The following is a 576,716-nucleotide window of genomic DNA, read 5'->3' as shown; positions in this document are numbered from 1 at the left end:
ATTCAAGGAGAATCAATTTCATTTGGAAATGTTTTATTGAAGAAAGAAGTAAGAAAGAAAGAAAGATTATACTTATTATTATTAATTATAGTTGGAATAAAACAGAGCACAGCATCTTCGGTACATAGGCACCTAATAGATATCGATGGTGTCCGTGTCTGCCACCCACTCCAATGGCCACTTCTTTCCACTGTAACACAAAAGTAAAAAATGTCTTCAGATGTTTTGGTTATAGCTGTGTTGTAGTGGATTTTCATTACTCCACAGCTGGCTAATCTTGGTCAACTCCAATATAGAACAGACAAGGTCAAAAACACATATTAGAGTCCATTTCAGAAGGGGGCAACACCTAATTGTCCCTTTAAGTCAAGAAAATCTTAAAGAACACATGGTGGATGTCTTGTGTCATTATTGTGTACTATAATCCATTGTATTTCTGACATGAATGACTGCTTGGTATGCACTATACATAAGTGTCTTACATGTTTGGTAAATAACCCAACTGCTCAGTATCATTCATTCTCATCAGTTATTTACATTTAGTCAGCGACTTACAGTAAGTACAGGGACATTTCCCCTGAGGCAAGTAGGGTAAAGTGCCTTGCCCAAGGACACAACATCATTTGGCACAGCCTAAAATTGAACTGACAACCTTCTGATTACTAGCCTGATTCTCTAACGGCTCAGCCACCTGACTCACCTTTTTGAGACAAGAAATTTTGGAGGCTTTGCTTTTTAATATTGAATTAACTGCTTGTCAACTAATGAATGATAGGAGGGAACTTTACTTTGAGACAATATATGTTTTCATGTGCACCATTAATACAATTATTAGTGACAAAGGCTGTAATGCAATAATAGACTATTTCTGAATTTTTGAATTAAGGCTGTATTTTTTTACTTGCCAACAATGGTGTCATTGAAATAAATACTTCACCGAAATACAAGTGTTACCCATGGTAAGTCACACATACCAGAGATTGCATGGCTCCCACTCCACCTGTTTCATTGTTTGGTCCTAAAAAATGTTTCAACTTTTTTGGTTTCAAATCTTTGCGAGGTATTCTAATACTTTTTCAAGACCATTACCCTAATACTATTGGCACTTTCCAATTGGAATGTTCTGTAACGTGGGTCTTTCCAGGAGATTGTAAAATCATTCAAATAGAGTAAAAGCTCGATTAAAAGCCAAAGTGTACATCAAAATCAGGTTCCAGGACTTCCGGCTATGGCGGCGATGCGAGCAGCGGTGTAATTTGTGAGCTCCCAGATTGGTCCACAAATTTCCCCACTTCTAGAGAATTATTCACGCTAATTTACACACAAATCTCATGGGGAAATATAAACTAAGGAAGGCTAAGAACGCTAGAACGAAAAACGAGGAAATGGCGACTGGAGAATCTGATCTAGATGTCGACACGGACGAAGCTAACGAGCACGCGGACATGAACGCTCTGCAAGCTAGTATCAAGGCAATCCACGCTGATATAAAGGCAGGACGCGCCGACATGAAGAGGGAACTGAATGGTTTCTGCGAGACAATTAAGCGAGACATGAAGGAAGAACTGGGGAACTTTAAAAAAGAAGTTAACCAGAAGCTGAGTGAGATCGGTGTGGAGTTAAAAAATGCAGAGGTCAGACTGGACGAAGTAGAGACTCGAGTGGCCGAGGTGGAAGAGTGGAACGCTACCGCAAAGAGCGTGCTGCTTGAAACTTTGCAGCAACAAGAGCACATTCACTCCAAATTAGTGGACTTAGAAGCACGCTCTCGCAGAAATAACCTCCGCATTTTTGGAATCCCCGAGGGTGAGGAGCATGACAATGCCTGTGCGTTTTTAGAGGAGTTTATCAAATCCGAGCTGTCGCTCCCCGACGTTGACCTTAAAATACAACGCTGCCACCGATCTCTCGGCCCGAAGCCACCTCCTCAAGCCGCCCCGAGATCCATGATCGCCTACTTTCTCGCCTACAGCACCAAAGAACTGGTGCTGAGCACTGCTTGGAGAAAGAAGGAGGTCCATCTCAATGGAAAGAGAGTATTTTTCGACAACGATTACCCGGTGGAAATCATGAAGAAAAGAAAGGAATATGCCCCGCTGAGGAAAGTATTAAAGGAAAAGGGACTGAGATTCCAGACACCCGCGCCTGCAAAACTCAGAGTCTTTTATGAAGAAGGGCCTACGACGTACACCAATGCAAAAGAGGCAGCGGAGGACATGCTGAAGAGGGGGATTCTGGCGCCTGATGAAGAAATCACTGCACCTGTGACTGTGGGCAACCAACGGAGCGGCGCAGACACCACACCCCGGAGGAGACTGACAGACGGAGGCTGGGAGCTCCGTGAGCCCATGAAGCGCCGAAACCGCACCGCAGACATCGAACGAGCCCGAGAGAAGCTACGGAGATTTCAACACTCGCAAAGCCTGAAGGAGAACTATAGCTGAGATGTACTCGTGAGTAGATAACTAGAGACAGGGTAGGAATAGCTAAAGAAGGTTGGGCGCAAAAAAAAAAAAAAAAAAAAAAAAAAAAAAAACTACCCTACGTCAGAGTTTAATCACACAGCTACAGGTATAATATGTTTTAACAGGGTGTTCGTGGCTGATTAACGTTTGAATATCAGTCCTGTTGTTACTTTATCTGTTTATATACTATTGCTATGGTATTGAGTATACTTAGCCAAAACATTAGACACTCTCTGGACCAGTAATCTGGGGGGATTAAGCTGCACTAAAGCCGCTGGATGTGTGCTCTGATGACACTTATAATGTCAATGCACACCTGGAGGGGCCCTCCTCCTGAGGCCTCCCCTCCCTGTTCAGAAGTTACATTTGTACTTCACTTTTGGAGGTCACTGTTTTTTTTGTTTTATTGTACAGCACAGACTTTTTTTGTTTATATGTTCAGGTCATTGGAGGAGCATTATGTGTATATTAGACTAACGGGATAGGATGATAAACCAGGAGTACAGAGTTATTACTTTGAATGTTAATGGATTGCTTAACCCCATCAAAAGGAACAAACTACTAACTAAAATGAAGAGAGAGAAACAACAAATAGTTTTTTGGCAAGAGACTCACCTTTGTGATGAGGAACACGAAAAATTAAAACGCTTTGGCTTTAAAAATACTTATTACTCATCCTTTGGACGTAAACAAACAAGAGGGGTAGCGATACTAATTTCAAATAAGGTAACATTCCAATTTTCCAAGCAAGTAACGGACACAGAGGGACGTTACACATTAGTAAAGGGACATATAGACCAGAAACCTGTGACACTGTTAAACGTTTATAGACCCCCAGGCAATGATAAGATATTTATTAAGAAAATATTTGATATAATAGCTGAGGAGACCTCAGGTGTGCTTATTTGTGGTGGGGACTGGAATGTACAGCTACAACCCTCCCTTGACTCTTCTAACTTAACAAAAAGAACGAATCCTGAGACAGTTACAGTCAAAAAACTTCTTCATGAAGCAGGTTTGATGGATATTTGGAGGCAAACTCACCCGACAGAAAGAAAATTTACTTTTTTTTCCCACCCTCACAGAGTACATTCACGAATTGACTATTTTTTCATGTTCAACTTTGACAGGCATAGAATCATACAATGTGATATAGGTGTTAAAGATATATCTGACCACGCAGGTGTATATCTATCTTTACATCTGGATACCGAAGTTAAAAATACAACATGGAGGCTTAACACTAGCTTATTAAATGACCCATCATGTAAAACATATATTGAAAAAGAATTTAAAGATTATTTAGAACACAATGACAATGATGAAGTATCTCCAAGTAACATATGGGATGCAGCCAAAGCTGTAATCAGGGGAAAACTCATAATGTTGTCTTCTACTAAAAAAAAAGAAAGGCAGAAACAACTAAATGACTTACTACTACAGCTAAAAAACTTAGAAATCAAACATATGGAACTTAATGATCCCCAAGTATTAGATCAGATAAAAGTGACTAAACAGAATTTGAATAGGATATATGACAGTCAAGAAGAGATGAAACTTAAATTTACTAAACAAAGATACTATGACAATGGGCCAAGAGCCAAAAAATTATTAGCCTGGAGGATAAAGAAACAACAGGATGAAAGGTCCATTCATAAAATTAAAGATACACAATCTGGCAAAATGTGCCATAAGTTGAAAGAAATACAACAATGCTTTGAAAAGTACTATAAGGATTTGTACACACAACCGGATAGTGCAGAATCCCCAAGCATTGTAAACTTTTTGAACTCATTGGACCTGCCGTCAATTGGCACGGAACAGAACAGAATAATGACATGTGAGATAACGAAACAAGAATTGGACAGTGCCATCTCGAGACTTAAAACAAATAAAATGTCTGGTGCGGACGGATATCCAGCGGAATGGTACAAAACATTTAGAGAGATATTATCACCGATATTATTGAAATGCTTTAATTTTGCGCTGAAGGGGGGAGAAACTCCAATATCATGGAGACAAGCGATCATTTCTGTCATCCCAAAGTTAGGAAAGGACAAATCTGAGTGTAGCTCGTATAGACCCATCTCGATTCTAAACATAGACTACAAACTTTATGCCTCAATAATTGCTAAAAGATTAGAAAATATAATTCCAGATATAATAGACGACGATCAAACAGGTTTCTTAAAGAACAGACAGACACAAGACAACGTAAGAAGGGCTTTACACCTGATGGAGCATATGAGTAAAAATGAAGATGAATCCATTGCTCTCAGCCTGGATGCCGAAAAGGCGTTTGACTCGGTCGGCTGGGAATATTTATATCTAACACTGCAAAGATTTGGTTTTAATAGCTCAATTATTCTATTTTTAAAAAACCTATACCACTCCCCTACAGCCAGTATAAAAATAAATGGTAGTCTATCAAACCCTGTTCAGCTTGGAAGAGGATGTAGACAAGGATGCCCCTTAAGCCCGGCCTTGTTTGCCTTATTCATAGAGCCACTAGCGCAAGCAATTAGAGAAGATCAAGAAATAGGAGGAATTTGGATTTAAGAGACTGAATATAAAATCTGTCTTTACGCGGATGATGTATTGGTTACTCTTTCCCAGCCCAATTTGAGCTTTCCTAAATTATTTTCTTGCTTGAAAACGTTTGGTCATTACTCAGGTTACAAATTGAATATAAATAAAACACAAATATTGTCATACAATTATACACCCGCAGCACAATTACTTAATCCGTCTGTCTTTAATTTGGACAATGATGTTGTAAAATATCTTGGGATAAACATCCCAAAAGATCTATCCAAAATATACGCTATAAACTATTTACCACTTAATAAAGAAATAAAGGCAGATTTGAATAGATGGACATTATTACCACTGGACTTGCATAACCGAATAGACATAATCAAAATGAACATCTTACCACGATTACTTTTTTTCTTTCAATCATTACCTGTAGAAGTACCTTCAAAACAATTTAATGAGTGGAGAAGAATGTTCTCTGTATTTATTTGGAAAGGCCTAAAACCTAGAGTTAGATATAATACATTGCAATTACCCAAAGAAAAGGGGGGACTATCTCTACCGAACATGGAACACTACTATATGTCAGCTCAACTGAGATATTTAATTTATTGGTGCAACCCATGTTACAGTGCTAAGTGGAAAAATTTAGATCTGAATCAATTGGATATTCCCCTCCAAACATTACTTGGAGACAGAAACTTATACTCATCTGTTAAAGAAAATTTAAATTGCTGGACAAAAACACCCCTCAACATTTGGTTTGGTGAGTGTCGGAAATTAAAATTGGAAAATCATTTCAAAATTCTAAGATGGGTTGCACACGATAAAGATTTTAAACCTTCCCACATGGATGGGAGATATAAGTATTGGTCCTTTAAAGGCATTACAACATATTGTCTTATCTTGGATGGCGGTGTACTGGTTGACTTTCAAAAACTTAGTGATAGGTACCATCTAGAAAAGCAAGACTTCTTCAGATATCTTCAAGTTAGATCTCACTTTAATAGCAATATAAAAACAACAGAAGAATGCAACACAGACCTAATAACCATCTTGATTGATGCATACAAATCTAAACTCAACAGAAAACTTATCGCTAGAATTTATTCATGTTTACAGTCACATAACGGAACATCCACCCTTTATATTAAATCAAAATGGGAAAAGGAATCTAAAATAACTATTTCAGAAGAGGATTGGCTGAACATTTGTGAAACCCATCGGAGCACTTCGAGTTCAGGACAGTGGAGGGAATTTGTGTGGAAAAATATGATTAGATTTTTTATCACCCCTAGAATAAAGCAACTGCAGAGGGGTTTGCCAGAGTATGGGCACTGCTGGAGGGAGTGCGGAGACACCCAGGCTAACCACTTCCACATATTCTGGGACTGCCCAAATATCCGACCCTACTGGTTGGAAATAGTAGGGAAAATTAACGTTATAATGGGCTTCGAGATCAAACATGACTTTCGCACAATATATCTTGGGAATATCTCGTCCATAATCAACTCTAGCGATAAGTATTTGCTCAAAATAATGTTGGCAGCTAGTAAAAAATGCATTACAAAAAGGTGGCTTAACAAAGAACCCCCGACAAGAGGGGAGTGGATTGGAATTGTAAAAGAAATGTATCACATGGAAAGGCTGACTTTCTCCTTAAACCTATGTATGGACAAATTCACAAATAGATGGAGAAAATGGTCAACTCATTTTAAAATTGTTTAGATAATATGGTACTGATAGGTATACAAGTAGAAAATTGTGTGTGAATTCATGATGATGTATATGTATGCAATGCATGTAAGTATATCCACCTGTCTAATACAGATAAAAACATAGGTCTGCTGCCCTTTGTATGCCTGCGGAATATAGTGCCCCCTTTCAACGAGCATCAAGAATTTCTGTGTACAACTGGACAATGGACTTTCACTTCGGACCTTTTTCTAGAAATGCCCCCGTGATACTCATTGTCGGGCCAAATGTCGGGCCCTATTTCTTAACATGGACCCTAGGAAAAGTGGTTATATATTAAGGACTTGATCGAAACACCTACACTGGTTAGTACCCCCCCTCCCCCCAAGCTAGTTATTTGATAATAATGTGACTCTATGACCTTTTTTCAACCCATTTTATTGCTGTGCTTTTTGCTTGTTTTTTGTTACATGTCTGTTTTCATAAAAATGCAAAATAAATAAAAATAAAGTAAAAAAAAAACAAAATCAGGTTCCAGGAACTGTCTTTGTCAACAGAAACACTTCAGAAATTTAAGACTTAGACTTAGAGATTCATGTTGTTTAAATTGTAACTTGCTTAACTACATGCTCTTATGGTTCTTCCCTTTGGCACTTATTTTTTGGTTGTTCACAATGTGTGCTTCTTGTTTTGGCTACCCGCAATGCTTTGGGGCTATCTTTTTATTTTTATCAGTGACCTATGCACTTTGTAAAGCTCTCTCTTGGATGTCGCTTTGGATAAAAGCGTCTGCTAAATGAATAAATGTAAATACAAACACAGCCTTCATGAAACCTCACAACAATTAATGTCAATTCAAATGTATGGACTGTACTGTACATCAACACACCTTTTCCTTTATGTGGCAGCACTGTTGTGGGAGCAGGACAAACTCCTTCGACACTTTCATCTGTTACAAATACAACAATTGCAGGAAACATTTAAATTAAGTACAAAATATTGCCAATTGGTTGCTTGTGCAAGCAGCCTTTTACGACCTATGATACATGCGTCTGAAACTCGAGGTGGCACCCAACCTCACGGCATCTTGTTTGGTATCAAATCAGTCTAAATACATGACTATATATATATCGCTATAATGTACAATACTTTCCTACAACTACAAACAATAATGTGTGTAGTACATGAGAAAAGTGCCTGCTGATGATCACTCTGAGAACATGCCCTGGTGGAAGGAAAGACTAGTAGAACAGACAGCGAGGAGGGGGGAACATGGATAAAACGAAGTGGATAAAAAGCTCTGCTCTAAAGGCAGGCCTGACACTCACTAGAACAAGCCGGGCCACAGTCTCTTAGAGAGTCTGATAGGTATGTTGATAGGCATGTTGTGAGCTGTTGGGGGCCCGATAGCTCAGCTTGTAGTGTAGCCAGTGTGGATGCTGATGTTGTTTCTCCCATTCAGACGGTGTCTGTCCCCCGCCATTTTTCCAAATTCCGGCCCTCAATTATTAGGAATTATACCAATTTAATATGTATTCAGCCTTGCTCCCCCGTTGCTCTTCCTACTAAGTTTTCTGATAACAGTACCACCTTTTCAGAAGGATCATCTATGCCTACAGCTGCCAAAAACCCATACTGGAATGTTGGGCTCCTAAACATCAGATCTCTATCCCCAAAGGCAGTTTTGATTAATGATCTGATGTAGCCTGGACCTGATTGGACTCACCGAAACCTGGTTAAAACCTGAAGAATATTCCTCCCTGAATGAAGCATCGCCTCCGTATTTTGCGTACTCACACATCCCTCGTGTCTCAAAGAAAGGTGGCGGTGTTGCTATGATATATAAAGCTAGCTTCAACCTTAAAATCTGTACATACCTATAAATCATTTGAGATAATTTGCATGAAACCACCAAGTACTTTAAAAAGGACTAATTCTTCTACTATTGCCCCCCCTCCCTCATTTTGTTTAGTTACTCTATACCGGCCCCCCGGCCCGTATACCCTCTTCCTAGAGGAATTTGCAGATTTTAGTGCTGATCTTGTGACATATACTGATCATATCTTAATTATGGGTGATTTTAACATTCATGTGGATGACCCAAAAGATCCTCTAAGTAAGGCCTTTACTGCTCTAATGGATTCCACAGGTCTCACTCAGGTGGTTTATAAACCTACCCATCTTCACTTGCATACATTGGATTTAGTTCTCACACGGGCAATCAAGATTAGTGACATCATTGTCCACCCCCACAATCCTATATTATCAGACCACTGCCTGGTTACCTTTAAAATGGATCTCTGCCAGAGCCTTGGAGGCACCCAGAATATTTCTACTAGCCGCTGCATAACCCCAAACACAGCTATGGAACTGGCTAATATTCTACCTGCTGCACTAGAAGCACTGGACGTCCCAAATAAATCATTAAATGCTAAAACAAGAGATCTGAATTTGGTTCTTCAGCTATCCCTAGATTCTGTTGCCCCACTCAAACCAAGGAAAAGAAAAAACAAGAAAATGGCTCCATGGTATTCAGAGGAAAGCCGCACTCTCAAGAGGTCCACTCGAAAATTAGAGCATAAGTGGCATACCACTAAATTGGAGGTTTTCCGCCTGGCCTGGAAGGACAGCCAAACGGAGTACAAGCAAGTCCTCATCAGGTCCAGATCAGAATATTTCTCTAAATTGATTAGTAAGAACAAACACAACAAAGTTCCTATTTGATACTGTTGCAAAACTCACTAAGAAAAGTACACTCTGTGTTAGTTCAGATCTCTCTCCCAATGATTTCATAGATTTCTTTGACCAAAACATCTATGCAATAAGGGACAAACTACAGACTAGTCCTGGAGAAGTGGCCATCAACACTGAATTTGACTCTCACTCACTTTAACCCTATTTCTATGGAAGCGTTCATCGAGCTGGTAGATTCCTCGAAACCCATTAGCTGCCTTCTCGATCCCCTCCCTGCCAAACTTGGTAGGGAACTTCTCCCTATTATTGGACCACCCATGTTTAGTATTATTAATGAATCTATTGTAACTGGACAAGTCCTTGATGATTTCAAACAAGCTATTATTAAGCCCCTTCTTAAAAAACCAAACCTGGATCCAGGTTGTCTTAACAACTACAGGCCAATTTCAAATTTGCCATTTCTCTAAATTTTAGAAAAAGCTGTGGCACAACAGCTCACTGAGCACCTCTCCTCAAATCAGCTTTATGAACCTCTCCAGTCTGGATTTCGTTTTCACCACAGCACTGAAACTGCATTAGCTAAGGTAGACAATGATCTATTATTAGCCTCTGACGCGGGCTCTATCTCTGTTCTGGTTCTTCTAGACCTAAGTGCAGCATTTGACACTGTGGATTATGAGAGTCTCCTGGAACGTATGGAGAACTATGTTGGGATTTCTGGTACTTCACTTCAGTGGTTTAGATCGTATCTATCTGATAGATCACAATATGTCCACTATGATGGTTGCTCATCCAGGAGCTCCACTGTAAAATACGGAGTACCACAGGGTTCAGTTCTAGGCCCTCTGTTATTTTCACTCTATGTTGCCTTTAGGAAACATAATTAGAAGCTCTGGGGTAATTTTTCACTGTTATGCAGATGATATTCAGCTATACATGTCCATAAAGCCTGGAGAATTTCCACATGCTATGGAAAAATGTGTTTCCGGGTTGAGAACTTGGATGACAGCAAATTTCCTTCTTCTTAATTCGGATAAAACCGAGGTTCAAATTTTCGGCCCTAAAAAATACAGAAATAATTGATCCTATCTGACCTTAGACTAAGATGGCGTCAAAGTATCTCAAAGCCAGTGGGTAAAAAATTTAGGAGTCACATTGGACCCAGACCTTTCGTTTGAGTACCATATTAAACATATCACCAGAACTGCATTTTTCCATCGGCACACTTGACCGGTGGGGATCTCTTTCTATTACAACTGTAACTGTTAGCTGCTCCTGGCATTCTCTAATCCCTGCTCTCCTCTCTCTGTCCCCCCCCACACATCCCCTGTGGTGTGGGGGGTTTGAGCTGTCAGGACCTGCCTGGTCGTCAGTCTACCAAAGCTGGACTAGGTCGTCAACCGGAAACCATTCTCCATGACGGCCAACAGCGAGTTTCCCGGTCCCATCCAACGTCTATAAAGCCTAACAATGGATTTTGGTGTTTCAAAACCCATTGACATTGAATGACTATGTTTAGCTTGTGTTCTGCTCCTATCTCTTACCAACCGTCTCTGGAGGAGGGGATCCCTCTCTGAATTGCTCCTCCCAAGGTTTCTTCCATTTTTTCTCCCTTTGGGAGTTTTGTGGGAGTTTTTCCTTGTCTTCTTTGAGGGTTTAGGTTGGTTGAGGGGCAGTTCTATGGGCGTATGTAAAGCCCTCTGTGACATGCTTGCGTGTAAAAAGGGCCATACAAATACATTTGATTTGATTTGAAAGATAAAGGGAGTGAACATTGTTTTTTGACCATGTGAACTTGTAATTCTATGTTTTTCTAAGTAACACTTATATAGTCAAGAAGATTTGTTTGACTCACTTGCATTTCAATTACTATTGCTAGACTGACCTCAAAACTGTGATAGAGAAGACCAGTGCCACTACAGGGAGGCATCCTTTTACATTTTACTTTAAATCCTTTTATATTACAAGGCGTGGCCTTTTTTAGTCTCATTCTAAAATGTATTTGACTTTGTCCATTTGGTTCTCTCCCTTGCATTTTCTTTCTCCCTTTCTCTTCATTTTTCATTTTCTCTCTCACCTTCCCTTTCTACCTCACTGTCACTATATCTTTCTCTTCTTTCCCTCTCTCTTGGTTTTGTTCTTACTCTCTTGCTCTACCTCCTGTGTAGTCTGCCAAAAGCACATGCTCTGCAGAGAAATACAGAGAGAGAGAGAGAGAGAGAGAGAAAGGTTATCTGATATTACCCGCTGTGGGTCCATTCATGGTCTCCGGTTGTCCGACTGAGGCCGCAGGTGGTCCAATCAGGGCCTTCGGGAGTCCAGCTGAGGCCGCAGGTGGTCCAGTCAGGACCTTCAGGAATCCAACTGAGGCCGCAGGTGGTCCAGTCAGGACTTTCGGGAATCCAACTGAGGCCGCAGGTGGTCCAGTCAAGACCTTTGAGAGTCCAGCTGAGCCCGCAGGTAGTCCGACTGAGGCCTCCAGTTGCACTTCTGCAGTACCTTGTGGGGTCCAGCCTACATTGGAAAATAACTGAATTATTCCAAGTAAAAATATTTAAGTATAAATACTCGTTTAAGTGTCCCATTAATGAGCATTTTCCCGAAAGAAAGCGCTAAATACACTTGTAGATTATCAAGATTGGGGTCGGTGACTTAAGAGGTTGGTGAAACAGACAAACACAGATTCCTGGACCTGTCGCTAGATAGTGCACAGTGCCAGTGATGAAGAGGTTGAAACACACACACAATCCTGAAAAAGCACTGTGCCTGTGATGCGTGAGTAGGATGTCGATGACAAACAGATTTCTGGATTTATAGATTGATAGTGTAGTGCCCGTTATGCAGCTGATGTTGCTAGTGACCTACATTTTTCAGATCACAATTTAAATTCTTAAAAGTACTTGTTCAACCTCTACATTATCTAGGTTCCTATGCAAATAATAAAGGTAATTCCTCATTAATTTTAACAAAATGCCAATGACCTAGTACATTCATGCAACTTATGTAGCCTACAAGTAGACTGCCATTTCCTACAGTGTTAATTGCTTATGTTGTGTTGACAAAAAAGCATTATATTGATTCTCTGTTAAATTGTCGTACACCCACAAACATCTAGACAATTAGTTAATTATGTAAGTCATAAGGCTACATGCAAAATGGTTGAGCCCATTGTCATAATTGGGGTTATAATTCTCCATACTGCGCTGCAGACACAGTTCTGCCAAAAATATGTATTTTTTTACGCTACATTAACATTTGTTGCCCGGTAATCAAGATAATTGTTAGACACACACTGTCCTAAAATTCACAGATTCCTGTCATTATTAGAGAGATCATTGAGGGTGAAAAAGCAGACAATCTGCATGTGTTCCTTAAAAGATTCAGTTTCTATCTGCATCATAGTTTAAGCTTGGTTAACTTTGTGAATTTATTTGAAGCTTTAGGAATCAATGATGATGTGACTGCTTGTTGTGACTGCTCAAGAGAAGGCAAGGCCTTATAGTATCTGTAATAGGGATGAAAGGCTTTAAATACAAGACTTAACTAAATTGCACAAAATTACCTTCAATTAAAATGTTGAAAAGGTCCTGAATTCTTTGCTGGCAGGATCTGGATGTTTCCGTCAGCTGGCAACGGGGTGTCAACACTTCAGATACCCAGGCATTCGGCTTTTTTGCAGGCCTGGACAACAACAAGACAGCCCTCACTCCCAGAGACTTCAACTTTTCAAGCTAAAAAAACAACATAAAATCTATTAATATTAAAAGGTATATGGCAACATTTGGAATCAGGTTGCATGGAAACATTTAAAGCAATCGCATACCAACATATACGCTTCGTCTTTGACGTGCGACGTGGTCCTATTTTTCTTTTGGGTATGGGCCCAGCCCTCTCGCTTTTGATCAAATTTGATCATTTTTTTGTTTAACCGCAGCTTATGTGGCTGCTCTACCTTGAACACCTTGCAGGTTTTGCAGGCCACATTGAGAACTGTGTGGCAGGCAATACATTTTATCGATGTAGACCCCGGGCCTGGCATTTCTATAGCAATAAGCTAGAGAGAGAATGGGTGAGACACAAACTGATTATGAAAAAGGCTTCTTTCACTCAAATTAACCAGAGCCAGAGAACAAGAATTTAAAAAACTAAGCAATACTTACTTAAAGAGTGTGAGGAAGAGCGAGAGAAAAAGTGTGTGAGTGAGAGAGTGTGAGAGAGAGAGAGTGAGTGACAGAGTGTGAGAGAGAGAGTGTGAGAGAGAGAGAGAGAGAGAGAGAGAGAGAGAGAGAGAGAGAGAGAGAGAGAGAGAGAGAGAGAGAGAGAGTGAGAGTGAGAGAGAGAGTGAGAGTGAGAGTGAGAGTGAGAGTGAGAGTGAGAGTGAGAGTGAGAGTGAGAGTGAGAGTGAGAGAGGATGTAAAAGGAATGAATTAAATAGAATGGCTCTTAAAAGAGCCGTTGCTTTTTTTACTGAAAGTGAGTAGTTAGGTAGAAAACGTTGATTGAAGGTGGTGGGTATAATAGAAGCTGTTGAAAAACGAAAACATTGTTATTTCTCTTGCAGCAACATTTCATGGATTTCTTTTTCATAATTACAGAAATGTATCAAATTATAGAAGTAAGTAAGTAAGACTTTATTTAAATAGCACATTTCATATAGGAATTGCAGCTCAAGGTGCTTTAATAATATCAACAAAAACAATAATACAAGTGATAAAAGTAATAGATCTAAAACATATAACAAACCAGACTAGCCGCACTCTATCTGCGGTCTCTCGAATCCGTCTTGGATCCAAGCTGCCTCGTGCAGTTTCCAAACATATCTCTCTCCTTTTAGTTTTGGTTAATAATCTAGCTGCAGAATTTTGAATGAGCTGTAGTCTTTCAGTGTTTTTTTTGGGAAGACCAGCGAAAAGTGCGTTACAGTAGTCCAGCTGGCTGGATATAAAAGCATGAATTAACTTCTCTGCATCATTTTGGCTTATGAATGGTCGTACCTTTGCTATATTCCACAGGTGAAAGAAAGACGTTTTGGTAACTTTATTAATGTGAGAGTTGAAATTCAAATCCGAGTCCAGGATTACACCGAGACTTGTCACCTCTGGTTTAAGCCAGGGGGTTAAACTTCCTAGATTCGTAGTAAGCATCTCTCTTTTGGATTTGGGGCCACATAGTAGGACTTCAGTTTTGTCTTCATTTAATTTAAGAAAGTTATCATTCATCCATTTGTTTATTGCCAACAGGCAGCTGGTAATGGAATTGATGGCCGTTGCATCGTTGGGTTCAGTGGATATATATAGTTGTGTGACGTCCGTATAGCTATGGACATTCATGTTATGTTCTCTAATTATGTCAACGAGTGGTAACATATAAAGAGAAAAAAGTAATGGACCTAGGCAGCTTCCTTGAGCAACCCCATAGCAGTTCTCATGTTTCTTAGACCTATAGTCTCCTAAACTAACATAAAACTTCCTTCCTGTGATATATGATTTCATCCAGTTCAATACACCATCCGTGAATCCAATAAGCTTTTCCAGTCTATTGATAAGGATGTTGTGATCAATGGTATCAAATGCTGCGTTGAGATCTAAAAGGATAAGGATAGAGACTTTATTTGCATCAGAGTTTAGTTGGAGTGGTTAGTGTATCTTTATAGATATTGTGTGAATAGTGATCTTTGTTTTCCTCCATTTCCTCTCTGCTGCACGGCATTTTATTTTTGTTTCACTAACATTTTTATTTGTCAGCCATGGGGATGTACTGCTTGTGGACTTCTTTTTGGTTTTCAGTGGTGCAACAAAGTCTAACACACATACTAGTGCATCATTGAGGTTCTCTACCATTTCATTCAGAGAGCAATCATGATTAGTTGGTTCATATAGAGCAAATTGTTCAGAAAATATCATCATAGCTGTATCGTCTAAATATCTTCTTTGGACTAAGAATTCTTTTGTGGTTTTTGTTAGGATAATTTCCACATTAAAAAGTATACAATGATGGTCTGAGAGGGGTAGATCAGTTATCGAGATATTATTGATATTTAGTCCAGTTGTTATCACTAGATCTAGTGTGTTTCCGTGCCGGTGTGTTGGGTCTGTTATGTGTTGAGTTAGATTGAGACTGTCTAGGAGATTTAAGAGCTCAATAGTTCTTGGGTCTGCTTTTTTATTTACTTGGATATTAAGTCTCCGTAAAACTACTTTGTCATATCTAGTGACACATAGTGATAATAGTTCAGAGAATTATTGTATGAATATTGGGGAGTGCTTGGGTGGCCGATATATAATGACAAAAAGTATTGATTCGGTTTTTAGCTCTATAGCAAGATATTCATACGAGGCAAATTCACCTAGCTCAGTGATTTTGAACAATAGTTCAGAGGAGAAAATAGCTGCGACTCCTCCACCTTTTTTGGATTTCCTAGAAACTTGGTGGAAGCTGTAATCTGGCGTAACTGGGAAGTAACTGGGATGTTGTTACTGCATATTGGAAACCACTTTAAAGGATCTAAAATGAAATTAAAATAAAGGGCAGTATAATTTTTTCCAGAAGTAGAAGCGTCAGACTGCTTTAATCCAATTTAGCAAGCATTAATTTTGAACTAGCATTTAAACTAGCTGTAAAGCCGGTAACTACAACTAAACTGCTAAAGAGAGCTAAGCTAAATGCTAAAAAGCACTAGCTAACTAACGTCAAAGTACTCATTTGGTTTCATCTAACGTCAATAACCCTCAGCTTTCTAACAGCCAAATGAAATGCAATAAAAAATAACAACACTCAGGCAACCAAAAACTATATATTAGGTGCATTCGACATGGACTGCGGCTGCAAGAAGTTGAAAAAGAGTTGAAAAAGGCTCTGTGAAGTCGGACATTCCAGCTTCTTGTGGTTTGCTGCGTTGATGTCAGTCATGGCCAATCAAGCGCTGTTTGCTTACTTTACTTTATTTATAATTAAACGTAGTCTTTCCGTTAGTGAAGAGGCTGACTAAAACCCTTTCTTCAACACATTTTTAATTCAATAAAACTTTTTTGATCGTTGGCGAAACTGAAGGTGTCCGAATATCACTAAACATGCGTCAAAGTTGTCGTGTGTGAGTCTGGCCAATCATGAAATACCTGTCGTCACTTGAACCCGTGCAGTTGCTCTTGAGAAAATGCGCACGGCTATACAGCCGGCAGTTCTCTATCGATCTCATGGTACTTTGATGGTGACGTCTCAAGTCGGACAAAAAGTCAAACCAGAATTCACTGTTTCAAGTCAGCTGCCTGCCGCCGGCTGCAGCGCCGCATGAAGTCAGGTCATGTCGAATGCACTTATTACTCTATGGCGTTGACGCTCGCGTATGGAATTTTGGGAAGGCGAGCGGGGCGTCGAAAGTGGGACTTTCTCAACTTTATGTAAATTAGGAGCGTGAAAACACTAGCGTTGGCCAATCGGGTTGGTTTCTTGTTTCTTGTAATGTAGCAACTGTTGGTCATGTTACACAGTTCTTGGTTTGACATTTCAAGATGGAAGAGCAACTCACCGTATGTACCTAACCTAGCTCTAACTTTCTTCTGTGCTAGCTGCATACTGTACTACTAGTCTAGCTAGTAGTCTAGTTTACCCGGCACACGATTGACATTCAACGTTGAAATGATGGTTGGCAGTCACTCGCTAGCCATACAGTAAATGTGTAGTGGCCATAACCCAGTGTGGGAGCACAATAACCAGTTCAAAAAGTTGTGGGTCAGTCAACTAAATGACACACAGAGATGTGATTTCCCCAAAAATAGATAACATTTATTTTATAGTAAGTAGCAAAGGGCACAATATTAAAAGATGCACTGTGATCAGTTAAGAGTCGGGGCTAAACATTCATGGTCTGAGTTTGTTTTCCGTGCCAAAAGAAAATACATGCACACACGTTAATTGGTGAGTCCAACCCACAAAATCACACCATAAACCAAAAAAAAAAGAAATTTCACACAAATAAAACAAAATAATCAAACTTGGGAGCGACTACACAGCAACGGTTAACAGAGGAGAAACTCCATAAGACCAAAAAGGTCCTCCCGAGGTAAACAGGGATAAACCCTCAAAGTTAGTCAGTGCATCACAAAAAAACAAACACATAACACACTTCCAATACACGCTAGTCAGGACAGCCCAGAGGCCTGTTCCATAAAGCGAGTTGACCGAATAAGCCAGACTTGTGTCAGTTAGTCAGACTCATTTCTTGTTCATTCGGTTCCATAAAGCTAGCTCAACTAGTTCGAACTCGGTTACTATGGCAACTTAGGCTACGAAACTAGTCTAGTCAGGGTCAGACTAACTCTCGGGCTTAGCGTGACTTGGTGCTTAACCAGACATTCCTGTAACACTGACCCAACGGGAAAACGATGATTTACCACGTATATTCTTATTTTCTTATTCTCAGAATAACACTCAACACTGATAAAAAATCAACGTAAATAGCCTACATAGGCTACAACATCCCCTCCGTGAGTCACCACCTTACCGCGGTGGAGGGGTTTGCGTGTCCTAGTGATCCTGGAAGCTATGTTGTCGGGGGCTTTATGCCCCTGGTAGGGTCTCCCAAGGCAAACAGGTTCCAGGTGAAAGACCAGACAAAGCGTGGCTCAAAAAACCAACCATGAAGAAACACAACAATGGTTCCCAGTTGCCCCTGCCCGGAAGCGGGTCACCGGGGCCCCCCCCTGGAGCCAGGCCCGGGGGTGGGGCTCGATGGCGAGCGCCTGGTGGCCGGGCCTTTTCCCATGGGGCCCGGTCGGGCACAGCCCGAAGAGACAACGTGGGACCCTCTTCCAGTGGGCTCACCATCCGCAGGAGGGGTCATGGGGGTCGGGTGCAGTGTGAGACGGGCGGCGGCCGAAGGCGGGGGCCTTGGCGGTCTGATCCTCGGCTGCAGAAGCTAGCTTTAGGGACGTGGAACGTCACCTCGCTGGCGGGAAAGGAGCCTGAGCTGGTGCGCGAGGTAGAGAGTTTCCGGCTAGATATAGTCGGCCTCGCCTCGACGCACAGCACGGGCTCCGGAACCAGTCTCCTTGAGAGGGGCTGGACTCTCTTCCACTCTGGAGTTGCCCTTGGTGAGAGGCGTCGAGCTGGGGTGGGAATACTTGTTTCCCCTCGGTTCGGTGCCTGTACATTGGGGTTCACCCCGGTGGATGAGAGGGTAGCCTCCCTCCGCCTTCGGGTGGGGGGACGGGTCCTCACTGTCGTTTGTGCTTATGCACCAAACGGCAGCTCAGAGTACCCACCCTTTTTGGAGTCTCTGGAGGGGGTGCTGGAAAGCGCTCCTCCCGGGGATTCCCTCGTCCTCCTGGGGGACTTCAATGCTCATGTGGGCAATGACAGTGAGACCTGGAGGGGCGTGATTGGGAGGAACGGCCCCCCCGATCTGAACCCGAGTGGTGTTCTGTTGTTGGACTTCTGTGCTAAACACGGCTTGTCCATAACGAACACCATGTTCAAGCATAAGGGTGTCCATATGTGCACCTGGCACCAGGACACCCGAGGTCTCAGTTCGATGATCGACTTCGTAGACGTGTCGTCGGACTTGAGGCCGCATGTCTTGGACACTCGGGTGAGGAGAGGGGCGGAGCTGTCAACTGATCACCACCTGGTGGTGAGTTGGCTCCGATGGTGGGGGAGGACGCCGGTCAGGCCTGGCAGGCCCAAACGTAATGTGAGGGTCTGCTGGGAACGGCTGGCGGAACCCTCTGTCACAAGGAGCTTCAACTCCCACCTCCGGGAGAGCTTCGATCATGTCTCGGGGGGGGCCGGGGACATTGAGTCCGAATGGGCCGTGTTCCGGGCCTCCATTGTTGAGGCGGCTGACCGGAGCTGCGGCCGCAAGGCGGTCGGTGCATGTCGCGGCGGTAACCCTCGGACCCGGTGGTGGACTCCGGAGGTGAGGGATGCCGTCAAGCTGAAGAAGGAGGCCTATCGGGCTTTATTGGCTGGTAGGACTCCTGAGGCAGCTGATGTGTACCGGCAGGCCAAGCGGAACGCGGCTCTGGCGGTCGCGGAGGCAAAAACCCGGGCATGGGAGGAGTTCGGCGAGGCCATGGAGAATGACTTCCGAACGGCTTCAAAAAGGTTCTGGACCACCATCCGGCGACTCAGGAGGGGGAAGCAGTGCTCTGTCAACACTGTATACGGTGGGGACGGTGCGCTGCTGACTTCGACGGGGGACGTCCTGGATCGGTGGAAGGAATACTTTGAAGACCTCCTTAATTCCACCAACACGTTTTCCGACGTGGAGGCAGAGTCTGGGGACATCGGGGGGGGCCCTCCTATCTCTGGGGCCGAGGTCGCCGAGGTGGTTGAAAAGCTCCGCGGTGGCAGGGCCCCTGGGGTGGACGAGGTCCGCCCGGAGTTCCTTAAGGCTCTGGATGTTGTAGGGCTGTCTTGGTTGACACGACTCTGCAACATCGCGTGGACATCGGGGACAGTGCCTCTGGACTGGCAGACCGGGGTGGTGGTTCCCCTCTTTAAAAAGGGGGACCGGAGGGTGTGCTCCAACTTTAGGGGGATCACACTCCTCAGCCTCCCTGGGAAAGTCTATTCGGGGGTCCTGGAGAGGAGGGTCCGCCGGATTGTCGAACCTCGGATTCAGGAGGAGCAATGTGGTTTTCGTCCTGGCCGTGGAACAGTGGACCAGCTCTATACCCTCCGCGGAGTCCTGGAGGGTACATGGGAGTTCGCCCAACCAGTCTACACATGTTTTGTGGATTTGGAAAAGGCGTTCGACCGTGTCCCTCGGGGGCTCATGTGGGGGGTGCTCCGAGAGTACGGGGTACCGGATTCCCTGATCGGGGTTGTCCGGTCCCTGTACGACCGGTGCCAGAGTTTGGTCCGCATTGCCGGTAGTAAGTCGAACTTGTTTCCGGTGAGGGTTGGACTCCGCCAGGGCTGCCCTATGTCACCGATTCTGTTCATTACCTATATGGACAGGATTTCTAGGCGCAGCCAGGGTGTTGAGGGGGTCCGGTTTGGTGACCTCAAGATCGGGTCGCTGCTTTTTGCAGATGATGTGGTCCTGTTGGCTTCATCGGGCCGTGACCTTCAGCTCTCACTGGAGCGGTTCGCAACCGAATGTGAAGCGGCTGGGATGCGAATCAGCACCTCCAAATCTGAGGCCATGGTTATCGACCGGAAAAGGGTGGAGTGCCATCTCCGGGTCGGGGAGGAGATCCTGAACCAAGTGGAGGAGTTCAAGTATCTCGGGGTCTTGTTCACGAGTGAGGGAAGAATGGAGCGCAAGGTCGACAGGCGGATCGGTGCGGCGTCCGCAGTGATGCGGGCTCTGCATCGGTCCGTCGTGGTGAAGAAGGAGCTGAGTCGAAAGGCGAAGCTCTCTATTTACCAGTCGATCTACGTTCCTACCCTCACCTATGGTCACGAACTATGGGTAGTGACCGAAAGAACGAGATCGCGAATACAAGCGGCCGAAATGAGCTTTCTCCGCAGGGTGTCCGGGCTCTCCCTTAGAGATAGGGTGAGAAGCTCGGTCATCCGGGAGGGGCTCAGAGTAGAACCGCTGCTCCTCCGCGTCGAGAGGAGCCAGCTGAGGTGGCTCGGGCATCTGATTAGGATGCCTCCTGGACGCCTCCCTGGTGAGGTGTTCCGGGCACGTCCCACTGGGAAGAGGCCCCGGGGAAGACCCAGGACACGCTGGAGGGACTATGTCACTCGGCTGGCCTGGGAACGCCTCGGGGTCCCCCAGGAAGAGGTGGTGGAAGTGGCCGGGGAGAGGGAAGCCTGGGCCTCCCTGCTTAGGTCGTTGCCCCCGCGACCCGATCCCCGGACAAGCGGAAGATGACGAGACGAGAGACGAGGCTACAACATTTAGCCTAATGCATTAAACAATGATGAGTATATTTATCATAGCAATATAATTGTTAACAGTAGCCTACAATTGCAAAACGAACCTAAATCCGCCCTCCATTTCCACGACACAAAACCCATGTTAAAAAGTTAGCACTAGGCTACTGGATAATGTTTTAATTAATAGTAGGCTATTTATTTTAAACAATTAGTTTGACTACGTAAATCTGACTTGAATTAGTAGGACTGCGTGAGCTGAAATTGGCCTTTATGGAACCGCTTAAGCCCCGCTTGACTAATTAAACTTATTCAAGTCTGGTTTAGGACTTCTAGGTTTCTAAGTCTAGGTTTTTTGAGCGGCCTTTATGGAATAGGCCCCCGGTATCCGTCCCCAGCTAGTCGAGGCAGATTAGTTAGAACTAGCCCTGTCCCCCCACGATAATGGGCCAGTAGTAGCACACTCGACCGAGCAGAGAACAAACGCAGAAAAGCGGCAGCTGCATTTCTGTAAATGAAACGAATAGGTTACCCCATGGCACTACCCTAAATTGGACCTACCCGCTAGCCGCGGTAACATACCCGCAGAACAGTACACACTCCTTCACCCGGTCCCAGATAAGTTCGGAAGTGGATGGAGATCCAAGTCACGTCTGACGACTTCGTATGTCAATAATGTAGATAGACAGCCCACCGCGTTTAACACTGCATTGTGGAATGGTCAGGCTTCAAGCCTGGCTGTTTAAATGGGCTTGGCGTTGAGGCTCGCGTACGCTCCCACAATGCCCTACACGAGCGTCAACGCCCGGTTTCATTGAAAATGGATTGGAAGCCGCCGCTCCGCTGTAGTGGACACACACCGTTACGGTGCGTTCACACTGCAGCGGGGCGGGCAAAGCGGGGTGTCGGCTTCCCATTCATTTTCAATGAAACCAGGCGTTGACGCCCGCGTAGGGCATTGTGGGAAGGCGAGCGGGGCGTTGCCGCTCGCGTAGGGTATTGTGGGAAGGCGAGCGGGGCGGCAAAAGTTGGATTTTCTCAACTTTATGTAAATGAGGAGCGTGAAAACGCTAGCGTTGGCCAATCGGGTTGGTTTCTTGTTTCTTGTAACGTAGCAACTGTTTGTCATGGTAAACATTTCTAGGTTTGACAAGTTCAAGATGGAAGAGCAACTCATCGTATGTGTGTCTACGCACTCAGTCTTGTTTTATACGCCTCTGTACGATTAAAGAGACGTTAACAAAACATGTATAACTGGCACAGGGTTGCCGAGTTTGTCGATGTCTCTGGTGTGTTAAATTCAGTCTCGTCACTTTAGCTAGCTACAGTACGTAACTTGGCTTTCTTCAGTGCTAGCCGCATACTACTAGTCTAGCTACAGTAGTCTAGTTTACCCAGCACACGATTGACATTCAACGTTGAAATGCTGGTTGGCAGTCACTCGCTAGCCATACAGTAAATGTGTAGTGGCCATAACCGAGCGAATGTTACTGGAAAACATTTTTGAAGTTCTGTACAGTACTGTAGCCTATAGCCTAGTTGACAAGATCATGCAACATCTCGTCAGCGTATCTGATTCCTTGCATCATGTTGTGTAAAAGCTGTATTTTGATCAAGACAGGAGCACCTATATATCAATAATGATCGCTATTGTAGATACATGAACCCTAGTCTGCACACTTGTCCATGACACCGTTTTACACAAACTACAACAGTGACCTTACTAGAGAACTACAACTCTGTATTAACTTTTTTAACACGCCCCCGAGCGTGTAGCACTGTGGGAAGGCCAGCGGTGCAGAGCGGTAAAAAAGTCTGCAGTGTGAAGGCACCGTTACACGCTTTTGTGTGATACCGGGTTGCAACATCCTGTGGTGTGTCCCCAGCATTAGTTAAAGGCTGCGCTCTTACCACGAAGCCATACTCAGTTGAGTATGGAACGCCGAGTTAGTCAAAATTAAATCAATAAATAAATAGGTAAATGAATAGATAAATACATACATAAATAAATACAGCTATGAAATAAACTCTGAAATAAAAAAAAGATGTTAATAAATATATAAATATGACATTATATAATTATATAGCTGAATCCATTTACCGACATCAATAAATAAATACATTTATTTATTTAAAAATGAAGTTTTTGTAAAGACAACATGTATTCAATTCATGGGACTTTTATTTCCTAATGCCACATTCATTTATTTTTTGAGACTTTTACGCACCACATTTTTTTCCACATGTATTTCCACACCACATTTATTTCCACTCCACATTTATTTCAGTGCTGTATTTATTTCACATCTCACATGCAAACGAGAGGGGCGTGGTTATCGTCAGACCAACGCAGCAGATAGCTATGCTACCTGTATGGGGGTGACAGTGGCATTGCACTGCCGAAAAACATACAATGTAGACAAGCTTTGCCCATAATGTCTGTGTCGTCTCTGCCTTTGTATGGGAGTGATGGCGGTGACTTAGTAGCCTACGTGTGGGGACTTGATCTTTGATAGCTATGAGGTTGCGCTGAAGTTACCTTTATAAACATGGCTTTCACTCGTGTGACGTGGAACTCGTCTGCAAAGCTAACAATCACTGCCAACACTATGTCTTCCTAGGTGGTATGTTGGCTATCACCGGTCTCGAAGTCGGCAACTGTAGGCCAAGTGGCTGGCTATCCGGCTAGCTAGCTGACAAAATAATAAAAGGACGACATCAGTGTGGCCATTTCAGCTAGAGCTAGCTACTGTAGAGCTAGTGTTGTGCTGTATTGGCACATATGAACAGCCAAAGACGTTTTGTCACTGAATGGTCATTAAAACGAGTCCAGTGGTTTGATTTAATATTGAATAATTCCATAAACCTGTACCTAATATCTGGGTTTGGTTATTGTGTACTGTGTTGAATGGGTCTTGGTCTTGACACATCTTGGTTAGTTGCAACTTTAAATTGCCAATAATAACAAAGCGTTAAGAAACTTGACTTCAATTTGAAGCAGTAGCCTACTGTAAATCCAAAGGTATGGGTAATGTCTGGAATGGTCTGGCTTCACTTCAGGTCTCGTCTCACTAAATGGTAATGCATGGCATAATGGTGAGGCTAGATCGTTATAATCAGGTGCCTTATCAACCTACTTATCCACATAATAGCAGAGCGATGTAGCGGTGGTGGCAGTGATTGTCTTCTTTGTTGCTAGCTGTGTTAGCTAACATTACCTGGCACTTATCACCCCCCACTACCTGTACATCTTGCACACGAACAGTGCTCGATAAGTCTCAAACTATTTAAGACTTCAATATCTATGTTCTGTAGAGCACTTATCCGCCCAAGTACCTCTACAAAATCTACTATCTGTGCCAAATTAATATATCCTGACAAGCCATGCCGTTCAGCAGTGCGATTCCACTGTCACCCCCATACAGGTAGCATAGCTATCTGCTGCGTTGGTCTGACGATAACCACGCCCCTCTCGTTTGCATGTGAGATTTGAAATAAATACAGCACAGAAATAAATGTAGTGTGGAAATAAATGTGGCGTGGAAATACATGTGGAAATAAATGTGGCGTGTAAAAGTCCCATGAAATAAATAAATGTTGTCTTTACAAAAACGTCATTTTGAAATAAATAAATGTATTTATTTATTGATGTTGGTAAATGGATTCAGCTATGTAATTATATAATGCTATATTTATATATTTATTGCCATCTTTTTTTAATTTCAGAATTTATTCCACAGCCATATTTATTTATGTATGTATTTATCTATTTATTTACCTATTTATTTATTGATTTAATTTTGACTAACTCGGCGTTCCATAGTTGAGCACTTCGTTTAATTAATGTTATAAGAACCTAAAAATAAATGTTATAAACGTAAAGTAGCAATGACGTTCCGTTGTTTATAATACAACAAGATATATGATAACATATTTTTGACACTTGCAAATCGAAACATTTGTCACATTTATGCGGCGCTGCACCCGGCTGCAGGCGGCTGACTTGAAACAGTGAATTCTCATTAGACTTTTTGTCCAACTTGAGACGGCTCAGAGTATACGTCACTGTGAAGTTGCCATCAGAGTACAGTGAGATCGATTCGAGAACTGCCGGCTGTGTAGCCGAGCGCATTTTCTCAAGAGCAACTGCACGGGTTCAAGTGACGACATAGCTATTTCATGATTGGCCAGACTCACACACAACAACTTTGATGCGTGTTTTGTAATATTCGGACACCCTCAGTTTCGCCAATGCTCAAATCCGGACCAACCAGTTGAATTGAATACAAAATGTATGGAAGAAAGGGTTTTACTCCGCCTCTTCGCTAACGGAAAGACTAATCGGCCTTGACTGATGTCAATGCAGCAAACCACGAGAAGCTGAAATGTCCGACTTCACAGAGCCGTTTTCGGCCGCTCTCGCCAGCCGTTTCATGCAGCCGCAGTCCATGTCGAACGCACCTACTGACGATTGTGAGACTGACGTCTCCTTGACGTCACTTGATTCCTTCCTTCGCTCGATACAGTCGCCATACCATAAACTGACCAGCAGATGTCCCTATGGAGAAGATGTATCGAACGCTTCGAAAAAGCGATACTTTTTCGAGACAATTGTGTCAAATAGCTCGTTGCTTCGGGAAGCTCCGTTTCCCCCATCCCTATGCACCAGGGTTAATTAAAACTCACCGAGCTAGCTACCATTGTGGTGCCGAGACTTATGCTACTTGGCTAGGCTAGCTACTTGACGCATGGTCACATAGGTTGTTTTTATTATCAGCTGATACTGTTACGAACCATTCGATTAGCTAACAAGATAATACACGAGTTCAGGGGGTGTTCCATCAACGTCGCTAACGCAAGTTGCGCTAACACGAATAAGTCTCACTTGGGTAAACGTCAACTTAGACTTAAGCCTCAAGCCGTTCCACTAACGTTCTGTTCCACTAACAGGCAACGCTAATTCAAGCTAGACCTCAGTAAGCTTAGACAGCCCGGGGGCCTGTACTACGAATCAAGATTTGGCGTTAGCAAGGTAACTTCAGGTTCAACCCAGGGTTTTCTGTACTACAAAGGTGGATTACTTGTTACTGGGGTAGATCGCCATGGTAACATATGCTGAACGGCTAAAGGCCGTTATATGCTACTCCGTACTATACGATTACGGACACATGGGAAGGGCCTACGCATAGTTGGAACGCCCTGAAACGCCCTCTCCGTCGTCTGCGGTGCCGACGGAGACCTTTCCCGTGCACCGTTTAAATTCCTGTCGATCCGTCGTGCCGTGCTGTACGCGACGGATACCTCTTGGCCGTGATTGGTCCGCTACAACATCATTTCCAAACAACATCATTTCCGACTTCGACAGAAAGGCGTTTTCTCTAAGGTCGTCTTTTTGAAAGACGTCTGTGATGAGAACTTCTTGGAGAGAAATTTTATTGTGAGCTAGTTTATGCTCTACTCTAGCGAATTCAGAAACGTTCTTGACGAGTTTGTTGTCTGTGCACTGACTGCCACAGTTTAGTGACCTAGAGTAGTACATTGTAGTTTTGACTGTAGCCTACATACAGTTTGTATGGATCTTTTTGTTTCCAATTATATCAGTCTTTTTGTTTATCATTTTTCACATTGGATTATACACTTGGTGGAGAAAAATGAATTCACAAAACCAGAGCCTTGTCTATATCGCAGGGGTGTCAAACCCATTTTCACCGAGGGCCACATCAGCATAGTTGCCGTCAAAGGGCCAGTTGTAACTACGATGTAACGTCAGTAACGATGTAAAAACATGGTGTTTTTGTTGTAGCTTTTGTGAACATAGGGCATATTATGCTGCAATTTAAGTCCGCCTTTTAATTCTTGGACAATCTGCTGTTTTTCTTGGAGGATACATTTGCGAATTTTTCTCAGTGTTTGGTGACAAAATGCAAGCGCGCACAGCGCAAGAGCAAAACTTGTTTTGCCCTTCAATTGAACGCAGAATAGCTTTTTGAGCTTTATGTAAAATAAACATTGCCGTTTTCCAATAGCCTAGGTAAAAGCTTGTCTAATGAACGTGATGTCTTCATCATTGCTGGCTCCAAATTGTCGATAAGGGAAGCAGAAACATGCTAGCTTGGCTGAGTACTCTAACCAAGTTCGAGAGCGATACCAACTTGGGTTGAATGCCCGAGGACCTTGGCTGAAAATGCACATGGGGTACGTTCGCAGAACCGGCTGCATTGGAGTGCTGTCATTCAAACCATGCTCGCCTTCACCCAGTTAAACTTTGAGTTAAACACTGATGTGCATACACTGCTTTCTAGAGGCGGGATGTCGTCACTTTGCCGTAACACAATTGAAATGCATGGTGAGAGATGTCGTTTATGGTCAATGCACGCTGTAAAGCAGCGTAGACTTATTTCAATAGCCCATTAATCTTCCGCGGGCCACATAAAATGACGCGGCGGGCCTTGAGTTTGTCTTTAATGTAATATTATGTGACTGCACCTGCTGCACTCATCGTCTGACTAGTGACAGCTGGTAAGAGTGTCACACGTGTGATGAGAGGTGGGAGATAAACAACGACGATTTCTAACTTACAAAGACGCAACAAAGCAACGTGTTTTCGACAAAAAAACGCTTCTCCACATACTGTTCTGGCGGTGAATTGTTTTCAGCACCCCCAGCCTTCGGAGAACCATAAAGGCAACAGAAATGCTAATTAATCCGTCCTATCCGGCGGCCCGCCCATCCGTAACGGAGTCGGAGTACCATACTGGCACCTTAACCTGGTCGGGAGCAGGATAAATTGGAGATCAGAGATCAACCGGTATAAAAACCCCGCCCATTAACTCATTCTTGACGATAATCGTCACCGTTCATAGTAGATCCTGTGCAGCTTGGTGCGCGGATAGTGAGAGGTGCGCTCAGAAGAGCCAGAACATTTAGAGAACCCTTTCGCATTCCCTCATGAGTATCTTTTTGAAAGATATAGATTCTTAGCAGAGGGAATTACGTATATTGCCAGCTTCTTGAGCCGTAGGTTGCCAATGCGACGCATTAAAGCTGTGCACTCAGTCCCACAGACTGAATGCATAGCGTTTCGTTATTTCGCTATGGGTAGTTTTATAGTGTGGGTGATGCGGAGAACCTGAGCAAGAACACGGTCTGCTGCGCAATTTTGAACGGATTTTATTTAATGACATGTTGTCACCATATTCTTATTAATGGAGTGATGAAAAATAGATATCCAAAGTGCTCTTTGTCAAAACTTTGGACTCTAATATGTTGACAAAATGAAACAAGGTTTTTCACTCAATGTTCTGATTTCCGTTCTGGAAATGTATGCAAAGAATATCATATTTTACAACTTAATCATTTGCTCATTTAAACATAGGCCTACATTTACAGGAAACTAGTAATGAAAACATTATTTGGCCTACTATTAGTTATCAACTTGGGAGGTTTCATATTGATATGTTATTCCTATTCACTTAACCCTTTTGTCTTTGGGTTGCTTTGACCCATTTTCTAATCATTTCCATATCAGAAATTGGGGTTTCTTTCAACCAAAACCTTTCAAACCAAAAAGAACAATGGGTATCTGTACAAAGCTCTTCACAAGTGATACATAAATGATCATTTCACTACTTTCATTGATTTTTGATGTTTCATTCACTTTTATTGCATTTTTCAAAATAATAAATAGGACATTGAAAGAGAGAAGTGGTGAAAACCCCCACAAAAGATTCAAAAGGCACAACAAAAAAGCCACAAAAAGGTATAAAAATACCAAAACGTAGACAAAAGTTTAACAAATACAGGAAACAGGAAAAATATGTCAGTGTAACTAAGTTTAGTGTCGTTCAGTCATGTACGATCTCTTCTCATATTCTAGTTTTTCTGTCTCCAGCCTTGTTTTTTTAATTAAAAACCTTATAATTGAGCTCCAGGGTTCTTTTATACAGGGCCCTCACACTGTCTGCTCCAACCTGAAACAAATGAAGAACATTGTCCCTTTGCAAGGCACACTTGGAGAAAGTTGAAGGTGTCCATTTGACTACTGTGGTTTTTTGCTTATACCTTGTGTCTTTGTCTTGGCCTTGAAGTGGAGGCCCTAGGCTCAGGGGGAGGAAGAAGTTCCTCTTCCTGCTGAGTTCAACACCATAGAAATGTAATCAATTTTGTCATGTTTGAAATGAGCACTTTAAGGACTTGTGTCTTATGTTGAGACCACCACAATTAGTAAGTCATTACAGACACTTCAATCAAAGTCACACGTTCACACACTCTCACCATCTGTGTTGCAAGTGGTAAATAAAACTCAAAGGTGTACCCCCAAAATGAGCAGGCAGACACAGTTTCCTGATCATCTAGGACCTCCACTTGAGAAAGTAAATGGTATATTTCATCCATATTCAGCAACCACATATGGCATACATACTGGCGTATGACTATTAGTTTCACTGTTACCTCTGTATGGCACAGTGGGACGACAGTGGGTGGTGGCAGCAACACCACTGTATTTCCTGTCACTGCAGAGAACAGTAATACATTTCACTCCTACAATATTCATAGATTACTTGAAACATACATATGCCTGGGCTTCCAACCTGCTGCCACCAGTTGCCTAATTTTTCTTCCTGTTTGCTGCAGGCAATTTCATTGTTCTATAGGCCTTTTGTAGCTATACAATATCCTACAAAAGGGACTAATTCAGGCAATTCAGCCTTGTACTTGTTGGCCTTAAAATATGTGCAAGTATTGCCTACTGCTACTTACCGTTTTGAATTATGGTTTTATATTTATTTAGCATTTGCTCCCACGATCGTTTGCCACTGCGGGGTTGCAACTAAAATAACACAGCAACAAAAGTTTAAGGTTGTGGAATGCACACGTGTAATTATGATCACATCTTCAATAAGTCATGTAGCTTACGCATTTACAGCATCTGCTATTTTCTGCCAGATTGGCAGCAGCTACTTTGTTGAATTTTGCCTATATCATATGTCTGAATTCCTGATATGCTTGTATTCCAATATTTCATGCAGGAGGAGTAGACAAAGTTTGTAAGATTATTGTCTGCTCCTCCTGCGTGAAATATGCGGCTCTTGTTTCGTCCATGTTTGCGATTGGACATACGGTGCAAACACCGCCCATTTATGTGAACGCGCACGTCTCTAGATTGGAAAGATCTGGGTTGAGTTAGAGAATTGATAACCGCCGTCGTAGTACTGGGGCCCGTTCGTCGTAAGAGTTGAAGCTAAGCTAATCCATTGTCCCTTTAGCCCGTTAACATTAGCGAGCTAACTGAGAACCGCAAATATCGGTTCGTCGACGGCTGATCCGCATCCAAATCATGTGGTTAATTTCAATCAGGCTAAACTTATCAGGGCAAGTGCACGAGCACGTCCTACTTCAAAAGGCAGGAAAGGTCGATCACCAAAACCGTGATTTTCTAACGGTATGATGGCGGAAAAGACGAAAGAGAGAGCGGTGATATTCTCGCCATCTGAGCAAACTATTATAATGAGTCTCTACGAAGATGCATAAGCATATTATCATGGCTAAGTCAAACACCGCCACCGCTGCCAGAGCAAGACAGGCATCTTGGCAAAAAAATTGCCGATAAACTAAATGCGTATTTTGGTCAAATGGCTCATCTTTAGTGCCTTATTACCCCGATCAATCAGATCACATTTCTTTAAATGTGCCTGCTGGCAGTAGGCTTAATGGAAATTAATCATCGAATGAGATCTTGCTAGCGAAAATTATGATATCAACTTTTTCAGAATAAGTATAAAAACAAGGCCAAAGAGTATAATTGATACGAATTCATAGACACTTATGAGGATATATGTAGGCCTACTGAAAGCGCATGTACTAGGGTGATATCAGGTGAAATGGGCCACTTTTTGGTAAATCGTTTGGGACAATAATACAATACCAAATATGCCTTTTGCATGTATTTTTATGATTACTAATGACTGTTTTTGATTTTTTTTTTTTTTATGATGTAATAAAATATAATTATTTAGGCCCTACAGTTCTTGAAACATCAGCTGTGCCAACTTTAGTATTTTCAGGTAAAATGGACCAGCTGTTCAGGTAAAATGGGCCAGTGAAACTGCAAAGGGAAATAGTAATTTATCATAAATTTAAATTTTAAAACACAGTTGCTTATACAGCCACAAAAATATTCATATGTGCCATAATTTTAAAAAAATGATCCTGAAGCCAAGACTCGTCACAGTTCCATATATATGTGACGATGTGCCCTCAATTCCCAGCTTGACCAAAAGGCTCTCATACTGGTTGAACCACTGGCTAACCACCTCTTTGTTGAGTCCAGCAGCCCGTGCTGCAGACATGACCTCTGGCTTGCACATCCAAAGCTCTGGGTTGTGCTTTAGAAAGTTCTTAAACCAGTCATATCTGGCCCTCCCTGCTGTCTTGGAGAAACCAGAAATGTTGTTCTTGGCTGCAAAATCAAAGGCCACTTGCCGGACATCACGTTTTGTGAAGGGAAACCCCCTCTGCGCCAATGTGTTGAGGGTGGCAGCAAGCTCCCTTTCTGCCTCCTGTGGAAGGTAGGGCTTCTGCCCTGACACATGTTCACTGCCAGTCACCTTTCCACTGATGCATCTTTGCAGTGTTGATTGCGGCACACCCCATGCTCTTGATAAGAGGTGCACACTCACTGTAATTCCTTTCTTCTCTCCCTCCATGTATTAATCTAAGGCCCCCTTCATCCTCTCCTCTTTCCAGAGATTGTAATGGTTTGGCCTTCCTTTCCATCCCTGTTTCATCTTTGTATCCTTTCCTCTCTGGTCCTTGCTCCTACTCTCTTTTCTCTCTCTTTCCTTCTCCCTTTCTCCTCTCCTCTCGCTTCCTTCTCCTTCGCCATACTCAATGTATATAAAATATCTACTACCATTATTGCTGTTGGGGGGGTCATGGTGTGACACACACACACACACACATACCCTCACACACACTCCAACACGTGTATGTGTGTTTGTGAGTGACACAGATGATGGCCCATTTTATCTGAAACCATGTTGCCCATTTTACCTCAGTGGGTGAAGGTAAATTGGACCACCAAGAAAAACATAACTTTTTCAAAAATTATGTTCATATACCAAACTAACAACATTATTTGTGATTGATGCCATCAAGACAGATATTCATAGTTTTTTTATGTGCATGTAAAAAAATAAATTAGATTTATCATCCTTATAATAGTTTAATTAGATTTGGTATGCCAGGCTACTTACCATGCAGCTTTCTGGTGCAGTCTTGTTTGAATTATTGGCCCGCCCACCATAGCAACCATAAAGCAATCCAATCCCCTGTTACTTGTCGGTGGCCAAGCCGCGAAGAGGCGAAGCCAGATAAGTGATTCTACCTTTTCTTATTGGTGGCCAAGCCGCGAAGCGGCAAAGCCACATAAGTGATTCTACCTTTTCTTATTATTGGTGGCCAAGCCGCGAAGCGGCAAAGCCACATAAGTGATTCTACCTTTTCTTATTGGTGGCCAAGCCGCGAAGCGGCAAAGCCACATAAGTGATTCTACCTTTTCTTATTATTGGTGGCGAAGCCGCGAAGCGGCGAAGCCACATAAGTGATTCTACCTTTTCTTATTATTATAATTAGGGGCCAAGCAGCGAAGCTGCGAGGGTTAGGGTTAGGGTTAGGGTTATTAGGATTCCTCCGTAAGGAGGAAACCTATTGTTATTGGTGGTTTTATTATTAGGATTCCTCCGTAAGGAGGAAACCTATTGTTATTGGTGGTTTTATTAGGATTCCTCCGTAAGGAGGAAACCTATTGTTATTGGTGGTTTTATTATTTGTAATTCTTGTACCATGGGAGTCAATGGCAGCCCCTAGACCCCATCGACAACTTTTTGTGAAATTTGGCACACTCATTAAGGACAGTTTCTTCTATACCTACACCAAGTTTCATGTCTCCCATTAGACCACTCTAGCGCCACCAATGGGTCAAAGTTGGACTTGTGTTTACACACGCAACTTTTGAACCGTATGACTCATTTTCAAAAATGAGGTACCATTGGATTCCCTGGATCAAGCCGAGTTCAACGCACACCATGGCGTTAATTTCCGGTTATATAGATTTCCCGCCATTTCCGGTTTTATCAAAAACCTTTGAAAGCCTACTCCTCCTACAATTTTTGTCATATCTTCTTCAAAATCACCAGAGATGATCTTCAGACCAAGCCTCACAAAAGTTATCAAAGGAAATTTTGATCCTCATAACCGTCTGTCCGGTACAGCCAATCAAATTCATCAGAAAAGCCGCCAAACAGGATGTGAAGTCATGTCTCAGCAAATCTTTGAGATATCAACACTAAACTTGGTAGATCGGAGGAAGACACTACAACATGTTACCATGTGCAAAGGCAAATTCATATCTCAAAAAATGATTGATATAAAGCAAATTGAACTTATCGCTAACGCTAAAATTATGCTTTACACATCAGCCATTCAAAAACTGATACTCTGATTCAATCACAAGTTCATATGAAAACTCTTGAGAATGTTCATAACACAAATCTATGAAAAAGTTGACTGTAAGATGAAAGGTCGATTTTTGGTGAATATTTGAAACATGCTTGCTTGGCAAATTTCTAGGCAAATTTCCAATGAATGTCTCCCTTGCTCCTCCCCGCGCGTGCTCCAAAATCTCACACACACTCAGCCTTCCCTTGACACACGCGCGGCCAAGACGCACACGCAACATTTCAGGAGAGTGTGGGCTGACCAAGCCCCCACTCATTCCTTGGTCTTTAGCAAAGGCCCATGTGGCTCTTGATGGTATTGCATTTCCGATTTTGTATGCAATGGTAAAAAGGTCTCAAATCCTGAAACATTGATAGTGTAGGCCGAGAAACACTTTAACAAAAGCCCATGTGGATCTTGTTGGTATTGCATTTCCGATTTTGTATGCAATGGTAAAAAGTTATAAAAATCCTGAAACATTGATAGTATAGACCAAGAGTAACTACCACACCACAAATGGCCCACCATTACCCATAGGTGGCGCTACAGGCCACGCCAAAAAGCACAAATATACAAGGCTTTCTGGAATGGATAGGCTCACCAAGCCCCCTCCCTTCACTTATTGGCTTGAAAAAAAGGCCCATGTGGCTCTTGATGGTATTGCATTTCCGATTTTGTATGCAATGGTAAAAAGGTCTCAAAATCCTGAAACATAGATAGTATAGGCAAAGAAACACTTTAACAAAAAGCCCATGTGGATCTTGTTGGTATTGCTTTTCCGATTTTGTATACAATGGTAAAAAGTTATAAAAATCCTGAAACATTGATAGTATAGACCAAGAGTAACTACCACACCACAAATGGCCCACTATTACCCATAGGTCTTCCCTTGACACACGCGCGGGCTTGGCAAGACGCACACGCAACATTTCAGGAGAGTGTTCCTTGGTCTTTTGCAAAGGCCATGTGGATCTTGATGGTATTGCATTTCAGATTTTGTTTGCCATGGTAAAAAGTTATCCAAATCCTGAAACATTGATAGTAAAGGCCAAGAGTAACAACAACACTTTAACAAAAGCCCATGTGGATCTTGTTGGTATTGCATTTCCGATTTTGTATGCAATGGTAAAAAGTTAAAAACATCCTGAAACATTGATAGTATAGGCCAAGAGTAACTACCACACCACAAATGGCCCACCATTACCAATAGGTGTCGCTACAGGCCACGCCCTAAAGCACAAAGCACTTCACTTCTTGTGAAGATTAAAGCGCTTCACTTCTTGGCTTGAAATAAAGGCCCTTGTGGATGTTGATGTTATTGCATTTCAGATTTGGTATCCCATTGGAAATTCTGCAGCATTGATTTTTCTATACAGTTACAATTTGTCAAGAATATACATTTTTCAATGGTTCGCAATGCTTTACACGTAAGCCAGTCAAACAAGTTCATATGAAGACTCTTGAGAATGTTTAGTACACAAATCTGAGAAAAAGTTGACTCTAAGATGAAAGGTCGATTTTTGGTGAATCTTTGAAACATGCATGCTTGGCTAATTTCTAGGGAAATTTACAATGAAATGTGTCCCCTGCTCCTCCCCGCGCATGCTCCAAATTCTCAGACACTCATTCTTCCCTTGACACGCGCGGGCTTGGCAAGACACACACGCAACATATCAGGACTGTGTGGGCTGACCAAGCCCCCACTCATTCCTTGAATATCAGCATAGGCCCTTGAGGACCTTGGTGTCATTGCATTTCCTACTTTGTATGCAATAGTAAAAAGGTCTCCAAATCCTGACACATTGACAGTACAGGCCAAGAGTAACTACCACACTTTACCCAAAGCCCATGTGGATCCTGTTGGTATTGCATTTCCGATTTTATATGCAATGGTAAAAAGTTTTTAAAATCCTGAAACATTAATAGTATAGGCCAAGAGTAACTACCACACCACAAATGGCCCACCATTACCCATAGGTGGCGCTACAGGCCACGCCTTAATGCATAAAGATACAAGGCTTTCTGGAATGGATAAGCTCACCAAGCCCCCTTCCTTCACTTACTGGCTTGAAATAAAGGCCCTTGTGGATCTTGATGGTATTGCATTTCAGATTTGGTATGCAATTGGTAATTCTGCAGCATACATTTTTCTATACAGTTACAATTTGTCAAAAATAAACATTTTTCAATGGTTCGCAGTGTTTGGAGGAATCCGCCATTACTGCTTGCAGTTATTAGGATTCCTCCGTAAGGAGGAAACCTATTGTTATTGGTGGTTTTATTATTTGTAATTCTTGTACCATGGGAGTCAATGGCAGCCCCTAGACCCCATCGACAACTTTTTGTGAAATTTGGCACACTCATTAAGGACAGTTTCTTCTATACCTACACCAAGTTTCATGTCTCCCATTAGACCACTCTAGCGCCACCAATGGGTCAAAGTTGGACTTGTGTTTACACACGCAACTTTTGAACCGTATGACTCATTTTCAAAAATGAGGTACCATTGGATTCCCTGGATCAAGCCGAGTTCAACGCACACCATGGCGTTAATTTCCGGTTATATAGATTTCCCGCCATTTCCGGTTTTATCAAAAACCTTTGAAAGCCTACTCCTCCTACAATTTTTGTCATATCTTCTTCAAAATCACCAGAGATGATCTTCAGACCAAGCCTCACAAAAGTTATCAAAGGAATTTTGATCCTCATAACCGTCTGTCCGGTACAGCCAATCAAATTCATCAGAAAAGCCGCCAAACAGGATGTGAAGTCATGTCTCAGCAAATCTTTGAGATATCAACACTAAACTTGGTAGACTGGAGGAAGACACTACAACATGTTACCATGTGCAAAGGCAAATTCATATCTCAAAAAATGATTGATATAAAGCAAATTGAACTTATCGCTAACGCTAAAATTATGCTTTACACATCAGCCATTCAAAAACTGATACTCTGATTCAATCACAAGTTCATATGAAAACTCTTGAGAATGTTCATAACACAAATCTGTGAAAAAGTTGACTGTAAGATGAAAGGTCGATTTTTGGTGAATATTTGAAACATGCTTGCTTGGCTAATTTCTAGGCAAATTTCCAATGAATGTCTCCCTTGCTCCTCCCCGCGCGTGCTCCAAAATCTCACACACACTCAGCCTTCCCTTGACAAACGCGCGGCCAAGACGCACACGCAACATTTCAGGAGAGTGTGGGCTGACCAAGCCCCCACTCATTCCTTGGTCTTTAGCAAAGGCCCATGTGGCTCTTGATGGTATTGCATTTCCGATTTTGTATGCAATGGTAAAAAGGTCTCAAATCCTGAAACATTGATAGTGTAGGCCGAGAAACACTTTAACAAAAGCCCATGTGGATCTTGTTGGTATTGCATTTCCGATTTTGTATGCAATGGTAAAAAGTTATAAAAATCCTGAAACATTGATAGTATAGACCAAGAGTAACTACCACACCACAAATGGCCCACCATTACCCATAGGTGGCGCTACAGGCCACGCCAAAAAGCACAAATATACAAGGCTTTCTGGAATGGATAGGCTCACCAAGCCCCCTCCCTTCACTTATTGGCTTGAAAAAAAGGCCCATGTGGCTCTTGATGGTATTGCATTTCCGATTTTGTATGCAATGGTAAAAAGGTCTCAAAATCCTGAAACATAGATAGTATAGGCAAAGAAACACTTTAACAAAAAGCCCATGTGGATCTTGTTGGTATTGCTTTTCCGATTTTGTATACAATGGTAAAAAGTTATAAAAATCCTGAAACATTGATAGTATAGACCAAGAGTAACTACCACACCACAAATGGCCCACTATTACCCATAGGTCTTCCCTTGACACACGCGCGGGCTTGGCAAGACGCACACGCAACATTTCAGGAGAGTGTTCCTTGGTCTTTTGCAAAGGCCATGTGGATCTTGATGGTATTGCATTTCAGATTTTGTTTGCCATGGTAAAAAGTTCTCCAAATCCTGAAACATTGATAGTAAAGGCCAAGAGTAACAACAACACTTTAACAAAAGCCCATGTGGATCTTGTTGGTATTGCATTTCCGATTTTGTATGCAATGGTAAAAAGTTAAAAACATCCTGAAACATTGATAGTATAGGCCAAGAGTAACTACCACACCACAAATGGCCCACCATTACCAATAGGTGTCGCTACAGGCCACGCCCTAAAGCACAAAGCACTTCACTTCTTGTGAAGATTAAAGCGCTTCACTTCTTGGCTTGAAATAAAGGCCCTTGTGGATCTTGATGTTATTGCATTTCAGATTTGGTATCCCATTGGAAATTCTGCAGCATTGATTTTTCTATACAGTTACAATTTGTCAAGAATATACATTTTTCAATGGTTCGCAATGCTTTACACGTAAGCCAGTCAAACAAGTTCATATGAAGACTCTTGAGAATGTTTAGTACACAAATCTGAGAAAAAGTTGACTCTAAGATGAAAGGTCGATTTTTGGTGAATCTTTGAAACATGCATGCTTGGCTAATTTCTAGGGAAATTTACAATGAAATGTGTCCCCTGCTCCTCCCCGCGCATGCTCCAAATTATCAGACACTCATTCTTCCCTTGACACGCGCGGGCTTGGCAAGACACACACGCAACATATCAGGACTGTGTGGGCTGACCAAGCCCCCACTCATTCCTTGAATATCAGCATAGGCCCTTGAGGACCTTGGTGTCATTGCATTTCCTACTTTGTATGCAATAGTAAAAAGGTCTCCAAATCCTGACACATTGACAGTACAGGCCAAGAGTAACTACCACACTTTACCCAAAGCCCATGTGGATCCTGTTGGTATTGCATTTCCGATTTTATATGCAATGGTAAAAAGTTTTTAAAATCCTGAAACATTAATAGTATAGGCCAAGAGTAACTACCACACCACAAATGGCCCACCATTACCCATAGGTGGCGCTACAGGCCACGCCTTAATGCATAAAGATACAAGGCTTTCTGGAATGGATAAGCTCACCAAGCCCCCTTCCTTCACTTACTGGCTTGAAATAAAGGCCCTTGTGGATCTTGATGGTATTGCATTTCAGATTTGGTATGCCATTGGTAATTCTGCAGCATACATTTTTCTATACAGTTACAATTTGTCAAAAATAAACATTTTTCAATGGTTCGCAGTGTTTGGAGGAATCCGCCATTACTGCTTGCAGTTATATTTAGGATTCCTCCGTAAGGAGGAAACCTATTGTTATTGGTGGTTTTATTATTTGTAATTCTTGTACCATGGGAGTCAATGGCAGCCCCTAGACCCCATCGACAACTTTTTGTGAAATTTGGCACACTCATTAAGGACAGTTTCTTCTATACCTACACCAAGTTTCATGTCTCCCATTAGACCACTCTAGCGCCACCAATGGGTCAAAGTTGGACTTGTGTTTACACACGCAACTTTTGAACCGTATGACTCATTTTCAAAAATGAGGTACCATTGGATTCCCTGGATCAAGCCGAGTTCAACGCACACCATGGCGTTAATTTCCGGTTATATAGATTTCCCGCCATTTCCGGTTTTATCAAAAACCTTTGAAAGCCTACTCCTCCTACAATTTTTGTCATATCTTCTTCAAAATCACCAGAGATGATCTTCAGACCAAGCCTCACAAAAGTTATCAAAGGAATTTTGATCCTCATAACCGTCTGTCCGGTACAGCCAATCAAATTCATCAGAAAAGCCGCAAAACAGGATGTGAAGTCATGTCTCAGCAAATCTTTGAGATATCAACACTAAACTTGGTAGATCGGAGGAAGACACTACAACATGTTACCATGTGCAAAGGCAAATTCATATCTCAAAAAATGATTGATATAAAGCAAATTGAACTTATCGCTAACGCTAAAATTATGCTTTACACATCAGCCATTCAAAAACTGATACTCTGATTCAATCACAAGTTCATATGAAAACTCTTGAGAATGTTCATAACACAAATCTGTGAAAAAGTTGACTGTAAGATGAAAGGTCGATTTTTGGTGAATATTTGAAACATGCTTGCTTGGCTAATTTCTAGGCAAATTTCCAATGAATGTCTCCCTTGCTCCTCCCCGCGCGTGCTCCAAAATCTCACACACACTCAGCCTTCCCTTGACACACGCGCGGCCAAGACGCACACGCAACATTTCAGGAGAGTGTGGGCTGACCAAGCCCCCACTCATTCCTTGGTCTTTAGCAAAGGCCCATGTGGCTCTTGATGGTATTGCATTTCCGATTTTGTATGCAATGGTAAAAAGGTCTCAAATCCTGAAACATTGATAGTGTAGGCCGAGAAACACTTTAACAAAAGCCCATGTGGATCTTGTTGGTATTGCATTTCCGATTTTGTATGCAATGGTAAAAAGTTATAAAAATCCTGAAACATTGATAGTATAGACCAAGAGTAACTACCACACCACAAATGGCCCACCATTACCCATAGGTGGCGCTACAGGCCACGCCAAAAAGCACAAATATACAAGGCTTTCTGGAATGGATAGGCTCACCAAGCCCCCTCCCTTCACTTATTGGCTTGAAAAAAAGGCCCATGTGGCTCTTGATGGTATTGCATTTCCGATTTTGTATGCAATGGTAAAAAGGTCTCAAAATCCTGAAACATAGATAGTATAGGCAAAGAAACACTTTAACAAAAAGCCCATGTGGATCTTGTTGGTATTGCTTTTCCGATTTTGTATACAATGGTAAAAAGTTATAAAAATCCTGAAACATTGATAGTATAGACCAAGAGTAACTACCACACCACAAATGGCCCACTATTACCCATAGGTCTTCCCTTGACACACGCGCGGGCTTGGCAAGACGCACACGCAACATTTCAGGAGAGTGTTCCTTGGTCTTTTGCAAAGGCCATGTGGATCTTGATGGTATTGCATTTCAGATTTTGTTTGCCATGGTAAAAAGTTATCCAAATCCTGAAACATTGATAGTAAAGGCCAAGAGTAACAACAACACTTTAACAAAAGCCCATGTGGATCTTGTTGGTATTGCATTTCCGATTTTGTATGCAATGGTAAAAAGTTAAAAACATCCTGAAACATTGATAGTATAGGCCAAGAGTAACTACCACACCACAAATGGCCCACCATTACCAATAGGTGTCGCTACAGGCCACGCCCTAAAGCACAAAGCACTTCACTTCTTGTGAAGATTAAAGCGCTTCACTTCTTGGCTTGAAATAAAGGCCCTTGTGGATGTTGATGTTATTGCATTTCAGATTTGGTATCCCATTGGAAATTCTGCAGCATTGATTTTTCTATACAGTTACAATTTGTCAAGAATATACATTTTTCAATGGTTCGCAATGCTTTACACGTAAGCCAGTCAAACAAGTTCATATGAAGACTCTTGAGAATGTTTAGTACACAAATCTGAGAAAAAGTTGACTCTAAGATGAAAGGTCGATTTTTGGTGAATCTTTGAAACATGCATGCTTGGCTAATTTCTAGGGAAATTTACAATGAAATGTGTCCCCTGCTCCTCCCCGCGCATGCTCCAAATTCTCAGACACTCATTCTTCCCTTGACACGCGCGGGCTTGGCAAGACACACACGCAACATATCAGGACTGTGTGGGCTGACCAAGCCCCCACTCATTCCTTGAATATCAGCATAGGCCCTTGAGGACCTTGGTGTCATTGCATTTCCTACTTTGTATGCAATAGTAAAAAGGTCTCCAAATCCTGACACATTGACAGTACAGGCCAAGAGTAACTACCACACTTTACCCAAAGCCCATGTGGATCCTGTTGGTATTGCATTTCCGATTTTATATGCAATGGTAAAAAGTTTTTAAAATCCTGAAACATTAATAGTATAGGCCAAGAGTAACTACCACACCACAAATGGTCCACCATTACCCATAGGTGGCGCTACAGGCCACGCCTTAATGCATAAAGATACAAGGCTTTCTGGAATGGATAAGCTCACCAAGCCCCCTTCCTTCACTTACTGGCTTGAAATAAAGGCCCTTGTGGATCTTGATGGTATTGCATTTCAGATTTGGTATGCCATTGGTAATTCTGCAGCATACATTTTTCTATACAGTTACAATTTGTCAAGAATAAACATTTTTCAATGGTTCGCAGTGTTTGGAGGAATCCGCCATTACTGCTTGCAGTTATATTTAGGATTCCTCCGTAAGGAGGAAACCTATTGTTATTGGTGGTTTTATTATTTGTAATTCTTGTACCATGGGAGTCAATGGCAGCCCCTAGACCCCATCGACAACTTTTTGTGAAATTTGGCACACTCATTAAGGACAGTTTCTTCTATACCTACACCAAGTTTCATGTCTCCCATTAGACCACTCTAGCGCCACCAATGGGTCAAAGTTGGACTTGTGTTTACACACGCAACTTTTGAACCGTATGACTCATTTTCAAAAATGAGGTACCATTGGATTCCCTGGATCAAGCCGAGTTCAACGCACACCATGGCGTTAATTTCCGGTTATATAGATTTCCCGCCATTTCCGGTTTTATCAAAAACCTTTGAAAGCCTACTCCTCCTACAATTTTTGTCATATCTTCTTCAAAATCACCAGAGATGATCTTCAGACCAAGCCTCACAAAAGTTATCAAAGGAATTTTGATCCTCATAACCGTCTGTCCGGTACAGCCAATCAAATTCATCAGAAAAGCCGCAAAACAGGATGTGAAGTCATGTCTCAGCAAATCTTTGAGATATCAACACTAAACTTGGTAGATCGGAGGAAGACACTACAACATGTTACCATGTGCAAAGGCAAATTCATATCTCAAAAAATGATTGATATAAAGCAAATTGAACTTATCGCTAACGCTAAAATTATGCTTTACACATCAGCCATTCAAAAACTGATACTCTGATTCAATCACAAGTTCATATGAAAACTCTTGAGAATGTTCATAACACAAATCTGTGAAAAAGTTGACTGTAAGATGAAAGGTCGATTTTTGGTGAATATTTGAAACATGCTTGCTTGGCTAATTTCTAGGCAAATTTCCAATGAATGTCTCCCTTGCTCCTCCCCGCGCGTGCTCCAAAATCTCACACACACTCAGCCTTCCCTTGACACACGCGCGGCCAAGACGCACACGCAACATTTCAGGAGAGTGTGGGCTGACCAAGCCCCCACTCATTCCTTGGTCTTTAGCAAAGGCCCATGTGGCTCTTGATGGTATTGCATTTCCGATTTTGTATGCAATGGTAAAAAGGTCTCAAATCCTGAAACATTGATAGTGTAGGCCGAGAAACACTTTAACAAAAGCCCATGTGGATCTTGTTGGTATTGCATTTCCGATTTTGTATGCAATGGTAAAAAGTTATAAAAATCCTGAAACATTGATAGTATAGACCAAGAGTAACTACCACACCACAATTGGCCCACCATTACCCATAGGTGGCGCTACAGGCCACGCCAAAAAGCACAAATATACAAGGCTTTCTGGAATGGATAGGCTCACCAAGCCCCCTCCCTTCACTTATTGGCTTGAAAAAAAGGCCCATGTGGCTCTTGATGGTATTGCATTTCCGATTTTGTATGCAATGGTAAAAAGGTCTCAAAATCCTGAAACATAGATAGTATAGGCAAAGAAACACTTTAACAAAAAGCCCATGTGGATCTTGTTGGTATTGCTTTTCCGATTTTGTATACAATGGTAAAAAGTTATAAAAATCCTGAAACATTGATAGTATAGACCAAGAGTAACTACCACACCACAAATGGCCCACTATTACCCATAGGTCTTCCCTTGACACACGCGCGGGCTTGGCAAGACGCACACGCAACATTTCAGGAGAGTGTTCCTTGGTCTTTTGCAAAGGCCATGTGGATCTTGATGGTATTGCATTTCAGATTTTGTTTGCCATGGTAAAAAGTTATCCAAATCCTGAAACATTGATAGTAAAGGCCAAGAGTAACAACAACACTTTAACAAAAGCCCATGTGGATCTTGTTGGTATTGCATTTCCGATTTTGTATGCAATGGTAAAAAGTTAAAAACATCCTGAAACATTGATAGTATAGGCCAAGAGTAACTACCACACCACAAATGGCCCACCATTACCAATAGGTGTCGCTACAGGCCACGCCCTAAAGCACAAAGCACTTCACTTCTTGGCTTGAAATAAAGGCCCTTGTGGATCTTGATGTTATTGCATTTCAGATTTGGTATCCCATTGGAAATTCTGCAGCATTGATTTTTCTATACAGTTACAATTTGTCAAGAATATACATTTTTCAATGGTTCGCAATGCTTTACACGTAAGCCAGTCAAACAAGTTCATATGAAGACTCTTGAGAATGTTTAGTACACAAATCTGAGAAAAAGTTGACTCTAAGATGAAAGGTCGATTTTTGGTGAATCTTTGAAACATGCATGCTTGGCTAATTTCTAGGGAAATTTACAATGAAATGTGTCCCCTGCTCCTCCCCGCGCATGCTCCAAATTCTCAGACACTCATTCTTCCCTTGACACGCGCGGGCTTGGCAAGACACACACGCAACATATCAGGACTGTGTGGGCTGACCAAGCCCCCACTCATTCCTTGAATATCAGCATAGGCCCTTGAGGACCTTGGTGTCATTGCATTTCCTACTTTGTATGCAATAGTAAAAAGGTCTCCAAATCCTGACACATTGACAGTACAGGCCAAGAGTAACTACCACACTTTACCCAAAGCCCATGTGGATCCTGTTGGTATTGCATTTCCGATTTTATATGCAATGGTAAAAAGTTTTAAAAATCCTGAAACATTAATAGTATAGGCCAAGAGTAACTACCACACCACAAATGGCCCACCATTACCCATAGGTGCCGCTACAGGCCACGCCTTAATGCATAAAGATACAAGGCTTTCTGGAAAGGATAAGCTCACCAAGCCCCCTTCCTTCACTTACTGGCTTGAAATAAAGGCCCTTGTGGATCTTGATGGTATTGCATTTCAGATTTGGTAAACCATTGGTAATTCTGCAGCATACATTTTTCTATACAGTTACAATTTGTCAAGAATAAACATTTTTCAATGGTTCGCAGTGTTTGGAGGAATCCGCCATTACTGCTTGCAGTTATATTTAGGATTCCTCCGTAAGGAGGAAACCTATTGTTATTGGTGGTTTTATTATTTGTAATTCTTGTACCATGGGAGTCAATGGCAGCCCCTAGACCCCATCGACAACTTTTTGTGAAATTTGGCACACTCATTAAGGACAGTTTCTTCTATACCTACACCAAGTTTCATGTCTCCCATTAGACCACTCTAGCGCCACCAATGGGTCAAAGTTGGACTTGTGTTTACACACGCAACTTTTGAACCGTATGACTCATTTTCAAAAATGAGGTACCATTGGATTCCCTGGATCAAGCCGAGTTCAACGCACACCATGGCGTTAATTTCCGGTTATATAGATTTCCCGCCATTTCCGGTTTTATCAAAAACCTTTGAAAGCCTACTCCTCCTACAATTTTTGTCATATCTTCTTCAAAATCACCAGAGATGATCTTCAGACCAAGCCTCACAAAAGTTATCAAAGGAATTTTGATCCTCATAACCGTCTGTCCGGTACAGCCAATCAAATTCATCAGAAAAGCCGCAAAACAGGATGTGAAGTCATGTCTCAGCAAATCTTTGAGATATCAACACTAAACTTGGTAGATCGGAGGAAGACACTACAACATGTTACCATGTGCAAAGGCAAATTCATATCTCAAAAAATGATTGATATAAAGCAAATTGAACTTATCGCTAACGCTAAAATTATGCTTTACACATCAGCCATTCAAAAACTGATACTCTGATTCAATCACAAGTTCATATGAAAACTCTTGAGAATGTTCATAACACAAATCTGTGAAAAAGTTGACTGTAAGATGAAAGGTCGATTTTTGGTGAATATTTGAAACATGCTTGCTTGGCTAATTTCTAGGCAAATTTCCAATGAATGTCTCCCTTGCTCCTCCCCGCGCGTGCTCCAAAATCTCACACACACTCAGCCTTCCCTTGACACACGCGCGGCCAAGACGCACACGCAACATTTCAGGAGAGTGTGGGCTGACCAAGCCCCCACTCATTCCTTGGTCTTTAGCAAAGGCCCATGTGGCTCTTGATGGTATTGCATTTCCGATTTTGTATGCAATGGTAAAAAGGTCTCAAATCCTGAAACATTGATAGTGTAGGCCGAGAAACACTTTAACAAAAGCCCATGTGGATCTTGTTGGTATTGCATTTCCGATTTTGTATGCAATGGTAAAAAGTTATAAAAATCCTGAAACATTGATAGTATAGACCAAGAGTAACTACCACACCACAAATGGCCCACCATTACCCATAGGTGGCGCTACAGGCCACGCCAAAAAGCACAAATATACAAGGCTTTCTGGAATGGATAGGCTCACCAAGCCCCCTCCCTTCACTTATTGGCTTGAAAAAAAGGCCCATGTGGCTCTTGATGGTATTGCATTTCCGATTTTGTATACAATGGTAAAAAGTTATAAAAATCCTGAAACATTGATAGTATAGACCAAGAGTAACTACCACACCACAAATGGCCCACTATTACCCATAGGTCTTCCCTTGACACACGTGCGGGCTTGGCAAGACGCACACGCAACATTTCAGGAGAGTGTTCCTTGGTCTTTTGCAAAGGCCATGAGGATCTTGATGGTATTGCATTTCAGATTTTGTTTGCCATGGTAAAAAGTTATCCAAATCCTGAAACATTGATAGTAAAGGCCAAGAGTAACAACAACACTTTAACAAAAGCCCATGTGGATCTTGTTGGTATTGCATTTCCGATTTTGTATGCAATGGTAAAAAGTTAAAAACATCCTGAAACATTGATAGTATAGGCCAAGAGTAACTACCACACCACAAATGGCCCACCATTACCAATAGGTGTCGCTACAGGCCACGCCCTAAAGCACAAAGCACTTCACTTCTTGTGAAGATTAAAGCGCTTCACTTCTTGGCTTGAAATAAAGGCCCTTGTGGATGTTGATGTTATTGCATTTCAGATTTGGTATCCCATTGGAAATTCTGCAGCATTGATTTTTCTATACAGTTACAATTTGTCAAGAATACACATTTTTCAATGGTTCGCAATGCTTTACACGTAAGCCAGTCAAACAAGTTCATATGAAGACTCTTGAGAATGTTTAGTACACAAATCTGAGAAAAAGTTGACTCTAAGATGAAAGGTCGATTTTTGGTGAATCTTTGAAACATGCATGCTTGGCTAATTTCTAGGGAAATTTACAATGAAATGTGTCCCCTGCTCCTCCCCGCGCATGCTCCAAATTCTCAGACACTCATTCTTCCCTTGACACGCGCGGGCTTGGCAAGACACACACGCAACATATCAGGACTGTGTGGGCTGACCAAGCCCCCACTCATTCCTTGAATATCAGCATAGGCCCTTGAGGACCTTGGTGTCATTGCATTTCCTACTTTGTATGCAATAGTAAAAAGGTCTCCAAATCCTGACACATTGACAGTACAGGCCAAGAGTAACTACCACACTTTACCCAAAGCCCATGTGGATCCTGTTGGTATTGCATTTCCGATTTTATATGCAATGGTAAAAAGTTTTTAAAATCCTGAAACATTAATAGTATAGGCCAAGAGTAACTACCACACCAAAAAATGGTCCACCATTACCCATAGGTGGCGCTACAGGCCACGCCTTAATGCATAAAGATACAAGGCTTTCTGGAATGGATAAGCTCACCAAGCCCCCTTCCTTCACTTACTGGCTTGAAATAAAGGCCCTTGTGGATCTTGATGGTATTGCATTTCAGATTTGGTATGCCATTGGTAATTCTGCAGCATACATTTGTCTATACAGTTACAATTTGTCAAAAATAAACATTTTTCAATGGTTCGCAGTGTTTGGAGGAATCCGCCATTACTGCTTGCAGTTATATTTAGGATTCCTCCGTAAGGAGGAAACCTATTGTTATTGGTGGTTTTATTATTTGTAATTCTTGTACCATGGGAGTCAATGGCAGCCCCTAGACCCCATCGACAACTTTTTGTGAAATTTGGCACACTCATTAAGGACAGTTTCTTCTATACCTACACCAAGTTTCATGTCTCCCATTAGACCACTCTAGCGCCACCAATGGGTCAAAGTTGGACTTGTGTTTACACACGCAACTTTTGAACCGTATGACTCATTTTCAAAAATGAGGTACCATTGGATTCCCTGGATCAAGCCGAGTTCAACGCACACCATGGCGTTAATTTCCGGTTATATAGATTTCCCGCCATTTCCGGTTTTATCAAAAACCTTTGAAAGCCTACTCCTCCTACAATTTTTGTCATATCTTCTTCAAAATCACCAGAGATGATCTTCAGACCAAGCCTCACAAAAGTTATCAAAGGAATTTTGATCCTCATAACCGTCTGTCCGGTACAGCCAATCAAATTCATCAGAAAAGCCGCCAAACAGGATGTGAAGTCATGTCTCAGCAAATCTTTGAGATATCAACACTAAACTTGGTAGATCGGAGGAAGACAATACAACATGTTACCATGTGCAAAGGCAAATTCATATCTCAAAAAATGATTGATATAAAGCAAATTGAACTTATCGCTAACGCTAAAATTATGCTTTACACATCAGCCATTCAAAAACTGATACTCTGATTCAATCACAAGTTCATATGAAAACTCTTGAGAATGTTCATAACACAAATCTGTGAAAAAGTTGACTGTAAGATGAAAGGTCGATTTTTGGTGAATATTTGAAACATGCTTGCTTGGCTAATTTCTAGGCAAATTTCCAATGAATGTCTCCCTTGCTCCTCCCCGCGCGTGCTCCAAAATCTCACACACACTCAGCCTTCCCTTGACACACGCGCGGCCAAGACGCACACGCAACATTTCAGGAGAGTGTGGGCTGACCAAGCCCCCACTCATTCCTTGGTCTTTAGCAAAGGCCCATGTGGCTCTTGATGGTATTGCATTTCCGATTTTGTATGCAATGGTAAAAAGGTCTCAAATCCTGAAACATTGATAGTGTAGGCCGAGAAACACTTTAACAAAAGCCCATGTGGATCTTGTTGGTATTGCATTTCCGATTTTGTATGCAATGGTAAAAAGTTATAAAAATCCTGAAACATTGATAGTATAGACCAAGAGTAACTACCACACCACAAATGGCCCACCATTACCCATAGGTGGCGCTACAGGCCACGCCAAAAAGCACAAATATACAAGGCTTTCTGGAATGGATAGGCTCACCAAGCCCCCTCCCTTCACTTATTGGCTTGAAAAAAAGGCCCATGTGGCTCTTGATGGTATTGCATTTCCGATTTTGTATGCAATGGTAAAAAGGTCTCAAAATCCTGAAACATAGATAGTATAGGCAAAGAAACACTTTAACAAAAAGCCCATGTGGATCTTGTTGGTATTGCTTTTCCGATTTTGTATACAATGGTAAAAAGTTATAAAAATCCTGAAACATTGATAGTATAGACCAAGAGTAACTACCACACCACAAATGGCCCACTATTACCCATAGGTCTTCCCTTGACACACGCGCGGGCTTGGCAAGACGCACACGCAACATTTCAGGAGAGTGTTCCTTGGTCTTTTGCAAAGGCCATGTGGATCTTGATGGTATTGCATTTCAGATTTTGTTTGCCATGGTAAAAAGTTCTCCAAATCCTGAAACATTGATAGTAAAGGCCAAGAGTAACAACAACACTTTAACAAAAGCCCATGTGGATCTTGTTGGTATTGCATTTCCGATTTTGTATGCAATGGTAAAAAGTTAAAAACATCCTGAAACATTGATAGTATAGGCCAAGAGTAACTACCACACCACAAATGGCCCACCATTACCAATAGGTGTCGCTACAGGCCACGCCCTAAAGCACAAAGCACTTCACTTCTTGTGAAGATTAAAGCGCTTCACTTCTTGGCTTGAAATAAAGGCCCTTGTGGATCTTGATGTTATTGCATTTCAGATTTGGTATCCCATTGGAAATTCTGCAGCATTGATTTTTCTATACAGTTACAATTTGTCAAGAATATACATTTTTCAATGGTTCGCAATGCTTTACACGTAAGCCAGTCAAACAAGTTCATATGAAGACTCTTGAGAATGTTTAGTACACAAATCTGAGAAAAAGTTGACTCTAAGATGAAAGGTCGATTTTTGGTGAATCTTTGAAACATGCATGCTTGGCTAATTTCTAGGGAAATTTACAATGAAATGTGTCCCCTGCTCCTCCCCGCGCATGCTCCAAATTCTCAGACACTCATTCTTCCCTTGACACGCGCGGGCTTGGCAAGACACACACGCAACATATCAGGACTGTGTGGGCTGACCAAGCCCCCACTCATTCCTTGAATATCAGCATAGGCCCTTGAGGACCTTGGTGTCATTGCATTTCCTACTTTGTATGCAATAGTAAAAAGGTCTCCAAATCCTGACACATTGACAGTACAGGCCAAGAGTAACTACCACACTTTACCCAAAGCCCATGTGGATCCTGTTGGTATTGCATTTCCGATTTTATATGCAATGGTAAAAAGTTTTTAAAATCCTGAAACATTAATAGTATAGGCCAAGAGTAACTACCACACCACAAATGGCCCACCATTACCCATAGGTGGCGCTACAGGCCACGCCTTAATGCATAAAGATACAAGGCTTTCTGGAATGGATAAGCTCACCAAGCCCCCTTCCTTCACTTACTGGCTTGAAATAAAGGCCCTTGTGGATCTTGATGGTATTGCATTTCAGATTTGGTATGCCATTGGTAATTCTGCAGCATACATTTTTCTATACAGTTACAATTTGTCAAAAATAAACATTTTTCAATGGTTCGCAGTGTTTGGAGGAATCCGCCATTACTGCTTGCAGTTATATTATTTATTTGTAATTCTTGTACCATGGGAGTCAATGGCAGCCCCTAGACCCCATCGACAACTTTTTGTGAAATTTGGCACACTCATTAAGGACAGTTTCTTCTATACCTACACCAAGTTTCATGTCTCCCATTAGACCACTCTAGCGCCACCAATGGGTCAAAGTTGGACTTGTGTTTACACACGCAACTTTTGAACCGTATGACTCATTTTCAAAAATGAGGTACCATTGGATTCCCTGGATCAAGCCGAGTTCAACGCACACCATGGCGTTAATTTCCGGTTATATAGATTTCCCGCCATTTCCGGTTTTATCAAAAACCTTTGAAAGCCTACTCCTCCTACAATTTTTGTCATATCTTCTTCAAAATCACCAGAGATGATCTTCAGACCAAGCCTCACAAAAGTTATCAAAGGAATTTTGATCCTCATAACCGTCTGTCCGGTACAGCCAATCAAATTCATCAGAAAAGCCGCAAAACAGGATGTGAAGTCATGTCTCAGCAAATCTTTGAGATATCAACACTAAACTTGGTAGATCGGAGGAAGACACTACAACATGTTACCATGTGCAAAGGCAAATTCATATCTCAAAAAATGATTGATATAAAGCAAATTGAACTTATCGCTAACGCTAAAATTATGCTTTACACATCAGCCATTCAAAAACTGATACTCTGATTCAATCACAAGTTCATATGAAAACTCTTGAGAATGTTCATAACACAAATCTGTGAAAAAGTTGACTGTAAGATGAAAGGTCGATTTTTGGTGAATATTTAAAACATGCTTGCTTGGCTAATTTCTAGGCAAATTTCCAATGAATGTCTCCCTTGCTCCTCCCCGCGCGTGCTCCAAAATCTCACACACACTCAGCCTTCCCTTGACACACGCGCGGCCAAGACGCACACGCAACATTTCAGGAGAGTGTGGGCTGACCAAGCCCCCACTCATTCCTTGGTCTTTAGCAAAGGCCCATGTGGCTCTTGATGGTATTGCATTTCCGATTTTGTATGCAATGGTAAAAAGGTCTCAAATCCTGAAACATTGATAGTGTAGGCCGAGAAACACTTTAACAAAAGCCCATGTGGATCTTGTTGGTATTGCATTTCCGATTTTGTATGCAATGGTAAAAAGTTTTTAAAATCCTGAAACATTAATAGTATAGGCCAAGAGTAACTACCACACCACAAATGGCCCACCATTACCCATAGGTGGCGCTACAGGCCACGCCTTAATGCATAAAGATACAAGGCTTTCTGGAATGGATAAGCTCACCAAGCCCCCTTCCTTCACTTACTGGCTTGAAATAAAGGCCCTTGTGGATCTTGATGGTATTGCATTTCAGATTTGGTATGCCATTGGTAATTCTGCAGCATACATTTTTCTATACAGTTACAATTTGTCAAAAATAAACATTTTTCAATGGTTCGCAGTGTTTGGAGGAATCCGCCATTACTGCTTGCAGTTATATTTAGGATTCCTCCGTAAGGAGGAAACCTATTGTTATTGGTGGTTTTATTATTTGTAATTCTTGTACCATGGGAGTCAATGGCAGCCCCTAGACCCCATCGACAACTTTTTGTGAAATTTGGCACACTCATTAAGGACAGTTTCTTCTATACCTACACCAAGTTTCATGTCTCCCATTAGACCACTCTAGCGCCACCAATGGGTCAAAGTTGGACTTGTGTTTACACACGCAACTTTTGAACCGTATGACTCATTTTCAAAAATGAGGTACCATTGGATTCCCTGGATCAAGCCGAGTTCAACGCACACCATGGCGTTAATTTCCGGTTATATAGATTTCCCGCCATTTCCGGTTTTATCAAAAACCTTTGAAAGCCTACTCCTCCTACAATTTTTGTCATATATTCTTCAAAATCACCAGAGATGATCTTCAAACCAAGCCTCACAAAAGTTATCAAAGGAATTTTGATCCTCATAACCGTCTGTCCGGTACAGCCAATCAAATTCATCAGAAAAGCCGCCAAACAGGATGTGAAGTCATGTCTCAGCAAATCTTTGAGATATCAACACTAAACTTGGTAGATCGGAGGAAGACACTACAACATATCACCATGTGCAAAGGCAAAATCATATATCTAAAAATGATTGATATAAATCAAATTGAACTTATCGCTAACGCTAAAATAATGCTTTGCACATCAGCCAGTCAAAAACTGATACTCTGATTCAATCACAAGTTCATATGAAGACTCTTGAGAATGTTCATAACACAAATCTGTGAAAAAGTTGACTGTAAGATGAAAGGTCGATTTTTGGTGAATATTTGAAACATGCTTGCTTGGCTAATTTCTAGGCAAATTTCCAATGAATGTCTCCCCTGCTCCTCCCCGCGCGTGCTCCAAAATCTCACACACACTCAGCCTTCCCTTGACACACGCGCGGCCAAGACGCACACGCAACATTTCAGGAGAGTGTGGGCTGACCAAGCCCCCACTCATTCCTTGGTCTTTAGCAAAGGCCCATGTGGCTCTTGATGGTATTGCATTTCCGATTTTGTATGCAATGGTAAAAAGGTCTCAAATCCTGAAACATTGATAGTATAGACCAAGAGTAAATACCACACCTCAAATGGCCCACCATTACCCATAGGTGGCGCTATAGGCCACGCCCAAAAGCACAAAGATACAAGGCTTTCTGGAATGGATAGGTTCACCAAGCCCCCTCCCTTCACGTATTGGCTTGAAAAAAGGCCCATGTGGATCTTGATGGTATTGCATTTTCGATTTTGTATGCAATGGTAAAAAGGTCTCAAAATCCTGAAACATAGATAGTATAGGCAAAGAAACAGTTTAACAAAAAGCCCATGTGGATCTTGTTGGTATTGCTTTTCCGATTTTGTATACAATGGTAAAAGGTTATAAAAATCCTGAAACATTGATAGTATAGACCAAGAGTAACTACCACACCACAAATGACCCACTATTACCCATAGGTCTTCCCTTGACACACGCGCGGGCTTGGCAAGACGCACACGCAACATTTCAGGAGAGTGTGGGCTTACCAAGCCCCCACTCATTCCTTGGTCTTTTGCAAAGGCCTTGTGGATCTTGATGGTATTGCATTTCAGATTTTGTTTGCCATGGTAAAAAGTTCTCCAAATCCTGAAACATTGATAGTAAAGGCCAACAGTAACAACAACACTTTAACAAAAGCCCATGTGGATATTGTTGGTATATTTTTCCGATTTTGTATGCAATGGTAAAAAGTTAAAAACATCCTGAAACATTGATAGTATAGGCCAAGAGTAACTACCACACCACAAATGGCCCACCATTACCAATAGGTGTCGCTACAGGCCACGCCTTAAAGCACAAAGCACTTCACTTCTTGTGAAGATTAAAGCACTTCACTTCTTGGCTTGAAATAAAGGCCCTTGTGGATCTTGATGTTATTGCATTTCAGATTTGGTATCCCATTGGAAATTCTGCAGCATTGATTTTTCTATACAGTTACAATTTGTCAAGAATATACATTTTTCAATGGTTCGCAATGCTTTACACGTAAGCCAGTCAAACAAGTTCATATGAAGACTCTTGAGAATGTTTAGTACACAAATCTGAGAAAAAGTTGACTCTAAGATGAAAGGTCGATTTTTGGTGAATCTTTGAAACATGCATGCTTGGCTAATTTCTAGGGAAATTTACAATGAAATGTGTCCCCTGCTCCTCCCCGCGCATGCTCCAAATTCTCACACACTCATTCTTCCCTTGACACGCGCGGGCTTGGCAAGACACACACGCAACATATCAGGACTGTGTGGGCTGACCAAGCCCCCACTCATTCCTTGAATATCAGCATAGGCCCTTGAGGACCTTGGTGTCATTGCATTTCCTACTTTGTATGCAATAGTAAAAAGGTCTCCAAATCCTGACACATTGACAGTACAGGCCAAGAGTAACTACCACACTTTACCCAAAGCCCATGTGGATCCTGTTGGTATTGCATTTTCGATTTTATATGCAGTGGTAAAAAGTTTTTAAAATCCTGAAACATTAATAGTATAGGCCAAGAGTAACTACCACACCACAAATGGCCCACCATTACCCATAGGTGGCGCTACAGGCCACGCCTTAATGCATAAAGATACAAGGCTTTCTGGAATGGATAAGCTCACCAAGCCCCCTTCCTTCACTTCCTGGCTTGAAATAAAGGCCCTTGTGGATCTTGATGGTATTGCATTTCAGATTTGGTATGCCATTGGTAATTCTGCAGCATACATTCTTCTATACAGTTACAATTTGTCAAGAATAAACATTGTTCAATGGTTTGCAGTGTTTGGAGGAATCCGCCATTACTGCTTGCAGTTATATTATTTATTTGTAATTCTTGTACCATGGGAGTCAATGGCAGCCCCTAGACCCCATCGACAACTTTTTGTGAAATTTGGCACACTCATTAAGGACAGTTTCTTCTATACCTACACCAAGTTTCATGTCTCCCATTAGACCACTCTAGCGCCACCAATGGGTCAAAGTTGGACTTGTGTTTACACACGCAACTTTTGAACCGTATGACTAATTTTCAAAAATGAGGTACCATTGGATTCCCTGGATCAAGCCGAGTTCAACGCACACCATGGCGTTAATTTCCGGTTATATAGATTTCCCGCCATTTCCGGTTTTATCAAAAACCTTTGAAAGCCTACTCCTCCTACAATTTTTGTCATATATTCTTCAAAATCACCAGAGATGATCTTCAAACCAAGCCTCACAAAAGTTATCAAAGGAATTTTGATCCTCATAACCGTCTGTCCGGTACAGCCAATCAAATTCATCAGAAAAGCCGCCAAACAGGATGTGAAGTCATGTCTCAGCAAATCTTTGAGATATCAACACTAAACTTGGTAGATCGGAGGAAGACACTACAACATATTACCATGTGCAAAGGCAAATTCATATCTCTAAAAATGATTGATATAAATCAAATTGAACTTATCGCTAACGCTAAAATAATGCTTTGCACATCAGCCAGTCAAAAACTGATACTCTGATTCAATCACAAGTTCATATGAAGACTCTTGAGAATGTTCATAACACAAATCTGTGAAAAAGTTGACTGTAAGATGAAAGGTCGATTTTTGGTGAATATTTGAAACATGCTTGCTTGGCTAATTTCTAGGCAAATTTCCAATGAATGTCTCCCCTGCTCCTCCCCGCGCGTGCTCCAAAATCTCACACACACTCAGCCTTCCCTTGACACACGCGCGGCCAAGACGCACACGCAACATTTCAGGAGAGTGTGGGCTGACCAAGCCCCCACTCATTCCTTGGTCTTTAGCAAAGGCCCATGTGGCTCTTGATGGTATTGCATTTCCGATTTTGTATGCAATGGTAAAAAGGTCTCAAATCTTGAAACATTGATAGTATAGACCAAGAGTAAATACCACACCTCAAATGGCCCACCATTACCCATAGGTGGCGCTATAGGCCACGCCCAAAAGCACAAAGATACAAGGCTTTCTGGAATGGATAGGTTCACCAAGCCCCCTCCCTTCACGTATTGGCTTGAAAAAAGGCCCATGTGGATCTTGATGGTATTGCATTTCCGATTTTGTATGCAATGGTAAAAAGGTCTCAAAATCCTGAAACATAGATAGTATAGGCAAAGAAACAGTTTAACAAAAAGCCCATGTGGATCTTGTTGGTATTGCTTTTCCGATTTTGTATACAATGGTAAAAAGTTATAAAAATCCTGAAACATTGATAGTATAGACCAAGAGTAACTACCACACCACAAATGGCCCACTATTACCCATAGGTCTTCCCTTGACACACGCGCGGGCTTGGCAAGACGCACACGCAACATTTCAGGAGAGTGTGGGCTTACCAAGCCCCCACTCATTCCTTGGTCTTTTGCAAAGGCCTTGTGGATCTTGATGGTATTGCATTTCAGATTTTGTTTGCCATGGTAAAAAGTTCTCCAAATCCTGAAACATTGATAGTAAAGGCCAACAGTAACAACAACACTTTAACAAAAGCCCATGTGGATATTGTTGGTATATTTTTCCGATTTTGTATGCAATGGTAAAAAGTCAAAAACATCCTGAAACATTGATAGTATAGGCCAAGAGTAACTACCACACCACAAATGGCCCACCATTACCAATAGGTGTCGCTACAGGCCACGCCTTAAAGCACAAAGCACTTCACTTCTTGTGAAGATTAAAGCACTTCACTTCTTGGCTTGAAATAAAGGCCCTTGTGGATCTTGATGTTATTGCATTTCAGATTTGGTATCCCATTGGAAATTCTGCAGCATTGATTTTTCTATACAGTTACAATTTGTCAAGAATATACATTTTTCAATGGTTCGCAATGCTTTACATGTAAGCCAGTCAAACAAGTTCATATGAAGACTCTTGAGAATGTTTAGTACACAAATCTGAGAAAAAGTTGACTCTAAGATGAAAGGTCGATTTTTGGTGAATCTTTGAAACATGCATGCTTGGCTAATTTCTAGGGAAATTTACAATGAAATGTGTCCCCTGCTCCTCCCCGCGCATGCTCCAAATTCTCACACACTCATTCTTCCCTTGACACGCGCGGGCTTGGCAAGACATACACGCAACATATCAGGACTGTGTGGTCTGACCAAGCCCCAACTCATTCCTTGAATATCAGCATAGGCCCTTGAGGACCTTGGTGTCATTGCATTTCCTACTTTGTATGCAATAGTAAAAAGGTCTCCAAATCCTGACACATTGACAGTACAGGCCAAGAGTAACTACCACACTTTACCCAAAGCCCATGTGGATCCTGTTGGTATTGCATTTTCGATTTTATATGCAGTGGTAAAAAGTTTTTAAAATCCTGAAACATTAATAGTATAGGCCAAGAGTAACTACCACACCACAAATGGCCCACCATTACCCATAGGTGGCGCTACAGGCCACGCCTTAATGCATAAAGATACAAGGCTTTCTGGAATGGATAAGCTCACCAAGCCCCCTTCCTTCACTTACTGGCTTGAAATAAAGGCCCTTGTGGATCTTGATGGTATTGCATTTCAGATTTGGTATGCCATTGGTAATTCTGCAGCATACATTCTTCTATACAGTTACAATTTGTCAAGAATAAACATTGTTCAATGGTTTGCAGTGTTTGGAGGAATCCGCCATTACTGCTTGCAGTTATATTTTGTAATTCTTGTACCATGGGAGTCAATGGCAGCCCCTAGACCCCATCGACAACTTTTTGTGAAATTTGGCACACTTATTAAGGACAGTTTCTTCTATACATACACCAAGTTTCATGTCTCCCATTAGACCACTCTAGCGCCACCAATGGGTCAAAGTTGGACTTGTGTTTACACACGCAACTTTTGAACTGTATGACTCATTTTCAAAAATGAGGTACCATTGGATTCCCTGGATCAAGCCGAGTTCAACGCACACCATGGCGTTAATTTCCAGTTATATAGATTTCCCGGCATTTCCGGTTTTATCAAAAACCTTTGAAAGCCTACTCCTCCTAAAAATTTTGCCATATCTTCTTCAAAATCACCAGAGATGATCTTCAGACCAAGCCTCACAAAAGTTATCAAAGGAATTTTGATCCTCATAACCGTCTGTCCGGTACAGCCAATCAAATTCATCAGAAAAGCCGCCAAACAGGATGTGAAGTCATGTCTCATCAAATCTTTGAGATATCAACACTAAACTTGGTAGATCTGAGGAAGACACTACAACATGTTACATGTGCAAAGGCAAATTCATATCTCTAAAAATGATTGATACAAAGCAAATTGAACTTATCGCTAACGCTAAAATAATGCTTTACACATCAGCCAGTCAAAAACTGATACTCTGATTCAATCACAAGTTCATATGAAGACTCTTGAGAATGTTCATAACACAAATCTGTGAAAAAGTTGACTGTAAGATGAAAGGTCGATTTTTGGTGAATATTTGAAACATGCTTGCTTGGCTAATTTCTAGGCAAATTTCCAATGAATGTCTCCCCTGCTCCTCCCCGCGCGTGCTCCAAAATCTCACACACACTCAGCCTTCCCTTGACACACGCGCGGCCAAGACGCACACGCAACATTTCAGGAGAGTGTGGGCTGACCAAGCCCCCACTCATTCCTTGGTCTTTAGCAAAGGCCCATGTGGCTCTTGGTGGTATTGTATTTCCGATTTTGTATGCAATGGTAAAAAGGTCTCAAATCCTGAAACATTGATAGTGTAGGCCGAGAAACACTTTAACAAAAGCCCATGTGGATCTTGTTGGTATTGCATTTCCGATTTTGTATGCAATGGTAAAAAGTTATAAAAATCCTGAAACATTGATAGTATAGACCAAGAGTAACTACCACACCACAAATGACCCACCATTACCCATAGGTGGCGCTACAGGCCACGCCCAAAAGCACAAAGATACAAGGCTTTCTGGAATGGATAGGCTCACCAAGCCCCCTCCCTTCACTTATTGGCTTGAAAAAAAGGCCCATGTGGATCTTGATGGTATTGCATTTCCGATTTTGTATGCAATGGTAAAAAGGTCTCAAAAACCTGAAACATAGATAGTATAGGCAAAGAAACACTTTAACAAAAAGCCCATGTGGATCTTGTTGGTATTGCTTTTCCGATTTTGTATACAATGGTAAAAAGTTATAAAAATCCTGAAACATTGATAGTATAGACCAAGAGTAACTACCACACCACAAATGGCCCACTATTACCCATAGGTCTTCCCTTGACACACGCGCAGGCTTGGCAAAACGCACACGCAACATTTCAGGAGAGTGTGGGCTTACCAAGCCCCCACTCATTCCTTGGTCTTTTGCAAAGGCCTTGTGGATCTTGATGGTATTGCATTTCAGATTTTGTTTGCCATGGTAAAAAGTTCTCCAAATCCTGAAACATTGATAGTAAAGGCCAACAGTAACAACAACACTTTAACAAAAGCCCATGTGGATCTTGTTGGTATTGCATTTCCGATTTTGTATGCAATGGTAAAAAGTTAAAAACATCCTGAAACATTGATAGTATAGGCCAAGAGTTACTACCACACCACAAATGTCCCACTATTACCAATAGGTGTCGCTACAGGCCACGCCCTAAAGCACAAAGCACTTCACTTCTTGTGAAGATTAAAGCACTTCACTTCTTGGCTTGAAATAAAGGCCCTTGTGGATCTTGATGTTATTGCATTTCAGATTTGGTATCCCATTGGAAATTCTGCAGCATTGATTTTTCTATACAGTTACAATTTGTCAAGAATATACATTTTTCAATGGTTCGCAATGCTTTACACGTAAGCCAGTCAAACAAGTTCATATGAAGACTCTTGAGAATGTTTAGTACACAAATCTGAGAAAAAGTTGACTCTAAGATGAAAGGTCGATTTTTGGTGAATCTTTGAAACATGCATGCTTGGCTAATTTCTAGGGAAATTTACAATGAAATGTGTCCCCTGCTCCTCCCCGCGCATGCTCCAAATTCTCAGACACTCATTCTTCCCTTGACACGCGCGGGCTTGGCAAGACACACACGCAACATATCAGGACTGTGTGGGCTGACCAAGCCCCCACTCATTCCTTGAATATCAGCATAGGCCCTTGAGGACCTTGGTGTCATTGCATTTCCTACTTTGTATGCAATAGTAAAAAGGTCTCCAAATCCTGACACATTGACAGTACAGGCCAAGAGTAACTACCACACTTTACCCAAAGCCCATGTGGATCCTGTTGGTATTGCATTTCCGATTTTATATGCAATGGTAAAAAGTTAAAAACATCCTGAAACATTGATAGTATAGGCCAAGAGTAACTACCACACCACAAATGGCCCACCATTACCCATAGGTGGCGCTACAGGCCACGCCTTAATGCATAAAGATACAAGGCTTTCTGGAATGGATAAGCTCACCAAGCCCCCTTCCTACACTTACTGGCTTGAAATAAAGGCCCTTGTGGATCTTGATGGTATTGCATTTCAGATTTGGTATGCCATTGGTAATTCTGCAGCATACATTTTTCTATACAGTTACAATTTGTCAAGAATAAACATTTTTCAATGGTTCGCAGTGTTTGGAGGAATCCGCCATTACTGCTTGCAGTTATATTTAGGATTCCTCCGTAAGGAGGAAACCTATTGTTATTGGTGGTTTTATTATTAGGATTCCTCCGTAAGGAGGAAACCTATTGTTATTGGTGGTTTTATTATTTGTAATTCTTGTACCATGGGAGTCAATGGCAGCCCCTAGACCCCATCGACAACTTTTTGTGAAATTTGGCACACTCATTAAGGACAGTTTCTTCTATACCTACACCAAGTTTCATGTCTCCCATTAGACCACTCTAGCGCCACCAATGGGTCAAAGTTGGACTTGTGTTTACACACGCAACTTTTGAACCGTATGACTCATTTTCAAAAATGAGGTACCATTGGATTCCCTGGATCAAGCCGAGTTCAACGCACACCATGGCGTTAATTTCCGGTTATATAGATTTCCCGCCATTTCCGGTTTTATCAAAAACCTTTGAAAGCCTACTCCTCCTACAATTTTTGTCATATCTTCTTCAAAATCACCAGAGATGATCTTCAGACCAAGCCTCACAAAAGTTATCAAAGGAATTTTGATCCTCATAACCGTCTGTCCGGTACAGCCAATCAAATTCATCAGAAAAGCCGCCAAACAGGATGTGAAGTCATGTCTCAGCAAATCTTTGAGATATCACCACTAAACTTGGTAGATCGGAGGAAGACACTACAACATGTTACCATGTGCAAAGGCAAATTCATATCTCAAAAAATGATTGATATAAAGCAAATTGAACTTATCGCTAACGCTAAAATTATGCTTTACACATCAGCCATTCAAAAACTGATACTCTGATTCAATCACAAGTTCATATGAAAACTCTTGAGAATGTTCATAACACAAATCTGTGAAAAAGTTGACTGTAAGATGAAAGGTCGATTTTTGGTGAATATTTGAAACATGCTTGCTTGGCTAATTTCTAGGCAAATTTCCAATGAATGTCTCCCTTGCTCCTCCCCGCGCGTGCTCCAAAATCTCACACACACTCAGCCTTCCCTTGACACACGCGCGGCCAAGACGCACACGCAACATTTCAGGAGAGTGTGGGCTGACCAAGCCCCCACTCATTCCTTGGTCTTTAGCAAAGGCCCATGTGGCTCTTGATGGTATTGCATTTCCGATTTTGTATGCAATGGTAAAAAGTTATAAAAATCCTGAAACATTGATAGTATAGACCAACAGTAACTACCACACCACAAATGGCCCACCATTACCCATAGGTGGCGCTACAGGCCACGCCAAAAAGCACAAATATACAAGGCTTTCTGGAATGGATAGGCTCACCAAGCCCCCTCCCTTCACTTATTGGCTTGAAAAAAAGGCCCATGTGGCTCTTGATGGTATCGCATTTCCGATTTTGTATGCAATGGTAAAAAGGTCTCAAAATCCTGAAACATAGATAGTATAGGCAAAGAAACACTTTAACAAAAAGCCCATGTGGATCTTGTTGGTATTGCTTTTCCGATTTTGTATACAATGGTAAAAAGTTATAAAAATCCTGAAACATTGATAGTATAGACCAAGAGTAACTACCACACCACAAATGGCCCACTATTACCCATAGGTCTTCCCTTGACACACGCGCGGGCTTGGCAAGACGCACACGCAACATTTCAGGAGAGTGTTCCTTGGTCTTTTGCAAAGGCCATGTGGATCTTGATGGTATTGCATTTCAGATTTTGTTTGCCATGGTAAAAAGTTCTCCAAATCCTGAAACATTGATAGTAAAGGCCAAGAGTAACAACAACACTTTAACAAAAGCCCATGTGGATCTTGTTGGTATTGCATTTCCGATTTTGTATGCAATGGTAAAAAGTTAAAAACATCCTGAAACATTGATAGTATAGGCCAAGAGTAACTACCACACCACAAATGGCCCACCATTACCAATAGGTGTCGCTACAGGCCACGCCCTAAAGCACAAAGCACTTCACTTCTTGTGAAGATTAAAGCGCTTCACTTCTTGGCTTGAAATAAAGGCCCTTGTGGATGTTGATGTTATTGCATTTCAGATTTGGTATCCCATTGGAAATTCTGCAGCATTGATTTTTCTATACAGTTACAATTTGTCAAGACTATACATTTTTCAATGGTTCGCAATGCTTTACACGTAAGCCAGTCAAACAAGTTCATATGAAGACTCTTGAGAATGTTTAGTACACAAATCTGAGAAAAAGTTGACTCTAAGATGAAAGGTCGATTTTTGTTGAATCTTTGAAACATGCATGCTTGGCTAATTTCTAGGGAAATTTATAATGAAATGTGTCCCCTGCTCCTCCCCGCGCATGCTCCAAATTCTCACACACTCATTCTTCCCTTGACACGCGCGGGCTTGGCAAGACACACACGCAACATATCAGGACTGTGTGGGCTGACCAAGCCCCCACTCATTCCTTGAATATCAGCATAGGCCCTTGAGGACCTTGGTGTCATTGCATTTCCTACTTTGTATGCAATAGTAAAAAGGTCTCCAAATCCTGACACATTGACAGTACAGGCCAAGAGTAACTACCACACTTTACCCAAAACCCATGTGGATCCTGTTGGTATTGCATTTCCGATTTTATATGCAATGGTAAAAAGTTTTTAAAATCCTGAAACATTAATAGTATAGGCCAAGAGTAACTACCACACCACAAATGGCCCACCATTACCCATAGGTGGCGCTACAGGCCACGCCTTAATGCATAAAGATACAAGGCTTTCTGGAATGGATAAGCTCACCAAGCCCCCTTCCTTCACTTACTGGCTTGAAATAAAGGCCCTTGTGGATCTTGATGGTATTGCATTTCAGATTTGGTATGCCATTGGTAATTCTGCAGCATATATTTTTCTATACAGTTACAATTTGTCAAGAATAAACATTTTTCAATGGTTCGCAGTGTTTGGAGGAATCCGACATTACTGCTTGCAGTTATATTTAGGATTCCTCTGTAAGGAGGAAACCTATTGTTATTGGTGGTTTTATTATTAGGATTCCTCCGTAAGGAGGAAACCTATTGTTATTGGTGGTTTTATTATTAGGATTCCTCCGTAAGGAGGAAACCTATTGTTATTGGTGGTTTTATTATTAGGATTCCTCCGTAAGGAGGAAACCTATTGTTATTGGTGGTTTTATTATTTGTAATTCTTGTACCATGGGAGTCAATGGCAGCCCCTAGACCCCATCGACAACTTTTTGTGAAATTTGGCACACTCATTAAGGACAGTTTCTTCTATACCTACACCAAGTTTCATGTCTCCCATTAGACCACTCTAGCGCCACCAATGGGTCAAAGTTGGACTTGTGTTTACACACGCAACTTTTGAACCGTATGACTCATTTTCAAAAATGAGGTACCATTGGATTCCCTGGATCAAGCCGAGTTCAACGCACACCATGGCGTTAATTTCCGGTTATATAGATTTCCCGCCATTTCCGGTTTTATCAAAAACCTTTGAAAGCCTACTCCTCCTACAATTTTTGTCATATCTTCTTCAAAATCACCAGAGATGATCTTCAGACCAAGCCTCACAAAATTTATCAAAGGAATTTTGATCCTCATAACCGTCTGTCCGGTACAGCCAATCAAATTCATCAGAAAAGCCGCAAAACAGGATGTGAAGTCATGTCTCAGCAAATCTTTGAGATATCAACACTAAACTTGGTAGATCGGAGGAAGACACTACAACATGTTACCATGTGCAAAGGCAAATTCATATCTCAAAAAATGATTGATATAAAGCAAATTGAACTTATCGCTAACGCTAAAATTATGCTTTACACATCAGCCATTCAAAAACTGATACTCTGATTCAATCACAAGTTCATATGAAAACTCTTGAGAATGTTCATAACACAAATCTGTGAAAAAGTTGACTGTAAGATGAAAGGTCGATTTTTGGTGAATATTTGAAACATGCTTGCTTGGCTAATTTCTAGGCAAATTTCCAATGAATGTCTCCCTTGCTCCTCCCCGCGCGTGCTCCAAAATCTCACACACACTCAGCCTTCCCTTGACACACGCGCGGCCAAGACGCACACGCAACATTTCAGGAGAGTGTGGGCTGACCAAGCCCCCACTCATTCCTTGGTCTTTAGCAAAGGCCCATGTGGCTCTTGATGGTATTGCATTTCCGATTTTGTATGCAATGGTAAAAAGGTCTCAAATCCTGAAACATTGATAGTGTAGGCCGAGAAACACTTTAACAAAAGCCCATGTGGATCTTGTTGGTATTGCATTTCCGATTTTGTATGCAATGGTAAAAAGTTATAAAAATCCTGAAACATTGATAGTATAGACCAAGAGTAACTACCACACCACAAATGGCCCACCATTACCCATAGGTGGCGCTACAGGCCACGCCAAAAAGCACAAATATACAAGGCTTTCTGGAATGGATAGGCTCACCAAGCCCCCTCCCTTCACTTATTGGCTTGAAAAAAAGGCCCATGTGGCTCTTGATGGTATTGCATTTCCGATTTTGTATGCAATGGTAAAAAGGTCTCAAAATCCTGAAACATAGATAGTATAGGCAAAGAAACACTTTAACAAAAAGCCCATGTGGATCTTGTTGGTATTGCTTTTCCGATTTTGTATACAATGGTAAAAAGTTATAAAAATCCTGAAACATTGATAGTATAGACCAAGAGTAACTACCACACCACAAATGGCCCACTATTACCCATAGGTCTTCCCTTGACACACGCGCGGGCTTGGCAAGACGCACACGCAACATTTCAGGAGAGTGTTCCTTGGTCTTTTGCAAAGGCCATGTGGATCTTGATGGTATTGCATTTCAGATTTTGTTTGCCATGGTAAAAAGTTCTCCAAATCCTGAAACATTGATAGTAAAGGCCAAGAGTAACAGCAACACTTTAACAAAAGCCCATGTGGATCTTGTTGGTATTGCATTTCCGATTTTGTATGCAATGGTAAAAAGTTATAAAAATCCTGAAACATTGATAGTATAGACCAACAGTAACTACCACACCACAAATGGCCCACCATTACCCATAGGTGGCGCTACAGGCCACGCCAAAAAGCACAAATATACAAGGCTTTCTGGAATGGATAGGCTCACCAAGCCCCCTCCCTTCACTTATTGGCTTGAAAAAAAGGCCCATGTGGCTCTTGATGGTATCGCATTTCCGATTTTGTATGCAATGGTAAAAAGGTCTCAAAATCCTGAAACATAGATAGTATAGGCAAAGAAACACTTTAACAAAAAGCCCATGTGGATCTTGTTGGTATTGCTTTTCCGATTTTGTATACAATGGTAAAAAGTTATAAAAATCCTGAAACATTGATAGTATAGACCAAGAGTAACTACCACACCACAAATGGCCCACTATTACCCATAGGTCTTCCCTTGACACACGCGCGGGCTTGGCAAGACGCACACGCAACATTTCAGGAGAGTGTTCCTTGGTCTTTTGCAAAGGCCATGTGGATCTTGATGGTATTGCATTTCAGATTTTGTTTGCCATGGTAAAAAGTTCTCCAAATCCTGAAACATTGATAGTAAAGGCCAAGAGTAACAACAACACTTTAACAAAAGCCCATGTGGATCTTGTTGGTATTGCATTTCCGATTTTGTATGCAATGGTAAAAAGTTAAAAACATCCTGAAACATTGATAGTATAGGCCAAGAGTAACTACCACACCACAAATGGCCCACCATTACCAATAGGTGTCGCTACAGGCCACGCCCTAAAGCACAAAGCACTTCACTTCTTGTGAAGATTAAAGCGCTTCACTTCTTGGCTTGAAATAAAGGCCCTTGTGGATGTTGATGTTATTGCATTTCAGATTTGGTATCCCATTGGAAATTCTGCAGCATTGATTTTTCTATACAGTTACAATTTGTCAAGACTATACATTTTTCAATGGTTCGCAATGCTTTACACGTAAGCCAGTCAAACAAGTTCATATGAAGACTCTTGAGAATGTTTAGTACACAAATCTGAGAAAAAGTTGACTCTAAGATGAAAGGTCGATTTTTGTTGAATCTTTGAAACATGCATGCTTGGCTAATTTCTAGGGAAATTTATAATGAAATGTGTCCCCTGCTCCTCCCCGCGCATGCTCCAAATTCTCACACACTCATTCTTCCCTTGACACGCGCGGGCTTGGCAAGACACACACGCAACATATCAGGACTGTGTGGGCTGACCAAGCCCCCACTCATTCCTTGAATATCAGCATAGGCCCTTGAGGACCTTGGTGTCATTGCATTTCCTACTTTGTATGCAATAGTAAAAAGGTCTCCAAATCCTGACACATTGACAGTACAGGCCAAGAGTAACTACCACACTTTACCCAAAACCCATGTGGATCCTGTTGGTATTGCATTTCCGATTTTATATGCAATGGTAAAAAGTTTTTAAAATCCTGAAACATTAATAGTATAGGCCAAGAGTAACTACCACACCACAAATGGCCCACCATTACCCATAGGTGGCGCTACAGGCCACGCCTTAATGCATAAAGATACAAGGCTTTCTGGAATGGATAAGCTCACCAAGCCCCCTTCCTTCACTTACTGGCTTGAAATAAAGGCCCTTGTGGATCTTGATGGTATTGCATTTCAGATTTGGTATGCCATTGGTAATTCTGCAGCATATATTTTTCTATACAGTTACAATTTGTCAAGAATAAACATTTTTCAATGGTTCGCAGTGTTTGGAGGAATCCGACATTACTGCTTGCAGTTATATTTAGGATTCCTCTGTAAGGAGGAAACCTATTGTTATTGGTGGTTTTATTATTAGGATTCCTCCGTAAGGAGGAAACCTATTGTTATTGGTGGTTTTATTATTAGGATTCCTCCGTAAGGAGGAAACCTATTGTTATTGGTGGTTTTATTATTAGGATTCCTCCGTAAGGAGGAAACCTATTGTTATTGGTGGTTTTATTATTTGTAATTCTTGTACCATGGGAGTCAATGGCAGCCCCTAGACCCCATCGACAACTTTTTGTGAAATTTGGCACACTCATTAAGGACAGTTTCTTCTATACCTACACCAAGTTTCATGTCTCCCATTAGACCACTCTAGCGCCACCAATGGGTCAAAGTTGGACTTGTGTTTACACACGCAACTTTTGAACCGTATGACTCATTTTCAAAAATGAGGTACCATTGGATTCCCTGGATCAAGCCGAGTTCAACGCACACCATGGCGTTAATTTCCGGTTATATAGATTTCCCGCCATTTCCGGTTTTATCAAAAACCTTTGAAAGCCTACTCCTCCTACAATTTTTGTCATATCTTCTTCAAAATCACCAGAGATGATCTTCAGACCAAGCCTCACAAAATTTATCAAAGGAATTTTGATCCTCATAACCGTCTGTCCGGTACAGCCAATCAAATTCATCAGAAAAGCCGCAAAACAGGATGTGAAGTCATGTCTCAGCAAATCTTTGAGATATCAACACTAAACTTGGTAGATCGGAGGAAGACACTACAACATGTTACCATGTGCAAAGGCAAATTCATATCTCAAAAAATGATTGATATAAAGCAAATTGAACTTATCGCTAACGCTAAAATTATGCTTTACACATCAGCCATTCAAAAACTGATACTCTGATTCAATCACAAGTTCATATGAAAACTCTTGAGAATGTTCATAACACAAATCTGTGAAAAAGTTGACTGTAAGATGAAAGGTCGATTTTTGGTGAATATTTGAAACATGCTTGCTTGGCTAATTTCTAGGCAAATTTCCAATGAATGTCTCCCTTGCTCCTCCCCGCGCGTGCTCCAAAATCTCACACACACTCAGCCTTCCCTTGACACACGCGCGGCCAAGACGCACACGCAACATTTCAGGAGAGTGTGGGCTGACCAAGCCCCCACTCATTCCTTGGTCTTTAGCAAAGGCCCATGTGGCTCTTGATGGTATTGCATTTCCGATTTTGTATGCAATGGTAAAAAGGTCTCAAATCCTGAAACATTGATAGTGTAGGCCGAGAAACACTTTAACAAAAGCCCATGTGGATCTTGTTGGTATTGCATTTCCGATTTTGTATGCAATGGTAAAAAGTTATAAAAATCCTGAAACATTGATAGTATAGACCAAGAGTAACTACCACACCACAAATGGCCCACCATTACCCATAGGTGGCGCTACAGGCCACGCCAAAAAGCACAAATATACAAGGCTTTCTGGAATGGATAGGCTCACCAAGCCCCCTCCCTTCACTTATTGGCTTGAAAAAAAGGCCCATGTGGCTCTTGATGGTATTGCATTTCCGATTTTGTATGCAATGGTAAAAAGGTCTCAAAATCCTGAAACATAGATAGTATAGGCAAAGAAACACTTTAACAAAAAGCCCATGTGGATCTTGTTGGTATTGCTTTTCCGATTTTGTATACAATGGTAAAAAGTTATAAAAATCCTGAAACATTGATAGTATAGACCAAGAGTAACTACCACACCACAAATGGCCCACTATTACCCATAGGTCTTCCCTTGACACACGCGCGGGCTTGGCAAGACGCACACGCAACATTTCAGGAGAGTGTTCCTTGGTCTTTTGCAAAGGCCATGTGGATCTTGATGGTATTGCATTTCAGATTTTGTTTGCCATGGTAAAAAGTTATCCAAATCCTGAAACATTGATAGTAAAGGCCAAGAGTAACAACAACACTTTAACAAAAGCCCATGTGGATCTTGTTGGTATTACATTTCCGATTTTGTATGCAATGGTAAAAAGTTAAAAACATCCTGAAACATTGATAGTATAGGCCAAGAGTAACTACCACACCACAAATGGCCCACCATTACCAATAGGTGTCGCTACAGGCCACGCCCTAAAGCACAAAGCACTTCACTTCTTGTGAAGATTAAAGCGCTTCACTTCTTGGCTTGAAATAAAGGCCCTTGTGGATGTTGATGTTATTGCATTTCAGATTTGGTATCCCATTGGAAATTCTGCAGCATTGATTTTTCTATACAGTTACAATTTGTCAAGAATATACATTTTTCAATGGTTCGCAATGCTTTACACGTAAGCCAGTCAAACAAGTTCATATGAAGACTCTTGAGAATGTTTAGTACACAAATCTGAGAAAAAGTTGACTCTTAGATGAAAGGTCGATTTTTGGTGAATCTTTGAAACATGCATGCTTGGCTAATTTCTAGGGAAATTTACAATGAAATGTGTCCCCTGCTCCTCCCCGCGCATGCTCCAAATTCTCAGACACTCATTCTTCCCTTGACACGCGCGGGCTTGGCAAGACACACACGCAACATATCAGGACTGTGTGGGCTGACCAAGCCCCCACTCATTCCTTGAATATCAGCATAGGCCCTTGAGGACCTTGGTGTCATTGCATTTCCTACTTTGTATGCAATAGTAAAAAGGTCTCCAAATCCTGACACATTGACAGTACAGGCCAAGAGTAACTACCACACTTTACCCAAAGCCCATGTGGATCCTGTTGGTATTGCATTTCCGATTTTATATGCAATGGTAAAAAGTTTTTAAAATCCTGAAACATTAATAGTATAGGCCAAGAGTAACTACCACACCACAAATGGTCCACCATTACCCATAGGTGGCGCTACAGGCCACGCCTTAATGCATAAAGATACAAGGCTTTCTGGAATGGATAAGCTCACCAAGCCCCCTTCCTTCACTTACTGGCTTGAAATAAAGGCCCTTGTGGATCTTGATGGTATTGCATTTCAGATTTGGTATGCCATTGGTAATTCTGCAGCATACATTTTTCTATACAGTTACAATTTGTCAAAAATAAACATTTTTCAATGGTTCGCAGTGTTTGGAGGAATCCGCCATTACTGCTTGCAGTTATATTTTGTAATTCTTGTACCATGGGAGTCAATGGCAGCCCCTAGACCCCATCGACAACTTTTTGTGAAATTTGGCACACTCATTAAGGACAGTTTCTTCTATACCTACACCAAGTTTCATGTCTCCCATTAGACCACTCTAGCGCCACCAATGGGTCAAAGTTGGACTTGTGTTTACACACGCAACTTTTGAACCGTATGACTCATTTTCAAAAATGAGGTACCATTGGATTCCCTGGATCAAGCCGAGTTCAACGCACACCATGGCGTTAATTTCCGGTTATATAGATTTCCCGCCATTTCCGGTTTTATCAAAAACCTTTGAAAGCCTACTCCTCCTACAATTTTTGTCATATCTTCTTCAAAATCACCAGAGATGATCTTCAGACCAAGCCTCACAAAAGTTATCAAAGGAATTTTGATCCTCATAACCGTCTGTCCGGTACAGCCAATCAAATTCATCAGAAAAGCCGCCAAACAGGATGTGAAGTCATGTCTCAGCAAATCTTTGAGATATCAACACTAAACTTGGTAGATCGGAGGAAGACACTACAACATGTTACCATGTGCAAAGGCAAATTCATATCTCAAAAAATGATTGATATAAAGCAAATTGAACTTATCGCTAACGCTAAAATTATGCTTTACACATCAGCCATTCAAAAACTGATACTCTGATTCAATCACAAGTTCATATGAAAACTCTTGAGAATGTTCATAACACAAATCTGTGAAAAAGTTGACTGTAAGATGAAAGGTCGATTTTTGGTGAATATTTGAAACATGCTTGCTTGGCTAATTTCTAGGCAAATTTCCAATGAATGTCTCCCTTGCTCCTCCCCGCGCGTGCTCCAAAATCTCACACACACTCAGCCTTCCCTTGACACACGCGCGGCCAAGACGCACACGCAACATTTCAGGAGAGTGTGGGCTGACCAAGCCCCCACTCATTCCTTGGTCTTTAGCAAAGGCCCATGTGGCTCTTGATGGTATTGCATTTCCGATTTTGTATGCAATGGTAAAAAGTTATAAAAATCCTGAAACATTGATAGTATAGACCAAGAGTAACTACCACACCACAAATGGCCCACCATTACCCATAGGTGGCGCTACAGGCCACGCCAAAAAGCACAAATATACAAGGCTTTCTGGAATGGATAGGCTCACCAAGCCCCCTCCCTTCACTTATTGGCTTGAAAAAAAGGCCCATGTGGCTCTTGATGGTATTGCATTTCCGATTTTGTATGCAATGGTAAAAAGGTCTCAAAATCCTGAAACATAGATAGTATAGGCAAAGAAACACTTTAACAAAAAGCCCATGTGGATCTTGTTGGTATTGCTTTTCCGATTTTGTATACAATGGTAAAAAGTTATAAAAATCCTGAAACATTGATAGTATAGACCAAGAGTAACTACCACACCACAAATGGCCCACTATTACCCATAGGTCTTCCCTTGACACACGCGCGGGCTTGGCAAGACGCACACGCAACATTTCAGGAGAGTGTTCCTTGGTCTTTTGCAAAGGCCATGTGGATCTTGATGGTATTGCATTTCAGATTTTGTTTGCCATGGTAAAAAGTTCTCCAAATCCTGAAACATTGATAGTAAAGGCCAAGAGTAACAACAACACTTTAACAAAAGCCCATGTGGATCTTGTTGGTATTGCATTTCCGATTTTGTATGCAATGGTAAAAAGTTAAAAACATCCTGAAACATTGATAGTATAGGCCAAGAGTAACTACCACACCACAAATGGCCCACCATTACCAATAGGTGTCGCTACAGGCCACGCCCTAAAGCACAAAGCACTTCACTTCTTGTGAAGATTAAAGCGCTTCACTTCTTGGCTTGAAATAAAGGCCCTTGTGGATGTTGATGTTATTGCATTTCAGATTTGGTATCCCATTGGAAATTCTGCAGCATTGATTTTTCTATACAGTTACAATTTGTCAAGACTATACATTTTTCAATGGTTCGCAATGCTTTACACGTAAGCCAGTCAAACAAGTTCATATGAAGACTCTTGAGAATGTTTAGTACACAAATCTGAGAAAAAGTTGACTCTAAGATGAAAGGTCGATTTTTGTTGAATCTTTGAAACATGCATGCTTGGCTAATTTCTAGGGAAATTTATAATGAAATGTGTCCCCTGCTCCTCCCCGCGCATGCTCCAAATTCTCACACACTCATTCTTCCCTTGACACGCGCGGGCTTGGCAAGACATACACGCAACATATCAGGACTGTGTGGTCTGACCAAGCCCCAACTCATTCCTTGAATATCAGCATAGGCCCTTGAGGACCTTGGTGTCATTGCATTTCCTACTTTGTATGCAATAGTAAAAAGGTCTCCAAATCCTGACACATTGACAGTACAGGCCAAGAGTAACTACCACACTTTACCCAAAACCCATGTGGATCCTGTTGGTATTGCATTTCCGATTTTATATGCAATGGTAAAAAGTTTTTAAAATCCTGAAACATTAATAGTATAGGCCAAGAGTAACTACCACACCACAAATGGCCCACCATTACCCATAGGTGGCGCTACAGGCCACGCCTTAATGCATAAAGATACAAGGCTTTCTGGAATGGATAAGCTCACCAAGCCCCCTTCCTTCACTTACTGGCTTGAAATAAAGGCCCTTGTGGATCTTGATGGTATTGCATTTCAGATTTGGTATGCCATTGGTAATTCTGCAGCATATATTTTTCTATACAGTTACAATTTGTCAAGAATAAACATTTTTCAATGGTTCGCAGTGTTTGGAGGAATCCGACATTACTGCTTGCAGTTATATTTAGGATTCCTCTGTAAGGAGGAAACCTATTGTTATTGGTGGTTTTATTATTAGGATTCCTCCGTAAGGAGGAAACCTATTGTTATTGGTGGTTTTATTATTAGGATTCCTCCGTAAGGAGGAAACCTATTGTTATTGGTGGTTTTATTATTAGGATTCCTCCGTAAGGAGGAAACCTATTGTTATTGGTGGTTTTATTATTTGTAATTCTTGTACCATGGGAGTCAATGGCAGCCCCTAGACCCCATCGACAACTTTTTGTGAAATTTGGCACACTCATTAAGGACAGTTTCTTCTATACCTACACCAAGTTTCATGTCTCCCATTAGACCACTCTAGCGCCACCAATGGGTCAAAGTTGGACTTGTGTTTACACACGCAACTTTTGAACCGTATGACTCATTTTCAAAAATGAAGTACCATTGGATTCCCTGGATCAAGCCGAGTTCAACGCACACCATGGCGTTAATTTCCGGTTATATAGATTTCCCGCCATTTCCGGTTTTATCAAAAACCTTTGAAAGCCTACTCCTCCTACAATTTTTGTCATATCTTCTTCAAAATCACCAGAGATGATCTTCAGACCAAGCCTCACAAAAGTTATCAAAGGAATTTTGATCCTCATAACCGTCTGTCCGGTACAGCCAATCAAATTCATCAGAAAAGCCGCAAAACAGGATGTGAAGTCATGTCTCAGCAAATCTTTGAGATATCAACACTAAACTTGGTAGATCGGAGGAAGACACTACAACATGTTACCATGTGCAAAGGCAAATTCATATCTCAAAAAATGATTGATATAAAGCAAATTGAACTTATCGCTAACGCTAAAATTATGCTTTACACATCAGCCATTCAAAAACTGATACTCTGATTCAATCACAAGTTCATATGAAAACTCTTGAGAATGTTCATAACACAAATCTGTGAAAAAGTTGACTGTAAGATGAAAGGTCGATTTTTGGTGAATATTTGAAACATGCTTGCTTGGCTAATTTCTAGGCAAATTTCCAATGAATGTCTCCCTTGCTCCTCCCCGCGCGTGCTCCAAAATCTCACACACACTCAGCCTTCCCTTGACACACGCGCGGCCAAGACGCACACGCAACATTTCAGGAGAGTGTGGGCTGACCAAGCCCCCACTCATTCCTTGGTCTTTAGCAAAGGCCCATGTGGCTCTTGATGGTATTGCATTTCCGATTTTGTATGCAATGGTAAAAAGGTCTCAAATCCTGAAACATTGATAGTGTAGGCCGAGAAACACTTTAACAAAAGCCCATGTGGATCTTGTTGGTATTGCATTTCCGATTTTGTATGCAATGGTAAAAAGTTATAAAAATCCTGAAACATTGATAGTATAGACCAAGAGTAACTACCACACCACAAATGGCCCACCATTACCCATAGGTGGCGCTACAGGCCACGCCAAAAAGCACAAATATACAAGGCTTTCTGGAATGGATAGGCTCACCAAGCCCCCTCCCTTCACTTATTGGCTTGAAAAAAAGGCCCATGTGGCTCTTGATGGTATTGCATTTCCGATTTTGTATGCAATGGTAAAAAGGTCTCAAAATCCTGAAACATAGATAGTATAGGCAAAGAAACACTTTAACAAAAAGCCCATGTGGATCTTGTTGGTATTGCTTTTCCGATTTTGTATACAATGGTAAAAAGTTATAAAAATCCTGAAACATTGATAGTATAGACCAAGAGTAACTACCACACCACAAATGGCCCACTATTACCCATAGGTCTTCCCTTGACACACGCGCGGGCTTGGCAAGACGCACACGCAACATTTCAGGAGAGTGTTCCTTGGTCTTTTGCAAAGGCCATGTGGATCTTGATGGTATTGCATTTCAGATTTTGTTTGCCATGGTAAAAAGTTATCCAAATCCTGAAACATTGATAGTAAAGGCCAAGAGTAACAACAACACTTTAACAAAAGCCCATGTGGATCTTGTTGGTATTACATTTCCGATTTTGTATGCAATGGTAAAAAGTTAAAAACATCCTGAAACATTGATAGTATAGGCCAAGAGTAACTACCACACCACAAATGGCCCACCATTACCAATAGGTGTCGCTACAGGCCACGCCCTAAAGCACAAAGCACTTCACTTCTTGTGAAGATTAAAGCGCTTCACTTCTTGGCTTGAAATAAAGGCCCTTGTGGATGTTGATGTTATTGCATTTCAGATTTGGTATCCCATTGGAAATTCTGCAGCATTGATTTTTCTATACAGTTACAATTTGTCAAGAATATACATTTTTCAATGGTTCGCAATGCTTTACACGTAAGCCAGTCAAACAAGTTCATATGAAGACTCTTGAGAATGTTTAGTACACAAATCTGAGAAAAAGTTGACTCTTAGATGAAAGGTCGATTTTTGGTGAATCTTTGAAACATGCATGCTTGGCTAATTTCTAGGGAAATTTACAATGAAATGTGTCCCCTGCTCCTCCCCGCGCATGCTCCAAATTCTCAGACACTCATTCTTCCCTTGACACGCGCGGGCTTGGCAAGACACACACGCAACATATCAGGACTGTGTGGGCTGACCAAGCCCCCACTCATTCCTTGAATATCAGCATAGGCCCTTGAGGACCTTGGTGTCATTGCATTTCCTACTTTGTATGCAATAGTAAAAAGGTCTCCAAATCCTGACACATTGACAGTACAGGCCAAGAGTAACTACCACACTTTACCCAAAGCCCATGTGGATCCTGTTGGTATTGCATTTCCGATTTTATATGCAATGGTAAAAAGTTTTTAAAATCCTGAAACATTAATAGTATAGGCCAAGAGTAACTACCACACCACAAATGGTCCACCATTACCCATAGGTGGCGCTACAGGCCACGCCTTAATGCATAAAGATACAAGGCTTTCTGGAATGGATAAGCTCACCAAGCCCCCTTCCTTCACTTACTGGCTTGAAATAAAGGCCCTTGTGGATCTTGATGGTATTGCATTTCAGATTTGGTATGCCATTGGTAATTCTGCAGCATACATTTTTCTATACAGTTACAATTTGTCAAAAATAAACATTTTTCAATGGTTCGCAGTGTTTGGAGGAATCCGCCATTACTGCTTGCAGTTATATTTATTATTATTACACTTCTTCTGTCATTGGAGTCTATGGCAGCCCCTAGAACCGTATGGTAAAAAGTTGTGAAATTTGGCAGACTTATTAAGCACAGTCCCCTCTTTATATTCACCAAGTTTCATGTCTCTCATTGGAGCACTCTAGCGCCACCAAATGGTCAAAGTTGGACTTGTGTTTACACACGTAACTTTTGAACCGTATGACCGATTTTCAAAAATGAGGTACCATTGGATTCCCTGGATCAAGACGAGTTCAACACACCCTATGACGTCAATTTCCGGTTATATAGATTTTCCACCATTTTGAATTTTAAGGAAACACGTTTTTTCACTTCAACTACTTTTATTTTTTTCAAATCTTCCCCAGAATTGGCACACATTATCATCAGACCAACCCTCACAGAAGTTATCAAAGGATATTCGATTTTCAAACCGTTTGTCCGCTACAGCCAATCAAAATCGGCAACAAAGCAACCAAACAGGAAGTTGGGTCATATCTCAGCTAATCTTTGAGAAATCAACACCAAACTTACTATGATGACTCGGAACCTTCTTCTGAGGCTGTCCAATTAATTTGGTGTCATGTGATCACTGGGCATGGCCGCAGGAAGCAAAAATGTGTTTTGGCCAATAACTGTTGATTTGTTTGCTTTTATTAAGTGATTCCTTTGTCTCATGATATGTTGGGACATCCCCTATGTGATACATGATAACTTGTGATAATAGCCGAATTGATCCGGCCGCCATTTTGAATTCGTTGAAAAACGTTTTTTCTTTACTCCTCCTACACATGTTGTCCAATCTTCACCAAATTTGGCCAAGAGTATCTTCAGACCAAGCCTCACAAAGGGTTTCACATGATTTTTTGATTTTCAGAACCATTTACCCGGTACAGGCAGTCAAAATGTGCCATTAAGCCAGCCAACAAGAAGTTGGGTCGTATCTCAGCAAATCTTCACACCAAACTTGCTGCATGCACTCGGAACCCTGTTCTGAGGATTTCTAAAGTGTTTTATGGGTCATTTGACTGCTTGGCCACCACATTGCTGCTTGCAGCTATATTCAGGGCTGGGACCCCCAAACCTTAAATGGCCCATTTTACCTGATATCACCCTATATATGTGTATATGCATGTAGGCCTATGTGTAAATCCCTCTTTGATTTCATTGACTGGGGCATGGCCAGGAATATGATGAATTGATTCATCAGCTGGTTAAGCGCCAAGTACACTTTTCTTACAGCAACGCATGCTGTGGCTTTGCCAATGTTTTCTGCATCGCCTATACTGTATAAAAATGTAGCCTACCTGACGCGAAAAACCTCAAGGCTATGCAGAGGGTCTGAAGCACAGTAAAAGTTTCAAGTAGCTTTATTGTCTATTTCTTCACGTCAAGACATAAAAAGGAATCGATATGACGTTTCCCACTCTCCCACAGTGAAACATAAAAAGCACAGGCACAACAGATAAGACATTTCTTAGAACATAGCGTTACATATTCACATACAGCAGCATAAGCTCATAAAGCATAGCTTGCTGCGGCGTGTGATATTTGGAATGTACGGCCTGAGAATGTCTTGCAAATAAATGAGTCCTTGTCGGCTGAATCGATATCGCTCAAACAAGAACTCATCCGTGTGAAATAAATGATCTTGGCGATCGTGAAGAACTATATTGGTATGGAAAGTTAATCGAACTATATCTCCTTGATCAGCTGGGTCTCTCAAAAAGGGAGCTGCCCATTATTTTCCGGGGGTGTGGCAAGCTTATCCACTTACGTTAGCCTGCTCTCGAGCAGGTTAGTGCTAATTGATATGTTACTATGGTGATTTATCTAAACTTGCTTCCACGAACCAAAAATAGGGGCGTGTTTTATCTTAGCCTGAAAATTAGCTCGCTAAACTGCTTAGCGAGCTACGACGAATACCCCCCTGCTTATCGTGATTGCGATTGTTAGGCTTCGCGTAGCCGGGTAACAAAGTAATCCAGAGCATGTTGATCTTGCTTCGTAGTACAGGCCCCAGATGAGGCGATCGTCGAAAAGAGGAGTTATGTCGCAAAAAGCAAAGCGTAAAGCAGCAGAGAGGTGTTGTTTCAGCAGCGTAAATTGATGTTTTGAGTTTTTTGGGAGTTGTCCCCAAAAAGGGCAATGTTGCCGCAATTAACATGGCAAGGGAGACAACTTGTCAAACCATTACGACCGTTAAAATGCGTATATTGTAGACCTACCAAATCTACTTAACAAATATATATATGCATTTATCTACTGATAATTAGCGTAATTTGATGAGCTGTCTGAAACCGTTCTGACAGGCTAGCCTATGGCCGATATTCTCAACAGGAGATTGAGAATAATAGCCCAAAAAAGAACGTGGGAGCAATTGAAAATTGTAGGATAAAATTCAAAACACTGAAGAAAGCCATGGTTAATTGCACTTGATGTGGGCTAATAATGTTTTTGTCTTCACATCTTGAACAAAATCAATAAATTACTTCAAAATAACTTTGCCACACGCATTTATTAACTGATAGGCTAAATGCTGAGCTTTAAGATAAAAAGGAAAGATAACCATGACTAAAATAGGGATTCACTGAAATGACTAGTATTGCACAGATCCAGCATTGACTTTTTAGATCAGAAGGTGACCCAAACTGCACACTTTGTTTGGCAGAACATTCATTTTAAATTGCTCAGCATGACTATCATTATTATATCACGAATATTTCCAATTAACATAGTCTGCCACCACAGATCCAGAGGGGGCTTGGACAGTGATAGACTCACTTTGGGAAAGCATGCCCTACTGGGAACATTAGGGGAGATTGTTGGGCACAGCATCTAATTGTCTTCTTTGGAAAGGGCAACATGTGGGACACGTCATGTAGGGGGAGCATAAAGGGCACTTCATAACAGCACCCTTTTCCATTGGAAGTAGGGGCATGGGAACAGTCCAATTTAGGCCATTATAAGGGCACCATATATGGTACTGCATCACATTTTCTATACTATAAAGGAAATCTTTAAGACGTTTTTATATTTATAGAGGGCATTTTTTGCGTGGGGCATCCTGGGCACAAGCATATTTCACAATGTGAATGGCAGACAGGAGGGCACTTGGTCTTGCCACTGTAAGGCATTTTAGAAACACTTTCAACCATGGGGGCACCAGGCAGTCACCCCCTGAGTCGTCAATGGGCCTGGAAACACCCATGGGGACAGTATATTACACCTATAATATTGGGGAAGCCAGAGGAGAGGTAATATAAAGTCTTGTCAACATATAGGCTACTTTAAACAATGAAAATACTTTAAACAATTGAATAAAAAGTCTCCTTGATTCCTTGTGTTTCACGATTACCTGAAAAACTGATGATAATATTCAGGTACTGCTTGGAGCAAAGTATACCCTTCATATTTCCTGGCATAGTTCAAGAACGTCCCACATGCAAAGACATAGACAGATGCAGACAGACTGAACAGTGTCAAGGCTTGGCTACAGTGGGTTTGCTTCCTTGTGTGTGATTCCAGCAGACTACATAGTCTAGGCCTACCTACATAAACTGCAGTCTACTACCCTCCTTTCTATTACTTTCTACAAAGGATAGTAGGTTGCTCTTACAGTGCCTTGCGAAAGTATTGGCCCTCCTTGAACTTTTTGACCTTTTGCCACATTTCAGGCTTCAAACATAAAGATATTATATTTTTTTTTTTGAAAAAATCAACAACAAGTGGGACACAATCATGAAGTGGAACGAAATTTATTGGATATTTCAAACTTTTTTAACAAATCAAAAACTGAAAAATTGGGCGTGCAAAAGTATTTGGCCCCCTTAACTTAATACTTTGTAGCGCCACCTTTTGCTGCTATTACAGCTGTAAGTCGCTTGGGGTATGTCTCTATCTGTTGTGCACATCGAGAGACTGACATTTTTGCCCATTCCTCCTTGCAAAACAGCTCAAGCTCAGTGAAGTTGGATGGAGAGCGTTTGTGAACAGCAGTTTACAGTTCTTTCCACAGATTCTCGATTGGATTCAGGTCTGGACTTTGACTTGGCCATTCTAACACTTGGATATGTTTATTTGTGAACCATTCCATGGTAGATTTTGCTTTATGTTTTGGATCATTGTCTTGTTGGAAGACAAATCTCCGTCCCAGTCTCAGGTCTTTTGCAGACTCGATCAGGTTTTCTTCCAGAATGGTCCTGTATTTGGCTCCATCCATCTTCCCATCAATTTTATCTTCCCTGTCCCTGCTGAAGAAAAGCAGGCCCAAACCATGATGCTGCCACCACCATGTTTGCCAAAAAGTTCGATTTTGGATTCATCTGACCAGAGCACCTTCTTCCACATGTTTGGTGTGTCTACCAGGTGGCTTTTGGTAAACTTTAAATGACACTTTATGGATATCTTTAAGAAATGTCTTTCTTCTTGCCACTCTTCCATAAAGGCCAGATTTGTGCAGTATACGACTGATTGTTGTCCTATGGATAGATTCTCCCACCTCAGCTGTAGATCTCTGCAGTTCATCCAGAGTGATCATGGGCCTCTTGGCTGCATCTCTGATCAGTCTTCTCCTTGTATGAGCTGAAAGTTTAGAGGGACGGCCGGGTCTTCGTAGATTTGCAGTGGTCTGATACAACTTCCATTTCAATATTATCACTTGCACAGTGCTCCTTGGGATGTTTGAAGCTTGGGAAATCTTTTTGTATCCAAATCTGGCTTTAAACTTCTCCACAACAGTATCTCGGACCTGCCTGGTGTGTTCCTTGTTCTTTATGATGCTCTCTGCGCTTTAAACGGACCTCTGAGACTATCACACAGCAGGTGCATTTATACGGAGACTTGATTACACAGAGGTGGATTCTATTTATCATCATTAGTCATTTAGGTCAACTTGTGTCCCACTTGTTGTTGATTTTTTCAACAAAAAAAAATCTTTTATATCTTTATGTTTGAAGCCTGAAATGTGGCAAAAGGTCAAAAAGTTCAAGGGGGGCCAATACTTTCGCGAGGCACTGTATGTGTTCATTGCCATCCTTAAGAGTTGCTAAAGTGTTATTTTATATATTTATATATTATTTATGTTTTATTTTATTTAAGAATGACAATTAAATCTATTTAGATCAACTATGCTGGGCCTGCTGAACTCATACTTCTTCCACAGATACTGGTCAGGGAAGCATTACTTCTGTCTCTGAAGACCCATCGGGCTGGTGGGATAAACGCTCTATGTCTAATCTGAGCACCTTCATCCACCACAGGCTTGTCAAAGAACGGATATGCCATAATTGATTGTAACTTGTCTTGAGGCTCTGCTTAGTTTCCAAGGCCTTATTTTATGTCAATTTACCAATGGCTTTTGAAAACAGATAAAGTTATTTACATTATTTATTAACTTCTTAATTTAAATTAATATATTTTTTGGAGATGAAGTAGGTCTAAACACGCGAATCATTCATGTCTGCACTTCAAAAAGTTTGAATTTACGTTCCCGATCACGGACTGAAGTGTTTTGTGCGCAGGAATTTACTCGACGGAACTGTATTTTGAGATTCTGTTTCCGCCTGTTTGAAATTATTTGCAACACATTTTAGTTTATCTTGACTTTTAGCCTGACACGGATCATTAGCCTATTGACCTTATTCCGGAAGTCACGATGGGCGCGGCCATCCGCGTATTCTCCTTTCCGGTTTAGATACTTTCTACTTTATAACGGTGCTAAAAGACAGTGTCTTAAATAGGCTCTGGTACTCATTTATGGCTAATAGAGATGCCCAGCGTCAACTGTAGTTTGTGGCTGCCATAACAGGTGGAGAAGACGGAATCAGACCCTGTATTATCATTGTTTTGACCATGGAAAGAAGAGGTCCGAGTGTTGTGGGCCGACATAATTTGCATCGACCTCCAACCAAAGTTGAGGATCTGCATCCCTGGCTGAAGGCGCTGAATTAAAAAAAACACCGAAGTTTCCTTTTGTCTGCTCGTATCAATAAAGGGTGTAAACTAACTATATTTTAGTATGTTTTAGTGTTCTCAATTCATGATATAAGTAGATACATGATTATAACCAAATGTATGGGCATGGCTGTGAGCAAAACAATTGCTGCAGTGCTTCTACATTTAATATAAAGCTTTTGAAACAACGCAGCAATCAAATTATTTCATGCGTCTTTCTAATTGCGATTAGATAGGAGGGAAGATACATATCTTGTAAGTTTTAACACGTTTCATATCGCTTGTACCAAAGCCCCTCGATGAAAAAGTTGTTACTATTTATTATTACAGCACAATTTGTCACTCATACATTTGCAGTTTATGACTAATAGCAGAGACCTGATGTAAAAACTAGAGCCTCAAGTAGATAAACAAGAAGCTAGCCAACGTTCTACTGCTAACAGCGCTAGCTGGTCGGTTTTAAGGGGAAGTCTCAAATACATGTACTGACTGTAAAATTAATCACACGACTGAATTCTAGAGGACCTAAGCTTTCAAACAAAGTATAGCAAATGCATATGCCCTGCAGTGAAATCGTTAGAACATCTTATGTTTGTGGCTAATGTGATGCCTGCATATCGCAGCACAGTAGAGTGCAGGGCAGCGATCTGACCGGCAAACAAATTATATCAACACTTAAAAGTCGTTTTCAAGCCATCCAGTGAAAGGGTGTATTGTTGACTTGTTGTAGAACACGAACATAGCACATCTTGCACAAATCCACCAAATGATTTAATATTTTAGCAGCGGGACTTCTCGGCAGTTCTCCATTGAATTGAATGATATCCCCGGTAAAGCGGAAGTGCAAATACAACGGAAGTGTGAAAAGATGAAAAAAGTGGGCGGGGCGGAATAAGGTGAATAGTCCCGATCCTTGGTTACGTAGTTAGAACGAGAATAATCCACTTTAATGGAACGGAACTCTCGCTAAATTAAGTGAGACTTGGCGAAATAAGCCTCGCTTTCCCTTAATCGTCGTTGATGGAACACCCATAGATATTATATATATCTATGGGAACACCCCCCTGGTTGGTTGGAGAGTTAGGTAGTTGAGAAGATTGCCTGATAAAGTTACTTACTTTTAACTAAGCTACTGAAAACATTTGCAAGAATTGGATGTGCCAACAAACGAAAATGTTTCAAGAAAAAAACTACGTTGATAATATCAAAAATCCATCTCATTCATCGACGAGGACAGGTCATTTAAAAAACTAAAGCAGATACGCGGGCTCGGCCCACCACCTATAAGGCGAGACGGACACAAAACATGTAAACATTCTCCAGATTGATTGTGCTAAAGGTGACTACCATACCATCACTTGAAACGCAATATAGCCAGGACACGAGCAACGTTGCGGCCTTTGCTGTCTTAGGTGGGTGAAACTATTAAGATTAACGTTAGTTTAGCTTTAATTTGTTGATCAAACTGCAGTATATATGTCAAATGTGTCTTTTGGCCGTCACATTTCTGTGCTGTTCTTGACTGTTGAGAGATACTCCTTATTAAAACGTGATTTCAAAGATGTTGCCAATTGAGCTAGAGCTAGCTAGGCTAGCAAGTCTAGAGTATCTAGTTTGCGATCAAGTGTTAATAGCTACAATCTTCGTATTCTATGAGAACAAATAGTCCTGTGGCTTTGCTTAGTTGGCCATCATAAATTAGCATGATATTTAATAACATGCTATTATTTCTGTCAAACTCCACATAACATGTTCGGTCTATTGGCACGGTATTGTTTAGAGCTAATTATATCCTTATCATTCATCTTTACTAGCCTACGTGAAATATGATTGGATGGATTAGATCAGACTGAAGTTGGTTTCTTATTCGCAGTTTCTTATTTCAAATTGAAGCACCCTATGGTTTAATAGTTAAAACTGCTTTGACGCGTTGGAAACGCATTTTTGTTGTAGTTTGTAGACTAAAGGAGTAGAGCTAGCTAGCCTAAATCATTTTGGATCACTGAACACCTGATACGGAAGTTTACGAGCAATTTTTTTCCAGGCCAAGATGAAATTCCATGTTAAAATACAGTCCAAAAACGTGATTTGCACCTGCGATGTTATGTATCGGTGGCTCAACATTACTGTAACTAATAAGGGTGCCATTGTTATGGCGCACTCCGATAAATCAAATCAAATGTATTTGTATAGCCCTTTTTACACGCACGCATGTCACAGAGGGCTTCACATACGCCCATATAACTGCCCCTCAACCAACCTAAACCCTCTAGGATAAGCTCTCAGTATCTTTAATCTTTAGTGCTAGTATTCTGGAAAGCCACGACAGACATCATCATTACAATTATTGCAACATGCATTTCAGCAACTAGACCTAGCCTACACTTAATAAACACACGTATGTAAATGTTTTATATTATTAATATTAAAATAAATGAATAAGTGTATAATGTTTAATCAAAGCTCACTTCCTACTTGCATCGCAACACATAATTTATAACAATTAAGTTACATCCCTACAGAGCAGCCTTGTTTTTGTACCTAAGACCCAAGTAAGGTGTCTCTAAGAAAGCCTGAGAAACTTGTGTTAAAGGAGTCGTCATATTTGCAGCTGTGAACATTTTCACTTTCATTTAAAAACGTAGTCTTTCTGTAAAGCAAAATCTCGCTTTAGTTTTTCTTGCAATGTTGGGAAATTCAGCCTAGTGACTTTGATTAGATTAGCATATTTTCGTTACATTTACATTTACATTGTTAAGTTTACATTTACATTTACTCATTTAGCAGACACTCTTATCCAGAGCGACTTGCAGTAAGTACAGGGACCTGAGGCAAGTAGGGTGAAGTGCCTTGCCCAAGGACAACGTCATTTGGCTCAGCCGGGAATCGAACTGGCGAACTTCAGATTACTAGCCCGATTCCCCACAGCTCAGCCACCTGACTCCCAAAGTTGACATACAGAGGTTCCATGTACATAGTACAGTTGAAGATCAATGTTCAGAAGTACATAGTTCTAACAGTAGGCTACTTTGGTGGTCTGAGTCAAGGAAGTTTGTATTGACTAGACACAGTGTCACAGTAACCATATCTTAGCTACCAGGTGCATTTCAAGTTATGGACAATAAATGTTTTCATAGTTTGATGTAAAGGTTTTTTATATTTTTCTTTTCAAGGTAACCCATACTGTGATTAAAAAAAATGGGAGTGAAAGACTGCCCTCAGTGTTACTTTGATGTGGAGCTCAACAGGGAGCCAGGTAAGACAAACCATGTTTTTAGTTATTGCAGAATATCTAGGATTGATTAAAAATCTGTGTATTAGAGACTGGGATTGCACCCTCCATCTTTAGTTTTAAGTCCAGGCTAAAGACCCACCTATTTTCTCTAGCCTTTTTATGATTGCTCTGGGGTTTATGTTTGTTTATATTTTATGGTTTATATTTATATCACTTTCTTTTTTTAATGATTCTTATTTTATCTCTTTGAACTATTTTATGATGTACGTGTGTATTTTTAAGTGTATGTGTAATTGTCAAACACACTGTAAAGCACTGGCCAGCCGTGTGGCTGTTTGTAAATAAGCTATATAAATAAAGTTGAACTTGAACTATTATAGAGGCATGCATGCACTATGAGGGATTTTTCATAGAAGAGTAGCAAACTATCAACCACTAGCTTGGGTGGGCAATTAATTTTCCCTCAGGGCCACATGACAAATTAGGACCATTGTGGCGGGTAGGGGTGGGCGGTATACCGGTATGAACGAGAATACCGGTATTGCGTTGTGCCATGGTATGGATTTTGCCATATCATGGATATCACGATATCTTAATAAATGATATATTAATAAATGTATTAGTAGAGTGTTTGTTTGGTATAAAATATAAGTCAAGTGATACTGCCTAGTGGGCTAGTTCAAATTTCTATCTTTTACCAAAAAATGGACGCTGCACGCATTTTGCCAGCCAACGAAAGTCAACAAACAAGCTAGTGCAACTCCAGGGGATGCAAACATTCATATGAGTAAAATGCTTTTGTTGGCAAGTGTTAATGATCTCTGAAAATAACTCCAGTGGGGTTGATTTGCTGGACAAAGAAGAATTGGTAAAAAAGAAATTGAGCCTCTATCATTTGGAAATTATTTGGTTTCAAGTTATCCGACATCAACCAACAAACAGTAGCCTACTCTGTAAGTTGTGTCGTCAAATTGTGCTAGCCAAAGGTGGAAACACTAGCAATCTCTTTCACCACCTGAAAGCCATGCATGTGGGCGAAAATTAATCTACCAGAATGCAATTAACAAATCCAATGCAAGGTTGGTTATTATTGTGAAATGTATGTTTATTGTAGGCCAACAGAATCAAGTATTCAGCCATGTAATAATTGTTTATAGCTAGAGCTAACTCCACAAACATTTTAGTTTTTGCGATCCCAAAAACGTAGGCTACTGAGAAGTCGATCTTCCGTGGCAATTAAACTTGGATTACATTTGGAAAATTCAACTCATGTGACAGCAACACACCCGAGTTACCCAATCCAAATCCGTCCGAGTGCGGTAGATTAGCCGCTGCAGTGCGGATTGCATTGTCATGACATTTTAAGAATAACTAATATATCGTGATAACTACCGATACCGTCAGTGCTTACAAATTATACCGTGATAAACATTTTAGGCCATACCGCCCAGCCCAAGTGGCGGGCCGAACCAATAGGCTGAACTAAATTCTGCTTAATATACATTTTATTACTTTATAAAAAACAGTACATTATATGGTTTTGAGCTGCTACTGGTAATACATGTTACAATAACGCAATGAAAATATGTTGTCATTTAATTTTTTGAACATACCTTTAAACCTTCACTAAAATACATAAGATGTATACATGTTAAAGATCAGCAATTGATTAATTTTATACAAAAGCAATAAGTGCTTTTTTTTTTTCTTAAACCTACATTCTATGTCAAGCATTCGTTTTTCACTGTGAGTTGACATTTTCTAGGGCTAACCAACAGCTAACTTGGGGTCTCCTGTCGGTGAGGCACATACGTAAATCGCCTGATCACTGTAGTCTTTCAGGACTACAGATTTCCTACCGCTCAACACATTTATAATGTGGACCGTGAGGGAGAGCTCGTCATCTATGGTAACCCCAAGGTTCCTGGCAAAGGATGAAGGGGTTACCGTCGCAGATCCCAGGGTAATTGAAAGGTTGTGGGAGATGGAGGTTTTGGCTGGGATGATGAGAAGTTCTGTTTTGGCGAGGTTCAGCTGGAGGTGGTGCACGGTCATCCAGACGGAGATGTCTGCGAAGCAGGCCTCGATCCTTGCTGAGATCCCTGGATCGGTCGGGGGGAACGACAAGTACAGCTGCGTGTCGTCAGCATAGCAGTGGTAGGAGAAGCCATGGGAGGTGATGATTGGTTTGCCTCCTCAGGAGACCTGGTAGGATCTTCCTGACAGGTAGAATGAGATCCACTTGAGTACAGTGCCAGTGATGCCCATCTCAGAAAGTCTGTAGAGCAGGATCTGGTGGTTAACGATATCAAACGCTGCAGAAAGTTCCTGCAGAATGATGACGGATGACCTGGAAGCCGCTCTGGCAGACTGGAGGGCAGTGGTGACTGAAAGGAGGGCAGTCTCTGTGGAGTGTTTAGCACCAGTTATATGAGAAGAGAAGGATTTAAGGAGGGAGTGATACTTATCAAGGTCCAGACCGTCTTTGGACTTGCGCCATCTCCTCTCAGCTGCTTGAAGGGTGGACCGTTCTTCACGAATAACATCCGTAAGCCACGGTCAGGAGGGAGAAGATCGTGCAGGCCTGGTTGACGGGACAGAGAGTGTCAAGTGATGCAGTTAAAGTGGTTAACAGGGTGTTGGTGGCAGTGTTAGTGGGGTGGGACAAGAACTTGTCAATGGGAGGGAGGATGTCACAATAGAGGAGAAATGGGAGGGGGATAGGGAGCGGAGGTTGCGCCGGAAAGTTACTAGGGGAGGGGGGGTAGGAGGAGTTGGAGGGAGAGAGACAGAGAATTGGATAAAGTAGTGATCAGAAATGACGAGATTAAGTTAACTGGTGATTTTCGTTGTTTGTATTCTTCACCTGCTGGCTAAATTGCACGTGGCTGTTGGTTTGATAGCGATTGCTGAACGCCCTTGCCCTTGCTCACGTTTGTATGTTAGGTGCCTATGCTGAAGTGGTTACACTGCATTAAGGTAATGTAATTAATAGTAGGTTTATTGTTTATTATTTGCTACAGAATGCTTAGCCTTTATGTCAAGATCAAATTAAGCAGACAGTTCTGTTTCATACGTAAAATATTTGTTGGTGGGTGGGGGGGGTTGTTTGGACAGACTTGCCCCCACTGCTAAAAAAAAATCCTAGTGGAAACACTGCTCACCAACAGCAATAGATCTGTAGCACGCGAACTTGGGGTTGATGAAAGGCGAATTTGCTAGTGGTGAAGTCAGCTACCTCGCTATATTGTAGGCTACATGTAATTGTCTCAATTACATTATTCTAATGTATAATTTGTTTTCAAACAATGTCATAATTTAGAATTATATAATTGCATTCAGTGTTATTAAGTGACTTTATTTAGTAAGAGTACAGTGCCTTTTTTTGGAAGGCCTTTTGGAACGCTCGTGAGTGAGTTGACAGGCTAACAGCAAGCGAAGCACGGACCATTTACTGATAAAAGTCTAAGGTTGTTATTGGATGTTAGCGATCTAAGGAAACCTCTATTCCCTTGTGTACAGCATGCAGCCAACGAGGTATGTTGTTTTGTGTCTGTATTTTACTTTGGTGAATGTTATTTACATGCGGCGCATGTCATTGTAAGTTCATATTAGGCTAATGTGGTCTTTGTTTTCTCGTTATACTGTGGGTTTAGTTTTCACAGTAGATTTGAAGAAGAAACCTGTAGCAAGAAAGCCACTTGTCCGCCAGAGCTTTGAGGGAATTATACACTTGTGATTTACTTGTGTAATGAATACGGTTTTAATTTAACCAATTAAATAAATGCTTCCTGAAAAAATTTGAGGGCGGCATTTAATAGAAGAAATAAGGTACTCAAACAAGATAAACACGTGTAATAAAACAAAACACCTTAATCAACTTTTGTGTTCCTGATGGTAAATGGCCCTAAATAAAACTAATACTCAAAATGTCTGTAATTGACATGGAAAATGCTAAATATAACAAATTCCTATGAATTCCTGAATATTTTCATCAATACCTAAAAATGACCATAGAAAGTCCCCACCTTTTGAAAATCCCAGTATTTTGTACTGTGATTTTCTAAACGTCCATTCAAAGTAGTATGTCTCAATGATGATCAACTGATTTTTTTTTTGTCTATTACAGTGGGACGCATAGTGTGTCAGCTTTTCTCTGACGTTTGTCCCAAGACAAGCAAAAACTTCCTCTCTTTGTGCACTGGTGAGTAATGACCAAAGTTTATCCTGATTTGTTTTATCAATGTCAGGTCAAGTAGTAAACTGTTTATTTCTTCATAGCAATTAAAGTATATTTAATTAATTCTTAGTAAATGTAGGATGATCAGAATCTTTGCACCTGCACTCAAACTAGCGATGCACATGCACTAGTACATGCTTCTTTTCATGGACAATATTCAGCCTTTGTTAAAACAGACATCTTTAGCAAGTTGTCTTTTAATTACTTGATGTTTGTAGGTACCAAAAATGGAACAAAACGTTTGATTATTTAACACAAGAAGCTTGAGATGGTTCTCCCTACTTATAGCGCAGTTAAAATACCCCCAAGTCTTCAGACAGGGGTGTTGTTTCTGACACGTAATGATTGCTAGATGGAGCTTCTTGCATGGAGCTAAAGGCAAGGTTGGAAAATGAACTTGCCTTTCGTCAATCTGTCATTGATTTCCGTCTTGTTCGTCAGTGATTTACTTAATTACATCGTTTGTTGTCTAGCCTTTCATCATTCAGCAAAGTTTAATTTATTGACTAAAAAATTTCATACCCGTTGTGGGTTAGACTACAGTTGGTCTATAGCAGCCCGACATTATCAACATTTTATAGTTGGCTGACTGTGTTGTTGTCCCCATTCAAAAGTATAAACACACGGAGACATCATAAATACTCAAGGGTCTAATTAGATCCAGTTACTGGCAAAACATGTCATGTTCCACGGTCCAAGTAAAGTGTAATTAATTTGGAAATTCTAGGCTATAGGCTTACTTCATGTTACATGTCGATGCTCAGCCTATTCAATTTAACAACTTTTGGAATGACCGGCCATGTATAACAGGCAGTGGATAATATTATACTGGTTGAGAATGTCTTGTGGTTTTAGGTAGGCTATTAACATAGGACGCCAGTGTGGATGTCGCATTGTGTAAAACGAAAGTTGCATTTGATAAATCGTAAGTAGGTGGCCTCCACTACAACTAGCCAGACAGATAATTTAGAAAAGCCTGTTTTGTTCCCTTTACATGTACAGATTAAATAGGCTAATCTCGGGCATTGCATTGTGCACAGGATTTTTTTTTGCTGGTAAACCGTGAATGCATCATTCAGGTTGTTTTGAAATGTGAGAAATCTCACCCCCCCCCCCCCCCCTTCTAATGATTGATCGCGTATTTTATCAATGGATTTGGTGTCAACAGTTCCTTTCAACGCTGTCTACTCAAATCCAGTTACCCAACATTCCAATCATGTCATTCTGATACTCAAAGCTCAAAAATTAATTGTATTTCGCTTACAGTCACATTCACGCACTCTTTGTACAAAATATGGGGATTAATTGCAGCCAGATGTAAGAAGTTGTAAAACACTCATTTACCTTTATCTCTCGATATTTCAGAAATGCTATTGTAAGCTATTTTATTGAGTGGCCTGTTATGTTAGGCAGGATATAGTAAGGGGGGACTTTGATTGTAAAGGAAGACATGTGCAAAGAGAGGGGAGACAATATACTGTGGCCGGAGCCCTGGGGCCAGTTGCATAAAAAAAGACCTAGTCTTAGACTTAAAGGCAGGGTAGGCAATGTTGTCGAGAAGCACTTTTTGTCATATTTGCTGAAAGTAACTTCCCTTCTTGATAGCAACCAATATATCTAAAGGTTTGACGATTATATGAAATCATTCCGACATCTGTGGGCAATACTGTAATAAACACGACCAATCATTTAAGGGTACCCTGAATATTGATTGGACAGGCTACTTGTCTGTCTGTCTACCTACCTGCGCGCGCACTGCCCGTCCACTCAATGCTTGTTACTGTAGTTTTGTGGCTTTGAAGGGAGGAGGTGGGGTGTTTTGGTTTGAATCGCGACAAAATAGCTAGCTTCACACAACTCGCCTATCCTGCGTTTAAATGTAAGTTTAAGTCTGACTTGCCATGGACACTTCAATTTACCTGATGCATAAAGCTTCACTGTACTAAATAAGACACTTCATGAAAAAAGAACAGATGGCAGACAAAACGGCGACACTTAACAGCGAAAGATCGATACATTTGAACCTGCTGAAAACCTATATCTGTTGGAGGAATACACTTGTTGGAGGAAAAATTTGTCTTATTAACAAATAGTGTGTGTGTTTGCAAGCTTCTTAATTTAACCCCAATGCTACTTCCATTTATCAACAACTCCAACGCAGATGGCTGGCGCTAGCGTCAATAAAGTGAGTTATGTTGTCATTTACTCACTCGTTTAATAAAATGACATTTTTGCGGAAAAGCAGAACTTAACATTTTCTGCAATTGACAAAATTAATTGACCGTTCCCAAAACTCCTCCCTAGAATGGCCCTCGTCCAATCGTACCTTAGCAACCGCTACTAAGAGAAGGTCCGTCAAGCTTTCACTCAGAAGCAACATGGTTAAACGGTGTGCCTATGGCACGTGTCGATCTGACACCGTGTGGGAGACCCCACTCCCAACTTAATTTTAGAGAACTTCACCAAACACATAGCATATGTCTGCTCCAAGGTAGCTAGCGTTAAGCTGCTAGCGAACTATATCTAAGATGTTAGTTGAGAGAACATCCCCAAACAGTTGTGGTTCATGTAAACTAGTATTATTACCACTACTAGTGCATAACTAGTCACTCCAACAAATTTGGTAATGTTAAAATCAAAATGTTAATGTTAACATCTGTAAAATTGCAAGCTGAGCCAGCCAACGAATGCCAGCGAGTTGCCAGGAGCTTAAAATACTGCATCAATGTTGAACAAAACGTCCCAACAAGCCATTATAAACTTATTTTATTTTAATCTTCGTAGAATTTTGTGAGTGGGCGACCTATTCCTGAGTATCCCAACCCTGTGCTTGCTGTTCAAGTGCCTGGCCAGACAAGGCTACTTGAGACCTGTATGCTTTGGCTTTGAATTTGGTTGTTTCCCCGTAGTTGCTAATTTTAATATTTTGAATATATCCTTCCACTGCATATTGCAGGCCCTTCTGCCTGGATCTGGAAGATATCCCAGAGGTATTATTCCAAAAATCCTCACTCACACTGACAGCTATAGTACTTATTCCCGTTGCCATGGCTTTTGGGTTGACAGTTCCGGGAATTGTGTCGGACGTAGCAACAGTAACTAAGGAGATGGGGCCCTGGGGAACGGTCAATTCCTCTTGTAATAAATTATGCTAAAATAATGACGTAGCCTACTAACAGATCGTTGGCATAACAACTAAGCCCTTACCGCAACACTTACCCAGGGGGAAAGGTGGCTAACTTTCCTACCCCAAATTAAGTCAGTCTTACTATTTATGCAACAGACAGGCTTAATTAGACAATTTTAAGACTGTCTAAGGCTAAGACTAGCTTACCTATATTCATAAATGGTTTCTGCCTACCATTAGCAAAATTGTCAAACTATCAAAGTCATGTACTTTGTTTTGTTTCGCCCATATGTGTGTATATATGCAAAAAGCATTTCTTAATGATGTTTATCTTCTTTACAAAATATATTTGCATTTTACAATTAAAATGCTTGTTCCCGCAATGTCATGACATAAGAATTGCTTTTACCGGTCAACACACAAACAAAATGAAGCTAATGCACTTTGTTACACAAAAATCTTGGAGTAGGGAACGCAACTCCCCGCTACTAGTAAACCCCATCTGTGGAGTCAGAGAAATGGTATGGGGTCATAGGTGTGAGGAAGGGAGACAGAGGCAGTTTACAATGGCTATTTATTTGGCCCAAACACTGTAATATGGGGAAAGGAGATGGACGGAACCAAAGAAAGTTAAAGTAAATTATACCCCTATCCTACCTTATCTGCCTTCCACAAAACTAGGCTAAACTGATACGCCAATCGGCGCACTAACCAAAAATACAGGGGGTGGTCCGCCCAGGTCTTAACTAGTGTGCATAGACAGTGCTAAAGCTACGGGTAATGTATGCCCACGGGCCTATTGCCTAAGTACTCCCAAGGTGCTTTCCCCTTTCCCCCTTGGAACATAAAAAGTACACATTAATGGTGTCAAACAGACTAATCGCAAATTAAAACAAGTTACAACAAGTCTAATACCAAAACAAGACTCTTACATACAGCAACACGGAGAGTGCAACACACTAGCACACAATGATATCTACAGACCTCAGCAAATAGCATGCCAACAGCCCCCGCAGACAGAGACGTGGAGGCTTTTGTAGGGTAGTGGTTGAACCCAGCTGCAGTCACTGATGAGGGGGAGGGGAGGGGGGGGTTACAATATGTAAACTATACATAAGTTTCTATACAAATAAATAATATTTGGGCTATATAACCTTTGTCTGAAAGATCGACTTGTGCAAGGGAGCCCTTGCGACTTCTGCTGATATAAAAGCGAATTGCAGCCTTGAGGGGGCTTGGAAAAATATGGCAGAATGTGCAATTATTCCAAAATATTTGCAAAATGGCCTTAAATGAGCTTAAATAAAAAAAAATACTGGGTGATAAAACACGCAGAGGAACCAACATGAACCAGTCAGAAAGTATATGTGTGATTGAGTGGGAGACAAGAGTTGGGGAGAAAATACAAAATGAAACACAAAGCCTGTAAGACGAAGGGGACATAACGGTTGCTATCAGGATGTGAAGTTGATTTCAGGAAATGTGACAAAGTGCTTCTACCCTTCTTGTACTTAACTTCTGAACTGTGTTCCTTTTTTGCAATTCAATGTGCTCCTTGTCTGTTTCTAGGTGAAAAGGGAACTGGAAAAACCACTGGGAAAAAACTGTGCTTCAAAGGCTCCACATTTCACAGAGTTGTGAAGAACTTCATGATTCAAGGAGGAGACTTCACTGAAGGTTAATCATTAACCTTACCCTTACTCATGAATAAATAAACATATCAGATCAGTTATGAGTATAGCAATATGTATAATTGGCTAGCGGCAGCAAACTAACTAGCCACATTCAGAAACCTCTGGACGTCACACGACGCGTGTGTTCATAACAAGGCCTGTACAATCAATACCAGCTGTGAGTTAGTGGAGACTGACTCAGTGAACAACAAGTCTTAAGTCATTTTGCTACTTCTATTGCTAGTTACGGCTGACAAAAGAAAAATACAGCCCAGGGTGGTGTTTTCAAAGAAAACATAGCTCGCTACATCCGCGGTGTCGCCCTGTTTGTTTAGCAGATATCTAACAGGTCAGATGAAAAATATGAATGAATATTTGAAATATGCATGCTTGGCTAAATGCTAGTGCAATCTGCTCGGTCGTGTCCCTCTCTCCACATCACTTGCGCACTACAAAATCATTCAGTAAAATGTAATTTATTATAAAGAATGTCACACACGTTGGGGGTTGGACGGCAGTTGGTCTATAAGTATGTGGCCCGACATTATCAACATTCTATTGTCAGCTGACGATCACGTAGTTGTCCCGAGTCAAAAGTATAAACACACAGAGACATCATAAACATTCAATGGTCTAATTAGATCAATAAAAATATTTATTGTGCATCATTTATTGTCAGGGCACTGTACAAGTAGGCCTATTACACATATGAGAGGCAAGTGTAACTTATTTAGAAATTCTCACATTTCTTTGAAATTAGTCTTTTTATTTATTACTGTAACAGTGAGCCGTAGCACATTATTTGTGCCAACGAAATTTGATAAATCAAGTTGGCGGCCAATCTACAACAACTAGAAGTACAGATAATAGACAGTGAATCAAATCAAATCATATCAAATTTATTTGTATAGCCCTTTTTACACGCAAGCATGTCACAGAGGGCTTCACATACGCCCATAGAACTGCCCCTCAACCAACCTAAACCCTCAAGGAAGACAAGGAAAAACTCCCAGAAAAACTCCCAACGGGAGAAAAAATGGAAGAAACCTTGGGAGGAGCAATTCAGAGAGGGATCCCCTCCTCCAGAGACGGTTGGCAAGTGAACATTGTTATAACAGAAGCAAACTATTTCCCAACTCCATTCAGCTATCTTTCTAGCGCAGTTCCCATAGAAGTCGATCAGCCTATAATAGGGGGGTATGTTTTCATCCCTAGTCCTTACCTCTCAGTTTCGAGGGACAAGGGCTAGGGGTAAACTAAGGGGTAGGGGTAAAGGGTAGGGGTAAGACAGAGAATTGGGATTCGGCCTTGGTCTCGATGTGGCTACATCATATTCGACGTCAAACTATGAAAAATAAACCGTTGTTGCTTTATTTGTCTTAAATAATATAATCTACCACTTATGTTGAACATTTCGTTAATTCAGCAATGACACAAGCAGGAATCAGATCTCACAAAATATTTATTTTAGTTTGACCTGGTAAACTGTGAATATATCTTTACGGCTGTTTGGAAGGTGCGATTTCCCATCCCCCTTTTAAGGATCAATTGCGTCAATGGATGTGGTCCCCTAAGTTCCCTTCAACATATAGTCTAAAGTGAAGTTACCGTCAACATTTCAAGCATTCCAATGCTTACACAGCTCTTTCACCACCTCAAGAATAAGCCTACATTTCCTTAAGCTTTCTAAGATGTGGTAGAATACTCAACCATTTATTGTAACTCTTTTGACTATACCAAACACTATACCTCTTGATACACAACAAATGCATGCATTTGTTGTGTATTGGCTAGGGCTGTCCCCACTCAGTCGACTAGTCGATTTTCTGGTCGATATACTCTTGGTCGACTAAGATTTTTTTTAGTAGAGCTGCCGAATGGCAGTGTGAGATCTGATTCTTGCTTGTGTCATTGCTGAATTAACGAAATGTTCAACAGAAATGGTAGATTATAATACTTAAGACAAATAACAGGGCTCCAGACTAACTTTTTTTACTAGGAGCACAGTAGCCCCTGACTGAAAATTTTAGGAGCGCAAGCAGAACATTTAGGGGCACACCTTATATTGACCTGCAATGCATTTATTAATGTAACTAGAGAGGGTACAATTTAGTGGCAATGGTTTAGACCCTTTTTAGGAGTGGTCAAGCACCCCTAAATTTAATTTCAGCACCCCTAAAAAATAATATATTTGTAAAATATATTGTTTATTATCATTTGATGTTGATAGTTCATGAAGAAAGGGACATCCTTAGTGTTTTCATTCAATATTTTGCATAATAATGCATAAATGTATCAATTGTTATCCAGTGAAATTAGGGATTTATATTAGCAAGGGGTTTACGTTTAGCACTTTCGTAAGGCACTGTATTCATGTCACATTCTCATTGGGGGCTGAGCCCCCGTAAAGGTTTGATCTTAGAATCGCCCCTGGGACAATTTCTGGGGAAATTGTGGGGTGTGACTGCGTCGGTTGCAGATGGGTCAGTTTTTTTACTGTTATTTTTACAACTGATATAAAGCGACACACCATATAAGCTTGAGTTTAAATACATTATTTAATGTGACATTACGTAGCCTACTGTACATGCAAGTCTTAGTTAATGACTTAAATGTATGATGCACTTTTCAATCAGTCCTCCTACACCACAACACGATACTTGCTGAGTATAACAGCGCAACAGCTCAAACACAGGCAGGGATACAGTAGCAACGCTAGTGCTAAATAAGTATTTAGCTGCTAGGCTCCATGACGCCGGGTAATAAAGGCTCGTGAAACTGCTCACCAAAAGAACGAAGGGGAACCCACTTGTCTGGCAGATTACGATGTTCGTAGGAACCTAGCGAAAAATAGCCTTAACTTCCCAAGACTTTTAGCAAGGTTTATAGGTACCTAGTGAAAAACAGCCTCAACTTTCCTAGACTTTTAGCTACGGTACTAATACAGAAGGAACACTGATAAGTCTGACTAGAACGTCGTATCTATGCGTTGTTGCTAACGTGTGCTAACATTGTGCACACCTAATGAATTCAACATTTGTAGGTCACACGTGCGCGAGTGTTTGTAAAAAATGCTTGCACTGTCTCAAAAACTGGTTGCAAAATGCGACCATTTGGTTGCAGTCTGGAGCCCTGAATAAAGCAACAACGGTTTATTTTTCATAGTTCGACGTCGAACTCGTTACTCGAACACGTTAGCTCATGCTAACGCGCTGGGTTGAAAAATGGTTATGCCTATTATAAGAATCACATCCAAATCAAATGACATTATCTTCTCCGGCCAAGACAACAAAATCTTTCTCTGTTGCACCGTTCCCCACTCAGCTTCTACATAAGTTTAGCCTGGCTGCCAGCCCAACTTCTCCCCGCCCATAAAAAAATTGGGTCGGGATGTTTGGTCTGGAGGGTCTCGTATTGGGAACAACTACATAAAACCAGGATCTGGACGGACCAATGAAATTGCCAGGGCGGGCTTTATACGATGATGGACAGATGATCATCAGTAACGTAATCAACAACGTCACAAAAGAGCCCTTGGGTTGAATTCGTTTTCAACAAACAACATATTACATTGCTCTGATTGGTTGTAGGTCTATCCAATTGAACAAAGAGTATTTGTTTTAGGAGTTCGGTTAAAACACGCCCCATAGTCACAGCACAACGGAGAGTTTTCAGACTCATATTCTGACTAGAATTATGAGTATGACAACGTCAGGGTATGTAAGTTTGCATGCTGCAAGTTCAGGCAGTGATAAGCGTGCTCTGATTATTTGCATGTTAAACAAACAATATTTTAAATTTGTAGTACATTGTAAGAGATACTAAATACCATCGGCATTCGGTTACAACAGGACTGGTGATACGTGTCTTATTGTTAGTAGGCTTTTAGCGGCCAAATCTGCAATGTCCAGCAGCCATTGAGTCAGATTGCGAAAATGTTTGTAAAAAAAAAAAAAAAAAGTTTCAAATTTTGATTAGTTGATTTTTCAATGTTTTTTATTTTTATTTTTTTATTTTTTTTGACAAATATTTTTATTGGTTTCACAGGTTACAAAAAAAAAAGGAACAAATTACATCACGGCTTATTTTCTATCTTCCTTCAAAAGCACCTCCTTTCAACCCTCCCTCCCTCCCTCCCTCCCTCCCTCCCTCCCTCCCTCCCTCCCTCCCTCCCTCCCTCCCTCCCTCCCTCCCTCCCTCCCTCCCTCCCTCCCTCCCTCCCTCCCTCCCTCCCTCCCTCCCTCCCTCCCTCCCTCCCTCCCTCCCTCCCTCCCTCCCTCCCTCCCTCCCTCCCTCCCTCCCTCCCCAGTCAGCCATACTACACTTTCTACGCTGTACAGAGAATGGAAAAGAAAAAAAAAATAATAATAATAACAATAAAACAATATAATGTACAATGCAACATACATTAAATATGACAAAAGCCATTGGGGAAAGACAAACAAAGGGGGGGGGGGGGGGGGGGTTCAGTAAAACAAATCAGAAAGGGGATAAGGCAACAAGGTCAGATTGTAACCGAAGTATCCTGAATATGATGACAGTACTCATTTATCTTCAAGGGTTTTTAACTCTTTTATGTATTCCAGTGTTGGGTTCCAGTTTAATTCAAATTTCTCCGGAGAACCTCTTATATTGTACTTAAGTTTTTCTAATTTGAGAAACATCATTAGATCTTCTAGCCATGTGGATGCCGAGGGGGCAAGTGGTGACTTCCATCCTAGAAGTATTCTCCTCCTCGCTAGTAAGGACGCGAAAGCAATAGTGTCTTTTGCCCACTTCGTGAAGTTCTCATGATTTGGTATTACCCCAAAAATACCGACTTCTTTACTTGGTGACAATGTAACGTTTAGAAATTTGGACAAATGACTAAAACTATCTGTCCAGTAATCACAAAGGCGAGGACAAGACCAAAACATATGTGTCATGTTTGCTGGGGATAAATTACACCTGTTACAAGTGTCTATGACATTAGGATATATTTTAGAAAGTTTAGAGTTAGTATAATAAGTGCGATGGACCACCTTAAACTGTATTAAACTCAGCTTTGCACAAGATGTACTCCCATTCACTCTGCTGAGTGCCTCCTTCCAGTCATTGTCAGTTATAGGGCAACCCAGTTCCACTTCCCAGTCTTTTCTTTTCTGATCTAGAGGGGTGACTGTGAGTTGGGAAATTGAAGAATATATTCTGGAAATTAGGCCTTTTTGACTGGTAGGAATGTCCAAAATTGAGTCGACTGCTGAATCAGGTGGGGTGGTTGGAAAAACTGAATTATTCAGCTTGGCAAAGTTACGGATCTGGAAATAACGAAAAAGATGCGTCTGTGGAAGGTTAAACTTTTCACTGAGTTTGGCAAAGCTAGCAAAGGAATTATCAGTGTAAAGGCCTCTTAAATTTGTAAGGCCCGACCTTTGCCAAGACAAAAAGGCTGCATCAACACTGGGGGGAAGAAAAAGATGATTGTTGCAAATGGGAGTATGGTTAGATACCCCCTTGAGGCCAAAAGTTAGTCTAAATTGAGACCAGATCCTTAACGTAGTGATAACAATAGGGTTGCCTGTGTATTGAGTTGACTGAATGGGTAGTTTAGATGTGAGCAAAGCCAAAAGTGAAGTGGAAGGACATGAACTAGCCTCAATCTCACACCAATTTAGCGTCGGCATCCGAACCCATAGAATCATTTTTTGTATGTTGGCTGCCCAATAGTAATTTCTTAAGTTTGGGAGCCCTAGTCCACCAACTGATCTGTCTCTTTGTAAAAACCCACGCTTGATCCTGGGGATCCCATTTTTCCATATAAAGGAGGAGATCAGATTGTCAAGAGAGCTAAAGTATGATTTTGGCAAAAAGACTGGCAGACACTGAAAAAGATATAGAAATCGCGGAAGTACATTCATTTTTATGCAATTTATCCTACCTGCAATTGTTAAATGCAGAGCCTTCCACCTTTCTAAATCTAGTTTGATCTGTTCCATCAAAGGTAGAAAATTGTTTTGGTAAATAGTTGACAAATGTCGACAGATATTCACCCCTAAGTATTTAAAGCTGTCTCCAGACATCTTAAAGGGAAGATCTCTGTCGATAATTTGTGGAGCTGGGTTATTAACTAAAAAGCATTCACTTTTTGAGTAGTTCAGTTTATAGCCTGAAAAGATACAAAATCTGTCTAATAGTTCAATTATGCAAGGGATAGTGGTCAGTGGATCAGAAACATACAACAGTAGATCATCTGCATAAAGTGAAAGTATATGCCTGCTGTCACCTCTAAAAATCCCCTGAATATAGTTGGTTGATTTAAGTGCTATAGATAATGGTTCGATCGCCACCGCAAATAATAGGGGACTCAGGGGACAACCCTGACGTGTAGACCTGGAGAGTGTAAAGTATTGAGAACTCATTCCATTTGTATTCACTGAAGCTTTGGGTGAAGTATATAGTAACTTTATCCATGAAATGTATTTAGAACCCATACCGAATCTGTTAAGGACATCAAACAGATACCCCCACTCCACCCTGTCAAATGCTTTCTCAGCATCTAGTGAGACCACTACCTCTGAAGTTTCAACAGGAGCCGGGGACAGAAGGATATTAAGAAGTCTGCGAATGTTTGAGAAGGAATGGCGATTTTTCATAAATCCTGTCTGGTCAGACGATATAATGTCCTGTAAAACAGATTCCAATCTCACTGCAAGTATTTTAGCCAGAATTTTATAGTCGTTATTCAAGAGTGAGATCGGCCTGTAGGAACCGCACTCATTACTGTCTTTGTTTGGTTTTAACAATAAAGTTATGGAGGCCTCTGTGAGGGTTTGAGGTAAGGTTCCTTGAGTCAAGGAGTCATTAAACATGTTAAGAAGAAGAGGGCTTAGTTTATCAATGTGTTTTTAAAAAGATTTATAGGGTAACCATCTGGGCCAGCCGCTTTGTTGCTTTGCATCAGTTTAATTGCATCAGTAATTTCACTAATTTTCAGAGGTTGATCCATAACATTAGCTTTGTCAGGAGTGATGGATGGAAATTCCAAATTATCAAGAAATTCCGTCCTGTATGTGTCAGTGTTAGAGGCTTCAGAAGTGTATAGATTAGAGTAGTAATTTTTAAAGGTATCATTAATGACAGATGGGACTATTGTAAGTTCTCCAGAGGAAGTTCTTATTTGTTTAATTTGTTGAGATGCTGTTCGACTCTTGAGCTGGTGAGCTAACAGTCGTCCTGCCTTCTCACCATGTTCATACAAAAAACCTTGTGAGCGCAATAGTAATTTTTCTGTCTCATGTGTTGTAAGTAGATTATAATCCATTTGCAAATTTTGTCTCTCTTTTACCAGCTCTGGGGATGGTGATACTGATAGTTTGTTATCCAGATAACTAATACTTTCCATCAGCTGCTCTTGTTTTTGTCGTCTTATTTTATTTAAACTTGCAGAGTACGATATAATCTCTCCCCGAATAACCACTTTTAATGTTTCCCAAAGCAAAGATGGAGATATGGAATCTGAGTTGTTGTTAATAAGGAAATTATCAATTGCTGCAGAAATCATGCAATTAAACGCATTGTCATTAAGCAGTGTGCAATCCAACCTCCAGGGGGGGCGTGTTTTTTGTAAGAATCTGAAGGAGAGGTCAAGAAGCAATGGCGCATAATCCGATATGACTATGGTTGAGTATTCTGTGTGACTGACAGTTGGAAGGAGATCGTTACTAATGAAAAAGTAATCTATTCGTGAGAAACTTTTATGAACCTGAGAGTAAAATGAAAATTGTTTCTTATCAGGGTAGCGGAAACGCCAAGGGTCCACACTTCCTATTTGGTTCATGAAAGATGAGAAGGCTTTGGCCATTTTGGATGGTGGGTGTTGTCTGGAGGGGGATCTGTCCAGTAAAGGATCCATTGCACAGTTAAGGTCACCCCCCCAAAATTAGTTTATGATAGCTCAAATCTGGAAGAGATGATATCAGCTTTGTAACAAATGCCTCATCATCCCAGTTGGGCGCATACAAGTTTGCAAGAGTGACTGCTTCATTGTTAAGACAGCCTGTAACTATAATGAATCGGCCTTGATTATCAGCGAATGTATTAGATGGGGTAAACTGAATTTTTTTTATGGAATAAAATAGCTACACCCCGCACTTTGCTGCTAAAGTTGGATTGAAAACATTGGCCAGTCCACGATGCCCTCAATCTGTGTTGATCTTTGGAGATCAGATGTGTCTCCTGCAGGAAAGCCACATCTGTTTTCAAATGTTTTAGATGAGATACAATTCTGCCCCTCTTGACTGGGCTATTAAGCCCTTTAACATTCCAGGATACAAACCTCAGGTTTGCTCCTTCACCTTTTATTACGTTGGCCATATGAAATAGTAAGAGGAGTGTAAAATAATGACACTGCCTTGGTATGAGAAGATGAGAGCAGGGGAAGGGGAGGAAACGAAAGGGGAGAGAGAGGGGAAAAAAACGAAAAACAAACATACAAAATAGGGGACATATATACCAACAATTGTAGTGAGGCCATACTCACCCACCACCCCCCTCCAAATCGTACACATCCACCCACCCATTCCCTTCCCAGAAAAAAACCCCACACTAAACTCTCAGAACGGAGAGTATACAATACTAATGCAAAACCTAACGTTCCTAAGCATGTTCTCAGAACTAGAACTAGCAGCAGGACATTACAAAACGAGTCACTTCTAGGCGTCATGCAACACGATCCCTAGTACATGAGCTAGGGGGCTCCTATTTAAAACAATGAATCCTGCGATTCAGAAACTAAGATCAGTGGGATGTATAATATAGGCCTATAAGCTAGGTTAATGTACACCTTCATATTGTTAACGGTTACTGTGTAAAGCTTATTGTATTTTTAAAGAAGTAAGAAAAGAAAAGAAAAAACGATAGGCCTATAACAAAATAAGATTTAGAGAGTCATCTTCGAAAGAGTACTTACAATAGTGTCTATTCAGTCAAAATCGACAGAAAATGTTAGCTTGGTGGCTGCAACAGACAACTCGGGATGAGGCCGGTCTCTTCTCCTTTGCAGCATACTAGACAGGGGTGTTGATGTGCTGGTCATAAAAGTCCTGGGCTTTTTGTGGCGAATCAAAGTAGTAGTCTTGATCTTGGAAAGAGACGTGAAGACGGGCTGGGTGTAGCAGGCGAAACTTTATTCCTTTCAGATACAGGGAGTTTTTTATCGGGTTAAATGACGCTCGTTGTTTGGTCAGTTCAGCACTGATATCAGGGTAAACTCTCAGTTCAGAATCACGATACGTCATCCGATGTTTCCTGGCCCATCCCAGGACTTTCTCTTTCTCTTGAAAATGAAGGAATTTGACGATAAAAGCTCTAGGCTTCTCTGTATTATTGTATCCCGGTCTGCGGAGGGAGCGATGAGCCCTCTCTATCTCAGGTGGGCTATTGAAGACCTCGGAGCCGGTCACCGTCATCAGCAAGTCAGACACAAACTTCGTTAGGACCTGGCCTTTCTCACTCCCCTCGGGTATGTTGATTATTCTCAAATTCGAACGCCTGGATCTATTTTCAAGATCGTCGACTTTGTCCAGAAGTTTACCGCATTGGGATTGAAGCGTTTTAACTGTGGTCTCCATCTCGGTGAGTTTTCCAAAGTTTTCCCCAGCCAAAACTTCTGTATGAGTGAGACGGTTATTAAACGATGACACCTGCTGTCTCAGAGAATCCACCGATGATTTGAGGGATTCTGTTGACTCGTGGATCAAAGCTGCCACATCGGTCTTAAAGCTTTCACGTTGATCATTGAGCAGAGCTTCGAGGTCGCTTTTGGTAACCGCGCCGTCTTCATGTTTGCTAGCCCATTCAGCATCTCTGGCCGCCATGTTAGCTAACTTAGCAGAAACGTTAGCTCGAGTACCTTGCTGTTTCGGTTTGTTCATTAGGCCTATCTCTTGACACTCCCATGTAAAAAAGAATTTGTAAATGTTCAAATTTAGGTCAACAAAGATGAGGAAAATAAGTTTAGAGGTCGTTCAGGTTAATGATATGAAAAGTTTAGCCGGAGCCCCCTTTCGCACGTCTGCTCACCACCTCGTCATGCCGGAAGCGATTTTCAGATGTTTTAATCGAGTCTTGGTCAACCAAAGAAAATCTCAGTTGGGGACGGCCCTTAGCTTTTCAAAACACAGGCTACTTCATTTTACCATGCAATTATTGTTGCTGCTAATATCATGACATGAGAATTGTGCTTACCTGTCTACACACAAATGGCTATGTAGTGAAGCCAATGCACTTCATAGAAGTCCATTAAATTGGTGTTATAACTTTGCATAGGCTACACATATTTAGCTATATACATTGGGGTATTCACGTTCATACCGGTATTCACGTTGTGCCATGATATGGATTTTGCCATATCATGGATATTACGATAGATGAATAAATGTATTAAGTACTGTTTCTGTTTGGTATAACATAAGTCCAGTGATACAGCCTAGTGGGATAATCCAAATTTGTATATTTTACACAAAAAAAAACATTTAAGCATGGACGCTGCACGCATTGTGCCAGCCAATGAAACTAGCGCAACTCCAGAGGAAGCAAACATTCATTGGAATAAACTGCTTTTGTTGGCAAGTGCAAGGAAGCGTTAATGATGTCTGAAAATATTAATGCCAGTGGGGTTGATTTGTAAAGCTCTTTCTTGTAAGTCACTTTGGATAAAAGCATCTGCCAAATGAATAAATGTAAAATGTCGCAAAGGAGGACTTGTGAATTGCAGCCTTGAAAGGCAAGGGAAAAAAAATTGTCCGCAGCCATTGAACAGAAACAGGAGATTTTTTTTTTTTGTGATGACACACATCTAGGATACGTCAAAAAAGCAAGGTCTTGGAATTTGATCCGAGTGCAAAGATATAATTTGTTTTCTCTTCACTGCGCTGAAATGAACAGCGCTCTGTGCTTCTAATGATTAACACAAAAACAACCTGAAGGCGTGAAAAGGTCGAATCTTTCAAGGGGGATTTCTCTGCTAGAGCATTCCAGATTTACCAACACCTATTTTCAGATGTTAATGTATGACATCATTTGAAAGCTTAAAATCTGCACTTTCACAATCTGTAAACTGCTAAATTACCTCGGCCAACAATTGCCAGTTTTCGCCAGAGCGTGTCACATATATGTATGTATACATATTTGTTGTAATCTTGTAGAATGCAATGAAGGATCCCAAGATTGACTGTGCGATGAAGCTCTGAAAGAAGTTTGTCAGCAGCTTTTTGTATAGTTTGAAGGAAAAAAAAGAGTGAGTTTATAGAGGCACAGAAGGTGAATCTGCCGGAACACTGCCTGAAGACGTCCAACCAGATGTGGATCTAGGCAGGACTGGTCAACAGGGTCCTAGAGCAGCATAAGGCCATTGTCCAGGTATTTTCTAATTACCCAAAAGTCTGACATCTCATCCCCTTGTGGCATGACATTGATGTACTTGAGGCGGTCAAGAAGTCTCTCAGCCCTTTGGTTGAATTCACTGATGCACTTTCTAATAAATAAATACAAGTTAAAATGAAAATACGTAAATGCATGATTTTTCTGGTCAATGAGTAATCATGTTTAATAATCATGATCTCAATATTAACCAGATTGTGATTATTATTTTTGCCATAATCGAGCAGCCCTTGTGTGTGTGAGTTAGGGATGGGGATTTGACATGATTTCACTATTTGAATAGTATCTGAAATGATTTTCAAATATCCGGATGATCTATTTTTATTTATGCGGTTCCGTTATGTAGGCTAATTAGCCTGACATGACGCAAAGCATACAGTAAGCACATGAACCACCACACATTCTGGCAATAATTGTGACTGATTAAATAAGGGTTAAAGGCTGACTGTTTTTTGGGGGTATTTCACACAGATCCTCTGAAATGTTCCCGGGAAAAACACTAGCTTTTCTCCTTTTATGGTATGCTCATTAATATTTAGATGAGCTGCACACTGGTTGGTTTTCAACGAGTGAAGCTGGGGAGCAAAAACGAAACACGGTCAACAGCAGCACTCGCTGAAACACCGAAGGTGGAGACTTGAAATAAAAACGTGCAAATAAATCTATTGTGTCTACACAACACTGTTTTCAACAGATTGACTATATATCATTTGAAATGATAACATTACTTGTTTCCACTTCTGTTGTTGAAGCAAACTGGATTGACTTGGGTGGGTAGAACGTTAAGCTACAGCTTAGCAACCAAACCATATCCTGATTCTACTCGGCTTCAGTTAGCTAGCTAGCTCTAAATAACTTGCTGAAAAATAACATGACCAAGATCTTGACAAACATGCATCTTGAATTGTAGATTTACATTACACAGGTTATTTATTTGAATGAAACAGTCAGGAACATGAATCAACGTTAGCCCCATTGCCAATAAACTAGGCTAAATTATCACACATTCTACCTATGCTCTTGCGTTAGCAAGCTAAACTTGTTTACATGTCTACAGTCTAGGTGTTACTAGTAACGGTTACTAGCAATGCTACCGTATCCTGTATCAAGCACATGCCTTTCTCCAGTTCTTTCAAATGGATTATCTAGACAGGCGTTAGCAATAAGCCAGACTGCTGTTCGTTTTCTGGCTATTTTTCGGAAGCTTCCCTTCTAATGCCGACTACAGCTAGTCTAGCTAGAGTCATTTGATGTGTGTAGAAACGTATTTAGCATTCTACCTGGTATGCTATATTATACAGGAAACGTTATCATTGCTAATAACTGTTAGCACAACATCATACTGTCCTTATAGGCGGTTGCAATGAGCATACGGTCGAAACAGCACCTATTTCCAGGTTCAGGTTCCTAGCAAATCCTGCTTGCAATTGTCCAAGGTTGTCAAAACTGTCTTGGGTGAAATGTTCAGAGCAAATGAATGATTGAGTGTCGAACTTCGCCGGGATCTTCTCATAGACAACAGCAGCCATGCCTGTTGAATGTTTGGCTCCTTGGGAAGACTGTGAGTGTTAGCCTTCCCTGTAGGCTACAGCCTGGAACACAGCATTTACGACCGTGGTCCATTTTCAATATCCTTGTTATAATTCAAAACGTTCTTCTTTGTAATTCATTATAAGTAGCTTACTCAGAGCAGCGCGCGGCTAAACTAGTATCGGAGATAGACGCTACCTCGGGCTGGTCTGGATGTAAATTCTGGGGCGTGACAAAGATACAGACCATAGCCAATAAGAGGGCGATCACCGGTCCTACGTAGGACCGGTAGCTTTGTTGAAAAGCTAGCGTTTTACAGCCAAATTTTTTCTTTTTGAGATTTAAATAGGAAAGAGGTGTCAATGGACTTTGATATTCACGGTATGTTCATTTTACCCACCAAACTGTCGTTATTCAACTATGACAAGGTAAAATCGGTTTTGCAGTCAATTGCCCCTTTAAATAAAGAAAATAAATGAAAGATCAATTCATTAACATGATGAAAAGAAAAAAAAAATGAAAAAGACACAAATGGAAAAATATTGCATATTAACTTGTAACTGGAATCTTATAGGATACGGTGCACCACCACACAAATGCAAAAATAAATAGCCGATTACGCTACATGGCTACGGGTAGATTTGGTAACAAGACTTACAGCAGAACAAAGGGTCACGTAGCCTACCTTTTTTGATTATGTTTTCATCATTTCTAACGTCACAACTATTAGAATTCATGACACATGGAAATATTCTTTTATTTTTGTATTTAAAAAAACGTTTTAAATTAAACTACGTATAGTATACGTATAACTACGTATAGCAATACTAAAGTATTGCAAAAAAAGTATTTGAATACTAACTTACTTTAAGATATTCGATTAACCACGCCCAACCCTAGTGCGAGTGTGTGTGAATGTGTGTATATATCTTAAAGGATCTGTAAGTTTTGTGAACATAGTAGTTTTGTCTTGAGTTAAAAAGGATTCAAACCAAATATCCCGCCCACTCTCTTCAAAGCCACTCCCCCAAAACACAGGAACTATGTGCTGCCTGACTACTGCCGGGAGGCAGATAAACAGACAAACAAGTAGGCTGTCCAGTCATTGCATTTGGTCCAAATGCCATCAGATCATTAAGTTTGGTCGGAACTAAAGGATTGTTCATGCTTATTACAGTCCTGCAATGCCCACAGATAACAAATGTATTTCATTTTACTGTCAAAGCTTTATATTTATTGGTTGCAGTCAAGTTGTGAAGTTTATTAAAGCAAATATTACAAAGTGCGTCTCAACAACATTACCAACGCTGCCTTTGAACTGTGCCTTATATAATAAATGTAAACACATTTCAGACATTTTGTTGACTTGATTTAAAATGGCATTTTTACGACAATTGAAACAATAAATATCTTGAATGCATAAGTATACTGGGTTACTTTTCAGGATTGACACAATGATAAGTGGATCCAAATATCCTTGAGGAAAACCTGCTCTATAGCATATGACTTCAGGCTTGGACAAAGGTTCACTTTTTCGTATGTAAATAAGCAGAAACACACAGCAAGGAAATACTGCCAGATGGACTTCAGATAAGTCTACAAATGTATTTGAGTGATCCTACTAAATACAAGGCTTTAAAGCCTGAATATTGCAGTTCACAAATGGCCTTGCTCAATGAACCCATTATTTAATGCTAAAGAAAGCCTTAAAAACAGATGTTCTTATAAATCCCATCCAGGTAGGACTCAAATTTGACATTTAATTTTAAAAACTATGCACATATTGGATTTTAACGTTACTAAGAAGACCAGAGAAGACTGCTTTAGAAGGCTTGTGTGTTGCAGTTTTCACACGATTTCACACGATGAGCAAGACTAAAAGTAAAGTTGACCAATAGTTAAGACAAGTAATGGGAAGTCTTACTTTATACACTGACTCAAGCTGTTGATTTGTTCACTGAAAAAAAGTGATTCTTACACATTTTGTTGGAACACAGTTGAAACATAGGAATAAGATATTTTGTATTGTCTTCAGTTAAAACAGATTTGAGATTGTTAGATATGAATTAGTGAATGGGAGAGTTAATTACTACTTTGTAAATCTGCATTCTATAGGAAACGGAAGAGGGGGAGAGTCTATATACGGTGGCTACTTTGAGGGTAAGGTATATAATATTTTATATGTAATTGAAACATGCTTCTTTTCACTTCTTCCCTTGATAGCTTTTCATGAGAAAACATTTGCATTCATTAATCATATTGGTATGCATGAGTTTGTCAGCAAATATAACTGTTGTTGCTGTCATTTTTCACCATGTAATGTAGACCTTTCAAAGCAGTGGGCTTTTTGAATCAGCATGGAGGTTGGCATTTTATTAAAGCTCCAATCTTCTTGCCTAAAATGTTCAACATATTCTCTTATTTATAGAGTGTGGTCTTTTGCAAAAAGTGAAGGTAAGATATGTACACAGCTCAGTAACACAATGTAAACAAAATACCTGTGACCTTAGTTAGCTAAAATTCTCTCAAAGGGCTGCCTGTGACCAGTATGTTATAAATCCAGGAGTTGAGTTCTGTCTTTTTATTTCTGTTATCGCATTAAGTATAGACACTTACATTGCTTGGATTTTGTAATTATGGTATTCATTTGAATGTTGTGTGTAGGATTTTAAAACATGGTTGGTGAGATGAGAGAGTTGTTACTGTATGAGCACAATGTTATTTAAGAAATGGAAAGACACACTATGGATTCTCTTCATTAGTTACATTGTTTAGGCTTATTTCCTTACTCTGGCACTTACTACACATTTAGTTTCACGTTTTAGATAAGTATGTGACTTAGTTTAATAGAATTCCCTGTACAATGTTATTATGAGGTTGCTTAGCACACGCTAAGAACCAAGTGCACTTGGCCAGATTGTTATAATGGGACATTGTTGGTCCTCTCTCCTTCACCCATCTCTTCCACTATCTTTCCCTTGAAGACAAAGCTCACAATCTTTCCTCTTCTTTCTCTGCTCCCAACAGATGAGAACTTCATTCTTAAACATGACAGAGCCTTCCTACTGTCGATGGCCAACCGGGGAAAAGATACTAATGGTTCCCAATTCTTCATGTAAGTAGTGTTCTACAAGGTGACTCGCAATATAAGTTATTTGTTTTCTATTCCTTAAAAGCATCCTAAATGTGTCTTGTAACTCCCACTTGGATTGATTGTAATGTATTTTGAAAGGCCACTGAGAAATAATTGAGAAACAGGGCTTAAGTAATTTTTATTAGAATGTATTAAGATTCTATAAGTTGTAGTATGCTGTGCAGTGTTTCTTAACAGAAATAACGCAGATACATTTTTCCTTACTTATAGTGCCGTTAGGGGTCAAATTGCCCAGTTTTGACAAAGCATGCAAATAATTGTTTGGTTGGTTAACAGGGCCAGATGCATGCAGTCTGCTTTAATGTCTACACTTAATGTGAGCGTGCATATCACGCAAGCGACATTTTTGGCCTTATTTCAGCGCAAAATTGTTTTTTGAGCTTTATGTAAAATACACATTGCCGTTTTCCAATTTATAAAACCTTGTCAAGTGAAGGTGATGTCTTTATCATTTCTGGCTCCTAATTGTCGAGAGGGGAAGCAGAAACATGCATCTAGCTTGGCTGAGTACTCTAATCAAGTTTGAGAGCGTTACCAACTTAGGTTGAATGCTCGAGGACCTTGGCTGAAAATGTGCATGGGGTATGTTTGCAGATCCGCCTGCATTGGAGTGCTGTCATTCAAACATGCTCGCCTTCACCCACAGCAGCGTAACGTTGGTACAGAGAGACAGGGAAGTGCTTCCACTAGGACAAGATAAAGGGTTTTTGTACAAACACGCACGCAAAGAACAACCGGTGACTAACCAAGCTAAAAGACTACTGTACTGTTAAAGAGGTAATTGACTGATTTTATAGGGTATTTCACACTGTTCCTTAAGGTCTCCGAATGGGATATGTAACATTGGTTGGGCTGAAAATGGTCCGGGGGCGGTTCTATGCACCCTAATGCAACCCTGTGAAATAGCCCTGGAATAAAACGAGGTTTTCTCCATTTTATGATATGCTCATGAATATATAGATGAGCTGCGCGCTGATTGGTTGGTTTGCAAGGAGCGAAGCTGCAAAGCAAAGATGCAACATTGCTAAACATGCATCATGAATTGTAGATTTACCAACACAGGTTATTTATTCAAATGAAACACGCTCAGGAAAACTAAATTCAACAAAATGATACTTACAGTTTGCGATTGTAATGAGCATACGGTCGGAACAGCACCTCTTTTCAGCAACAGCGGCTTAGCAAATCTTGCTACATTGTAGAAGATTGAGAGTTGGGCAACGAGAGCAAAACTACTTTATGTTTGGCCAACAATAATAGGCTGAATGGGGATTTGAACTCATGAGCATAAGATTACAAGTCAGTCTCTTTATCCTCTCTGCTACACACCAACTGTTGATATTTATGAATAGAAAGGGAAGAGTAATTGCTTTGGTCAGCTTTGCGACAAAGGTGAAGAAGCGGTTGACATTTCAAGGTAAAATTGCATGAAATTGTACATCAGGTACATCAGAATTATGTCCCTTTGAAGCCAATAATGTTTGAAAAAACAGTCAATTATAATTGATTTATTGACACATGGATATTGAGGTAATGTCACATTTACATAAATACACCCTTTTCAGACATATTGTATATCATTTCTCATTCCATTTCACCCTATATAAAGACACATCTGTGCGCGCACTATCCCCATCCATGCTGTTTCCCACTCTCCCAGCCCAAGTCACGCCAATGCATAAATACTGTTGCAGCCACATGAGGTGTAAATGTAAATAACCTCCCACAATCAGAAAATTACCCGCAACACTGTGTTCAGAATTTCTCAAATAAAGCTTGATAACCACAGATAATTACTCCCCTTAAGTGGATCTTTTTCTAGGTCCCAGCCACAATCTGGAATCACCTTGTTAGCAACTTGGCTAGGGCACAGCCCACAATTGAATCCATACAGGTCCAGCAATTGTTGAAGTAGAGGCCGACTCTCTCCTCCAGTTAAACTACACAACATGCACACTCGGTGACCAACGAGATTATATTAACTAACAAACATTACAAACATCTAACTGAACGAACACAACAACTGAAATCATTTGCCTGGCTGTTGTAACCGAACTATTTTCCAAATTTTCCACGTTTTTTGACCTGCCGCACTGCATGCTGGGTACTCAAGAGCGCTGATGCCGATTATCTAGCTGTGCTCCGACTGGGTGATATGAGATGCTACTGACGCGCTAAGGTCTCGGAGTCTACTGTATTAACAAGTTCTGCCCAATTAGCAAGCTATTTTTACTATTGCTGTCAGTTTAACACGTTATTAACGGCGTTGACGCAAACCAAAATAAACAGCGTCAATTTTTTTATCGCACGGTTAACGCTCTGGCCTAGCAAACTTTGTAGTTGTTGTGACATGCTGTTGCAAGAACTACTGACGTTAGAAAAACTACAACACCACACCGGATCTAGCTAGACCGGAAACAAAACAGGCACGCCACGCACACTTGTTTGGCTTGCGAGCCGGCGAAAGAGTGGTGGCAGAGCCCGTTTACGGATATCAGACATTCTCTGGTAGTAGGCTTACGTTACGTTTTGAGTGGATGGCGAGCGCGAGACGCCAAAATGGATGCCAATAAGATTCTGAAAGGAAAGTTTACTTTTAAAAAGTTGCCAAATGGTTCCATTGACAAGACCAAAGTGATCTGTGTGTTTTGTCGTTGTAAACAGAGCTATCATCGCAGCACATCCAGTCTGAAATACCACTTGATGGCCAAGCACACAGCTGATGTAAAAAAATATTTGCATGAAGCAATCTGAACCAATTTTCCATGTTGATAAGAGCATTAAAATTTGAAAAAAGAATGGGACAAAAAGAAATCAATGGACAATTTGATTAATTGTGATTAATTGCGATTAAATATTGTAATCGTTTGACAGCATTCATTTTTACTAATGTTTTGTTGGCATTTGAATGGTAATGCAAGCTAGTTAAAAACATTGTTAATTAGCTTGGCTAAACTGGTTTTCATAGCAACAGACATCAACAAAAGATTACATCAAAGATAACAATTTTGCCAAATCTGACTGCAGCTTTGTATACCATATTGTGTTATGGTTGTTTGAGTTTAACAAATTGCTAAATGAATTAAATGTCTGTTAAATGTCAAATCCAACTTTAAAGGTATAAAAGAGAGTTTAACGGCGAGCTGCGATTGGAAGTGAAATGAAACAGGAGCTAAAAACCGAGGTTGGGGGCTGTCGAGTAGGGACCACCTGTCCCACTTTGCGCTGTATCGCAAAGCATTTTCAATATGCAACGTGCGGGAAAAGGGGTGATAATGCTGTGCGACACAACCCAAAGCGTGACAGGAGGTCACCCTAGTGTCAAGGGGCAGGATGAGTCTGAGAATTTGGAGCGGGCTGTGGAGCAATTGACCGTTCCCGAAACTCCTCCTTAGAACGGCCCTCGTCCAATCGTACTTTAGCAACCGTTACTAAGAGAAGAAGGTCCGTCAAGCTTTGACATCTGAAGCACCGTGTGCCTACGGGACATGTCGATCTGACACAAGGTATCTTGACAGATTAGAGGGAGGCTTGGTTTTCTTTCCATTTCCAAAGCCCAAGGCACAAGAGGAACGGTGCTGTCGGTGGATTAAACAGTGTGGGAGACCCCACTCCCAACTTAATTTAGCGAATATCAACAAACACAAATACAGTATGTCTGCTCCACGGTAGAGCTAGCTAGCTTCAATTGACCGTTCCCAAAACTCCTCCCTTGAACGGCCCTTGTCCAATCGTACCTTAGCAACCGCTACTAAGAGAAGAAGGTCCATCAAGCTTTGACTCAGAATCAACATGGTTAAACGGTGTGCCTATGGGATGTGTCGATCTGACACTAGATATCCGAAAAGTTTAGAGGGAGGTGTGGTATTTTTTGCATTTGCAAAGCCGAAGACTCAAGAGGGAAGGTGCCGGTGGTGGATAAAACAGTGTGGGAGACCCCACTCCCAACTTAATTTTATAGAACATCACCAAACACATAGCATATGTCTGCTCCAAGGTAGCTAGCGTTAAGCTGCTAGCGAACAATATCTAAGATGTAAATTGAGAGAACATCCCCAAACAGTTATGATTCATGTAAACTAGTATTATTACCACTACTAGTGCATAACTAGTCACTCCAACAAATTTATTAATGTTAAAATCAAAATTTTAATGTTAACATCTGTAAAATTGCAAGCTGAGCTAGCCAACGAATGCCAGCAAGTTGCCAGGAGCTTAAAATACTTTATCATTGTTGAACAAAATGTCCCAACAAGCCATTATAAACATATTTTATTTTAATCTTTGTAGAATTTTGTGAGTGGGTGACCTATTCCTGAGTATCCCAGCCCTGTGCCTGCTGTTCAAGTACCTGGCCAGACAAGGCTACTTGAGACCTGTATGCTTTGGCTTCAATTTTTGTTGTTTCCCCTTAGTTGCTAATTTTAATATTTTGAATATATCCTTCCACTGCATATTGCAGGCCCTTCTGCCTGGATCTGGAAGATATCACAGAGGTATTACTCCAAAAATCCTCACTCACACTGACAGCTATAGCGCTTATCCCCGTACTCACCATGGCTTTTGGGTAGACAGTTCCGGGAATTGTGTCGGACGTAGCAACAGTAACTAAGGGGGCGTGGCCTGGGGAACGGTCAATTCAATCATATATTGACATACCAAGGTGAAATTGTTTATGGTACTTCAGAGTGATGTCGTCTTGAACCCTATTAGGTTTGAAAAACCATCAGTCAAAATTATATTAGATTTATTGACACAAAGATATTGAGGCAATGTGGACATTTACATAAATACACACCTTTCAACCATTTTGTGTTGCATTTCTTACTCAATTCCCTTTATAAAAATGTATTCTACACATCTGTAACAAATTTGACAGTACAAGAAAATTCATAAGTCTGACAATATGGGTCCTTGAGGGTTTTTTGTTGAGGAATAAGGCATGTCTACCAATTTACAGGCATTTCGGACTAATAGGGAGCTGAGGAAATCATATAGACTTTGGGCGTGTTTTATAGCACCACCTATTGGCCACTAGCCGTCTGGGAGTAATGAGTGACCTGTTGTATCATTGGGCCAAATTGGAAAAAATCGAGTCCAGGACTTTTTGAGCTATTGGGCCATTTAGCGAAGAAATATAATAATAATACTAACGAAAACAATAGGTTTCCTCCTACTCTCCTCCTCCCCTGGATCTGGCCCTGTTTGTTACATTACAATTTATTTTTTGTACAGTTTGTCTTCTTCATAAAACACCATCAGTTCATGAGAAAGGTAGCAATAATTTTTTCTTGGGTCTTTACTTTTTCTGCTTTTACTTTTGGATGAGCCCTGTTTCTCTTTTGAATAGAATATGTGGTATCATTTTGGATTGAGCATCCTCTTCCGCCTTTCAGCTTGCAATTAGAACAACAATCGTGCAGAGATGCATGGATTCATTTGTTTTGCCTACAAATCAGTTACAATTTCTCTCTTGCCATTTTTGTGTAAAATTTGCAGAAACTCTAGCATCCTGCTCTTCAAAGGTAATGTGTCTCTCCAAGGCTGTTTCTCATTCTCGTGTGACATGAGTATTCAAGTTCACTTTTGTAAAACAAACTCAATCTCATACGTTCTATGATAGTTGGTTGTTTTACAATGATGCCAAAAGCAGAACATGGCAAAGAAGATGGACCGTAACGACTCAGTAATCCTATGAAAAAATCCAGAACTGATCGATCCACACTGTACATAATGTGTTACTGGGCCTGGAATAACCTGTTTTTATCAAAACACAATTACAAAATTGAATTATGTCAATATATATTTCTGATATCTAATACATTGTCATACTGTTTTTAAAATGGTAGTTGATGTTAACTGTTACAGTACATAGTACAGTGTACTTCAATATACAAACTAGTTAATCTTTCCAATTATTTTGCCCCTATACTGCATCTGTCCTAAATTGTTTATTTACTGAAAGAGTAATGATTTTACATATCTGCTGAGGAATGAAAATCATCCACATTATGCTAGTTTTATTTGAAGTTATCTTGTTTGGTTTATTATCATTCTGTCCCTCTTTTCTCTCTACATGTCACAACAACCATATTTTGTTTATGGCCTGACCTGGGTCAATGTATGACTTGCATCTCCTGATTCTGATTCTCCTGCAGCACAACTAAATCAGCACCGCATCTAGATGGGTGTGTTTGGCTTTTTCTGAACTACATTATTTTGTATGATTTGTAATATTAATTGTACTTTAGTCAAATTATGGTGACATTTCAATCAATGTAATACAGCCCAAACTGTCTTAATGTCCCTGCAGAGTCCACGTGGTATTTGGATTAGTCATTTCAGGTTTTGAGGTGATAAAGAAAATTGAGGGGCTAAAAACGGATTCTGCCAGCAGGCCCTATGCTGATGTCAGAGTGATTGACTGTGGACAGCTGATCACAAAGTCTGCTAATGATGGTAAGTGTATGTCTCTCTCTAATCCTATATTTCTTTAGGGCTAATGTTTGACCGAGACGCAATTAAATAGTACTTTTTGCCCCCAAAGTCAAGCACACAGGGCTGTATTTGTTGATCAAGCTGTGAATGGCTCTGCTCAACAATAGATTTCAGAGTCTTTATAAATAACCTTGTGGCTGATGTTGCCCACAGAATCAATGTCACTCATTTTAAGAAAGAGATCTTCTGTAAGAGGATAACATTTTGATACAGGTATGTAACCTGAGTATTAGTGATGCAGTCTGCATGGAGTGAAGTTGGCAGCTGCCACTATGTTCTCAGACTACTGTTAACTAGGGGTGTAACGATACACTCAGCTCAGGATTCTATATGTATCACAATATTGTGTGTACAATACAATACGTATCACACATTAAAATTGAAATTCACTGAACAGATTTATTTCCTAAACATTAAACAGTTTCAATAATTTTCTTTGTTGTACATACAATTTAGTTAACTCATTTCAAGCGATTTCTGTGAATGCAATGAATGCACGCATAACGCAGGTGCAGAGTAGGTTGCGTGCTGGTAGCTCAACCAATAGGATCAAATTGACATCGTATTGTAAAAGTATTGCTATATCTCTACGATACATATTGTAAATATGTTGTATTGCGATAGATTGTTTCACAATATACTGTTACACCGCTACTGTTAGCGTTTTTATGGAGCTCCAAAATGGCAAGCCGTTTTAGCAATGCTCCAAGCAACGGAGAAGCTGATATTATGGCTTCATGATGCTAGCCTAGAAATAACTGCTGGCGTTTGAACTTGTCATTGTGGTGGAATTTTCTATGATTGAATGTCTGAAGTCAGAAGAATTTGTCTTTATCTGTTTATTCTTGAAATCAAGGACCAATTCCAAAACAGTATCAAAAATTATGCCTGGAGTAGAAGGGCTCTCTAAAGGTGTCATGATCTGAACACTCTTTTATACAGTAATTCCAGACAGTTACATCATTAGTTCAATAGTTCATGTCTATCAAAAGAGGAACTCTTCAATAACAGAAAGTTAAAATGGAAATAGGTTGCAGAACTGGATACAGATGCTCAATATTAAAAAACAGAGCTTGAGACAACAGAAGCAGAACTTGTCAGCAAAAAAACCCTGGAGTATGGGCAAAACAACCAGGGTCAAACTGTCAAATTGTTAGATGTTTGTCAGCAAACGGAAACTTAAGCATTACTGTCTTAGGCTAAAAGGTTATGCCATTTTACAGAAGTTAAAACCTCAGCAATAATTGTTCTAGGCCAAAAAATATTATAGACATCTTAAAGAATAGCAAATTTTCGATTACATCATCACCTTTCAATCATTAATATTGTGATTTTAAATTAATCTAGTCAAGGTGCTTACAGTATACCTTAAATCTCAACCTATCCTCTATATTGCCTGTAAATAAAGAATGTAGAAGCATCTAATAGTACTCACTGTACATTTTCCACAGTTCTTGAGACCAAGAGAAAAAGAACATCCTACTCTGCAGACTCCTCCCTTAGTTCTCAGGACACTTCTCAATCCTCCTCTCCCATGGAGTCTGATAGTGAATCAGACCAAAAACAAAGACACCGCAAGAGGAGCACCAAGAGCAAGCGGTCAAAGAAGAGAAGGGGCATGTCGAAACGGGGGACCCCTAATGATAGAGCACCACCTACCTTAAGAAGGTGCATTTCCATAGTTCATCCTTAAACATTCACTTCACAACAATGCAAGGTGATGTCCCACCTGAAATGAGGAATTCATATAATATTTTATTTAACCAGTTTCTTTGCTGTCTTACACAGGCCTGTGGATGGAGACATGGTGGTCGCAGAAGAAAAGGAAGGAGAGTATGGAGAGAAGGAGCAGGGTGTGAAGAGAGAAAAACCTGTAGTTCGACCAGAGGAGATCCCACCAGTGCCAGAGAACCGTTTTTTACTTAGAAGGGACATGCCCACACAGGAACAGGAGCCATACATGTATGTGTTCATATTGCTGTTAGCAATATGTTTACCACAGGGACAGGGCAAGTTACATTTTTGGGAATTACTATTAAATGAGTGATAAATGAAGAAGGTAGTTTTGTCAAACAAAATATAAATATTTACTTTTTATCAATTATAAAAAGAATATTCTAACCATTGACATTGATTTTTTCAGTATGGTTCAAGAAGCATCTACCCTTCCAAATGACGTAAAACCGACAATCACAAAATCTGGTCGCAAGATCAAAGGCAGAGGGACAATGGTAATCTCTCATTCCTGTCTAAATGCTGCAGCTTTTATATTGCTCAGTTTAACTCATTTTGATTGTTTACAAGATAAATATTTGAGAATATTTGTTCACTGCTTCCACGGAAAAGGTTCAAATAAAAAGATCCCTGCCCAGTGTTTCCCCACACATAGGCCGAATCCCAATACTCCCCCTTCCCCGTACCCCTTCCCCTTAGTTTTGCGCGTTCCCGTGAGAGCTAGTGGTGTCCCAATACTCTTTTTGAGCTAGGGGTAGGGCTAAGACTAAGGGGTATACACCCCTTAAAACCAAGTAAGATCGGGAGCTTACTTGAAACCTAGGGCTCTGTGAATATTGCGCGACCGGCAACAATGGCGGCCAGATCATCGAGAGAGTCCGATAAATGTAATATTTTCGTCTTAATTAATTGATAAAAAATTGACAGTCTTGTTTTGTGTTATACACAGTCCTTAACATATATATTTGCAACCATTTTCCTAATTGAAACGTTTCTAAAAATCGCTAGTTTGGTACTTACGGTGCTGAATTGCACAAAAGTCCTGCATTTCTTTGACTAGCATGTCTACAGTTGTCAGTAAACTCCATGAGCAGCGAATTTCGTTTAATATCAGTGCATAACACTACTTTGGAGATATTGATAGATGTGCTAGATGACGTACCTGTAACCAAGTGGCGTCCCATTTCTTAGGGATATGCAGCCCTTACCCCTTAGTTTCGAGGGCCAAGGGCTAGGGGTAAACTAAGGGCAAGGGGTAAGGGAGGGTATTGAGATTCGGCCATAGACTAATTGTGGCGGTGCTCCACAGAATCAACACTGGCCGCCACATATTGCGTTTCGTTATAATTCTTTTTTTTTTTTACACAATCTAAAACACGCAGTGTATTTGTTCAGCTGCATTTCCTTTCCCTGGTTTCCCTCGGTCTCTCTGTCAGTCACGCGTCTCTCACACACACACACACAGTCACAACGTCAGCACACGTTAGCAACGACGCTATGCAATATCATTTACATTTAGTCATTTAGCAGACGCTCTTATCCAGAGCTACTTACAGTAAGTACAGGGACATTCCCCTCAAGGCAAGTGGGGTGAAGTGCCTTGCCCAAGGACACAACGTAATTTGGCACGGCAGGGAATCGATCCGGCAACCTTCTGATTAGGATCACAACTCCCTCACCCATCTGACTCCCCGATCTGACTCATCTGACTATCAGCGAGCCTTCAGCATTAATACCGTAACTAAGTCTAAGAAAGTTTAAGTTACTTTTCGCTAGGTACCTACGAACATGTCTTAATCTGCTAGACAAGTGGGTTCCCCATCATTCTTTTGGTGAGCAGTCTCACAAGCCCTACTTACCCGCCGTCATGGAGCCGACCAGCTAAATGGTTATTTAGCACTAGCGTTGCTACCTGCATATATGCAGAAATTGTTACAATATTTTCAGGCTTCCACCAGTGCTGCTCAAGCATAAAGACAGAGTCAGGGAGAGAAAGGGATTCGTTAGGCATTGAAGAAAGAGGAGGACAGCATCCAACATAGCTAATACACATATATTTCATAGAAAAAAAAGTTCTGTGTAATGAATGACCCCCCCCGCCACAAATTGCTTTCTAATCTGTGGAAAACACTGCTGCCAATTTTTGCTGCCAAGTTTTGGTCTCTGTCTTTGCCTATTTTTCCACAGTATAACTGCCCATCTCATTTTAGTGCCCTCATGCAAATCTTCTATGTTGTCTTCATGGAAGTAAGGTAATGAATAAACACGGCCATTGTGAACTAGGTGTAGAAAGTTATACAGAATAAGAGCAGGTGCTCTCTGTAAAGTCAGTAAGTCGGCGCAATGGTTGCCATTTTCTGCTGTTTTATTGTTGGTTAATTCTCTCTGCAGAGGTATCATACGCCACCAGGGTCAAAGTCCCACTCTGCGTCTGAGGAAGAGAGGGGACACAGTGAAACTCCACCCCACTGGAAAGAGGAGATGCAGAGAACTAAGAATTATCAGCCTCCCAGTGTTGAGAAATGGAGCAAAGGACAAAAGTATTCCAAAGTTTTAAAATATATCCAGATTGTGATGATACATATTTAATATTATAGGGCTCCATAGTCAGACATTCTACTGATAGCATATGTTTTATTTTAACAGATTTAATGACCGTTCTTCGAGCAGATGGGATGACAGTGACTCTGCATGGTCTCTGTCAACCAGGTGCTCTTTGGACAACAGCTCTGAGAGGTCCAGCCAGAACCACAGACACAAGAAAGTAAAAAAAAAGGCTAAACGCAAGAAGGCTAAAAAGCACAAACATGCCAAGAGACGCAAAAGCTTCAAACGCAAACCTGTTGTCTCTGAGGCTGAGAAGTCCCTGTCCTCGGGTAGACACTCAAAGGTTTCCAGCCACCCTGAAAGTGTATCCCAATCACCATCCCACTTTCAATACACACAAAGATGGTCCCCTAGGAAGAAAAGAGGCAAGAGATATCGGTCTTCCTTGTGTAGGAAATTGCAGTCCAATTCTCGCTTGTCCTCTCTCAGTCGTTCCAGATCTTGTGGGAAGATTAGCTCCTTTTCAAAGTCTAGTTCCAGAAGTAGTTCGATGTCTCGTTCTCGAGCCATATCCCGGTCACTCTCTAGATCAAGATCCAAGTACAGTTCATCAATATCTCCAAGATCCCCCAGAATTGCCAAGCTTGCCAACATTGGAAAACCAAAGCCAGAGAACCTGGTCCAGGAATCAGTCAAGTGTGGAGAGATCAAGACTACACTTGTCACTTCTACCCCAACCCCTGAAATTACCCCTGTCATCCCCATGAGTGACAGTCCCCCACCTTCACGGTGGAAACCTGACCAGAAGCCCTGGAAGCCTTCCTATGTGCGCATCCAGGAGATCAAGGGCCCAAAGATGGACACAACTTCTCTAGGCATTTTTGAGCAGGCCGCCAATAGTTCGAAAGAGGTCAAACCCTTGATTACTCAAAAACCATACCCAGAAAATTCCCACAGTGAAAGGAGACAAAAAAACAAGAGGCACAGGTGCAAGAGATGGTCACGCAGTGGGTCATCCAGAAGCAGTACATACAGTCGATCGTATCGTCAATCCAAAAGTAGGCGGAGATCCAGGTCTAGGTTGCGATCTCCTGGTCATTATGACATCCTGTCATCCTCTCACAGTAGGTCTAACTCCAATGACTCTCGAAAGAGAAGCAGTTATAAAAGAAAGTCTCTAGACAAAGGATGGAAGTGGTATTACAGTGCTCTGAAAAGAATCTATAATTTAGATAAGCATATTACCACCATAGAGTCTGTAAATGAATCAAGAAGGAAATGCAGTCCTGATCTCAGACGTAACACCTCAACGGGATGCAGCCCTTTGAAGCCGTCAATGGATGGCCATTCCCAAGAAGAGGAGGCAAAACGTATCCCGTCATTGCCATTGGAGAAGCACAATAGTTTATCTGAAGTGGATGGTGAAGGGGAAAAACGTGGCAAAAATACCCCTCCCAAAAAAAACATCAATCACAGACCACGAGGAAAAGCTGACAAAATTATTGACAAGAAGTTGACAGTTCATGTAGGGTGGGATTCTGAGAGTGAATCTGTGAAAATGCAGAAGAAGATGGTAGCTGCTGAGCATAAGCATGTCTCAGAGAAAGAGGAGGGTGAGGCCAGTTCAGAGTCAGAGAAAGACGACATTGTGCCTTTACACATCAAATTGATAAAAAAGCCTGAGATGGAAGCAGAAACGGAGAAGTACAAGATCCGTAAGAAGGCCAAACGGAAGCATAAACACAAGAGGAGAAGCGTCACAAAACTAAGCTCTCACAGATTGAAGGAAAAGATATCCAAGAGAAAATGTCAGAATCTGAGAGAAACATTCCACTGGCAGCCACCACTGGAGTTTGGGGAGGAAGAGGAGGAAGACGATTCTCAGAAAGAGAAATGTCCAAACCAGAAACTTGTCTCTGTTAAGGGTGACTTAGCAAGAGATGTCAAAAGAAAACCAGGCAGGTCTCCTGGCCTTGAATATGTCTGCCAGGGCAATAATGTTTCAAAACAGCTAAAGCCTTCTTGTACAGAATACCAGCAAGAGATGACCAAAGAACTGAAAGCAAAACAAAGTGTTCAAGCTAACTCAAAACAATGTGCATGCAAGGATATCTCTGATAACAAAATGGGAATTTGCAGTTCACATTTGCCAAAGATGCTTGATAACACTGAGTCCTTAGATGATATGGAGCTCTGCAGCCCAGAACACAGCACCCCTGAGCCTCCTGTTCTTTCAAACAAACTACATGAAAATACCTTCACAACCTCCTCTCACAAACAAACAGATGATTGTGATACTCTGCCTCAACCTCTTTTCAATCAACAACAGTCTTTAACCTCGGGGTCCACAGATATGGTAGCTAGCGGACAACATGGAGAAATTGTCCAAGGAAAAACTACCAGAGCTGTGTTTGACCTCAAATGGAAGCCTTTAAAAGGAATGGCAGCTGTCCGAGCAGAAAACCCAACTCCAGCGGCTATAAAGAACACAAGAACACAGGAAAACATGGCATCCCAAGGGTTCAGGATAGAAATTAAAAGTAAAAGCCGGGTCCGGCCTGGATCCTTATTTGACGAGGTCCGAAAGACTGCCAGACTAAACCAAAGGCCCAGGAACCAAGACAGCTCCAGTGAGGAGAGATCCCTGTCTGAGACTAGAAACAGGGGAGGGTCATGGAGCTGGTCCCCCAGAAAGTCCTGCTCAGTCTCCAGCCAAAGGTCTTTTTCCAGAGGCCGGTCAAAGTTCTACAGCAGATCCAGGAGCCAGTCATGGAGCTCCAGCTCTACTTCAAGGTTGGAGAAACATTTATGTGGTGGAGTCTACTGAAAGGTTGATAAGCTTTATTGATTTTGGTCATTTTGCGCACAACTTGGCTACAGTCTGAGCTTGATTTTGTTTTATTATTGAACTTCAAATTATGGCCTTAAAATATCTCTGTACTTGTTGTAAAATTATTTTCTTCACCCTAGGAGTCACACCAGTAGTCGAAGGAGACACAGTCGAGTGCGGTCTCAGTCTCGCAACAGTACATATGGCAGTTACAGGAGCTGCAGGTACAGTGCTTTCTTAATCCAGAAGTAGACTACAGAACTCTTTTGCCCAAAAATATGACATCCCTCCTTATCATTGAGAACATCATATACACACCTGGGGCCTGTACTACGAATCAAGATCAACATGCTCTGGATTACTTTCAGTTACCCGGCTACACAAAGCCTAACAATCGCAATCACGATAAGCGTATCACAACGGCAGTTATCAACTTTAACTCAACCCAGATCTTTCCAATCTAGAGATGTGCACGTTCACATAAAGGGGTGGCCGCGGGTCCTTAAAATGTCTTAAGAAGTCTTAAATCACTTTTCCTAAAAATAAGGTCTTAAAAAGTATTCAATTGTCTCAAATTCAGATTGGATGGGTCTTAAAATATTTTGTGTCATGTCACTGCAAAAATGCAGGCAATCTGTTCTGCCAGGTCGAATATTTTTTTTGTAGGCAGCGTTGTCTATGGTTAGGTCAGAGCGTAACCTACTGCGCAGATTTTGATGATGTAAAGCATCGGCAATACAGGTAATACAGCCATGGTTGATAACCACTAAACTTAGAAACATGGGGAAATTAAAGTTCAATTACAAATGGCTTGAAAAGAAGTAAGTATTCTTGCTTAAGATTGGTGCCTGGAAATGCTTATGAAGCGAACTGCGTGTCGGAAGAATTTCAAACTTGGGACAATGGGGATCAGAGCGATGGAATCGCACGTGAAGAGCAAAAAACACAGATTACGTGAAGGCACGCCAGCAGTCTGCAATTGCTAGTTTACACTCCACCTTTTCCACCACTAGCAACGCTACAACGCTGGATGTTCCAATATAAAATCCAGAGCCAACAATGCCATCTGACCTCTGAGGAATAATTACACACATTTAGTCAATGTTCTTAAACTCAACCGATTATTGTCCTTTTTGCACTGTTCATTTTGAACAGACATCAGTGTGTTCATTTGGAAATATTACTGTATATTTCCACTTTTGATTTGTATTTCCTTTGTAAGTTTGGTCTTAAATTTCATTTAGAAGTGGTATTAAAAGGTCTTAAGAAGTCTTAAATTTAACTTGTTTATAACTTGTGTATACCCTGGGTGGTGTTTGCACTGTATGTCCAATCGCAAACATGGACAAAACAAGAGATGCATATTTCACGCAAGAGGAGCAGACAATAATCTTACAAACTATGTCTTCTCCTCCTGCAAGAAATATTGTAATACAAACGTATCAGGAATACATACATATAATACAGGCAAAAATCAACAAAGTCACTGCTGCCAAGGTGGCAGAAAATGGCAGACGCTGTAAATGCGTAAGATACATGACTTATAGATATCACTGCCCCAGGCACAAGATGTGACCATAATAACACTTGTGCATTCCATAACGTTCAACTTTTGTTGCTGTATTATTTAAGTTGCAACCCTGGCAGTGGCAAACGATCGTGGGAGCAAATAAAAAAGAAATATAAAAACAATTCAAAATGGTAAGTAGCAGTAGGCAATACTTGCACATATTTTAAGGCCAACAAGTACAAGGCTGAATTGCCTGAGTCAGTCCCTTTTGTAGGATATTGGTATACAAAGGGCCTATAGAACAATTAAATTGCTTGCAGCCAACAGGAAGAAAAATAGAAAATTGGAGGGGGCCCTCCTCCACAGGACTTCACTCCTGCTGAGGAGCTGGCCCTCCAGCTATCAGGGTCGCACCATGATGGAAGGAGTGGAAAGGGGCATTTCTTCAGACCCTGGTGGCAGCTCGGAAACCCAGGCATATGTATGTTTCAAGTAATCTATGTGACCATGTTCATTCAACAATTATTTATGAATAGGAGCAATGTATTACTGTCCTCTGCAGTGACAGGAATTACAGTGGTGTTGCTGCCACCACCCACTGTCGTCCCACTGTGCCATACAGAGGTAACAGTGAAACTAATAGTCATGCGCCAGTATGTATGCCATATGTGGTTGCTGAATACTGATAAAATATGCCATTTACTTTCTCAAGTGGAGGTCCTAGATGATCAGGAAACTGTCATTTTTGGGGTACACTTTTTTTTTACCACTTGCAACACAAATGATGAGAGTGTGTGAACGTGTGGCTGTGATTGGAGTGTCTGTAATGACTTGCAAATGGTGGTGGTCTGAACATGTCACACAAGTCCTTAAAGTGCTCATTTCAAATATGACTCAATTGATTACATTGCCATGGTGTTAAACTCAGCAGGAAGAGGAACTTCTTCCTCCCCGAGCCTAGGGACTCCTAGCCTGATTGCCAGCCCAATTTAGCCCCGCCCACAAAAACATTTGGTCGGGAAGTTGGGTCTGGGGTAGCTTGGTTGGGGGAAAAGTATGTCCGAACAGGAGCTGTTCGGACCAATCAAATTGTCAGGGTGGGCTTTATATGATGATGGACAGATGATCAACAGTAACGTAATCAACCACGTCACCAAAGAGAGCTTGGGTTGAATTTGTTTTCAACAAACAACATACTACGTTGCTCTGATTGGTTGGAAGTTTATCTAATTGAGCGAAGAGGCATTTTTTTTACGAGTTCGGTTGAAACACGCCCCATACTCACAGCCCAACTGAGCGGTTTCAGACTCATATTCTGACTAGAATTATGAGTATGGCAACGTCAGGCTAAGGGCCTCCACTTCAAGGCCAAGACAAAGACACGAGGTATAAGCAATGAACCGTGAAACAGAGTAGTCAAATGGACACCTTCAGCTTTCTCCAAGTCTGCCTTGCAAAGGGACAATGTTCTTTATTTGTTTCAGGTTGGAGCAGACAATGTGAGGGCCCTGTATAAAAGAAACCTGGAGCTCGATATAGAGTATAAGAGGCTTGATATAGAGTATGAGAGGCTTTTAATAAAAAAAACAAGGCTGGAGATGGAAAAACTGGAATATGAGAAGAGAAAGTACATGACTGAATGAATGACACTAAACTTAGTTACACTGACATTATTTTTCTGTGTTCCTAGGAAAGGGAGAACACATGAGGATGTATTTGTCAAACTTTTTTTACGTTTTGATCTTTTTATACCTTTTTGTGTCTTGTCCCCCCAAAAAATGTGTTGTGCCTTTTGAGTCTTTTGTGGGGGAAATTATTGAAATGATTTGGTTGAACGAAACCCACATTTCTGATATGGAAATACTTCGAAAATGGGTCAAAGCAACCCAAGGACAACAGAAGGGGTTAAGAGGAGACACCCTAGTGAATAGGGATAACATATCAACATGACACTACATAAAAGTACCTGTAGCGAAATACCACAACGCTATGCATACAGTCTGTGGGACTGCGAGTGCATGGCTTCGATGTGTCGCATTGGCAACATACGGCTCAAGAAGTTGGCAAGGAGAAGTAATACCCTCTGCTGAGAATCTATATCTTTCATAAAAATAATCATCAGGGAATGCCAAAGGGTGTTGTCGGTCTCTAAATGTTCTGGCTCTTCTGAGCGCACCTCTCACTATCCGCGCACCAAGCTCCACTGAGACTCACAAGAATGAGTTAGTGGGCGGGGCTTTTATACCGGTTGATCTCTGATCTACTACTTAACCTGCTCCCGACCAGGTTAGGCGTTCAGCATGTGTTACCATGGCAATCTATCCCAGTATCAAGTGATCCACCGTCGTGATATAGAAAACCCTAGGTTGAACCTGAAGTTGCCTCGTTAACGTTAAATCTTGATTCGTAGTACAGGCCCCAGGTAAAACTGTCTGTCACACATACAAGAAGTTTATGTTGGATGTCTGCAACTTATAACTTCCTGTCAAATTCAAATGGTGGTTTTCTGTATTATTTACAGTAGAGTGGCTGGTAATTTCTTCTCATTTGTTCCTTCAGTCGGACATACAGTAGAAGCCATTCCAGGAGTCGCTCGTACGGGCGGCATAGGAGGTCCAGGTATATACAATAAATTTACAGTCACCAAATAAAACATAATAAAATATGAAAACAATGTTGTCTGTACAGTCAACACTGCACATACTCATTAAACATTCTTACCATACTGGTTGGAATAAATGGCTGCTTTCAGGGCCGGATTAAGACATTTTGAGGCCTGGGGCTAATTACCAGGATGAGGCCCCTGTATCACCCCGCCGCACATCAGTCAGTTTAAACATGTGACTCACCATCACCATCATCACATCAGTGATTAAAAGGCCCGTTTTTGCTCATTCTCAATGCAAACTCAATGAGCTCTTCAAAGTCCAGTTGGCGCAGTATGTCATGCTCTATTGACTAGGGATGCACCGAATACATGATTTGGTTTTGGCCGAATATTGGGCTTTTTGACGGGAGTCGGTTTCGGCCAAACCTTTGATATTTTTTTCCACCAAACCCGAACCTTACGCTTGCACTGTTGAAATAGTGATGCCGCCGTTGTCAAATATTTACTATTTTGTTAACATTTTAAATGCGTTAAGAACACGTTCATCTCAAAGACGAGTTTGTTCAGATTCAGCTACGTAGCAGGTCGACTGACTGATTTCCTTCTCATACAGTCCAGTAGCGTCACAGTGCATTTTCTTGTTGAAGCCCAGCTTCAATGGTCTGCTTTGAACAGTTTTTTTCAGTACTCAGAACTATACGGTCTTTGGATAAATGCTGCGATTATGTCCCGCCCACGGACGCTCAGGGTCTCTGGGGGTGAATGGAGGAGTGGGCTAGCCTGGACGCTGGGCTTCTGCTTGATGATTGGAGGGTCTGTCGAAACACTGCATCTCCTTTTAATTGACAGCCATTTAGTACTTAAAAAAATCGCCGAAGCTATTTGAGCTCAGTCCTATCGCGGACTTTGGCCCCACTCTCGTGCTTTCTTTGACCGGACATTTTCCCACGTTATTTTGGTTTTCACTCTGAATGTTTCTAATGTTATGCGCCGTGCTGATGACCCACTCGGCATCTGGCAACCTGAGGCCCCCTGGTCGCGAAGCCCAGGGCTGCAGCCCCTAAAGCCCATTGCCTTAATCCGGCCCTGGCTGCTTTGTGTAATAAAATTCTGTAGTGCCAACATCACTGTGGTGATTTTTTACGTGTGTGTGGTTATGCAGGTCAGACTCCAACTACAGCTACTCCAGTCGCAGCCGAAGCCGGAGCACAAGCAGGAGATATCGAGGTCATAGACGGAGTACCAGCTACAGAAGCTCAGACCGCCACTCCAGGTAAGAGGACAGTCCTCATAAAGACAACACGCCCCCCCCCCAAAAAAAAAAACTAAACTAAAAAATAGTTAAGCCCTCGAGTTAAGCCACAGTATATATAAAATTACATTTTGTTCTCGTAAAATCTTTAGCTTTGAACTCTGGTGAATCCTTTCTTCTAAACTGAATGATACACTGAGCACTTTTTCTCTTCTATTAATTTCCTTCCCATAGGTCTTCTTGCTCCTCCAGTCACAGCTCATCCAGACATGGACGTGATAGTCACAGCAGTAGGTACAGCTGAGTTGTCTGTCCCTCCAGACTGTCCACAGTTTTTCTGTTTGTTTTCATGTAATCATTTAACCTGTATTGCCTTGTAGAGGTTCTCCTTTGCAAATTAAAACAAACTATATTAAATGTCTTATGTTGTACTATATTATACTTACTTCATATAGGGGGCTAAGTTATAAAAAATAATAATAATTGTGAGTTATTCCAAATTGTAATTTGACTGGATTTTAATGAGTTCATCTTGGTTTTATACATTGAACAAACTAAATGTAACATTACAAACTACTATGATGTCGAGCAAGTTCTTATAAGTGTTTGATTTACCTGTGGGTTTTGAACTATTGGTTATCACAGCATCATGTATAATGTGGATAAATACCTTACACTGCACCGTTCAAAAGGTTTTTCTACAAAAGGGAAATTACTTTTAGTAGATTTTATGTCATGCTCCCATTTCTTTAAAACTATTATTCTTTTGTCAGTGCTGCATTGTTTAAGACTAATATATCTGATTGTATTAAGAATGTAATAATGATGTATTCTGTCAATGAAATTGTTTAATTGTTTTCAACATCTTAAGGGAATAAAAAGCCTTTGTCTTTTGAATCTTTGAGTACTTTTTCATATAAACATTTTTAACTAATGATGGCATTGTTTATTAACATAAAAGCAAAATCGGCAACTCCAGAATAGCCTACGCCTTTTGCGCCATCTGCTTTCCCCCCCTAGAATTGCGTATGTAGCCTACCTTAAAATGGTTCATTTTTATCTTTAGACATTAAAGAGACAGTCTCTTAATATGTCAGAGGGAAATATTGTGGATATTTTTGAAGACACAGTCATTGTATAAACGTACAGTAATGATGCAGTTAATGAACACGCAGCGGGCAGACAGTCTAGTGAAAGGGAGGGGGTTCATCTTCAATAAGTTGACCTTTTTTGCAGTTTTCCCCCTCATGTTGTATTTAGCAGGCGGGGCCCTATCTACAGTCCTGAGTAGGTTATCGGCGGCAACAATCATGTTATCAACAGCTCATGCAGTTAGAAGTAAGACGTTTGTTGTCTTACGTTTGTACGACCCATAATTTAAGTCCTCTAAGCCACTCTATCAAAAAGATGGGGTCAAACAAATGCATTCAATTATTAAACAAGGTCAGAATTAACTGACGTCTGTTAGAAACCCGGCATCAAGCCGTTCTGGTGCGTGAACTGCTAGTTAATCCTGAATTGTAAAGGGGCCTCCTCTTAAACAATTTACCTAGACTGTCACCTTAATTAACGCTGCTGGCAGTTTGAAATGCAAGAACAATCAGGGCAAAGTGTGTTAGGCGGAATACTCGATAATAGTTACTTGTGTGGTGGTGTGTTATGTAAATGTGGGGTTCGTGATGATCAAATATTGGCCACAGGAGAATGAATTCCCCCACGAACTCGAAGAAGAAACAGTTGATGAAATAGTTTTGGAAATTTGGGAGACAATTATTTGCGAGACTTCTGTTAATCAGAATATTAAAAAAGATTATTGATGTGTCATTCAATAGTGCTTGAGCCCAAGGCCACACAAATGTCCTCGTCCAGAACCGCAGTCAGCGCACAGCTGAGGAAGGCGCGCATTCTGCCATTTGTGCCGATTCTCTTCGCTTCCCGAAAATCTTTTAAATTGTATCCAGTTAAAAGATCAGCAAACATACCATTTGTGATGTTGGAAACTCCACTTATTACAGTACCATGTCCCTTTAAAACGTCTGACAAAAAACCCATATGATCCCAGAGCTCCAATCACCAATTCCTTCTGCAAAAGCAGCCTCTGCATTTTTGTGTATCTGAATGCTTAGCACGGCTAAAAAAGACAGACTGTAAGAAAATCCCCGAAAATATGTGAAAATCCACCGAACATTTTCATGGCGAACGAGAGTCAGATGCAAAAGGAGTTATCTTGGTACTCCTTTGTGCCTCGTAACATCGGATCAAAATGGTACAGTAGGTCACAACATTAAGCTTATTTTTGTCCCTTCTTGGTCTCTTGCAAATTCTAGCTACTTAGCCTGGCCGATAAAACTTGCCTTACTTGTGGCCCACACCGTTTATATACCATCAATCGTCATCAATGACTGTCATGCATTGAGTGATTTTGTAGTGAACTTTCCAACTTGCATAGAACACAAATCGAAAATTTGAGCTACCATAAGAATGCAATGCAACAATAGCTACATTGTTGCAGAGAAATAGTTAAATTCTTTCATATCAGAGTAATTCAGTATAAGATTAGGCCTTGACAGGGATTATAGATATGATGAGCAATTGAAAGTTATGGGACTGTGGGTGTAAATAATATATTTAGCTTTGACAAATGGTAAAATATTTGACTTATTGCAATGTAACAGGCGGTTATGGCAGAGGGGTCTGTGTAGATTTGCACAGGTAGTCTGCCTAATTTGAACTTCAATAACATGACCTTCCTTAATTATATTATCTTGTTACTTTCTAGTAGCCCATCTTAACAACTTTACTTGTTTTTCTGAAATTTCACTTGAAAAATGTTTGAATGATTATTCACCTTGCAAGCTCTAAAGCTGCTATTCCATTAGGGATTGATAATAGGGTTGAGGTGAAATATAAATACCAACATTGTCTCAACCTATGACCAGGATATTACATGTCAAATACATTTCATCTATGAGTGTAATAACTATTGTATATATATATATATATATATATATATATATATATATATATATATATATATATATATATATATATATATATATATATATGAGAGAGAGATTTTATATTTGTTGAGACTTGATATGTCAACAAAATGTCTGCGATAACTGTAAAAAAAACTTTTGTATTCACAAAGTGGCCAAAGTGGCTAGACTTTTTTGCAATTTGTATTGCAGTGTAAGAGAATCAGACAGACATGTCAGACTCCAGGGTCATTTTGGGATGCCTCATTAGAAAAGCATGTGGAGCTGGATGCAGTGGTGGAGTAATCTCATCGTGCATTCACATCTGGAGGCCCAGGTTAATATCTGGGTCAGGTCATGGGGGTTAGCCTTGGTGCAGCAGTGTGGCTTCGGGTAGGCTGGGCAGAGGTTTGTTTTGTTGTTTTTCAATTTGCTTTTACGGTGTGGTAGCGTAAGCTTTGATGAGCACCACAGTGCAAAATGTATTGGGTTTTTCAGTTGTAAAAGCAGTTGTGAAAAGAAGCAGCATTTTACGGATTTTGCTGGAACACTGTCACAAAGGCAGGCCCTTGATGATAAGTTTACTAATTTTAATTGTATACTAAAGGCAAATAACCTATATATTTTAATGTTTGTGTAAAAAAAAATTTTGTTCAAAGAACATATTTTGAGTAGTGAAACATAACATTATTAGAACAGAGATGTTCCGTAACAGGAACCGTTTTTTATTATTTATTGTCAAAAAATTCTAGAAGTTCTAATAATTCTAATCAAATTATTCACAGAAGAACCTTTCTTGTCATTGACTTAATGAAAGTCTGACATGTTTGACCTTTGGATAGTCTTTCCACATCTGTCAGATGGCCAGCAGGTCGTTGCTCATTCTTTCTTTGGTCCATCAGGGTGCCGAGGGTTTTATGTAACTGCCTATTCAGGGGATTCCTGCCCACCCTTGACTTTGAGACTTTGTCGTCTCTAGCCCTTCCATCGCCAAGCACCAAAGTCTGGCAGACATGTCTCTTTTCCCCAGTAGGAGGCCTCTTTCCTAGAAAACAAGGACTGTAGGCATTACTAATTTATCACCCTCAGATTAAAAGCCATGAAAAGGCTTTGCAAGACTACAAGGTCAAACCATCTGGGTCATATCATTATTATTTTTTGTGAGTTTATACATTCAATTTTTAGAAAATGCATGCAAGTTATATTCAATGTTGTTATTACTGGATGTATTCCTATAGGCTACAATGTATTCCTAGGCATTGCCTAACATTAATTTGTAGTGTGACTTTGTTGTAAGTTTTGTTTGTTTTTCTTTGTGTTTTGAAGAATTTGGACCAGTAGGAGAGACTTAGACAGAAGGACACTATTCGAACTCAGACTTTAGAAAGAACAGTTAGTTCTGAGAAAAGAGAATCTGTTTAGTAAGATGTTTGTGTTGCAACATGGTTGAACGGTTATGCTTTGGAAATGTTTTTGTGTATTGCACTTTCGTGCTACACTAACCAATTTAAGACAACGGAGCACAGTGACAAGGAGTGATTGACGGCTAAAATTAATCTAAAATCTGCATTAAAGCTAATAACCTAAAGATGAAGTTTAATTTGTTATGTAACATTGGACAGAATGGTGGACCAATCACTGTATCAGTTCACAATAGGCACATTGTGATGGATGCCTAACAGTGGCCTGAATCCTGATTTACATTTACATTTATTCATTACGCTTTAAGTCCAAAGCGACTTCCAAGAGAGAGCTTTACAAAGTACATAGGTCACTCATAATAACAACAAGATAGCCCCAAAAACAAGATAGCCAAAACATGAAGCACATATTGTGAACAACCAAAATAAGTACCAAAGGGAAGAACCATAAGAGCATGTAGTTAAGCAAGTTTTAATTAAACAACATGAACATGAATAAGTGCGAGTGTACCTGTAGAAAAACAAGCAACAATAAAACAATATATCACAGCGAGTACAAAAATTAGTTACCACTAACCACAAGAGCAACAAGTCTCTAAGCAAGAGTCATTGTGATCCTTGAGGAAACTAACATTGGGTCAAGCAAACCATTCCTAAGTACCGTTGTGCTCCCAGAACAAGTGCGTCTTGAGCCGTTTCTTGAAGGTGGAGAAACAGTCAATGTCTCTGATGGAGGTGGGGAGTTGATTCCACCACTGGGGGGCAAGACAGGAGAAGAGCTTGTGTTGGGACCGAGCGGTCTTGAGCGGTTGGACCACCAGGCGGTTGTCTGAAGAAGACCGTAGGTGGCGGGTGGGGGTGTAAGGCTGCAGGAGAAACTTGGTGTAGTCGGGTGCAGTCCCGTTCACTGCTCGGAAGGTCAGTACCAGGGTCTTGAATCTGATACGGGCCGTGATGGGTAGCCAGTGGAGAGAGATGAGGAGCGGGGTAACATGGGAGAGTCTGGGTAGATTGTAGACCAAGCGGGCCGCTGCGTTCTGAATCCTCTGAAGAGGGCGGGTTGCACATGCTGGGAGACCGGCGAGCAGCCAGTTGCAGTAGTCCAACTTGGAGAGGACAAGTGCTTGGACTAGCAGCTGGGTGGAGTGCTCAGACAGGTATCTCCTGATCTTCCGGATGTTTTAGAGGGTGAATCTATACGACCGGGAGACTGCAGCAATGTGGGCCGGGAGGGAGAGCTCGTCATCCATGGTAAACCAAAGGTTCCTGGCAAAGGATGAAGGGGTCACCGTCGCAGATCCCAGGGTGATTGAGAGATTGTGGAAGATGGAGGGTTTAGCCGGGATGATGAGGTTCTGTTTTGGCGAGGTTCAGCTGGAGGTGGTGCTCGGGTCATCCAGGCGGAGATGTCTGTGAGGCAGGCCTCAATCCTAGCTGAGATCCCCGGATCGGTCGCTAATAAATATAGTTGCAGGCAGCAATGGAGGGTTCAGAATCAGAATGGGTGTTTATTCGCCATGAAAGTTTGCACAGACAAGGAATTTACTTTGGCAGGAGAGCCTACCTAGGCAGCCATTTCTACTCCCTACAAAAGGAACACAGAACCAAGGGTGGAGGCCGGGGAGGCGGATACAGCAGATTGAAACAGTCACCGTGGTTACATGGATTCGAATTACTGGCTTATTTGGACTGAAATAGAATTACATCCCTTGCTTGTAAACACCTTTGTTCTAATAATTGCGGTCCGACTACAATCCGATTGACACCCCGAGATAACTCTGAGTCGGTTGACAATTCGGACATTGCATGCTTGTAAACGGTGAATTGGGCAATGAACTGGGGCCCGTTCGTCGTAAGGGTTGAAGCTAAGTTAATCATTTGTTCCTTTAGCCCGTTAACATTAGCGAGCTAACTGAGAACCGCAAATATCGGTTCGTCGACGGCTGATCCGCATCCAAATCATGTGGTTAATTTCAATCAGGCTAAACTTATCAGGGCAAGTGCACGAGCACGTCCTACTTCAAAAGGCAGGAAAGGTCGATCACCAAAACCGTGATTTTCTAACGGTATGATGGCGGAAAAGACGAAAGTTAGAGCGGTGATATTCTCGCCATCTGAGCAAACTATTAAAATGAGTCTCTACGAAGACAATAAGCATATTATCATGGCTAAGTCAAACACCGCCACCGCTGCCAGAGCAAGACAGGCATCTTGGCAAAAAAAATTGCCGATAAACTAAATGCGTATTTTGGTCAAATGTATAGGCTCATCTTTAGTGCCTTATTACCCCAATCAATCAGATCACATTTCTGTGTGCCTGCTGGCAGTAGGCTTAATGGAAATTAATCATCGATTGAGATCTTGCTAGCGAAAATAATGATATCAACTCTTTCAGAATAAGTATAAAAACAAGGCCAAAGAGTATCTAATTGATACGAATTCATAGACACTTATGAGGATATATGTAGGGTGATATCAGGTAAAATGGGACACTTTTTGGTTAATCTTTGGGACAACAATACAATACCATAGGCTATACCTTTTCCATGTGTTTTTATGATTACTTATGACTGTTTTTGATTTTTTTGTTGAAATGATGTAATAAAATATAATTATTTAGGCCCTACAGTTCTTGAAACATCAGCTGTGCCAACTTTTTTTGCACAAGCAGTTTCAGGTAAAATGGACCAGCTGTTCAGATAAAATGGGCCAGTGAAACTGCAAAGGGATATTGTAATTTATCATCAATTTTAATTTTAAAACACAGTTGCTTATACAGCCACATAACATTTGAACTGCATTAAACAAACATATTCATATGTGCCATAATTTAAAAAAAGCCCAGACTCGTCACAGTTCCATATATATGTGACGGTGGGCCCTCAATACCCAGCTCGACCAAAAGGCTCTCATACTGGTTAAACCACTGGCTAACCACCTCTTTGTTGAGTCCAGCAGCCCGTGCTGCAGACAGGACCTCTGGCTTGTGCATCCCAAGCTCTGGGTTGTGCTTTAGAAAGTTCTTAAACCAGTAATATCCGGCCCTCCCTGCTGTCTTGAAGAAACCAGATATGGTGTTCTTGGCTGCAAAATCAAAGGCCACTTGCTGGACATCACGTTTTGTGAAGGGAAACCCCCTCTGCGCCAATGTGTTGAGGGTGGCAGCAAGCTCCCTTTCCGCCTCCTGTGGAAGGTAGGGCTTCCGCCCTGACACATGTTCACTGCCAGTCAACTTTCCACTGATGCGTCTTTGCAGTGTGGATCGCGGCACACCCCATGCTCTTGATAAGAGGTGCACACTCACTGTAATTCCTTTCTTCTCTCCCTCCATGTATTCATCTAAGGCCCCCTTCATCCTCTCCTCTTTCCACAGATTGTAATTGTTTGGCCTTCCTTTCCATCCCTGTTTTATCTTTGTATCTTTTCCTCTCTGGTCCATCCTCTCTTCTCTCTCCCTTTCCTTCTCCCTCTCTCCTCTCCTCTCGCTTCCTTCTCGTTCGCCATACTAACTGTCATGGTGTGACACACACACACACACACACCCTTACACACACACACACTCACACACACTCCAACACACGTGTAGGTGTGTTTGTGAGGGACACAGATGATGGCCCATTTTACCTGATATCACCCTATATGTATATGCATGTAGGCCTATGTGTAAATCCGTCTTTGATTTCATTGACTGGGACATGCCAGCTGGTTAAGCGCCAAGTAGGCCTACACTTTTCTTACAGCAACGCATGCTCCGGCTTTGACAATGTTTTCTGCATCGCCTATACTGTATAAAAATGTAGCCTACCTGACGCGAAAAACCTCAAGGCTATGCAGAGAGTCTAAAGCACAGTAAAAGTTTCAAGTAGCTTTATTGTCAACTTCCTCACGTCAAGACATAAAAAGGAATCGATATGACGTTTCCCACTCTCCCACAGTGAAACAAATAAAGCACAGGCACAACGGATTAGACATTTCTTAAAACATAGTGTTACATATTCACACAGCAGCATAAGCTCATAAAGCATAGCTTGCTGCGGCTTGTGATATTTGCAATGTAGGCCTACGGCCCGAGAAGGTCTTGCAAATAAATGAGTCCTTGTCGGCTGAATCGATATCGCTCAAACAAGAACTAATCCGTGTGAAATAAAGGATTGGCGATCGCGAAAAACTCTATCGGTATGGAAAGCTAATCGAACTATATAGCTCCTTGGTCAGCTGGGTCTCTCAAAAAGGGAGCTGCCAATTATTTTCCGGGGGTGTGGCAAGCTTATCCAGCTACACTTACGTTAGCCTGCTCTCGAGCAGGTTAGTGCTAATTGATATGTTACTATGGTGATTTATCTAAACTTGCTTCCACGAACCAAAAAGAGGGGCGTGTTTTATCTTAGCCTGAAAGTTAGCTCGCTAAACTGCTTAGCGAGCTACGACGAATACCCCCCCGGTCTATGCGTCTTTTTGCATACTTGAAATCCCACCGCCCTCCCTCTTCCCTCCCTCCCAGGTCGTGACCTGGAAGTCAAAAGACACAATAAGTTGTCGCTGCCGGGAGCCGGCCCAGCAGTAACAAACAAACAACGCGAGCCAATAGCGCCGTTTGCATTCGCAGTTTTCCTACTGTCATCATGCATGAAATGTAGGGGGACGTAGCTTCACTTTGCTTTCTGTTCGCCGTCTTTTTCAAAATGTTAATGTTGTTGTTGTTGGTAGTGGTGAAGAGGTCAAGCGGAAAGGGCCGTATCACCACTAGTTGTAATGAAAACAGCGCCACGTATTGTACTGGGATATGACACGCTTTCGGCCAATGATTCGGTTTATCCACTGCCATATATATTAAGATAATAGCAGTTTCCCCAAAAAATAGTATTTTTTCAAATTGATACCATGATGGAAACGTAGTGAGTGAGCATTCTGTGTCGCACAGAGTGCAGTGATATCCTGTTTAAATAGTCTGCCCTGCTAATAAGGTGTGCCCCGACTGCGTGATATGACGAGAAGCTAGTAACGCGCTAAGGTCTTGGAGTCTCCTGCATGAACCATTTCTAACCAATTAGCAAGCTGGTTGGACAACAAACTCTGATTCTAGCAGTAATTGAATCATTGGTGAACATAAGGTTTAATCCATGTTAAAGCACAACTCCTTTTGAGTGAAATTGGGTAATAACCCACGCTGCTAAGAAGGTGTGCCCCTACTGCGTGATATGAGAAGATGCTAGTGATGCGCTAAAGTCTCGGAGTCTCCTGCATGAACCAGTTCTGCTTGATTAGCAAGTTATTTCTACTAATGTTTTGTTAGTGATGAATGGTAATGTAAGGTAGCTAAAAACAATGTTAGTTAGCTTGGATAAACTGGGTTTCATAGCAACAGAAATCATAAATAAGATCAATCAAACTTTCTTCAGAAAAGGGGGGTCGTGGGAACATATACAGTAAAAGTGAAATGGTACACACCTGTCTGCCTTGAAGCTGCTTCTGACGGCAGTTTTGTACATGGACCAATAAACTAGGTTTTCTCATGAATTGAATACGTTTTTCAGTGATAGTTATAGTTGTTAAAACATTTACTAAATGAATAAAATATCAGTTAAATGTAAAGTCCAACAATAAATGTGTAAAAGAGAGAATTCCAATCAAATCAGAAATGTGTTCAAACCAAGAGGTTTAAACGGCTACCACTGCCTAAACTGACATGCACCAACTCAGAGCAATGAGTTTCAACAACCATTAGCACATTTACTCAGTATTTTTTTACTCTACTCAAAATGCAAGACTATGTTTAAGTTATTGTCTGAAATTCTCTGTCACCAACTGTCTATGGAGGAACCTTCCCTCACCAAATTGCTTTGCTCATGCTTTCTTAAAAGTCTATTCCTTAGTTTAATTGTGCGAAAGAATATAAAATGACCAAGCTGTGTTAGGTTTATTCAACTTTATAATTGTGAGGCAGATTTTCTGTGTACATGTACAGTCTCAGGATTTGTAAAGTCAAGAGGTCCTGCAGCGAGGCCTCTCTCTGAACAGAATATAGCACACAGCCCAGACAGTTAGGAGACTGAGGCAAATCATGTACGAACTGGGACTACTCCAGTGTATCAGTGTACTGACCACTGAAGACTTGTTAAGGAAGCAAATCTGTGCATTCTATATCTGTACTGTCCAACTCATGTATTTAAGCATGGCGGAGAGACAGAGTTTTCACTCATAACATCAGTTTGTCTTGAACTGATTGTTTGATCAGGGCGCTTGAATAATAATCCAAAGTCACATTACTTTCCGTTGTCGTGAATCCTTCCAGCCTGCATTTCTTCAGATAACCTCCCTATCAATAATTCTGAAGTAGAAGACCTTCTGTTTCTTTTACCAGTAGAATTAGCTGTGACCAAACTAGCCACAGAATGGCTACTAGTCCAAAATGGCTACTAGGCCAATGAGTGAAGGTGGGTGATTGGTCAGCCCACCCTTAACACAAAAACCCTTAAATGCGTGTGCGTCTCCCTAAGCTCACACGTGTGTCAGGGGCCAGTATGTGTGTGTGAGAATTTAGAGCACGCGCGCTGTGGAGCAGAGGGAGAGAGCTCATTTGGAAGAAGCCCTAGCAATTAGCCAAGCATGCATATTTCAAGTATTCACAATAAATCTACTTTTCATCTTACTTTCAACCTTTTCTCAGAAATATGTATTAAACATTGTCAAGAGTCTTCATATGAAGTAGTCATTGAATCAGAGTATCACTTTTTGACCGGCGGATGTGTAAATCATTATTTTAGTGTTAGCAATGAATTAGATTTCCTTTATTTCAATCCATTTTGAAGATATTAAGTTGCCTTTGCACATGGTAACATGTTTTAGTGTCTTCCTTGTGACATACCTCTTGACAATATGGTGTTGATATTTGAAGGATTCTACTTTATGTGTCTATTCCAATATGTAATGATGGTATTCAATTACACAAATATGTGTTCTAGAAAGAGTGGTCTGGAGTCGCAGAGGTCCGATAATATCAGCTGCAGCAGTTGGAAATCAACAAGTACAGAGTTCTAGGGCTGTCTACGCTTCCCTACCTGCAACAGAGTTTGGGTTGGTTCACGAAGTCCAACTGGCTATCTGTCCCTGCCCCAGCATATATTATACAGTGCAATTGAAACAGAAATATCAAAAAAGGGTTGAGCTTGTTCTCTCATGTATCAGGGAGTTTGTTCTTCCCCATGCATCCCACCTGCTCGGGTGCTGTCTCAGCCCGGATTCAAGGTTGCTTCTGAAATGGAGAGATAACAACACAAAATACAGCCTGTTTCCCACACCCTGTGTGAGACACAATGTTTTAAGCCTGAGCACACTTCTAAGTTCATAAGACATACATTTAATAAGCACAATACATAATTTTAATACATGCATCCTTTATTAAGTCTTATGAGCATTGTTCCCGTTGCTATATAGTGCACAGTGCCCGTGATGCATTTGGTGATTAAGTTGCCACAAATATTAATAACTGGGATTAAAGATAGTGCCATGCCCGTGATACAGCTAATGATTATAGTTCTAGAATTGTACTGTAATGTATTATAAATTCTTTAATATCTCAAAGATTTGTTGAGATATGACCCAACTTCCTGTTTGGTTGCTTTGCTGCCGATTTTGATTGTCTGTACCAGACAAATAGTTTTGAAAATAAAAATTCCATATATAACTTCAGTGAGGATTGCTCTGACAATGATACATACCAATTCTGGGGATTGGACAAAAATTCAAGGAGGAGTAGCGAAAAAACATGTTTCCTTAATTTTTATTGTACAGAAAAATCCGATATGGCGGCCGTTATAGATTCTTGAGGCTTTCTTGTTTCTCATGAGAAATAAAACATATATACAACATTTCAGAATTTTTGGACAAATGGGATGCAAATGGACTCCTACCAGAGGAACCCTAATAATAATAATAGGAATACTAACAAAAACAATAGGTTTCCTCCTAGGAACCATAAGTATATATGAGAGAGAACAATGTGAGTAGTCTCACAAGCCCTACTTACCCGGCATCATGGAGCCAACCAGCTAAATAGCTGCTAAATAACTATTTAGCTGGTTGGCTCCATGATGCCGGGTAAGTAGGGCTTGTGAGACTACTCACCAAAAGAACGAACGGGAACACACTTGTCTAGCAGATTAAGACATGTTCGTAGGTACCTAACGACGGTACTAATGCTGAGGGCTCGCTGATATCGCTGTCTGTCTTACTAGAACGTCGTATCTATCCGTTGTTGCTAATGTGTGCTGACGTTGTGACGTTAAGATTATGGAAGATTATAGGGGCCAAAACTAAATAAATAAATACTTGGATAAATAAATAATTATATAACACAAAGCTTAAATAAATGACACAAAATATATAAATGTTACATGTATTTGTGTGTATATATTTATATGTTTACGTTTTCATGTGTTTACATGTATTTATTTATACTTACATTTATTTATTTATACTTACATTTATTTATTTATCCTTACATTTACATTTATCCACGGCGTAACTTGCACACAGCAAAATAAAAAAATGTCAGGGGGCGGGTTAAAGCCTCTGATTGGTGAATGAACAGAATTACACACCAGGTAGACTCCACCAGTCGATCAAGCTCTCTTCTAGAGGGATCTCTCTACAGCTGCTAGGGGTGTGCGACACTGTACGATGTGGTATAGATCCGATACCAAGGAGTAAATACAGGGCTAGTATTGCCAATACCGATACTTTTGGCTTAGAAAATCAGTTTATCTACTTTCGTGTCGGGGAAAGCAATGCCTCAAAATTGATTAAGTGAATGCATCATCAATATGAATATTTGAATGAACATTTAAAATGTTTCCTTTAATGAATTGTTCATGATTATGATCATAAAAAAACACAGGATAACGAGTTTTGTCAAAAATACAAATGTGTACCGCTGAGTCGTGTTACTGCACGTACACGGCAACAACTCAGCCTAGCAGGGGAGGGGCAAAGTGAGTTTGAGCGAAGTTAGACGGTGTTTGCACAACCACTCTGGTGTAAAGGGAGTTGTGTACTCAATGTGGAATTGAAACTTACGTATCGATCTTATCACACTATCAATTAGGCTATTGATACCAACGTTGGTTGGTCGGTCTTGAGATCTATTTGCCCACCCCTATGCTGTATCATCTCGCAGAGGATCGTGAACACATTTTCATTGATGTCTGTGTCAGTTAGGGTCAATATTATTGCTATAATTTCAGCAAAGCTCTCAATATGATGTAAAAAAGAAGTGAATTGGCAGGTGCCTCCATCTCTTCAGCTACCGCCAACTTTTCGACCACTGTAGCATTCAGTATTTCATTCATTGAATCCGCACAAGGTGCTGCCATCTTGGATTAGTCAAAAGCAGTCGAATCAAGTTGAACCACCAATCAGAGGCTTTAACCGGCCCCCTGACTTGGTGACGTGAGACAACAGATTTATTTTGCTGTGTGCAAGTTACGCCGTGGATAAATGTAAATGTAAATGTAAGGATAAATAAATAAATGTAAGTATAAATAAATAAATGTAAGTATAAATAAATACATGTAAACACATGAAAACTTAAACATATATATATACACAGAAATACATGTAACATTTATATATTTTGTGTCATTTATTTAAGCTTTGTGTTATATAATTATTTATTTATCCAAGTATTTATTTATTTAGTTTTGGCCCCTATAATCCTCCATATTGGATAGCACTGAGTTCCCTTGTGTGACACAAGGCACTTTTTGCCACAAAAACGTAATTCAAGCTTAAACCGTGCAACGGAACCTAAATACAAATTTGTGGTGGGCATAGATTAATTTTTTTAATCAAGATTAATCTCACTGTAATCTTGGTGTTATTCTAGATTAAAATGGCTCATTTGAATTCCGCCAAAGGCAGTCAGAATATGTGGGCTACCCTAATTATGACGAAAAGTAAATCTTTGAGAACGGGTTTCTCAAGCCAGGTGGCGCATTAGACCAGGGGCTCATCTCCTGTTTCCAAAATGCATCACAAACTGCTTGAGAAAGCTGTTCTATTATGATAATTGGTGATGAAAATAAATTATGTTCAATAAGATGTAGCCTACTTGTGTTTATTAACTGTTTATTAGATTAGTTAGCTTGGCTGATAGAGCTGTTCTGACGGGTTTTCCTCGGTTGCACTCAAACATAGTAGTTTGACAACCACTCTTTCCCTGCGCTACATCAGTGCTTAGCCAGGCATCTTCCGCATTAGCTAAGGGATGCTTTGCCTTTAGGTGGTATTTGAGACTGGAAGAACTCCTACAGTAAACTAATTCCGCATAGTACAAGGTGCAAACAACCTTAGTCTTGTCGAGGTTTCCATTAGGAAGCTTCTTAAAAATGCATTTTCCCTGAAGCAAACCAGGCAGCTTCACAGCTGCATCCATGTTAGCACATCACGTTTGATGTGATAATTTCATACACAACGCATACACACAGGTTCGAAGACTCGTTCTCTCCCCCTACAGTGCAATTTGGCTAGGTATACATGCGCGCTAAATATCAAGGTGAAAGTCATCATAGCTTGCGTAGTATAGACCCAGCTCCCAACTTTGAGAATAGATGAATTATATTTTTTTTATCTCGCGATAAGAGTCTCACGTTAACGCAGCACGTTAACGCCGATAACAGCCCACCACTAATAAAAATACAAGCAACTCAATCGGGACCAATACAAACATTTTGACACCTACGTTGTCTAGGTATTTCAAATATTGAGGGATCCTTAGGGGTGGAAAAATAAAGAATAAATATATATGAGATAGAAAATGGTTGTGCTCGCCAAAGGCTTGAGCACACCCAATAAGACTTTATTTATATAGCACATTTCATACAAGAATTGCAGTTCAAGGTGCTTAACATAAAATCAATAAAAAACAATAATAAAAGTAATAAAAGACTTCTGAGATCAAATTAGTCAAATGTTTGGTAAAAAGGTGTTAAGCTGTCTTTTGAAAATATTGAGTGTGTTTGCTTCCCTACTATTTATGGGTAATGGTTTGGGGCGTTGTTGACAAAGGCCGCATCACCAATCTTCTTATGACTGCTTCTGGTGACCTCTATTAGGTCTGCATCTGATGTTTGCTGTATTCTAGCTGGTGTGTAGTTAGTAAGACAGTTAGCAATGTAGCTAGGTCCTTGTCCATTTAGAGCTTTGTATGTGAGGAGAAGGACCGTAAAGTCGATTCTGAAGGTAACAGGAAGCCAGTGTAAAGTAGCTAGGACAGGACTAATGTGTTCTCCTTTTAGTTTTGGTTAATAATCTAGCTGCAGAGCTTTGAATGAGCTGTAGTCTTTCAGTGGTTTTCTTGGGAAGACCAGCGACAAGTGCATTACAGTAGTCCAGCCGGCTGGATATAAAAGCATGAATTCGCTTCTCTGCATCATTTTGGTTTATGAATGGTTGTACCTTTGCTATTCCTGAGTTGAAAGAAAGCTGTTTTTGTCACTTTATTATGTGAGAGTCCAGCATGTGAGAGTCCAGGATAACATGAGACTTGTCACCTCAGGTTTAAGCCAGGGGGTTAAACCTCCTATATTCTTAGTTAGCATCTCTCTTTTGGATTTGAGACCAAAGAGTAGGACTTCAGTTTTGACTTCATTTACTTTAAGAAAGTTAACATTCATCTATTTGTTTATTGCCGACAAGCAGTTAGTAATGGAATTTATGTTATACAATTGTGTGTCATCCGCATAGCTTTGGAAATCTATATTATATTCTCTGATTATGTCGCTGAGTGGTAACATATAAAGAAAAAAGAGTAATGGACCTACGCAGCTCCCTTGAGCAACCCCATAGCAGTTTATGTTTCTTAGACATATGGTCTCCTAAACTAACATAAAACTTCCTTCCTCCGATATATGTTTTGATCCAGTTCAATAAATGCTCTTAAATATATTTTGAGTTCGCACAAATACAATTTTAGGAGTATATGCGACCACAATTTTTTTTATTTCCCTTTTGAATTCATCAGCTTTCGGCTGTTCTTTGATTGGTTGGAACAATCCTTCCCTAGATAGACAGCCTTTTCATCTTGAATTTTTATTTATTGCCCTTGTTGAACTTGTTATCAATCATTCTGCTCTAGTTTCATTTCTTCATTGAAAAGATTTGTCTGATAAGCAAATCTGTAATTTGTTATTATGTGTGGTTGTTTGAAAGGGGAGAAATAATATAAACCCCTCAAAAAAAGGTTGGTAACGTTATTTTGGTCGATTATTCCTCGCCTTCAATAACACCAATTGGTTTTGTGTTTTGTATCGTTGGAAAGCCTGATTAGTCACTTTTACAATGAGGTACAAATTGTAAGGATCGTGCATTCGTGGAACGAGCAACACAGCTAACCGTGTGGGTAGCGGCCCAATTTTTTTGCCAAAATCCCCTGCAATATTCTTCTGTTGGTATTCACTTTTTTAGGGGTTTATTTGAGCTCTCTACTACCTCCAGAATCTGTCTTATGCAACATCTCCTTAATCACACCTCATATTAGTAATTTGTCTTTCAAATGTCATAGCAGTCTTGTTTCTTCCTTACACAAGGTCTTTGAGATGTTTTTGTAGGAGTGCGTCTGGAGGAAAATGGTTTGTGTCATTTTTTCTGTTTTTGTGTGTTAGAAAGAGATGCCAACTTCACAGGCCCCTCTTTCCTGTACTGTTCACCTGACTCAGCACTGCCTTTCCCAGCTCATTGTCCCAGACACAAATTTCCTGGCAGTGTCAGTGTGGACACTCTAACCTCCATGGCCAGTAGGCAACTTTGATTATTTGATCTTAGTCCACTCCTTCCAAGTTCAGTCAGTGTCTTGTGTTCTTTCAAAATATCTTATTGTCAACCCTGTCATCCAATCTTTGCCTAATCACTTTGATAAAATATATGGACCAAATGGTAAAATAGACAAACCAAAGCTTGCTGTCAGGGCAATTGTCCTTCAGATTGTTAAGGTTTGGTTGCTTTCAACTGGTGCTAATTGTTTTTTGTGGAATGCAATTTCATACTCCTGTAAACACATATCAATTGTGGATTGGCTCGTCACCTGTGGTTGCATTAACATATAGATGGAAATGTGTTAAGGTCGCACTACACTTACACCAATGCAGCTAAACTCTTTAAGGGACCACTTAGCACAAATCTACTGATTTATCCTTCTATTCTAATTCTATCAGGTCTTGTACTACAAAATCCAAATAATATTTCTACTAAATGTAATTTAGATGGGGAGCTGTGCTGTTCTCGGTTAATAGTTCAAATAACTGTAACCAATTTTGATCTATCACAATAGCTTTGTGAACTGCACACATGTAGAAGATAGTGATGTGTCGTTTGTGAACGATGTGTTCATTTTGAACGAATCCTTACAAGGACTCGGGAGTCCGAGTGATTCGTTAATTTTCTCGTGGCCGCGCATCGGGACTGTTGCATAGGCTCGTCGAATTAAACAGAAATTATTCGTTCATTTCTCGACTCGGTCTTCAGGTACGAGTCTTTGGATCATTTTTCACGTGACCTGCATAGGCTCTGTACTAGTAGCTAGAGGAAAAAAAAAAGAAAAAAAGATTTGTTCATTTTACTGAACGAGATTCAAAGAACCGAATCAGCAAAATTATCCGAACTTCCCATTACTAGTAGCAGAGCCAAGTGCTGCTAGCAGTCTATGAATTGCCTATGAGTTGTGTAGTTCTGTATGTGACCTTGGCCCTAAAATAGTTCCCCCTTGTGTGATTAAACACGGACCCACACCCACTGAATTTAATATGCACGTGTGTTTGTGTGTGTTTTGTGCTCCCTCTACTCCAGGGTCAGGGAGAATTGATGTACTGATTCGGGGATATAGGATGTTCAGACTGTCTACAGGGAGAACTGCGGCAGAAAGCCCTCTAGATATCTATTCCAACATTAACTAGGAGATTTAGATGCTACCAAAGAGGCTGATATTTACAGAAACATCCAAAACGTGTGAGGACTTAGAGGGCACACTGTCATCACACTGATACTAAAGTATCCTGGACTCTTGTGGACATAAAGTTCTCATTAATCCAAACCAAAGACATCGATTTCAACAGAGCTTGAAATTAGTATTATTTTACTGGAACAATGGTACATTTTTGTTGTCGTTGCAGTGATTCTGATAAGACAGCCTGTCTTACTCGGGTTTGTGTGTTAGAGTCTAATAGAAACAATCATGTGTGTGTGTACATTTTTTTTTTGACTCTGACTATGACTGAGATGAGGTATGATGTAATGCCTTTTCTACTTTATGCTGGTGTCGTTCTCACTAGACCCCTGTTCCTGTCCCTTCAGCATGAGTGGAAACTATGAAGATCACTGCTGAGTGCACACTTTTTACTCAGTGGGTGGAAGTGACTCTCAGAAGCTATAGTCTGCGATGTTATAATTCATACCACAGCAGGTAACAGAGTAAGCTCATGGGATCACTGTCAAAATCTAGGTGCATGGTCAGTCAGAAACGGAGCTCTGGCTTCAAATTTCACTACCTATACAGGATATTTGACAGATACTATGTTGTAATTTGTTGATTCTTGTTGGGAATAGTTTAGACAGCGTGGATTAGAGTTCAGTCAAGAAATGCTTTATAATTATGATCATGTGATAGAATGGACATTCTCACTCGCTGGTCCAGAGAGGGAAGGAGAGAGGTAGGGACATACAATGTAGAGATTGACCCGTTAAGCTTTAAAAACCCACAAATGCTTTACATTTATAATTTATCAGATGGAAACCTACAACTGTGTGAATTCCCCACACCAGTAGATTTCTTGATCTGTTACCTAGAGAAAAATTTGAACATATAGTGTAGCAAATGTGCATAGACTGAGGCTGCTTCAGGGCCTATAGGTGTGTATTAGGGAAAGGTTATTTATGAAGAGTGAAAGTTAAATAAAGCCAGGATTTCAGTCCTCCGTTTAACAGTAGGACTCTGCGAAGTCCATCTTGACTGTGGATATTGGGGCCTGTGCCAAATGCACACAGCTAGTCCTTTGCAGGGCTTGACGTGAGAAAATACTAGCTACTTATGGTCGAAACTAGTTATTGGATCCACTGACTGACAGTGTGCTTCAGTTTGGAATAGCTGACTAGACAGTGATCCGTTTCACCTCCACTGAATGTTCATTTCCATGTTTTGTTATCACAGACAACTTTTTAAATAACAATAATTGTGAAATTAGAACAAATCATGAGGGAAATTGACAGTGTGCTTCAGTTTGGAATAGCTGAGTAGACAGTGATCCGTTTCACCTCCACTGAATGTTCATTTTCATGTTTTGTTATCACAGACAACTTTTTAAATAACAATAATTGTGAATTTAGAACAAATCATGAGGGAAATTAAGAACAAATCAGAGGAGCAGTCACTCAGGAGTGTATAAAGCTTCGATGGAGGTCTGTTTAAATATCACCTCTGTTTGGGCATGTAAGCCTTTCTCCCCATGGCTGCCATGGGTCATACAAGATGAATAATGCATGGTTAACCACCGGATTGAAAGGGTGATTAGAGGTGCATCTTTCCGTAATGACAGCAAACAACGTATTGCCTGACATTTATAGACCAATTATTTGTTTGTAAACATTCAGGATGCGCGCGCAATGTGGCTGCAGAAAACCGGGAAAGGATAGCATTTTAAATGGCAAAAGGACCACACGGATAATACAAATAGTTAGATTTAAAAAGACCAAAAAGGTCGAAGAGGACAGCCTTTAAGAGAGAAAGCGATTACCCATTGATCTGTCGCATCAGAGAGGGGATCCCTCTCTGAAATTGCTCCTCCCAAGGTTTCTTCCATTTTTTCTCCCGTTGGGAGTTTTTCTGGGAGTTTTTCCTTGTCTTCCTAGAAGGTTTAGGTTGGTTGAGGGGCAGTTCTATGGGCGTATGTGAAGCCCTCTGTGACATGCTTGCGTGTTAAAATGGCTCTACAAATACATTTGATTTGATCAGAATTTTAATTCGGGTCACGAAAGTCTTGAAATTTGAGAGAGAATGTCGCCCGGTACAGACTGCATAGTCGCGCGGCAACCATGTCTTCACGTCATGTCACAAAGTTCATAATTTTACAGTTTTACAGTCAATTCTACATCTAAAAAGTCGAGCAGGGCAGCTTTCAAGGTTTAGGGTTACGCAGATTATTGCCATTTTACATGTTTGAAGAGAACTGTCATGGCCAACTTTAATTGAGTTACATTTACATGTATTCATTTAGCAGATGCTTTTATCCAAAGCGACTTCCAACAGAGACCTTTACAAAATGCATAGGTCATTGATCATAAAAACAAGATAGCCCCAAAACATTGCAGGTAGCCAAAACATGAAGCATACATTGTGAAAAACCAAATAAGTACCAAAGGGAAGAACCATAAGAGCATGCAGTCAAACAAGTTACAATTAAACAACATGAACCTCAAAACATGCAAGAGTGTACCTGTAGAAAAGTAAGTCACAATAATATATTTCACAGCGAGTACAATAATTTAAATCAGTTACAACTAACCAACAAGAGCAACAAGTCCCTCAATAAGAGTCATTGGGCCCTATGTTCCACCCAGCGCAATTGACTTTGTCAACGACGCAAGTATCATTCTTAGTTTGCAGCCGACGCAAAGTGGACTTTTCACTCCACAGACGCACGTCGGTAAATTAGGGAATTACTTTGCGCTCCCGCGGGCGGTTCAGCGAAAAAAGGAGGCGTGTTCAGGCGCAAACATTCCCTGGTGCTATTTTGCAGTTTCAGAAAAACAATTCCGCCACTGACCAGGGGCCTGTACTACGAATCAAGATTTGGCGTTAGCGAGGTAACTTCAGGTTCAACCCAGGGTTTTTTGTACTACGACGGTGGATTACTTGTTACCGGGGTAGATCGCCATGGTAACATATGCTGAACGGCTAACCTGGTCGGGAGCAGGATAAGTTGGAGATCAGAGATCAACCGGTATAAAAACCCCGCCCACTAACTCATTCTTGACGATAATGTTGTCACCGTTCATAGAAGTTCGTATGGAGCTTGGTACGCGGATTGTCAGAGGTGCGCTCAGAAGAAACAGAACATTTAGAGACTGACAAAACCCTTTCGCATTCCCTCATCAGTATCTTTCTGAAAGATATAGGTTATTAGCAGAGGGAATTACGTATATTGCCAGCTTCTTGAGCCGTATTTGGCCAATGCTACACATTGAAGCTGTGCACTCACAGTCCCACAGACTGTATGCATATCGTTTTGTTATTTCGCTATGGGTACTTTGATAGTGTAGGTGATGCAGAGAACCTGAGCAAGAGCAAGAACAAGGTCTGCTCCGCTATTTGCAACAGATTTTCTTTAATGGTTGTTGCCACCATATTCTGATTAATGTCGTGGTGAAAAAGAGATTTCCAAAGTGCCCTTTGTAAAAACTTTGGACTCTAATATGTTGACAAAATGAAACAAGGTTTTTCACTCAATGTTCTGATTTCCCTTCTGGAAATGTATGCAAATGATATCATATTTTACAACTTAACCCATTCTGTTGTCCATGGGTTGCTTTGAGCCATTTTCTAATCATTTCCATATCAGAAATGTGTTTTTTTTCCCCCAATCAAAACCTTTCAAACCAAGAAGAACAATGGGTATCTGTACAAAGCTCTTCACAAGTGATACATTAATGATCATTTCACTACATTCATTAAATTTTGATGTTTCATTCACTTTTATAGCATTTTTAGGACATTGAAAGAGATAAGTAGTGAAAACCCCCAGAAAAGATTCAAACGGCACAACAAGAAAGCCACAAAAAGGTATTAAAAAGACCAAAACGTAAAACAAAGTTTAACAAATACATCCTCATGTGATCTCCCTTCCCTAGGAATACAGAAAAATATGTCAGTGTAACTAATTTTAGTGTAATTCATTCAGTCAATTACTATCTCTTCTCATATTCCAGTTTTTCTGTCTCCAGCCTTGTTTTTTTAATTAAAAGCCTCTAATAATCGAGCTCCAGGGTTTTTTTTTAAAATACAGGGCCCCTCACATTGTCTGCTCCAACCTAATACAAAAGAACATTGTCCCTTTCCAAGGCACACTTGGTCAAAGTTGAAGGTGTCCATTTGACTATTACAAGGTTCATTGCTTATACCTTGTGTCTTTGTCTTGGCTTTGAAGTGGAGGCCCTAGGCTCCGGGGGAGGAAGACGTTCCTATTCCTGCTGAGTTTAACACCATAGCAATTTAATCAATTGAGTCATATTTGAAATGAGCACTTTAAGGACTTGTGTCTTATGTTGAGACCACCACCATTAGTAAGTTATCACAGACACTTCAATTACAGCCACACGTTCACACACTCTCACCATCTGTGTTGCAAGTGGTAAACACAACTCAAAAGTGTACCCCCAAAATGAGCAAGCAGACACAGTTTCCTGATCATCTAGGACCTGGATGAGAAAGTAAATGGTATATTGGATCAATATTTAGCAACCACATATGGCATACATACTGGCGTATGACTATTAGTTTCACTGTTACCTCTGTATGGCACAGTGGGACGACAGTCACTGCAGAGAACAGTAATACATTTCACTCCTAAAATATTCATAAATAATTGTTGAATGAACATGGTCACATAGATTAGGCTACTTGAAACATACATATGCCTGGGCTTCCAACCTGCTGCCACCAGGGTCTGAAGAAATGCCCCCTTCGATCATGGGGTGACCCTGATAGATATCCTAAAAAAGGGACAAATTCAGGCAATTCAGCCTTGTACTTGTTGGCCTTAAAATATGTACAAGTATTGGCTTACCGTTTTGAATTATGGTTTTATTTTTTATTTGCTCCCACAATCGTTTGCCACTGCAGGGTTGCCACTGCAGGGTTGCAACTGAAATAATACAGCAACAAAAGTTTTACGTTGTGGAATGCACACATGTAATTATGATCTTCAATAAGTCATGTATCTTACGCATTTACAGCTGCTATTTTCTGACAGATTGGCTGCAGCGACTTTGTTGAATTTTGACTATATTATATGTCTGTATTCCTGATATGATTGTATTACAATATTTCACGCAAGAGGAGCAGACAAAGTTTGTAAGATTGTCTGCTCCTCCGTGAAATATGCGGCTCTTGTTTCGTCCATGTTTGCGATTGGACATACGGTGCAAACACCGCCCCTTTATGTGAACGCGCACGTCTCTAGATTGGAAAGATCTGGGTTGAGTTAGAGAATTGATAACCGCCGTCGTAGTACTGCTTATCGTGACTGCGATTGTTAGGCTTCGCGTAGCCGGGTAACTGAAAGTAATCCAGAGCATGTTGATCTTGATTCGTAGTACAGGCCCCAGGAAAAACATTCAAGTCAACGGCGCGTTATTCAGATGCTATTTTCAGGGCGCAAGCTTGGTCCGTGCACACTGCTGGAGAGGCCATGGTCTTCTTTCTGCGAAGCTACGTAACATTGTTTTGATTTATGGCGTGTTACATTTCTTCAATTATTTAAAAGATTTTCATGAGAAATCTTTATGTAGCCCTATGTGAACTTAGTTTAACCTAACTAATTTGGGTGGGTTTCTTCTCCCATCTCCATCAGAATCAGAATTTGGTTTATTCACCATGTAGCCTATGTTACACAAACACAGAATTTACTGTGGCAGGAAGGTTCAAACAATAAACATGTACGGGTCTTAAATTAAGTAAAAAAGTACAATAGTTAAACTAATTCTAAGAACTAAACACTTAAAAAATATAAATTTTTTAAAATATAACAATTTTAAAAATAAGAATTTGAATGAGCAGCATGAGTGGGCAATTTAGTGCAATGAGAAAACTGCTCTGCCTTTCCCATACAATGTCACTTCTCTATCTTTTACGGCCCTGACTAGAACGTCGGTCTCCTCGGCTGTGAACCGCGCCTGGCATGCGCCTGGCAAATACGCTGTTATATTAGCAATCCGCCATGGAACAAGCGCTGCTCTTAAAGGGAATGTGAGATGACGCTCTGATTGGTTTATTGCACTTTACGCCCAAACCACACCCATTAGTAATGTAGCTACTTCGGACCAACCCATTTTAGATTTGCGCCAGGCGCATAGTAATTTATTATGCGTTTTGATACTTGTGTTTTAGATCGTTAAAATAGGGCCCATTGTGTTCCTGGAGGAAACTAACATCAGGTCTAGCAAATCAATCCTAAGTACTGTTGTACTCCCGGAACAAGTGCGTCTTGAGCCTTTTCTTGAAGGTGGGGAGACAGTCAGTGTCTCTGATGGAAGTGGGGAGTTGATTCCACCATTGGGGGGCCAGACAGGAGAAGAGCTTGGGTTGGGAGCGGGCGCTCTTGAGAGGTGGGACCACCAGGCGATTGTCAGAAGGAGACCGTAGGTGGCGGGTGGGGGTGTAAGGCTGGAGGAGAGACTTGATGTAGTCGGGTGCCGTCCTGTTCACCGCTCGGAAGGTCAGTACCAGGGTCTTGAATCTGATACGGGCCGTGATGGGAAGCCAGTGATGGGAGATAAGGAGCGGGGTAACATGGGAGCATCTGGGTAGATTGAAGACCAGCGTCACTGGTACACAGTAATAGCATTTAGGCACACACTCTAGCATAGAGTGATAGCAATAGACTAGCAATCAAATTGTTCTGCATTGTACTATAACTATTGTTGACAGATTTATCATAGCAAAAACAATTTAAAAACATTGCATTAAAAACAATGTTATTACAAGAAGAATACAGAAAGTGTAGGCGATGAATCGAAAGGCCAGAGACGCTCGGTGTTTGTCCCTGGCTTGGGAACCACAATTCACTTTTGGTTAGATTCTCAGGGAGATAATTGACTCTTTAATATCTGACTCCAATTTTAGACAATGTGCACAAGTGCGTTACCTGTAACCTTGAGCGCTGAACAGTTAATGACATGAAACTCTGACGTAGGTAAAAATGGTCTGCTTGATCAGAGCACCGACCCTAAAGTATGCGTGTTCACTAATCAGTCGTTTATCTCTACTATAATATGGATTTTAACCATAGTAGACCTAGTAGGATATGTAATCGATCACTCAGAGGCTCCAGTAAATTCCTTCGGAGTGTGGAGATCCACTGTAAGTGACTCAGAGGCCTTACGTTAAAACCTACTCCAAAAGTCTATGTTTATAATCAGTTAGCCGCATCAACCAGACTAGATCTAAGTTTTCACCGCCGTAGCTTGATAGATACGTTTCAAGGAGAACAAGTAACTTCAAAATGCACACATTAATAATAATTTATTATCTAAATAGTAAGATAATCAATGCAATGATAATGAAATATCATCAAATACAGAGCAATAGTTAAAAAAAGGTATTCACAATGAAGACTAGGCGCCTAACCCACCAGAGCTGTATTGTAAACAGAACTCAAAGTGATTGGTAAAAACGTCTTTCTATATACACCCAAACCTGACTAAAATGGGGACACCGGTCATATGACTGAAAAGTTGTCTAAGGCATACAAATTCAAATGGGATCATTAATCAAGGTTGCAGTAGACCAAGTGGTGGCCTTTGCAAGACAAGGGAATATGTTAGACACATGTTGGTTTGCTGCAGGCACAAACTCTGTAAACCCTGTACATACTCATACCCCTCATACATATTATAGTTTACAATTATCACTAGAATATAATACATAAAATAAGAAACAAAAGCATATCAAACATATCATTAAAAGCTGTTTAGAATGATAATTACAAGAACACAGCTTTTAATGATAATTTCAGTCTTCCTCTGTCCACCTTCCTCTTCAACTGTTGAGATTACCTCTCCAGAGGTGGATTATTAAGGTGTGATTGTCATTTTAGCATTCAAGCCAATCAACGACTGTCCCAGACGAGTGTCTGGGTGACCAGTGACAAAGGGGCTGCCAAAACAGCCCTACAAAAGTAAAACGCCAAAAGTTCTCAAAATGATCTTTTGAATTTAGTTGGAAATGGTTCTTTCGGATTATGTGTTTAAGTGTATTTAAAAAAGGCATAGTTCTTATATGCCTATATATTATGTGCCCTTTTTAAGAACCTGTAGTATGTAGTGTAAGATAATTTGTGACATGAAATCAGCACCATAGACAGCGCCCTACGTTTGTTCAGAAAATAGTCAAATTTTTTAGATACGTCTTTCCCCATCTTGCGTCATACTGTATCTGTGCAGACTACACTCTTAAAGAATAAATATTCGTAGTTAGAAGCAAAAACTTATTTGGCCTGAAAATGAACCATTTTATCTGGAGTTCTCTTCCCCTTTCCACCAAAGCAGTTTGAGTGCTGGTTCTGAGCTGGTGCCTAATCTTGAACCAGTTATTTGCGTTTTGACAGCCAAAGAACTGGCACTGAACCCCAAAAAATGTGTTCCAACGTAGCTTTGAAACATCTCTCCGAGAAAGAACCGCTTACGTCAGGGGTGGGGTTGCTGTTACCAACAAGACCAACGCTGAGACCAATGCTAATTCGTTTAACTGCAATGTGATCAATTACCATCATAATCAGTGCTAGGTGGGTAGCTACATGCTATGGCTAACGTTTATAGCTTATATTTGATGTTGTAAGAATCAACATAGACATGATTACGTTATTACTGTTATTGGGTGTGCTTGTGTCAGCAAGGCTCACACTACAGTATGTTATCTCAAATATATATTTATTAGGTGTGTTTGCCTTTGGCAACACAACCTTTTGTAATCTCACATATATTTATTGGGTGTGCTTGCCTTCGGCAAGAGCACAACCTTTGTTCTCTCACATATAGGGATAAGTATTGATAAGATTTTAACAATTCCGATTGCTTATCAATTCCTGCTTATCAATTCGATTCCTTATTGATTGTCTTATCGATTCTCCCCTTTACAGCCAACTCGGTCTGTGCGTCCTGCACCCCCCCCCCACACACACACTCATTCTAAACACATTTCTCAAACTGGCTTTGACTTTACCTACCACCTCTAGGCCTCTTCAGGCCTCTGTTTTCAAAACAAAATCTAGAGATAGAAACTTTCAGTTTCCTTGTGTTCAAGCTTCTATTACTCATCACCAGTAGGACTTACAGGGGTCCTAACAACAGGGGAAATAACTTCAGAGTGTCACCTTTCAAAAGAGACCATTCATGTACTCCAAATGGTTCAACAACAGCTTTCAATGTATGTTGTTTAGGCGTTTTCAGGCACATTTAACAGGACTATTAAAAGGTTAAACAATTAAAATCCTAAATGTAATAATGGATTAAAAATCTAACGCAAATGTTTGCTGACTCAGATCAATAAGATAAATACTAATGGGAGACGAATGCCGGAGAAAAAATGTATGCTTCAAACGACGGGACAGATGATAACTTGATCGACTACACACAAAAAAGGCAAATTGCTTCACACAGTAACAAGTGGTTGTGATCACTTTTGAGCAGTTTAGCTCTACCTTAGAAAGTTACAGATGAAGCGCGAACATTAGCTGCGCTGCTGCATGCATCGAACACATGACGTTCCAGTAACTTCATTCCATACTGTACATGGGCGTATCTAGCCCTAAAGCTTCATTAGCCCCCCCAATTTTTTTTATAAAAAAAAAACTAAAAAACTCTAGAGGACACTATTTAAAAGGATATTTTCAAAAATGTATTCTGGGAGAACATGCCCCCAGACCCCCCTAGTTTTGCAGGGTCACAGGAAAATAGGTTTTATCTAGGGGCTTACCCCCCCCCAAAAGTGAGAACCTAGTTTTGCCCCTGATGCTGTGTGTTCAAATGCTTCTTCACATTTGTAGTGTTTCCTCCCTTCGACGGAATAGACTTTTTACACGTGTTACAAGTGGCGTTGTTGTCATTTGGTCGTGTGAAATACAACCAAACTTTAGAACGCTTCTTTCTAGTTGCCATGTTTGCAGCAGTCTGATTAAACTATAAAAGTTTGCGCATGTGCAACAGCACAAGGAATCGTTAACAGACTCGTTAAGGAATTTTGCTAACAATTCCAATTATTCCATCGATTCACTGGGAACCGGTTCTAAACAAGAACTGCTTCTCGATACCCATCCCTACTCACAAATATATTATAATTATTTATAAAGATCCCTCAATATTTGGACTACATAGACAACGTCGGTTTCAAAAGGTTTGTCTTGGTAGCGATTGCTAGCCACTTAGTTTACTAACGTCACGAACGCACGCGTGACTACCTGTAGTAACTTGTTAACTTCTGGGAGATAGCTAGGCTAACTAGCTTTACCTAAAACGGCAAGACAGCTGCAGAAACACCACAGGCAAAGAGGCCAGGGTGATAATTATTTACTAATTTTACTTTGTGATATAAAACAGAATTGTGAAATGTAATGTACAATATGCTATACGCTGATATTATTAAGCTAGTACATCTACTTTCGGAAACGGTAGTCTACTATTTCATTGAAGCGTTAGCACCATGACATTAGCATCTGTTGCCCGGACAACACATACAACAGTGGTCTGTGATACAACTGTTTTCAATCGTTAAAATAAACATTCCCCACAAATAAATGTTCCTTTTAGAATTTATTATGACATTACATTACAAGTATATGATTAGTTGGAGAAATTATCATTACATGATAATATCAAGATGGCGCCGGTGAGGGCAGCCGTCGTTGCTAGGTGCGCTCTGTTTTGTCTGTTAATTCAGTGTTCTGCCAAGATTTCCGGGGTTCTCTTACAAGAGAAGTACTTCTGAACACCACAACTCCTGTGGACTTATTTCCCACTTTTCTGCTTCCAGCGGCAGATTTAGTGGGAATTCTAGACAGTGCCCCGCTAGGCTTTGCTCATGCAGTGAAACGCCGTAAAAGGGGAAAGCGTGCAAGAGCGCTAGTTCGGCTACGCAGACGTGAAATCCGAACGCTGCTTCCAAGTTTTTTCCTCTCCAACGTACGTTCACTGGGAAAAAGCACAACAGAGGATGTACTTCCTACGGCAGCTGAAGAAATCAAGACTAAAACCTCACGCCACAAGAACAGTTTCTTCCCATCCGCTGTTGGCCACTTTAAGAAGGCCAAGGACTCTCACTGACTTTGAATCACAAGCTGCACAATGACACCCTGCACATTGCACTATTGTATCGTTCTCTTGCACTATCTGTTTTTTTAGGTTAGATTGTAAATTAAGACTACTTATATTTTATATTTTATTTTATTCCCCTTAGTATTAGCTAGACCCCCCTTAGTATTAGCTAGACTTTGCTCCTTTTGTAAAGTTAGTCATACATATTTAAGTTTCAATATTCCTATATGTTTAATGTATGCACCTCCCTGCCAAAGTAAATTCCTTGTTTGTGCAAACATTCATGGCGAATAAAATCCCTTCTGATTCTGTAGTAAACCAGTGTAGACAACTTCAACGCTGTACGCGAGACGCACTGGTAAGAAAAATAACTCCACCGCTGTTAAGAAGCCAAACGGCAACTGAACATGTTCTGACCCTTACTTAAATACAAATTATTTTAATAGGTGAAACTAACCTGAACTTAAATACCACAGCCTCTTACAGGAAAATTGCTAACGAGTACCCATTTTAAAGTACAGTAGCTTGTACATTCTGAGTGTTACAAACTGCCCTTCGATCTAGCTAGTCCTGTCTGCAGCACTAAAAAGATATGGGCTGATGAGGGAAAATTGTGCCTCCTTTTTGCTCATTTAATCCGGTCAACCTCATAATCCATTTCCAATTTGAGACCACCAATGTGTGGTCTCAAATATACATAAAGAATTTTTTTTTGATTCCAGTGCATTCAAACAATCCCTTCAGTGAAGATTGGCTAGCAACAGTGACAGAGGACACACTTATTAGTGGTATCTTGCTCTCAACTTTTGTTTTGATTGGGGGTCAGATGGCTAAACGGTTAGGGAATCGGGCTATTAATCAGAAGGTTGCCGGTACGATATCCCCGGTCATGCAAAATGACGTGTCCTTGGGGAAGGCACTTCACCCTACTTGCTTTGGGGGAATGTCCCTGTACTTACTGTAATTCGCTGTGGATAAGAGCGTCTGCTAAAATGACTAAATGTAAATAACGCAGTCATTTGAAGCAGATTAACATCTATAAACATGCAGGGCTACAGTAGGCCCAAAGACCAGGATCACTGACCAGGATTAAGAGAGGCTGATGTAGAGAAGCTGACAGGGACTGACTGGGAGTAAAAATTGGCCCTGGACTTTGACCCATACCGGCACAACAGAACCCCTGTATACGTCACCACAGCTGCCCTGCCAATGCATGCACATTCTGTTTTTGATGTGATGCTAGTTAGGGAGTTCCAACACTTAATGTGAGACCTTTTTTAGCCTTTATTTGAGCGCAAAATAGTTTTTTGAGCTTTATGTAAAACAAACAGCCATTTTTCAATTGGTAAAACCTTGTCTAGTGAAGGTGATGTCTTTTTGTCTCAGCCCCAGTGCCACCCTTACGTTTCTTTGCCTGGTTTTTATTTGGAATAGACCAACCATCCTGGGGGAAAGGGGGGCTGGCCAACCATGTCGTCTATCTTCTGCCAACATTAGGCAAGCGGCCTTCCAGCCCAGAAGTGTTTCGGCCCACCAGGAATTCTCCCGGTGCTCCAGATGTCCAGTCAGGGAACTGGAAGCTGACAAAAGCTTTGTTCGACTTCATGCAGTGCCGGTGGCACCGACAGCCTTCTGACTTGAAGCTGAGAATGCCATTGGCTGCTTAAAGTCAGCCTGGCTGCAGCCGCCTGCAGCCAGGCGCTGCATGAAGTCGAACGCACCTAATGTTGATGCGCTTTTCCCTACTTACAACATGATAAGCCGGTCACATGAGTGCCTTCAGACCAGAGATGTTGATACTGTCAAGTATCGCTTCCAGTCAACTTTTATAAATGTATTGGCCAGTTTTCCAAAAATAGATTTCAAGCTTATTTACGTTACTGGAGGCATATTTTCAGTTTGCAGATGGTAATGTTGGAATAGGGATTCCAGCTGAGATACTACTGCCAGTGAAAACGTTGTTAGAATAAGCTTGTTTAAAAGTGGGTTCTTTATGAATGAATGAATGCAACTCGCTGCTCGCTGGTCTCCCAGCATGTGCAACCCGCCCTCTTCAGAGGATTCAGAACGCAGCGGCCCGCCTGGTCTACAATCTACCCAGACGCTCCCATGTTACCCCGCTCCTCATCTCTCTCCACTGGCTACCCATCAACGCCCGTATCAGATTCAAGACCCTGGTACTGACCTTCTGAGCAGTGAACGGGACTGCACCCGTCTACATCAAGTCTCGCCTGCAACCTTACACCCCCACCCGTCACCTACGGTCTTCTTAAGACAACCGCCTGGTGGTCCCACCGCTCAAGACTGCCCGGTCCCAACACAAGCTCTTCTCCTGCCTGGCCCCCCAATGGTGGAACCAGCTCCCCACCTCCATCAGGGACACTGACTGTCTCCCCACCTTCAAGAAAAGGCTCAAGACGCACTTGTTCCGGGAGTACAACGGCACTTAAGAATGCTTGGCTGGACTTGTTAGTTAGTTTCCTCCAGGATCACAATGACTCTTATTAAGTGACTCGTTGCTCTTTTAGGTTAGATTTAACGAAGTTAAGTCTTGTACTCGCTGTGAAATACTTTACTGTTGATTGTTCTTCTACAGGTACAGTCCTGCACTTTTGTGGTTCATGTTGTTTTAATTTGTAACTTGTATAACTGCATGCTCTAATGGGTCTTCCCTTTTCGCACTTGTTTAGCTTTTTCACAATGTATGCTTCATGTTTTTGGCTACTTGCCATGTTTGGGACTATCTCGTTGTTATGATCAGTGACCTATGCTCTTTTGTAAAGCTCTCTCTTGGAAGTCGCTTTGGATAAAAGCGTCTGCTAAATGAATAAATGTAAATGTAAATATAAATATAAATGCTTAAGAATTACTTACTCCTTGGTGCTTTATAGGACTAGCAGGGTTATTGGCAAATCACACTATTCAATGAAACATCTTCTTTGGCCTTTTAGTAACCTACAGCAAGCAATACAGTCAAAAGTAAAAATTATGTTGTTAATTCATAATGTAATTTATTATCACAATAATAAATGGAGATATATTAAATATATATATTAAATGTTTATCAGGGCCAAAAATATAAATATATTAAAACTGACATGACCAAAATAAAAACTAAAATTCATAGAACATTTGACATGGAAAAAATAAGGGTGCTTACTCGTAAACCATTTTCTTACATGGTTTAAGGTTGTGGCAGGACAGTCTCTCTCTATCCCTCTCACCCTTTCTTTTTTTCTTTCTCTTTTTTCATATTCTTCTTTCTCTATTTTTTAGCTCATAGTGGAGAAGACAACAGACGTCCCTACGGCTGAGTTTTCTCTTGTAGAGGATGTGGCCCTGCACTTCACCTGTTTGATGGACAGGCTGAACGAGCAACGCCTCTTCCAGCCTGACCTCTGTGACGTGGACATTGTCTTGGTGCGCCAGTGCAGCACCTTTCCTGCCCACAAGGGAGTGCTGGCAGCCTATAGCCCATTCTTCCATTCCCTGTTTGCCCAGAGTAAACAGCTGCAGCGTGTGGACCTGTCCTTGGATGCCCTCACCTCCCAAGGCTTGCAGCAGATCCTCAACTTCATCTACACCTCCAAGCTGCTGGTGAGCAGCCGCACTATCCTCGATGTGCTTGATGCAGCCACGCTGCTGCAGATGAGCGACATTGCAGCCTCCTGCCACAACCTCATCAGCAGCCACTCACTGAGGGCAGCAGCTGCTGGACCTGTAGACATATCAAATCAAGAGGGGTTGGGAGCCACTGTGGTGACACCCTCTAGTCAGAGGTACAGAGAGATCAAGCAGGAGACAGGATTAAGGCGGGTATACACACGGCAGGGGAGCAGTCTGTTCTCGGTGAGGGTGGAGGACAGGCTTGTGCAGGCATCTCAACACCACGCAGCCTCCCTAGCCAAGCAGGTCTACAAGGAGGAAGGCCTGGTGGGCAGACCAGGCTCTGGAGTAAGGGGCTCCTGTAAGATGGATGAGAGTGGGAAGGAGTCTGAGGCCTCTGATGGCCACACCTGCTTCAACAGGCAGCAGATAATTGTGGAGGTCAACCTCAATAACCAGACACTCAATGTTTCCAAAGGGTCAGAGGGAAAAGCTACCATTGCCACCGAAACCACTCATATGTTCCCTCATGGCCACGATGAGGAGAGGGATTCAGTGGAAGAGGAGGATGAGAACGAGGATGATGGGGAGGAAGATGAAGGCGCCCCCAGAGAAGAGGACATTGAAGACAGTGAGGGAGAGCAAGATGAAGAAGATGACAAAGAACACAACAATCTTAACATTCTAGGGGTGGAGCATGCCATGAGGAAGAGGCCTTGTTGGGGGACTAGGTCTCTCATAATTTCCGCCGAAGACACTTCTGCCTTAATGCGGCCAAACCTTGACAGTGCCATGCTCAGTAGTCGGCGCCGGGGGCTTAAGAGGAAGCTAGATATGGAAAGTTTGGGCCAGAAGGTGAGGTTGGAAGAGAAGCAACACTTTCCGTGTAAGAAGTGCCCCCGTGTCTTCAACAATCGCTGGTACCTGGAGAAGCACATGAATGTGACGCACAACCGTATGCAGATCTGCAACAAGTGTGGCAAACGTTTCCTACTGGAGAGTGAGCTTCTCCTGCACCACCAAACCAACTGTGAGAAGAGCATACAGGTAAGGGGTGAAGATAGTGGCAATAAAGGCCATGAAATGGGTAATTATGATGATAATAATGATGATGCCAATTGAGGAGATTATCAGTAATGAAGGGGATGAAATGATGTCCCATGTCAGTGTTTTGGTCCCTTTCTAATCAGCCAACTTGTTTTGAATTACATAGAACATAAAAGTGGTCATTCAAAAATGATGACAAAATGTAATTATTTAACTGTAAGAAATATTGCCTTTTTAATTTAATATATGGAATTTGGTCTATTTAGTCTATTTTATTTAAATCTTAATAATAACATAATAATAATAACATAACAGTTTCTTCAATGTAACTACAGATATTGCTATGTAAATACACTTCATTAAATTTTTATATGCAAGTTATTACACAAGTGAAACTTGTATGGAGGAGGTTGGGCTTTCCAGGGGTAAGTTGATGTTAATATTGAACACAACCTTCAACTGCCCCTTTACAACATCTTCTGACTCCTTACATTCCTTCCCCATACTGTGCCTTCTCATATTTTTCACACTAACCCTAACCACCTGTAATAACTTGGTGTACACGGCTAATACTTAATACCATTTAAGTACATAGCAATCATATGCCCTATATTGACTTGTAGAAAATAGCACCCCATAAAAATTGAGCAATTACACTGCAGTGCTCTCTTGGTAGATTGTTCTTAGAAAAAGTATAAATACTTGTATCTGTAGCATCTGTATGCCTACAGTATCTTTTTATGTGATAAAAGTGTTTAGTCAATACTAACTGACTGCACTATTCAATGTAACATTTTGAAATGTCACTTCTTACCTTTTTGTTTCAGCACTCTACTTTTCTGCACAATTCAACACCAGACCCAACTCCTAAACAATATAATAATTGCCTGTTTCTTATGGTTGTACTTTAGTGTGTGACATGTGGTAAGGTCTTCAAAAAGCTCTGGTCCCTCCATGAGCACAACAAGATTGTGCATGGCTACGCAGAGAAGAAATTCTCCTGTGAAATCTGTGAGAAGAAGTTCTACACCATGGCGCATGTCAGAAAACACATGGTCGGTGAGTACTCCTAGCATGTCACAGAAGGGATAATATACACTTCATACCCATAAGGACCCAAACATTTTTGGGTGAAAGAAAATTGGCCAAATGTAATTGTGGTTGCATTACTTCACAGTGTTTGGAGATTAGTTTACGCGCATTCAATCTTTGGACAAGGTGTAGAAACTTAAATCAAGGTTTTTATAGAATACTTGCACACTGAGGTCAATGCTCTTGTATACTTGATTCTGCATAGTTTGAACCTACACTGTAAAAAAAAAACTTAAATTACCTTACCTTTTCTGTAAATTAGTTTTTTTTAACTTTTATATATTTACATAAAAATTGCAGCAAAATATTGTTAGTTAAAAATACTCTGTTAAAACATGTTCTGTTAAAACACAATTTCATTTTATCAAAACTAACTATTTTAACAGTTATTTTGCAAATATTTACTTTCATCCTACGGACAAATAACTTCTTAACTTTTTTGGTTACACATAAGAGAATTGTGAACTGAGCTCGGGTAGTTGACGTCATGCAATCCCAGCATGCACCAGTCTATATCAAAGACTACAAAAGCCTGCAAAAGCATTTTTGGGTGTATCTCGTTCTTTATTTACATTTACATTTAGTCATTTAGCAGACGCTCTTATCCAGAGCGACTTACAGTAAGTACAGGGATATTCCCCCGAGGCAAATAGGGTGAAGTACCTTGCCCAAGGACACAACATCATTTGGCGATTTCGGGAACCTTCTGGCAACCTTTATGATCATTGACCGATTGACTTTTAGGAAAGCTCTCTCTTGGAAGTCACTTTGGATAAAAGCGTCTGCTAAATGAATAAATGTAAAGACTCCAGAGTAGGATGAGGAAAGTTGATTAGATAGTTGTGAAGTGGCAACACTCCTGTTACCCAGAATGCCCCACGGCAACCTGAAAAGCTACAGAGTTAAAGGTTTAAGCTTAGTTAGATATTATTGTTTGGAGTTTTGTTGTTGTGTTTGTTCTGTTTTGATATGTGTAATGTGATGGTCTGTAGTTTGGATAAATTAAGTGTTCACCATGGGTGTGAATGTTGTCCAAATTAGATGAAGATCTAACCTGAGCAAATGCGCACTGAGCAATATTCCTCTCGTATTTGTACAGCTATCTGGCACTACAGTTTTAAATATCTGGATACCGATAACAGTGTCTGGATGCTGTATATATTTTGCACATGACTTGTTTTGAAAGAACATGTGATATTGTGTTTTGGCTTTATTTAATTTATTTATTGAAAATGTATTTTTACGTTGAAATTGAATTAATAAAAGTAGTATTTACCGGTAAAGAACAGCCTGTAATGTACTATCACAGATATATCTTGTAAATTCGGTACTGGAACGTGTCATAACATGGATTTATAATGTGAATGTACATTTATGCATTTAGCAGACGCTTTTATCCAAAGCGACTTCTGAGAGAGAGCTTTACAAAAGAGCATAGGTCACTGATCATAACAACGAGGTAGCCCCAAACATTGCAAGCAGCCAAAATATGAACCATACATTGTGAAAAACTAAACAAGTGCCAAAGGGAAGACCCATAAGAGCATGCAGTTATACAAGTTACAAATTAAAACAACATAAACCCGAAAAAGTGCAAGACTGCACCTGTGGAAGAACAATCAACAGTAAAATATTTCACAGCGAGTGCAAGAGTTAACTTCGTTATAACTAACCTACAAGAGCAACAAGTCTCTCAATAAGAGTCATTGTGATCCTGGAGGAAACTAACATCAGGTCCAATCAAGCAAGCATTCCTAAGTGCCGTTGTGGAACAAGTGTGTCTAGATCCTTTTTCTTGAAGGTGGGGAGACAGTCAGTGTCCCTGATGGAGCTGGGAGCTGGTTCCACCATTGGGGGGCCAGGCAGGAGAAGAGCTTGTGTTGGGACCGGGCGGTCTTGAGCGGTGGGACCACCAGGCGGTTGTCTAAAGAAGACCGCAGGTGATGGGTGGGGGTGTAAGGCTGCAGGAGAGACTTGATGTAGTCGGGTGCAGTCCAGTTCACTGCTTAGAAGGTCAGTACCAGGGTCTTGAATCTGATACGGTCGTTGATGGGTAGCCAGTGGAGAGAGATGAGGAGCGGGGTAACATGGGAGCGTCTGGGTAGATTGTAGACCAGGCGGGCCGCTGCGTTCTGAATCCTCTGAAGAGGGCGGGTTGCACATGCACATCCAACTTGGAGAGGACCAGTGCTTCTAACCCTGACCTTGGCAGAAAGGTCCAGCAGAATGATGACGGATGACCTGGAAGCCGCTCTGGCAGACTGGAGGGCAGTGCTGACTGAAAGGAGGGCAGTCTCGTACACAACATACATATGTTTGTACAATTACTAGTGCTGTCAAACGATTACAATATTTAATCGCGATTAATCGCATTAATGTCATAGTTAACTCGCGATTAATCACAATTAATCGCACATTTTTATCTATTCTAAATGTCCCTTGATTTCTTTTGGTCCCATTCTTTTTTCAAATGCTCTTTAATGCTCTTATCAACATGGAAAAGTGGTTCGGATTTTTTTATTGAAAACAACATTGCAATCGCCTGGCTTTGACGAGGGGGCGGAGAATTCACATCAGCTGTGTGCTTACATTTACATTTATTCATTTAGCAGATGCTTTTATCCAAAGCGACTTCCAAGAGAGAGCTTTACAAACTGCATAGGTCACTGATAATAACAACATAGCCCCAAAGCATTGCGGGTAGCCAAAAACAAGAAGTACACATTGTGAACAACCCAAAAATAAGTGCTAAAGGGAAAAAAACATAAGAGCATGTAGTTAAGCAAGTTACAATTAAACAACATTAATCTCTAAGTGCAAGTGTACCTGTAGGAAAGCAATAAAAATAGGATTAACTTAAATAGAATACAACTTGCTTGGCCATCAAGTTGTATTTCAGACTGGACGTGCTGCGATGATAGCTCAGTTTACAACGACAAAACACACAGATCACTTTGGTCTTGTCAATGGAACCATTTGGCAACTTTTTAAAAGTAAACCATTCAGAATCTTATTGGCATCCATTTTGCCGTCTCACGCTCGCCATCCACTCAAAACGTTAGCCTACTACCAGAGAATGTCTAATATCAGTAAACGGGCTCTGCTACTACTCTTTAGCCGGCTCGCAAGCCAAACAAGTGTGTATGGCGTGCCTGTTGTTTTGTTTCCGGTTTAACTAGATCCAGTGTGGTGTTGTAGTTTTTCTACCGTCGGTAGTTGTTGCAACAGCATGTGAAAAAAACTACAAAGTTTGCTTGGCCAAAAAGAGCGTTAATCGCGTGATAAAAAAATTGACGTCGTTAATTTGGGTTTGCGTTAACGCCGTTAATAACGCGTTAAACTGACAGCACTAACAATTACAATTAGTTTTTCTCTCGCAAATCTGGTTTATTCAGGATAATAGTACACATTAAAAATGAGAAATGCTGTTTTCAATTAATAAAAGTCATATTTACCGGCGAAGGACAACCTGTAATGTAATATCACAGATATATCTTGTAAATTTGGTACAGGAGAATTACAATTATTTTAATTAATGTTAATAAAAAACTTTTTTTTTGCTGTAATTTCATGGGTTTAATCTGGGGTCCCAGCTGCCAGATTGTCCTGGTTTTGGACACTTTTTTTACATTGTAGGTAATATTAGAAATACCTTGTTAGTGGAAACCTTAGCTGGGATTGCTCTTGGTTAGTTTACTTCATTCCTTATACAACAAAGATCTGTGAATGCAAACTGAAGAAGAAGCAAACATTTAATGTTCAATATTTCTAGGTTAATACCGAAACTGTCCTTTCCATACCAGTTAGACAGATTAAATAAAAAGCATTTAGCATGCATACATCCTTTCCTGGACTCAGGAGAGGACATTTTTGATGCTGGAACTACTTCTTATCACAGTCACCACATCTATTTTCCTTCGAGTCAATTAGAATGAGCTACTAAATTACTGACCAGATTGTTTAAAAGTTACGTTATTTATATTGGAACTTTGTGGTGCTGCCCTTACATTTAGTCATTTAACAGACGCTCTTATCCAGAGCGACTTACAATAAGTACAGGTACATTCCCCCCATGGCAAGTAGGGTGAAGTGCCTTGCCCAAGGACACGTCATTTTAGCACGGCCTGGAATCGACCCGGCAACCTTCTGATTAATTGCCCAATTCCCTAACCGCTCAGCCATCTGACCCCCGACATCTTCCCAACATTAGATACAAATAAAACATTTAACTGGTGGGAAATGAAAAAACATAAAATGATCAAATGTGGTTAAACGCTTTCAGACACCCAAAGTGGCCTTGAGACAGAAAAAGTTAAAATCACTATGTTTGTCTTTACACAGCTCATACCAAGGATATGCCGTTTACCTGTGAGACATGTGGGAAGTCGTTTAAGCGTAGCATGTCTCTGAAAGTACATTCTCTCCAGCACTCCGGAGAGAAGCCTTTCAAGTGTGAGGTTAGACCTTCCTTAAATAAAACTTAAAACTTTCCACTTACTTGCATACAACTATGGTATAATACTTACAGTGTCTCTACTCATATCTCCAAGGTCTAAATTTGATTGATTTCTGTGTGTGTGTATGTGTCATTCCAGAATTGCAATGAACGTTTCCAATATAAGTACCAACTGCGCTCCCACATGAGCATTCACATCGGACATAAGCAGTTTATGTGCCAGTGGTGCGGCAAGGATTTTAACATGAAGCAGTACTTTGATGAACACATGAAAACTCACACTGGTAAGAACATAATATCATGTCTAGTGTTCAATAAAAGTGTTGATGAACCTGTCATGATAACTGTGCATGGTTATGGCTATCTAAGATATATGGTCAAGCAGCAGTGAATTGACCAGCTGCAGCATAGTGCAGTGAGATTTCTCAGGTGTGTAATGTTCCTCCCATAATTCCTGCTGTCCATTTTTGTATTTAATCTCGTTTACTATATTTCTTTGCCCTGTCTACCTGTAGGAGAGAAGCCATACATCTGCGAGATTTGTGGCAAGAGCTTTACCAGCCGGCCTAACATGAAACGCCACCGTCGCACACACACAGGCGAGAAGCCGTACCCCTGTGAGGTGTGCGGCCAGCGCTTCCGCTTCTCCAACATGCTAAAGGCCCACAAGGAGAAGTGCTTCCAGGTCAGCAACCCAATGGTGGTATCTGATGCTGATGCCCCAGGCCCGGACCAATCCTCTGCCCTGGTCATCTTGGACCCTGCCACAATTGGTCAGGTTACACTGGGATTGGTGGATTCCGTGACCACGCCCATTGCTGCATCAGCCACTATGCACCACACCTCTCCCTTGCCCCTGCCCCTTCCCCACTTCCCCACTCCTCCACCCTTGTTCTCAACTGGTCAGATGAATTCCAAGAACTAGTTGAAAATGTAATCACCTAAACACTTAAACCCTGTCTCAAAAACGTTGGATCCTGGACAGCGCAAAACGAGTCACGCAAGAAGTGTAATGCGATGCACACCTGTCATATGGTAAGAAGGAAAGGCTACAGGAAATGCTTTACTTGAATGGGGTCTTCATGAGAATTTATAACACCTTATACCACATATATATATATATATATATATATATATATATATATATATATATATATATATATATAAGCCACATGTATTATATGAAAGCTAATATATTTATAAAGAATGAATCTGAAAAGTTCTATATGTTTTTTTACTGTCCCTGTACTCAAAACATACACACATTGTAACAAGCTTTAAAAATGAAATCTACCAATCACTGGCCTGCCCCTTTTTTTCTTTCAAAACGATGTGTAGATTCTGCTTCCAATAACATTTTAATAATATTGTCTTATGAATACTATGAATGATACATTAGAGAGCTTGTGAAGGTGTCATGAGTGTGTTCGTAAGGTTTTATGAACACTTAACAAGGCCCCCCTCAAGTAAAGATTGAGGCTTATGACCAAGGTGGTCCTGGAGTGCATACTTGTGGCCTGCTGATGGCTGACTTCTAGTGTCATACAGTCAATGCCATGAAAAGTGTCACATTTGGCCATAGCCATGCCACGGCCAACCAACAGAGGACAGTATAAAGTAATTAGCCATGTTTTGGAATGGTGGCTTATTAATGGCCTATTTGTGTAATTAATTAGTTAGATTAGAGTTAATTCTAGTAACATAAAAAAAATTTGGTTCCTAACTTACACCCATCCTCTTGTATCATAGCGAACATCAAATAACCTCAGAATCATGTAGGATAAATTTCTATTTATTTTGTTCATAGAAGTGTGTTGTTTCACTTGAATTTCCTTAATCACACACTTTCGTGAAGAACAACATATTAGTTTGAGGCCTTTACTTCAGCCAACTCTTTAAAAAAAATTGTTGGGGTTGTTTATTTCAAAGCTTAGGTTGCCAAGGTGTCCATGACGGAGGGTTGTAGTGTCCTGAGCTGAAAAGGTTCTGTCTGTGATGTATGGAACCTGGGGTGGTTGTTTACCTTACCTACCCTGATGGAGGGCTGCGCTGTGAGAACTCAGACTTTTCTTTTTTGTCTGACTTCTTTCTTTTCCTCCCTTACAGTCTCCTCTTCTCCTATCCTACTGTAACCAGAACTCAGTGGCTCACGTTGTTCAGCTACCAAGCAAAACCTGCTTCTTTGGAATAGAACCACATGAATTATTTGATTTGACAATTACTAAATATGTAGCGTGTGGTTCTGATCTTTTCTACCATTAACCAAATGCAGATTTGTCTTAGAAAATATGTATGCCCTTGCCAATAACCAAACCCTGTGAGCTTCACATGCTTATTGTTGGAAAATAGATAGCATTTATAATCAACCATGCACCTTATCTTAACCCTATTTGTATTTAAGACATACTCAATGATAGTTTGTGTAAAAATGTGTGATATGTGTGATACGTCATCTGTTTGGTTTTTCCAGAGGCCTAATTAATTTGTCTGTTGTACAGTGCACTGGTGAATGCGCTGTGTGATGACATGTGTGTGTATATTTGTGATGTATGCAGCAAAAATCTGTCAGCGGCCAGACCGGATTTTTTATGTAAAGAGTTGGAGGGAGATATTGTTGACTGATGCTTCCAGCTGACCAATTACTATCCTCTTTACTTACTTTGTACAGAATTATTGCACTTTCTGGTCAGTTTTAATTAAATTATATTTTACTGAGTTATTTTAGTAGATTGAGTATGTTGTAGATATATCTTGATTCCGATTCTTCATTCTATTCCATATCCAAAATATCAGAGTCTAAAAGAGAAAATGTCCTGCGCCCCAATGTCCTCTCTATGCTAGGTATCATGTATACTGTTAACTCGGCATATAGATATTCTAAGAGGTGTTCTCAGATTTGTCACCGGGATCTTTCTAATATATGTTTGTTTACATTCTGATGAGAGTCAAATGAATGTGTTACCCTATGTATTCTGGTTGGTACAATTAAAAGTCATTGTAAGTGGTGGGTTAGCGTTAGTATACATAATAACATGTCAAATGTTTTCATTCTGTGCATTAATCTTTAAGCACCTTTTTGTACTGTTGCCTATGTAAGCTCATCCCAACTAGGTATGTATATTGTTACTTGCCATGGTGAAATAGTAGATCAACTAATGTGTTGTCAAGGTACTTTTTAGGCTTCTCTTTGTTGATTCATGATTTGCCTTCTTTTGAATAGGATTGAGTTAGAAACAACCCATGAAAGACAAGGTTTGTAGCTGTGGTGGGTTTTCAATATGTCCATGTGTTTTGTCCAGGATACCAGATTCTGGCCGTATAACCAATAGGTTATTTATGGTCATGTCCAGAAACAACTTCCTCTTCACAGTACTCATGAGCTATTAATAGGATAACTCTTAATTTGATATGTGTAAGCATAACTGGGAGGCACTTGTAGGCATATTGCTTTAAACAATCTAATAATTAAAGATGCACAATTTTCCTGAAGGCATGAGGTTGATTCATACCAAGGCTTCATAGCAGCCTTTCAGTACTTAAAAGATTTCTGACGGCTGTAGCCCCCTTGTTGCTTTGTTGCACACTGAGTTCATTAGGGAATCCTCATTGTAAAGGAGCTTCCCGAAATCAAATGTGTTCTCCAGAGTTCAAAAGCAGTTATTGGCATTGGAATGGGTAGGAACTGATAGCAACTGATAGGAACTAAAACCTAAAAATTAACTTTTTGTAACTGCACCTTATTCTCTCACAATGTGATTTATTAATTACAACAGTCCATAACGTAAGCCCGTCACTGTGAAGACATCAAGTTGATTGCTATAAGATTACATATTGTGACTGGATTCAATCAATGACTTTTGTGAGTTACTTTGAGGGGATATTAGAAAGTCATTGTGAAAGTATTATTTTGCCTTAAATTAACAGATGTTAACTGGAATTTAATGTTAACAGTTGACAGAGAAGGGAATCATTGATTTGGAAGAGAATGGTAGTGGTACTACTGAGATACTTTGAACAATATTTGCACTTTGAATTATATTTTTCTTATGGCATAATGGGGGAAATATTGACAATGTTGACAAAACGAGCCGTAGACATTATATCAATAAACTGGTAGAGAGTTACGGAGCCCCAGAGGTAGAAAAAAAAAAAGTATTTAGTGGCCATGATTGATTAAATTGTGCACACAACACGGGGAGATATTCATAAAATGTATATACATCAAACGAGGGAACGATTGAACTAAAACAAGGAAATGAATTAGTAAAACGTGCGCACGATTTAATTACAACAAGGGAAACGAATAAGTAAAACATGCACACAATTTAATAGATCTTGGCCACAAAATAAAATGTACTTTTTATCTATGTCACTTCCGGGGCTCTGTAGAGAGAAGCGCTTACCCCAGCATTAGTCGTTAAAGTAATTAAAATTACACAAAAATAATACATGTAGTTTATGTTAACTATTCGTAGAAGATGTTACTTAAACACAAACACATTGGTTATTAAATGAAATTAACAATGAAATTGTAGCTATTTTGGCTACCAGTTTTCTGTGTAAAAAGCTATGTAAAGTAGGATTTTACCATCTGAACATCAGCACATTTTCTAAAAAGATCATCTGACCTGTTTACTTAACAGAAGGCCTGCTGTGGATCAACACTCAGTAGAGTAAGATTTGCTTCCACTTGTTTGTAATTCTATCTGTTAGGATTTAGTTGAGCTGTGCCCTGGTGAATGCTGTGCATGGAGTGTGATGGTGTGAGTTCTTCAGCAAAAAGAGATGAGAAAATGTTAACTATTTGCAGCCACTTGAGTTTGCCAAGGGTAAAATGTCCACTTCACCAGTTTTCTTATTCATTAAGTCTTTTTGCCATGTCTCTGAGAATACACTTTCACAATTGATCTCTCTTTAAGCACCCTTTCCATAATCAGAATTATTTATATAATGTATCTGAAGAAGGTGGTTTTGCTCTTTGTTGCCATCAGGAGTCAATATTGATTCCCAGAGCTAGAGCTAAGAAAACAATATGAGCTAATAATGTCTTTCTTTCTACATGTTGTATCAGAGGTTGTGAAGAACTTGCTGGTTGCCAGATTAGTAAAAAGCTTTGGATTTTTGTGAACACTTTACACACAGGAAGGAAGATAATAAAATGGATGTTACATTTATAAATGGCAAAGAGGACAATAAAATGTAAGGGAAATTAAGTATAATGTAAAGTTTCTTAGTTTCTAGAATGATGTTGTTACATGTTGTCTGTAAAGCAATCAATGGTCACTTACTTAGTATGAGGTTGCCATCCAAAGGATTGTACTAGCTGAGGCAAATCTCTTGGCCCTTACTGAGTGTATTTATGAACTTACCATGGTGTTTGCTTAGTCTGTGGTACCTAAACAAATGTATCGTAGGATTTTAGAGAGAGGAAGAGAAATGGAATGAAATTGAGTGAATGTTGTTTTTTGTGTGGAAAAGCATTCCCTTTTTATATTTTTCAGTTTGTTGAGTGAAAACTGTTCAGATTGTTCAGAAAGAGATGTTGCCAGAAATGTTGCACATACAGTATGAAGGTGGGTTAGTTCCTCTTACAAACATATTGTCAATATTGACTTTCCAATTTGGGGCAAGGAAAATGCGTGACAATTATAAAAACTATAATATATGATAATCAAAAAAGTGTTTTCTCACAGCACTTGAACAAAGGTTTTCATATTCTACGTGTCCCCTGCTGACCCAACTCTGATGATATATGTTTGTCATTTATTGATCCTTTACTTTACAAAATAAACCCTTTGGGCTAATTTCTCAAACAAAGACTAGGCTTTGTCTACAACTACACCACTTCAGTGAAGCAACTCCATGTTTTTGTTTAGCACTTGTCATCTGTCTTCGAAGCTAGTCCAAAGTCTTAGTCATCTTTGGTGTACATGTACCATGTGTAAGAGGTTGAAAACTATGTCAGCGGTATGCTAAATTAATACAATACAAGGACAATAGTGTCTAGAGGTGCTAATAACATTAGCTGTATTTTCTGTATTGATTCGTGTTTTTTGTCTGTAACACAGGAGAGCATAATGGAATCATTTCATTATCAAACAATAAAGATATATTATTCCAACTAGGCTTGTACTAGTTCTTTATGAAAAACAATGTTGGTGGAAAAGTGTTTCAAATATTTTAATTTCATCCCATGTTGCCATGTGTAATGAAAGGGACTTTGCTTAATTTTCCTGGATCATATTAGTAATATGCAGACACCACCAGCTTAGTGTATGTAGTATCTAGTACTCACCTCAAAAGTAAAGACATTTTAGAACAAAGGGTCACACCTATTACCTGCAACATTGTTTCTTATATACTAGTGTAATAATTGGACCAATACGCTGTTCCTATTGGTCCAGAAGACGTTCTCAAAAGTTAATAAATCAGTTTATTGACCTCCCGAATGTTTGCAGAGGTAAATAAACAGCAAATGTTTACTCCTCGACAGGTCCGCAAACGCCTTTGTAAACCGAGATTTGTTAAAACGTTTGTTAACCGAGACCGTAGGTGGAGGTTTACAAACAAATCGTTTTAACAAATCGAGGCGACAAAGCGTTTGCTGACCTGTCGAAGAGTAAACATTTGGTTTCTTATATATTACAACAATACGTGGGAAGATCCCAATCAAACACGTTGAATCTGGAGCAGACACCATGTTGTCAGAGCAATCAGCTGCACTTGCACTGGTGACGTCACTATATCTCCAAGGCAACATATCAACAACTGAACAGAACAACTCTCTGATTGGTTAAAAACGTTTATTTACCTCTGCGAACATTCGGGAGGTCAATAAACAGATTTATTATATGGCAACAACGGTACGAGCTTTCTGATTGGCTAATGGGGAGTCATGCCAGACGCGTATTGCCCTCCTCAGCGGTCAATACGGCTCCGTATTGCCCTCTGACGTCATCTTCAAAATGAGCGACGAGTCAGCTGCTGAGTTTTACTATCTAGATGATGCTGAAAAGATTTGTCATCGAAAGTGAGGATGAAGACTAGACTCTTTTAATCACTTGTGTCGTTATTTTGTGTTGAAATTAAAGCGATTTTAGCAGAACCATGTTGTCCGCTTTCTATCAAAAGTAATGAGTTGCTAAGCAACACATGAAACACAGCGTGAGAAGACTTGAGAGCTAGCTACAATTAGCCTAGAGGTACCATGTATTTTGGTTTACAAAATGAAAATAAGCTAAAAATGCCATATAATAAACTACTTACTAACCTCGACCGTTCGGTCATGCCGGGAAATATCAAACCTCGGCTTTGCCGTATCAACCTCGCTATCGCTCGGTCAATACGTTCCAGCCTCAGATTGATATTTCCCGGCATGACCTCACTCTCGGTTAGTAAGTAGTTATTAATAACTTTTGAGAACATCTTCTGGACCAATAGGAACAGCGTATTAGTCCAATTATTACACTAGTTTCTTATATACTAGTGTAATAATACTGAAGAAACGTTTTTATACCATGGTCTGGGTGAATACTCAATTCTGATTGGCTGCAGGGGTGTCCATTATCGGGTGATAACGGACACCTACTGCGTCATTGCAGCAAAACTGTCTTTTCACCGTTCTAAATTATTCCGCTGGCAACATAGTATAGAGGGTTTTCACCGACGTCACATTCTGGGCAGTAACCTGGATGCGTGGCCATTGTGAAGGCACTCGGTGTAAATAACTGAGCAGTGTACAATGGAGTATTGTGCGCTTTGGATACTTTAAGTGAATGTAGCCATGTCCAAACAACCGAAAAGCTCATCAAAACGCGTCCAAGATGCAAAGGCATATAGGGAAGGACTTGGACCACAAGAAAATGCGTGGCAGCCAAAGGAAAGCCGGTGTTGATTCTATGAGCTGAGCGGACTAGAAATATCAGAGTTGGCTAACGTTGAAAAACGTTAGATTCCTATTGCGAAACGCCTTAAAACATAAATTAATGTTTGTAAAAAAAAAATGTTGGCAAGTGTCCATGGTATAAGCAGACTCCGCGGAACTTCGCCGCGCGTCGGACGGTTCACGCCTCTGCATCGTCCATTATCAGGTGTTATTACACGGCTGTTCTTAACGCTGTTGAAAGCTCCATTCACTTGAATGGGGCTTCCCAACGTTCTGCAGTCAATTATTTTCTGATAACAGACCTTTGCTATGAATAACAGACCGCTGTCAAGGAAAGTGGCCTTTTTGCTTCTGATTCACTTCTCGAAGCAGAAGAGTAACCCGGATGCGCGGCCATATTGGAGGCACTCTTTGTAAACAACTGAACGAAGTACAACCAAAGAATGTATATTCTATACTCTTTAGTACAACTGTAGCCATGTCTAAACGACCAAAATGGTCATCAAAACGCGTCCAACATCCAAAGGCATATAGGTAAGGACTTGGAACATAAATAAAGGGTCGATATTTTGAGAAATTAGGATTTATTGGCGGTGCAGATCCCTACCAGTTAGCTACTTGGATCCGTGACGACCCCGTGATTCTGCCTTCAGTTGGATATCCCGATATTGTTAACTACCTTGTTTTCTCGCCGAACCCATACACAGGCAGTAGTTTGATATGAATTATATTATGTCAATGTCATCTTTACAGTAAAATAAGCACGCAGTAAAAACAATAAAAGCAGTAATTGTTTTTACTATTAAAAATATTATCATTACAATACAACATTTGTTCTGAAATAAACATTTCACAATACCTGACAAGAAATGTGGCAAACTAATACAGATGTTGTCCAGATTTTTCCCTCGTAGATCTCGGTTGAGCTTTGCCAACCACAAGCGCCTCCTTTACTCAAATAATCTCTATCATTCCTTTCCCTAGTTTTGAATAACTTTTGGAAGTCGATAATATACTAAATGTTTTTCTCGATCTGTCCTATTGGTACAACCTGAAACACGGCAATAATTCACAATTTTCCTTGACGACGTTCGGGATATACTTTAGTGCCAGTGCTTTGTTGTGATGCGGAGTGCCTCCAAGATGGTGACTTCCTGTCCAATGACGCGTTGTGAAAACCCTCTATACAACACCGTTGTCATTATCAGGAAAATAAGCCCCTTCAGAGCGAAGCTACACCCCTCCGCTTCGCATTGGGGTGCTGTTCGCCCTGTCGGGGCTTATTTTCCCGATAATGACCGGCGTTCTATACATTATCCCTTAAATATTGGACACCTCGTCGGGCTTTATCCCTTACTTAACCAACCAGAGAGTTGTTCTGTTCACAAAATAAAGTATTTGTTATTGATCTCCACAGTTGTTGATATGTTGCCTTGGAGATGTAGTGACGTCATCAGTGCAAGTGCAGCTGATTGCTCTGACAACATGGCGTCTGCTCCAGATTCGACGTGTTTGATTGGGATCTTCCCACGTATTGTTGTAGTATTTAAGAAACCATATGTGTACTCTTCGACAGGTCAGCAAACGCTTTGTTGCCTCGATTTGTTAAAACAATTTGTTTGTAAACCTTGACCTACGGTCTTGGTGTACAAACGTTTCACCAAATCTCGGTTTACAAAGGCGTTTGCAGACCTGTCGAGGAGTAAACATTTGCTGTATGCATCATTTGTTTTGTGCGCTGTATGGTCATTGATGGTGAAATATAAGAACATCCAATTTAATCCTTGAGAAATACAAACAAATATAAAAAGCTTGTTTGTCTGTAATGATTGCAAAATCAAGCAACAAATGAAAGGTTGTCACAAATGTCACTTCCAGTCACATCAGATTAATGTATTTGCCAATAATACAGTAGATGAAACTATGGCACTGAAACAGTCCAGTTTGTAGTTTTCACATTACATGTTATCACTCAGTATTATGGCACAGATCCTATCCGTCTCTGTGTCTCTAAGTCCCTCTATTTTAATATTTTAGGCAGGTGATAAGCCAGTTGAAAGAGAGGATCCTATCTTGGTCAGACGCAGGGTGTTGAGACAGACTCCCAGGATGGTGGCACCTGAAGCGTACTGGATCTCTCTCAGGATACCATTCCACTTCCTCTCGCCCTCATCATACCTGTTGTGTGAAGGAAGACATGTCAGTGTCATATTTGAGGTATGAAATGTATTGGAATTCCCACTCAACCCCTCATAGGACATGCAGTGTGGGTCAATGCAGTGTGGATCAAATCTTTTATTTGTTGTGTGAGTTAAAAATGGATTTCAGTCCTATTTGGCCCCTCAACTGTCTTATGCTTTGGTTGAGAAGGCTTCATAAATTTGTAACATTTGGTTTGATATATACATATATTATGTATAAGTAAAACCATTTTACAATGCTGTACTTGAGATATGATATTACTATTGTTGCACTGTCATATCAGAAGAATTCTGAAATATTGTTGTTGACATTGTTATTGTTGCACTGCTTAGAAAATGCATTACTATTGTTATGATGTTCCTATACATCACTTGGATTTAAGTAACTTCTAAATGAATAAATGTAAATGTAATGTAATACATACTGTAGTTTCTTATGTTGTCCCTATCTTTTATCTATTTTGTAATAATCTCTTCTTTCTCCAGTTCATAGACAAATCAGTTTATGAAGGAGAAAATGTTTACTAATGTGTTTCTCACCTCCATATATCGGTCATCTCTTTAGGGAGGAACTCTTCACTATTTTCAACAGGCAACATTGCAAAACCTCCCACAGCATAAAGTGTCCCGGCCACGGACACCAAGTTTAGAGAACTCCTCTCCTGGGGGAAGGGCACAAAATCTGACCACCTGTGAAACACAAACACACACACATACCAAATGTAACTCTCATATGTATTATACATTTGTCAGTTTGGCTACCTAATGTTAAACGGATGTCAAAACTCACTTATTGGAAGCAATGTCGTACACCTCTAATGTGTCTGTAAGTCCTGTGTCGGTGACACCTGTTGCCACATAAATCTTGTCTTGGTGGAAAGTTGCCCCAAACAGGGAGCGGGCCAGCTTCATCGGTGCAAGCTCCGTCCACTCAAACCGTTTGGCATCATATGCACACACTGTTCTCAGGCATTTCCTTCGCAAAGAACATAAGTCATGGTATTAGCATAGATTTTAACCGAAACTAAACAAAACTGGTTACTGTAATAATAAAATGTTTTAATTCTATCCTGGAATGAAAATTATGAGATATAAATGTAAAAAACACATTGCATGACGTTAAACTCACTTGCTGTCTGTTTTTCCTCCAATCACATAGATGATATTGTTATGTGATACAGTTGCATGCCCATAAACTGGATAGGGCAGGGAGTCCGACTCTCCCCACTTGAAGGACCTTTGGGAGAAAGAAATGTACTAATGCTGAACATATACCATAAGGTAATGTAGCATAATATATGTTTATGATTGTGAGACAGAGGAAACGTTTTGACCACTGTGATAATCTAGTTAAGATATTGCCAAAGCTCAGTGCATTGGATATGTAAAGTAGAGGATTTTATTTCAAATAAATCTCAAGGGAAAATCTAGATGGCACATGTTGGAGACCTTGTGTTTCCTTATGTTGAGATCCAGGGATCTGAGCGGTTAGAGAATTGGGCTACCAATTAGAAGGTTACAGGTTCGTGCAAGGTTCCCAGACGTGCAAAATGACGTTGTGTCCCTGGGCAAGGCACTTCACCCTACTTGCCTCGGGGGAATGTCCCTGTACTTACTGTTAGTCGCTCTCAGGGCCGTTGTTTAGAGGTGAAAGGTGATGACAATTCTAGGGGCACACAGCCCAGGGGGGGCCCACACAAATCCCAATAGCCTTATATGTAGGCTTCCCTTTCTATGACTACATTATTATTCATAGGCCTAAAGAATACTCATACTAATGCATCAGACTTAAAACAAAGCCACAAAATATAGCAAGATTTAAAAATAAAGTTTCTATTTTCCACACCATTCTTTAAAAAAATTGTTTGGTCCATGGTTTGTTCCACTTTAGAAAATGTGCGCGTAAAGTTATAGCTCACAAACTACAGCAGCAGCCAGCTGGTTATCAATAGAGAACTGACAATGCCAAAACAGAAACATAAATAAACAGACAAAAAAGAGAGTAGAGGAAGAAACGAGGCCAGGAGCACATCAGGAGCCTAGAATATCAGTGATTGGTTTTCGAAGAAAGATGAGAGTGTTAAGCTAGCTGCACAGGCGCCTTGTGGTTCATGATAAATAGCATAGGTCCATGGTGGAGTGACTAATGTTAGGAGCTAGCGGTTAGCCAGCTACAAACATTACTGCGTTAACTGTGCAGTGTAAGAGCAGTGTAAAATAATCGCCTGACAAGGCTGACATTGCAAAGTTATCGACTAAATATGATTCTCAGAAAAGATCATTCAGGATATAACTCGCCAAATGTTATAATATGCTGCCAAAAAAATTCCAGTAGCAGTAGGACACAATTTTCCATTCTTACATGAGTGTTTACTAAAACTAAACTGTTATAGTAGCCTGTTGACATGAGTCTTGTTAATGTTAAGCAGGGGCTAATCTTACAGCTTGCTGTCCTCATACAATAATAAAGTGAAGCTGTTGCTCTCGAGCTATGGCATTGATAAGCCGATTCAGATTTTTTTCATGCCAAGACTAAGTATGTTAGTTCTTCATCAGTTGTTCCATAAAATATAATCATAAATGTGTACAAAAGCAATATGAAAATATAACTGCAAGCAGTAATGGCGGATTCCTCCAAACACTGCAAACCATTGAACAATGTTTATTCTTGACAAATTGTAACTGTATAGAAGAATGTATGCTGCAGAATTACCAATGGCATACCAAATCTGAAATGCAATACCATCAAGATCCACAAGGGCCTTTATTTCAAGCCAGTAAGTGAAGGAAGGGGGCTTGGTGAGCTTATCCATTCCAGAAAGCCTTGTATCTTTATGCATTAAGGCGTGGCCTGTAGCGCCACCTATGGGTAATGGTGGGCCATTTGTGGTGTGGTAGTTACTCTTGGCCTATACTATTAATGTTTCAGGATTTTAAAAACTTTTTACCACTGCATATAAAATCGAAAATGCAATACCAACAGGATCCACATGGGCTTTGGGTAAAGTGTGGTAGTTACTCTTGGCCTGTACTGTCAATGTGTCAGGATTTGGAGACCTTTTTACTATTGCATACAAAGTAGGAAATGCAATGACACCAAGGTCCTCAAGGGCCTATGCTGATATTCAAGGAATGAGTTGGGGCTTGGTCAGCCCACACAGTCCTGATATGTTGCGTGTATGTCTTGCTAAGCCCGCGCGTGTCAAGGGAAGAATGAGTGTGTGAGAATTTGGAGCATGCGCGGGGAGGAGCAGGGGACACATTTCATTGTAAATTTCCCTAGAAATTAGCCAAGCATGCATGTTTCAAAGATTCACCAAAAATCGACCTTTCATCTTAGAGTCAACTTTTTCTCAGATTTGTGTACTAAACATTCTCAAGAGTCTTCATATGAACTTGTTTGACTGGCTTACATGTAAAGCATTGCGAACCATTGAAAAATGTATATTCTTGACAAATTGTAACTGTATAGAAAAATCAATGCTGCAGAATTTCCAATGGGATACCAAATCTGAAATGCAATAACATCAAGATCCACAAGGGCCTTTATTTCAAGCCAAGAAGTGAAGTGCTTTAATCTTCACAAGAAGTGAAGTGCTTTGTGCTTTAAGGCGTGGCCTGTAGCGACACCTATTGGTAATGGTGGGCCATTTGTGGTGTGGTAGTTACTCTTGGCCTATACTATCAATGTTTCAGGATGTTTTTAACTTTTTACCATTGCATACAAAATCGGAAAAATATACCAACAATATCCACATGGGCTTTTGTTAAAGTGTTGTTGTTACTGTTGGCCTTTACTATCAATGTTTCAGGATTTGGAGAACTTTTTACCATGGCAAACAAAATCTGAAATGCAATACCATCAAGATCCACAAGGCCTTTGCAAAAGACCAAGGAATGAGTGGGGGCTTGGTAAGCCCACACTCTCCTGAAATGTTGCGTGTGCGTCTTGCCAAGCCCGCCCGCGCGTGTGTCAAGGGAAGACCTATGGGTAATAGTGGGCCATTTGTGGTGTGGTAGTTACTCTTGGTCTATACTATCAATGTTTCAGGATTTTTATAACTTTTTACCATTGTATACAAAATCGGAAAAGCAATACCAACAAGATCCACATGGGCTTTTTGTTAAACTGTTTCTTTGCCTATACTATCTATGTTTCAGGATTTTGAGACCTTTTTACCATTGCATACAAAATCGGAAATGCAATACCATCAAGATCCACATGGGCCTTTTTTCAAGCCAATACGTGAAGGGAGGGGGCTTGGTGAACCTATCCATTCCAGAAAGCCTTGTATCTTTGTGCTTTTGGGCGTGGCCTATAGCGCCACCTATGGGTAATGGTGGGCCATTTGAGGTGTGGTATTTACTCTTGGTCTATACTATCAATGTTTCAGGATTTGAGACCTTTTTACCATTGCATACAAAATCGGAAATGCAATACCATCAAGAGCCACATGGGCCTTTGCTAAAGACCAAGGAATGAGTGGGGGCTTGGTCAGCCCACACTCTCCTGAAATGTTGCGTGTGCGTCTTGGCCGCGCGTGTGTCAAGGGAAGGCTGAGTGTGTGTGAGATTTTGGAGCACGCGCGGGGAGGAGCAAGGGAGACATTCATTGGAAATTTGCCTAGAAATTAGCCAAGCAAGCATGTTTCAAATATTCACCAAAAATCGACCTTTCATCTTACAGTCAACTTTTTCACAGATTTGTGTTATGAACATTCTCAAGAGTCTTCATATGAACTTGTGATTGAATCAGAGTATCAGTTTTTGACTGGCTGATGTGCAAAGCATTATTTTAGCGTTAGCGATAAGTTCAATTTGATTTATATCAATCATTTTTAGAGATATGAATTTGCCTTTGCACATGGTAATATGTTGTAGTGTCTTCCTCCGATCTACCAAGTTTAGTGTTGATATCTCAAAGATTTGCTGAGACATGACTTCACATCCTGTTTGGCGGCTTTTCTGATGAATTTGATTGGCTGTACCGGACAGACGGTTATGAGGATCAAAATTCCTTTGATAACTTTTGTGAGGCTTGGTTTGAAGATCATCTCTGGTGATTTTGAAGAATATATGACAAAAATTGTAGGAGGAGTAGGCTTTCAAAGGTTTTTGATAAAACCGGAAATGGCGGGAAATCTATATAACCGGAAATTAACGCCATGGTGTGCGTTGAACTCGGCTTGATCCAGGGAATCCAATGGTACCTCATTTTTGAAAATGAGTCATACGGTTCAAAAGTTGCGTGTGTAAACACAAGTCCAACTTTGACCCATTGGTGGCGCTAGAGTGGTCTAATGGGAGACATGAAACTTGGTGTAGGTATAGAATAAACTGTCCTTAATGAGTGTGCCAAATTTCACAAAAAGTTGTCGATGGGGTCTAGGGGCTGCCATTGACTCCCATGGTACAAGAATTACAAATAATAAAACCACCAATAACAATAGGTTTCCTCCTTACGGAGGAATCCTAATTAAATAAGATATTAAATATTTAGTATACTTAAGTCACTGATTGTCCTTGCTGTCTACAGAGCCAGACCCCAAATACCATAAAGTAGGGCTACTACAGATACTAGTGAAGGGGATAGTGAAGATGCTGATGATGGTAAGTAAGTGAGTGAGGTAGACACTTGTTGGCTATTTTGACTTATTAGTGAACTGCTGTACCATTGGCAATTACTTACACATACATTTTTACATAATAATACCCAGAGAGGTTAATTGAAAAAAATAAACGACTTGGGTGCAAACCGTCAGGCACTGTCAAGAACATAGAGAAACAGAAAAATAAATAAAAAATTGTAATACAAATAGTATATTAACAAAGTGGTGTAAAATTGATATTTGGCGATGAAAAGTCGGGGGGCGATGGCCGTAAGAACTAGGAGTGCTGAGGGTGCTGCAGCACCCCCTGACAGCACGAGAATTAAAAATGATATGACTTAAACCACCAGTAGCGGACTGACCATTGGGAGCACCGGGAGAAGAATAACGATGGAAAACCAGGCTAAGAAACGTATGGTGGGGCTGAAAAATTAAAAGACAAAAAGAAATCACCTTCACCAGACAAGGTTTTAGCAAAACGTCTATTTTGCGCTCAAATAAAGGCCAAAACATTTGGCTCGCGCGCTATGCACACTCGCATTACATATAGAACTCCCAAGCTAGCATTACATCAAACCCAGAATGTGCATTAGCAGGGCAGCTGTAGTGGCGTATTAGGTGGGCCGGTCTTTGAGTCCAGGGCCTATTTTTACTCCAAGTCCGTCCCTGCCGCCCTGCAACATTAAGCCACCCCCCCCAGCACCCCCTGATAAAATATGTTCCCGCGACTATGGCAGGGGCCCACACCAATATTCTTTCAGGGGCCCCAGAATTCCTAGCAACAGCCCTGGTCGCTCTGGATAAGAGCATCTGCTAAATGACTAAATGTAAATGACATGGTCATAAATATAGGGTTCAGGCCTTCACATCACCATCAGACAATGTGACACCTGCTGGTACAAACGGTCCAGAAATGTCTTACGCACTTTTATGCGTAACCTTTTTTTCTGTCATATTATGAAAGTTAGAGTTTTGGAGACACTCAGGGCCTCATTTACTAACAGGATTAAGCCCATTTCAGTAGTGAAATTGCGGGTAAAGACATAACACCGTATTTACAAAGGCAGCGCACTTGAGTAAAAACGCAGATTACCGCTGCTGGGAGGGTATAAGGGAAAGTGGGTGTAGCTCCTGTTCACTGAACTAGTCCTCGAATCACCCATGGTGGTAGTAAGATGCAGGCAATTTTCCCATCTCTTAACGGCGCTATTATTAACACTAATGGAAGCTGATTGCCCGACGAGGATCTGATTTGATAAATACCACGCAAAATGCAGAAAGGCGCAGATTAAGCTGCGGTCGCAATGTTAGTAAATGAGGCCCTCAATATCATAAACAACATTTGTAGGATAACTCAATACTCTTAATTTCTTATGACGTAGGCTTGGTTTCTTCTTTGGTTCTGTGGCGTGATCGGGGTTCAGATTGATTCTCATCTTTAGTTTCGTTAGTTACAGTACTGTTACTTAATTTCAGTCAAGCCAACCCATAAACAAAGACGTGTGGTGTTTGTTTACTGTGAGGTTGCTACTGTGGCAGATGCTAATTATTTTTAAATACCTAACTAAATATAGCTGCAATCAGCAATGAAAGATTCCTCCTAAATTATTTTAAAATGGACACGCTACGGTTAGGGTTGAACTAGCTAGCCTGGTCCTAACCAGACTCTCGTACATTTAATTCGTACAGAGTTTGGGACCACTCCATTGACAAGAGTTAACTTCCTTGAAGGCGGGTACTCTGTTGAAGTTTAAAACTTTTGGATCTGCCCAGAGCCACTCTGAATCTGCCATTACCAATTGCTAGCCAACTGATTCATCACTAAAGGAGCTAGCTGGAAAATCAAACTTTTCCCGAACCCCATGGGGAGGAGAGCCACAACATCATGGCCACCAACAAAACTCAGCAAAGAGTGTTCTTGCTCCGGCAGCATTGGGCAGCATTGCCACAACGGATCTAATGGCTTTGCTCGCATGTTTCTCGGCCGCCATTTATGAACTACAACTCAAACTAGCGCACAACATCAATGTCATCGTTTTCGGCCACTCCCTCTGTTCGCTGATCAGACCAGTAAATAGTTTATTTGAAAAATACGACTAATATGCAGAAATCCCAGACCTAGTAAAGAAGCAAAATGAAAATTGAGCAGAAGTACGTAGGAGGGCAGAGCTAGGCTAGGGTTAAACCCCGCTGACAAAGGAATCCTAAAAACAGGTATTTTCAACAGAAACCAAAGTAATAGTTACGCAATCCCTGGATTTGATCCTCCTACCCTTGAGTTATAAGTTGCCATCACTACTGATTGAGCTATGGCCACTGCTGTTTATGTTGAGGTTCTGTTTTTGCATAAAAAAGAGATGGCTAGCATTACGAGGGTCTAATTTGGCTCAAGTTCATATATCAAGGTGACATTTTGCACAGTGCCTCAGAGTGATATATTCTGAATGCCTGTTAGGTTTGAAAAATCATCAGTCAAAATTGCAATAAAATTGTAGGCACAGATATTGAGACACTGTGAACATATTCATATATCTCTCTAATATCACTTGAACTTCGGAATAATAGAATAATAATAGGAATACATAAAATAACAATACGGTGACCCCTGATGGAGGAATCCTAAATATTAATAGACACGTACAAATATATTGCTGCTGGTAAGATATGCGACAATGGAAATTGAACAGACTCGATTATCTTGGAGCAGCCTAACATAAGGGGACCCATCATTGACTGGTTAGCTCTCGACACTTCAGGAATTTTACTGAAATATAGATATAATCACATCATTGTACTATAATATGTAGATGCACACCTAGATCAAAACATTCTGGCTTAAAAATCCAATTGTGATATCTCGGGAATATTGGTCCCCACAGCCAGTGGGGACCAATTATCAACCGTCCAACCACTTATCAAGAAATGTCAGGGGTGGTTCAGAAAGCGGGTTCAAGGAAATCTTAGCCAGGCAACCCAGGGTTGTGGTTTGAACTCTGTGTTAACCCCGATTTTTTGGAGGTTAACCCCCCATCAAGTTTGATGCAGCGCGAGACATATACTACACATATGGTTTGATAGTGTGTTTATGTATTTTAATATCAAAGTAAGAGGCGGTAATTGGATTGAAAAAGTTCAAAAATTTTCAATGGGGAGTTGATTTAAGACGTACCACATTCAAATAACCATATATCCTTCAAATATGATAAGATTTCTATGTATGAACCATAATTTGAAAGCTTACAATTTGTAATGATCTGTAAAAACTCACACATCCCTCGTGTCTCAAAGAAAGGTGGCGGTGTTGCTATGATATATAAAGCTAGCTTCAACCTTAGCCTAAAATCCGTAAATACCTTTAAATCATTTGAGATAATTTGCATGAAACCACCAACTACTCTAAAAAGGACTAATTCTTCTACTATTGCCCCCCCTCCCTCATTTAGTTTAGTTACTCTATACCGGCCCCCCGGCCCGTATTCCCTCTTCCTAGAGGAATTTGCAGATTTTAGTGCTGATCTTGTGACATATACTGATAATGTCTTAATTATGGGTGATTTTAACATCCATGTGGATGACCCAAAAGATCCTCTAAGTAAGGCCTTTACTGCTCTATTGGATTCCACAGGTCTCACTCAGGTGGTTTCTAAACCTACCCATCTTCACTCGCATACATTGGATTTAGTTCTCACACGGGGAATCAAGATTAGTGACATCATTGTCCACCCCCACAATCCTATATTATCAGACCACTGCCTGGTTACCTTTAAAATGGATCTCTGCCAGAGCCTTGGAGGCACCCAGAATATTTCTACTAGCCGCTGCATAACCCCAAACACAGCTATGGAACTGGCTAATATTCTACCTGCTGCACTAGAAGCACTGGACGTCCCAAATAAATCATTAAATGCTAAAACAAGGGATCTGAATTTGGTTCTTCAGTTATCCCTAGATTCTGTTGCCCCACTCAAACCAAGGAAAAGAAAAGACAAGAAAATGGCTCCATGGTATTCAGAGGAAAGCCGCACTCTCAAGAGGTCCACTCGAAAATTAGAGCATAAGTGGCGTACCACTAAATTGGAGGTTTTCCGCCTGGCCTGGAAGGACAGCCAAATTGAGTACAAGCAAGTCCTCATCAGGTCCAGATCAGAATATTTCTCGAAATTGATTAGTAAGAACAAACACAACACAAAGTTCCTATTTGATACTGTTGCAAAACTCACTAAGAAAAGTACACTCTGCGTTAGTTCAGATCTCTCTCCCAATGATTTCTTAGATTTCTTTGACCAGAAAATCTATGCAATAAGGGACAAACTACAGACTAGGCCTGGAGGAGTGGCCATCAACACAGAATTTGACTCTATACCCAGCATGCTGCATGTTGAGGCTCTTACCCACTTTAACCCTATTTCTATGGAAGCGTTCATCGAGCTGGTAGATTCCTCGAAACCCATCAGCTGCCTTCTTGATCCCCTCCCTGCCAAACTTTGTAGGGAACTTCTCCCTATTATTGGACCTTCCATGCTTAGTATTATTAATGAATCTATTGTAACTGGACAAATCCCTGACAATTTCAAACAAGCTATTATTAAGCCCCTTCTTAAAAAACCAAACCTGGATCCAGGTTGTATTAGCAACTATAGGCCAATTTCAAATTTGCCATTTCTCTCCAAAATTTTAGAAAAAGCTGTGGCACAACAGCTAACTGAGCACCTCTCCTCAAATCAGCTTTATGAACCTCTCCAGTCTGGATTTCGTCTTCACCACAGCACTGAAACTGCATTAGCTAAGGTAGTCAATGATCTATTATTAGCCTCTGACGCGGGCTCTATCTCTGTTCTGGTTCTTCTAGACCTTAGTGCAGCATTTGACACTGTGGATCATGAGATTCTCCTGGAGCGTATGGAGAACTATGTTGGGATCTCTGGTACTTCACTTCAGTGGTTTAGATCGTATCTATCTGATAGATCACAATATGTCCACTATGATGGTTGCTCATCCAGGAGCACTACTGTAAAATACGGAGTACCACAGGGTTCAGTTCTAGGCCCTCTGTTATTTTCACTCTATATGTTGCCTTTAGGAAACATAATTAGAAGCTCTGGGGTAAATTTTCACTGTTATGCAGATGATACTCAGCTATACATGTCCATAAAGCCTGGAGAATTTCCACATGCTATGGAAAAATGTGTTTCCGGGTTGAGAACTTGGATGACAGCAAATTTCCTTCTTCTTAATTCGGATAAAACCGAGGTTCAAATTTTCGGCCCTAAAAAATACAGAAATAATTTATCCAATCTGACCTTAAACTTAGATGGTGTCAAAGTATCTCAAAGCCAGTTGGTAAAAAATTTAGGAGTCACATTGGACCCAGACCTTTCGTTTGAGTACCATATTAAACAAATCACCAGAACTGCATTTTTCCATCTACGTAATATTGCCAAAATACGAAAATTCCTCTCAAAGGATGATGCTGAAAAACTAATACATGCTTTTGTTACGTCCCGATTGGACTACTGCAATGTGTTGTTCTCTGGCCTCCCAATTACCTACTTGAAAAATTTACAGCGGGTACAAAATGCTGCTGCTAGACTATTGACAAAAACAAGAAAGTTTGATCATATAACATCTACTCTTATCTCTTTACACTGGCTCCCTATCCAAGCCAGAGCTGATTTCAAAGTTTTACTACTAACTTACAAATCTCTACATGGATTGGCACCACTGTACCTCTCCGGTCTCCTTGCACCCTATTGCCCCGCAAGGACTCTAAGATCTCAAGATGCCGGCTATCTGGTAATACCCAAAATTAAGAAAAAAACTGCTGGAGGTAGGGCGTTCTCATATAGAGCACCTCTTCTCTGGAACAAATTACCTGTCTCAATTAGGGAGGCTGATACTGTTTCGACATTTAAAACTAGATTAAAAACGTTCCTGTTTAGTCAATCCTATGATTGTTAAATGTGTGTACTTTCTATGTAAACCTGGGGTGTGCGTTTGCCTATGTGTGTATCACATGTAACTTTTAAATTGTAATTTTAGCTTATGTTCACACTGCCCATTTAAATGTTACAAATAAAGTAAACCTGTTATTGTATATTGTTACTGTAATAGTTCCGTTGCTGTATATTTTAATTGTTATAGTTTACTAGTTGGAGACAACGGGGGGCTGGTTGTTTTCATCCTTATTCGTATAAATATAACCTATTTTAGAGTTGTTTCCCCTGGAACAGATTTCATGTTCCAACCAAGGGGGGCTGTCGCTGTCTTGGTGTGTGGGGCAGCATCACATACCCTCTTAGCTTTGTTAAATTGCTGCACTAGTCCACACTTGACCGGTGGGGATCTCATTCTATTACGACTGAAACTGTTAGCTGCTCCTGGCATTCTCTAATCCCTGTTCTCCTCTCTGTCCCCCCCACACATCCCTTGTGGTGTGGGGGGTCTGAGCTGTCAGGACCTGCCTGGTCGTCGGTCTACCAACGCTGGACCAGGTCGTCAACCGGAAATCAGCCTCCATGACGGTCAACAGCGAGTTTCCAGGTCCCATCCAACGTCTATAAAGCCGAACAATGGATTTTTGGTGTTTTAAAACCCATTGACACTGTATGACTATGTTTAGCTTGTGTTCTGCTCCTCTCTCTTGCCAACCGTCTCTGGAGGAGGGGATCCCTCTCTGAATTGCTCCTCCCAAGGTTTCTTCCATTTTTTCTCCCGTTGGGAGTTTTTCTGGGAGTTTTTCCTTGTCTTCCTTGAGGGTTTAGGTTGGTTGAGGGGCAGTTCTATGGGCGTATGTGAAGCCCTCTGTGACATGCTTGCGTGTAAAAAGGGCTATACAAATAAATTTGATTTGATTTGATTTGAAAAACCTGAAGATTTACCATGAACAATATGTAGACTAAAATACTAGCACCTGTCATATATCTTCAGTATATACAATATTCAGGCTCTAAAAACATACTTTCAGTTTATTTTTGTGATGTCATTAACCCAAAATGTTTCTTCTCCACTGCACGGCCTACATTTACTTGTTCTCTTCTCTCTCTACATTTTATAATAATCATAGAAAGGGTACTTACCCCTCTTCATTCCATTAGATCAAGGGGCATAATTGTGGTTGTTAGGTCAACCTGTTGACAATTTTTGTACAAACTAAAAATAAACATCGTACAAACAAAACCAGTGAACTCACTGTCTGTTGTAAACCAGGACAGAGTCCAAAGTTTCATCCTTCTCTTTTAGTTCTTTCCCTCCGACGACAAAGATGGAGTTCTCTGCTTCAGCCAGCCCAAACAGAAATCGTTGAGAGGGAAGTGGGGGCATGCCCAGCCAATCAGCACCAACCGGGTCATACTGGAACATCAGCAGGTCAGATATATGTTGATGATTAACATTGTATTGTATCTTTTACTTAGTATAAATGCAATAATTAAACAAGCATTTACAAAATATACAGGTATTTTCTCTTCATTCTTAAAATGTTTATACATGCCTAGAAATATAGATAACATTTTCAAGACAGCAGAAAACGGTATAATTGAACTCATAGCTTTGAGGATGCATACCTGTAAGAAATAGGAGCTAAGTGGGTTCTCCTTATTTTCATCATCAAAGAACAGTCCTCCTGCTACAAAAATCTGGTTTTCCTTGGTGACCAAGCTGGTATGATTTTTAGGGACCTGCGTGGATAGTGACGCCACATAGCAGTCATTTCCTGTAGGATCATAGGCCATGGCACCTGTCTCACTGATCATGAACACCAGGTTCCTAAGAAACATGCCAAACCGCAGGTTATCATTTAGGATGCCTGGAAGTAAATCCTCATCCGTTTCATCCTCTTGCTCTACTCCCTTTACTCCCTCTTTCCCTTCTCCAGCATTATCCTCTTCTTGGGATTTCTTCAGTTTCATTTTCTTGGTCTCTGGCAGATTTCCTGCACGGACGTCCCTGACAAGCTGAATCTTCTTTTGGATCCCAGAGTCAGAGATGATCCATCCATTCTTTTCTACTGTCTCTGTAAAGTACTCTGGAGTGACCAGACGCAAACGCACACAGTCCAGTAGTCCTGGAAGGTCTTTCAACCTATTCTTTTCATCTTCAGCCACCCACCTCATCAAGGCTTCATATACATTCTCTTCTGTCTCCACATCCAGAGTATCTGATGTCAAAATGGCTGCCAGTTCACTAGCACCCAGCTGAAGAAAGTCCACATCTCGTGAAATGAGCTGAAAGTGTTCGCAGGCATAGTTGCGAGCAGAGATTGCCAGACGAGGGCAGTCCAGCATTAGACCCAGTCTAAAGATGGCCAAGCAGTTACTAAGGCTCAGACGCTTCTGGAGGAAAGACACACACACTGTGAAGATGGAGGGGATCTGTAGTAGGTTGGCCACAGAGAAGATTTCTTGGACATTCTGCTCATTGACATTAATGTTGGAGGTGTAGAGGTAATTCAGGATCAACCCCATGACACCAGGCTCCACGTCATCCATAACAATCTCTCGTTTCTTGCTCTCATCCACATCAGATAGGAAGAAAGCACGGAAGTAGGAGCTGCAGGCACAAAGGACCAGACGGTGACAAGGGAACTCCTTGTCTTTGATCCTCAAGACACAGTCCACTAACTTGTCATTCTCCAGTAGGTCGTATAGGCCATCCTGCAACAGGGTCTGTTGGTACATCCTAGGCTCCTCTGTGGGGTCTATAGGTAGAGCCATTGTTCCAGGCCTGGAGTAAGCAGGCTAAGAGGTGCTATAGACGGTGGTATAGGGATTGAGGGGTCTTCTGTGGTTCTCTGTGAGTCTACTCCCCACATTAGAAGACTAAAGCTCGGGCTCGCTGACTGTCCAGCCAGGAAACGATTCAGGGGCACAGTTACGCCCTTATTAGCCCTAAGAGAAGTGAACACAGAGGTTGGTGGATTTCCTCAGCTGTCCCAACCCTTCAACCATGCTCCAACTGGTGGGTTATTTATACCCTCAGTGTGTGCTGTGGAATTCACTGTGGGACATGCCTTCCATCTCTCCAACCACTAGACAGCTGACAGGCTGCTGCAAGGGGAATACTGAATGTTCATCCTGATTCAAATGGGACTTAACAACTGTAAAAGAAAATAATGTAACCTTCCTCCTGCATAATTTAAATGATTTTGGATCCAAGTCTGAAAAAAAAGAGTTCAAGAGCCTGTGCTGCAAAAGCTAGAGTGGTAGAGACAGGGTATAATCCAACTGACAACTCAATACTAAACACACTGTCCTCTTCTACTCATCAGATCCGATTAGATCCCGTATGTCATTGACACACACATCACATTTATATGCTTCATATTGATGACACATGACCATGACCATGACGCATGTATTCAACTGGCGTGCGTACTTCTAAGCAACCTACAGTTTCCAGTGTTTTTTTTATGCAAGCCGTTCTTACCACATCCTATGCAAACAGTTCTAACTGTCATACAGAGACATTCCGTCTCAACCTTTAGCAAGCAGTTATAACACATCTTATCTAAATCATCTAGATCAGCAAGCAGTTGCTAATCCATAATAGAATGGAAAAGAGTTCTAAAACATAATGCAAGCTATTGCTAATCCATCCTGTCTAAATACACATATGCAAGCAATTTCTAACACATCCTATGCAAATACACATTTTATCTAGTAAGTATTTTTATCATTATTTCTCCAAGATACATTCAAACGAAGGCTCCTTAAGGATCCTTCGACAAGGGCTTTTACTGTGTCCATTGTTTTTACAGTCGATGCTTTTTACTGACACAAGAGAGGGTAATTTACTATACCTCAGAAAATACTTTTACTAAAGCCCGAAGATTGATCAATGACGTTGCTTAGGATGCTCATTCAAGATGCGGTCTCGCGCCTGTGATAAATATTAATCTATCAAGCATTGCACAGTCAGTCAGTGAACAAGTTAAGAAAGGTTTATTGCTTGCGGCCGGCCCACAAGGAGACAAAAACATCACACACCATCGTGATACAAAGTTTGTCCGCTAGCATGTTGTGCTAGCAACCTATTTAAACAGAACCACTCTTGACAGTCATTGGTTAAAACAAAGGCATGCAAATGTCCCATGGGTCTTCTTTCATTGGCTTCCTTGCTTAGAAAATTGCACGTGTCTGCATGCGTCTGTGCCATCATCCCTAGTTGAATCTCTGGTCAAAGCTTGTTTAAGGAGAGCCTTGCCACTCCCTATTAAAGGCAGATTTATACTTCTCCAACTCCGTTACGGACAGACGCACGCACGGAGTCGGACGGATTGGGTGAATTTATACTACTCTGACGGCTCTGCGTGCTGAAAGCAATTTACCGCCAGAAGAGTAGGTGGCGCTGCACTGCGATGCTAGCTAGGTTATGAAAAACTGACTAAATATACAGATAGCAATAAATAATCGACTATACTAACCCTAATACTAAAACTTCCTAAATTACAGATAAAAATAAATAATACACTATACTAACCCTAAATGCACATAAAACCTATTTCAACCCTGTTAACTAATCTAACCTAGGTGGAGTACAATACAATAGTGCAAAATGCAGATCAGTGACTATGTCAACGACCATACAGGAGCCTGGTGACTGTACAGTGAGGTACAGTAGTGCAATGTTACTGATGGTGCAACCAGTAGCTGAAAGTGACAGTGTATAAGTGACTAGTGTGCAGTAAATCAATGTCCATATCAGTGTCCATTCAGAAACCTGATGGCCCTTGGGTAGAAACTGTTGTCCAGTCTGCGTGTGCGCGATCAGATGCTGCGGTAATGCCTGCCAGAAGGCAACAGGGTAAAGAGACTGAAGGATGGGTAGGAACAGTCTCTTAGAATCCTGCCGGCTTTCCTTAGGCAACGTGTGTTTTAGATGTCCTGTAGGGCTGGGAGCTTCCTGCCGATGATGAACTCAGCAGAACAGGCCACACTTCGTAGGGCCTCGCGGTCCCTGTCTGTGCAGTTCCCATACCACACTGTAATACAAACAGTCAGAATGCTCTCAATAGTGCATCTGTAAAAGTTAGTGAGGATGACTGAGTCCATACCAAACTTCTTCAATCTCCTCAGGAAGAAGAGGCGCTTGCAGGTCAATTTGACCACCTTGTCCGTGTGAACAGACCAGGTGAGGTCGTTACTGATGTTCACCCCGAGGAACTTGAAGCAGCTGACCTTCACCACTTCAGATCCGTTGATGAGTAAGGGTGCATGCTCCTCCTCCTGCCGTCTCTTATAGTCCACAATCATCGCCTTGGTCTTGCTGATGTTGAGAGAGAGGTTATTGTCCTCATGATGTCAGGGTGTCAACCTCCTCTCTGAAGGCTGACTCGTCACTGTCAGAGATGAGGCCCACGATGGTTGTGTCGTCAGCAAACTTAACAAGGAGGTTGGAGCTGTGTGTTGCCGCACAGTCATGAGTGAACAAGGAGAACAGGAGAGGGCTGAGCACGCAGCCCTGGGGGGTACTTGTGTTGGTGATCAGTACAGATGAGGTGCGGTCACCGATTCTCACCACCTGTGGCCTACCGTCAGGAAGTGGAAGATCCACTTGCAGAGGGAGGTGCTTAGTCCCAGGTCCACAAGCTTGGAGACCAGTCTGGAGGGGATGATGGTGTTGAATGCTGAGCTGTAGTCAATGAACAGCATCCTCACATACGTATTCCCCTTGTCCAGGTGGGAGAGAGCGGTGTGCATAGTCAGAGCGATGGCATCGTCTGTAGACCTTTCGGACCGGTATGCAAACTGCATAGGGTCCAGGGTGGGGGGCAGCGAGGAGCAGATGAATGATTTGACTAGCCGCTCGAAGCACTTCATGATGACAGAGGTCAGTGCTATCGGGCGATAGTCATTCAAACATGTGACCTTGGTGTTCTTGGGCACAGGGATAATGGTGGTCCTCTTGAAGCAGGTGGGGAGTACAGACAGGTTGAGGGAGAGGTTGAAGATGTCACTGAAGACACCTGCCAGCTGGCCAGCGCAGCCCCTGAGGGCCCTACCTGAAATGCCGTCTGGGCCAGGTGCCTTGAGAGGGTTGATCTTCTTAAAGCACAGCCTCACCGCGGCTACAGTTAGTGTAGGCACGCCACTGGCCCGGGCCTTCAGGTAGCTCCACTGCAGGGGGGTCACTGTCCCTCAGAGCGAGCGTAGAAGGAATTCAGAATTCAATTCAGTAAGATGGTTGGAAAAGCAGGTTTGAAGCATCGTTTCCGAGTTCGAACAAGAACTCCAGCTCGCCGGCCTTGTTTCGTCTTCCTCCGTCTCGCAGGTAAACAGAGCGGCGGAACAACAAAGGGCCAGCTGCAGTCCGAGCTCGCACTCCGAAAAGTGGAATTAAAGTTCGTAAAATAGTCCTTGCCAAGTGACAACTTAATGTCCAGAAGTGTCTGCCGGTCGTACTGAATAAACGACAATATAACATTGACAAAACAAGTAACAAACACTAAAATGACAAACAAAAAGCTAGGTTTTTGCGGAGCTCTCGTCAGCGCAGCCATCTCTAGGCGCACCAGATGTGGTTTTTCAGTGCTTTTGAAACCATCATAAGTCAAAGTTGAGTCATAGTTGGTGTGTGATGATAGTGATATAGACACATCCCCAGACTACCAGGACTAACTGGGAGGGAGGGTGAACACCTCCAAAATAATTGAAACTACCACACACACACACTGACAACTCTGAGAGACAGGAATAGTAAGACAAAAAGTGAGAGCATTTCATTTTGATTTCGAATTTTATTGTATATAAACAAACTTAAAAACAACAACAACATCAGTGACCCACAAACCCTATTTACAGAAAAGTTTATCTTTCAGACAAGGGACAAAGTCATGGATCAGCAGACTACCCTCTTCTCATATACAGGACAAAGCATTTACACCCTCATCCAACCCACACCTACATCCATATTTTGTTAGCTGGAGTTTAGACTAAATGACTCAGACTTTGTGGTAGTAGAGGTTCCTGAGCGTCTAGGAGGGGGAATCTTCAGACTGGAGACGAGGCGACCGAGTGTTGAGTCCTCCCGTCTGGCAGACCTCTTGAAATCCGCCCCCAGGAAGGCATACAGCAGCGGGTTTAGACAGCAGGGGGGCAAATACCATTGGTTCAGCCACTGCCAGCCACACATCCAGCATCACCTTCATACTGCAGCCCCTGAGAAGGACCTCTAGGCGCATGAGTGCATCCACAGTGATGCCAGCACCATAGGGGAGCCAACACAGGAAGAAGCATAGGACCAACGTCACAGTGGTCCTGACAGCTCTGCGCTTCTGTCTCTGCCCCTGCAGAGGGCCGCTGCGGGTCAGCCTGGACACGATGACACAGTAACACACTAGCAAAACTAGGCCCGGTACCACTAAGCCCACAAACACCAGCTGCAGGTGGAACACTGACACCCAGAGAGGAGCGTTGTCAGCTGGGTAAAAGCGCTGGCACACAATCGTCCCATCTCCTGCTTCCCAAGTCAAACACTATGTCTGACACTGCTAAGAGAGCCGCAGGCGACCAGGCTCCTGGAAAAGGAGAGGGGGTGAGGGGAGACAAAGAGGAGATTCGGTGGTTAGATCAGGAGATTGAGAATACAAGTGAAGATGTACCTCTGTACATCTGAGGCATGGGCACGTCGTGAGAGAAAGAGAGATAAGGGATTAGGCTAGAGACGTAGCTCACCTACAAACACCAGTCTCCGTGCCAGTAGCTGTCTCGTGCTAGATGTGTGCACGTCTGTTGCTTTGACCACGGCTAGGTAGCGGTCCAGACTGATGAAGGCCAGGATGAGCACACTCCCATACAGGTTCACCGTGTAGATGACGTGCACGGCCACACAAGTGCCTAATCCGAAACACCAGTCCGTCAGTGCGGCATAAGATGCCCAGAATGGGAGCGTCAGCATAAAGAGAAGATCGGCAGCAGAGAGATGCAGCCAATAGCGGTATATAAAGGGGAACATTTTCTTTTATTCCTTGCGTTGTCTACCTAGTCTGTTACACCACTCTCATGCTGTATCGGGTTTGTTGTGACTCACCGATCCTGGTCTGTTTCACAACTCTTGTGCTGTATCCAAGTCGTTGTGAGTCAAAGTCATGTTGTGAAAACTTTTCACAATAAAAAGATAAAGTGAAATATTTGGAGTTGCATATTTATTTCCCCCGCTTTGAAAGCACTCTTTCAGTCTCAGAGAAATGCCCTTGAAATTCACAGTAATGCGCCCGAACGTGGGATTTGATTGGGGAGAGATTTTGGCGCAGAAAATGGCTGCCTGAGTAGGCTCTCCTGCCATAATAAATTTTTTGTCTGTGCAAACTTTCATGGCGAATAAACACCAATTCTGATTGACACTTTTGTAATTCAAAGTTAGACTAGGACTGTTCTGTCCTCCCTATACTGTGCTGAGTATAGTTTGACAGGCAGCTAAACTCTTCCCACAAACAATCCACCGGAGACGTGTTCCTCCAACATCGTTGGTTTATTGAAAGTGTTAGAAGGTAAAACTGGAGAGAATACATAACAATGTATCAGTGACATGTTGCAAAATTAATACAAAAGCATGTTGATGTACAGATTGGCTTATAAAACAAGAAATCATTAAACTGTACAGTACAGTACGAGCAGCTGGGCTATACAGTACAGCACGGAGTAGAGTGCTACATACTTGCTACATACTAGCTCTAGTCTAGTTGAGTCAAACGATACTAAGTAAGGACAAGTATTGTTTCTGAATAAAATGAAGATATTACAGAGACAGCATGCTATATACATTTCTTATTATGAAAGTTTGGACATTTAGAAAACATGAGAAAAGCTCCGTTTTGCCTAAAGAAATAATGTTTACTTTGGTAACCTTGACAACCGTATCAAACGGACACAGCTGGAGCTTTGTTAATATTAAACACATACATGAACAACTTTTACATCAGATATTTATCTTCACAACATTTCAAAACCACAATATCTTACCAAAGATGTTATCAAAGGGGCCAAAAACAATTAATGAACCACAACCTATGTAGGCATGAACAATTATGATACAGAAGCTGCGTCAACTGAAACAATGTAAAAAGACGTGAAACACTTGCGGGCAATGACGTCTCCATACCACCCGCACCAGCAACAAACTCAAAACATAACAGCAACAAACTCAAAACATAATAAGGACGCACCGGGTGGAGTGTTTTTTTAGACGCGAAAATAGGATCCCCATTTCGGTAGGTCTGTTTGAAGTTTTGTCTTGCTCGCTGCATAGTGGAAATGCATGTGCGCCTGTTGGCCTGGCTTTGGGCGTCATGCTCTGGTTCATACCTTTCCAATTAGCCTACCTTCATGTTTCTACGTTGCTGCTAACTGGAGTTACATATTTATTTCCCCCCGCTTTGAAAGCACTCTTTCAGCTAAGTAGCGCGTGAGGGATAAAACATTATTGAAAATGTGAATGTGCTTGAAGTACTAAAGTTTACTTTTTTCCACCTGGGCAACAGTAAACAAAAGCTGCAAGACACCCAATGCAACTGCCACGGGACACTTGCATGCCACTATCAACAGAACAGTAACTGTCACCACTAGCTCTACCGACATGTACCACTAGGGTTGCCAACTTCCTCAACCCCAAATGCGGGACACTTTCTCCCCCCATGGTTTTCCATCTTTATATTGTCTCAAATTAGCTTTCGATCTGTCAGTGTCACTGTTGTGTGTAAGCGGCACTAAGGGCTGCATACTTTCATTTGGAATTTCCCACCGGAGCTTTAGCTAGCTGGCTAACGTTGCGTTCTCTCCTCCTGTGTTCAATGACTCAATTCATCAAGCTGTAGCTAACGTTAGCTAAGTCTATGTCAACAGAGCTCCTGGGTAACTTAACTTAGATATACCAGAAAATATAAAAATGATTGAAACCATCATTCACCAAATTCAGTCAGGTAAATCGCCTAGGCCAGTAGTGCTTTCAGCTTCTGATGGTCATCTGCACTGGTGATGCAAGGCCCTTCGCGTTAATATTTCCATGCACTCGTGCTCCCTTCTGACACGCGCAACTGTTCGCAGTTCACTGAATATGAATACCGGCCGGCGAGGCTGTGATTGGAAAACGGGACTGGAGCTGTCCCGGACGGGTCAAATCAAAATCACCCATAAATCGGGATGTCCTGGACAAATCGGAACGGTTGGCAATCCTACATACCTCATACTACAGTACAGTAGTTTCGGTTTTAATTGCTACTGCCTACGAGGCTGCCTCCCATAAAGGGAAAAGGCTTGGCTGGTAACACACACACAACTTCCTGCTTCCTGTCTAACAACATACCGCGCTGCACCTGAGCTACTGGTTGGCTCACTTCTGCTCAGAACAGGGTTTAGGATTTGTAGATAATTGGTCTCGTTTCTGGGCCAAACCTGGCTTGTTGAAAAGTGACGGGCTCCATCCGAGTTGGAGAGTTGGTTTTCTATTGTCTAGGAATATTTAAGCTATTTTAGAGCAGACCTGACACTCACTAGAACAAGCCGGCCGCAGTCTCTTACAGAGTCTGATAGGTCTGTTGATAGGTATGTTGTGAACTGTTGGGGGCCTGATAGCCTAGCTTGTAGTGTAGCCAGTGTGGTTGCTGATGTCGTTTTTACCATTGAGATGGTGTCGGCCCCCCGCACTTTTTCCAAATTTCGGCCTTCAATTATTAGGAATTATACCAATTTAATATGTATTCAGCCTTGCTCCCCCGTTGCTGTTCCTACTAAGTTTTCTGATGAGAGTGCCACCTTTTCAGACGAATTATCTACGTCTAAAGCTGCCAAAAACCCATTCTGGAATGTCGGGCTCCTAAACATCAGATCTCTATCCACAAAGGCCGTTTTGAGTAATGATCTGATGTCTAAATGCAACCTGGACTTGATTGGACTCACCAAAACTTGTTTAAAACCTGACGAATATTTCCCCCTGAATGAAGCATCGCCTCTGGATTTTGCGTACTCACACATCCGCCGTATCAAGGAAAGGTGGTGGCGTTGCTATGATATATGAAGCTAGCTTCAACCTCAGCCTAAAATCTGTAAACACCTTTAAATCATTTGAAATAATTTGCATGAAACCACCAACTATTTAAAAAAGGAATAATGCTACTACTCCTGCCCCCCTCCTTCATTTTGTATAGTTACTCTATACCGGCCCCCCCGGCCTGTATTTAGGCTGACCAGATTTGAGTTTGTGAAAAAGAGGACACTTCGTTGCGTTGGCGGGGGGGACGCTGGTCGTGTATTGCATGCCGCACTATCTGATCAAAATGACAGTTCTCTGTACAGTCAGAGTTCGCGCAAGAAGGTGGAACGTAAGGGACATACCCTTTCCTGAACTTGTAAGGGCGTAATAGTTGGTGAAAGACCCAGAGAAACACGAATATCCAACGAGGCAAAATCCCGGACGATTTTGGAATCCCTGCCGGATGCATTTTTTAGGTCTCGAAAAAAGGACATGTCCGGGTAAAAGAGGATGTCTGGTCACCCTACTGTATTCCCTCTTCCTCGAGGAATTTGCTTATTTTAGTGCTGATCTTGTGACATATACTGATAATATCTTAATAATGGGTGATTTTAACATTCATGTGGATGACCCAAAAGAACCTTTAAGTAAGGATTTTACTGCTCTGTGTTCCACAGGTCTCACTCAGGTAGTTTCCAAAACTACCCATCTTCACTCGCATACATTGGATATGGTTCTCACGCGGGGAATCAAGATTAGTGAAGTCATTGTCCACCCCCACAATCCTATATTATCAGACCATTGCCTCGTTACCTTCAAAATGGACCTCTGCCAGAGCCTTGGAGGCACCAAGAATATTTCTACTAGCCACTGCATAACTCTAAACACAGCTCTGGAACTTGCTAGTATTCTACCCGCTGCACGAGAAGCACTTGACGTCCCATATAAATCATTAAATGCTAAAACGAGGGATCTGAATTTGGTTCTTCAGCTATCCCTTGACTCTGTTGCCCCACTCAAACCAAGGAAAAGAAAAGACAAGAAAATGGCTCCATGGTATTCACAGGAAACCCGCACCCTCAAGAGGTCCACTGGAAAACTAGACCATAAGTGGCGTACCACTAAATTGGAGGTTTTCCGCCTGGCCTGGAAGGACAGCCAAATGGAGTACAAGCAAGTCCTCATCAGGTCCAGATCAGAATATTTCTCTAAATTGATTGTAAGAACAAACACAACAATAAGTTCCTATTTGATACTGTCGCTAAACTCACTAAGAAAAGTACACTGTGTTAGTTCAGATCTCTCTCCAAATGATTTCTTAGATTTCTTTGACCAAAAAATCTTTGCAATAAGGGACAAACTACAGACTAGTCCTATAGGAGTGGCCATCAACACTGATTTTCCCTCTATACCCACCATGTTGAGGCTCTCACTCACTTTAACCCTATTTCTATGGAAGCATTCATCTAGCTGATAGATTCCTTGAAACCCACTAGCTGCCTTCTCGATCACCTCCCTGCCAAACTTTGTAGGGAACTTCTCCCTATTATTGGACCACCCATGCTTAGTATTAATGAATCTATTGTATCTGGCCAAGTCCCTGACAATTTCAAACAAGCTATTATTAAGCCCCTTCTTAAAAAAACAAACCTGGATCCAGGTTGTCTTAGCAACTACAGGCCAATTTCAAATGTGCTATTTCTCTCAAATTTTTGAAAAAACTGTGGCACAACAGCTCACTGAGCACCTCTCCTCAAATCAGCTTTATGATCCTCTCCAGTCTGGATTTCGTCTTCACCACAGCACTGAAACTGCATTAGCCAAGGTAGTCAATGATCTATTATTAGCCTCTGACGCGGGCTCTATCTTTGTCCTGGTTCTTCTAGACCTAAGTGCAGCTTTTGACACTGTGGATCATGAGATTCTCCTGGAACGTATGGAAAACTATGTTGGGATTTCTGGTACTTCACTTCAGCGGTTTAGATCGTATCTATCTGATGGATCACAATATGTCCACTATGATGGCTGCTCACCCAGGAGCTCCACTGTAAAATACGGAGTACCACAGGGTTCAGTTCTAGGCCCTAAGTTATTTTCACTCTATATGTTGCCTTTAGGAAACTTAATTAGAAGCTCTTCTCCCAAGGTTTCTTCAATTTGACTCCTGTTGGGAGTTTTTTGGTAGTTTTTCCATGTCTTCCTTGAGAGTTTAGGTTGGTTATGGGGCAGTTCTATGGGCGTATGTGAAGCCTTCTGTGACATGCTTGCATGTAAAAAGGGCTATACAAATGAATTTGATTTGATATGACTCAGCATTTACAAGCAAGCTAAACTTATATTATATCTAAAATAATTTTGTAGACATAACAATGAATTTTGCCACGAAATGAGTGACTTGGCTTTATTTCTGGACATACTACCCAAAACCGAAGTGTGTTACACATCGACTCGTGCATTGCTTGGTATTGTAGCGACAATGCTCTTGGTACCCAGAATGCCCCGCGGCAAGCTGAAAGCTACGAAGTTAAGGGCATTATCTTAGTTAGATAAGCAGTGTTCAGAGTTCTATTGTTGTGTTCGTTCTGTTTTGATATGTGTAATGCTATGGTCTGTAGTTTCGATAATTTGAGTGTTCACTGATTGGGAATGTTGTCTAGTTAGATGGCTATCCAAGCTGTCCAATGTTAAAGTGTTTTTGGGTAAATAAACAGTCGTGAGCATTGTACCACTCAAGGATAGCTGGAGCTATGGTATCGTTGATCCCGTTTAACCCTTGTGCTGCCTTCGGGTCACAATGGCCCCACAATGTCCTCATCTTCCTAGACCTGTCTGACACTTTTGACATGGAGCTTTTCTCCACACTGGCTGAAATATGTATCTTTGGATCCTCTCTCTTCCCCGGGTCAAGTCCAACCTATCTGGTAGATTATTTCAGGTTGGCTGGTAAGGTTGTGCTTCAGCACTTTTCCCCTTCACAACAGGAGTCCCAAAGGGATCTGAGCTGGGACCACTTCTCTCCTCCATCTAAAACAGATCACCCAGCTTAGGCAAGTCAAATGGCTTCTCTTACCATTGCTATGTTGACAATACTAAGCTGTTTCTCTCTTTCCAGGGTTTGTACAGATCAGTGGCGGGCCGTGCATTTCACTAGGCCTTCAGTGACATCATACTTAGTCCTACCTAAACTAATACACCTCACAGTAGCATCAATTTGACACCACAGCTGGAGAATCCATACAGAATCACACTTACACATTACATCACCTTAATATAGGCTAGTCGAGCTACACTTAATTTCCGGAGCATTGAAAATCAAAAAGCTCGCATTCACAATTAAGAGTAGGAAACTAAGATCACGGACACTGTCAAAACTCAAAAATAAAAGGCGATAAGAGATGAGTCAACAAAGTTTGTCCACTAAAGTCCACCAAAAGTACGCAAGCTTAAACAAGTTTGTCCAATAAACTGCGCATTATCGCCGTTTCACATAAGTCACCAACGAGACGATAATGAAACAAACTATTCATCGAAAATCAAAGTATTAGCATCTGTTTTTGAGAATATTTGAAACAATTGAACATGTTGGCGCAGCTGTGACCTGTGAGTGAAGTCATTAATAATACAAAATTAAATGCTTGCACTTACCAACACGGATCTTCTCCACAGCACCTATTTGAAAATAAAATCCATCCTCCTTTCTTTTTTCAAAAAAACTTCAATGGCTCTGCTGTACAGTTTATCTGTGCGTTTCAGTTCCATCAAAAGGTCCTTTTCTATGGACATGGAGGCTAATGCTGAGAGTCGTGTCTGTCCGGTCGTGTTTCTGGCATAAGTTTTAATTCGCTTTAATGCAGAGAATGACCGCTCAACAGAAGCAGTGGACACAGGGATAGTTACAGCCAAACAGGCCAGTGCATAAAGTTGTCCCATACTCTCACTCAGATTTTTGCTCCAAAGAAAATGATGGAGATCAGCGGGACTTTTCCCTTCGAAATCAGTCATGGCATACATCACAGTCAGTTATGTTTTAAGTCGGGGAAGATCAAACAGTGTTCCGTGGCTCTGTGTTAGGCTGGAGAAAGCTGTTTGCGGGAATTTTTTCCTGTTTGTCTGAAAGTGTTGGGGGTCGAGAAGGGAGAAAAACATCAACATTTCGTGGTCGTGAAATCGATTCCGTATCTGGGAAAGAATGTTGTCCAGAATGCTGATGTGAAGTTGTTGGTAGTGTGCACGCAGGTCGCCTTGCGCCGCGCCCTGACCTCTGCGCCAGCTTGGACCACCCGAGATGCTCACTGTTTCTTCATATATCTCACTGAATTTGCCCCTAGCTCGCTCAACTGTGTCACAAAACTCGTTTACCCTTGCCATGCAGAATTGAACATCCAATGATTTTGTCTGCAGTATTCCAAAAAGCACATCAGCATACTCAAAAATCCCATTGAATGTGTTAAGCAAAAAACAAAACTCAAAATCATCCAGACGCGCATTAAATCCATCTGCACAAAGCACAGTGTCCTCGTCATACTCATCATGGTGTTCCAAGATGTGATCAAACAACTCCTTCAACGCAACTCTCTTCTCAAAGACTGCATTCACCAATCTTGATGTATATTGCCACCGCGTTGGTGCAACGTGAGGAAGACGCCGTTTGCACAAGTCATCCATTAATCGAGTGCGTTTCGGGGATCTGGAGAAGAACGCAGCTAGGCCATTCAGGTTGGCAAAAAAGACCTTGCACTGTTTGAGCTTTGAGGCCCCTTGAGTCAGAACTAAATTAAGACGATGTGCATAACAGTGAATGAATAAGGCCATAGGTGCCCTCTCCTTAACTTTGGCCTGCACTCCATTTAGTCCAGATGCCATTACTGCTGCGCCATCGTAACACTGTGCCACAACTTTGTCCAGACAACATTCATATTCTTCAAAGAAAACTGAGGCGTTAATTTTGAGCGGAGTTGGGCTGGAAGCCAGGCTGAGTCCGAGCACTTGTCCTCTCAAAGTTGGACTACTGCAACTCACTGCTCGCCGGTCTCCAAGCATGCGCAACCCGCCCTCTCCAGAGGATTCAGAATGCAGCAGCCAGCCTGGTCTTCAATCTACCCAGAAGCTTCCATGTTACCCCGCTCCTCATCTCCCTCCACTGGCTTCCCATCACGGCCCGTATCAGATTCAAGACCCTGGTAATGACCTTCCGAGCGGTGAATGGGACTGCACCCGACTACATCAGGTCTATGCTCCAGCCTTACACCCCCACCCGCCACCTACGGTCTTCTTCTGACAACCATCTGGTTGTCCCACCGCTCAAGAGCGCCCAGTCCCAACACAAGCTCTTCTCCTGTCTGGCCCTCCAATGGTGGAATCAACTCCCCACCTCCATCAGAGACACTGACTGTCTCCCCACTTTCAAGAAAAGGCTCAAGACGCACTTGTTCCGGGAGTACAACGGCACTTAGGAATGTTTGTCTGGACATGATGTTTCCTCCAGGATCCAAATGATTCTCATTGAGAGACTTGTTGCTCTTGTTGGTTAGTTGTAACTGACTTAACTATTGTACTTTCTGTGTAATACATTTTTGTTGCTTGCTTTTTTCTACAGGTACACCCTTGCACCTTTTTTAAGTTCATGTTGTTTAATTGTATCTTGTTTAACTACATGCTCTTATGATTCTTCCCTTTGGAACTTATTTAGTTTTCACAATGTATGCTTCATGTTTTGGTTACCCACAATGTTTATGGCTAATTATTTACTGTAAAATGTAAATGTAATAATCCAACATGTTCTGCACGGTAAAGTGTTCACATTTTAAGTATTGTGGGTCTGATGTTTTTTAGGTAGATTTAGGTTTAGTTCAAGACAGGATAAAAACACACACTTGTCATGGTGTGGTCTGTAACCAACTCAGGGGGGAAAAGTGAGGCTAACCTGTTATCTCACTAGCAGATAGGAGAGAGAGGAGAAGAGAGGAGGAGACACAGAGAGGAGTGGAAACAAACTCTCCTATATTGTCTTAGCATATGTGTGAGAGAGATGAGAGGCCTTGCTGCTCCACAGGTTCGATGTAACAGCTGATTTATCTTCACTGCACTCACCTCTCTGCTCATTCAACCACCAAATAATTGTTGTTTCGGTTGTAAATTTCTGGTACCTGCAACAACATCATCTGAACCCAGAGAATGTCCGGATGGAACATGTCCAAATACTATACTGTTGTTACGTTCCCCAGTGTTGTGTTGTTGCTTTGTCTGTATGTTTCCCTTTTAGGACATGGATCCCCCTCTGATTGGAGCTCTAGCTCTCCTCCCCCCCCCCTCATCAGTGACTGCAGCTGGGTTCAACCACCACCCTAGAAAAGCCTCCACATGTCTTTCTGTCTGCGGGGGCTGGCTGTTGGCATTTGCTGTGGTCTGTAGAGTAGAGCTAATATTGTACTAGTATGTTGCGCTCTCTGTTTTCATGTTGCTGTATGTAAGAGTTTTGTTTTGTGGTCTACATAACGCCTTGAGAGTGCTTAGGCAAGACGACTGTCGGCATACATTACCCGTAGATTTAACCTTGTCTTTGCACACGAGGTAAGACCTGGGCGGACCACCGCCTGTATTTTTGGTTAGTGCGCCGATTGGTGTATCAGTTTAGTTTAGTTTGTAGAAGGCAGAATATAGGGGTGTCATCTACTTTCTTAGCTTTGGTTCCGTCCAGCACCTTTCCCCATATTACCGTGTTTGGGCCAAATACATAGCCATTGTGAACGATACAACTGCCTCTGTCTCCCTTCCTCACACCTATGACCCCATACCTTTTTTCTGACTCCACGGGGAAAGCTTACTGGTATCGGGGTGTTGTGCTCCCTCCTCCAACAGGCGTACGTAACACTGTGTACTGGTCTTATTCCCACTTCAAGAAGGACAGGGACCTCTAGTGGTGCAAAGAGTCTGATGACAAATCTCTGAACTAAGGTCATTGTGTACAACTGAATGCTGAGGACACTGTTGGCTCATATAGCTTAATACTAAACATTGAAACACATTGACAAATGCTCAATTACTAGTGGTGGGCCGTTATCGGCGTTAACGTGCTGTTAACGTGACACAAAATATCACTGTGTATCTATTGTCAAAGTTGGGTTGGGAGCTGGGTCTATACTACGCAAGCTATGATGACTTTCACCTTGATATTTTAGCGCGGATGTATACCTAGCCGAATTGCACTGTAGGGGGCGAGAACGAGTCTTCGAACCTGTGTGTATGCCTTGTGTATGAAATTATCACATCAAACGTGATGTGCTAACATGGATGCAGCTATGAAGCCGCCTGGTTTGCTTCAGGGAAAATGTATTTTTAAGAAGGTTCCCAATGGAAACGTCGACAAGACTAAGGTTGGTTGCAACTTGTGCTATGCGGAATTGGTTTACTGTAGGAGTTCTTCCAGTCTCAAATACCACCTAAACACAAAGCATTCCTTAGCTAATGCGGAAGATGCCGGGCCAAGCACTGATCTAACGCAGGGAAAGAGTTGTTGTCAAACTACTATGTATGAGTGCAACCGAGGCAAGCCCGTCAGCACAGCTCTCAGCCAAGCTAACTAATGTAATAAACAGTTAATAAACACAAGTACATCTTATTGAACATAATTTTTTTAAAGCCCCTGGTCTAATGTGCCACCTGGCTTGAGAAACCCGTTCTCAAAGACTTACTTTAAGTCTTTATCTGGGTAGCACACATTCAATGCCATTGGCGGAATTCAAATGAGCCAATTTATTAACGCCAAGATTACAGTGAGTTTAAGCTAGATTAAAAAAAAGAAAATCTATGCCCACCACTATCAATTATACATTCATTCATTGATTATTCATATGGCTATTTATACCATGAGTAGTCACTGAGTCCAGGGGTCCGTTCTTCTTACGTCGTTTATTACATCCAAGATCAAATGACACATCCAAGATGACATCCTTTTGCTAATCATGATCTGGCTAACTGGGTTCTTCGAACACCCTTGTTGTTTATGATTAGTATAGCTGGATTGGGTTATGAGTTGGGGCCCGTTCTCCATACGTCACTGACTCAGTTAGCTTGATTTGATTGTTGACGATATGTCATGATCTTGGATTGTTCGGTTCTTCGAAGCTCATCCTGGACTTGCTGTCATATCAACAGGTCCGTAAGCTTGAACCTGCTCGGGAGCAGGTTTATTTTATGTATACAAAATTTGATTGCAGCTTTACAAGCAGAGGTGATACAGGAAGTCTGTCACAACCATGTGTTGTCCGTTTTTACGACAAAAAAGGTGCACAAATTATTAGCAGAATTTAATATTAATCGCACATTGCGTGATAGATAGATCCAATTAGCACAACATAGCCTACTTTTTGATAGCCTTTTTGATCAGTTTTCTCATGAGGGTGTCATTTACATCATTAATTTGTTGGAACCACATTAAATTATTATATGACATTAGATGATAAACAAAGTAATTATGAAAATAAGAAAATACAAAGACAAATAGTCTACTGTAATACACACTAAAACATCTATGTAGTCACTACATTTAATTTGTCTGCTACTTTTTGCCAGCCCTCTCCTGGATTTTGCAGACTTTGAGGTCTTCCTCAGAGTGCAGTTTGGTTAAATATTCCAATTTGGAGTAACCTTCAGGCAAGCTCTTGCTCTTTTACGGAAAACACAGGGTGCTCTTTTTGGCCATGGTGAGCAGCCATAGACTTATGTGAGCAGCCAATAGCAGCGTTGCTGATCAAGGTTTCTACTATCGATACATACCCCCTTTTAGACCAACGCATAACTCAATCCAGCTATACTAATCATAAACAACAAGGGTGTTGGAAGAACGGAATTAACCAGATCATGATTAGCATGATGATGTAATCTTGGATGTGTCATTTGATCTCGGATGTAATAAGCGACGTACGGAGAACGGGACTGAGGCCTGTTCCATAAAGCGAGTTTACGGAATAAGCCAGACTAATGTCAGTTAGTCTGACTCATTTCTAGTTCATTCGGTTCCATAAAGCTAGCTCAACGTAGTTCGAACTCGGTTACTATGGCAACTTAGGCTGCAAAACAAGTCTGGTCAGGGTCAGACTAACTGTCGGGCTTAGCGTGACTTGGTGCTTAAGCAGACGTTCCGGTAACACTGACCCAACGGGAAAACAATGTTTTACCACGTGTATTCTCATTTTCTTATTCTCATCAGTTCAATATGTTCAACATTGATAAAAATCTACTTAATTAGCCTACAACATTTAACTTAATGCATTAAACAATGATGAACAATGCTTTGATAGGCTACACACCATAGCCGTTAATGTATGGATGTTAGTTTGTGATTTCAAATGTTTAGGCATCAGGCATAGGCCTATTTCTTAATCTAAATTATCCAAGTATAATTATCATAGCATATATAATTGTTAATCATACCCTACAATTGCAAAACGAACCTAAATCCGCCCTCCATTTCCCTGACACAAAAACCATGTTAAAAAGTTTGGCTACTGGATGTATTGATTAATAGTAGGCTATTTATTTTAAACAATGTCAAAAAAGCCCATTTAGATGAGTTTAGAGGGTGTTTTTTAATTAACAAAGTAAAGGTCTAAAAAGGTCCTCAACCTACGTAGCCTATCGTTCACGACGTCAAAGATGGCGTGTCATTTTATTTTGATTGAAGCGGTGGATGAGTCACATCATGTCATTGTACACGATTTAAAGGGAACGTTCTTTTATGGAAGAAGTCACGTGGCCGTGTGCATTGCTTTTGCCGTGGTGGATTGTATGATCCATGTTTTACCTCTCGGGCTGCTTAAGAATAGGGCACACGCGCAATTAGCTCGACTACTTAAATCTGACTTGAATTAGTAGGACTGCGTGAGCTGAAATTGGCCTTTATGGAACCGCTTTAGCCCCGCTTGACTAATTAAACTGGTTTAGGACTTTAAGTTTAGCTTTTTTGAGCGGCCTTTATGGAACAGGCCCCTGGTCTAAAAGGGGTATGTATCAATAGTATAAACCTTGATCAGCAACGCTGCTATTGGCCGCTTACCATAGCCAAAAAGAGCGCCCCGTTTTCCGCAACAGAGCCAACAGCAAGACCTTGCTCGAAGGTACACCTTCAAGTCTGCAAAATCCAGGAGAGAGGGCTGGCAAAAAGTGGCAAAGAAATTAAAGTTATAGTCGTGACTACGCTAGATGTTTTATCGCTTATTAGGCTATAGTAGGCTAGGCCTAGCCTATTTGTTTTTGTATAATTCAAATATTTTCAAAATTACTTTGTTTATCATCTTTAATGTCATATAATTTAATGTGGTTCCAATAAATGAATGACGTAAATGACACCCTCACGAGAAAACTGATTGATTGAAAACTGAATTCTGCTAAATATTCTTGCACCTTCTGCAACAGGTTGTTATCGTAAAAACGGAAAAGACAATACTGTGACAGACTTCCTGTATCACCTCTGCTCATAAAGCCGCAATCAAATCTTGTTTACATAAAATAAGCCTGCTCCGTAGCAGGTTTAAGCTAAAGGACTTGTTGCTATGACCGCAAGTCCAGAATGAGCTTTGAAGAACCAAACAATCCAAGATTATGACAAATCGTCAACAATCAAATCCAGCTAACTGAGGTAGCGACGTATGAAGAACGGGCCCCTGGAAAAACATGGCACACAAATACCATTCCCAAGAACAGTTGGTCTGTGTGGATACATATATATATATATATATAATAGGAAGAATTGGGAAGCATTCCAGTAACCTAATATATTTTCAAAGTGACATCAAATAGCTCTTAATGACAACAAGGCTGTCATAGGGACGTAAAGACACTCACATTGACTCAAAGACACATCAGAATCAGAATCATTGACTTAAAGACAATCTTGCTCATCATCTGATGTAAAAAGATGGTTCCATACAATATTTTATTTGATGTTTAGAAAAAGAAAGAAATATTTTCTATAATTTGATTTAAGGACAATGACGCACATTAGAATTTAGCTAAATTATTCACAAAATATAGGGGAATTAGATTCAGCAAATTGTATATCTTACACTGTATTTGTAGGTGCTGTCATATTTTATATTGAACAGAAGTGTACAGCAAACACTCCTTGAACGTTTTTTCTATTGCATTACATTTGATTCCTACCAAAAGTTTTGAATCTTAGGACATCTTCGGTTTGTGTAAAAGCACCTTTACGTAATACAGAAACAACACAAACATGACTAACAAACATTGAATCTAATCTGTATCCATGACAACACTTGTTTGGTGAGCCATGCAAATAAGGGATCTTCACAGTGCACTGTATCAACACCTTGACATACACAATTGATGTAATCAGATTTGGAAACAAGGACTCAAATACAGTTTTGCCTACTCTGCTTTCTCCTTTTCGGGCTCCATCACTGGCTGGGCTGCTATGGTTGTGGTTGTTGTTGTAGTGGTAGTGGTAGAAAGGGTATGAGGAGGTGCTGGGGCAGGAGGAGGGGAGGGATCAGGATCATCAATCAGGGCCTGTTTCCTCTCTCTCTCCTTTATTAGCTGCACCAAGCAGTACGTCAAAAACATCACCACGATGGTGGTTATGGGGAAACCTGGAGAGATCAGAGCATGTCATTTCAGACTCAAGTGTTGTAAATAACAGCTTCTAGTTATCCTTTTTTCACATTGTACAGTGGAACTTTAGAAACCTATATTTAGTAATTAAACATTTACTTAATGATCTACCATTTTGTATATAACTGATCACCTTTGAGCAGCAATCTCTTGGCCACTAACTTGGCAAAGTCCAGGCTGTTTAGGGCCAAGACATTATACAGCACAATTGTCCAAAAGTTGAATGTGTTGAAGATGGCTCTGATTCGACGAGACATGGCCTCCGACATGGCCATCTGAAAGGGAATTGAAAAATTAAGAAAACCAAGCATTTGTTCGGGTCCCTCCTCAGACCAAAGTCCAAATCCTTCTCCATAAGCTGCACTCCTGACTCTACCAGTATTTCTACAACCTAATCACCAAATTAGATATACAAAAAAGCATTCAGAAATATAGCTGCAAGCAGCAATGAGGTGGCCGAGCAGTCAAATGACCCAGAAAATAGTTTGGACATCCTCAGAACAGGGTTCCAAGTGCATGCAGCAAGTTTGGTGTGAATCCATCAAAGATTGGCTGAGATACAACCCAACTTACTGTTTGCTGGTTTAACAGCACATTTTGATTGGCTGTCCCGGGCAAACAGTATCGAAAAAAAACAAAAAACATGTGATCACTTTTGTGAGGCTTGGTCTGAAGATAATATCTGGAAAATTTGGTGAAGATTGGACAACATTTGTAGAAGGAGTAGAGAAAAAACATTATTTTCAGTATTTCAAAATGGCGGCGGCATCAATTTGGCTATTATCACAAATTATGAGTCACACACGGGATGTCCCAAGATATCATGAGCCAAAGGAATCATGTAATAAAAAAATTGTAGGAGCAATAGACTTTCAAAGGTTTTTGATAAAACCGTAAATGGCGGAAAATCTATATTTAATTTAATCGTTTTTTTTGTATGTGATCATACATTTAAAAAGGAAAAAACAAAAAACATAGAAAAAATTAACAAAAGAAGAAAAAATACACAAAAGAACCGGATATAACCTGAAATTGACGTTAAGGTGTGTTGAACTCGTCTTGATCCAGGGAATCCAATGGTACCTCATTTTGAAAATCAGTCACACGGTTCAAAAGTTGCGTGTGTAAACACAAGTCCAACTTTGACCCGTTGGTGGCGCTAGAGTGGTCTAATGGGAAACATGAAACTTGGTGTAGGTATAGAATCAACTGTCCTTAATGAGTGTGCCAAATTTCACAAAAAGTTGTCGAAGGGTTCTAGGGGCTGCCATTGACTTCCATGGTACAAGAATAATAATAATAATAAAACTAACAATAACAATAGGTTTCCTCCTGACGGAGGAATCCTAATAAGAAAAGGTAGAAACACTTAAGTGGCTTCGCCGCTTCGCAGCTTGGCCACCAAATATAGCTGCAAGCAGCAATGAAGGGCCAAGCAGCATTCGATATGGAAATTCAGTAGCTAAAGAAACAAAGCAAACCTTGTAATAAAATATTTGCTTTTTAAAAATCGCATTATACTTTTCGGCAACTTGGTGGCACTACCCTGAAACTTTTGATTACCTTCACGGCGTTGCGTAAAACATGTATACCGAGTTTTGTATCGATGAACCGATGCGTTTGGTAAATATGTCATTTTGAGACAAAATGCGCTGGCTAGATGTAGCAGCGTTGTATCTACAAAGCATAATAAATCCGCTTCTTCTAGACTATACATCCCTTGACAATGAAATGTTATCGTTACCATTATGTTAATACTGCTAGACAGCTACTGTGGCATACTTGGCTTCGCTAAACAGATGCTACGGTATCAAGACTTGCTTGACAACTGCGGCTGGATTCGATCCTAGGACCATACGTTTCAAATGAGCCTGTCTTATCCCAGTGAGCTATTCTCGCTGCTGGGAAATGCTGTGTCGGTTACTATATAAAAAAAAAGGAAGCCGTTTCACCCGTGGTGCGCTTTGTCAGATTTGACCCAAGTATAAACAGCTGTAATTCAGTCATATTCTGACATATCAAGGTGATTGTGGTAGAAGATGATTAGATGACTTGCTTGTGATGACATTATCAAAGTTTCATCTCCATACGGTAAACTGTCGCAGAGACAAGGCCTCACGTCCGCTTTGGCGTGCTCCTTGTCAAAATCGTTGGCGCATTACTCGTGAACGGTTTGACTTATCGATACAATTTTGATAATTTTTTTGTGGGCATGGTCTGAAGATGATCTGTTATGATTTTCATGAAAATCGGAACAACCGCCTAGGAGTAGTTCGAAAAAGCCTGCGGATTCGGCGCTCCCAGCGGCAAGGCGAACGTGGATGTTCGTGGCCGCAAGCAGCTGTCAGGCAGCCCATCCATGGTCTATGTGCCCACGTCGGGCCCACCCTCAGCGAGGGCATTGTAGGGCTGTTTTGGCAGCCCCTTTGTCACTGGTCACCCAGACACTAGTCTGGGACAGTCATTGATTTACATGAATGCTAAAATGACCCACCTCTGGAGAGGTGATCTCAACAGTTGAAGAGAAAGGTGGACAGAGGAAGACTCTGAAATTATCATTAAAAGCTGTGTTCTTGTAAATATCATTCTAAACAGCTTTTAATGTAATGTTTGATATGCTTTTGTTTCTTATTTTATGTATAAATTCTAGTAATACTTTTAATGCTGTAACATGCACATGTACAGGGTTTACAGAGTTTGTGCCTGCAGCTGACCAACATGTGTTTAACATATTCCCTTGTCTTGCAAGGGCACCACTTGATCTACTACAACCTTGATTAATGATCCAATTTGAATTTGTATGCATTAGACAACTTTTCAGTCATATGACCGGTGTCCCCATTTTAGTCAGGTTGGGTGTATATAGGAAGAAGTTTTTACCAATCACTTTGAGTTCTGTTTACGATACAGCTCCGGTGCGTTAGGCGCTTAGTCTTCATTGTGAATACCTTTGTTAACCATTGCTCTGCCCTCTTTGAGTCACCACCTTACCGCGGTGGAGGGGTTTGCGTGTCCTAGTGATCCTGGAAGCTATGTTGTCGGGGGCTTTATGCCCCTGGTAGGGTCACCCAAGGCAAACAGGTTCCAGGTGAAAGACCAGACAAAGCGTGGCAAAAAAAAACAACCATGAAGAAAAACATTAATGGTTCTCAGTTGCCCCTGCCCGGAAGCGGGTCATCGGGGCCCCCCCCTGGAGCCAGGCCCGGGGGTGGGGCTCGATGGCGAGCGCCTGGTGGCCGGGCCTTTTCCCATGGGGCCCGGTCGGGCACAGCCTGAAGAGACAACGTGGGACCCTCTTCCAGTGGGCTCACCCTCCGCAGGAGGGGTCATGGGGGTCGGGTGCAGTGTGAGACGGGCGGCGGCCGAAGGCGGGGGCCTTGGCGGTCCGATCCTCAGCTGCAGAAGCTAGCTTTAGGGACGTGGAATGTCACCTCGCTGGCGGGAAAGGAGCCTGAGCTGGTGCGCGAGGTAGAGAGTTTCCGGCTAGATATAGTCGGCCTCGCCTCGACGCACAGCATAGGCTCTGGAACCAGTCTCCTTGAGAGGGGCTGGACTCTCTTCCACTCTGGAGTTGCCCTTGGTGAGAGGCGTCGAGCTGGGGTGGGAATACTTGTTTCCCCTCGGTTCGGCGCCTGTACATTGGGGTTCACCCCGGTGGACGAGAGGGTAGCCTCCCTCCGCCTTCGGGTGGGGGGACGGGTCCTCACTGTTGTTTGTGCTTATGCACCAAATGGCAGCTCAGAGTACCCACCCATTCTGGAGTCTCTGGGGGGGTGCTGGAAAGCGCTCCTCCCGGGGATTCCCTCGTCCTCCTGGGGGACTTCAATGCTCATGTGGGCAATGACAGTGAGACCTGGAGGGGCGTGATTGGGAGGAACGGCCCCCCCGATCTGAACCCAAGTGGTGTTTTGTTGTTGGACTTCGGTGCTAGACACGGCTTGTCCATAACGAACACCATGTTCAAGCATAAGGGTGTTCATATTTGCACCTGGCACCAGGACACCCGAGGTCTCAGTTCGATGATCGACTTTGTAGTCATGTCGTCGGACTTGGGGCCGCATGTCTTGGACACTCGGGTGAAGAGAGGGGCGGAGCTGTCAACTGATCACCACCTGGTGGTAAGTTGGCTTTGATGGTGGGGGAAGACGCCGGTCAGGCCCAAACGTAATGTGAGGGTCTGCTGGGAATGGCTGGCGGAACCCTCTGTCAGAAGGAGCTTCAACTCCCACCTCCGGGAGAGCTTTGATCATGTCTTGGGGGGAGCCGGGGACATTGAGTCCGAATGGGCCATGTTCCGGGCCTCCGTTGTTGAAGCGGCTGACCGGAGCTGCGGCCGCAAGGCGGTCGGTGCATGTCGCGGCGGTAACCCTCGGACCCGGTAGTGGACTCCGGAAGTGAGGGATGCCGTCAAGCTGAAGAAGGAGGCCTATCGGACTTTATTGGCTGGTAGGACTCCTGAGGCAGCTGATGTGTACCGGCAGGCCAAGCGGTATGCGGCTTTGGCGGTCGCGGAGGCAAAAACCCGGGCATGGGAGGAGTTCGGCGAGGCCATGGAGAATGACTTCCGAAGGGCTTCAAAAAGGTTCTGGACCACCATCCGGCGGCTCAGGAGGGGGAAGCAGTGCTCTGTCCACACTGTATACAGTGGGGATGGTGCGCTGCTGACCTCGACAGGGGACATCCTGGATCGGTGGAAGGAATACTTCGAAGACCTCCTTAATTCCACCAACACGCTTTCCGACATGGAGGCAGAGTCTGGGGACATCGGGGGGGGCCCTTCTATCTCTGGGGCTGAGGTCACCGAGGTGGTTAAAAAGCTCTGCGGTGGCAGGGCCCCGGGGGTGGATGAGGTCCGCCCGGAGTTCCTTAAGGCTCTGGATGTTGTAGGGCTGTCTTGGTTGACACGACTCTGCAACATCGCGGAGAGTGTGCTCCAACTTTAGGGGGATCACAGTCCTCAGCTTCCCTGGGAAAGTCTATTCAGGGGTCCTGGAGAAGAGGGTCCGTCGGATTGTCGAACCTCAGATTCAGGAGGAGCAATGTGGTTTTCGTCCTGGCCGTGGAACAGTGGACCAGCTCTATACCCTCCGCGGAGTCCTGGAGGGTACATGGGAGTTCGCCCAACCAGTCTACACATGTTTTGTGGATTTGGAAAAGGCGTTCGACCGTGTCCCTCGGGGGCTCATGTGGGGGGTGCTCCGAGAGTATGGGGTACCGGATTCCCTGATCGGGGCTGTCCGGTCCCGGTACGACCGGTGCCAGAGTTTGGTCCGCATTGCCGGTTGTAAGTCGAACTTGTTTCCGGTGAGGGTTGGACTCCGCCAGGGCTGCCCTATGTCACCGATTCTGTTCATTACCTATATGGACAGAATTTCTAGGCGTAGCCAGGGTGTTGAGGGGGTCCGGTTTGGTGACCTCAGGATCGGGTCGCTGCTTTTTGCAGATGATGTGGTCCTGTTGGCTTCATCGGGCTGCGACCTTCAGCTCTCACTGGAGCGGTTCGCAACCGAATGTGAAGCGGCTGGGATGCGAATCAGCACCTCCAAATCTGAGGCCATGGTAATCGACCGGAAAAGGGTGGAGTGCCATCTCTGGGTCGGGGAGGAGATCCTGAACCAAGCGGAGGAGTTCAAGTATCTCGGGGTCTTGTTCACGAGTCAGGGAAGAATGGAGCGCGAGGTCGACAGGCGGATCGGTGCGGCGTCCGCAGTGATGCGGGCTCCGTATCGGTCCGTCGTGGTGAAGAAGGAGCTGAGTCGAAAGGCGAAGCTCTCTATTTACCAGTCGATCTACGTTCCTACCCTCACCTATGGTCACGAACTATGGGTAGTGACCGAAAGAACGAGATCGCGAATACAAGCGGCCAAAATTAGCTTTCTTCGCAGGGTGTCCGGGCTCTCCCTTAGAGATAGGGTGAGAAGCTCGGTCATCGGGGAGGGGCTCAGAGTAGAACCGCTGCTCCTCCGCGTCGAGAGGAGCCAGCTGAAGTGGCTCGGGCATCTGATTAGGATGCCTCCTGGACGCCTCCCTGGTGAGGTGTTCCGGGCACGTCCAACTGGGAAGAGGCCCCGGGGAAGACCCAGGACACGCTGGAAGGACTATGTCTCTCGGCTGGCCTGGGAACGCCTCGGGGTTCCCCAGGAAGAGCTGGTGGAAGTGGCCGGGGATGATGGATGGATGGACCATTACTCTGAAGGTATGTTTTGTATTTGATGATATTTCATTATCATTGTATTGATTATCTTACTATTTAGATAATAAACTACTGATGTGTGCATTTCGAAGTTACTTGTTCTCCTTGAAAGTATCTATCAAGCTACGGCGGTGAAAACTTAGATCTAGTCTGGTTGATGCGGCTAACTGATTATAAACATGGAGTAGGTTTTAACTTAAGGCCTCTGAGTCACTTAGCGTGGATCTCCACGCCCCGAAGGAATTTACCGGAGCCTCTGAGTGATCGATTACATATCCTACTAGGTCTACTATGGTTACATCCATATTATAGTAGAGATAAACGACTGATTAGTGAACACGCATACTTTAGGGTCGGTGCGCTGATCAAGCAGACGATTTTTACCTACGTCAGAGTTTCATGTCATTAACTGTTTAGCGCTCAAGGTTACAAGTAACGCACTTGTGCACATTGTCTAAAATTGGAGTCAGATATGAACGAGTCAATGATCTCCCTGAGAATCTAACCAAAAGTGAATTGTGGTTCCCAAGCCAGGGACAAACACCGAGCGTCTCTGGCCTTTCGATTCACCGCCTACAGCGTCGTGGTGGCCCGAACTAACGGCAGAGCACCCCTGCACTTCAATAAATGTATCTGCACTGGCTTTCGAACTCTCGTCTCATCCCGATTCCGTGTTCGTTGATCACCTGCTCACTGGGCTGACTCAAGGGTTTAGGGTGGGGGTTTCATGTCCTTTGTCATCTTCGCTCGTTTTAGGCAACCTCCAGTCAGCACTGCGGGAGCCAGCCGTTGTTTCCCAGCTGCTGGCCAGAGAGTGCAGTAAGCGCTACATGATAGGCCCGTTCGACTCGTCCCCGTTCCAACTGTTTTGTAGCAGTCCCCTCGGTGTCGTTACACGGAAGTATTCCGGCAAAAAAACGTCTGATCTTGGACCTTTCTGCTCCGCGCTCCGGTTCTCGGCGTAAACAGGTTTGTTCCCCTCGAGCCTTTCTCGCTTCACTACCACCGTGGACCACGCCATCAGGCTTGTAAAGCTGGCGGGGCCCGGTGCCTGGCTTTCCAAAGCCGATATCACGGACATGTTCAAGATCGTCCCCGTTCACCCGTCTCAGTGGCACTTGCTCGGGATGAAATGGGAGAATCGGTTTTATTTCGCCGTGCGCCTCCCGTTAGGTTGCAGGAGCAGCCCTTCCATCTTCAATTGGGTTTCTGAGGCCCTTTGTTCGATCCTGTTAAACCGGGTCCGGGTCCTTGCGTTGCTCCACCTCTTAGACGATTTTCTCTTGGTAGATCCTCCGTCCGATGCATCCGGCCCTTCCCTGCAGCTGTTAAAAAACCTGTTCCGCGGATTGGGCGTCCCCCTTTCCGACGAGAAAACTCTTGGGCCGGCCACTCGCCTTGAGTTCCTGGGCATCACGATGGACACGGTTGAGATGAAGGCTTCCCTGCCGGCTGAGAAGTTCGAGTGCGCATGCAGCATGGCCGGTCGCTCGTGGCGTCTTCTGTCATGACAAAGTGGCAGCTGCTGTCTCTCCTTGGGCATTTGAATTTCGCTATGCACGTGATTCCCCAGGGCCGCTCGTTCATCTCCCTGTTGCTCGTTTTGGCTTCTTCCGTGTCTGGTTTGCTTGATCATGTTCGCTTGGACAATGGTTGCCGGTCCGACTTATCTTTCTGGTTGCAGTTGCTTGAGTGTCGTTCTTTTACGACGATGTGGTTCGGTCTTCGGACTCTCTGCGTTTTTTTACCGACGCCGCTCCATCCGTTGGTTTTGAGGGGTTCTATCAGGAGCAGTGGTTCGCCAGCCCCTGGCCCCACAACTTTGCTGCGCCCGGTGCTTCCTCAGCCTTGTACGAAATCTACCCCGTAGCGGTTGTTTGTTACCTATGGGGCCAGTCGTGGCGTCGTAAGCGGATAGCTGTCTTGTGCGACAATCAGGCCGTGGTGAGCATCATAAACAAGGGCCGCTCTAACTGCCCGCTCATCATGCCATTCATGAGACGCACAACATGGCTAGCCATCATTCACAATTTCATTCTCACCGCACGTCACGTGCCGGGCCACGATAACGTGATAGCTGATTCCCTGTCCCGTTTCATTTTTCAGGTGTTCAGGGATCTGTACCTGTACGCCAGCAAGAGGCCCTTGGCCGTCCCCCCCCTCGCGTCTCTGGCCCTAGATTAGATGAGCACTCCCTGCAGGCATACTTAGAGGTAGCTAAGGGTTACATTTTGCAGGGATTGGCTGCTTCCACCCTTTGATCTTATGATTTTGCCTGGAGAACGTACGCCATGTTCTGTCTATCCGTGCTCAGACGCAGCTGCTTTACCCCCTACATCGATTCCCTCTTGGAATGTACGTTTTTAATAGCTTTCTATGGGTTTTTACGGTGCGGTGAATTCACAACTCGGTTTAACTTGTTCAATCCTGCCACTGATGTGTGTTTTTTTTACTTAACATTTCACCCTGACTTCTTCAATCTGCGTCTCAAACATTCCAAAACCGGAGGCTCTTGCACTATCATCATTGCTAAAACGGGGGGTCCTTTCTGTTCTTTCCCATCTATGCTAAGATACGTAAACAAAGAGGTCCCATTCCGGTCCACTCTCACCCCTCGTCATTACTCCTTCCAATAATTCCATGTCGCAATCCTGGTTCGGCTACCCTCTAGCTCAGGTCGTAGCCAAATGCAACCTTTCCCCTGGACGGTATTCTGGCCATTCATTCCGAATAGGCGCGGCGACGTCCGCTGCCTTGCAAGGGGTGTCCACTGCGTCTTTGCAGCAGCTGGGCCGCTGGTCTTCATCAGCGTACTCTTCCTATGTCCATCCTGATTCAGCTGACATCCTCGAGGCCCAAAGATCTCTACGGCCCTAACGGCTCTCGGTGAGTACTTGCAAATAACTGGTGGTCGATGTTCTTACCGTGTCTCGTGTTAAACTGTCTCTTGGTTACAGTCTCGATGCAAACGTTGCCTGCGAATACAGCGACTCGGTTCTGTATGTAAACAGATGGTCCCTGTTCTCTGGCTATCACAAGTCACAAGGACGTCGGTCCTCCAGCCAACAAAGGCTTATATGCTCCTCAGCCGGCAAAGGCTACTCACACACTCATGGGCGTCACCCGCTAGCCTACATAGGTCATCTGTACACGGGGACGTTGGTCCTCCAGCCGGCACAGGCTATGCACATAGACTCAAAGGTGTCAGCCCTATAGCACACCTAAACTGACGTACGCGGGGACGCCGGTCCCCCAGCCAGCGCACAGGCTGTCACATAGACTCAGGGGCGTCGGCCCCCTAGCCCCCCGCACGGCTTCAATTTTGTTTGTTTGACCTGCTTGTCGTTTATCTATGGCCGCAGTACAGCTACAATTCACTGAAGCTCTCTTACTAACTAAACGTTGCCCTCAAACAAATGATCATTGTGTAATAAACGCTGCAGTGTTTAATCGAAGGACACATTTGGAACTCATTATACTAATTAAAATTACTTCAACAATGACATGTAAAAATAGAACAACCCAACCGCACAGTATACTAATCTCAAAGCATACTTAAAAGTACATCAAAAGTTAACTATTTTCTAAGTATCACTTCAAACAAAAGTGAACTAATTTTAAAGCATACTTCTTAAAAGTATATCAAAAGTGTACTATCCATATTTTGGTATCCTTGTAGTATACTTTAATATACTTCTTTTTGTAAGGGTCTGGCTGTACTCGCAATTGACATACACGCCTCAATACACACAACTAAACTTTATGTCCAAAGAAACATTCTAATTTCCGGCGCTAATGTCAAAGTTATTTACGTTTTGGGGGGCATATTTTTGTATCCACCACCTGGCTGTCTTCATAATAGTCATAACATTGCCCTCCTTCTGTTTTTTGGTTTAGAATTGACCAAACTATAAAATTACGAAAATACTACTTCTGACACTTTCTAGTATGGCTGCCGCCTAAGACTAGGCGGTCTCACGGGCGACCCACACTCGCTCAAATTACAAAGACTTTCACGATAAAAAAATAAATAATCTGATATTGCAGTTCCACTCAAAATTGCTTTCTCAACAAGGCCCAATGGTTGGGATGTTTTACTTATAATGTAAACTCCAATTTGCGTGCTATTGCGAAAATACTACTATGACGCTAGCATGGCTGCCGCCTAAGACTAGGCAGTCTCACGGGCGACCCGCACTCGCTCAAATTAAAATGAATTACTTTCACGATTTGAATCAAAAATCCGAGATTGCAGTTCTAATCGAAATCGCTTTCTCAACAAATCCAAATGGTTCAGGATTTTGAGGGTGGTATTTTTCACTCATCAACAATGCTATGTAAAAATAGAAAAACCCAACCGCACAGTTACGTATTGTATACTAATTTCAAACGCGTCTCACAGAAGCAAGTATAATGCTAAAGGTTTTAAGGCTTGCTAGCCTGTAATATTGTCTGTAAAAAGAAAATTCCTTAGCTCAGCTAGCTCAGATAGATTAGCTGCTATCCTGTTTACAACAGTATAAAAGTTTTCAAGTTATCGTACGAATACAAACGCTAAAATACATGTTTTGTACTGCCGTTGTAGGCTCTTATTACTCACTGTCAAATGTAACAATGAAAATCTCTGAGGGGTGCAGGAGTCTTGTGAGTCGTTGTCTTCAAGTCTTCTCCAACAATAAAAACAAATGGTCTTTTTCTTGTGCGTCGTAGCCAGCTCGCGCGTGTGTCAAGGGGCTCTGGCCACTTGTGTGTGTGGGAATGTGTAACACGCGCGCACAGGGGCAGGGGAGTATTTGGGGAAACAGCCCAAGGAATTAGCCACGCATGCATATTTGAAATATTCACTTTGAACTATTTTTCAGATTTGTGGGGGTGAGCGTTATAGGTTCTTGAGGCTTTTTTGTTCCACATGAGAAATAAGGCATATGTAATGAATTTTGGGACAAATGGGATGCAAATGGAATCACTTGAAAATGGACAATTGGGGGGTGGCCGTAGCGCCACCTAAGCATAATGGTGGGTCATTTGTGGTGTGGTAGTTACTCAAGGCCTATACTATCAATGTTTCAGCATTTGGAGAACTTTTTACCATTGCGTACAAAATCGGAAATGCAATACCATCAAGATCCACAAGGCCTTTGCTAAAGACCAAGGAATGAGTGGGGGCTTGGTCAGCCCCCCGCACTCTCCTGGGGCCCATTCGTCGTAAGGGTTGAAGCTAAGTTAATCAATTGTCCCTTTAGCCCGTTAACATTAGTGAGCTAATTGAGAACCGCAAATATCGCTTCGTTGACGGCTGATCCGCATCCAAATCATGTGGTTAATTTCAATCCGGCTATACTCATCAGGGGAAGTGCACATGCACGTCCTACTTCAAAAGGCAGGAAAGGTCAATTACCAAAATAGTGATTTTCTAACGGTATGATGGCGGAAAAGACGAAAGAGATAGCGGTGATATTCTCGCCATCCGAGCAAACTATTATAATGAATCTCAACGAAGACAATAAGCATATTATCATGGCAAAGTCAAACACCGCCACCACTGCCAGAGCAAGCTTGGCAAAAAAATTGCCGATAAGCTAAATGCGTATTTTGGGTAAAATGTATTGGCTCATCTTAAGTGCCTGATTACCCCAATCAATCAGATCACATTTCTTTAAATGTGCCTGCTGGCAGTAGGCTTAACGGAAATTAATTATCGAATGAGATCTTGCTAGCGAAAATAATATCAACTCTTTCAGAATAAGTATAAAAACAAGGCCAAAGAGTATCTAATACAAATTCATAGACACTTATGAGGATATATGTAGGCCTACTGAAAGCGTATGTAGGCGCTTATATGCATGTAGGCCTATGTGTAAATCCATCTTTGATTTCATTGACTGGGACATGGCCAGGGAATATGATGAATTGATTCATCAGCTGGACAAGCGCCAATAGCCAACACTTTTCTTACAGCAACGCATGCTGCGGCTTTGCCAATGTTTTCTGCATCGCCTATATTGTATAAAAATGTAGGCCTTATCTGACGCATAAAACCTTAACGCTATGCAGAGTCTGAAGCACAGTAAAAGTTTCAAGTAGCTTTATTGTCAATTTTCTTCACATGTCAAGACATAAAAAGGAATTGATATGACGTTTCAGATAAGACAAGACATTTCTTAAAACATAGCGTTACATATTCACATACAGCAGCATAAGCTCATAAAGCTTGCTGCGGCGTGTGATATTTGCAATGTACGGCCCGAGAAGGTCTTGCAAATAAATGAGTCCTTGTCGGCTGAATTGATATCGCTCAAACGAGAACTCATGCGTGTGAAATAAAGGATCTTGGCGATCACGAAGAACTCTATTGGTATGGAAAGCTAATCGAACTAGAATATATCTCCTTGGTCAACTGGGTCTCTCAAACAGGGAGCTGCCAATTATTTTCCGGGGTTGTGGCAAGCTTATCCAGCTACACTTATGTTAGCCTGCTCTGGAGCAGGTTAGTGCTAATTGATATGTTACTATGGTGATTTATCGAAAGTTGCTTCCATGAACCAAAAAGAGGGGTGTTTTTTTATCTTAGCCTGAAAATTGGCTCGCTAAACCGCTTAATGAGCTACCACGAATACCCCCCTGAAATGTTGTGTGTATGTCTTGCCAAGCCCGCGCGTGTGTCAAGGGAAGGCTGAGTGTGTGAGAATGTGGAGCGCGCGCGCGCTGAGGAGGAGAGAGAGAGAGGATTTGGGCAAAAAGCTCTAGAAATTAGCCAAGCATGCATATTTAAAATATTCACTAAAAATCTACTTTTCATCTTACATTCAACTTTTTGTCAGATTTGTGTACTTAACATTCTCAAGAGTCTTCATATGAACTTGTGATTGAATCAGAGTATATCTTTTTGACCGGCGGACGTGTAAAGCATTAATTTAGCGTTAGCGATAAATTAGATTTCCTTTATTTCAATCATTTTTTAAGATATTAAGTAAATTTTGCACATGGGAACATGTTGTAGTGTCTTCCACCAGTATACCAAATTTGGAGTTTATATCTCAAAGATTTGCTGAGATTTGACCCAACTTTCTGTTTGGTTCCTTTGTTGATGATTTTGATTGGCTGTACCGGACAAACGGTTTTGAAAATCAAAAATCCTTTTGATAACTTTTGAGAGGCTCCAGGGCTCGACAATAACAATGGCCCGATGGCCCTGGGCCAGTAAAAAGTAACGTTGGGACGGTTAAACTAGCAACTCACTGGCTCAATCGGGCCACTGCTAATTATTGATTGAAAAAAAATTTGCATTGTAAAAGTTAACATCCTTAATATGTTTTGCTCTCTGCTAAATGCATAAATAACTTTGCAGCTCGTGGGGGGCACAGTTGGCAAACCAAGAGTTGAGTAGTGAGTGACGTGGGGTTGTCAAATTGTATAATTCTCTTATCTCGATTAAAAAAGTAACAACTGGCGCGAGACTGGCGCAAGACAATAAAGTGAAGATGGCAGCAACGTAGAGCTACGAGCTGAAACGGAAGCAACTTTTTTAATGGAACGAAGATGCACTGTGTCGCCTGTTGTATGTTCCCGTCTAAAGCTGACAAAAGTAGGTGTTTTTACACAGGCACCGACAATTTTCGAAAACAATCCCTGACCAGCCATGCTAGCAGACAGCACCTGGTTTGCGTGACAGCTAAGCGGATGGTTGACAATCCATCTTCCAGGCTGTTGACCATGCTGGTCAGGAATTTAAATGTAGATGCCCATCGTGTTATTGCACGATTTATAACAACAGCATATCATGTAATTAAGACGGGCCAGCCATTCGCCTTGTTCCCCCAGGCTACTGAACTGCAGCAGAAGAATGGTGTCGACTTGGGTAGTTAGTATCATACTGATGAAATGCTATGGAAGCTTTTATATATTAGCATTGAGGGACATGAGGTTTCAGTTTCTGCCAGACTGAGTTGTGCAGAGCACCAAGAGCTTGAAACAGATACATTCAATACTGCAGACAGGACAGTACAGTGGACATAACACAATTGTGTTTACAGAATAACACAACTTAGAAGTCTTTGGTTTTGTTGTAACAATGATAAATTACAACTTTTGGAAGGGGGGCCAGTAAAAATGGTCTTAGGACCAGTAAGTTTCAAAAATTGCCCAGAGATCCTCTCTGGCAACTTTGAAGAAAATTCGACCAATAATGTAGGAGGAGTAGTGAAAAAACGTGTTTCCTTAATCTTTATTGTACTGAAAAATCCAATATGGCGGCCATTATAGGTTGTTGAGGCTTTTTTGTTCCTCATGAGAAATGAGGCATATGAAATGAATTTCAGAATTTTGTGACTAATGGCCTGCAAATGGCATCACTTTGAAAATTGACATATTGGGGCATGGCCTGTAGTGCCAACTATTGTCTCACATGGCCCATGTTTGGTATGGTAGTTACTAATGGTCTGCAATTTAAACTTGCCAAATTTCACAACTTTTTACCATTGTGGTCTAGGGGCTGCCATTGACTCCCATGGGTAAAACATAATAATAATACCACCAATAGCAATAGGGTTCTCCTACCGGAGGAACCCTAATAAGAAAAGCTAGAAACACTTAAGTGGCTTCGCCGCTTCGCGGCTTGGACACCAATAACAATAGGGTTCTCCTACCGGAGGAACCTTAATAATAGGAAAAGGTACAAACACTTAAGGTGTTTACCAGCTTCGCTGCTCGGCCCCCAATTAACACATACAACTGTCTGTTCTGATATCTTCAATTGATTTTGCTAGTGTTGCTGTTGTTGCTAAATTCAATAAATTTGTGAGGGCGTAGCTTCAGCTCCTTCAGGCGACACGCCCCCCCAGTCTCAAGCAGAGAAGACTGCTGATTTTTTCACGATTTCAAAGCCTAATTTAACATACTTGTCAGTCAAATTTGGATGGGTAGTTAACAACACATTCTTCTGTGGTGTGATGAACACAAATGGTCAGTACATTTAAGATGTGGTAGCCTGGTTTGTAGTACTCGAGACCTGTCTCAAGACCACTTTTTGAAGGTCTCGTCTGTGATTTGTCCACATTTTTTCTCATTTTGTCTCGGTCTTGGACAAAGAGGACTCTTCCCAAGGAGGATTTTATTTTGAGACCAAGGTTGTTTAACACTAGAACTACAACAGATTAGCAAAGGCACTCAAGACTGCTAGCATTTTTTTTGACAGACAATTCAAGTTGCTAAGCAACCATCAAACATGGGAAAGATTTACCACATTAAATCCTGTGAGGTCAATATGACCATGCATGGTAGTTATAGGTGTAGTATAAATAATTATGTTTTCTTTGCCATTTGTGTAATTTATATTATAAGATATTATAAATGAAAAGGCAATTTTACTAAAAGTCAGGAACCAGCAGGATTGTACTATTTATTCTACAACATGTATTGAACATTTACATTTCAAAACTCTCAAAATGAGCCCAGGTCTAGGTCTTGACTCAGTCTCTGGACCTCTTAAAAGTCTTGGGCACAATCCCAATACTCCCCCTTACCCCTAGCCCTTGGCCCTCGAAACTGAGGTGTAAGGGCACGTCGTCTAGCATTATCGATATCTCCAAAGCAAGTAGTGTGATGCACCGATATCAAACAAAATTCGCTGCTAATGGAGTTTACTTAAATCTGTAGACATGCTAAGAGAAATGCGGGACTGGTGTGCAAATCAGCACTGTAACATTAGCGTAGCAAACTAGCAAATTTTAGAAACATTTCAAGTAGGAAAATGGTTGCAAATACATGTACAGTATGTATACCTATGTACAGGTATGTATTATTTATCAATTAATTAAGCCGAAATTTTATATTTATCTGACTCTTTGGATGATCTGGCCGCCATTGTTGCCGGTTGCGCAGTATTCACAAAGCCCTAGGTTTCAAGTAAGCTTCCAATCTTACTTGGCTTTAAGGGGTGTATACCCCTTTGTCTTTGCCCTACCCCTTGCTCAAAAAGAGTATTGGGACTCCACTAGGTCTCACGTGAATGTGCAAACGTAAGGGTTAGGGGTAAGGGGGAGTATTGAGATTCAGCCTTGGTCTTGTCTCTGTCTCGATACACATTATGGTCTTGGTCTCGGTTAAGGTGGTCTTGCCTACCAAACTGGTCATAACACCAATAAATGTGAAGGATAAGGCGTCTTCCCAATCTTTTCTAGTTCTTTCCTCCCCAGCTATCAGTGCATTAATTTCAATCAATGAGTAGGGCTGTCACAATTACTTATTTTTCTTGTGCGATATATTGCACCACAATGAATTGCGATAAACGATATTATTGCACACATTTAAATTGTAATTTTCAGTCAATTTTATGCCACTGATTACATAATGAACCCCCCCCCCCAGGCAAGTTTTCATGGCTGTTTGTGCGTCTATGTCGCTTCACTCCATCATCCCTTATTGTTTACAACGTTAAAAGGGCTACTTGGTTGGTGTTGCCTTTTCAGCTTGAGATATACACGGTGTGGCGTGAGAGCGTGTGAAATGGTTGAAATGCGTGTGTCTCACGGCCAATGGGTGAGAGTTGGCAGCCCTGTGTTTGTCAAAAGTTTGCAGCATATTTGTAAATGCTGTTTTTTTGACCATGTTTAATGGCTGCATCTCTTTGGCTATATAGCGAGTTACGGTATCCGTGCGTGTGCGCCATTTAGCATTGTCACGTTTATATTTGCATTGTCGGGAAAAGGCATCTGTAACAGAACTGTATGGAAGACCCCTTTCCAGCTCCAGTTGTTGTTCACTGGTTGAAAAACTGGGTGGGATAGACAGTTATGTATTGCTTGGTGAGATGTTAGGTTAGTTGCCTCTTTTTGTTTCCACTTGTTTTAAACAAAGTTGACAAAGCGGCTCGTTCATGTTGTTTTAATTTGTGACATGTATAACTGCATGCTCTTATGAGTCTTCCCTTTGGCACTTGTTTAGTTTTTTCGCAATGTACGCATATTTTGGCTGCTTGCAATGTTTGGGACTACCTCGTTGTTATGATCTGTGACCTATGCTCTTTTGTAAAGCTCTCTCTTGGAAGTCGCTTTGGATAAAAGCGTCTGCTAAATGCAAAAATGTAAACGTAATCTCATTTGACTTAAAGACAAAATGTTACCTGAGCTAAAAATTTGCGACTTTGAAACCAAGTCAATTTCTACTTGTTCTTCCTAACTAGCTGTAGATGTCACGAAACAGAACACTTTATAACACAGTAAGTTCACGCCTTATGTTCACCTGTCGGTGTCTGCTCTGTGTGTGGAGACGCTAGTCCCGCCTACGCTTTCGACACAGAAAGCAGACAAGATGACTGAGGCAGCGGGATCGACTAAAATGTTGGTGACATTCTTTCTAATGTAAAAATTAATATAATCATTATTTGTTTTATCAGTTGCAATATATCGCAGCAACAAAAATTATTGCGCTCATTTCCATGTACAGTGCGATAAGTCAATATATTGACTATTGCTACAGGCCTATCAATGAGTCCCACTGCTCATTCGCATCACAGTAAGTTAACACTAAATGTTAAGGCCAACAGTGCAAGAGTCTCATTTTTGATAGTGGAGTAGTCTAGGCCTATAGGCTATGGTTATTTAATAATCCCCCTCCAAAAATGTAAAAGAAAGTTGCAAAACAAATTAAACAATATTAGGCTATACGGCCTAATTTTGCATTAGTCAGTAGAAGACCCAATGTAAACCTTCCAACTATTCGTCTGGTCCAACCCTTACAGAAAGAAAATATATTTACCAATATATGATTTGAAATACATTTGAATATATTGTAATATATTATTTTCCATTGACCAATATATTATATATTAATATATATATAATATATTACTAATATATTATAAACTAATATATATGCATGTAATATATTGCAATATATTGCAGAATACAGCAATGATTGCCGTTTTCCATATATTGCAATATATGGAACATGAATATATAATATGTGGTTATATATCCCAAAATATAGGTTATTATGTATTAATAAATAACTACCATAATGTATACTGCTTTATATGGGAAAATGTATGGGTAATATATGTAAAGATATAGTGTCACATGTATGCTTCATATATGGTAGAATATATTCTAAATATAGGTAAAATTATATGGAAAGATATATTGTACAATGCATGGGTACATATATGAGAACATGCCCAAACAATGTACAGACATATGGTGATATTTACATTTAGCAGACGATCTTATCCAGAGTGACTTACAGTAAGTTACAGGAAGTACAGGGACATACCCAGAGGCAAGTAGGGTGAATTGCCTTGCCCAAGGACACAGCTTCATTTTATGCGCTTCCGGGAATCGAACCAGCAACCTTCTGATAAATAGCCTGATTCCCTAACCGCTTAGCCATCTAGAAGGTATTCTAATAAGGTTGTCAATGGCAGTATTTCAAATGGAATCCTGATTCAAACAGTATCACCTGCTAACTGAAAATGTGCCCCCAAAAACGTAAATATCGTAAGATTGACATTTATTTAAGGGGAAATGGCTAATTCAAAAGAAGTTTGCTGGAAGCGATCATTGTCAGTATATTATTCAAATATTTTTCCATATAATTTTACCTATATTTAAAATATATTACATATCTGTACATATATTTCATGTATATCTTTCCATATAATTAGGATTTCCCCGTCAGGAATAGGCTTTAAGATGATTTGAACATTTATTTCATGTATATCTTTCCATATAATTAGGATTCCCCCGTCAGGAATAGGCTTTAAGATGATTTACCCTGAAGTACCCTGCAAAGTTTCACCTTATTATGTGAAAATATGACTGAATTAGAATTGTTTGAGCTTGGACCAAATGTGACTATGATTGCCATAGGAGAAACGTCTTATTGGGGTGTGCTTGCCTTCGGCGAGCACAAACCATTGTTATCTCACATATATATTTATTATTATTAATAATGTTTATTTTCGCGCCCCTAAGGCTCAGTCAATATTTTGACTACATAGACAATGTCGATGTCAGAAGGTTCGTCTTGGTCACGATTGCGTTGGTTCTATTCGGATTTATGTTCCGTTGCACGGTGAGCTAACGGTGGCTAACTTGCTAGCCACAATCACTGACGCTACTGACGTCACGAAATATCGTGTGACTACTTCTAGCAGAACATTAGTTAAGCAGCTCGTTAACTTCTGGGAGATAGCTAGGCTAACTGCTTTACTGCAAGGGAGCTGCAGAAACGCCACAAACAAAGAGGCCAGGGTGATAACTATTTTCTCATTTCAATCTGTGATGTGAAACACAATTGTGAAATGTAATGTACAATATTAGCTGATATTATTAAGGAAGTAGGCCGACATCTACTTTCGGAAACGGTAGTCTACTATTTCACTGAAGCATTAGCATCATTACATTAGCCTCTGTTGCCCGGGCAGCACATACTACAGTGGTCTATGATGCATCTGTTTTCAATCGTTAAAATCAACATTCCTCACAAATTCATTTTCGTTGTAGGATTTATTATGACATTAGATAACAAGTAAACAATTTGTGGGTGAAATTATCATTACCTGAGGTTTCAAACCAGTGTAGCTCACTGCAACGCTGTACCCTATGCGACACACACTAGTCTAGTAGCTAACAAAAACATCTCCTCAGCTGTTTAGGAAGTCAAACGGCGACAGAACATGTTCGGCACTACCCTTACTTAAATCAAGTCTTTCAATAGGTGAAACTGTCTGACTAGTGACTACTAACTTTTTGCGAACTTCAACTCCCTCCCCCGGACGAGCTTTCGCAAGCTTCACTCCCCCCAAAGGCGAGTTTACACGGCTGTTTGCGCGTCAATGTTGCTTCACTCTGAACCTGAGTGTCGTCTGTTATTGTTTACAACATTAGCTTGGCGACTTGTTTGGCATTGCCTTTTCAGCGTGAGATATACAAGGCGTGGCGTGAGAGCGTGAGAAATGGTTGAAATGTGTGTCAGATGGCAAAACAGTGAGAGTTGGCAGCTCTGGGATTATGAGTGAAAAATACCACCCCCAAAAATTCCCAACCATTGGATTTTGTTGAGAAAGCGATTTGAGTGGAACTGCAATCTCGGATTTTTGATTTAGGTCGTCAAAGTCTTTGTAATTTGAACAAGTGCGGGTTGCCCGTGAGACTGCCCAGTCTTTTAGGCAGCAGCCATGCTAGAAAGAGTCTTAGTTGTATTTTCATAATTTTATAGTTCAACTGAAAGAGAGAAATGTTATGACGATATGACTATTGTGAAAACAGCCAGGTGGTGAGATTTTAATGTAGGTTGCTGTAAAAACTTTGATTTGTTTGCTACGTGAGAGCCCTGTCAGCCTCTATGGACGATTGCAGCAGCTGTTGTCGATCTGCGTCTGATGAGTATTTTAGTACTCGGGTCAATTCTAGATCAAAGGGGGGGCAGTGTTTTAAAGATATGGCAATTGTGAAGACAGCCAGCGGGTCAGCATATTTTTGTGATGTGTAAACCTTTTTTAGTGAGACAGTTTTGTTTTGACTTCTGCCTCAGAGTCAGACTCTGCTCGCCCACTGGCAGTGTACTGTACTGTCTTCAATGCCACAGCTATGGCTAAACTTTATTATGTCAAAAGAAGTGGTGGGCATAGATTAATTTTTTAAATCTAGATTAATCTCACTGTAATCTTGGCGTTAATCTAGATTAAAATGGCTCATTTGAATTCTGCCAAAGGCATTCAGAATATGTGTGCTACCCAAATAATTACTAAAAGTAAGTCTTTAAGAACGGGTTTCTCAAACCAGGTGGCGCATTAGAGCAGGGGCTCATCTCCTGTTTCCAAAATGCATCACAAACTGCTTGAGAAAGCTGTTCTACTATGATAATTGGCGATTAAAAAAAATTATGTTCAATAAGATGTACTTATGTTTATTAACTGTTTATTTGTTGGAATGCTTGTCTTCTATTCTTACAACCTTAGTCTTGTCAAGGTTTCCATCGGGAACCTTCTTAAAAATACAATTTCCCTGATGCAAACCAGGCAGCTTCATTGCTGCATCCATGTAAGCACGTCACGTTTGATGTGATAATGATTTAGGTCGTGAAAGTCTTTGTAATTTGAGCGAGTGCGGGTCGCCTGTGAGACCGCCTAGTCTTTAGGCAGCAGCCATGCTAGAAAGCGTCTCATAGTAGTATTTTCGTAATTTAATAGTTCAATTTTACACGAAAAACCAGAAAGAGGGAAATGTTATGACGATATGACTATCGTGAAGACAGCCAGGTGGTGAGATTTTAATGTAGGTTGCTGTAAAAACGTTGATTTGTTTGCTGCATGAGAGCCCCGTCAGCCTTTGATTGCGGCAGCAACAACAGTGTTGTCAACGACTGAACGAGTGTCCGATCTGCGTCTGATGAGTATGTTCTTAATTTCGTACCAGGGTCAATTCTACATCAAAAGGGAGAGCAGTGTTTTAAAGATATGGCGAATGCGAAGACCGCCAGCGAGTCAGCATATTTTTGTGATTTGTGTAAAACTTGAAATTTGAGTGAGACCATGTTTTGTTTTTTCGTTAGCCTCATAGTGACAGACTCGGCTGGCCCACTGGTAGTGTGTAGTAGTAGGCTACAGACAGTACTGTCTACAATGCCACAGCTATGGCTAAACTTTATTATGTCAAAAGAAACATTCTAATTTCCGGCTCTTTCAAACAATCAGTGAAGTGTGGCTAGCAATAGCAGCTAGCTTGCCTCTAGCAAACTGCTTTTGAATTATCCATGTCCCCCTAAATTAATATCAAACTTATTTACGTTTTGGGGGGCTAATTGTGCAATATGAGTAGGCTAAATGCTTGAAAATATCACTAGAAGGGAAAACGGACCCACCTGCAACCGACGCAAACAAGCACACCCTACAATTTCCCCAGAAATTGTACCCTCTCTAGTTTGTCATAATAACCGAATTAATGCGGCCACCATTTTGAATTCATTGAAAAACTTTTTTTCTCTACTCCTCCTAAACATGTTGTCCAATCTTCACCAGATTTGGCAGAGATTATCTTCAAACCGAGCCTCACAAAAGTGATCACATGTTTTTTAGATTTTCCAAACCTAACCGGTACAGGCAATCAAAATGTGCCGTTAAGCCAGCAAACAGGAAGTTGGGTCGTATCTCAGCAAATCTTTGATGGATTCATACCAAACTTGCTGCGTGTACTCGTTACTCTCTTCTGAGGATGTTTAAAATGTTTTCTGGGTCATTTGAATGCTTGGCCACCTCATTGCTGCTTGCAGTTATATTTGGATTTGGTGAGATTTGGTATCCCATTGGTAAATCTGCAGCATGGATTTTTCTATTGACATGGAAGAATTCAAGTGGCACTGTGTAGATCTGAATAGTCAAGGGATATGGTTTAAATACAATTTATTTAGATTATACATTATTAAATTACAAATTATTAAACAAAGCTTTGCTGATCAGTCTCAATGAAGGAGGTTCTATCCACACAGGTCGTTAGTAAGAGTGATAAAGACATGAGGAAAGGCTCCCTTATATGAACAGATACCAGATGTTAATAATCAATCAAAACAGCGGTCACCATAATTGGTCAGCACTGGTCAGTGACAGTTTAGGATAATAAAACCCACCAGGCCAGTGTCCCATGTTGATGCAGTTTCTAGTTTCTACAAACAGGATGCCTGGCTTGGCCATCTCCTTGGCCAAAAGATCAGGTCAGCTCTGCCCAAGCCCCAAACCTAACTAAGACCCTCTGGATCTTAGTTAGGCATTTTAAAACAACACCATAAATACCTTAAGACAATCTGAGTGTCCCTTCTACAGAGTAAACCACATCAGAGAACCTCAGTTTCTGTCTATAATAAAGGAACTTACTTTTTACCGCTTAAAGAAACATAGATATTGTAACTATGTCGAAAATTGCCATTACACTCTACAGTGACAATTTGTGAAGAATATACATTTTTCAATGGTTTGCAATGTCGTAGAGGAATCCGCCATATTTAGGATTCCTTTGTGAGGAGGAAACCTATTGTTATTGTTTTATTATTAGTGTTCCCCCGGTTTTAGTTAACTCTAAAATAATGCTTTACACATCCGCCGGTCAAAAAGTGATACTCTGATTCAATCTCAAGTTCATATGAAGACTGTGGAGAATGTTTAGTACACAAATCTGAGAAAAAGTTGACTGTAAGATGAAAAATAGATTTATTGTGAGTATTTGAAATATGCATGCTTGGGTAATTGCTAGGGCTTTTTCCAAAAATCGTCTTTCCCTCTGCTCCTCAGCTTGTGCTCCAAATTCTCACACACACATTCTGTTCCCTTGACACATGTGCGAGCTTGGTGAGACGCACACACATCCAAGCTTTTCTGGAAAGGGTGGGCTGACCATGCCGCCACCCAGACCCCTTGGTTTTATAGCATAGGCCAGGGGTCTGCAATCTTCTCTATCAAAAGAGACATGAAATGAGATATGAAAATAACATTAGCCTATAGCCTACATGTAGGTAATATATATAAAAGAACTATAATTTGTTGCATTTATTAAATTATAGAACTACACAAAGAAAAAGGGTTACATTTATTGCTGGTTTTACAATTTCCCCAGAAATTGTACCCTCTCTAGTTGTCACAGTTGATCTATTTTGATGGAAAAAGCTGAAGGGAGCCACTGCAGAGGGGTGAAAGAGCCGCATACGGCTCGCCGACCCCTGGCATAGGCCCTTGTGGACCTTGGCATAATTGCATTTTCGATTTTGCATGCAATGATAAAAAGTTGTCCACAATGGCCCACCTTTGCCCATAGGTGCCGCTACAGGCCACGCCCCAATTGTCAATTTTCAAAGTGATGGCATTTCCACCCCATAAGTCTTGCTATACATGCTCATTTCAGATGCTTCGAGTCAGATGGCTAAGTGTTTAGGAAATAGGGCTACTAATCAAAAGGTTAAATGGCCATGCCAAATTACATTGTGTCCTTGGGCAAGGCACTTCACCCTACTTGCCTCGGGGGAATGTCGCTCTGGATAAGAGCGTCTGCTAAATGACTAAATGTAAATGTATTTATAAGGGGAAACCATACAGTGGTGACCCATACAGTCCGCCATGTACGGTGAACATTTTGAAAAACGTAAAAATATATTCTTATGAACCATGACTCCAATTGACTTAAAATGTGGTATTTATGTTGTGGAGGACACATGTACACATATGTAGTTATGCTAAATTGAGACCACAATAGCTAGGGAAACTAGAGAGGGTACAATTTCTGGGGAAATTGTAGGGTGTGCTGACTTGTGTCGGTTGCAGTTGGGTCCGTCCCCTAACTAGCACCACACAAGCTTGAGTTTAAATACATTATTTAATGTGACATTACTTACTGCACATGCAAGTCTTGATTTGCTTAAATGTACATGTGCTGCTAGTACACCACGACACAATACGATACTCGCTGTGCAACAGCACATCCAAGCACGTTGTATCCATGCGTCATTCCTAACGTGTGCTGACATTGTGACGTTGGCTAGCACTGAGTTCCCTTCGTTGACACAAGGCACTTTTTCCCACACAAACTTAATTTCAGCCTAAACCGTGCAACGGAACGTAAATAAAAATACAAGCAACTCGCTACCAAGACGAAACTTTTCACACCGATGTTGTCTTTGCCGTCCACATATTGACGGATCCTTAGGGGGGCAAAAATAAATACTAATAATTATGTGAGAGAACAATGGTTGTGCTCGCCGAAGGAGTGAGCACAATCAATAAGAGTGAATGGAATTAGGAGGGCGGCTTTGTCAACATGCACATGTTGTTTGTGTATAATTTGAACATGAATGTGTACAAAACAGTTAGTTCCAACCAAGTAGCTATATCACCAGTTACACTCGTAAGAACATGGTTCAGGGCTCTACAGTGCGAGCATTTCACTCGCATTTGCGCCTAATAATATGTGCCAAATTGAAAAATAATTTACGAGCACAGTGCGCGAGTGACGGGCTGTTGTCAAAACACGGAACAACAGTACGATGAAGTGAAGCACCATTGATTTCACATGGAAAGCAAGTGACGGAGTCGCAACTCCACAATGTGAACATAGCATAATGGCGCGCGAGCGACGATTCGCAACCAATGGGCCAGAGACATAAAAAAAAAGAGTTACAACACTCTTTGATCTCGCCGATACCCGATCACTTGGTTCAAGTAGATCGCAAAAAAAAACACTGCTGGCAACCGGTTTGGTTTTCAACGGCACAGACAGTAGCAGCATCTCGATTTACTGACCGGTATATTAACACATAAAGAAACACATAAAGATGGCCGGGTTTCCCAGATTCGTTAAGAAGCTTTGAGCGTTAAGAGCTTCTTAACGAATCTGAGAAACCCGACCAATATTAATTGGTTAATGGTGTGTTGTATTATGTAGGCCTATATCACTATACTGTCTGATACTTTATTAACATTTATGTATTACATTAACTTATAACACTACGCAGTAATATTGTCAAGCAGAGCTAGAAATGGCTATGCTAGCTACCATACTGTAGCTCACACCAGCTCAATTTAAGACAAGAAAGGAGTTTGGTAAATAGAACAGAATATACAAGGCAACCAATTGCATTCAATAAAACATTTTATTATGCAATATGTCCAGTGAGGGTGTCGTTTGTTTTTAGTGAGTGGCAATCCTAGCTAGCAAGGATTCCAAAATTGTCCAGGATTTTGCCTCGTCGTAAATTTGTGTTTCTCTGGGTCTTTCACAAACTATTACACCAGTCATGTTCAGTGTTACGAAGCAAGTTAGCTGGTAAATTGATCAAATTACTGCACTATTTTAAAACTTTTCAAAATCAGCTAACTTGATTCGTAACACTGAACATGAATGGGGTTGAATGTTTGGGACTATAGGTCGCAAATGACACGCGTTACTTCTGCCTTCTTCGATTAGACCACAACGGAAGTCTATGGAAGTGTCCCAACTCTCTTTTTATATGGCTCTGGGTCTACCTAGCTTTGACTACCAAGCCTTTTAATCCATGGCGTGCTTACATTGTCTATAATGTCCCAGTATTAAAATATTAACTATAACTATATATTCTTAAACTATTTGTTCTAGTTGTATCAGAGTGAAAGTTGCTAGTTGTCTAGCATTAACTGTTAAGTCAGTGGCGTTGTTAGACATAAAACTGTACTGGGGCACAGGCCCCGTATTCATATCCCTTCTTCCAAGCTTGTTGCTCACAATGCACTATTAAGGTATAGAAACTTCCCTTGCTTAACCCACTATATAACTGTTCAGGGACGCAAGTTTGATATCAGCTTTGGCAGGGACATCTGTAGTTAATGCAAGCTTTGTGTTTTCAGTTTGTTAAAACTCAAGCTTTAGATTTTACTGGGGCACAGCAGATTTATACTGATTTATAATGCCCCTGTAAAAAGGGTCTAACGACGCCCCTGTGTTAAGTTATGTTTAATAAACAAATACAATAAAAAAACACTGTGCTCCTAAATTTCTTTGTGTGCTCCTACATTTTTTCATTTACTCCTCATTTTCATGTACTCCTTGGTGAAAACATTAGCGTAGAGCCCTGTGGTTGCAAATAAATATGAACAGGACTGTGTAGAAAACAAAACAAGACTGTCATATTTTTTAAATCAATTATTTAAGCCGAAAATATTACATTTATGGTACTCTCTTGATGATCTGTCCGCTATTGTTGCAGGTAGCGCAGTATTCACATACCCCTACCCTTACGGAGAGAAAATATATTTACCAATATATGATTTGAAATACATTTTAATATATTGTAATATTATTTTCCATTACATTGACCAATATATTACATATGGAAATACATGGGATAATATATTGATGATAAATATATTACTAATATATTATAAACTACAATATATATATATATTCATGTAATATATTGCAATATATTGCAGAATACAGCAATGATTGCCGTTTTACATACATTGCAATACATGGAACATTAATATATAATATGTGGTTATAAATCCCAAAATATATGCAATTATGTATTCATAAATAACCACCATAATGTATGCCGCTTTATATGGGAAAATGCATGGGTAATATATGTAAAGATATAGTGTCACATGTATGCTTCATATATGGTAGAATATTTTAAATTGTATGGAAAGATATATTGTACAATGCATGTGTACATATATGAGAACATGACCATACAATGTACAGACATTTATGGTGATATTTATATTTAGTCATTTAGCAGACGATCTTATCCAGAGTGACTTACAGTAAGTTACAGTAAGTACAGGGACATACCCCGAGGCAAGTAGGGTGAATTGCCTTGCCCAAGGACACAGCTTCCACAGATTTTTGCACTTCCGGGAATCAAACCGGCAACTTTCTGATTAATAGCCTGATTCCCTAACCGCTCAGCCATCTAGAAGGTATTCTAATAGGTCGTTAACGGCAGTATTTCAAATGGATTCCCGATTCAAACAGTACCACCTGCTAACTGAAAATGTGCCCCCAAAAACGTAAATACCGTAAGATTGACATTTATTTAGGGGGAAATGGCTCATTCAAAAGAAGTTTGCTGGAAGCGATCATTGTCAGTATATATTTCAAATATTTTTCCATATAATTGTACCCATACTTAAAATATATTCCACAATATATTGAACACATATCTGTACATATATTTCATGCCTATCTTTCCATATAATTAGGATTCCCCCGTCAGGAATAGGCTTTACATTTTACATTTATTCATTTAGCAGACGCTCTTATCCAGAGCGACTTAAAGTAAGTACAGGGACATTCCCCCGAGGCAAGAAGGGTGAAGTGCCTTACCCAAGGACACAACGTCATTTGTCTCGGCCGGGAATCGAACTGGCGACCTTCAGATTACTAGCCGGCTTCCCTAACCGCTCAGCCACCTGACGCCCAGCTTTAAGGTGACTTCCCCCTGAAGTACCCTGCAAAGTTTCCCCTTAATATGTGAAGATATGATTGAATTAGAGCTGTTTGAGCTTGGACCAAATGTGACTATGATTGCCATAGAAGAAATGTCTTGTTTTATCATTCAGTAACTGAACACTGCAAAGTCTAGATCTTGGAATGGCTCAATTGGATGAGAGGTTGTGCTGGTAAACGAAGGGGTTCCAGGTTCATCTCCAGACAGGAATTCCCTATTGCTGCTTACAGCTATATTTTTTACATATAATTCAAATATATTCTACCATATATTAAACATAGGTGTGACACTATATCTTTACATATATTACCAATACATTTTCCCATATAAATCGGAATACATTATGGTGGTATTTATAGATATAAAATTGCATATATTTTGGGATATATTAACACACATGTTATATATTCATGTTGAATATGTTGCAATATATGCTTATAGACTTGTTGCTCTTGTTGGTCAGTGGCAACTGATTTAAACTGTTGTATTCGCTGCAAAATATTCTAATTTAGTTAATCTTATTTATATTTTTACTGCTGCTGCTTTTTTCTACAGGTACACTTGCACTTGGAGATTCATGTTGTTTAAATTGTAACTTGCTTAACTACATGCTCTTATGGTTCTTCCCTTTGGCACTTATTTTTTGGTTGTTCACAATGTGTGCTTTTTGTTTTGGCTACCAGCAATGCTTTGGGGCTATCTTGTTGTTATTATCAGTGACCTATGCACTTTGTAAAGCTCTCTCTTGGAAGTCGCTTTGGATAAAAGCATCTGCTAAATGAATAAATGTAAATATATGGAAAACGGCAATCATTGCTGTTTTCTGCAATATATTGCAATATAATACATGAATATATTTATAGTTTATAATTAGTGCTGTCAAACGATTAAAATATTTAATCGCATTAATGTCATAGTTAACTCGCGATTAATCACAATTAATCGCACATTTGTATCTATTCTAAATGTCCCTTGATTTCTTTTTGTCCCATTCTTTTTTTCAAATTTTAATGCTCTTATCACCATGGAAAAGTGGTTTGGATTGCTTCGAGCAAATTTTTTTAAAATTGAAAACAACATTGCAATCGCCTGGCTTTGACGAGGGGGCGGAGAATTTGCATGAATCGCATCAGCTGTGTGCTTGGCCATCAAGTGGTATTTCAGACTGGACGTGCTGCGATGATAGCTCAGTTTACAACAACAAAACACACAGATCACTTTGGTGTTGTCAATGGAACCATTTGGCAACTTTTTAAAAGTAAACTTTCCATTCAGAATCTTATTGGCATCCATTTCGGCGTCTCGCGCTCGCCATCCACTCAAAACGTAACGTTAACCTACTATCAGAGAATGTCTAATATCCGTAAACGGGCTCTGCTACAACTCTTTTGCCGGCTCGCAAGCTAAACAAGTGTGTGTGGCGTGCCTGTTGTTTTGTTTCCGGTCTAGCTAGATCCGGTGTGGTGTTGTAGTTTTTCTAACGTTGGCAGTTGTTGCAACAGCATGTGAAAAAAACTACAAAGTTTGCTAGGCAAAAAGAGCGTTAATCGTGCGATAAAAAAATAGACGCCGTTAATTTGGGTTTGCGTTAACGCCGTCAGTAACGCGTTAAACTGACAGCACTATTTATAACATATTAGTAATATATTTATCATCAATATATTATCCCATGTAACTCTGTACTATATAAATATTAAATCCCATATATGGACATATATTGCCTAACGTATCACATGATATTTTCCAATATACTGAAATATATTTTCCTTCTGTAAGGGTAGGTTTCAAGTAAGTTCCCGAGCTAACTTGGTTTTAAGGGGTGTATACCCCTTCGTCTTAGCCCTACCCCTAGATAAAAAAGGGTATTGGGACACCACTTACTCTCAAGGGAACGCTCAAAACTAAGGGGTAGGGGGAAGACAGAGTATTGGGATTCGGCCTAAGTAAGGTGCTGAAGGCTCTGTGGGGCGGTTTACCCTGGAGAATGGGTGAAGCGTCTTATATTGTCTTCAGGTATTTATGACCTGGGGGAGAAGTTTTAGGAAGGGTCAATTGATGCAGCTGCTCTGAACCTTTGGCTAAAGAGACCTGTGTCCTGTTTGTGTTAATTCTGGTTTGGAGATTACCATATGTTATCTTTACAATCACCTCATTTAGAGAAGGATGCAACATCAAATAACTTTAGGACACCAGGCCTGAGACTATTGTTTAAAATGTCACTGAAATAGTGTTAGCCAGTCACAGGGACCGCTACAATGATAGAAGACCATATGTTATACATTTATATTAGACAGTGTGTATGTGATTTTCTTTACCACTCTTCCGAACGACCTGTAGCCTGTCCTTCGTTATGACGGGTCTCGAGTACTCTGTTATGTTTTGTGCAAACTAAATAAATGGTATTGAACCGCCATCTTGACTATTCAAACTACCGAGCACCGTCAGAATTTTCCCCCACAAGCCCCGATATGAAAAACGAAAAAATGAGCTATTTGCGTGATCAGTCACGAAATATAACTGTGCAGTGCTACCTCTGCTTCCCCCAGCAACATCCTTTCAGTGTCCAAAGACTCCACCTCCAACCTGAAGAAGCATCTTAAAGTGAGTTTAATTTTTTTATTAGCCAGGGGTAGTCGTCTGCTGTAGTTTTACTGATCACCTTGCCATTTTATAGTTGTAGTTGACGTGTGACTTTACATTATCCTATGTGCCCTTACAGAAAGAAAATATATTGCAGTATATTGGAAAATATCATGTGATATATTAGGCAATATATGTCCATATATGGGATTTAATATTTATATTTTACGGAAATACATGGGATAATATATTGATAATAAATATATTACTAATATATTAAACTATAATATATATATATTCATGTAATATATTGCAATATATTGTAGAATACAGCAATGATTGCCGTATTCCATATATTGCAACATATTCAACATGAATGTATAATATGTGTTTATATATTCCAAAATATATGCAATTTTATATCTATAAATACCACCATAATGTATTCCAAATTATATGGGAAAATGTATTGGTAATATATGTAAAAATATAGTGTCACATGCATGTTTAATATATGGTAGAATACATTTGAATTATATGTAAAAAAAATATAGCTGCAAGCAGCAATGGCAAATTCCTCCTTCAAAATGGCAAAATATTGTAAAATTTTCATAATAGATAGTTACACTGGGATTACCCAGAAAACTAGAAACTGTTTTGTAAAAAATACATGAAAATGCCTATGTTTCAGTGTTCAGTTACTGAATAATGAAATAAGATGTGTCTCCTATGGCAATCATAGTCACATTTGATCCAAGCTCAAACAGCTCTAATTCAGTCATATTTTCACATATTAAGGTGAAACTTTGCAGGGTACTTCAGGGGGAAGTCACCTTAAAGCCTATTCTTGACGGGGGAATCCCAATTATATGGAAATATATACATGAAATATATGTACAGATGTGTTCAATATATTGTGGAATGTATTTTAAATATGGGTAAAATGATATGGAAAAATATTTGAAATATATACTGACAATGATCACTTCCAGCAAACTTCTTTTGAATGAGCCATTTCCCCCTAAATAAATGTCAATCTTACGGTATTTACGTTTTTGGGGGCACATTTTCAGTTAGCAGGTGGTACTGTTTGAATCAGGATTCCATTTGAAATATTGCCGTTGACAATATTGTTAGAATACCTTCTAGATGGCGGAGCGGTTAGGGAATCAGGCTATTAATCAGAAAGTTGCCGGTTTGATTCCCGGAAGCGCAAAAATGAAGCTGTGTCCTTGGGCAAAGCAATTCACCCTACTTGCCTCGGGGTATGTCCCTGTACTTACTGTAAGTCACTCTGGATAAGATCGTCTGCTAAATGACAAAAATGTAAATATCACCATATATGTCTGTATGGGCATGTTCTCATATATGTACACATGCATTGTACAATATATATTTCCATATAATTTTACATGTATTTAAAATATATGCTACCATATATGAAGCATACATAATACTATATATTTACATATATTACCCATACATTTTCCCATATAAAATGGCATACATTATGGTGGTTATTTATGAATACATAATTGCATAGATTTTGGGATATATAACCACATATTATATATTCATGTTCCATATATTGCAATATATGGAAAACGGCAATCATTGCTGTATTCAGCAATATATTGCAATATATTACATTAATATATATTAAAGTTTATAATATATTACAATATATTCAAATGTATTTCAAATCATATATTGGTTAATATATTTTCTTTCCGTAAGGGTGCTGATTTACTAACCCCAGAGCAGTTGAAAGACTGATTAGCCCTGTTTGACAACTAGCTAACGTTATCTAAAATTAGCTTGTGGTAGCTTAGACTTTTTGTAGTATGCAGTTCAATGTGCAGTTAGTTACATTTAGCCTACTGCTTACTGTCTTCAGTTAGGCTAATGTGTTATGTTTCCTTACATGCCTACATGCTTACAAGTCCTCCTGTGTATGAAATATGTAAGCCATGATGTGATGACAACATGGTATGTTGTCACACACCACAATAGGCCTGTTTAGTAAGCAGGAATTGATGGCCGTATTCCTACACCTCTAAAATTCAATTCAATGTGGAAGTAATCCAAGTATTCAGAATATGTTACAAGTTAAATTTTTGGGAATGTATTCTGTAACGAAATATGGTTTGAAAGTATCCTTCCCAACACTGTCCATTGTGTGATCACTCTGACCTGTGTAAAGGTTATATACGTCTGCTCCATTTGACTGTCCTCGTCGCTTTGTCGTGGTTTGTGTGAGTATTCTCTCAGTGTTCCTCTTTTTGAGAATAAATACTTGAGTTTTTGCCTGCCTTGCCTCTCCCTGCTATTGGTTCAATCCCCTTCAACCCCACCCTGAGAACTTGTCCGCCATTTTTGTTTTACCTTTTAAAAACTTTGACTTACCTCTAGGGAGGCTAACGGTTCCATGGAGAAGAATTTGGCAGTCCAAAGTTCGAAGTTGAGGCCAAAACAGTTGAAGAAAGCCCAGATGAAGACTACCTGGCAAGGTCCTAGCCACATGATGGTGACACCAAATGTGCATACTGTTGCAATGAACTCATCCAAAACATTATCATGCTTCCCTCCCAGGTAGTCGTACACATATCTGAAGAGAGATAGAGACAGAAGAGGTCCAGGATTGTTACAGCGATTCATTGATTTGATTCAATGCGTAGACAAGTAGAGTTAGGAGGATTCTGCATTTAAGCTCATCATAAAAACAAGTTGTTTTTTTTGAAGAGAAACAACATATTTTCAATTACATGCCAGATGATAGGGATGCATTTGAAGCCCAATACATTATTCAGATGAACACATGGAACGCATTAGAAACAGATGTTAACCAAGATGGTAGGCCAATAAAAAATGAATAATCTTAGCCATTTTGCTGGGCTGGAACAGAATCAGTCGAGACCAGCTTATTCCAATGATCATTTGATATACTTTCAAAGTGAAGCTGCACATGCCCATTTTAGCCTTAGCCTGCCCATTCCTATTTTCAAGAAGTTGTGGAAGAAGGATTTTCTCACAGATAATCACTTTTGGGGTAGATATAATGCTTTAAGTGACATTTTGACATGCCTAATTATGTGCATGTAAGAGGCTTGATCTGAAGATCACGTGTGCAAAAATAAGGGATAAGTAATGAATTTCAGAATTTTGGGTCAAATGGGATGCAAATGGCATTCCTTTGAAAATGGGAAAATTAGGGGGTGGCCTGTAGCACCACCTTCTGTCTTAAGTGGCCCATGTTTGGTATGGTAGTTACCAATGCTCTGCAGTTTCAACATGCCAAATTTCACAACTTTTGGTAACCCTTCCTTTTATAGTCCCTTAAGTACTAGGTATTTACGTGGAAAATAAAGGGTATGTTTTGTGTATTATTGAGTATTACCAATTGGTACCAAGGTGGTAAATACAGAGATAATGGGTAAATAAATGTATTATAGAATTAACTAAATACTAACGTGCTAGTTATTACTGGGTAATTTTCCCTGGTAATAATTCGGTAAAGACAGAAAACAAAACTTGGTATTTACCTGAAAACATAAATATTACTAACTACTTACTAACCGAGAGTGAGGTCATGCCGGGAAATACCAAACTGGAACGGGGTTGGAACGTATCGATCGAGCGATAGCGAGGATACTGCAAAGCCGAGGTTTAATATTTCCCGTCATGACCGAACGTTCGAGGTTAGTAAGTAGCTCATTATACAGCATTTTTAGCTTCTTTTCATTTTATGAATAAATGGTACCTCTAGGCTAATTGTAGCTAGAGTTAGCTCTCAAGTCTTCTCACGGTGTGTTTCATGTATTGCCTAGCAACTCATTACTTTTGATAAAAGGCGGACAACATGGTTCTGCTAAAATGGCTTTAATTTCAACACAAAATAACGACACAAGTGATTCAAAGAGTCTAGTCCTCATCCTCACTTTCGATGACAAATCTTTTCAGCATCATCTGGGTAGTAAAATTCAGCAGCTGACTCGTCGATATTGCTCATTTTGAAGCTGACGTCAGAGGGCAATACGGATCCGTATTGACCGGCGAGGGGGGCAATACGCGGCTGGCATGACTACCCATTAGCCATCAGAAAGCTTGTACCGTCGTTGCCATATAATAATTAATATTTAAATACCGCTGATAGTAATTTGGTAACTACAGGAGATACATAAGTTAAATTATAATGTGTTTTTGGGTAAATACTACTGCTACTAAGTAGGTAAAGACGGCCAAGCTCCAGCAGAATTACTAAGAAAAAGCTCTACTGTTACCCTGCAGTAACCTAAGGTCTATGTTGGTAACAGTCCACGTCTAGTTAGAATATAAGATGGTACTTTCCAATAAAAGACCTTTTCAGATACATTTATCGATGAATGCCATACTCATTTACTTGGCTGGTAACAACCTCCGCGGGAAGAGTTTTCCTCTACTATCATGGTCAATTTTCTTGGATACTGGGTAAGTTCTTGCGCATGTTTGGACTATTTACTCAGTAAGTAAGCTAAAACTGTACTGTAAAAGGAAGCTGTGTTTGTTTCTGTGATGTCACCAGGCTCTTACCATATCATTGTCAACTGTTCCCTTTTCCATGCCTAAACACAAACTTGGATTATGTTACTAAGGAAAACATGACAATTCATTCACTCTGTAAATTGTAACATTATTTTAAATTAAAGCATTGTTTCCATGGCATAACATGAACAAATACAAAGGTTAAATCTATACAAACCTCCATATAAATCTCAAAACTCAATTCAAATAACTTTGTACCATAGAACACGTCAGGGAGTTTGGCCCCTATGGTTTGTCTTTCTACAGCTTCTGTAACATAAAACATAGTCTACAAATATCTAAGATTCTACCTATTGAAGTAATATGTTAGAATACAGAATAATCGATTGGCTCTGAGTGTATCCTGTGTGGTAGCCAAGGATGCTGTGGTCGTGTTGGTTCTTTAGAAGTGGTTGCACACACTGGGCATCGTTTTTTCCTTGCCAGCAGCCTCTCCCTTTGGATCCTACTTATTAAGCTTCAACCACCTTGAGCCGGCCTCTGAAGTGATATTTGTGTAAATGCCATACTACTAAAACAGATGTTAAATTATATTAAGTTGTATTTGCACTCAGGAACTTCGTTTTCTTTGTGAGCAAAACTTTGGATGCAGATATCGCGCATCGTAAGATTAAAATGGCTAGCAAAGATTAAAATGGCTAGATTTGGCCTCAAACTATTTTCTGGACCAATCATTGTTCTACTGGCAGCTAATGGACGGTAATAGACCGATGGTTCATCCAATCACCTGCCAACTAATATATGGAAGTTCCGGGTTTTATTCGGGTTTTATTTATTCTTTTATTCTTTATTCTTATTCTTTATCAGTGAGTGGTTTTGACAGTTGGTTCCGTTTAACGGTGCATGAGCTAACTCCAGCAGCAGTCTTGCATTACAAGGTAAGTCACAAAATAGAAAAGTCAAAAGTCAAAGTAGCTTTATTGACAATTTCTTCACATGTCAAGACATACAAAGGAATCGATAGGATGTTTCCCACTCTCCCACGGTGAAATATATAAAAGTGCACAGGCACAACAGATAAGACAAGACATTTCCTAATACTAAGTAAACATAAAGATTCATAAAGATTCACGTACAGTGGTTATAAATACTATATATATAAATACTATAAATACTATATATATAAATACTATGAATACGTAATACAATTTTAAACGTAATACAAGTGAATAAAGTGCAGAGTCCTGAATGATTTTTTTTTAGGGGTGGCGGGGGGATTTTCAGCTTCCTGTCAGACTGGAGGATATGGCTGGGGGGAGTGAGGGGAGAGAATTTAGCTTCCTGACAGCTTGGTGTATGAAGCCATTTCTGAGTCTGGTGGTGCGGCAATGGAGGCTCCTATACCTTCTTCCAGAGGGTAGCTGAACAGACTGTGTGCAGGGTGGCTGGTGTCATTCACAATCGAGGTAGCTTTCTGGGTGAGGCGGGTGGTTTATATGTCTTGCAAGGAAGGGAGTGGGGCACCAATGATCTTACCAGCTGTGTTCACTATGCTTTGCAGTGCTTTCTTGCTGTGCAGCTACTGCCCCACACAGCGATGTAGCTGGACAGGATGCTTTCAATGGTGCCCCGGTAGAATGTGGTCAGGATGGGTATGGGAGCTTTTGCTCTCTTGAGCTTGCGGAGGAAGTAGAGGCGCCGCTGGGCTTTCTTTGTCAGTGATGCAGAGTTGGTTGCCTCACTGATGTGCCTCACTGATGTGAGGTCCTCACTGATGTGCACCCCCAGGAATTTGGTGCTGCTCACTCGCTCCACAGCAGCACCATCGATGGTCAGTGGTGGGTGTTCAGTGTGGCTTTTCCTGAAGTCAACCACAATCTCCTTTGTTTTGATGACATTCAGCGGGGGAGGGGGGAGTTTTCAGTGGGCTTGTGTTATTTGTTGCTTCAAACCATGCAAAGAAGCTGTTTAGGTAATTGAGCAGAGAGATGTTGTCGTCACAGTTCTGTGATGCAGGCTTGTAATCCGGTATGGTCTGGATGCCCTGCCACAGGCTGCGCGTCTCTGCTGTCCTTGACGTGGCTGCTTATCTTTTTTGTGTAGTCCTGTTTTGCTTTTCTGATGCCACGGGACAGACTGGCTCTAGCTGTTCTCAAGCCAATTCTATCCCCGGCTCTGAAGGCTTTGTCTCTGGCTCTCAGCAGCCGATGGACAGCTCCTGTCAGCCATGGCTTCTTGTTAGCCCGAGTGATGATGGTCTTTGTGTGGGTCACATCATCTGTGCATTTGCGGATGTAGGAGAAAACAGTGTCTGTGAGCTCCTCATTGTCTATGTGGTTGTTGTGTGTAACTGCTTGCCTGAAAATGCCCCAGTCTGTTGTCGCAAGACAGTCCTGAAGAGCAAACCTTGATCCATCCGGCCACACTGAAATCTCTTTCCGAACCGGTTTTTCCACTTTCACTCGGGCCTATATGCTTGCATTAGCATAACAGTGATGTGGTCGGAAAGTCCAATGTGGGGGAGGGGGGAGGCCTTGTATCTCCTTCATGTAAGGTATAGACCAATTATCACCCTACGTCACAACTGTCAAGCAGGCTCAACTGCGCATGTTGGTTGCAAAAGACACTTCACCGAGTGTCGATCAAGTCATCATATCTCTGGCCACTGGATTGCAGGCTTTGATATTAACTTTTTGAGGCTCTTGGCTTTTGGACAAATACACTTACGTTTTACTTGTCTATGCACAAAAGTCACATGACCCCGATACCCTTAAATATTCGTGACGGATTTCTTTAACCGAGCCCGTTTCATTCGTCATTTGCCTGAGAAAGTGACCTCCGTTAGCCAGGCTAGTTTTGCCCGATCACTTGGTCAGGCTATTTAAGGGTATCGGGGAAATCCACTCGTATCTACATTAGGCAGTCCTCCCTGACGTTTCTGGTGTAGAATGGAGTGAAATACAACATTGTGCACACTGCCAGTGAGGGAGTCTGACAAATGTTGATACGAGCCTAATGTTGTATTTCACTGTTTTGACGTTAGCTTCAGTCAGACTCAGTCTAACGGTGAAATGTAAAAACAGTGCAACGGGGACGCAGTCTCACTCAGATTGCCAGTTTATACAAATCAGAAAAATAATCGGACCAGCTGGCTAAAAGCAGAATTCCTACATCTCCTGAAAGCCGCCCTGCTCGACTTTTTAGATGCATAATTGAGTGTAAAACTGTAAAATTATTAACTTTGTGACATTACATGATTGCCGCTTGACTATGCGGTCTGTACCGGCGACTTTCTCATTCAAGACTTTCGTGACCCAAATCAAAATTCTGATGCAACAGATCAAAGGGTATTTGCTTTCTCTCTTAAAGGCTATCCTCCTCGACCTCTTTGGTCTTTTAAAATCAAACTGTTTGTATTATCCGTGTGGTCCTTTTGCCATTTTAAATGCTATCCTTTCCTGGTTTTTCTGCAACCTCATTGTGCGTGCATCCCGAATGTTTACAAACAAATAATTGATCTATAGACCAAGTCCAAGGTGTTATTCTCCCTTGTGGGAAATGTACATGCTGATGAAGTTTTGGTAGGACAGTCTTAAGATCAGCATGATTAAAATCTCCAGCGACGATAGTAAATCCATCTGGGTGTGCTGTCTGTTGTTCGTTGATGGCCTGATATAGTTCCCAAAGTGCTGCATTCCTGTCACCGCTGCTGGAGGTTGGAGGGATATATGCCGCGATTAGCAAAACTGCAGTAAATTCTCTCGGCAGATAGAAAGGACTGCACTTTATGATCATTAACTCCGCCAGTGGTGAACAGTGTCTGCATACTAGCACAGCGTCCTGGCACCACGCGTCACGTACGTAAACGCCAGTGTTGTGCACGTTCATACCTCTCATGAACTTGTTCAAAGTTCAGTTCATACAAGTTAATATGAATCGTTCACGTTCATCATTTAAATTCTGAACGCGTTCATAGTTCAGTTCATTTCATAGTTTTAATGCCTCTTTTAACCGGACATGTCCTCTTTTCAAGACGTAAAAATATGTGTTTCTCTGGGTCTTTCACCATAGATGTAGCCTATATACATGTCTTTCACAAACTAATTATTACTCCCTTACAAGTTTTGAAAAGTGTATCTCCCTTACGTTCCACCTTCTTGCGCGAGCTCTTGACCAGAGTCATTGGTCGACCGCCTTCTCAGTGTTGCCAGATGCACGATCATTATTTTCCAAATACGATAATTTTGAGCGTTTGGTAGCTACAATACTTCGGCATTTCCAATCTGGCAACACTGAGCACCATACCGCCTCCACCAGTTGCATTGTTTACAACAGCACACATCTGCAGCCATGCCGAAACGTAAATGTGTCTGATATATTATCATATAGCCTATGTCATTTGTGTCATTTCATTTGTGACATTTATGCATTCACAGAAACCTATTGTTTTTGTTAGTATTCTTATTCTTATTATTAGGGTTCCTCCGGTAGGAGGGAACCTATTGTTTTTGTTAGAATTCCTATTATTATTATATTTCTCCGCTAAATGGCCCAACAGCTCAAAAAGTCCTGGACCCGATTTTTTCCAATTTGGCCCAATGATACAACAGGTCACTCATTACTCCCAGACGGCTAGTGGCCCATGTGCACCCATAGGTGGTGCTATAAAATTGGTATGCATGCCTTATTTCTCATGGGGAACAAAAAAGCCTCAAGGACCCATAAGGTCCGCCATGATAGATTTTGCTGTACTGTCCAAATTTGGTACAACCTTCAAAACTCTTCTACTCATAAACCATAGACCCAGTCGACTTGAAATTTGTTCCAGATGTGTAGAATACATGTCTTTACATAGGGTGACATGGAATAAGAAATGCAATACAAAATGGCTGAAAGAAGTGTATTTATGTAAATGTCCACATTGCCTCAATAACTTTGTGTTAATAAATCAAATATAATTTTGACTGATTGTTTTTCAAACCAAATAGGGTTCAAGACGACATCACTCTGAAGTACCATAAGTACGTCACCACCTTGGTTTGTCAATATATGATTGAATTCAAGTGAATTGCTCCACAGCGCGCGCGCTCCAAATTCTCACAGACTCATCCTGCCCCTTGACACTAGGGTGACCACCTGTCCCGCTTTGTGATGTGTCGCACATCATTTGCACCCCTTGTCCCGCACGTCGCATATTGAAAATGCTGTGCGATACAGCGCAAAGAGGGACAGGTGGTCAACCTACGTGACATACGCGCAAGCTTGGCGAGACGCACACACATCCTTTCTGGAAATGGTAAGCTGACCAAGCCCCCGCCCTTGGTCTTTAACTCCTGTTTCATTTCGCTTCCAATCGCAGCTCGCCGTTATGACTATAAATTCTTTTTTGGTAGACATTGTTGTTTTCAACTGGAATCGCCTGGTAGCCGTGTTGGAGGCAGCCACGTTTGGTAAGTCCTATTTTTACACATTTTAAGCTAGAATCAAAGATTGGGTTCGTGAAAGTATACTACTCTTGAATGTCAGTGACGGTTTGAGCACTTTGAGACCTTTAGATCGTGAGTTTGAAGTGACAGAAAACCGAACTCAAAGTAGCTAGCTTTTTCCCTCTGTGTAATTACTGAATCATGCACCATCTCGGCAAATTCATAAAAAAGCTAGAGGAGGGCAGCTTTTTGGAGAACAAGCGATTCCCCGCAGACCTGTCGGCTCAGAATTTTGATTTGGCTCGTGAGAGTCTTTGTAATAAGCCTATGCGCCAGGGAGACTGCATAGGCTTAGCGGCAGCCATGTTTTTGTCGCGTCATGTTCATAAGTTCACCATTTTACAGTTCGGTCGACACCAAAAATGTGTTTGTTACCAAACCTCGAGGGGGGAAGCCTTTAGGAGATGTAGGAATTGTGCTTGTAGCCAGATGCTCCGATTATTTTTGTGATTTGTAGAAAACTTGCAAGTGGATGAGACTGCGTCCCGGGGGTGTTTTGACTTCAGTGACAGACTCGGCTCGCTCACTTACTGGCAATGTGTAAACAATATCGTAATTCACTAAATTCTAGTCCTAAAACGTCAGGGAGGGCTGCTTTTTGTAGACAAAAGTCTACTGAAGATAGCCAGTATATAGGATCTTTCAAAACAAGCCTATTTCATTTGTCATTTTCCTGAGAAAGGGACCTACGTTAGCCAGGCTAGTTTTACTCAGTCAGCCTATTTAAAGGTATCTGACAGTCAGAATCACTGATTACAGGCAAAGGTTGAGCTGGTCTTTGGTCAGATGTGTATATTGACCAGTTTAGAGCTAAATACTCTTGCCATAGCCTGGAATTGAGCCAAATGTTTGGAGTGACTTTGCATGGCCGGGTCTCCATCAGTACAACACATTTGGATTCAAGTTCAAGTAATGCCACTGCATTTTACGGTCAAAGTTGTAGTTTATGTCAAGTGTAGATGTAAAAAGCTTCATTTTTCACAACTGACATGGATCCTTTCTTCACTTTTACAGGTCTGGAGGGTCATGCAGAGGCCTGCTTAACAGAGTTCAACAGAGGATGCTGAGAGAAAAACTGATCCCTTGCTGGACTACCCCCCTCTTGCTGGACAGAATCAGAATCAGGACAGCTTCTCTTCAGCCCTGACCCCAGGACAGCTTCATCCAGCTGGCCTGCCCTGACTGCCCCTGCCTGCAGGCCTTGCTTGCCCCTGCCTGCAGGCCCTGCATGCCCCTCCAGAGACACAGTCACCCCACAGACACAGTAGCTTTGCAGACTGCTTTTTTGTGGACATTGATGAAAAAGGACAAACCAGCATTTTTTACTTTGAAGAAAGTCTAAATGTTTAATCCTTTCCATGTCCCAGCATGCCAAGCTGCTGACTTTTAGTGTCTTAAGTAATAAAACCAGTTCAAGTTATAGACTTTTGACCTGAATCCAATGATTAGTCATCTGAATAAAAACCACTCAAGAGAAGTACTGCTTCTTGAATGATTTGTGCTCCACATCAGTACATCTCACACATTGTTTCCATGGGATTCATGGAATTGCTAGTTTCTGCTCCACCATTGTGTAATAAAAAATATAATTTAGGACAGCAATTACATTTGTGTTATCCTTTCACATTACACACATTTAGTCAATGTTCTTAAACTCAACCGATTGTTGTCATTTTACCATACTGTTCATATTGAACAGACATCAGTCTGTTGGGAAGATTGCTGTATATTTCCACTTTTGATTTGTATTTCCATCGTAAATTTGGTCTTTAATTTCAATTGGAAGTGGTATTAAAAGGTCTTAAAAAGTCTTAAATTTAACTTCTTTACACCTGTAGACACCCTGTGAAGCCCCCACCCCCCACTCCAGAGACAGTTGGTGACAGAGAAGTGCAGACATTAAGTTAAACATAGTTATGCCTTAAGTGTAGAGTAAAAAATACAGACTAAATGTGGATGTAAATGGATGTTGACACTCAGTTATCTGAGTTGGTGCATGTCAGTTTAGGTTGTCTTTTAAACCTTTAGTTATAAAAAGAATTCAGATTTGATTGGAACTCTCTCTTTTATACATTTATAGTTGGATTTGACATTTAACAGCCATTTAATTCATTAAGCAAGTTGTTTAACTCAAACAACCATAACACACTACATATGGTATACAAAGCTGCAGTCAGATTTGGAGAAATTGTTAGCTTGGATGTTATCTTGCCATATACATGGGGTCTTGATGCGCACGCAGCTTCAAGGCAGAAAGACGCGTTACATTTCCGGAGACGCCGCGACCTTAGCGCGTCAGTAGCATCTCGTCATATCACGCAGTCGGCACACAGCTAGATCATCAGCGTCAGCGCTCTTGGGTACCCAGCATGCAGTGCGGCATGCCAAAAAACGCCAAGACTTGTGGTAAATAGTTTGGTTACAACAGCTATGCAAGGGATTTCAGTTGTTGCGTTCGTTCAGTTAGATGTTTGTAATATTGTTGTTTGTTAGTTAAAATAATCTTGTTGGTCACCCTGAGAGTGCATGTTGTGTGCAGTGCCGCCGCCATTTTGGTGCCCTACGCATAATTCCTTTATGATGCCCCCCCCCCCCACCATCACCACAGCTGCCCTGTCAATGCATCTACATTCTGTGTTTGATATGATGCTAGTTACGGAGTTAATGCGAGTGCGCAATGCACGCGAGCGAAATTTTGGGGCCTTTATTTGAGTGCATAATAGTTTTTGGAGCATAAACAAAATATGTAAAATAAACAGCCGTTTTTCAATTGGTTAAACCTTGTCTAGTGAAGGTGATGTATTTTTGTCTCTTAATTTTTCAGCCCCATCCTTACGTTTCTTAGCATGGTTTTCCAAATTAATTATTAACATTTAAAACTGAAAGCATGCAGCCAAGGAGCTCTCCACCTTTATTACTCATTTAAAAACTATTTGATCAATCGAATATAAAAGCATCATAGAATGTACAGTAAAGTAACATCTAGCTGGCGTCAGTTATTTCAAATGCATAGATAACATATTTGAGTGTGCTAAAATTAGCAATAACGTCAGCTAGTTCGAGGTGTATGCATAGGCTAAGTATAAGTTATAAGCACATTTCCCGTATTTAACAATAATTAAACATGGACTTACCTGAAAGTGATGCATGGGCATCATCTCGCAGTTTATTTATTTTTCTGCCCCTGACTCCCGGGGGGTGTTCCATCAACGTCGCTAACGCAAGTCGCGCTAACATGAATAAGTCTCACTTGGGCAAACGTCAACTTAGACTTAAGCCTGAAGCCGTTCCACTAACGTTCCGTTCCACTAACAGGCAACGCTAATTCAAGCTAGACCTCAATAAGCTTAGACTCTGCAGCCCAGATCAGGCGATCGTCGAAAAGAGGAGTTATGTCGCAAAAAGCAATGCGTAAAGCAGCAGAAAGGTGTTGTTTCAGCAGCGTAAATTGATTTGAGTTTTTTTTTTTGTCTCCAAAAAGGGCAATGTTGCCGCAATTAACATGGCAAGGGAGATCAACTTTTCAAACCATTACGACCGTTAAAATGCGTATATTGTAGACCTACCTAATCTACTTAACAAATATAGCCTAAATATATGCATTTAGGCCTACTGGTAATTAGCGTAATTTGATGAGCTGTCTGAAACTGTTCTGACAGGCTAGCCTATGGCCGATATTCTCAACAGGAGATTGAGAATAATATCCCAAAAAAGAACGTGGGAGCAATTGAAAATTGTAGGATAAAATTCAAAACACTGAAGAAAGCCATGGTTAATTGCACTTGATGTGAGCTAATAATGTTTTTGTCTTCACATCTTGAATAAATTACTTCAAAATAACTTTGCCACACGCATTTATTAACTGATAGGCTAAATGCTGAGCTTTAAGATAAAAGGGAAAGATAACCATGACTAAAATAGGGATTCACTGACTTTTTAGATCAGAAGGTGACCCAAACTGCACACTTTGTTTGGCAGAACAGTTATTTTAAATTGCTCAGCATGACTAGCATTATTATATCACAAGTAGGCTATTTCCAATTAACATAGTCTGCCTTCACAGATCCAGAGGGGGCGTGGACAGTGATAGACTAACTTTGGGAAAGCATGCCCTACTGGGAACATTAGGGGAGACTGTTGGGCACAGCATCTAATTGTCTTCTTTGGAAAGGGCAACATGTGGGACACTGTCATGTAGGGGCAGCATAAAGGGCACTTCATAACAGCACCCTTTTCCATTGGAAGTAAGGGCATGGGAACAGTCCAATTTAGGCCATTATAAGGGCACCATATAGGGTACTGCATCACATTTTCTATACTATAAAGGAACTCATTAAGACATGTTTTTACATTTATAGAGGGCACACTGTCATTTATTGTGTGGGGCATCCTGCAGGCACTCAAGCATATTTCACAATGTGAATGGCAGACAGTAGGGCACTTGGTCTAATTTTTGCCACTCTGGGCATTTTAGAAACACTTTCAACCATGGGGGCACCAGGCAGTCACCCCCTGAGTCTTCCAATGGGCCTGGAAACACCCATGGGGACAGTATATTACACCTATAATATTGGGGAAGCCAGAGGAGAGGTAATATAGAGTCTTGTCAACATATAGGCTACTTTAAACAATGAAAATACTTTATACAATTGAATAAAAAGTCTCTGATGATAATATTCAGGTACTGCTTGGAGCAAAGTATACCCTTCACATTTCCTGGCATAGTTCAAGAACGTCCCACATGCAAAGACATAGACAGATGCAGACAGACTGAACAGTGTCAAGGCTTGGCTGCAGTGGGTTTGCTTCCTTGTGTGATTCCAGCAGACTACATAGTCTAGGCCTACCTACATAGACTGCAGTCTACTACCCTCCTTTCTACTATTATAGTCTACTCTCCTTTCTATTACTTTCTACAAAGGATGGTAGGCTACTCTTATGTGTTCATTGCCATTCTTAAGAGTTGCTAAAGTGTTATTGCACAGTATATATATATTTGTATATATATATATATATATATATATAATTAATGTTTTATTTTATTTAAGAATGACAATTAAATCTATCTAGATAAACTATGCTGGGCATGCTGAACCTATACTTCTTCCACAGATACTGGTCAGGGAAGCATTACTTCTGTCTCTGAAGACCCTTGGGGCTGGTGGGATAAACGCTCTTTGTCTAATCTGAGCACCTTCATCCACCACAGGCTTGTCAAAGAACGGATACGCCATAATTGATTGTAACTTGTCTTGAGGCTCTGCTTAGTTTCTAAGGCCTTATTTTATGTCAATTAACCAATGGCTTTTGAAAACAGATAAAGTGACATTATTTCTTAACTTGTTATTTTATATTATTATATTTTTGGGAGATGAAGTAGACCTAAACACGAGAATCATTCATGTCTGCACTTCAAAAAGTCTGAATTTACGTTCCCGAACACGGACTAAAGTGCTTTGCGCGCAGGAATTTACTCGACGGAACTGTCTTTTGAGATTCTGTTTCCGCCTGTTTGAAATTATTTGCAACACATTTTAGTTTAGCTTGACTTTTAGCCTGACACGGATCAGGCTAGTCCCGATCCTTGGTTACGTAGCTCGAACTAGAATAATCCACCTTAATGGAACGGAACTCTCGCTAAAGTAAGTGTGACTTGGCGAAATAAGTCTCGCTTTCCCTTAATCGACATTGATGGAACACCCCCCTGTTGTCTTTTTGAGGCCATTTTCGAAAAGTTTACCTAGCCTACTGTCAAAATTCGTCAGGCCACTGAGGTAGGAAAGGGCACCCACGGCGAGCTTGGAAAGTTGAGTGTGTATTTGTTTTTTTGTGGGGGGGGGGGCACCGTCGTAACGTTTTTTGAGCAATTAAATATATCTCTTGTTTTGCCCGTTTTGTGATTTACATGCCTAAAAGGTGTGTAATATTTATATAGGCCTACTGAAATAATATCGGCATTAGAATTATAATAACTATGATGATTTTTCAGTTGGCAATTTTTTGGTGCCCCCTCAGGACTTGGTGCCCTAAGCACAGCGCGTAGTGCGCGTTATGGGAGCGGCGGCACTGTTGTGTGGTTTAATGGGAAGTGAGAGTCGCCGTCATACATTTATGTTGGCAAGGAGATACCAATGAGGCTATTCTTCATTGTAAGATGACTGTGGTTCTGGAAAGCGGTCTAAGCCATCTTCGAGAAATTCTGGAAATTCTGTGTTGCGAGCTATGTGTTTTGATTGTGGAAGGCAATATTTGGTCGACGTCTAAATTCATGCGTCCGCTACAGTATTTCTGCTTTGGATTGACTTGTGCTGGGAGGGAGGTAAATGGCATTGATTGGGGGATAGTGTGCGGGCAGGTGTATTTTTATATAGGGTGAAATAGAATGAGAAATGTAATACAAAATGTCTGAAAGGGGTGTATTTATGTAAATGTCCAAATTGCCTCAATATTTTTGTGTCAATAAATCAAATATAATTTTGATTGATGGTTTTCAAACCTTATTGGGTTCAAGAGGACATCACTCTGAAGTACCATCAACAATTTCACATTGGCATGTCAAAATATGATTGAATTTGAGTAGTTTAAACTTTGGCTGAATCTAACAACTCTTACCACAGAACAAACAGCGTACCTTTTTATACAGTAACTGAACATGACAATATTAAACACTGAGAATAGCTCAATGGACTGGGAGAGTGACCTGCAAAGTATAAGGTTGTAGGTTTGAATCCAGCTACAGTCTTTTAGCCTGTCTAAAATAGCCTGTCTATATCTAACAGGATGAACAGGTTAAACAGGATGACATCATTATGAAATACCATGCGCAATTTCATGCAATTCCACTTTGAAATGTCAACCGCTTCTTAACCTTTGTCCCAAAGCTGACTAAAGCTAATTCTGTGCCCTTTCTACTCATTCATTCACAACAGTTGGTGTGTAGCAGAGAGGATAGAGAGTCTTCCTTGTAAACTTATGCGCATGAGTTCAAATCCCCTTTCAGCCTATTGTAGTTCGCCCAACATGAAGTAGTTTTGCTCTCTTGTTGTCCAACTCTTGACCTTCTACAATGTAAATTGTTATATTTTGCCGCTGCTTGCAGCTATATTTATTATTATTACACATCTTCTTCTGCCATGGGAGTCTATGGCAGCCCCTAGAACCACATTGTCAGAAGTTGTGAAATTAGGCACACTCTTTGCGACCAGTCCCCTCATCAATTTCACCAAGTTTCATGTCTCCCATTCCAACCATCTAGCGCCACCAATGGGTCAAAGTTGAAGGTGTGTTTACACATGTTACTTTTGAACTAAATGCTGCATTGTCCAAAATGTGGTATCGTGGATTCCCTGGATCAAGATGAGTTCAACGCACTCTATGACATCACACCCAGCTCTATAGATTCTCCGCCATTTTGAATGTAAAGAAAAAGCGTTTTTTAGCTACTCCTCCTACAATTCTTGTTGAATCTTCTTCAAAATTGCCCCAGATGATCTTTAGACTAAGCCTCACAAAAATCGTGTGGCTGAATTGATGTGGCCGCCATTTTGAATATAACTTTTTTTGCTACCTCTCCTATAAGGTTTGTCCAATCTTCACCAAATTTGGCACAGATCATCTTCAGACCAAGCCTCACAAAAGACATCACATTCTGTGAATTTTGTTGTTGTTGCGTGTTTAGCCATTTTAATTCAGAGCATTTATAGGACATCTGCATATTCATTTATGGGAGGAGGCAAGGCGGGGTCAGTGGCTCGTTCACATGTGATGAATTTCACGTTGATGAGGACGAGGTTAGTTCAGGACACTGGGGCCGGTTGCACAAAACACCTTAAGTTTTTTCCTTAAGTATGACACTTAAGGGTAAATTTCTCCTTAGCGAAGGGATTTACTTAAGGGGGTTGCACAGAATCCCTTAAATGATTTCCTTAGCTAAGGTGAAATGTTAAGGGATTTACTATATTTAACGTGATTTTACAGTAGTAAAGTTTGACCATTTCCACGGTGACCGCGTTGTTTGGTTGTATCTAGTGCATCACCTTCGTAGCTAGAGCTAGCAAGAAAACCAAATTGGTCAGAGGAGGAAAATATTGTGCTTCTACAGGAATACAAAAAAGAAAGCACATACTAAAACGTAAATTTGATCCACAAATAACTGCAAACAAACAACAACGTTTTTTGGAAACGTACGATTGTAGGACAAAATTGCATCGAAAATAAACCTCAATAATTTTGGTGAAGCGGTCAATTCAAGAAATAAAAAATATATGCTAGAGCTATCTACAGTATGATAACTTGACTGTTATGTCCAAATAAGAGATAACCAATTTCAGGAGGGAGTCCAATAAAACATGAGATATCAACTTTACTCATAGCATAGGTCTTGTTGCTACTCAGTAGTTTTTAAAAAGTGAGCGTTAGCCTACAGTACTTCTTAGGTAGCTAACTAGATCAAAATGAGATCAACAGTTACACTGCATTTACCGGCGTGAGTCTATACTATATTTATATTATAGCTACTTTATTTACAGCAGTAGCCGACGCATAAATAGTAGCTATTCATCTTTACACTGCAGCACAGTAGCTTAACAGAGTGTCATAAGTGTGGGATGGGTTTATTTATCTCCATAAACGCAGCATGTTGCGGTAAAGAATAAGTCAGAGGTACCTTAAGTTTTCTTCCTTACTTTGTTTGCGAAGGTCTTTTGTTCAACGCTCCTTGAGGGATTCCTTAAGTATAAGACGAAGTTAAGGAGAAAACCTTAAATACTTAAGGGAACATTTAAGGAAACCTTAAGGAAAATACTTAAGGGTGCTTTGTGCAAGCGATTATATTTTAAGGAAACCTTAACTCTGTCTTTAAGGAAAATCTTAACTTAAGGTGCTTTGTGCAACCGGCCCCTGGCCTCTTGTTAGCGACAAGCTATGGAAAAACCCAGGCAGAGAGCAAGGAGCTAGCTGAGTGTTGTCCTGAGCAAAACATCCCCAGGGCGTTTCCTTCTATGGGCCTCTTCTGTGTTCCCGATAAAGTAATCTGTATTAGAATGTTCTGCTCCCACCAAAAATCCACTTTGTGTTGTGTACCAGATAGCGGCCGCTAGGTCAGGCTGACATTAGATAACAGCTGATGGGAAAGAACTACCCCTCGAGTTCTAGCAATAGCCTAGTAAACAGCCCAGCCAAAAGTATTTGTATGACGTTTGTATGATGTGCATGATCTGTATAAACTTCTCTAGCTGAGACGTCTGGCGAATGTACAGTACCTTCCAGTTCCTGGCACAAATAAAGCAAACCTTTGTAATCCGATCGATGACTCAAAGCCTAAGTTCTTGTACCTTTGAAGTAAGCCTTGGGACCCATTGAAAGTCCACCACAGTACTTTTAGGTACTCAAGTTAAGGCCGTACATGAGGCCCCAGGTTTTTATCAAAATACTTTTTTGTACTACTAAAGGAACAGTGTAGTATTTAGCATCTGAAACATTCGTTTTTCTGATTAAGACACTTACTTGCAGAGCCAGTCATTGATTCCTCTGTCAAAGTGACTACAAGGGAGACAAAATATGGGAGAATTTAGTATCACATAAATGAACATTAAGATTATTTATTAATGTTAAGAGATGTATTACTGTGTACACACGTTTCAGCAAACACATATAGCATGGTGATGCATTTTGGGGGTTGAGGTGGATCAAGGTGGTCCAGTCTGGACACTGTGTTGATGACCCCAAACATGACAGCAGCTTTGACCCAATCGTACACCAGGTTATAATACGCCAAGCCAACTAATGGGACACAGCCAATCAAACAAAAAGAGAAACAATAAAACAGGGATGAATAACACCAAATATTACCACCTTAAAAAATATATACTTACATACAAGTGTTTCTCAGTCAATCTGCAGATCATTGAAGTGAGTCTGTGGAAGCAATTTATAGTACCTAACCACCTTCATTTTAGCTTTAACTTGCCCCTATTTTCTAAACAAAATGGTGAAAAGTTGTGGATGGGGGAGTCTTTTCATTAATAAACATTTTGGGGCTTCCTCAAATGCTAAAAGTGATTTGAGGAATGCTTTTTTGCCTTTTGCAAGAGATACTTCCTTCCATTGTTAGGCCTTTGTTAAATTAAAGGCAGGGGCATATCCAGACAGCTAGCATGTACAACTTTTAGAGCCAGTTAAATTAGCTAGATTAACTAGTTATTTAGATATGTCGTTTATGTCCTTTAAAGCAATGATGAATAACCATGCGACATCCGTAGATTTGATGCAACTTGCCTCCCACTTTTACAGTAGTGCTAGCTGCATAAAATCCCGAATTTTGTACAACCGCATTAATCCCAAGTGAAACATGATTTCTTCACCTGGAGGGAGGGTTCTTGTTCAAGTCAATACATGCCTGTTGTTTCTGGTACTCATTCTTTAATAAAATATGATACAAAAAAGCCTACTAAAATATCAAAATAAATGTATTGAAACCAAGTTTTACGTATTAAATTGATGAACAGCCAGTAAATAATGGAGATTCAAATGATCACCACATCACCAAAACCTTAACTCAACTATGGAGCTCCAGAGGTGACATGGATAAAAAAAAAAAAAATTTGTTTTAGTAATAGTTTTGGTATTCTTTTCCTCGTTTTAGTTAAATACCCTTGTTTTATGTCTATACATTTGATGAATCCCTCTTCAATACCTCCCTGTGTTGTGTGCATCTTACCATCTTCAATTGCACTATGGCGAGACTATAGATGACAACACAGAGGCCAACAAATACAAACTTTGTATTGTGAACTAGGGACAGCTTGAATCTTGTAAATTAAGTTAGTCGCGGTCATTCCTCTGTCATTATTAGCTGTTGTTGGCATGACTATAAAGTGGACATGTTGATGTGTGTTCACAACAAAAGTTGGAGTGTGTTAAACTGAAAATGGATCTATATTAGGCTGTGTCTTTATTAGGCTAATGCTAAATTTAAGGTCCATGGGCCGACCGAGGCTAACCATTGTAAAGGAGTTGTAACACAAATATCAATTAAGAAGAAACTTTATTTGTACAATCTAGCATGTTTCAATGTGTTATCAAACATATGTTCAATCCATATTTTACTCGTAAACTCTTAAAAAAAATGTAAAGGCACATTAATAAAGATTGAATAATAAAGTCCCTGTAAATTGAATTTCAGGTTTTTTGTCTAAACACGTCCTTATGTCCTCTGAATTAGATTCTGGCTCTGTAAGTTCTATGGGCGTATGTGAAGCCCTCTGTGACATGCTTGCGTGTAAAAAGGGCTATACAAATAAATTTGATTTGATTTAAGCTCCCATTTATGTCTCTGTAAAGCCAATACAGCTAGGAGCATCCATTTTTGTTGGTAGTTTTTGTTGTAGTCAAAGAATGTCTAATATGGGAAAAACCGCCACTTGGGCAAACTTCCAGCTTCTGAACTGGGTGCAGTTCGACTCTGGTTCCATATGAGTGCGCTCACCAGTGAGTGCAGAATGAATGGAGGTTAACGGAACTAAACCCCTCAAAATCCACTTTTCTCAGGATATAATTTTTTGTCTAGTAATTTGAATGTTGCATTCAAAAGAGGAGGCAAAGAAAATACACTGCCGGGTGTTGGATTTTCAAGTAATTTTTTTGTTCTAAAAAGCCTTTTAAAATGTCAATGACGTAGTAGAATCAGCATTCATTATCAGAATGTGTGCGTGTTATGGGCAACAACAACTCACCCTGTAAGAAATCGAAAGGACATACTGTAAGTACTCGTTCATTCAACTTTTGACCTATAATCCATGTTGAACTTGCACAAACTACAATCAAATCTGAGATTTCTCAACAACAATCAGGAGAAAGAGACAAATTTGTCCGTCGAGCTCCATAGAATCCCAATCAATTTGCACTCATTGCCTCATGCCGCGATCACCCCCAGTGGAACACTGGTGGAACTGCAACCAAATTCGGTACAATGGGGCTTAATAGGGAGTGGACAGGCTCTCCATAGACGGCCTCTGGTTGCAGTCTAACCCTTTTGTTATAGCGGTATTTGACCACTACCGCCGCTCCCACCACGCGCATTACGTGCTGTGCTTAGGGGCACCAAGTTGCTTTTTTATAGTCCATCTGCATATTCATTTATGGGAAGAGGCAAGGCAGGGTCAGTGGCCCATTTACGTGCGGTCAATCTCACGTTGATTGTGATTTATAAAGGAAAGGTGCGCAGAACCTGACGTACGACCGGTTTTATACATGTGAATATTTCTGTGCGTAGGTACTTTTCGAGTTTTGGCCGTACGCCATCTTCTGGTATGAAAGGCCCCTGGTTCGTGCATCGGTTGAGTTAGGATTTTGGTGGTCATTTCAATTTCCTTTCTTTCAAGGCTTCGCAAACCTTAATTTACCACATAAAATGTTAGGGGTTTACCTCATGAGGTTTACTTTTTCAGTTTCGCTTTAAAGCTCAGTTTCCCAGACATTAATTAAGCACAGTCATAGACCCCCCAAAATTTTTTTAAAGGTCACATGACATGAAAACTTAATTTTAGGAGGTTATTTAACATTAATATGAGTTCCCCTAGCCTGCCTTTGGTCCCCCAGTGGCTAGAAATTTTGATAGGTGTAAACCAAGCCCTGGGTATTCTTCTCCGCCTGTGAGAAAATGAAAGCTCAAACGGTCGGTATGAAAATCTCCTTTTGACGTTACAAGGAGGAAGATTACCTCCCTCTTTCCCTACTTTGCCCGCCCAGATAATCTGGCCCGCCCATGAGAAACTGAGCTATGACCGTGCAAGTGTTTTTATCCTCGAGAGACATCATGGCTTGCAAACGAACAAAGCATTACATTTGCTCAGTTCGGATGTACAAAGGAAAACAAAATAATTTTTACAGTTCCTTCATCCGAGCCTCTGAAGACCCAGTGTCTTAATTTTATTTTCTCTGGGAATCCGCCGACACAACTTCCTAAAGTTTTGTTTGTCTGCGCCAAACATTTCAGCCACGACTGTTTCCTCAACTTGAGCTAATACAAAGCTGGCCTTGCTGAAATAAAAATCTGGATCAGTACTAATTCTCCGTGGTCCAGCTGCAAACTTCGGAAAAGTGAGTTAACTAACGCCATATCATTTTGTTGCTTTACTGTATATGGTTACCGAGCTTGCTACCCTTAGAATGTGGCTTTAACATTAGCTCTGCAGCTAACAGCTGAGTTACTGTCGCTAATGTAAAGGAAGATGGCATCAAGTATGTGTGTGAATGCACATGCTGTAACGCGAGTGTTGTACACTTCTTTGTTATTTGGATAACCATTCTGCTGTTGTCATGGCGCGCGCAAAATCCGTCTTTTCCCTCATTGAAATAACTATGAGTGTGCTAATGTGATCTGATGAGAATTGGGAAAATTTGAGGCATCTTACAGCAACGGGGCCGCGAGCCATTGCGATACATCCATCGTAAACATTAGCTCTCTCTCCTCTCTCCTCCGCATTAAAATCTAAAGCTATAGACACGGAAACAGAGCTTCTTGAGGAAAGTTCATTGTGGGACTGCTCGTAGTGGCTGTAATTATGCACCAAGGCTGAATTTCGGGAAAGAGACTTCAGATACAGTATTAAGGGACCACTAAGGCCTAAATAAAAGCATCCAAAAACAGCATGTCATGTGACCTTTAATGGAGATATTTGTTGAATTTTCTTAGTCTTCTCTTAGTCTAGAAACGTAGACTTATGTAAAGACATAACTAGGAATAGATTCAACTATTGGTATAACATGTGACCATTTATTTTGATTACAATTAATTTGAATGCTGTTCATCATTATTGATAAATGTGCTTTTGTAAATGTTATATTGATACTAGTGCTGTCAGTTAAACGTGTTATTAATGGCGTTGACGCAAACCCATTTTAACAGTGTAAATTTATCGCGAGATTAACATTCTTTTTGGCCTAGCAAACTTTTGTTTTTTTCACATGCTATTGCATCAACTAGTGACGTTAGAAAAACTACAACACCACACCAGGGGGGTATTCGTCGTAGCTCGCTAAGCAGTTTAGCGAGCTAATTTTCAGGCTAAGATAAAACACGCCCCTATTTTTGGTTCGTGGAAGCAAGTTTAGATAAATCACCATAGTAACATATCAATTAGCACTAACCTGCTCGAGAGCAGGCTAACGTAAGTGTAGCTGGATGAGCTTGCCACACCCCCGGAAAATAATTGGCAGCTCCCTTTTTGAGAGACCCAGCTGACCAAGGAGATATAGTTCGATTAACTTTCCATACCAATATAGTTCTTCACGATCGCCAAGATCCTTTATTTCACACGGATGAGTTCTTGTTTGAGCGATATCGATTCAGCCGACAAGGACTCATTTATTTGCAAGACCTTCTCGGGCCGTACATTGCAAATATCACACGCCGCAGCAAGCTATGCTTTATGAGCTTATGCTGCTGTATGTGAATATGTAACGCTATGTTCTAAGAAATGTCTTATCTGTTGTGCCTGTGCTTTTTATGTTTCACTGTGGGAGAGTGGGAAACGTCATATCGATTCCTTTTTATGTCTTGATGTGAAGAAATGGACAATAAAGCTACTTGAAACTTTTACTGTGCTTCAGACTCTCTGCATAGCCTTGAGGTTTTTCGCGTCAGGTAGGCTACATTTTTATACAGTATAGGCGATGCAGAAAACATTGGCAAAGCCACAGCATGCGTTGCTGTAAGAAAAGTGTACTTGGCGCTTAACCAGCTGATGAATCAATTCATCATATTCCTGGCGATGCCCCAGTCAATGAAATCAAAGAGGGATTTACACATAGGCCTACATGCATATACACATACATAGGGTGATATCAGGTAAAATGGGCCATTTAAGGTTTGGGGGTCCCAGCCCTGACAAGTAACAGGGGATTTGATTGCTTTATGGTTGCTATGGTGGGCGGGCCAATAATTCAAACAAGACTGCACCAGAAAGCTGCATGGTAAGTAGCCTGGCATACCAAATCTAATTAAACTATTATAAGGATGATAAATCTTTTTTTTTTTTTTAAACATGCACATAAAAACTATGAATATCTGTCTTGATGGCATCAATCACAAATAATGAAAACGTTTTGAAAACGTTATGTTTTTCTTGGTGGTCCAATTTACCTTAACCCACTGAGGTAAAATGGGCAACATGGTTTCAGATAAAATGGGCCATCATCTGTGTCACTCACAAACACACATACACGTGTTGGAGTGTGTGTGAGGGTGTGTGTGTGTGTCACACCATGACCCCCCCAACAGTAATAATGGTAGTAGATATTTTATGTACAGTGAGTATGGCGAAGGAGAAGGAAGCGAGAGGAGAGGAGAAAGGGAGAAGGAAAGAGAGACAAAAAAGAGAGTAGGAGCAAGGACCAGAGAGGAAAGGATACAAAGATGAAACAGGGATGGAAAGGAAGGCCAAACAATTACAATCTGTGGAAAGAGGAGAGGATGAAGGGGGCCTTAGATTAATACATGGAGGGAGAGAAGAAAGGAATTACAGTGAGTGTGCACCTCTTATCAAGAGCATGGGGTGTGCCGCAATCAACACTGCAAAGACGCATCAGTGGAAAGGTGACTGGCAGTGAACATGTGTCAGGGCAGAAGCCCTACCTTCCACAGGAGGCAGAAAGGGAGCTTGCTGCCACCATCAACACATTGGCGCAGAGGGGGTTTCCCTTCACAAAACGTGATGTCCGGCAAGTGGCCTTTGATTTTGCAGCCAAGAACAACATTTCTGGTTTCTCCAAGACAGCAGGGAGGGCCGGATATTATTGGTTTAAGAACTTTCTAAAGCACAACCCAGAGCTTTGGATGTGCAAGCCAGAGGTCCTGTCTGCAGCACGGGCTGCTGGACTCAACAAAGAGGTGGTTAGCCAGTGGTTTAACCAGTATGAGGTACTTTTGGTCAAGCTGGGTATTGAGGGCACACCGTCACATATATATGAAACTGTGACGAGTCTTGGCTTCAGGATCATTTTTTTTAAATTATGGCACATATGAATATGTTTGTTTAATGCAGTTTAAATGTTTTGTGGCTGTATAAGCAACTGTGTTTTAAAAGTAAATTTGATGATAAATTACAATTTCCCTTTGCAGTTTCACTGGCCCATTTTACCTGAACAGCTGGTCCATTTTACCTGAAAATGCTTGTGCCAAAAAAGTTGGCACAGCTGATGTTTCAAGAACTGTAGGGCCTAAATAATTTTATTACATCATTCAAAAAAAAAGATCAAAAACAGTCATTAGTAATCATAAAAATACATGCAAAAGGCATATATGGTATTGTATTATTGTCCCAAACGATTTACCAAAAAGTGGCCCATTTTACCTGATATCACCCTAGTACATGCGCTTTCAGTAGGCCTACATATATCCTCATAAGTGTCTATGAATTCGTATCAATTATACTCTTTGTTTTTATACTTATTCTGAAAAAGTTGATATCATAATTTTCGCTAGCAAGATCTAATTCGATGATTAATTTCCATTAAGCCTACTGCCAGCAGGCACATTTAAAGAAATGTGATCTGATTGATCGGGGTAATAAGGCACTAAAGATGAGCCATTTCCCAAAATACGCATTTAGTTTATCGAATTTTTTTTTGCCAAGATGCCTGTCTTGCTCTGGCAGCGGTGGCGGTGTTTGACTTAGCAATGATAATATACTTATGCGTCTTCGTAGAGACTCATTATAATAGTTTGCTCAGATGGCGAGAATATCACCGCTCTCTCTTTCGTCTTTTCCGCCATCATACCGTTAGAAAATCACGGTTTTGGTGATCGACCTTTCCTGCCTTTTGAAGTGTGGCGTGCTCGTGCACTTGCCCTGATAAGTTTAGCCTGATTAAAATTAACCACATGATTTGGATGCGGATCAGCCGTCAACAAACCGATATTTGCGGTTCTCAGTTAGCTCGCTAAAGTTAACGGGCTAAAGGGACAATGGATTAGCTTAGCTTCAACTCTTACGACGAACGGGCCCCAGATCTAACTAGACCGGAAACAAAACAATAGGCACGCGGCTCACACTTGTTTGGGCTTGCGTGTCGGCTAAAGAGTACCAGGCTAAAGTTATGTTTTGAGTGGAGCACGAAATGCCGAAATGGAAGCCAATAAGATTCTGAATGGAAAGTTTACTTTTAAAAAGTTGCCAAATGGTTCCATTGACAAGACCAAAGTGATCTGTAGGTGCGTTCAACTTTATGCAGCGACAGCGTCGCCTGCAGCGCCCTGCAGCCCGGCTGACTTGAAGCAGCAAATGGCATTGTCAGCTTCAAGCTGCTGCCGTCTGTAGGCGCCACCGGTGCTGCATGAAGTCGAACACACCTAATACATTTTGTCGTTGTGAACTGAGCTATCATCGCAGCACGTCCAGTCTGAAATACCACTTGATAACCAAGGACACACCTGATGCGAATTCTCCGCCCCCTCGTCAAAGCCAGGCGATTGGAATGTTGTTTTCAATTAAAGAAAAACATTTGCACTAAGCAAGCCGATCCACTTTTCCATGTTGATAAGAGCATTAAATTGAGAAAAAATAATGGGACAAAAAGAAATCAAGGGACATTTAGAATAAATAAAAATGTGCAATTAATTGCGAGTTAACTATGACATTTATGCGAATAATCTTGATTAAATATTGTTATCGTTTGACAGCATTAATTGATACTTACTTTCGTTACTTACTACTAACTTCAACATACAAGATTCAACACACCAGCAGTACAAAAAAATTATGGTCTGGGCTGTTTATTATTAGCAACTTTGTTGCTACAAACATACTGCTTCCATCTATGTAATATAAGGCATTGAATAAAATTGTTGTCCTGCTTGATCAAGATAATTGAAAGCACAATAAAAACTCACACTTGGCGGACCAGGGGTGTAGCCACGGGTAGGCACAGGCCTACCCAATTTGTTCTAAGGCCTACCCAAAAACGAAAAAGGATGCACCGGGTGCACATCGCAAAGTAAATAAGAAAAAAAACTGAAAAGATGCCTATCCATATTTTTCTAGGCCAGTGGTTCTCAAACTTTTTAGACCCCGTACCACCTAAGAAAATATTTGACTCTCCAAGTACCACCATTATGACCAACATTAATATACAGTAGCGTATACCTTATTGGGCTCCAGACAAACTTTTTTTACTAGGATTACAGTAGCCCCTGACTTAATTTTTTTGGAGCGCAAGCAGAAAATTTTGGGGTACACCTTATATTGATCTGCAATGCAATTATTAATGTAGAGAGGGTACAATTTCTGGGGAAATTGTGGTGTGTGCTTTCGTCGGTTGCATATGGGTCCGTTTTTTTACTGAAATTTTTACAACTGATATACAGCGATGCACCACACAAACTTGAGTTTAAATACATGATTTAATGTGACATTACGTACTGTACATGCAAGTCTTAGCTAAATAACTTAAATGTATGATGCAGCGCTTTTCGAACAGTCCTCCTATACCACGACACGATACTTGTTGATTATAACAGCACAACAACACAAATACAGGCAGGGATACAGGAGCTAACAACACTAATGCTAAATAAGTATTTAGCTGCTCGGCTCCATGAGAAGGGCTCGTGAGACTGCTCACCAAAAGAACGAAGGGAAACTCACTAATTTGGCAGATTACATAAGACATGTTCGTAGGAAACTAGTGAAAAATAGCCTAAACTTTCCAAAACTTTTAGCTACGGTAAGCTACTAATGCTGAGGGCTCGCTGATAGCGCTGTACAAGGACGTCTTATCTATGCGTCGTTGCTACCGTGTGCTGACGTTGTGCACACCCAATAAATTCCAAATTTGTAGGTCACACATGCATGAGTGCTTGTAAACAATGCTTGCACTGTCTCAAAACTGGTCGCAAAATGCAACCATTTGGTCGCAGTCTGAAGCCCTGCTCTATGAAGCTACACAGTTTGCGGAGCAACTATCGTGGATGTTTGCATGCGCCACTACCCAAGAACCGTCAGGTAGTAGCGCGAGCCAATATTTATTTTTGTTTCGAAACAATAATAATATAGGGAAGGCAGAACTTTTTAAAATCACATTTCAATTATATCATAGTTAAGGTATTTAAATATTTCTGATATTCCTGCGTACCACAGGTTGAGAACCACTGTTCTAGGCCTACCCAAAAATATTATTCTGGCTACGCCCCTGTGGCGGACCATTCAAAGCTTATCATTATTTTGGAATTTAAACGTTTGAAGCTGATCAAAAAGCATATGAATTGAATCAAGTTTTACACCTGCACCACGTGTTTAGTGCATAGGGCTTCCAGGGCCGGGGTGGGGTCACTTTTCATCCCGGGAGTTTCAGGCCCAAGACCGGCCCACTTTTTTTTGTATACCAAAAGGCTAATATTTTAATAAAATGTAATATTTTTCTGGTGAATAGGTTGACAACGCTACAACGATAGTAGCCGAATAATTGTGTGGCGGTCTGCAAGAACCCGTCGGATGTTGCGGCCACTCATTGTTCAAAAAAAGATCGAAAAGCAGTTTTCTGTCAAAATTTAGATTTTTGATGTTTTGTACAGTTAACACCCTAAACTTAATTATGAAAAACAGTTCATTTCAAGGGTTTTTGGACATGTTAGCTAGCAAGAGTTTCCAGCCATGTCAAATCAAATACTCAGTTTGTCTGCTCTTTTGAGTGCTACAGCAGCCCGTAACAACTGATCAATGAAGTTAGGCTCCAGGCTAAACTAAAAAATTACTTGCTGAGAAGTTATTCAAGTGATATTCAAGATGGCACAGATGAAGGCAGCCTCGGTCGCTTGGTGCGCTCTTTTTTTGTCTAGTTTTGTCTGTTAATTCAGCGTTCTGCCAAGATTTCTGGGGTTCTCTAACAAGAGAAGTACTTCTAAACATCAGGACTACAACTCCTGTGGATTTATATCCCACTTTTCTGCTTCCAGCGGCAGAATTAGTGGAAATTATAGTCAAAGCCACCCTCGGCTTTGTCCTAACAACGAAGCGCCGTAGAAGAGGCAAACGAGCCGGTGCACTGGTGCGACTCCCTCGGCGTGGGGCACGCACAGGGTTTCCGGGGATATTTCTCTCCAATGTGCGTTCACTGAGCAACAAACTGGATGAACTCCAGCTACTGGTGTGGAAAAACAGAGACTTTCATTCATCTTCCGTTTTGTGCTTTAAGGAGACATGGCTGAGTGCACAGATCCCAGACTCTGCGCTACAGCCAGCAGCTTTCAAACTGCTGGGGGCGGATCGACCCTGTGCTCTCTGGCAAAACGAAAGGTGGTGGTATTTGTTTTTACATTAACAGTGGCTGGTGTGAAGATCTGACAGTGATTCTGCAGGACTGTTCTCCTTATCATTTTTTATTAACTGTAAACCTTTTTACTCTCCATGTGAGTTTGCTTCATTCATACTGGTCGGCGGCTAGCGCCAACGAGGCTCAACGTGTGCTCGCCAACCAGATATTGTGCGTGGAGCGTGAAAATCCAGATTCCTTGGTTATTGTGCTAGGCAACTTTAACAAAGGCAATCTCACTCATCAAATGCCCTACCAGAGAGGGGAACACTTTGGATCACTGCTACTCTTCAATCAATAAAACAGCATACCATGCGCTTCCCCAAGCAGCACTGGGTCACTCAGACCACGCCATGGTTCACCTGATTCCTGCATACAGGCAGAAGCTTAAGCGCTGCAAGCCTGCTGTGAGGACATTGAAACAGTGGACCAGTGAGGCTATGGAGGAACTTTGGGCGTGCTAGGACTCTACTGACTGGGATATGTTCATGACTGCCTCCAATAGTCTGGATGAGCTCACGGAGGCTGTGACATCATACATCAGCTTCTTTGAGGACTGCTGTATACCAACACGCACCAGGGTGAGCTACAACAACGACAAACCCTGGTTTACAGCTAAACTCAGAAGGCTGAGGATGGACAAAGAGGCCACGTTTAGGAGTGGAGACAAGGACAGATTCAAGGAGTCGAAGAACAGGTTTAGCAAGGCGGTGAGAGAGGCTAAACGACTGTACTCAGAGAGGCTGAAGCGCCAGTTCTCGGCTAACGACTCTGCTTCTGTCTGGAGAGGGCTAAGGCATATCACCAACTACAAGCCCAGAGCCCCCCACTCCACTAACGACTCTCGCCTGGCCAACGACCTGAACGAGTTCTACTGTCGTTTTTAAAAGACAATTGGACTGCCCTGAACCATCCCTTCCCTCCCCCCCGCTCCCCACCAACTCAGTGACGACACTCTCCTTTCAGGAGAGTGAAGTTAACAGAATCTTCAAGAGGCAGAACCCACGCCAAGGAACTGGGTCAGATGCTGTCTCCCCTGCCACCCTCAAGAACTGTGCTGACCAGCTGTCTCCGGTGTTCACATGAAGTCTTTTGAACGCCTGGTGCTGGCACACCTTAAATCCATCACAGACCCTCTACTGGACCCTACGTCAGGATCCTGTTTGTGGACTTCAGCTCTGCCTTCAATACCATCATCCCAGCCCTGCTTCAGGACAAGCTCTCCCAGCTGAACGTGCCTGATTCCACCTGCAGGTGGATCACAGACTTTCTGAAGCAGTGCGTTAAACTGGGAACACAAATCTCTGACTCCCGGTCCATCAGCACTGGATCTCCTCAGGGCTGTGTCCTTTCTCCTCTGCTCTCCTCCCTGTACACCAACAGCTGCACCTCCCGTCATCCGTCCATAAAACTCCTGAAGTTTGCTGACGACACCACCCTTATTGGGCTCATCTCTGGTGGAGACAAGTCTGATTATAGGTGGGAAGCGGCCAACTTGGTGACCTGGTGCAGCCAGAACCACCTCGAGCTCAATGCTCTTAAGACAGTGGAGATGGTTGTTGACTTCAGGAAGAACACAGCCCCACTCACCCCCATCAGCCTGAGTGACTCCCCAGTCAACACTGGAGTCCTTCCGCTTCCTGGGCACTATCCTCTCCCAGGACCTCAAGTGGGAACTGAACATCGGCTCCCTCATCAAGAAAGCACAACAGAGGATGTACTTCCTTCGGCAGCTGAAAAATTCAACCTGCCAAAGACAATGATGGTGCACTTCTACTCAGCCATCATTGAGTCCATCCTCACCTCCTCCATCACCGTGCGGTACGCTGCTGCCATTGACAAGGACAAGAGCAGGCTGCTGCGTATCATCCGCACTGCTGAGAAGGTGATTGGCTGCAATCTGCCTTCCCTCGAGGACCTGCACACCTCGAGGACCCTGAGGCGAGCGAGGAAGATTGTAGCCGACTCCTCCCACCTTGGACATTCCCTGTTTCAGTCACTCTCCTCCGGCAGAAGGCGGCGGGCCATCAGGACCAATACTTCCCACCACAAAAATTGTTTTTTCCCTTCCGCTGTTGAACTCTTCAACAAGGCCAAGGGTCCACACTGACTCTAAATGACTTCCTGCTTAAAACATATTGCATTTACACAATTCTATCTTGTACATTTGTATCTTTTGTAATATTTGTATTTTTTGTATTCTCATTGTAATTGGCAACTTATATTTTATGGCAACATATATTTTATTTTATTGTACATTTTATTTAATTCTAATTCCACTTAGTACTGCTAGTTTATGTACCCTTAGTATAGATAGTCCACATATTTTAATTTTAGGTTCCTATATGTTTATTGTATGCACCTTCCTGCCAAAGTAAATTCCTTGTCTGTGCAAACTTTCATGGCGAATAAATCCCTTTCTGATTCTGATTCATGTAAACAGATTGACAATCTGTTTGAAACAGTCGAGTTGAGTATTGGTGTTTCCCTCATGCATCACAATAGAATTAGAATGAAATGGAGTGGAATCTTTGAATGCAGTTTTCTCCCTTATCACTTTTAAAATTATGTAAATGCAGTTGTGATAACGATATTTACATTTAGTCATTTAGCAGACGCTCTTATCCAGAGCGACTTACAGTAATTACAGGGAAATTCTCCCCGAAGCAAGTAGGGTGAAGGGTCGCCACACAATTACGTTGCTAATGCTAATCATTAGGCCTATGTCTCAATACCACTTGCCACTTGTGTTTGTCCTCTTGAAAATGAACCGGTAAGCTTGGCACATTTGGCAGCCTCCTCCTCCAATGTTTTTTAGTTATTGTTCAACCTGGCTTTTTCAGCCCCTCCTGTCCTCTTCCTCCCATCCATCCTCCCTGATGCGTATCATTACGGTAGGGCCGCCCAGCCCAGCTATCGGTAGCCTGAGAAAAGTTTTAGGAAAAGATAGGCTATGGACCCAACCAACTCTATTTGGGAGGGGAGAACTTCCTCACATGTTACAACCCATTCTGCGGTGTCAGAATGCGGAACGTGTGTAGCATACTTCAAGAGAAGATAGACTAACGTGACAAATGTCAACAACAAAAATCCTCAACTGGACCAAATGGGGTCAGATGGCTGAGCGGTTAGGGAAGCGGGCTATTAATCAGAAGGTTGCTGGTTCGAAATGCAAAAATGACGTTGTGTACTTGGGCAAGGCACTTCACCCTACTTGCCTCGGGGGAATGTCCCTGTTCCTACTGTTAGTCGATCTGGATAAGAGCGTCTGCTAAATGACTAAATGTAAAAGTGAAGCAGCCCATTGAGAATTCTCCCGATTACCCAATCCGGGCCTGGTGCCTTCTATGTTCCAGTGAAATGAGAAAAATAAACATGCCCCCGTTAACAAACATACATTACTTTATGTTACATAGGCTACATTGTGTGATGTCATATGGTCTGCAGATTAAATGAGAAACATTGTGCATACACACATTTATCAAAACAGTCAAATGAATCTGTCCCATGGGAGCAGAATCTTCCACACACCTAATGCCCAGTCTGAGAGGTGCTTGAGCAGCTTCATGTCAGTGGGTATGGTCAAGATGTACATGAAGTGGAAAAGGACATCCACCAGGATTATTGCACCCAAGTGAATCAGGCCCTGCAGACTGATGTTCCACATCTCTCTCTCCTTCCTGGTCAGGTCAGACCTGTTGGCCTGTAGAGGGCAGGATACAAAAACTAGAAACCAGTGTTGCAGCAGCAGTCTTCTCTCTTTGTGTGTGTATGCAGCTGTGTGTTTGCAGGTGTGTGTGTGTATAAGGGTCCAAGCAGCTTTGCAGAAGATCCCTATCATATTTGTCAGTCTTATTAATGATCAGAGATCTAAGCAGCTTTGTTTTTAATTAGATCATTAGGTGTCTAAGCAGAAATATTGAGCCAAAATACCTAAATTCCCCACTTTACGACAAGGCTGTTTGCACAGGGTTTGATCCATTCCTCTGTAAGTTTCTGTATTTGAGACGGTTTCATACCCCCCAAATCTCATGTTTGTTTTTAATATTAATAATAGCAAAACCGTTAACACATTTGAGGTTACTTAGACATTCCCTGGGTCAAATGTACTATTTAATGGAGACATTACATTTACACTAGAAGCGCCGAGACAGTTTTACCTACTAGAAGCGCGGTTACGCTGAGTCTTCAGACAGGGATGTTGTTACTGACACGTAATGGTCCCTAGATGCCGCTTCTTGCACGGAGCAAAGGTACGGTTGGAAAATGAACATGCCTTGTCAATCTGTCATTTATTTCTGTGTTGTATTTATGTGATTGTGATTATTTATTAGAGCGTTTGTTGTCTAGCCCTTCAATCATTCAGCAAAATGTAACTTATTGGCTAAAGGATGTCAAACACATTGCGTGTTACAGTGCGTGTCCACTACAGTGACGCGATGCGACGCAATGCTTTCCATTAATTTTATAATGAAGCCAGGTGAATCGCTTGCATGGTGCGTTGTGGGTAGTGACGTGATTCAAGTTGAGATATTCTCAACTTTATGTAAAATAAGGAGTGATTGTTTTCGTGTTTCTTGTAACATAGCAACCGTTAGTCACTGTAAACATTTCTAGCTTCCACGGTTTCAAGATGGAGGACACACTAATCGTCTGTGTGGCTGCATACCCACCCATGTTAATTACCCCAAAAAATGAGGTATGGCGCAGTGTCGCCGTTGTTGGTTCACTAGCATAGTAAATTAGCGCATGCTACATCTACATGGAACAGGTTTGCTACTTTCCCCACATTAAAAACACATCCACACCACTCTCTGTTACTGCCACATCATTTGAACACCATTATGTGATGCTAACTGATCCTATCAAAGCATGCTTAATTGTTCTTTATCGCCCACCAGGACCGCTAGCCGACTTTGTGGAGGAGCTGGACATGCTCCTCAGCGTCCTCCCGGATGATGGAACCCCCCTGATAGTCCTTGGGGACTTCAACATCCACCTCCAAGGAACGCAGGCTGTCGACTTCTTGTCTCTCCTGACCGCCTTTGACCTGACACTGCTGAGCACACCGGCGACCCACAAGGCAGGCAAACAGCTAGACCTCATCCGGACACGTAACTGTATCACTGAGCTAACCTCTGTAACCCCACTGCACATTTCTGATCACTACTTTATCCAATTATCTGTCTCTCTCCCTCCTACCCCCCCTCCCCTCGTAACTTTCCGGCGCAACCTTCGCTCCCTATCCCCCTCCCATTTCTCCTCTATTGTGACATCCTCCCTCCCATTGACGAGTTCTCGTCCCACCCCACTAACACTGCCACCGACACCCTGTTAACCACTTTAATTGCATCACTTGACTCTCTCTGTCCCCTGTCAACCAGACCTGCACGATCTCTCCCTCCTGCCCGTGGCTTAGGGATGTTATTTGTGAAGAACGGTCCACCCTTCGAGCAGCTGAGAGGAGATGGCGCAAGTCCAAAGACGGTCTGGACCTTGATAAGTATCACTCCTTCCTTAAATCCTTCTCTTCTCACATAACTGGTGCTAAAACCCTCTACTTTCTAAACAAAACTTACTCTGCTTCAAACCCCCACAAACTTTTCTCTACCTTCTCCACCCTTCTTAACCCACCTCCCCCACCCCCCCCCCCTCCACCCTGACAGCAGACGACTTCTCCTCCTTCTTTGAGGAAAAAATCTCCACCATTAGCAGTCGGTTCCCTAAACCCACCTTTCCTACCCCCTCACCTTTCATGACTGACCCAACTAAATGTCTAAACTCTCTCTCCCTTGTCCGAGGCAGAGCTCTCTGACCTCATTCTCTCTCATCGCCCCACTTCCTGTCCCCTTGATCCTGTCCCCTCCCCTTTCTTTCAAACCATCTCCCCCTCCATTATAACTTTTCTTCTCCATGTCCTAAACTCCTCTCTTACTTCTGGCACCTTCCCCTCTGCCTCCAAACAGGCCAGAGTTACCCTTCTACTCAAAAAACCCTCCCTTAACCCTGCCGTCCTCCAGAACTACAGACCGGTATCACTGTTACCCTTCTTCTCTAAAACAATTGAACGTGCTGTATCTAACCAACTGTCTAACTTTCTCTCTCAGAACAACCTGCTTGACCCCAACCAATCGGGCTTCAAGACCGGCCACTCCACAGAGACTACCCTCCTTTCAGTCACCACTGCCCTCCAGTCTGCCAGAGCGGCTTTGAGGTCATCCGTCATCATTCTGCTGGACCTTTCTGCAGCGTCTGATATGGTTAACCACCAGATCCTGCTCTACAGACGTTCTGAGATGGGAATCACTGGCACTGCACTCCAGTGAATCTCATCCTACCTGTCGGGAAGATCCTACGAGGTCTCCTGGGGAGGCAAACTGTCAGACCCTCGCCAGCTCTCCACTGGTGTCCCACAGGGCTCCGTCCTTGGACCCCTCTTCTTCTCTCTGTATACCACCTCACTTGGACCAATCATCACCTCCCATGGCTTCTCCTACCACTGCTACGCTGACGACACGCAGCTGTACCTGTTGTTCCCCCCGACCAATCCGGGGATCTCAGCTAGGATTGAGGCCTGCCTCGCAGACATCTCCGTCTGGATGACCGTGCACCACCTCCAGCTGAACCTCGCCAAAACAGAACTTCTCATCATACCGGCCAAACCCTCCATCTCCCACGACCTCTCAATCACCCTGGGATCTGCGACGGTGACCCCCTCATCCTCTGCCAGGAGCCTTGGGGTTACCATGGATGACGAGCTCTCCCTCACGGCCCACATTGCTGTGGTTTCCCGGTCGTGTAGATTCAACCTGTATGCCATCCGGAAGATCAGGAGATACCTGTCTGAGCACTCCACCCAGCTGCTTGTCTAAGCACTTGTCCTCTCCAAGTTGGACTACTGCAAATCGCTGCTCGCCGGTTTCCCAGCATGCGCAACCCGCCCTCTTCAGATGATTCAGAATGCAGCGGCCCGTCTGGTCTACAATCTACCCAAACGCTCCCACGTTACCCTGCTCCTCATCTCCCTCTACTGGCTACCCATCACGGCTCGCAACAGATTCAAGACCCTGGTACTGACCTTCCGAGCAGTGAACGGGACTGCACCCGACTACATCAAGTCTCTCCTGCAGCCTTACACCCCCACCCGCCACCTACGGTCTTCTCCAGACAACCGCCTGGTGGTCCCACCGCTCAAGACCGCCCGTTCCCAACACAAGCTCTTCTCCTGCCTGGCCCCCCAGTGGTGGAATCAACTCCCCACCTCCATCAGAGACACAGACTGTCTCTCCACCTTCAAGAGAAGACTCAAGACGCACTTGTTCCGGTAGTACAATGGTACTTAGGAATGGTTTGCTGAACCCAATGCTAGTTTCCTCAAGGATCACAATGACTCTTGCTTAGACTCTTGTTGGTTAGTGGTAGCTGATTTAAACTGTTGTATTCTATTTGAGTTAATCTTATTTTTATTTTATTTTACTGTTGCTTGCTTTTCTACAGGTACACTTGCACTTAAAGATTCCTGTTGTTTAATTGTAACTTGCTTAACTACATGCTCTTATGGTTTTTCCCTTTGGCACTTACTTTTTGGTTGTTCACAATGTGTGCTTCTTGTTTTGGCTACCCACAATGCTTTGGGGCTATCTTGTTGTTATTATCAGTGACCTATGCACTTTGTAAAGCTCTCTCTTGGAAGTCGCTTTGGATAAATCTAAATGTATCTAGCCAGTGTATTGGATTTCTTGCATCATGTGTGTAAAAGTTTTATTTAGATAAATATTGTGAGACTGCGTTGCACATCATTAGTGGCGTTCGCATCTGGTCGCGTAGTGCAACATTTAATCTTTCACTCTTAATAAAATACAGCAAAAAAGAGCCAGAACTAGTGTGTATAGTAGATAACATCATGTTACATCTAGCCAGCAAATGTAATTTTTGCTTCATGTATGTAAAAGGTGTATTTTGATTAATATTGTGAGTACGTAAACCCAAGTCTGCACCCTTGGCCATGACATTATACAAACTGAGTGACCTTAGAGAACTACAACTCTGCATTCATCTGTCTGACATGCCCCCAAGTGTGTCAGACAGGGAAGGCAAGTGATGGCAGGTGATTTGTGTTGCTGTAGTGGACACGCAGTGTTAGCCTGCAGTTGGTCTATAGTCAGATGACCAGATTGCGTTGTTGTCCCCAGTCAAAAGTATAAACAAACAGGGACATCATAAACATTCAATGGTATGATTAGATCCAGTTATACTGGCAAAACATGTAATGTTCTTCATTTATTGTCAGGACAAGGTCGAGGTATTGCAAAAATGAGAGATGTGTAATTTGTTTGGAAATTCTAGGCAATAGGCTTTCTTTTTTTAACAACTTTCGGAATGACAAGACAGACAGTGTAGCCTGTAGCCCATAGTGGATGATATAATACTGGGGAGAATGTGTATTTTGGTTTATGTAGGCTATTATTGTAACATTGGGACTCTAGTTTCCAGTGTGGATGGCGGGTTACGCAAGGGCAGTAGCGCATGATTAATCAACGAGGTGGCATATCTAGCCTGACAGATGATTTAGAATAGCCTCCTTTTTGTTCGCTTAACATGTATGAACTAAATATAATAGCCTAAGGATAATCTAGGGTATTGCATTGTGCACAGGATTTCTTAATCATTTGAGCTGGTAAACCATGAATGCATCTTTCAGGCTGTTTGAAAGATCCCATCCCTCCTTATAATGAATGACAGAGTAATGAATCAATAGGTGTGTTCGACTTCATGCAGTGCCGGCGGCACAGATAGGTGGCTGACTTGAAGCAGTGCATGCCAGTTAGAAATGTTGTTCGACTTGAGACGGTGCCAACGCCATGTCACTGTGATGTATGTCATCAAAGGGCCGCAAGAGCGATTAGTGAGCAGCCGGCTGGGTCAGCCAGCCAATGTTCTCCAAAGCAAATGCACAAGCTCTGATGACAACACAGCTATTTCATGATTGGCCAGACTCACACACGACAACCTTGACGTATGTTTTGTGTTTATTCTGACACCCTCACTTTCATTAATACTGAAAATCAGACCAAACAGTACCAATTAATTAAATAATTGCATACATTGACAGACTGCAATACTATTGTTGAAGAAAGTGTATTTGTCCACCTCTTCAATCAATCTGCACTTTGGAGAGAGAGTTACAGCCCAATACATAAAGTTACCAATTTATTATTCGCCTTTATTGACAGACTACATAAAATGACAAATTTCAGTGCACTGGTTTGTGCTAGTTCTAATGCAAAAACAATTCAAGACCAGTTTACATTTACATTTATGCATTTAGAAGACGCTTTTATCCAAAGCAACTTCCAAGAGTTTGTCAGAATTTGTTAGTACAGATCTCTCTCCCAATGATTTCCTCGAATTCTTTGACCAACAAATCTATGCAATAAAGGACAAACTACAGGCTAGCCCTGGAGGAATGGCCATGAACACTGAATTTTCCTCTATACCCAGCATGTTGCATGTTGAGGCTCTCACCCACTTTAACCCTATTTCTATAGAAGCGTTCATCAAGCTGATAGATTCATTGAAACCCACAAGTTGCCTTTTTGATCCCCTCCCTGCCAAACTTTGTAAGGAACTTCTCCCTATTATTGGATCACCCATGCTTAGTGTTATTAATGACTCTATTGAAAACTGGCCAAGTCCCAGACGATTTAAAACAACCTATTATTAAGCCTCTTCTTAAAAAACCAAACCTGGATCCAGATTGTCTTAGCAACTACAGGCCCATTTCAAATATGCCATTTCTCTTCAAAAGTTTAGAAAAGGCTGTGGTACAACAGCTCACTGAGCACCTCTCGTCAAATCAGCTTTCTGAACCTCTCCAGTCTGGATTTTGTCTTCACCACAGCACTGAAACTACATTAGCCAAGGTAGTCAATAATCTACTATTAGCCTCTGACGTGGGCTCTATCTCTGTCCTGGTTCTTTCAGACCTAAGTGCAGCTTTTGACACTGTGGATCATGAGATTCTCCAGGAACATATGGAGAACTATGTTGGGATTTCTGGTACTTCACTTCAGTGATTTGATCGTATCTATCTGACAGATCACAATGTGTCCACTATGATGGCTGCTCATCCAGGAGTAGAGTACCACAGGGTTCAGTTCTAGGCCCTCTGTTATTTTCGCTGTACATGTGCCCTTCAGGAAACATAATTAGAAGCTTTGGGGTAAATGGTCACTGTTATGCAGATGATACTCAGCTTTATATGTCTATAAAACCTGGAGAATTACCACATGCTATAGAAAAAAAATGTGTTTCTGGGTTAACTTGGATGACAGCAAATTTCCTTCTTATCAAAAGCGACTTCCAATAGAGAGCTTTGATATTGACTGGTGCATGCGGGGATTGCATGACGTCAACTACCCAAGCTCAGTTCACAATTCAAGATTCCTATGTTTAAACCAAAAATTATGTTATTAGGTAATTTGTCCGTGGGATGAAAGTAAATATCTGCAAAATAACAGTTAAAATAGCTAGTTTTGATAAAGTGAAGTTATGTGTTTTAACAGAATTTCTTTGTGAACATGTTATAAATATTTGTAAAAAGACTGAAATTGTAGTGTATTTTTTATTAACAACATTTGGCTGTAATTCTCATGTAAAAGTATACATTTACAGTTTGTCTTTCTATCTGTATTTCCTGTCATTCAGAAATACAGAAAAAAACATGAATAATTTACAGAAAAAGTTTTTTTTTTTTTTTGTTACAGTGTAGAACCAGAAAGCTTTTATCACATAACATCTACTTTTGTCTCTTTACATTGGCACCCTATCCAAGCCAGAGCTAATTTCAAAGTTCTATTACTAACCTACAAATCTCTGCATGGATTGGCACCACTTTACCTCTCTGGTCTCCTTGCACCCTATTGCCCCGCAAAGACACTTAGGGTACTTTCACCTATTAGTCCGTTTACTTGGTCCGAATCAGTGGATGAGTTGCTACTTTGTTGCATTTTTCATTAGGTCCGGTTAGTGTTCACAAGGTCCCGTTTTAAGCGAACCAACGTTTAAAAAAACCCAATGACATTAAAAAAAACAATGACATGCGGTCATACAGGTTGTTAATCTATTGGACAGAAAATGTGTGAGGGGAAAATGCCTTCCTTGTCACGAACAACAATGGGGCAACAGCAGCGTTATGATTTGGTGTTGCACGACCACGTTTTTTTGGGTTACTCGTTGGTCTTTTACTCAGGATTATATCCAGGTTATCAAACCATGGTAATTAGGCTATATGTTTTCGTCTGACGAGCTACCACTTTTCCATAGAACATCACGCACTTTTAGCTGTCTAAGTTTTTAACTTTCAACCAACATTGGTCCACTGTGCAATAATGACGCTTTATTTCAGTATATCACTAAATAATTTAAATACCTTGCTACTCTAATATGTCTCCACAAGTATCTCTGCAATATGATCATCAGCCCATATTTACCGTTCCTTCACTTCATCATTCCCCCACGTTTTCCCTCAACTAATTTTGCTGCTAATGAGTGGAACAATTGTCTCCGCCAAGTGTAAATTCCTTTTTCAAACCACAATGCACTAATGTTCACTTGGAACCAGACCGAGTCCCATCTTTTTAGGGGGACTATGGTTCGGTTGTTTGATCCGCATTAGAGTTCGAATGCGTGTTCTCACCTCTCCAAACGAACCGTACTTTCAGAGAAAACGGACCATGGTCCGATTGAAACGGACCAAACATGTCAGGTGTGAAAGCACTCTTAAATCTCAAGATGCCGGCTATCTGGTGGTTCCTAGGGCTGGGCGGCATGGCCTAAAATGTTTATCACTGTATAATGTGTAAGCACTGACGTTATCGGTATTTATCACAATATATTAGTTATTCTTAACATGGGCGTAGATTTAGGGGGGGACGCTAAGTACTTGTCCCCACCAACATTTGAAAATGACAAAATTGTCCCCACCAATATTTTAGCGAATTGTGCTGCTATTTGGATCGATTCCGACGGCCAGGACGCGCATTTCAACGCATCTCTGAAACTGGGATTTCAGAGAAGAGTTTGCAACTGAACGCATGGATTTGAACTGGAAATTAGCTACTTCAAAGGTGAGTTTCTTTACATAAATAGATTTAAATATATAAACATATTTTCTGAAATCGGAGGGAGGGTGCTATTACGTATAAATTTCGGCTTTTTATTAAGCCTGGTTATCTGTTTCAGATTAACATTGTTTACGTTAGGATTTCGCTAGCTACCACTAGCTAGTAGTAAAGCTAGTATAATGTACTGTAGAGTTATGCTAAACCCTCCAGAAAGTTAAATACTGAAAATACATACAAAGTTTAGCGTCTCACAAATCACCCACAAAAGAATCAGTAAAAATAAACGTTCAGAACTAGAAAAAACCCTGTCCGAAATAGTTTATTTAGCCCTGGAAGACTGTGGAGCTAGCGCGTGGCTGATCACGTTTTGATCAGTCGGCACAGCAATGGCGTCTATAAAAGTATCATGTCACTAATTCTTCCAATTTGTACATGCCATCTGTTTTTGGATAAGTTTATTCGTTAAAACCTTAAGATGCGTGAGTTTTTCCGACGCTTCCACGAGTGAGTTTTTTCCAAAACGGCAGCTAGGTAGCTTTTATTAGCTTCCGTATAGCAACCTAGCATAATACTCGTAGCAATGCTCCTACCTGCTAGTGTTACTTGTTAGCCTACTATTTGTACATTTTGAAGCCATACTATAGCGTTTGTCACATTGTTTGTCTATCGGAAAATAGTCGGTTGTAATGTTCAGAATCACACATGTGTGACGCTACGCTGTGTGGGGCCCTGCTTTCGAACGATCACACATGTGCGATGCTGATCCTTTTATATTTATATCAAAATGCTAATACTATGTACTTAAACTACATTCCACTTTCATTTCTGTACAGAGTATCCTACCATCGTCACACAGCCTACCACTGTGTCCCTGGGAAATTATGGTAAAGTAATGAATGACCGTTTTTAACAGTGACAATAATTGTATGAACCATGGCAACCCTAAAGGCTATGTTTTGAAGCAAAAGCATGACTTAAAACTTTTACATCATCAGACTCCTAGGTGTCAACTCTGGTCTGGTAGAGGAGAACCCATATGGGGCCCAGGAAAACAGCTGGCAGCCAGGCAAGTGCAAATATAAGACACTCAAAGCTTCTCAATAGCATTGCCAACTCATTGTAAGGCATACTTAAGTTGTTCTGATCGTGGCAGGGGGATACATATTTGTCAAAACAACAAATGTTGTCTTACAAATACTTTATATACAGCCATTCAAGGTAACGTGTTATTTACATCAATGTTACAGCTAATCTAGAAGAACCACAGTGTATGCCAATCATGTTAACTCTTGTAAACTTGTTTTACTTGTCTTTACTGACAGACACATTACAGGTTATGTTCCAGAAGATGGAGACATTGGAGGAGAACCAGCGAGAGGCTCTCCTATTCAGGCGACGACAGGGCAAACATGCTGAAGAGGTGCCAGTGATGGACCTACAGGTGGCCCAAACACAGGCTGAACTCCAAGACCTTGAGGAGCGCCTTAAGGTGCTGGAGTTCCGAAAGAATGGTAAGTGTTTTGAGATGTTGTGAACTTTGGCTTACACTTAGTGTTCAACGTTCAAATTGGTGCTAACAATAAGTTCATGACTTCTAATTGCAGATGCTGTGATGAAGTGGAAGACGGGACTAGGAGAGAAGGCTGTGGAGCTCCTCACAGCGTAGACACTCAAACACGCCCCGGCAGCCCATTCAAAACAAGCCAGGTGAATGAATGATGATGGCAGCTTCCCAATCCAACCTTTCACATGGCTATGTGACCAAAAACTAGAATCCCATAATATTTTTTTGATGTATATTATTCTAGATGTGATTTTTTTTATGACTTGTATAGCCCCTTTGATACGTGCAATTATGTTGATAGGACACAAACTTATTTTGTGCTTCATTGTCAGGGCCAACAGACAGGACCTGTAGCGGGGACTGGCAGAAGATGTTCATTCACTGTATTCACTGGCAATTTGTTTGAAATAAAATGACTGAATGTTACATGGAAATGCTGCCTTGTTTATGATTAGCTTGAGTTAGGCAACACACCACACAAACATAGTCCTCTTGAAGTTGGCTATGTAGCCTATTATACAAGAACAAGTAGCATTTGGGGCAAATGAGGTCTGCATTTGAACCGCCCCAATATATGCAAAAGAACTGAGAAATAGAGGTTAGTAATTAACGTCGCAGTTACGGACTGGCAACGGCAGAAAATTACGTTGCTAGGAGGTCGCGGTTACGGACTGGCAACGTCACAAAACAGCGTTGCAAGGAGGTCGCGGTTACCGACTGGCAACGTCTGAAAATAACGTTGCGACGACGTCGCGGTTACGGACTGGCAACGTCGGAAAGTTACGTTGTTAGGAGGTTGCGGTTACGGACTGGCAACGTCACAAGATGACGTTGCGGCAACCTACTGGCGCCCCACAGATGCACGGTCCTGCAACGTCGCCAAATACGTTGCGGCAACGTATGTTTGGTCAACGAGTGACGTTGCGGCAACGTAAGGGCAACGTAACTGTGTTAGCTGGGTCGTGCGTAACGAGTCCTCTCAAAGAGTGATTTGTTAATTTTCTCGTGGCCGCGCATCGGGACTGTTGCATTGGCTCGTCAAAGTAAACAGAAATTATTCGTTCATTTCCCGACTCGGTCTTCAGGTAGGCTACGAGTCTTTGGATCATTTTAGCAGAGGAAGCATTGTAGCTAGTGATGTTACGCTCGATACCGTGCTCACGAAGCGGTATCGACCTTTCGAAACAATTTGTACCGATACAAACGTGTCGAGCGTGGCTTCAAATGGGCAGAAACCACGTGATCAGAGTTGAAGTGTCGAAGTGACGTCCGAAGCATTGGACGTCACACGAGCAGCTGAGACAAACGGCGTATTATTCAAACGCTTACAAGACATCAGACATCGCTAATATTCGTAGGTTATAAAGAGGAGACAGGCCTATTTACGGACACTACATTCATTGACAGAACCAGATACAGATAGATTGCCAGAGCTAGATAGACAGAGATAGATACAGATATGAGATAGTAGGTGTACACAAGCACATAGCCTACATCTCTAGTTTTACCAGCCTTCAAATGTGGCCATCCCTTTCCCGGTTGCAAAAGCATGTTCCAAAACCTTCACCGCTAGCTTACATTGTCATATAGTAATATATTCTTTTAGCATATACTTCTACTAAAACGGGGTGAAGGGATGCGATCTCACTGTATCTGAGTGAGGGGTTGCGCTCTTACCACGAGGCCATGCTCAATTGAACTTTGTGTAGGTAATGTAATAAGAACCTAAAAATAAATTTCATAAACGTAAAGTAGCAAAGACGTTACGTTGTTTATAATACAACAACATATATGATAACATATTTTTGACACTTGCAAATCGAAACATTTGTCACATAACCTATATTTATCAAGTTGTCAATGACGATTATGAGACTGCAGCTCGAGGACTTGACGTCACTTGATTCCTTCCATCGCTCGATACAGTCGCCATACCATAAACTGACCAGCAGATGTCCCTATGGAGAAGATGTATTGAACGCTTCGAAAAAGCGATACTTTTTCGAGACAATTGTGTCAAATAGCTCGTTGCTTCGAAAAGCTTTGTTTCCCCCATCACTAATTGTAGCTAGAGGAAACAAACAATTTGTTCATTTCCCAACTCGGTCTTTCTACGAGTCTTTGGATCATTTTTCACGTGATCTGCATAGGCTCTGTACTGGTGGCTAGAGGAAAATGAACGATTCGTTAATTTCCAGACTCGGTCTTTCTGCGAGTCTTTAGATAATTTTTTCACGTGACCCGCATTGTACTTTTTAGTAGAGGAAACAGTTTTGTCATTCCCTTTCGCGTAAGTAAGACGTGAATGATATCCCCCCCCCCCGTTGAAATGAACGAATGACTCGAAAAATATGAATGTTCGCTTCCTCTGGAGTTGCGCTAGCTTGTTTGTTGACTTTCGTTGGCTGGCACAATGCGTGCAGCGACCATGCTGATGCTCATGTTCATGCCGGTATACCGCCCACCCCTAGTGGTTCCCAAAATTAAGAAAAAATCGCTGGAGGCAGGGCGTTCTCATATAGAGCACCTCTTCTCTGGAACAAATTACCTGTCTCAATTAATCCTGTAAGACCCCTTGTTGTAAAATTACAACGTCACCTCTAGCATTTTAATTGCTAATTTCTTTTTTTTTGAAAGACCAAATGTATCCAATGGCATTGCAAGGCAAGACAATAGGACCCATTGGTTATGTAAATGTGGTCGTTCCAAAAAAAACGTATTTGTTTTTTGGATAGCTAAAGGTGATGTTGAAATTTTAAGTCGGGTCTTACAGGAGGCTGATACTGTTTCGACATTCAAAATTAGGTTAAAAACATTCTTGTTTTGTCAATTCTATGACTGCTAAAGGTAAGTATGTGTGTATGTACTTTCTATGTAAACCTGGGGTGTGCGTTTGTCTGTGTGTATCAGTGACGTGCAGCCAGGGTAGGCAAGGTAGGCACTGCCTACCCTGCCAAAATTCAAAAGTTAAAATGTTTCTTAAATCATTTTATTTAATAAACTTGTATTTTTACTGATTATTTTTGTGATTTATATATGCAATATGTATGTAATTCCAATTGTTTAGATGTTACGATGACAAATGTAGCAGTTACGCATAATCAAATAAAAAAAATGCTAGAATAAGCAGTGCTTTTACTGTCCATTCATTGCGGACAACAAGCAGAAAAAATGCGCACTTCAACCCTGTATTCTTTAACATGTTCGTCGAAAAGCACAACTCTTCTGTGCCTTTGCACGTAAATATGTTATGCCAGTAATCATCTACGTTACGTATCAAACATGGACCAATTAAAATCGAGATATTACTGGACATTTGCACAGCTATCGTCATTACCATAGACATAATAAAGAATAGACGCCGCATCGAACGCTATTGCCTACTGGCGCTGACTAGACGTGGGGCCGCCATCTTGGAAAGGTCCGATCATTATGCCAGTAATCATCTACGTTACGTATCAAACATGGACCAATTAAAATTGAGATATTACTGGACATTTGCGCAGCTATCGTCATTACCATAGACATAATAAAGAATAGACGCTGCATCGAACGCTATTGCCTACTGGCGCTGACTAGACGTGGGGCCGCCATCTTGGAAAGGTCCGATCGCTCCACTTAGTGCAATATGTTTGGTTGGGGCAATGAGCTGTCAGCGCATTTAATTAATCATACTGCACTGAATACCAAATGGATTTTCACACCTTTTTTTTCTGCAAAGGTCATACATGTAGCTATTATACAGGCCACATGTTTTGGCGTATTTTAATATTCATAGTGGGCCTTTCCTTTAAACCCTTTCCTGCCAGACCATTCAAATATGGGCATTAAAATGCCCATGGTTCCCGCGTCAATATATTTGCCATCTAATTGCCGATTTTAATTCTGAAAACTGCCAGATACTCATGATAACTTAAGCTCAAAGTACATGTCATTGGTTAGGGGTTACTGGGATGGGGAAATAAATGTATCGTCAGCAACGGGAGCCATTGTTTTCCAAGGCAGAGCCAGAGCGGAGACCATGGGAGATTGCCTTCTGTGTTAGATTCACAGCTTCGAATTGAAATCGGAGACGATATTATGAGTAAAGACAAGTTTCTTAATATGTGTTGTCAATATTGTCGATTAAAAGTCTAACCTTTTACTTACGAAGAATTTGTTTGTGGGAGTGACATGAGTTATTTGAGCAAAGAATTAGTGTCCGGCTTGGCCGTTTTTAATAGGCAGCTATGACAGTAGTAGCACTGTTAAGCCTAGATTTTAGCAGCTTTCTGTGAAATTTGGAAAAACAACATGAACTAGCTAGATTATATAAACTATAAGCTAAATGTACATGCCTTGTTTGGCCAATTCGGTCGATTGTGGAAGAAGTACAAGTACTATAGCAACTGCCCTGATGCCTACAGTCGGTGCCACTTGTGTAAAATTCGCTGGCCAATGTTATACCAGTAATATCTGTTTTATTTCTACAATAGCATTCTTGTGTCAGTTGTGTCATCTAAGTCAGTGTTATGGAATATGACATATCAAGTCTCAGTTCATAGCCGGGTATACACCGGCCGGTGCAGTAAACATAGGGGGCTAGGCTAGCTTGCTAGCTACAATTTCAGTACAGTAATATCAAAGATTCTTGCTCAAATCTTCCTCTCAACATTGGTAAGATTCTATTCACAAAATGCAACAAATAGTACTGTAATGGTAAATATTACTTGTGAAAAGTAATCCCCTGAGCCCTATTTAAGATGGTTCGCCGATTAGAGCATGAATATGTTGCACAGTGTTGCGGCATCTTGTTTATTCTGCTGCTACACAACTGGGAATTTGACCTTTCCAAGATGGCGGCCGCATTTCTCGCGCCCAGCAGCCAATGCAGCGTCTACTCTTTATTATGCACAACTACGTTGTAAGCGTAATCCCCGCAAAATTCAAGTCAAAATGACAGCCGTGGTGTCTGCCGATATCAGAGTTGAGGAATTTCTCCAAGCTCGATTTTATTCAAAAAAGGAGTTAATAGCAAGAGGGAGGTCTACGCCAGACTTAGATGGACTACTGCAGCAAATGGGACAACATGTTTTTGATCGTTTCAAACAGGTTGGTATGAAAAGATTGGCTATGTGACTGTGCTAACATTCAGTAGTTCTAGGCTACTGTACTGCTTGTACTGTTTACTGCATTTACTGTTTTGACATATTATCTTAACAATAAATTAGGTAATCTGGCTTTCATAACTCAGTGCCTAGCCTCTTACTGACATCACCGCACTCACTGGTGTGTATCACATGTAACTTTTAAATTGCAATTAAAGCTTCTATATGTTAACGTTGCCCCATCTAGATTTTACAAATAAAGTAAACCCGGGGGACAGGGCATTCTCATCCTTATTCGTATAAAAAGAGTTATTTCCCCTGGAACAGATTTAATGTTCCAACCGAGGGGGGCTGGCGCTGTCTTAGTGTCTAGGGCTGCATCAAATACCCTTTTTTGCTCTGCTAAATTGATGCACTAGTCCACACTTGACCGGTGGGGATCTCATTCTAATATGACTGTAACTGTTAACTGCTCCTGGCATTCTCAAATCCCTGCTCTCCCTTCTCTATCCCCCCTCCACACATCCCCTGTGGTGTGGGGGGTTGGAACTGTCAGCACCTGCCTGGTGGTCGGTCTGCCAATGCTGGACCTGGTCGCCAACCGGAAACCAGTCTCCATGACGGGCAACAGCGAGTTTCCCGATCTCTTCCCACATCTACCAAGTTGAACAATGGATTTTGGCGTTTCTAAACCCATTGACACTTCCCTGCTGTATGACTATGTTAAGCCTGTGTTCTGCTCCTCTCTTTCACCAACCATCTCTGGAGGAGGGGATCCCTTACTGAATTGCTCCTCCCAATGTTTCTTCCATTTTTTCTAGTCCAGTGAGTTTTTCTGGGAGTTTTCCTTGACTTCCTTGAGGGTTTGGGTTGGTTAAGGGGCAGTTCTATGGGCATATGTGAAGCCCTCTGTGACATGCTTGCGTGTAAAAAGGGCAATACAAATACATTTTTATTTGATTTAGGCAGGAATTAGAAAAGGTGGACTTTGATTGTGAAGGAGGAAGTTGTGCGCGAGTGGAGACAGTGTGGACGGCCAAATCGAGGAGTCACGGAGCCCTGTAGTCTGTCCGTGTCTCAAATTATTATAAATTATAAGCCTTCAAGAACGATCAGTTACAATTTTGTAAATCCAATTACTATAACAGCTAACTAACTTAGCTTCTTGTTTCTTCTAACTTAGCAACCATTCGTCATGGTAAACTGTTTCACAGTTTCAAGATGGAGGAGAAACTTATCGTGTGTGGCTGCACACTCAGTCCAGTTCAGAACAAAGTTACGTAATGTGACAAGCCGGAATTTAACGATTACATTAAAATAATAATGCATGCAGGGTTGCCGATGTTGTCAGTGTCCCTGGTGTGTTTTTATACTTTTAAATTCAGTCTCGTCACATTACGTGACATTCTGTGCCACTGCTAGCTCGCTAGCCCAGCCGACACACGACTGGTTGAGTGACTAGTGGCGTAACATGTAGTCTACTGTAATCTTGCACTATTTAAATATTGTTTATTTTTACACAAATGTTGTGTAAAAGTGATATTTTGATCGATGTTGTGAGTACATGAACCCAAGTATGCATGCTTGGCCATGACTACAACTGTGACCTTAGAGAACTACAACTTTGTATTAACTTGTTTGACACGCCCCCGAGCGTGGTGTACTGTGGGAAAGCGAGCGGTGCAGACCGTTAAAAAGCGCTGTAGTAGTGCTACATTCGCTTTAGGCATAATTAAAGTTTTTGTGGCATGAAGGTGAAGCTAACCAGTGAGTAACATGTACTGTAATCTTGCACTAGTAAAATATTGCTAAAAAGAGCTAAAATCATATAGTATAGAAAGTAATGCTGCATCTAGCCAGCTGATCATTTCTTGCATCTTGTGTGTAAAAGTGGTATTTTGATCAATATTGTGAGTACATGAACCCAAGTCTGCATGCTTGGGACCTGTAAACTGTGGGAAGGCAAGCAGTGCAGAGCGCAAAAAAAAGCATTTACAAAGAAAATAAATAATTATCAATAAATATATATGAGGGAGAATATAGGTTGTGCCTTGTCGAAGGCGGGCACACCCAATAACACATTGTATTTGTAATGCGCCTTTCTTGCAGTCAAAGCACTGCTATTGTTACGCTGTCTTGGAACAGACTGCATCTGCAAAATTATGCTGTGTTGTGTTTGAGATTACATAGTTGCATTGTATTTTGTAAACCACATACTGTTCCTTTTTTACAGATCAAACTTTATTAAAGCAGTTCTTAACCACTGTAATACAGTTTGAACTGTGCACTTCTAGTGCTTGATTATCTGCTGCATCAAATATGTGCAGGCTAATATATGTTACTTTGAAAAAAAGCATGGTTGTGGGTAAAAGGGTGCTACATCTTCTCTCCCACTATTCAACTTCTGCCAATGTTGCACAGAATGGAAGACAAATGCTTCTCTGGTAGAGACAAGGTAGGTCAACAATCCCAAACAGTGGCTGCAATACTGGCCTGACCGGCAAAAACTGCATTGTGCTCCTAAAGTCAGCTCATTTCATCAATAGTGCGCACCTCAGCACCAACAGGATTTACTGCTGCCAGTTTATTTACATTTGTATTAATATATCTTTGCCAGGAAACATTTCACATAAGACAAATTCATCCTAATCTCAACTCCACAATAGTTACAGGGAGGCATGGTGTTAATTATCCTCCACTTTACTTTCAGTAAGACACCTCTAGTACACAACCACCTTAAATAAACAACGCTTTAGCCAGGGCCAGATCAGTACACCTCTGCCAACTAGTTGGTAATAAATCAATTAGAAGACAGATTCAAAGAGTCGAAGAACAGGTTTAGCAAGGCGGTGAGAGAGGCTAAACAATTGTACTCAGAGGGACTGAAACACCAATTCTCTGCTAACAACTCTGCTTCTGTCTGGAGAGGGCTCGGGCAGATCACCAACTACAAGCCAAGGCCAACAGGACTGAACGACTACAGACCCGTCGCCCTGACCTCTGTGGTAATGAAGTATTTTCAGCGCCTGCTGTTTGCACACCTCAAATCCACCACAGACCCTTTCCTGGACCCCCTGCAGTTTTCCTACAGAGGCAACAGGTCTGTGGATGATGCTGTTAACATGGCCCTCCACTTCACCCTACAGCACCTGGACTCCCCAGCATCCTACGCCAGGATCCTGTTTGTGGATTTCAGCTCTGCCTTCAACACCATCATCCCAGCCCTGCTTCAGGACAAGCTCTCCCAGCTGAACGTGCCCGACTCCACCTGCAGGTGGATCAGACTTCCTGTCTAACAGGAAGCAGTGCGTTAAGCTGGGAACACAAGTCTCTGACTCCTGGTCCATCAGCACCGGATCTCCTCAGGGCTGCGTCCTTTCCCCTCTGCTCTTCTCCCTATACACCAACAGCTGCACCTCCAGTTATCCGTCTGTCAAACTTCTGAAGTTTGTGAACGACACCACCCTCATTGGGCTCATCTCTGACGGGGACGAGTCTGACTATAGGTGGGAAGCTGACAACCTGGTGACCTGGTGCAGCCAGAACAACTTAGAGCTCATTCAACATTGTTGAGTCCTCTCCAAGTTGGACTACTGCTGCTCGCTGGTCTCCCAGCATGTGCAACCCGCCCTCTTCAGAGGATTCAGAACGCAGCGGCCCGTCTGGTCTACAATCTACCCAGACGCTCCCATGTTACCCCGCTCCTCATCTCTCTCCACTGGCTACCCATCAACGCCTGTATCAGATTCAAGACCCTGGTACTGACCTTCCGAGCAGTAAACGGGACTGCACCCGACTACATCAAGTCTCTCCTGCAGCCTTACACCCCCACCCGCCACCTACGGTCTTCTCCAGACAACCGCCTGGTGGTCCCACAGCTCAAGACCGCCCGGTCCCAACACAAGCTTTTCTCCTGCCTGGCCCCCCAGGGGTGGAATCAACTCCCCACTTCCATCAGAGACAATGACTGTCTCTCCACCTTTAAGAAAAGGCTCAAGACGCACTTGTTCCGGGAGTACAACGGCACTTAGGAATGGTTTGCTTGACCCGATGTTAGTTTCTTCAAGGATCACAATGACTCTTGCTTAGAGACTTGTTGCTCTTGTGGTTAGTGGTAACTGATTAAAATGTTTGTACTCGCTGTGATATTGTTTTTATTGTTGCTTGTTTTTCTACAGGTGCACTTATAGCGGTTCATGTTGTTTAATTGTAACTTGTTTAACTACATGCTCTTATGGTTCTTCCCTTTGGCACTTATTTTGATCGCGTTGCAGCCGTAACATGTCCTGTGTGAATAGGGGGTAAGCCCAATAGCTGCTTTCTCGATCTAATTCCTGACAGACTCATTAGGATAAGTGGTGTAAGTCTCTAATATAGTGCCAAGGAGTGTTTCTCAGGAGATCCTGTGTAATATGGGTATATATTCCCAGATGTAGATTTCTTAAAGGGAGGTGAGGAGTACAGTGCCTTGCGAAAGTATTGGCCCCCCTTGAACTTTTTGACCTTTTGCCACATTTCAGGCTTCAAACATAAAGATATTTAAAAAAAAAAAAATGTTGAAAAAATCAACAACAAGTGGGACACAATCATGAAGTGGAACGAAATTTATTGGATATTTCAAACTTTTTTAACAATTAAAAAACTGAAAAATTGGGCGTGCAAAAGTATTTGGCCCCCTTAACTTAATACTTCGTAGCGCCACCTTTTGCTGCGATTACAGCTGTAAGTCGCTTTGGGTATGTCTCTATCTGTTGTGCACATCGAGAGACTGACATTTTTTGTATTGTTGCCAAAAAGTTCGATTTTGGATTCATCTGACCAGAGCACCTTCTTCCACATGTTTGGTGTGTCTCCCACGTGGCTTTTGGCAAACTTTAAATGACACTTTATGGATATCTTTAAGATATGTTTTTCTTCTTGCCACTCTTCCATAAAGGCCAGATTTGTGCAGTATACGACTGATTGTTGTCCTATGGATAGAGTCTCCCACCTCAGCTGTAGATCTCTGCAGTTCATCCAGAGTGATCATGGGCCTCTTGGCTGCATCTCTGATCAGTCTTCTTCTGTATGAGCTGAAAGTTTAGAGGGACGGCCGAGTCTTCGTAGATTTGCAGTGGTCTGATACGACTCCCATTTCAATATTATCACTTGCACAGTGCTCCTTGGGATGTTTGAAGCTTGGGAAATCTTTTTGTATACAAATCTGGCTTTAAACTTCTCCACAACAGTATCACGGACCTGCCTGGTGTGTTCCTTGTTCTTCATGATGCACTCTGCGCTTTAAACGGACCTCTGAGACTATCACACAGCAGGTGCATTTATACGGAGACTTGATTACACAGAGGTGGATTCTATTTATCATCATTAGTCATTTAGGTCAACATTGGATCATTCAGAGATCCTCACTGAACTTCTGGAGAGTGTTTGCTGCACTGAAAGCAAAGGGGCCAAATACTTTTGCACGCCCAATTTTTCAGTTTTTGATTTGTTAAAAAAGTTTGAAATATCCAATAAATTTCGTTCCACTTCATGATTTTGTCCCACTTGTTGTTTTATTTCTTTGTTTGAAGCCTGAAATGTGGCAAAAGGTCAAAAAGTCAAGGGGGGCCAATATTTTCGCAAGGCACTGTATGTCAAATTCATGAAAGAAGAGGCTAAGACGACCTTGAGATAACTTTTGTCTCATTAGCTGTGTTCGACATCGGCTGCGGCTGGCTGCAACGATCTGCGAGAGTTGCCGCTTGCAGTCAAGGGGGAGTTGAAAAAGACGCCAAGTCGGACGTTTTATGTTTACCGTGGTTTGCTGCGTTTACGTCAGTCATGTGAGTTTAGATAAAATGTCCTACTTGTATATAATGTATTTAAGTGATTAAGTGTGCTTGAAATCAATCAATCACGTTGTACCTTTTGTAATTAGTCTACTTAATGTGTTTTTATATTGTATAAGATGTAGTGATTTTTAGGGTGACTTTAACATTCTATCAAGGGTTACAGATCAAAAATAGCCATAGCGGCAAATTCTGGCACATTTACAGTCATGTTCATTCATGTGCACCGCCTCTGTAAAAAAAACGACTTTTAATTCACCATGGCTGATCAAGCGCTGTTTGCTTTCTGTTTTGCTGACGAACTGCATGGTCGCAAATGTAATTGTTTTTGCATTAGAACTTGCACGACCAGTGCACTGAAATAGATCATTTATGTATTGTGTAACTCTCTCTCCAATCTGCAGATTGATAATACAACCAGAACTCAACTAAACTTTCCGTTAGTGAAGAGGCAGACTAAAACATTTTCTTCAACGATAGTATTTCAGTTTGTCAATAAAGTAGTTTTTAATTAAATTGTACTGTTTGGTCTGGATTTGAGCAATAGCAAGACTGAAGGTGTCAGAATAAACACAAATCACACAACAACGTTGTCGTGTATGAGTCTGGCCAATCATGAAATAGCTGTGTCGTCATTAGAGCTCCTGCAGTTGCTCTGGAGAAGATGCATGGCTAACCCAGCCAGCTGCTCTTGAATCGTTCTGCGGTATGTTGATGACATATGTCACAGTGACTTGCGTTGGTGCCGTCTCAAGTTGGACAAAAATTCTAACCGGCATGCATTGGTTCAAGTCAGCCGCCTATTGGCGCCGGCACTGCATGAAGTTGAACACACCTATTAGGTGTGGGAGTCAGGTTCCAGACTGCGCCCTCTGCCTAGTCTAGTCCAATCTGACTATCATTCACAACACTCATGTCAACCTGGATAGAGATCAAGAACAAACTGTACTTGTTAAATATTAACTGAATTAGCAAATCGCAATGTTTTGACCCAGGTGTGTATCTACATATAAGTAAAATGCTGTGACGTAACATTTTTTATTTGTATTATATTAGAAAAAAAAATCTTGACGAGTGTTGAGAGCTAGCTGGTCGATAATGGGTTCCCTTAAACTAGTCAACTAGAAGAGCAAGCAGAGTGTGTATGTGTGTGCATGTCTGTATTATATCGGAGTGAATTTTGTTTAGGAACACTGCATCTCACAGAGGTACTGTAAATCCTATTTACCTGAATGTAATACTTGTCAAAGGTTAGGATGGGTCCAAAGTAGAAAAACGGCAGATAGAAGTTAAACTTGAGCAACTCCAAGATGCTATAGTTCCCTTCTCTCCGCTCACAGTTCTCCAGGGCAAAGCTCATACAGCGCAGTATAGTAAATCCACAGCCACCATAGAACAATACAGGCCTCAGCTCAAACGAGCCAGTCACAAAGCCAGCCTGCAGAAGAAAGGGGACTTATTAATAGTCAATATGAGTAAATTACATTAAACAAAGGTTAACATTTGAAATTATAAACATACATGTATGCATTCATGCAAATATGTAAGGTCATATTTTGTATGTGCATGCTGTGCTGTGCAGAACTGCTCTGAGATGTTCTCCAAGGCATAACACACCTGCCACGACACAAAGGGCTCACACTTGAAAGTTGCCAGGGTGGTGAGGCCCGTCACAAAGCAGAGCCACCTGATTTTCACTAAGGAAATGCTGTAGAGCAGGATGCAGTGGGACAGGATGAGAGTGACATAGGTCCAGCCCATAGTGGTCCACACAGCCAACACGCCATATACCATGTAAACCAAGGACCTGTGCTGTGGGAGAGACAAGCAGTGTTGGTATTGCTTGGGCCAGTAAAATGCTGGGCCAGGAAAAACCCTTTAAACTCTCAAAGCTATATATATATTCCTTTATCTTGACACAAAACTGAGGTTAACAACGCCTGCTCAATTTTTTTTCTCCCTAGAGTATGATAGATAAATTGCTTAACTGTATTATGTAGTAAATCTGTATGGCAGCATTTAGATTTGATGAGTTTCTCCACTAATTTATTCAATTTGTCACTTGTGTATATCTTCTTATCAGTGGAGGATCATCCTCCGCAGTGAAATTTCTTAAAATAAAAAATTACACATTTTAGATAAAACTATACTAAATATATGTCCCGAAACATTTATAAAAACGGGGGGGGGGGGGGGGGATAACAATAAAATGAATAAAAATTACCTCATTAAAAATAAGCACACTAACATTTAATTATACCGCCACACAAATACACCGCACTGAACTGTAAGTAAAGTTGAAATTACGAATATCATTCACGTCTTACTGCTAAACCTTGCAGTGAGAAAGTGAAAGTGAATGACAAAAACAAATCCTTTCTGTTTTCTTTTCGGGGCGTATATATTCAGCTCATGTGAAAAATGATCCAAAGATTTGTATCCTGGTTTCATCATTCACATCTTACTATACTAAACATATGTATATGAAGTCTTTTTCCCGAAATTCAGCCTTGGTGCAGAATTACAGCCACTACGAGCAGTCCCACATTGAGCTTTCCTTAGGACATGCCATTTCTGTGTCTGTAGCTTTAAATGCTATGAGGAGGAGAGAGGCGGGGCTAACTGCCATGCTTCAGTTGTTTCCAAGCCATGATGTCTCTCGAGGAAAAAACGATATTGCGCTTGCACCGTCGTAGCTAATTTTCTCATTGGTGGGCCAAATTCTTTATGACGACATAAGAGGAAGATTTTCAGATCGGAGCATTTGAGCTTTCATTTTCTCAAAGGCAGAGAAGAATACCCAGGGCTTGGTTTACACCTATCAACATTTCTAGCCACTGGGGGACCAAAGGCAGGCTAGGGGAACTCAATTTAATGTTAAATAACCTCCTAAGGTGAAGTTTTCATGCCATGTTAAGTATTGTGTCGGATGAAAGAAACTATAAGTTAAGTTAATTATAAGAAAACAAAGTTAAATAGGCCTATATATATATATATATACACATATATATAGTTACTATTATGATGATGATGCTTTACTATTAATAGCTTACTGTTATTGTTAATGCCATCATTGTGGTGTTAGCTGACATAACGTTGCATAACCATACCATTGTGGTTATCAGACATGATTTATTAATCTTCGTCTTTGCTTCAGAAGAACATGTCAACAATCTATAATGATGCCTTAACATGCCACGATATCACTAATTATATTAGGCTATAATTACGATTGTCATACCATGACAATAATAACATTCATTGCAAAATTGTTAAATCTGCTTTAAAATAACGTAAATAAACTCTATAAAACAAGCGAAGCAGGTTCATGCAGGGGGACGCGAGACCTAGCGCGACTAACAATCGTCATCAAGCTTCAGGCACACCCTTTCAATAGGGCGGGGTATATAGCAGGGAATCCCAGTTCCTGCATTGCTAGTGCGACACAAACACTCTCGGTCTCCTGCGGCCTCCACCTCCCCGGCCTCCTCCCTTTTCTCTGGTCTTCTTTTTCTTCTTTCTCAGGGGAATGCTGGTGCTGCTCTCTGCCCGGATGTCGAGACACGGTGTTTCAGGAGACACGGTGTCTCCTGAGACACCGTGTCTCAGGAGACACCGTGTCTCCTGAGACACGGTGAGACACCGTGTCTCCTGAGACACCGTGTCTCAGGAGACACCGTGTCTCAGGAGACACGGTGTCTCAGGAGACACCTTGTCTCAGGAGACACCGTGTCTCAGGAGACACCGTGTCTCAAAGTATCTGTAACGAAACTACCTAGTCCTCCTGCCTGAACCTCCGTCATATATGTGTGCAACCATTTGTAAAACTGGCTACAGCAAGGCAGGCGAACTGTATCAAGCCCTTTCTCCTTGTGCTCATTCAGCTCAGGTAAATCACCGATCGGCTAATGTTCCCTTTTGTGCTCTTACCCTGTTCATATCGGCAAACACATTTCTAGGCAACTTTTTTTGACGTAAGCAAATAAATGGGGTGCTAGTTTACCCATTTCGGATTGGTTTCAAACTTCTTGCAAAAATCTGCAAAAATAATTATATGAAAAAGATAGTATGAGCCAGGTTTGAGAATAGAAAAAACATTATTGCGGGAGAATTTTGAAGTGTATTAAGTATTCTTTAAATATGGATGGTATTGATTATTGACTGGTTTACCGTTATTAAAATAGTTGAGACAAGGAGGCGAGCCAAACCTAACGCCTTAAACGCTTTCTAAATAAAGCATTATTTTCTCTTTTTGCACATCTCGCTCTCTCGACTCACACCTCATCTTCTGATTTACAATAATTTAAATAATTATGGCATCTTTTGCTTTTGATGTAACATTGATTTGCTCATGTAAAGACAGCTAAGAGGTATGTAATAATATAAATATAAATGATCTATTTCAGATTTGGTACAGTACCTCATCATGAAAAATGTATGTGTTTTGGAAATACATTCTGCCAAGGTGTTTAAATAGCCTTTTGACTGAAAGAGGCCTGATCCCACAGTAGACTTACCTGTGGAGCCAGCATGGAGCAGATCTTGGCAAAGATCACATGACCAGACAGGGCAAATAGGATGTGCTCTCGAAATGTAGAAAACCACATCACCCACTCAAAATCAGCTGTTTCCTGCAGAGCAAACATAATAAAATAAATGTATTTGCAGAACACATCATCAGTCTGAGGTAGTATAGTATGCAATGGTTCAAATTCAGTGGGAGTGACAAACCTATTTTAATCAACAACGGACACGGTAAACATTCTCACCATTTTTTTCCCAAAGTAGTACCATCCTGGCTTCACACTGGTTTTGAAGGTCTTTCTATTTGCATTTGCTGAATTGAGAGTGAAGATTCACCTAAATCAGTTACAAGTTCAACAACTGTCCAATATGTTACAGATAAAAAGTTAAGACAATTAAACATAAAAATACTACAGACATACTGCATGATTTCCCATTATTTCCAACCAAACCCCACTTTTCTTTCTGTTGTCCTTGAGCGCAAGCTTAGCTGGCCTTTTGTTACTGGTGACAGAACCCAAGGTGATAAATAAGGTCTCACACCTATTTTCTTCCTCGCTTCCTGTGGTATAAATACAGACACCTGTTCTGCCACGCATGGTCTGGGAAGTTCACATTCTGGGTCTGTGCCCAGTGGAGTGCCTTGCACGCCACCCTTACCCAAAGACAATACTGTATTCCCCTCTCCAGTGGGCCTCCTTTACTGGACATGATTTGACAAGATAAATTGTCAGATGTAAATATCTTCGTGTTAATGCCATTGACTTACTGTGAATTACCATGAAGATTAATCACAGCCTTTTTGGTAAACAATAATAATAATATAACAAATATCTCTACAAAGTGAAGAAGCTAACATCCTAACAAACTATGATGTATAATTACAATTTAAAGGCCATATTAAGTATAACCTATTTCGGAAAGAAGGTTTTACCACTCCACTTGGGAATTCTGCATACAATATTCAACAATGACTGCTGCTAGAATTCTCTTCATGTTGACAATTCAAAGTACAACGATTCATTATTTATAATTATGAAATAAATCTCATGATTGTTCCTCGGGTGTATTGGAGCAATTGGCTGGACAGATCTATGGGAGACGGAAGGCTTGTCCATGCTTCTCTCCATCTCCAAGCGCATATTTTGCATCTGATTTATGCTTTCTGTACGATTATGAGGGCAGGGAGGAAAAGCATGTGCAAAACACACTGTGAATAGCTACTCGCACACCTTAGGGTACACAAAGAGAAGAATTAGAAAAATTACAGATTAGTGTCAAGGCCAGAGCATTTTAGTCAGATCTGAATGTGATTGGTACATTTACTATGTGTGACATTGGTAGGGTAAGAAAGTCACATATTGTAAATGTGTTCATGCTCAGAAACAAACAAAGAAATAAATCAATTTCAGGATTTATAGACAGTCTCTATGACACTAAATTAAAACTACCACTGTGTGTGTGTGTGTCTTGGGGTGGGTGAGAGTGGGGGTGGAGGTAGACTCACAGCTGGACACCTCAAAGATCCAGCTGGCAGCCCAGAACATGGCAAGATACAGCACCGTGTTGTAGAAGTAGAGTTCATACTTAGGGAGGGCTGCCTTGATTCCCATGATGTTCACACCTACAGCTCAGGAGGGACAACAGAAAGGTTTAAGTGTGAACTTTCAAATTCATTTTGATGGATTATTGAAATAATCAATAGTTTTTTTTCTGATTGTGTTGAAATACTTTGACATTTGCTCAGACTGCAGCACACCACTAAAACGTTTAAAATTGATTAATTTGTTCATAGTGAAACGTAACACTTTCTCTGACTATCTGCAAAGACATCAGTTTATTTGCAACCACTCACAGTGTAAGTGGCTTGTCTAATGTTACTGTTTCAATGTCGAATGCAATACAATTTAAGCAGTCGCTAAAAATAGACTAGTACGACATGCAGCTAGGATTTAGGTTTGTGCCACAATTGTCAGCTCACATATAATTTGAATTGTAAAACACATATTCAGATGATTGGTTATTCTCCAAATTGCTTAAGTTGAATAAGAGATGGTGGGTTTTTTTTAAATTTATTTATATTGCATTTCATATTTACAGAACTTTTATTTACACTTTAGTGCCCTCTGCTTTATGTGAATTTAAATCAACAATGTACTGCTTTGTAATAAAGACAATATATTCTCAAAATAATTTTGCAAGCTATGAGCTGTCTAAATGTCATGTTGTCATACACTTCAAATTGTCGCCAAATAGTTTGTAACACCTGTTATGGTACTGACCTTGAGTGCAGCAATGGAGTTGTAAACTGGAAAAAAGTTTAAAAATTAAATAAAAAACACAGCCAAAAACAGTTGTTCCTGTTTTTGCATTAGAAAATAAACATTGGTAAGTAACTAGGCTGAAGCGTTTGCTCTATATCTACAAATCTGATAGTGTGAGAGGTACAGCTGGACCCCTTGACTCCTGTAGTGGGAGCTGTTAGAGGTGATCATGGGAAGTATTTATTTTTTGAAGTTGTCAGAGAGGGGCGGAGTTATATAACAAGGGTGTGTCAATCAAACAACTAGATGGAGACAAGACAGGCTACATGTTTGTTATCCATAAGCCTGTATAGCCTCTAACTACAGTATAGGCCTGAGCCTACAGTTATTTCGGACAACAGTTACATACATAATCCTATAGGACAGGGCACTTGTAGTCCTTACTGGCCTGCAGGCACAGACGGGCCATTGGGAGAACTGGGACATTTCCCTGTGGCTTGAGGGTTGTTTTGGCCTGTTGTGAACAGTGAACTTGACCAGCAATTATTGGTGGCCAACCTGCGAAGCAACCTTAAGTGTTTCTACGTATACTTATTATTGGGTGTGCTCACGCCTTCAGCGAGCACAACCATTGTTATCTCAATCTTTTCTGAGTGTCAACTCTTCCTGTCACTCCTCCTGCTGAGCACCTCTCGGCACTTTGCTACCTGAATCATTGTTTTATCATAACTTAAGAACTTAAATTTCTCTTAATATCCACTCTGAGACTCTATTTAATTCTACTTATATACTAATCTTACATACTTTGAGATTTTTGGTGGATACTATCTCGGCCTACTTTGTTTGCTGAAGCCTGTGGATTTTCCTGAGAGAATTTCTGCACACCATGCCACCCAAGAAGGACCAAAGCAGCAACCAAAATAAGGGAGAGGAGTTGGTGTCGCTTTCACAGATACGACATTTAATGGGTCAACAAAGGGATCTGTTCATGCAACTTCTACAGCAGCAAGAAAACAACTTCAAGACTGTTGTGGAATTACTTGTGAACAATGTGAACACTCAGATTGACAAGTTGACCAGTGAGACAAAGGAGCTGAGAAGCAGCCTGCAATTTTCCCAGAAGGACATTGATGATCTGACAAAGAAAAATTCGAAAATTTAGTCGGAGAGAACAATGGCTTGTCTTGAAACCAAAACAATGCAAGGGAAATTGGCAGAGATTACTTTGAAAGCAAACTACTTGGAGGGTCAAACAAGAAGGAATAATATTGTTGTGGATGGCATTCCTGAGGCCCAGAATAAAAACTGGAAGGAGACTGAGGACAAATTCAGGGGCCTCATGTATAAAGGGAGTCAGGTGGCTGAGCTGTTAGGGAATCGGGCTAGTAATCTGAAGGTCGCCAGTTCGATTCCCGGCCACACCAAATGACGTTGTGTCCTTAGGCAAGGCACTTTACCCTATTTGCCTTGGGTAAAGTGCGACTTACTTACTGTAAGTCGCTCTGGATAAGAGCGTCTGCTAAATGACTAAATATAAATGTATAAAGGATTGCGCAGCTTTAATACCAGAAGATGGCGTACCTCCAAAAGTACCTCTGCACAGAAATATTCACATGTATAAAACCGGTTGTACGCCAGGGCCTGCGAACCTTTCCTTTTAGATCACAATCAACGTGAGAATCGGCAAGCACACCCCAATTATTATTATTATAGGGCCATAAATGTGGGTTCAGGGAACCGGACCATGGCAGAAATTAAGAACAAATGGTGAACAAATGGTTCCGATGTAAAACTTCAAATGAAGAAACGAGTGGTGGCGCATCGTAACAGCATGGCAGCTATAGGGTTAGCGTGACATGCATTTCCTGAGTGATTTTGTGGTTTGTTTGACACCCTCAAGTTTAACAGAAGTTATTAACAAAGGCAATCTCACTCAAGAACTCCCCAAATACAGATAACTCATCAAATGCCCTACCAGAGAGAGGGAACACTTTGGATCACTGCTACTCTAAAATCAGTAAAGCATACCATGCGGTTCCCCGAACATCACTGGGTCACTCAGACCACTCCATGGTTCACCTGATTCCTGCATACAGGCAGAAGCTTAAGCGCTGCAAGCCTGCTGTGAGGACATCGAAACAGTGGACCAGTGAGGCTATGGAGGAACTGCGGGCGTGCTTGGACTCTACTGACTGGGATATGTTCATGACTGCCTCCAATAGTCTGGATGAGCTCATGGAGGCTGTGACATCATATATCAGCTTCTGTGAGGACTGCTGTATACCAACACGCACCACCAGGGTGAGCTACAACAATGACAAACCCTGGTTTACAGCTAAACTCGGAAGGCTAAGGCTGGACAAAGAGGCCGCGTTTAGGAGTGGGGACAAGGACAGATTCAAGAAGTCGGAGAACAGGTTAAGCAAGGCGGTGAGGGAGGCTAAACGACTGTACTCAGAGAGACTGAAGCACAAGTGCTCTTCTAACGACTCTGCTTCTGTTTGGAGAGGGCTCAGGCAGATTACCAACTTCAAGCCCAGAGCCCCCCCAGACTCTCGTCAGGCCAACGACTTGAACAAGTTCTACTGTCGTTTTAAAAGACAATTGGACTGCCCTGAACTATCCCTTCCCTCCCTCCCCCCTCTTCCCACCAACTCAGTGACGACACTCTCCATTCAGGAGAATGAAGTTAACAGACTTTTCAAGAGGCAGAACCCACGCAAAGCAGCTGGGCTGGACGCTGTCTCCCCTGCCACCCTCAAGAACTGTGCTGACCAGCTGTCTCCGGTATTCACCTACATCTTTAACACCTCCCTGGAGACATGCCATGTGCCAGCATGTCTCAAGTCCTCCACCATCGTCCCTGTGCCCAAAAAGCCCAGGCCAACTGGACATAATGACTACAGGGGCCCGTTCGTTGTAAGGGTTGAAGCTAAGTTAATCAATTGTCCCTTTAGCCCGTTAATATTAGTGAGCTAATTAAGAACCGTAAATATTGGTTTGTCGACAGCTGATCCTGTCGAACGCTCCTAGAGGAGCCTTCGTTTTGGAGGACCTTGGAGAAATACTTAAGAAAAATATTAAAAAATGCTTATTAATGAAAAATTTGCATTTGGAAAATGTGTTTGACTTAGTGCATACGTATATTCAAGTTGTGCATTAAAGACGTTTTTAGATGCTTGCATACAAATATAAAAGTTTTTGTATTTTTTCATGCAAACTTATATAAAGTTTTGTATTTTCAAGAGAAGTTTTTATCTCTAGCATACTCATATGTTTTCAGAATGTGTATTGGCAAATGTTTTAAGAAAGTGCTTGCATATATTTTCAGAATGTGCATTGGCAAATGACTTAAGAAACAGCTTGCAAAATGTTTTTGGAACTTGTTTACCTTTTTGAAATTGTAAATGCGTAATAGATGTGCTTCTTAAAATAGATATGTAGAACTGCTAATGTGTAGAAGTTTAAGACAAAATGTTTCAGTATGACAAATGCATAGGATGTGGTTAGTGAATGCTTGCACTGGTAAAACCACATTTGACCTTTTGAGGAGTGCAGGAGAAGTGTGTAACAGATAGATGCCTACGTCATATATGGCCCAAAGTCTAGACAGGGCCATCCGTATTGAAAGATATAATAATGAAAAATTGTGTGTGAATCACTCTCCCTCTCAGCTATCTCAGTTCTCTGAGTCTGATTCTCTCTCTGTAAGCAGGATATACACTCTGCCTGTCTGAAGTTGAGTCGAGTAGCGAGTCGAGTTTTTACCTGAGCTTGTTTTTTAACTGTTTTTTACCTAAAGAGTTTTCTTTCCGTCAGTTGTACTGACCACCTTTTAATTTCTGTTTTACTAATGGCCTTAGGGTCCGCGTTTTCTTGTTTTTTCCTGTACGCCCTTGGTCATAGAGGTTAGCTTCCTTTTGTATTTAATTTTTGGTGGCCAAGCCGCGAAGCGGCGAAGCCACATAAGTGATTCTACCTTTTCTTATTATTGGTGGCCAAGCCGCGAAGCGGCGAAGCCACATAAGTGATTCTACCTTTTCTTATTGGTGGCCAAGCCGCGAAGCGGCGAAGCCACATAAGTGATTCTACCTTTTTAGGATTCCTCCGTAAGGAGGAAACCTATTGTTATTGGTGGTTTTATTATTAGGATTCCTCCGTAAGGAGGAAACCTATTGTTATTGGTGGTTTTATTATTTGTAATTCTTGTACCATGGGAGTCAATGGCAGCCCCTAGACCCCATCGACAACTTTTTGTGAAATTTGGCACACTCATTAAGGACAGTTTCTTCTATACCTACACCAAGTTTCATGTCTCCCATTAGACCACTCTAGCGCCACCAATGGGTCAAAGTTGGACTTGTGTTTACACACGCAACTTTTGAACCGTATGACTCATTTTCAAAAATGAGGTACCATTGGATTCCCTGGATCAAGCCGAGTTCAACGCACACCATGGCGTTAATTTCCGGTTATATAAATTTCCCGCCATTTCCGGTTTTATCAAAAACCTTTGAAAGCCTACTCCTCCTACAATTTTTGTCATATCTTCTTCAAAATTACCAGAGATGATCTTCAGACCAAGCCTCACAAAAGTTATCAAAGGAATTTTGATCCTCATAACCGTCTGTCCGGTACAGCCAATCAAATTCATCAGAAAAGCCGCCAAACAGGATGTGAAGTCATGTCTCAGCAAATCTTTGAGATATCAACACTAAACTTGGTAGATCGGAGGAAGACACTACAACATGTTACCATGTGCAAAGGCAAATTCATATCTCAAAAAATGATTGATATAAAGCAAATTGAACTTATCGCTAACGCTAAAATTATGCTTTACACATCAGCCATTCAAAAACTGATACTCTGATTCAATCACAAGTTCATATGAAAACTCTTGAGAATGTTCATAACACAAATCTGTGAAAAAGTTGACTGTAAGATGAAAGGTCGATTTATGGTGAATATTTGAAACATGCTTGCTTGGCTAATTTCTAGGCAAATTTCCAATGAATGTCTCCCTTGCTCCTCCCCGCGCGTGCTCCAAAATCTCACACACACTCAGCCTTCCCTTGACACACGCGCGGCCAAGACGCACACGCAACATTTCAGGAGAGTGTGGGCTGACCAAGCCCCCACTCATTCCTTGGTCTTTAGCAAAGGCCCATGTGGCTCTTGATGGTATTGCATTTCCGATTTTGTATGCAATGGTAAAAAGGTCTCAAATCCTGAAACATTGATAGTGTAGGCCGAGAAACACTTAAACAAAAGCCCATGTGGATCTTGTTGGTATTGCATTTCCGATTTTGTATGCAATGGTAAAAAGTTATAAAAATCCTGAAACATTGATAGTATAGACCAAGAGTAACTACCACACCACAAATGGCCCACCATTACCCATAGGTGGCGCTACAGGCCACGCCAAAAAGCACAAATATACAAGGCTTTCTGGAATGGATAGGCTCACCAAGCCCCCTCCCTTCACTTATTGGCTTGAAAAAAAGGCCCATGTGGCTCTTGATGGTATTGCATTTCCGATTTTGTATGCAATGGTAAAAAGGTCTCAAAATCCTGAAACATAGATAGTATAGGCAAAGAAACACTTTAACAAAAAGCCCATGTGGATCTTGTTGGTATTGCTTTTCCGATTTTGTATACAATGGTAAAAAGTTATAAAAATCCTGAAACATTGATAGTATAGACCAAGAGTAACTACCACACCACAAATGGCCCACTATTACCCATAGGTCTTCCCTTGACACACGCGCGGGCTTGGCAAGACGCACACGCAACATTTCAGGAGAGTGTTCCTTGGTCTTTTGCAAAGGCCATGTGGATCTTGATGGTATTGCATTTCAGATTTTGTTTGCCATGGTAAAAAGTTCTCCAAATCCTGAAACATTGATAGTAAAGGCCAAGAGTAACAACAACACTTTAACAAAAGCCCATGTGGATCTTGTTGGTATTGCATTTCCGATTTTGTATGCAATGGTAAAAAGTTAAAAACATCCTGAAACATTGATAGTATAGGCCAAGAGTAACTACCACACCACAAATGGCCCACCATTACCAATAGGTGTCGCTACAGGCCACGCCCTAAAGCACAAAGCACTTCACTTCTTGTGAAGATTAAAGCGCTTCACTTCTTGGCTTGAAATAAAGGCCCTTGTGGATCTTGATGTTATTGCATTTCAGATTTGGTATCCCATTGGAAATTCTGCAGCATTGATTTTTCTATACAGTTACAATTTGTCAAGAATATACATTTTTCAATGGTTCGCAATGCTTTACACGTAAGCCAGTCAAACAAGTTCATATGAAGACTCTTGAGAATGTTTAGTACACAAATCTGAGAAAAAGTTGACTCTAAGATGAAAGGTCGATTTTTGGTGAATCTTTGAAACATGCATGCTTGGCTAATTTCTAGGGAAATTTACAATGAAATGTGTCCCCTGCTCCTCCCCGCGCATGCTCCAAATTCTCAGACACTCATTCTTCCCTTGACACGCGCGGGCTTGGCAAGACACACACGCAACATATCAGGACTGTGTGGGCTGACCAAGCCCCCACTCATTCCTTGAATATCAGCATAGGCCCTTGAGGACCTTGGTGTCATTGCATTTCCTACTTTGTATGCAATAGTAAAAAGGTCTCCAAATCCTGACACATTGACAGTACAGGCCAAGAGTAACTACCACACTTTACCCAAAGCCCATGTGGATCCTGTTGGTATTGCATTTCCGATTTTATATGCAATGGTAAAAAGTTTTTAAAATCCTGAAACATTAATAGTATAGGCCAAGAGTAACTACCACACCACAAATGGCCCACCATTACCCATAGGTGGCGCTACAGGCCACGCCTTAATGCATAAAGATACAAGGCTTTCTGGAATGGATAAGCTCACCAAGCCCCCTTCCTTCACTTACTGGCTTGAAATAAAGGCCCTTGTGGATCTTGATGGTATTGCATTTCAGATTTGGTATGCCATTGGTAATTCTGCAGCATACATTTTTCTATACAGTTACAATTTGTCAAAAATAAACATTTTTCAATGGTTCGCAGTGTTTGGAGGAATCCGCCATTACTGCTTGCAGTTATATTTAGGATTCCTCCGTAAGGAGGAAACCTATTGTTATTGGTGGTTTTATTATTTGTAATTCTTGTACCATGGGAGTCAATGGCAGCCCCTAGACCCCATCGACAACTTTTTGTGAAATTTGGCACACTCATTAAGGACAGTTTCTTCTATACCTACACCAAGTTTCATGTCTCCCATTAGACCACTCTAGCGCCACCAATGGGTCAAAGTTGGACTTGTGTTTACACACGCAACTTTTGAACCGTATGACTCATTTTCAAAAATGAGGTACCATTGGATTCCCTGGATCAAGCCGAGTTCAACGCACACCATGGCGTTAATTTCCGGTTATATAGATTTCCTGCCATTTCCGGTTTTATCAAAAACCTTTGAAAGCCTACTCCTCCTACAATTTTTGTCATATCTTCTTCAAAATCACCAGAGATGATCTTCAGACCAAGCCTCACAAAAGTTATCAAAGGAATTTTGATCCTCATAACCGTCTGTCCGGTACAGCCAATCAAATTCATCAGAAAAGCCGCCAAACAGGATGTGAAGTCATGTCAGCAAATCTTTGAGATATCAACACTAAACTTGGTAGATCGGAGGAAGACACTACAACATGTTACCATGTGCAAAGGCAAATTCATATCTCAAAAAATGATTGATATAAAGCAAATTGAACTTATCGCTAACGCTAAAATGATGCTTTACACATCAGCCATTCAAAAACTGATACTCTGATTCAATCACAAGTTCATATGAAAACTCTTGAGAATGTTCATAACACAAATCTGTGAAAAAGTTGACTGTAAGATGAAAGGTCGATTTTTGGTGAATATTTGAAACATGCTTGCTTGGCTAATTTCTAGGCAAATTTCCAATGAATGTCTCCCTTGCTCCTCCCCGCGCGTGCTCCAAAATCTCACACACACTCAGCCTTCCCTTGACACACGCGCGGCCAAGACGCACACGCAACATTTCAGGAGAGTGTGGGCTGACCAAGCCCCCACTCATTCCTTGGTCTTTAGCAAAGGCCCATGTGGCTCTTGATGGTATTGCATTTCCGATTTTGTATGCAATGGTAAAAAGGTCTCCAAATCCTGACACATTGACAGTACAGGCCAAGAGTAACTACCACACTTTACCCAAAGCCCATGTGGATCCTGTTGGTATTGCATTTCCGATTTTATATGCAATGGTAAAAAGTTTTTAAAATCCTGAAACATTAATAGTATAGGCCAAGAGTAACTACCACACCACAAATGGCTCACCATTACCCATAGGTGGCGCTACAGGCCACGCCTTAATGCATAAAGATACAAGGCTTTCTGGAATGGATAAGCTCACCAAGCCCCCTTCCTTCACTTACTGGCTTGAAATAAAGGCCCTTGTGGATCTTGATGGTATTGCATTTCAGATTTGGTATGCCATTGGTAATTCTGCAGCATACATTTTTCTATACAGTTACAATTTGTCAAAAATAAACATTTTTCAATGGTTCGCAGTGTTTGGAGGAATCCGCCATTACTGCTTGCAGTTATATTTTGTAATTCTTGTACCATGGGAGTCAATGGCAGCCCCTAGACCCCATCGACAACTTTTTGTGAAATTTGGCACACTCATTAAGGACAGTTTCTTCTATACCTACACCAAGTTTCATGTCTCCCATTAGACCACTCTAGCGCCACCAATGGGTCAAAGTTGGACTTGTGTTTACACACGCAACTTTTGAACCGTATGACTAATTTTCAAAAATGAGGTACCATTGGATTCCCTGGATCAAGCCGAGTTCAACGCACACCATGGCGTTAATTTCCGGTTATATAGATTTCCCGCCATTTCCGGTTTTATCAAAAACCTTTGAAAGCCTACTCCTCCTACAATTTTTGTCATATATTCTTCAAAATCACCAGAGATGATCTTCAAACCAAGCCTCACAAAAGTTATCAAAGGAATTTTGATCCTCATAACCGTCTGTCCGGTACAGCCAATCAAATTCATCAGAAAAGCCGCCAAACAGGATGTGAAGTCATGTCTCAGCAAATCTTTGAGATATCAACACTAAACTTGGTAGATCGGAGGAAGACACTACAACATATTACCATGTGCAAAGGCAAATTCATATCTCTAAAAATGATTGATATAAATCAAATTGAACTTATCGCTAACGCTAAAATAATGCTTTGCACATCAGCCAGTCAAAAACTGATACTCTGATTCAATCACAAGTTCATATGAAGACTCTTGAGAATGTTCATAACACAAATCTGTGAAAAAGTTGACTGTAAGATGAAAGGTCGATTTTTGGTGAATATTTGAAACATGCTTGCTTGGCTAATTTCTAGGCAAATTTCCAATGAATGTCTCCCCTGCTCCTCCCCGCGCGTGCTCCAAAATCTCACACACACTCAGCCTTCCCTTGACACACGCGCGGCCAAGACGCACACGCAACATTTCAGGAGAGTGTGGGCTGACCAAGCCCCCACTCATTCCTTGGTCTTTAGCAAAGGCTCATGTGGATCTTGTTGGTATTGCATTTCCGATTTTGTATGCAATGGTAAAAAGTTATACAAATCCTGAAACATTGATAGTATAGACCAAGAGTAACTACCCCACCACAAATGGCCCACCATTACCCATAGGTGGCGCTACAGGCCACGCCCAAAAGCACAAAGATACAAGGCTTTCTGGAATGGATAGGCTCAACAAGCCCCCTCCCTTCACTTATTGGCTTGAAAAAAAGGCCCATGTGGATCTTGATGGTATTGCATTTCCGATTTTGTATGCAATGGTAAAAAGGTCTCAAAATCCTGAAACATAGATAGTATAGGCAAAGAAACACTTTAACAAAAAGCCCATGTGGATCTTGTTGGTATTGCTTTTCCGATTTTGTATACAATGGTAAAAAGTTATAAAAATCCTGAAACATTGATAGTATAGACCAAGAGTAACTACCACACCACAAATGGCCCACTATTACCCATAGGTCTTCCCTTGACACACGCGCGGCCAAGACGCACACGCAACATTTCAGGAGAGTGTGGGCTGACCAAGCCCCCACTCATTCCTTGGTCTTTTGCAAAGGCCTTGTGGATCTTGATGGTATTGCATTTCAGATTTTGTTTGCCATGGTAAAAAGTTCTCCAAATCCTGAAACATTGATAGTAAAGGCCAACAGTAACAACAACACTTTAACAAAAGCCCATGTGGATCTTGTTGGTATTGCATTTCCGATTTTGTATGCAATGGTAAAAAGTTAAAAACATCCTGAAACATTGATAGTATAGGCCAAGAGTAACTACCACACCACAAATGGCCCACCATTACCAATAGGTGTCGCTACAGGCCACGCCCTAAAGCACAAAGCACTTCACTTCTTGGCTTGAAATAAAGGCCCTTGTGGATCTTGATGTTATTGCATTTCAGATTTGGTATCCCATTGGAAATTCTGCAGCATTGATTTTTCTATACAGTTACAATTTGTCAAGACTATACATTTTTCAATGGTTCGCAATGCTTTACATGTAAGCCAGTCAAACAAGTTAATATGAAGACTCTTGAGAATGTTTAGTACACAAATCTGAGAAAAAGTTGACTCTAAGATGAAAGGTCGATTTTTGGTGAATCTTTGAAACATGCATGCTTGGCTAATTTCTAGGGAAATTTACAATGAAATGTGTCCCCTGCTCCTCCCCGCGCATGCTCCAATTTCTCACACACTCATTCTTCCCTTGACACGCGCGGGCTTGGCAAGACATACACGCAACATATCAGGACTGTGTGGGCTGACCAAGCCCCCACTCATTCCTTGAATATCAGCATAGGCCCTTGAGGACCTTGGTGTCATTGCATTTCCTACTTTGTATGCAATAGTAAAAAGGTCTCCAAATCCTGACACATTGACAGTACAGGCCAAGAGTAACTACCACACTTTACCCAAAGCCCATGTGGATCCTGTTGGTATTGCATTTTCGATTTTATATGCAATGGTAAAAAGTTTTTAAAATCCTGAAACATTAATAGTATAGGCCAAGAGTAACTACCACACCACAAATGGCCCACCATTACCCATAGGTGGCGCTACAGGCCACGCCTTAATGCATAAAGATACAAGGCTTTCTGGAATGGATAAGCTCACCAAGCCCCCTTCCTTCACTTACTGGCTTGAAATAAAGGCCCTTGTGGATCTTGATGGTATTGCATTTCAGATTTGGTATGCCATTGGTAATTCTGCAGCATACATTTTTCTATACAGTTACAATTTGTCAAAAATAAACATTTTTCAATGGTTCGCAGTGTTTGGAGGAATCCGCCATTACTGCTTGCAGTTATATTTATTATTATTATTCTTAGGACTGGGTGTCTATGGCAGCCCCCATAAGCACATGGTCGAAAGTTTAGAAATATGGCACACTCATTGGGGACAGTCCCCTGGTCCAATTCACAAAGTTTCATGTCCCATACTTGGGCACTCTAGCGCCACCAACGGGTCAAATTTGGACTTATGTTTACACACGCAACTTTTGAACCGTATGACCCATTTTCAAAAATGAGATACCGCTGGATTCCCTGGATCAAGCCGAGTTCAATGCACACCATGGCGTCAATTTCCGGTTATAGAGTGTCCGCTATTTCCGGTTTTATCAAAAACCTTTGAAAGCCTACTCCTCCTACAATTTTTGTCAAATCTTCTTAAAAATGACCAGAGATGATCTTCAGACTAAGCCGCACAAAAGTTATGGTAGAGCATTTTGATCCCCACAACCGTTTGTCCGTGACAGCCAATCAAAGTCATCAGGAAAGCCACCAAACAGGAAATGAAGTAATATCTCAGCAGTTCTTTGAGACAGTGACACCAAATTTGGTATGCCTACTCGGAACCTTATTTTGAGGATGTCCTCCAAATATTGTGTCATGTGACTAAAAGGGGGCGTGGCCGGAAGCATAAACGTGTTTTGGCTAATAACTATAAGTGTTTACCTTAATAAAGATATTTCTTTGTCTGTCGATGTCTTGTGAGATATCAAGCTTGACCATCGATAATATTTCATAACAACCGAATTGACGCGGCCGCCATTTTGGATTTCATGGAAAAGTGTAAAAACCTTTTACACGCCCCAAATTTTGTCCAATGTTTACTAAATTTGGCATAGATGATCTTCAGACCAAGCTTCACAAAGGTGTCACATGGACTTTCCATTTTAAAATCCGTTTGTTTGGTAGAGCCGATCAAAGGCGGCAGCGAAGCCGCAAAAGACACGTGAGAGCATAACTCAGCAACCATTTGTGCGACTGTTACCAAACTTGGGTTCCATCGTTCCCACGAGGGGCAGGGGAGGCCTGTGGTGTTACACCAGAAAAAAAACAGTTTGAACACTCAGTACTTTGGAACGCAAACAGATATTTCAACCAAACTTGGTGTGTTGCAATGAGTGCAACAGGTTATTGTGACTTAATTGTTGCGCAAGTGCTATGGAGGCCATGTCCTGCTCTGGACTGCTTGGCCCCTCCATTTCTGCTTGCAGCTATATTTATTGGTGGTATTATAATAATTTTTTACCCATGGGAGTCAATGGCAGCCCATAGAGCACAATCGTAAAAAGTTGTGAAATTTGGCATGTGAAAACTGCAGACCATTAGTAACTACCATTCCAAACATGGGCCATGTGAGACAATAGGTGGCGCTACAGGCCACGCCCCAATATGTCAATTTTCAAAGTGATGCCATTTGCAGTCCATAAGTCACTAAATTCTGAAATTCATTACATATGCCTAATTTCTCATGAGGAACAAAAAAGAAGCCTCTAGAACCTATAACGCCGCCGTATTGGATCTTCTGTACAATAAAGATTGAGGAAACATGTTTTTTGCTACTCCTCCTACATTTTTGGTCGAATTTTCTTCAAAGTTGCCAGAGAGGATCTCAGGACTGAGCCTCACAAAAGTTGTCAATAGGAATTTTGATTTTCAAAACCATTTGTCCGGTACAGCCAATCAAAATCCTCAACAAAGGAACCAAACAGGAAGTTGGGTTAAATCTCAGCAAATCTTTGACATGTCAACACCAAACCTGGTATATCGGTGGAAGACACTACAACATGTTCCCATGTGAAAAATTAACTTAATATCTTACGTAATGACTGATACAAAGCAAATTGAATTTATCGCTAATGCTAAAATAATACTTTACACATCTACCGGTCTAAAATGGATACTCTGATACTATCACACGTTCATATGAAGACACCTGAGAATGTTACACAAATCAGAGAAAAAGTTGACTGTAAAATGAAAAGTCAATTTTTGGTGAATATTTGAAACATGCATGCTTGGCTAATTTCTAAGGAAATTTACAATGAAATGTGTCCCCTGCTCCTGCCCGCTCCAAATCCTCACACACTCAGCCTTCCCTTGACACACGCGCGGGCTTGACAAGACGCACACGCAACATTTCAAGAGAGTGTGGGCTGAACAAGCCCCCACTCATTCCATAGTCTCTAGCAAAGGCCTTGTGGATCTTGATGGTATTGCATTTCCAATTTTGTATGCAATGGTAAAAAGTTCTCCAAATCCTGAAACATTGATGGTATAGGCCATGAGTAAATACCACACCACAAATGACCCACCATTATCCATAGGTGGCGCTATGGCCACCCCCCAATTGTCCATTTTCAAAGGGTTGCCATTTGCATCCCATTTGTCCCAAAATTCTGAAATTCATTACATATGCTTTATTTCTCATGAGGAACAAAAAACCTCTAGAACCTATAACGGCACCCCCACAAATCTGAAAAATAGTTCAATGTAAGAAGAAAAGTAGATTAATTGTGAATATTTAAAATATGTATGCTTGGCTAATTTCCCCAAATCCTGTCTGTAATTTGTTTAAACAAACGTAGCCTTTTAAACCTCTAGGTTTAATTCTCTCTTTTATACATTTAAAGTTGGATTTGACATTTAACAGACATTTAATAATTTAGCAAGTTGTTTGACTCAAAAACCATAACAGTACATGGCCCCAACAGTACCAAGCTCCCACCTTCACTCCTTAGTCTAGTAGACATTTTAGACGAGTAGGCATTCTGTGATTAGTTTGGCCACAGCCAATTCTACTGTTAAAAGAAACAGAAGGTCTTCCTCTTCAGAACTATACAGTTGAATCAACCAAACACAGCTTGGTCATGTTATCATCTTCTTTGGCACATCTAAAGTAAGGACTAGACTTTTAAGAAAGCATGACCAAAGCAATTTGGTGAGGGAGAGTTCCTCCATAAACAGTTGCCGACAAAGAATTTCAGACAGTAACTTAAACATAAGCCTTGCATTAAGAGTAGAGTCAACAAATTGAATAACTGTGCTAATGGTTGTTGAAACTCATTGCTCTGAGTTGGTGCATGTCAATTTAGGCAGAAGTCCATGTCTGGTGATATTTGACAACCTCAAACAGCATGAGTCTGCCACTGGGACTAATGAAAAGGCTCTTGTTTTGATTTGCAATGCAACTATGTGAGGTTCTAGACCATTGGGGTGCCAAGCTGGGCCCAGTTGTACTGTTAGAAAGGCCAGTTACATTAAACATTATTGTTGTCAAATAGTTTTCTTCCCAGCATTGCAGGCACTAACATACGCAGTTGTGCCCAGAAATGTTTCGCAGGAGTGGCGAAAAAGAGAAGTAGAACAGCGGAACACCATCTCACTACCATTATCTATTATTCACTCTCATCTGTGTTGTATATCTGTAACTGGTAGAGTATGGGACTACATGAAAGTTTCAAAGTCAAAGTTTAGTAGTGTACAATAGAGGAACTGGGTGTACAAGCTTCTGCTTGCGGAATGAATGCTCCGTGACATGTTTTATAAAACTTGAGAAGTCTCCCTTTATTCGTGGTGTGTGTCTAGTATATAACGTCTAGCACTGCTTTATCCTACCGCCCTGCTCCCTGGCCCCTTGTAGAAGCCTCATCTCCATGCCCATAACATTACGCCATTAACTAGATCCAGTTACATGACACTGGGAAATGGGTGATGATGTGGAAAGTACCCAAAAACAGCAGAAAACAAGGACAATATTAATCTGCCAGTCATTTTTGCATTTTAAATATGGATTTATCTATTGGAACTAGTGGTAACTCCTTTGTTATACACCCAACAAATATTGGGCTACTTTACAGGCATTTTGGGTTGGTTTGAAGTAGATTTATTGTGAATATTAGAAATATGCATGCTTGGCTAATTGCTAGGTATTCTTCCAAATGCGCCTGCATCAAATTCTCACACACACATTCGCGCAAGCTTAGGGAGACGCACACACATTCAAGGAGTGTTGCTTTAGCTCACTGTCATTGTTAATGCCATCATTGTGGTCTTAACTGATATAACGTTGCATAACCATAACAATATTGTGGTTATCAGACATGATTTCTTTATCTTTGTCTTTGCTCCAGAAGAACATGTCAACAATCTTTAATGACACCTTAACATGCCATCATATCACTAAATATATTAGGCTATAATTACGTTTGTCATGCTATGAAAATATAATTATTCATTACAAAATTTAAATCTGCTTTAAAATAACGGAAATAAACAACTATTTAAACAACCGTCATGTATGTGAGTAATCATTTGAATAACTGGCTACAGCAAGGCAGACGGCCTGTAGATTATTAGACATTTTTTGGCAACTTTTCAACGGATTGGTTTCAAACTTTGAAAAAAAATTTGGGGGGGGGAAAACTAGGTATAGGAGTGTGAGTCAGGTTCTAGAATTGAACCAAATTTATTGCGGGAGATAGGATTGGATAGTTGACTGGAGTTAATGGAATAATGTCGACAGGTCGGGTACCAAATCCGAGATGCAATACCACCAACACACCAGTGCCTTTACCTCAAACCGAGGGGCCAGGGTCTGAGGTGAACACAAGATAAATACCACCTTCATTACCGAGAGAAGAACAATCTTTCATTCGACAGCTTTTTCGATTTTTGTTTACATTTGACCGCACAGTAAGTAAGGAAAGCAGAACTATAACAGCGACACACTAAATGTATTATAGCGTTTTAATTCGTATGATAACTTGAACACGATTTTATAGCCTACTGTTTTTACGCTTCTTTTAGCTGAGCCAAGAATTCGTGTTTGCTAGTAGAAAGTAGGCTATGTATGTATTGCAGCGTAGCAAGCTATAACCCTTAACATATGGGCTAGTTTTTGCTTCTGTCGACGGCGTTTCGAATTAATGTACTGTACGTATCTACGATTGTGTTTTTCTATTTTTAGCTACATGTCATTGTTGATGTAATTTTGTTTGTGCGTTCCAAGTTTTTTTGATGGTCTTCACATCGTGAGTTATTCTTTTCGAAACTGTAGCTCGGTAGCCTAGTTTGCTGCATATTTAGAGCTACCTAGCATTAAACAAGTAGCAATGGTACCATGGTTGTTTTACTTGCTAGCTTTGTTTGGGTTCATGGTTTTATCGTTTAGGAATGTCGGCATTTTGTATTATGCTGCACAATTTCTCGTTATCTCTTGATAACATTTTATATTTGTATCTATTTTGTACACTAAATTGCCAAAGTATTTGCTCGGTTGCCTTTACACGCTTCTTAAACCATAGGATTTAATATGATGTTGGCCCACCCTTTGCAGCTATAATAGCTTCAACTCGTCGAGGAAGGCTTTCCACAAGGTTTAAGAGTTTTATGGAAATGTTTACCATTATTCCAGAAGTGCATTTGTGAGTTTAAACACTGATGTCGAACAAGCGCCTGGCTCGCAGCAAAGGTGTTGTATTGGGTTGAGGTCAGGCCACTCAAGTTTGTCCACACCAAACTCGCTCATCCATGTGTTTATGGGCCCTGCTTTGGGCACTGGTGCACAGTCCTGTTAGAACAGGAAGGGGCCATCTACAAACTGTGCCCACAAAGTTTGGAGCATGAAATTGTTCAAAATGTTGGTCTATTATTATCGCTGTATTGTATAATATATATATATATATATATATATATATATATAACTATACCTATAGGCCTCAGCTCGGATCCAAGACGGATTCGAGAGACCGCAGATAGAGTGCGGCTTGTCTGGTTTGTTATGTTTGGAAACTGCACGAGGCAGCTCGGATCCAAGACGGATTCGAGAGACCGCAGATAGAGTGCGGCTAGTCTGGTTTGTTATATGTTTTAGATCTATTACTTTTATCACTTGTATTATTTTTTTTGTTGATTTTATGTAAAGCACCTTGAGCTGCAATTCCTGTATGAAATGTGCTATATAAATAAAGTCTTACTTACTTACTTAATGTAATTGTCGTCCTTACATTAGGGAGTCAGATGGCTGAGCGGTGAGGGAGTCGGGCTAGTAATCAGAAGTTTGCCGGATCAATTCCCCGCCGTGCCAACTGACGTTGTGTCACTTCACCCTACTTGCCTCGGGGGGAATATCCCTGTACTTACTGTAAGTCGCTCTGGATAAGAGCGTCTGCTAAATGACAATGTAAACATTACATACACGTCCTTTACTAAAGTGTATTTTCCCTTTCATAAAGTTATTGTTGTAATCAAAGCTCTAAAGAATGGATCTCTGCATGATGGGCCTGACCACATCACAGGTGGCCTGACAGAACACGCTTCAAAGTTGTCACTTTCAAAAGGGTGGCATTTTAACCCTGTTTGTCCAAAATTTCTAAAAGTTGGTACGCATGCCATATTGCTCATGGGGAACAAAAGAATATCAAGAACCCATAATGTCGGCAGCATGGATTTCTCTACAGTGACAATTTGTGAAGAATTTCAGAAAAGGACTTAAAATCAGCCATTGATCCAATTGTCTTGAAATGTTGTGTGCATGTATGAAATAAATGTCTGTGTCATGTCAACTTGGTAATGGTTCAGGCAGGAGGACTCAGTATAGTATTTACTTGATACTTTATTCACGCGGTACAACACATCATTGTAACATTTAATTTGGCATTATGGTTCTGCTTGCATCGGCTCCCTGCCGCACCCAACGGAGACACCGTCTCGACCTCCGAGCAGAGAGCAGCGACGCATTCCCCCAACACAAAACCACATGCCAGACGAGACAATGCATGAGACTGCTGTGTGTATGTGGTGCCCCTGTAGTGCTAGAAGTTGAACTAGCTGAGCGTCATGTTAGCCATACTTACCCTCAGCATCGTATCTCAGAGCAGACTGTGCCCCTGCTGCAGCTATAGTGAATGAATTGAAATTGAACGAACGTGATTACTGACTGAGGCATGGCCTCGACTACCCAACTGAGGCACGGCCTCGACATCCCAACTGAGGCACGGCCTCGACATCCCAACTGAGGCACGGCCTCGACATACCAACTTTCGATGGTGACTGTCACCTGTTGCTCCACATGCTGCCGCATATCCGTGCCCGGCCAGCCACCAGACGAAACATTTCTTATTAAGCATTTGAACACCTAAACATGGAGTGAGTGACTACATAGCCTGAAATACAAGAACGAAAAGAGTGAACGTTATTAGAGGTTGGAAGAGTGAAAGCCATCCTCCTGGCCTTCCAGACATCCCTGCATTCAGGCTGATGTAACAATGAACCGTTGCAGATGACCAACGACCCATACTTTCAGCGTAGATGACGAGACCACTTGAGACGCCGACATAGCCGCTCCGATTCCAAACGAGTGCCCCGTGTAGCTACAGTTTAGGATCCAGACCACAGCGCTGGCACAGGATTCCAAGAACCAGTAAGCCGTCATGGCTTCCCGGCATCGGTAACGAACGGGGGCTCGATCATTACCGTTGATGAACGCCAACGGAGGTATTTCACCATGGAAGAGAGGGAACAGAAAGAGGAGTTAATCTGTGATATCACGACAGGAATAGGCTACCCGCACTTGTCCCGTTTCGAACCACCGTGGACATGTGCGAGTCAAAAACATGGTGTTTTTGTTGTAGCTTTTGTGAACATAGGGCATATTATGCTGCAATTTAAGTCCGCCTTTTAATTATTGGACAATCTGCTTTTTTTCTTGGATACATTTGCAAATTTTTCTCAGTGTTTGATGACAAAATGCAAGTGCGCAAGAGCAACATTTGTTTTGCCCTTCATCTGAACGCAGAATAGCTTTTTGAGCTTTATGTAAAATAAACATTGCCGTTTTCCAATAGCCTAGGTAAAACCTTGTCTAATGAAGGTGATGTCTTCATCATTGCTGGCTCCAAATTGTCGATAAGGGAAGCAGAAACATGCTAGCTTGGCTGAGTACTCTAACCAAGTTCGAGAGCGATACCAACTTGGGTTGAATGCCCGAGGACCTTGGCTGAAAATGCACATGGGGTATGTTCGCAGAACCGGCTGCATTGGAGTGCTGTCATTCAAACCATGCTCGCCTTCACCCAGTTAAACTATGCGTTTAACACTGATGTGCATACACTGCTTTCTAGAGGCGGGATGTCGTCACTTTGCCGTAACACAATTGAAATGCATGGTGAGAGATGTCGTTTATGGTCAATGCATGCTGTAAAGCAGCGTAGACTTATTTCAATAGCCCATTAATCTTCCGCGGGCCACATAAAATGACGCGGCGGGCCTTGAGTTTGTCTTTAATATAATATTAGCCTATGTGACTGCACCTGCTGCAGTCATCGTCTGAGTAGTGACAGCTGGTAAGAGTGTCACACGTGTGATGAGAGGTGGGAGATAAACAACGACGATTTCTAACTTACAAAGACGCAACAAAGCAACGTGTTTTCGACAAAAAAACGCTTATCCACTTACTGTTCTGGCGGTGAATTGTTTTCAGCACCCCCAGCCTTCGGAGAACCATAAAGGCAACAGAAATGCTAATTAATCCGTCCTATCCGGCGGCCCGCCCATCCGTAACGGAGTCGGAGTACCATACTGGCACCTTTAGCCCACATCTGAGAGCTACAGGGATAGGATACAAATTCACATTCAAGTCTTTATGACGGATGTGCAAACACCAAGTCTGACTGGGCCCTGAATTATCAGGACTAGAAAACGCAAGCAACCTGGCATGACGTGAGTACACACAGAACATAGATTACATCTTAACTAAGCTAAATAGTTCTGCTGAATAGATAATATCCAATACAATATATTGGACCTCTAATACGCCTAGTACAACCTTTACCAACCTTATAGACCTAAGAATAATATAATACACATACTACCCGTACTACCCTATGACAAGTGGGGTACAGTCGTCATAGGGTCACAGTGGGGTACAAGTGGGATACAGTCGAACAGTGCTGTGACTTGCAATTGCCCGCCGAACTCCATTCCAACAAGCCACAAGCTCTTCATTTGCATCCAATCCCCAACACAATGCACTGACAGGGAGCTAAGTTGCACCCCGGCAGTACAGAAACGACACAGTTCAAATGCCCGCAGAGCACGGCCCAAATCGCAATCGGATTGCAACTCTCAGACAACGCAATTGTGCAGCAGCCCGCAACCGATTTAGCCACGGCCACAGACGGGAACGACGACCGACCGTGAGACGATGCGCATGCAAAATTAAGACGCCCGAGCAACGACAAATGAAACTCACCGAGCCGGTGCGAGGACAAAAATCGAACACAAATCGGCCGGCAGGTGCAGCACGAATGCACCCTGCACCCGTCCAGCTGACTTACGCAGAACTCGAACGGTATGTCAACATGCGCACCCGCTACGACGCTGAAGCCATAAGAGCATGAAGACATTCGCGATCGCCGTTTAATCCCAACAGATGCCACTGCGACTGTTTGGGGCATACCTGACGCGTCGGCGAGACAGCCTGCTAGAGCCATGCAGCGCCCACGCCTGCCCGGCGATTGACTGATATTGACCGATATTGCCGAAACAGACAGGATCAGGCAGATCAAGCAAAATACCAGGCCCTGTAACCCTGTCAGACACCCCAGATCAGCCGCTTCCTTAAATACTCTAGGGAAGCTCAGCTTCCCCTAAATGTAAAATTACGGTTAAATATGTACTTTTGTGTTAACATTTGAAATGAGTTAGACACGTTCATCTCGAAGACAAGTTCATTCGGAATCAGCAACGTACAGTAGCAGGTCGACGGACTGATTCCGTCTCATACATTCCTGTAGCGTCACAGTGCATTCCCCTGTTGAAGCCCAGCTTCAATGACTTTGATGGGGCTGCTTCCACAGTTCATCGAAACTCTACAGTCATTGAATAATGCTGCAATCATGCAATAACACCACATCCCTCATTTCGTTTACCTAATTCCCACATTCCCTTTGAGTTAATATTTCTTCGTTAGCTCGTTCGTTCATGTATTCATTCATTCAGTAGGCCAGGCTATTGTTGTAGGGATTAACTAGCTAAATAAATAAATGAATACGTAGGATATAGGCTTAAAATTAGCTTCCCCTATTCGAAAATCAGCAGCCGCCACTGCCTCAGATATGTATTGGTAGATGTGCCACCGACTAAAGGAAACGCAGACCAATCACGGCCCACAGATACCCCTGCCAGATCCCTGCTAGCCCTAGCGACACGTCAGGCTCCTGAGAAGACATTTGCAGTATACACTAGTGACATTGAGCAGACATTTACCCAACCATAAGTTTGATCTGGTTTTATGATAAAAACCGTCGCATTGCATTAACATTCATTCATGTAGCAGACACTTATCCAAAGCGACTTCCAAGAGAGCTTTAGTGCTAGGTCAAGACCATAACAACAAGACATCCCCAAAACAAACGACGCACAGGCCGAGGCACAGCCCAGTAGACCACGCGAACGCCCGCACCAGAACACGCCAACCTACCGAGCCCAGCAATGCGCGGCCAACCACTCCAGATCCAACACGGACCAGTCCAGAGTCAATGACCACATAGACATGCAGGGTAGATCCTGCGAAAAATGCAATGCTACTCGCAGACAGACATAACCCACGTTGTCCCGCCGAATCATGGCCATTCAGCCACATACCCACATTAGACCAAGTGTTCCCAAGATTCAGCCCCACACAGCGGAATCCGCCAAATAACGACCTTACCCGAAGACACAATCCGCAGATTAAACAGAAAGCACCATGTGTCGCACTAGCAAAGCAGAGTGCAGCGATATCCTGATTAAATAGCCCGCCCTGCTAAGAAGGTGTGCCCCTACTTCGTGATGTGACGCGCTGCCAGGGACACGCTGCTAATGAGGCGCTATGTCTCGCGTCCCCCTGCATGAACCAGCTCCGCTTGTTTTGCAATGTTATGGAGGAACCCGCCATTGCTGCATGCAGCTATATTTAGGGTTCCTCCGTCAGGAGGACCCTATTGTAATTGTTGGTATTATTAGGGTGTCTCCGTCAGGAGGACCCTATTGTAATTGTTGGTATTCTTCTTCTTATTAGGTACCTCCGGTAGGAGGGAACCTAGTGTTATTGTTGGTATTCTTATTAGGTTCCTCCGGTAGGAGGGAACCTATTGTTATTGTTGGTATTCTTATTATTATTAGGTTCCTCCGGTAGGAGGGAACCTAGTGTTATTGTTGGTATTCTTATTTATTTATTTTTTCTCCTCCTTGCGCCCCAATATCTCAAAAAGTCCCTGGTCATAAATTTTCTAATTTGGCACATTGATACTACATCCAAGTGGGTACCCCCACACCAAATATGGGCCACATCGGACCATAGGGGGCGCCACAGGCCACGCCCAAAAGTCCGATTTTCAAAGTGATGGCATTTCCCCCCCATTGCTCTAATTCTTCTGAAACTTGGTGTGCATGCCTCATTTTTCATGAGGAACAAAAAAGCCTCAAGGACCCATAAGGTCCGCCATGATGGATTTTCCTGTACTGTGATAATTTGGGAAAACCTTCAAAATTCCTCTTCTCTTGAACCAAAGGTGAAATTGACTTGAAATTTGGTACAGATATGTATCATTGACGTATTTAAAAACGTTACTTAAGGCAATTGAATCAAGTACAAAATGGCTGAAATGGTTGTATTTATGTAAATGTCCACATTGCCTCAATATGTTTGTGTCACTAAATCAAATGTATTTTTGAAGGATGGTTCAAACCTAATAGGCTTTAAGGTGACATGCCTCTGAAGTACCATGCAAAGTTTCACCTTGATATATCAAAATATGACTGAATTACAGCTGTTTGAACTTGGACCAAATCTGACAATGCTCGCCATTGGAGAAACAGCTTTTTTATTATCCAGTTATTGAACTTTGTGTATTCCATGCCTGGGAATGGCACAATTGGCTGAGATGTTGTGCTGGTAAGCAAAGGGTTCTAGGTTCAAAACCAGTCAGAGGCATTACATTACATTGAGTCATTTAGCAGAGGCTCTTATCCAGAGCGACTTACAGTAAGTACAGGGACATTCCCCCCGAGGCAAGTAGGGTGAAGTGCCTTGCCCAAGGACACAACGTCATTTGGCATGGTGGGAAATCGATCCAGCAATCTTCTGATTACTAGCCCGACTCCCTCACTGCTCAGCCATCTGACTCCCAGAGGCATAGTTTTTTTTTTATTCTGACAAAACGGCTTTCTAGTTTTCCGATAAATCCTCTGGTTGTAAAACATAGCAATGCGTGTTTATTTGAGTCCATCACAACACTCCAATCATCTGTTTAGTGAGACTGTGTAAACCACTGCAAAACAAGCCATGTTCACCACAGTAGCTAGCTCCTTGTAGTCTACGCATGGTAAAGATAACGCTAATGGTTATCTCTAATGAAGTAAATTGATTGTTCAGGTGGATCCCTTGTCTGTTGCACAAATTCATTTCAGTAACCTAAGCCAGGACACATCCCCACTGATGCTAGGCATAATTTGAAATTCCCTTCCATGACAAGTTATGGCACTCCAAACAACCTTTTAAAAAAACTATAAGTAAGTTATTCTTTACAGCAGCAACCGAGTCATCCCGTTGTCCCATTTTCTTCGGAAATGTACAAGCAGTTTCAACTTTGGCTGAATCTAACAACGCTTACCACAGGAGAAACAGCTTACTTTTTAATACAGTAACTGAACATTCAACACTGAGAATAGCTCAATGTGCTGGGATGGTGACCTGTAAAGTATAAGGTAGTAGGTTGGAATCCAGCCATTATCTTTTGGCATGTCATCATTTTGATTGTCTGTTTAGGAAGTCAGATGGCTGAGCGGTGAGGGAGTCGGGCTTGTAATCAGAAGGTTGCCGGATCGATTCCCTGCCATGCCAAATGACGCTGTGTCCTTGGGCAAGGCTCTTCACCCTACTTGCCTCGGGGGAATGTCCCTGTTCTTACTGTAAGTCGCTCTGGATAAGAGCGTCTGCTAAATGACTAAATGTAAATGTAATGTTTAGTTAAACAGGATGACATCATTCTGAAATACCATGCACAATTTCATGCAATTTCACCTTGAAATGTCAACCGTTTCTTAAACATTGTCCCAAAGCTGACCAAAACTAATACTTTACCCTTTCTATTCATACAATCTCAACAGTTGTTGTGTAGCAGAGAGGATAGAGAGACTGACTTGTAACCTCATGCTCATGAGTTCAAATCCCCAGCCTGTTGTTATAGATGTAAATTATGTTCTGTGTACTTATATATGTTATGTTATGCCAGGTGCTTGCATTGTCTTGTCTTAAAATTTCAGTGCCCAGTCTGACCTTGTGTTGTTCTGTGTACCTGACAAACAAAATACTTGAACTTGTTGTTGGCCAAACATTAAGTAGTTTTGCTCTCTTGTTGTCCAACTCTTGACCTTCTACAATGTACATTTTTATAATATTTTGTAATTTTGCGGAGGAACTTGCATCGCTGCTTGCAGCTATATTTTTTCTTCTCCTTGCGCCCCAATATCTCAAAAAGTCCCTGGTCATACATTTTCTAATTTGGCACATTGATACTACATCCAAGTGGGTACCCCCACACCAAATATGGGCCACATCGGACCATAGGGGGCGCCACAGGCCACGCCCAAAAGTCCGATTTTCAAAGTGATGGCATTTCCACCCCATTGCTCCAATTCTTCTGAAACTTGGTGTGCATGCCTCATTTTTCATGAGGAACAAAAAAGCCTCAAGGACCCATAAGGTCCGCCATGATGGATTTTCCTGTACTGTGATAATTTGGGAAAACCTTCAAAATTCCTCTTCTCTTGAACCAAAGGTGAAATTGACTTGACATTTGGTACAGATATGTATCATTGACGTATTTAAAAACGTTAATTAAGGCAATTGAATCAAGTACAAAATGGCTGAAATGGGTGTATTTATGTAAATGTCCACATTGCCTCAATATGTTTGTGTCACTAAATCAAATGTATTTTTGAAGGATGGTTCAAACCTAATAGGCTTTAAGGTGACATGCCTCTGAAGTACCATGCAAAGTTTCACCTTGATATATCAAAATATGACTGAATTACAGCTGTTTGAACTTGGACCAAATCTGACAATGCTCGCCATTGGAGAAACAGCTTTTTTATTATCCAGTTATTGAACTTTGTGTATTCCATGCCTGGGAATGGCACAATTGGCTGAGATGTTGTGCTGGTAAGCAAAGGGTTCTAGGTTCAAAACCAGTCAGAGGCATTACATTACATTGAGTCATTTAGCAGAGGCTCTTATCCAGAGCGACTTACAGTAAGTACAGGGACATTCCCCCCGAGGCAAGTAGGGTGAAGTGCCTTGCCCAAGGACACAACGTCATTTGGCATGGTGGGAAATCGATCCAGCAATCTTCTGATTACTAGTCCGACTCCCTCACTGCTCAGCCATCTGACTCCCAGAGGCATAGTTTTTTTTTTATTCTGACAAAACGGCTTTCTAGTTTTCCGATAAATCCTCTGGTTGTAAAACATAGCAATGCGTGTTTATTTGAGTCCATCACAACACTCCAATCATCTGTTTAGTGAGACTGTGTAAACCACTGCAAAACAAGCCATGTTCACCACAGTAGCTAGCTCCTTGTAGTCTACGCATGGTAAAGATAACGCTAATGGTTATCTCTAATGAAGTAAATTGATTGTTCAGGTGGATCCCTTGTCTGTTGCACAAATTCATTTCAGTAACCTAAGCCAGGACACATCCCCACTGATGCTAGGCATAATTTGAAATTCCCTTCCATGACAAGTTATGGCACTCCAAACAACCTTTTAAAAAAACTATAAGTAAGTTATTCTTTACAGCAGCAACCGAGTCATCCCGTTGTCCCATTTTCTTCGGAAATGTACAAGCAGTTTCAACTTTGGCTGAATCTAACAACGCTTACCACAGGAGAAACAGCTTACTTTTTAATACAGTAACTGAACATTCAACACTGAGAATAGCTCAATGTGCTGGGATGGTGACCTGTAAAGTATAAGGTAGTAGGTTGGAATCCAGCCATTATCTTTTGGCATGTCATCATTTTGATTGTCTGTTTAGGAAGTCAGATGGCTGAGCGGTGAGGGAGTCGGGCTTGTAATCAGAAGGTTGCCGGATCGATTCCCTGCCATGCCAAATGACGCTGTGTCCTTGGGCAAGGCTCTTCACCCTACTTGCCTCGGGGGAATGTCCCTGTTCTTACTGTAAGTCGCTCTGGATAAGAGCGTCTGCTAAATGACTAAATGTAAATGTAATGTTTAGTTAAACAGGATGACATCATTCTGAAATACCATGCACAATTTCATGCAATTTCACCTTGAAATGTCAACCGTTTCTTAAACATTGTCCCAAAGCTGACCAAAACTAATACTTTACCCTTTCTATTCATACAATCTCAACAGTTGTTGTGTAGCAGAGAGGATAGAGAGACTGACTTGTAACCTCATGCTCATGAGTTCAAATCCCCAGCCTGTTGTTATAGATGTAAATTATGTTCTGTGTACTTATATATGTTATGTTATGCCAGGTGCTTGCATTGTCTTGTCTTAAAATTTCAGTGCCCAGTCTGACCTTGTGTTGTTCTGTGTACCTGACAAACAAAATACTTGAACTTGTTGTTGGCCAAACATTAAGTAGTTTTGCTCTCTTGTTGTCCAACTCTTGACCTTCTACAATGTACATTTTTATAATATTTTGTAATTTTGCGGAGGAACTTGCATCGCTGCTTGCAGCTATATTTTTTCTTCTCCTTGCGCCCCAATATCTCAAAAAGTCCCTGGTCATACATTTTCTAATTTGGCACATTGATACTACATCCAAGTGGGTACCCCCACACCAAATATGGGCCACATCGGACCATAGGGGGCGCCACAGGCCACGCCCAAAAGTCCGATTTTCAAAGTGATGGCATTTCCACCCCATTGCTCCAATTCTTCTGAAACTTGGTGTGCATGCCTCATTTTTCATGAGGAACAAAAAAGCCTCAAGGACCCATAAGGTCCGCCATGATGGATTTTCCTGTACTGTGATAATTTGGGAAAACCTTCAAAATTCCTCTTCTCTTGAACCAAAGGTGAAATTGACTTGACATTTGGTACAGATATGTATCATTGACGTATTTAAAAACGTTAATTAAGGCAATTGAATCAAGTACAAAATGGCTGAAATGGGTGTATTTATGTAAATGTCCACATTGCCTCAATATGTTTGTGTCACTAAATCAAATGTATTTTTGAAGGATGGTTCAAACCTAATAGGCTTTAAGGTGACATGCCTCTGAAGTACCATGCAAAGTTTCACCTTGATATATCAAAATATGACTGAATTACAGCTGTTTGAACTTGGACCAAATCTGACAATGCTCGCCATTGGAGAAACAGCTTTTTTATTATCCAGTTATTGAACTTTGTGTATTCCATGCCTGGGAATGGCACAATTGGCTGAGATGTTGTGCTGGTAAGCAAAGGGTTCTAGGTTCAAAACCAGTCAGAGGCATTACATTACATTGAGTCATTTAGCAGAGGCTCTTATCCAGAGCGACTTACAGTAAGTACAGGGACATTCCCCCCGAGGCAAGTAGGGTGAAGTGCCTTGCCCAAGGACACAACGTCATTTGGCATGGTGGGAAATCGATCCAGCAATCTTCTGATTACTAGCCCGACTCCCTCACTGCTCAGCCATCTGACTCCCAGAGGCATAGTTTTTTTTTTATTCTGACAAAACGGCTTTCTAGTTTTCCGATAAATCCTCTGGTTGTAAAACATAGCAATGCGTGTTTATTTGAGTCCATCACAACACTCCAATCATCTGTTTAGTGAGACTGTGTAAACCACTGCAAAACAAGCCATGTTCACCACAGTAGCTAGCTCCTTGTAGTCTACGCATGGTAAAGATAACGCTAATGGTTATCTCTAATGAAGTAAATTGATTGTTCAGGTGGATCCCTTGTCTGTTGCACAAATTCATTTCAGTAACCTAAGCCAGGACACATCCCCACTGATGCTAGGCATAATTTGAAATTCCCTTCCATGACAAGTTATGGCACTCCAAACAACCTTTTAAAAAAACTATAAGTAAGTTATTCTTTACAGCAGCAACCGAGTCATCCCGTTGTCCCATTTTCTTCGGAAATGTACAAGCAGTTTCAACTTTGGCTGAATCTAACAACGCTTACCACAGGAGAAACAGCTTACTTTTTAATACAGTAACTGAACATTCAACACTGAGAATAGCTCAATGTGCTGGGATGGTGACCTGTAAAGTATAAGGTAGTAGGTTGGAATCCAGCCATTATCTTTTGGCATGTCATCATTTTGATTGTCTGTTTAGGAAGTCAGATGGCTGAGCGGTGAGGGAGTCGGGCTTGTAATCAGAAGGTTGCCGGATCGATTCCCTGCCATGCCAAATGACGCTGTGTCCTTGGGCAAGGCTCTTCACCCTACTTGCCTCGGGGGAATGTCCCTGTTCTTACTGTAAGTCGCTCTGGATAAGAGCGTCTGCTAAATGACTAAATGTAAATGTAATGTTTAGTTAAACAGGATGACATCATTCTGAAATACCATGCACAATTTCATGCAATTTCACCTTGAAATGTCAACCGTTTCTTAAACATTGTCCCAAAGCTGACCAAAACTAATACTTTACCCTTTCTATTCATACAATCTCAACAGTTGTTGTGTAGCAGAGAGGATAGAGAGACTGACTTGTAACCTCAAAAGTCCGATTTTCAAAGTGATGGCATTTCCACCCCATTGCTCCAATTCTTCTGAAACTTGGTGTGCATGCCTCATTTTTCATGAGGAACAAAAAAGCCTCAAGGACCCATAAGGTCCGCCATGATGGATTTTCCTGTACTGTGATAATTTGGGAAAACCTTCAAAATTCCTCTTCTCTTGAACCAAAGGTGAAATTGACTTGACATTTGGTACAGATATGTATCATTGACGTATTTAAAAACGTTAATTAAGGCAATTGAATCAAGTACAAAATGGCTGAAATGGGTGTATTTATGTAAATGTCCACATTGCCTCAATATGTTTGTGTCACTAAATCAAATGTATTTTTGAAGGATGGTTCAAACTTAATAGACTTTAAGGTCACACGCCCCTGAAGTACCATAACAATTTCACCTTGATATGTCAAAATATGACTGAATTACAGCTGTTTGAACTTGGACCAAATCTGACAATGCTCACCATTGGAGAAACAGCAACAATTTTGACTGATGGTTTTTCAAACCTAATTGGGTTCAAGATTACATCTCTCTGAAGTACCATAAACAATATCACCTTGGTATGTTAATATGATTTATATGAAAGCTGTTTCAACCTTGGCTGAATCTAAAAACGCTTACCACAGGAGAAACAGCTTACTTTTTTGTACAGTAACTGAACATACCAATACTCAACGCTGAGAATAGCTCAACGAGCTGGAACAGTGACCTACAAGTATAAGGTTGTAGGTTCGAATCTAGCCACACTGAGTCTGTCTTAAATTTGAATATATGTGTAGTTAAACAGGATGACATTGTTCTGAAGTACAATGCGCAAATTTCACCTTGATATGTCAAAAGATCATTGAATTACAGCTGTTCAAGCTTTGGCCGAATCGAACAAGCCATGCTACAGAAGATACGGCTTCTTTTCTTTTTTTTGACAGAAACTGACAAGAATTTATCATGCTTGCGGGTAGCTCAATGGGTTGAAATGTTGTCCTGCAAAGTGTAAGGTCACTGGTTCGAATCCAGGCACAGTCTTTTGGCCTGTCATAATTTTGATTACTTGTTTAGTTAAACAGACAGACATCATTCGGAAATACCATGCGCAATTTCATGCGATTTAACCTTGAAATGTCAACCTTTTCTCAACCTTTGTCCAAAACCTGACAAAAAAATAATACTCATATCAATCAGTCGGAGCACAGCTAGATAATCAGCATCAACACCCTTGGGTACCCAGCATGCAGTGCGGCATGTCAAAAAATGCAAAGACTTGTGGAAAATAGTCGACAGCCGACCACATGACTACTGTTTATTGTGCATTGCCTGAGATTCTGGAAAGAGATCAACTCAAGAAGACTTTCAATATCCTATAAAAGATTAATACTCTGCCCTTTCTGTTCTTAACATTTCAGCAGTTGGCGTATAGCAGAGAGGATAGAGACTGACTTGTGACCTTATGCTCATGAGTTCTAATCCCTGTTCAGCCTATTGTTGTTGGCCAAACATGAAGTAGTTTTGCTCTATTGTTGTCCATGTCTCGATCTTCTACAGTGTACGTTTATAATATTTTGCCATTTTGCGGAGGAACCCGGATCGCTGCTTGCAGCTATATTTATTATTATTCCTCTTGTCCTTGCACCACACTAACTCAACATGGTATTGGTAACTAATTTTCTAATTTGGCACAGTGATACTACACCTGAGTGGGTACCCCCACGCCAACTATGGGCCACATCAGACCATAGGGGGCGCCACAGGCCACGCCCAAAAGTCCGATTTTCAAAGTGATAGCATTTCCACCCCATTGCTCCAATTCTTCTGAAACTTGGTGTGCATGCCTCATTTCTCATGGCGACAGTGATTATTTGGGAAAACCTTAAAATGTCCTCTTCTCTTGAACCAAAGGTCTAATTAACTTGAGATTTTGTACAGATATGTATCATTGACGTATTTAAAAAAGTTACTTATAGCAATTGAATAAAATACAAAATGGCTGAAAGGGGTGTATTCATATAAATGTCCACATTGCCTCAATATGTTTGTGTCACTAAATCAAATGTCATTTTGAATGATGGGTTTTCAAACCTAATAGACTTTAAGGTCACACGCCCCTGAAGTACCATAACAATTTCACCTTGATATGTCAAAATATGACTGAATTACAGCTGTTTGAACTTGGACCAAATCTGACAATGCTTGCCATTGGAGAAACAGCTTTTTTTTGTACAGTAACTGAACATGCCAATACTCAACACTGAGAATAGCTCAACGAGCTGGAATGGTGACCTGCAAAGTACAAGGTCGTAGGTTCAAATCCAGCAACACTGAGTCTGTCTTAAATTTGAATACATGTTTAGTTAAACAGGATGACATCGTTCTGAAGTACCATGCGCAATTTCACCTTGATATGTCAAAAAATCCTTGAGTTACAGCTCTTTAAGCTTTGGCCAAATCAAACAAGCCATGCTACAGGATATACATCTTTTTTTGGGGGGACAGAAACTAATCAGAATTTCTCAGCCTTGCGGGTAGCTCAATGGTTTGAAGCGTTGTACTGCAAGGCATAAGGCCACAGGTTCGAATCCAGGCAGTCTTTAGGCCTGTCATAATTTTGATTACTTGTTTAGTTAAACAGGCAGACATCATTCTTAAATACCATGCGCAATTTCATGCAATTTAACCTTGAAATGTCAAACGTTTCTTAACCTTTGTCCCAAAGCTGACAAAAAACTAATACTCATATCACGCAGTCGGAGCACAGCCAGATAATCATCGTCAGCACCCTTGGGTACCCAGCATGCAGTGCGGCATGTCAAATGCAAAGACTTGTGGAAAATAGTTTGGTTACAACAGCCTTGCGAGGGATTTCACTTGTTGTGTTTGTTCATTTACATGTTTGTAATGTTATTGTTGGTTAGTTAATATAATCTTGTTGGTCACCCTGATTGTGTATGTTGTGTAGTTTATTGGGACCAGAGACTCGGCTGCTAAACTGTCACAGGCTATTCTTGCAAGGAGCTGAATATGAACGCTGCCCTAGCCCAGTTGCCCACACAACTTTAGTTAGTTGTGCATTGACTGAGTGTCTGGAATTGTTTGTGAACATGAAGTTGTTTTGCTCTCTTATTGTCCAAAGTCTCGATCTTCTGCAGTGTACATGTTTATAATATTGTGCTACTTTGCAGTTAATGTTTATAATATTGTGCTACTTTGCGGAGGAACCCGCATCGCTGCTTGCAGCTATATTTATGTTTGTTTTTATTGTGTGTGGATGTAAAGTCCTTATGAAAAGTCTGTATTAAATGTGCTACAGAAATAGTGTAATATTGTTATAAAAATGGACCATTGTTAGAAAGCAGCACACTTAAGCAACATGTTTAAATATATATTCAAATGCTGAAATTCAAGAAAATGCTGTAATGAATTTGTTCTGTGTCCTTCTTGTTATGTAAGGGATAATGTATAGAACGCCGGTCATTATCGGGAAAATAAGCCCCGACAGGCCGAACAGCACCCCAACGTGAAGCAGGGGGGGTTTTGTTTCATCCTGAAGGGTCTTATTTTCCCGATAATGACCGGCGTGCTATACATTATCCCGCTTATTACACGGCTACTTGCCGAAAAATTAACTTAACACAGTGTGTCTTTTTACAATTTATTTGTTACCATTTGTAGTGTTGATCAAACTCACTCCTCAAGTATGTAACAGGCCACCCGCGTCAGCGAATTGCTAGCATTTCGTTGGCATAGTTTGTAATGGTGGCGCTTGGGAAGTCAGAGGTGGTGAGTCCGACTCCCGGTGGGAACGGACAGTGGCCTGTATACCTCTGACGGAACTTGCATTACCACGTCTGTTACAGTGGTGCCGTGACCCGGATCGCTAGGTTAGCATCAGCTAACTGGCTGGAGTGAGTTTGAGGGGTGAATGTAGCCGGTGTGTGGTGAAACTCACTCCTCGAGTATGTAACAGTCCACCCGCGTCAGCAAATTGCTAGCTTTTCGTTGGCGTAGTTGGTGATGGTGGCGCTTGGGAAGTCAGAGGTGGTGAGTTCGACTCCCGGTGGGAGCGGACAGTGGCCTGTATACCTCTGACGGAACTTGCAATACCACGTCTGTTACACCAGGACACTCTGGAGGGTCTCTCGGCTGGCCTGGGAACGCCTCGGGGTCTCCCAGGAAGAGCTAGTGGAAGTGGCAGGGGAGAGGGAAGTTTGGGCCTCCCTGCTCAGGTTGCTGCCCCCGTGACCCGACCCCCTGGACAAGCGGTGGATGATGATGATGATATTCTAAAACAAAATAAAAAGTTATAAAACTTGTTGGCTCAAATAATTTTGACCCTGGAGAAGAACAAGATAAAGACTTTCGGCAGGTATCAATTAAGAATGCGTGGTTGCGGAAAGGTTTGTTTTGTACAAATTGCATAGCAAATAATATTGTACAGATTTTTTTAAGTTATGCCACCAATGACATTTTATTGGGTTTGATAGACCCATTTTATTAGGTTTGATAGTTACATCCTATTGGTTTCAACTGGACTGAACCGTTGAATCAGGCGCCCATAGCTCAATTGGTTTAAATGGGTTTTAACTGGTATTCTTAACTGGTTTAAACCAGTAGATTTTTTAAACCCAGTTGGATCCAGTTGAATCCAGCACAAACCATTCGAGACCAATTGATTCCAGTAGACTACTGGATTTTCAGATGGAATTTCCACACATGATTTTAATGACTCATTATCGATGTCCATCATTTCCATTTCGAGTATTTGATTGAATAGATTATTAATGTTTATAAGGAGGGGTGAACATAATTTGAACCTAGTATTATTAGTTAATAGCAAAGTATTTGTGTTGTGCTAACCGTTTGTAGGGTATCACTTGATGCAATGGAGGAGGCGCTCATTGGCTGCGTCTGTTTTGGCTGCGTCTGTTTTGGCTGCAGTATGTTAATTTGAACCTGCTGCTTGTGTCGAGTACTGCTTGTGGTGAGACGAGATGGCAATCTGAACGTTCGCCCTGAAAGGCGAAACATTTCCTACCCCGTTTGCTCGGTTAGGGGCGAGCTGAAATCTCATGTGTGGAGCTTTAGCTACATAGAAAGGTAAATCATTTATTTGCCAATATTTGACTCAAATGTCCTGTTTACTACCATTATTTTTTGTTAGTCTGGAAGGTTTTAGTCAACCAACTAGTGCTTGCAAGTTGCCTGTCCTCTGAATCTCTCTTACTAGTACTGTGGTGCTCGCAAACCGATGTAAGCCTCCGTCTATTTACTGAAAATGTCATTACTTTCTAATCTTGACGCTACTGTTCTGTCCTGAAAAACTCTTGCTGTCTTCTATGTTGAGCAACTCAGCTGCATAGATAAGTAAAGGGATAAAGGGTTTCTAAATGGCACACATTGGCCCATCTCCCATGTTACACTGGGCTGGGGGTCACAAATTTGTTGAAAGGAACTGACCAGCTAGCCAGTCTAGCAACATATTACGTACTATCTTAACAGTGACAGCGAGTTTAACAGCAACATTAAACTAAATGGCCAACGTCCTGAACTTGTGGACATTGTTATGTACCCTGCTAAAATTACTAATTGTCAATTTTAAACTGTATGTTTCGGTGAATATTCGGGATATGTGCCACTGTCGGTAGTTTCAAATTGTGCTAGTTTAGCATAGGTAGGTAGCTAGCTAAATAGAACTAGCTACTGTCCAGTTCAATCTTATTTGTAAACATGGCCTATGGCACGTGACAGAAACAGTCTTTGGTTCCTCTTCCAGGGAATAGTCTGATCCATATGTAGCTAACTAACTACGAGCAGTTTTATAAGATAGTGCTAACACAAAGGAGGCTAGCTAGTCAGTCGAAGCGAGTTATGAAAAGAACAATCTAGAGATCTTTTGGACACCGGTCGTATACTAGATAGGTATGCTAACGCGTTAGCTTGTTGGCTAACTAACTGGCTAGTAGTAGCTAGAGGTAGATAATCGTGCAGATATATTGAGTGGTGGTGGTTTTAGCCATTGTCCGACTGTAAGCTGGCAGTTAGTTAAATTAACACTTGAAAGCTTTATAACATGAACAACTCCATTACTTTACAGTAATTGCTGACACAAATGAGTCAGTAGTGACTCGCTCTTTAAGCTGCCCAATTGGCTACTATTCTATTTCGGTATTCGTCTACTTATTTGCAAAGCTGCTTGTTAAAGTTGGTCCCATCATTTATAGGGCGGACACCATCCTGACTAATTGCGCTATTTCCAAAGTGAACAATTCAACCAAACAATTTATCAGTAGATGGTTAGCCAGATGCTTGTCGGGCCATTAACCTATGTTGAAACACTGTCCCAACACTAAAGGCACCAAACATCAGAAAATATACTGTAAACTAGAATAATGTTGTTGTGGGCCACCAAAAGTGGAGAATTTATAAACATAATTATCTTTTTGTAATGTATAATGGTTTTTTTTAATCAATTACCCTTCTTGTCAATGGGTTTCTTGGGTTCTAGTGTGAAGCTCTGATTCGGTCTTAGTTGTAGGCTATACCTGGGCTGCCAATGGCAATAATGGCTGTACAAGCAAATGCAGTGAGGGAAATTAGTATATATTTTTGTCATCAAACATCCAGTGCAGCATATAAGACCAAAATAATTTTTTAATCAATTGAAAAAAGGTGGGTGCATTACATAGGAATAACACAAGAAAAGGTTATTGAAGACGCTTATTGAAATGCAGTTAATACCAGTTTCAGAAGCCTTTCTGTGCAATGACAGCTTCAAGAAGCTTAAAAAAAATCTGTGTCCAGGAGGGATTTTGGCCAATTCTAAATGGACAGTCTTCAAATATTGAACAGGCAGCGGGACTGTTGGGTAATCTTTATGTACAGTTCCTTCCACAAATGTTCTATGGGATTCAAGTCTGGTGATTGACTGGGCAACCTGCAGGATTTTTGGGATTGTTGTCTTGTTGGAAGGTACACCCGCATCTCATCCTCATTGTCCTGGTGAATGGTAACAGATGCTGCTTTTTTCAGGTCTTTCTGAAGCTTGTTTTGAGTGGTCCTTGGATCTTGGGCTACTCTTGTGACAAAATGTCTGGACAGGAGGGTCGAGAGTCGAGAGTCAGTAACCTGTGCCATTCCTATGTTGCTCAACAATCTTGTTGCAAAGGTCATGGGAGAGCTCTTTGCCTTTCTTTACCCAGGGCTTGACATAAATGTTTTGAGGCACTTGTCCTTTGGACAAGTAACTTACGTTTCACTTGTCCATGCACAAAAGTCACTTGTCCGACACCTTTAAATAGTCTGACCAAGTGAAGGGACAAAACTAGCCTGGCTGACGGAGGTCGCTTTCTCAGGCAAATGACGATTGAAACAAGCTTGGTTAAAGAAATCCGAGAATCTTCAGCAGGCTCGTATCTACAAAAAGCAGTCCATCCTGACGCTTTTAGTCTAGAATTGAATGAAATACAACATTGTGAACACACTGCCAGTGAGCGACCCGAGTCTGACTGAGGCCAACGTCAAAACAGTGTAACAGGGGACCAAGACATGGCAGACTATGACTAGACTATGCAAGCAACGCATTCTCACTCAAATTTCAAGACTTTCGTGACCCAAAGCCAAATTCTGATGTGACAGATCAATGGGAAATCGATATCTCTCTTAAAGGCTGTCCTCTTCGACCTTTTTGGTGCAGAATTCACCGAGATTAAATGATCATTGTCACTGAAACACGGAAGAAAAAAGCTAGCTACTTTAAAATGGGTTAAATAGACGGAATGAGTGGCACACAACGTTAAGTAACATGGCGTTTTATTTTGTTTGAGGTTTAACTTGTCCAGGAAGGCAAATACATTTCTCTTCCACTTGCCCTACAAAAAAATCCACTTGTTCCGGACAAGCGGACAAGCCTTAATGTTGAGCCCGGCTTTACCCATCATGAGGTCAGGGCTTGAAATTTGGGATATGGAAATTTGGGCCGATACGATAACTCTTTATATTTGGAAGCCGATAACTGTTACATGGCGATAAATACAAAGCCTGAGTCTGATTTAGGGCTGGCCGAAAACAAAAACAAAATCTTGATATTGTCAATTTTTACGATACTCAATATATAAATATGTTTTCATTTGCATTTAAATAATAAAAAACATGAAAAAACATTAAAAAAAAACCCCATTAGAAAAAAACAAAAACAATTTAGATATAACAGCTATTGTTAAGTACAAAATGTGTAGTGCAAATTTAAGCATTTACCATAACATGGTACTTGCAACTTGACAAAATGGACCTCACATGGAACAATTCATGCAGAGGTCCTTATGTGACAGGACAAAAAGAGAGCAAAAGAGAGTGCCTGTGCGTGTGCATATTTCAGTTTGTGCACATGCTCTTTGTTAGCATGTGCAGAAATAGTGTCTGTGTGTGTGTGAACACAGAGGAGCCAGATTGTGATCTTAGTTTTTCTCGATTGCTAACACACAAAAATGGTATGTGTAAGCTATTCTCACAAAAGCATTTTGCCAATTTCCAGCAGAAAGACCATGCACCCCAGTCTTTAAACACAATTGACCCTTTTTGACACATTTCTCAGGTTCATTCACACTTCTTTGCAAAAGTCAAAACTAGTGGTGGGCCGTTATCGGCATTAACGTGCTGCGTTAACCTGAGACTCTTATCCGGCGTTTAAAAAAAAAATATTGCCGTTAATTTATTCTCCAAGTTGGGTTGGGAGCTGGGTCTATACTACGCAAGCTCTGTTGACTTTCACCTTGATATTTTAGCATGGATGTATACCAAGCCGAATTTCACTGTAGGGGCTGAGAACCAGTCTTCGAACCTGTGTGTATGCCTTGTGTATGAAATTACCACATCAAACGTGACGTGTTAACATGGATGCAGCTATGAAGCCGCATGGTTTGTTTCAGGGAAAATGTATTTTTAAGAAGCTTCCCAATGGAAACCTCGACAAGACTAAGGTTGTTTGCACTTTGTACAATGCGGAATTAGTTTACTGTAGTAGCTTTTCCAGTCTGGCTGCAAACATTTCTCTCACACAGCGCTGGCTAAACGTTATGCTGAGTGTAGGGAAAAAGTTGAGGTAGAGACTTATTTTGCTACTACTACGGATCTGTGGTCTATCGTCTTAATTATCGTTATCGAATGAAAATATCAATATCTATCGTGATAATTTTTACCCATATCGCCCAGCCCTAAAATTAATTTAGATTAAAAAAAAAAAAATCTATGCCCACCACTAGTCAAAACACACCTCTCACTACAAGACACAATTGTCACCATTATGTCATTTAAAAACATTGTCGTTTGATGAGTAAACTTAAACCAGCGCAATTCAAACACCCGTATCAACCAATTATCCATGTGTAAGCACTAACAAGGAAAAAGACTCAACAAGCAATCAGGGGTTTGGAATGAAAAGGTAAGCTCATCAATCATGGATGCACATTTTAGAGGAAGATGCAGAATTGTCAGAATAAGAGGAGATGGACAAGGGGAAAGGAAGAACAACAATCTCAAATGAGATTTGGCCACACAATGACAGAAATCCCTATACAGAACGACCTTCTCCAAGCCATGGAAGAAGCTTGTGGGGACATTGCTGTGGAGTCTTGTCAGGGATGGCTCTGGCATTTAAGGGCATTTCCCCCTGCTGTTTGGCTAGAGAAAACATTGCCTGTGATGTTGATAAAAATCCTATAAGTTTCAAGACAAAACATTTTTTTGTTCCAAGACAAAAAATCTATACTGTGTTACTACAAAACTTAATGATTACATTACAACAATATATTACCCGCTGATCTGTTTGTTTTTCTTTTAGTGGAGGAGGGCAATTGGAAGGTAGAGGCAGGCAGTCAAGTGGACCCTTGCGGTTGTTGAGGGAGCCTCGTGGCCAGAAGTGAGGCAGTGGGCTGAGGGGCTGGCGATGGTGTTGCCAGAGATGGACAGAGCAGAGGTGCTCGGGGGATGTAGAGTGTGCTCATGGATGGAGGCTGGGGGGGGCCTCTTCCTGCCGGCGGTGGTTCCAGGACCAGTGGTGGTGGTGGAAGAGGTTGCGGGGGGGGTTCATCCTGCCGGCAGCAGTCCTTTGGCGGATGGCGGGGCGGGCCGCTTTTAACCTGGCTCGCCCGCTCGCTCCTCTTGTCTGCTTTTTGAGCCCTGAGGGTAGCTGCCGCCTTCTCCTTCTCTTTATGCTCCCAGAGGAGCCGCTGGTAGTCCTCTCCAGTGATGACCCTTGCAGCCACAGTCAGACGCCGCGTTTTTTTTAAAAGAAAGTTGCACGGTTCCGGTGGGATGAGCCCTGCTGCCACCAGGGGATGAACAAAGGGATGGGTAGTTGCGGGAGGTGGAAGTCCAGGGGTGTCAGTTGACAGATCCAGGGGAGGGTTGGTGGTGAAGTCCAGGGGAGGGGAGGTGGTGAGGTCCAGGTGAGGGGAGGTGGTGAGGTCCAGGGGAGGGGAGGTGGTGAGGTTCAGGGGTGGGGAGGTGGGAGGGTAGGTGGTGAGGTCCAGGGGTGGGGAGGTGGGAGGGTAGGTGGTGAGGTTCAGGGGTGGGGAGGTGGGAGGGTAGGTGGTGAGGTCCAGGGGTGGGGAGGTGGGAGGGTAGGTGGTGAGGTCCAGGGGTGGGGAGGTGGGAGGGTAGGTGGTGAGGTTCAGGGGTGGGGAGGTGGGAGGGTAGGTGGTGAGGTCCAGGGGAGGGTAGGTGGCAGCGGGGGGGCAGAGATTCCTGGCGTGGCTGCAAGGGTAGGAGTGGTGTCTTTAGATGGTCGAGCGGCGTCCTCCACCTCCAGGTCCCACCAGAGCCCCAATGTCAGTGGGAGAAGGCGGGTGGTGTCCACTGCAGCGGGGTTGAAGGGGAAGATACTGCACTTCCTGAAACCTGCAACCACAAATCTCCGGCCTCTATACCGCTCGTATGGGCCATCTAGGGCTAAAGAAAAATTGGCCTTATTTAATATAAAGAAATTATTGTAGAGGCAGAGAATACTGGCAGCCTTATCAAAATCTGCCTTTAGGGGGGGGAACAAATCCCATATTAAATGTTTGCAGGACATGGGAGAGATGTGGTGGCAGGCACAGGAGCACGACACCTTCCCTTCACGCTGTGTTTATTACCTCCAGGTCCAGGTGGCTCTTGTGTCCATCGAAGATGAGGAGGAGGGGGTGCTTTCTCACGGCATGCTTCATGAAGTGGTCCTGGAACCAACACCTGAACAGTTCAGAGTCTGTGTCCTGAGGGACCCTTCATCATTTATGGGAATGTTTTCCCCCAGAAAACCATTCCCATAAATGATGAAGGGGAGGTTTATCGCCTCCAGCTGCGTTCAGGCAAACTTATCCATCTGAAACCCAGACTCGTCGCAATTGTATATCTGTCGGGGTTTCTCCTTCAGCCCGTTCCCTTGCAGTGTCTGTCCAAGGAGTTCATAAAACTGCTTCACATTCTTCTCTCTGGCACACAAGACTCGACCCCGGTTGATGTTGTCCGGCACCCTCATGGTGAGAATGCCACGGTGACGCTGGCGGAAGTTCCGTCACCATCTTCCTCTTTTAACCGAATATAAATATATTCATTTGTTCATATTCAGTATTTTTTTTTTTGGGGGGGGGTGCATATGTAATATTGACAGACCTAATGGCAGTGTCAAATGCCAGGAGTTGAGCCTTGGTGAGAGGCAACCCATGGCCTGCGGTGTAGAGGCAGAACTGGACAAGGGCTTTTTCATCCTGGTAAGATAACAAGAGCCCTTGCCCAGACTTGTGGCCATGGTTTAGCCGGCCCATCACCCTATCCGCCAGCGTCATCCGTGGCACATTGGTGATCCTGGCTGCCTGCCTCACTGATACTCCCTCCACTGCTCTCATAGCCCTCAACATATCTTCCTCCCTCCACAGCTTCCTTTTCCTAATCTGGCTCATCTAAATACAATGTTGATATCTGTTACTAATGATGAGGTTGACAACTGACAGTTTGATTAGCTACCCGCTAGGCTAACTAGACGATCTTTCGACCATCGTCTTCTAGCCTACTCTAGCTCTATCGAAAATTTGACACGGTCTTAATACTAGCTGGCTAGCTACATATGTGTTTAACAGTGTATTTAAATATGAATATGTTCACGTAGGAGGCTATAATTTGGTAATGAGGCAGAGTTCGCCCAACCAGTCTACACGTTTTGTGGATTAAGAAAAGGCGTTTGACCATGTACCTCGGGCCTCATGTGGGGGGTGCTCCGGGAGTACGCAGTACCGAATTCCCTGATCGGGGCTGTCCGGTCCCTGTACGACGGTGCCAGGGTTTGGTCCGCATTGCCGACAGTAAGTCGAACCTGTTCCCAGTGAGGGTTGGACTCCGCCAGGGCTGCCTTTTGTCACTGATTCTGTTCATAACTTATGGACAGAATTTCTGGGCGCAGACAGGGCGTTGAGGGGGTCTGGTTTGGTGACCTCAGGATCGGGTCGCTGCATTTTGCGGATGATGTGGTCCTGATGGGACCACATCTGATGGGTCCTGATGGGACCACACGCCTTCATCAGGCCGTGACCTTCAGCTCTCACTGGAGAAGTTCACAACCGAATGCGAAGCGGCTGGGATGGGAATCAGCACCTCCAAATCTGAGGCCATGGTTAACGACTGGAAAAGGGTGGAGTGCAATGTCGGGGAGGAGATGTTGACCCAAGCGGAGGAGTTCAATTGTCTCGGGGTCTTGTTCACGAGTGAGGGAAGAATGGAGCGTGAGATCGACAGGCGGATCAGTGCGGCGTCCGCAATGATGTGGGCTCTGCATCAGTCCGTCGTGGTGAAGGAGTTGATTCAAAAGGCGAAACTCTCTATTTACCATTCGATCTACGTTCCAACCCTCACCTATGGTCACGAACTGTGGGTAGTGACCGAAAGATTGAGATTGCGCCAAAATGAGCTTTCTCCGCAGGGTGTCTGGGCTCTCCCTTAGAGATAGGGTGAGAAGCTTGGTCATCCGGGAGGGGCTCAGAGTAGAACCGCTGCTCCTCCGCGTCGAGAGGGGCCGATTGAGGTGGCTCGGGCATCTGATAAGAATGCCTCCTGGACGCCTCCCTGGTGAGGTGTTCTGGGCACGTCCCACTGGGAAGAGGCCCCGGGGAAGACGCAGGACACACTGGGCTGGGAACGCCTCGGGGTCCCCCAGGAAGAGGTGGTGGAAGTGGCCGGGGAGAGGGAAGCCTGGGCCTCCCTGCTTAGGTCGTTGCCCCCGCGACCCGATCCCCGGACAAGCGGTAGATGACGACGACGACGACGACGGTATACAATGATGCGGCAGGTAGCAGAAGTGCTGCTAAGATGTGTGTAACACCTCCTGTAGCATCTCCCGACCCTTGCACAGATGACAACGTCGATAGCTATATTGAAATGGCCCAACTCACTGATGATAACAAAAGTGATGTTGAAACTGCCTTTCTCCCACATAATAAGTGACTTTCTTTCCCGTCTATTTGATTTGACTACTATGCTATATGACCTAGCGCTCTGGCCAAAACCAGTCACTACATTTCCATGATGGTATCAATTCGAATATAGCTTTATTTGGACAATGCTATTTTTGGGGGTAACTGCTGTTATCCTAATATACATGGCAGTGAATAAACGGAATAATTGGCTGAAAGCATGTCATATCCCAGTACAATACATGGTGCTGTTTTCATTACAATTAGTGGTGATACGGCCCTTTCCGCTTTACCTCTTCACCACTACCAACAACAACATCAACATTTAGAGAAAGACGCCGAACAGAGAGCAAGGTGAACCTACGTCCTTCTACATTTTGTGCATGATGACAATAGGAGTACGGTGCGAATGCAAACGGCGCTATTGGCTCGCATTGTTTGTTTCTGCCGGGCCGGCTCCCGGCCGCGTCAACTTATCGTCTTTTTCGACTTCCAGGTCACGACCGGGGAGGGGGGGAGGGCAGCGGGATCTCAAGCATGCACAAAGACGCAGTCCAGTTCATAGCCCAATTCACCGTTTACAATCATGCAATGTCCGAATTGTCAACCGACTCGGACCGAGTTATCTCGGGGTGTCGATCGGATTGTAGTCGGACCGCAATTATTCGAACAAAGGTGTTTACAAGAAAGGGATAATTCTATTTCAGTCCAAATAAGCCAGTAATTCAAATCCATGTAACCACGGTGACTGTTGTATAAATAGCGCTGCTCGTTAGTGAGAAAGGGCCAGTTCAAATTAAGTGTAGCTGATGTAGATCGATTAAACTCACTCAGGTATGTAAAAGGCCACCCGTGTCGGTTAACAGCTAGCTTTTCATTGGCGTAGATCAGCGGTCACCAACCTTTTTGAAACTGAGAGCTACTTCATGGGTACCAAGTCATACGAAGGGCTACCAGTTTGACACACTCTTCTAAAATAACAAATTTGCTCAGTTTACCTTTAGTTATATATTATTATTAATGATTAATGATACTCATCAATGTGAAGACACATTAATGTTAATGATTTCTCACAATAACTATCAACATGACCTAACAAGGTGGGAAACGGATCATATCAACACTTTATTTCTATTAATCTCAGCTATTGTATACATTTTCAGATGATCGTTTCTATATTCTGCAAAGTAGCACAAACGAAAATAATTGCAGCACAAACAATTGAGACTATTTTGACAATGTTTTGCGTTGGGTGTATAAGTCTATGGTTAGGTGGAGGGCCAACTTCAACCCGGTATTTTACTGCCCATAGCATGCTACCTAGTTAGCATGGTAGCTTTTGTGACAGGTAGTGAAGTGTCTCTCCACAATGTGGCGCTTTGCCGTCGCCACATTTCTTTCACAGTTGTAAAAAATAACTCATCCTCCCATTCACTGTGAGAATGATATATTTTTAGTTTTTTTTTCTGCCATGTTTTGGGGGTGAGAAACCACATTCAGCTCCCCATCTTCGCTGCGCCCGCCAGCTTACACGCTCTACGAACGCTGATGTTTTGTCATGCGCACAATACTGGTTTTTAGTTTTATCGATAAAAGCATTTATACATTTATTTAAAAATATTGTCCTTTTCAAATCTATATAAATGCAAGTGTGATTAAAAAAGAATAGCAACAGAATAAAGGTTAACAGCAACCAGAGAATTCTAAATCATTAAATCCATGGCAGGTAGTTTGATAAAAGTCAGAGAGTATAGCGGAACTAAGTAGAAAGTATCCCAGTATCCCAAGTATTCAGACACAAAACGTAAAATAGAACATGAAACAGAAATCCAGAGAGTAGCGGCAGCCAAAATACGCTAGCGTTCACTCCAGTATGTTCTAGAGAAAATAAGTACTTTTTAATTTCATTTAAACTTATCATTAACTTATCAAAACCAACCTTTCAGGATGCCATACACAACCACTCAGTACTGTTGGCCTACCTTGTAACCAAGCCTGTAGGGGTCCTTTGTCAACATGGTCTCCCACAGGCCACTGAAGGACTTGTCTTCGAAATTATGGCTGACCAGGGTTTTCAGGCCCTGCTACTCATCCTGGATTGAAGCCAAGTTGCAGCACCCAATTCTTATTAGTAGTATTTTATATATCCAGCTTTACTTAAAGTTTATCGTAAGATGTAGCTTGTTAGATTCTAAATACAGTTAGAGCTAGACTGTAGGTCTAACGTAAGCAACACTTTTACTGTAGCTAGCTAGAAAGCACGTGTATCATAACCAGAAGTTCCTTGGTTTATAGTCAAATTAGTTCTAGTTATTGGTGTTCGTTACAAAGTTAGTCTTCTCTTATTAGCCTATTTAGTGACATCTGATTAGAGCTAGCAACAATGAATTGCAGATTAAAGGGTCCCCTATCGTTGAGCTAGCTCTCGACGCTGGGCAGGAATTTCAGGTCCACTCCTTTCTTGTCTTAAATTGAGCAGTTGCTGGTGTGAGCTACAGTATGGTAGCTAGCATAGCCATTTCTAGCTCTGCTTCACAATATTACTGCCTGTTGTTATAAGTTACTTTATTAACATTTATGTATTACATTATCAGACACATGATACAACACCCCAGTAACCATTTGATATTATGTGTTAATATACCGAAAATGTCAGTAAATTGAGATGGTGCTGCTGTCTGTCCCGTTGAAAACCATTCAAACAGGTTGCCAGCAGTGTTTTTTTGCGAGCTACTTGAACCAAGTGATCACGTGTCGGCGAGATTGAAGTGTCATAACTCTCTTTTTATATGGCTCTGGCCCACTGGTTGAGAATTGTTGCTCTCATTTGCATAAAGTTAAGTGCGTCATGCTATGTTCACATTGTGCAGTCGCGACCCCCGTCGCTTGCTTTTCATGTGAAATCAATGGTATGCTTCACTTCATCGCGCTGTTGTTCCGTGTATTGACAACAGCCCGTCACTTGCGCACTGTGCTCGTAAACACATTTTTTTGTTCGCACATACCTATTTTTAGGCGCAAATGCGAGTGAAATACTCGCACTGTAGAGCCCTGAGAACAACAATTACTTTATGAAAGTGAGTAGATACTTAGTAGTACTACTAGTATACTTAGTAGATAGTAAAGGAACTGTGTGTAGGTCATGAACTCTGAACTCTCCCCACACACTTTCTCCATCCGTGTTGTTTCCTTCTCTCCCAGTGCAGGCCACAACTGGGCAGAAATGCGGCGGACGCAGTGAGATTTAGGCCGAATCCCAATACTCCCCCTTACCCCTTCCCCTTACCCCTTCCCCTTAATTTACCCCTAGCCCTTGGCCCTCGAAACTAAGGGGTAAGGGCTACATAGCCCTAAGAAATGGGACGCCACTTGGTTACAGGTACGTCATCTAGCATGTATCGATATCTCCAAAGCAAGTAGTGTTATGCACTGATATTAAACGAAATTTGCTGCTAATGTAGTTTACTTTAAACCGTAGAAATGCTAGTCAAAGAAATGCGGGACTGTTGTGCAATTCAGCACTGTAACATTAGCGTACCAAGCTAGCGATTTTTAGAAACGTCTCAATTAGGAAAATGGTTGCAAATATATATGTTTATGACTGTATATAACACAAAACAAGACTGTCATATTTGTTTTAATCAATTAATTAAGCCAAAAATATTACATTTATCGGACTCTCTGGATGATCTGACCGCCATTGTTGCCGGTCGCGCAGTTTTCACATAGCCCTAGGTTTCAAGTAAGCGCCCGATCTTACTTGGTTTTAAGGGGTGTATACCCCTTAGTCTTAGCCCTACCCCTAGCTCAAAAAGAGTATTGGGACACCACTAGCTCTCACGGGAACGTGCAAAACTAAGGGGAAGGGGTAAGGGGTAAGGGGAAGTATTGGGATTCGGCCATAGAAGTAGCCCAAAAACCGAGAATGGTCTAACTGCAGCGCTCCCTCCTCAGGCCCCTGAAACCGGAACTCTCTCCTCAGGCTCCTCTTTTCAGGTGTAGCCTCGGTGTTACTGCCACTGCTGGTCAGAGGATGTATTGCATTTATATGTATGACTTACTTTAACTGGTTTTATCTTAAGTCAATCGTGTTTAACATAGCAAAAATCGGTTTTCTTGTATCATGTGTGTATTGCACTGCATTGAGCAGTGTATTCCCATTCAGTAAATTGATCCAAAACAAAGTTTAAAAACATTAAAGTCCCTGTGGCTCAGTTGTTTAAAGCATAGCATCTAAAATTCAGGGGGTAGGCTAGTGGTACAAATATCAAGGCCGATAGAAAAAAATAAAAATAAAAAATAACTCCATTGTCGGTTGTTAAGTGTAGGGTCAATGACAAATAAGGTTTTAAAAAAAGCATTTTTATAAAATATTTTCTAAATGGATTTAATGCATATTTTTATCTGGAACAGTGTGTTTTGATCAACTTCCTTTACGTAAATAAAAATTAAGTGTTTAAATTCCTTTTTTACTATATTTTTTACTTCACCACTAAAAACATGTCAGGTGGCGCAACCAAATATTTGTTAATATTTTTATTTTCCTAATATTTATTTTTAGTTATTTTTTAATTTTTTTTAAGTATCCCTTAGAGTGTCTACAGTCCCTAACACATTATTATTTTGAGTTGGTGTTTTGTATTTATGACAATTTAAGATCATTGCATTCTAGTGGCCAGGGGCCCGTTCTTCGTACGTCGCTAACTCGTTTGCTGGATTTGATTGTTTACGATTTGTCATGATCATGGACTGTTTGGTTCTTCGAAGCTTATTCTGGACTTGCTGTCATAGCAACAAGTCCTTAAGCTTAAACCTGTTCGGGAGCAGGCTTATTTTATGTAAAGAAGATTGCGGCTACATGAACCCGAAGTAATTGCGCATTGCGTGATTGACAAATCCTGTAGCACAGAGAAATAGGCTACTATAATTTTTGAGAGATCGGTTTTTTCATGAGGGTGTCATTTACATCCTTAATTTGTTGGAACCACATTGAATTATGACATCAAAGATGATGAACAAAGTAATTACGAAATTAAGAGAATACAAAAACAAATAGGCCTAGCCTACTGTAATAAGCGTTAAAACATCTAACGTGGTCACTACTAACATTTAATTTGTCTGCTGCTTTTTGACAGCCCTCTCTCCTGAATTTTGCAGACTTTGAGGTGTGCCATTGTTATTATATCTTCAAATTCAGAGTAACCTTCGAGCAAGCTCTTGCTGTTGTTGTTGGCTCCGTTGTGGAAAAAAACGGGGTGCTCTTTTTGTCCATGGTGAGCATCCAATAGCTGTGTTTCTGATCAAGGTTTCTGCCATCCATAAATACCCCCTTTTAGACCAACGCGTAACTCAATCCAGCTATACTAATCATAAACAACAGGGGTGTTCGAACAACCTAATTAGCCAGATCATGATTAGCAAGATGATGTTATCTTGGATGTGTCATTTGATCTTGGATGTAATAAGCGACGTACGAAGAACGGACCCCAGGTATTTAGTATCTTTATCCGAGTTTAAATTTAAAGACAGAACAATTATTCTACAAATCTACAAAAAACTGATAAGGTTTTATGGAATACATTGATACATGTCATGAATTGATTACATTTATTTAAAAAAGGAAATTATGCACTTTTACAGAAAAATATGCATGTCATGCCATTGACCCTGTAGCCATTTTTGTCAATTTTACAATGTTTAGCTATTTTGAGTAGGAATCAGCCATTGCTCCTGGCAGCTATATATATATATATACATATATAGCTGCCAGGAGCAATGGCTGATTCCTACTATTCCTATTTATGACAGGAATATTCCTATTTATGACAGGAATATTCCTATTTATGACAGGAATATATATATATATATATATATATATATATATATATATATATATATATATATATATATATATATATATATATATATATAAATTGTTCTTATGGTACAATGAAAGTTGTTGGAACTCTTAGCCTACCTACTGTGTTTGGATCAGTCACAGCCTACAATCACTGCCTGCAGCTACACTGGAAGTTGAAAAATCTGCTTAAAATGTCTCTATCTAAAATTTAGCTAAATTAAACCGAAAAATTCTCTCTCACTTTATTTGTATGTTTATGGCATAAATGTGGTTCTAGCCAGCAAATGTAATCATAAAAAAAATAGGATAATGTTCGCCATACGTAACGCTAGCCGCAATGCAAATTTTTGCTATGTTAAACATTATTGACTTCTGCTAAAACTTAAGTTCAACATAAGTTAGCCTATTAATATAAATAGCCTACAGTATCCTCCGACCAGCAGTGGCGGTAACACCTAGGCTACAGCTGAAAAGAGGGGCCTGAGGAGAGAGAGTTCCGGTTTAGAGGGGCCTGAAGAAGGAGTCAGAGAATGTAATATAGAGAGAACTGCCACTCTCGGGAAACTTCCGGGTTCTGAACTGGTTGAAGTTCCATGTGAGGGCGCTAACGAGCGAGTGCAGAATGAGTGGAGGTCTATGGAGTGGTATCCCTCAAAATCCACTTTTCTCAGGATAAAATTTTTTGTCTAGTGATTTGAATTCTGAATTGGAAGGGGAGGCAAAAAAAAATACACACTGCTGGCTGTTAGATTGTTTCAAAGTCGCCTTTCTGTTCTAAAAAACTTTTGAAAATGTAATTGACGTCATACACATCTTACGACCAGAGCTACTGCTTTATGGCAAACTCTGGTCACTTACTTTTTTCTCTCAGGGCATCGACAACACAGCTGACCGGTTAGGCTCTCCCTGTCAATACACATGCTCGAAAGAGTTGTTGCTAATGTTGCTAATGCTCTGACATTCTGATTCCGCTTCGGATGCCATCAAGCGGGAGCTCTGGTCGTATCAGTCCTTCACTGACCAATCAGCATTCATTAGCAGAATGCTAGCGTGTTATGGGCAACAACGACTCACCCTGTAAGAAATCAAATTGGAGATTTCTCAATGACAATAAGGCGAAATAGACAATTTTAGCCGTTTAGCTCCATAGATTCCCATTCAACATGCACTCGCTCGCGATCACCCCCAGTGGAACTCTGGTGGAACTGCAGCCAAATTCGGTACAATGGGGCTTAATCGGGAGTGGCAAGGCTCTCCTTAAACAGGCTCTGAAGGAGTGCTGCAGTTGGACCAAACTGGCAAAAACCTGCCACCCGAACCCCAGCCCAATTTGTAAGTAAGTAAGACTTTATTTATATAACACATTTCATACAGGAATTGCAGCTCAAGGTGCTTTACATAAAATCAACAAAAACAATAATACAAGTGATAAAAGTAATAGATCTAAAACATATAACAAACCAGACTAGCCGCACACTATCTGCAGTCTCTCAAATCCGTCTTGGATCTGAGCTGCCTCGTGCAGTTTCCAAACATATAACAACCCAGACAAGAAGCACTCTATCTGTGGAGTAAAATTATAATAGTAATAGAAACTACAGAATAACAAAATACAATAACTCAACAAAAATTGATAAAATGTAACACATAAGCAATAGTGCAAGTCAAACACTGGCCGCAATCTTTGCGGGAATGCAAAGCAAATCTGTTAAAACAATAATATAACTACTACCAGTTGTAAGGCCCTTCTGAGATAAAAAATTAGTTAAATGCCATGGTTAAAAGGTAGGTTTTAAGCTGTCTTTTAAAAATGTCAAGCGTATTTGCTTCTCTGATATTTATAGGTAATTTATTCCATCGTTTTGGGGCGTAATTGGCAAAGGCAGCATCACCAATCTTCTTATGGCTGCTTCCGGCGACCTCTAATAGGCCTGCATTTGATGATCGCAGTGTTCTAGCTGGTGTGTACTTTATAAGAGAGTTAGCAATGTAGCTAGGTCCTTGTCCGTGTAGAGCTTTGTATGTGAGGAATAGGACCTTAAAGTCAATTCTGAAGGTAACAGGGAGCCAGTGTAAAGTAGCTAGGACAGGACTAATGTGTTCTCTCCTTTTAGTTTAGGTTAATAATGTAGCTGCAGAATTTTGAATGAGCTGTAGTCTTTCAGTGGTTTTTTCGGGAAGACCAGCGAAAAGTGCGTTACAGTAGTCCAGCCGGCTGGATATAAAAGCATGAATTAACTTCTCGGCATCATTTTGGTCTATGAATGGTCGTACCTTTGCTATATTCCTCAGGTGAAAGAAAGCAGTTTATTAATGTGGGAGTTGAAATTCAAATCTGAGTCCAGGATTACACCGAGACTTGTCACCTCTGGTTTAAGACAGGGGGTTAAACTTCCTAGATTCCTAGTAAGCATCTCTCTTTTGGATTTGGGGCCACATAGTAGGACTTCAGTTTTGTCTTCATTTAATTTAAGAAAGTTATCATTCATCCATTTGTTTATTGCCAACAGGCAGATGGTAATGGAATTGATGGCCGTTGCATCGTTGGGTTCAGTGGATATATATAGTTGTGTGTCGTCCGCATAGCTATGGAAATTCATGTTATGTTCTCTGATTATGTCACCGAGTGGTAACATATAAAGAGAGAAAAGTAATGGACCTAGGCAGCTTCCTTGAGCAACCCCGTAGCAGTTCTCATGTTTCTTAGACCTATGGTCTCCTAAACTAACATAAAACTTCCTTCCTGTGAGATATGATTTCATCCAGTTCAATACACTATCCGTGAACCCAATAAGCTTTTCCAGTCTATTGATTAGGATGTTGTGATCAATGGTATCAAAGGCTGCACTGAGATCTAAAAGGATAAGGATAGAGACTTAATTTGCATCAGAGTTTAGTCTGAGGTCGCTAATTATTTTGGTGAGAGCAGTTTCAGTACTGTGATATTTCCTGAAACCTGACTGCGAGACTTCCAGAATGTTATTTTATTCAAGAAAATAATTTAGTTGGACTGAAACTATCTTTTCCAGTACTTTACTAATAAATGGAAGGTTTGATATTGGTCTGTAATTTGCAAGTAGACTGTTATCCAATTTGGGTTTCTTTAATAGGGGCTTTACAACAGCTGTTTTGAAGGCATCTGGGAAGACGCCAGTTCTAAGGGATGTGTTTATAATCTCTAGCACCGGACCTGAGACACTATCAAACACTCGCTTAAAGAATGTTGTGGGTATAGGATCAATATCTGAGGTTGTGGAGTAAGATTCACTGACAATTTTTGAAAGTTCACTAAGTGTGATACAGGTAAATGTGCTCATGGTTATGTTGCAGAATCTACTAATGTCAGTTTCGACCCCACTATTACTAGTACTAGCTCTGATCAAAGTTATTTTGTTCTTGAAGAACAAAGCAAGCTCTTCACATTTAACTGCAGAGGATGGCGGGGGGGTAGGGACAGTGTTTAGCAGCTGGTCAATGGTGGAGAAAAGAACTCTGGAGTTTCTGGCATTTTCTGTAATAATGTTGGAAAAATATTCTCTCCTCGCTAGACGGATGGTTTTGTTGTAGGTGGTTAGTGTATCTTTATAGATATTGTAGTGGATAGTGATCTTTGTTTTCCTCCATTTTCTCTCTGCTGCACGGCATTTTCTTTTCGTTTCACTAACATTTTTATTTCTCAGCCATGGGGAGGTTTTGCTTGTGGACTTCTTTTTAGTTTTCAGTGGTGCAACAGAGTATAACACAGATAATAGTGCATCATTGAGGTTCTCTACCATTTCATTCAGAGAGCAATCATGATTAGTTGGTTCATATAGAGCAAATTGTTCAGAAAATGTCATCATAGCTGTATCGTCTAAATATCGTCTTTGGACTAAGAATTCTTTTGTGTTTTTTGTTGGGATGATTTCCACATTAAAAAGTATACAATGATGGTCTGAGAGGGGTAGATCAGTTATCGAGATATTATTGATATTAAGTCCAGTTGTTATCACTAGATCTAGTGTGTTTCCGTGCCGGTGTGTTGGGTCTGTTATGTGTTGAGTTCGATTGAGACTGTCTAGGAGATTTAAGAGCTCAATAGTTCTTGGGTCGGCTTTTTTATTTACTTGGATATTTAAGTCTCTGTTTAAAACTACTTTGTCATATCTAGTGACACATAGTGATATTAGTTCAGAGAATTCTTGTATGAATTTTGGCGAGTGCTTGGGTGGCCGATATATAATGACAAAAAGTATTGATTCGGTTTTGAGCTCTATAGCAAGATATTCATATGAGGTGAATTCATCTAGCTCAGTGATTTTGAACAATAGTTCAGAGGAGAAGAAAGCTGCGACTCCTCCACCTTTTTTGGATTTCCTAGAAACTTGGTGGAAGCTGTAATCTGGCGGACATGCTTCTATCAAAGTTGCTGTTGCCTTGTCGTTGCTTAGCCAGGTTTCTGTTAAACAGATGCAGTCTAATTTGTTTTCTTTGACCAGATCATTAACTAGAAATGTTTTGTCATTTAGTGATCTAACATTTAGAAGGGCCAGTTTCATATGTGGGGTATTAACAGATAAAACAGGGGTTGATAAATCTGTTTGAAGAATATGGATAGTTCTGTGACTTCTAACACTAGTTTCAGGTTTGTAACCATGCATTTTAATTTGGCTTGAAAACTGTGGATATGGCACGCGGGCCTGCGGCCCCAACTGTGTCTAGGTGTCCCGTGCGTGCGCTTGCAAGTGTTTGTACATGGGAAAATGTTACAGTGTTAGGCTATAGTCTAAAGCAGTCTTACACATTTACTAGATAATACTCCACTTTCATAACTATTTAATAGGTCAAAAACCAATCAATTATCCATCTCAGAATTGTGCTCTTTCCATTCATATCAATGCTGACATGGATAATTTATTTGGAACTCCTTCCTACAACTGTGACCACATCTGACCATAGGATATCAGATTCTTGGGGCCAGTTGCATAAACTTAGTTTAAGACTAGTCTTAGCCTAAGACTGTCTTAAATTGTCAGGTTAGACTAGTTTAACTAAGTCTATCTGTTGCATAAATAGGAAGACTGGCTTAATTTGAGGTAAAAAAGTAAGCCACCTCTCTGGCTAAACCTTGCGGTAAGGGCTGAGTTGCTATGCCAAGGATCTGTTAGTAGGCTACGTCATTATCTTAGCATAATTTATCACAAAAGGCATTACGTGTGTTGTAACTGCAGAAAATGTTGACTGGATTCTGCTTTTCCCCAGAATTTTTTTTTTAATGAAACGAGTGAGTAGATGACAACAACTCACTTTATTGACACTAGCACCAACCATCTGCGTTTGAGTTGTTGATAAATGGAAGTAGCGTTGGGGTTAAATGAAGAAGCTTAAAAACACATACACTATTTGTTAATAAGACAACTTTTTCAATATTGTATTCCTCCAACAGATATAGGTTTTCATCTGGTTTAAATGTATAAATCTTTTGCCGTTAAATGTCGCTGTTTTGTCCGCCATCTTTTCTCTCTTTTTTTTAGGTGTATTATTTTACCCATAATGCAAAGCGCAACAGGCTATCTCAGGCCGTGTTCACACTTTACTTCTTTTTTTTGTTGAAAAAAGCGTTGCCTTCAGCGCCTTTTTGAGTGCCTTTTGCCTTTTCAGAAAAGCGCCTTTCTGACGAGAATTCTGTAACCTGATCAGGAATCATACATTCTAGCGAAACAATATTATCCGTTATTTTCCGTTGGTTACTTATTGACAGCTAGCTACTATGACGAATAAAAGGCAATTACTTGCTTTAGAAACTAAGGTATAAGGTGCCTAGGGAAGGTACACTCGTACCTACTATCCTCGTCCTGATTGGTCAGCTGTCAGAAAGGCGCTTGGCGTCACCCAGCGCTTTTCTAAAAAGTTGAGAAAATGTAACTCAAAAAGGCGTCGGATACTGCGCTTTTTTTTTGTTTTTTAAAAGCCTGCCTCTTTTTCCTTTTCACATAGGGTTGCATGTAAAAAGGCGCTGAAGGCAGTGCTTTTTTCTGAAAAAATAAGTCAAGTGTGAACACAGTCTTACGTTAGTCACTGATCGTAAAGCTTTATGGAACAGGTAAATTGAAGTGTCTGTGGCAAGTCGGACTTACAGTTGTATATAAGTCTAAGACTAGGTCTATTTTTATGCAACTGGCCCTTGGTGTAGCTGGTTATTCAACTCAACAACATGTCTGCTGTGGTATTCGAGGGTGTAGGCCTACACCTGGCCAAGCTGTAGGCTTGTCTCAAATGCAGTGTTTTTCCTCCATCAAATTTTTTTTTTTCTGAATCACAACCACAGCATACTTTTTCCGTAATCTCCTGCGTCCGGCACCCCGCCTGAACCAAACAGTCTTTCCAGTGGTGAGAAAACGCCTAGTCAGCTGACACAACAATCTCCTGTTGAATGCCACATGTGAAAGGACAATTGGTTTCTGTCTGGACCTAATTCTTCTGACATTAACGGCTAGACAGCTAGCGGAGCCTTCACATTGGATCACCTGTGAGTTAAGTTTCCAATGAGATCCATCTTAATTTTTATGTATTAGCTTAACAGGATATTTAGGGGCCAAGCAGCGAAGCTGCGAGGCACCTATTGTTATTGTTAGTTTTATTATTATTATTAGGGGCCAAGCAGCGAAGCTGCGAGGCACCTATTGTTATTGTTAGTTTTATTATTATTAGGGGCCAAGCAGCGAAGCAGCGAAGCTGTTCTATTGTTATTGTTAGTTTTATTATTATTATTATTATTATTATTGGTGGCCAAGCGGCGAAGCCACATAAGTGATTCTACCTTTTCTTATTATTGGTGGCCAAGCCGCAAAGCGGCAAAGCCGCATAAGTGATTCTACCTTTTCTTATTGGTGGCCAAGCCGCGAAGCGGCGAAGCCACATAAGTGATTCTACCTTTTCTTATTGGTGGCCAAGCCGCGAAGCGGCGAAGCCACATAAGTGATTCTACCTTTTCTTCTTCTTATTATTATTATTACACTTCTTCTGTCATTGGAGTCTATGGCAGCCCCTAGAACCGTATGGTAAAAAGTTGTGAAATTTGGCACACTTATTAAGCACAGTCCCCTCTTTATATTCACCAAGTTTCATGTCTCTCATTGGAGCACTCTAGCGCCACCAACTGGTCAAAGTTCGACTTGTGTTTACACACGTAACTTTTGAACCGTATGACCGATTTTCAAAAATGAGGTACCATTGGATTCCCTGGATCAAGACGAGTTCAACACACTCTATGACGTCAATTTCCGGTTATATAGATTTTCCACCATTTTGAATTTTAAGGAAACACGTTTTTTCGCTTCAACTACTATTTTTTTCAAATCTTCCCCAGAATTGGCACACATTATCATCAGACCAACCTTCACAGAAGTTATCAAAGGATGTTCGATTTTCAAAACCGTTTGTCCGGTACAGCCAATCAAAATCGTCAACAAAGCAACCAAACAGGAAGTTGGGTCATATCTCAGCTAATCTTTGAGAAATCAACACCAAACTTAATATGATGACTCGGAACCCTCTTCTGAGGCTGTCCAATTAATTTGGTGTCATGTGATCACTGGGCGTGGCCACAGGAAGCAAAAATGTGTTTTGGCCAATAACTGTTGATTTGTTTGCTTTTATTAAGTGATTCCTTTGTCTCATGATATTTTGGGACATCCCGTGTGTGATACATGATAACTTGTGATAATAGCCGAATTGATCCGGCCGCCATTTTGAATTAATTGAAAAACGTTTTTTCTTTACTCCTCTTACACATGTTGTCCAATCTTCACTAAATTTGGCAGACAGTATCCTCAGACCAAGCCTCACAAAGGGCTTCACACGATTTTTAGATTTTCAGAACCGTTTGCCCGGTACAGGCAGTCAAAATTTGCCGTTAATCCAGCCAACAGGAAGTTGGGTTGTATCTCGGCAAATCTTTGATGGATTCACACCAAACTTGCTGCATGCACTCAGAACCCTGTTCCGAGGATTTCTAAAGTGTTTTATGGGTCATTTGACAGCTTGGCCACCACATTGCTGCTTGCAGATATATTTATTGGTGGGCAAGCCGCGAAGCGAAGAAGCCACATAAGTGATTCTACCTTTTCTTATTATTATTATTATTATTATTACACTTCTTCTGTCATTGGAGTCTATGGCAGCCCCTAGAACCGTATGGTAAAAAGTTGTGAAATTTGGCACACTTATTAAGCACAGTCCCCTCTTTATATTCACCAAGTTTCATGTCTCTCATTGGAGCACTCTAGCGCCACTAACTGGTCAAAGTTGGACTTGTGTTTACACACGTAACTTTTGAACCGTATGACCGATTTTCAAAAATGAGGTACCATTGGATTCCCAAGACGAGTTCAACACACCCTATGACGTCAATTTCCGGTTATATAGATTTTCCACCATTTTGAATTTTAAGGAAACACGTTTTTTCGCTTCAACTACTTCTATTTTTGTCAAATCTTCCCCAGAATTGGCACACATTATCATCAGACCAACCCTCACAGAAGTTATCAAAGGATATTCGATTTTCAAAACCGTTTGTCCGGTACAGCCAATCAAAATCGGCAACAACGCAACCAAACAGGAAGTTGGGTCATATCTCAGCTAATCTTTGAGAAATCAACACCAAACTTAATATGATGACTCGGAACCCTCTTCTGAGGCTGTCCAATTAATTTGGTGTCATGTGATCACTGGGCGTGGCCGCAGGAAGCAAAAATGTGTTTTGGCCAATAACTGTTGATTTGTTTGCTTTTATTAAGTGATTCCTTTGTCTCATGATATGTTGGGACGTCCCGTGTGTGATATATGATAACTTGTGATAGTAGCCGAATTGATCCGGCCGCCATTTTGAATTCATTGAAAAACGTTTTTTCTTTACTCCTCCTACACATGTAGTCCAATCTTCACCAAATTTGGCAGAGAGTATCTTCAGACCAAGCCTCACAAAGAGTTTCACATGATTTTTTGATTTTCAGAACGGTTTGCCCGGTACAGGGAGTCAAAATGTGCAATTAAGCCAGCAAACAGGAAGTTGGGTAGTATCTCAGCAAATCTTTGATGGATTCACACCAAACTTGCTGCATGCCCTCGGAACCCTGTTCTAAGGATTTCTTAAGTGTTTTATGGGTCATTTGACTGCTTGGCCACCACATTGGTGCTTGCAGCTATATTTATTAGGGGCCAAGCAGCGAAGCTGCGATTATTATTATTCTTCGCCATGGGTGTCTATGGCAGCCCCCATAAGCGCTTGGTTGAAAGTTTTGAAATTTGGCACACTCATTGAGGACAGTCCCCTGGTCCAATTCACCAAGTTTCATGTCCCATGCTTCGGCACTCTAGCGCCACCAACGGGTCAAAGTTGGAGTTGTGTTTACACACGCAACTTTTGAACCGTATGTCCCATTTTCAAAAATGAGGTACCATTGGATTCCCTGGATCAAGCCGAGTGCAATGCGCACCATGGCGTCAATTTCCGGTTATATAGATTTTCCGCTATTTCCGGTTTTATCAAAAACCTTTAAAAGCCTACTCTTCCTACAAATGTTGTCAAATCTTCTTCAAAATTCCCAGACATGATTTTCAGACCAAGCTTCACAAAATTTGTTGAAGGATATTTAATTTTCAAAACCGTTTGTCCGGTACAGCCAATTAAATTCTGCAGAAAAGCCGCCAAACAGGAAGTGAAGCCATATCTCAGCAGTTCTTTGAGGCAGTGACACCAAAGTTGGTAGGCCTACTCGGACCTTTATTCTAAGGATGTCTTCCAAAGATGGTGTCATGTGACTAAAAGGGGGCGTGGCCGGAAGCATAAACGTGTTTTGGCTAATAACTATGGAAGTGTTTACCTTAATAAAGTAATTTCTTTGTCTCTTGATGTCTTGTGAGATATCAAGCCTGGCCATTGATAATATTTCATAATAACCGAATTGACGCGGCCGCCATTTTGGATTTCATGGAAAAGTGTAAAAACCTTTTGCAAGCCCCAAATTTTGTCCAATGTTGACTAAATTTGGCACAGATGATCTTCAGACCAAGCTTCACAAAGGTGTTGCATGGATTTTCCATTTTCAAAACCGTTTGTTCGTTAGAGCTGATCAAAGGCGGCAGCGAAGCTGCAAAAGACACGTGAGAACATAACTCAGCAAAAATGTGTCTGATCATCACCAAACTTCGGTTCCTTCGTTCCCATGAGGAGCAGAGGAGGCCTGTGGTGTTATACCAGAAACAAATAAAAATTTGAACACTCAGTACTCTTGAACGCAAACAGATATTTCAACCAAACTTGGTGTGTTGCATGAGTGCAACAGGTTGCTGTGACTTCAATGTTGCGCATGTGCTATGGAGGCCTTGTCCTGCTCTGGACTGCTTGGCCCCTCCATTGCTGCTTGCAGCTATATTTAACCCTGCAAATGTTTTTTCTGGCATTAAAGTAAAGACGACTGTATTTTTAAGACAATAAGCCGCACATTGTATAAACCGCACCCCACCAGAATGGGAGCTTTGTGTTTGTAAATCTGAATATAAGCCGCACTTGATACGGGAAAAATGATACCAAGCAATGCACAAGGCGATCTTACAGCATGCTGTTGTGCAACACACTTTGAAAATGAAAGTCCGTAATGTATGTTTTCTATTGCCCGGGAATTAACTAATATTTAAATAGCATTCCCGAAAAGTGTTTCTACTGTTGTAGAAACACGCGCTGTAAACCGCAGCGAAATATAAGCCGCAATACCACAAGGATGTAAAATCAGGGAATAAGCCGCGGCTTTATTTCTGAAAAATACGGTATTGCTTCATAACCTTGTTTATTTGAAAGTTGGCATACTTCTATGGCAATTGGTTGTTTATCCAAGTTTAGGGGTGTTTAATGGTTTAATGGTAAATGGTGTTCTGCTAACTGTAATCCACTTCAAAATTGTTTTTACAATCATAAACATAACATACACAATGGTCTAAAATAAATTACTTTATGGCTGTACTCTGAAATCTTCAATTTTCCTCTGACAGTGGAACAATGGGGCATGGAGTTGGCTGATCCCAAGGGCTTAGAGTTAGCACCAATTGTGAGTAATGAGTTTTAAGTATAGCACGTATACTTCAGTATGGAAAACTGTCTTGATTGTGTGTTTCTCACCCATTAGGCCTCCACTGTGGTGAATGACATGGCCACGGCCTCGTCCAGAACAGAGTGTAGCAATAACCAATTACAAGTGACATCACAGCTTCATGCTATAGGTGAGTCACTCCTTGTACCACCTCACTTTGACATCATGTACACTTAATTTACCAGCATTTTGGTTAAATAGGACATTTCCCAACATGTCAACTTAAAACCCTGTAGGACTTGGAGAGGTGTATACTCCTAACTGGTTTGATTATCTCCATCTCAGTTTCCTGTGCCAAACTCAAAAGAAAGAAAAGCCTGTTTGGGACGGCCATTTATGTGGAGGTGACAGCAGAGGGGGAGTCACGTCGCACCACCAAGTCCCACAGCTCCTCCAGCCCCAAATGGGATGAGCAGCTCACGCTGTAAGAAACAACCACAACATTCTCTTTTCATGAGTGTCCAGCTAGGACTTGTATGTAACAATTATAGGTGTCTATAATTTACCACCACAGCTGCATACTAGTATTGGTGGCTGAAACATTGATGAAACAAGATTTGTGACGACTGTGTCGTTTGTGTGTTGACTGTGTCGTTTTTCTAGTGTGCCAAATGGCCAAAAATTGGTGCTTACAGGTAGTGTTTTTCTCAGACCCGTGTTGCAGCACTCTGTGAGTCTGACCAATTTGTGTGTGTGTGCACGGTTTCAGAAATGTAACACCACACACGCAGGTGGATTTTAAGGTATGGAGCCATCACACCCTGAAGGCAGACGGTCTGCTGGGCAAAGCCACCCTAGACCTCCTACAGGCTCTGGAGCAGCATGACAGGAAACGTACGTGTAGTACCCAACTCTTACACACACTGACACACACACACTCTGTACCATGCCAACCATCCTCACTCCTCTCCTTTACTAAATACATAACATTTTGGAGGTTTTAGGAATGTCAAAACATTACTATTTGGTTTCGGAATTTGGATGCGCACTCTCACAGACTGTCCAATTGTCTCCCTCTCTTCAACCCTGTCTAAATAAAGCAAAAAAGTTAGTAAATGGTAACACAATATCCCTTCTGCATCTCATTACATCCCTACAACCCAACCTAGTGGAGAATGTGAGGGAGGTGCTGAAGCTAAGTTTGGATAATAAAGGGGTGGTGGTAGCCACCGGGGAGCTGACTGTCTACCTGGATGGCCTCACTGTTGACCAGGAGCAATTGCAGAATGGGAACGTCACAACCACCACCACCAGTGAGTTCTCATCATGTGTGTATGTTTTAGAGAGATAGTTTGTCACCTGAACATTTTTAGCTAAGCATTGAGAACCTTTTATTAGTGTTGCATGGTTAACAGTCTCCTCTTCTCCTATCAGAAGTCCAGCAAAATGGAAATGCCATTCACGAAAATGCAGTTGATGCATTAAGAGCTCTAAACAGGTAACCTCTTCAGGAATGAGACACGCTCGTCATTACGGCTTTCTGCCTTGCATCTTTGTGATTTCGTATTTTATGTTTCCTGCTCAGTACACCAATGCTATTACAACTCTCACCCACACCTTTCTTGTTTCTTTTGTGCTCTCAATTAATTCAACAAACTCTGTAAATTGCACTTTACAAGGCTAATACAGAATCATATTTTAATGTTGGAAAAAAACTAGTTCGGAAGCAAAGTTAGTTTCCATCAATCTGCAGTCTTTATATCAGTTTCCCTCCCCCCATTTCACTATAGGGCATTAACGCCAACAGCGGCGCGAAGATACAATGCTCTGCTAGTACAAAAAAATTGAAAATTTCTCAACTTTCTCAAATCCCAAATCTACTATGCTGCTCTTTGTTGCCCCTCGCTACCCCCTGGCTCCTCCCCCAATCCCTATTATCAATGTATTGCAACTCGCGGTGCTGCACCACTGTTGGTGTGAATGTCCCAAAAGAGTGCATTTTCTTGCTCTCCCTTATTCTTTGGAAATCAAGTATTTTATTTACACAGACGCATACATGTAATATCTGTCCCTCCCGTTCTCCCTCTTTGTTTCTTGCATTCGATTTTGTCCCTGCTCCCTTCTTCCTCTTCTTTCCTTTATGTCAGCTTCCTCCTGCCTCTGTCCTCCGAGGTACTCAGTTGTTGTACTTACAAGTCTAAAATGAGGGAGACTCTTCCTCAAGCCCAGAGTTGCCTGGAGCCCCAGCTGTGCAAACATACAATGTTCAGCCAGGACATAACAACTGTGTGTGTGTATGTTTTGTGTGTGAGAGAATGACTGTGACCTTGAGTTGTGTGTGCTGCATGAATGGTCTGTTGTGTGTCTGGCAATGTGCCTACACTAAGCACCTAGAACAATCTGTCTACACTGGTGGGGTTTTGAGTAATTCTCCCCTACTACTTGAGCAGACTCAAAGAGCACCATGCGTTATGGATGTCTGGCCGGGGCAAGGACAGACAGGTGGTTGAAACACAAATAAACCCCTTCAGTGTGGCCAGTTTCATCACCATAGCACCCTGATGCGTGGACACACAATCTCTTTTTGACAATTGTCTCAATGTCACAGAGCAGCGCCTCTTCTCTGACTGGTCCACTGGCCCAAAATTGCACCACTACTTTTTGATCATGTCAACTTCAGCACCCACAACATTTACCTCTGCCATGATTTATTTCCATTGAAGCTGTTTGGCCTTGTTTGTGACCCCACTAATGATGCTACCAAACAAGAAGCTCCTTCGACTCTATTTCAATAATAACAACCTCCATTTCACATTCTGGGTAAATTCTCTTTTTCACATTGCCTGAGCAGTTCTATTTAACAATTGAAAACTGTTGTTATCGAGGGGTTATTGAGTTTCAACTACCATGGTTGGTTAAATAGATATATAAAGGGATATATAAAGAGAAGGTGTGTACTGTTTGCATACACAGTGTTTATTAATCTCTGAAAACCGTGATGAGATGAATATTAACCGCACTCTGTATGCATGCGTTTATGGATGCATTTACGTATTCCTGGAGATTAAGGCTGGGTGTCACCCTGCCCCTGATGAAGAAAGTGTTTTGTCCGTCTCTTCACAAACGGAGTGAATAAGTTCTGTTGAGTTCTGGATTTTAATAAGTATTTATCAATCTGCAGATTGGGAGAGAAAACCAGACCTAAACCAGACATTAAAATGACAACACAGCACAGGGCTTTGGTCTCAATCATGTCTCTCTCAGCTCTGAAGGCCGGAGGATCATTTTTTATAGGGTACAAGAATGTAAACATAGATAGTGACAGTCCGGCAGTAATGACGTTACAACAGTCTCAGAGAAAGAGATTCACTGCTCCCAAAACATGACAACTTTCAGACTAGAGAGTTCATTGGTGGAGCTCTCCTTGTAATCATGACAAGGAACGTTTAGCGAGTACTTTCTCCTGACCCCAAACATCTATTAACTCTGACAAATAGACACAATCTACTCTTATTGTTAGCAAGCTTACATGAGAACATACTAACTAGTATCCAATGACTAGGTCTATTAATAAGTGAATAATACAAGCACGCAGGAAATCCCAATTTCTTCCACACCCCCACCGCTCATATGCTAAAATCCGGAGTTGTTGTTTGGACAACCTAGTTAAGGCAGCAGGCGTGTTTTGCTTAGGCGGCAAAACACTTTGTTTTTGTCTACAAAGATTCTCATCAGGGAAAGCCAGAGAATAATTCAAGGTGTAGCGGGTGTGGTCATTTAAGAATAGATGTAATTGATCTATAATCAAGTATTGAGTTATCGGGGAAGCACCTTGATATTGTTTTAGAAGATCAAGGTAACCTAGGTTTAATATGTAATAATCAGCATTCTGAAGGAATGAATTTGTTCTGAGAGCAGAGCAGATAACATGAGTGAAGAAATTATGTGAGTTAAAATTATACAAAATGATTTATTGAAGTAAATGGACATATGAACAGGACTGGATATGTTATTGTCTTAGTATTAGAGTTGGATAACAAATTGAACAATTAGAACAACGGAAAAATGAAATGAGTGGGAAGTGGGGGAAAGAATAGGGCCTTGTCTAAACTGGAAGAGTCCAGTGGTGAACTAACGATAGTTCGTTTTGTGTAGTATAATAAAACACACTCAATATAAATCTCTTCATGCAAATGTGAACAGTAAGAAATATATATCTAGCCGCATTTACTTTTGTTGGTGTGTGGTTCAAAGTGGAGTATGTTTAAGTCTAGGTCATAGATAAATGCGTTTTGAATGCCTATCCGGTATCCCTCGATATCAATGGTCTCAACAAGTGATTATACATCGTTGGTTTTTATAATCTGAATAAAGGGGGAGCGTCTTGATGTAGGTGAGACAGTTCATTGGTCACATCCTTGGCTTGGGAGTTGTCCAAGCTGATTCACTGAGGTGTGAATGGAATTTAACTTTTAAGTTTGTGGCCTTAAAATGTTCATACCTTGCACATACTTCATTATGTATCTACACAATATTGATATATGGTTCAGGCAGGAGGACTCAGTATGTATTTACTTGATACTTTATTCACACGGTACAATACATCATTGTAACATTTGATTTGGCATTATGGTTCTGCTTGCATCGGCTCCCTGCCGCACCCAACGGAGACACCGTCTCGACCTCCGAGCAGAGAGCAGCGACGCATTCCCCCAACACAAAACCACATGCCAGACGAGACAATGCATGAGACTGCTGTGTGTATGTGGTGCCCCTGTAGTGCTAGAAGTTGAACTAGCTGAGCGTCATGTTAGCCATACTTACCCTCAGCATCGTATCTCAGAGCAGACTGTGCCCCTGCTGCAGCTATAGTGAATGAATTGAAATTGAACGAACGTGATTACTGACTGAGGCATGGCCTCGACTACCCAACTGAGGCACGGCCTCGACATCCCAACTGAGGCACGGCCTCGACATCCCAACTGAGGCACGGCCTCGACATCCCAACTGAGGCACGGCCTCGACTACCCAACTGAGGCACGGCCTCGACTACCCAACTGAGGCACGGCCTCGACATCCCAACTTCCGATGGTGACTGTCACCTGTCGCTCCACATGCTGCATACCCGCGCCCGGCCAGCCACCAGACGAAACATTTCGTATTAAGCATTTGAACACCTAAACATGGAGTGAGTGAATACATAGCCTGAAATACAAGAACGAGAAGAGAGAACGTTATTAGAGGTTGGAAGAGTGAAAGCCATCCTCCTGGCTGTCCAGAACATCCCTGCATTCAGGCTGATGTAACAATGAACCGTTGCACATGACCACTACCCATACTTTCTGCGTAGATGACGAAACCACTTGAGACCCCGACGTAGCCGCTCCGATTCCAAACGAGTGCGCCGTGTAGCTACAGTTTAGGATCCAGACCACAGCGCTGGCACAGGATTCCAAGCCGCCGGTGAACCAGTAGCCGTCATGGCTTCCCGGCATTGGTAACGAACGGGGCTCGCTCATTACCGTTGATGAACGCCAACAGAGGTATTTCACGATGGAAGAGAGGGAACAGAAAGAGGAGTTAATCTGTGATATCACGACAGGAATAGGCTACCCGCACTTGCCCCTTTTAAGACCCACGGTGGACATGTGCGAGTCTATGCCTCCACGTCCCACTGGAGGCACTGCCTCGACATACCAACTGAGGCACTGCCTCGACATACCAACTGAGGCACTGCCTCGACATACCAACTGAGGCACTGCCTCGAACATACCAACTGAGGCACTGCCTCAAACATACCAACTGAGGCACTGCCTCGACATACCAACTGAGCACTACCCGACATACCACTGAGGCACTGCCACGACATACCAACTGAGGTACTGCCTCGACATACCAACTGAGGCACTGCCTCGACATACCAACTGAGGCACTGCCTCGACATACCAACTGAGCACTACCCGACATACCACTGAGGCACTGCCTCGACATACCAACTGAGGCACTGCCTCGACATACCAACTGAGGCACTGCCTCGACATACCAACTGAGGCACTGCCTCGACATACCAACTGAGGCACTGCCTCGACATACCAACTGAGCACTACCCGACATACCACTGAGGCACTGCCACGACATACCAACTGAGGTACTGCCTCGACATACCAACTGAGGCACTGCCTCGACATACCAACTGAGGCACTGCCTCAACATACCACCTGATGCATTGCATCAAACCACCTGAGGCACTGCTTTGACATCCCAACGTTGACGGTGACTGCGTCGCCTGATGCGCACGTACTCCTGGCCAGCCACCTGACGAAACTTTCATTTGTAAATATTAGCAGGCAATGCATGACATGAAGTGAACATTACGTAGTTTGAAGGTAGGGAGGGTAGATGCCTTCCATCACATGACTGCATTCGCTCTAATGTAACATTGAACTGTTGCAGATCAACGACCCAACACTGAGCAGTGAGCCGAGACCACTTGAGATTCCAACGTTGTTTAGGGTCCGGACCACAGGGCCGGCACAGGATTCCAAGCCTCCCGGTGACAGTTATGTAGTCATGCTTCCCCGGCATATGTGACGAACAGGGGTTCGCTCATTGCGGTTGATGAACGCATACAGCGGAGGTGGTGCACCATGTAAAAGAGGGGACAGAAAGCAGAGTTAATATACCATGTAACAAGAGTACCCGCACCAGCTTCACACTAGTACTACGTTAAGAATGCGTGTGTCTATGGTTAAGTCGCTTCCAGGGTGAGAATGTGCAAAGGTCAAGGTTGGAATGTGACATCACTTACGTTGTTAACCAACCCGGGAAGAAATGCAGCCCACAAACATTTGCCCGTGATGCACGTCCAGCTTGTAAGACGTCTCACTACTGTTAATCTAATGCCCTTGATCGTTACTGTGTCTTCATTATCACAAGACACAACGATGTCTCTTCCTGCACCATATTACATTTGTTACATTTTGCATTTAGTCATTTAGCAGACAAGCTTGTCACAGCTGCAGGAACCCTTGTATCTTATCACATCATATTAGTTTAGCCCACGTCAGAGAGCTACAGAGATAGGATACAAATTAATATTCAGTCTTTATGACGGATGCGCAAACACCAGGTCAGACTGGGCCCTGAATTCTCAGGACAAGACAACGCAAGCAACCTGGCATAACGTGAGAACACACAGAACATAGATTACATCTTAACAAAGCTAAATAGTTAAACCTCCTGAATAGATAATATCCAATACAGTATACTGGACCTCTAATACGCCTTGTACAACCTTTACCAACCTTATAGACCTAAGAATAATATAATACACATACTACCCGTACTACCCTATGACAAGTGGGGTACAATTAGTGGGATACAGTCGAACAGTGCTGTGACATGCAATCGCCCGCCGAACTCCATTCCACAAGCCCTTCATTTGCATCGAATCCCCAACATAATGTACCGACAGGGAGCTAAAGTTGCACCCCGGCCGTACAGAACGACACCCGTTCATAGCCCGCAGAGCACGGCCCAGATTGAAATCGGATTGCAACCCTCATACGACAAGATTGTGCAGCAGCCCGCACCCGATTTAGCCACGGCCACAGACGGGAACGACGACCTACCGTGAGACGATTCGCATGCGAAATTAGGACGCCCGAGCAACGACAATGAAACGCACCGAGCCGGGGCAAGGACGAAAAACCCAACACAAAATCGCTCCCAGCACGAGCACTCTGCACCCGTCCAGCTGACCTACGCAAGACTCGGACGGAATGTCGAAATGCGCACCCGCTACGACGCTGACGCCATAAGAGCATGAAGACATCCGCGATCGCCGTTTAATCCCGACAGGTGCCACTGCGACTGTTTAGGGCATACCTGACGCGTCGCGAGACGCCTGCCAGAGCCATGCAGCGCCCACGCCTGCCCGGCAATTGACTGATGTCGACTGATATTGCCGAAACACACAGGATCAGGCAGATCAAGCAAAATGCCAGCCCTGTAACCCTGTCAGTCACCCCAGATCAGCCGATTCCTTAAAGACTCAGCTTCCCCTAAATGCAAAATTACGGGTAAATATGTACTATTGTGTTGACATTTGAATGAGTTAGACACGTTCATCTCGAAGACGAGTTCGTTCGGAATCAGCTACGTACGGTAGCAGGTCGACTGACTGATTCCATCCCATACATTCCTGTAGCGTCACAGTGCATTCCCCTGTTGAAGCCCAGCTTCAATGGACTTCGATGGGGCTGCTTCCAATAGTTCTTCGAAACTCCACAGTCAATGGATAATGCTGCGATCATAGAATTACACCACATCCCTCGTTTCAGTTCACCTAATTCCCACATTCCCTTTGAGTTTATGTTTCTTCCTTAGTTTGTTCGTTCATGTATCCATTCATTCAGTAGCCCAGGCTATTGTCGTAGGGCTGACTAGCCAAATAAATGAATACGTAGGATAAGACTGAAAATGAGCTTCCCCTATTCGAAAACCAGCAGCCGCCACTGCCTAAGATATGTAATGGTAGCTGTGCCACCGACTAAAGAAACACAGACCAATCGCGGCCCACAGATACCCCTGCCGGATCCTTGCTAGCCCTAGCGACACATCGGGCTCCTGAGAAAACATTTGCAGTAGCACACACTAGTGACACACTAGAGCGGACATTTACCCAACCATAAGTTTGATCTGGTTTTATGATTAAAACCCTCGCATTGCATTAACATTCAGTCATGTAGCAGACACTTATCCAAGGCGACTTCCAAGAGAGCTTTGGTGCTAGTTCAAGACCATAACAACGAGACATCCCCAAAACAAACGACGTCCAGGCCGAGGCACAGTAGACCAGGGGAAACGCCCGCACCAGAACACGCCACCCACCGAGCCCAGCAAGCGCGGCTAACCACTCCGGATCCAACACGGACCAGTCCAGAGTCGATAAACACATAGACATGCAGGTTAGATCCCGCGAAGAACGCTGTGCTACACGCAGACAGAGATAACCCGTCGTCCCGCCGAACCACGGCCAGGCGGCCACAGACCCACATTAGACCAAGTGTTCCCAAAGATTCAGCCCCACACAGCGGAAAACCGCCAAATAACGACCTTACCCGAAGACACAAACAGCAGATTAAACAGAAGCACCTTGTGTCGCACTAGCAAGCAGAGTGCAGCGATATCCTGATTAAATACCCGCCCTGCTAAGGTGTGCCCCTATTGCGTGATGACGCACTGCCAGTGACACGCTATGTCTCGCGTCCCCCTGCATGAACCAGCTCCGCTTGTTTTTCTCTGCAAATTGCGCTTTGATGTTGGTCCGGTCAACTGCAGTGTGAGGGAATTATTTACATTAGGGACAGGCGGATCCCAGACCTCGGGCATTACAAGACAGATGGTGGGTTGGCTTATCCCCGACCTGTCTGCCAGCTAAAAGTTCCAGAGAACTTTTACTCTTGATTTGCTGACTTTTGTTGGCTATTCCTACACAGGACCCAGCTCACTCAGTACAAAGATCCAAAAGAATGGCTCTCGGATATCTATAACAATCTACAACAACAAACAGTCATCATTGTGGGCCAATAAATCTGCACAATCCCTGAATTCCTGCTCACCTTAACCTCCCATAGGCAATATCCTCCAAAAGCGCTGAAGCAGCAATTGCGCACCAATAGTATATGATAAATATATATCACATTCGGCAAAACTACTTTGTGGGCCAAATTCACAGGTTTTCTTTCTGGCTAAATAGGCTAAAGCGAGATAATTTGCATAATTTATAGATAGCCTATACAATTTACTCCCAATTTACTCCTCAAGTAAAACTTATTTGTAATGCATGCCCTTTCTCTCCGCCTTTCAGTCACAAGTCTCGCCGTGTCAAATCAAAAAATATTGTGTAGGCCTACGCATGGGTTCTAAGGTGCACAGAGGTATGCAGATTCTCACACCACGTGTTTTTTCATAAATCTGAAGAAATACCCCTACACATGTTTCTGTGCCCATTTTCATGTGTATGTGCCTTCGTACATTTGGCCCCTGGTCTTGACTAACATGTCTTCATAGAACGATGGAATGAGTTAGTGTTTCTATGTGGGGTGGAGTGAGGTTATGGAGTGGCTTCAGAAGGGGGGGGGGGGGTGTTGCATCATGCAACAGTTATTATGAGTCTGCAAAGGCTTCAGGGGACCGTCTCATTGCCACGGGCACAATGAAAATAATTGGTGGCCAAGCCGCGAAGCCACTTAAGTGTTTCTACCTTTTCTTCTTCTCATTATTAATCTTTTTCTCCCATTGGAGTCTATGGAAGCCCCTAGAACCATCTGGTAAAAAGTTGTGAAATTTGGCAAACTCATTAAGCACAGTGCCCTCTTTATATTCACCAAGTTTCATGTCCCTCATTGGAGCACTCTAGCACCACCAACTGATCAAAGTTGGACTTGTGTTTACACACGTAACTTTTGAACCGTATGACTGATTTTCAAAAATGAGGTACCAGTGGATTCCCTAGATCGAGACGAGTTCAACACACACCATGGCGTCAAATTCCTATTATATAGATTTCTTGCTATTTTGAAAGCCTACTGCTCCTACAATTTTTTCCAATCTTCCCCAGAATTGGCACACATCATCGTCAGAGCAACCCTCACAGAATTTAATCAAAGATTTGATTTTCAAAACCGTTTGTCCGGTACAGCCGGACAAACGATCAAACGATCAAAATTGGTTGGTTCATATCTCAGCAAATCTTTGAGAAATCAACACCAAACTTGGTATGAAGATGTCCAATTAATTTGGTGTCATGTGATCACTGGGCGTGGCCGCAGGAAGCAAAAATGTGTTTTGGCCAATACCTGTTGATTTGTTTGCTTTTATTAAGTGATTCCTTTGTCTCATGATATGTTGGGACATCCCTTGTGTGATACATGATAACTTGTGATAATAGCCGAATTGATCCGGCCGCCATTTTGAATTAATTGAAAAACGTTTTTTCTTTACTCCTCCTACACATGTTGTCCAATCTTCACCAAAGTTGGCAGAGAGTATCTTCAGACCAAGCCTCACAAAGGGCTTCACATGATTTTTTGATTTTCAGAACCGTTTGCCCGGTACAGGCAGTCAAAATGTGCAATTAAGCCAGCAAACAGGAAGTTGGGTCGTATCTCAGCAAATCTTTGATGGATTCACACCAAACTTGCTGCATGCTCTTGGAACCCTGGTCTGAGGATTTCTAAAGTGTTTTATGGGTCATTTGACTGCTTGGCCACCACATTGCTGCTTGCAGCTATATTTAGTAATGTTTCTTACGCAATTGACCTGGAAGTTGTGACACCAGCTTTACCACTTGAGTGATAACATTTATCAATTTAGTAATTTGGCTGGCCTCTATAACAAGTCAGGTGCATGATGGTACAAATGGGGGTTGTGTGAACAGAAGTGAATAATGACTATGGAGAGATTAAGACAACCTACATTCATAGATTCACAGTCTGAGATGAAAGTTGACCAATGTAGAGATGTAAAAGAACTACATGTATTCAGACACTTACCTCCACCCAAGGATTGCATTTAGCAGTGGCTGTCAGTGCATGTTTGTCTGAGGTCTCAAGAGGACCGGAGCACTGCAAAGTCAGTTTTTTGTTAATTAATGTTTTGACAATTTGCTTTTCTGATCATGACCTATGGGTATTCACTTACCAAGTAGGAAACAGATTTTCAGCTAAATTACCCTTATGTGCTGTGGGTGCAATGCTCTGGTTGTTTGCCACAGGCTCATTTAGCTCTCCCGTCTACAGTGCTGCACAGCCATGTAGTGTTTCTTTTTGGAGCAAGCAGCAGCAGCCTTCTCGTACCCTGGCAGCGTTATATCGAAAATAAATCTGCTGAAAGCGATTGCAGAGAAAAAGCTGAAAAGAATCTCAATGAGATGGTTTTCCAGACGAGATGCAGCAAAGTTCTTTCAATGGAAAATGTATACTGTTTTGTAGTTCTGTAGTCTAAGACCAGCTGTAAGGGATTTAATATTGGCCAAACAACCCAAACTAATTCCCCAATGTTTGCAAGAAGAGGGGTAAACTGAAGAGTGTATTAATATTAACCACATTTTTTAAGACGCACTTGTTCCGGGAGTACAACAGTACTTAAGAAAGATTTGTTAGATCAGATGTTAGTTTATTTCCTCCAATAACACAATGACACTTATTGAGGCACTTGTTGGTTAGTTGTAACTGATTTAACTAATTGTACTCGCTGTGAATTATATTATTGTTGCTAGCTTTCCTCCAGGTACACTAGCACTTTCGAGGATCATGTTGTTTAATTTTAATTTGTTTAACTACATGCTCTTCTGGTTCTACCCATTGGCTTTTATTTGCTTTTCACAATGTATGCTTCATGTTTTGGCTACCAACAATGTTTTTGGGGCTATCTCGTTATGCCAATTATGCCAATAGAAATGAAAATTACAGTTATTTGACTTAAATCAGAGCAAGAATGATCAAAGGAAGGTTAAATTGAATAGATATTTAATAACATTGCAAACAAATGAAATCAATTGTAAGGCAAACACATTACAAAATAAAGGCTTTAAATCTTACCTACTCTACCATGGTTATTGTAAATCAGAGAGAAAAAGAGTCCAGCAACTGTCTGTCCAGCAACTCTACTCAACGCTTAAATCTGCATACAAGAAACTTGTCATACACTGGAACATACAATATTTACTAAAGTGTCACAACTTCACTTGTAAGTACTGTAAGGAGAGATCATTAACTGTCCTATCTCTCTCTGCAGCACTGTCAACGGTACGGGCTCTGCATCAGCCCCTTGTTCCCGTTCCACGTCCAATGGCCTTAATAGCGAGGGCTCATCCTCCCACAGTGGCCCCTCAACTGCCCTTAACCCTGCTCCAGTCATCAACGGAGACGCTGTGTCAATCACCCCTGCCCACCAGGGGTGCCCGAAACCCGCTGACAGTGAAGTAGGAACTATGACGGGTAAGACAATATCTTTGTTCCCCCATAATGGAATATATGAATTTGAATGCACAGTATACTATAGGTCAAAAAATTTGCAAACTGTCGAATATGGCATGTCAGATTTAAGTCCTATAATTGGCACAATCTGAGGTTGAACACACCACAAATAAGAATTGTGTGAGAACTAGATTTAAAGTATGCAAGTGAATATGGGTAGGTTTGGAGACCAGCTGGGTGAAGCTTGTGGAATCAATGAGAGCAGTGAAGGCCTTGCTTAAAGGGGTCATTGACGGTTTTTGGGGGGCATTTCACACTGTTCCTTAAGGTCTTCGAATAGGGTATGGAACGTTGGTTGGGCTGAAAATGGTCCGGGTGCTGTTCTTTGAGCCCTGATGCATTCTGTGAAATACCCCTGGAGGTTTTCTCCTTTTATGGTATGCTCATGAATATATAGATGAGCTGCACGCTGATTGGTTTACAACGAGTGAAGCTGCAGAGCAAAGACGCGACACGGCCAACAGCACTCACTGTTACAACGAAGTTGGAGACTTGAAATAAAAACGTACAAATAAATCTATTGTTTACACGACACTGTTTTCAACAGATTGACTAGATATAATTTGAAATGATAACGTTAGTTGTTTCCACTTCTGTTGTTGAAGCAAACGGGATCGACTTAGTTTGTTTGCTAAGCTGTAGTGCCAACCTATAGTGATTTAACACAGCTTCAGTTAGCTCTAGCTATCTTGCTGAAAAATAGATCTGGACAAACATGCATCTTGAATTGTAGATTTACATGACAACACAGGTTACTTATTTGAATGAAACACAGTCAGGAACATGAAATAACGTTAGCCCTATTGCCAATAAACGAAATCATCACACATTCTACCAATGATAGATACAGGCAGTATACGTTAGCATTGCTAATAACTGTTAGCGACAACATCATACTACAACTTGCGGTTGTGATGAACGTAAGGTAGGAACAGCACCTCTTTTCAGCAAGAGCTTCATAGCAAATCCTGCTTTACATTGTCCCAGGTTTTCAAAACTGTCCTCAGTGAAATGGTTCGAGCAAATGTGTAATTGAAGGTCGAACTGCACAGGGATCTTCTCATAGACAAACATCACAGCCCATCAAATGTTTGGTTCCTTAGGAAGAATCTGAAAAGTGTCAGCATTCCCTGTAAAGCCTGGAACACTGCATTTACGGTGGTCTATTTTCAATATCCTTAAAACATTTCCAAACGTTCTCCTTTGTATTTCCCGTGGAAGTACACAGAGGGGCGTGACAAAGGTGATGCTATATTTGTGACAACATTCATTCATTCATTGTATCCATGCGTCGATCGTTGCTAACGTAACAACGTTGTCACCGGCAGTATTTCTGATGGAATCGCGATTCAAACAGTACCATCTGCTATAGAGGTGTTGAAATTAATCGAATAATCAATGCATCGCGATGCAGACATGGACGATGCTGCATCGATGCAGAGACCAACCATAATTGATTATAGCGCAATGATGTCGCTCGTTAATTTTCCGGCCGCGGTATAAACATTCAAATGAAAAATAACATTCAATGGTGTTACTGTTATCCCTTTCGTTAATCTTTGTTATGTTTTTTTTCACACGGCACATGAGCACAATTGTAGCTCTTAGCCGAACTACAAACTCTACCATAGGCCTACCTTGTCAACAGTTGGTGACGTTATAAAAAAAATTCTGGGGACCCATATTTTTTAAGTCACAAGCCTTTGCGACCTAAGCCAATAGACATTATTCGTAAACCACAAATTGAAGGTGGATTTGACCGTTATTGAACATTAATGAGGATATTTTATAAATGATATTTTATTGTTAATTCAGAACTACTACTCAAGTTTTAAACAATGAAAAACAGTGCAATTGAACCAGCAATATTAAAATAAGGTATCCAATAAGTGCTTTTTTGGACATTAAATGTAGGCTATATAAAAAAAAAAAACATATAGCCCATTTCTTCTTCTTTTCAACATTCAATTGAACCAGCAATATTGGAATAAAATATGAAATAATTACAAAAAGATTACAAATTATACAAAACATGTCTTAACATATCAACATTGCTAATGGGATAGGTGGGCCTGTCTGCGTTTTTCCCTGTTGTCAGGAGGAGAGCGCAACACGCATATCAGGCTCAGCATTCAGTCTGTTTCTGTGCTATATCCCCAGTCAAGTCTACACTTAACAGGCACAAAATATCTGTTCTCCTGTGGTTCCAGTAGGAATATTCAAGCAACACAAGTTCTCCATAAATTCATTTTCCCATGCATATATGACATAAACCAGCAAGATGTCGCAATCTGAGACGTTAGTGCTCTCATCAAGATGTATAAAAAAACATCCTGCTGTCATTAGTCGGGTAACGAGCGGCTCTTCCAGGTTGTCTGCAATGTTGTGTATTCTTTGGGAGCCAGTGTTTAGTTGTTGCTCACTTGGATGCATTTTAATTTTTCAGCAGACTTCTCGTCAATGACAGCGCTGTCAATTGTGGCATGCAAAATACATTTTTCAGCAACAGTGTGTGGCTGTTTCTCAATGGCCACACGGTAAGAAACCATGTAAGAGGCGAGTTGGGCTTTGTCATTAAATGTGACATTTCTCCGGAGAACGTTTGCAAATGTTTTAATCTCCTGTCCTTTTCTTTTGAAATAAATCTAACAGTTTGTTCACTAAATCGGGGTGCAGTGTTTCTAAATGTCTCTTAAGTTTAGTTGGCTTCAGACTCTCGTTTGCCAGTTTTTTGCTGCAGATGACACACATTGGCCTTGCATCTTGGCTGGGACAAGCACAACTGACAAAGCCATAATTAAAAAATTAGTCTTTGTATAGCCTTGCCGTTGCCGCTATTTTTCTTTTCTTAGCAGGAGGCTCCGATCCTAGCGCAACAACAGCGTTAATGCTAGCCTCATTTTCACAAACACCCTCTGTACAGATGCAGATCGTGACAAGGCGACCCCAACAAAAATCTCTTGCGACCCAGCTGAAGGTCAAGACCCAGTCTTTGGGAAATAATGGTCTACATTGTGTAAAAATCTGAAGCAGCATGCTGAAACGTTCTTACACTTTAGCTTTCAAACAGAAAGCTGTGCAGAAAGCACTCACCAGCAGCAACAGATCTGTAGCACGCGAACGTGGGGTTGATGAAAGGCAAATTCACGAGTGGTGAAGTCAGCTACCTCGCTATTTTGTACATGTCATTGTCGCAATTACATTATAATAATGTATAATTTGTTTTCAACCAATTCCATAGTTTAGAATTATAAAATTGCATTCAGTAGTATTATTAAGTGAGTTTATTTGGTAAGAGTAAAGTGCTTTTATTTTGAAGGCCTTTTGGGACGAACCACAGCAAGTGAACCACGGACAATTGAATGCTCCGATAAAAGTTTAAGGTTGTTAGCGGATGTTAACGATCTAAGGAAACCTCTGTTCCCTTGTGTACAGCATGGAGCCAACGAGGTATGTTGTTTTGTGTCTGTATTTTACTTTGGTGAACGTTATTTACATGCAGCGCATGTCATTGTATGTTCATTTTAGGCTAATGTGGTCTTTAGTTTTCTTGTTGTGGGTCTCGTTATACTGTGGGTTTAGTTTTCACAGTGGATTTGGAGAAGAAGCTTCAAATAAACCTGTAGCAAGAAAGCCACTTGTGTCTGCCAGTGCTTTGAGGGAATTATAGTACACTTGTGATTTACTTGTGTAATAATACGGTTAGATTCCCGGCCATGCCAAATGAGTTGTGTTCTTGGGCAAGGCACTGCACCCTACTTTCCTCGGGGAATGTCCCTGTACTTACTGTAAGTCACTCTGGATAAGAGCGTCTGCTAAATGTAAATGTAACCGTTTTCTTCTTTCTTTTTTTGGTGCAGCGTTTAATCGAGGGCAGCGTTTATTACAATGTTCATTATTGGTGCAGCGTTTATTCGAGGGCGGCGTTAAATCGAAGAAATACGGGAACTCAAAAAGTCACGTAAAAGTGAAATGGTTTTCCCTCTCTCACTTGCAGTGCCCCGGCGTGAGAATACAAACAATGTCATGTGTGACTGGGGGCAGAGGGCAACGCTGACGTTATGGTGGCAAAATAAATGAACACAGAACTCATGATCTCGCAATTTAATTTGATTTAACTTTACTAATGATGGATTTATCGTATTGATGCAGCCACAAAAAGTGTATTTACTTTCTCCCGAGGGGCAGATTAGTCAATCAGGGCAAACGGGCTGTTGCCCGGGCAACAATAGCCCGTACCTGTGCACGTCCCTGTCAGGCAGTGAATGTCACTGTCTGTGGTTCTGAAAAAGTCTCTAGTATGCACCCTTTAATTTGCGCGCTCTGATGATTTGCATGCTCTGATGATTTGCATGTTAAACAGACAATTTACATTTATTCATTTAGCAGATGCTTTTATTCAAAGCGACTTCCAAGAGAGCTTTACAAAAGTGCATAGGTCAATGATCATGAACAACGAGATAGTCCCCAAAACATTGTGGGTAGATAAAACATGAAGTATACATTGTGTGAAGCAAATAAGTGCCAATGGGAAGAAACATAAGAGCACATAGTTTAACAAGTTACAATTAAACAACATGAACCTCAAAAGTGCAAGACTGTACCTGTAGGAAAGCAAGCAACAATAATGTAATTAAAAACGAGTTAAATCAGTTACAGGTAACCAACAACAAGTCACACAATAAGAGTCATAGTTTTCCTGGAGGAAACTAACATCAAATCATTCCTAAGCCGTTGTACTCCCAGAACAAATGCGTCTTTAGCCTTTTTTTGAAGGTGGAGAGACAGTCAGTGTCTCTGATGGAGGTGGAGAGGTGATTCCACCATTGGGGGGCCAGACAGGAGAAGAGCTTGGGTTGGGCGTGGGCACTCTTGAGCGTTGGGACCACCAGGCGGTTGTCGGAAGAAGATCGTAGGTGGCGGGTGAGGGTGTAAGGCTCGAGGAGAGACTTGATGTAGTCGGGCGCAGTCCCGTTCACCGCTCGGAAGGTCAGTACCAGGGTCTTGAATCTGATAAGGGCCATGATGGGAAGCCAGTGGAGGGATATGAGGAGCGGGGTAACATGGGAGCGTCCGGGTAGATTGAAGACCAGGCGGGCTGCTGCGTTCTGAATCCTCTGAAGAGGGCGGGTTGCGCATGCTGGTAGACCGGCGAGCAGGAAGTTGCAGTAGTCTAACATGGAGAGGACAAGTGCTTGGACTAGCAGCTGGGTGGAATGCTCAGACAGGTATCTCCTGATCTTACGGATGTTGTAGAGGGTGAATCTACAAGACCGGGAGACTGCAGCAATGTGGGCTGTGAGGGAGAACTTGTCGTCCATGGTAACCCCGAGGTTCCTGGCAGAGGAAGAAGGGGTCACCATTGCAGATCCCAGGATGATTGAGAGGTCGTGGGAGATGGAGGGTTTGGCCGCGATGATGAGAAGCTCAGTTCAGCTGGAGGTGGTGCTTGGTCATCCAGGCGGAGATGTCGGTGAGGCAGGCCTCGATTCTAGCTGAGATCCCTGGATCAGTCAGGGGGAACGACAGGTAGCAGTGGTAGGAGACGCCATGGGAGGTGATGATTGGTCCAAGTGAGGTGGTGTACAGGGAGAAGAGGAGGGGTCCAAGGACAGAGCCCTGTGGGACGCCAGTGGAGAGCTGGCAGGGGCCTGATACTTTGCCTCCCCAGGAGACCTGGTAGGATCTTCCCGACAGGTAGGATGAGATCCACTGATGTGCAGTGCCAGAGATGCCCATCTCAGAAAGTTTAGCATGCAGGATCTGATGGTTAACCATATCAAAGGCTGCAGAAAGTTCCAACAGAATGATGACGGATGATCTCGAGGCCGCTCTGGCAGACTGGAGGGCAGTTGTGACTGACAGGAGGGCAGTTTATGTGGAGTGGCCAGTCTTGAAGCCTGATTGGTTGGGGGTCAAGCAGGTTGTTGTTGCCAGTTGGTTAGATACGGTGTGTTAAATTGTCTTTGAAAAGAGGGTAGCAGTTATACTGGTCCGTAGTTCTGGAGGACGGCAGGGTTAAGGGAGGGTTTTTTGAGTAGAGGGATCAGTGTTTCCCCTTGGATTTTTTTTGGCAGTGGAGGCAGGTCTGTCAGACCCCCCCCCCCCCCCCTCTCGGACAAAATAAAGTTTTAACCCTATATTTTGGAGTAGGTTAATGTAATAGTCTAATAACAAATGTAATATTGCATATATTTTTGTCCCATTTCCGTAAAGCAATACAGTTAGGCTACTTAAAGTATGTTCTAAATGGCAGAAATATGCTGCCAATTAATAATTGACACAACAAATTATTGTAAATGGTAAGTAGCCGAGCCTATCGATCAAGGTACTCGAAAGCATGTACACTGTCGGATTCATTTGATCTTGATAGGCTAAGCATTCTTTAGCAAATAATAAGAATATACCCACTATTAATTATAACTACTTCAGCATAATAACCAGGGGTGAAAGTAGTTTTTATTTATTTGTGGTACTATGATACAGGTGCAATTGCTTGTTTTGCTTGCCTTGTCACAACGGGCCTGTGCTTGTGTCGTAATTTCTTGCCGGTACGCCGTACCGGTAAGAAATTTCTACTGGTACGGCGTACCGGCCAGTACAGGCTTACTTTCACCTCTGATAATAACGCACCTAAAATACAAACGTGAGCAAGAGCAGCAATCGCTATCAAATCAACAGGCATGCAATTATGCTAGCAGGGGAAGAATACAAACAACGAAAATCACCAGTTAACTTAACTTTGCAATAACTGTAGACTAATACAATAACAGGCTTTAATGAACTGAAAACATAAGTTATACGACTTACAGTTCTCAAAGACGCACACACGCAATCTCAACTGCACTGTGAAGCTCGTGTCCTTGCTATTCTCCGACATGCACTCTAACAATCACTGCTGATAGACGGCCTAAAATCTTGTACAGCCCTATTTCTGATACCGTGGCGGCAGAAATTGAGCCGTGGCGGGCCGCCACGACAAAATCAACATAGGGGAAACACTGGGGATAACTGTGGCCTGTTTGAAGGCAGAGGGGAAGGTGCCGGAAGTAAGAGAAGAGTTAAGGACAAAAAGAAGAAAAGTTATAATGGAGGTAGAGATGGTTTGGAAGAGAGTTGAGGGGACTGGATCAAGGGGACAATACCCCTGCCTCGGACAGGGGGGAGAAAGAGTTTAGACATTTAGTTGCGTGAGTAGAGGGTGAGTGGGTAGGAACAGTGGGCTCAGGGAACTGACTGCTAATGTCAGCAACTTTTTTCTCAAAGTAGGAGAAGTTGTCTGCCATCAGGGAGGAGGGGGGGAGGTGGGTTAAGAAGGGTGGAGAAGGTAGAAAAAAGTTAGAGAGTTTGAGGCAGAGTTAATTTTGTTCAGGAAGTAGTGGGTTTTAGCACCAGTTATGTGAGCAGAGAAGGATTTAAGGAGGGAGTGATACTTATCAAGGTCCAGACCGTCTTTGGACTTGCGCCATCTCCTCTCAGCTGCCCGAAGGGTGGACCGTTCTTCACGAATAACATCCGTAAGCCACGGGCAGGAGGGAGAAGATCGTGCAGGCCTGGTTGACAGGGGACAGAGTGTCAAGTGATGCGATTAATATGGATAACAGGGTGTTGGTGGCAGTGTCAGTGGAGTGGGACGTGAACTCTTCAATGGGATTTATATTAGTCGATTTTCAGAAGTGTTCAGTCGAGTCTTGGTCGACCAAAGAAATCGTAGTCGGGGACAACCCTAGTGGATAGGGATATGATTTTTAGGAGTGCAGGCTCGGTGGTTAGATTTTTTTGAATTACTGGCTTATTTGGACTGAAATGGAATTATCCCTTTCTTGTAAACACCTTTGTTCGAATAATTGCGGTCCGACTACGATCTAATCGACACCCCGGGGAAACTCTGTCCGTGTCGGTTGATAATTCGGACATTGCATGCTTGTTAACGGTGAATTGGGCTATGAACTGGACTCTGCGTCTTTGCGCATGCTTAAGATCCCGCCGCCCCCTCCCTCCCAGGTCGTGACCTGTAAGTCGAAAGAGACGATAAGTTGTCAGAAACACAAACAACGCGAGCCAATAGCGCCGTTTGCATTCGCAGTACTCCTATTGTCATCATGCACAGAATGTAGAGGGAAATAGCTTCACCTTGCTCTCCGTTCGCCATCTTTCTCGAAATGTTGATGTTGTTGTTGGTAGTGGTGAAGAGGTCAAGCGGAAAGGGCTGTATCACCACTAGTTGTAATGAAAACAGCGCCATGTATTGTACTGGGATAGGACATGCTTTCGGCTAATGATTCGGTTTATTCATTGCCATATATATTAGGATAATAGCAGTTGCCCCAAAAAATAGCATTGTCCGAATAAAGCTAGATTCGAATTTTGCCATCATGGAAACGTAGTGACTGTGTAGTGTTGGATGTTAGTTTGCTTAGTTCGATCGTTCACACTGAGGGTGAAGGTTAGCTAGCTAGATCGCTAGCCAGGCTGTTAGCGCAGGGCAGATGCAGTAAGCTATCGCAGGATGCAGCCTATGAAGTTTATCCAAGTCACAATTATTGCTAGATGAAAGGAATAAACGTATCCCATTGCAAATAATGGTTTGAATATTTTTGAGTTCCACCACCTCTTTTCACGTAACTGACAGAAATACCTGGGTAGGTCTAAGCTGAGCTGGTTTCAGTCATACCTAACTGACAGAAAGTTCATAGTGAAACTGGATAACTTTTCATCCTCCCCTGCCTCGCTGTCGTGTGGCCTTCCACAAGGCTCTCTTTTAGCTCCTTCTCTATTCTTGTTATATATGCTAAGCCCGGGCTCTACTCTCCGGAAACATGGTGTATCCTTTCATTTCTATGCTGATGACAGCCAAATCTACTTACCAATTAGGAAAAATAATCCTTCAGCAATCTCATCTATCCTAAAATGCTTTGAAGAGATTAAATTATGGCTGGCACAAAATTTCCTGTTTTTAAATGAAGACTGAGGTAACAGTGTTAAGCCCAAATGTGAACTCTCAGTCCTCAAGCATCAACCTTATCTGTTTTTAGATATTCACAGGTGCAAAATCTTGGCATCTTTTTTGCTCAGCACTTTAAAATTTGACAAACACATCTCGTCTGTTATTGGGTCTAGCTTTTACCAACTGCGGATTTTCTCCAAAAAACACTTTCTTCCCCCTAAGACTCTAGAAATGGTTGTCCATGCGTTTGTAACTTCTGCTTAGATTACTGTAACTCTTTATATTGCGGTATATTTAAAACTCTGATTATCCGTCTCCAGCTCGTTCAAAATGCTGCTGCCAGATTTCTCTCTAGTTGTCGCAAACATGAACACATTACTCCCACTCTCAAATTTCTATGCTGGCTGCCGTTTTCTCAGAGAATAGACTTTAAGATTTTACTGTTTGTCTACAAATCTTTCCAAAACACCGCTCCTCTCTACCTATCTGAACTTCTTCATCCCTACTCTCCTTTTAGAAGTCTTCGTTCATCTGACCAGGCTATGTTAGTGGTCCCTCGTGTACGGCTCAAGCGTAGAGGAGAGCGTGCCTTTTCCGTGGCCAGTCCTAGACTTTGGAACTCTGGAGTCCAGGCTAAAGACCCACCTATTTTCTCTAGCCTTTTTATGATTGCTCTGGGGTTTATGTTTGTTTATATTTTATGTTTTATATTTATATCACTTTCTTTTTTTTAATAATTCTTATTTTAGCTCTTTGAACTCTTATGCTGATGACTCTTATGATTTTATGGTGTGTATGTGTGTATTTTTAAGTGTATGTGTAATTGTCAAACGCTCTGTGAAGCACTTTGGCCAGCCGTGTGGCTGTTTGTAAATGTGCTATATAAATAAAGTTGAACTTGAACTTTATACGTTAAAACCATAGACGGTATGTCTATGGTTAAAACTTGCTCGCACCTGTGCGCCCAAATATTTTACCACGCTTGCACACATATTTTGGGGCGCACTGTAGTAGAGCAAATATATATGATTATGGAAGTCATGAGAAAACAAGAACATTTCATGCATCAGTGTTTACAATAATCTCCGTCCGTAGGCTACATCTTCATTTTCAAACACTTTTATTACAAGATAGAGGACAACTTAGTGCATATGAAATATACATAAACGTGGGAAATGTAGAACAGCACCCAGATTATAAATATATTATTTAGTTAGAAAGATATGACCCTTCTAGTGATTAGTGTATAAACCCTAATTCTCCATAACTAAAAAAGTTTGAATTTCTTTGACAATCCAATTGTCCAAACAAGCTTTAGATATTTAGCTGAAAGGATAGCCTACATAGTGTAGCTAGCTAATGTTTATTTAGTTTCACAGCAATCTGCAAACAACGAGGCATACAGGCTACCACAGTCAGTAGCTGCCTGTCACAAACGCAGAAGCTGGATTGTGTAATTTTGTCCTGAAAAACTCGTGTTAGGCCTACTCCAACAAATGCTTCGTAACAAAAAAGTTTAGATCTTTAATTTTCAAAATTGACAACATATTTTAAGAAACGTGTCTTTACTCAAAATATTGCCTCAGTTTTCAATTTGAAGCAGTACATCTAACACTGTAGTACATCTCCCATGCCATGGTATCCTCTCTGACTCTGCTTGGGCAAAAGATGGATAACGATATATTAATTAATTCATGCCCATTAACCCCTTAACCAAATTAGATGTGTGTTTACAGGGCTAAGGTTAATTATATAATCTACAATTTCTGTTGAACATTTTGTTAATTCAGCAATGATGACACAAGCGGGAATCAGATCTCACACTGCCATATGGCAGCTCGACTAAAAAAGTCTTACTCGACCAAGAGCATATCGACCAGAAAATCAACTCGTCGATTTTTAAGTGGGGGACAGCCCTACTTATAAGTTATGTTATTCTGTTACCAATAACCATTTATTAAACACATCCTGGATATAAAAAGAACAAAAATGAAATCAAATTTCTAGTGATAAAAAATACAAAGGTCAGCAAAACAATTGACTTTTAATCTCCAACGTGACGTGCTCTCTTCCCTGCTGACAGCCATCTCTGCACAACTGTGTCTGGCTGAAACTGAAACCTCTGGGCCTCAATGCTAATATAGAGAAGCTTCCATAGCATTTCATCAGTATGATACCAAGTACCCAAGTCAACATCATTCTCCTGCTGCCCTGGGGAATGAGGCGAACGGCTCTCCCATCTTAATTGCGTGACATGCCGTTGTTATAAGCCGTGCAATATTTACTGACCAGCATGATCAACGGCCTGGAAGATAGATTGTCAACCATCCGCTTAGCTGTCACGCACACCAGGTGCTGTCTGTTAGCATGGCTGGTCAGGGATAGTTTTCAAAAATTGTCGGTGCCAGTGTAAAAAGATCCACTTTTGTCTGCTTTAGACGGGAAAATACGACAGACGACACAGTGCATCTTAGTTCCATAAAAAAAAGTTGCTACCGTTTGAGCTCGTAGCTCTACTTCGCTGCCATCTTCACTTTATTATCTCGCGCCAGTCTCGCGCCAGTTGTTAAAAATGTATCGACATTATAGAATTACAATTTGACAACCACTTGTCATTCACTACTCAACTCTTGATTTGCCAACTGTGTGCCCTACGACCTGCAAAGTTATGTATATAACTAAAATATATGTATATAACAAAATATATGAAGGATGTAAACTTTTATAATGCAATTTATTTTTTCAAACAATAATTTGCAGTGGCCCTTGAGTTGCTAGTTTAACTGTCCCAACGTAACTTTTTACTGGCCCCAGGCCATCGTTATTGTCGAGCCCTGATTTAGCTTATGTTGTCACGAGTATCTGGCACTTTTCAGAAGTAAAATTGGTGATTGGAAGGCAAAGATTTTAAGGCAGGAGCCATGGGAATGTAAGTTCCCATATTTTGACTGGCCGGCTTGAAAGGGTGTGTAGCCGGCAAAGATGTCGGAGATCCCATAAGGCGTGACATAACGTTAACCTTCAGTGACGGAACTTTGCATTCTCTATATTCCATTATGAGTTTTTAGCACCTTTTAGGAGATATTTCCTCTGAAACAGTGGCGCTGTTAGGAGCAAACATAGTAGTATGGGCAACGGGGGAGCGAGGCTGAATACATATCAGATCGGTATCATTCCTATCAATTGAAGGCCAAGATTTTTTAAATAGCTTCTATGTTTCAACAAGCCAGGTCTGGAACAGTAACTAGACCAGTTTTTACTCAAGAGCATAGCCACAGATTCATTCAACCACTCTGTTTAAAGGAACGTTATAGGAAATCATTCCTGCCTGCTGCCTTCAAACTTTATAACTCATCTGCCCCTGTCAGATCTCACTCACCCTTGTTAGATGACTATAAGTCTCTATCAAATCATCTGTGCTGATTATAAGACCTATGGTCACGAAACTTGACTTTAAGCTTTAAGCATAATTATTGTATTGATTTATTTTATTGCATTTATTTGAAATATTATTGTGATTGTATTTTATTGCATTGTATTGTGACTGTGTTTAATGTACCTGGCTGCGAAGACACCTTCATTTCCGTGCTGAGGATTAATAAAGCAAGTCGGTCTGTCGCATAGCTTTTATCCAGGTTTTTTCTCTTTCTGTATTGTTATAATTTTCATTACTGTGTCTACCTTCACTGTCTCCTCTCAGTGAACAGGGAGACCTTCACCTCTACACCTGGCCCCTCCGCAGACGATGTGGTGCCCCTGACAGATACCTCCGAGGAGTGCATAGAAGCCACTAGCTCTGATCCAGCGCTCTTCATTATGATCCAAGCCCCCTCTCAGGATCTCTCCTCTGAACCAGACGGTGCTGCTGCTCCCTCTCCACTCAACCCAGCCACATCCTCCGCTCAGCTTGATCCAGCCTTCTCTTGCTCACATGCCTCCTCAGCCCCAAGCTCCACAGCGGAAGTTGGAGGGGTTGGTGTAGGCGAAGCAGTGGCCTCAGAGGGAACCAAGCCTAGACAACAGACCGCCAACACCAGCACTTCAGACCCCCTGCCCCCAGGGTAAGCCAAAGTTGCCGATTATCGGCGCCGTTATTAAGCATTGTTATGGTTGTCAGTATCGGTATTATTTTTTTAATTTTTTAATTTCTTTTTTTTAATCAAAGTTTCTTTACTAGCATTTTTTTCAAATTGAACATGCATCAACAGAATAAATAGAACAAACCCCCCACCCCCCCAACCCGCACCAGACAAAGAACATACATAGAACATATTATAAAAGCCAGACCACCATAGACAAGAAGACAGCAAAAAACAATAATAATACAATTATAGACAATGATCACATAACAATACTGTCAACATCCATGTCTCTAACAAAGAACAGAAAAGGTTGCCAGATCTGGTAAAATTTCCCAGTTGCTCCCCTGACGGTGTGTCTGATCTTTTCCAATTTAAGACGACACATGACTTCCCTAACCAAATGACTATACACCGGTGGACCAGCATCTTTCCATCTAAACAGTATTAATCTTCTGGCCAGGAGAGTCCTGAAGGACATCATGCTAATCTCATACCATCTAAAATTAGTATTCTCCGGGTCACCCCAAACATTGCAATAAGAGGGGACGGTTGTACTACCCTCCCTAATATCTTGGTCCCAAACACAGACTGCCAGAAAGTGTACAGCCTTGGACATGTCCAGAACATATGCAACAGCGTGGCCGGAGCCTGTCTGCATCGATCCCAAAAGACCTATGCTCTTTTGTAAAGCTCTCTCTTGGAAGTCGCTTTGGATAAAAGCGTCTGCTAAATGAATAAATGTAAATGTAAATGTGGGGTCTACATCGGAATTAATCTTCGAGAGTCTAGCTTTGGACCAATGCAAACGGTGAACAACTTTAAACTGGACAACTGCATGCCTGAGACACATGGAGGAGGAAAAAATCCCCTGGATGACTTTGCACCAATCATTATCAGAAATGGATTAGTCTAAGTCCATCTCCAATTTATTCTTAAAGAGATCCAGGGACGAAAAATTATGCATGCCGAGATGATCATAAATTACCCTTATGGTCTGCTTCCTGGTCAGTGTACGTTCAAAAATGGCATCCAACAGCGAAGTGGAAGGGTACAAAGGGAAGGCAGACCCTCCAGGAATTTGCAATGTTGCAATCCCACCAATTCACCCAAATTCAACGATTCCCTGCGAATTCAAGTTCAAGTCTTTTATTTGTCAGATACACAGAACAACACAAGGTCAGACTGGGCACTGAAATTCTTAAGACAAGACAACGCAAGCACCTGGCATAACATAACATATAAGTATACAGAACATAATTTACATCAATGCTGAGCTTAAATAAGTGAAACTTATTTAATATAAGTGAAACCTAATACTAAAACTCCCTGAATATACAGATAACAATAAATAATACACTATACTAACCCTAAATGCACATAATACCTATTACAACCCTATAATCTATTGTAACCTAGGTGGAGTACAGTACAATAGTGCAAAATTGCAGATCAGTGACTATGTCAATGACCATATAGGAGCCTGGTGGCGAAGTACAGTGAGGTACAGTCGTGCAATGTTACTGATGCAACCAGTACTGAAAGTGACAGTGTATAAGTGACTAGTGTGCAGTGAATCAATGTCCATATCAGTGACCATTCAGAAGCCTGATGGCCCTTGGGTAGAAACTGTTGTCCAGTCTGGGGGTGCGCGACCGGATGCTGTGGTAACGCCTGCCAGAAGGCAACGGGGTAAAGAGGCTGAAGGATGGGTGGTAACAGTCTCTTAGAATCCTGCCGGCTTTCCTGAGGCAACGTGTGTGGTAGGTGTCCTGTAGGGCTGGGAGCTTCCTGCCGATTATGAACTCAGCAGAACGGACCACACTTTGTAGGGCCTTGCGGTCCCTGTCTGTGCAGCACCCATACCACACTGTAATGCAACCAGTCAGAATGCTCTCTATAGTGCATCTGTAAAAGTTAGTGAGGATGACTGAGTCCATACCAAACTTCTTCAGTCTCCTCAGGAAGAAGAGGCGTTTATGGGCCGCTTTGTCCGTGTGAACAGACCAGGTGAGGCCGCTGTTGATGTTCACCGTGAGGAACTTGAAGCAGCTGACCTTTTCCACTTCAGATCCGTTGATGAGTAGGGGTGCATGCTCCTCATCCTGCCGCCTCCTATAGTCCACAATCATCTCCTTGGTCTTGCTGATGTTGAGAGAGAAGTTATTGTCCTGGCACCATGATGTCAGGGTGTCAACCTCCTCTCTGTAGGCTGACTTGTCACTGTCAGAGATGAGGCCCACGATGGTTGTGTCGTCAGCAAACTTAACAAGGAGGTTGGAGCTGTGCGTTGCCGCACAGTCGTGAGTGAACAAGGAGAACAGGAGAGTGCTGAGCACACAGCCCTGGGGGGTGCCTGTGTTGGTGATCAGTACGGATGAGGTGCGGTCACCGATTCTCACCACCTGTGGCCTCCCGTCAGGAAGTGGAAGATCCACTTGCAGAGGGAGGTGCTTAGTCCCAGGTCCACAAGCTTGGAGACCAGTCTGGAGGGGATGATGGTGTTGAATGCTGAGCTGTAGTCAATGAACAGCATCCTCGCATACGTATTCCCTTTGTCCAGGTGGGAGAGAGTGGTGTGCATAGTCAGAGCGATGGCATCGTCTGTAGACCTGTTGTACCGGTATGCAAACTGCATAGGGTCCAGGGTTGGGGGCAGCGAGGAGCAGATGAATGATTTGACTAGCTTCTCAAAGCACTTCTTGATGACGACAGAGGTCAGTGCTATCGGGCGATAGTCGTTCAAACATGTGACCTTGGTGTTCTTGAGCACAGGGATAATGGTGGTCCTCTTGAAGCAGGTGGGGAGTACAGACAGGTTAAGGGAGAGGTTGAAGATGTCACTGAAGACCCCTGCCAGCTGGTCAGCGCAGCCCCTGAGGGCCCTACCTGATATGCCGTCTGGGCCAGGTGCCTTGAGAGGGTTGATCTTCTTAAAGCACAGCCTCACCTCGGCTACAGTTAGTGTAGGCACACCACTGGCTTGGCCTTCAAGTAGCTCCACTGCAGGGGTGTCAGTGTCCCTCTCAAAGTGAACGTAGAAGGAATTTAGCTCGTCTGGCAGTAGGACAGAGGACTGGATCTCACTGGAGCCTCTCCCTTTGTAGTCAGGAATGGCTTTAAGTCCACTCCACATGCGCCTGGGGTCAGAGCCATGGTAGTTGGACTTGGTCCTGTAAGCCCTTTTTGCTGCTTTGATGGCCTTCAAAAGGTCGTATCTGGTGGCCTCCCTGTACTCATCAGGGTCCCCAGAGTTAAAGTCGACAGTGCGGGCTCTCAGCTTGGCCCGAACCACAACATCTACCCAGGGCTTCTGATTTGGGAAAGACCGGACAACCTTCTTGGGGACAACGTCATCTATGCCAGAGGTTTCCAAAGTGGGTGCCGCGGCACCCTGGGGTGCCGTGACGCATGCTCAGGGGTGCCGCGGAATGGCCCAAGGCTTGATCATTTCATAAAAAATACAAAAACATTTTTAAATTCATTTTATTTATATTATATCAATAACAAATTCAGGCTATTTGCGGCTCAAAAAACAATCGGCTACAGTTCACAGTTGATTCAGGGCTTAACGTCAACAACAGTTCTTTCGTTGATTTTGTTCGTTATTCCGTATTGACAGCAGATGGAGGAGTGCAGGTAGCGGCAATGGATATGTTTTTAAAGAGAATGCATCCACCTCCACAGGAACAGACATCGGAATCGAAATCAGCAAAGAGAAAAAAGAGACATAACGATTCTCCAGTAGGTAACGTGCCCCACACCAGTATGCCTGGTCTGCAGGGAGACGTTGGCTAATGCAGCCATGGTGCCTAGCAAATTGGCAAGGTACCTGGAGACCAAGCACCCAGCACACCAGAACAAAGACATTGAATATTTTACAAGACTTAAAACACAGAATACCACACAGAGCGAACGTATGCTTTTATTGTGCGTGTATGTGAAGGCACAAAAGGCTTGTTTTTTTAGTTGACGAGTTGTTTGCTAAATCTAAAAAGCCACACACTTTAGCAGAGTCGCTCATATTACCAGCCTGCAAAAAATGGATGAGGTAATGCTAGGGCCAGATGCTGCAAAAGAAAAAAGCCCCCTCTCTGATAACATGATCAAACGTCGCATTGATGATATGTCGGAGGACATGAAATCTGTATAGGCTACTGTATGAGAAACTACGGCTAAGGTGGAAATTTGCGCTTCAAATAGACTCCACTGATGCTAGTGGCCTTTGCCAGCTGATCGCTAACGTGAGATACGTGGATGAGGACAATGGACAAATTTACAGATAACTTTTTAGTTTGCAAAGAACTGGACAACCATATGCTACCATTACATTACATTTATGCAATCAGACGTGTTTATCCAAAGCGACTTCCAAAAGAGTTTTACAAAAGTGCATAGGTCACTGATCATAACAACGAGATGATCCCAAACATTGCGGGTAGCCAAAACATGAAGCATACATTGTGAAAACTAAAGTCCCAAAGGGAAGAACCATAAGAGCATGTAGCCTAGTTGAACAAGTTACATGTTGCATTGAACAAGTTACCGGAGATGATATATTCAGGGAGACTCTGTTCACTATTCATTCAAAAGTTCTATTAAATGAGTTGAATTAAAGAGAGTGGTTCATTTGAACAAAAATGAGATAAACCTCACTTCCTCAATGTAATGCCTATAATAAAAGCAGTTTTAGCCTATTCGACATATCACAAGGTCAAATTAAATGGCAAAAGTACAAATATGACACAAAGGATGTTGAGAGTAAAAAGTTAAAAATAGGGGTGCCGTGGATGGAGAGAGATATGTTTAGGGGTGACGTGAGTCAGAAAAGTTTGGGAACCACTGATCTATGCAGTGTTGGATGTAGCTGGAAACAGTGTCCGTGTATTCGTTAATGTCCCCATCTGCTGCCTCCTTGAACATCAGCCAGTCAGTGGTCACAATTTTAACCAATCACCGCAATTTTCCTCAACTTTGACCAATCGTTGTCTCCCACAACTCTCTCCGGTAGGGCTTATATCCAGTGTTGCGCCTGAACTCGTTCATTGAACGAAAGTTCATAAACTCGTTCATAATTTTGGTGAACTTGAACGGAACGTACTGTATTACTGCCTGATGAACGAGACTGTGAACGCGTTCATTCTGGTGTCTGTGAACTCTTTTACTCTTTTTCAAAAAGGTGTTAGATTTCTAGAGACTGCCAGGCGAAAAACACACCGTTAACAGTCCTGTATCCAGGGTTGCCCAACCAGTCAATTGCTGCATGTGCTTTCTTCTACTGTCTATGCCTGGCAAGTGTGAGAGCGCCGAAGTTGCGTAGAGGCCGAGAGCGGTATTACAGACAGAGATTTCAATATTTTTTGTTAAAAAAAGATACATCCTGGTTGGATAAGAATTAAAAATTGGATATAAAGATGAAATCTGACACAGTTTCAGCGGTTTCACAGGAAATAATTTAGAAAAATTATAGCTCGCAACATATTGAAAAAAATTATTGAACTAGTTTATTTTTTTGAGCTGTGAACTTAGTTCAAAATCTTGAATTATGAACTATGAACTGAACCAGTTCATTTTAAAATGTGTGAACTATGAACTGAACTAGTTCAAGTAGAAAGTGAACTTTCCCAATACCAATTAAATCTTCAACTGGCATGTGGCATCGAAAGTACATGCCATTGGCAGGAGGCAGGACATGCCAGTGAGCCACCAATCGGCAGCATCGACCGTTGACAGCCAATTGCACTAACAAATACTGAACGAGAAGTGTCGTCTCACTCTCTCCCTTCCGCCTTACTTCCGTATTGAGTTTGAGTTGAACTGACTTTTTTTGTATACTTGATTGTTGATCCATAGGTATCTGTTTCATGTTTTGGATAAGTAAAGCCTATTTTGCTACATTTTTGTAGTCCTGGTATCTTTTGTTTGGCATGTTGGTAAGGTTATTTAGGAGACAATTTCTCAATGGTTTTATTCTTAAAGTAATGTTTGTTTATTAATTACTTAGTTTTCAACCAATAACTCAATTAAAATTACAAAGAGGGAAATTCGCAACTTTTTATTGCAACTTTCACTTGCTCCCGCAATTTCATCAAAACTTTTTGGAAAAGCTCCCGCAAAATCAGGAATTTTAGCCCGGAACTATCACCAAAAAGGCCCGCGAAATCCTGGGGGTACTGGGAAGGTTTCCGAATTTAAGGCCCCAAAGCTTCTAAGCTGCAAATATCTGAAGAAATGCGATCTGGGAATGTCATATTTTTTCATTAGCTGCTCGAATGATACAAAAACACCATCAACATAGAGATCAGACAGTCAGACCTTTGTAGACCAAGTAACAAAAGCGTTGTCCAACAAAGATGGAATAAACAAATGATTATTTGCAATTGGCCCCGTGAGTAATAGGTCCCCAAGAGAGAAAGATCTCCTAAACTAATTCCATATTTTAAGTGAGTGTACAACAATCGGATTAGAGGTAAAGCTAGAAAGAGTTTGTGTGAATGGCAATTTGGCACACAGTAGGGCCGCTGGGGAGGTGGAAACAATGGGCGCCCCTTTCATAATTGTCCATTCAGGGGCTGCCGCACTCTCCCCCATCCAGTACAACAGTAATCTTATATTAGCTGCCCAGTAGTAGTACATGAAGTTTGGGAGTGCCATACCTCCCTTTTCTCGAGGTCTCTGTAATATCTGCCTTTTGATCCTTGGTGGCTTTTTGCTCCAGATAAAGGCTGATATATGATTGTTCAGTTTTGAGAAAAAGGATTTTGTAAGAAACAGTGGGAAACACTGGAAAACATATACAAATTTAGGCAGCATATTCATCTTTATAGTATTGATTCTGCCCCCAGGGAGAGAGGCAGGGGTCCCAACGCTCAATGTCTCGCTTCATAATTAGCTAGGTATAGATCCTTATAGCTACGTGTAACCCACACTCCAAGGTACTTGAATTTCTTTAGACTGATTTTGAAAAGGAATGAGTCAAGAGGTACCTGGCGTGCCCCCTCACCAACAGGCATCAGTTCACTGATATTCCTCCATAAGCCCAAAGTAGGACCATTAGTTTAGGGAGACTCACAAGGGGCTGTGAAATAAACAGTAGCATATATCGTCCAGATATCCCTAATGTCAGTATTCTGTCTTAACGCCACAGCAAGTGGCTCCATTGCGATGGCAAATAGCAGTGGCGACAGAGGACATCCCTATCTTGTGCCCCGTTTGAGCTCGAAGTAGGTGGACAAATTATCATTAGTACAAACAGCAGCCCTCAGAGCTGTATATAGAAGTTTGACCCATGATATGAACCTGGGACCAAATCCGAACCTCTCCAGTGCGCTGAAAAGGTAGCCCCACTCCACCAAGCCTTTTCAGCATCAAGCGAGAGTAACGATTCTTTATAAAACCTGTTTGGTCTTGCGATATGATGGATGGAAGAACCCCCTCCAAGCGGCATGCCAAAGTTTTAGCAAGGATTTTAACATCAGTATTCAATAAAGAAATTGGGCGGTAAGAGCCGCACTCAAGAGGGGCCTTGCCTTTCTTAAGGAGTAAGGAGATAACAGCATCACGCATAGTAGATGGCAAGGCTCTCAAGGAGAACGACTCTTTGAAAACTGACAATAGCAAAGGGGAGAGTTGTCTTGAAAACTGGAAACTTTTAAAATAGAAATCAGTTGGATAACCACACAGTCCTGGGGACTTGCCGCACTGCATAGAGACAATTTCTGACGCCATCTCCCTGACCGAGGAGACAACCCTGAAGCTTCCCCTGGATCCAAGGACGGAATATGCAGGGTCCCAAAAAAAAGTATTCCAACACAGAAGGGTCTACAGGTGGGCCGGAGCTGTATAGGGACATATAAAAAGCTTCAAAACTGGAGTAAATTTTCTGATTATCTGTACATTTTGAGCCCCTCCCGTCATATATTTCAGATATGGTCAGATTAGTAGTTCTCTGTCTTAGCTGGTGAGCAAGAATCGGTCCAGCCTTTTCCCCGTGTTCATAGAACCTGTATCGCGTTCTGGAGATAAGACACTCAGGGCCTCATTTACTAACAGGATTTCGCCCATTTCATGCGTGAAATAGCGGGTAAAGACAACACCGTATTTACAAAGGCAATGCACTTGAGTAAAAACACAGATTATCGCTGCTGGGAGGGTATAAGGGAAAGTGGGTGTGTATATTTCTAGCTCCTGTTCACTGAACTTTTTTTTTTGTTGCTTTTCCTCGAATCACCCATGGTGGCAGTAACATGCAGGCGATTTTTTCCGTCTTTTAACGGTGCGCTAATTAACACTAATGGGCGCTGATTGCTCGACAAGGATCTGGTTTTATAAATACCACGCAAATGCGGAAATACACCGTCCGCTATTTGCGGTTGAGCAACGGTGCAGACTACGCTGCGGTCGCAATGTTAGTAAATGAGGCCCTCAGCCTGTTTCGTCGAAAGGTCAAACTCTGTCTGCAGTGACAAATGCCTCTTCATAGAATCCGCAGAAGGTAGTTGACTATGTGCCCTATCCAGCTCAAGAATCTCATCCGCCAATTCTTTAAGTCGAGCGGTGCTCACCCTCCTCTGGTTAGCACAATATGAAATGACCTGACCTCGTAAATATGCCTTCAGTGACTCCCAAATCGTCAGGGAGGATATTCCAGGTGTTTGATTAATGTCCAAAAAAACGAAATTTAAGATGCAATAAAACTAATAAAAACATAATCCGACAGAAGCAGAGGATTGAGTCTCCAAGGGCGGTAAGTGTATTGCGTATCTGGGATGCGCAGTCTCATAGTTAAGGGGCAATGATCTGAAATAACTATGGGTCCATAGTCACAACTGTTTATGAGGGGAAGCATCCTCTTGTCCAAAAAGAAATAGTCTATACGGGAGTATGTATTATGAACTGAGGAGAAAAAGGAGTAACTCCTGGAAGCAGGGTTGCGAAAACGCCCCACGTCCACCACTCCGTACAACTCGAGGAAGATGTGGATAGAACACGCCGCCCCAGACAGGGAAGAGGATCTGGGTGAGCTACGATCCAACTCGGGAAAGCACACAGTTCATGTCACCGCCGAGGATAAGGTAGTGCGATGCCCTATTTGGTAGGGGGAAAAAACCTTGGTGAAGAACATTGGATCATCCCAGTTTGGTGCATAAACATTGACCAAAATGACAGGAAAAGTATAAATTTGACCTACGACAGTAACATAGCGTCCAGCGGGGTCAGCTTCCACACTTGTCATCGTAAATGGTCTATTTCTAACAATTAATATAGCTGCCCCCTAGCCTTTGAATGGAAATTTGAGTGAAATATCTGTCCTGACCACTCCCCTCCCAGTCTAGAATGGTCTGATGACTGTAGATGTGTTTATATTTAGCCGCTTCAGATGTGTAAATACCTTCTTTTGCTTTAAAGGATGATTAAGTACCTTCACATTCCTCTGGGAATACTGAAGTCAGTCATAATGAGAGATAAAAAGGTTGGATATCTGAGCCCTACAGGGAACCTAGAATGACAGTAGATGGACCACAACACAGATGTCTGGAAAATTAAACACAATAAATGATAAAGTCTGGCACACCCTCCCCGTAACCCCCCCCCCCCCACCCCACAGCACCTACAGGAACAGGGTGCTAACCATACCCTCCCAAAACAAATCCACACTAAGTGTTTGGGTGGAGAAACTCCACAGAGCCAACTGCTCAAGCTCCCACCGAACCCCCGGTGTGAAAAGTAAAATAAAAAAACAAGTTAATTCTATCACAGTGTAGAAGCATACACCCCATCATAGCGTATTAAACAGAAGATGAGACATTCAGACAGCGATGTTGATCAACCTTGGTATTACAGCAAAATACTTATCAAACAGTTATCACACAGGCAAAGTTTAGAGACAATGAATTAGCCAGGGCAATGTTACTCACTCGGCAACTACAGGCCTGATGACATTCGTTTTGACGTATCTAATCGCTTCACTTGCATCCACAAACTCCTTTTCTTCTCCATTGAACGTGATGCCGAGACGGGCTGGAAACAGGATACCATACCGAACTCCCTGACGGTCATGGAGCACATTGAGGTCAGGAAGTTACTTACAGGACCCAGGCTTCTATGATAGTGGTCCACAAGCACATCTTTATCCAGCAGTAGCACTTCTCTCAGTAGTTCAGAGACCGACGCTGTAGAGCTGGATCCATGTGCTTCCGCCACCCCTCAGTCTGCCCTCCGTGTCTTCACACTTATTTTTTTAGTCCAGTCACCTCTAACGCCAGGCCTTTCACCGTAGACTGTAAAACTGCCACTTCGTCCGACCAGGTCGTTAGCCCACCTTCCACCTCTTTAATTGTAGCTTTCATCTGGTCGATGTCGGAGTGAATTGCGGCCCTGTTGTTCATTATTTCCGCTTTCATGGCTTGCAACTCGTTTTTAAGAAAGCAGAAATCTTCAGAAAGTGCGCTTTTCAGCTCAGTTTTGATCACCTCAGCAATGTCAGCCCTTAATGAAAGCAGGATGTCCGACTTCAAGGTTTCAGCATCCATCTCTTGGCCGTCCGGCCGGGGCATGGGCTCCGAGCCCGGGGAGGAAGCAGAACCCGCAGACGAGGCGGTGCTGGGCCTAGATTAACTCAGTGAATTTATATTTACGCAAGTTTGTCACCATCTTCACGCAAATAAACGTACACTCAACTTCGGAAAATATATCTGAAACAGAGTTTGCCAGTATTTAACTGTGAAAAACAATTATTAACTAAAAAAAACTGAAGTTCAACGGGAGCTCAAACTAAACACAACCTACTCCATCGCCGACTTGACAGCGCCCCTGGTATCAGTATTTTTTCATTTTTTAAAATTATTTGTTGTCATTTGTTGCTTATTGTGGTTTCAATTTACTTTAAGTTTAACAAAATGTTTACAGAATGCTGCTGGATGCTCCCTGCACTTTTTATGTTGTTATTACTATTAATATTAATGTTGTTATTATTAACTGTTCTCAAAATTAAAGATATGGTTAAAATAATTTAAAGGTGACATGACATGCTGTTTTTGGCTGCTTTTATATAGGCCTTAGTGGTCCCCTAATACTGTATCTGAAGTCTCTTTCCCGAAATTCAGCCATGGTGCAGAATTATAGCCACTATAAGTAGTCCCACAATCAGCTTTCCTCAGAACGCGCTGTTTCTGTGTCTGTAGCTTTAAATGCTAATGAGGAGGAGAGGGGCGGCAACATGCACTAATGTTTACAACGGATGTATCGCAATGGCTCGTAGCCGGGTCAATCCTGTTAACCGGTGCCTTTTGGACCTGGTAACTTCTGAAAACAAAATTATTTATTTTTCATGTTTTTAACATTTAATCAGGAAAGAGATATGTTTAACTGTTTGGAAAACATATTGGCCAAGCTCATGCACTTAAATCCTAATAATTATGGGCATTTGGTTCAGACATGGACCATATCATTATTCCACCCTGTTAAGACATATAAATTACAATCACAAAGTTAAAAAAATGTAAAGGCATAACAATATTTACCTTTACTTGTCCATTATATGTCCCTTGTTGCAAATACATGACAAATATTGTATGCAACTTATTATGTTACTACATTTTCTAACAATATTTCCACCCTGTTGGCTGTACACACCTAACAGGGTGGAACCTAACAGGGGGGAATTTTGTTAACTATGTTAGCCCTAGCTCTGTGAGTGATCATGATCTAGCTAGCATTAGACCCTATATGTATACAGCCTTTTAATTCTTATATAAAACCATATTTGAAATTATAAAATGTTATTTATTTTCTTAACAAAGTAGCCTAACAGGGTGGAAATTTAAGGTTGTGACAAACAGGTTGACATTATGAAACTTGGAAAAAAGATAAATCTGAAAGTTCATACTAACTTCAGTTGGCCAAGTTGAATTCCTGCCACAGGAAATGATGTCATTTCATGAACTTTGTGACATGGGAAGTGTAGGCTATTTTCTTAAGAGGGAAAAACTACAACCTAACAGGGTGGAACTTTTTGGGGGGGACACAAAGTAAATCTCCTCAAAAAGGGTTTAAATTTATTTTTTTAATAAAAAATATGTAAAAGTAGAACGATTTTAACTTGGTCTACAACATAATGAGCAAATCATTTGAATATTTTATTATTTAATGACTGATATTTATTGTAAGAGTTGATCATTTGTGATGGGGACATGGCAAAACATGGCAAAATGAACATGTGTACAAAATACAAAAGTGGTTAAAATATAAACTAATTGTCTTAAAGACACTTTTTGGTTATTTATATGATAAGGAAGACCTAAACCTATAATTAAAGCCTTTTAGAATAAACATTTGTAACATTTTACAGCAATTATGAAGTAGGATTTCCTGGGGACATTAAAAGGCACCGGTTAACAGGATTGACCCAGCCCTCGTTGCTGTAAGATGCCTCAAATTAAGCCATTCTCTTCTGATCACCCTGGTTTGCAGAGGTGCACACTCATTCATTTCAATGTGGAGAAAGGCGGATATCGCAAGCCATAACACCAACAGCAGAACGGTTATCCAAATAACAAAGAAGTGTACAACACTGGCGTTACAGCTTTTGTATTCACACACACACTTGATGCCATCTACCTTTACATTAGCGACAGTAACTCAGCTGGCTCGTAGCCCCGTTACTGTAAAATGCTTCGAATTTGCCCCTTCTCATCTGATCACCCTGATTTGCAGAGGTGCACACTCATAATAATTTCAAAGAGGGGAAAGGCGGATATCGCGCACGCCATAACACCAACAGCATAACGGTTATCCAAATAACAAAGAAGTGTACAACACTGGCGTTACAGGGTTTGTACGTTAGCAACAGTAATTCAGCTGTTAGCTGCAGAGCTAATGTTACAGCCACATTCTAAGGGTAGGTAACAATGTTCAGTAAAGCAACACAATTATATAGCGTTAGTTAACTTACTTGTCCAAGTTTTGTAGCTTGACCAAGGAGATTTAGTAATGATCCAGAATTTAATTTCAGCAAGGCCAGCTTTGTGTTGGCTCAAGTTGAGGAAACAGTAGTGGCTGAAATGTTTGGCGCAGACATGCAAAACTTTGGGAAGTTGTGTCGGCGCATTTCCAGCGAAAATAAAATTTAGATATTGGTTGTGCAGAGGCTCGGATGAAGGAATTTAATTAAGATTTGAGCTTGCATTTGTACATCCAAGCACTGAGCAACTGTTGTGCTTAGTTTGTTTGCTCGCCATGATGTCTCTCCAGGAAAAACCGATATCGCACTTGCCCTTGCACGGTGGTACTGTAGCTCAGTTTCTAATGGGCGGGCCAGATGATCTGGGCGGGCAAAGCAGAGAGAGGGGAGGTAACCTTTCTCGTATCTACGTCACTTGGAGGAGATTTTCAAACAGAGCGTTTGAGCCTTCATTTTGTCAAAGGCGGAGAAGAACACCCAGGGCTTTGTTTAGACCTATCGAAAATTCTAGCCACTGGGGGACCAAAGGCAGGCTAGGGGAACTCATATTAATGTTAAATAACCTCATAAAATGAAGTTTTCATGTCATGTCACCTTTAAAGAGAGTCTTTGTCAGAGGCCTTTTTATTGTGACATTTATTTTCATTTTTACACTAGTCATATATCGGTTCCAAATATCGGTTTTCGGTCTACTTGATCTGTAATAATCGGTATCGGCATCGGTCCTGAAAAACACATATCTGTCGACCCCTAGTGTTTGGGTTACAGTATGTGGACATTTGAAAGAAGATGCCTGTAAAGACTAGTTGAATTAATTTTGTGTATGTTTTGGGCTACGGATAATTGTTTGTGTGTGTGCGTGCTTAGCTGGGAGCAGAGAAAGGACCCCCACGGGAGAACCTACTATGTGGATCACAATACCAGAACCACCACATGGGAGAGACCACAGCCTTTACCGACAGGGTCAGTCATCAAACGAATCTCTGTTTATTACCTGTGAAAGGAAAAACACACACACAGTGGTGTCATTCCATGTGGACTATAAAACCCAATCTCGCATCTTCTCTGTAGACTTTATTAATTGTGTACATGTTACCAAGATGTTACTACTATCTTGCTTAAACTTTGGTAAGCAAACTGGACCAATGGTAAGCTTTTATTTGTTTTCAGTGTGATTGTTTACCATGACAACACAGTGACATAACCCCTCACAATTTTAGTGGATTTTATGTCAGTTTACTTCTGACTATATATCAATCTGTCTCACTCTCTCCCACCTTCTGTGTCCATTTGTGTGTCAGCTGGGAAAGGCGTGTGGACGACCGGGGGCGCATCTACTACGTTGATCACAACACCAGGACCACCACTTGGCAGAGGCCCACCATGGAGTCAGTCCGCAACTTCGAACAGTGGCAGTCCCAGCGCAGTCAGCTGCAGGGAGCTATGCACCAGTTCAACCAGAGATACCTCTACTCGGTACACACACAAGAAAGCCCACACACAGACCACAAGTGCCCATGTGTAAAACACACACCTTAGTTGATTGCTACCGATTACGAGGTCAGATAACTCCTTTCTCTGATTTCTTTGTTGTTGCTAGAAGTAGCTCCTACATTTTAGCACTCTCCAAGTTGAGAAGGAGTAAATTGTAGGTTGTCCGGGTTGTCATTGTAGAGACACGTTTCTATACTATGTCAATGGAACACTTTTATTCAAAAAATATTATTTTGACTTAAGTCTCACAGGTCCAAAATGTGTTAAGAATGACAACAAACCATCTTCCTTAGGGGTGACACAGAAAATACAAGACACTTGATGTGATTACATCATCCTGATTGGCCAGTCAGAGCTGTCTGACAATTCCACTTACACTACCCCTACCCTTTACACAACTTTTACCTGTTTTTGACAGAAACTGTGGGTCTTTGAACCAGGCCATAATCTCATCTACTCTTGATGATGATTAACTCACACAACACAGACTCAGAGAGACAACATTGTCAGGCCTGACTTAGTGCTAGCTTACTTGTCCGCCGGCTAGCCAGTTGTACAGTCTTAGCAATTCACCTAATTTGGAATATATTTATCTTTTTGTATGTTTTGGTTCCTGGACCTATTTGGACGTGTACATCCCCATCTCTTTCATTCAGGCTTCGATGATGTCAGCGGAAAATGACCCTCTGGGGCCGCTGCCTCCTGGCTGGGGTAAGTTATGGAGGGAAGTTGCCCGGGAGCCACCAGTGATGGCATTAGTGGTTTGGGTTAGGGACTGCTACCCTTTGACCTCAGGTTTACCATTTCAGAGAATTTAATTGCACCTTGGTTTTCTTGGTTGCAGGGTGTGCTCTCCAATCTATTGTGGCAGTTGCAAGCCTCAAACATTGACTTCTTAGGATTTTTTTCTCACTTTCCCTCCCTGTTTGTCTCTCCATCTTTCTGTTTCTCTCTCACACTCTCTCAAACATAAATATGTTTTAGTTTCTACTATCCCTGTCCCTCATTCTTGTTCTTATGTGCATCTCACCTCTATGCTGTCCTCTTTTTTATCAAAATGATGAGCGATCAGTAAAACAGTGTCAGATAACACTATCTGCATAACTCATCACTTGCTTTAAATCATGCCCTCCTAGATATCAAGATAAAGTTCTGATCAGTGTAGTCAGTGGTAGCTTGTCAGAGACCGACTCATTTTGAAACAATGCTATTGTATGAATGTAATGTTGTTGCCTGTGCTACAAGCATACTGGCCTGTAATTTGAAGAGACACTTATTTCATTTAATCTTAAGGCGTACATATCAATGCAATACAATTAGCAATATGCAAAGATGCACCGAATACCAATGGCACATAAGACCAATGAAACAATCCCACAAAATGCACATTTTGTGATTAATCTAGCATAGCTAGAAGGGTCAACCTTGACCACAAATGTGTGGTTATTTTTGTGTTAACCCTGCTCCACATCCCCACCCTCCCCCCAGAACGACGTGTTGACTCCAACGATCGGGTGTACTTTGTCAACCATAACACGAAGACCACACAGTGGGAGGACCCACGCACACAAGGGTGAGCCATAGCTCTGCTGAGACCCCCTGCCTGCCACCTCTTTTGCACTCCTTAGCACCTTTTATTTTGGCACAGAGGCTGTATTCATGCACAACCAGCAAAAAACAGTTCAGAGCAGTTTAGTCTCCTTGCTGTCCTCTTTTACTCTAAACGCTTGTTCTACCCAAGTGTCTGTGCCCATTTTTGTATATGTGTGTGTCTCCAGGCTACAGAATGAAGACCCTCTCCCTGAGGGCTGGGAGATACGGTACACACGTGAGGGGGTCCGGTACTTTGTGGATCACAACACACGGACCACTACGTTCAGTGACCCACGCACCGGAAAGTCCTCTGTGTAAGTACATGGACTACTTAATGCTCCTTAAAAATAATCTAACTTCTCCCCCCAATGCTATTCCACTCATCTAGAATGTGGATTTAGTTGTGAAATCAAATCCAAAGTAAAAATACAAATTTTAGAAATTCTGGTCACAACGATGTCTTAATTATCCACCTTTAAGGAAACCTGTAATCACAGTTAAAGCATTGTGAACAACAATAAAACAGAATTTTGAAACATTCTGAACTTAAAATAGGCTTCAAACTTCTTTTATTCTGCTCCTCGTGCCATAATTAAAGAAGTACATTTAAATAATTTGACAATAACCTCTGTCTGACTTATGCTGACATTTGTTTTCTTCATATCGGTCGTCTCAGCACCAAAGGTCCTCAGATTGCCTATGAGCGCAGTTTCAGGTGGAAGCTTGCACATTTCCGTTACCTGTGTCAGGTAATACTTTCTCTCCCTTCTCTCTTTTTCCAAGAAAAAAATATGAAATACATGATTCAATTCAAATCTGTAAATCACTTCACATAATGGAATCTTTGTTTAATTTTCTGACACCAAAATGTAGGGCGTTAAGATGCGTTTGGTTTCTCAAATGCCTTTTCTGTTCTTTACTCAGTCCAATGCACTCCCCAGCCATGTGAAGATTACTGTATCAAGGCAGACTTTATTTGAAGACTCTTTCCAGCAAGTAAGAGACTTGACCTTTCTGTGTCGTGTTTTTATTTTTTAAACAGAATTCCACACTGAAATGCACCTACCTGCATATGCACTTGCACAAGCAACATTCTCACACATTAACTTACATACAGAGTATGACATACACACACACACAAATACATATAGGAGTATTAGGAGTATTAGGAGTGTAACATAATAGCATTTACTTTTGGATTTACTAACAGCTGCTTTCCACAAAAGTGTTCATGTTAAATGTGAGCATGCCATATTTTTATTATTCAGTGTTAACTGAATGTTTTATTCAGTGTTGCTAACTGTGTGCACATTTCCAGATTATGGCCCTAAAGCCCTATGACCTGAGAAGACGATTATACGTCATCTTCAGAGGGGAGGAGGGACTAGATTACGGTGGTTTAGCCAGGTAAGTGAGAAACACATCAGGTTCCCTCTAACTCACATCTGGAGCTTTCTAACACCTGGGACACACTGGCTGTGAAGCGTGTCGTCAAATTAATAATCTACGTTTTTAACCAATATCAAAATGTAAAACAGCACAGAAACGGCAGCAAAGTATGATGCAAAGTGTTTATTTGAATCCAACACAAAGTATTGATTCCAACAAACGTATGTAGACCGGAGTCTGACTGGCATTTTTCTCCGAACATTGGCTTATATATTTACTCTCCATTATTTTGTGATATTTTGTCATTGGTGCATTATAGTTGGTCACTGATGCATTTATGGATCACACCCGGTTGGTCAATTTCACAGAATTTGAATTGGCAGTACTTTTCTTATGTTCTCCCACTTCCAGGGCCTTCGTGAGGCCTGAAACACAGCTGCACGGGGCTACTGAGTTTAAGGTCATAAATCTGTCCCATGATATCTGGGTCTTGTAGTCCTGGATATCAGGGCCTTGTAGTTTTCTATGGAAGAAGCCTATACACACAGTCTTCTCTTGCCCTGAGCCCCTAAATATCCAGATATGCACTTTGGGCTTATTATTGTCTACATATTAGTGGCAATACTAATCAGTCAAGAGCTTTGCATCATGGTTTTCAGTAATATAGCGTTTGAAAGTAAAAACGGCAATTAAGAGGTTAATTTTCAATCATATCAGCCATAATAATTTCTCTATTGTCATAATTACAGCAGTGTGATGTTTTTCCTACAACAAGCGCCACAAAGAGACACGAAAGGTGCGAGCTGTTCACAATAGATGCGCATTTCTCTGTGCCGGTCACCAAGCCTTCCATCTCCTCTGAGCTTCGCTGCTTGGCCCCTAATAACTAGAGAGGGTACAATTTCTGGGGAAATTGTAGGGTGTGCTTGCTTGTGTTGTTTGTAGATGGGTCAATTTATTATGAAACAAGCAAAACCCCCATTGAACAAGTTATTCTAACAACATTGTCACCAGCAATATTTTTCAGATGGAATCGTAATTCAAACAGTACCATCTGCTAACTGAAAATATGCCCCCAAACACGTAAATAAGCTTTATATTTATTTAGGGGGAAATGGCTAATTCAAAATAAGTTTGCTGGAAGCGATCATTGTCAGTATAAAAGCCAAAAGCGACCATTTGGTCTCAGTCTAGAGCCCTGCGTGGAGAAGCTGGATTGTGATAAGAGCAAGCTAGCGTAGGTGCTGTTGCTAGCCAAACTTCACTGAATGTGCCGGAAATTAAAAACGTTTCTTTTGACATAAAGTTTAGCCTGTGGCATTGAAGACAGCGACACACCACACAAGCTTGAGTTGAAATAGAATAATTAATGTGACATTAATTACTGTACATGCCAGTCTTGAATTGCTTAAATGTATGATGCTGCTAGTACACAAGGTGCGATAAAATACTTGCTGTGCAACAGTCTTAGCATATCTATGCACGTCGTATCTATGCGTCGTTGCTAACGTGTGCTGACATTGTGATGTAGGCTAGCACTGAGTTCCCTTTGTGCACAAAAGACACTTTTTGCCACAAAAACGTTGTAACCTCCTTAGCTGTGCAACGGAACGTAAATACATTTGTGACACCAATGGATGCAATGCTATGTAGTCCAAATATCGACGGATCCTTAGGAGTGGGAAAAGATTAATAATAATAATATATGTGAGAGAACAATGATTGTGCTCGCTGAAGTTGTGAGCACACCCACTAATAATACTACAAATTATTACTATTATTAATAATAATTAGGGCTGTCAAGCGATTAAAATATTTAATCACGATTAATCGCATTATTTCATGATTAATTGCGACTAATCACAATTAACTGCAAAATTATTCAATCTGTTTGATCTGTTAAAATTGTACCCTAATAAAAGTTTTTTTGTGGAAATAACATTAAAGGCGCGATTGATTGAAGAACCGATTTACCTTGTCACAGTTGAATAACGACAGTTCTGTAGGCACGTAAACTAGTTTAGCTTGCTAACGCAAGAGCATAGATAGAATGTAGTTTATTGGCAAAGGGGCTAACGTATCATTTCATGATCCTGACTGTGTTTCATTCGAACAAATTACCCGTGTTATATGTAAATCTACACTTCACGATGCATGTTTGTCCAGATCTTTGTCCGGTTATTTTTCAGCAAGATACTTAGAGCTAGATAACTGAAGCTCAGTTGAATCACGATATAGTTTGCATAGCTGTAATGTTCTACCCACCTAAGTCAATCCAGTTTGCTTCTACAACAGAAGTGGAAACAACTAACGTTATCATTTCAAATGATATCTACACAATCTGTTGAAACCAGTGTTGTGTAGACACAATAGATTTATTTGCACGTTTTTATTTCAATTCTCCCCCATTCGGTGTTTCAGTGAGTACTGTTGGCCGCGTTGCGTTTTTGCTCCGCAGCTTCAGTCATTGAAACCCAACCAATCAGCGCGCAGCATATCTAAATATTAATGAGCATACCATAAAAGGAGAAAAGCCAGTGTTTTTTCCGGGGAAAATTTCCAAGGATCTATCAAGGGGCATAGAACAGCACCCGGGCCAATTTCAGCCCAACCAATGTTACATACCCAATTCGGACACCTTAAGAAACAATGTAAAATACCCCAAAAACCCAGTCAATCACCCCTTTAAAAGGGTGTACTTTACTTCAGATAGGCCTAACTAGATGATAATGTCCATATAACAAGTTTAGATGGAACACTACTTAAATTGTAAGAGAGTTTTATTCACTCACAAACTATACTGCTGTATAATAAACGTCCACAAAATTAGATTTTCCGGAATATGAAATACATTTAAAACATGTTGTCTCATAGCCTATTACGATATCCTGCTCCATAATATTCAAATCTCACTCAAACATACGTCATATACCTAAGCAACCACAGATTGACCTTAATATTGAACAATAAAGTTTATATCTTGTTGAACCCAGTCAACTGCTCGCTTCTTTTCCAAGTACATATTTACATTTTAGGTTCCTATATGTTTATTGTATGCACCTTCCAGCCAAAGCAAATTCCTTGTCTGTGCAAACTTTCATGGCGAATAAATCCCATTCTGATTCTGAATGACTGCCTGACACATAAGTAGGGGCCAAGCAGCAGCAAAGCTACTGTGGCACCTATTGTTTTTGTTAGTTTTATTATTAGGGGCCAAGCAGCGAAGCTGCGAGGCACCTATTGTAATTGTTAGTTTTATTATTATTATGCATAGCGATTGGTGCAAAGTTTTGAAATTTGGCACATTGATTTGGAACGGTCTCCTGATTATTGCCAGCAAAGTTTCATGTCGATCCGTGAAGCTCTATAGCGCCACCAAGGCGTCAAAGTTGGAGGTGCATTTACGCCCACAACTTTTGAACTGTGAGACTGTTTTTCTTAATTGAGGTATCATTGGATTCCTTGGAGGCAGACGATTCGATTGACGTCGTTGTCGTCATGATGGTTTTTACGTCATTTATATTTTAAGAAATGCCAACTTTTTCGAACTAGTCCTAGGCCGGTGCTCCGATTTTCATGAAAATTGCAACAGATCATCTGCAGACAATGCCGACAAAAAGTTATCAAAAATATATCGATGAGCCAAATCGTTCACGAGTAACGCGCAAACGATTTTGACAAATCGGACGCCAAAGCGGACGTGAGGCCTTGACTCTGCGACGGTTTAATGTATGGAGACGAAACTTTGATAATGTCATCACGAGCATGTCATGTAATCATCTTCCTAACCCTAACCCTAATCATAATGGTAATGATAACGTTTCATTGTCAGGGGATTTATAGTCAAGAAGGAGCGGAGTTATTGTGCTTTGTAGATATAACCCTGCTACATGTAGCCAGTGCATTTTGTCTCAAAATGACATGAATGTTTTTTATGAAAAGTTTTGCTTTGCTGCTTTAGCTACTGAATTTCCATATCGAATAATGCTTGGCCTTTTGATTGCTGCTTGCAGCTATATTTAGGGGCCAAGCAGCAGCGAAGCTGCTGTGGCACCTATTGTAACTGTTAGTTTTATTATTATTATTAATATTATACTTAGGACTAGGAGTCTATGGCAGCCCATAGAACCGATTGGTGCGAAGTTTTGAAATTTGGCACAGTGATTTGGAACGGTCTCCTGATTATCGTCACCAAGTTTCATGTCCATCCCTGAAGCACTATAGCGCCACCAAGGCGTGAAAGTTGGAGGTGCGTTTACGCCCACAACTTTTGAACCGTGAGACCGTTTTTCTTAATTGAGGTATCATTGGATTCCTTGGATGCAGACGATTCGATTGAACCCTGTGACGTCATTGTCGTCATGATGGTTTTTACGTCATTTGTATTTTAAGAAATGCCAACTTTTTGAACTCCTCCTAGGCCGTTAATCTGATTTTCATGAAAATCGCAACAGATCATCTTCAGACCATGCCGACAAAAAGTTATCAAAATTGTATTGATGAGTCAAACCGTTCACGAGTAACGCGCAAACCATTTAGACAAAGAGCACGCCTAAGCGGACGTGAGGCCTTGTCTCTGTGACGGTTTACCGTATGGAGTCGAAACTTTGGAAATGTCATCACGGGCATGTAATGTAATCATCTTCCTACTACAATCACCTTGATATGTCAAAATATGACTGAATTACAGCTGTTTATTCTTGGGTCAAATCTGACAAAGCTCGCCGCGGGAGTAACGGCTTCCTGTTTTTTATAATGTTACCGAACACAGCATTTTCCAGCAGTGAGAATAGCTCACAGGGATATGACGTGCTGCTTTGGAACACAAGGTCGTAGGATCGAATCCAGCCACAGTCGTCGAGCATGTCGTGACACTGGATTATCTGTTTAGCGAAACCAGGTATGCCACTGTAGCTGTCTATTAGTATAATCGTATTAGTAACAGTAACATTTCATTGTCATGGGATTTATAGTCGAGAAGAAGTGGATTTATTGTGCTTTGTAGATACAACGCTGCTACATCTAGCCAGTGCATTTTGTCTCAAAATGACATGACTGTTTTATGATTTGTTTCTTTAGCTACTGAATTTCCATATTGAATGCTGCTTGGCCCCTTCATTGCTGCTTGCAGCTATATTTATTATTATTATACTTAGGACTAGGAGTCTCTGGCAGCCCATAGACCCGATTGGTGTGGAGGTTTGAAATTTGGCACACTGATTTGGAACTGTCTCCTGATTATTGTCACCAAGCTTCATGTTGATCCCTGAAGCACTATAGCGCCACCAAGGGGTCATAGTTGAAGGTGTGTTTACGTCCACGACTTTTGAACCGTAAGACCGTTTTTCTTAATTGAGGTGTCTTTGGATTCCTTGGATGCAGACGATTCGAATAAACCCTGTGACGTCATTGTCGTCATGATGGTTTTTCCGTCATTTGTACTGTACGAAAAGCTAACTTTTTCGAACTCCTCCTAGGGGGTTGCTCCGATTTTCATGAAAATCGTAACAGATCATTTTCAGACCATGCTGACAAAAAGTTATCAAAATTGTATCGATAAGTCAAACCGTTCATGAATAACGCGCAAACAATTTCGACATAGAGGACACAAAAGCGGACGTGAGGCCTTGACTCTGTGACGGTTTACCGTATGGAGTCAAAACTTTGGAAATGTCATCACGAGCATGTAATCTAATAATCTTCTTACCACAATAACCTTGATATGTCAAAATATGACTGAATTACAGCTGTTAATACTTGGGTCAAATCTGACAAAGCTCGCCACGGGAGAAACGGCTTCCTTTTTTTTAAATTATGTAACGAACATTGCATTTCCCATCAACGAGAATAGCTTACTGGGATAAGACATGTTGCTTTGAAACGCAAGGTTGTAGGATCGAATCCATTTGGAACGGTCTCCTGATCATTGTCACAAAGTTTCATGTCGATCCCTGAGGCACTATAGCGCCACCATGGGGTCAAAGTTGGAAGTGTGTTTACGCCCATAACTTTAGAACTGTGAGTAACCGAACACAGCATTTCCCAGCAGTGAGAATAGCTCACTGGTATAAGACAGGCTCCTTTAAAACGCAAGGTCATGGGATCGAATCCAGCCACAGTCATCAAGCAAGTCTTGATACCCGATCATCTGTTTAGCAAAGCCAGGTATGCCTTAGTTGCTGTCTAGCAGTTTAATCAGAATGGTAACTATAATGGTTCATTTTCAGGGCATTTATACTCAAGAAGAGTCAGATTTATTGTGCTTTGTAGATATAACAGAATATACCTCTAGCCAGCGCATTTTGTCTCAAAGTGACATATTTACCTAACACATCGGCTCATCGTTACAAAACTCGGAATACGTGTTTTGCGCAATGCCATGAAGGTAAAAGTTTTGGGGTAGCGCCACCAAGTTGCCGAAGAGTATAATGCGATTTTTAAAAAGCAAATATTTTATTACAAGGTTTGCTTTGCTTCTTTAGCTACTGAATTTCCATATCGAATGCTGCTTGGCCCCTTCATTGCTGCTTGCAGCTATATTTTAGTACTATATTTGTGATTAACAGTTAAATGATTAATACGAGTTGCTATGAATAACGGTGCCATCTAGGGCTGTCCCCGACTAAGGAACTTGGTCAACCAAGACTCGACTAAACACTTATGAAAATCAACTAATCGAAATTTGAAATGTTTTTTTTCTTCTATAAATGTCACAATGTTTTTCATCAAACCATTTTGTATGATGTTTTACCTCACTGTTTTAAGAGATAATCTGAAAGGAATATATACGTAAGAAGGCATATTGAGACATATCGAGATTACGTAGAAGACGAGTGGGGAACAGTGCAACAGAGAAAGATTTTGTTGTTGGAGATGAAAATGTAATTTGATTTGGATGTGATATTTTTAACCTAGATTATTCAAGTTGTAACCTTCAGTTAATGAACCTGCAATCTTGCTTAGCACAATTTAGCACATCCAAAGCCGACATAATTGTTGAAAGCGTCTCTCAAAAATAAAAAACTAGGCTGTTGTTCCACAATACAATGTAGATGATTAGACCTACAGTAGCACAGCATAAATAGACATAGCCTAAAACTTTTGTTCCCGGAACATATAAATCCTAGGCCTATATGCTACACATTGTAAAATAATGATCCGATGGCCAACTTACGGTTTTCAAGTGGTAGGCTACATTCGACGTTGAACTATGGAATATAAACCGTTGTTGGCAGAGTGTGCATTCAACATGTTTTGATTCACCCAGTTCTTTGATCAATTGCCTCCATACCAAAGATGTATTTGCCATTTTGCGTAAAGGATTAATAACACCAATTGTAGCCTAGTTTGGTAGAGTTTAGGCTAGGGTTGCCACCTTCAATAAAATAAGGGACGCCTGCCGCGGGGGGGGGGGGGTGCACTCAGTCTCTCTCTATCACAACTCAAGTGGTCATATCGTTATAGCTGAATACACAGCTATGACGATAATAAACAACAAAGATTGACAGTGAGACCACAAAAAATAGGAGGAACTTGTGAGATGTGAACCATATTTCATTCACTTATTAAATTAACAGATCCATGACTTATTAACTTTAAATTAAACAAAAGCTTTGATACTCAAAAAAGGTATATTGGGAAATATATACATAGTGCAGGAGACTTGCAAAGGATCTTCCATGAACATTATTAAAAACGATAACATCAGTGGACCAGAAGTAGTAGTGTGCAGTATTGGAGCATGTCAAGCCTACTTCCTTTTATAAGTGTACTTATTACGGGGGGCGGGGGGCAAGCAGCTCCAGATACTCTCCGCCAACAGACCCGCCCTCATCTGACTCTGATTGGCGTAACTCTGAAACAAACCGATCAAACCAACGATGGCAGCGAGTATTACCCAATCAGGGGTAGAATAGGACGAGTCTTCACAGAATGCGGGTGGGATGATTTGCATGGGATGCTGCAATGAAGACAACTCTGAAAATACGGGACAAAACCCGTTCCGTATGGATTCAAAACGGGACGCGCTATTTCATTCTCAAATACCCAGACGCTCTCATGTTACCCCGCTCCTCATCTCTCTCCACTGGCTACCCATCACGGCCCGCATCAAGACCCTGGTACTGACTTTCCGAGCAGTGAACGGGACTGCACCCAACTACATCAAGTCTCTCCTGCAGCCTTACACCCCCACCCGCCACCTACGGTCTTTTTCAGACAACCGCCTGGTGGTCCCACCGCTCAAAACTGCCCGGTCCCAACACAAACTCTTTTCCTGTCTGGCCCCCCAGTGGTGGAATGAACTCCCCACCTCCATCAGAGACACTGACTGTCTCTCCACCTTCAAGAAAAGGCTCAAGCACTTGTTCCGGGAGTACAACGGTACTTAGGAATGGTTTGCTGGTCCCAATGTTAGTTTCATCAAGGATCACAATGACTCTTAGAGACTTGTTGCTCTTGTTTAGGGCTGTAACAACGAATTGATTAAATCGATTAAAATTGTTTATTAAAAGCGTTGGCAACGAATTTCATTATCTAATTGTTATGTCGCGTGATTATTACACCACTCAATAAGTCGCGGAGATGTTTGAGTATAAAAAAAAAAGTTTAGTTGAGCTTGGAGCAAAGCGGAGGAAAGACCATCGGAGAGACGTTGTTGCGTAACGTTGTTCTGAAACACATGGCGGAGAAATCAGTACGACCTTAGTCATCCAAGGGGTGGGAACATTTCACACTAAATACGTTGAAAAGGTGTGTTAATTGACCGAGGTGAATTGAGTTTCATATTCAACATTAGTCTCACATTCGGAAGTTGCTACTTTGCAGCATTACGCTACAGACCGGGAGAAAACTACCCATTCCATTTTGAAAAATGTACTTTTATAATATTTTTATGAATATAAAACCTCAGACAGACACCAGAGTATCTTAACAATGTCTGGCATACTTCCACAGCCTTTACTATTTCAATTAAGTTTCAAATAAAATTATAGAAAATCACTAATCTTTGAAAATACCTTAATCCTCGCAAATCTTAACTTTTTTCAAAATGGTGTCAAAAAAAATCATATACATACACCAGATTATTCTAATAAAGTCTGGACTACTTCCACAACCTTTCAATTTTCAAAAATGTTTTAAACAATACTCAAATAAATTGCTAATCTCTGAAAATAGCATTAAGTCCACGCTAATATTAATAACCTTTTCAAAATTGTGTAGTTGTTTGTGCACATTCTGAAGATGTTTTGCACTGTGAATTTGCACTGTCAGTTCTGTTTGTGAATAAAGGTTTGGAAATTAATGCTTTTTTTTGTTGATCCGATTAATCGAAAAAAGAATCGACAGATTAATCGATTACTAAAATAATCGTTAGTTGCAGCCCTACTCTTGTTGATTAGTGGTAACTGATTTAAATTGTTGTACTCGCTGTGATTTTTTTTTTTTTTTTTACTGTTGCTTGCTTTTTTACAGGTACACTTGCACTTATAGCGATTCATGTTGTTTAATTGTAACTTGTTTAACTACATGCTCTTATGGTTCTTCCCTTTGGTACTTATTTTGGTTGTTCACAATATGAGCTTCATGTTTTGGCTACCCGCAATGTTTTTGGGGCTATCTTGTTGTTATTAACAGTGACCAATGCACTTTGTAAAGCTCTCTCTTGGAAGTCGCTTTTGATAAAAGTTGAAGTTCAATTCCCGGCCGGTGCACATGACGTTGTGTCCTTGGGCAAGGCACTTCACCCTACTTGCCTCGGGGAGAATGTCCCTGCACTTACTGTAAATCGCTTTGGATAAGAGCGTCTGCTAAATGTAATGTAATGCTAAATAAAAGAAGAAATGTAAATACGGGAGAATTCTGTATTTTAAAGGACGGGTGGCAACCATAGTTTAGGTTAACAGCTACAATTGTGCTCATGTTCCGTGTGCAAAAAAACAAAACAAAATGCAGATTAACAAAAGGGAAAACGCTAACACCGGCAGCTCGACAAAAAAAAAAAATTTAGTCAACCAAGAGCATATCGACCAAACAATAGACTAGTCGACAGAGTGGGGACTAGCCTGACGTTGTCATACTCATAATTCTAGTCAGAATATGAGTATGAAAGCGCTCTGTTGGGCTGTGAGTATGGGGCATGTTTCAACCGAACCCGAAAAAAATGCCTCTATGCTAATTTGGATAGACTTACACCCAATCAGAGCAACGTAATATGTTGTTTGTTGAAAACAAATTCAACCCAAGCGTTCTTTGGTGACGTGGTTGATTACGTTACTGTTGATCATCTGTCCATCATCGTATAAAGCCCGCCCTGACAATACTTTTTCCCAAAAATAGCGACCCCAGACCCAATTTCCCGACCACATTTTTTTGTGGGCGGGGCTAAATTGAGCTGGCAGCCAGGCTAGGTGGGGACAGCCCTAGTGCCATCAATTGTCTTCTTATGAAGTACTTACCAATGAACTGAATTAGAATACAATTATGAGTCATTAGCAAACTGTTAAATAAACATTAAATTGTTGCTAACTAAACTAACCTTCATCTGGGTGATCACAGGGATATGTGAATATTTAATCTGCTGGTTGCATATGTCAGATTTATTGCTTTACTAGTTAGGCAGAGAAAAGCTGTTGCTATCAAACATTGTCTACTTGATCAACTGAGCCTTTACTGGTGAAGGGGTAGATAAAATAGGCCAATAGATGGAAGGTTTGCGACATGATATCATGCACTCTTGTAAAAGTATTTTTTTGAATTTTTAAAATACAAAAATACAGTAGTTCATTTTGATACATGGTGTACCGTATTTTTCACAAAATAAGCCGCATTTTGGGAGCGCCAGCATGGGAGCTTTGTGTTTGTAAATTGTAGTATAGGCCGCACCGGAATATAGGCCGCACTTTAAAGGGAACAACGATACCGTAGCGCCGGCTAATGTTGAGCGGTACAATGCTCACAACTGTTTATTTACCCAGAAACACTTTACTATTGGACAGCTTGGATAGCCATCTAACTAGACAACATTCCCAATCAGGGTGAACACTCAAATTATCTAAACTACAGACCATAGCATTACATATATCAAAACAGAACAAACACAACAATAGTAATCCAAACAATACTTATTTAACTAAGCTAATGCCCTTAACTTCTTAGCTTTTCAGCAGACGCGTCTGTGTCTTATTGTCCACACGACCATATCAAATTATATCTAAAACGAACCTACAAAGAGCTTGGTTACACTACCGAAGTTAAGTTAGCCTTTATTATTATGTCGTTAGCGATGCAAGCGTTAGTTTGCTATCTGTATATAACATTTTACTGGGTCTTGCAGCTGTTTGATTTACTGAAATTATTATGAAATGTTATGTTCTACTAGCCATTTGCCTACTTCAGCAAGTCACTGTATTTCCAAGCCCTGATAGTGTAACCGAGACGACACAGTAGAAATAATTCCTGTTTCAAGTAATAAGCTCCTGTTCAAGTGTTGAGCATTAAATTAGCTGCACGGTCTGTAGAGATCTTGGGACGAAGCCACTTTTTTGTTCTAAAACCGGGCTATAAGCCGCTTCGAAATATAAGCCGTACAACCACATGAAAACTGTAAAATCGGGGTACAAGCCGCAGCTTTATTTCCGAAAAATACGGTAGTTGCTGTATTTTGTAGTTTTTGATGCACTTAAAATCAAGGTATGTGGTATCATATTTTAAAATACATTTTGATGTATCTTTGCCCATCCCGGTGTCACCAACATCTTACTCACTGATGGCATCATAGGCACTGTCCCCTATCTATAATTCCAGGAATCTGTGTGTGTGTGCCACCAACTTACTCACGGGCATAATCTATAGTTCACTGACATCTTAATCACCGACTCCATCATGGGCACTGTGCACTAGTAATAATATATAATAATAATAATAATGTATATGTGAGACGTATATGTGGGGGTCAGAGCTGAGCGGTTAGGGAATCGGGCTACCAATCAGAAGGTTGTTGGTTCGATTCCCAGCTGTTCCAAATTACGTTGTGTCCCTGGGCAAGGCACTTCACCCTACTGACCTTGGGTGATTGTCCCTGTACTTACTGTAAGTCGCTCTGAATAAGAGTGTCTGCTAATTGTAAATGTAGCAATAGTGTGCCTTGCTCATGGCAAGCACACTGATTAGATCAGTGCTTAACTTTGTTTACCCATCCCTTCCATTCTGTCTCTCTCCCTTTCCCATTGCCTTCTCCTCCTCTTCTCCCTCTTTGATCTTTATTCCAGGGAGTGGTTCTTTCTGCTGTCCCATGAGGTGCTTAACCCAATGTACTGTCTATTTGAGTATGCCGGCAAGAGTAACTACTGTCTGCAAATCAATCCCGCCTCCACCATCAACCCTGACCACCTGTCCTACTTCTGCTTCATAGGACGCTTCATTGCCATGGTACAAGCAAAAACGCACACTCCAAGACAAACTGCTTCAACACATTGTGTAGCATTTTCTGTATCTTACTATCTCTTTGCACGAATATCTCTGTCCAGGGTCGGACTACATTGGTACCCGAGATTCTAATATCAAGATTTATATATGATTTTGTATTTTATCCTTCCCTGCTCCAAATATTAAAAGGTTCTAGTGTTATGACTCACATCTATGATTGGACCTCACTATAAACTCAGACGCTAGTTAAGGGACATAAATCGACCTTACTGTCATATACACACACAACAGTATGTATGGGCCTCAGTGTTTCCCAGATAATGTGATTATCTGTGGCGGTAGGCATAGCCAAATGTTGTGAAGATTAGGGGCTCAGTCCAAAAAGATGTGAGTGTAGATAGGGACTTCAACAAGTAATGCGAGCGTGCATTAGTTTTTTGAGCTTTACGTAATATAAACTTTACGTTGGACTCATATTGTTATATTTGCCGAATGTATTTAACTATGAATATAATTATATTTAACTTGAATGTATCAGTTTTTGACACATTTGTTCAGAGAATTATGATAGGCCTACTAACTGTTCATATACTCTGGATTGATTCTCCTGCCGTCTTCTCAGAGGCAAAAAGCTATTAGTCTCGCGCATTGATTCAGAGCACGCACAATCAGAGGTGGCTATTCACAGACAGGTCTGTTGTAGTGAGAGAGAGAACGCGACTGGGACAAGAAGGGGCTGAGCGCATCAATGTTCTGCACGCAGCTCTACAATGAAATACCTTTTTTGCCATTTTAAACAAAAGTGGAAAACACTGGAGCTTAACAGTGGAGTCACAAGTACCATCCATTTCATTTGACAGGCGCTGTTTCACGGCAAGTTCATCGACACAGGCTTCTCTCTGCCTTTTTACAAGCGAATGCTCAACAAGAAGCTTATCCTCAAAGACCTGGAGTCCATTGACCCTGAGTTCTACAATTCTCTCATCTGGATCAGGTTAGCATCTCCTCCTTTCTCTGATCACTTCTGGTTTATACTCCTGTTCTTAATGGTCTATCTATATGAACTCTAAAACTGTGTTTAATAATTTGTTAATAGTTTAATTTAATTTGCACATCCTTTTCCATTTTTATTAGAGATCCAAATGACACATGCAAATATTTACTCACCTAGAGATGTTGCATTTGAGGCTCTGTAGACACAACCACAACCCTGAATGACAGTAGACTAGGTTTTACTGGTTTAACCTCCTAGAGGAAGGATCTCAATATGTACATTTACATTTAGTCATTTAGCAGATGCTTTTATCCAAAGGGACATAGAAGAAAAGCTTTACAAAAGGTGCATAGGTCAATGATCATAAACAATTACATATGACAGACAGCCCCAAAACCAATGTGGGTAGCCAAAACAGGAAGCATACATTGTGAAAAGCAAATAAAAGTCAATGGGTAGAACCAGAACAGCTTGTAGTTAAACAAATTAAAATTAAACAACATGATCCTCGAAAGTGCTAGAGTGTACCTGGAGGAAAGCAAGCTACAATAATATAATTCACAGTGACTACTAGTAGATAAATCAGTTACAACTAACCAACAAGTGCAACAAGTACCTCAATAAGTGCCATTGTGTTCCTGGAGGAAATAAACATCTGATCTGATCCAACAAATCTTTCTTAAGTACCATTGTACTCCCGGAACAAGGGCGTCTTTAGCCTTTTCTTGAAGGTGGAGAGACAGTCAGTATCTCTGATGGAGGTGGGGAAATGATTCCACCATTGGGGGGCCAGACAGGAGAAGAGCTTGGTTTGGGAGCAGGCGCTCTTGAGAGGTGGGACCTCGAAAGTGCTAGAGTGTACCTGGAGGAAAGCAAGCTACAATAATATAATTCACAGTGACTACAAGTAGTTAAATCAGTTACAACTAACCAACAAGTGCAACAAGTACCTCAATAAGTGCCATTGTGTTCCTGGAGGAAATAAACATCTGATCTGATCCAACAAATCTTTCTGGAGGTGGGGAAATGATTCCACCATTGGGGGGCCAGACAGGAGAAGAGCTTGGTTTGGGAGCAAGCGCTCTTGAGAGGTGGGACCACCAGATGTTTGTCAGAAGAGGACCGTAGGTGGCAGGTGGGGGTGTAAGGCTGGACAAGAGACTGGACGTAGTGAGGTGCAGTCCCGTTCACCGCTCGGAAGGTACCAGGGTCTTGAATCTGATGCGGGCCGTGATGGGTAGCCAGTGGAGGGAGATGAAGAGCGGGGTAACATGGGAGCATATGGGTAGGTTGAAGATCAGACGGGCTGCTGTGTTCTGAATCCTCTGGAGAGGGCGGGTTGCGCATGATGGGAGATCGGCGAGAAGCGAGTTGCAGTAGTCCAACTTGGAAAGGACAAGTGCTTGGACTAGCAGCTTGTTAAACATTAAACTTCCTTGAACAAAAATGAGATCATTTGGTCCACACCCCTTTTAGCTTGAACCCCAGACCTTAGTACGTTGGATCTGCCCCCTAATGTGAGAGCAAAAAAATAATAAACAACACAAAGGAATTGCTATGTAGTTAAATGGTATTTAGTGTTAGCAGTATTGGTTATTACAAAATTGTTGAACCAATAAATGACTGGGGAGGGACATAAGCAGGGAATGTATGTTGTAAAAGGGACAACTGAAGGTTGTTACCAAAACAAGATGTTACATGTACAATGTGAACATTGTACATGTACCAAGTTTCACTTCTAATAACTTGTATGTATAAATCATAATAAGGTACATAGCAATGCATATGTAACTACAATGTTGTTACTTAAGGGACTGCTTGTGCATGTAACCTTGATCTTAAGTATTGCATAAAGAACATTGACCCTGATCTAAGAAGTGACTCTTGTGGTTTTCCTTGTCAAGGGACAACAACATAGAGGAGTGCGGTCTCGAAATGTACTTCTCAGTGGACATGGAGATCCTGGGTAAGATCACCTCCCATGACTTGAAGCCTGACGGCACCAATGTCTTGGTCACTGAGGAGAACAAAGAGGAGTACATTGGGTGAGAATAACGCTTTAAATTGATTTAATTGCTATTTTTATCATTTTTAACACAATATTTACATCATATGTAGAAGTCGAATGTTATTGTTAACAGTCAATGTTGAATTATTACCCCTATTAACCCTTTCCCTGAACTGGAGAATTTGTATTTATACTTGAGTATTTGGCTTAAAGCTTATATGCAGTTAAAATAATCACTGGCAAACATTTGTGCAGTAGTGTAGGATAAGGAAACATTTTACAAACTGTACATTAATAAGTTAATAGGAAAACACTGAACATGTGCATTGCAGCCTTTTTTGGTTCTGGCCAGAGCGGAAAAACATTGGGGAAAATCTATGACGTTTGTTGTGTTTGAGTCACCCCAGCTCTAATAAGAACTGTGATTGAATACTCCTAGTGCGTAACTGTATTGAATGTTTGAGATACTGACTGCAACTGTTTGCAGGCTGATGGCAGAGTGGAGATTCTCTCGTGGGGTGGAAGGCCAGACCAAGGCCTTCCTAGATGGATTTAACGAGGTGGTGCCTCTCCAATGGCTCCAGTACTTTGATGAGAAGGAACTGGAGGTATAAGAAGAACACTAAATTTAGTAGTACCAGTAGCCATAGAACACACCAAACCCCCTACCTGCAAGCTCATAGGAATCAAATCTTGAAAAATCTCATAGAAATAATGAATAATCTCAGATTAATTAGCAAGATTTTGGAGAATACAAATACAAAATGCTTCAGCCAGTATTAGTTGTAAACTAACATGATATGTAGCAATTTGTTGTTTGAAACAAATATGGCATGGAATCATGAGGATTGTTCCCCCTATATTTAGAGAATATTGTGGGTAGTTATCAACAGTTATTAATGTTTTTGTCTATCCATCCTCCCTACATGTGTGCCTTCCAGGTGATGCTGTGTGGCATGCAAGAGGTAGATCTGCAGGATTGGCAGAGAAACACTGTGTATCGCCATTACACCCGGAACAGCAAGCAGATCATCTGGTTCTGGCAGGTAGGCAACCCCCTCAACACATACACACAAACAAATCTATTGCCCACTAGGGCTGTCAACAAATATTCTAAATTTGAATATATATTCGAATAGTGGTTAAAAACCGAATTTCGAATATGAAAATTAATAATTGAATGTTAAAAAAAAACATCCACATCGGTCTGCTTTGCGGGTGGGTGCGCGCCTCAGCGTCACTGCTGATAATTGACTTGCGTGTAAAATGGCAGAAAGTGCAGAAACCAGCTTGACCGCAGCAGAGAAAGTGATTGTAACCCCAAAAAATCTAAAGAGTAGAGAATATTTCGGATTTTGGTCAGTTGATGGTAAACCTGTTGAGCCTACAGCTAAAGTTGTGTGTAAACTATGTAAACTGGAGTTAGCTTACCATTCAACAGCTAGCAACTTGAGGCTACATCTCCATGTTTACCACAGCACAGCTCGCTTGGAGCGTTCAATGTCGGTTCTATACTGTAAAACTTTAATGTTAATAGTATTTGTTTCAAACACTAAATGAATCCTGCCACATTTGGGACTAGAATCGCGACTTTAAATTGCTTGCTCAGAACTCAGCATGTGTTTATTGTTGTCGTTCATTTTACACCACTATGCGCAGAGAGCGCGACGGTGCGGGAGAGAGAAAGAAAGAGTTTGTGTGTGCGAGCGAGAGACCAAGGTCTGCGGTCTTGGCAATTAGTTCATTAACTTTTTTTGTGTAGGTAATTTGTCAAATATGTTTAAACTTAAATACATTTGGCCTACCTACAGTATACAAGTAGTTGTGTTTCGTTGTATTAATTTGTCCTGTTATTGACGTACTTAATACGCAACCACATTTTTGAGCAATTTTGACAGCCCTAATGCCCACACTGTTTGTTAACCAACACTGAACATTTAGCTAAATGAATGCTAGAACTGAAATTGATAACTTTTGCCTTTGATTTTGTAGTGTTTGTGTGAAACCTCTGCTTTTGTGGTTCTACAGTATGACAAGATGTCATCACATTAAGTGTTTCTGTCTTCTGTCTCCCCTGCAGTTGGTTAAGGAAGTGGACAACGAGGTTCGTCTGCGCCTCATGCAGTTTGTCACGGGAACTTGCAGACTGCCTCTAGGGGGCTTTGCTGAACTCATGGGTGAGTAACACACAAACACACTATACATTGTAAGCATACTTCCAATTGGTCTTCCAATGGGACAAGTATTTATAGTTATAAATGTTCAGATATAACTGTCTTTCCTCCTGTAGGAAGTAATGGACCTCAGAAGTTTTGCATTGAGAAGGTGGGAAAAGACACATGGCTTCCTCGAAGCCACACTTGGTCAGTGTCTTTTTTTCCTTCGTCTTTCTTTAGTAAACGCCTTGTCAATCATTTCAGCCCTGGACTGAGTTCTCCCTTCAAATTATGATGTGGAATAACTCCTTACTATGTGATGCTCATTTACCTTTCTGCTTATAGTTTCAACAGGCTGGATTTGCCCCCATACAAAAGCTTTGAGCAGCTGAAAGAGAAGCTTCTTTTCGCCATTGAGGAAACAGAAGGATTTGGCCAAGAGTAGAAAGAGAAAACAAATATCCCCCTCTCTACCTGCTATAAATCCAGCAAAGTAAAATAAATTGCACAGATAACCAATGTACATAAGCTATTTTGTCATTTAGCTCATTTTGCAAATGCCCCTCCTTATATGATACCATATGGAATATGCAAGCATTTCAGCCTTTCCTTTCCTTTTAGAAAATCAATGGGATTTTTATTTCACCTTCTGGCTGGGTTTTGAAAAGGAAACCAAAAGTGCAAGGAGGATTTTGTAGTAAGATTTTGCTTAATTGAGCTCTAGTTTTATAGAGCGATTTTTAAGGGTAATTGTAGTGGGTTTTTGGTCCGGTGCCTGATATTTCTTTTGGACCTGTAGTTGCGAATGTTGAAGCGCTGCATTTGCTTGCATGGCTGCCTCCCAGAGCAAGACCCCCTCCCCACCCATAATTTCACAATTACACATACTAAAAATATCAAAGGAGGGATTTTATACCTCCTTGTCAGTATTGTTATCATCAATACAACAGCCAGTATGCTTCCCTTTATCTCCTGCCCTCCCATGAGAGGATGGTACCTTCAAGACAGTAACACAAGTCTGTATCTGCTGATATCTACTGCTACAAAATGTATTGAGTAAATTCTGTACATTTCAAATCTGAAGTCAAAGAACAGATTTGAGATTAATATTGCAAGTATGTTTTTGCGTGTAGATTGCGCACAGCCTTAAGTGTCGAACAATGCAGGTATGGAAGAAATCAGTGATCAGTTGATGAATAGGAAACTGGGTGAAATTGCATTTAATTCAACCACATTCAGTGTACCTTCAGGTTTGTTTGTGAATGTCTGTCTTCCTGCTGAAGTGTGTGTGATATACATGTTTTAGAGGCAGGGGGACTTCATGCTTTGGCATTTGCAGATTTATTACTGGTACTTCTCTAACCGCTGGTGGCACTGCATTTGGCTTTCCTTTTCTCTCACATGCCTATTTAATTTATTAGATAATGTCTTGTTTGAGAAATGATGCAGCCATAGTCTCATATTGTTGATTGAAGCAATGAATACTAAATGATAAAAATAAACTATACATTGTTTTCATTGAATGTATTATAATGTTTGATGTCTCCATATGGCCACAATTCTTTTGGCAATTGTGCTTCTTTGTTTGACTGACTCCAGGTAGTTTGATGGATTAGAGTTGTATACCTTGCATGTCACAGGGATTTGAACTCAGTGCCCCAGGATCATGTGATGTAATGGAAAGGAAGAAAGTTCAAAAATTCAAACACATACTCTATTGAATTGCCAAGAAGGCATAACATTTCCTCAACACATGGCATATGTTGTAGTTATTTTTGTATGTAGGTCACTTTCAAACTTTTACTTTCCCTGTTTAGTAACAGTTCAGTGGTCTTTAGATGGGATTTAGTTTTGCAGTAAAGAAAACTCCCTCATGAAATTCTAAAAGTATAAACCACAGAACAGGTACAGGAGTGCACACCTGCTTGGTATGTGTAGCAGTCTATACCATGCAACAGGCCTAATAAAATGAGCTGTGAGCCATTCCATGTCGAGTAAACATACCTTCAGCTATCAATCCAAACGGAGTTCAAAGTCTCTATTTTGCAATAGCTCTTTTCAATTCGGCAAAAGTGACATGCCAGTCCAGTTATGCAGTCCTGGCATTTGGCAATGTTTACAATTGTTGTTGTACCCGATACACAACACGGCTTTCTATAGTACTTTCTTTATATGGTTCTGGCCAGATCACTGAAAACCCATCTCTTGTGATCAGTAAAATTATTAGCCGTGTGTATACGTATTCGTGCCACAGAGGAGGAACATTTGTAATTAGTATTGTATGCAGAAGGCACAAAGTAAATTTAACACAGTAATATTAACATGCTTTCTTTTAAACAAATCAATAATCTCTCCCAAAAATTTACATATAATTTGTATTTATTTTTTGTACAAAACATAACAGGTGTAATGGTACAATGGTATTTGTACTGTGAGTTCATGGTTCAACATATTGGTGAATTCAACATAACATACTTTATTGTTTTATTACAAGCCTTCTCATTGACAGGCCTTGTTTGTATCCTGGATGAATTCTGTGTTATTGTGTGAATCTGGATATTGTGTGTTAATTCTCATTGTTAAGACTACACTGTATAGAACATCCTCTATACTGGAGATGTGTATAGAATTCCTGATTTCTAAATCATTTTAACCCAAATGTATAGATTAATTTGTGATAAAACTATAACCTGGCACTCCAAGCTTTCATTGTGGGATGCAGGGAAGCAACTTCTGCACAGGAATCAGAAAAAAACTACTTACAGACGTGGACAAAATAGTTGGTACCCCTCGGTCAATGAAAGAAAAACTCACTATTTTTCTGGTCACAGAAAAATCGTTTATCTGACAAAAGTTATAATTTAAAAAAATTCTATGAATGTTAACAAATGAAAGTCAGAAATTGCTTTTCAACCATGCTTCAACCGAATTATTAAAAAAAATTAACTCATGGAACGGGCCTAGACAAAAATGATGGTACCCCTATAAAAGACTGAAATAACGTGACCAAAGGGACATGTTCATTCAAGTTGTGTCCACTAATTAGCATCACATGTGTCTACAATCTTGTAATCAGTCAGTGGGCCTATATATAGGCCTCCAGGTAGTCACTGTGTTGTCTGGTGACATGGTCTGCACCACATTCAACATGGACCAGAGGAAGCGAAGGAAAGAGTTGTCTCAGGAGATTAGAATGAAAATTATAGACAAGCATGATAAAGGTAAAGGCTATAAGACCATCTCCAAGCAGCCAGATGTTCCTGTGACTACAGTTGCACATATTATTCAGAAATTTAAGATCCATGGGACTGTAGCCAACCCCCCTGGACGTGGCCGCAGGAGGAAAATTTATGAAAAATCAAAGGGACGGATAATCCGAATGGTAACAAAAGAGCCCAGAAAGACTTCCAAAGAGATCCAAGGTGAACTTCATGCTCAAGGAACATCAGTGTCAGATCGCACCATCCGTCGTTGTTTGAGCCAAAGTGGACTACATGGGAGACAACCAAGGAGGACACCATTGTTGAAAACAAATCATAAAAAAGATAGACTGGAATATGCCAAACTACATGTTGACAAGCCACAAAGCTTCTGGGAGAATGTCCTATGGACAGATGAGACAAAAATTGAACTTTTTGCCAAGGCCCATCAGCTCTATGTTCACAGAAGGAAAAATGAAGCACGTCAAGAAAAGAACACTGTCCCTACTGTGAAACATGGAGGAGGCTCTGTTATGTTCTGGGGCTGCTTTGCTGCATCTGGCACAGGGTGTCTTGAATCTGTGCAGGGTACAATGAAATCTGAAGACTATCAAGGGATTCTAGAGAGAAATGTGCTGGCCAGTGTCAGAAAGCTTGGTCTCAGTCGCAGGTCATGGGTTTTGCAACAGGACAATGACCCAAAACATACAGCTAAAAAACCCAAGAATGGCTAATAGGAAAACATTGGACTATTCTAAAGTGGCCTTCTATGAGCCCTGACCTCAATCCTATTGAGCATCTTTGGAAGGAGCTGAAACATGCAGTCTGGAAAAGACACCCTTCAAACCGGAAACAACTGGAGCAGTTTGCTCATGAGGAGTGGGCCAAAATACCTGCTGAGAGGTGCAGAAGTCTCATTGACAGTTACAGGAATCGTCTGATTGCAGTGATTGCCTCAAAAGGTTGTGCAACAAAATATTAAGTTAGGGGTACCATCATTTTTGTCTAGGCCTGTTCCATGAGTTTATTTTTTTAAATAATTCCGTTGAAGCATGGTTGAAAAGCAATGTCTGACTTTCATTGGTTAACATTCATAGATTTTATTTATTATTACTTGTCAGATTAAAGTTTTTTCTGTGAAAATTGAGAGTTTTTCTTTCATTGACTGAGGGGTACCAACAATTTTGTCCACGTCTGTATTTTATTCTTAAAGGCAGATTCCCCCCCCCCCCCTCCATTCTTTTGTGTGTGCCGGGGGGAGGGGGGTAACCATATTTAATAAATGTATCTTATTACCTTAAAACTGTTTTCAATTAATTTAATTCACAATTATTCTAATATTAGTTTCCTAGACCAGTGGTTCCCAAGCCTGGTCCTCAGGGCACCTGTCCTGCATGTTTTAGATGTTTCCCTGCTCCAACACACCTGATTCAAATTAATGGGTCGTTATCCAGCTCTGCAGAAGCCTGCTTATAACCATTCATTTGAATCAGGTGTGTTGGAGCAGGGAAACATCTAAAACATGTGGGACAGGGGTGCCCTGAGGACCAGGGTTGGGAACCACAGTCCTAGACCATCAAGGGTTAGTGTCAATTTAATTTCAGCCACATCATTAGGACATAAAAAAAACTGAAAACAAACTTGATTCCCACTTTGATGCTGATGGTTGAGCACTCCATTTTAAAAGGAAGCAACACCCCTTAAACAACCTTTGTTATTGATATACATTTAGACTTTAATTTAACCTAGCTGCAAAACTTGCAATCATACCTTATACTTTTCAAAACCCAATATATCATGGCCTCCATTTACACATTATTCCAGTCTCTAGATTGAGGAAAGGTTATCAAATTTGTTTTAGGGTACACTATTTAACTATATCAATATATATTTAATATGAAATCTAATATAATTTGAAATATAGCTGCAAGCAGCGATGCGGGTTCCTCCGCAAAATGGCAAAATATTATAAACATGTACACTGCAGAAGATCGAGACTTGGACAACAAGCGAGCAAAACGACTTCATGTTCGGCCAAAAACAATTCCAGACTCTCAGTCAATGCACAACTAACTAAAGTCATGTGGGCAACTGGGCTAGGGCAGCGTTCATATTCAGCTTCTTCTGTGACGGTTTAGCAGCCGACTCTCTGGTCCCAATAAACTACACAACATACACAATCAGGGTGACCAACAACATTATATTAACTAACCAACAATAACATTACAAACATCTAACTGAACGAACACACCAACTGAAATCCCTCGCAAGGCTGTTGTAACCAAACTATTTTCCACAAGTCTTTGCATTTTTTGACATGCCGCACTGCATGCTGGGTACCCAAGGGTGCTGACACTGATTATCTAGCAGTGCTCCGACTGCGTGATATGAGTATTAGTTTTTTGTCAGCTTTGGGACAAAGGTTAAGAAACGGTTGACATTTCAAGGTTAAATTGCATGAAATTGTGCATGGTATTTCAGAATGATGTCTGCCTGTTTAACTAAACAAGTAATCAAAAATATGACAGGCCAAAAGACTATGCCTGGATTCGAACCCGTGACCTTATGCTTTGCAGTACAACGTTTCAACCCATTGAGCTACCCGCAAGGCTGATAAATTCTGGTCAGTTTCTGTCCCTGCAAAAAAAAGCTGTATATCCTGTAGCATGGCTTGTTCGATTTGGCCAAAGCTTAAACAGCTGTAATTCAATGATCTTTTGACATGTCAAGGTGAAATTGCGCATGGTACTTCAGAACAATGTCATCCTGTTTAACTAAACAAATATTCAAATTTAAGACAGACTCAGTGTGGCTGGATTCAAACCTACGAGCTTATACTTTGCAGGTCACCGTTCCAGCTCGTTGAGCTATTCTCAGTGTTGAGTATTGGCATGTTCAGTTGCTGTACAAAAAAAAGCTGTTTCTCCAATGGTGAGCATTGTCAGATTTGGTCCAAGTTCAAACAGCTGTAATTCAGTTATATTTTGACATATCAAGGTGAAATTGTTATGGTACTTCAGGGGCGTGTCACCTTAAAGTCTATTAGGCTGAAAACCCATCATTCAAAATGACATTTGATTTAGTGACACAAACATATTGAGGCAATGTGGACATTTATATAAATACATCCCTTTCAGCCATTTTGTATTTAATTCAATTGCTATAAGTAACATTTTTTTATACGTCAATGATACATATCTGTACAAAATCTCAAGTTAATTAGACCTTTGGTTCAAGAGAAGAGGTATTTTGAAGGTTTTCCCAAATTGTCACTGTACAGGAAAATAAATCAGGCGGACCTTATGGGTCCTTGAGGCTTTTTTCTTCGCCATGAGAAATAAGGCATGCACACCAAGTTTCAGAAGAATTGGAGCAATGGGGTGGAAATGCAATCACTTTGAAAATCTGACTTTTGGGCGTTTCCTGTGGCGCCCCCTATGGTCTGATGTGGCCCATAGCTGGCGTGGGGCTACCCACTCAGATGTAGTATCACTGTGCCAAATTAGAAAATTAGTTACCAATACTATAGTTATTGTGGCGCAATGAGAAGAGGAATAATAATATTTATTTATTATTATGATTCCTCTTCTCCTTGCGCCATTATTAATAATAATAATAAAACTAACAAAAACAATAGGTTTCCTCCTTACGGAGGAACCCTAATTATATGTATATACATATTTTGAGAGTTGTTGTAATGAGATTTTAATTTTTAAACTGTCATACATTGCACTCATCCCTGTCGCCAAACTACTTGGTCACTTCATGCAGTCAGATTCTTCAGGAGCTCAACAGCTTCTTTATTGACCTTAAGAGACACAAAACATGTTAACCATCTAGAGTAATTGGCAAACAATTTGTTATTGTTTCAAAGGTCATTGTATCAGGAGCAAGAAATGAGAATGTTCCAAAATATTGTGAAAGTGTGGGTTTTAGTATTGGTTCAAAAAATGTATTGTTGTTTGTCAACAATGTGATTACTCCTTGATTTCACTTTTCTTCTTGGGTCTGTACTAGTCTATATATATAAAGAAACTTCAGATCATCTCAAAAGTCTTTTAAAATACTGTAAAGAAGAAGAATGCTCTCCGTCAATATAATTTACCTCCTTGTCCTCCTCAGTATGTGGGGTGTAGTCCCTTGCTTTGCTGAGCCATTGCACAGCACTCTCTTTGTCCTTCATTGCCTTATAAGTCTTCCCCAGCATCAACAGATTTTTACTGTAAAAGTTAGGATCAACTAAGACACAAAAAATAAAGAATGGCGTTAGTTCTTTTGAATTCCAATTACTAACAAAACCTGTTCAATAGTGCCGTTGCAGCTACTGTACCTTCTTCTGCTTTCAGGAAGAATGCCAAAGCCTGAGGGATATACAAAATGACTAATATAATATTTGCTTCATGTTAAGTTCTCGTGAAGCAATAGGAATGGTGTGTAACTGTTTGCATCCTCACCTCTTCATAAGTGGCTGTGGGAGGGGATGCAAAAATCATAGCTGCCACTTTGCGTTGATACCAAGGTAACTCAGCGAAAGCAAAACACCTGCAATTGAAAAAAAATATTCAAAACCAAAAGTTGTATTTTATTTATACATGTCTGTGTTTATTTATTATAAGTGTTGACTAGAACACTTCGACCTGACTTCATTTGATTTCAAATTGTTGACTCACCAATGCCCCATAATGTGAATAGACGTGGCATCTTTTGGATTAAGCTCTATGGCTCTCTAGAAAAAAAAGTTAGTTTTAGAAAATTGCCTGCCTGTTGATGAAAGGATTTCTGTCATTTGATTTCTTACCTCTAAATGCTCTTTTATTATATATGAATTTCCTATTTTCACTTTGACCCCCTCGTAGTCTCCTATATCGCTAAGGCACACGGCATACCACTAGTAGAGAAATAGGTAGAGAAGTTAAGAGACTTAAGGACACAAAGTATTTTAAATTTAAAAGATGGAATGTACTAGGATGTCTGTCAACTGGTGACATATCTACAAAGATAATGGCCGGGTTTCCCAGATTCGTTAAGAAGCTCTTAACACTAAGAGCTTCTTAGGAGCGTTCTAAGAGCGTTCTTAGAACGCTCCTAAGAAGCTCTGAGCGTTGAGAGCTTCTTAGCGAATCTGGGAAACCCGGCCAATGACTATAAATCTACTACCTTGTGTGCAGCAAAACTAGCTTCATTGTTTTCAAGGGCCTTCTTGGCATACTCAAAGGCCTCAAACGTAAGCCTCTTCTTCTCCTCTGCAGTTTTGTTGGAGAGGAGGGAGAGATCCCGAGATGCTCGTGCTAGTCTCCACAAGTACTCTGCGTCATTACTGAACACATACATTGTGTAAGTCGTACGCCTAGGACACACTTGCTGCGACACTAGCCAACTAACCACAAAGGCTGTGAAGTGCCGCGATTGCTTACGCTCTGCAGCAATCGTTTCGGCAGTTGGTCGAATTCTTTTGCGAGACGCTTGCGAAATCGGCTCCAGGATGATAAAATACATCATATTGGTTGATATATTTGAATAAAAAAACATGTTAAGATTTTACTACATTAATTGTAGACTACGGTGAACATTTGTTAAATTGTAGACTTTGTAATTATTTTTTTTATATATTACTTTGGAGGCCTACGTACTTTACCAATATTCACCCTATATAAAACCTAACTATTAGTGCTGTCAGTTAAACACGTATTAATGGCGTTATTAATGGCCTTATTAATGGCATTAACGCAAATCCATTTTAATGCCATACATTTTTTATCACAAGATTAACATTCTTTTTGGCCTAGCAAACTTTGTAGTTTTTTTCACATGCTGTTGCAATAACTACTGACTTTAGAAAAACTACAACACCACACCAGATCTCGCTGGACTGGAAACAAAACAACAGGCCCACCGCACACCCTTGTTTGGGCTTGCGAGCCGGCTAAAGAGTAGTAAGCTAACGTTAGTGAATGGCAACGCGAGATGCCAAAATGGATGCCAACCAAAGTGATCTGTCTGTTTTGTCGTTGTGAACTGAGCTATCATCGTAGCACGTCCAGTCTGAAGTACCACTTGATGGCCAAGCACACAGCTGATGTGATTTCTCGGCCCCCTCGTCAAAGCCAGGCGATTGCAATGTTGTTTTCAATAAAAAAAAACTTTTGCACTAAGCAAGCCAATCCACTTTTCTATGTTGATAAGAGCATTAAAATGAGAAAAAAATAATGGGACAAAAAGAAATCAAGGGACATTTAGAATAGATAAAAATGTGCGATGAATTGCGATTGACATTAACTATGACATTAACGCGATTAATCGCAATTAAATATTTTAATCGTTTGACAGCACTACTAACTACACAATGTTGGTAACGAACGGCCACTCCATGTGGTTACCCTGGTAAAAATGAATGAAAATAACCGGATTTAACTGTTGAGCCATCATGCCTGTAGTTGTTTTGTCTGTTTGAGAGAAACAAATTGTCACGCATTGCACACAACACACATGCGTGCAGTCAGTCTACAGAGAGAGAACCCCCAAGTCGATTTTGAAAATCAGCGAGAAATTCAAGGAGATGGACGACATCAATTGAATTCTCAAAGTTGAAAAGCACAGGGAGTTGTATGACCCCAGCACCAATTTTACAAGGACAAAGTAGAGAAGGATCAATGCTGGGATGCTGTTGGGCGGCTGTTGGAATAACACGTTTCCTAAATATAGCTTATGCCATGTTTATTTACCATGTCATGTGAAAAATGAAAGCAGAGTAGCTGAAAGGTCGGGGCGCGTATAATGCGCGTCTGGTGTGAGCAGCCTTGAGCCAGTTGCAGCCGATCGTGGCGCTTCCATGCGCTTTGCAGCCAGTGTGTCCCAGGCATTAGGGGTGTAACTGTACACAGACATCATAGTTCGGTACGTACCGTGGTTTTGGGGTCACGGTTCGATACAGGTTTGGTACGATAAGAAAAGGCAACAAATCCCAAATGCTAGGTTTCCTTTCATATTACTTCAATGCCACAGTCTTTGTCAATCTGTTTACAAAAGTATTGCGTACTATTATCTTGTTGGGACTTTTGAGATATTTGATTTTAAGTACGATGAATGCCCGTTTCACAAGTTGTTTTACATACTTACACCACATTTACTAACTAATTTACATTTCACTATTCCACGCAGATATGGCCAAATTGAGCAGTGTTGAGTGATAATACTAGTTGAATCCGTTTGTTTCAAAGGGATTTTATGGATGAAATGCTGGCTAGCTAACAAGCAGCAAGACAATATAAAGTGGGTACTTTTGTTTCAGTAGAGATGCAGTGAATTTGATCTACATGTGAATTAACGTGCTTACATTCAATCTCTTGACAACGCACAACAAACGTTGTTGTTCAGGTGATCAAAAACAGTACTGTTTTAGAACAAGGTCACAAATGAATTGACAATGCTTTCGAAACAGGGCTCACAATTGGCACCCGCCAAGCGCAAATGGCGTGTAGATTTTTGGGTTGGCGACTAAATTGTTATGGTTGAAAAAAAGCTTGCACCGCCAACACGAACAGTTGTGCGTGCATCTAGGTGTCAGAAAACCGGGAACTTAGCTTTTATAACAGCTAGAGAATGACACGGATAATACAAATAGTTAGATTTAAAAATACAAAAAAGGTTGAGGATGACAGCATTTAAGAGAGAGAGCAATTCCCCATTGATCTGTCGCATCAGAATTTTGATTTGGGTCACCAAAGCAGGGTTTTTCCTGCATAGAGAATATTTGGGCGCGCGCCGAAGCTGTTTTCCCGAGCGCCTATGAAAAATCCCGAGCGAATGAAAAATGTTGCCTATGAAAAATGTCAGCGAATATGCTCTCAATATGTTTCAAGTGGGCTACAGCCGAACCCTCGTTCTGTTTGAATTAATAGTAATCGAGTTGATAAGCGTGTCTTCTTGTCTGATCAATACGCAACTGTGAGGTGCGCAAATGGACATAGCGGCCAGTAAAGTCGTTCCGCTGCAAGTGCCAGCCCGACATGCACGAATACACCTGTACAAATGCAAATGAAATTTCCACTCAAAATGCTGACAAAAGTTTGATTAACGATTTCCCCCCCCAAAAAAGGAACTTGCAAAACACCTGGGAATAAATACATCGATTACAATATATATATTATTATTTTTTGGAGCACCGAAGACCCATTTTGACCCAGGAAAAACCTTGCATTCTGAGAATGATTTACAATTACATTAAAATTTAAGATTAATTTTGGCCGGTAAAAAATATTATTGGCTGGTAATTTTTTTCATCTGGTAAGCTAAAAAGTTAATTTCGAGCCCTGTTCCGAAACATCACAGCCGAGATGTTTTTTTGTCTGTGAACTTACATTTATGTTTTGGCATGGCTGCAGATGTCATGTGCTGTTGTAAACAATGCAACTAGTGGGGGCGGCAAGGTGCTCAGTGTTGCCAGATTGGAAATGGCAAAGTACTGTACCAAAGGCTCAAAATGATCATATTTGGAGGATAATTATTGTGCATCTGGCAACACTGATAGGGCGGTCGACCAATTCTCTCTACAGTAAGAGCTTGCGCAAGAAGGTGGAACATAAGGGAGATACCCTTACCAATACTTGTAAGGGCGTAATAACTAGTTTGTGAAAGACCCAGAGAAACACAAACATCCAGCATTTTTTAGTTCTCTAAAAGAGGACATGTCCAGGTAAAAGAGGATTCTGGTCACTCTAACCGTCATGTCCATACTGTGAATTCACAGTACAAATACCGTTGTATCATTACACCCCTAGTAAGTATGATACAAGTATACATTTAGAATACTGTATGAGCAAGGTATGATAACACAATCAGTAGTTTGCAAAGAAAAACTGAGATATGGGAGCAAAAAAAAGTGCAATACTTTCCCTTAAGGTTACACAAATTACCTAGTAACTCTGTAGCAGTATCAATAGCAACAATATTGTAGTTACATAGGAACTGCTGTGTAGTTACACTTCATTAGGGTTTATCAGTACAAGTCATTACACTATTGAAACTAGGTACAGTTTTGAGCTTTCCAGGGGTAAGTGCATGTTAACGTTGGTCTTGTTTTTGTTACAACTTTCAACTTCCCTTTTACAGCTGTGCTCTTTTTTTTGTTACACTTTTCTGATAACCTATACCTCTAACATAACTAATACAATTGAATTAAATATAAATTACTATGTACCTACTGTATATGTACTTTTTTTTGTTCCAGAGAATTTTTACTGTAGTCAGGATAGGTACGTTTTGCGGACATAGCTATTTTAGCTTGAGTTTGAAAGTATTAGTACCGGTTCAACTTTAAGATTGTTTGTGTCTATTACAGTCCTGCAACGGCCACAGATACTGGATTTATTTCATTTTGATGACAAAATGTTAGATTTATTGGTTGCCAACAGGATGTGAAGTTTATTTCAGCGAATATGCCAAAAGGTTTTTCTCAACATTACCTAACCTGCCTCTGGTAATTAATGTAACCAAATGGAAAGTATTGCTCAAACATTTGGTATACTGTTTTCCTACGCTACCTACAGTTAATTACCATGTCATGAATTAAACACATTAACAGCTTTTAAACTCATGAACATAAAGACAGACAATGAACTCAATGAGTTAGACAACCTTGTCTTCTCAAAAACCAAACAAAGTTTCAGTAACTAACATACTGTAAAAAGGTATTGGGAAAGGTCATACCTGTTCTGATACCGCAGCAAAAGTGGATATAGTTTCTCAGTCTCTCCACAGCTGTACAGATAATCAGCTTGCTCCAAAACCTCTTCAGCTAAAATATAATTTTACATGAAATAGGAAAATAGAGAATCCAGAGGTTTTCTAATTAATTTTAAAAAGTAAACTTAATTTCAAATACAATTAGTGAATTTAATTACGTTTCATTTCTACTTGTAAGATCAAGGACATATTGCATGTAAGGCAAAAAAAAATTGTTCTGAAAATCAAGGGCTGTCTACAGCTTACCTTTATCTAAAGCATGGACTATCGTTGTACTATGTACTCTCTTGTAGGCTTCAAGGCTCAGATAAGGTATGCTGAAGAGGAATGCTGCTCTTCGGATCTGTATGCGAGAGTAGGCCTAAAAATGAATTATGACCTGGGACCAGGCACGATGTAGACAAAGCTCTAGGGCACAGCCCCCTACGCATTATATGTACAGTTCAGGGCCGTAAGTTCATCATATCAATGGTTAATGTGAGGACGCGGTAGCCTGCAAGACTAATTATTTTGCAATAACTTGAGCGCAAATACTGTTTTTTGAGCTTCATGTAATATAATACGTTCGACTCATGTTGTTATTATGTTTGAGTCAAAATAAGGTGATCGGTTGGCCTATTATATAGAAACTTTCTTTTCTTAGCCTACCTCAATTCTGAATTGCGTACCGACACCTGGATTTGTGTGCGTGCTGAACTGGCTATTACAGTAAGCACAGAAGAGAGTGTGGACATGGAATTATGCAGACACGCATCAGGTTGTGTTTTCGGTTAAACTGCGTTGATTTTTCAAGCGTTGATCGGGATACTGTTTCTTTTTCCGGGATTATCAATCTAAATTAATGCACTGACTAATAAAGTATATTATTAAAACTCAAACTTTCTTCTTTTGAGGCACAGCAGATTTATATTGGGGCACGTGCCCCAGTAAAAAGGGTCTAGCGACGCCCTTGCCTGGAAACAGGAACAAACTGTGGGGAACCGTGGATTTACTGCAGCATTACACCTCTTGTATAGGCTACCTGGCAATATGCAGCCTATTCTCAATCCAAGCTGTTCTACATTCACCTTTCACCTACACTCTGTGTACGACTGCGACCAACTGCTATATGCAAACGTAATGCGTTAGATAGCTGTCGTGATCAGAATAACATATAGTTGGCGTCAAAGCCCCCTAAACCTGGGAAAAGACAACGAGGACAAGGTTATATATACCAAAACAAAATTAAAAGCGGAAAAACATCTCATAGCCTACTTACTTTACAATTGATATTGCAAGATAGGGTGGTCTTTCTGGCCGCAGTGCAGAATTGTCGATTTCCCTCTCTAAATTTGTTGATCCCGGTACCAGTTACCCAAAGGACAGTCCGTCCAGCATATCGCATGAAAGTTACCCCAGCCATCCCCAGAAATGCCTTGTCAAAGTCTGAAATAACTAAATGCCAGGAGGAGTTATATAAACGTGACACATTCAAGATAGCCTGATCTGTAATGACCAAGCCCCCGCCTCTCGGCTTGAGGCAACAGCCCCGGTGGATGTAGGTGGTATTGCATTTCCGATTTTCTAACCGACTCGTCCGGTCGTTTTTATTCTTTTTAACTCCAGTCAACATATCTAAAACTATCTTCCCTAATAATTGTTGTTCGATTCTCGAACCTGGCTCATACTACTAGGTTTTTCATAGAATAATTGTTTTTGTTAAGTTTGAAACCAATCCGAAATGGGTAAACTAGCAGCCCATGTATTTGCTTACATCAAGAAAAGTTGCCTGGAAACGTGTTCACGGATAGGAAAAGGGAAGGAGCACAAAAGGGAATATCAGCAAATCGCTGATTTTCCTGAGTTGAATGAGAGCAAAGAGAAAGGGCTTGACAATCTTCAGTTGCTTGCCTTTATTGTAGCACGTTTTACAAATGGTTGCACACATACATGACGGTTGTTTGTAGAGTTTATGTCTGTTATTGTAAAGCAGATTTAACCATTTCGTAATGAACGCTATTATGTCCACGGCATGACAAACAGCAAATGTTTCTCGACAGGTCTGCAAACGCCTTTGTAAACCGTAACAACCCTTACAAAAAATAAGTATATTAAAGTGTACTATAAGTATACTAAAATATGGATAGTACACTTTTAGTTCACTTTTGATATACTTTTAAGAAGTATGCTCAGAAAATAGGTCACTTTTAATATACTTTTAAGAAGTATACTTAGAAAATAGGTCACTTTTAATATACTTTTAAATATGCTTTGAAAATAGTTCACGTTTGATATACTTTTAAGGAGTATACTTAGAAAATAGTTCACTTTTAATGTACTTTTAAGTATGCTTTGAAAATAGTTCACTTTTGATGAAAAAAAAAGAAAAAGCTACTTGAGAATTTGAAGGTTATACTGTCAAACTGACTGAAGAACGAAATAACAACGTGAAATAATGAAGATAGTGTGGCTCATTAGCTAGTCAATTCCCATGATGCAAGGAGGTAAATAGTGTAAAAAATAGCTGACAAGTTTGCCGTTTGTTCGAAATGCAAATGTAACTTCATGAATGAACTTCTGAGGATCCCCTAAACATTGTAATTTATTAGTAAGTCATAGTGAAATTACATTTATTAAGTTTACTTCTTGAGGTACTTACATTAATTGAAAGTGCACTTGAAAGTATTCCAAAGTATACTTTGAGGCTCTTTAGGAAGTATACTTCATGAACTGAAAGTGCACTACACAGGTTACTTTATAGTATTCCAAGGTATACTTTTAAGTACTTTAGGAAGTATACTTTATGAACTGAAAGTGCACTACAAAGGTTACTTCAGAGTATTCCAAAGTATACTTTGAAGTACTTAAGGAAGTATACTTGATGAACTGAAAGTGTACTACACAGGCTACTTTACAGTATTCAAAAGTAAACCTTGAAATACACTATAAGTGTACTTTAAAGTGTACTAAATGACCTAAAAAGGGGGCCAATTCAGTTTACTTAGTACAAGAATAGTATATAAATAAGTACACTGCTTGTATACTTTAAGTAACATGATAATAGTATACTTTTTTTACCAAGTATACTTACAAAATAAACTTGAAGTATACTTCTTTTTTGTAAGGGAAATCGAGGCGACAAAGCGTTTGCTGACCTGTCGAAGAGTAAACATTTGGTTTCTTCTATACTACAACAATAGACCAATTATCACCCTACGTCACACAACTGTCAAGCAGGCTCAACTGCGCATGTCGGTTGCAAAAGACGAACTTCTCCCCGGTCTATTACTCTTGGAGTGTCGTTCAGGTCATCATAAATCTCTGGCCACTGGATTGCAGGGCTTGATATTAACTTTTTGAGGCTCTTGGCCTTTGTACAAATACATTTACGTTCACTTGTCTATGCACAAAAGTCACTTGACCCCAATACCCTTAAATAGCCTGTCCAAGTGATCGGGCAAAACTAGCCTGGCTAACGGAAGTCGCTTTCTCAGGCAAACAATTAATGAAACAGGCTCGGTTAAAGAAATTCGAGATTCTGGCTATCTTCATCAGACTCGTATCTACATTAGGCAGTCCTCCCTGACGTTTCTGGTGTAGAATGGAGTGAAATACAACATTGTGCACACTGCCAGTGAGCGAGTCTGACTGAAGCAGCTTGCACACTGCCCCAACAAACTCCAACGAATCCCAACATTCTAAAGTTGGCAGTTGTTGGTGATTGTCTTTAGAATGTCCAGAAAACCAATGCCAGCTCCACACTGCTCAGACAGTAACAGACTTTTTTCAGTTAGCTAATTACTTTTTCTGTGTGTTGTAGTAACATTTTAAAATCGACGTAATTCTGCGTTATTTATTGTTTTATATAGTTATTTATTGTTTATTTATTGTTTATAAATATAATATATAAATTATATTTATACCCAGGGCCGGATGCAGCCTGCTTTGACTGGGGGGGCAGTGAACATTTCTGGGGGGGCATCATGATTACGGAAGAGGGTTGTATAATTTTTTATATAACCATTATGTTATAATTTTTTTGTCTGCTTAACCATCCAAGTGTTAATCGGGCGCAGAGCCAGATTCCCCCACATATTCGGGGCTTAACCCAAACCCATGACATATCCTGGGGTTGATGTGATGCTGGATAGGATCCTCCACAGAGCTAAATTTTTGGGCATTCATTTGAGCGCAAAATAGTTTTATGAGCTCTATGTAAAATAAACCGCCGCCGTTTTCCAATTGGTAAAAACCTTGTCTAGTGAAGGTGATGTCTTTATAATTTCTGACTTCAAATTGTCGACAGGGGAAGCAGAAACATGCATGTAGCTTGGCTGAGTACTCTAACCAAGTTTGAGAGCGATGCCTAGGACCTTGGCTGAAAATTAGCATGGGGTACGTTTGCAGAACAGGCTGCTTTGGATCGCTGTCATTCAAACCATGCTCGCCTTCACCCACAGCAGCGGTAACGTTGGTACCGAGAGACAGGGAAGTGCTTCCACTAGGACCAGCACGCTCAATATCCCTTGTCGCAGGGGCAGTAGTAGATGGTTTGGGGATCAGAAAAAGATTTAAAAAATCAGATGAAAAGGTTTTTAATTGTAGGTAGCCCTACGAACACGCACGCAAAGAACAATCGATGGCTAACGAAGCTAAAAGACTACTGTTAACGTCTTTAACCCGTGTATCTTCTATGAAAAGAAATAAAGATTACAAATGAAACAGAAGTATGAAATTCCAGGGTCTAACATTAAACACCAATGCTACACTTTACTATTTGTCAAAAGCCCTCCACTAAAGACCGATATAGGCTACAATAACTTCTAGAACAAGTGAGAGGCAAAGATTTCGAGGTTGATTTCACTTTTATCGGTAAACGTGGATGTGGAGATCTAACTTACGTTGCCCATTATCAACCAGACAAGTTTGCCTGACATCGGCATTATTGCCCATACACCAGAGTTACATTCTAGCACGATCTTACTATACAGATACATTTCAGCACGACCTTACTTTACACAGAAACATCCTGTTCATGCTCGCAGATGGCACTGGGGACGGGGGGGACATGTCCCCCCCAGATTCCTAGCGACCCCGATCCGTCCCCACCACTCTCCCTACGTAAGGCGACAAGCATCAGTTATAACTGCACAGCTGATTAGGCAATGTTAGCGTGTGTAACGTTGGCCACACAAAAGTACAACAACACTTGAAAAGAAAAGGTGTATTATGCTTATTTTAAAGTATTTTTGGAGCCGGCATTTGTGCTTTTAGGCTTGGCGTCTTCCTGGTTGTCATAGAGATGACTTTAGTAGGCCCGTTCTTTTGGCTGCTTAAAATTGTAATGTTTGGCTCGCTCCTTTTCATTCAGTGCTCGAATTACGTGGTAGCCAGAGGAAGCCAAGCTCCCATAGAGTGAGGACTGATTCCCATTAAAGCAACAAAGTCAAAAATCTGAGGGGGTCTCTCATATCTAAGGTGTCTGCCGTATGTTGCATTGTAATTTTGATCTTAAACAACACTCATTACCCATCCCTGTGCGCCGCGGTCTCTTACCATTAAAGACGTTTAATTAAATTAGCCTATAGGCTTCTACGGGACGTACAAGATGCAGATTTAGAATCAGAAAATATGGCACTAGCAACAGCTAGTTCTAGCCAGGCGACTAGCTCTATCGGCAGAGGACGTGAAGAAGAATTTATGAAGGTAAATATTGCTGGTCTGGTTCAAATGAGTTACGTTATATTAAATTTTTTAATTGAGAATGTCTTCTTTTTTTGCGAAATTGAAATGAAATATGGACTATTGAAATGTTGCATGCATGCAAACTCCTCACCTAATGCCTAAACCTCACAGCCAATCAGGGGCTGGTTAAAATAACATGAAATTGTTTAGAAGAGCACAGATTCTACATTGATCTAGCTTCTTAATTTCGCTCTCAAAGTGCACTAGATCAGTGGTTCCCACACATTTCTGGCTCACGGCACCCCTATTTTTTTTTTTTTTTTACTCTCAACATCCTTTGTGTCATATTTGTACTTTATGCCATTTGATTTGACCTTGTGATATGTCGAATAGGCTATAACTGCTTTTATTATAGGCATTACATTGAGGAAGTGAGGTTTATCACATTTTTGTTCAAATGAACCACTCTCTTTAATTCAACTCATTTAATAGAACTTTTGAATGAATAGTGAACCGAATATTAAAAGACAACGTCTGTCCCTGTCACAACTATATCACTGTCTCCCTGAATATCTCATCTCCAGTAACTTGTTCAATGCAACATGTAACTTGTTCAACTAAGCTACATGCTCTTATGGTTCTTCCCTTTGGGACTTTAGTTTTCACAATGTATGCTTCATGTTTTGGCTACCGCAATGTTGGGGACCATGATGAAGAAAGTGTTTTGTCCGTCTCTTCATAAACTGAGTGACTAAGTTCAGTTGAGTTCTGGATTTTAATAAGTATTTATCAATCTGCAGATTGGGAGAGAAAACCAGACCTCTGACAATAAATGACAACACAACACCAGGCTTAGGTCTCAATCAAGTCTCTCTCCGCTCTGAAGGACAGAGGACCATCTTTTATAGGGCACAAGAATGTAAACATAGATAGTGACAGTCAGGCAGAAATGACATTACAACAGTCTCAGAGAAAGAGATTAACAGCTCCCAACACATGACCACTCAAACTACAGAGTTCATAGTTGGAGCTCTCCTTGTAGTCATGACAAGGACCATTTAGCCAGTACTTTCTCCTGATCTCAAACATCTATTAACCCTGACACATAGACACAATCTACTCTTATTAATAGGAAGCTTACATGAGAACATACTAACTAGTATCCAATGACTAGTTCTCTTGATTAGTGAATAATGTAAGCACACAGGAAATCTAAATTTCTTCCACAACCATCTCGTTGTTATGATCAGTGACCTATGCACTTTTGTAAAACTCTTTTGGAAGTCGCTTTGGATAAACGTGTCTGATTGCATAAATGTAATGTAATGGTAGCATATGGTTGTCCAGTTCTTTGCAAACTAAAAAGTTATCTGTAAATTTGTCCATTGTCCTCATCCACGTATCTCACGTTAGCGATCAGCTGGCAAAGGCCACTAGCATCAGTGGAGTCTATTTGAAGCGCAAATTTCCACCTTAGCCGTAGTTTCTCATACAGTAGCCTATACAGATTTCATGTCCTCCGACATATCATCAATGCGACGTTTGATCATGTTATCAGAGAGGGGGCTTTTTTCTTTTGCAGCATCTGGCCCTAGCATTACCTCATCCATTTTTTGCAGGCTGGTAATATGAGCAACTCTGCTAAAGTGTGTGGCTTTTTAGATTTAGCAAACAACTCGTCAACTAAAAAAACAAGCCTTTTGTGCCTTCACATACACGCACAATAAAAGCATACGTTCGCTCTGTGTGGTATTCTGTGTTTTAAGTCTTGTAAAATATTCAATGTCTTTGTTCTGGTGTGCTGGGTGCTTGGTCTCCAGGTACCTTGCCAATTTGCTAGGCACCATGGCTGCATTAGCCAACGTCTCCCTGCAGACCAGGCATACTGGTGTGGGGCACGTTACCTACTGGAGAATCGTTATGTCTCTTTTTTCTCTTTGCTGATTTCGATTCCGATGTCTGTTCCCGTGGAGGTGGATGCATTCTCTTTAAAAACATATCCATTGCCGCTACCTGCACTCCTCCATCTGCTGTCAATATAGCCTGACGTTGTCATACTCATAATTCTAGTCAGAATATGAGTCTGAAAACTCTGGCGTGTTTCAACCGAACTCGTAAAACAAATGCCTCTACGCTCAATTGGATAGACCTACAACCAATCAGAGCAACGTAATATGTTGTTTGCGATAAATAACCTGAAAAGCTCTGAGTCTTATCGGTAGCTAAGTACCTCCACAGCAATAAAGTTGGTCGCGTTTTAATAAAGGAGGTGGGACACAACCTTATCTACCTTAAAGCAGACATAGAGCCTAGTCAGAGCCTCGGATCACCGGTCCTGGGTTTTAGTTTCATCGTCAGGTGAAAGAGAAATGGCTGGGTGGTCATGTGTGGCTGGACCAGCACACTACTAACCCACACAAATTCCTATATGAACACTTGCATCCCACCTTTACTGACAGTACTGCAACTAAATCTGTGGAGGTCTTTCGTAGCCTAAACACAAAGTAGGATGCGGATTTCCTCCGTCGGCTTTTTGTCCAAATGAAATCCCTTACAAAAAAGTAGTATATTAAAGTATATTAAAGTATACTATAAGTATACTAAAATATGGATAGTAAACTTTTAGTTCACTTTTGATATACTTTTAAGAAGTATGCTTAGAAAATAGTTCACTTTTAATATACTTTTAAGAAGTATACTTAGAACATAGTTTACTTTTAATATACTTTTAAGTATCCTTTGAAAATAGTTCACTTTTGTATGCTGCAAAGTAGCCTGTGTAGTGCACTTTCAGTTCATCAAGTATACTTCCTCAAGTACTTCAAAGTATACTTTGGAATACTCTAAAGTAGCCTTTGTAGTGCACTTTCAGTTCATCAAGTATACTTCCTCAAGTACTTCAAAGTATACTTTGGAATACTCTAAAGTAGCCTGTGTAGTGCACTTTCAGTTCATCAAGTATACTTCCTCAAGTACTTCAAAGTATACTTTGGAATAATCTAAAGTAGCCTGTGTAGTGCACTTTCAGTTCATCGAGTATACTTCCTAAAGAACCTCAAAGTATACTTTGCAATACTTTCAAGTGCACTTTCATTTAATGTAAGTATGTCAAAAAGTAAACTTCAAAATGTAATTTTACTATTATTTACTAATGTATTAAAATGTTTATGGACCCCTCAAACGCCTCAGATCTTGAGTCACTTGGCGAGAACGGGGCCCTCATAATAGTTTACTGCAGATTCGTAGCTCTTCACTACGTACTCAATAACGTACTTTTAAGAAGTATGCTTAGAAACAGAAAATGGTATACATTTTTTTCTGGAGTAGGATGTATGTTTCTATTATTATAAAAAAAGTCAAAATAATTTAAAAGTACATTACAGGTGAAATTTTTTAGATCCATCTCATTCTAATTATTCATGTCTATGAAAATCTAATGCATTGCACATTGAATCTTTTTTTGTTACTGAAGGTGTAACCTTAATTACTGCTAAAACATTCTGAAACCCTATACTCTTATACTAATAATTATCAATTGAAGTATTAATGGAAAAAAACGAAAAAGCTACTTGAGAATTTGAAGGTTATACTGTCAAACTGACTGAAGAATGAAATAACGACATGAAATAATGGAAATAGTGTGGCTCATTGGCTAGTCAATTCCCATGATGCAAGGCGGTAAATAGTGTTAAAATTTGCTGATAAGTTTGCCGTTTGTTCGAAATACAAATGTAACTTCATGAATTTCGTTTTTTAAATGTGTCTGCTTAGAATGTAGAGTTTTGTTGCGTGGTAATTGTCATTGTTGTGCTGGTTTACCATTGTAACCATGAGTTAAATGACTGTTACATTTGATAAGAACAGCTGGATTCTATCAACGTCATTGAGAATGCAGTGAAGATCTACGAATCTGTAGTAAACTATTATGAGGGTCCCGTTCTCGCCAAGTGACTCAAGATCTGAGGCGTTTGAGGGGCCCATAAACATTTTAATACATTAGTAAATAATAGTAAAATTACATTTAGAAGTTTACTTATTGACGTACATACATTAAATGAAATTGCACTTGAAAGTATTGCAAAGTATACTTTGAGGTTCTTTAGGAAGTATACTTCATGAATTCAAAGTGTACTACACAGGTTACTTTAGAGCAGTGGTTCTCAAACTGTGGTCCCCTTCTAGTGGTACGCGGAGGAATATCAGAAATATTTAAATACCTTAACTATGATATAATTGAAATGTGATTTTAAAAAGTTTTGCCTTCCCTATAATATTTTTGTTTCGAAACAAAAATAAATGTTGGCTCGCGCTACTACCTGACGGTTCTGGGGTAGTGGCGCATGCAAACATCCACGATAGTTGCTGCGCGGACTGTGTAGCTCAATAGGGCAGGGCTTCAGACTGCGACCAAATGGTTGCATTTTGAGAACAGTTTTGAGACAGTGCAAGCATTGTTTACAAACACTCACGCATGTGTGACCTACAAATTTGGAATTTATTGGGTGTGCACCCCCCATAGTGTTTGCGCTGTTGCGCAGTAATACTCAGAAAGTATTGTGTCGTGGTGTAGGAGGACTGTTCGAAAAGCGCTGCATCATACATTTAAGTTATTTAGCTAAGACTTGCATGTACAGTACGTAATGTCACATTAAATAATGTATTTACACTCAAGTTTGTGTGGTGCGTGGCTGTATATCAGTTGTAAAAATGTCAGTAAAAAAACGGACCCATATGCAACCGACGCAAGCACACACCCTCTGTACATTAATAATTGCATTGCAGATCGATAGGTGTACCCCTAACGGTGCGTTCACACTGCAGACTTTTTTACCGCTTAGCACCGCCGGCCTTCCCACGGTGCACCACGCTCGGGGGCGTGCCAGACAGATTCATTCAGAGCTGTAGTTCTCTTAAATCACTGTTGTAGTTCTATAATGTCATGGCAAATGTGCAGACAAAATACAACTTTTACACACATTAAGCAAGAATCCGACACGCTTTCTAGATCTGACATGATCTTATCTTCAGCACACAATAGATTATCTTTTTCCACACTTTTTTTAGGCCGAGTGAAAGATTAAATGCCACCTGCACTCTATGTAACGGGTCTTTTTCCGGCTGGAAAAAAAGATGCATCAGACATTAACGTTGACATGTGTAACCTTTTATTATATTACTCGAAATCTGTGCAAATCATTCGCTAGATTATGACTTGCCTCTACACATTCACTGTATGGATAGCGAGTGGCTGCCAGTCAGCATTTCAGCGTTGAATGTCAGTCGTGTGCCGGGTGAGCTAGCTAGACTACGCAGATAGCACAGAAGAAAGTTATGTAATGTGAAGAAACTGAATTAAAGTACAAAATACAGCACACGTTTACGTGTGTTGTATTTTGTGTTTACGTCTCTGTAATCTAACATAGACGTATCATACAATACTGGGTATGAAGACACATACGATGAGTTGCTCTTCCATCTTGAAAATTGTCAAACCTAGAAATGTTTACCATTACCAACAGTTGCTACGTTACAAGAAACAAGAAACCAACCCGATTGGCCATCGCTGGCGTTTTCACGCTCCTCATTTACATAAAGTTCAGAAAATCCAACTTTCGCTGCCCCGCTCGCCTTCCCACAATGCCCTATGCGAGCTTCGCCGCCCCGCTCACCTTCCCACAATGCCCTACGCGGGCGTCAACGCCTGGTTTCATTGAAAATGAATGGGAAGCCGACGCCCCGCTCTGCCCGCCCCGCTGCAGTGTGAACGCACCGTAAATGTTCTGCTTGCGCTCCAAAAAAAATCAGTCAGGGGCTACTGTAATCCTAGTAAAAAAAGTTTGTCTGGAGCCCAATAAGGTAGGCCTATACGCTACTGTATATTAACGTTGGTCATAATGGTGGTACTTGGAGAGTCAAATAATTTCTGAGGTGGTACGGGGTCTAAAAAGTTTGAGAACCACTGCTTTAGAGTATTCCAAAGTATACTTTGAAGTACTTTAGGAAGTATACTTGATGAACTGAAAGTGCACTACACAGGCTACTTTGCAGTATTCAAAAGTAAACCTTGAAATACACTTCAAGTGTACTTTAAGGTGTACTAAATGACCTAAAAAGTGGGCCAATTCAAGTATATAAATAAGTACACTGCTAGTATACTTTAAGTAACATGATAATAGTATACTTTTTATACTAAGTATACTTACAAAATAAACTTGAAGTATACTTCTTTTTTGTAAGGGATGAGTACACATACATAGTGTTTTGGGTGGTCTCTTCAAGGCTAGGTTTATCAACTACATTCTTTTGTAGTCCTCATCTGTTGGCAGGCGAAGGAAACTGTACCGTTTGTCATAAGAACAATCCCTCTTTGTTTTGTGGGTGTGTGTTCAACACACTGTCGTTGAAGTCACAGATTTAGCTAAATCTGGTTGTTAGCTAGTAAAGCCGCGAACAGCGCAAAAGGTAGCTTACCAGAGCTGCGCAATGACATTTTATAACAATGATAATTACAATCAAATGACAACAAATGTTTTAAAAAACCAAACAATTTTTAGTTATATAACAGTTGAAATTACTTTCGAAAGAATCACTGTTGACGGCTGGCTGGACTAACGAACAAACCGCAACTTCCGCTACTCACCGGAAGTTGCACCCATAATCATGTCTACAGTAGACCCCTTCAGAATAAGGTGGATAAAGCCTTACACATTTTATATACTTGAGGTAGTGATTGGTATAGCAGCATTGATTAGCAGTATAGTTATCATTCCTTTACGTAATATAATGGCATAATAAATCATAAAAGGTTCATCGATATGTGAGGCATGTTTATTATTTTAACGATTGAAAACGGATGTATCACAGACCGCTATCGTATATGTCGTTCAACAGAGGCTAATTACGCTAACGACTCAGTCATCAAACGAAAATTGACTACTGTTTTCGAAAGTAAATGTACTAATAATATCAGCGTACATCGTATTGTATATTAAATCTCACAATTGTGTTTTTTATCACAATGTTAAATGAGCAATACTTTCAATTTTGCATTTGTTGACGCTTGGAACCCTCCGTTGTGATTACATTGAGAGCAGAACGTTTGTCCTCCCTACATTGAGAGCAGAACGTTTGTGGGTGGGTCCGTGTCTTGTAAGGTAGTAGCAGAAGGCAGAGTTTGTTTCTATTAGCCGTCCCTTCGCTACTGGTAGTAGGCTACTAGAGAAACGTCACTTGGTAAGTAGTTACGATGGTTAGCAATGACTTTGACTTTGAACTTTGGTCAACTGTGAACTGGTCAACTGTGAAAAGCACTATGTTAAGCATTATGTTATATGCCATATTAACTAGTTGAGCTATGCTGTTCTGATGTGCTTGCATTGTATGATGACGTGCTGGTAAATAATGTAGTACTGTAGTTACGGTTGCAACTGTAGCATCTGAACCTACTACCGTAAAATAATTTGGCTATGCCTCCGACTTATTTGCTTTGTACACATAGCTATGCATGTGATAAACAACAAATGTTATTATACTAGTAATACATGTTTTTTTTACATTACTGTTTAGCTTACATTGCTAGCCATCTTAGTACTAGAGCCTTTGCAAAAATACATTTTCCATTTGTTTTCCGGTTTTCTTAAATTAGTCACCAGGATATATTTTTTCCCCCCCGCACTCGGTGCACTGATAATAAGAACTAAGCCATGTCTTTGGAACCATACAAAGAGGTGATTTGTGTTTGTGACATGATACTAAACACAAAATGTACATAGAAAAAATTGCAGATCAATTGCAATCTCAACTTGGTGTCGGGCGAGGTTGTTCGCAAGGAGTTTCAGAAGATGTTGTGCCAGTCACAGTCTGAGACGGGAGGTTTCTGACTCCCAGCTAGACACAGCTATATTGACAGCAGTACAATAAGTAAATAGATGTTATAGTTATTAATATCCTTATAGGGAAATGTCTTAATATTGGCCAAGGAGTCTTATCTCCACAAAGCTGTCGGCCCTTTTCATCAGCCCCAGTGTTGTGATATCAGATGCACGGCTGCCATGAATGGCACCCCCTCGCGGTAGCGGCGCGAACCACTTGAAACCAGAGCCGTATAAAAAGAGAGTTGTGACACTTCCATAGACTCCCATTGTTATCGAAGAATGCGGAAGTAATGCGTGTCACATGCGACCTATCCACCTTATTCCTAGCTCCAGGGCTCCGGACTAACTTTTTTTACTAGGAGCACAATAGCCCCTGACTGAAAATTTTAGGAGCGCAAGCAGAACATTTAGGGGCACACCTTATATATTGACCTGCAATGCATTTATTAATGTAACTAGAGAGGGTACAATTTAGTGGCAATGGTTTAGACCCCTTTTAGGAGTGCTCAAGCACCCCTAAATTTAATCTCAGCACCCCTAAAAATAATATATTTTTTTAAATATATTGTTTATTATCATTTGATGCTGGTAGTTAATGAAGAAAGGGACATCCTTTGTGTTTTCATTCAATATTTTGCATACTAATACATAAATGTATCAATTGTTATCCAGTGAAATTAGGGATTTAGATTAGCAAGGGGGTTTACGTTTAGCACTTTTGCAAGGCACTGTATTCATGTCACATTCTCATTGGGGGCTGAGCCCCCCTAAAGGTCTGATCCTAGAATCGCCCGTGGGACAATTTCTGGGGAAATTGTGGGGTGTGCCTGCGTCGGTTGCAGATGGGTCAGTTTTTTTTACTGTCATTTTTACAACTGATATACAGCAACACACCATATAAGCTTGAGTTTAAATACATTATTTAATGTGACATTACGTACTGTACATGCAAGTCTTAGCTAAATGACTTAAATGTATCAGTCCTCCGACACCACAACACAATACTTGCTGAGTATAACAGCGCAAAAGCTCAAACACAGGCAGGGATACACTAGCAACGCTAGTGCTTAATAAGTATTTAGCTGCTAGGCTTCATGACGCCGGGTAAGAAGGGCTTGTGAGAACCCACTTGTCTGGCAGATTAAGACGTTCGTAGGAACCTTGCGAAAAATAGCCTAACCTTTCCAAGACTTTTAGCTAGGTTTATAGGTACCTAGTGAAAAATAGCCTTAACTTTCCGAGACTTTTAGCTACGGTACTAATACAGAAGGAACATTGATATCGCTGTCTGACTAGAACGTCGTATCTATGCGTTGTTGCTAACGTGTGCTGACATTGTGCACACCCAATGAATTCAAAATGTGTAGGTTGCACATGCGCGAGTGTTTGTAAGAAATGCTCGCACTGTCTCAAAAAATGGTGCAAAAAAAAAAATGCAGTCTGGAGCCCTGAGCTCCCATGATCCATTTTCTGAATTATGGGCGCAACTTCCGGGAGCCGGAGATTGCCATGGTAACGGCCATAAAAAGTCACGCTAATTCTCTGTCAGCGCTTGGGAAATAAAACATGTGGGAACACAGCCTGTACACCTCAAACAGGACAATGTGATCAAACCTCTGCCTTCTACTATCGAGGGATGGGAGGTCTTTTGTAGCCCAAACACAAAGTAGGATGCGGATTTCCTCCGTCAGCTTTTTGTCCACAAAATGAAATGAGTAGATACACATACGATACATTGTTTTGGGTGGTCTCTTCAAGGCTAAGTTTTTTAGCTACATTATTTTGTATTCCTCATCCGTTGGCAGGCGGGTCATAAATAAGGTTTCTAAAAAAGCAGTTTTATAAAGTGTTTTCAAAATGGATTTCATGCATATTTTTACATCTGGAGCAGTGTGTCTAAGCAACTTTTGTTATTTAAATAAAATTTCAAAGTGGTTAAATTCCTTTTTTTCCTGTATTTTTAACTTCACTACCCAAAATATGTAAGGTGGCGCAACCGAATATTTGTTAATATATATTGATTTTCCGAATATTTATTTTAAGTGAATTATTTTCACAAGTATCCATTAGAATGTCTATAGTCCCTAACACATAATTTTTAGTTGGTGTTTTGTATTTCTAACAATTTAAGATTATTAATTGGTTAGATTTAATAATTTACATGGTCGCACCACCTGACTATTATCAGTTGTGCCACCTGACAACATTAGTAATGACAGAAAATATGCTGAATAATATATTTTTAAATTTCAAATACACAATAAGTGTTTAAGTCAACAGTTAAGTCAAAGTTGTAAATTGGTCAAAAACAGGATACATCGCTATACAATAGATGCAATAGATTACATTGATACATTGTAATGGATTGAACAACAAATTCATGTTTTAGTTTGATTCACTGGAAAATAAACATCAGCTTCAGTTTAATCATAAAATTAATTTGAAATAAGCGTCATAAAAAGTATTCCTAGATTTTTAAATATTAAATTCATGGCAAATGGAATGCAATACTATGTAATAACTACATACTATTTTTTGCAATTGTGATTTAACAACAATATAGTCATGTTTGACTACTAATAAAAAATTAAAAAAATACTGTTTGTTTGTTAAACACTGTTAGAGAGCTAATATCCTATTTTGTGTGCTTACAAAAGCAGTCTCAGTCTGCATGAGTTAGCTCGGTGAAAGGGGTTATAACATGCAGAAAAACACGATTGTCAGCTTTTCATTTGAGAACATTTACATTGTGTTGTGAAGAGTGTATTGTGAAAATTAACATTGTGTAGCGTCCGTAATGTCACATCCATATAACACATTATTAGAGTTTTTAAAAGCAACAAACGGGCAAGATTTGGTACAATATAATTTCCTTCAGCATACTGGATCAGAGATTCATATTTTAGCCTCAGAAATGTCATATTACATTTTGATTTTAATACAGTTATTGCCATTTCTGGTCAATCAAAAATCAATATATTAGGAAGCAGTAAGTTCCATGCAAAAATCTAACACAGATTTCTATTCAAATGTAACAGATTTTAGTAAAGCAAACATAATTTCATCCATGGTATTTTGTAAACATTTCATTTTCAAAACATCAAAGTTTACTACTTCAACTTATACTGATGGGACCATTGGGATTGGGTATAGGCATTTCTTTAACCCCAGGAACTTTTTAACTTTTCCCAGTTATTTTTGCTCAACTTAGAGCAGCGAGAGGTTGCTGGCTCAGGTTCTGAAATCACTGACTGGACATCCTTCTTTAAGTAGAAAATGGCATCAGGAGTTTTTGGCCACTTGATTAAGTTCTTATTTCCTGACTGCCACATGGCATTGACTCATGGAAGGTTATTATCACAAACTTTCCACATAAGTTCTCAAGACTCTTGTTCCATTGGTGGCTCAGAATTTGTTGACCCATCCTCAGTGTGGCATTTGGTGTCTATCAGGTCAACTTTTACTGGCTGGTAGCATAAGCAGGTCTTAATTTCTGAATGCTTGCAGAAGCACGACACCTCCCTATGGCTTATCTGTGCAGCTTGTGAAGACAAAACCTGGTGGATCTTTAAGGTGCCCTTCACAGCCATCATCTTCCCTGGAATCAGCTCATCATACTTTTGTATTGCCTCTTCGCTTATCCAGTGATGATGAATGCTTGATCCTGACTTTTTGGCCAGCGTTTTGTACAAATCCTGTGGAGTCTGCAGCTCGCCTCCTCGTAGAACGTATTGATCGGCCTCCGTCTTTACTTGCTGCAGGGTCGGAATTGACACATTCCCTGTGGCGAGCAGTCTTTACCTTTGGCAGTGGCATCTGATAAAATGGATTAAAATAAATTATTATTAATAAAATGTTACGTTTATGTATTTTTCTCATTATATTGTACAAATACTGATCATTAACCGTTGTCTCTGAAATACATGAAAACATTGTGAAAAGCCTTAAAATCTTGTTTATTGAATATAAAAATGAATTACTATTTGTATAAAAACCATCAAAAGAATAGAAGAGCACAAAACCTATTGATATTGGATATATATCAGTCTTTGAAGGCATAATTTAATGGTCGCACCACATGATATTTGGTCGTACCACATGATTTTTTTTAATTCAGTCAAAATGTACAGGCACAGCATTGGCCACCTAAATGAAACTAGCTAGTTTCGCACAGAAGGCCACTATTGATATTTTCTATCAAAACATCAATTTGTAAATATAAATGAACATTTATTGTCTTTTTGAGATCATACCACATGACATCCTAAAGTGGAAACTACATACCAGCCATTCAAAAAGTTACTTTCTTCAAAATATGAGAGAGGGTTACAAACCTGCTTGTTGCTTTCAAGGGTCCTTTGCAAACTGATGTATGATGCAACTTCCTGTCTTTCAGTGGAATTCAAAATAAAAGCTCCAAAATTGTCATTTCTTGATGGTCGCACCGCATGACCTTTCATAAAATGGACATACTCGGACAAAGTTTGTTTGTATATTATAACAGAAATATAAATAAAAGACCACTGTAATTTCATATAAGACTACAAAACACTTTGGAAATTATGCCAAACAAGGCAGAAAATACATTTTAATACATTATGACCACATTTCCAGAAGTTTCCAAAATAGCACTCCGGTCCGGTCGCACCACATAATATTTTGACACTTTCAGTGACAAAAAAATGTGAAACTCGTGAACAAGACCCTGAGATACTTGAACTCCTCCGCTTGGGACAAGATCTCCTCCCCGACCCGGAGATGGCACTCCACCCTTTTCCGGTCGATAACCATCAACGCCCTGGCTGCACCTAGAAATTCTGTCCATATAAGTAATGAACAGAATCGGTGACAAAGGGTAGCCCTGGCGGAGTCCAACCCCCACCGGGAACAAGTGCGACTTACTACTGGCAATGCAGACCAAACTCTGGCACCGGTCGTACATGGACCGGACAGCCCCGATCAGGGAATCCAGTACTCCGTACTCTCGGAGCACCCCCCACATGAGCCCGCAAGGGACACGGTCGAACGCCTTTTCCAAGTCCACAAAACATGTGTAGACTGGTTGGGCGAACTCCCATGTACCCTCCAGGACTCTGCAGAGGGTATAGAGCTGGTCCACTGTTCCACAGCCAGGACGAAAACCACATTGTTCCTCCTGAATCCGAGGTTCGACAATCCGACTGACCCTCCTCTCCAGGACCCCTGAATAGACTTTCCCAGGGAGGCTGAGGAGTGTGATCCCCCTAAAGTTGGAGCACAACCTCTGGTCCCCCTTTTTAAAGAAGGGAACCACCACCCCGGTCTGCCAGTCCAGAGGCACTGTCCCCGATGTCCACGCAATGTTGCAGAGTCGTGTCAACCAAGACAGCCCTACAACATCCAGAGCCTTAAGGAACTCCGGGCAGACCTCATCCACCCCAGAGGCCCTGCCACCGCGGAGCTTTTCAACCACCTCGGCAACCTCAGCCCCAGAGATAGAAGGGCCCCCCCCAATGTCCCCAGACTCTGCCTCCAAGTCGTAAAGTGTGTTGGTGGAATTACATTACATTTACATTTTACATTTATTCATTTAGCAGACGCTTTTATCCAAAGCGACTTCCAAGAGAGAGCTTTACAAAAGAGCATAGGTCACTGATCATAACAACGAGATAGTCCCAAACATTGCAAGTAGCCAAAACATGAAGCATACATTGTGAAAAAGCTAAACAAGTGCCAAAAGGGAAGACCCATAAGAGCATGCAGTTATACAAGTTACAAATTAAAACAACATGAACCACAAAAGTGCAGAACTGTACCTGTAGAAGAACAATCAACAGTAAAATATTTCACAGCGAGTACAAGACTTAACTTTGTTATATCTAACCTAAAAAGAGCAACGAGTCACTCAATAAGAGTCTTTGTGATCCTGGAGGAAACTAACTAACAAGTCCAGCCAAGCATTCTTAAGTGCTGTTGTACAGGGGATGAGGGGGTCACCGTCGCAGATCCCAAGGTGATTGACAGATCGTGGGAGATGGAGGGTTTAGCCGGGATGATGAGAAGTTCTGTTTTGGCGAGGTTCAGCTGGAGGTGGTGCTCGGTCATCCAGGCGGAGATGTCTGCGAGGCAGGCTTCAATCCTAGCTGAGATCCCCGGATCGGTCAGGGGGAACGACAGGTACAGCTGGGTGTCGTCGGCGTAGCAGTGGTAGGAGAAGCCATGGGAGGTGATGATTGGTCCAAGTGAGGTGGTGTACAGAGAGAAGAGGAGGGGTCCGAGGACGGAGCCCTGTGGGACACCGGTGGAGAGCTGGTGAGGGTCAGACAGTTTGTCTCCCCAGGAGACCTGGTAGGATCTTCCCGAGAGGTAGGATGAGATCCACTGGAGTGCAGTGCCAGTGATGCCCATCTCAGAAAGTCTGTAGAGCAGGATCTGGTGGTTAACCGTGTCAAACGCTGCAGAAAGGTCCAGCAGAATGATGACGGATGACCTCGAAGCCGCTCTGGCAGACTGGAGGGCAGTGGTGACTGAAAGGAGGGCAGTCTCTGTGGAGTGGCCGGTCTTGAAGCCCGATTGGTTGGGGTCAAGGAGGTTGTTCTGAGAGAGAAAGTTAGACAGTTGGTTAGATACAGCAATGTCATTTTCAATGACAGATATTTGCACAGGCTGGTAGTGAACTGGGCTTGTGTTCAATTGTTTTAGAAAAGAAGGGTAGCAGTGATACCGGTCTGTAGTTCTGGAGGACAGCAGGGTTAAGGGAGGGTTTTTTGAGTAGAGGGGTAACTCTGGCCTGTTTGAAGGCAGAGGGGAAGGTGCCAGAGGTAACAGAGGAGTTTAGGACATGGAGCAGAAAAGTTATGATAGAGGGGGAGATGGTTTGAAAGAGAGGGGAGGGGACAGGATCAAGGGGGCAGGAGGTGGGGCGATGAGAGAGAATGAGGTCAGAGAGCTCTGACTCGGACAAGGGAGAGAAAGAGTTTAGACATTTAGTTGGGTCAGTCATGAAAGGTGAGGGGGTAGGAAAGGTGGGTTTAGGGAACCGACTGCTAATGTTGGAGACTTTTTCCTCAAAGAAGGAGGAGAAGTCGTCTGCTGTCAGGGTGGAGGGGGGGGGGGGGTGGGGAGGTGGGTTAAGAAGGGAGGAGAAGGTAGAGAAAAGTTTGTGGGGGTTTGAAGCAGAGTTAATTTTGTTAAGAAAGTAGAGGGTTTTAGCACCAGTTATGTGAGAAGAGAAGGATTTAAAGAGGGAGTGATACTTATCAAGGTCCAGACCGTCTTTGGACTTGTGCCATCTCCTCTCAGCTGCTCGAAGGGTGGACCGCTCTTCACAAATAACATCCGTAAGCCACGGGCAGGAGGGAGAAGATCGTGCAGGCCTGGTTGACAAGGGACAGAGAGAGTCAAGTGATGCAGTTAAAGTGGTTAACAGGGTGTCAGTGGCAGTGTTAGTGGGGTGGGACGAGAACTCGTCAATGGGAGGGAGGATGTTACAACAGAGGAGAAATGGGAGGGGGATAGGGAGCGGAGGTTGCGGCGGAAAGTTACGAGGGGAGGGGAGGTGGGAGGGGTTGGAGGGAGAGAGACAGAGAATTTGATAAAGAAGTGATCAGAAATGTGCAGTGGGGTTACAGAGGTTAAGTCAGTGATACAATTATGTGTCAGGATGAGGTCTAGCTGTTTGCTGTCCCGGAGGTGGGAGTGGAAGCTCCTTCTGACAGGGGGTTCTGCCAGCCGTTCCCAGCAGACCCTCACATTACGTTTGGGCCTGACGGGCGTCCTCTCCCACCATCGAAGCCAACTCACCACCAGGTGGTGATCAGTTGACAGCTCCGCCCCTCTCCTCACCCGAGTGTCCAAGACATTCGGCCCCAAGTCCGACGACACGACTACAAAGTCGATCATCAAACTGAGACCTCGGGTGTCCTGGTGCCAGGTGCACATATGGACACCCTTATGCTTGATCATGGTGTTTGTTATGGACAAGCCGTGTCTAGCACAGAAGTCCAACAACAAAACACAGTTCGGCTTCAGATCGGGGGGGCCGTTCCTCCTAATCACACCCCGCCAGGTCTCACTGTCATTGCCCACATGAGCATTGAAGTCCCCCAAGAGGATGAGGGAATCCCCGGGAGGAGCGCTTTCCAGCCCCCCAGAGACTCCAAGAAGGATGGGGACTCTGAGCTGCCGTTTGGTGCGTAAGCACAAACAACAGTGAGGACCTATCCCCCCACCCGAAGGCGGAGGGAGGCTACCCTCTCGTCCAGCGGGGTGAACCCCAATTTACAGGCGCCGAACCGAGGGGAAACAAGTATTCCCACCCCAGCTCGGCGCCTCTCACCAAGGGCGACTCCAGAGTGGAAGAGAGTCCAGCCCCTCTCAAGGAGACTGGTTCCAGAGCCTATGCTGTGCGTTGAGGTGAGGCCGACTATATCTAGCCGGAATCTCTTTACCTCGCCCACCAGCTCAGGCTCCTTTTCCGCCAGCGAGGTGACGTTCCACGTCCCTAGAGCTAGCTTCTGCAGCCGAGGATCGGACCGCCAAGGCCCCCGCCTTTGACCGCCGCCCGTCTCACACTGCACCCGACCCCCATGACCCCTCCTACGGATGGTGAGCCCACTGGAAGAGGGTCCCACGTTGTTTCTTCGGGCTGTGCCCGACCCGGCCCCATGGGAAAAGTCCCGGCCACCAGGCGCTCACCATTGAGCCCCGGGCCTGGCTCCAGGGGGGGCCCCCGGTGACCCGCTTCCGGGCAGGGGCAACTGAGAACTGTTTGTATTCTTCATGGTAGGTTTTTGAGACACACTTTGTCTGGTCTTTCGCCTGGAACCTGTTTGCCTTGGGTGACCCTACCAGGAGCATAAAGCCCCTGACAACATAGCTTCCAGGATCACTAGGACACGCAAACCCCTCCACCGCGGTAAGGTGGTGACTCAGGGTGGTCCCTGAGTCACCAAGGACAATCCAACACATATTGGCCATTTTAAACTGTCAGGGACCTCAGTAGCATGTGGAAGATCCACACGCAGCCACAACAGCTTGGCACCTCCTCCTCATGCTGGTCACCAGCCTGGTCAGACACTGCTTTGGGATGGCAAGTCAGCCAACATGTTTGCATTGGTCACTCTGGCACGTATAGCACGCCCAAGCTGATCCCACTTGAAGCTCAAAACAAGAGTGAATACCAACAGAAGAATATTGCAGGGGATTTTGGCACATTTTGGGCCGCTACCCACACGGTTGCTCATTCCACGAATGCAAGATCCTTACAAGTTGTAGCCTACTTCGTTGTAAAGGTGACTAATCAGGCAATCCAATTATAAGAGATATTGTTGAATATTGTTATTGAAGGGGAGGAATAATCAACTGAAATAACGTTTCCGAAATGTTTTGAGGAGTTGAGATCTAGAAATAGAAGACATCATGCTATGGACTAGCTATGGGCTAACTTGCCATTCTCACTTGTAAAATCCCCCCAAGATCATCCCAAATTAACTATTTTCCCCGACGTTGTAAACACATTTCCAATTAGATGTCCCACGTTTTGATGGGACTAATAGAGCCCATATTAGACATTCTCTGGTACTAGCCTAGTGTTTATTTCTAATCGATTTCAATGGTCTCAAAGCGGGTTTTGGTCTGTTGTCTCCCCAATGTGACGTCATACAATGCATTGTGGGGGGAAAGAAGAAACATTGCAAAAAGTACCTACTTTTTCGTATTATATTCCGTTTTGTGACACCCAACAACATCAAATACAATGGATAACAGTTTAAATTAGGGCTGTCAAGCAATTAAAATATTTAATCGCGATTAATTGCTAACTATTTAATTTGTTAAAATTGTACCCCAATAAATTATATTTAAAAAAAAACATTAACAGGGTGTACTTAAAAACTTGAGGGACACCGGTGGAGAGCTGGTGAGGGTCAGACAGTTTGCCTCCCCTGGAGACCTGGTAGGATCTTCCCGAGAGGTAGGATGAGATCCACTGGAGTGCAGTGCCAGTGATGCCCATCTCAGAAAGTCTGTAGAGCAGGATCTGGTGGTTAACCGTGTCAAACGCTACAGAAAGGTCCAGCAGAATGAGGACTGCTGACCTCGAAGCCGCCCTGGCAGACTGAAGGGCAGTGGTGACTGAAAGGAGGGCAGTCTCGGTGGAGTGGCCGGTCTTGAAGCCCGATTGGTTGGGGTCAAGCAGGTTGTTCTGAGAGAGAAAGTTAGACAGTTGGTTAGATACAGCAATGTCATTTTCAATGACAGATATTTTCACAGGCTGGTAGTGAACTGGGCTTGTGTCATTGTCACTGATGACTGTAAGGAGGGCCAACGCAACACCTCCAAACTCTGGCTCAATGGACTCTTCCTGTATGAATGAGAGATACATTATAAACTAATCCCTTCTTTTTTTTGGTTGACAAATTATCTCCTGCACTAAGGTATGATAGTCATGAACTAGATTCAATGTTCTACAAAGCCAATATGATACTGTTATGTAGTCATATTAACAGAAAGTGCAAAAACATTTGTATTTTGATGAATGTTCACAATATAAGTGCTACTGTTAATTATTCAGAGACTCACTGTGCAGGTTCTGAAAAATCCAGAGACTTCCTCACGCAGATACACAGGGAGGGCATGGAGAACAGTGGTACGCGTGGTGTGGATGTCATGCAATTCCTTTAACAATAAAAATAGAAGTTGAAGATGTTGACCTGCTTTTAAACCGTCCAATCAGAACATGTCCACAATATTCACATCACATGTTCACATCTTTAATGCAATCACACAAATAGCTAAAACAACGTGACTTGTGAGTGCTAATTGACTGTAGACCAATTGTAGAACTGAAAAGCTAATTTGAATAATTTAAAATATACAACATTAGAGCTTCAATCTATGAAATGTATAATCTCTTCACCTGGGCATCATGGACTTTGAAAATTTTGGCCAAAGCATCTGCCGTCTTCCCAGTCTTGGATGCCTTCTGTCTGAATAAGTTGATCAGTCGAGGAAGATGGCGATCAAGCTCAGTGTAGAATGTGTTGGGCAAGTTCTGGTTTGTAATCCGTTGGAATTCTGCATACACCTACATTTAAAAACAGAGCAAAAGGACACTACAGCTATATCAATTAGTCAGTTCAAAATTACTCAAAAGTGAGTTTCTTTCCCACAAATTGTTATTTGCTCCTCCATACATTCCATAAGGAGCTGATGAGCCCATTAATAGCCACAATATGAAAGAACCACAACTATCACTTTAAACTACATAGAATATGCCATACTTTATCATCAAATGAAAAACTGGAAAAAGAGGAGTAATCCATATTACCTCAGACTCCATTTTGAGAGCAGGCCAAAGGTCCATGAGCTCATTTACTGGTGGGCCTGTATTCACTATGTTCTGTCGCCGCAGGGCAAACGTGGTCTGCATTCTTTCTAATGAGGGGTAGGTTCTTCTCAGTCTTCTTTACTTCGTCATCAATTTTCTGCCTCAAGTGCTCAAGACTTGTGGGATCTTCACCTTGCGGAAAGTTGGGTAGAAAGTTGACCTCTGCTCGTGTGGGTCTTTTTATGTTGGAGTGTGTAGGTTCTTTGCCAGGATTTCCTCTACTTCCTTTTCCAGCATTTACTGTGACCTCCTAACATCCAGCGCGTCTCATCTTGGTCCTGTAGTTGCCCATTTTAAACTTGATGCTGTTCTTCCATCCATTGCATCCAGTTTCCGATCCTACTTCCTGAAGGCAAGGATGCTTGGCCACAAGAGCCTCAGCTGCCATTGTGATGTCTCTATCACTTGGATAAGCCTTGAAGCCATACATGGAAGATGCAAGCTTTTCTAATATATCATGCTTTAAGTCTCTAGTCAACTTCAGGTGTTTGTTGTTTTTCTCAAATTCGTTATTTCCTTCTCTAAATTTAAGCTGGAATTCAAATGAAAATAGGGGAATTGGAAAAGGACCTGAAGGCCATCTGCTAAGACGTTCTGGAGATGACAGACTTGAAAGTATTTCAGTGGATGTAAGAGAGCTGGTATCTTCATCAACAGAGATCTGGGGGGTATTCGTCGTAGCTCGCTAAGCGGTTTAGCAAGCTAATTTTCAGGCTAAGATAAAAAACGCCCCTCTTTTTGGTTCGTGGAACTAACTTTGTATAAATCACCATGGTAACATATCAATTAGCACTAACCTGCTCCAGAGCAGGCTAACATAAGTGTATCTGGATAAGCTTGCCACACCCCCGGAAAATAATTGGCAGCTCCCTTTTTGAGAGACCCAGCTGACCAAGGAGATATATTCTAGTTCGATTAGCTTTCCATACCAATAGAGTTCTTCACGATCGCCAGGATCCTTTATTTCACACGGATGAGTTCTTGTTTGAGCGATATCGATTCAGCCGACAAGGACTCATTTATTTGCAAGCCTTCTCGGGCTGTACATTGCGAATATCACACGCCGCAACAAGCTTTATGCTTTATGAGCTTATGCTGCTGTATGTGAATTGTGAATATGTAATGCAATGTTTTAAGAAATGTCTTGTCTTATCTGTGTGCCTGTGCTTTTTATGTTTCACTGTGGGAGAGTGGGAAACGTCATATCGATTCCTTTTTTGTGTCTTGACATGAGAAACAATTGACAATAAAGCTACTTGAAACTTTTACTGTGCTTCAGATTCTATGCATAGCCTTGAGGTTTTTTTGCATCAGGTACATTTTTATACAGTATGCGATGTAGAAAACATTGGCAAAGCCACAGCATGGGTTGCTGTAAGAAAAGTAGGCTATTGGCGCTTAAACAGCTGAGGAATCAATTCATCATATTCCCTGGCCATGTACCAGTCAATGAAATCAAAGAGGGATTTACACATAGGCCTACATGCATATACACATAGATAGTACATGATATAAGCGCTTTCAGTAGGCCTATATATATCCTCATAGGTGTCAATGAATTCGTACCAATTAGATACTCTTTGGCCTTGTTTTTATATTTATTCTGAAAGAGTTGATATCATTATTTTCGCTAGCAAGATCTCATTCGATGATTAATTTCCATTAAGCCTACTGCCAGTAGGCACGTTTAAAGAAATGTGATCTGATTGATTGGGGTAATAAGGCACTAAAGATGAGCCTAAAGCTACATTTTACAAAAATACGCATTTAGTTTATCGGCAATTTTTGTTGCCAAGCTGCCTGTCTTGCTCTGGCAGCGGTGGCGGTGTTTGACTTAGCCATGATAATATGCTTATTGTCTTTGTAGAGACTTATTATAATAGTTTGCTCAGATGGCGAGAATATCACCGCTCTCTCTTTCGTATTTTACGCCATCATACCGTTTGAAAATCACGGTGTTGGTGATCGACCTTTCCTGCCTTTCGAAGTAGGACGTGCTCGTGCACTAGCCTGATTGAAATTAACCAAATGATTTGGATGCAGGTCAGCCGTCGGGGCTGGGACAATTGATTAACTTAGCTTCAACCCTTACGACGAACGGGCCTATGCACAACAGCCTTTAGTGGCAACTCTTCGATATCGGAGACGGATGTAAGTTTTCCATCAAAGTCTAGATCTTCATATTGTAAACTAAAATCAAAGTATATTTTCTTTTCTTTTCAACTGTTCTTTTATAATCCTTATCAATGCATCAACAAAGGCTGGTCGTGTACTCAGTTTAATCTTTCTTGCCTGATCTGGCTGGACAACCCGAAGGATCATGGGTTGTGGGGACGCATCTGCCATTGTGCTATCAAAACAAGACAATTAAGATGTTATGATAATGAACTGCTCGATTAGAGTAATAAATAAAGATACAATGATTTATTAATAAAGAAATACTCACCATAGGCTAGTCTGAGTTCTCTTTCACCTGGATAAAGTGCTTGGGAGTCAGCAGCAGCAAGCCATCTATCTTATATCCTAAAGTGGAAAAGTATAATTGAGATCAGATTGAAGATGGATTGACAGTCTTGTACGAGTGGCTGACAGCTCATAGGACCTAAGATGTTCTACATACCAGGACTCATAATCAGAACAAAGAAAAGAAACATTGTGATTCATAAGGTAGATCTGTTCTATTTTGCTAAATTTGGATAGTCCATTACTAACTCCAACAGACAGAAACATTCCACAGACATAATCTGTGCCATCAACGATCACCTTTGATGTTTGGTAGATTGTGTCACTAGTTGTTTGTGTTTTAATTTGTGCATAGCTACTTCTGGTAGAGCTGAAACCAGAACAGAGTCAACTCTGGATGCTTGTGTTCTTGGCTAACTGCCATTGTCTTTAAAATATTTTTGAAGTTTTGAGTGTCATGCACTACTCTTTTGAAAAAGCGATGTTTGGCCTCAAACTGCATGGTCCAAACATGCAGCAGGGGCCCAAAGCACTTGACTAGGGTGGGATAATGCTCAACATGATGTTTAGGACGAAGCTTAACCTCAGGGAAGACCTCTAGTAGTACCCGCCTATGATCACTGATTTTGCACTCAAAATAGTCTAAGGTTGCATTCGTATAAGATGGACGCAGAGCTAACTCCACCAACTCTTTCAATTCCATCAAAACTGCCCATGCACCTTCACCCTCTGGTACTACACCACCTACAAGCAATGGAAGCACAGTGTGGCATTTTCAATGCTATTGCCACCTATTGTTCCTCGAGACTGTCTTTGGAATTGGGTGAGGTTTATCCACTTTATCAGTGTGCTGATATGGGAATGATACAATCTTTTGGTTCAAAGACTCCAGAGTGAAGTACTTGAGCCGGATCAGCTCCTTAATGCAAAGAGAAAGCTCCACAGGAACGATCCCTTCCAGAAGATCATGCAAGATATCTGGAGGAAATCCTGTGATTGGATGGAATACTAAGTGGAACAGAATTTAAATAAAATATACTATAAAATAAAATATAAGTTGGCGTAATTTACAATATAAAATACAAATATTACAGGAGATACAAATGGTACAGATACAGTATTGTTATGTAGTGCAAATGCAAATGGTTTTAAGACATGAAGTCATTAAAGTCAGTGTGAACTCTTGGCCTTGTTAAGGAGGCCAACAGCGGAAGGGAAGAATCAGTTTTGTGGCGTGAGGTTTTGGTCCTGATGGACCGCAGCCTACTGCCGGAGGGGAGTGACTGAAACAAGGAGTGTCCAGGGTGGGAGGAGTCGGCCACAATCTTCTTTGGTCGCCTCAGGGTCCTCGAGGTGTGCAGCTCCTCGAGGGAAGGCAGATTGCAGCCAATCACCTTCTCTGCAGTGCAGATGATACGCTGCAACCTACTCTTGTCCTTGGCAGTGGCAGTAGCGTACCAGATGGTGATGGAGGAGGGAAGGATGGACTCAATGATGGCTGTGTAGAAGTAGACCATCATTGTCTTTGGCAGGTTGAATTTCTTCAGCTGCCGCAGGAAGTACATCCTCTGTTGTGCTTTTTTGGTGAGGGAGCTGATGTTCAGTTCCCACTTGAAGTCCTGGGAGAGGATAGTGCCCAGGAAGCGTAAGACTCCACAGTGTTGACTGGGGAGTCACACAGGGTGAAGGGGGTGAGAGGGGCTGTGTTCTTCTTGAAGCCCACAACCATCTCCACTGTCTTGCGAGCATTGAGCTCTAGGTTGTTCTGGCTGCACCAGGTCACCAGGTTGTCCGCTTACCACCTATAATCAGACTCGTCTCCACCAGAGATGAGACCAATGAGGGTGGTGTCGTCTGCAAACTTCAGGAGTTTGACGGACGGATGACTGGAGGTGCAGCTGTTGGTGTACAGGGAGAAGAGCAGAGGAGAAAGGACGCAGCCCTGAGGAGATCCGGTGCTGATAGACCGGGAGACTTGTGTCACAAACAAGATCCTGGCGTAGGATGCTGGGGAGTCCAGGTGCTGTAGGGTGAAGTGGAGGGCCATGTTAACTCCATCGTCCACAGACCTGTTGGCTCTGTAGGGTTAGGGTTGCAGGGGGTCCAGTAGAGGGTCTGTAAAGGATTTAAGGTGTGCCAGCACCAGGCGCTCGAAAGACTTCATTACCACAGAGGTTAAGGCGACGGGTCTGTAGTCATTAAGTCCTGTTGGCCTTGGCTTTTTGGGCACAGGGATGATGGTGGGGGACTTGAGACAGGCTGGCACATGGCATGTCTCCAGGGAGGTGTTAAAGATGTAGGTAAATACCGGAGACAGCTGGTCAGCACAGTTCTTGATGGTGGCTGGAGAGACAGAGTCTGGCCCAGCTGCTTTACGGGGGTTCTGTCTCTTGAACAGTTTGTTCACTTCTCTCTCCTGAATGGAGAGAGTCGTCACTGTAGAGGGGGGGAGGGCGGAGGCCTCACAGGTGGAAAGGGGTTGTTCAGGAATGTCCAATTGTCTTTCAAATCTACAGTAGAACTCATTCAGGTCATTGGCCAGGCGGGAGTTGTTAGTGGAGAGGGGGGCTCTGGGCTTGAAGATGGTAATCTGCCTGAGCCCTCTCCAGACGGAAGCAGAGTTGTTAGCAGAGAATTGATGATGTAGTCTCTCCGAGTACAGTCGTTTAGCATCTCTCACCGCTTTGCTAAACCTGTTCTTAAGACAAGTGAAGTACAATAGTGCAATGTTGCTGAAAGTAACAGTGTGTAAAGTGACTAGTGAGAAGTGTATCAGTGTCCATATCAATGTCTATTCAGAAGCCTGATGGCACTTGGAAAGAAATTGTTGGAAAGAAACAGTCTGCGTGAGCGAGACCGAATGCTTCGGTATCCCCTGCCAGAAAGCAACGGGATAAAAAGACTGAATGAGAGTCAGTAAGACTCTTAGAGTCCTTCCAGCTTTTTTCAGGCATCGTGTGTGGTACATGTCCTGTAGGGCTGGGAGCTTCCTGCCGATGATGAACTCAGCAGAATGGCTTTGTCAACCAACAACAAACCACCTATGTGTGAAGTCGATTTGGAGACATTATTCTACATAATTATTCAGTATTTTTTACAATAAATGTCCCCCCAAATGATACACATACTTTTTGTTTTAAGTTAAGTGATGTAGTACAACCAGCAGGGGGGCTTTTATGTGTGGAGTAGTTTTGGATACATTACGCTTTGTAATTATGACATATATTTAACATCAAAATTAAGTTTATGCTTATTTTTGAAAAGTAAGTGCTGTAGTACAACCATCAGAAGCCGAGTGCACCAGCTTGGTGTAAAAAAGTTGGTCTTAACTCCTACATTGGTCTTACCTGAGTCCGACTTTGTGATTTGAATTTACACTGAGTGCACCAAGCTTGACAGAACACGGTCGTAGTTACGCCTGGTTTTAAAGGTCACCTGACATGAAAACTTCATTTTAGGAGGTTATTTAACATTAATATGAGTTCCCCTAGCCTGCCTTTGGTCCCCCAGTGGCTAGAATTTTTGATAGGTGTAAACCAAGCCCTGGGTGTTCTTCTTCGCCTTTGACAAAATGAAGGCTCAATTGCTCTGTTTGAAAATCTCCTCCTAGTGACGTAGATTGGAGCAAGGTTACCTCCCCTTTCTCTGCGTTGCCCGCTCAGATCATCTGGCCCGCCCATGAGAAACTGAGCTACCACCGTGCGAGGGCGAGTGCGATATCGGTTTTTCCTGGAGAGGCATCATGGCGATCAAACAAAGGAAGCATAACAGTTGCTCAGTGCTTGGATGTACAAATGCAAGCACAAATCTTTTTTTAGTTCCTTCATTTGAGCCTCTGCACAACCAGTAAAATTAATTATATTTTTGTTGGAAATGCGCCCACACAACTTCCCAAAGTTTTGTATGTCTGCACCAAACATTTCAGCCACTACTGTTTCCTCAACTTGAGCCAACACAAAGCTGGCCTTGCTGAAATTACATTATGGATCATTACTAAATCTCCTTGGTCAAGCTACAAACCTTGGACAAGTAAGTTAACTAACGCTATATAATTTTGTTTTTACTGTATATGGTTATCTAGCTTGCTACCCTTAGAATGTGGCTGTAACATTGCCTCTGCAGCTAACAGCCGACTTACTGTTGCTAATGTAAAGATAGGTGGCATCAAGTGTGTGTGTGAATACACACACTGTACAACGCTGTAACGCCAGTGTTGTACACTTCTATGTTATTTGGATAACCGTTATGCTGTTGGTGTTATGGCGTGCGCGATATCTGCCTTTCCCTCATAGAAATTATCATGAGTGTGCACCTCTGCAAACTAGGGTGATCAGATGAGAATGGGCAAATTCGAAGCATCTTACAGCAACGGAGCTACAAGCTGTAGGTGGTGAATCGAAAGGCCAGAGACGCTTGGTGTTTGTCCCTAGCTTGGGAACCACAATTCAGTTTTGGTTAGATTCTCAGGGAGATAATTGACTCGTTAAAATCGACTCCAATTTTAGACAATGTGCACAAGTGCGTTACCTGTAACTTTGAGTGCTAAACAGTTAATGACATGAAACTCTGACGTAGGTAAAAATCGTCTGCTTGATCAGAGCACCGACCCTAAAGTATGCGTGTTCACTAATCAGTCGTTTATCTCTACTATAATATGGATTTAACCATAGTAGACCTAGTAGGATATGTAATCGATCACTCAGAGGCTCCGGTAAATTCCTTTGGAGCGTGGAGATCCACTGTAAGTGACTCAAAGGCCTTAAGTTAAAACCTACTCCATGTTTATAATCAGTTAGCCGCATCAACCAGACTAGATCTAAGTTTTCACCGCCGTAGCTTGATAGATACGTTTCTAGGAAAACAAGTAACTTCAAAATGCACACATTAATCGTTTTTTTTTTTTATAGTAAGATAATCAATGCAATGATAATGAAATATTATCAAATACAAAACATACCTTCAGAGCAATGGTTAACAAAGGTAGGCTATTCACAATGAAGACTGGGCGTCTAACGCACCGGAGCTGTATCGTAAACAGAACTCAAATTGATTGGTAAAAACTTCTTCCTATATACACCCAACCTGACTAAAATGGGTACAATGGTCATGTGACTGAAAAGTTGTCTAATGCATACAAATTCAAATAGGATCATTAATCAAGGCTGTAGTAGATCAAGTGGTGACTTTGCAAGACCAGGGTATATGTTAAACATATGTTGGTCAGCTGCAGGCACAAACTCTGTAAACCCTGTACATGTTACAGTATTACATTACATTTAGTAGACGCTCTTATCCAGAGCAACTTACAGTAAGTACAGGGACATTCCCCCCGAGGAAAGTAGGGTGCCTTGCCCATTTGGCACGGCGGGAAATCGATCCGGCAACCTTCTGTTTACTAGCCCAACTCCCTCACCGCTCAACCATCTGACTCCCAAATCTGACAATTAAAAGTATTACTAGAATGTATAAATAATATAAGAAACAAAAGCATATCAAAAATTACATTAAAAGCTGTTTAGAATGATATTTACAAGAACACAGCTTTTAATGATAATTATAGTCTTCCTCTGTCCACCTTCCTCTTCAACTGTTGAGATCACCTCTCCAGAGGTGGGTCATTGAGGTTTGATTGTCATTTTAGCATTCATGTAAATGACTGTCCCAGACGAGTGTCTGGGTGACCAGTGACAAAGGGGCTGCCAAAACAGCCCTACAGAGCCAGCTGAGTTACTGTCGCTAATGTAAAGGTAGATGGCATCAAGTGTGTGTGAATACAAACGCTGTAACGTGAGTGTTGTACACTTCTTTGTTATTTGGATAACCGTTCTGCTGTTGGTGTTATGGCTCGCAATATCCGCCTTTCACCTCATTGGAATGACTATGAGTGTGCACCTCTGCGAACCAGGGTGATCAGATGAGAATTGTTAAATTCGAGGCATCTTACAGCAACTGGGGCTACGAGCCATAGCAATACATCCGTTGTAAAAATTAGCGCATGTTGGCGCCCCATCTCCTGCTCATTAGCATTTAAAGCTACAGACACAGAAACAGTGCGTTTTGAGGAAAGCTCATTGAGGGACTGCTCGTAGTGGCTGTAATTATGCACCAAGGCTGAATTTCGGGAAAGATACTTCAGATACAGTAATAGGGACAGTGCCGCCGCTAGCCATTTTGGTGCCCTACGCATAATTCCTTTATGATGCCCCCCCCACCACCACCACCACCACCACCACAGCTGCCCTGTCAATGCATCAACATTCTGTGTTTGATATGATGCTAGTTACGGAGTTAATGCGAGCGCGCAATGCGCGCGAGCAACATTTTGGGGCCTTTAATTGAGTGCATAATAGTTTTTGGAGCATAAACAAAATATGTAAAATAAACAGCCGTTTTTCAATTGGTAAAACCTTGTCTAGTGAAGGTGATGTATTTGTCTCAATTTTTCAGCCCCACCCTTATGTTTCTTAGCATGGTTTTCCAAATGAATTATAAACATTTAAAACTGAAAGCATGCAGCCAAGGAGCTCTCCACCTTTATTAGCAATAACGTCAGCTAGTTCAAGGTGTATGCATAGGCTAACTATAAGTTAGCAGCACATTTCCCGTATTTAACAATAATTAAACATGGACTTACCTGAAAGTGATGCACGGGCATCATCTTGCAGTTTATTTCTTTTTCTGCCCCTGACTCCTGTTGTCTTTTTGAGGCCACTTTCGAAAAGTTTACCTAGCCTACTGTCAAAGTTCGTCAGGCCACTGAGATAGGAAAGGGCACCCACGGCGAGCTTGGAAAGTTGAGTGTGTATTTGTTTTTTGTGGGGTGGGGGGGGGCACCATCGTAACGTTTTTTAGCAATTAAATTAGTGCTGTCAGTTTAACGCGTTATTAACGGCGTTAACGCAAACCCAAATTAACGGCGTCAATTATTTTATCGCGCGATTAACGCTCTTTTTGGCCTAGCAAACTTTGTAGTTTTTTTCACATGCTGTTGCAACAACTACCGACTACCAACTACAACACCACACCGGATCTAGCTAGACCGGAAACAAAACAACAGGCACGCCAAACACCCGTTTGGCTTGCGAGCTGGCTAAAGAGTAGTAGCAGAGCCCGTTTACGGATATTAGACATTCTCTGGTAGTAGGCTAACGTTACGTTTTGAGTGGATGACGAGCGCGAGATGCCGAAATGGATGCCAATAAGATTCTGAATGGAAAGTTTGCTTTTAAAAAGTTGCCAAATGGTTCTATTGACAAGACCAGTGATCTGTGTGTTTTGTCGTTGTAAACTGAGCTATCATCGCAGCACGTCCAGTCTGAAATACCACTTGATGGCCAAGCACACAGCTGATGCGAATTCTCTGCCCCCTCGTCAAAGCCAGGCGATTGCAATGTTGTTTTCAATAAAAAAAATATTTGCACAAAGCAATCCGAACTACTTTTCTATGTTGATAAGAGCATTAAAATTTGAAAAAAGATTGGGACAAAAAGAAATCAGGGACATTTAGAATAGATAAAAATGTGCGATTAATTGTGATTAATCGCGAGTTAACTATGACATTAATGCGATTAATCGCGATTAAATATTTTAATCGTTTGACAGCACTAAATTAAATATGTCTCTTGTTTTGCCTGTTTTGTGATATACATGCCTAAAAGGTGCGTAATATTTATGTAGGCCTACTGAAATAATATCGGCATTATAATTATAATAACTATGATGATTTTTCAGTTGGCAATTTTTTGGTGCCTCCTCAGGACTTGGTGCCCTACGCACAGCACGTAGTGCGCTATGGGAGCGGAACGTAGTGCGCGTTATGGGAGCGGCGGCACTGAATAGGGAACCACTAACGCCTATATAAAAGTATCCAAAAACAGCATATCATGTGACTTTTAAGATGTGCGTCCTTGTGAAATGGCGAAAGCGTCGATCGTTGCCAAGCAACACATTTAAGAGCCTATCCAAAGCGCACTTAGCTAGCATATCACCCTTAAAAACAAGTCATAGATTATTTTTTTTTAAGAAAGAAAATCAGTAAAATACATTTTACTGATAGAGAAATTGGAAAACTTCTAGAGTTGTTTACTCAGAATAGAAGCGTGCTCACAGGGAAATGTAGGCCTAACTAGAGAGGGTACAATTTCTGGGGAAATTGTAGGGTGTGCTTGCTTATGTTGGTTGCACATTGCATTTTACAACTGATATTTCTGTATATTTTATATAAAAATGCATAGACTACTTATTATTTATAAAAATTACATACATTTAAAAGCATATTTTTTCTGCTCATTTACAACTCAAAATACTAAGAGTGAAGAGTAGAATTAAATAGTTGTCTTCTCATTTCCCTTGCAAGAGGGAATGGTGATCAGCAACCTCATAGTTGGATCCAAACAAAAACATGTGGCAGACCGGTGTAAAAATTGACCTAATCTCTATGATTTAAACGTCAAGTTTTTCCCTTCTCGTGATATTTTCAGGCATTTAGCCTACTCATATTGCATTTATTCATTAATAAAGAACCTATTGAAAGACTTATGATTTAAGTAAGGGTAGTGCCGAACATGTGCCGCCGTTTGACTTCCTACTAGTACTGTAAACGGCTGTGGAGATGTTTTTGTTAGCTACTAGACTAGGCTACAGCGTTGCAGTGAGCTACACTGGTTTGAAACCACAGGTAATGATAATTTCACCCACAAGTCGTTTACTTGTAATCTAGTGTCATAATAAATCCTACGACGAAAATGTATTTGTGAGGAATGTTTATTTTGACGATTGAAAACAGATGCATCATAAATCGCTGTAGTATGTGTTGCCCGGGCAACAGAGGCTAATCATGCGCGCAGATGGCACTGGGGACGGGGGACCAGATTCCTAGCGACCCCGATCCGTCCCCCCACTCTCCCTACGTAACAAGCATCAGTTATAACTGCACAGCTGATTAGGCGATGTTAGCATGTGTAACGTTGGCCACCAAAAGTACTACAACACTTGAAAAGGTGTATTATGCTTATTTTAAAGTATTTTTGGAGCCGGCATTTGTGCTTTTAGGCTTGGCGTCTTCCTGGTTGTCATGGAGATGACGTTAGTAGGCCCGTTCTTTTGGCTGCTTAAAATTGTAATGTTTGGCTCGCTCCTTTTCATTCAGTGCTCGAATTACGTGGTAGCCAGAGGGAGCCGGGCTCCCATAAAGTGAGGACTGGCTCCCAAACAACGCGTAACAACTGCCTAAACAACACGTATGTTTAGGGACCGTCAACAAATTACACGTTTCAAAAGTCAATAGCTTCTCAACAACATGAAGTAGGAGTGTCAAAATAATGTTAAACTGTTGAAGATGTATACATTCATGCTGCACAGCTTTTATTTTGTTCATTTTAATCTCAAGTTATTAAAAATGTATTATTTATTCAAAGTAAACCTGTAAACGTCAATAGCTTTTTGGTCATGTGACCTATAATCCTCAAATTCATTTCAGTTTTCACTGACTATGCATACATGTTGCACAGCCTTTATTTTGTTCATTTTCACCTCACACTGTTTTAGAAGAATTTTTGAATATTTCAAACTTCAATAGCTATTTGGTCATTTGACTTGTATATTTCAAAGCCCTGTTTAACTGCTAAGAAAGTACATGTCCATTTGGAGGCTTATCTAATCACAATTTGTGTTAATGACAGTGACATATCCAAACTCTTCTACTACTAGGAAGTGGAGTCAGGTGTAAAACCCAAAGGCAAACTGTGCAGTCAAATATGCCTGGACTGGTAATCTGTCATACCGGGCAAATAACCGGCTGGCTGAGTCACCTTTTGGGCCGGTGTAAAATAAAAACGTAATAAAAAGAATAATAAATTGCCCATGGACCGGCCCCTGAACCAGGGACGGCATTGGTTCTTTCTATATGCTGACACTGGGATATCCCAATCACTTCTCTTAACAGGCTCCACCCCTCTCCCGCTGTTTCTTGTGTCAGATGCATTGGCTCAGAGTCTGACCGATTGCGGTGGGCCAGTCTGAGAAAAAATGCCAGGGCTATTTTGTCCCAGTCTAAAGCTACACACTACTGTAAAAGAATGTCACTATACCTGCATGTATCTGCAGTTTGCACACTTAAAACATGCAAAGCCATGTATGTGTTCAGGAGAAAACAATAGCCCATAATCACAACAAAAAAGCATAACCATCAAAGTACTGAGATTAGGAGAAGTCACTCGTGCAAAAAAAGAAAGATAATGTCGGTATGTGAGCTTCCCGAGAAGAGGTAAAATTGCCAGATCGATCCACAAAGGTGTGAGCAACTACAACTATCAGCAGCTCAGGAAGACTCCAAAAGACGAACTATATGGTGGTAATATCATCAGGTGTCTACAAAAGATGTTCTGAAAATTATTTCCTCTGAAGTGCAAAAAAGTATGAGACTCCATAATGATGCTGGAGCTGATGCTCACACAGAAAATTATGGAGTGCAGCGGCAATGTTTCTTTTGGTGGTCATATTCAACACCTGCAGGTGGACCCATTTGGAGTCCATATGTACATAGATGTAGGAATAAATATAATGGTAGAGCATCTTAAACAACCCACACCAGTTACTCTCCATCTTGACGCTACTGGTGGTGTTGTGTCAAAGATCCCAAATCAAAACAAAAGGGTTCTGTACTATGCCCTTGTACTGCTAGGTACGGGCAAAGATAAGCCACCTGTCCCCATCTCTGAGCTTATCACCAATGAACGTCCTATACCAACATTAACATATTGGTTGATGGACAGTCAGAAAGGTCTCCAGGTGCACATCGTGCAGAGTCTGACAGGTAGAGATAGACTACATCTGGGCTCTGATGGATAATGTGCTGCTGTCCTTTAACAGGGAGACTATATTTGCCTATCTTGAAAGAGCCCATATTGTCATAGAAATTCAGAAAATCCACAGTGACCTTTATAAGTTCACAGTTTTACACCTTTGCTCTGCCCACATTGTAAAAGCTGTCTCACAGGGATTTGGGAAAAGGATGCAAGACAAAGGACTGAAGGAGTATGTCACCTATTGCTTTGCAATTTCGTTGAACAGTACAAGCATGGATGAAGCTCTTCCTGTGTTCCAACACGTGTGTACTTTTCACTTCAATGGAGGATGGTGATCTCGTCAAACATGAAAAAACAATCTGAGCATATTGCATGCTAAATACATAAAAGTATAGAGCATGTGAATGAAGACTCAGAAGATCAGTTCCATGGTGAAATGAACAATCCTTGTTTTTATTGTATTATATGCAGGCAAAATCCCTATGGGGAAAAAGCCTCTGAGGTGGTGGTTTTACATGTTCAAAAATGTGCTTCAATTAATGTGAGATAGAAATGAAAACCTAAAGGCTGTGCAACCTGTATGCATAGTCAGTGAACACTCTGAAATGAACTTGAGAATTATAGGTCACATGACCAAAAAGCTATTGACGTTTGAAGGTTTATTTTGAGTAAAGAATACGTTTTTAATAACTTGAGATGAAAATGAACAAAATAAAGGCTGTGCAGCATGAATGCATACATCTTCAACAGTTTAACATTATTTTGACACTCCTAGTTCATGTTGTTGAGAAGCTATTGACTTTTGAAACGTGTAATTTGTTGACGATCCCTAAACATACGCGTTGTTTAGGCAGCCAAAAGCATTGGCTAAGCGGCCGGTCGTAGCGGTGCTAACACCGGTTAAAATAACACAATACTGGGCGTCAGCATATCTGTTGAATATCGAACTTCAAACCAACTTTACCACGGTCATTCACCAGCCTAAAATACAATCAAATCAGGTTTGTCCATGATTGCACCTTTAGCGTGCTCTGGGTAGCCTATATGTGCCCCACACTGCCCGCAATATGGTTAGGCTACATTGTTATCCCCAAAATAGTATTTCTTGGCCACAAATTTGTATTTCGTGGGAACGAATTAGTATTTCGTCGGAACGAATAAGTATTTCGTGGGAACGATTTAGTATTTCGTGCGAACGAATTAATATTTTGTGGGAACGATATAGTATTTCGTGGGAACGAATTACTATTTCGTGGGAACGATTTACTATTTCGTGGGAACGAATTACTATTTCGTGGGAACGATTTACTATTTCGTGGGAGCAATTTTTTTTTTTTTTCGGATGTCATGTCTGGGGCTCCGTAGTAGGCTACATCATATTCGACGTCGAACTATGAAAAATAAACCGTTGTTGGCAGAGTTTGCATTCAATGATTTTCGAGTCACCCCGTACTTTGTAAATGTACTTTAATGAAATGCTACCATACCACAGATTTCTTTGCCATTTTAACTAATAACGCCTACAAAGTAGGCTATGGCATAGTTTGTAGTTCTGCAGCCAATTGTGCTCATGCCGTGTGCAAAATACCAAACCAAAACAAAGCGCAGATTAATGAAAGGGAAAACAGTTACACCTTTTATTTTAATTATATATTTTTAGAGTTTGATTATTTGTCTTAAATAATATAATCTACAATTTCTGCTGAATATTTCGTTAATTTAGCAATGATGACACAAGCGGGAATCAGATCTACACTGCCATATGGCAGCTCAACTAAAAAGATCTTAGTCGACTGAGAGCATATCGACCAGAAAATCGACTAGTGGACAAAATGGGGACAGCCCTAGAATCATGTAAACTTCTTTATTGAGTAATCGCATAACCAATTACACATGTAAACGGAGTAATCGTATTATTGGCATAAACTGACAATTGCTACTAATCGGGTTTCTCATGGTCATGTAAATGCACTCAGTGAAATAGTAGACTACTGTCTCCGAAAGTAGATGTACTTCCTTAATAATATCAGCTCATATTGTACATTACATTTCACAACTGTGTTTCATATCACAAAGTAAAATGATTAAATAGTTATCACCCTGGCTTCTTTGCTGCTTTCAGCAGCTGCCTTGCAGTAAAGCTATAGTTAGCCTAGCTATCTTCCAGAAGTTAACGAGCTGCTAAAGTAATGTTCTTCTGCTACAGGTAGTCACGCGTGTTTTTGTGATGTTAGTGACATTAGTAACGTCAGTGACTGTGGCTATCAAGTTAGCCACTGTTGGCCTTCTCGCCGAAGGCTTGAGCACACCCAATAAAAGCTTTTTTATCACATTAAGGCACTTCAACCTACCTGCCTCGCTCTGGATAAGAGCGTCTGCTAAATCACTACAAAAAAAATATAACAAAAAGTCCCAGGACAAAATGATCAGCTAACATAATTTCACTTATCATATCATCAGCACATGGGAAAGTGTGAACCAGTACTAGTCAGGTGAAATCACTATTTTTCTGATTGAATTATAAGAGCAGACTGATTGCTGTAAAACAGAATCAGAATCTGAATGGGTGTTTATTCGCCATGAAAGTTTGCACAGACAAGGAATTTACTTTGGCAGGAGAGCCTACCTAGGCGCCATTTTCGGCGCTAACTAGAAAGGTTACAGCATAACATGAGGAGAGAGGAGGAGAGAAAAAGTTGTGAAATGCTTATTGTTTTCCAGTGTACCCTAGAAACGTGAAAAAATGATCTACAAATTCAGCAAACTTTGCGAAACACAAATCTTTGTCACTGCCACTTCTTTGTAATAGGCCTACTACATCATGTTGCATTTCACATGAAACCAGCCAGCATGTTTTTCTCCCTATTCTGACCTTTGAAAATCTGCATGGTCAAGGGGACAACAGTATAATAACAAACAGATATGAATAAATCTGTGTTAGTTTATGGTGCAATAATATGACAAAGAAGTATTTACCAAACAGCTGTAGTGCAATACATTGTAAACCCAGTTTACAGAAGTATACGATTTGGGACAGAACTTGTGTGTACTCTTGCCTCTTCCTGTCTATCTTCCTGTATATTCGCCAAGATTGTTATTTTGGTGTACTGATTTCAAATACATGCCTGCTTTTTCTAGATGACATGGCAGCCCAGTGTGTGACAAAGGTGGAGCTGACTGTATCTTGTGAGAATCTGCTGGACCGCGATGTCACCTCAAAGTCTGACCCTCTGTGTGTACTTCTAATGAACATCTCTGAGTCCCAGTGGTGTGAGGTCAGTAGTTTATACATACATCATCCATACCATCCTTAAAGGCTTAAAACAACCTCAAATCAGAACCAAATAGAACTTATATAGGTTAATACTGTCTTTCTTATTGGAATGTCCCAGAAACTATTTGACAGACTGGTTATGAGTACATTACAGCTCTCTTTTCATAAGATATATTTACTACAATCTGAAGGTTGCATTAAAATGTAGGCATTTTAAGATAAACATTTTCCAATTACAGTCATGGTCAAATGTATTGGCAGTGACATATATTTTGTGTTTCGCAGTTTGCTGCTGTAGTTTTTGTGTTGACTCCCATCGTTTCTGTATTATTGTGAAGAGTTATCAGAGGCATTTTAAATAAAATCTTCTTTATCACAAAATGCCCTAGGACAAAATGATCAGGTAGATCATTTCACTAATCATATCATCAGCACATGGGAAAGTGTGAACGAGTTGTAGTCAGGTGAAATCACCATCATTCTGATTGTATAATAAGTGCAAACTGAATGCTGTAAACGGAGGGACTCTGCCTATATTGATTGTTTTTGCCATTAAAAGTTTTCAAAACGTATGAAAAGCGTAGTGTTTTCCAGTATACCATAAAAACATGAAAAGATAATCTACAAATTCAGCAAACTTCGAAAAACACAAATGTATGTCACTGCCCATACTGGCCATGGCTGTACAATAACTTGGAAACTATCCTTTAATTTTCTAAATAATATCCCAACACAACACTTGGTACCAAGATAGCGGAATTAGGATCTTTAATGATAGTACATGGAGGTCACTCAATGTAATGTGCCGATTTGGACAGTGAGCGAGTGGCAGTATGGGGATGGACAGAGACCACTGAAGATCTGGAAAGGTCCTTAGGTAAAATTATAAGTTTTGTGGTTATAACTGGCCAAAATGGGTGTCAATCAACTGTCACAATTATTTAAGGTGTGGCTCATGAAAAAGCATATAAGTCTTACCTACAACCAAAACACAGATACGAAAGGCTAATGTGGTTAGCGTCAAGCCTTAAAAAAGGTATGGATTGAATTAGTTTTTGTCAGTGTTGCAGTGGATAATATCGTGTTAAGTCTGCTTTCTGCAAGAGGGTTAAAAATGCAAATTCATGTCTTTGTATTTAAGTTGTGGACACTTTTATGATATGCAAAATATATGTTTTTAAATACATATGTCTGCCACTTAATAGACACTAATCAATACACATATATGCCAATGCAGGTTGGGCGCACAGAGAAAATACAGAACTGCCTCGCGCCAAAGTTTGCAAAGAAGTTTGTGATTGACTACTACTTTGAACAAGTGCAGAAATTGAAGTTTGGAATCTATGACATTGATAATCAAACGATCGATCTAAGCGATGATGATTTCCTTGGAGAACTTGAGTGCACCTTGGGGCAGGTACTGATCTGGTTCCAAATAATTTTCCCCTTTAACGTCTGTGTACTTTCCACTGACGTTGTGTTTTTCTTCTCTACCCTTTTCAGGTTGTGTCAAACAGGAAACTGAGACGACCACTTGTGATGAAGAACAAAATAACTGCAGGAAAAGGAACTATTACAGTCAGTTTACCTATTCCTTAAAGTCACTGTCTTGTCTGTCTGATACAGTGCATTGTTGATTACAAATTATATAAACTAAAATAATCTAAATGACCAATGCATTTGTACATTCATTTTATGTTTGGTTTATGAGTAAATAAGTGACTTTGCCTTAATTTTCTTTATATAGATCAGTGCTGACGAAATAAAAGATAACCGAGTAGCACATTTTGAGGTGGAAGCCAGGAGACTGGACAACAAGGTACAAGCATATCTGGGGTCCCATTATCGCCCACCTAGCTCTCGACACTTGTCAGAAATGTAAAAAAATGACGATATAATACAAATTAAAAATGTTATATCACAGCATTGTACTTTAATATATAGATACACACATATTTTATAACATTCTGGTTTTAAAATCCAATTGGGATATGCCTAGAAAGTTTATTTTCCTAATTTTAGTAGTGAGCGAGGTGGCCCTATTATCGTCCGTCCAACCACTTTCCAGGGAGAAATTTCAAGTTTGACACTGCTCAAGGCAGATGCTACACATACGGTTTGAGAGCGTTTACATATTAAAATCTCTGTAATATAAGGTGTATACATATCGGTGAGTTACTGTCTTTTGTTGCTGCTGCATATCTTCAAGAAAATAAGGGAAGAAACAGCTATGGACGATAATGGGGTCTGGAATGTTGGACAGTTGGAATGGACGATAACTCAAATTGTTTTGTTCCAGGATTTCTTTGGGAAATCTGACCCATACCTTGAGTTCTTCAAGCAAACAGAAACTGGATGGCAGCTCGCACATAGAACAGAGGTGTTGTCCCAGTATCACAGTTTTGAGGCTTTCTTATCAAAGGTCTCAATAGGCCTATATTAAACTTAAACTATTTGTCAGTCTGCCCCAGGGCAGCTGTGCCTACAGTTGTAGCTTACAACCGCTGGTGTGAGTATGAATGGGTGAATGAGAGGCAAACATTGTAAAGCGCTTTGAGTGCCGATAAGGTAGAAAAGCGATATATAAATGAAGTCCATTCCATTTTCAAGAAAACCTGCCCTTGTTCATAAATGGTGTCTGTTCAGATTCCCTGTCATCTTATAGCTAGAATATCATTTTGCGCTTTTGCTAGTGTAACTGAGATTGACCAATCTGTTTAGCTAGGCTAAAGAAGATTTGTATCAAAGTAACTTCGCTCACAGTTACACTGTATTTCATGATCTGATTTGATGTGATTGAATTGATGGTCTTCTCATGAAGGTAGTAAAGAACAACCTGAACCCAACCTGGAGACCCTTCACAATCCCTGTGCAGTCACTTTGTGGAGGAGACATGGACAAAGCCATAAAGGTGTATAAACACACTCACTAACCTTAAACAATTTGCTGCTGTACATATCGTCTCGCATTTAGTAAACCTAGATATACTTATGGTCTCAACATTCATGGTGATTTGTTCATGAATGTCTCTCTCAAACGTGCATTTGGCCAGCTGAAACAGATCACTTAGATCTGCTAACTAGCAGATTATTGGAGAAAGATTGGCACCATCAATGTAATATTGCACTTTTCATTTCAGACAATGCTTAAAGCCACAGGAAACCCAAATCCACAAAATCGTTCCATGTAATTTAGGGTCTTTTGTACATAGGTCAATCCGAAATTCTAATATTGTCATTTTAGTTTCCTGACAGTGGGCTTGAATTGGGCTGGGTTATGCTAGGGTATTTATGACTAAAAAAATTCCGCGAACCAATCATGAAAAATTCCACATCAGTCAATTTCAAAAAAAAAAAAAAAAAATGAATACTAGAAAGGGTACAATTTCTGGGGAAATTCTGAGGTGTGCTTGTGACTGATGCAGATGGGTAGTTTTTTTACTTACATTTTACAACTAATATTTCTATATCATTTAAATAAGTATGCATACTTATTATTTATGAAGGTTGCCTCGATTAAAAAGCTTACATTTGTTGGTGCTCATTTACACTTCAAATTATTAACTAACTATGGCGCCGATAATGGCTGCCTCGGTAGGCACCTTCCTGTAGGCACCTCGGTAGGCACCTTTCTGCCAAAGTGAATTCCTTGTCTGTACAAACTTTCATGGCAAATAAAAACCCATTCTGATTCTGAGAGGGAAGTGTAGAGTGAAACAGTGTTCTCTTCTCATTTCCCTGAGATTCTTCTCATACCCTGCAAGAGCGGATGGCGATAAGCTATGTGGCAACCTCACATAGTTGAAACAGTTGCATGAAAACTAAAAAATTGAGCAATCCTGTGTAAAAATTGGCCTAACCTATATGACTTGAATTTCCCCTTACGTTTTCCCTTCTAGTGATATTTTTAAGCAATACTCAAACTGCATTCATTCATTAATAAAGAACCTCCTTTGAAACAAGATGATTCTAACAACGTTGTCACTGGCAGTATCTCAGCGGGAATCCCTATTCTAATATTACCATCTGCAAACTAAAAATATGCCTCAAAAAACGTAAATAAGCTTGAAATGTATTTTTGGAAAACTGGCTAGTATAACAAGTTTCTTGGAAGCGACAATAACAACATCCCTGGTCTGAAGACTAAGCACACAAGCTATCCGTGCAGTAAGTAGGGAAAAGCGCTTTCAACTTTGTCAGCTTCTCTAATGCTATCAGCATCTGTCAATCATGGTCCTTGATCCTGGTCCTTGGGCCTACTGTAGCGCTGCATCTCTCTAATAATCCCAGTAATCTGTGTGTGTGTACAAATTAGAATGGGTTTAGTTTCCCACGATAAAGTGGGCACTCTGCAAAGTTCATATTCTGCAATTGTCCTCTTTATAACCCAACAGAGTGCAGTGCCGCGATTGACGTTGTTTGGATAAGCATTTTGACATCAAATAATGAAATAATTATTTGCCAACATTTTGGCTTGCTTTTTTTCAGAATTTCACTCAGATCCATCCTCTGGTCTGCAGCAAGTCTTGAGCACTGGGCACTCTACAAAGTTAATATTTTGCAGGTGTCTTTTTTATAATCCAACGGAGTGCAGTAGTCTACAGCGATTGAACTAATGCGATTAAGAAAGGCATTCGCAATTAAATGAAACTAGGCATAGTAAGGAAAATAGGGAAATTCTGTTTCGTTATTTTGAAGCAAATTCGCTTTTACAACCAATATGGGAGTCTGAGCGGTGAGGGAGTCGGGCTAGTAATCAGAAGGTTGCCGGATCGATTCCCCGCCGTACCAAATGACGTTGTGTCCTTGGGCAAGGCACTTCACCCTACTTGCCTCGGGGGAATGTCCCTGTACTTACTATAAATCTCTCTGGATAAAAGCGTCTGCTAAATGACTAAACGTAAATGCAATATTCAGCTGCTTTCAAAGGGGCTGGCTAGCTAACAGAATGACAATATACAATATATATATATATATATATATAATTTCAGTATAGATCAGTGAATTTTGTTACATAAATGAATGTGTTTACTGATGTCAAATCTGCCTAAGAAGCCTACCGAGATTGAACTAATGCGATTAACAAAAGCATGTGCAATGAAATGAAACTAAGCGTAGTAAGGAAAAAAAGGGAAATTCAGTTTCGTTATTTAGAAGAAAATTCGCTTTTACAACCAATAATCAGTTGCTTTCAAAGGGGCTGGCTAGCGGACACAACGACAGTATAAAGTGTGTATATTAATGGTGGGCATAGATATTTTTTTTAATATAGATTAATCTCACTGTAATCTTGGAATAACTCTAGATTAATCTAGATTAAAATGGCTAATTTGAATTCCGCCGAACGCATTCAGAATATGTGTGCTACCCAAATAATGACTTAAAGTAAGTCTTTGAGAACGGGTTTCTCAAGCCAGGTGAGCAAGGAGATTAGTTAGCTTGGTTGATAGAGCTGTGCTGACGGGCTTGCCTCGGTTGCACTCAAAAACATAGTAGTTTGACAACCACTCTTCCCATGCGCAACACCAGTGCTTGGCCCGGCATCTTCAGCATTAGCTAAGGGATACTTTGCATTTAGGTGGTATTTGATACTGGAAGAAATCGTACAGTAAACTAATTCCGCATCGCACAAGGTGCAAACAACCATAGTCTCGTCAAGGTGTCCATTGGGAAGCTTCTTAAAAAAACATTTTCTCTGAAGCAAACCCGGCGGCTTCATAGCTGCATCCATGTTAGCACGTCACGTTTGATGTGGTAATTTCATACACAAAGCATACACACACAGAACCAATATAGTACATTTTGATCAACATAACAAGCAATTTATAACGTAGGAAACAGCAGACAGATGAAAGATCGCTTACATAATCCTTTGCAAGAATGTAGGCTACCACAGCATTGGCAATTTTACTAGAATGGATGTGGAGGTTGAAGAAATACTTCAGAGATGACAGAGAATTTGAATTGTGATCTGAGAAATATAGGTACCAAAACCACTGCCCGTGATGCAGTCAGTGATTAAGGTGGCCGTGATAAAATTGGTAGCACACACACAACGGAATTATAGATTCACAGTGCCCGTGAATGCCTTTGTTAATTGCATTAATTCAATCCTGTTACTGCACTCCGTTGGATTATAAAAAGCTGCAAAATATTAACTTAGCAGAGTGCCCAGTTCTCGAGGACCAGAGTGAAATATAAGTTTGGCAACTTATATTTTAGTTTATTTATGGAAACTTATATTTTATTTTATCTTATTGTATTTTTTATTTTAATTGTATTCCACTTAGTATTGCTAGTTTATGTATCCATGGTATAGTTAGACATATTTAAATTTAAGATTCCTAAATGTTAATTGTATGCACCTTGTTGCCAAAGCAAATTCCTTGTCTGTGCAAACTTTCATGGTGAATAAATCCCTTTCCGATTCTGAAGGAGCTGGGACGCAAAGAGAGCAAGCCAAACTGGCCTACTGAATTATTGGTGGCAAAGCAGACCACAAGTGTTTCTACCTTTTCTTATTATTGGTGGCCAAGCAGCGAAGCTGCAGAGCCACTTAAGTGTTTCTACCTTTTCTTATTGGTGGCCAAGCAGCAAAGCTGCGGAGCCATTTGTCATTCTACCTTTTCTTATTATTATGACACATCTTCTCCCTTTGGAGTCTATGGCAGCACCTAAAACCGTATATTAAAAAGTTGTGAAATTTGGCTCACTCTTTATTTCCCCTTTTTATTTTCACTAAGTTAAATGTCTCCCATTCGAGCACTTTAGTGGTCAAAAGTTGGACGTAACTTTTGAACGGTATGACCAATTTAAAAAAATGTGGTACTGTTGGATCAAAATGAGTTCAACACACCCTATGACGTCAATTTCCGGTTATATAGGTTTTCCGCCATTTTGAATTTTAAAGAAAAACTTTTTTTCACTTCTCCTCCTTCAATTTTTGTCAAATATTCCCAGAATTGGCACACATCATCGTCAGAGCAACCCTCACAAAAAAAAAAGGATTTTTGATTTTCTAAACTGTTTGTCCGGTACAGCCAATCAAATTCGGCAGCAAAGACAACAAACAGGAAGTTGGGTCATATCTCAGTAAATTCTTGTGAAATCAACACCAAACTTAGTATGATGACTCGGAATCCTCTTCTGAGGATGTCCAAACTATTTGGTGTCATGTGATCCTGCGTGGCCGCAGGAAGCCAAAATGTGTTTTGGCCAATAACTGTTGATTTGTTTGCCTTTATTCAGTGATTCCTTTGTCTCATGATATCGTGTGTGACACATGATAACTTGTGATAACAGCCGAATTGATGCGGCCGCCATTTTGAATTACTGGAAAAAACTGGAATTACTTTCTCTGCTACTCCTACAAAGTGTGTCCAATCTTCACCAAATTTGGCAGAGATTATCTTCTATCACGTTTTTATTTATTTTAGAAACCATTTGCCCGGTACAGCCAATCAAAATGTGCCGTTAAGCCAGCAAACCGGAAGTTGGGTCGTATCTCAGCAAATCTTTGATGGATTCACTCCAAACTTGCTGCGTGCTGATGAAGAAAGTGTTTTGTCCGTCTCTTCATAAACGGAGTGACTAAGTTTCAGTTGAGTTCTGGATTTTAATAAGTATTTATCAATCTGCAGATTGGGAGAGAAAACCAGACCTCTGACAATAAATGACAACACAACACCAGGCTTAGGTCTCAATCAAGTCTCTCTCCGCTCTGAAGGACAGAGGACCATCTTTTATAGGGCACAAGAATGTAAACATAGATAGTGACAGTCAGGCAGAAATGACATTACAACAGTCTCAGAGAAAGAGATTCACAGCTCCCAACACATAGTTGGAGCTCTCCTTGTTGTCATGACAAGGACCATTTAGCCAGTAATTTCTCCTGATCTCAAACATCTATTAACCCTGACACATAGACACAATCTACTCTTATTAATAGCAAGCTTACATGAGAACATACTAACTAGTATCCAATGACTAGTTCTCTTGATTAGTGAATAATGTAAGCACACAGGAAATCTAAATTTCTTCCACAGTGCTCTCGGACAGGGGTGCATCTCGTCACCTATTGGCGAAATTCGCCGTTTTTGATTCAAAATAGGTCATTTGTGTGTTCCGTGTAGATCTGCAATAAAAATATTTGTGTGGGGAGGGGTCCTCCAAGTAGGCCTATACTAGTCTGCGATAGCAAGCTGTCATGAATATTTTTTCAAGCTGGTTTGTCAACAATGTCAACATGACACGCACGCTTTTTATTTCGAGTCTTGGGGTCTGTAACTCCCAGAGCCCCAGACATGACATCCGAAATTCGTGGTCACAAAATGCTAATTATTGGCCAATTGCTATTTTGGGGCCTACCTTTTATTGCGGGCAGTTCAGTTATGTGTGGGGCACATAGGCTACCCAGCGCAAGCTAAAGGTGCAGTCATGGACAGAGATTATTTGATTGTATTGTATTTTAGGCTTGTGATTGACCGTGGTAAATTGGTTTGAAGTTCGATATTTAACAGACATTCGGACGCCCAGTAGGCTATTGTGTTATTTTAACCGCTACGACCGGCCGCTTAGCCAATGCTTTCGGCTGCCTAAACAATATGTATGTTTAGGGACCATCAACAAATTACACGTTTCAAAAGTCAATAGCTTCATTCATGCTGCAAAGCCTTTATTTTGTTAAGTTATTAAGTTATTAACATTCAATATATTCAAAATAAACCTTCAAACTTCAATAGCTTTTTGGTCATGTGGCCTATAATCCTTAAATTCATTTTAGTGTTCACTGACTATGCATATATATATATTATATATATATTAGTGCTGTCAAACGATTAAAATATTTAATCGCGATTAATCGCATTAATGTCATAGTTAACTCGCGATTAATCACAATTAATCGCACATTTTTATCTATTCTAAATGTCCCTGATTTCTTTTTGTCCCAATCTTTTTTCAAATTTTAATGCTCTTATCAACATAGAAAAGTGGTTCGGATTGCTTTGTGCAAATATTTTTTTTATTGAAAACAACATTGCAATCGCCTGGCTTTGACGAGGGGGCAGAGAATTCGCATCAGCTGTGTGCTTGGCCATCAAGTGGTATTTCAGACTGGACGTGCTGCGATGATAGCTCAGTTTACAACGACAAAACACACAGATCACTGGTCTTGTCAATAGAACCATTAGGCAACTTTTTAAAAGCAAACTTTCCATTCAGAATCTTATTGGCATCCATTTCGGCATCTCGCGCTCGTCATCCACTCAAAACGTAACGTTAGCCTACTACCAGAGAATGTCTAATATCCGTAAACGGGCTCTGCTACTACTCTTTAGCCAGCTCGCAAGCCAAACGAGTGTTTGGCGTGCCTGTTGTTTTGTTTCCGGTCTAGCTAGATCCGGTGTGGTGTTGTAGTTTTTCTAACGTCGGTAGTTGTTGCAACAGCATGTGAAAAAAACTACAAAGTTTGCTAGGCCAAAAAGAGCATTAATCGCGCGATAAAATAATTGACGCCGTTAATTTGGGTTTGCGTTAACACCGTTAATAACGCGTTAAACTGACAGCACTAATATATATATTTATCTTTTATCTTTCCCGAGGAGCATGCCCCGGTACCCGAAGGGGGTTCGGATCCTTGTCACCTTTTTCATCCCTGATAAGTTTGCACCCCTGTCGGAACTCTGTTCTGAGGATGTCTAAAACGTTTTCTGGGTCATTTGACTGCCACCTCATCGCTGCTTGCAGCTATATATTTTTCATAATTTTTTATAATTTTACGTTGAAATGCTTATCCAAACAACGTCAATCGCGGCACTGCTCTCTGTTGGATTATAAAGAGGACATATGCAGAATATGAACTCTGAAGACTGCCTGGTTCTTTCTGTGATCGTGGGAAACTAAACCCATTCTAATGTGTGTGTAATAGTGCTCGCTTTGAGAGTGGCATTTCAGCAGACGGCTCAAATTATATTATACGGCTTGACAAAGCAGATTTTTTGCGCCATTGCTGTTGCTATGAGAGATTGTTTGTCAATCAAAAAGTGATCAGCCATTATAGTGGCAAAAAAAGTGCTAGTTTTGAACTAGATTTTCTAATGGTTCTGGATGTGTGGATTCTTCATGAGACGCTAAACTTTAATATCATATATACATTTTTTCTATTTCAAACCAAGTTTCTTCTGACTTTAAATTTAACATGCTTATGATTTTATAACCCAAATTTGAATGTATTTCGACACATGGTCAAGTAACATGTTTAGATGTTTATACAGGCTGATGACTCTTTAGGGTTATACAGGTGACAGTGGTTATACAGTAGTGACATAGTATATAGTACAGTAGTAAAGCTGGGGCATGGATTAATAGTGAATTTAATTCAATATCCTGAACCTGTCTTGTGCAGAGAGCCTAACACAGCAAGTGAGTTAAGCATCTCAGCATGTGTTATCTTGTGCCTTCATATGAAGGGTGGTGTGAATAGAGGGTTGAAACATGCATACACAATTTTCTCTTCCTCCCATCCATGAAATTTTTTTTGTTGAAAATATAGTTTTTCATCATTCACCAATTAGAAGATTCAGTGAAGCACATTTCTTAACTAAAGTATTTTTCAATAAGAACATGAGATTAAAGGGGCAATTGACTGCAAAACCGATTTTACCTTGTCATAGTTGAATAACGACAGTTCGGTGGGTAAAATGAACATACCGTGAATATCAAAGTCCATTGACACCTCTTTCCTATTCAAATCTCAAAAAGAAAAAAGAAAAAACGGGCTGTAAAACGCTAGCTTTTCAACAAAGCTACCGGTCCTACGTAGGACCGGTGATCGCCCTCTTATTGGCTCTGGTCTGTATCTTTGTCGCGCCCCCAAATTTACATCCAGACCAGCCCGAGGTATCGTCTATCTCCGATACTAGTTAAGCTGCGCGCTGCTCTGTGTAAGCTACTTATAAGGAATTACAAAGAAGAACGTTTTGAATTATAACAAGGATATTGAAAATGGACCACGGTCGTAAATGTTGTGTTCCAGGCTGTACAAGGAAGGCTAACACTCACAGTCTTCCCAAGGAGCCAAACATTCAACAGGCATGGCTGCTGTTGTCTTATGAGAAGATCCCGGCGAAGTTCGACACTCAATCATTCATTTGCTCTGAACATTTCACCCAAGACAGTTTTGACAACCTTGGACAATTGCAAGCAGGATTTGCTAGGAAGCTGAACCTGGAAAGAGGTGCTGTTCCGACCGTATGCTCATTGCAACCGCCAAATTATATATATATAGTCAATCTGTTGAAAATAGTGTTGTGTAGACACAATAGATTTATTTGCGCGTTTTTATTTCAAGTCTCCAACTTCGGTGTTTCAGCGAGTGCTGCTGTTGGCAGTGTTGCGTTTTTGCTCCCCAGCTTCACTCGTTGAAAACCAACCAATCAGCGCGCAGCTCATCTAAATATTAATGAGCATACCATAAAAGGAGAAAAGCTAGTGTTTTTTCCCGGGAACATTTCAGAGGATCTGTCAGTGGGCATAGAACAGCACCCGGGCCATTTTCAACCCAACCAATGTTACATACCCTATTTGGAGACCTTAAGGAACAGTGTGAAATACCCTCAAAAAACAGTCAATTGCCCCTTTAAGGCTGAATCCCAATACTCTGTTTTACCCCTACCCCTTAGTTTTGCACGTTCCCGTGAGAGTAAGTGGTGTCCCAATACTCTTTTTGATCGAGGGCTAGGGCTAAGACGAAGGGGAATACACCCCTTAAAACCAAGTGAGCGCAGGAGCTTACTTGAAACCAAGGGTTATGTGAATACTGCGCTACCTGCAACAATGGTGGACAGATCATCCACAGTCCCATAAATGTAATATTTTCGGCTTAAATAATTGATTGAAAATGTATGACAGTCTTGTTTTGTGCTCTACACAGTCCTGTACATATGTATTTGCAACCATGTTCTTAATTGAAACCTTTTTAAAAATCGCTAGTTTGCTACGCTAACGTTACATTGCTGATTTGCACAACAGTCCCACATTTCTCTGATTAGCCTTGAATGGACTCCATGCATGTCTACAGTTTTAATTAAACTCCAGTAGCAGCAAATTTCAAATGAATTTCGTTTGATATCAGTGCATAACACTACTTGCTTTGGAGACATCGATATACGTAACTGTTAACCAAGTGTTGTCTCATTTCATAGGGCTATGTAGCCCTTACCCCTCAGGTTTCGAGACACAAGGGCTGGGGGTAAACTAAGGGGCTAGGGGTAAGGGGTAGGGGTGAGACAGAGTATTGGGATTCAGACTTTTCCTTTTTGATGTATCTTTAACATGTTTCCTTTTTCACCTTGGTCTTTTGGTTAGTTGAAAGTGGGTAAATGTGGGGGTTTGCAGTGTGCTCTGTAACCAAGTTTTCTATGGGAACGTAGTTACCGTAAATAAGGTCACTTCTTGTGCAACCTTCATAAAGTTGTCAATATTGTTTAGCTGTATACATGGCAACTTTTTACCTGTTATCAGGTGGAATGCTACGATTATGATAATGACGGATCCCATGACCTCATTGGAATCTTTGACACCAACATGACCCTTCTGCAAAAGGCTTCACGCACTTCACCGGTGAGTTTGTTTATTTTTTGTGTGCATTTGTTTGTGGATTGTGGTTATTATTTCATACGTTAAATATTTATACTCCTAAATTATGTTCTTTACACATCATGTTCTACATCAAAGTTCTGTGTCATTGTGTCACACATACTATACTAATAACAAATGTACTCTATCTGCTTTCTAGGCTGAGTTTGAATGCATCAACAGAAAGAAAAAAGAGAAGAAAAAGAACTACAAAAACTCTGGGGTTGTGAGTGTGAAATTATGCCAGGTACGCTTCCTGATCAACACTTTACAAAAACAAACTACCATGATATATGTTACTTTGTTTATATGTTTTCATCAAAATGTATGGATAACACAATGACTTGGTTTATAAATGTTATCTTGCCATTCATGTATGAAAATTACTTGTTTTATAACAAAATACTGTATAGAACAGAGTAAACATTTTAGTTTTGTATAAACTATATACTAAAGATTACACTACCCGACAAAAGTTTGAGAGCACCTAGATTTTTGTAAGTTTGTATTGAAATATAAGCAGTTCAAGTCCTGTGAATAACCTGAAATTGTACTAAGATAACGTAATCAGGGAACAAGGATTGGGTTCAAAACTTACAGCTGTTCCGCATCAATGGAAGTCAATTAATCCTTTAAAAATGACTGGACAATATAGCTACAATCAGTGATGCGGGTTCCTCTGCAAAATGGAAAATATTATACAAATGTACTTTGTAGAAGATCAAGAGTCGGACGACAAGAGAGCAAAATTATTTAATGTGCCAACAACAAAAGGGTGAATGGAGATTCAAACTCAAGAGCATGAGGTTACAAGTCAGCCTCTCTATCTGCTCTACCACACGACACTGTTGAGCTTTTGTGAATAGAAAGGTGAAGCATTTAGCTATAATTCAGGCAATTTTTTACATTTCAAGGTGAAATTGCGCATGGTACTTCAGAAAAATGTAATCCTGTTTAACTAAACAGATAATCAGTATCATGAAGGCCAAAGGATTGTGACTGGGTTTGAACCTATGCCCTTACACTTTGTAGGACACAGTCCCAGCCCATCGAGCTATTCTCTGTGTTGGCAATTCCTTTGGTCAGTTACTGTTTCTCCTGTGGCACACATTGTTAGATTCGGCCAAAGTTTAAACAGCTGTAATTCAATTATATTTTGATATATCAAGGTGAAATTGCGTATGGTACTTCAGTATAATGTCATCCTATTTAACTAAACAGATAATGAAAATTATGTCAGACCCAGAGGCTGGATTTGAACCTATGACCTTGCACTTTGGAGTACACTGTCACAACCCATTGAGCACATCTCAGTGTTGGCAAGTCCTTTGGTCAGTAACTATATGAATAAAGTAAGCAGTTTCTTCAGTGGCAAGCATTGTTAGATTTGGCCAAAGTTTAAACAGCTGTAATTCAATCATATTTTGACATATCAAGGTGAAATTGCATATGGTACTTTAGAATAATGTCATCCTATTTAACTAAACAGCAGGGTTGAAAGTAGTTGTTATTTCTTGGTGGTACTATGATAACAGTTTAATGCGTGTGCGCAGCACGCACAGAACATTTTAATTAGCCTCATTATTTATTATTTATTTATTTGTTTATTTACTATATTAGCAATGTGTTTTAGAAGTGTTTAGGGTGAAGGTTAAATTGTTTTCAATACAGGTGCACGTTGAGGGTCAGTGTTAGGAAAATTGACGATGTAACACATTTATCCTGTATAAGAATGATTCTGTGTTCAGCATTCCTTGTGTGTAGAGAGAGGCTTACCCCCAAATCTGAACTTTGGGTAACATGAGGCATATGTAAACAAGGTGGAGCTGGGCTGACCACTCTCTTACTGGAGAGGCCATAAAAGATGTCTGGCCTTATCTGTGTTGGGTGAATCATGTGGTCAAGCTTACAGGGGTCAAAAGGCACACACACGCAAACACGCACGCACACTCGCTTGCCAGGTCTATGCAAGGAGCCAATGAAGAAGAGCCATGGAACATTTGCATGCCTTTGTTTTAACCAATGACTGTAAAGAGCGGTTCTGCTTAAACAGCTAGCTAGCGCAACATGCTAGCGGACAAACTTTGTAGCACAATGGTGTGTGATGTTTTTGTCTCCTTGTGGGCCGGCCGCAAGCAATAAAGCTTTCTTAAACTTGTTCACCGACTGACTGTGCAATGCTTGATAGATTAATATTTCTGACAGAAACCTATTGTTATTGTTTGTTTTATTTTATTTTTAGGATTCCTCCGTAATGAGGAAACCTATTGTTAGTTTTATTAGGATTCCTCCGTAAGGAGGAGGAAACCTATTGTTAGGATTCCTCCGTGAGGAGGAAACCTATTGTTATTGTATGTTTTATTGGGTGTGCTTTGCCATAGGCAAGGGCACAACCATTGTTATCTTGCATATATATTATAATTATTATTCTTTTTGCCCCCCTAAAACTTTGTTAATATTTGGACTACATAGACAACCTAGGTGTCAAACGTTTCGTCTTGGTAGCGATTGAGTTGCTTGTATTGGGATTTACGTTCCGTTGCACGGTTTAAGTAGAAATTAAGTTTTTGTGGCGAAAAGTGAAGCTAGCGGTGGCTAACTTGCTTGCCACAGTCACTGACGCTACTAACGTCACAAAAACCTCGCGTGACTATCTCTAGTAGAACATTAGTTTGGCAGCTTGTTAACTTCTGGGAGATAACTGCTTTACTGCAAGGCAGCTGCAGAAAGGCCACAAGCAAAGAGGCCTGGGTGATAACTATTTGCTCATTTTACTTCATTTTACTACTTTACTACTCCATTGACCCTCGTCTGAGGATGTCTAAAATGTTTTCTGGGTCATTTGACTGCTTGGCCACCTCATTGCTGCTTGCAGCTATATTTGGATTTGGTCAGATTTGGTATCCCTATGGTAAGTCTGCAGCATGAATTTTTCAAATACATTTTTCAATGGTTCGCTATGTTTGGAAGAATCTGCCATTACTGCTTGCAGCTATATTTCTTATTATTTTTCTTCTTCTCCATGAAATGGCTCAATAGCTCAAAAGTCCTCAGCCCGATATTTTCAAATTTGGCCCAGTGATACAATGGGTCACTCAGTACTCCCTCAACACTAATGGTTCACGTATGCCCATAGGTGATGCTATAAGCCACGCCCAAAGTCTATGTGATTTCCCCTGCGCCCCATTACTCCAAAATGCCTGAAAATTGTTAGACATGCCTTACTTCTCAAGCAATAAACTTTCTTAAACTTGTTCACCGACTGACTGTGCAATGCTTGATAGATTAATATTTCTGACAGTCAGGCAGTCCGGTACAGCACATGCGAGTTCCCAATCAGCAGAGACAATGCCATCATATGGCAGCTTTGTTGATTTGGGCAGAAAAAAAATGTGTCCTGCAGCCCGCTCTATTGACTATCAAAGGGGCGCTCACACAGTTTGTCGTTGCATTTTATTCTTAACCAGTCGTTGTCTCGGCGCCCCAAGCAATTGCTTGTTTTGCTTGCCTTGTCGCGACGGGCCTGTGCGTGTCGTAATTTCTTATCGGTACGGCGTACCGGCCAGTACCGGCTTACTTTCACCCCTGCTAAACAGATAATGAAAATTATGTCAGACCCAGACACTGTGGCTGGATTTGAACCTATGACCTTGCACTTTGGAGTACACTGTCTCAACCCATTGAGCTCATCTCAGTGTTGGCAAGTCCTTTGGTCAGTAACTATAGGAAGAAAGCTGTTTCTCTTGTGGCAAGCATTGTTAGATTTGGCCAAAGTTTAAACATCTGTAATACAATCATATTTTGACATACCAAGGTGAAATTGTTTATGGTATTTCAGAGTGATGTCAAAATTATATTTGATTTATTGACACAAAGATATTGTGGCAATTTGGACATTTACATACACCCCTTTCACCCACTTTGCATTGCATTTCTTATTCCATTTCACCCTATATCACCCTATAGAAAGACATGCATTCTATTTTATAAAACATTTCAAGTCAATTGGATCTATGGTTCATGAGGAGAATGGTTTTGAAGGTTGTCCCAAATTTAGACAGTACAAGAAAATTCATAAGTCTGCCGTTATGGGTACTTGAGGCTTTTTTGTTCCCCATGAGAAGTAAGGCATGTCTAACAATTTTCAGGCATTTTGGAGTAATGGGGCGCAGGGGAAATCACATAGACTTTGGGCGTGGCTTATAGCATCACCTATGGGCATACGTGAACCATTAGTGTTGAGGGAGTACTGAGTGACCTATTGTATCACTGGGCCAAATTTGAAAATATCGGGCTGAGGACTTTTGAGCTATTGAGCTTCATGGAGAAGAAGAAAAATAATAAGAAATATTGCTGCAAGCAGCAATGGCAGATTCTTCCAAACATAGCGAACCATTGAAAACTGTATTCATGCTGCAGACTTACCAAAGGGATACCAAATCTGACCAAATCCAAATATAGCTGCAAGCAGCAATGAGGTGGCCAAGCAGTCAAATGACCCAGAAAACATTTTAGACATCCTCAGATGAGGGTCAATGGAGTAGTAAAGTAGTAAAATAAAGTAAAATGAGCAAATAGTTATCACCCAGGCCTCTTTGCTTGTGGCCTTTCTGCAGCTGCCTTGCAGTAAAGCAGTTATCTCCCAGAAGTTAACAAGCTGCTAAACTAATGTTCTACTAGAGATAGTCACGCGAGGTTTTTGTGACGTTAGTGACGTTAGTAGCGTCAGTGACTGTGGCAAGCAAGTTAGCCACCGCTAGCTTCACTTTTCGCCACAAAAACTTAATTTCTTCTTAAACCGTGCAACGGAACGTAAATCCCAATACAAGCAACTCAATCGCTACCAAGACGAAACGTTTGACACCTAGGTTGTCTATGTAGTCCAAATATTAACAACGTTTTAGGGGGGCAAAAAGAATAATAATAATATTATATATATGTGAGATAACAATGGTTGTGCCCTTGCCTATGGCAAAGCACACCCAATAAAACATACAACAACAATAGGTTTCCTCCTCCTTACGGAGGAATCCTAATAAAACTAACAATAGGTTTCCTCATTACGGAGGAATCCTAAAAATAAAATAAAACTAACAATAACAATAGGTTTCTGTCAGAAATATTAATCTATCAAGCATTGCACAGTCAGTCGGTGAACAAGTTTAAGAAAGCTTTATTGCTTGCGGCCGGCCCACAAGGAGACAAAAACATCACACGCCATTGTGCTACAAAGTTTGTCCGCTAGCATGTTGTGCTAGCTAGCTATTTAAGCAGAACCGCTCTTTACAGTCATTGGTTAAGACAAAGGCATGCAAATGTTCCATTGCTGTTCTTCATTGGCTCCTTGCATAGACCTGGCGCAGGCGAGTGTGCGTGCGTGTTTGCGTGTGTGTGCCTTTTGACCCCTGTAAGCTTGACCACATGATTCACCCAACACAGATAAGGCCAGACATCTTTTATGGCCTCTCCAGTAAGAGAGAGTGGTCAGCCCAGGTCACCTTGTTTACACATGCCTTGTGTTACCCAAAGTTCAGATTTGGGGGTCGGCCTCTCTCTACACACAAGGAATGCTTAACACAGAATCATTCTTATACAGGATTAATGTGTTACATCTTCAATTTTCCCAACAGTTTCCTCCTTACGGACTGTGCAACAAATCCCGGACAAATCAGGACACAGCACTCTCCAGCAAAACGAAAGGCGGTGGCATAGGCGATTTTACCGTGGGTGCAGGGTGTTGGGATAAAAGAATGTACATTCAAATTCATGTAAAAAAAGGATTAAATTATTTGTAGAACATTTTTAAGTGACGTTAGAGTTGTAGGTACTATTATGGTTTGTTGTACTCTAATGATTAATTACAATTTTTGAGATCTACTATTAATTTTATGAATGTCACTACCCTTTGCACCCCCAGTTTTAATACCTAGAATCGCCTATGGGCAGTGGTTTTTGTTTTTACACTAACAGTGGCTGGTGTGTAGATGTGACAGTGATTCTGCAACATTGTTTTGCTGATCTGGATTTTTTTTAAATTAACAGTAAACCTTTCTATTCACCACGCGAGTTCATGTCTCTCCTCTTGGTCAGAGTTTACATGCCGCCAGGTCCAGGTCCATCGTACTCTGCGACCTTAACAAAGGTCATCTCAGCCACAAATTCCCCAAATACAGACAATTCATCAAATGCCCTACCAGAGAAGGGAACAGTCTGGACCACTGCTACACTACAGTCAGTAGAGCCTACCACACCGTCCCCCGAGCAGCACTGGGACGCTCTGACCATGCCATGGTCCACCTGATTCCTGCATACAGGCAGAAACTAAAGCTCTGTAAACCTGCTGTGAGGACATCAAAACAGTGGACCAGTGAGGCTATGGAAGATCTGCGGGCATTCTTGGACTGTACTGACTGGGATATGTTCACGACTGCTACCAATAGTCTGGATGAGCTGACAGAAGCTGTGATGTTGTACATCAGCTTCTTTGAGGACTGCTGTATACCAACACGCATCAGGGTGAGCTACAACAATGACAAACCCTGGTTCACAGCAAACTCAGAAGGTTGAGGTTGGAGAAGGAGGAAGTGTTTTGGAGTGGGTAGACGGATTCAAGGAGTTGAAAAAACAGGTTTAGCAAGTGGGTGATAGAGGCTAAAGGACTGTACTCAGAGAGACTAAAACACCAGTTCTCGGTTAACGATCCTGTTTCAGTCTGGAGAGGGCTCATGCAGATCACCAACTACAAGCCCAGAGCCCCCCACACCAGTAACGACTCTCGCCTGGCCAACGACATGAACAAGTTCTACTGTCGATTTGAAAGACAATTGGACTGTCCTGAACAAAACCTACCCACCCAAGAACCCCCCCCCATCTCCATGGAGACGACTCTCTCCAGGAAACAGAAGTTAACAGACTGTTCAAGTGACAGAACCCCTGCAAAGCAGCTGGGCCAGACTGTCTCTCCAGCCACCCTCAAGCACTGTGCTGACCAGCTGTCTCCGGTGTTGACCAACATCTTCGACACCTCCCTGGAGACATGCCATGTGCCAGCCTGTCTCAAGTCCTCCACCATCATCCCTGTGCCCAAAAAGCCAAGGCCAACAGGACTTAATGACTACAGACCCGTTGCCCGGCACACCTCAAAGCCATCACAGACCCTCTCCTTGACCCCCTGCAGTTTGTTTACAGAGTCAACAGGTCTCCACCACCTGGACCCCCGGCATCCTACGCCAGAATCCTGTTTGTGGACTTTAGCTCTGCCTTCAATACCATCATCCCCGCTCTGCTTCAGGACAAGCTCTCCCAGCTGAACATGCCTGACTCCACCTGCAGGTGTATCGCTGACTTCCTGTCTGACAGGAAGCAGTGCGTTCAGCTGGGAACACACGTCTCTGACTCCCAGTCCATCAGCACCGGAACTCCTCAGGGCTGCGTCCTTTCTCCTCTACTCTTCTCCCTGTACACCAACAGCTGTAATTCCAGTCATCAGTCCGTCAAACTCCTGAAGTTTGCGGACAACACCACCCTCATTGGACTTATGCCTAGTGGGGATGGGTCTGACTATAGGGGAAAGCTGACAACCTGGGGCCAGTATTCCGGATAACCAAATCCCCCTGTCGTCAACCACGGATCAACCTGATCCATCACGGTATTTCAAAACTTTGCCGGATTGGATCAGAGTGATCCTGATACCGGCAGATTGGGATGTCCAAATCCGTCACGCCCCCTGGATCACAGATAGGAAACAGGAAATGGAGCGAACATTTTACAAAAAAAAGGAGAAGTTGGCATAAGTAATTGTCTCCAAATGTAAGTATAATCTTGGTCAGTGTTAATGCGTCCTAAGACTAGATGAAAGGCAATCATTATATTGAGTTAACAAATTACGTAAATTATCGCAAAGTTGAGCTCGGCGAAGTCAATTAAAGCCGAGTTCACGCTAATGCGAGCTAACCCTGCTCCATTGACTTCAGTGTTAAGGAGCTAACAAGTTAGTAAATAGGCTAGCGTCGGTAGGTCGCGGTCCACAGTTCACATTTTAATGCATTTACTCACAAGGCATTGTTTGTAGATTTTAAAATGTGTTGTACATATCTTTTTAGGAAACAGTTGTCAACAAAAGGGACAGCCCTAAAACCTTAATATTTGTTTTTCTTTACAGATGTTTGTGGAAAGAGAAGACAGCCAGTTAACACAGACCTGCTCCAAATGGCATAACCTTTTGAGCTTTGGCTATGAAAATTAAGTGTGTACTGAATGCATGTTAATAAATACATTTGACTGATTTTCAGTGGAGGCCTTTATCAGTGGGTGTAATTTAACAAAAAACTGTTAAATTAAATAAGGCATTCATTTTCACGGTGTTTGCTGAAAAAGAAAGGAATGTGCAAAGAAAATAAATATTGATCAAACAGCAGTGAAACTGAGATATATCTGTATCAAACAAAGAACTTTTGGGAGAAGTTACACTCAGGCTGTTCAAACCGTTACATGTAATCTCCCTCAAATCCACCTCTGAGGTGGGATCAGGGTAATCCTGATTTTTAGGATCAAACTGATCCAGATTTCCCACTAAAATTTTGAAATACTTAACAGCAGTCTTTTATCCGGATCAAAGGCAGGATTGGATTCCCAAATCTGAATCTGAATCTTCAGGATCAGATTTGCTTTGAAATACCGGTTTTTAGGATCTGATCAGGATTTAATCCAATCCAGGAGGATTAATCCTGTGGGATCATTTTGAAATACCGGCCCCTGGTGACCTGGTGCAGCCAGAACAACCTAGAGCTCAATGCTCTTAAGACAGTGGAGATGGTTGTGGACATCAGCTCCCTCACCGAGAAAGCACAACAGAGGATGTACTTCCTACGGCAGCTGAAGAAATTCAACCTGCCAAAGACAATGATAGTGCACTTCTACACAGCCATCATTGAGTCTATCCTCACCTCCTCCATTACCATTCTGGTACGCTGCTCCCAAGGACAAGAGCAGGTTGCAGCGTATCATCCTTGCTGCACACCCCGGAGGAGGAAGTGTAATGGATGGTCAAGGGCCCTTTTGCTGGATCCAGAGATTTTCTAAATGTATGGCTCCCATAACCTAAACAGCGGCCTCAGCATTTTGCAGAGCCATGCAATACCATCTGGTTTATGCCATGTTGGTCTGGGGTTCAGACCAAAACATAACTCTGTCAAATGTCAGAACTACCTAGAATGTCAGAACCATAGTACATTGAGACATTCACAGGTGTTCATTTCAGTAAAAACTGGGAAAATGTTGGTGTTCCAAGTCTTTTGAGGATATTAAACAACATAACCAATTGTGCTTATTCAGTTCACTGTTATTCACACAGGTTGTGAAGGAGTATTCATTTCTGGACTACATCATGGGGGGCTGTCAAATTAACTTTACTGTGAGTTACTCAGCACTCATAATAACACCATGGTCCGATCTATTGATAGATAAGGATGAAAAAGTCAATTACTATGTAATAAATACCTTTTTACAGATCAGAAATCTATTTGTTTCCTCACTATGTCATTGTGTAGGTGGGAATAGACTTCACAGGGTCCAATGGTGATCCCAAGACCCCACAGTCTCTGCACTACATCAGCCCTCAGGGCTACAATGAGTACTTGTCTGCCATATGGAGCGTTGGTCAGGTTATTCAAGACTATGACAGGTAACCACACTGAAGCACTGACTTCATTAGTTCAATTTAAGTAGCTTGCCTCATTGATCTTTTGTAATTCACTTGATGTAAAAACAAATGTTGTATGAGTTGTGTTACTAATCTTGAATATTTAGCGTAACAGTACTGGACTTACTAGTACTGTTACAAGTCAAAAATAAGTTGCTAGTTTACTCTAGCGAGTTAACAGTTTATTTATCAGTTCATTTATCATTTACAGATCATTGTATTAGGGTAGTATAATTTTAACGAGAAAGTGATAGGTATTTGGGTGATTATAACAGGCACAAAACCATACATGTTCTGTATCTGTATGTATGTCTGCAGTGATAAGATGTTCCCTGCCTTTGGCTTCGGAGCCCAGATTCCACCCACCTGGCAGGTAAGATAATAACAGTATAAAGGTAGGATTGGTGTAAGCTGTGGTAGTTAAACTCATGTTTGTAGTTTTGGTCAATGTAAATAACACTATTGTACATATTAATGTCTTACAGTGTTCCCACAAATTTCCTCTCAACTTCAACCCTGCAAATCCATTTTGCACAGGTATTTCCTCAATCAGGACAAGAGATGGAAATAATGGTGAAGTTGTTGCTCTTTTGGGGTAAGGTTGTGTGCTGGGCTCAAAGTATCCCGGCACCGTGCCGGAGGTCCGGCGTGCGGCCATGAGAATTTTTTTTGGGGAACTTGCATGCGGTTTAATATTTTCGAGTCAATTAATTTCACCTACCAATCATCTAAGAGGAATGCAGCTATAACTAATGTTACAAGACTATCAGAAGCAGGGCGGCAACACAGTGTGAATGAGATCCATACACCACGTTAGCTTTGTCGGTGAAAGCATGGAGTACAAATTCATGAAGATGGGATTATGTCCTAACCATAGATAAAGGACTCAAAAATAAATGGCGCTGGTCGTGGATAGAAGGTAGAGACGGGGAGCCTTTTGGCAGTTGGTGCAAGAAACTGAGAGCCTGGTGCTTGTTTCTGCAAGTTTTGTTTGAGGAAGCTACTACATGCCAGCAGCAGAAAGAAAGTGCTTGCTTGTCATGAGTTAGACCCCGGTCATAGAGCCGCTGCCTGCGCACTCAAACTTACTACAACGTTACCGGGAGCAACTGTTACAGCTGACCCACCGTTGTCTATGACTGACCGTGTCTAGAAATACGTTCGTATTTATTGCGGAACATGACTTGTCATTTACAATTTCTTAGCCACTGGTCACCCTGTGTAGAAAACTAGCAGAAGACAAAAAAGCGTTTCTCTCCACCCCCTCCTACTCCTTCACCACTAACGGAGCTAGCTGGAAAATCAAACTTTCCCAAATCCCGTGGGGTGGAGGGCCACATCATCATGGCCACCAACAAAACTCAGCAAAGATTTTTCGTGCTCTGGCTCTAACTTCTGGATATTTGGCAGCGTTGCCCACAACAGACGGAATGGCTTAGCTCGCACCTTTCTCCGCCGCCATTACTGAACTACAACTCAAACGAGAGCGCGACATCAACGTCATCCTTCTCAGTCACTCCCTCTGTTCGCTGATTGGACCGCCAAAAATGTTTCTGGCAAAAAACGACAAATATACCGAAAGCCCAGACCTAGTACAGAAGCGAAATGAAAATTGAGCGGAAGTATGCAGGAGGCAGAGCCAGGCTAGTGTGTTGTGTCTGTACCTCTGACTCTGTGTGTGTGTGTGTGTGTAGGAATTGAAGGTGTGGTGGAGGCCTACAGGATGTGTCTGCCCCAAGTGAAGCTTTATGGTCCAACTAACTTCTCTCCAATAATCAACCATGTGGCTCAATTTGCTCTGCAGGCATCTCAGCAGAAGACTGCTTCTGTGAGTAGCACACTAGCCACACTCTTTCAGAAATTGTCTAGTAGAGAAGGCAACAAACAAATAGACAAAAATGATTATGGGACTATAAATTACTTTCTAAACAGAATATACATTATAAAACTATTAGGCCCTTCACATCTTGTTCTTTGTTTTCCTCTTCCTCCATAGCAATACTTTGTTCTTCTTATAATCACGGACGGTGTGATCACAGATCTAGATGAAACACGCAGTGCCATAGTAAATGCCTCCCGACTGCCTATGTCCATTATCATCATCGGTGTGGGTGGGGCAGATTTCAGTGCCATGGAGCTCTTGGATGGCGATGATGGGTGTCTGAAGTCGCAGACAGGGGAACGAGCCCTGAGAGATATTGTCCAGTTTGTTCCCTTCAGAAAGTTTCTGAACGTAAGTAATCTTGATATTGATTCTGCTGCTAAGCCTCTATTTGCTTCAAAAATATTTATAGAGGAAAATTTTAACTATTCCCTTGTTTTACCAGTAAATAACCCTTTTGATTTAAATCCAGTCAGATTTGAGTTATTCTACTAGAATAACTAAAAGGCTAGTCAAAAAATCTTAGCAGTTGCACTGGGACTTATGATAAAATTCAAGAAGCACTATTAATAATGGCATTTATTTAGCTTTTTCCAAAAACATTATCATAATAATGGCTGTTAAATGCATTATTTTGACTTTCATTGATAAAGCGAGCATGCGATAGGGTTTCATGGTCTCTTTCAAATGTAAAGTGTTTTCTTCAAAAGTTATAATTTCATATTGTATTTGTTTTTATCCGAATGCCAGCCCCAACATAGGCCAGTTATCTTCTACCCTATGTGGATACTGTCCACCACCCAGCCGTGACCTTACAGCATCTGCCTTGTATATCCATTTCATTTCAGGCAACAAGGGAGGCTCTAGCCCAATGTGTACTGGCAGAGTTACCTCAACAAGTGGTCTCCTTCTTCAGTTTGTGCAAACTGCTGCCTGTCCATGAAACCACTCCTGCTCCTTAGAAACGTAGGGTATTTCCCTTCTGAAATGCTCAACCTTTCCCCCCATTCTTTCCACCCTTACTCTTTATTTCTTTCCTTTTAGGGCCTTAATTTGCTTATATGACTATTTTGGAAATTGGCGAAAATGTTAATAGATTAATAGAAGACCAGTCTTTGCAAAGTGCCTTGAAGTCAATGGAGGTGTGCTCATATTATGGGTAAAATAATATCCTCATTTTGCAATGGTGTGTTATTCTGTCAGGTTATTGAACAATAACTGTATCAATCATCAAAGTATTTGATATGTATTGATCCAAGACCTGAGCTTGATAAAATAACTATGATGTATGACAATGTCAACAACCTCTAGTTATGATAACTGATTGGGGAGTGAGATGGCTGAGCGGTTATGGAACTGGGCTGTTAATCAGAAGGTTGCCAGTTCGTGTAAGGCAAGTCGCTTCACTTTGCTTCGGGGGAATGTCCCTGTACTTACTGTAAGTCACTCTGGATAAGAGCGTCTGCTAATGACTAAATGACTAATTTAATGATTAATTCATGTAGTTTGTGTTGAAAAGTGCCATTGTGGCCAATTCAATATGTAAATGCTACTGCTCTTTCATCACATCGACGCTTCACTCTGCCGATCCCATGTCAACTTCACCTTTGTGGCAACCTTTGCTGAGTTTATGCAAATGTCCATTAATAATGGCATTTATTTTTAACTCCCTTTTGCGTTTGCCCCATGCCAACTGTTGTAGTGCAACTGCATATGTGGGCTCTTTCTGGTAATATTTTACCACGCACAGCATGAATCATACCACTGCATGGCACAGCACATCAAAAATACAGTTGGGTGTTTCTTCGTGCCTGTCAAAGGGAACACGTCTATCAGCATTTTTATGTACTGGTCTGGCATGCAATGCTACTGTTACTACAATCACCATAACATGCATTTTTGTTGTTGTTGGTATAGAGTTTAATCATATTTTACATCAAGGTTAGGGTTAGCCCTATAGTTTTGCAGTAAGGTAGGAAAATCTACCGAACACTGGCCATGAAAGAACTAAACTGTCTCCAAAGAAAGGACATTTAGGATATGTTGGTGTTTCAGAATTCACAAAAAATACCAGGCAGTTTGAAATGCAGCAGATTGACCATGATGAGCATGATCTGAGCTTTTTGCACTCACAACCCAGTTCTCATCTCTGTGGTATGGACATTACCCAATGAGAAGGGAAAATTATACTTGTATAGCTAACATAGAACCTCGTCCATACCAGGAGGAAGACTGGAGTGAAACCATATCAATGTTTTCAGTCCTCTAGTGAAAATTCAAACAGAGGACACAGTCTGAAACCGGAAACTTTCAAGGGCCAAACTTAACAATGACAATTCTAGAATGTTCATCAAAAAGGTCTATATGCATTCTATACAAATTCAAAGTTTTACACACCTGTAACATTTAGCCTACAATCCTTCTATATCACAGAAGCCTAGGCTATGTCACGGTCTGTAGCTATATAGCTAGTAGGCTATACATAGTTCTAAAACTGGTTGTTCCCATCCTTGATTGTGATTGGCTATATCGCGTTCCATGCCGTTGTAAAATCCAGCATAACCTTACAGGTTGTCCTCATAACATTCTTTAACATTTCATATTACTGCGCATCAAATATTTCAAATGGAGTCAGGTGGCTGAGTGGTCAGGGAATCGGGCTAGTAATCTGAAGTTTGCCAGTTCGATTCCCGGCAGAGCCAAATGACGTTGTGTCCTTGGGCAAGGCACTTCACCCTACTTGCCTCGGGGGAATGTCCCTGTACTTACTTTAAGTTGCTTTGGATAAAAGTGTCTGCCAAATGACTAAATAAAAACAGACGGCATAGGTGTCCATCTGGCTGTTGCATGGCAACGATTTACTGTATGTAGGAACTATACTTTGTAGTGGCGGAATAATGATGGTTTATTATTAAACTGTTTTGTTTCTAATTGTATAAATTTATGAAACCATATCAAATATTTGTTAGCCTGACGTTGTCATACTCATAATTCTAGTCAGAATATGAGTCTGAGAACTCTCCGTTGGGCTTTGACTACGGGGCGTGTTTCAAACGAGCCTGGAAAACAAATGCCTCTTCGCTCAATTGGATAGACCTACAACCAATCAGAGCAACGTAAGATGTTGTTTGTTCAAAACAAATTCAACTTAAGCGCGTTTTTGTGACGTGGGTGATTACGTTACTGTTGATCATCTGTCCATCATCGTATAAAGCCCGTCCTGGCAATTTCATTGGTACACCCAGATTCTGGTTTTCTGTAGTTGTTTCCCAATACGAGACCCTCCAGACCCAACTTCCCGACCAAATTGTTTTGTGGGCGGGGAGAAGTTGGGCTGGCAGCCAGGCTAAATATTTGTAGTAACAATTTAAGAAAAGTAATAATCCCTGCGAGTCCGTGTTTTGCGCTGATTCGAGAACAGGTAAGGGGAGTTGTTAGAAAAAAACCCTTACCTGTTCTAAAATCATTTTTTGTTTTGTTTTATGCCCATGACAGGTGGATGCAATTCAGATTTATAGTGGGATTGATGCAGCCCAATAAAAAAAATCAAATCCAGGTCCTCTTATTATATTGACAGATCATCTTAATAGTACCAGCAAAATAGTGAAGTCTAAACAAGACACACCACAGTATGTGCAGAAGATTGAAGCATGCTACTATTGAACATACTGAAAGATGCCTAGATAGCACCAATAATGAACCCTTTGTTGTTTAATGAATCAGATTAAATCAAATATCTGTATGTGAGACAATAACTGACCTATATTTCTTCCTCTATATGTCTTTCCATCTTTCCCTCTTTAGTCTCCCAAGAAAGAGCTGGCCCAGAGTGTTCTGGCTGAGGTTCCTGGTCAAGTAGTGTCTTATTTCAATATGTCCAAACTACTTCCACCCAACACCAACACTCACCAAAATCCAACACCTGCAACCTAATATACTACACAGGCCTTGAAGAGGAGAATAATCTGTTCTCACCCTTTTATCCATGTAGACCTTAAACTACAATCAGTTTTTAAAAATCTGAAGTAGTAGAAGATATACAACATCCTTCGGTGTTCCATTCCACCTCTACGGCTTCAGAGCTCCCCCTAGAAATCAATCCCAAGGTTCTACTTTGCCATCTATGGTTCTTTGATTACGTCATACTTATATGTTATGAGTTATTTCAGGGAAGTATATAGATAAGGATCATACCCGTTCAGGAGGTACTATTCTGGTGAATTTAGGATTTGTCATTTTCATTTAAAATGGTGAGCTGTGCTTAACGGCTTAGGGTTAATTGATTTTATAAGACTTAACTACACAAAAATGACCCACAGAATGCCTTTTAGAACAGGTTTGGACCAAAATCAGTAGCCAACATGCATGTTTACACCCTATGAAAATATCTCATGGGTTATGCACAACATACATGCTACAGTTTACGAAACATATTTGCATATATATATAATATATTGCAGTTTTTTTTTTTTTTACACAGTTCTTGACAATTTATTGTAGAGGTACAGTGGGGGATTTTTTTTTAAACCCCTTGCTGATTTCGTACGTTTGCCCACCGACAAAGAAATTATCAGTCTATAATTTTAATGATAGGTTTATTTGAATAGGGAGGGTGCTCCTAATGTCAGTTTGTTACCTGTATAAAAGACACCTGTCCACCAAGGCCAAGACCAAAGAGCTGTCCAAGAATGTCAGGGACAAGATTGTAGACCTACGCAAGGCTGAAATGGGCTACAAGACCATCGCCAAGCAGCTTGATGAGAAGCTATCTCAATTATCTCAAGGCAGCTAGTAACAATTGGTATCACTATGCGTGTTGGATGTGTAGGACTGAAATCCTGCAGCACCTGCAAGGTCCCCCTGCTCAAGACCTGTAGACCATGTACAGGCCCGTCTGAAGTTCTCCAATGAAGATCTGAATGAGTCAGAGTGGTGATTTCACAGGGTGAAAATGTTGTGGTCAGATGAGACCAAAATCGAGCTCTTTGGCATTAACTCAACTCGCCATATTTGGAGAAGGAATGTTGCCTATGACCCCAAGAGCTCTTGAGATGTGTGCAAACCTGGTGGCCAACTACAAGAAACCTCTGACCACTATGATTGCCAACAAGGGTTTTGCCACCAAGTACTAAGTCATGTTTTGCAGAGGAGTCAAATACGTATTTCCCTCCATAAAATGCAAATGAGTTACCCAAAAAATGTACATGTTTTTCTTGATTTGTTTGTTGTTTTTCTGTCTCTCACTGTTCAAATAAACCTACCATTAAAATTATAGACTGATCATTTCTTTGTCAGTGGGCAAATGTACAAAATCATCAAGGTAACAAATATCCCCCCCCCCCCCACTGTATATGCTAAATATACCAAAAAGAAGCCTAATGGAAACTACATTTGTGGAGGATCTTGTTTTTAAAGAAAAAGTGCAATGTATCTAAATATAGACTAAAATACGTGCTTCTACAGTGTAATTTGTGATGTGTAAGTATCACAGGGAAATATGTACGTAAATATGTACGTTCATGATACGTAATTATGAAATTAAGTAATTTTGGTGCTACTGTATGCTTAAATTATATTATGGCGTTCCAATTGTTTTATCGTGCCAATTTAGCCACTCTTTCTAACAATTAAATTTGAGCATGAATGAATAGAATGTAACTACTAAGTATTCATTGTTATTGTGAGTTCAGATGGTAAAGGGTTTTTATTCAATTATTTTTAAATAAAACGTGTATGTTGTGGAGCACTCCTTAGTGGTAACTCTGTGTTGCCTCTTTTTATTAGTTGATTGTGATTTCTTATATCTTTTGACAAGAGAATACATTTTGCTGGATGTATTTTTTTTTTACAGTGTAAGATGAATGCTTTCATAGGCCTTTTTGACATGATGCCTTATGCCGTTATTGACACTTTTTATGATGATCAGAAATCAAAATAAAGTGCACAATATAAACAACAATTTGTGTTTTATAAATGTATGAACTTAACATGTACCAGAGGAAAACAATCTACATTTATTTGCTAAAAGTATAGTGACCGGTCCCTCACTGATTTATGAGAATGTAATTACTGTGTCTATTTGTGGAAAATTACAGCTAAATGTTACAAATGGATTATTCAAAGTATGTAAATGCATAGCAGCAGTACAATGGTTAGTCCTTAAGTAGCTTTTATCATGTACAAAGTTCATTGAATTAAGTTGTGTATGTGCTTGCGGGCTTGATTGTGCTTCAAGTGAAAGATAGTGAGACGTCTCATTTTTTCTCCTCTGCCGCCTTTGCCGCCAAGGAAATTAAGAAAGGAAATTGGGATATGATCAAAATAATACTGTTCATTTCCATGTCTGTGCTAGGTAAATCATACAATAGGTTGCAAACTTCTTAATCTGTATTAAAAATCAAATTAAGAAATAAGTATTTGTTTTGTAAGGTAAGTAAGTAAGACTTTATTTATATAGCACTTTTCATACAAGAATTGAAGCTCAAAGTGCTTTACATAAAATCAACAAAAACAATAATACAAGTGTTGATCTAACTAGCCGCACTCTATCTGCGGTCTCTCAAATCCGTCTTGGATCCGAGCTGCCACTTGCAGTTTCTAATAGCAGGTGCCACATAAAACTCCTTAACTTCTTTTTATTAGTTCACTAATAAAATGTGTGAAAAGTTTGCTTAAGGCACATGCACTCAAATTAATGAGAAAATAGCTGTATAATACATATTGTAAAAAGTGGAGCTATAAAGTGTACAACACTTTGTTTCCAACCTTTTAATATGTGAGACAAATGTGTAATGTCCTGTTAAATAGTATGCAATATAAGCCAGGATGACAATTATTTTCTGTCTCTTTTGACCCACAACCCAATATGACCTTTCTGTGCCCAGTCACAATGGCATGGCTAAGTACTATGTTCATACTGTAGCCTGTGTAACAGAGTTAGCGGTACTGCACTGTACCTTCAGTTTGTCTAGAAATCCACCTTTGCCTATCCCTCCAAAAGCACAGATCATCTTAGGAGTGGGGGGTTTGGGTCCAATCAGTGCAAGCCCTTTCTTTTTTTCCTGGCGGCTGCGGGTCCCTTAGCCTTCATCAGTTTCCTTTCAAATTAAGAGACAAGCTGTTAGCAATTTTGAAGTGTGGCTGACAAACACAGGGGACTTTTCCCAAAAGCTTAATCATTAGGGCTGTCCCCGACAAAGATTTTCTTTGGTCGACCAAGACTCGACTAAAACGTCTGAAAATCGACTAATCGAAATTTGAAACTTTTTTTTTTCACCCCAAAAAAACTTACAAACATTTTCCAGATCGGACTCAATGGCTGCTGGACGTTGCAGATTCAGCCGCTAATAGCCTACTAATAATAACACTCGTATCACAGTGCTATTGTAACCGAATGCCGATGGTATTTAGTATCTCTTACAATGTACTACAAATTAAAAAATATTGTTTGTTTAGAATCAGAATTGGTGTTTATTCACCATGAAAGTTTGCACAGACAAGAAATTTACTTTGGCGGGAGAGCCTACCTAGGCAGCCATTTTCGGCGCCAAACAGAAAGGTTACAGCATAACATGAGGAGAGAGGAGGAGAGAAAAAGGTAACCCCCAGACAATGCTCCTAGGAGTACAGTGTGGGAACAGGCAAAAACCTCAGCACATAAGCCCAACAACATTACAAAGACACTTGCAGTCGAAGGCGTTGGATGGGGGTGGGGGGGGTGATATCTGTAGTAGGTGAAAGTTAATGTGTGAGTAGGTCTGAGTTGGCGCCCTCGACCTAGGCCACAATCAGTCCGAGTCTCCCTATGCAGATGGTGTGGGCACATGACCATCCTTGGTCATGACCCGGGTAGAGACCAAACCACAGATGTTGGTGGGGGGGGAGGGAAGAGCAAGATAGTCTCGCTTCAGCGCTCTCCAGGGGAGTTGTTTTCCAACAATGGCCTTGGCCAAGGCCTGTGCTGGTTACGGGGTCGAAAGTAGACAAGATTGGGGTAGTTGTTTTGACGAGTAGCCGCGACTCAATTTTCACATCCACCCTTCAGGAAGGCCTCCAACTCCTCCATCTTCCTTTGAAGAGCTGCAAACTTATCCCTGTTGTAATCCATATTGCGCTGTAAGTTCACAGTCAGAGCTCCAACAGCTCTGCCCACCGAATCAATCAGGTCGGGCAGTCTAACGGGGCTTTTGATGGCCGCAGCCGTTTCCTTGAATTTCCGATATACAAACCAACCACCTACTCCAAACAGCAGAAAGCCTGTAATGACGGTTCCGAATATGAAGATGTCTTCAACTTCCTCCACGGAAAGCGCCGCTAGACACACGACATACCAATTCGCCCACGCGTCAATCGTGTAGCCAGCTGCGAACGTCCCGTCAGGACAGTTGGGTTCCCCCGAACCCGAGCTTCTCTTCAAGAAGATGGTGTCAATTGCATTGAGAGACCAGCTAATTAATTCCAGGCTTCTAGTTTTGGAGAGTGATGATGAGAGAGTATCTTGAGACAGACAAGACAAGACAGAGCCAAGCAAGGTCAGGGAGGGGAGGAGAGAAAAATGCGACCGCCTTCTTTGAGAGCCGAAGAGGAGAGCAACATGCAACATGCAAATCATCAGAGTGTGCTTATCACTGACTGAAAACTTGCAGCATGTAAACTTACGTAGAAGCTGAGTGGGAAACGATGCAACAGAGAAATATTTTGTTGTCTTGGCCGGAGAAGATAATGTCATTTGATTTGGATATGATTCTTATAATAGGCTAGCCTGGCTGCCAGCCCAACTTTGCCCCGCCCACAAAAAAATTTGGTTGGGAAGTTGGGTCTGGAGGGGCTCGTATTGGGGACAAACTATATAAAACCAGGATCTGGGCGGACCAATGAAATTGCCAGGACAGGCTTTATACGATGATGGACAGATGATCAACAGTAACGTAATCAACAACGTCACGTAAGAGCGCTTGGGTTGAATTCTTTTTCAACAAACAACATATTACGTTGCTCTGATTGGTTGTAGGTCTATCCAATTGAGCGAAGAGGCATTTGTTTTACAAGTTCGGTTGAAACACGCCCCATAGTCACATCCCAATGGAGTTTTCAACATCAGGCTAATAATAGGCATATTCATTTTTCAACCCAGCGCATTAGCAAAGTAGGGCCAACTTACGATTTTCAGGTGGTGGACTACATCATATTCAACGTTGAACTATGAAAAATAAACCGTTGTTTCCAGTTTGCATTCAACGTTTTTCGAGTCACCCGGTACTTTGTAAATGTACTTTAATGAAATGCTGCCATACCACAGATGTCTTTGCCATTTTGACTAATAACACCGACAAAGTAGGCTGCCAATTGTGCTCGTGCCGTGTGCAAATTACCAAAACAGAACAGAAATTCTTAAGACAAGACAATGCAAGCACCTGGCATAACATAACATATAAGTACACAGAACCCATACCCATAATTGACATCTATGCTGAGCTTAAATAAGTGAAACTTCCTAAATATACAGATAGCAATAAACAATCGACTACACTAACCCTAATACTAAAACTTCCTAAATTACAGATAACAATAAATAATACACTATACTAACCCTAAATGCACATAAAACCTATTTCAACCCTATAACCTATTCTAACCTAAGTGGAGTACAGTACAATAGTGCAAAATTGCACATCAGTGACTATGTCAATGACCATACAGGAGCCTGGTGGCGAGGTACAGTAGTGCAATGTTACTGATAGTGCAACCTAGACTAGTGTGCAGTAAATCAATGTCCATATCAGTGTCCATTCAGAAGCCTGATGGCCCTTGGGTAGAAACTATTGTCCAGTCTGCTTGTGCGCAACCGGATGCTGCGGTAACGCCTGCCAGAAGGCAACAGGGTAAAGAGACTGAAGGATGGGTGGGAACAGTCTCTTAGAATCCTGCCGGCTTTCCTTGAGCAACGTGTGTGGTTGGTGTCCTGTAGGGCTGGGAGCTTCCTGCCGATGATGAAGCAGAATGGACCACACTTCGTAGGGCCTTGCGGTCCCTGTCTGTGCAGCTCCCATACCACACTGTAATACAACCAGTCAGAATGCTCTCTATAATGCATCTGTAAAAGTTAGTGAGGAAGACTGAGTCCATACCAAACTTGTTCAGTCTCCTCAGGAAGAAGAGGCGCTTACGGGCCGATTTGACCATCTTGTCCGTGTGAACAGACAAGGTGAGGTCGTTGCTGATGTTCACCCCGAGGAACTTGAAGCAGCTGACCTTCTCCACTTCAGATCCATTGATGAGTAGGGGTGCATGCTCCTCCTCCTGCCGCCTCGTATAGTCCACAATCATCTCCTTGGTTTTGCTGATGTTGAGAGAGAGGTTATTGTCCTGACACCATGATGTCAGGGTGTCAACCTCCTCTCTGTAGGCTGACTTGTCACTGTCAGAGATGAGGCCCACGATGGTTGTGTTGTCAGCAAACTTAACAAGGAGGTTGGAGCTGTGCGTTGCCGCACAGTTGTGAGTGAACAAGGCTGAGCACACAGCCCTGGGGGGTACCTGTGTTGGTAAACAGTACAGATGAGGTGCAGTCACCGATTCTCACCACCTGTGGCCTCCCCGTCAGGAAGTGGAAGATCCACTTGGAGAGGGAGGTGCTTAGTCCCAGGTCAACAAGCTTGGAGACCAGTCTGGAGGGGATGATGGTGTTGAATGCTGAGCTGTGGTCAATGCATCCTCACATACGTATTCCCCTTGTCCAGGTGGGAGAGAGCGGTGTGCATAGTCAGAGCGATGGCATCGTCTGTAGACCTGTTGGACCGGTATGCAAACTGCATAGGGTCCAGGGTTGGGGGCAGCGAGGAGCAGATGAATGATTTGACTAGCTTCTCAAAGCACTTCTTGATGACGACAGAGGTCAGTGCTATCGGGCGATAGTCGTTCAAACATGTGACCTTGGTGTTCTTGGGCACAGGGATAATGGTGGTCCTCTTGAAGCATGTGGGGAGTACAGACAGGTTAAGGGAGAGGTTGAAGATGTCACTGAAGACCCCTGCCAGCTGGTCAGCGCAGCCCCTGAGGGCCCTACCTGAAATGCCGTCTGGGCCAGGTGCCTTGCCTGAGCCTGCTGCCTCCTTGAACATCAGCCAGTGGTGTCAAAGCAGTCCTGGAGGGTCACCACATTCTCGTCACTCCATAGGTGAACTGACCTCTCAACCGGTCTATACATCTATCCATACATCTATACACAAATTGTGCCAGGAGTACTGGTTAACTAGCCTGGCTCTGCCATTCCAAGTTCTTCCGCTCAATTTTGATTTTGCTTCTGTACTGAGTCTGGGATTGAGGTTTGTAAATCAGTTGTCTCAGGTTAACTTTCTACCTGTCCAATCAGCAAACAGAGGGAGTGGTTGAGAATGATAATGTTGATGTTGTGCAAGCCAGCTTTCCTGATTACCTCAGCTAGTATTGATGCCTGCCTCACAGACATCTCCGCCTGGATGACCGAGCACCACCTCCAGCTGAACCTCGCCAAAACAGAACTTCTCATCATCCCGGCTAAACCCTCCATCTCCCACGATCTGTCAATCACCCTGGGATCTGCGACAGTGAACCCGTCATCCTCTGCCAGGAATCTTGGGGTTACCATGGATGACGAGCTCTCCCTCACGGCCCACATTGCTGCAGTCTCCCGGTCCTGTAGATTCACCCTCTACAACGGAAGATCAGGAGATACCTGTCTGAGCAATCCACCCAGCTGCTAGTCCAAGCACTGGTCCTCTCCAAGTTGAACTACTGCAACTCCCAGTATGTGCAACCCGCCCTCTTCAGAGGATTCAGAACGCAGCGGCCCGCCTGGTCTACAATCTACCCAGACGCTCCCATGTTACCCCACTCCTCATCTCTCTCCACTGGCTACCCATCAACGCCCGTATCAGATTCAAAACCCTGGTACTGACCTTCCGAGCAGTGAATGGGACTGCACCCGACTAAATCAAGTCTCTCCTGCAGCCTTACACCCCCACCCATCACCTACGGTCTTCTTCAGACAACCGCCTGGTGGTCCCACCGCTCAAGACCATCCGGTCCCAACACAAGCTCTTCTCCTGCCTGACCCCCCAATGGTGGAACAAGCTCCCCACCTCCATCAGGGACAGTGACTGTCTCCCTACCTTCAAGAAAGGCTCAAGACGCACTTGTTCCGGGAGTACAACGGCACTTAGGAATGCTTGATTGGACCTTATGTTAGTTTCCTCCAGGAACACAATGACTCTTATTGAGAGACTTGTTGCTTTTGTAGGTTAGTTATAACAAAGTTAACTCTTGAACTCTTTGTACTCGCTGTGAAATATTTTACTGTTGATTATTCTTCTACAGGTACAGTCTTGCACTTTTTGGGGTTCATGTTGTTTTAATCTGTAACTTGTATAACTGCATACTCCTATGGGTCTTCCCTTGGCACTTGTTTAGTTTTTCACAATGTATGCTTCATGTTTTGGCTGCTTGCAATGTTTGGGACTACCTCGTTGTTATGATCAGTGACCTATGCTCTTTTGTAAAGCTCTCTCTTGGAAGTCACTTTGGATGAAAGCGTCTGCTAAATGCATAAATGTAAATGTAATGTAAATATCATACAAGTTTATTGTTCACCTCATGTAGCTACATGCTGCCATTGTTTGCTTAGCTTAGATTTTTAGCCTGTTCTATGTATTGTAGTTACAGTTTTTCTCGATTGGTTACACACATTTTCTAAAAGCATGCCTCACACTCTCAGAACTGACACAAATCAAAAAACCCACACACAATGGGCAAAACCCCTCACTTCTCCTGCAAAATGAAACTTTACATTCAAAACAATGTTAATTCTTCTCAAAATTGTATTGTTTTCAAATGACACACACAAACCATCATATGAATAGACATTTATGAGAACCAGTTGAACACTGATGTGCTCAATGTAAAACACTATGATGAATGGAAAACACTTCTTCTTCATTCATCATAGTGAGTTAGGCATTTTTTTGGTTCAGTGTTACACTTACTACAGACAATACGTACAAAAGTGTGTTGTAAAATATTTGAGAATATTGTTTTTATACTCAGAACACAGAAATACACGGTAACAAATATATTTTAAGTATTTTTCCCAGAAAAACCATGTACACAGTGTACATCCCAACCAACACAACGTTGCACATACAGTGGTCTACATACAAAACAACAGAAGAATTTACTGTATAGTGCATACAGTTACATTATTTTTATTTGCCGTAATGTTATGGCATTATTTTCTAGGACCATGTTCATGATTTCAGTTTCCTGTTCAGGAGACAGAAGACGTTTCTGACCACCTTGTGTTGGTAATCTTTCAGTTCTGCCAAACAAATAGTAAAATACTGTAAATACTGTGTAGGAATACATTTCCCAAATACTTGAAACATACTTTATTTTTACAGTCCTACAGAACAGTCCACAGGCAATACTGTACTACTGTACACATTGAGTACTGTATTGATATGCAGTAGTCCTACTGCAATTTTGTAGTTAGAGTAGATTTCTTACCTATTCTCATTTCGGAAAATCCAGATGATGGATGCTACAGTGTACCTGCTCAAATTTGGCTGTACTATTTGCCCAGCCTCCCTCATTGTTGGACCATGGTTGACCACATGGTCAACCAAAGCGGCTCGGATCTCATCAGAGATTAGGGTCCTTGGCCTTCCTCATCCTCGTCCTCCCCGTCCTCCTCTTTCTCTCACTCCTCTGGCTCTGCCTCTGTTTCCAATGTTGGCATCCATTGCTCAAAAACAGAAGAGGTCACCTGTTTCCCTTTTATGCTAAAGCTCTGATTGCTAATTGTTAAACTGTGTGACAGGTGTTTGTCCATGCGATGAGTCAGTGTGCGTATTTGCATGGCAGTGTGTTCCTTGTGAAAACAAAAGATTTTCTTCATGAAAATTGTGCCAAATGCAGAGAATTGTGTGTAGTGTTTTGAAAAAAGTGTGTTTTAGAACTGCAATTTGAGTGTAAAGCAGGAATTGTGCTTGTAGTTTAGCAGAATTGGTTCATGGGGTTGGTGCATGAATTACATGTTGTGGTCATTGTGTCTCAAGTACCAGTTTTTGTGAGTAAACAATTGAGAAAAACTGTAAGACACTTTTCTTGAATGTGTACTGTGTTTTTCCCAAACTCCTAACACACATCTTCCTAGGCTAAGAAAACAAGGAAACAAACTAATAATTTTTACCTGGGTAACAGAGCTCGAGTACGCAACAGTATTGTTCTTCCTGGGTCAGCATCCTATCTCTGACCAAAGTCAGGCCAGAGATTTTCCTCAACATCACAGGCAATATTTTCTCAAGCCAAACAGCAGGGAAAATGCCCTTGAATGCCTGAGCCATCCCTGAAAAGACTCCATAGCAATGTCCCACAAGCTTCTTCCATGGCTTGGAGAAGATTGTTCTGTCATAGGGATTTCTGTCATAGTGTGGCATGGATCTCATTTGAGATTATTGTTCCTCTTCCTCTTCATCTCCCTTGTCCACCTCCTCTCATTCTGACAATTCTGCCTTTTCCTCTGATATTGATTTGCATCCATGATTTCAAAGTGCAGATGAGTTACCTTTGTATTAATTTCAAACCCCTGATTGCTTGTTGAGTATATTGGCTTTTTAGTGCTTACACATGGATAATAGGTTGTTAAGGGTGTTTGAATTGCGCTGGTTTGGGTTTATTTATCAAACGGCAGTGTTTTCTGAATGACATAATGGTGATAATTGTGTCTCAAAGTGAGAGGTGTGTTTAGACTTTTGCAAAGAAGTGCGAATGAACCTAAGAAATGTGTCAAAAAGGGTAAATTGTGTTAAAAGATTGGGGTACATGGTCTTTCTGCTGGGATTTGGCAAAATGGTTTTGTGAGGATGGCTTACACATACAATTTTTGTGTGTTAGCAATTGAGAAAAACTGTCATTGTAAAAAACTAACTGAATTATTTGGTAGTAGTAGTTGTACTTCTACCAGTGGCAGTGCCACCGACACTAACATCTAAGTGCTAGACCGTCACCGGCAGGAGGAAGATACCACAATCCAGTTTGCAGGTAAAAGAGTGGACAGAGAGGACAGCGAACTGAGCGAAGCGAAACATACAGCTGAAGAGGTAGATAAGTGCCTAAATGTGTTACAAATACAACATTTTATATCCGAATTTGAGTGAAATGCAAATACTATTGGTCAGCTACTGCTATGTAAATGTCCCAGAAAGAAAGAATTGAGGTAGACATACAGTTACTGGGTGTTAAAACGGCTAGTGTAAAACCTCAAATCTGACGCTTAGCAATCAACCTTTATTTATTTATCAACCTTTATTTTTAAAGGACATTTAACACAATACAAATTGATCCAAAGTGTTGTAGATAGTGCATAGCAAAACTACGCTAAGCTCTGAGCAAAGCTCTGAATAACTACATTTCGCCATCCTTTGGGGATTTTGTGGGAAATGGCAATCCCTTGAGTATCACAGTGATTTACTGCAGTGTAATTTTACTTAACTAAAATAAACATTTTAATTTGATTTTTTTTCCTTGTCATTCTGAACGTTAAATTGCATTAAGCATTTACAAACTTCAATTAGCTCATTTTTCATGTCTACACAGCCATTGGTTGGAAATAGTATACATATTGTAAAACCCAATAAAGTCCTTCACTTCTCAAATTCATATTTTGTGTGGGAGAATATGGCTACAGTGTTTTGCTATGATAGCTCATGGACAAGGTTCCTACCACTTCACCTCTTATTAGACAATGCATTGAAACTCATCATGCCAACAGTTCGGTGTAAACGGCGTTACGGCTAGTAAATCCACAATTTTTTTGTGTTGCCATTCATTCATAAATTGTATATTATCTTATTAATCTCCAAGTTGAGGATACAAATCGGAATGGCTGTCATACAATGAAGAAAGCCATGCATTATACTGTTCAATTCGTATGGCCTTTGCAAAACCTACTGACAGCAGTACTTCTATGAGTGGAATGACTGATTGGAAACATGTTCACCACAGGGTAGAGGAGCATGAGAAGAAGTGCTGAGGCATACTTTTTAAGATCCTCTAAAGCAGCCATTCAGTCTGCTCAGTGGCAGTCAGTGACAGGCAGGTGCTAGAATGTGTCGTAGACAGAGTGAAAGTAATTGGCAAGAGGGGGCTCAGTTACAGGGGATGCAGTCTGAGGCTGCATATACATTAGAGGACCCCAGTATTGATCATGGTAATTTCTTGAAGATGATAATACTGCTGGGAAAGTATGACTTGCACTTGAAAGAACATCTCACTGAATGCGTTGAGAAAAGCAAGATCATACATGACTCTGGGACAAGAGGCAAAGATCCTCAAATCACACTGCTTTCAAAAAATACTGTCAGCACTGTAATTCACACAATTCAGAGCATTAGGGCTAAACCCCAAAGCCATTTGTTTTGAGAATAATGGCTGGCTGATGAAGTTATTGGCTGGCAGCCAAAACCTAAATGGCTGCTGCAGCCGCCAAAATGTTAATAGCTCCAAATGGCTGAAGCTGCCCCTTCATGTCCCCCTTCCCCGCCCCCCCGCCGAAACAAAGTTCTAACCGGAACAGGTTAATGTAATAGTCTAATAGATAATGATGTAATATTGGACATATTTTCATCCTATTTCCCCTAAAGCAATAAGGTTACGCTACTTAAAGAGACCTTCCACTCTCCAGTCTGTTCTAAATGGCATAAATGCTGCCAATAAATAATTGACGTAACAAATGAATGTAAAAAGACCAATTATTTGTTTGTAAACATTCAGGATGCGCACGCAGCATGGTAGTAGAAAACCGGGAAAATATAGCCTTTATAACGGCTTGAGAATTACACGGATTATACAAATAGTTCGATTTAAAAAGACCAAAAAGGTCGATGAGGACAGACTTTAAGAGAGAAAGCGATTCCCCATTGATCTGTCACATCAGAATTTTTATTTTGGGGCACAAAAGTCTTGAAATTTGAGTAAGAATGTCGCCCTACCGCATAGTATTAGGCAACAGCAATGTCTTCACGTCATGTCACAAAGTTCATAATTTTACAGTTTTATAGTCAAATCTACACCAAAAAACTTGTTCAGGTAAGCTTTCGAGAGATATGGGAACTCTGCTTTTTGAATAATAAAAATACAAACGTGAGCAAATTCATTAATCGCTATCGAATCAACAGGCGTTCAATTTACTGTAGCAAGCAGGGGAAGAATACAAACATCGAAAATCACCAGTTAACTTAATTTAAATGAACACAGACATCCCAAGTCTCCCGGAACGTCAGGGAGTCTCCCGCATTTCAATAGCGGCTCCCTGACGCCCGCAAACGCTATACAATCTCCCGGAAATCGAGAAAAAAAAAGAGAGACTGAAATGGTCAATGGATGTCTGTGAACAAGAATTATAGACTAATACAATAACAGGCATAAATGAACTAATAACATAGGTTATACAATTTACAGGTCTCAAGGACGCACACACGCAATCTCAACTGCAGTGTGAAGCGCGTGTCCGTGCTATTCTCTGACATGCACTCAAACAATCACTGCTGACAGAGGGCCTAAAATTTTGTACAGCCCTATTTCTGATACCGTAGCGGCAGAAATTAAGCAGTGGTGGGCCGCCATGGCAAAATCAACATAGAGGAAAGAGTACAAAAATATTGATAAAACAATACAAGTAGTCCTGACAAAACGGCATTCTTACTTCCATATACCAAAGATCTAATAAAAGTCTGAGTATCCAATGTAGAAATTAGGAAAGTAAGCTATGTGAGAACAACACAATTTCCTTTTCTAGTTGTTTCCGCCATTTCAGCTCAGCGTGAGAGAAAAATGCATTGCTTCTTTTACTGTCAATGTCTATGATCATCACTATCGGAAAACGCACAATTTTAATTGGTCATCAATTCACTGTGAGTCCTGTGTATCATAGCAACAAGCACGAGACTGTGGCAGATCCGGTGTGCAAAATTGATTTAGTTTATCATTTATTTTTTGTGTGTGTATGTCTCTATGTGATAGGTAGAATTATTGTTTGATGCAAATAATTTCAGGTGGCTCAGCCAAAAAATATCAGATGGCAGCTCAATTTGGCTGACAAAATTATTATGTGAAACTCAAATGGCGCCGCTTGGCAGCGGCTTCGGGGTCTAATTAGGGCTGTCCTCACTTAGTCGATTTTCTGGTCGATATGCTCATGGTCGACTAAGATTGTTTTAGTCAAGCTGCCATATGGCAGTGTGAGATCTGATTTCCGCTTGTGTCATAATTGCTGAATTAACTAAATGTTCATCAGAAATTATAGATTATATTATTTAAGACAAATAATCAAACTCTAAACTCTAAGTTCGGAGCTGGTTCAATTTGCGAGCCTTCTAAGAACCGGTTTGCTCTTCCACGGGCTAGAGAACCACCACAGTGCCACATCATTACGTCACTGTATACGTTTCATCTTTCCCAGCAACGCTAGCGCGGCAGCGCCAAACACAAAGGCTGTTTATTAATCCAAAGAACGCAAGGTTGAGATTTGGGATTTCTTGGCTATTGCTCAATAACCTGGACTCACGGCAGTATGACAACACTGGCATTATCAGCGCACATTTTCTAAACTTTTGCTGTATAGTGCTTGTGTATTACATGTGTGTTAAATATAGGCTCATACTTAATAAAGTAAAAACAAACTCAAAATGTGTGTTTGTCATTTCACCCATTTGATAGGATTATGATCAAATGCAGCAACTAGTGTCTGCACTGCACTGCGATGCTAGCTAGGTTATCGAAAAGTCGGAGCAAATTTACAAATTAGCCGTTTCATCAATAAAATAAGCATGTTTTCAGCAACTACACTGCCCATTAGTCGTCACATTTTAATTCAGATGCTAATTTACATGTACCGTTTAGATGAAATATGAATTGTAAAAACGTACAGCAATGGAGGTCAAAGGATTCTGTTTGTCTTCTTTGTCACGGCAACCCCGCCCTGACGCAAGCGGTTCTTACTTTAGACTGGAAATGTTTTGGTGCTACTTAAGAACCACTTTCCCTGGTTTGGAGCCGGTTCTTGGGCTGTCGAAAGAGAAAGAACTGGTTCGAGATTAAGCATGGGCTCCAAACCAGCACACAAAATGCATTGGTGGAAAAAGGGTAAAAGTCCCCCAATCAAGTACATGCACATGTCCTTAATCTGGTTTTGTCTGACACAACTGAAATTGTCTTAGCAAGTGGGTCACTGTTTGCTCTCCTTAACGACATTGCTGTGTTACTCTGTAAATCCTATCAAAGGATGGATGTGTGGGAGAAGAAGAGCCAAGACACGCAAAACAGACTCCTATCTTCAATCGGAGAAACACACTGGTGGGATAAGGATAGTGAAGAAGGTCTTAGGATCCTTTGGAAGACAAGACCAGGGTCTCTATGTTGAAGTACTCCTCACACTATCAGCCATACAAGGACAAGCCAACATGAAGACAACTGTTTGGGTGATGGCAAGAGGATTTACTGAGGCTCTTTTCCGGTATGAGACCATACTGACAGCTCAAATATTTCTTAGGATATTTGAAAACGTCACCACTGTCCAGATACCTGCAGACGAGTGGGATGGACATCCTGTCGGCCCATCAAATGGTCGTGGGTCCACAGGAAACCCTTAAAGGCATGTCAAGAGACTTTGATACAATTAAAGCAGCTGCAGACACATTTGTTCAGTTTGCAAATAAAAAAAATAAAGAACAGGATGAGGCAGTGGCGATTTTAGCCTGAAATTTTTTGTGAGGCAATTTTGTATGACGTCATGTCACCGTCACAAAAATAGAGGTAGCTGATTATTATAAGCAGTACGCCTACATAGACCAGTAATATATACTATGGGCTGCATTTTGAGTGCCAGCAGAAATCCTATTTCAAATATATTTCACATGCTTTAGCGCTCAGCGCGACACAAAGATGTTGCCTATAATACAGCATTAAAGTAAAATGATTGCAATAGAGTAAAAAGATTAGACAGACACACAGCTCATGTTTTTTTTTTTTTTTTTTAAGATGCTGTCCCATAATGGCTGCCTCAAAAATGGCTGTGTGACAAGTGAGCTCCTTTTAGCCACCATTTTAAACTCTGCCTAAACTCGAAATATAATAATACAACAGAACTAAATTGAAATAGGAGCGGATAAGTATATATACGTATATACTACGAGTATAACTACGAAGTACAAAACCAAGAAGAACTTGGAAAAGTCTAACTTTAGCACGCTAGCCGAAGATAGCAAGCAGGATCCAATCACCTCACTTCAGATTGGCTTGGACAGCATTAGCCAACAGATTTTTACCATGCAGAACGAGCTGAAGGCTGATTTAAAAACATTCAAAGAAGTAATAAGTCATATGAGAAGTGAATTGTCACAGTTCAAGGAAGATATGGACTAGAAACTGGTGATAGTAACTAAAGAATCCCAAGAACAAAACGAAAAGATAGATGCCGTTCTGACACGCAGGGAAGAAGTGGAGGCATGGAGCACAGAGGCAAACGATGTGCTACAGGAGTTACTGCGAGAACGGAACAGGATGAAGGGCAAACTGGATGACTTGGAATCAAGGTCTAGAAGAAATAATCTGCGGATATACGGCATATTATCGTACTAGGCGACTTTAACAAAGGCAATCTCACCCAAGAACTCCCGAAATACAGACAATTCATCAAATGCCCTAACAGAGAAGGGAACACTTTGGATCACTGCTACTCTAAAATCAGTAAAGCCTACCATCCGGTCCCCCGAGCAGCACTGGGTCACTCAGACCACCCCATGGTCCACCTGATTCCTGCATACAGGCAGAAGCTTAAGAGCTGTAAGTCTGCTGTGAGGACATCGAAACAGTGGACCAGTGAGGCTTTGGAGGTTCTGCGGGCGTGCTTGGACTCTGGGATATGTTCATGACTGCCTCTTATAGTTTGGATGAGCTCACAGAGGCTGTGACGTTGTACATCAGCTTCTGTGAGGACTGCTGTATACCAACATGCACCAGGGTGAGCTTCAACAACGACAAACCCTGGTTTACAGCTAAACTCAGAAGGCAGAAGTTGGACAAAGAGGCCGCGTTTAGAAGTGGGGACAAGGACAGATTAAAGGAGTAGAAGAACAGGTTTAGCAAGGTGGTGAGGGAGGCTAAACGACTGTACTCAGAGAGACTGAAGCGCCAGTTCTCTGCTAACTCTTCTTCTGTCTGGAGAGGGCTCAGGCAGATTACCAACTTCAAGCCCAGAGCCCCCCACTCCACTAACGACTCTTGCCTGGCCAATGACCTGAATGAGTTCTACTGTCGATTTGAAAAACAATTCGACTGTCCTGAACTATCCCTTCCCTCCCCTCCTCCCCACCCCCTTTCAACACAGTGACGACACTCTCCATTCAGCAGGGTGAAGTTAACAGACTTTTTTCAAGAGGCAGAACCCATGCAAAGCAGCTGGGCCAGACGCTGTCAACCCCAAGCACTATGCTGACTAGCTGTCTCCGGTGTTCAACTACATCTTTAACACCACCCTGGAGACATGCCATGTGCCAGCCTGTCTCAAATCCTCCACCATCATCCCTGTGCCCAAAAAGCCACGGCCAACAGGACTTAATGACTACAGACCTGTTGCCCTGACCTCTGTGGTAATGAAGTATTTCGAGCGCCTGGTGCTGCCTAGCATCCTACGCCAAGTCCTGTTTGTGGACCTCAGCTCTGCCTTTAATACCATCATCCCCACCCTGCTTCAGGACAAGCTCTCCCAGCTGAACGTGCCGATTCCACCTGCAGGTGGATCACAGACTTCCTGTCTGACAGGAAGCAGTGTGTTAAGCTGGGAACACAAGTCTCTGACTCCCAGTCCATCAGCACCTGATCTCCTCAGGGCTGTGTCCTTTCCCCCTGCTATTCTCCCTGTACACCAACAGCTGCACCTCCAGTCATCCGTCTGTCAAACTTCTGAAGTTTGCGGACGACACCACCCTCATTGGGCTCATCTCTGACGGGGACGAGTCTGACTACAGGTGGGAAGCTGACAACCTGGTGACCTGGTGCAGCCAGAACAATTTAGAGCTCAATGGGCCTCATTCTCGAACATTTTCTTAAGTTTCTTCTGAAATGTTTCTTACGGGCTTCGGAAAAGCAACGTAAGAAAAAGGCATCTGCCAAATTCATGAACGCTTGAAATGTGTTCCTACGCAGCAGAAGTTTTCTGAGCTGTGCTCCCCGGAAAGAGTTTTCTTAAATTGAAAGTGCGTCCTCGTGCTCTTGAATTTGCATACATACACGCCCCGAAAGCTCTTTATAAGGGCACGCAACAGCAGTGACGTGTGCAGTCAGAATCGACACAATTAGGAAAGCAACAGGAACGCAAGTTATGTCCAAGCGAAAAGCATCATACCAGTAAGATGAGCAGTGGAATTGTTCTCCACTGGATCTAACAGTGTGCACACTAAGCAAGGTTAATTTTTATAATTATTTAAATCCGAGGATGTCTGTTATGGCAAGCCGTTTTAGCATTTAACCAATGAATTCTTGATATCCAAAATTCGAATTCTTGATATAGAAATACAATTCTAAGCTTTTTTACTCAGTATGACAAGCCGTTTTATCATTTAACCAATGAATTGTTGATATCCAAAATTCGAATTGTATAGTTCTGTATAGTTGAACGCAATCACCAACGAGGTCTCATAACTTCATTAACACTTCAAACTGTTTTCTTATGCGATTCCTTTGATCCTTGTGTTTTTTTAAGGAATCGCATTTGAGACAACTCTGGCCGATTTACGACTGCTATTTCGAGTAGTCCAGAAAGTCTTCTGAAGTTCAGAACAAATCCCAGATGAGAAAACTTTCATGAATGCCAAATATTTTCCTAAATCCAATTCAGAAGAAATTCCTTCTTAAATTGTTCTTAACTGCGTTCAAGAATGAGGCCCAATGCTCTTAAGACAGTGGAGATGGTTGTGGACTTCAGAAAGAATACAGCCCCACTCACCCCCATCACCCTTTGCGACTCCCCAGTCAACACTGTGTAGTTGTTCCGCTTCCTGGGCCCACCATCCTCTCCCAGGACCTCAAGTGGGAACTGAACATCAGCTCCCTCACCAAAAAAGCACAACAGAGGATGTACTTCCTACGGCAGCTGAAGAAATTCAACGTGCCAAAGACAATGGGCCTCATTCTCAAACGCAGTTAAGAAGAATTTAAGAAGGAATTACTTCTGAATTGGATTAAATATGAGGTCTAACTATACAAAGGGTATGTAAACTTGCAATACTAAGTGGATTTAGAATTATTGTTAAAATATACAATAAAATATAAAGTTACCGTAACTTACAATATGAAAATACAAATATTACAAAAGTTACAATTGTGTAATGCTGTGCAAAATGCAATGTATTTAAGACATTAAGTCATTCAAGTGAGTGTGAACCCTTAGCCTTGTTGAAGAGGCCAATAGCAGATTGGAAGAAACTGATTTTGTGGCATGTAGTATTGGTCCTGATGGACCGCAGCCTTCTGCCGGAGTGATTGAAACAGGCAGTGTCCAGGGTGGGAGGAGTCGGAGGAGTAGTTACTTACCTTTTTTAATTCAGATCCCACAATTCAGAGAAAAACAAACTCCTCCAAAGTTACTGTTACTTTTCATATGATTCTTTTGTGTGGAATGCAAACACAACCGATTTTCTATTTCTTGCATGTTACAAAAGTTTAAATATTTAAGAAGCCACTCAATATAATAATCAACAAGTTTAGGATCACTAAATACTCCATTTGTTCTTGTTTACCTAAGCTTCCAGTTGAATTGTGGGTGCATCATGCGATTTGATTTATATCACGGTGCAGACGGTTTTTCCTTACTACTACTCCTACCCTACTTATGCTAGCGCGGTGGTACTAGCTGGAAAGTTTAGTATGTAGGCTGTTTGTCTGTACAAAGTACAATCCCATCCCCCTTCCTAATCAAATAGTGAATCGGCAGATATAATCTCAAGTCAAGTAGCCTACCCTTAAATATAATTGTACTCTTCTGTTCCACACTCAAAATGGTCCTTCTCAACTTTTTTTTTATGAAAATAAAAAGAGCAGAGGTCTCTCAATTTTTTCCAGAGCTGTATAACTTACAGACACACAGTACATACTATATGGTTCCTACATTTGATATGTCTACAGTTGAGAAAGGATGGTTTGCGTAAGCAGATTGTTTACCTTGCAGTTCACACTATGACTTGCAGCTTGCGTTTCCAAAAGAAGCTTGTAAGAGATTATAGGCTTAGCAGTATTTATGACTTAAGAAGGTCAGGGTAGTGTTCACGTGCAAATTATACACTTCTCAAAACCCTTGTTTTACACTGTTGCTGATTGTCAAGTTGTTCTGAACAATAGTGCAATAATAACTTCTCGAATCGTCAACTACAAGCTTACAATGACATCTCAATTACTGTAATGCCGAGTGAAGTGCAGTGCTAAGTACAGTGCAGGAGAAACAACAACATATCTTAAGTGCAAAATCAACTACTTGTGAGTGCAGTTTCTTGCAAGACAGTGTAACAAGATCACAAATATAAAGTGCAGGGAAGGCACATAGTCATAGGTATCACAGGAAATGATGATCTGCTGCTGTGTTGCTTTTGATTACCTTAGGCCGAGCAGAAAAACAGAAATTAATTGTAATGAATTTAAGAGTAGATTCTTGAGACCACACACTTCAGTTTCATCAGCTTTGTTTACCTTAAAGAGATATGGAACCTACTTTATTTGTACAGATGGAATGTTCCTTCCTTCAGCTAAATGTAGCATTACTTCTGTTTAATAAATCGTTTATATACTTTCTCAAAATCCATATTTAATTCTGACAATTTACATGCAAGTCCACTTTTGTAATAATAATTTAACCTTTAAAAATAATTTAAAAAATAATATTAACAAAACAATAGGTTTCCTCCTACCGGAGAAACCCTAATAATAAGAATACTATCAAAAACAATAGGTTCCCTCCTACCGGAGAAACCTTAATAAAACACAAGGAATAGAGAACTGGATGGGCTTGCTTCTTTGCTGTTGCCCACACAACTACTCGCCATGTTCAGCAAGCTAAAAAAGCTGTTTGAGGCACCAGAATCACCCTCATTGTTGGTGATAAAGTAAAACCTTATGTTTTTACTCATTTACACAACTATGGCTACTGGAGTTGTGTGGGACTAAATTGCTGATTTACACTGTTAAGTGTTAGATTATCTGTGAATAATACCTGGTTCAATAACAAATTAAAAACAACTAATTTATAATTAATGTGTTTTAAAAGTGCTCAATTGGTTAATTAAAACAAATGTTACAGCTCCATAACTCCAATCTTTGAATATTCAATGTATTGTATTTGTGACAGTAGTATGGATTTGTATGCATGCCGGAGGTTTTACAGAATTTTTCATCAAAGGTTTAAAATGAAAATAATTGTATTGGTTTATTGTTTCTAATTAGGTTGCCCTTGAGTCTCAATCTATGAGCAGTCACTATCTATTCTCCTTAGTCAGCACAGTGATTCCATAGAAATACATCACCCCAGCAACTGAGTCAGATAAGCCAAAGCCTAAGAAGCCACTAGGAACGATTACTATGTGTGAAGATTGGAGTTTATACAGTGGTCAAAACAGGGATGTATTTCTGAGAAGATTTTTTGTTGTTGTTATGCATCCCAGACTTTGGCCGAATCCCAATTATCTGTTTTACCCCTACCACTTAGTTTACCCTTAGCCCTTGTCCCTCGAAACTGAGGGGTAAGGGCTACATAGCCCTATAAAATGAGACACCACTTGGTTATGGTTACGTATACCGATGTCTCCAAAGCAAGTAGTGTTATACACTGATATCAAACGAAATATGCTGCTAATGTTTCAAATGTTCTAAACATTTTAATTAAGAACATGGTTGCAAATACATATATATAGGACTGTGTCACGCACGGAACTAGTCTGTCTTAATTTTTAAATCAATTATTTAAGCAAAAAATATTACATTTATGGGACTGACTGATCTGGCCGCCATTGTTGCAGGTTGCGCATTATTCACATACCCCTCGGTTTCAAGTAAGCTCCTGAAAACACTTGGTTTTAAGGGGTTACCCGGTTTTAAGGGGTTACAGGGGTAACCCCTTAAAACCAAGGGGTACAGGGACATACCCTGAGGCTACTTGCCTCAGGGTATGTCCCTGTACTTACTGTAACTTACTGTCAGTCACTCTGGATAAAATTGTCTGCTAAATGACTTAATGTAAATATCACCGGTATGGCTGACGACATACCGCGCTGCACCTGAGCTGCTCCAAACTTTTTCTTGTTAACCGCTATATATTATATATTACTTCATTTATTCATTTATTTTGTCTTTACCGATTTAATCCATACATCTACTGTCTAGTTATAGGTTTACTCGGCGCGGCTTTCTTCCTTGGAGCTCGACGCTACTGTTCCTGTTGAACTAACCAACTCACGCTCTTGACAGATTATCTTGGTTGGTATAAACTATTCACGTAAGTTAACTATAATGTCTCACGACCACTCACTTTGTCCTACATGTGCCATTTTGTTCGATAAATTGACTCTTGACTTTAGATGCGACTGGCGCAACATCACTGACAGGGAGTCCTAGCGTGAGGGAGAACTCAAGTTTAGCCCCACCGGTTAGGCACATGGCGCACGCACTGATGATAGGTATAAGAATATTGTCATTCATGTCGGCACCAATGATGTAAGGCTGAGGCAGTCAGAGGTCACGAAGGTTAATATAGCTCGGGCATGTGACCGTGCTCAAAAGATGAGTCGGCATCGAGTAATAGTCTGGCCCACTACCTGTTAGGGGGACTGACGAGATCTACAGCAGGCTTGTCTCTCTCAACCGCTGGTTGGCTCGCTTTTGCTCAGAACAGGGTTTAGGATTTGTAGATAATTGGTCTCGTTTCTGGGCCAAACCTGGCTTGTTGAAAAGTGACGGGCTCCATCCTAGCTAGAGAGGTGCTTTTCTTTTGTCTAGGGATATTGAAGCTATTTTAGAGCAGGCCTGACACTCAATAGAACAAGCCGGGCCACAGTCTCTTAGAGAGTCTGATAGGTATGTTGATAGGCATGTTGTGAGCTGTTGGGGGCCCGATAGCTCAGCTTGGAGTGTAGCCAGCATGGATGCTGATGTTGTTTCTCCCATTGAGACGGTGTCTGTCCCCCCGCCATTTTTCCAAATTCCGGCCCTCAATTATTAGGAATTTTACCAATTTGATATGTATTCAGCCTTGCTCCCCCGTTGCTCTTCCTACTAAGTTTTGTGATAGCAGTGCCACCTTTTCATAAAGATTACCTACGTCTAAAGCTGCCAAAAACCCATAATGGAATGTTGGGCTCCTAAACATCAGATCTCTATCCCTAAAGGCCGTTTTGATTAATGATCTGATGTCTGAATGCAGCCTAGACCTGATTGGACTCACCGAAACCTGGTTAAAACCTGAAGAATATTCCTCCCTGAATGAAGCATCACCTCCGGATTTTGCGTACTCACACATCCCTGGTGTCTCAAAGAAAGGTGGCGGTGTTGCTATGATATATAAAGCTAGCTTCAACCTTAGCCTAAAATCTGTAAATACCTTTAAATCATTTGAGATCATTTGCATGCAACCACCAACTACTCTAAAAAGAACTAATTTTTCTACTATTGCCCCCCCTCCCTCATTTAGTTCAGCTACTCTATACCGGCCCCCCGGCCCGTATTCCCTCTTCCTAAAGGGATTTGCAGATTTTAATGTTGATCTTGTGACATATACTGATAATATCTTAATTATGGGTGATTTTAACATCCATGTGGAAGACCCAAAAGATCCTTTAAGTAAGGCCTTTACTGCTCTATTGGATTCCACAGGTCTCACTCAGGCGGTTTCTAAACCTACTCATCTTCACTCGCATACATTGGACATCATTGTCCACCCCCACAATCCTATATTATCAGACCACTGCCTGGTTACCTTTAAAATGGATCTCTGCCAGAGCCCTGGAGGCACCCAGAATATTTCTACTAGCCGCTGCATAACCCCAAACACAGCTATGGAACTGGCTAGTATTCTACCTGCTGCACTAGAAGCGCTGGACGTCCCAAATAAATCATTAAATGCTAAAACAAGGGATCTGAATTTGGTTCTTCAGTTATCCCTAGATTCTGTTGCCCCACTCAAACCAAGGAAAAGAAGAGACAAGAAAATGGCTCCATGGTATTCAAAGGAAAGCCGCACTCTCAAGAGGTCCACTCGAAAATTAGAGCATAAGTGGCGTACCACTAAATTGGAGGTTTTCCGCCTGGCCTGGAAGGACAGCCAAATGGAGTACAAGCAAGTCCTCATCAGGTCCAGATCAGAATATTTCTCTAAATTGATTAGTAAGAACAAACACAACACAAAGTTCCTATTTGATACTGTTGCAAAACTCACTAAGAAAAGTACACTCTGTGTTAGCTCAGATCTCTCTCCCAATGATTTCTTAGATTTCTTTGACCAAAAAATCTATGCAATAAGGGACAAACTACAGACTAGTCCTGGAGGAGTGGCCATCAACACTGAATTTGACTCTATACCCAGCATGCTGCATGTTGAGGCTCTTACTCACTTTAACCCTATTTCTAGGGAAGCGTTCATCGAGCTGGTAGATTCCTCGAAACCCATCAGCTGCCTTCTCGATCCCCTCCCTGCCAAACTTTGTAGGGAACTTCTCCCTATTATTGGACCACCCATGCTTAGTATTATTAATGAATCTATTGTAACTGGACAAGTCCCTGACGATTTCAAACAAGCTATTATTAAGCCCCTTCTTAAAAAACCAAACCTGGATCCAGGTTGTCTTAGCAACTACAGGCCAATTTCAAATTTGCCATTTCTCCCCAAAATTTTAGAAAAAGCTGTGGGACAACAGCTCACTGAGCACCTCTCCTCAAATCAGCTTTATGAACCTCTCCAGTCTGGATTTCGTCTTCACCACAGCACTGAAACTGCATTAGTTAAGGTAGTCAATTATCTATTATTAGCCTCTGACGCGAGCTCTATCTCTGTTCTGGTTCTTCTAGACCTTAGTGCAGCATTTGACACTGTGGATCATGAGATTCTCCTGTAGCGTATGGAGAACCATGTTGGGATCTCTGGTACTTCACTTCAGTGGTTAGGATCGTATCTATCTGATAGATCACAATATGTCCACTATGATGGTTGCTCATCCAGGAGCACTACTGTAAAATACGGAGTACCACAGGGTTCAGTTCTAGGCCCCCTGTTATTTTCACTCTATATGTTGCCTTTAGGAAACATAATTAGAAGCTCTGGGGTAACTTTTCACTGTTATGCAGATGATACTCAGCTATACATGTCCACAAAGTCTGGAGAATTTCCACATGCTATGGAAAAATGTGTTTCCGGGTTGAGAACTTGGATGACAGCAAATTTTTTTCTTCTTAATTCGGATAAGGTTCAAATTTTCGGCCCTAAAAAATACAGAAATAATTTATCCAATCTGACCTTAAACTTAGATGGCGTCAAAGTATCTCAAAGCCAGTTGGTAAAAAATGTAGGAGTCACATTGGACCCAGACCTTTCGTTTGAGTACCATATTAAACAAATCACCAGAACTGCATTTTTCCATCTACGTACTATTGCCAAAATACGAAAATTCCTCTCAAAGGATGATGCTGAAACACTAATACATGCTTTTGTTACGTCCCGATTGGACTACTGCAATGTGTTGTTCTCTGGCCTCCCAATTACCTACTTGAAAAATTTACAGCGGGTACAAAATGCTGCTGCTAGACTATTGACAAAAACAAGAAAGTTTGATCATATAACCTCTACTCTTATCTCTTTACACTGGCTCCCTATCCAAGCCAGAGCTGATTTCAAAGTTTTACTACTAACTTACAAATGTCTACATGGATTGGCACCACTGTACCTCTCCGGTCTCCTTGCACCCTATTGCCCCTCAAGGACTCTAAGATCTCAAGATGCCGGCTATCTGGTAATACCCAAAATTAAGAAAAAAACTGCTGGAGGTAGGGCGTTCTCATATAGAGCACCTCTTCTCTGGAACAAATTACCTGTCTCAATTAGGGAGGCTGATACTGTTTCGACATTTAAAACTAGATTAAAAACTTTCTTGTTTAGTCAATTCTATGATTGTTAAAGGTAAGTATGTGTGTACTTTCTATTTAAACCTGGGGTGTGCGTTTGCCTGTGTATCACATGTAACTTTTAAATTGTAATTTTAGCTCATGTTCACACTGCCCATTTAAATGTTACAAATAAAGTAAACCTGTTAATGTATATTGTTACTGTAATAGTTCCGTTGCTGTATATTTTTATTGTTATAGTTTACTAGTTGGAGACAACGGGGGGCTGGTTGTTTTCATCCTCGTCGTCGTCATCTACCGCTTGTCCGGGGATCGGGTCGCGGGGGCAACGACCTAAGCAGGGAGGCCCAGGCTTCCCTCTCCCCGGCCACTTCCACCACCTCTTCCTGGGGGACCCCGAGGCGTTCCCAGGCCAGCCGAGTGACATAGTCCCTCCAGCGTGTCCTGGGTCTTTCCCGGGGCATCTTCCCAGTGGGACGTGCCCGGAACACCTCACCAGGGAGGCGTCCAGGAGGCATCCTAATCAGATGCCCGAGCCACCTCAGCTGGCTCCTCTCGACGCGGAGGAGCAGCGGTTCTACTCTGAGCCCCTCCCGGATGACCGAACTTCTCACCCTATCTCTAAGGGAGAGCCCGGACACCCTGCGGAGAAAGCTCATTTCGGCCGCTTGTATTCGCGATCTCGTTCTTTCGGTCACTACCCATAGTTCGTGACCATAGGTGAGGGTAGGAACGTAGATCGACTGGTAAATAGAGAGCTTCGCCTTTCGACTCAGCTCCTTCTTCACCACGACGGACCGATGCAGAGCCCGCATCACTGCGGACGCCGCACCGATCCGCCTGTCGACCTCGCGCTCCATTCTTCCCTCACTCGTGAACAAGACCCCGAGATACTTGAACTCCTCCACTTGGTTCAGGATCTCCTCCCCGACCCGGAGATGGCACTCCACCCTTTTCCGGTCGATAACCATGGCCTCAGATTTGGAGGTGCTGATTCGCATCCCAGCCGCTTCACATTCGGTTGCGAACCTCTCCAGTGAGAGCTGAAGGTCACGGCCCGATAAAGCCAACAGGACCACATCATCTGCAAAAAGCAGCGACCCGATCCTGAGGTCACCAAACCGGACCCCCTCAACACCCTGGCTGCGCCTAGAAATCCTGTCCATATAGGTAATGAACAGAATCGGTGACATAGGGCAGCCCTGGCGGAGTCCAACCCTCACCGGAAACAAGTTTGACTTACTACCGGCAATGCGGACCATACTCTGGCACCGGTCGTACAGGGACCGGACAGCCCCGATCAGGGAATCCGGTACCCCGTACTCTCGGAGCACCCCCCACATGAGCCCCCGAGGGACACGGTCGAATGCCTTTTCCAAATCTACAAAACATGTGTAGACTGGTTGGGCGAACTCCCATGTACCCTCCAGGACTCCGCGGAGGGTATAGAGCTGGTCCACTGTTCCACGGCCAGGACGAAAACCACATTGCTCCTCCTGAATCCGAGGTTCGACAATCCGGCGGACCCTCCTCTCCAGGACCCCTGAATAGACTTTCCCAGGGAGGCTGAGGAGTGTGATCCCCCTAAAGTTGGAGCACACCCTCCGGTCCCCCTTTTTAAAGAGGGGAACCACCACCCCGGTCTGCCAGTCCAGAGGCACTGTCCCCGATGTCCACGCGATGTTGCAGAGTCGTGTCAACCAAGACAGCCCTACAACATCCAGAGCCTTAAGGAACTCCGGGCGGACCTCGTCCACCCCAGGGGCCCTGCCACCGCGGAGCTTTTCAACCACCTCGGCGACCTCGGCCCCAGAGATAGAAGGGCCCCCCCGATGTCCCCAGACTCTGCCTCCACGTCGGAAAGCGTGTTGGTGGAATTAAGGAGGTCTTCAAAGTATTCCTTCCACCGATCCAGGACGTCCCCCGTCGAAGTCAGCAGCGCACCGTCCCCACCGTATACAGTGTTGACAGAGCACTGCTTCCCCCTCCTGAGTCGCCGGATGGTGGTCCAGAACCTTTTTGAAGCCGTTCGGAAGTAATTCTCCATGGCCTCGCCGAACTCCTCCCATGCCCGGGTTTTTGCCTCCGCGACCGCCAGAGCCGCGTTCCGCTTGGCCTGCCGGTACACATCAGCTGCCTCAGGAGTCCTACCAGCCAATAAAGCCCGATAGGCCTCCTTCTTCAGCTTGACGGCATCCCTCACCTCCGGAGTCCACCACCGGGTCCGAGGGTTACCGCCGCGACATGCACCGACCGCCTTGCGGCCGCAGCTCCGGTCAGCCGCTTCAACAATGGAGGCCCGGAACATGGCCCATTCGGACTCAATGTCCCCGGCCCCCCCCGAGACATGATCGAAGCTCTCCCGGAGGTGGGAGTTGAAGCTCCTTCTGACAGAGGGTTCCGCCAGCCGTTCCCAGCAGACCCTCACATTACGTTTGGGCCTGCCAGGCCTGACCGGCGTCCTCCCCCACCATCGGAGCCAACTCACCACCAGGTGGTGATCAGTTGACAGCTCCGCCCCTCTCCTCACCCGAGTGTCCAAGACATGCGGCCTCAAGTCCGACGACACGACTACGAAGTCGATCATCGAACTGAGACCTCGGGTGTCCTGGTGCCAGGTGCACATATGGACACCCTTATGCTTGAACATGGTGTTCCTTATGGACAAGCCGTGTTTAGCACAGAAGTCCAACAACAGAACACCACTTGGGTTCAGATCGGGGGGGCCGTTCCTCCCAATCACGCCCCTCCAGGTCTCACTGTCATTGCCCACATGAGCATTGAAGTCCCCCAGGAGGACGAGGGAATCCCCGGGAGGAGCGCTTTCCAGCACCCCCTCCAGAGACTCCAAAAAGGGTGGGTACTCTGAGCTGCCGTTTGGTGCATAAGCACAAACGACAGTGAGGACCCGTCCCCCCACCCGAAGGCGGAGGGAGGCTACCCTCTCATCCACCGGGGTGAACCCCAATGTACAGGCACCGAACCGAGGGGAAACAAGTATTCCCACCCCAGCTCGACGCCTCTCACCAAGGGCAACTCCAGAGTGGAAGAGAGTCAAGCCCCTCTAAAGGAGACTGGTTCCGGAGCCCGTGCTGTGCGTCGAGGCGAGGCCGACTATATCTAGCCGGAAACTCTCTACCTCGCGCACCAGCTCAGGCTCCTTTCCCGCCAGCGAGGTGACGTTCCACGTCCCTAAAGCTAGCTTCTGCAGCCGAGGATCGGACCGCCAAGGCCCCTGCCTTCGGCCGCCGCCCGTCTCACACTGCACCCGACCCCCATGACCCCTCCTGCGGATGGTGAGCCCACTGGAAGAGGGTCCCACGTTGTCTCTTCGGGCTGTGCCCGACCGGGCCCCATGGAAAAAGGCCCGGCCACCAGGCGCTCGCCATCGAGCCCCACCCCCGGGCCTGGCTCCAGGGGGGGGCCCCGGTGACCCGCTTCCGGGCAGGGGCAACTGAGAACCATTGTTGTGTTTCTTCATGGTTGGTTTTTTGAGCCACGCTTTGTCTGGTCTTTCACCTGGAACCTGTTTGCCTTGGGAGACCCTACCAGGGGCATAAAGCCCCCGACAACATAGCTTCCAGGATCACTAGGACACGCAAACCCCTCCACCGCGGTAAGGTGGTGACTCATGGAGGATGTTTTCATCCTTAATCGTATAAATATAACCTATTTTAGAGTTGTTTCCCCCGGAACAGATTTAATGTTCCAACCAAGGGGGGCTGTCGCTGTTTTGGTGTGTGGGGCTGCATCAAATACCCTCTTAGCTTTGTTAAATTGCTGCCCTAGTCCACACTTGACCGGTGGGGATCTCATTCTATTACGACTGTAACTGTTAGCTGTTCCTGGCATTCTTTAATCCCTGTTCTCCTCTCTGTCCCCCCCACACATCCCTTGTGGTGTGGGGGGTCTGAGCTGTCAGTACCTGCCTGGTCGTCGGTCTACCAACGCTGGACCAGGTCGTCAACCGGAAACCTGTCTCCATGACGGCCAACAGCGAGTTTCCAGGTCCCATCCAACAACTATAAAGCCGAACAATGTTTTTTTGGTGTTTCAAAACCCATTGACATTGTATGACTATGTTTAGCTTGTGTTCTGCTCCTCTCTCTTACCAACCGTCTCTGGAGGAGGGGATCCCTCTCTGAATTGCTCCTCCCAAGGTTTCTTCAATTTTTTCTCCCGTTGGGTTTTTCTGGGAGTTTTTCCTTGTCTTCCTTTAGGGTTTAGGTTGGTTGAGGGGCAGTTCTATGGGCGTATGTGAAGCCCTCTGTGACATGCTTGCGTGTAAAAAGGGCTATACAAATCAATTTGATTTGATATGTCCGTACATTGTATGGGCATGTTGTCTAATATAATTAGGATTCCCCCATCAGGAATAGGCTTTAAGGTGACTTCCCCCTGAAGTACCCTGCAAAGTTTCACCTTAATATGTGAAAATATGGCTGAATTAGAGCTGTTTGAGCTTGGACGAAATGTGACTATGATTGCCATAGGAGAAACGTCTTATTTTATTATTCAGTAACTGAACATTGCAAAGTCCAGATCTTGGAATGGCTCAATTGGATGAGATGTTGCGCTGGTAAACAAAGTGTTCTAGGTTCAACTCTAGGCAGATGCTTTTTTTTGTGACAAAACAGTTTCTAGTTTTCTGGGTAATCCCGGTGCAACTATCTATTATGTGAATTTTACAATAATTTGCCATTTTGATGGAGGAATCCGCCATTGCTGCTTGCAGCTATATATATTTTTTTACATATATCTAAAATATATTCTACCATTTATTAAACATACATATGACACTATCTTTTCATATTACCAATACATTTTCCCATATAAATTGGAATACATTATGGTGGTATTTATAGATATAAAATTGGGATATATTAACACATATATTTTATATTCATGTTGAATATGTTGCAATGTATTGTACAATATAAATATAAAAAATATTAATATTAAATATGGACATATATTGCCTAATATATCACATGATATTTTCCAATATACTGCAATATATTTTCCTTCCGTAATGGAAATCTGTCCCCTGATGTCTGTTGCTTGTAGTTCTCAATATCTGGGCTTTGTAGTCCTTCATGGGAGAAGCCTTCACACACTTCTCTCTCTTGTACTCAAACTCTGTTTTAGTGGCAATTCTAATCAATTAACAGCTTTGCATTTGGTTTCCAATAAAATAGCATATCAAAGAAAAAATGTGATTGAGTGGTTCTAAATCAATCATATAAACCATCCATTTTCATAATTACAACAGTGTGCTGATAATTCTTCATCAACAGTCCCACATCTACCTGACCTCACTCTCTGCTTCCATGCACAACAGACAACAGTGACATAGAAACTTGCTATGACACAAGAAGTTGCTAGATACATAAATCCTATGATTGGCACTGCAATAACTCGTGACACCAAACTACATAATTCAGTCAGCAAAACGAAGATGTGCATGGCAGAAACAAATGCTGAACTTTCAAGTAGCATTTAATTTATTTACACACTGCACTTCACAGCTCAAACATAGTTCTGGACAAAGCAAGTTGTGGGATGCAAACTGAAAATGTTTCCTCTGGCATCACAATCCTAAAAATATACAGCTATTCACAATCAAACATTTGCACAAGGTAATAAAAAGTATAACAATTATGGTTTCGGCCTTTATTAAGAGGCATTCTGAAAAAGAGGGAGAAGACAAACTTCATTATTAATCTCATTCACTTTCAATGAAAGACAACCTCTCCTTCAGAAAAGTTTAGTATAGGATAAAAAATGTAGGCAGGATAGTTTAGACATATCCCTTGCTAACTCACCTCTGTGGGTTCTGGTAAGGGTTAACATATTAATATAGCACAATTACACTCTGACAAAAACACAAACTCCTGAACAATTTTCTCAACTGCTTATTTCCTCAGCGATTTACCAAAACACATGTGTCATGACAATGACAAAGGCAATTTCTTGAGATTCCCTTCTTATTCCATCGTAGTCAATCCAGCAGGTTAATAAAAAATGAAAGTTACCTTGAGTCTTTCCATGAAATTTTTGTTGAAATTGCCTCCAAAGGCACGCAGAAGTTTAGGTGTAGGAGGTTTGGGTCCAAATAGTGCCAGTCCTTTTTTCTTATCTTCCTCAGCCTTAGCAGCAGCGGGACCTTTGGCTTTCATCAGTTTTCTTAAATAAACACACAACAGTCAGCAACTCTAACATTTAGTTCCCATGCAAACCTTAGAATTTGAGCTCTGAGCATAAAAAAAGAATGTTTGTTTAAAATTCAATTACCATTTTCTTGCCTAGTTTCATCAACAAAGCTTGAAATTGTCTAGTAAAGTTGTATTGAAATACTGTCTTAATACCTTTGTCATTGGTGGCCAAGCCGTGAAGCGGCAAAGCCACTTAAGTGTTTCTAACCTTTTCTTATTGGGTGTGCTCATGCCTTCGGCGAGCACAAACATTGTTCTCTCACATATATATTTCTTAATTTTTATTTTTATTGTTTATTTTCGCCCCCCTAAGGATCAGTCAATATTTGGACTACATAGACAACGCCTATGTCAAAATGTTTGTCTTGGTCTCGATTGCGTTGCTTGCATTTTTTTTTATGTTCCGTTGCAGGATTTAGGGGGTTACAACGTTTTTGTGGCAAAAAGTGCCTTTAGTCAACGAAGGGTACTCAGTGCTAGCTACGTCACCACATCAGCAACAACGCATGGATTGATGTGTTTTTGCACAGCGAGTATCGTGCTGTGGTGTACTACTACTAGTAGCATCATACATGTACAGCAATCAAGACTTGCATGTACAGTAAGTAATGTCACATTAAAGAATGTATGTAATATTTAAACTCCAGCTTGTGTGGTGCGTTGCTGGCTTCAGTGCAACAGCCTAGACTTTATGTCAAAAGAAACATTCTGATTTCCGGCGCTTTCAAACAATCCCCTCACTCAGTGAAGTTTGGCTAGCCACCGCAACTAGCTTGCTCGTAGCAAACTTCTTTTGAATTAGCCATTACTCCCTAAATAGATGTAAAGCTTATTTACATTGTTGGGGGCATATTTTCAGTAAGCAGATGGTACTGTTTGAATCGCGATTCCATCTGAAATACTGCCGATGACAACGTTGTTACAGTAGTTTGTTTCAAAGGGGGTTCTTGAGTAGGCTAAGCAATAGTATGAACTTGCAGAGCTGGAGACCCGGAGACCTGCAGTTACAGGACCACAGTTTCAGGACCCTCGTTATGACGTGTCACTAAAGTATGTGTCACTAGATCACAACAAGATAGGGTATTTGAATGGTTTGGGTAAGGCAAGAAACAAGGAAAACTTGGGAATTTGATCATTCAGATATGGATATATTTAATATATATACACAATAATAACAATCACAGTATCACATCCACCCACCCCTCCACCAAATACACCTGCATCGCTCCATCCAACTTTTCATCATTCCCATGTTGTGAAATGATTTTGAAAGCAAAGTTGAAGTTAGCTACCTAACGTTAACTTTATTGTCCAATTCAAGACACCAGAATTGTTTTATACATAACCACACGTGATTCAAATTAGCTGCTTACACTCTGATTCTAGTCCATCTTATTATGAAACAAGCTAGCCTACATCACTTCCATTTCTTCTTCTTGTTATAATTTAATGTTGAGCCGTAACCTACATTCATATTGGAAAATATTGATGATCTTGTTCCGGTCCATGGTTATGTCAGATAAAACAAGGGTTCTAGAACTGCGGTCCTGAAACTGTTGTCCTGAAACTGCAGCTCTCCGGCTCTGCGGGTACATGCTACTCAGGCTAAATGCTTGAAAATATCACTAAATGGGAAAAAAATTCCCCAGAAATTGTACCCTCTCTAGTTATTGGTGGCCAAGCGTTTCTACCTTTTCTTCTTATTTGTGACCAAGCCGCAAAGCGACAAAACCACTTAAGTGTTTGTACCTTTTTTTACTATTATTATTAGGATTCCTCCGTAAGGAGGAATTGTTAGGAGCCAAGCAGCGAAGCTGCGAGGCACCTATTGTAATTGGTGGCCAAGCCGCGAAACCACTCAAGTGTTTCTACCTTTTCTTATTATTATTAGGGGCCAAGCCTATTGTTTTTGTTAGTTTTATTATTTTTATACATAGGACTAGGAGTCTATGGCAGCCCATAGAACCGATTGGTGCGAAGTTTTGAAATTTGGCACACTGATTTGGAACGGTCTCCTGATTATCGTCACCAAGTTTCATGTCGATCCCTGAAGCACTCTAGCACCACCAAGGCGTCAAAGTTGGAGGTGCGTTTACGCCCATAACTTTTGAACCATGAGACCGTTTTTCTTAAGTGAGGTTTCATTGAATTCCGTAGATGCAGACGATTTGACTGAACCCTTGACGTCATTGTCGTCCCGAAGGTTTTTCCGTCATTTGTATTTTAAGAAATGCCAACTTTTTCGAACTCCTCCTAGGCCGTTGCTCCGATTTCCATGAAAATCGTAAAAGATCATCTTCAGACCATGCCTCAAAAAATCACAAGCATGTCATCTAATGATCTTCCTCCAGCAATCACCTTGATACGTCAAAATATGACTGAATTACAGCTGTTTATACTTGGTTCAAATCTGACAACGCGCACCACGTGAGAAACGGCTTCCTTTTTTTTTTCATATAGTAACCGAACAAAGCATTTCCCAGCAGTGAGAATAGCACACTTTGATAAGACGGGCTCCTTTGAAAGGCTAGGTTGTGGGATCGAATCCAGCCACAGTCATCAAGCATGTCTGGAAACCAGATTATCTGTTTAGCGAAGCCAGGTATGCCACAATAGCTGTCTAGCAGTATAATCATAATGGTAACGATAATGTTTCATTCTCAGGACATTTATACTCAGTCAGATTTATTGTGCTTTGTAGATATAACACTACTACATCTAGCCAGCGCATTTTGTATCAAAATGACATGAATGTTTTTTATGAAAAGTTTTGCTTTGCTTCTTTAGCTACTGAATTTCCATATTGAATGCTGCTTGGCCCCTTCATTGCTGCTTGCAGCTATATTTATTATTATTACACATCTTCTTCTCCCATTGGAGTCTATGGCAGCCCCTAGAACCGTATGGTAAAAAGTTACTCTAGCGCCACCAACGGGTCAAAGTTGGACTTGTGTTTACACACGTAACTTTTGAACCGTATGACCGATTTTCAAAAATGAGGTACCGTATTGTATTGGCAAACATCATCATCAGACCAACCCTCACAGAAGTTATCAAAGGATATTTGATTTTCATAACCGTTTGTCCAGTACAGCCAATCAAAATCGTCAACAAAGCAACCAAACAGGAAGTTGGGTCATATCTCAGCAAATCTTTGAGAAATCAACACCAAACTTGGTATGTTGACTCGGAACCGTTGTATGAGGATGTCCAATTAATTTGGTGTCATGTGATCACTGGGCGTGGCCGCAGGAAGCAAAAATGTGTTTTGGCCAATAACTGTTGATTTGTTTACTTTTATTAAGTGATTCCTTTGTCTCATGATATGTTGGGACATCCCGTGTGTGATACATGATAACTTGTGTAAATAGCCGAATTGATGCGGCCGCCATTTTGAATTAATTGAAAAACGTTTTTTCTCTACTTCTCCTACACATTTTGTCCAATCTACACCAAATTTGGCAGAGAGTATCTTCAGACCAAGCCTCACAAAGGCCTTCACATTATTTTTTGATTTTCAGAACCGTTTGCCCGGTACAGGCAGTCAAAATGTGCCATTAAGCCAGCAAACAGGAAGTTGAGTCGTATCTCAGCAAATCTTTGATGGATTCACACCAAACTTGCTGCATGCACTCGGAACCCTGTTCTGAGGGTTTCTTAAGTGTTTAATGGGTCATTTGACTGCTTGGCCACCTCATTGCTGCTTGCAGCTATATGTATTATTACACTTCTTCTGCCATTGGAGTCTATGGCAGCCCCAAGAACCGTATGGTAAAAAGTAGGGCTGTGAAATGATAACAATTTATAATCAAATTAATCACAGGTTTCTGTGGATTAATCATCATATTACATATTACCGATTTTCCGAATTTTTGTCATTAGTATGCGTCTTAGATTTTTGCGGTACCTTGATGCTCGAGTCACCCGTTGCCACTCGCAAAACTTTGGTGAACCCCTCGTCCTCAAACATATCAATCGGTCTACAGCTTTTTGCAATAAATTTGTGCTAGTCACCTTGTCACAGGCAGACTTAGTGAGGGCCCTACGCTGTTCAGTGAGGGTGATTTGGCGCATTCTACTTGAACTCCCCTCGCCGACCAATGCATGCTTCGCGTTGAGGTGATATAGGTTTCTTTAGGCTGGTATTGCTTCGGTGAAACGATAACATTCAGTCATTTAGGATTCAGTCATTTAGCAGACGCTCTTATCTAGAGCAATAACGTCTTCCCGCAGTGTGCATATTACTTTGGTTTTATTGGATGTTCCAGCTTAGTTTTTTTGGAACACGAACTTCTCATCCAGAAGTTGCAGATTGGGTGGAATTGTGGGTATATTACGTTAAATGCGTTAAACAAAAATAACGAATCAATCCTGTAATTTAATCATAACGCGTTAACGCGTTATTTTTCACAGCCCTAGTAAAAAGTTGTGAAATTTGGCACACTCATTAAGCACAGTCCCCTCTTTATATTTACCAAGTTTCATGTCTCCCATTGGAGCACTCTAGCGCCACCAACTGGTCAAAGTTGGACTTGTGTTTACACACGTAACTTTTGAAATGTATGACCGATTTTCAAAAAGGAGGTACCATTTTCAGAACCGTTTGCCCGGTACAGCCAATCAAAATGTGCCATTAGACCAGCAAACAGGAAGTTGGGTCATAGCTCAGCAAATCTTTGATGGATTCACACCAAACTTGCTGCATACACTCGGAACCCTGTTCTGAGGATTTTTCAAGTGTTTTATGGGTAATTTGACTGCTTGGCCACATCATTGCTGCTTGCAGCTATATTGTGACAAATTATTCTGGTAAAAAAGACACAAATTAGTATTTAGCTGGTGCAATTTAGCCAGAAGTCAATGGGACTGTGCTCATCAAATGGGTGGAAAAAGTTTATCAGGGCTCTCAAGTGTCACACATTCGCCATTTCAACCATTTCTCAAGCTCTCAAGCAACACCTTGTATTTCTTACACATTTCAACCATTTATCACGCTATATACACTTAATGGAAGAGGATCAGATTTCTACGGAGTTGACTCGAGTTATAGTTAAAAAACAGAAACATCACCATTTGTAATATTTGTATAACTTATTCAAACAGTACTTCACTAATGAATTATGGCATTACCTATTAGAAAGGTGTTGATAATTAATTTATTTGATAAACTAATCAAACTGATAACCAAACCTATTAAAGAGGCAATGCTAATACAAATTATTTGACAAACTTACATCCAAACCTGGCATATGTTTTGTGGAATCTATGCAAACATTAAATGCTTGGAGCGTAAAAAAATTCCCAAAAGCAGGAGCAAAAGGTTGCCCTCTACTTTTAACTGATGTAATGGTGATTTCAAACATGGTTGAAAATATGCACCTTTACAAAGAGGGTGGGAGCGAGCATCAAAATGGCATAGTTTTCTTCTTCAAAGACCTACTAAATCTTAATGGAACAGCAAGATGTGTAAAAGTGTGTTGTGTGCACCTTGTATTACTAAAGAGAAGGAATATGCTAAATTAATCCCACCCCCATTCTTACCTTCCCTTCCTGGCCAAGACTTTCTGTGATTCAGGGTAGTGAACCAAGATGTCTGTCAGGTCCTTCTTATCCAGTACAAAGAGGTTGGCAAAGCCGTGAGCTTTGACATTAGCTGTTCTCCTGTTCCCTCCATCTTTGGATGACTGCAACAGACTGAAATATGTTTGATTTTTAATGCATGATGGAACTAAAGTATATAATTTTGCAGTTCAGGGATGCACTGAATCCAGATTTTTGGGGTTTAGCAGAATACTGAATCCACTGGTTAACATTCTGCCAAATCCAAAACAGAATACTGAATCCTACTCCCATCCTCAGTCCATTAACACAGTAAACACATTAATGAAGTAAACAACGTTCACAGCGGTGTATTTTGACAATTACCATATGCCTATGTTTACCCTATCTCAAGATCCAATCAATTTCCAAAATATTGGCCTTTTAGATTTCTTGAATTTCTTTTGGTTGTTTCATACGCAAATGTTTTAACAGCGGATATGTTGTGTATTGTTTAGGGTCCTTGCCACCACAAGACAAATCGGCATTGCAAATTGAACATGTAGCTCGACTTGAATCGCCTTCTTTTGACTGAAAGTACTGCCTAACACTTTCTGCTCACGAGTCCCATTTTCACTTTCTCTTAGCCTACTGCATTGAACGGTCCACATAGGCCTACGTAAACACCTTCCCGTAATCAACGGCGGCGTCATTATGTCGACCAGCATAGCGCGCATAGGGTTCGGTGGAAAAAATTCTATGGTTCGGCCGAAACCAAACCCCGTCAAAAAGCCCAATATTCGGCAGAATCCAAAACCGAATCCTGGATTCGGTGCATCCCAAGCTCAGGGTGCACATCCCTTTACCTGATCTCTCCAAACACACAACCAGCCTTCAGAGTGACAAAGACTATGGAATTGTCAGGTCCTCCCACCACCTGCACCGCTCCACTTTTGATGATGTACATCTCTTTACCAATATCTCCCTAGGTGGAGGAAAAAATTGTGTTCAGCAGACTGTTGTCTGTTATATACAGTGGCAAAGTGTTGGTAATTTCAAGAGATTACAACAATAATTATGCAAAGGAAATCCCTGTAAACTTCTATCCTTTAGCAACTCCACTGCTTTGCAAGCAGTGGTTTAAAATAGTCAGATACTGTTATGAGAATTTCATTTTAAGACAGACACACACACACACTTACCTTTTTCACCACAAAGTCCCCCGGTAAATAAATGATTGACTTCAGCCTCAGCAACATGTCCACTAACATCTGCTGATCGCAACCCTTAACATATAATATTGATTCACAAATTAATTTAAACATTAGACCAAAAGAGTATGTGATTTGGTATTCCAATGAAAAGTATGGATGTAAAGACTTTTCTATGATGTATGAGCCAAATAGACTACAAAGATGTCACGGTTACATTTATTGTTGACTTGAGATTTCTGACCTTAAATAGATCTATCTTCTGGAAGGTAGTAAGATTAACATCCACAGCGATGGCTGTTCTCATCACCAGAGGCATCTGGTCCAGCAGCTCAGACTCATCTAATAGCAGAGTGTACATTGTATATTTGAGTATGTATCCATAATAATGCATCCTAATATTAACAGTCAAATCAAAACAAATACAAAACTCATATCAAACTTGAAGTCCGATTTGTTTTAATATTCAATTGAATAAATAGTAATAATAATAATTGTATTTGTAATGAACTTTATGTTTAACTAAATCTCAAAGTGCTACTGGTAAATATTACTATATAATATGCAATATATATTAAAGTACTCTTTTACATTATATTTTATGTTTTATTTAATATTGTACAGTATTTTATAGGATTTTGTTGTAAATGTATTAAATCTCTTCATCTTATATTTACAGTGAGGAAAAAAAAGATTCGGTCCCCTGCTTATTTTGCCCACTGCATGTTTGCCCACTGACAAAGAAATTATTAGTTTTAATGGTAGGTTTATTTGAACAAACCCAAATTAACGGTGTCAATTCTTTTATCGCGCGATTAACGCTCTTTGGCCTAGCAAACTTTGCAGTTTTTGTCACATGCTGTTGCAACAACTACCGACATTAGAAAAACTACAACACCACACCGGATCTAGCTAGACCAGAAACAAAACAACAGGCACGTCACACACACTTGTTTGGCTTGCAAGCCGGCTAAAGAGTGGTGGCAGAGCCCGTTTACGGATATCAGACATTCTCTGGTAGTAGGCTAACGTTACGTCCCACAACTCTCTCCAGTAGGGGTTAAATCCAGTGTTGCGCCTGAACACGTTCATTGAACGAAAGTTCATGAACTCGTTCATAATTTGGGTGAACGTGAACTGAACGTACTGTATTACTGCCTGATGAACGATACTGTGAACCCGTTCATTCTGGTGTCTGTGAACTCTTTCACTCTTTTTAATTTCGTTCAATAAGGTGCCAGATTTCTAGAGCCTTCCAGAGCGTCTGCTAAATCACTAAATGTAAATGTACTGTCTATGCCTGGCAAGCGTGAGAGCGCCGAAGTTGCGTAGAGGCCGAGAGCGGTATTGCAGACAGATAGAGATTTCAAGGAGATTCCTCCCTTCAATGCGAATGTAAATTCTGGTTGGATAAGGATAAAAAATGGGATGTGATGAAAATTGGCATGTTGGTAAGGTTTTTTAGGGGACCATTTCTCAATGGTTTTATTAGGGTGACCAGATTTGAGTTTTTGAAAAAGAGGACACTTCCTCGTCGAAGTGGGGGAGGGGGGGTGGTAGTGTATCTGATTATCTGATTAAAATGACAGTTCTCTCTACAGTCAGTGCTCGTGTAAGAAGGTGGAACGTAAGGGAGATACCCTTTCCAAAACTTGTAAGACGTAATAGTTCGTGAAAGACCCAGAGAAGCACAAATATCCGAAGAGGCAAAATCCCGGACAATTTTGGAATCTGGGTTGGGTTTGTACTTGCTGTGAAATATTTTTTACTGTTGCTGGCTTTTCCACAAGAACACTTGCACTTATAGCGATTCATGTTGTTTAATTGTAACTTGTTTAACTACATGCTCTTATGGTTCTTCCCTTTGGAACTTATTTTGGTTGTTCACAATATGTGCTTCATGTTTTGGCTACCCGCAATGTTTTTGGGGCTATCTTGTTGTTGTTATTATCAGTGACTTATGCTAGCCTGACGTTGTCATACTCATAATTCTAGTCAGAATATGAGTCTGAGAACTCTCTGTTGCGCTTTGACTACGGGGCGTGTTTCAAACGAGCCTGGAAAACAAATGCCTCTTCGCTCAATTGGATAGACCTACAACCAATCAGAGCAATGTAATATGTTGTTTGTTCAAAATGAATTCAACTTAAGCGCTCTTTTGTGACGTGGGTGATTACGTTACTGTTGATCATCTGTCCATCATCGTATAAAGCTCGCCCTGGCAATTTCATTGGTACGCCCCGGTTCTGGTTTTCTGTAGTTGTTCCCCAATACGAGACCCTCCAGACCCAACTTCCTGACCAAATTTTTTTGAGGGCGGGGAGAATTTGGGCTGGCAGCCAGGCTAGACTTATGCACTTTGTAAAGCTCTCTCTTGGAAGTAGCTTTGGATAAAAGCGTCTGCTAAATGAATTAATGTAAATGTACATTTTGAATGAAAAGACTGTATTTATTTATTTTTTATGAACACTTCAAAATTACTTTGTAAATTAATATATATTGTCTGTAAATAATTCAAGCACGTTTCAAGTACCTCGTCATTAATATGAGGTTTTCCAGGACTTGAATTTCAAAAAGTCAAATTCAAGTACTTCAACCACTTTAAGCACCTTTCACAAACCTTGAATTATAGACTGATCATTTCTTTGTTAGCGAGCAAAAGTACAAAATCAGCAAGGGATAAAATCCTTTCTTCCCTCACTGTCAGGACTGCATACACTATTTAAAGATTTGTATATATTTACTGTATGCACCTGCCCACCAAAGTAAATTCCTTGTTACCGATTAAACTTTGTTCTGATTCTGATCTTGGAAAGGATAGAGACCTTTTTCTCAGCAATAGCATACTACTATCCATAAATCCCAGCTTCATGGTTTCACACATCTCAGTGTATCTCTATTAGTAATTAAATTCAATAGAAGTAGTTTGCTGGGAAACTTACCTAGCATACCCTGAGCATCCCAGGTGTAGTTGTACCAGGTGCGGACTCTGTTCTGCACCAACTTGGGGATGTGGTTGGTCACCATGTACGACACACAGCCATCCATGGAGGCACGAAAATAAGTCTCTCCAGCCGTAGCTGCACCAATGACATCTCTCATCTGAGATTGGTGACAGAAGATGCACATTTTTGGGGGGAAATTATGAACGATCATTGACTTGAATGAAACTTAAATTGCAAAATCCTGACATATGTTACACGGTCAGGGTTAGCAACGCAAACTAAATAAAAATATGCTTTTAAAAGTATGTAATCTTTATAAATAATAAGTAGGCTATGCATTTTTATATAAAATATACAGAAATATCAGTGGTAAAATTTAAATACGGACCCCTGCAACCAGCGCAAGCAAGCACACCCTACAATTTCCCCAGAAATTGTACCCTCTCTAGTTATTTTAGCCCCCCTAAGGGTCAGTCAATATTTGGACTACAGACAACGCCTGTGTCAAAATGTTCGTCTTGGTCTCGATTGCGTTGCTTGTATTGGGATTTACATTCCGTTGCACAATTTAGGAGGTTACAACATTTTAGTGGCGACAAAGTGCCTTTAGTCGACAAAGGGTAATCTGTGCTAGCTACGTCACCACACGTTAGCAACGACGCATGGATACAACGTAATAGACGTTCTAGCATGCAAATTGGATCTTGGATTACGAGTGAAAAATCCCACCCTCAAAAAATCCCAACCATTTAGCTTTGTTGAGAAAGCGATTTCGAGTGGAGCTGCAATCTCGGATTTTTGATTTAGGTCGTGAAAGTCTTTGTAATTTGCGGTGCAGGTCTTTTAGGCGGCAGCCATGCTAGAAAGCGTCATAGCAGTATTTTCGTAGCTAATTTTATAGTTCAATTTTACACGAAAAAACAGAAAGAGGGAAATGTTATGACGATATGACTATTGTGAAGACAGCCAGGTGGTAAGATTTTAATGAAGGTTGCTGTAAAAACGTTGATTTGTTTTCTACGTGAGAGCCCCGTCAGCCTACATTGACGATTGCGGCAGCAACAACAGTGTTGTCAACGAGTGTTGACACTCGTCGGCAACTGTGTTATCGATCTGCATCTGATGAGTATTTTCTTAATTTCGTACCAGGGTCAATTCTACATCCAAATGGAAAGCAGTGTTTTAAAGATATGGCGATTGCGAAGACAGCAAGCGGGTCAGCATATTTTTGTTATTTGTTTAAAACTTGGAATTTGAGTGAGACTGCTTCTTGTTTTGACGTTAGCCTCAGACTGACAAACCCGTTAGAGCTTTTTTCCTGAAATACGTTTTTATTCGTTATTCCTGGAGAAATTATGGAATTGTATGACATATTTACGATACTAAAATACGTGTGCACAATAATATCAACAATATTTGCTAAATGTAGACGTTTTAAAAGGTTTTTAATTTGACCTCAAAGCTACTTCCGTTAATCAGCAGTTTGTGAAAGAGGCTAATTTTACGACAGCGACTTTGGATGTAAACTACTTTAACATGTTAGCTGATTAGCCAGTATGAGTGAGATATGTATACAGTTACATTTGTAAGCCTCTTGCCTGTAACCCATTTTGTCTTAAATACGATGGGAACACATCACATTAACAATTCTAAAATGCTTGACACGCCAAATGTTGTCTTTTTTTGTCAAGTGTCCCTGAAGCTCAGATTCCGAGTCGAGTTCCATGAAGCTATTTCGTTGCAGTGAATGGGTGTAGGCACTCATCGGACTTAAACTCAAATATCTCAAAAGTCCCAACTGGAAAATGTTAGCAGTTTCACAGTCCTGTAGAGGACATTTTCAGGCATTGGCTCAATCCTAGTTTTCGGGCCTTCTAGCTTGCATGTTTTTAGATGTTTATCTGCTACAAATGAATGAGTTGTCTAAAAAATGAGTTGGAACAAAATAGCACCTAAGTGTGCCCTTTGCGCCCCTCCCCCCACTTGTCACAGGGCCAGGCTGCTGCTGTAACTTGCTAGCCAACCTTTACTGAGGGGACTGTTTGAATGCGCTGGAATTAAAAAATGTTTCTTCATGTACATTTGAGACCACAGATTCGTAGATGTACGTTTCCACTATATGTTAACCGATTTTGAGGTCGATCAAAAGGGGGACATAAGCTTGATTATAAAAAATCCCCCAGCTGGGAAATGTTTGCGGTTTTGCGCTTTGGATACTTTAAGTGAATGTAGCCAGGTCTAACCAAACGAAAAGCTCATCATAATGCGTCCAAGATGCGAAGGAATATAAGGAAGGACTTGGACCACAAGAAAAGGCGTAGATATTTCGAGAAATTACGATTTATTGGCAGTGCAGATCCCTGTAGCTCCCTCTTCTTGGATCTGTGACGACCCGGTGATTCTTCCTTCAGTTGCATATCCTGATATAGTCAACTACTTGGTTTTCTCGCTGAGCCCATACACAGCGGAAACCTAAAATCTTACAAAGGTTTGGAGGCCTGTAACCAGATGGTGTGTGGATGGGTGAGGGAGACGCAGTACCAAGTTATCAACGACCGTTGTGTTGTGAAGGCCAAAGTAAGTAATGCAATAACGTCTTTAACCAACCTAACCTTAATTGTATGATATCATTCCGATACTCAAGGAGTAAGCAAGTGACTCTCAATCGTGTTTTTTCCCGTAGATCTTGGTTGAGCATTCCCAACCACAAGCGCCTCCTTTCCTTTGATAATCTCTGGCATTCCTCGCCTTGGTTTGTAATCACTTGTCAGTCGATAATATTCCAACTGTTGTTCTCGATCTGTCCTATTGGTACAACCCTAGGGTTAGGGTTAACTTATTTACCCTAACCCAATAATTAACCATTTGCCTTGACGACGTTCAGTAAATACTTCAGTGCCTGTGCTTTGTTGTGATGCGGAGTGCCTCCAATATGGCGACTTCCGGTCTGATGACGGGTTGTGAAAACCCTCTATTAATCAAAAAATGCAATATGAGTAAGCTAAATGCCTGAAAATATCACGAGAAGGGAAAAACTTGACGTTTAAGTCATAGAGATTTGGTAAATTTTTCACCAGTCTGCCAAATGTATTTGTTTTGATTCAACTATGAGTTTGCTGATCACCATTCCCTCTTGCAGCGGAAATGAGAAGACAACTATTTCATTCTACTCTTCACTCTTAGTATTTTGAGTTGTAAATGAGCAGAAAATAACGTGCTTTTAAATATATGTAATCTTTATAAATAAGTAGGCTATGCTTTTTTATATAAAATATACAGAAATGTCAGTTGTAGAATTAAATTTAAATACGGACCCCTGCAACCAACGCAAGCAAGCACACCCTACAATTTCCCCAGAAATTGTATCCTCTCTAGTTATTGGGGTGTGCTTGCCTTCGACGAGCACAAACCATTGTTATCTCACATATATATTTATTATTCTTTCTTTACCCACCCCTAAGGATCCGAAAATATTTTGACTACATAGACAATGTCGCTGCCAAAAGTTTTGTTTTACTAGCGAATGAGTTGCTTGTATTTTTATTTACGTTCCGTTGCACAGTTTAGGAGGTTACAACGTTTTTGTGCCAAAAAAGTGCTTTCTGTCAACGAAGGGTACTCACTACCCTACGTCACTACGTCAGGACACGTTAGTAACGACGCATGGATACAAGGTGATAGAGACATTCTGGCACGCAAGTTGGAGTTTGGATTATGAGTGAAAAATACCCCCAAAAAATTCCCAACTATTGGATTTTGTTAAAAAAGCGATTTCAAGTGGAACTGCCATCTCGGATTTTTGATTTAGGTTGTGAAAGTCTTTGTAATTTGAACGTTTGCGAGTCGCCCATGAGACCGCCTAGTACGAGTATTTTAGGCGGCAGCCATGCAAGAAAGCGTCATAGTAGCTAGTATTTTTGTAATTTTATAGTTCAATTTTACACGAAAAAACTGAAAAGGGGAAATGTTATGACGATATGACTTTTGTGAAGACAGCCAACGGGTAAGCATATTTTGGGGATTTGTGTAAAACTTAATGAGTGTAATTTGAGTGAGACCTTGTCTTGTTTTGACGTTAGCCTCACTGGCAGTGTGTAGTAGTAGGCTACTGCCTTCAATACCACAGCTATGGCTAAACTTTATTATGTCAAAAGTAACATTAGATTACAAGTAAATGATTTGTGGGTGAAATTATCATGACCTGTGGTTTCAAACCAGTGTAGCTCACTGCAACGGTGTAGTCTTCTACTAGTCTAGTACTGTAGCTAACAAAAACATCTCCACAGCTGTTTACAGTAGAAATTCAAACGAAACGGCGGCACATGTTCGGCACTACCCTTAACTTAAATCAAAAGTCTTTCAATAAGTGAAAGTATATGACTAGTGACTACTAACCTGAACTCCACTGCCACAGCCTAAACTTTGTCAATCTGTTCATGAGAATAATTCATTTCAGCCTAGACCGTACAACAGAAGTAGTTAACGTTAAATCGAATTCAACCAACGCAATCGCTACCAAGACAAACACAGTCTAGTAGTAGTAGTAGTAGTACAGTACAATTTACCGGGGCAGCTTTTCTACACAGGGCTACCGTATTTTTTCGAATAAACGCCGCAGCGTTTATTAAATAACGTTCATTTTTGGTGCGGTGCTTATTCGAGGGCAGTGTTTATTCGAGGGCGGCGTTTAATTAGTAAAACAGATTTTGTAAATTGCAGTGCAGCCATAGACAACTTTGTTGCTGGTTGAATCATGCTGCTAAAAACGCAGGTGTCATTTACTACCGCTGACCTCCTTGTCTATTCTTTGTTTACATAAATGTTTGTTTTGTCTATGAGTGCGGCAACTCCCTTTCTCATTGGCTACCAATTAGGTGTGCGTTGGTAGTAGCCTACAACTGTCTCAAATACAGATGTTCTACATTGTGAAGCAGCATGCCGAAACGTTCATACACGTTAGCTTTTAAACGGAGAGCTGCGCAGAAAGCACTTACCAGCAGCAACAGAGCTGTCGCACGCAAAATAGGAGTTGATGAAAAGCGAATTCGCGAGTGGCGAAGTCAGCTACCTCGCTTTGATGCACTACCTGGTTCAAGTGCCGGTGAGCGGTTCCGGCTTCAAGGTGGTGGTCGCAAACCTCTACTACCTGAAGTGGAGCAAAGTGTTGCTCACACGTCAAGGTATTGTATTGAAGGCAAAACAGCTTGGACAAGCTCAAGGTCAAGAAGATTTCAAAGCATCACGTGGCTGGGTGGATACATTTCTAAAAAGAAACAATTTTGTCACTAGACAAACAACAACCACTGGACAGGGCCTGCCACCAGAGTTGACGGACAAGGTTACAATATTAGTGAACTTTTGTAGCAAGCAGCGTGCAAGATACAATTTCGCACCAGGAGCAATAGGCAACATGGATGAGACGGCCATCTGGGCTGACATGCCTGGTGACACCTCTTGACTTGAGAGTTCTCAAAACTGTACCAGTTCTTACGATTGGACACGAGAAGACTCGAGTGACCGTCTGCCTGGGTGCACTCGCCAATGGCCGGAAACTTCTGCCAATCATGGTTTTTAAAGGTAAACGGCTGCCTGCTGACCTAAAAGATGTCTGTGGCGTGGTAATTGAAATGTCTTCAAATGGTTGGATGCAAGCACCAACTACACTTGCTTGGATCGAAAAGTGTTGGGGCAAGTTGGCATTTGGCAAGCGTTTTCTCATCTGGGATAGCTTCCGCTCCCACATCACAGAGGAGGCAAAGGAGAGCGTTAAGAAAACAAATACCCTCATGGGTGTGATTCCGGGCGGCTGCACCAACCTGCTACAGCCAGCAGATGTGTTGTGGAATGCGCCTTTTAAGGCAGCGTACAGGTCACTTTATGAAGAGTGGCTGCAGGAACCTGCTAGGGCTACTGATCTGACTCCTGATGGAAACCCTCGCTGATCACCATTCCCTCTGGCGGGGGAAATGAGAAGACAACTATTTAATTCTACTCTTCACTCTTAGTATTTTGAGTTGTAAATAAGGTTGCAAAGGGGCAGAAAGTTGTTCTACCTGGACAGCTTCTCTTCAGCCCTGCTTCCAAGACAGCTTCATCCTGCTGGCCTGCCCTGCCTGCCCCTGCCTTGATATCTCAAAAGATCACTGAATTACAACTGTTTAAACTTCAGCCAAATCTTATAATGCTTGCCACAGGACAAATAGCTTACTTTTCTATGCAGTAACTGACCACAATGGTTCTCAATACTGAGAAAAAATGCCTTACGCGGGCGTCAACGCCTGCTTTCATTGAAAATGAATGGGAAGCCGACGCCCCGCTCTGCCCGCCCCGCTGCATTGTGAATGCACCTTTAGTTTACCCCAGCCCTTGTGTGTCGAAACTCAGGGGTAAGGGCTACATAGCCCTATGAAATGAGACGAGACACCACTTGGTTACGGTTACGTATATCGATATCTACAAAGCAAGTAGTGTTATGCATTGATATCAAACAAAATGTGTTTGAAATTCACTGCTCATGGAGTTTAATTCAAACTGTGTGTCCTCAGTGTGTGGTAGATCACATCGGTGTGTTCCTGATTTTTGTACATACAGTACGAAACAAGACGTGTCAGAGTGAACTCGGAAAAGACTAACAGAATGGACGTCGCTGGAGTTCCTTCACCTCGTATGGATTGGGATTCCATCAACCTGCCCGTAGCATGGCGAAAATTAAAACTACACGTGGAATTGATGTTTACGGGTCTGTTTAGCGAAAACACAGAAGAGGACAAGTGCAGCGATCTTCTTTTGTGGGTCGGAGAAAAAGGTAACAACATCTATCATACATGGATATTAACGGAGGCAGAAGCAAAAGTTTTAAAGTCGTATTATTACTGCTTTGAAGCATACGAAATTCCGAAGTTGAATGGGATTTTTGCACGTTACAAATTCCATGAGAAGATACAGGGAGCTAGCAAGCCTTTTGAACAGTTTGTCACATAATTGAGATGCTTGCAAAGGACTGTGGATATGCTAACAGTGAAGAAATTATAAGGGATTGTGCGGTGTTTGGAGTACATTCACATAAAGTTTGTGAGAAGCTGCTTAATGTCGGATCTGATTTGACCCTCAACAAAGTGAGAGACATTGCTAGGTCTTATGAGACAGCGTGAGTGCAACTTAAGACAATAGATGGCAGAAACAGTTCACAAGAACATGCTGTTCATGCAATTGGCAAGCAGTATCTGAAGAGAGATGCCTGGAAAGCGCGCCAAGAAAGGACAAAAGGAGATGGCGCTCACAAACCAGTCGAATACCGTGATCACGCTAAGCCCTGCGGCTACTGTGGAAACAAGGCCCATGGCACGATAGACAGTTTCCCCGCAAAAGGGAAAAAGTGTAAGATATGCGACTAATGGAACCATTTTGCAAAAGTATGTTGTTCCAAGCAGTGGAAAGGAGTCCATACAGTCAGTGGAAATGAACCAGATGAAAATGCAGACGATGAGGATTTGTTTATTGATGCAGTTACACAAGGAAACAATTCAAAAGACACTGAGCATGCTTTTGCATATTTGCAAGTGGGAACAAATCGAAACACCGTCAAATTCAAGTTGGACACTGGGGCCTCAGCCAACGTCATTCCCTCAGGTGTTTTCAAGGGATTAGGAATTCAAAATGTGCTTCAGTCCTCTACAACCCCACTTTATGGCTATGGCGGAGAACAGCTTGCAGATAGAGGCAAATATCACATGACATGCTGATACAAGAGCATTCAGTCAACGCTGAAATTCCATATTGTGGACACACATGCACCGGCACTGCTTGATAAAAAGCATGCCTAGATTTTGGACTTATCAAGCTCGTCCTTTCTGTGTCCACTACACAAGAAGTGTCTGTAATGGACGAGTATGCGGACGTTTTCTAGGGGATAGGACTGTTCCCTGGTGAGTGCACCATTCACATTGTCCCCAATGCAGTGCCTGTTATTCACCCACCAAGACCCCATTGTTCCCCAGTGTCCCCATTGCTTTGAGGGATCGCCTGCAGGATGAGCTACAGAGCATGGAGAGATCATTGTGAAATTCACTGAACCAACTGAATGGGTCAACTCAATGGTGGCTGCTGAAAAACCACGCACAGGCAAGCTAAGGATATGCCTCGACCCTAAAGACTTGAACAAGGTAATCAAACAACCACACTACCCCTTACCAACCCTCGATGACATCACATCCAGGTTAGCTGGAGCATGCTACTTCAGTGTGATGGATGCCAAGTCAGGTTACTGAGCTATAAAGCTCACAGAGGAGTCTTCCAAATTGACCAGTTTCAACACAGTGTTCGGATGGTACAGATTCCTGCGCTTACCTGTTGGAGTGAAATCCGCACAGGACGAGTTCCAGCGGAAAGTGAATGGGGCCTATGAAGATCTACAAGGAGTCATGGCAATTGTGGATGACATCCTCATACATGGCAAGAGTAAACAGGAGCATGATGAAAACCTCCATGCCATGCTGCAATGCTCCAGAGAGAGAGGAGTGAAACTCAACCCAGAAAAAAGTGTTGTCTGCGCCACCGAGGTCAGCTACTTTGGCCACCTCATCACCAAAGACAGGATCAAGCCAGATACAGCCAAAATTGCAGTCATCAAGGAGATTAAATTGCCAAATGACAAAGGTGAGCTAGTAACAATCTTAGGCATGGTGAAATTTGTCAAAGTTTGCCCCAGATCTTGCAAGCATCAATGCGCCTATGCGCCACCTGCTGAAAGAGACAAGTGAGTTCATATGGGATACACAGCATGAAGATGCTTTTCAGAAGGTTAAAGAGCTCATCACACGGGAACCGTGTCCTGTCCTAGCATATTTTGACCCCAGCAAAGTCTTCACACTACAAGTCGATGCCAGTAAGTATGGACTGGGCTTTTTAAACAAGTATGCTTAACAGCATTTTCACAATAATAAATAGAAACAGGAATCAGGGTCACAACCACACAGCACTGTGTAGGGAAGCAAAGCCACTGCTCTAACTCCACACAAGGGACAGGGCGTCAGCAACCGAGTTATCAGCACCTAACACAGCACCCGATAACCAAGTCGTACCCCTGAACGAACAGCGCCCAGCGCATAAGGCGCTGGTTGCTGTTGTACACACAAATTGAGGTTTAAGTAGGGAAGCAAAGCCCCTGCTCTTACCTCCACACAAGGGACAGAGTGTCAGCAAGCCAGTTATCAGCACCTTTAGCGCCCGATAACCAAGTTGTACCCCTGAACGAACAGCACCCAGCGCAGAAGGCACTGGTTGCTGCTATACACACGAATTGTAGACAGGCCTACCAAGCCTCCCAAGTCATAGGCACGGAGGACGGCAGTCTTCACGCAGTCATACTGCCAACCGTCCTGCAATGGTATGGCCGACACCTCCAGAGCCTCCAGACTCAACCTCTGGCTAGACAGAGTATCGAAGCGGGGCAGTGCGAACGGGGTTCTGACACCACCTTCCCCCTCACCCTCTCTTCCTAGTGGACCACCACGGTCGTCTGCGCCATCCTGGCGACAAGGAGATGCAATTTGGTACACTCTTTGGGGCCAGTCCCCTCATCAATTTCACCAAGTTGCATGTCTCCCATTCGAACCATCTAGCGCCACCAATGGGTCAAGTTGAAGGTGTGTTTACACACGTTACTTTTGAACCATATGCCGCATTTTCCAAAATGAGGTATCGTTGGATTCCCTGGATCAAGACGAGTTCAACACACTATATGACATCATACCCAGTTATATAGATTCTCCGCCATTTTGAATGTTAAGGAAAAGCGTTTTTTGCTACTACTCCTACAATTCTTGTTGAATCTTCTTCAAAATTGCCACAGACAAGCCTCACAAAATTCTCATGGATTTTTGATTTTCGAAATCGTTTGTTAGCTACAGCCAATCAAATTGATGTGGCCGCCATTTTTATTGAATGAAAATAACATTTTTCCGCCACCTCTCCTATAAAGTTGTCCAATCTTCACCAAATTTGGCACAGACCATCTTCAGACCAAGCCCTTACAAAAGACATCACATGTTTTTTTTATTTTGACTGAAACCAAATCAAAGTCGTCAACCAAGCCACCATAAAAGAAGTGAGGTCATATCTCAGCACCTCTTTACCGCATTGACACCAAATTTGGTATAAGTACTAGAGACCCTGTTCTAAAGAGGTCCAATAGGTCATGCCATTTCACCTTGTCGAACGCCCCTAAAGGAGCTTTCGTTTGATGGACTTTGGAGAAATAATTTTGAGAAAAAAAAAGAAAGAATAATGCTTATTGATTAAAAATGTGCATTTGGCAAATGTGTTTGACTTTGAGCATACGTATATCCAAGTTGTGCATTAAAAAAGTTTTTAGATGCTTGCATACATATATTTAGTTTTGTATTTTCAAGAGTTAAAAGTTTTGATCTCTAGCATACGCATATGTTTTTTAAGAAATAGCTTGCAAATGGTTTTGGAATTTTTTACCTTGTTTGAATTTTAAATACTTAATAGATGGGCATCTTAAAATAGATATGTAGAACTGCTCATGTGTAGAAGTTTAAAGACAATGTTTCAGTATGACAGATGCAGATGATGTGGTAAGTAAATGCTTGTATTGGTAAAACCACATTTGACCTCTTGAAGAGTGCAGGAAACGTGTGTAACAGACCGATACCTACGTCATATATGGCCCGAAGTCTAGACAGGGCCATCCGTATTGAAAGATATAAGAATGGAAATTTTGTGTGAAGAGAACCAGTCCTCATACACTTTTACTATCTGACACTATGAGACTCTGACTCGAAGACACTCACAGACTTGCGCTTGTTTTTTCCCTGTTTTTTGCCGAAATAGTTTTTCTTTTCGTCAGTTGTAATGACCATCTTTTAATTTCTGTTTTACCAGTGACCCAGGGTCCCCGTTTTCTTATTTTCCCTGTCGCCCTCGGTCAAAGAGGTTAGCTTCTTTTTTCATTTTCTTTTTAGACTTTGATTTTGTTCCTGCAATCCTGCCAATAAAAATTTGACAAAGACAGTCGTTGCCCTACCGCCCATTTGTGCGCCCCTCACTCGAGACCAAGACATCCACTCAGCGCCCCACATCTAGACTCAGGTGAGTTCCCCGGGGATTCGCGACCAGTCATTTTGACACGAATACTGTCCAGCTGGTGTTTACGGAAACACAGGGTCTTGAAGTGTTCGTCTGTTCAGACACATACTCTCTCGATAGGTGCGGTGTTGCGTCTCACGGAGGATAAAACTAACGGGGAGGAAAGCGTTTTGTTTTATTATTGTTACCCGTGGGAAGGACGTTAACCGGGAGGGAAACATAGCCAAGTAATAAGTGATCGATAAACTATGATGTGTTGCCCAAAAAAGGGCCTATAAACATTTGCTGCTATAAAAGATCTCTTGAGGTTGTGACTGGAGGCCAAGTGAATGTCTGTGACATCGTGGTTGTTGTGTTGGGTGCGGGTATTCCTGAGGGAGCCTCCGACTAACTCGTAAACCGACCGTGCGTGTGGTCTCTGTGCACGTAGCCTATGCAAATTCGTGAGACCCCGAGCGTGAGATAGGGAGACGGGCGAGGTGTAATAAAATAGTATTGACTACCCGATGGGTAGCATGGTAGTTTTTGTGACACGTAGTGAAGCGTCTCTCCACATTGTGCCGCTTTGCCGCAAATGAGACACACAGCTTTTTTTCACAGAAGTAAAAAATAACTATTCCTCCCATTCACTGTGAAAATGCTATATATATATATATATATATACATATATATGTATATATGTAAATATATATGCTATTAATAAATGAGTAAAACTTGGCCACTAGTGATGCTATATTGAATGGAACTGCAGTTGTGCTTGCTGCCGTCTCTGCATCCACGGCAAACACATCAGCAGACTGCTCCATGTCAGAGTCCGTACAATTAACATCCGATTCTCCAATCGGATTTTCCAGCAATTATTTTTGGGGATGCTATCGGGGTCCTGCTAGCCTCTCCCTAGCGCCGCCCATGCTTACACTATACATTAACGAAACCTATTTCTCCTGAAATCCATGTCATGTTTTCCCTATACCTTTGTACTCTTGTGCACTGTCAATGAGTGAGTTTGGAACACAAAATCAGACAGATATTTGATATTAGAATATTATTATCCTTTAACAGTAATTTTATAAAAATGTTTATAGCCACTATATGGAGACTAGGGAGAGATCACTGGCCGCTTTGTAGTCAATTCAGGCTAGTAGTCTGTGCTGATGCTAGAATCATTATAGAGGGAGTATACATTGGTTTGAGGATCAGATGGAACAAAATGCCTTGTTGTGTTATACCATTTCAGACATTCAGATTTTAACTTTTATTTTGATAACAAAATGTGTGTATGCGCCTACACAAAGTCACACATCTGTCCCCTCAATGTGTGATTGACTATTTCGACCTTGGTGCCCATACACCCCTAATACCTGCTAATAGTTGTATGAATGACACATGATTAAAAAACACAGATACTGTATTAAATGTAATTGTTTAAAATGAAAATTTCCCTATAGTATTGTAAGTAATGTGTAGGAAAGGCAAATCTTTTCAATTTCCACTTCATTTAGTTATGGGTTTAATGTCTACCTCTATAAAGTAAAGTATCTATGGCAAACAGCTAGATGATACTAAAAACTACTAGTAACTATCTAGAGACTTCCCATTTATCCTACAGGAATGCTACATTTATTCATTTTACCTGTCCAATCAAACTGGAGAAGACAAAGACACCCGTAAAAAAGTTTGACATCTGAAAGGTAATCTCAAAGACGGTGTGTGGTTCAGGCAGACCCCCGATGTTAATCAGACTGCGAACAGCAAAGTAGTAGCAACGCAGGTACCTTGGGGGGAAGGGGAAGGGCCTGAAGGTTAGGAGGACTGCAAGACTTTGAGGTTTAGTGGTGGATATTACCTGAAACGTCTGTCTGTTGTGCATTAGTGGATGTTGATGTGTTACTTGGTCTCATGATGGTTTAATTCCCCATTGACTTGTATGAGCAACTACTTTGCTCATCCAAATGTACTAATTTGTTTTTCTGTGCAGACTACTAACACTGTAAAGTGAAGAAGAGTTAGAGAAGTATAAAACAAATATTAAAAGAAAAAAAAGTGCGGTACAGTAAAAAAAAAAAAAGACTACCTGTCCAAGAAAGGTGGACAAAAAGAAGGCCCCGAAAAAGTAGTTGGCCATCTGAAACATCTGGCCGAACATGGTGTCGGGGAAAGGCAACTCAGCGATCATCAGCAGGGATTTCTCTGCATAGAAGAAACTGCTGAGGTAGCTACAACAGCATTAAAAAATATAGATTACAGTACTTCACATTTAGTGTTTATTGAAATATTTATGACGCCAATCGATTAATAGATAAAGGGATTTTTTTTTTTACAATACAGATACAACGTACTGCACTGTTTACTTTACTGTAGGATTTGTGCACAGAGCTCATGTATACCTAGTGTCATTAATGGATCATTAAAAAAAATCTGAGTAGTGCTCACCTCTCAAGTTACTATTTGACCTGTTGAGTGTATGGTTTTGATGTACATACGCGCTGCCTTTGCCAGTGTAGACCCATTTGGTTTTGCCAATGCCCTGGTAGTCGGATGCAACATAGTAGAAACAGGCGTTGATGTGGAGCATGAACAACAGGTAACCAATGGTGCGGATCACTCTGTCAACAATAAAGTTTTCTATTACCTACTGTTATGTGTGACATCATTACCAGCAGACCAAACATGATACACCTGTTCTTCATTTGGTCCTAGATTATGAAAAACACAATGTTACTCAATATCTTATTTGCAAAAAGGCCAGGTTTATTTATAAAATTCTACTGGCTGTGTACTTCTTATTTTTACTAACTGTACCTCCAGATGTAGGCCTTAGTCAAGATGCTCTCCAGTCGATCACTGAACTCAAAGAAGGTATCCACCTGCAAAGAAAAGTTCAAATTTACATTTACATTACATTTATTCATTTAGCAGACGCTTTTTATCCAAAGCGACTTCCAAGAGCGAGCTTTACAAAAGTGCATAGGATACTGATCATAACAACGAGATAGCCCCAAAACATTGCGGGTAGCCAAAACATGAAGCATACATTGTGAAAAACAAATAAGTGCCAATGGGAATAACCATAAGAGCATGTTGTTAAGTTATAATTAAACAACATGAACTTCAAAAGTGCAAGAGTGTACCCGTAGAAAAAGCAAGCAACAATAATATAATTCACAGCGAGTACAAGAAGTTAAATCAGTTACAACTAACCAACAAGAGCAACAAGTCCCTCAATAAGAGTCATTGTGTTCCTGGAGGAAACTAACATCAGATCCAGCAAATCATTCCCAAGTACCATTGTACTCCCGGAACAAGTGCGTCTTAAGCCTTTCCTTAAATGTGGGTGTCTCAGATAAACAACAGCATGTGAAACCTACTAAACCCCACTCTCTAAATTGTATGTACTGTGGAAGCAGCTAAATAAAGGTTCACAACATCAAATGTGGTATAAAGTCAAGTCTATTGACTCTTACTTTCAGAAGACGATTGGCTCTAAAGATGGACTTGTACCCAAACTGGAGGCAGAGTAAGTCCAGTGGAAGGAGGGACAACAAGTCAAACTGTTGAAGGGGAGATTAAGTTGGAGTTATCTTTGAACATCCACCTGTACACATTATATCTGAGGTCAACCAAATGTCTTGAATTTGTAGGCCACTAATATGAAAATATATAATATTGCACTCTCTCTCAATATATAGATTAAGTTTCCTCTGGGAGTCTTTTCATTCATACCGTGAATCGTTCAGAGTCCCTGTAGTTCTTCTTTGTTGGAATTCTGTCTTTCTGAAAGAGAAAAGAACCAGAGCCTGTTTTTTTTATCTGGGTGCAATACATTTACAACAATAACTACACTAAGTTGATAATGCCTTAATGCTTTCCTATTTATAACAAGTACAGATACACAGGTACATTGTAATTCTTTGGTCCTGCTCCTATTGACAATACCTGGCGACCTATCTAACCCTATCCTACATACTCTACAGGGCTGTATATTAGTGACTATCCCTATTGATAACATGTATAATGAAGTAAAAAATTCAAACTAATGAACCATTTTAATGTACAGTCTCCATTGAAATAACACATGGCTAATCTGTGTTAACCCAAAGACTTACTATAACATCCCCTCCTTTTACAAACTGTTTACGGGGCTGGAAGAGAATGAGATCAATAAGGTAGATGAAGTCAGCAGAGAGGTCAAGGCCTATCCAGAGTGGGATAGCCTCTGGTGTATGGTAAGGGAAGCAAAGGCGAGCAGTTATGAACCAGGTGTTATAGTTGAAGGCCAGGGTCACAACACTGAGCCACGCAATGTACCTACGATCTAGAGAGAGAAAAAATGAAGAAAAGTTCAAGAGATTGGAGAGGGAGATAGACGGAAAATAAGGGATTGTGTGAAAGGGGAAACAATTTTCTTTCTAATTCATCACAATAAAAAAGATAAACCATTTAACAAACAAAACCATGAAATAAAACTATTAAGAGCGCATCCATATGTTACAAAATGGGTCAGTGAAGACTAAGAGAACTCCATTGAAGCCTACCAGTAAATGGATCTATGGTGTTCCCTAAGACTGAGTCCATTCTGTCCTCAATTGGTTTCAGCAGAATATCAAAAAATGAACAAGTGAAAGAAGAAAGGAAGGATGGTTTGGGCTCCTCCTCTTTTTTTTCATCTTTCTTTTCCTCTTTTTTTTTCTCTTCTGCCTCTTTTTTTTTTTTCTCTGCCTCCTCCTTCTTTTTCTTATCTTCTTCTTCTTTCTTTATTCTGGCCTCCTCAGCTTTTCTTTCCCTCTCAGCAATTAATTTGATGTAATCATTTTTACGATAAACAGGTGCTGAAAATGAAAAATGAATTGAGGTAAGATGCAAATAAGCCATTATCTTTATCTATTATTGAAAAATGGAAATATATTATCATGCAAAGCTGCATCAAATTATGTTTCTTAATACAGTGAAATACTTTTGTTTGCTATTGTTTATCCAGAAACATGACAATCATCCACAATTGTAACTTTAATGCATTTATTAAGTCAATCAAACACACCTAAAATACTGTAAAACACACTGTATAGACACACTTGGTCTGTAGACTTACTGACAGGAGGGCTGTGCTCAGGGGAGGAAGCATACTGGTCAATAACTTTCTCCTTAAAAAGATCAGTTCTTTCCCTCATCCGTTTTACGATGTCTCTCAGCTGCTCATCAGAATACTTGTTTATCACTATAGGTTGTGGAGGTAACTTAGGGTCTTCCTGCCTGTAAGTGGGTGACATGGAAATAGTTATATCCTTGTTTAAAGGTTCTCACATAATATTATTGTTCTTCTATTAACAGTTTGAACAATGCTTTATTTGTTTAATTTAACCTTTTAAGGCTAAATTAATGTTTTCAACAATAGCCTGAACACAGATAAATATACAAAAAGTACACATATGGCATCAATATAGGAAATGTTTAAATTGAAGTAGAATAAAACAGGGCAGCATGGTCATCTCTCAAAAGCCAAAATTCTCCGACAGACAAAAAACACCCACAGCACAACAATTTGCGCAACAAACAGCAGGTTTATACAAATACTATTTGGCACCATGGCTACAACAGCACCTGCTAAAATACATACATCTTTCACAGCTTCTAATTTCTAGAGTATAGTTTTATTTTTATTTTTGTAATGTTTCTACAAAATGTAATGACTAAAAAAGTGACTCAAGCCTGAGCTTGTCCTGTAGGTCAATCCATGTCACTGCAGCACAATGTGTAAAAGCAGCTTTCAATAAATCAGACTCAAGGGACCTCCAGGATAAGGTAAGCTGGTATGTTTGGTAGTTTGAACTTCTCCACATTAAGACATGACAGATATAGACGGAGATTTTTAAATGGTTTTATATGATTGCATATGGCATCTTCTGCAATGAAACTAATGGTGCTGTGATCGATCAAATCTAAATATTTTTAAATGGAAATAGCAGCATGACATCACCATGACCAAGAGTGGAAATAAAAGTGACAATTTTCTTAATGTATCTAAATAAGTTAATTATTTTACTCTATAAGGTTAAGATGGTGCATCTATAATGTTTATTTCAAGCTGTTTATGTTAAGACTGTGTTTTGCCATCCGTAGCAGAGATATTAAGATCAGCTATTACCACTGCAGACTGAGCAAGACAGAAAAAAACAGGAGTGGAGTTTGGGGTGGTGGAGGCAACATGTGCAAAGGGATGCAATAGTGCATATGAGTTCTTGGTCTACGAATATTGAGAGCAGAAAATGACAAGTATGAATGCAGAAATAAATGAAAACGTAATACATTTTGATCAAGAAATTGGCTTTTTCTGTATTTTTAAATGTATGTACATCTTTATTCATTCATTTATTGATGCATTTCTACCTGTATTTATTTAAGGATTTCTACATGTATTTATTTACTTATTTCTACATTTTAAATGTATTAATTGTGGAATTTCTGCATTTCTTTATTTATGCATTTCTACATTTCTTTATTTCTACATTTATGTATTTTTTCATTTATTTATTAGGGCTGTCAAGTAATTAAAATATGTAATTGTGATTAATCGCATTATTTCATATAGTGAATTGCGATTAATCTCACATTTATTAAATGTATCTGTTAAAATTATACCCCAATAAAATATTGGGGGAGATTAACATTAAAATGGCTAACTTAACTTCAAATAACTTGAGGATAACAAGAGGAAATTGTGAGGAAGTTTTATTCAGGTTCCAGGAGGTTTCCTTTCCTATTACTTCAATGCCACAGTCTAATCTTTATGTCAATCTTTTCATAAAAGTGAAAATGGCTTTTTATTTATTTACCGTCATTCTATTAGATTTTTAATACAAATAGTTATTGTACAACACGAGGCAGCTTGCTGCGCAACTCATAAATCCTCTTCTTGTCACAGGCCCTACACCAGGATGAAGTGACTGAGGGGGCTGTTAAACATTGCATGGGGGCAATAATTCCATAGCGACAGAATATGAGTCTGTACTGTAGTAACAAAAAGTCTAGACTGGAAAGTTAAACTCTTGCAACATACCTAGCAACAAACAACAAGTCTTACGTAGGCAACTTGGTGGACAAAATATGAGTTAGGCAGTTAGTCTAAAATAATTTCCAGCAAGCTAGTTATGTTAACTAGTTTTTCAAAAGAACATTTCATTACATTTAAGTTTTTTGGGCATACTTTCACTTAGCACAACCTTATACAAGTATCGGAGATACGCCAAATGAGCAGTGTTGAGTGATAACAATGACACAGTAGTTGAATCAGCTTGTTTCAAAAGTTGGTTGTCTTTATGGATTAAATTCTGTAATGCTTACTAGCAACAAGACAATATAAAGCTGGTACTTCAGTTTCAGAATTTGATCTACACGTTTATGACTGACGTGCTTACATTCAATCTCTTGACAACACACAGCAAACACTGCAGGTGGTCCAATACAAACAGCACTTAAATAATTATGTTTATTTCATGGGTGAATGTATTTTCGCCCTATCTAGCTAGCAAGCATTTCTCAGACGCCCAGCACTAATATACAGAAAGATGAGGAAAAAACATGCAGCGTTTTTGCTTATTTAATCGAATTAACCTTATCATCTATTTCCATAAAGCAGGGGTGGGGAACCTTTTTTCTGCCAAGGGCCATTTGGGTCGTTCTGCTCTATAACTTACACAATTTATTAATTGCTTGCATGATTTATTTATTTTATTTAATGTTTATTTCAGGCGCAATGGCCCATACATGAAAACATTACATACAAGAGACATGAATTTACTTATCTAAAATGCCTAACTAAAAACAACACATGGCCTATGTACAGTGTAGCAATAGTTACTCCAGAACTGGCTCCTGGAAAAAGCGTCTGAGGATAACAGGAGCCTAACTATGTCATTCCCAGATGCCAGGAGGCGAGCTGCAAAAGAATGAGTCAGCTTTTGCCTCCTGGCGTCAAAGGTGTCAACCCGCAGCTGCGCAAAGAGCCAGCTGTTGCTGCTGGACCTTGGTTGCGACATGATAATCTTAAAAGCGTTGTGTTAGGCAACTCTAAGTCTCTAGTGTATGTGATAAGTGTATTTCTGTTGCAGCAGATTGACATTTTCTCACACTTCATTGTCACCTGGAGTCAGCTCTGTAACCGTTGGCTCAAGTTTTTGTGGTGAGTATTACATGAAGTTGCAATTGCCATTTTTTTTGTGTGGACTGTTTACGTCAAGACCATTGATGGAGGCTGTTTCTGTCACAGACATTCACTTGCATGTATTTCAAAACACAACCTGCGCAGTGAAAAACTATCTGATCTCGGTCATTATGAGTTTGTCATTACTATGGTTTATTCTGTCTGTTATTTTGACTATTTTGGTTCTTGGAGTGGTATTTTTATATAGAAGTTTTAACATTGGAGCAGTGTTTCCCACAGATTAGACAGCTATTTGGGAGGTTGAAATAATTCAACAACAACAAACAAATAATTTCTGCATATGCTAGTGCTAAATAACTATTTAACTGGTCGGCTCCATGACGCTGGGTAAGTAGTAGCTAGCTCCTGAGACTTCTCACCAAAAGAACAAAGGGGAACCTTCGATTAAGACATAATAGGTAGGCTACTTAGCGAAAGGCAGCCTCAACTTTCCTAGACCTTTAGCTACGGCACTAATGCTGAAGGCTCGCTGATATAGACCAATTATTTGTTTGTAAACATTCTGGATGCGTGTGCAATGTGGTTGCAGAAAACCGGGAAAGGATAGCATTTTAAATGGCAAAAGGACCACACAGATAATACAAATAGCTAGATTTAAAAAGACCAAAAAGGTCGAGGAGGACAGCCTTTAAGAAAGAAAGTAATTACCCATTGATCTGTCGCATCAGAATTTTGATTTGGGTCACAAAAGTCTTGAAATTTGAGTGAGAATGTCGCCCGGTACAGACCGCATAGTCGAGCGGCAACCATGTCTTCACGTCACGTCTCAAAGTTCATCATTCGAAAGTTTTACAGTCAATTCTACATCTAAAAAGTCGAGCAGGGCAGCTTTCAAGAGATATGGGAATGCTGCTTTTAGCCAGCTGGTCCGATTATTTTTCCGATTTGTTTAAACTGGCAATCTGAGTGAGACTGCGTCCCCATTAAACTGTTTTGACGTTGCCTCAGTCAGACTCGCTCACTGGCAGTGTGCACAATGTTGTATTTCACTCCATTCTACACCAGAAACGTCAGGGAGGACTGCTTAATGTAGATACAAGCCTGATGAAGATAGCCAGCATCTCGGATTTCTTTAACCAAGCCTGTTTCATTCGTCATTTGCCTGAGAAAGCAACCTCCGTTAGCCAGGCTAGTTTTGCCCGATCACTTGGTCAGGCTATATATGGGTATTGGGGTCAAGTGACTTTTGTGCATAGACAAGTGAAACGTAAATGTATTTGTTCAAAGGCCAAGAGCTTCAAAAAGTTAGCCCTGCAATCCAGTGGCCAGAGATATGATGACCTGATTGATACTCCAAGTGTAATAGACCGGGGAGAAGTTCGTCTTTTGCAACAGACATGCGCAGTTGTGTGACGTAGGGTGATAATTGGTCTATAGCTGTCGGTCTTACGAGAACGGCGTAGTTATGCATCATTGCTAACGTAATGTGTGCTGACGTTGTGACTGTGCCTATGTGAAAAAAGCGTGTGAGTGACATGAGAGACAGAGGGAGAGTAGGGAAAGGAAATGCAGCTGAACAAATACGCTGTGTGTTTTAACTTAAATAGTGTTAAAACATTTTTTTTACAAAACGCAATATGTGGCGGCCGATGTTGAGTCTGTGGCGCATTGCCATGAATTAATCTATGTGTGGGAAACACTGTTGGAGTGAACTAGTGTTTCACAGTAAACCTGTACTAAAAAGAGACACTTTTACATAGCTTCAGTGTTCCTGTGCATACATGGGAGACTGACAGAACGGCATCTCTGTAGCACTCCATCTAGTCCAGAACCCAGGGTCCTGAAGTCTCGATTTTACGATACTCAAACGATGCAATGTTAATATACCTCTCTGATCTAACAAATCTGACAAGCTGTCGTGACCTCTCAGGTGGGCTTTGGCAACGATGGAGAGCTGGAGAGATGGTCTGCTAGGTTCTCCTGTATCTGCACAGGAACTGCAGCTCTTTTGCGGTGATCGTTAAGGTCATGGTCAGAATGATGTTGGCCCATACTAAACCCCTTCAACAAGTTTCATACAAATCACACTGGTAGTTTTTGCATAATCCTGTTCACACACAAAAAGACTGACATTCAAACCAACTTTATTTTCGGTAGCGTGAATGGATTTTTTTTTCTAGATTACTTATTAACATAACTAATGCATTTACTGATAATCAGCATAATTTGATGAGGTTTCTGAAACCGTTCTGACAGCAATCAATATCATCTTTATTATAGGTTTAGTATACTCTATTGTTTAATATGTTGTATATCTTGGAGGTTTATTATATTATATATTAACTGTCATAGGTGTAAAATTGTTCTGAGTACGTATATGTCATGTTTATGCCAGGTTGCTTGTGTTGTCTTGTCCTAAGAATTTCAGTGCCTTGTCTGACCCTGTGTTGGTCTATGCATCTGACAATAAAAGACTTGAACTTGAACTAAAATATATCTAGATAAACTATGCTGGGCCTGCTGAAACTATACCTCTTCCACAGATACTGGTCAGCAAGGAAGCACAGAATCAGAATCTGAATGAGCTTTATTCACCATGTATGTTCACATAAACAATAAATTTACTGTGGCAGGAAGGTGCATACAATAAGCACATTTTATTTAACAAAATTGTGTGCATTACTGTGCATTACTTTTGTCTCTGAAGACCGTTGGGGCTGGAGGAATGAACACTCTTTGTATAATCTGAGAACCTGCATACAGATATACCATAATTGGTTGTAATTTGTGTAGATTTGTGTATTTTAGACCTCAACTTGCCTTATCTTAATTATAATGGTTTTGAAAACAGTTACATTGACATTATTTCTTAACTTGTTTATTTAAATTAAAACATTCTTTGGAGATAAAGTAAACACGTAAATTAATTCATGCTGGGTCCTGTTGTGAGAAAAAAAAGTGCACTTGTTTCCGAACATCAACGTCAGAACAAATGAGCTTTGAGTGCTGAAATGCCCTCGACGGAACTGAAATTCTGTTTCCGCCTTCTTTGCAACACAACTAAATTTAGCTTGACTTTAAGCCTGACACGGAGCAGGCTAGTTCAGAAGTATAAGTTACCTTGGTTACTTAGCTAGAACTAGAATAAGCCAATTTAATGGAACAAAACTCTAGCTGAAATAAGTGAGACTTCAATTAAAATAAGCCTGGCTTTTCCTTAAGCTATGTTGATGGAATACTGAGGCTCCAGTCAAAATAGTTTTATTGGTTTCATAGCATTGTCCTGCTCCAGTGACCTTCTAAGAATGCAAAAGATGTAAATCTGTTTAATCTCCTTTCAGGTCGTCTGTCCTCTTAATCTTTTACCTTAATACAGACTGTAGATCCAAGGGGCTGTGTTAATAGCCCCTTGTTGGGGTAGTCTTTCATTGAGTTTCAATACATAATGTGTCATCTCTGTCAACACTAAGTTGCTTTTTGTCTTTTGAGCAGACATATTCCAAGCATATTCTCAACATATATTCTATATCCTAGATATTTCTAAGTAAGACAGTGTACATGGGACAGGACTTACCCCTCTCCTTGACCAGCATTCACATCTGCAGGCTTGTCCTCAGGTTTTGGGACTGGAGTTAGTTCTGTGGCTGGTGCAAGTATGGGGGTGGGTGCAAGGGCTGGGGCGGGAGCCTGAGTTGGCTCTTTACAGAAAGGTAGGGAAGGAAGAGGATAGTTGTTGAAAGCAATTTTCAATGTTTTAATGTCAATGATTACCTCACACTGAAGAAAGTTGATAAAAACCTGGACATGGAAGTTTATACAGGCTTTATACATGACTTTCCAGCATCCCCCCCCCCCCGCCCCCATTTAACATCCAACCTGACAGTAGATTGAAAGGCAGGCAATTCCTACAACAACAACCACTGAGTACAGAAATACTTGAAAGCTTTGATATCTTCACCTCTCTGCTCTGCTGACTGTTCAGACAGTAAAAAAATGGACAGATGGGTGGCCTGGGCTTATGTCCAACAAACAAGCTTATGTGAAGAAGTGTGGCAACTTATTTCTCCCCTCTAAATTGGAGACTGAATCCTGTCCCTTGCTACTTTTCTTGTATTCGTCTATGCTACCCCTAGTTCCTCCTCGGATTCACACTGTGCCATCAAAATAAATGAGTGAAATGCCCTATCTTTTAAACAATTGTTAAAAAGTATTTCTTATCATGAGAAATCAATTCTTAATAAAACATGTGCAACAACAGCTTTTACAAATAGCCTAGCTATACCTATACTCTATATCCTATGGAATGATAAGTGTTTTAGCACACACAATGGTTCCAATGTAGCCTACAATGGCTTCAAGGATACATAAACTCAATTCAGGGATCATATCAGGTTTATTGCCAAGTAAGTTTACACATAAAATGAATTTGCTTTGGTGGGTTGGTGCATAACAATAAACAGTAAGTAGATAAAACAAGTACTGAAATATTTAAAGATAAATTAAAAACAAAAACAAAATACAATAACATTCAAAGAAAATTAAAATAAAGAATACTTAAAAAATACTATTAGATACATTATGACTTTTCTCCGTATAGGATGTGCAAAAATTCACAGTATGAAGTTTAAGAAGATGTGCAATTTGGAAGCAATAATCCAGAAGAAGTGTGTTAAGTACTTTCAGTAACTAATTAATTAGGTATCTCTCTGTTAGATCTGGCAGTATACCATCCATTTCAGGTTGTATACCATTCTGAAAGGTATGAAATGCAATTTCAATGGACTTGTGAAGTCCTATCAGAGAAGGAGTGTCTTACCAGGTTTGTCCTCTTTCTTGGCCACATTATCTTTGTCTGCAGGCTTGTCTTCCTGATTGGATGACAGGAATTACATTACCACAAAATGTTATACTATTGTCCGCAGTGGCAAGTTGGGGACATTTTAAGTCAGAGACCATTAGCTAACTGATTGTTACATTTACAGGTGGGTCACAAAATGTTTTAACTGCATGATACAGCTAACAATGCAGTAAACCTGGACTTGGACAGATAAATACTGTTAAACAAGAAAAATGAAAAGCATATCATGACTTGGACAAGACAGTTGGGAAACTGTCATTACACTCTGTTTTCTACACAAGGGATTACAAATACAACTAAAATGTTTTACTGGTTTATAAACTGAAAGTAACCTGATTATTTGTTGGAGTTACTTGAGTCAAATGGCTAGCATGTGCAAGCTTAATTTAATTAATAGTTTACTAGTTTTGCTAGAGTGAATTATTGTAATTCCAATACAGACTTTGACATTTTTATCAAATTTCAGAATGTTGACACACATTCTACCATATATATACACATATACATGATGTGTGATTTTGTTACACATTGTTAGTTGTGTAACAAACTAATACAAACAGTTAATACCTTCTTACCTTGTCAGGGCCAGATGGTGGTACAGATTCCGGTTTTGGGGTTTCTGCTGGCACTGGTGGGCCTCCAAAAAGACCCTTTAGCTTGTTGAACATGTTTGGAAGACAAACTGGTGTGACTGACTCCTGGAGATAGATGATGCTATTGAGATTCCCTGCTGGCTGATCCCTCTGTTAGCCTGCTCACTACAGTCTGTCCTTATGAACAACATACTGATGCAATTAGTACTTTTAGACCCACTAATACCTCCCTGACAAGCATTTCCCTACCTCAAGGGCCATCTAACCCATCACCACCTTGAAGCCAACTACTGAGGTGGGGGTAGGGGATTTTCTGAGCTGGTGTATTTATTTTGGTTTGTTGCTGCTACTAACTACTAATGTGACTACCAATGTATTTATTTGAGTGTTGGACATCACAGTAAATATTCACAGTGGCAAACTAGATTTGAAAATGGGGCCAGGAAATCAAATGGAAACATATAGGTCACTGTATGCTTACAACTGCCTGATGTCACAGAACACCATCTTAGCTCTCAATTTAATTAGAAACCACAGACCAGTAGAGGATTACTTTTTTGCTGAGGTGAGTCAGACAACCACAAGCTAAAATCCACAGATTATAGGTTATCATG

The 576,716-nt window shown here is 41.3% G+C and overlaps 10 protein-coding genes, 4 long non-coding RNA genes and 2 pseudogenes across 29 annotated transcripts; 8 read left to right on the top strand and 8 right to left on the bottom strand.

Moving 5' to 3' along the window:
* Positions 1-85: 85 nt before the first annotated feature.
* Positions 86-13,428, bottom strand: LOC146276207 (uncharacterized). Its single transcript, XM_084703488.1, has 8 exons — positions 13,213-13,428; positions 12,952-13,120; positions 11,634-11,903; positions 7,585-7,644; positions 7,514-7,518; positions 7,369-7,409; positions 5,826-5,841; positions 86-190 (listed from the first exon to the last, which is right to left on the bottom strand). Exons 1-8 carry the CDS (start codon positions 13,426-13,428, stop codon positions 86-88), a joined length of 882 nt encoding a protein of 293 aa, XP_084559614.1.
* A 69,872-nt stretch (positions 13,429-83,300) lies between these two features.
* nktr (natural killer cell triggering receptor) lies at positions 83,301-130,597 on the top strand. Of its 5 annotated transcripts, XM_084702616.1 has the most exons (17): positions 83,304-83,756; positions 85,518-85,600; positions 89,709-89,783; positions 94,516-94,623; positions 109,683-109,727; positions 110,595-110,682; positions 116,880-116,909; positions 117,035-117,180; positions 118,671-118,887; positions 119,008-119,181; positions 119,363-119,450; positions 121,345-121,493; positions 121,600-124,293; positions 124,471-124,554; positions 128,400-128,459; positions 129,611-129,721; positions 129,935-130,597. In XM_084702616.1, the coding sequence occupies exons 2-17, from the start codon at positions 85,543-85,545 to the stop codon at positions 130,002-130,004; spliced, it is 4,197 nt and encodes a 1,398-aa protein (XP_084558742.1). In that variant the 5' UTR covers positions 83,304-83,756; positions 85,518-85,542; the 3' UTR covers positions 130,005-130,597. The 5 variants fall into 5 exon arrangements, with proteins under 5 accessions (XP_084558744.1, XP_084558742.1, XP_084558743.1 ...); XM_084702618.1 differs by lacking the exon at positions 128,400-128,459 and having other exon boundaries at positions 83,301-83,756; XM_084702617.1 differs by lacking the exon at positions 109,683-109,727.
* A 1,040-nt stretch (positions 130,598-131,637) lies between these two features.
* On the top strand, positions 131,638-172,372 carry LOC146276205 (zinc finger and BTB domain-containing protein 47-like). 2 transcript variants are annotated; one of them, XR_014766357.1, is made up of 7 exons: positions 131,639-131,966; positions 162,444-163,820; positions 164,732-164,879; positions 169,254-169,369; positions 169,508-169,652; positions 169,884-170,403; positions 171,475-172,372. XR_014766357.1 is itself a non-coding variant. In XM_084703560.1 (6 exons), exons 1-6 carry the CDS (start codon positions 131,964-131,966, stop codon positions 170,291-170,293), a joined length of 2,199 nt encoding a protein of 732 aa, XP_084559686.1. In that variant the 5' UTR covers positions 131,638-131,963; the 3' UTR covers positions 170,294-172,372. The 2 variants fall into 2 exon arrangements, 1 of the variants encoding a protein (XP_084559686.1); XM_084703560.1 differs by having other exon boundaries at positions 131,638-131,966; positions 169,884-172,372.
* Positions 172,373-178,033: 5,661 nt separating this feature from the next.
* klhl40b (kelch-like family member 40b) lies at positions 178,034-193,934 on the bottom strand. Its single transcript, XM_084703561.1, has 6 exons — positions 192,626-193,934; positions 192,253-192,413; positions 180,584-180,691; positions 180,245-180,430; positions 179,995-180,144; positions 178,034-179,431 (listed from the first exon to the last, which is right to left on the bottom strand). The coding sequence occupies exons 1-6, from the start codon at positions 193,772-193,774 to the stop codon at positions 179,287-179,289; spliced, it is 1,899 nt and encodes a 632-aa protein (XP_084559687.1). The 5' UTR covers positions 193,775-193,934; the 3' UTR covers positions 178,034-179,286.
* Positions 180,650-191,928, top strand: LOC146276204 (uncharacterized). Its single transcript, XR_014766358.1, has 2 exons — positions 180,650-180,735; positions 184,991-191,928. It is a non-coding gene; the product is annotated as an uncharacterized LOC146276204 (long non-coding RNA).
* A 3,922-nt stretch (positions 193,935-197,856) lies between the features above and the next one.
* Positions 197,857-198,853, bottom strand: LOC146276202 (C-X-C chemokine receptor type 4-like; annotated as a pseudogene).
* Positions 198,854-212,939: 14,086 nt separating this feature from the next.
* Positions 212,940-306,307, bottom strand: hhatlb (hedgehog acyltransferase like, b). Of its 2 annotated transcripts, XM_084702599.1 has the most exons (12): positions 306,117-306,307; positions 305,342-305,458; positions 304,080-304,147; positions 303,828-303,941; positions 300,928-301,122; positions 300,539-300,748; positions 278,238-278,409; positions 264,035-264,179; positions 263,904-263,939; positions 246,799-247,000; positions 213,790-213,931; positions 212,940-213,634 (listed from the first exon to the last, which is right to left on the bottom strand). In XM_084702599.1, exons 2-12 carry the CDS (start codon positions 305,445-305,447, stop codon positions 213,414-213,416), a joined length of 1,611 nt encoding a protein of 536 aa, XP_084558725.1. In that variant the 5' UTR covers positions 305,448-305,458; positions 306,117-306,307; the 3' UTR covers positions 212,940-213,413. The 2 variants fall into 2 exon arrangements, with proteins under 2 accessions (XP_084558725.1, XP_084558726.1); XM_084702600.1 differs by lacking the exons at positions 304,080-304,147; positions 305,342-305,458; positions 306,117-306,307 and having other exon boundaries at positions 300,928-301,117; positions 303,828-303,890.
* Positions 266,658-285,491, top strand: LOC146276201 (uncharacterized). The gene is made up of 3 exons (XR_014766261.1): positions 266,658-267,497; positions 279,608-280,193; positions 280,814-285,491. It is a non-coding gene; the product is annotated as an uncharacterized LOC146276201 (long non-coding RNA).
* Positions 286,699-288,827, top strand: LOC146276200 (uncharacterized). 4 transcript variants are annotated; one of them, XR_014766258.1, is made up of 6 exons: positions 286,699-286,834; positions 287,665-287,715; positions 287,827-287,897; positions 288,154-288,342; positions 288,436-288,538; positions 288,728-288,827. It is a non-coding gene; the product is annotated as an uncharacterized LOC146276200 (long non-coding RNA). The 4 variants fall into 4 exon arrangements; XR_014766256.1 differs by having other exon boundaries at positions 286,700-286,834; positions 288,165-288,342; XR_014766257.1 differs by lacking the exon at positions 286,699-286,834 and having other exon boundaries at positions 286,882-287,715.
* A 1,861-nt stretch (positions 306,308-308,168) lies between the features above and the next one.
* Positions 308,169-345,366, top strand: LOC146276198 (uncharacterized). Its single transcript, XM_084703712.1, has 2 exons — positions 308,169-308,786; positions 345,130-345,366. The coding sequence occupies exons 1-2, from the start codon at positions 308,169-308,171 to the stop codon at positions 345,364-345,366; spliced, it is 855 nt and encodes a 284-aa protein (XP_084559838.1).
* On the top strand, positions 340,174-431,189 carry wwp1 (WW domain containing E3 ubiquitin protein ligase 1). Of its 4 annotated transcripts, none has more exons than XM_084703105.1 (26): positions 340,183-340,331; positions 351,872-352,049; positions 365,559-365,614; positions 365,693-365,786; positions 365,942-366,080; positions 366,366-366,490; positions 366,766-366,909; positions 367,034-367,094; positions 378,398-378,600; positions 391,287-391,647; positions 405,494-405,589; positions 405,928-406,102; positions 406,777-406,831; positions 407,609-407,693; positions 407,899-408,027; positions 408,390-408,462; positions 408,638-408,709; positions 409,032-409,120; positions 421,372-421,531; positions 422,389-422,522; positions 424,427-424,567; positions 425,018-425,138; positions 425,472-425,576; positions 426,611-426,707; positions 426,821-426,893; positions 427,032-431,189. In XM_084703105.1, exons 2-26 carry the CDS (start codon positions 352,028-352,030, stop codon positions 427,129-427,131), a joined length of 2,910 nt encoding a protein of 969 aa, XP_084559231.1. In that variant the 5' UTR covers positions 340,183-340,331; positions 351,872-352,027; the 3' UTR covers positions 427,132-431,189. The 4 variants fall into 4 exon arrangements, with proteins under 4 accessions (XP_084559232.1, XP_084559231.1, XP_084559229.1 ...); XM_084703103.1 differs by having other exon boundaries at positions 340,184-340,331; positions 351,877-352,049; positions 367,031-367,094; XM_084703102.1 differs by having other exon boundaries at positions 340,184-340,331; positions 367,031-367,094.
* On the bottom strand, positions 422,606-425,146 carry LOC146276197 (uncharacterized). The gene is made up of 3 exons (XR_014766322.1): positions 425,003-425,146; positions 423,473-424,539; positions 422,606-423,384 (listed from the first exon to the last, which is right to left on the bottom strand). It is a non-coding gene; the product is annotated as an uncharacterized LOC146276197 (long non-coding RNA).
* Positions 431,190-433,017: 1,828 nt separating the features above from the next.
* Positions 433,018-441,254, bottom strand: rmdn1 (regulator of microtubule dynamics 1). Of its 3 annotated transcripts, XM_084703108.1 has the most exons (11): positions 440,886-441,118; positions 439,874-439,988; positions 439,592-439,679; positions 435,044-435,203; positions 434,685-434,774; positions 434,557-434,612; positions 434,341-434,428; positions 434,217-434,247; positions 433,992-434,125; positions 433,613-433,694; positions 433,018-433,378 (listed from the first exon to the last, which is right to left on the bottom strand). In XM_084703108.1, exons 1-10 carry the CDS (start codon positions 441,027-441,029, stop codon positions 433,650-433,652), a joined length of 951 nt encoding a protein of 316 aa, XP_084559234.1. In that variant the 5' UTR covers positions 441,030-441,118; the 3' UTR covers positions 433,018-433,378; positions 433,613-433,649. The 3 variants fall into 3 exon arrangements, with proteins under 3 accessions (XP_084559234.1, XP_084559235.1, XP_084559233.1); XM_084703109.1 differs by having other exon boundaries at positions 433,018-433,694; positions 439,874-439,970; positions 440,886-441,254; XM_084703107.1 differs by having other exon boundaries at positions 433,018-433,694.
* Positions 441,255-452,050: 10,796 nt separating this feature from the next.
* On the top strand, positions 452,051-511,705 carry cpne3 (copine III). Of its 2 annotated transcripts, XM_084702530.1 has the most exons (17): positions 452,052-452,524; positions 480,940-481,076; positions 482,313-482,492; positions 482,579-482,653; positions 482,823-482,894; positions 483,375-483,455; positions 483,897-483,986; positions 493,597-493,695; positions 493,871-493,957; positions 503,063-503,122; positions 503,259-503,392; positions 503,729-503,783; positions 503,896-503,947; positions 505,105-505,238; positions 505,407-505,643; positions 506,141-506,258; positions 509,097-509,236. In XM_084702530.1, exons 2-16 carry the CDS (start codon positions 480,945-480,947, stop codon positions 506,252-506,254), a joined length of 1,602 nt encoding a protein of 533 aa, XP_084558656.1. In that variant the 5' UTR covers positions 452,052-452,524; positions 480,940-480,944; the 3' UTR covers positions 506,255-506,258; positions 509,097-509,236. The 2 variants fall into 2 exon arrangements, with proteins under 2 accessions (XP_084558655.1, XP_084558656.1); XM_084702529.1 differs by lacking the exon at positions 506,141-506,258 and having other exon boundaries at positions 452,051-452,524; positions 509,097-511,705.
* LOC146276194 (uncharacterized) lies at positions 456,546-464,969 on the bottom strand (annotated as a pseudogene).
* A 29,273-nt stretch (positions 511,706-540,978) lies between the features above and the next one.
* On the bottom strand, positions 540,979-576,192 carry LOC146276192 (cyclic nucleotide-gated channel beta-3-like). The gene is made up of 18 exons (XM_084703310.1): positions 576,085-576,192; positions 575,468-575,519; positions 574,226-574,349; positions 567,583-567,743; positions 567,029-567,322; positions 566,600-566,808; positions 566,217-566,267; positions 565,958-566,044; positions 565,296-565,360; positions 564,977-565,099; positions 564,127-564,268; positions 551,382-551,541; positions 548,684-548,781; positions 548,431-548,514; positions 548,095-548,213; positions 547,232-547,384; positions 541,511-541,661; positions 540,979-541,163 (listed from the first exon to the last, which is right to left on the bottom strand). The coding sequence occupies exons 1-18, from the start codon at positions 576,175-576,177 to the stop codon at positions 541,152-541,154; spliced, it is 2,178 nt and encodes a 725-aa protein (XP_084559436.1). The 5' UTR covers positions 576,178-576,192; the 3' UTR covers positions 540,979-541,151.
* Between the last annotated feature and the right edge of the window lie 524 nt (positions 576,193-576,716).

This window comes from Hypomesus nipponensis, chromosome 8 (genome assembly GCF_054491055.1).
Source record: "Hypomesus nipponensis isolate SF chromosome 8, ASM5449105v1, whole genome shotgun sequence".
NCBI lineage: Eukaryota > Metazoa > Chordata > Actinopteri > Osmeriformes > Osmeridae > Hypomesus > Hypomesus nipponensis.
Note: the sequence above shows the minus strand (reverse complement) of the source record. Positions and strands in the feature narration are given on the sequence as shown.

Coding starts and splice junctions, on each gene's coding strand:
- rmdn1 (XM_084703109.1), bottom strand. CDS start 441,239: ATGTTGACTGGAGTTAAAAAGAATAAAAACGACCGGACGAGTCGGTTA. Junction 439,680..439,873: donor AGTCCATGCTTTAGATAAAG/GTAAGCTGTAGA, acceptor ATTATATTTTAG/CTGAAGAGGTTTTGGAGCAA. Junction 434,126..434,216: donor CTTCCTGAAAGCAGAAGAAG/GTACAGTAGCTG, acceptor TTTGTGTCTTAG/TTGATCCTAACTTTTACAGT.
- hhatlb (XM_084702599.1), bottom strand. CDS start 305,447: ATGGGAATCAAGGCAGCCCTCCCTAAGTATGAACTCTACTTCTACAAC. Junction 304,148..305,341: donor GATCTTTGAGGTGTCCAGCT/GTGAGTCTACCT, acceptor CTCTCAATTCAG/CAAATGCAAATAGAAAGACC. Junction 263,940..264,034: donor CTATATGTGTTTGCTGAAAC/GTGTGTACACAG, acceptor TCTCCCTTGTAG/TCACTTTGACAGAGGAATCA.
- LOC146276207 (XM_084703488.1), bottom strand. CDS start 13,428: ATGCCAGGCCCGGGGTCTACATCGATAAAATGTATTGCCTGCCACACA. Junction 11,904..12,951: donor TTTCAACATTTTAATTGAAG/GTAATTTTGTGC, acceptor TTTCCAATGTAG/GCTGGACCCCACAAGGTACT. Junction 7,645..11,633: donor CATGAATGGACCCACAGCGG/GTAATATCAGAT, acceptor TATTTGTAACAG/ATGAAAGTGTCGAAGGAGTT.
- klhl40b (XM_084703561.1), bottom strand. CDS start 193,774: ATGGCTCTACCTATAGACCCCACAGAGGAGCCTAGGATGTACCAACAG. Junction 192,414..192,625: donor TTAGCTCCTATTTCTTACAG/GTATGCATCCTC, acceptor CTGATGTTCCAG/TATGACCCGGTTGGTGCTGA. Junction 180,431..180,583: donor GGAGGAAAAACAGACAGCAA/GTGAGTTTAACG, acceptor TTCTTTGCGAAG/GAAATGCCTGAGAACAGTGT.
- LOC146276192 (XM_084703310.1), bottom strand. CDS start 576,177: ATGTTCAACAAGCTAAAGGGTCTTTTTGGAGGCCCACCAGTGCCAGCA. Junction 574,350..575,467: donor CAAGAAAGAGGACAAACCTG/GTAAGACACTCC, acceptor CTTTCTGTAAAG/AGCCAACTCAGGCTCCCGCC. Junction 565,361..565,957: donor GAGCCAATCGTCTTCTGAAA/GTAAGAGTCAAT, acceptor TTTTCTTTGCAG/GTGGATACCTTCTTTGAGTT.
- nktr (XM_084702616.1), top strand. CDS start 85,543: ATGGGAGTGAAAGACTGCCCTCAGTGTTACTTTGATGTGGAGCTCAAC. Junction 85,601..89,708: donor GGAGCTCAACAGGGAGCCAG/GTAAGACAAACC, acceptor TGTCTATTACAG/TGGGACGCATAGTGTGTCAG. Junction 118,888..119,007: donor GCACCACCTACCTTAAGAAG/GTGCATTTCCAT, acceptor TGTCTTACACAG/GCCTGTGGATGGAGACATGG.
- wwp1 (XM_084703103.1), top strand. CDS start 352,028: ATGGGACGCCACTTGGTTACAG. Junction 366,491..366,765: donor GGAGCAGCATGACAGGAAAC/GTACGTGTAGTA, acceptor AACCCAACCTAG/TGGAGAATGTGAGGGAGGTG. Junction 391,648..405,493: donor TCAGACCCCCTGCCCCCAGG/GTAAGCCAAAGT, acceptor GTGCGTGCTTAG/CTGGGAGCAGAGAAAGGACC.
- LOC146276205 (XM_084703560.1), top strand. Junction 163,821..164,731: donor ACTGTGAGAAGAGCATACAG/GTAAGGGGTGAA, acceptor GTTGTACTTTAG/TGTGTGACATGTGGTAAGGT. Junction 169,653..169,883: donor ACACATGAAAACTCACACTG/GTAAGAACATAA, acceptor GTCTACCTGTAG/GAGAGAAGCCATACATCTGC.
- cpne3 (XM_084702529.1), top strand. CDS start 480,945: ATGGCAGCCCAGTGTGTGACAAAGGTGGAGCTGACTGTATCTTGTGAG. Junction 481,077..482,312: donor CTGAGTCCCAGTGGTGTGAG/GTCAGTAGTTTA, acceptor ATGCCAATGCAG/GTTGGGCGCACAGAGAAAAT. Junction 482,654..482,822: donor CAGGAAAAGGAACTATTACA/GTCAGTTTACCT, acceptor TTCTTTATATAG/ATCAGTGCTGACGAAATAAA.
- LOC146276198 (XM_084703712.1), top strand. CDS start 308,169: ATGGTTCACCTGATTCCTGCATACAGGCAGAAGCTTAAGCGCTGCAAG. Junction 308,787..345,129: donor TCTCCATTCAGGAGAATGAA/GTTAACAGACTT, acceptor GCGGTTGTTGAG/GGAGCCTCGTGGCCAGAAGT.